This window comes from Triturus cristatus, chromosome 8 (assembly GCF_964204655.1).
Source record: "Triturus cristatus chromosome 8, aTriCri1.1, whole genome shotgun sequence".
Classification (NCBI taxonomy): domain Eukaryota; kingdom Metazoa; phylum Chordata; class Amphibia; order Caudata; family Salamandridae; genus Triturus; species Triturus cristatus.
The window spans coordinates 43,030,923-43,607,638 of record NC_140591.1 but is presented as its reverse complement, the minus strand read 5'-3'; the positions used below and the strand labels follow the sequence as shown (position 1 = coordinate 43,607,638).

The window sequence follows — 576,716 nt, the reverse complement described above, 5'->3', positions numbered from 1 at the left end:
AACCGCCGTCTTTCTTGAAACTAGTGCCATAAAAGTGAACTCAAGCTTTTTGTACACATTAGGTAAAAATAGTTAAAAATGGTGACCTTCTTTGAGGCCTTGCCATTGGCAATGTCTATCGAACAGATCACATAGAGCATTACAAATTGTCTCCTATGATTACATCCTTTTCAGAATTTTTATCTGTACCTCCATACAACGAAAACAGCGTGCTCAAAATGCTCTATTGATACCTGGTGTACGAACATTGTATTTGACGCCAAATAGTAAGGGATATAAATGTGCAATAATCTGATAAAAATCTATAATTTTATACGTTCTTTCTCTATATTCACCCTATACTCGTAGGCCAGTTTTCTTATGGCACACAAATGGAGTCTCATGGGAACATTTCTCTTCTTCTCTATATAACACCTATTCTCTGTTTTAGAATTGATTTGCACAATATTCATGTATAGGTGGGGTGTTTTGGGCTTTTTTTTCCTTAAGTCACGTATTAACCCAGGTCTGTTACACCACTCTTAGTTAATATAGAAATAATTGCTGTCTGTAGCATGAGTTGACTGATAAATTAAAATAAACATTTTTTTATTGTTATCCTTTAGCTACCCCTACTCTGTACAAATTTGATGACACTATACCCTAGTTGGGCGAGGTCCTGATGAAGGTGGTCCATGTTTGTGTTAACCCACCGAAACGCGCGTAGACCACGTGCGCCCTGACCTACTTAGGTTGTTGCCATCTAAAACCAAATATTGGAGATGCCGTTATGTTTTGATGCTCCCTGTACCCATTAAGTATATGTGTTATGTATGAGTGAGAGTGAGTCAGAGTTATTAGTGTGTCTGGGATTTGATTGTGTTGTGTCGAGTAGGGTGTTAGTTTATGTATAGACTTGACAAAAATTTCTTTCTAAAAAAAAATGTGTTTTCTAATAGGAAATGATTCGTATTGTCTTGGAAAATAATGGAGATTGATGCATAATGGTCATACAAGAATTATAGTTGAAAATTGACCAACAAAATAAAAGGAAGATTTTTATAAAAAATACAAAGACTATGTATTTATGTATTAAAGTATAAATCATGTTTTTGCTTTAAGGAATGATGAACCCATGCTTAGATTAATTATGGGGTAAAAGAAATATAGGTCTATGAGGATTTTTTTTTGATTTTGGCCAAGGACTGTCTAAACAGGAGTCTGGATTGACATTCCTTATTAGCTCTCCAAATTCTCTCAAGGCGCCTGCAATTAGCATTTTCCCTCCTAAGCTCCTCTGTATACCAAGGACTAGAGATTCGTCTTGTAACTGCACTCAGTTTAATTGGTATAATTGCATCAAAAGCAGTAAGAAGGGCGGTGTTAAAGGCTACTAATTTTTTGGAGGGCTCAGTTAGATCGGTTGCCCCGGGAAGAGGGAAAATCTTGTTAAAAGCTTCTAGAGAAAGATTTCGCCACACTCTATGTTGTCCCAAAGCTATTCTCTTCTGTAGTTCACCCTTTTTTTCCCAAGCCTTATTAAAGGTAAAGGAAATCATTGAGTGGTCCATCCAAATCAAGGAGTAAGGTGGATCACAGCTCAATTGGTCATCGTTAGCAAATACTAGGTCTAATAGGTGGCCAGCTCGATGTGTTGGGCCAGCCACTCGTTGAGTAAGACCTATTGAGTTCAACGCGACCAAAAGTTTATCTACCTCTGAATTCGAGGTATCTTCCGCATGAAAATTAAAATCCCCAAGCAGGAGAAAAGAATTAGCTGCAAGCACATGCAGTGCTATAAGTTCAACCAAAAGGTCAGAAAAATTAGCTTTAAATCCGGGGGGTCTATACAATAGTGCGCCATACCAGGAGTCAGTGGGAGACACAATAACCTTGAAAATTCCCAATTCCAGCCAATCGTTTTGAACTGAAAATACCCAATTCACTCTTAGATGCTTCTGAAAGGCAATTGCAATGCCGCCGTCTAATTTCCCTTCCCTATTTAAATGTATAAATTGATAATTATCTGGAATAGCCAGATGGATCTGGGGAAGGTTAGTGGAGTTTAACCAGGTTTCTGTAAATGGGTGTTTGGCAAGAGACCTTACATTTCAAAGTATATTTTTAGACCCAACGATGGGATGGACAGGGGTCAATTTCGCTGGGAGGTAATCCCCTATATGAATCCTCATGGGAAATAGACAACGCTGACACACAACAGGGCCTTCTAATGCCATAGGAAAGGTCTGATTACAGGTGATGTGCTTATGCCTCTTAAGGGCCCAAGTGTGTCTTATAGCCCACAAAGATTCCTCTGAGTACGTGATACGAATATTGCAGTCACTTGCCTGGGGGGTAGCAGCATCTCCAGCCTCCAGTCGCGGCTGGGCGCGGACGGGCGCAGGCGGGCTTGCCTTTGGCGCGCACGCGCTGTCATCGTCTTTTGTAGGAGAGGAAGACCAACGACTAGTGCGCTAACCGTGAACCCTGCCCAATATGTCCCCCGTTTACTGACGGAAATGAGGTGAATAGGGACAAACACTTTACATGTTCTGATTCGCTAAGATAGTAAGCGCGAGGGCACCATGCATAAAAACAAAGCACAACACACACACAGGGGGAATAAAAGTACGGAGCTAATATTAAAAGTAAGCAAAACCAACGTAAGCAGTACCAGGCTCCCGGCTTCCGCCTCAGGAGTCAGTCTACAGTAGTACGCGCACACGCTGTGGTGCAGATCGGAGCTTCCGAATCTCCTCTACTTCCACGGACGGAGTGATCTCACAGTCGTACACGCACACACACATCACACGCTGGTGGGGCCCATTACACCAACATTCATCCTACCACTCTATCCGTGCCCTGTATAAGGAGAAACACTTTCGATACCTAACCAATCTGCATGTACCCTGAGGTCAATGGCATCAACTAGTTGCTTATAAATCTGGCGAAAAACATTTCAAATAATATTTATATATTCAATGAACATGACAATAAAATAACCACCCGACACAGAGATTCAAACAGAATATTTGTTTATCTAAAATTGTAAGAAAAGCCAATTAAATGCAAATTCATTTCGCTCATATTTACCTATTCTGCCTAAATGTCAGATCCTAAGTCAGAACCGGTCCTCAGTAATTCAATCAGAGTTTCTAGCTGTCATGTAGAGTCACCGTCCTCTCCGTCAGCATCGGGACCTCGGATCATCAGTTCGGGAAGAAGTGGCGCTAGACCTCTCTAGTCTACTAATATTTATACTAAAATTTACATTCTGTAATGTTACAATTCATTGTTCAAAACGGATGAATGGCGGAAATAATGTCATCTTGGTACATTTGAGATATTGTGCGAGATTTTCTCACACTTAGATCGTTCCAAATAATGAATAGAAAATAAGGGGTCCATAACTAATTCGTTACTTCTACGGATGTCTCTTTTAGATAATTTGTATCCCAGTTGTGGGATCATTAGTTCATAAGTTCAGTATTCGGTTTTGCAACAAATAACATGTTCAGGGGCTCTTGGCATCCGTCCTGGGTTTGTCGTCATGATCATGGCTTTTCAGTTTTGTCGAGAGGGCAAGGTCACAGGCAGAGCGAAGCTTCCTTGCAAAAATTTCCATCAATTCGAATGCAGGCTGCGGGTGGTAGCCATTTTCTGGTAGGCCACATTGGTCAACTTAAGTGAAATAGAACATAAAACAGAATTACTGCACAGAAATGATTATACAGTGTTATTCCCCTGCTAATACCCTTATGTGTATGTATTTATCTAGCCATTTGCGACATCAAAAGCCATTAATGCATATTAATTATAAGCGCAAAACACAATAACATCACATAAGCAACATCTATTTCGTCAATTGCTCACCAACTTAGTTCATTTATTATTTTATATTTTCAAAACCTCAGCACACGTGAATAATATAGATTTGGTTGTCTACTTAGTATGTAAGAACATGTATACATAAAAGGCAAGACCATATATCAAAGTGATATCTTCTTCGTATCTTCTTTATTAAGAAGTGTTCAATTGAAGCATCGAGGTTACAGCCGGTCACAGCCAACACGTGTTTCGTCGTATCGGGAATGTAGCCCCACGACTTCCTCAAGGCTGTACAAACAAACAGATAGATACCAACTCTTGTCATGAAGGTCATTACAGGGATTGAGTATCAGCAGTCAACAACATTGGTTATTTGAATCAAATTCCAAGTAAAGGTGAACTATAATGTGTTGAAAATGTCACATTCAAGATGAAGAAAGGAAACCAATGTAGAATAGGTTAAAATTATCAATAATCGCCGAAACGAGTGGAGAGAGAGGACGTCCCGATCGTGAGTGCAACGCGATTTCCCTGTGATTGTTCCAGTTGAGTGAAATAATAGTTAAAAGATTGGCACCGTCGTGAGAAAATAACCGTCGTGTCACCATAAACCTAAAAGTGACAGGCAAAACATCAAGCACCAAGTTCGAATAATTACCTATCTTCGTACTGAAAAGATCTCTGTCATGAAGAGAAATAAGAGCGATCTAATGCCAGAAACAGTCTCGAGTTGTGTAAGTATACAGGTAAATTTCTCAATATTACATAGACTAGACCTACTTTAAATGTGGTTGCAATTCCGTCCCACAAGGGGTTCTGTGAAAGGAGCGGGGAACGAGGTCTGTCACAGTCTCTTTGACGAGGAGCCCGAGTTTGGCAACACTCTGTAAATAATATAGGAATCATGTTTCAGAATGCACGATATCTGATAGGACCATCTAGGGGTAAAACCATTTCACATTGTGTACACCATTTAAGGTCTAAAGATTACCAAAATAGTAACCGTTACAGGCTAATCTGCCGTTCACTCAGAACCGTAATTAAATATACATATTCACCCAGTAACCCAAATAATCCCTCGTCAACATGACATATACGATCCAAAAGCTAGCAAACACCATCTGTGTTTCGTGACTTAATCTGCTCTACCCAAATGCGTGACTCAATCCTCACCTCAAATATTATCCGTATTCCTGTGCCCTCGTCTTAGGTTAATGGTAGGGATTTGCCGAGTCAGCCGAGTACAGCAGCCCGTGAGTTGAGTGTCGGTACCGCGCAATGGCGGCCATGATATAAGTGCATCCGGGTCTTACGTCGGAATGCACGTCACGTGCATAGATATAGAAGGAAGACTCTAAATTTCGCTACCCAATCCTCGATGCCTATCTCATTGGACCTAACGTGTACCATTCAAATCATTGCTGCTATGCTCAACTGGCAACGATAATTTTTAATGACCTCAAAGCTTGATTGAGAAGAAACAAACTATGCAGACAACATTTCTAAAGTCAGTCCGCAGTCTAATAATGCCAAACCCAAATATGGGTGTTCAGTGTATATGCGCTAATGACCCTGGATTATAGTTTTAAACAATTTAAATTTATCAACGCCTAGGTTCGTCCGTATTGTGTTTAAAACAGGGTCAAAATTATTTTGGTTGATGAGTAAATCGGATTGTGAACGCCCCGTGTATGCGTAATGGTTGCAGTTGTGCCGGTCGGTACATTTGTAATAGTGAATCTTGTGTGCCCTTAAGTCTCTCCACAAGTTGGGTCGGAAGGATGTCTAATTTTGAAAGGACGTTGTACAGACAAGGAATATCGTTGTCTGGCCAAGTCCTGAACAAACCATACTGACAGTAGGAGTATGTGTTTGTTAATACGTATAAGTGTCAAGAAACACAATTCAAAGAACATAGACGTTAGAGTCATAGTAAAACATATAATGCCGTCACTTTGTGTGCCTTAAATGATACCAGACAGTTCGTCTATACATACAGAGTTATCCATTTTGTATCAGTGTGTCATTCATAGATATATACATTTCTGGTTTTTTTGCAAAGTGTAATGACAGCCTACCTGCCCAGGAAATAATGTAGCTCATGATCAATATTTAAGCCGCATTCTGTACTTCTCAATTTTAAAATCCATAGTGCCTCTTTGCGTCTCAGTGTCAGTTCCCTATTCCCACCTCTAGGGTGTCTGGGTATATGGCCAATTCCGTAGAATTCAAAGCATTTACTGGTCGTTTGTTCTGTGCAAATAGAGATGTGGGCAGCTATGGGGTATCTCATATCCCCATTCCTGACTGCTCTAATATGTTCTCTGATCCTGTCTCGTAAAGGCCTGATGGTACTACCAATGTATTTTTTTCGACATTTGCATTCTATAACATAGATTACAAACTTAGTAAGACATGTGATATTGGTCCTGATCTTATAAGTCCTACCACCTGGACCCTGAAATTCTGTGATTCTGGAGTGTGCCCACTTACATGCTGTGCATTGTCCACAGCCAGAAAAGCTGCAAGAGTAGGTGGTTAGCCAGTTATCTCTGTTCCTAGGTGTGGGGTAACTAGGGCTTAAGATGTTCCTAAGTGAGATGCCCCGTCTAAACGTGATGTCTGGTTTTTCAGTGATGTAGTCTCTAAGGGATCCGTCTGCCTTCAATAAGTGCCAATGTTTGTTGAGACTTCGTTTCAAAATTCCTGACCAGTCACTATAACTAGTCACCAGTCTGATCCTGTTGTCCTCTTTGGTCGCCACCGTTCTTTCTTTCAGAGTATCTGCTCTTGTGATTGCATCTATTCTCCGCTCAGCTCTTGTTAGGGTTTCTTGTTTATTGCCCCGGTTCCTAAATCTGTTTAAGGTACTTCTCTTATGTGTCTCAAAGTCAATGTCGGTGCTACAGTTCCGTCTCACCCTTACTAGCTCTCCATATGGGATGGACCGAATCTGATGTTGTGGGTGTGAGCTGGAAGCATGAAGTACAGAATTGCATGCCGTGGCTTTTCTGAACAGTCTGCTTTGTAAACATCCTTCCTCTACATAAAATTCCACATCCAAAAAGGAAATTTTATCTTTGCTTTGCTCTGAGGTGAGGTGGATATTGTGATCGTTGGAATTTAGATGTATGATGAATTCAGTAAGTTTGGTTTCGAATCCTGTCCATATCATAAAACAGTCATCAATGTACCTTCCCCAGTATAGTATTGAGTCATTCCATTTCGTGCCGAAGGGCCCCAGATCATCGTCGCCTCGAACCAACCCATAAAGAGGTTGGCGTACGAGGGAGAAAATCTGGAGCCCATCGCGACACCCTGTTTTTGTCTATACCATTCTCCCTGGAATAGGAATACATTGTTATCAAGTAATAACGTCACCATTTCCATTAGCATTTCAGTATGTTCCCAGGTGGTCGCTGATCTGTTGTATAGCAGTCTTCTTACCGCCATCATCCCTGCCTCTCTCTTAATGCTGGTGTACAATGCTGTGACATCTAGCGTTACCATAATCATTTCATCTTCCCAGGTAAAGTCTGTCAAGGTACTCAGAATATGTTTTGTGTCCCTGATGTAGGATGGAAGGTTGACTACCATAGGTTTTAAGAATGTGTCTACGTATTCTGAGATTTTTTCTGTTGGACCCCCAATGCCCGATATAATGGGTCTCCCAGGGGAAATGGACAGGCCTTATGGATTTTGGGTAGAGTGTATAGGCATGGGAACCTTGGCCTGTCTACTCTTAAAAAGGTCCATTCGTCCTCATCAATCAAGCCTTGCCCATGCCAACGCTTGAGATGTGTGTTTATGTGATCCGTGAGGGCCCAAATAGGATTAGTGCTTAGTGGCTCATAGCATTCTTGATTTGCGAGTTGTGATCTGATTTCATTGTTATAGTCTGTACTTCGCATTATCACCATGTTACCCCCCTTGTCTGCTTCGCGTATAATAAGGTCATTATTGTCACTTAAGTCCTTAAGTGCAGTACGTTAATTTCTAGATAGGTTGTCAAAGTTTGAGTGGGTGGAAGTATGGATATCTTCTTGTTTGTCTAGGTCCGCCAGTACTAATTTATGAAATATGTCAATGTTATTGCCAGCCATAAGTGTTGGAGTCCATTTGGACTTATCTTTTAGGTTACTAGATATGTTATAATCAGTAGTGATATCTAAATCCCTCATGATGGTATCTGTAGTTATCACTTCGTCTTCACAATCTGTTATTGGCAGGAGTAGTCTAGTATCTAAGATGTCTTGTATTGAATTCTCACTCAGTGTAGACATGCCCAAATGCTTAATCACACTTTTATTAACAGTATTTGTGGATTCAAAATGCTTTTTCAGTTTTATGCGTCTGATAAATTTGAACAAATCAATTTTTACATCACAAATATTTCCAGTAACTTTAGGGCAAAAGTTCATTCCTCTGGTTAGTACTGACATGGCATCATTGGACAATTGTGTGTCACTTAAATTAATAATGTTTATGTTGTCTACTTCCTCTGGTTCCAGGACCTGGTCCTGACCCCTGGTGTGTCTTCTTTTTGTTCCTCCTCTCTTACCCCTCCTGGTTTTTCTCCTTGGGGTGCCCGTCTGTACTCCTTGTTGCCCCTCTTTATTCTTGCTACCTCCGCTAAAAAAACACTCCCAGTGTTATGGGCATTGCTGTCTTCCTCTACCTCGCTACCACTGGTGTGTGTAGTATTCAAGGAGGTGGAACTAGAACCCAGTGAGCCACTTACAGTTTGGGTCTGTTGTCTAGTTTTGGGTATGAGATGATCATATTTCTTTGCGAAGGTGAAAATACGCCCTTCGCAATAATCCCGCTCATCCCTTCTCAGCTTTCGTGCCTTGCGTATCTTGATCTCTGATATGTGGCGTTCAATTATGTCATTGAGAATGGCATAATTCTTAAAGGTGCCCTCCGGTATGTTAAGTTCCTTAATCTCTGACTCCAAGCTGTCTATGTCCCTTTGCAATTGTGTAACTTTTCTTTCACAGTTTTCTATAAGTATGGTCATTAGTTTGTTTGAATTGTTACAAAGTTCTTTCTCCCATTCGTTTAATGAGTCAACTTCTAGATCTTCATAGGTGGGAAGGATTTGTGATCTTAAGCCCCTCGGAATTCTTTTGATCTTAATATATTGTTTCAGAGTGGCAGCATCCCACCTCCATGAAAGTTCATTCTTTTTGAGTTTTTCCAATCTAACGAATTTATCCCTTAGACCTTCTTTTCTAATATTAGATCCACCCTGTGACAACATATTCAGGGGTGCATTATTGGTGATGTTGTTAAACAGATCCTCAGCCTCCTTGTCGCTATTAGGTCTCTCTCCTATGTTAGAAGTCATTGTGTTCTCTGAGCTGCCACCTATTAATATTGTTTTTTTGTGGAACTGTGGTATGTGTCATAGGTATACGGCGCTTAAGAGAAATTGCACAACAGTTTTCCTAAATTGCTTATAAGACGGTGCTGCAAGGTGTAGAGAAACCACAGGCTCTACAAAGGTAAGCAAAAGCTTAATAAAACATATTTTCAAAACCTCAGCACACGTGAATAATATAGATTTGGTTGTCTACTCAGTATGTAATAACATGTATACATAAAAGGCAAGACCATATATCAAAGTGATATCTTCTTCGTATCTTCTTTATTAAGAAGTGTTCAATTGAAGCATCGAGGTTACAGCTGGTCACAGCCAACACGTGTTTCGTCGTATCGGGAATGTAGCCCCACGACTTCCTCAAGGCTGTACAAACAAACAGATAGATACCAACTCTTGTCATGAAGGTCATTACAGGGATTGAGTATCAGCAGTCAACAACATTGGTTATTTGAATCAAATTCCAAGTAAAGGTGAACTATAATGTGTTGAAAATGTCACATTCAAGATGAAGAAAGGAAACCAATGTAGAATAGGTTAAAATTATCAATAATCGCCGAAACGAGTGGAGAGTGAGGACGTCCCGATCGTGTTTGTTTGTACAGCCTTGAGGAAGTCGTGGGGCTACATTCCCGATACGATGAAACACGTGTTGGCTGTGACCGGCTGGAACCTCGATGCTTCAATTGAACACTTCTTAATAAAGAAGATACGAAGAAGATATCACTTTGATATATGGTCTTGCCTTTTATGTATACATGTTCTTACATACTGAGTAGACAACCAAATCTATATTATTCACGTGTGCTGAGGTTTTGAAAATATGTTTTATTAAGCTTTTGCTTACCTTTGTAGAGCCTGTGGTTTCTCTACACCTTGCAGCACCGTCTTATAAGCAATTTAGGAAAACTGTTGTGCAATTTCTCTTAAGCGCCGTATACCTATGACACATACCACAGTTCCACAAAAAAACAATATTAATAGGTGGCAGCTCAGAGAACACAAGGACTTCTAACATAGGAGAGAGACCTAATAGGGACAAGGAGGCTGAGGATCTGTTTAACAACATCACCAATAATGCACCCCTGAATATGTTGTCACAGGGTGGATCTAATATTAGAAAAGAAGGTCTGAGGGATAAATTCGTTAGATTGGAAAAACTCAAAAAGAATGAACTTTCACGGTGGTGGGATGCTGCCACTCTGAAACAATATATTAAGCTCAAAAGAATTCCGAGGGGCTTAAGATCACAAATCCTTCCCACCTATGAAGATCTAGAAGTTGACTTATTAAACGAATGGGAGAAAGAACTTTGTAACAATTCAAACAAACTAATGACCATACTTATAGAAAACTGTGAAAGAAAAGTTACACAATTGCAAAGGGACATAGACAGCTTGGAGTCAGAGATTAAGGAACTTAACATACCGGAGGGCACCTTTAAGAATTATGCCATTCTCAATGACATAATTGAACGCCACATATCAGAGATCAAGATACGCAAGGCACGAAAGCTGTGAAGGGATGAGCGGGATTATTGCGAAGGGCGTATTTTCACCTTCGCAAAGAAATATGATCATCTCATACCCAAAACTAGACAACAGACCCAAACTGTAAGTGGCTCACTGGGTTCTAGTTCCACCTCCTTGAATACTACACACACCAGTGGTAGCGAGGTAGAGGAAGACAGCAATGCCCATAACACTGGGAGTGGTTTTTTAGCGGAGGTAGCAAGAATAAAGAGGGGCAACAAGGAGTACAGACGGGCACCCCAAGGAGAAAAACCAGGAGGGGTAAGAGAGGAGGAACGAAAAGAAGACACACCAGGGGTCAGGACCAGGTCCTGGAACCAGAGGAAGTAGACAACATAAACATTATTAATTTAAGTGACACACAATTGTCCAATGATGCCATGTCAGTACTAACCAGAGGAAGTAACTTTTGCCCTAAAGTTACTGGAAATATATGTGATGTAAAAATTGATTTGTTCAAATTTATCAGACGCATAAAACTGAAAAAGCATTTTGAATCCACAAATACTGTTAATAAAAGTGTGATTAAGCATTTGGGCATGTCTACACTGAGTGAGAATTCAATACAAGACATCTTAGATACTAGACTACTCCTGTCAATAACAGATTGTGAAGACGAAGTGATAACTACAGATACCATCATGAGGGATTTAGATATCACTACTGATTATAACATATCTAGTAACCTAAAAGATAAGTCCAAATGGACTCCAACACTTATGGCTGGCAATAACATTGACATATTTCATAAATTAGTACTGGCGGACCTAGACAAACAAGAAGATATCCATACTTCCACCCACTCAAACTTTGACAACCTATCTAGAAATGAACGTACTGCACTTAAGGACTTAAGTGACAATAATGACCTTATTATACGCGAAGCAGACAAGGGGGGTAACATGGTGATAATGCGAAGTACAGACTATAACAATGAAATCAGATCACAACTCGCAAATCAAGAATGCTATGAGCCACTAAGCACTAATCCTATTTGGGCCCTCACGGATCACATAAACACACATCTCAAGCGTTGGCATGGGCAAGGCTTGATTGATGAGGACGAATGGACCTTTTTAAGAGTAGACAGGCCAAGGTTCCCATGCCTATACACTCTACCCAAAATCCATAAGGCCTGTCCATTTCCCCCTGGGAGACCCATTATATCGGGCATTGGGGGTCCAACAGAAAAAATCTCAGAATACGTAGACACATTCTTAAAACCTATGGTAGTCAACCTTCCATCCTACATCAGGGACACAAAACATATTCTGAGTACCTTGACAGACTTTACCTGGGAAGATGAAATGATTATGGTAACGCTAGATGTCACAGCATTGTACACCAGCATTAAGAGAGAGGCAGGGATGATGGCGGTAAGAAGAATGCTATACAACAGATCAGCGACCACCTGGGAACATACTGAAATGCTAATGGAAATGGTGACGTTATTACTGGATAACAATGTATTCCTATTCCAGGGAGAATGGTATAGACAAAAACAGGGTGTCGCAATGGGCTCCAGATTTTCTCCCTCGTACGCCAACCTCTTTATGGGTTGGTTCGAGGCGACGATGATCTGGGGCCCTTTGGGCACGAAATGGAATGACTCAATACTATACTGGGGAAGGTACATTGATGACTGTTTTATGATATGGACAGGATCCGAAACCAAACTTACTGAATTCATCATACATCTAAATTCCAACGATCACAATATCCACCTCACCTCAGAGCAAAGCAAAGATAAAATTTCCTTTTTGGATGTGGAATTTTATGTAGAGGAAGGATGTTTACAAAGCAGACTGTTCAGAAAAGCCACGGCATGCGATTCTGTACTTCATGCTTCCAGCTCACACCCACAACATCAGATTCGGTCCATCCCATATGGAGAGCTAGTAAGGGTGAGACGGAACTGTAGCACCGACATTGACTTTGAGACACATAAGAGAAGTACCTTAAACAGATTTAGGAACCGGGCTATAAACAAGAAACCCTAACAAGAGCTGAGCGGAGAATAGATGCAATCACAAGAGCAGATACTCTGAAAGAAAGAACAGTGGCGACCAAAGAGGACAACAGGATCAGACTGGTGACTAGTTATAGTAACTGGTCAGGAATTTTGAAACGAAGTCTCAACAAACATTGGCACTTATTGAAGGCAGACGGATCCCTTAGAGACTACATCACTGAAAAACCAGACATCACGTTTAGACGGGGCATCTCACTTAGGAACATCTTAAGTCCTAGTTACCCCACACCTAGGAACAGAGATAACTGGCTAACCACCTACTCTTGCGGCTTTTCTGGCTGTGGACAATGCACAGCATGTAAGTGGGCACACTCCAGAATCACAGAATTTCAGGGTCCAGGTGGTAGGACTTATAAGATCAGGACCAATATCACATGTCTCACTAAGTTTGTAATCTATGTTATAGAATGCAAATGTCGAAAAAAATACATTGGTAGTACCATCAGGCCTTTACGAGACAGGATCAGAGAACATATTAGAGCAGTCAGGAATGGGGATATGAGATACCCCATAGCTGCCCATATCTCTATTTGCACAGAACAAACGACCAGTAAATGCTTTGAATTCTACGGAATTGACCATATACCCAGACACCCTAGAGGTGGGAATAGGGAACTGACACTGAGACGCAAAGAGGCACTATGGATTTTAAAATTGAGAAGTACAGAATGCGGCTTAAATATTGATCATGAGCTACATTATTTCCTGGGCAGGTAGGCTGTCATTACACTTTGCAAAAAAACCAGAAATGTATATATCTATGAATGACACACTGATACAAAATGGATAACTCTGTATGTATAGACGAACTGTCTGGTATCATTTAAGGCACACAAAGTGACGGCATTATATGTTTTACTATGACTCTAACGTCTATGTTCTTTGAATTGTGTTTCTTGACACTTATACGTATTAACAAACACATACTCCTACTGTCAGTATGGTTTGTTCAGGACTTGGCCAGACAACGATATTCCTTGTCTGTACAACGTCCTTTCAAAATTAGACATCCTTCCGACCCAACTTGTGGAGAGACTTAAGGGCACACAAGATTCACTATTACAAATGTACCGACCGGCACAACTGCAACCATTACGCATACACGGGGCGTTCACAATCCGATTTACTCATCAACCAAAATAATTTTGACCCTGTTTTAAACACAATACGGACGAACCTAGGCGTTGATAAATTTAAATTGTTTAAAACTATAATCCAGGGTCATTAGCGCATATACACTGAACACCCATATTTGGGTTTGGCATTATTAGACTGCGGACTGACTTTAGAAATGTTGTCTGCATAGTTTGTTTCTTCTCAATCAAGCTTTGAGGTCATTAAAAATTATCGTTGCCAGTTGAGCATAGCAGCAATGATTTGAATGGTACACGTTAGGTCCAATGAGATAGGCATCGAGGATTGGGTAGCGAAATTTAGAGTCTTCCTTCTATATCTATGCACGTGACGTGCATTCCGACGTAAGACCCGGATGCACTTATATCATGGCCGCCATTGCGCGGTACCGACACTCAACTCACGGGCTGCTGTACTCGGCTGACTCGGCAAATCCCTACCATTAACCTAAGACGAGGACGAGGGCACAGGAATACGGATAATATATGAGGTGAGGATTGAGTCACGCATTTGGGTAGAGCAGATTAAGTCACGAAACACAGATGGTGTTTGCTAGCTTTTGGATCGTATATGTGATGTTGACTAGGGATTATTTGGGTTACTGGGTGAATATGTATATTTAATTACGGTTCCGAGTGAACGGCAGATTAGCCTGTAACGGTTACTATTTTGGTAATCTTTAGACCTTAAATGGTGTACACAATGTGAAATGGTTTTACCCCTAGATGGTCCTATCAGATATCGTGCATTCTGAAACATGATTCCTATATTATTTACAGAGTGTTGCCAAACTCGGGCTCCTCGTCAAAGAGACTGTGACAGTCCTCGTTCCCCGCTCCTTTCACAGAACCCCTTGTGGGACGGAATTACAACCACATTTAAAGTAGGTCTAGTCTATGTAATATTGAGAAATTTACCTGTATACTTACACGACTCGAGACTGTTTCTGGCATTAGATCGCTCTTATTTCTCTTCATGACAGAGATCTTTTCAGTACGAAGATAGGTAATTATTCGAACTTGGTGCTTGATGTTTTGCCTGTCACTTTTAGGTTTATGGTGACACGACGGTTATTTTCTCACGACGGTGCCAATCTTTTAACTATTATTTCACTCAACTGGAACAATCACAGGGAAATCACGTTGCACTCACGATCAGGACGTCCTCTCTCTCCACTCGTTTCGGCGATTATTGATAATTTTAACCTATTCTACATTGGTTTCCTTTCTTCATCTTGAATGTGACATTTTCTTTTTTTTTTTTTTTTGTCCTCATGCGCCACCAAGGTTCTATGTGCGTGATCGATAGGTTAGCAAACAAAATGCTACCTCAGTCGGCAACTGGAGGGGACCAAACGGTGAGCGAGAACCTCGTCCCATAGCAGTATAGCTTGACATACCAACGATCAACATAGCATAACCTTACAGAGGATTTTGAAAATCCACCAGAATACTGAACAGGAGTATCCAGGCATTACTCATACCCAGACATAGGATAGATGGCTTAATCATTGGACCTGGGGAAAAAAAAAAAACAAAAAAAAAAAAAAAACCCAGACTCTCAATGATCCCATCTCAGGAGGCGCCAAAAAGATCTTTTCTCAGGATTCCCTATTCTGACCAAGTCCAGCTTGGAGACTTGCAGAGCAGAAGCAAACCATTCAATAACTGAGGGAGGAGAACAGTCCTTCCACTTCTTACATATCTCCCTTCTAGCAAGCAATATTGCATAGAAGACTAACTTTTTCGCCATATTAGAAACCCCCTCAAGGATTCCAAAGATCACTAACTGAGAATCCAATACTATGTTGAAATCGACAGAAGTTGACAGAATCTTACAAATAGCTTCCCAGAACTGCGACAAAGATGGACACTCGTAAAACATGTGGATGTCCGAGGCAGCCAAGAGACCACATCTAGCACACTTCACCATGTTCCCCTGAGTAAATTTGGACAGGCGAAGCGGAGAGTAGTACGCTCTGTGGATAGTATAAAGGTGGTTCCTGCGCAACCATGCCGGCTTCACGACATCCCACATCATTCTACATGATTTTCCCCATAACTCTTGCAGGTTGGTATTGCTTATATCTGACCCCCAAAGCTCATCAGGTAGCTGAAATTCCCCATCTAACTCCTCCAAAATCAAATTGTACCATAAAGAGATCTCTTTCCTGGCAGGGGGTTTGTCGATCAACAAATTTATGAAAGTACTATAGCCACCTAATGGGGGCTTACTTCTCTGAGAGGGCTGTGCTATATAAGATCTATACCAACTGGACATCTGCAGATATTTTAGCCTAGATAGGCCAGAACCAATCTTCTCACTCAGGCAGTCCCAAGAAAGCAATTCACCCTCGACAAATAGGTCTCCCCAACACTCCAACCCTGCCTCCCTGATGGGTAATGCAAGCAGATCACACAACCAGGTCGGGGGATCGGGGAGATCCCATAAGGGAGTCCTACTGCCATAATACCCTATTTTAGTGGCTTTTAGAACCTGAGCCCAAGTCCTTGCCATCCCCAGTAGGATCTTCAGCTTAATCTTTTTGAAGTACTTCGGATCCCCAAATTTCAAAAGGAATCCAGACTGACTAACCCCCTCTCCATCTAGCAGGGTCGCGTATAAAGTTCCCACACCAAACTCTAGTGGCTTTTTTAACAGCATTCTGGCATGGGAAAGCTGGAACGCCCATGCATACAACTGGATGTCCGGAGCAGCCAAGCCCCCCTTTTCCCTACGCCTCCTTATCTTTTTCCACGAGATTCTTGGAAGATGTTTATTCCAAATAAATGCATTAATCTCGGCCTGGAATGTTTTAATAGGGATTGGATCAAAGTACAGGGGAATAGTACTAAATAAAAAGGAAAGCTTTGGCAGAACCGACATCTTGACCAGATTAGACCGCCCCAGTAACGACAGAGGGAGACAAGCCCAGGACTGAAGTAACTTATGACAGTCCTTGACTATTTTTGAAAAGTTGGTCTTGACAATCTGGTCTAAATCCTCAACAATATCAAGGCCCAGGTATCTTAACTTCTTTCCTGGCTGAATACCGGCAATACTCGGACTCTGGTCCATACTCCAAGTCATCATCTCAGTTTTTGTGGCATTGATCTCATATCCAGATACTTCTCCAAATGCAGAGGCTAGCTTGAATATTTCTGGAAGAGCCATATGGGCATCGGAAGTATAGATAATGATGTCGTCCGCGTACAGGGCCACTTTTCTCTCCCAGCCCCTACACGCAAACTCCTTGATGTTAACATTATCCCTCAGGCTTTGGGCATAGGGTTCAACATACAAATCAAATAGGAGCGGAGAGAGAGGGCAACCCTGCCTTGTACCTCTCTAGATGTTAAAGGGATCAGATAAACCCCCATTCACCAATACACAAGCACTTGGGTTCTGATACAAAAGGGCAATTGTCCGACGAAACACTGGTCCCACACCGAACTTCGCCAGGGCCTCCGACAGATACAACCAATTCACTCTGTCGAAGGCCTTGGCAGCGTCTAGGGTAAGGACCGCCAAGGGGGACGGCTCCAAAACTGCCAGATCTATTGCCCCAATTAAGTCATATGTCAGTTCATATAACTGGCGCCCTTTGACAAACCCTTTCTGATCGGGATGTAGGATTTTAGGTGCAACAAGAGCTAGTCTATTTGCCAAAATTGAAGCAAATAGTTTATAATCTGCGTTCAGAATGGAAATAGGCCTATATGAACTACATGCCGTTGGTGATTTCCCCGGTTTTAAAATTACAGTGATGGACGCACTGTCCCAGGACTTAGGGGGAGACCCGCCAGCCAGTAAGATGTTATTAAATAGTAGAACCAGCAAAGAGACAAGTTCCCGCTCGAGCACTTTATATAATTCAGCCGGGAGGCCGTCTGTACCAGACGCCTTCCCCTTTTTGGCATTGTGTAAGGCCTTGATGACTTCCTCCTCCGAGATTTCACCATCTAATGTTTCGCTCTGCTCAGCAGAAAGTGCTGGAAGGGTGATCTTGCTAAGCCAGTCTTTGATGGTATTTAAACTAATATTCTTGTCTTCACAATAAATATTTTGAAAAAAATCTCTAAAGGCAGATCTAATATCATCATCCCGGGAGAGTGGGGAACCATTGACTCTAATCACCTCGATGTTATTCCGTACTTGGTCAGTTTTGGTTTTCCAGGCCAATAGTTTCCTCGCTCCTTCTCCATATTGAAAGTGTGCAAGTTTGCTGGCCTCCCACCTTTCTTGAACCCGCTGATTTAGAATCGAAGCTAGATGGCCCCTTGAGGAAAGTAAACTCTCAGACAAAGAAGAGCGGACCGCTGCTGTGTTATAATTATCCACTTGATCTAATTGGGTCTGAATCTTAGCAATATTTGCTTCGGCTGACATAACGGCCTCCCTATATTCCCTCCTCCTGAAAGCCATTTTATTTGTAATAAGCCCTCTCAGAAATGCTTTCAGAGAGTCCCATACAATTCCGATGTCTGCCGAGTCAACATTTACCCTTAAAAAGAGGCTCACCTCAGACTTAAGAAAAAGAACGTCTTCTGAGTGGGAGAGTAAGGAACGATCAAAGGACCAACTCCTCGCCGGCGCCCTCAATAGTGATATAAGATCCAAAGCTATAGCCGAGTGGTCAGACAAGTGAATTGGAAGGTATTTAATATATTTAACAAGATCTACTAGGGAATGGCTAATTAGTATAAAGTCAATTCTAGATTGATGGTTGTATTTGTGATTTCTATAGGAGACACCCTGTTGTTCCCCTGCCCTTAACCTCCAAATATCTGCATATCCAAACTGCTTCATAGCATTTAACAAAACGGACCTTGATTTAGATGAAGTTAGGGATCGACTATTGCAAGATTTATCCAGTGAGGGATTTAAGACAATATTAAAATCACCAGCAAAAACTACAGGTTCTGGAAAGGTCAAGAGGTGAGATAGAATTACCTCTAATGAAGACGGGTCGTCCTGATTGGGACCGTAATACCCCACCAGAGTTATCTGGGTACCCAAGATGGAGAGCGCAGCGATTACCCACCTACCTGCAGGATCGACTTTGAAATCTAATACCCTAGCTCTGAGATACTTTTTGAAAATAATCGATACTCCTCTACAAGTCAAAGACTGTGAAGTAGAAATTGCAAAGTCGATCCACTTATTGCTTTTGACTACTGCGTCCATTTCATCCTGAGTCAAGTGCGTCTCCTGCAATAAAATGACCTGTGCCTCTGAGTCTCTAAGATATTGTAATATTTTCCTAGCCCTGGTTTTAGTACGCAGACCATTCACATTCCATGATAATATCTTTAAATTAGCCAAAGCCATGATGTTAGATAACTGACCCTAAGAATACAAAACTTTGCGTAGGTGCCCTCATTTGTCTGACCTAACTTTATAGCAGACAACAACATGTCTAAGATTTTCATATTCATTTTCATATTCAAAGCAAAATATAATAGAACACTAAGATGGCACAAGAGGAATTTTTTAATCGTTTTACCCCGTGACCCTCCCAACCGCCCCACCCTCACCACCCCCACCCCCCCCTGGAGAACACGTGGTGTATCTAACCGGATCGAATCCAGCAGATGGCACCCCCAACTCAAGCTCCCATGCTTCCCACCAACCCCTGAACCGAGTTACGCTCAAAAGAAAGAGTTCAGAGTAACCGTTTATATAAGCGGAAGGTAGTTAGGAACGTACACAAAGAAATTTCTTGTCCACCCTCTTTTTTTTGGGGTTTTTTTGTTTGTTGTTTATTGTTTTTTTTTTTTCCTTTCCTTCCTTCCTTTTTTTCCCTTTTTTTTTTTTCCCCCTTTATACTTTTCCTACCACCACACTCCCCTTTTCCCTTATCATTTCCCTTCCCCTTCTCAAATAACAGCATTCAAGTGATTGAACCTAGCCTTCAAAAATCAAATCCTTCCTTAATTCTAACTTAACCCGTTGTCTTATTGCCTAATTCTAAGAGGAGCTCATCAGCAGCTTGCACTGTACTTATGTTAGACATTTTGTTGTTAAACATCACCCTCAAGACGGCAGGGAAAACCAACTGGGCGGTGGCTCCCAACTTTCTGAATGCTTCAAGCCGCCTTCCAAACTCCCACTGTTTTTCTAGCGTGGCCCTGGATAAATCAGACCTAATAAGAAAAGTAAATCCCTTTCCAGGAAGAGATTTTTGCTTCAAGGCTAAATTAAGAATCCGCTCTTTAAGGGCATAGGTGTGGAAATTGACGAGGATTTTGCGAGGCTTAGATCTTTGCTGGTTGCTCCTAAATGGGTCCCTATGGACCCTTTGAATGTCAATGGCCAGTTCTTCTGAAGACTGATCTAGACCCAACGACTCCTTCAATAGCTGCACCACATAAGTTTTAACATCAGAACCTTCGGAGCCCTCTGGTACATTAAGTTTACGGATATTAGATCTTCTGGCATTATTCTCTAACACCTCCATCCTGTCTAATAGGGTCTGGTCGACCCTCCGCAACTTGACAATCTCCTCCTCAGCCTTATCAAGGTGCGTAGACAACGCAGTGACTGTTTCTTCTAACTCTCCAGTCCTGGAAGTTAAACCGTCGATCTTTTTGTCTAGGGACTCACAGTAGTTACGGATGTCCATCTGGTTAGCGGAGGATTCTTCAAAACCCTTTATGATATCTTGAGAGAGGGAAGAAAACATTGCTAGTAGGGAGGCAGCGGAAACTGCGCCCTCGGTCTCATGGTAAGAAGCGGAGGCTTGTTGCTGTGCCAAATGTGGGGGAACATCAAACCCAGCTCTAATTGTGTCAACAGAATCCAGTTGGGCTCCGTCCTCCTGGCATTCACGTAATAACGGAGCAGGCAGGCCTCTAGGCAATGGATCACCCCTGGATATAACTAACTCCCCCGTAGATGAGAGATTCACAGAAGTGGGCAGTACCCCTGAGTCACCTCCTAAGGGGGGACAAGGGACAGAACAAGGGGCAGGACAAGGAGCAGAACGGGGGGCAGAAGTACAATCCAGAACTGAGGTCGGAGGATCCATGACATCCGGAATGATGGGAACAGACATTCTCAACTCCCCTGAATCCGTTACTGACAAAGAGGCAGACATGTCTTGAGCGTCTTGTAAGCAGAGTACCTGTGGTATTGCTTTGAAGTAGGAACGCAGGGACGGAGTTATTTTATTACCCAACTCTGCGCTCAAATCCCTTTTAAGTTTCACCTTGCGTCTGGTTCCGTTTGCACTTATGCCCTTTGATTTTACTTCTGCAGACAAATAAGAATCTCTGTTCCTAGGTGTGGGGTAACTAGGACTTAAGATGTTCCTAAGTGAGATGCCCCGTCTAAACGTGATGTCTGGTTTTTCAGTGATGTAGTCTCTAAGGGATCCGTCTGCCTTCAATAAGTGCCAATGTTTGTTGAGACTTCGTTTCAAAATTCCTGACCAGTCACTATAACTAGTCACCAGTCTGATCCTGTTGTCCTCTTTGGTCGCCACCGTTCTTTCTTTCAGAGTATCTGCTCTTGTGATTGCATCTATTCTCCGCTCAGCTCTTGTTAGGGTTTCTTGTTTATAGCCCGGTTCCTAAATCTGTTTAAGGTACTTCTCTTATGTGTCTCAAAGTCAATGTCGGTGCTACAGTTCCGTCTCACCCTTACTAGCTCTCCATATGGGATGGACCGAATCTGATGTTGTGGGTGTGAGCTGGAAGCATGAAGTACAGAATTGCATGCCGTGGCTTTTCTGAACAGTCTGCTTTGTAAACATCCTTCCTCTACATAAAATTCCACATCCAAAAAGGAAATTTTATCTTTGCTTTGCTCTGAGGTGAGGTGGATATTGTGATCGTTGGAATTTAGATGTATGATGAATTCAGTAAGTTTGGTTTCGGATCCTGTCCATATCATAAAACAGTCATCAATGTACCTTCCCCAGTATAGTATTGAGTCATTCCATTTCGTGCCCAAAGGGCCCCAGATCATCGTCGCCTCGAACCAACCCATAAAGAGGTTGGCGTACGAGGGAGAAAATCTGGAGCCCATTGTGATGTGGTAAATAATTTAATTACCGGGACTTAATTTGATACGGAAACATAGTAAAAAATAGCTCAGTAAATAAGAGGCAGAATCCGTGGTATTAGAGGTTCGGAATGGGCTTTATTCCAGAGGTCGATTATAATCGGTTGCTCCAAGTTCCATCACCACGGAGGTTCAGGAAGTGAAGTACATACATTATTGACAAGAAATGACTTTTATAGAACATACATTACAATGAAATAGATGCGGGAGGCGTAACAATTGATAAGGAAGGTGACGACTCACATGCGTAACCGAAAATGGGTGTAATGAGGAGTAAAAAGGAACATAATTGGTTATGATGTCATATATAGGTGGATCTATAAGATTATACTTGGCATAGATGCGCGCGCAGCAGTATGACGTGTGATTGACGTGCAACTAGGGGGTGAGGGGGACTTGACATTTAGCTCTACATGTGGAGACAAGAAGTCTGGGGGGTCAAGTCAACCTAATCCCAAATCATATCTTACATCCTATGTTTAAAGAACTATGTTATCCACAAAGGAAGGACTCTTGGACAAAATCTATTCTATACTGACTGTGTGTGCGTGCACAAGCGTCTAAGTGTCTACACTAGATGCGAGGGCAGGAATTTTCCATAGTAACAGGGCTATGAATTACTTGCATAAAGACAGAGAAGCCGAGCCTTTGCTCGGTAGCTGGCAGAATGTTTACTTAAGCTACTAGACAGGAATGCATTGGGCAGGGAGCGGAGCAGATAATTTTCGAAGGTGAAATACAGTTTTTGGCAGGCAGCAAGCTGATGTCAGGCTTCGTGAGCCGCGTAGAGAATGAGACAAAGTTCATGGTCACAGATGCAGGCTCGGACTGGAGCTTTCAGAGACAGAAAGCAAGAGAAGCTTGATGACAGAATCAGGGCCTACTTGCCTGGACTGTAAAATGGCATAAGTGAACCATATAAAGGCGGTGGCCTTTCGTACTTAGGAATGGAATATCCGGCCCATTCATGGCGGATCAACAGAGGACATGTTAACGGTGGACACACATGTATTTGCGTCTTCATAACTGGAACTAGAGGGAACATACATGTACTTGTAACATGCACATAGAACCGTTGGGGTCCAAGATAGGGGACATAACTGACCAGAAAAATCCATATTTCCACAGCGACACCCTGTTTTTGTCTATACCATTCTCCCTGGAATAGGAATACATTGTTATCAAGTAATAACGTCACCATTTCCATTAGCATTTCAGTATGTTCCCAGGTGGTCGCTGATCTGTTGTATAGCATTCTTCTTACCGCCATCATCCCTGCCTCTCTCTTAATGCTGGTGTACAATGCTGTGACATCTAGCGTTACCATAATCATTTTATCTTCCCAGGTAAAGTCTGTCAAGGTACTCAGAATATGTTTTGTGTCCCTGATGTAGGATGGAAGGTTGACTACCATAGGTTTTAAGAATGTGTCTACGTATTCTGAGATTTTTTCTGTTGGACCCCCAATGCCCGATATAATGGGTCTCCCAGGGGGAAATGGACAGGCCTTATGGATTTTGGGTAGAGTGTATAGGCATGGGAACCTTGGCCTGTCTACTCTTAAAAAGGTCCATTCGTCCTCATCAATCAAGCCTTGCCCATGCCAACGCTTGAGATGTGTGTTTATGTGATCCGTGAGGGCCCAAATAGGATTAGTGCTTAGTGGCTCATAGCATTCTTGATTTGCGAGTTGTGATCTGATTTCATTGTTATAGTCTATACTTCGCATTATCACCATGTTACCCCCCTTGTCTGCTTCGCGTATAATAAGGTCATTATTGTCACTTAAGTCCTTAAGTGCAGTACGTTCATTTCTAGATAGGTTGTCAAAGTTTGAGTGGGTGGAAGTATGGATATCTTCTTGTTTGTCTAGGTCCGCCAGTACTAATTTATGAAATATGTCAATGTTATTGCCAGCCATAAGTGTTGGAGTCCATTTGGACTTATCTTTTAGGTTACTAGATATGTTATAATCAGTAGTGATATCTAAATCCCTCATGATGGTATCTGTAGTTATCACTTCGTCTTCACAATCTGTTATTGACAGGAGTAGTCTAGTGTCTAAGATGTCTTGTATTGAATTCTCACTCAGTGTAGACATGCCCAAATGCTTAATCACACTTTTATTAACAGTATTTGTGGATTCAAAATGCTTTTTCAGTTTTATGCGTCTGATAAATTTGAACAAATCAATTTTTACATCACATATATTTCCAGTAACTTTAGGGCAAAAGTTAATTCCTCTGGTTAGTACTGACATGGCATCATTGGACAATTGTGTGTCACTTAAATTAATAATGTTTATGTTGTCTACTTCCTCTGGTTCCAGGACCTGGTCCTGACCCCTGGTGTGTCTTCTTTTCGTTCCTCCTCTCTTACCCCTCCTGGTTTTTCTCCTCGGGGTGCCCGTCTGTACTCCTTGTTGCCCCTCTTTATTCTTGCTACCTCCGCTAAAAAACCACTCCCAGTGTTATGGGCATTGCTGTCTTCCTCTACCTCGCTACCACTGGTGTGTGTAGTATTCAAGGAGGTGGAACTAGAACCCAGTGAGCCACTTACAGTTTGGGTCTGTTGTCTAGTTTTGGGTATGAGATGATCATATTTCTTTGCGAAGGTGAAAATACGCACTTCGCAATAATCCCGCTCATCCCTTCTCAGCTTTCGTGCCTTGCGTATCTTGATCTCTGATATGTGGCGTTCAATTATGTCATTGAGAATGGCATAATTCTTAAAGGTGCCCTCCGGTATGTTAAGTTCCTTAATCTCTGACTCCAAGCTGTCTATGTCCCTTTGCAATTGTGTAACTTTTCTTTCACAGTTTTCTATAAGTATGGTCATTAGTTTGTTTGAATTGTTACAAAGTTCTTTCTCCCATTCGTTTAATAAGTCAACTTCTAGATCTTCATAGGTGGGAAGGATTTGTGATCTTAAGCCCCTCGGAATTCTTTTGAGCTTAATATATTGTTTCAGAGTGGCAGCATCCCACCACCGTGAAAGTTCATTCTTTTTGAGTTTTTCCAATCTAACGAATTTATCCCTTAGACCTTCTTTTCTAATATTAGATCCACCCTGTGACAACATATTCAGGGGTGCATTATTGGTGATGTTGTTAAACAGATCCTCAGCCTCCTTGTCCCTATTAGGTCTCTCTCCTATGTTAGAAGTCATTGTGTTCTCTGAGCTGCCACCTATTAATATTGTTTTTTTGTGGAACTGTGGTATGTGTCATAGCCTTGAGGAAGTCGTGGGGCTACATTCCCGATACGACGAAACACGTGTTGGCTGTGACCGGCTGTAACCTCAATGCTTCAATTGAACACTTCTTAATAAAGAAGATACGAAGAAGATATCACTTTGATATATGGTCTTGCCTTTTATGTATACATGTTCTTACATACTGAGTAGACAACCAAATCTATATTATTCACGTGTGCTGAGGTTTTGAAAATATGTTTTATTAAGCTTTTGCTTACCTTTGTAGAGCCTGTGGTTTCTCTACACCTTGCAGCACCGTCTTATAAGCAATTTAGGAAAACTGTTGTGCAATTTCTCTTAAGCGCCGTATACCTATGACACATACCACAGTTCCACAAAAAAACATTTATTATTTTAGCCATGCAATAGCGTTCCCACGTGTAATTCTTCTGTTAATAAGGTTGATTAGACACGACTTTGACATATCTTTAGTAGTTAATAATTAATCAGTAGTACTTTTAATTATAACATGCGAAAATGAAACAGGTATTCGGTTTTAAATTAAAAACCCTGCTCCATCAATCCCCCCTTTGGTGATATCTTTATCACCACAAAAATCAAAAACCCAAAAATCAATTTAATTCCCCTTTTTGAAGAATTCAAAATATCTTCTTGTTCATTCTTTTCAAACTCTTGTTTCCATCTCATCTTCTTTCTTAGTTTCTATATACATGCTTTCTCTTATCTCTTCTAATTCTATTTCTTGTGGATCTCTTTCTGGTTTCTTTTGTCTCCTTTTAACATTTTCTTTTGTAATTTTCTTTTTATTTCTTCTATATCTACAACACATACACCCTAATCTAAGAATCAATAATGCAACAATTACGCATGTTAATGGAAATAATATCTTACCAAAAATGGTGCTACCTATTTTAGCTATAAAATTCTTAATAGCAATCATCTTATTAGCCATTTTAGTCCAGATACTTTCAGCTTCCAGTGGTACTAATTCTTCATGTAAATCAGTAATATTTTTGATATAAACTTTTAGATCTTTGCTTTCGTCAGGAATGTAAGTGCAACAATGTTGGACTTTCAGCATTCCACAGACTCCACCCTCCTTTGCCAAAAGTATGTCAAGGGCAAGTCGATTTTGCATCGCCATAGCACGCAATGCAACCATTTCCGTATTAACCAAATAAAGCCTCCAGCGGTGCTTGTTGACAAGCGATCCACCACTGTTGACAGCTTCCGAATGCCAAATGCATTCAAAGAAATTCCCACTGCTGGAATTAAAGATCCAAAAATATCTCCTACAATTTCTGTCCATGTTTCTCTTCTATAGCGTGTTAATGGATTAGTATGTTCAGCATCATCTACTCTATCCATGTGAAAAATCTTTGGAAAGACCAGGCCAACATAACATGTGCCAAACCAATGGTCAGGCAAACGGTAATAAGCCTTGTTCCCACAAATATAATACACTCCCGGAAACACTGGATCTTCTCCTCCTCTAAATCCCCATCCGGTTGCAATAAAGTATGTATCATGGCACTCACTAGTCCCTATGAAATAATAATCATACTGGGATCTCTTCCTTGTAATGCACAGTTTGCCTTTCTGTGGGGCATCTATAGCCATAGTTGGACTGGCTCCATTTTTCAACTCCTTTTCTTTCTCAATATCCCACATTGTGTCACTCATTTTATGCCCTTCTGCTTTCTTGTGCATGTTCAACCTTCTTCTCTCAACAATGTCTAGAAAATTCTTCTCTTCTCCCTTCAAACTGCAAGTTAAATTGTTTCTAAAAACATATTCTAAGGTTAATTCTTTAGTTTCTAAAAAAATCTCACCTAAAGTGTTAGCTTCTTTTGCAGGATTCAGTGCTTTATTCATAGGCAATTGCCCAAGAATATTAGCTATATTAGACATATTATAATCTAATCTCCCTAACTGATAAAATATACTAATCAACACATTACATGAAATTCCATACGTAGCCGGAAGATGATGATAAGTCACTCCTTCCGAAACAGAGGCAGGTAATTGCATGCAAACGTAGCAATCCCTTACTTCCATTGTCTTTACGTACTCATACAACAATTTAGAAAAAACATTGCTAGAAAAATCATTAATTGACCTATCCTTATGTATATGTACATTGCTAGTTCTAGTTGGTACTATCTTCTGTGAACTCTTCCCTATATTAGTTCTGTTCTCAGTATGACCTTCTAAAGTGTCTATAGTGACTCTAAAAGAAATCAGTAGAGCAAGCACGCTCCAACGCAGCATTAATAAACCTGTACAGCAGCAGCACATCTTGCACCATCTTTTCAGAAAGGTACATCTACTTTTATTATTCTCAGTGTTAGCCATTTTGTTAATTTGACCGTGTCTTTTAACTTAGCCTCTTCTACTCCTCCACCGAACCTTTTAGGGCAGCAAGTACCCACCAGATTATTATAACCTTAATTTTACTTCTTCACTTTCTTCTTCAAGTGACTTCCTTGGATTTTACTCAATTTGGGTTTTCATCACTTTTCACTGTTTCTTCATCATCATCAAACTGTATCAGGTCCTGAACATCCGTCTCTTCTCCAATGTCGGACAAGATAACTCTCAGGATTCCCACAGCCTCTTCTTCAGCAACCTCTTTCAGTAAAGCCTCATCTGGACTTCCTTGACTGTCTACCTCTTCTCCTTGTTCAGGCAGTGCCACATACGTCCATTCCGGTGACTTGTACCTCTGGTTTGGTTTCCTTATTCTTTTAGTTCTCTCAGGTATCTTTGTTTCTTCTTCTTTAGTGGGATTTTGACTTGACACTTCGTTCACTTGTTCAGCTTTCGAAGAGTTAACTCGTGTCAGGCCGTACCTCAGTCTCTTTATCTTATTCGACAAAGATCTCCTTTAGCATTTCTCTTTTGTCTTCCTTCTTTATTGTTTCTTTCTCCAAGCCAAGTTCTCTTTCTCAGAACTCGTCCTCCATGTATCTCATTATCACTTTCATCAGACTCTGTTTCAGTTGCCTCTTGTTCATCAACAGCTTTCTTTTCTCCAACAACTTCCTTTTCTCCAACAGTCTCTTTTTCCACCAATTGAGATTTCCCTACTTCTGTCCCTCCTCGGGTCTCCGACACGCAATCTTCTTGCTGTCTACTTGTCCCTTCACCTAGCTTGTTGTTGATGTTCCCTACACCTCCTCGGGGTTTTTCCGCAATCTGTCCCTCTTTGTCTTGGTCTGTCCCTTCTTCTTCAATATTTATCTCAGGTGGAACTTGTCCAATTTCCTCATTTGATTCAGGTCCTACTTCTGTTGGAATGTTCTTTTCTTTCCTTTCTTTCTTTTTGTGTTGGTTAATGTTAGTTGGAACCTCAGGAACTTCTTCAGAATCTGAACTCGCCTCTGCGGTTTGCACTGTTCTTTTCAGAACCTCTTCTGGTGGGATGAAAATTTCTCTTGACTCACTTTCCCCACTTTCAGGATTCTTTTTCCTTCTTACTGTCTCGCTGTCTGCATCATCACTGGAATCTGATTCCTCAAAGTATTCTTTTCCAGTGCCGTCTCTTGGATTTGGAACTCTCAGTGTGTGACTTGCATGTATCCAATTTTTCACTCCAGCACACTTCACAGCAGTCGTTGTGGTCAAAATGACTTGTCTTGGCCTTCGCCACCTTGGAACCAGGCAATTCCTTCTCCTGTGGACTTTTATCCTTACCCAGTCCCCTGGTCTCAGATCATGGGCTGGTTTCTTTTCAAGTGTGGTGGCGTCTTCTCCAACCTGGTGAAACACAGAATGAACTGCGTCAGCCAGGCCCTTTCAGTAATCCAAAATCATGTCATCAGTTATAGTCATCAGCTTGTTGACTGGTACAAATGCATGTCTCATAGCACGTCGCATGATAATTTCATGTGGACTCAAACCTGTTCTTCTGTCTGGATTAGACCTAATGGTCATCAGGACTAGAGGCAAGACATCGGGCCATTTCATTCCTGTGGCTAGGCACATTTTGCCAATTCTATTTTTGATGGTACCATTCATTTGTTCAACCACACCATAAGCCTCTGGTCGGTAAGCACAATGCTGTACACTCAATGCTTCACAGATTAGACCCATGATTTCATTATAAAAATGTCCTCCTCTGTCTGATTCAATGGTTACTGGGAACCCGTACCTTGGGATGAACTCTCTTAACAGTAATTTGGCCACTGTTATCCCATCGTTTCTTCTTGTTGGATATGCCTCCACCCACCTGGAGAACAAACAGACCACCACCAGAACATACCTCAATCTGTTGACTGGGGGCATTTCAATGAAGTCTATCTGCATTCTTGTGAAAGGTCCTCCCTCTCTGCCTATTGTTCCTAGGCTCACCACTGTTTTCTTTCCAGGATTGAATTGCTGACATATCAGACATCTCTGACAGAGACTTTCTGCTATCAACCTGAACTTGGAACTATACCAGGTTTGCTTAAAGGCCCTTATCATAGCATCCCTTCCCAGATGTCCTTGGCCATGATACATCCTTGCCATTGTTGACAACATGCTATTTGGCATGACTGGTCTTCCATCCCTATAGACCCACACATGATCTTTTTCCCTTGGTGCACAACCTGCTTTCACCCAATCTTTCATTTCCTCGTCTCCTGCCTCATCCTGCAACTGTTTCACTTCCTCCCATGTTCCCACCTCATTAGTAAACATTAAGGAACAAGAAGACATTTCTCTTTCTTTACTCCGATTAATGTAATGATTGTTTCTTGCACAGTATTGGGCTATGTCATTAGCCAATTTATTTCCCACGGTAACAAAATCATCACCTTGACCATGAGCAGCACATTTTACAACTGCTAGTTCTTTAGGCAGCTGTATCGCCTCTAGCAATTTTCCAACTACTTCAGCATTCTTTATGGGAGTTCCACTTGAGGTCAGGAAACCTCTTTGTAGCCATAGCTGGCCAAAATCATGGACAACTCCGAAGCCATACTGGCTGTCAGTCATCACAGTCACTCTCACACTCCTCCCAATCTTGCAGGCTTTTGTTAGTGCCACCAATTCTGCCACCTGAGTGGATTTAACTCCTTTCAAAGGTAGGAGAGGAAGACCAACGACTAGTGCGCTAACCGTGAACCCTGCCCTGAGCAGTACCAGGCTCCCGACTTCCGCCTCAGGAGTCAGTCTACAGTCTACAGTGAAACATTAGAGCCAGCCCTTTATGTTTAGAGGTCGCTGAGGATCTGTATAGTAAAGAATACTGTTTGTAGCGGAGCCGAAACGCCTCTGTTCGCTTTAGGTGCGTTTCCTGTAAAGCCACCACTTGAAAACTATAATCTAACAAATATTTACAGACTTTCTGCCTTTTGAGGGGTGAGTTCAGCCCCTTTACATTCCAAGAAGCTATGGATATCGGCATGCTAATGGAGTACCATTAGACCTCTGCATTAACCCAGGAGTGACGCCCAACGCTCTCCCATCGAGATCGACCACCCCAAATGAACCCCCAGCCCAAACAGCTTTCTTAAGCGAGTTCCGAGCCATCAGCAATATATAATCAGAACATCTCTGGTGTGGAAACTGTCCCCTGGAAACCCTCCTCCCCCCAACAATGAAGACAATTGTAGAAACACAACTTACGCTGGTGCGCTCCATATCCTCGTGAAAGAGAAAGTTTGTGTTGTGGGGAGAACGGCACAGATCCGCTTCCCCCACTGTCTTTTCTATATGATCATCACATCAGCTAGACAGTCAATCGCAATGTCCAAAGTGTGAACTCAACTGATCAAACAGAAACCAATTCCCCCACTTAGCAAAAGGAGACTCGGGGGCACCACCACCCCCATATCGAATCTTGTGGCCCTATGCACGTCAGTTCAGCAGAAGAGCCCCTAATAGCTGTGTCTCTCACTATGGGTCAAGCTCAGTCTTTGGAATGTCTTCCTTTCTACTTGTATGCTATTGTGGTGTGTTTTCTCTGTCTTTCTCTCTTGAGACCGACTCCACTGTGCCCACCTCGTTGGACGGCAGGCCCAGCAGTCTCAGACCTTCTTTTAATTCCGTAATATGTTTTGCTTTATTGCTCAGTTCGAAGGCCAGGCCGAAGGGAAATGTCCACCTATATTTAATTTTATTTTCTCTTAATCTTAATTTCGCAGTGATGGGCCGAAATTGCTGTTGTCTGAGACGTGGCCGGCGCCAGATCTTCAAAGAGGCTGCAAGGAAATCCCTGGAAGGAAACCTCATTTTTTCTTTCTAGCTGCCTGGAGAATGTCCTCTTTAGCTTTAAATGAGTGCATTTTGACAAGGATATTGTGAGTATGTCGCTGTTCTCTTCCTTGTTGGGCCCCCACACGATGCACTCTCTCAATCTAGACCTTCGTCTGGTTCGACCCCAGAACCTTGGCAAAGAGCCCCTCGACGAATGCCTCCAGATCCGGTCCTTCCCCGCCCTCTTCACGGTCCCTAATTCTAATGTTATCACGTCGTGATCTATTTTCCAGGTATTCTGTCTTTAATAGGGCCGTCTGTAGCTGAGTTTGTAGGTCCTGTATGGTATCGTGCATGGCCTCCACTTTTTCCTCTAGTTCTTGGGCGTGAGATTTGACCTCTAGGACACGTGCGCCCACCGAGTCCACATCTTGCAGAAGTGCCGTCATCCGTTCCTTCTTTCAGCTTTTCCAGGGAAGTCTTAATATCTCCTTTCAATTCCGCTCTGAGTTCCGATTTGAACTCCCTGAGGGACGACAGGAGCTCTTCTTTCGTGAGGGCCATGTTGTCTGTGTTGGTCCCTGGTTCTTACGCTTGCTTCTTCTCTGCTGCAGGGAAATAGTTGGAAACCTTAGCTGGCCCCGTTTTCTGTGGCATAGGTGCTGACCAGCCCCCCCCTCTCTCAGCAGAAGGCCTAGTTCTCCTCACTTTCTAGGCACTGCTTCCGGCTAGAGTCCTTTGGTGTGCCGCCATCTTGAACGAGGGCCACTCCTCCTCGTCCCAGACCTCCGTGTCCCAGGAGACGCAGAGCGCCCGCTTCCTCAGGTCTCCCGATCTACGGTCTTTCAGGACCTCCGTGGTAGATATAACACTGTTTTTCACACTCCCCTTGACGCAACACAGTGCTGCAACTTTGGTTTCTGCATTGCGTCAAAAGTTAGCAAATTTCTGCTTTAGTTTTTAGTTTTCAGACTCTCCTCGATATATCCTTCAAGCCAATTGGAAAGGCGTGCTTTGAGAGCACATTTACCGATTCATATAAATGTTACTCCATCATTGCCCGGAGCAGATTCTTCCACATCTTTGAGGTCTGGTTGCCATTGGTGATTTAGAACCTGATTTATAATTTGGCAGATGGGCTTTTACTCGCTCAGGACAACATAGTAAATTACTCCTTCCCCCGATGGAGTCCCCACCAGCCAAATTTAGAAATGACCGACAAGCCGGTGGACATTTGTGGGCATTTTCAACAACCAATGTCACAGTGGTTCCTGTCAACGCTTTTTAGTTCTCGCCTGAGCCAGCGCTTTAGCGCTGCTCTCGCGAGAGCTTTTGTAAATGGGGGATCTGGAAGTGCAAACGAGTGCTTTCAGACCTCCAAATACAGTGCATGTGCGCCGGGCGCGCGCACCATTTGGCAGCCTGCACACCATTTGCTTTCACTTTTGCGGCCGCACGGCCGCTTTGATGTTTGATCGCGATCACTTTCACTTTTGCGGCCGCTTGTTTTGTCTTCCTTACTTATTTTCCTTCCTCCAAGCCTTTACCCATGTCTTGCTTACTTTCCACCCTCATTCCCTCTATCTCACCTGCATTTCGTTTACTTCCTCTATGTCTCTGACCCCCCCTTGCTTTCCTTCCTCACCCATGAATGTCTCTCTTCTTTACTTTATCTCCTTCTCCATGGCTCTTTCTCTCTTTTGCTTCCTTTCCTCCCTCATGACTCTATCCCTCCCTTGCTTCCCTTCCTCCCTCCATGAATGCCTCTCCTTTACTTTCTTTCCTTCCTCCATGCCTCTATCCTGTCCTATCATGTACTAATCTGCTGCCCAGTAACGTCCTGCCTACGCTTCCCTTACCCCCACCCTTTCCAGCAGCCCGGGTTCTGCTCCCGGGGGGGTGGCCTCCACTAAGGCCCCCGGTCCAGCCACAATCCCCTCCCTTTGGGGTGAGGGGGCAAAACCAAGGGGCAAAGCACTTATATTCATTCTGCCTGTCTTCGCCATCCCGGCGTCACCTCCTGCCAGAGTGGGTCAGGCTGTTGCCTGTCCCCTGCCCTTATTTGCAGTGATATTGCAAGCACCCATTACTCTAATCCTCTGCATCTTCTCTAAAATAGACGCACTGAGTATTATTATTATTTCAGGGAAACTTATATTACACATTGCTTTCCTTGATGCAGCTACAGACGTTAGGTCAGGATGGGCTTTAGAGTCAGAAGCGCCTGGTGCGACAATTTTTTTTCTCACTTTCTTTAAGGATGTTGTTGTTATTGTCATATCCCAAATCACATGTGCCGATAACTCCTTCAGTGCTATTTGTAGATATTTCTAAAATTGTGAACTTTGATTCAGCTGTATTTCTATATATTGACCCATCCTCTGCAAACCAGTGACCTTTAGAACTAGCGATTAGAGCGGGGTCGTTCATAGAACTCAAAGATAACACTTAGAAATATAGTGCATATATTATTTAACGAAAAGTTAAGCAAGTGAAGGCATACAGTAAACACCCCCAAGGCTCGCAGAAGTGCCGATCACAAAAACAGGAAAGACTGCACTGTATGCAGCACAAGGCACACAGGCTGCGCCCTTTTCTTGTCCTGTAATGTTGCCCCGTCTCTGCGTGGGCGCTGCGTCCAATGGGTACACGGGTCTGGAGAATTCATTCAAATGAGAAGGAGCCATTTATGTAGTTGGTGGTTCTAAAAATGTGGCATCGATCGAGTCTTCTTAGGCAAATGCGGCACACCCCTGCTCTAGGTCACACCTCAGACCTCTGTGTTCTTGTCCAGCTGAATCGGGTCTTTAAACAAACACGCTGCGTGATAACCTCACCACACGGCTGCTTTGATGCACTCGAGGGAGATGAATCAAATTCAACCACTCATCTAACCAATCAGAACACCCAGTCACTAATCCACCCGCTCATCTATCTACACATGCACCTACCAATCTCTCATTCATCCACCCATCTGCCCACTCGACCATTCCTCCACCCGCTCTTCCAGCCACCCACTCATCTATCAAAGCAGGCGCCCGCTGATCTCGTCATCCATCTGCTCCCTTGTCCCTCTCTCTAGCCACCCACCTACTCATCCAACCACTCATCCATCGTCTCATCCTTCCCGCCACTCATCCATCCACTTATCCTTCCTGCCACTCATCTATCAAAGCATGCACCCGCCGTTCATCCATCCATTCATTCATCAGCTCATGTGTCCATCCCTCCGCCCGCCCCTGTTGCGTGCCTGTGGGAAGAGTCCAAGAACACGCATGTTCCCCGTTCCTCGTGCGCAGCTCCCCCTCTGTTTTTGCTCTTCACGCACGGTGGGTGGCTCCAGGCCCTCTCACTAATTTGCTGTTTGGGCTGAGAGCGCCAGGAGTAATGAGGGGGCGTGAGAGGCAGCGGCGGCGCGGCCCCTTCATTACTGGGAGTCCCTTGTGTACTACAGCAGTGCCCTGGGGGCATGCACGTAGACCCCACCCAGCACTGTGTGCAAGACGGCCCCTGGTGTGAGCAGCATCTAGGCACAGTCCTAAAACTCCGAGCCTCAGACTGGAAAGTGTTGGGGCAGGACATTCAGAACTGCTCGAAGTTCACACATGTGATAGATACGGCGAGTGGACAGGTATGTGGGAAGCATGGGTGAAGTAATCACAGACATGTCAAACTGTGGGAGATCATGTGCTTTATCTGCCTATAAATACAGTTCTCATATTTCCATGGAATTAGCCATTTATTAGAGTTTTTTTGCTCAACAACATGTCCGAGACGTTTCGCACAGACCATCAGTATGTCTTTAAGGTTGTGTGAATGCACATTCTGTAACTTTTGAAAGTTTACTGTGCATACGGAAACATCCCTGTGCTCCCTGACCTCGGCAGGGCGGAGGATTTCCCCTCCTGGACAGTGGCGTTACTGTGTGGCCTTCTGGCACGCATCTGTAGAATGGCTGGACCCCCAATGTACAGGGTTTGAAGATGACCACTGTGTCTGTGTGTGTAGACATCGACTGTATTAAATACCCCTCTCAATAGCCCCCCGTGTAACTCTAGATTGGGTCTGGCTGTTGGGGGCCATTGGTGAACCCCTCTCACCAACAGCTTCAGAAGCATAAACAAGCATTTGCAATGCAATAGGTTTCGCATTTGCGAGAGTTTAAGTTACTTGCATTGCAAATAACAATGCCTTTTATTTGTTTTAAAAACCAAAACATAAATATAAGACATTGTAATTTACAATGCGAATAGCTCAAACTCCACCACATCCACCACCACGTCCACTACCACCACCACCACGTCCACCACCACCACCTCATCCACCACCACGTCAACCACCACATTGACCACCACCACATCCATCACCATGTCCACCACTAACACCACCATCACCACATCCACAACCACATCCACCACCACCAAGTCCACCACCACCACGTCCACCACCACCACATCCACATAGCCCTGTGGGATGGCTATGGCGATGTCTGGTGCTGAGGTGGCGTTCAGCCAGGTCTCCGTCAGGAAGACGACATCTAAGACGGTTTCTTAAAAGTTTTTTCCTGCTTTCGTTTCCCTAATTAACTTGCTTTTTTCTATCTCTATACACAATAGTTCATTGTCAGCTTGGGCCAATCCAAGTTTGAAATGACGCGGACACACACATGTCCCTCCCCCATCCCTCTCCCTCCAATTTCTGACAAAATATTCTATACTACACATGGCTGGATGGGGCAGCAAGATATAAACCACTTATATAGGATTTATGCTCAAGTTGGGGACACTTTTGATTAAATCATACTTTCTAGCAATAAGGGTTTTTCAAAAATATATTCATTTTGGAATCACAGCGGCATACTCATGCTTCCCCTGTTATTAATGAAATGGTTTCATTTGTACTGTTATGTGTTGTTCTATATAATATTGCTTTTGTTTGGCAATGTTTATGTACTCACAGCCTTGGGTACATCCATGATCTGTCCTGTGCATATTCTCTTAATATGTGTTAACTTTTAAATGGTGTCTTTTAATGTACTTTTTAAATGTTATGTATGGTGCGTCCATTTATGTTATGCTTTTCTATATTTTTCCAGCCCTGACGAAGTTCAATCTGAACGAAACGCGTCGGCTGAGGCTTTGTTTGGACAATTAACTTAAAATAAAGACTTTTTGTGTACCAACTACTGACCACTTGGTGTAATATACTTACAAGCAAATAGGTGGTGCACCACCCCAAACCCCTTTTGAAATTCCATTGATCTGCCTGGCAGTTGGCATCTACTAACGGCGGATGCAGGGGTGTTAGTATGCACACCATCATCAACTATACTATTTTATACACACTAGGAACACAGTAAGGAGGGGCAGTCATTGGAGTCCGCCGTTAACCCTGCTTTCTTCTCAAATCTACTTTGGACTGACCTGCACTCCATTACGCATCCCCTCATATCTTAAAACATGCCCAAACTCATCGACAGAAGAGAAGAGATCGCACAGGACCTATTTGGGAAAGGATTCAGTGCAGTCACCTCTGCACCCATTGTGGAACAGCAAAATACAGGATTACGCTCATGCTTTGTTAAACTTGAAAGGATAAAGAAACAAGAACTTGCCCGCTGGTGGGACGGTGTGACTCTCCAACAATACATCGACAACAATAAAATCCCCAGGGGGCTACGAATCCTCATCTTTCCCACGTTTGAGGATTTAAGTGGTACATTATTGGGAGAGTGGGAACAAAATTTGGAAAAATCCTCACAGACCATGATGAGGATACTAATTAAACATGCAAGTGAAAAGGGGCAGAAATTGCAGGAAGAAATTGATGAGTTAGAAAAAGTAATTGAAGCTATGGAATGTAAGGAGCTAGTGGAAAAGAATTATGCTATCCTTAATAAAGTAATAGAAGATCATCAGCAATATCTGAGAGACAAGAAGATGCGCAAAATTAAAAGAGACGACAAGGACTACAGGGATGGTAGGATATATACTTTTGCGAAAAGGTATGACAATACCGACACTGTGGTAGATAGAAAAAGAGTTAGAGAAGATAGTATGGATAATAGATCTAACAGCACAACTTCACTCACCTCCAACGAAAGCAACAGCCAAGTCCCATTGAATAGTGAGATCCCTTTAGGGGAAGGAGCAACCAACTTCCAGAAGGAATTGGAAAGATTGAGGGAGGGCGACAGACAACAGAGAAAGGGTCCCAGAAAACAAGGAGAGGCGGGAGGCGCAACAGGAAGAGCGGACAGTCACAACATGCGACTACGCTCCAAGAAGGATTAAGAACAGATAGGGCCCTGGTCCCGCTGAACCAAACTAGACTTTCCACCACGGGGGTTAATACTAGTTTGAAAGTTACTCAGAACTCACTAATGGATCTTCAAATTATCAACCTCTCACACAGGGAATTAGATGCGAACGAATGTACTGTTCTTAAGAAAGGACTAGGCTTTTGTCCAACTCAATATGGTGATTTAGTGGATGTACATGTTGATTTATACAAATTTCTTCGTGTGTTAAAATTAAAAGAGTTTTTTTCACAGCAAACAGCCTATACTGTTCCTCATGTCTCAAATGTCTCTGCTACTGATAAAACCATTGAGGATATTAGACATGTACAAACTTTATTATCACTAGAGAATGATGAAATGCCGGACATACAAACCATTTTGAATGATTTAGATATTGCTGAGGATTACAACCGTGACACAGGTTTGAAATGCATATCTAAGTTTGTACCACAAGGGGGGTATCATCCCAACATAGATAGATTTGGAGAAATGATCACTGAGGAACTATATAAATTGGAGATCACTAGCCCACATAAACAACATCGCTACAATCTGACCAGATCAGAGAGGGAGGCTTTGAATAGATTACAGAAGGATGAAAAAATTGTGATTAGGGAGGCTGACAAGGGGGGTAATGTGGTGGTAATGGACATCAAGGATTATATGGAGGAAATAGCACGACAAGTAGGAGATCAGCAATGCTATGAGCCCATTGAGTATAACCCCATTAAAGATTTACAGGCTACTATTAATGGCCGATTGACAGAATGGAAGAATGAATGCCTGCTAACTGACAATGAATTCAGATACCTTTTCATCTACCAGGCACGCTTCCCCTGTATATATATCCTTCCAAAGGTCCATAAGGGTGGGGATTTCCCCCCGGGCCGACCAATCATCTTGGGGGTGGGATCTCCGACAGAACGAATGTCTGAATTTGTTGATATCACATTGCAAAAACATGTCGTCAATCTCCCCTCTTACCTTAAAGATAGTAAGGACATCCTGGTCAAATTGAATGGCTTTGTATGGTCCGATGACCTTATGTTTGTCACATTAGATGTGGTAGGACTATATACCTGTATACAAAGGGAATTGGGCCTATTGGCAGTCCGCCATTACCTGGACAAGGAAGGGGCTGACCATTATTCATATAACCTCATGATCATGGAAATGATTGAGCTCATTCTCACGAACAACTTTTTCAAACATGATGAAAGGTGGTACCATCAACTCCAAGGTACGGCCATGGGTACCAGGTTTGCTCCCTCTTATGCGGGCCTCTTCATGGGGTGGTATGAGAGGGAGCATGCATGGAGCAGGAATGCCTCCCCCTGGACAAATTACATCGTGTTCTGGGGGAGGTACATAGATGACATTGTGTGTCTATGGTCAGGCTCAGAAATCCAGCTCAAGGAATATCTAGCATACCTCAACAATAACTCCTTTAATGTACAACTAACAATGTCACACAGCAAAGAAAATATTGACTTTCTGGATATCCATTTCTATATTAAAGAGGGCCTAATACACAGCACAATGTTCAGAAAAAAGACAGCATGCAATAGTATCTTGCATGCTTCGAGTGCGCATGCCAGCTCCGTCATTTCCAACATTCCGTATGGGGAGATGGTAAGAACCAGACGGTTATGTAGTGAGGAACAAGGATTCAGGGAGAACATCAATGATATCAAACAGCGCTTCACACATAGGGGATATAATCCCAGTATACTGGACAGAGCTGAACGTAGAGTCTTAAAACTTCCCAGATCTCAGACTCTTCTGCAAACTGATAGAGGGGCTGCCAGGAACTCGTGCACAAGTCACAAAACAGGAGAAAGAATCAGTTTTTTCACGAACTATACTGCACATAGTGACAAAATTTTCAAAGCCTTTAGAAAGCATTGGCATCTACTGGTAGACATTCCCAGATTGCGCACCATTATTAGTGATAAACCCTCTTTGGTGTATAGAAGAGGACGTACACTGAGAAGCTCTTTATGTCCGAGTTATGTGACCACACAGAAGATAAATAATACCTGGTTACCTAAGCCGCCGGTTGGTTTTTATACATGTACCTCTTGCAATGTATGTACTTTGGGACGTAATAAATGCAAAGAATTTAGTTTCAACACCGGTAAGATACATTATATTAGGCACTTCATTAATTGCAATACCAAATACGTAATATACATACTTGAGTGCCCATGCGGCAAGGTCTATGTGGGGAGCACGGCACGGTGTTTGAAAACCCGTATTCAAGAACATAGACGAGCCCTTATTAACAATGACACACGATACCCCATGACGGAACATTACAATAGGGTACACTTGGGTGACAGGTCTTTTCTTTTCTGCGGTATAGACCACATTCCTGTGAACAAACGAGGAGGTAATAGAGACCTCACATTGAGACAGACTGAATCCAAATGGATATGTAGATTGCGGTCGGTCGCCATGGGGCACAACTCAGACCATAAATTCCATTATTTCCTCACATGAGCTTACCCTCGTAGATGAGAGATACACTTGAACTGCATGCGCTTAATTTTTGGAACTATGAGAAGTCCTTAGAATTCGTATATGTGTGCACCGCACTAACTCGCTATCACCTGGCATTAGTATTAATCCCAAACATATCTGCAGCTCAATATGACTAAAAATACTTTTCCAACATATCCCATGGGTATATTCTACCTATCTTTGCGCTCTTTAAACCGTCTAACGTGTTCTCCTGTTTATATTCCTCGTCAGACTCAGCTCACGAGTGGCCATGTGACATCACCCCCTCATATCTCCAGATGTCTATGGTCCACCTTCGTAATTTTAGCTTGCTCGCGTAACAGAGGCTCTCGGTTTTAAGTGATCGTATTTACTTTGATCACTTTTTTGCATGATTCTGAACTAGGAAAATGTCTTTGGAGGTTCTCGGGCAAAAGTGATCTAATGTACTCTGATCACGTGACTGCATAATTCATTACCAAGACATTTTCTACGGAGGGAGTCCAATGGCTGCCGTCCAACAACGCGTCCACAACTCATGGACGCATTGCGACATCTATATATGCTAATTTATGCATGATACCTTGACACACCCGTTCTTCTCTTGTGAGGACTCCCACTCGGTTTACAACTGCTCACCAACCGCTCTGACTGAATAGGCACAATTTTGTTTCTTAATTGGGCATATTTTGCACCTTCGACATTGCGTTATTTACATATGCATTTATTTGCATGATGCCTGTTCTTCTCGTGTGAGGACCCTCACGCGGTTCACAACTGTTTACCAACCGTTTTGACTGAATATGCACTACTTGCCTCCTCACTGGGCATATTTTGCACATCCGACATCGTTTTATTCTGCTAGTATTGGCGGTACCCTTGACACACCCATTTCCAACTCGTAATGCCCCGCACCGTCTTGACTACACATGCGCTTTTTCCTTTACAAACTGGCGCGTTCTAAGCCTTTGACGTTGCGTATTTGCCTTCCAAATCCGGCGCGTTTTGAGCCTCTGACGTAGCGTCTGATTTGCACACATTGGCTAAACCACTGACACACCTACTGACAACTCGTGACATGCTTTGACGTTTTTGACGTATTCTTCTGAACCTTCACGCCAGCCGGCCTCTGTCAACCCTTATGGTACACAACCTGGTTGCCTAGGAAACCGTCAAAGCAGGGTCAGCATTGGCCGCCTGTCACACGCCCACTCTCAACTTGTGACGCGCCCTGACGTACGTCGAATCTTGCATACGCACGCTTGCTGTTAAAACCCGGCGTCTGCCCCAGGTCACATTACGGGACACTCGGAGGGGAGAGGACGGACTACCGTTTCGTTACAGGTATGCGGTGAAACTCTTGGTAACTATGTGATTCTGTTGGCTTGTGGCATGGGGCTGCTTTAACAAAGTCTTGGCAATTATTTGATCTTGCCGTTATGTGGCAGGGGGCCGCTTATATCAAAGTTTTGGCTTTGACTCGATCTCTGGTCGGATTTACATGCATTCTTATGCTTTGCGAAGACCTTTTTCTTTCGCGAGCTGCTTGGACTACGCAGGTTGCTTGACTGGGTTGTGTGTGCTCACAGCAGAGACCTGCACGTAAGACAATTCCAAGCAGTGAGCAAACACTTGTTGTGGACTGATCAATGGGACTTCACATTTGCTTTTTCTTTCCTTGTGCGGAGGCACGGTTCTGCTCACGCTTGTGTCCACTGGGCGGATGCATTGTTCGCACGGACAGGGGTTCTTTTACATCACATGCGGGCCGAACTTATCCTTGTGCTGTTTCACCCTCAACGAATTATTGTCAGTCCTATTGGCAATTTGATTTGCGTGTTCTTTGTTTGCGGTTATTGGTTGTAGATTTGGAACTTTGGAATTATAGCTTCCATGTAGTGTTTACCAGTATGATGTTCATAGACTGCTTTTCAACTTTTTCAGTCAGAAAACACCCGAATGGGAATTTACGCTTCTTGGACTGACATTATGTTCGGACTAAGTTTCACGACCCAGTGGTATTTAATTTTAAAAATTCAAAAATAACAAATATTTATATTCATCTTTCGTTTTCATTTTGTATCGACAGAAACGTGTACAGTGCCCTTATCAAGGTGGCACTGGAAGTACAATCAGGATTGCTTACCCAACAAAAACACAACGTGATTCACAGTTCGTCGCGAGACGGATACTGGTCTACATAGACTTCGGTTATACTATTGGATTGCACTCGCATTTCTACTTATGGTACGTGTCTCCCTACGGGAGACGGTTTCTTAAAAGTTTTTTCCTGCTTCCGTTTCCCTAGTTAACTTGCTTTTTTCTATCTCTATACACAATAGTTCATTGTCAGCTTGGGCCAATCCAAGTTTGAAATGACGCGGACACACACATGTCCCTCCCCCATCCCTCTCCCTCCAATTTCTGACAAAATATTCTATACTACACATGGCTGGATGGGGCAGCAAGATATAAACCACTTATATAGGATTTATGCTCAAGTTGGGGACACTTTTGATTAAATCATACTTTCTAGCAATAAGGGTTTTTCAAAAATATATTCATTTTGGAATCACAGCGGCATACTCATGCTTCCCCTGTTATTAATGAAATGGTTTCATTTGTACTGTTATGTGTTGTTCTATATAATATTGCTTTTGTTTGGCAATGTTTATGTACTCACAGCCTTGGGTACATCCATGATCTGTCCTGTGCATATTCTCTTAATATGTGTTAACTTTTAAATGGTGTCTTTTAATGTACTTTTTAAATGTTATGTATGGTGCGTCCATTTATGTTATGCTTTTCTATATTTTTCCAGCCCTGACGAAGTTCAATCTGAACGAAACGCGTTGGCTGAGGCTTTGTTTGGACAATTAACTTAAAATAAAGACTTTTTGTGTACCAACTACTGACCACTTGGTGTAATATACTTACAAGCAAATAGGTGGTGCACCACCCCAAACCCCTTTTGAAATTCCATTGATCTGCCTGGCAGTTGGCATCTACTAACGGCGGATGCAGGGGTGTTAGTATGCACACCATCATCAACTATACTATTTTATACACACTGGGAACACAGTAAGGAGGTGCAGTCATTGGAGTCCGCCGTTAACCCTGCTTTCTTCTGACATCAGGGGCAGTGGAGTCTAGGAGGTCCCAGAGTTCGATGGCGTGCTTGCGAGCGGAGCGGGTGTTGAGGAGGATGCAGCGGAGGTGGTTGGGTTCTCTGGCTGGTGGTGTGGAGGGTTGAATGCTGGTGAATCTGCAGTTCCGGCAGGTGAAAGGCCCCTGGGTGCGTTTCGGGGTGGCCCGGTAGCAGGGGTGGTCTCGTCTGGTGTTGAGTGCGTGGAGGGTGCTTGCGTCGTTGTGCAGTCTGGCGTTGTGAGGGGTGCGGGGTCCAGGGCTTCTGGCGCTGGGTGCGGTCCAGGCACGGACGGGCGCAGACAGGCGGGGCCGCAGGGGCTCAGCTGCGGGGGAAAACCCGGGGAAAAGACAGCGGGAGAGGGACAACAGAGCACAGGGGTACAGAAAGCAAAACACAGGGGCACAGAATGAAAAAACAAAGTTGCACAGAAAGCCAAGCGCAGGGGTACAGAATAAAAAAAGGAGCGAGCAGTCAGGCGGCAAAAGCGGCAACTGAGGTTCAACCCACAGGGGGCTGCGTGGCAGATGGGGGGAGTGACCTGCCTGGTGACAGGGTCAAAGGTCGCTCTCTACCACCGCTTCGCGGCCTCCATATGAGGGCAGAGGGAGGGAGGAGCAGCTGGGAGGTGGGAGCGGGGCGGCCAATGGGAGTGAAGGGGGCGGGGCCGCAGGGGTTCAGCGGCGGGGGGAAACCCGGGGAAAAAACATCGGGAAAAGACGGCGGGAGAGGGACAACAGAGCACAGGGGTACAGAAAGCAAAACACAGGGCACAGAATGAAAAAACAAAGTGGCACAAAAAGCCAAGCGCAGGGGTACAGAATAAAAAAGGGAGCGAGCAGTCAGGCGGCAAAAGTGGCAACGGAGGTTCAACCCACAGGGGGCTGCGTGGCGGATGGGGGGAGCGACCTGCCTGGTGACAGGGTCAAAGATCGCTCTCTACCACCGCTTCGCGGCCTCCATATGAGGGCAGAGGGAGGGAGGAGCAGCTGGGAGGTGGGAGCGGGGCGGCCAATGGGAGTGAAGGGGGCAGAGCCACAGGGGCTCAGCGGCGGAGGAAAACCCGGTGTTAGAAATGGGATTTCTGGTTGGCTAGGGCTTGCGCCAAAGCCAGGCAGAAACCACCACTCTAGTCCGGGCTGGGGAGTTACACGCCAAAGATAACCCCTGCTCACCCCCTTGCGCGCGCACCCAGCAACAACACCCAAGGCCCACCACAAAGGAAACTCCACACAAGGTATTATATAAAAATAGCCTTTGTATTATAATAAACACATTAGATGATAATCACACAATTTACACTGTGCCAACTGGCACTGGGCAGAATTTTACAAGGGACTATTTACACGGGACAGGGTCACATGGGCCACTGTCAGAATTAGCACAAATCACCAAGTGTACATGTAGAACATAACACCAATTAGCACTGTAGAACACAACCAGTAACTACTGGCGCAATAATGACCTCAGCTTCATCACACTAGCATCAGGTATAAAACCTATCCTGTATCCATCACAGGGGCATAAAGGCATTTATGCAATTTCTCATCCGTCTAGCATTAGACATAACCACCTAAGTATACCTACACTAGGGGCGTATATCGCACAGGGAAGTACAATCTCCCTAACATCAACCTAAACAGGTAAAACAACCTCCCAGGCAGAAATAACCACATTTAGAGGTATAAAGCACAGGGTGCGCAAAACATGCTATACATAGTACATTTCCTAGCACCAAAAGCATGAACACAGGGTGCGCAAAACATACTACACTGTACATTTCCTAGCACCAAAATCACATTAGAGTCCAGGTTGCGCCAGAACCTAAACGTAGCAGCTGCCCACTACTTGCTGGGCAGCTGGGGACAAGCACAGGGCCTAAACGCTGCAGCTGGGGAAGGCACATAGTAGGCAGGGGCTCTCACTAGCCCCTGAAACAATATCCAGAACGTTGGAGCCACCTAGGCTTGAAAATGACATGTCCCCATGGAGCGCACGGGCTCCTGAAATAATGGTGCCCCAATATAGAAAAGGGGCTTGCCCCAAAGTACTGTGGAGCGCACTGGCGCTCTCTGGGCAAACAATGCTGGGTTGGAGCCTCTCTGGCTCAAGACAATTCTGCCCCCGCATCGCTAGAGCCACCCGGGGCTCTAAAAATACAATACGGACCATGCCCGCCTCGTTGGAGCCTCGTGGCTCAAAACCAATTATTCCCACATCGTTGGAGCCACGCACAGGCTCTAAAGATATACATCTGTGCCCCGTGTTGGAGCACGCCGGCTCAGAAAGTAACTAATGCCCACGATGGAGCGGCCCTCTGCCATGTGGGGGCCTCTCTGGCAGGAGGCACCGCCACTGGTGCCTTGGTCCCCCCCTTCGCCCCCAGCCCTCGTTACTCACCGGCTGGGGCGAAGGTAGGACTCTACTCGTGACGCTGGCGGGGCTCCTTCTGCTCCCGGGTGCTTCTCGATGGAGCCTGCGAGGCTCCGGGACTTCAGTTTGCCGGGCAATGGCCACACTTCCCCTTCCGTCCCGCGGCCCCGCCCACAACCAGGCGGGCCGCGGGCTCGGCGATGCATTTTAAATGCAGCTCGGGCCGCGGCAGTGATTTCTTTTGCGGCGGCAAGGTGAGGGGTAGGATCCCTCGGTTATTTAAATCGAGAGCGGGGTGGGCACCCGCGATTAGACTACAATAAGCGGGGTGGGCACCCGCGTTACGATACAGGTATCACGGGGGAATCGCTAGGTAGGGGATTCCCCCAGCAGGGCCAGCAGCGCCGCGCTGCGCAGCCCCACATTCTCCATCAGCTGGGCAGCTCCTCGAAGGTAGCGCTGCCAGGGCGCTGGAACCCAGGAAAAGAAACAGAGCTCTCACCAGGCGCTGGAAGATCAAAGCAAGCCTTGGCAAAAGCAAAAATAAAGCAATAGGTCCAAGAGGTCCATCAGGTAGCCAGGGGCTGGGCAGGGCCCAGGGAGGCAAGCCTTCCCCTGGGCCCCAGCAGCAGCAGGCCCCTGGTAGATTCGAGTCAGAGCAAGAACATTTTCATGGGGTCACAGCCCCTCTTTTATACACCAAATCCCTTTGTCTCAAGGGTGCAGGGAAGGGGCGAACCAGATACAACTGGTTCCTGAGCACTTTGTTTTGCTCAGCCCCTCTCCCTATTCACAGAGCAGGCCAGGGTCATCAGTCGCACCACAGGGGGCGGAACCAGCATTGTGTGGGGAAAGCCCAGCCCTATTCAGGACCCAGGTGTACTCCTCCCACCCATCTAGCTGCTGATCTCCCTATTCACCACTGGGTGACTCCTCCTGACTCTGGGGATTCCCTAGCCCGTCACCTGACCTCAGCCAGCCAATCACGCGACAGGCAGTCACTGCACATTTATGCCAGCGTCTAGAAGTGGCACTTCCACACTAGACACAGCCACGCCGCACACATCACCGCGCAGCATTTAATCACACGAGTCCGCACATACCAAACTCGCACCTGCACTCCCCACGCATCAGGAACTAACATGGTCACTCAGATCCCCCATGCATTCCTATGGGAGGGCAGGTCAGTCTCACCAAACCATACATAGAGCGCACGCTCTTTCCACTGGGACACAGTGTGAAAGCGCCTAGAGGCCTAAATCCACTAATACACCATAGGGAAAAAGCTAATATACTGCAAAAAGTTCTGGGGGTGAACTTGCCAGAAGGGCCAAGTCCAACACCCGGGGAAAACCCGGGGAAACAACGGCAGGAAAAGACGGCGGGAAAAGACGGCGGGAGAGGGACAACAGAGCACAGGGGTACAGAAAGCAAAACACAGGGGCACAGAATGAAAAAACAAAGTGGCACAGAAGCCAAGCGCAGGGGTACAGAATAAAAAAGGGAGCGAGCAGTCAGGCGGCAAAAGCGGCAACGGAGGTTCAACCCACAGGGGGTTGAGTGGCGGATGGGGGAGCGACCTGCCTGGTGACAGGGTCAAAGGTCACCACCATCATCATCACCACCACCATCATCACCACCACCACATCCATCACCACCACGTCCCCCACCACCATGTCCACCACCACCACGTCCACCATCACCACATTCACCACCACCACCACGTCCACCATCACCACGTCCAGCACCACCATGTCCACTACCATGTCCACCACGTCCATCACCACCACCATGACCACCACCACGTCCACCACCACTACCACGTCCACCACCACCATGTCCACTACCACCACCACCACGTCCACCACCACCATGTCCACCACCATCATATCCACCACCACCACATCCACCACCACCACATCCACCACCACCACATCCACCACCATGTCCACCACCCCCATATCAACCACCACATCCACCACCACCATGTCCACCACCACCACCACCACATCCACCACCACCATATCCACCATGTCCACCACCACCACATCCACCACCACGTTCCCCACCACCACCACATCCACCACCACCATGTCTACCACTACCATGTCTACCACCACCACGTCCACCACCACCAGGTCCACCACCTTCACCACCACATCCTCCACCACACCACATCCACCACGTCAACCACCACCACCATGTCCACCACCACGTCGACCACCACCACCACGTTGGGCGCCACGTCCACCACCACCATGTCCACCACAACGTCCACCAGCACCACGTCCACCTCCACCACATCCACCACCACCACCACCACGTCCACCACCACCACCACCATGTCCACCACCACCACATCCACCACCACGTCCACTACCAACACCACGTCCACCACCACATCCACCACCAAATCCACCACCACAACCTCCACCCCCACCTCCACCATGTCCACCACCACAACCACATCCGCCACCACCACGTCCACCACCCCCACCATGTCCACCACCACCTCCACCACCACATTCTCCACCACTGCTACCACCATCACCACGTCCACCACCATGTCCACCACCACCATGTCCACCACCACCATGACCACCACCACCATGTCCACCACCACGTCCACCACCATCATGTTCACCACCACCACCACATCCACCACCACCACATCCACCACCACCTCCACCACCACCTCCACCACCACATCCACCACCACCATGTCCACCACCATGTCCACCACCACATCCACCACCACGTCCACCACCACCACCACCAGATCCACCCCCACCACTACATCCACCACCACCACCATCTCCACCACCACCACGTTGAGCACCACATCCACCACCACCATGTCCACCACCACGTCCACCAGCACCACGTCCACCACCACCACATCCACCACCACCACCACCACGTCCACCACCACCACCACCATGTCCACCACCACCACATCCACCACCACGTCCACTACCAACACCATGTCCACCACCACAACCACATCCGCCACCACGTCCACCACCCCCACCATGTCCACCACCACCACCACATTCTCCACCACTTCTACCACCATCACCACGTCCACCACCATGTCCACCACCACCATGTCCACCACCATGTCCACCACCACCATGACCACCACCACCATGTCCACCACCACGTCCACCACCATCATGTTCACCACCACCACCACATCCACCACCACCACATCCACCACCACCTCCACCACCACATCCACCACCACATCCACCACCACCACCATGTCCACCACCACCACCATGTCCACCACCACATCCACCACCACGTCCACCACCACCACCACGTCCATCACCACCAGATCCACCCCCACCACTACATCCACCACATCCACCACCACATCCACCACCACCACATTGAGCACCACATCCACCACCACCATGTCCACCACCACGTCCACCAGCACCACGTCCACCACCACCACATCCACCACCACCACCACCACATCCACCACCACCACCACCATGTCCACCACCACCACATCCACCACCACGTCCACTACCAACAACATGTCCACTACCACATCCACCACCAAATCCACCACCACAACCTCCACCCCCACCTCCACCATGTCCACCACCACAACCACATCTGCCACCACTACCACATCCACCACCCCCACCATGTCCACCTCCACCTCCACCACCACATTCTCCACCACTTCTACCACCACCACCACGTCCACCACCATGTCCACCACCACCATGTCCACCACCATGTCCACCACCACCATGACCACCACCACCATGTCCACTACCACGTCCACCACCATCATGTTCACCACCACCACCACATCCACCACCACCACCACATCCACCACCACCACCTCCACCACCACATCCACCACCACCATGTCCACCACCACATCCACCACCACGTCCACCACCACCACCACCTCCATCACCACCAGATCCACCCCCACCACTACATCCATCACCACCACCATCTCCACCACCACATCCACCACCACCACGTCCACTGTCACCACCACCACATCCACCACCACCACCACGTCCACCATCATGTCCACCACCACCACGTCCACCACCACCTCCACCACCTCCATCACCATGTCCACCAACACCACCTCCACCACCGCGTCCACCACCGCATCCACCACCATCATGTTCACCACCACATCCACCACATCCACCACCACCTCCACCTCCACCACCACATCCACCACCACCATGTCCACCACCACCACCATGTCCACCACCGCCACCACATCCACCACCACGTCCACCACCACTATCACATCCATCACCACCACATCCACCCCCACCACTACATCCACCACCACCACCATCTCCACCACCACCACTACATCCACCACCACCACGTCCACTGTCACCACCACATCCACCACCACCACATCCACCACCACCACATCCACCACCACCACATCCACCACCACCACGTCCACCACCACCTCCACCACCACGTCCACCAACACCACTCCCACCACCACCATGTCCACCACAACATCCACCACATCTACCATGTCCACCACCACCCTCTCACCACCACCACATCCACCACCACCACCTCACTACCACCACCACCACATCCACCACCACTTCCACCATGTCCACCACGTCCACCACCACCACCCGTGTTGGGTAAAGTGTCACTGGAGGGCAGGGGTAATAGGAGTGTCAACCCCGGCTGTACATGGGACATTTAAGTATGCATTGGGTGCCAGAAAACGGGAATAGGGGCTAGAAGTATTACACCAGATACATTTTGAAGAGGCGCAATGTCACAGGAGCTCCTGTAAAAGCACTCGCAGCATCTCTACCTCACAGTGGCATACCTGCACAAGCCACTCACACAAAACAAGCATTGGCATAGCCAATAGGTCTTGCCTTTGGGACCTTATAAGTGTTTAGCCATGCAACACTTGATGTTGTTGCACCAAGGATATTGTGCTGGATAACTAAACACTTATAAGGTCCCAAAGGCGAGACCTATTGGCTATGCCAATGCTTGTTTACTTTACTTGACAACTTATAAACCCAACTATCGAATTACGTGATTTATTTTCCTACTTCTGAAATTATTTTTGGTCAGAATGTCTTCTCTATTTGAGAAGTGCCACTCCTGCGGATAAAAAAAAAGCAGTCTCGGATCCACACAAGGTGTGTATGGTATGCCTCCTGGCTTCACATTCTGTGAAAAATTGTGATATTTGCCAAACAATGTCTGAGAAGGTATTAGGGAACTGGGTGGGTAAAAGGCTGAGGAGAGCGGAGGAAAAGAGACAAAATGAGAAAAGGATTGAAGAAGCCTCCTAACCTGTAACTTCTGGAAGTAAGCTGGCTACTGAAAAGGACTCCCAAACGAGAAAATCTAAGGACAGATGACAAAGCTGTAAGTTTCATTGGTCACCACTCTCAACGCCACTCAATGTCGGTATCAAAGCTCACAATGCCGAGCGCATTGACACCAACCTGCTCGCCAACTATGATGTGTTACACTCCTTCAACACACTGTTGCCGCAAAGACCAAAGACATCAATCACCCAAAAATGGACCTTCATCAACGCCAAAAGCATAACAATCAACTTCGCCAAAATTGCCATCACAGTTGATGAAGACTCAACAGTCAATGACAAGAACGCCAAAGTCCCCAGTGAAAATAAAGCACTGCTTGACATCCAGGAAGTAAGCATGGCCTTCGACTTCAAAGAGATGATGACGTACAAATTCACCTCACTCACCTGCTCGATTGATGGCAAGAAGAAGACCCCAGATAGAGATATCTCCTTCTCCATCGCTATCCATGGAGATGTCACGACTTTACCTCTAGCAAGTTCAATAGCCTCCTTGAGAATTCTTCATTCTCTAGGGCTCACATCACCTCATCAGATACTGACTCCAAGGTTTTCAATATCTTTTATCTCTCTCCCACACCACAGAAAAGGAAAACAACAGATAGTATTTCAAAACCCATTTGGGCTTTACCAACACCCTTCACTCCAGATCCTCATCCTCTGCCATTAAGATAGTGATCTTCTAGTACCCCATTTGAGGATCCTCTACAAGACCCTCTGCAGCATTTGCAGGTTTGTCCACCAAGAGTGGTGTCCAGGACCACATCAACATCTCAGGCGGGAAGAGCTAAGAGAGACCTATTGCATCCTTCTCAATCTATGTTTTCATGAACGGATACAGCTCAGACTCCAGTAAGAGAAGAAGGTAGAGATATACATCCCCTTACCCTAGCACAGAGGATTCCCATTCCTCATATCTGCGTTCATCACCAATGACCTTTTCATCTCATGACTCGCCCATAAGGCGGTATTACTACCTTTCCTGCGGTATTAGCCAGAAGATCTTTGAAGCTCAGTGTTTCTCTAGAGAGTCCTCATCCTCAGATGAAAAAAAGAAGCTGAAACTCTCAAGGCAACAGTAGAAGATATTCTTTGGACAGCATCACAAACCTAAGTACCACAGATACCACCAAAGGAGTCCAATCCCCTCCCTTGGTCTGCCACCTACAGCAAGTGTCCTCAGAGCCAGAGATTCCCATACTATAGAAAACCATCAAAACCCAATGAAATGTCAAAACCAACAACCCAATAGAAGATGGTATTCTTGGGGGCGCAAACAATAGCAGCCTTTTAAACCCCCAACCCTCTTTCCCAAATCAGTGTGGAAAGCTGATTCTTTGCGTCTAGAAGAGTGGACTGCAATATTTAGCACAAACAGCAGGGAGAAGATCGGGGAAAGGGGGCAACCTTGCCTAGTACCTCTGCAGATTTCAATAGGCTCCAACATAGCCTGATTAATTCTGATCCTTGCTACTGGCGCTGTGTACAACAGGCGCATCCACCTAAGAAACGCCTGTGGCATTCCCATCCACTGTAAAATCGCAAACATATATCTCAATTGTATGGAGACAAAAGCCTTGTCGAGCAACACTACCGCAGCCTTCATCTCTGGATCTAGTTGATGGAGCACCGCAAATAACGTTTGCAAATTATGCAATGTGGATCTCTCGGCAACGAAGCCAGGCAGAACCAGGTTTGGCACCAGGGGTTGGAGTGTGGTGGCGGTCATCTTTCCAGAATCATAGTGTCAATGTTAATAAGTGAGAGAGGCCTATAGGACTCGCATCTACATAGGTGCCTATCCGGTTTCAATAACAATAACATGACCAGCATAGCTTCCCTAAGAATGGGGGGCAGCACTCCCTTCCAGTATGCTTCCTCAAACACCTTTAACAGGTGCGGGCCAAGCAATCCAAATACATTTTAGAATATTTGCCCGGCAGTCCATCCGTACCGGCTGCCTTCCCACATGGTAGTGCCATGATGGCCTCCCTCACATCCTCCACCGTCACTTCCTGTGTTAAGATACTTCACCGGCCAAGTGAAAGCCAGCCCAGAGCCACATCATCTAGATAGCCAGCAATCTCAGTCTCAGAGGCTGACTCTCGTGCCCCATATAGCTGGGCATAGAAGCGCTCAAAAACCTTAAGGCTTTCCGGTGTTGTGTGATGTTCTACTGAAAGCTCATCCAGGATCTCCACTGTATGTGCCTGTGATTTTGGTTCCACTAATTTAGAGGCCAATGTGCGCCCCGGTCTACCCTCCTTCCCTTATACTCTCACCTTCCACCTCCTGGATTTATGTTTCGCCTCCTGTTCAGCTGTTTCCTCGTGTTCTATGATTAGTGCCTGTATCTGAGATAATGTGTCCTGGCTAGGTCGCCTTTCATAGCTACGTTCAAGGACCTGGAGCTTAATTTCTATGTTCTACAGCGTGTTTTGTAGCACTTTCAGCACTCCTGCCTGTACCACCATACACTTCCCCCTGATATTGACTTTGAACTCTTCCCACACTATCTATGGACTCTTTGTTTTTCAGAAAGAAGTGAGTAATGGTGGTACTTATACTACTCTTGAATATAGGATCTAATAGCGACGAGGGCTGCAACGTCCATTGAAATGGGGGTCTAGTATATATATATATATTTTTTAATAGTTTTATATAGTGCAAACTAGACCCTAGACATTGGGTATCAGAGAGCTTTACATGAGCACCAGTTTCATTACACAAGGACACATTCATTTTTGTTAGGCACGGGGAGATTAAGTGATTTGCCCAGAATCACAGGATGTTGAGCGTCGTTGCCGAGACTCGAACCCGTTCCCTAGCTATGAGATCGACCGCTCTTGCCGTAAGGCTACATCCTCTCCCCAGTATGTTTAGCTATAGCAGGGCAGGTGCATGATCAGATAGCATCCTGGCTGTGTGTTACCCCAACTACCCAATTACAGACATCTTTTGATACAAGACAGTAATCTATGTGAGACCAGGTGCCATGTACAGCAGAGCCATACGGCCCTTCTTTAGGACTAGGGTTCCTGGCTCTCTAAATATCCACCAGCCCCTCCGCATATATGAGTGCATGCACAGTTTTTGCTGCTTGCTTCCCATGCCAATCTGTACTGGCCGATCTATCACATTGTAGATCCAGGTAAATATTTAATCCCCACCCCAGATTACCGCTGTGGGAGCAAATGTCTCCATATCATACTATAAAATTCGGAGGGTCGTCAGTATTTGAACCATATGTGTTAATCAGTGCCACCTATGTACCCTCCCCAGGCAACCCGGAACCAACAGGAATCTGCCCTTGTGCGTCTCCATATGAAGTAGTGTGAATGGTGTCTCTTTTTTTACCAGCAGCAACACACCCCTGGCATATGAAGAGTATGTCGAAGCCACCCTCACTGCAGCCCATCTGTGTCCGATATTATCACCCGTTACCTTTGTGTCGTGCATCTCTTGTATCAGTGCAACATGCACCCCTTGTCTATCGAGATATGCTAATACCCGTTTTATGTTTTGTGGGGTATTCAGACCTCTAACATTCAATGTTAGAAATTTAGTCGAGTACCTATGTTCCATCTTTCCCTTTGTATGCTCTGTGCTTCCAGCGGGGTATGACCTTCCTCCTATTGGGCACCCAAAACCATTGAGTTGTGCATAGCATGCAATGTCTGTGCCTCCCAACACAAACTGTGAACCCTCCCTCCCACTTCGGCAACCCCAATCTGCTGAAGCCATCCCTATACAACAAAAACATATACAAGAAATGAACAGATACAATCATCCTTCACTGGGGTTTACTCTTCGGGGGACACTAGAGCCCCTAATCCCACCCGGTGGATGGGTGTAACCAAGTAACATGTCAAAAAGGAGGTATTCCAAATCTGTTCATATGTGGTCCCATTACCACCACAAGCAGTCTATGTAGTCAGAAATACGATTCTATACCTTGGGATACCCTTCGTAATTTTGCAGGCCGTGCGGCTACCTGCAATTCAGGCCCACATACCAATCATAATGCTGTCAGGCCTCCTTTTACCTACACTGTTATACACCTTCCCGGTCTTACCATATAACGAGGGCAATCCGAATTTTGGGCGACCCACACTCATGTTTCATCCTCATCATATGAGCTGGTCTAGTCACCAGCAGATACACTGTTCTCTGATTGTCCAATTCTCTCTTTCCGTGGTTTCAGGATAGTTTTGACGAATACCGTTCTGGCTTTAGGAGTGCTGATGATCTTAGACTTCCCTTCTACTTCTATACGCAGCCTGGCTGGGTACAGCATGGCGTAATTTATCTGTGCGGCCTGGAGCTTCCTCTTGACTGGTAAGAATTCTTTTTGAGCTGCTTGGACGGTCGCTGTAAAGTCCGGATAGAATGCGATGTCGTTGCCTTGATAACCGATGAACCCTTTCTACCGTGCAAGGCCCAGCACCACATCCCGGTCCCCGTAGTTAAGAAGCCTGGCTATGATTGGCCTCTGCGGAGAACGTGGGACCGGCCTGGCAGCCAGCGACCTATGCGCCCTCTCCACTATTAGGACGCTGGATAGATTATCAGGCCCAAAGATCTCTTTCTGCTTTGCTGATTTTTTATTGCAAGGAATTTGAAAATGTACATGACAAAGTAATACAAACAAAATGTATTGGTCTGTGCGTTGCAGTGTCTTTGCATTGTTTAGGCTGGCGTATAAGTAACATTCAATTGTCAAATGTGTGACCTTTGAGTAACACTTTCTGGGAAGCAAATCAAAGCAAGAGCCAGTATTTGAGTGTCTCTCTGTGAACTTTCTGTTCCTGCACCCAGACGCTTAACACAACAATGACCATATGCCTAAAACAAGCCGGAACTATTGGTGCAGCTAACGCATGCTGGCAGGACCAGATCCGTGAGTAATAATATTTAATTTTCCTAAAACTAAGTTTGAGGAAAAGGGTAAGTGGCCTTCGTAGTGCATCTATCACTCATGTTCTCTCCTTTCATCTGCAGCCTCACGCCTATTCCTGGGTTTTCTATATATGGATCGACTACCCACAATTCCTCCTGATCCTATCAAGCCAAAAGAGGCCAGCCGTCCAGGGAGGGTAAGTGGGTCATAATGACTGTGAAGAAGACATTAGGAACTAAGGATAATGAAGATTACTGATAAGCAATTAGAGCATTTTACCAAGTCCTTGTCCCAGTCATTTCCATCGGGGTGTAGCAAAGCTTCTGCTGGAGCACAGTACAACAATTCATCAGTCCTCACCATGAACTACAAACAAACTTTAATAGCGAACAAAGATGCCATTATGTAGAAAATAAATTATAACATCATTTAGTTCCCATAATTTACTGTCTTCAGAGTATTTTTCCCAAACTTTCCATCATCTAACCCCGACCCTTGCATTTCATGATTCAGAAAAGTGTGAGATGTCCATGTTCTTGCCTTGCAAATATCTATCCAAGATACACCCAAGAGGCTGCAACACCTCTGGTAACCTTTTCTAGGAAGCTATTTTAGTTGTAACATAAGCAGAGAAAATAGCTTCCCTAATCCATCTACTGATAGAGATGTTAGAGGGTTTATGTCCTTAGTTTGAATTCCCAAATGTAACAAATAAGTGATCAGATTTTCAAAAGATCATTTTGCTACAATTAAATAAAAAATAGAGAAGCAGCCTTTGGAAGGAATTTAGGAGTAGGTCTAAGAACAATTCCATCTTTGAAGACTGAGAAAAGGAAGTTTGAACAAAAGAGCTCCAAGTTCCCCAATCCTCCTTGCTGATGTAATGGCAACTAAGAACAGCACCTTTGAAGTAAAGACCTTCACCGCAATAGATTTCAAAGACTCGAAGAGAAGTTTCTGAAGAGCTTGAGGACAGAACGTAAATTCCAAGGAGGGAAAAAAATGATGAATCAAAGGCCCAGACAGTGAAAAATCACATAAGCCATCAGAACCCTTGGACCTCATTCTACAAGGTTCTCTAAAATCAGCTCTAATAGCTGCCCACTGAGCTCTTAAAGTAGCTACAGATAATCCTTACCGAAAGCCTTCAAACAACAAGCATTGGCATAGCCAATAGGTCTCGCCTTTGGGACCTTATAAGTGTTTAGCCATGCAACAGTTGCATAACTAAATACTTATAAGGTCCCAAAAGCGAGACCTATTGGCTATGCAAAGCGGCCGTGCGGCCGCGAAAGTAAAAGTGATCGCGATCACGATCAAACATCAAAGCGGCTGTGCGGCAGCTAAAGTGAAAGTAATCGCGGTAAAGCGTAGCGCACGCGCCCACGCACATGCACTGTAGCTCCAGGCTGGCCAGGTAGCACTTTTTGGAGCCCTCTCAATAAGCCTCGCCAGACCAGCACATGCGCTAGGTCAGGCGAGACCTAAGAACTGTAGAACCCTGTTGATGTTACATGTTACTGATAAGACGGATTTCCCTGAACACAGGTCTTGAAATTTCATTCAGCGTTTGGAATAGACCTTAAGAGTGAAATGTTGTCTGGATTGCTGAATCGAAACTGCTAAATGATCTGAAATACCCTTGTTTAACAGACCACACCTTTCAATCTCCATGCCGATGGAAGCACATTTTGAAGAAGAAAAGACCCCAGGGATAGAACAGGAGAAGCAACAAGAGGAAACCTTCAGGGGGTGTGAGTGCCATGGACAGAGCAAAAGAGAACCAAGATCTCTTGGGCCTGCATGGAACCACCAGAATCACTTTTGCTGCACCCCTCTGAAATGTAGAGAAGCAGGCGAGTAATTAAATAAAAAGGAGGGAAGGCATAAAGAAGAAGAGGCCAAAGAACAGATATGGCGCTCACACCCCATGTACCCTTTGTAGGAAGCAGAGAGCAACATTTATCGAGATGTGAATTGTGAGAAGAGGCAAAGAGATCTATTTGAGAATTCCTGAATCTGTGGCATATGTCCTGAAATACAACTCCGGTAATACATAGATCCTGGGATGTAGAGAATTTACAGCTCAGAGTCTGCCACCTAATTCTCCTTCCCTCTGAGGTACTTGGCAGTTAGAATTAGCAGATTCTGTTGTAACAAACTTGTTATCCTGTGTGCTACTATTCAAGGTTGCAGATCTCAAGCTCCTTTTTTGGCGACATATGGCAGCGCAATCTGATTTTCTGTCTTGATTAGAGGTGGGCAAACCACTGAAAGCTCGAGCCAGCTGCCTGCACAGCTCAAGATCTGCTTGGACCCACGAGCCCAAAACAAGTTGAGCTTTTAAGTGGCTTCTGCCTGCCACCCATGCTCTAACCTCAAGAGCCAAGAATGAAAGACAAAGCAATAATCTTTTGATGTAAAGCAGAACTATTTAGCCATTTATTGGCTGAAGTGTGCAATGCCAAACTATAAAACCTGGGATGAATGGCAACGTTCTTGCTTGATTGGGTGATCCTAGATGAACATTTCATTTCGCCAAGCCTCTCTTTTTCTTTAGAACATAAGAGAGCACTTTCAAAACATGATTTCAGCGAGCACTCTGTATATAAGCCTCTCTTGTGGCTGATTTAATTCACTACAATGTTGTACAATCTATATAAAGATTCTAGGCCACACATAGGGAACACGTGACAATGGGCTTGCCTTTTATTTCAATAATTTACTTGTCATCAAGGCAGAGACGGGGCGTGATTGTATTTCAGTTCATGTGTTTAAACTATCAGTACCTCTTAATGCAGTGATATAATCTAATAGTCTAAGTTAAAAAAATATAGAATTTTCAAAAGCTGTTGCAATTGTTTAAATAAATGTTTGTTGCACAATTTACGTAGCAAAAAGTTACATCTGATCGTGATATCATTATAAACATCCTCCTACCCAGTAAATAACCTGCAACAATTCTATAGATTTCAGTATCTCTTTAGACCCTTCTCTGTAAACTAGGACCTACACTCCGCTTCCAAGGTGGAGGCATGTACAAAGTACAAAATATATTGGGACAAGGATCTTGTTATGCATCTGAGGGTGCTTTAAGTATTACTGCCACCTCCCCACTCTTGAGATGGGCTATTCAATTTTATTACACTAACTACTTCTAATGGCAACGACACACAAATATTCAGAAGAGAGCTGGTCTTTTTGCAATTGTGTAAATGGCAGCTCTTGAAAGAAACAACTGTCAAAATGCAGTGATTCAAAAAAAATAACAAGCACGCACAGGAAGAATGAATAGAGGGAATGATTCATTTTATAAACATTTCCACAAACAGATCTGTCCCTTTGTTTAAGATTTCTTTGTCCCAGATATCTTTCCCCGCTGTGTGCCTCAGACCCTGAAGTGGCCATTCAAACGAAGGACTGAAAAGAAAAGTCACTTTTTTTCCGGCTCGTCCACCTATATTTATTTATGGTTCTATTTGTATGTTTTTAGACAATACAAGCCAATCTCTTTGAAGTGAATGATACATTTTTGTTCAACAACTTAAGAGTGGAAGACTATAAATTCAGAAGTGGGGCTGTAGTACGTTGAGATCTAAGACAGGTGCACCGTTATGGAACAACACGGTATGGTTTTAAGACGCAGGCAGAAATGGGAGGTGCTCCACTTGTATAATTAATTTGGCTAGCACTTTCCAGGCCTAAACACTTCCCATTGCATGGCACTATTATTTGAGCATGTGTACGGTATGATTAGAAGCACCCTTAAGTTATCCTGTACCACACAGTTCCATGGTATGGCACTAGTCAGTCAGGCCTCAATAATGTGAGAACAGGGGGCAACGTTAAATATAAGAATGAAAAGAGGTTTTCCCGTAATTTGATCTATGATCCTTTTTTAGTTTCAGATGAAACTGTTGGCTCCATGCCCCCAGCTTTTGATGATTAGACCAACCTTTGAGCTTGGTCTTTTTTTTTAAATAACTTTATTTATACTTAAATGTCCATGGTGTCAAACATACAGAGCAATTCATGGTACAGTAATAGAATGCCCAAGATTCCCAAAAAGAGCATCACATCTTTCATTTATATTCTGCAGTGTGCCCTGACTGGGTCCATGTAACACAATGCGGGTGGAGGGGGGGTTATGTGTTAGTGCAATATCAGAATGTTTCTGTGTGACTTGTGCTGTGTAGTTTCTGCTTCCTGTAGTGTATCTAACCCTGTTAATTGAGGTGTTGGTGGTGTGTTTGAGTGTCGGGTGTCGGCTCTTGCTTCCAGTTTCCTTAAGTAGTCCTGCAAGGGCTGCCAAATATCTTTTGTCTGGATGTAAGGGGTTGTTGATTCAGTGACTAGTTCACTATTTGTGTCACAGTAAATTAAACTTTTGATCCAGTTTTCCAGTGTAGGACTTTGTTTACTACCCCAGCGCAAGGCTATTGCTCTTATTGCTAGTAGTAGCTCTATCACCACAAATCTTTAGGACGTTTTAGGTATATCTGCAACATGTCCCAGTAGTGACACCAATGGGGAAGGTGTTATGTAAAAATGTGCAATTTGTGCAAGTTCTGCAAAGATGCTATTCCAGTATGGAGTCATTTTACCACAGGCCCAAGACAAATGTGCAAAGACATTTGGGGCATTTCGAGAAATGGGTATTCCCTGTGTGAACCATCAATGCTGGGATGGTTTATGCCCTCCGATGGAAATTTAGGTCTTATGTCTGAGGTTGCAGGACACTAATTTGGTTTGCGTGCAGCATTCTAGTCAGACCTTGTCCGCAAGTGGGTTTCCCAAGTCTCTTTCCCATGCTGCCCTCACTCTGCTGTCATAAGTGCCAGGCATACACTATATAGTCTGGATATGAGGTGGTTTACCGCTGTGTCAGTGATGAGTAGTGTAAGTGGTGTGAAGCTGTCCGGTTCAAGCGGATATGTTGATATCTTGTCCCTAAGTACTGCTTGAAGCTTAGTCAGGGCAAACTGAACCATGTAAGTTGCATTTGGAAACCGTGGGTCTTCTGTTAGGGAGAATGCATGGCCCTCGGGGAAGAGGATTTCAAATGTGCACAATGGGTACCGGTGGAGGGTACGTTGAATCAGGAGTTCCATAGTGATAGGCACCCCAAAATTTGCCATCAACGCAATTGCTGACAAATAAATTGTCATGCCACCTGACTTCCTTAGAAGTCTCTTCCATGCCCAGCATGTAGTGGAAACGGTCTGTGTGTCATTCCGGTCTTGCGGCCGCCCAATCAGAAGTAGGGCTGCCATCAGTGTGGGGGCTACTAAGTCCCTCTCCGGTTTTGCGTAAGGTATGCAGGCATCTGAATGATACCAGTGTTGTGAATAGCTACACTGCGCCACTAGATAGTAAAGTTGCATATCTGGAACCCCGAATACCCGCGTTCATGTGGAAGTATGAATGTGTTCCAACCAATGCAGGCCTGTTTGCCCCCCCCGGTGAGGCATGTCAATATTGTGCATATTTTGGAAAAAAACGTATTTGTTAATGGAATGGGAAGCTTATTGAATAAGTAGAGAAACTGAGGCAGGACTACCATTTTAATAATGGCTATGCGCCCCGCTACAGAGAGCGGGAGGCAGATCCACTTCTCCACCTTAGCACTTAGCTGGTCTATCGCTGGGCCATAGTTAAGTCGCACTATCTGGTTGCTGTCCCTGTGCAAAAGAAAAGAGTCACTTCATCAATGGCTTGATTGTTTTTCAGATCCAATTAAAGGTTTCTGTTGATCCAATAATGCCTCCCAAATTGATTCATGTTCACAAATATATATGTAGAACCTTGAAGTGAGAAGCTCAGTTTCAAGCATTTCTAAGGGACAGAGATGCATTTTATGTGATATATTTCACATCGCTCAAATGTCGAATGTGGTGGTGAAACAGCAGTTTAGAAATAACTGTAATTGCATGATTTTCTCTAGCTCGTGGTCCCAGTGTTTCTGCCATACTGTAATCTAGTATAGGTGACGAAACTGGAATCTGGTAAAGTGCCCACCATCTGCTGTATCTTTCCTGTATTGCAGATTATATATTTTTCTAATTTTTCAGTTTTTCTCTACACCTTTGGTAAATCACCTAGTAGGAAGTCTACTAACCTGGTATATTACCAGTCATCTATCATTTCTGGGTTTTATTTTGTCTTTTCATAACCACATTTAACTGTTTATGCCTCGGTTTTAATCAGTATGATGTTTCTGTAGTACCTTGTACTTTTCATTATAAGTTAAGTTCTACCCACTTGTCTTGTTTCCTTTTGCTTGCTCTGTTGCTTAAATGGTTATTCAGATATTCTGCATGTATTCCTGGGTGTCTTCTATAATAGTTTTAAAATGTAAATTGGCTGTCCACATGTAATGATGAAGTCAGCACTTTCATCTTACGACGCTGTACAGTAGGTCACTGTTGTTACCAGTAACTCTGTAGACGAAGGATGGTTTCCTGTAGCCATGCAAAGTTCCTTAATACCCAAGCCTCTATCTGCTCTGTATCAGGTATAATTTCTCAATGGAATTCTTGTTAAAATGCAAAATATTTAAAGGGTTTCCCTGTTGTAGACTTTCTGAGCCATGAGAGAGGACCCTTTCACATGACGGTCTTGCCACACTTAGAACATGCATACGGTTTCATACTAGTGTGAGTTCTCTTGTGTATTATTAGTGATATCTCTGTAATGAATATTTTGCTGCATTCAGGATATTTATATTATGTCAGTCTACTGTGACTGCCATACTGCTTGTAATATTAACCCCTGTATATGCATGGGTCAGATTTATGAGTTTGAGGAAATTTAACGCATCCAATACTTATCGGATGCGTTAAATAACTCAACCTTTGTTAAATTTCGGTAGGTCAAACCTGCCAAATTTAACAGGAGAAAGATATGGTATTTAGCGTATCATGAGGATTTGAATGCTTTAAACACCAAAATCCGCATGTTCCCCATAAACTCATAATTGGTGTTATTTATCACACCTGATAAATTACGTACCCTGTGGTATCATTATTTATTAGGGGGGATAACGATTTGTAATCAGGCCTTAGTATAGTAATATGATTTATTTCCTTTATCTCATCTCAGATGGAGTGATAGATGATCCTTCTCCTTGAAAGCGTTTCACATTTAGTAAATGTACATGGTTTCTCTGTTGTAAATTGTCTCATTTGTCACTGGATCTACACATGTAGTAAAGGAGTGTGGCTTATAAGATGTGACAGGCTACCTTCTTGCTTGAAATCTTTCGAACACTATGAACATTTTTAAAGTTTCTCACCACTGTGAATCCTATGATGTATCATCAGCGTTCTCTTGCTAATGAAAGCCTTGTGACATTCAGAACATATGGTTTCTCCCTGTGGGGATTTTCTGATGAATTGAAAAATTACTCTTTTTCTTGTAAGCCTTGCCACCTTCAGTACAATTATGAGGTGTCTCCCTGTGTGGATTATCTGATGGGCGTACACATTATCATTTTGCCTGAGTCTCATCACATTCAGATCATTTATAAGGTTTCTCTCCATTGTGAGTTCCCTGATGTATTGTCAGCCTTTTCTTTGGAATGTATGACTTGTCACATTCAGAACATTTGTAGGGGTTCTCTCCAGTGTGATATCTCTGATGTACTAATAGTCCAGCCTTCAGAATGAAAATCTTGTCACATTCAGAGCATTTATATTGTTTCTCTGGTGTAATAACCGCCCATATTTTTCTGTGAAAGCCTAGTAACAATCAGTACACTTATTCTGTTTTTCTTTCAGTGTGATCATTCTGATGTCGCATTAGATGAAGTTTGTTTTTGAAACCCTTGTCGCACGCATAACATTTGTAAGGAGTTTCACCGCTGTGAGACATGTGATGTCTCCTTAACTGTTTTTTGGAACTGAAAGCCTTCTCACATTCAGAACATTTATATGGTTTCTCACCGGTGTGAGTTCTCTGGTGTATGGATAGTTCATCTAGTCTGTTAAAAGCTTTTTGGCATTCAGAACATTTATGGGGTTTCTCACCGGTGTGTGTTCTCTGGTGACTGGTTAGTTCACCTCTTCCCTTAAAAGCTTTTTGACATTCCAAACATTTATATGGTTTCTCGCCGGTGTGATTTCTTTGATGTATTATTAGCTGGCTCTTTGAGATGAAACACTTGTCACACTCAGAACATTTATATGGTTTCTCGCCAGTGTGTGTTCTCTGATGTCTAATCAGATTACATATTTGACGGAAAGATTTATTACATTCAGAACATCTATATGGTTTTTCCCCAGTATGAATTCTCTGATGTAATGATAAATCACCCTTTTGTTTGAAAGTCTTGTCACATTCAGAACATTTATATGGTTTCTCACCGGTGTGGGTTCTCTGGTGTATGGATAGGTCACTTATTCCGTTAAAAGCTTTTTGGCATTCAGAACATTCATATGGTTTCTCACCGGTGTGATTTCTTTGATGTATTATTAACTGGCCCTTTCCAATGAAACACTTGACACACTCAGAACATTTATAAGGTTTCTCGCCAGTGTGTATTCTCTGATGTCTTATCAGATTTGATTTTTGACAGAAAGCCTTATTACATTCAGAACATCTGTATGGTTTTTCCCCAGTGTGAATTCTCTCATGTGATGATAAATTACTCTTTCGCGTGAAAGTCTTGTCACATTCAGAACATTTATATGGTTTCTCTCCACTGTGATTTTTGTGATGTGGTACTACTTCACCCTTCTGATTGAAAGCCTTGTCACATTCAAAACATTCACATGGTTTCGCACCAGTATGAGTTTTATGACCTATCATCAGATGTGCCTTTGTGAGGCACGTCTGCTCACACTCTTTGCATTTATATGGTCCTGGTTCAGTGTAGCCTGACCTTTGCCCAATGAGAGAGTCATTTGCGATAATACCTTTACATTCAAGGCATTGAAATGTTTTTTCTTCAGTATGGCTTTGTTTGCCTGCCATCAAATGTCTTTTTCTAATAAAAGTCTTGGTAAACACTGCAGATTTATTTTGTCTTAATATGCGGAGATCTCCTTGATGTTTTTCCAGGTGGGTATTTAAATAGAAATCTGTCACATTTAGAGCATCTGTGCACCTCCCCCATTAGGCACACATTATGTTTAAATAATTGCATCCTTGTAATAAGATCCTAGAGACATTGATCAAATGCTTGTAGCTTCTCCTGTGTCTGTCCAGGTCAGTACTTTCAAGTTAGCTACATTTGACCTAAACATATAAAAAAATAACCTCTCTACATTTCAAATTCTTAGCATTAATAATAGAACTGCTAGGTTGTGCACTGAAATGAAGTGCACCAGTGTCTTTGCCTTAATAAATTAAGTAAATCCCTTCTACTGATAGTCCCACTGTGTATAGGTGTTCTGCTAAGTAATTAGCGTGGAGGCATAATTTCTTCATTCTAGCTCTCGCTTATTTACTTTCTCGACGGTATAAAGTCAATATTACAGCATTAGTTGGCATTTTTAAAGCAGATTTAGTGCACAGTTGTGATTCTTTCTGTATAGTACATGAGTTGTTAAAAGATAGGCATTTCTCACATTCTGCACTCCTCTCATATTCAATGTTTATTTACATGGCAATGCTCTGTGCTAGCTTCTCATGAAGCGATATTCTGATGTGCTGTTAGAGTTGCCTGTTATGCAGAAGACAGCAATAAGTAGATTCATCCATGGCGGCTGTCCAATATATACATTTTCTGTTGTTATCCTAGTTACTTTAGCTGGCAAAGATTTATTACATTCTATACAGTTGAATGGCCTTTCTCCTTTTTAGGTCATTTGATTGATTAGAGTTCTTTCGAATGTTAATATATAAACATATTCATGAGATACTCCTCACTCCTTTGTTGTGAGGTACCATGTCACATTCAACAGACACATCATTCCATTGGTGTCTGCTACCAATTTTGCATTGATTGCACAAGGAGTGCACATGTGTAACAATTGTAGAGCTTCTTTAGTGGAATAAAGTCTCAAAAAACTGTTTTGTACTTTTCAGGAGGTTAGTGTCTCAAAAGTTGAACTGCAATTTCTGGTGTCCACGATATCCCTTTGACCATTGCTTTAAACCGGATTTCTTTCACTTATGGGACAAAAAAAATATATGCATTAGCTTTTTATGAGCAAAGAAATACAAATATCAGCATTAAAAATATTCAATTTGTTTTCTTAGATGAATAAGAAGTAAAAAGAGGCAGGAATACAATTGTAAGCGATAGTCACAGCGCATTAGCACAGAAATAGTATAAAAATAGTCCAGTGACCACAGAATTTTATTCATATATGAACCAAAACATTTGCAACCTTGTAACGAGATCCAGAGCACATTGTTACTCATTCGCTAACAATGTACACAACACAAATTATATAATGGACACTGATCATTAAACTACAGATCTCTCAGACACACAGCAAGAAACAGAGGAAAAATTGGTAAACATGACTCTGCTGACAACATGGATTAAAACCAAAACCTTGAAGTGTAATCCAATGATTACGGCATGAATTGACACTAACATCAAGACATTATCATTAAATGGTGATATCTACAGCATGTATAGGGATAAATAAGAAAGCTTTTAAGACATTTTATTTATTTATTCCAGTTTTTGCTCTCTAACTGCTATTTGTAGTGCCTTCTTAGCTCTCTTGCAGTCGCCATTAAACCAATTGCAATCCCTTGCACTAACAGGCCTTCCACCAAGGCTATGTTTGGAAAAGACTGATTGTAAGGCTTCAAAAACCTCGGTATGTACCACAGTAACATACAAAATTTTTGGGCAAATCAATGCTTCCCTTATGGCTGCACAGATTGGTTAAGGAGGCCACGAAGAGCTTATATATTCTGTTGTAAAGGTCCTAGTCAGCTAGAACTTTAGGCCATGTAACTCTTCTATGGTTATTAGTTGTACACAGCTCTACTATTTTAGAAGTTTGACATTGAGCATTCCTGTCATGTCCCTTCCCTTCAGTTTTAGTAACAGTGAATTATGATCACTGTCTGCCCTTGGTTCGAAGGTCATGTCTTCCACTAGGGACCATATTCTAACATCAACAAAAATATAATCTATGATGCTTGTGTAAGCACCCCTCTTAAAGGTGGCCTGTCTTCCTAGGTCAGATGGAGTTCTTCCGTTGCAGGCCCTCAGACTCCTTCCTGCAGTTAGGGAGGCACTCTGTAAAGAGACGTTTGAAAAACGTTGGCCATATTTGCCAGCAACCAGATTGGGAATGCCCCATATCTCATCCTCCTCCTCAAGCGAAACGCTTAATAAGGCGGAGGGTTCGAAAGCGGCATTAAAGTCCCCCGCAACTATAATTTAATTTTATATAATATCTAACCGTGAAAGTACCGAAGATTCGCTACTAAAAGGTTCTGACCTGGCATAAACATTAAACAAGGTCAGAGTTAAACCAGACGAGAAAATAAGCTGAATGCCCATGAGGTCAAACAAATGTATTAATAGTTGCTTATACCTACAGGCTAGGGTATTTTTAACTAATATTAGCAGTCCACCACTGGCCCTACCGGTCGTTTTTGGGGTATAGCATCCACACTATATGTGGTATAACCGTTTATGTACACCTTGTCTACAGCCCAGGTCTCTTGGAAAACACAGATATCAGTGTTTCCTCTGGCAGTAAACCATTCAGGATCTTGGAGCTTAGAATGTATCCCCGCCAGGTTCCAGGATATTAGTGTTAATCTATTATTTACCTCGTGTCTACCGATTCGGACACCCCCATGAGTATCTGCACTACTTGGTAGAGCATTATCAGTGGTTTGAACGAGCATTGAGGCGAATAGCACTGCAACGGGAGTAAAAATGTGGCTGTACCAATTGTGTTATTAGTTATCACCTCAGTAACTACAGTCAGCAGATTCACCGCTACCGGTTCAGTAGGAAGGTTGGCACCCTGGAGCCCCAAGATTAATAAGTTATCAGAGCTCGATGGATCTACAGAAGATGCATTGATATGTATATCCAGAAGGTGCCTTAGCTCTGTATATGGACTGTCAGTGATAGGTTTCTCGATAAATCCCCTTACAATCTCCATAGAATCAAAGGTCCCCGTGGCTTCCGAACAAACTTTAGATTGAGATACAGACATGTTACCCCTTGGCAGGGCTATATTCTCAGCTCTTCCTCCATTCAATGGGGTTAAGGGGGTCAGTCAATCGTTATCTTCCAAAGGGTTAAAGACATCGAAATGATTATTAACTGGAATAGCATATCCATGCTGCCTCTGCCCCCCCACTAGATACACCCCAAGTGGTAATTGTGCGGCACGGTGATGTTTATAGAAATATCCAAGGGGTAAGATGCTGATCCCCATTTGTGCCATGGACCAATTACCTGCCCTTTCTAGTATTGCATGAACTAAGTCGGGTGACCCGAAGGAAACTACTATACAGTCACCTTCTTTAGACTTGTTCGAATTCCCTACCCAACTAACCCGTCTCACCATTTTGAATTCTGAAAAGAGCGGATTTCCTAACCGCGTCCTCATATTTAACTCGTGTAATTATTTGTTTTTCAAATTTGTCCAATGTTCCAACACTCCCAGGGGCAATTTGGGAACATTTGCAAGCACTATAGTATAGGGTGTTGATTCCGGAGGTAGGTGAAGTGTGTCGGTACCTAATAGTTCTCTCCCTGATTTATAGAATCCCTTATTCCTTAGGGGCCGTACTTCCTAAACGTGTGCATGTTTGAGCATATTAGGGAGAAATGTTTTTTGAATATTTGGCAGCTGTTCTTGGGTGGTACTTTGGGTATGTGCTGGATCAGTAGCCCCCGCTAAGGTTACCCCTGTACAATTGTTAGCTTGGCTGTTAGATGGAGCAATGAGGGGAGCCGTTACTGGGCCTGGGCCGGGATTTATGGACTTATCATTTGAACAAAAGTTTGGCCCAATGGGCTGGGCAGTTTTGAAGCTGCCTAAGCTAGCCTGAGTTTGCTGAAGAGAATAAGTGTTCTTGTGGCTTGGCTGCTTTTGCCGGTCTAAAGAAACAGCGCTTGCGAGCTTATCAAGTTTGTCAATGCCCGCTTCCAATCTAGAAAACTTTTGCATCCGCGGATTCAATAAAGCTGATACAACGTCACCTAGTTTGGTCCAGAACCCCTCGCTGTCATTAAGCTGCAAGGAAGGTAAGGATGATGGAGGGGACTCCCTAACGGTAGAGGCAGTATTGGCCACTGAGTCATCGCCTTCCTCAGCAACCTCTCTTGCCACGCCTCTGCGCCCTCTTTTAGGTAAAGGATAGGGTTGTTTACCAGGACCCGGCCCTTTCTGTTTCTTGGACTGGGGTAAAGAGCTATCCCCTTGAGTGATCTTACTTTTTTGGCCTCTAGTGAACACTTTCGGTCTACTGACTATTTCACTTGTCTTTGGCACGGAGACCTGATTAAGCGAAGTAGTAGTAGTTAGAGGTAGGGGAGATCCAGCAGAGGGGTCAGGATTAGAGTGGTCATCTGGATCAATGTTAACAGAGGTTTCGGGCTGTAAAGAAGGGGGTTTGGGCTCTAAAGAGAGTCTACGCTCAGTGAGAGCAATTTGGTGAATAAGAACTGACTCAGCCCTTTGAAGGAAAGCGCCTAGAGTCCCTACCACACCTTGGCCCGTTTGCGTTTTTCCTTTTGGCTGATTGCTTCTGCGCCATGTCCCCAAGGAAGATTTTTGACACAACAATAGTACAGATACCCCGTACCTCAAATTCTCTGATCGTCAAGTCTCAAATCGTGTGCCTGTATATCGGAGTGAAGTTCCATGCAAGACGGTTAGGCCCTGCCACAATCAAAAACCAAATGACGTGGCCCAGCCCAGCCTCCTTCGGCCTCTGATGGGCCCGCCCTTGGTCCGGGCTTTGTCCTGCGTGTGTCCCACGCGAGTGGAGAGGCAGCGCTTTATGCGCGATGACGATGCCTCCCCCGCACTCGCGGCAGCTGTGACAGAGGTGTTGCACCCTGGGGGTTGGAGTCCTCTCCCAGGGTGTTGGCGTCGAGATTGAAGGGAAGGTGTAACGACCCTTGTCCCACCAGGGATTCCTCTGGAGTCAGTACGGGCTCGCTCTAAGCAGTCCAGTAGCAACAGGTTCGGCAACACAATTGCAAGAAAGAACTCCCACGCCACAGGGGGAGAGGCAGTGCATTATGCGCGATGACCACGCCTCCCCCTCACTCGCAGCAGATGTGACAGAGGTGTTGCACCCTGGGGGTTGGAGTCCTCTCCCAGGGTGTTGGTGTCGAGATTGAAGGGACGGTGTAACGACCCTTGTCCCACCAGGGATTTCCCTGGAGTCAGCACGGGCTCGCTCTAAGCAGTCCAGTAGCAACAGGTTCGGCAACGCAATTGAAAGAAAGAACTCTCCAGTTATTTGAGGAACTCAGCAATATCAATTACAGTTTTCCAGTGATGCAGGGATTCTGCTCATGCACAGAACTATGCGCAGGAAACCAGGACCTCAGTGAATTGTGGTGTACCAAAAACTCACCTCAGAACCCAGAACCCCTATCCGACCAGCATCAGTGTCCCATTCGTTATCCGTACTATCTCGGAGGTCCCAATGCATAGACAACCCAGAACAAGCGACTTAGAGTACTCTCAGGAATGGTGGGAATCAATACCTGTTCGTAATTATTCTCATATCAGTCCACAACAAGAGTAATCAGAGACACGGTAAAGTTTAAAAGTTTATTTCATAAACTACGTGTCCTAAGATGCAGTACTTTGGCTAACATAAGCAGACAAATGATTAAAATCAAAACCATCAGCATTGTTACAATACCATAGAAAATGAAAGGAGTAATCATAGTATAAATGACAGTGGAATACAGCCACCTTCCTTTCGCTAGTAAACTAATATTATTAGACTAGTAGACGGTCTCTAGGCTTGAATGGGGAACCCCATACCGTAAAGATCAGCTTAATGGAATCACATCACATGATCAGGTGTACTCTGCTCCTGGGAAAGCTCTTCTTCCGAATGTGTGTAAAGCATGCAGTCTGCAATATTAAAAGCACTCGACTTTCAGGTATTTGCAGCTGCGTGCATAGTAAGCAGACCAACAACAGCACCCCAGCCACAAGGGCGAGAATCAACGGGAGACCGCCAAAGACGCTGGAAAAAATTGAATGAAAAAATGCCGGTATCACACCAAAAATAGTTTGGAAGGAGGTCACGAGGCCGGAGCCCACAATTTTGAAAAAATGTGCCAAGCCCGTTGTTGACGAGGCATTAAAGATAGTTTGAATCAGGGCACCAAAATGAAGTGCGAGGTCAGTATTCAAAAGCGCTTGCACCTCGGTGCGCGTATTTGCTACGTGAAGGACAAATGTTTCCCCCGAAGAAGTCAGTGCGACTTCTTTCTGAGACAATAGAGCCCTTATTCTGCAAATCTTGTTGAACTCCGCTTTCAAGGTTGGAATGGAAGGCCAGATGGATACATCTAGCCGCCCATGCGGGGGTGGGAAAAGGACATTCTTACAGCAGACTACTCTCTGTGATACAATCACTATGTAGGGAATTCCCACTAGCATCCCGCAGCAAGCCTCATTATTTAAAAGCAAATAACTACCGTTAGCCAGCAGCGTGAAAGAGGGTATAATAGCTGGCACTGGAATCCCTTTCAGGACGCAAGCTAAATTAGGAGCATTCACATTGCATGCGCCATGCAATTGAATGTGCCTACAGACTACAGAATGATCAGGTGTGGAAGTGCATTCCTCACCTTTCAAATAGACCTCTTTACCGTCTCTCATGCACCTGTATGTAAATGGGAGTGACCACACTTCATGCAGGAAGGCAGTACCCAGTTGTTCATATCTACCTAGGGCATAATGTTTCATGCATGAACTGAATTTAAACAAAGGAAACGGCAATGTGATCAACCCGTGAATAAGCCACAGCCAGAGGTTAAGGTTTTATTTAACAAATAGCTACATTTTTAGAAGGTTTGTACAAACAAGGTTATCGGGCATCAATTGGAGATATAAAGGTAAAGATTTCCATAGCTTGAGTCTGGCAACTGTAACTGAAAGGCACACCTGCTTTTCTGGGATTTGCAATGAAAATGGCTGAAGAGGAACAAAGAGTTCAGGTCAGAGAGTACAAATAAAACAACTCCTTGATTAATGTTCCCATGTATATTTGTATGACAGATTGAAGGTCTCAAAGGCGCAGTTTAAGACTCAAACAATGATACATGTGATCTAATTAGCAGAGCATGGATATATATAAAAAAAAACATACCTTTGAATCCATTGATCAGAGCTAAGGGCCTGATTTAGTGATTGGCAGCATCACCATCCGCCTAATTTTGAGATCACTGCCGGCCACACAGTTACTATCAAGGTACTACAATTTGGTGGACACCTGCTATTGGTTTTGATGGTCATTCACCAAAATGTCCTACAGTTTTTGTTTTTCAAAAAGTGGGAGTTTGGTATTGAAAATAAAACACTATTCAACGCCACATCTAGGGGCCTTTTTTTCCATCTGTGTGGGTGTCATTATGCAGTTTTTTTCATCCTGCCAGGTAACAAAGAGAAAAGAAAATCTCATTGTTTACCCTAAATAAGGTGGGTGGTTCTGCCCTTCGTCAGACAGCCCCTACTCTGTTGTGCCGCCTGAGGGTGCTTTCCCACAAAAAAGCCAACGGGGGCTTTGTTCAGAAAAAGGAGTCAATTTTCTAGACTAAATAGGTTGGGAGGACCGTTGGTTTGGGGGAGACAGTTGTTTTGGGAAAAAGCGTTCACTGTCAATTTTACGGCTAAATACCCTCTCTCCACCAAACTCTAAATCGGGCCTGAAGCTACCCGTGATCAGATACACACAGAACTGACTTACACCGAAACCAAGATATCTGTAATGCAATCGCTGTGTCAACGGCAATTACACTGAGCCTGAGAATCTCATGCCTCAGTGGCACAGAAACTGCATTCAAACTAGATTTATCCATGGTTATATGGATGCTTTAATATACAAGCCGTAAACAGATTATTGCAAATTCAAGTCTAACAAATGCAGTAATAATGTAGATTTTAAAAAACATATATCCTTAGTAGTTGCGTCAACAGAAGCTTTTATCATATACTGCAACCCTCTGTGGGATCCATAATTGTATTCCTTCCTTGGGTTTGAGAAAATATGCTCAGTATTTTTGAAGATGTCACACATTACACTCTAAAATGAAATGCTGCTCATTGTACAACCAGTAATGACTCACTTCTCTTCGATTCCTCCAATATTCCATAAACATCATTAAAGGAAGCTGAACCATGAACTAAGCATGTGCAGAAGGCCCACAACACATATATGGTCATCTGCTACTAAGGAGTGCCACTGGTGTGGCAAAGTCAAGCATGTCTGCACTTGTATGCCACTAATCACTGCCAGAAATGCTGCCTCTTTCCTATGAGGCAAGCTGGCTTTTCTTTCTTACTTTTCTGAGTAACTACATACATTTGCAAGCGCTGGCCCTATCTGCTCTCATTCTCAGGTGACTGGGTCCGATTTACTATCCCCATCATCTGCTCAGCACATGACCTGGTACCACCTTTCTTTTAAAACTGTTTATCAGAGAAAGCATCTTTAGATTTGCTGGTCTAGTCACAAAATCGAACACCAATAAACCATCTGCATACTGAAAAATTGTAAAATCATATTAACCAATAGATTATATGGGAGGCAGGGTTGCTATTACTCACCGTTATAACCTTCAAATCCTGATCACCTCATACCCAGACTCTCTACTTCAGGAAGGTCTGGCAAATTTTTTAAACTGGAACCATAAATCTGTGAAACAAATTCTACCATACAGCCAACTAAACTTTGTAATTTCCAAGCTCCATGGACCATACCGCCAACTAAACTTTGCTATTTCCAAGCTACATGATTTACAAGACTTCTTTTGAAAATGAGTCATCAATAAAGACCTCATTATTGTTCTTCAACGCTTTATTTTTGGCTTGAAAACCCATCACATCTGTCTGAAATCTACTCCACTCTAAATATAGACAGACAAACTTCAATCTCAACAACCCTCACATTAAGAGGGTCATTTCCTGGATCGCCTATTTAGTAACAACTTCCTTGTGCACATTTTAAATGTCCTTCCAGCTCTCTGGTCATATCATTTTACTGTTATATTTGAAGTCACCTCACATCCTTCGTAAATAAAACTACTGTTCCTGTCCTAAACCTATCCGGAACTGGAAAAATTGGATGCCTCTCTTTCTTTTTCAAGTAAGTGCAGTTGACGTATACGCTTTTCCTAAAATGCTTAAAAGGACTCTACCCAAAATTCTCGATCTTCATATTATCTTACGATTCTCTTACACTTGTTGTATTATTACCTGCAGTGCAACACTTGTTTGCAGTTTGTATATCACTTTTTATTTGGGATTTAATAGCAATACATTACAAAAACATAATTCAAGTGAAATTGAGGCAAATGGACCAGCCTGGTCACAACATCTCTCCTGAATCGTGTTGATATAAAAATAAAGTGTACAGGAGAACCAAAGGACCACAGGCAAATCTACATTACACCATGAGGAGAATTCCATGGACCCCAGATCTTCTTATATTTCTTTTTGTAGAGTCTCTACTATAAACCGCCTGCTTTGTGGGCACACAATAATCAATGCCGCTCTGCCATTCACCTGCAGAGGAAGGTTCAGAATGACATCAGTGGTGTGCAATATGCTTGGCTAGCAAGACTCCCAATTCTGCATGCATCCTTTGTAGCCTGGAAGAGGACCAGGCTCCTTTATGCCCAAAACGGCAACTTTAGGTTCAAGGTTACTTGGCTTGTGTGCAATTCTGGCCAGGGTATACATGGACAATATTAGATCACATGGTAAAATGTAGCTTGGGCGGTCTTGTATTAGGTGTAAGCCAGGCTACTGCTGCTGCCCTTTCCTTCATACTTAATAGGGTCTGTAAGATGTCCTGTGCAGGGAATCGCACTGTACTACTCTGCAATTCAAGGGGATGGCCTGGGACCATGCTGCCATCTTTGCCTCCTGACAATCCTTCTAATCCAGTTCACATAGGTTTCATTCCCAAACTCCCCTAGTCTTGCATAGGGACCTATACAGGCTAGCAACGCCCTTCGATCCCAGAGGTTTAAGCACTAATTTAGCCTTGGTTAAACTCAGGGATATGCTTACGAGCCTTATGATGTGCAGAGTGTGTGGTGGAGCTGGAGGTATCTGAAAAACTGGGGTCAGTGTAAGTTGTATGTCTGTGCGAGTGCTCAACAGATTTTATATGGTCATGTTATCACACCTCACTAATGAGACATCCCAATGAGATCCCAGGATTTAAAGCTTACCAGTCATGTGACCCAACGCAACTGAGTCCCATACCACAGAAAAGCCGACATTTCTTTGCTTTGTACAGCCATTTATTGTGCTTCAGTGCCTCACACCAGCATAGCAAGGGAAAATTAGTTATTTGATGTAGAGAATGGGGAGGGGAAGGCAGCTCTATAGTAAGTGTAAGGTACCATGCTGTTCTAAGTTGTTGATTTCAAGGTGCACCGCCGGGCATTTGCTATCCATACAACCAGTCTCCTAATGCTATCATCTGCATTGCCCAGTAGTAAAGGCTTAAGTCATGGACCTCCGAGCCCCTTCAAATATAGTCAAAATGTACTAGTATGAGATACTTGGTAGTTTACTGCCCCAAATGTACCTAGTGTCTATGCCCTGCAAATAGGTGCAAGAAGGAATAAAAGACTGACTGGAAGATGAAGGGATAATTCTGCAGTTCGTAGTGAAGTCATCCCGTCATAGAGATGAGTAAGGTGAACCATATGTCCATATTCCCAGAACAACGGTGTAGCACAGCACCATTATTAAGGTCCCTGACCCTTCGCTATTCCAGGGTGACTGCTGTACTCATGTACTGAAACTGATCCTCCAACACTCAGATGGGAAAAGTGTTTCCATCTGTGGAAAGAGCAATAAAACTCAAAGACATAGCAGAGTCTATGTGCAAAGTAATCCGTCCCGCTAAGACAATACAAGTCCGTGTTAGGCCTGATGTCGTCCTGTACAGGCCCAGGGGTGTGGAATTTACTAAAATATCTACTTGTCCATGGGGCAGGTTGCTTCATGAATCTGCTTGTCCTGTAACAAAATCCACTTGTCCCTTTTGTGCCATGTAATGCGGCGACAAAATCCGACAGCAATCTTCTATAAGAGTTCTGATATAGCCTCTCTAATTATGCCAGGGCTCGTAACATAGTAGGGTTTGAATAATAGCAATTCCCTTATGTTGCTACTTTTCTGCAGGTCTACATACTGGGTCTGAAGGTAGTGGTAAGCAATAGTTCAAGGGTTGGAATCCTCTTTTGAGTCTGTGCAAACCTACTAACTTGCATGTGTTTTAAGGGTTTTCACCAACTCTTTTCTAATCTTTTCCAATACTGAAAAAGTCTGGAAATGTACTCCTGATAGTGGCAGACGTAAAACTTCTTCCAGGGTTGGAAAAAAAGTGGTTGGCGGAAAGGTAAACTTGAAACAGTCAGATTTTCACATGACGTAATCTACACGTGTATATTTGCTCATGGTAAAATGCAATCCACAAATATTTTCTAGGAGTACTATTTCTTGGCCGACTTCTGTAAATTCACGTAAAATATATATATATATATATATATATATATTACCTACTGGCGGTCGCCAGTAGGTAGTTATAGTTAGGACCACGTTTCCATAGGAAATCCGCAACATTCTATTTTGAATAACTTTGGTGCCGGTCGACGAATCCTCGCAAATTTTTCAAAATAGGTGGGGCGCTACGCTCCGCTCCTACCCTGAAAGTCTCGGGGGGATTCGTCAAGCGGGGGCTGAGATAAAAGGGGGGTCCCAAAACGCGTTTTTCCCATGCATTTTTCCATAGGACCTTTAGACAGGGCTACAGCCCGAACGGCTGAACAGAATTTAATGAAATTTGGCAGAGAGGTAGTCCCCAGGTCAAGGAAGTGCCTTTTGTAGGTTTGGTGTAAATCTGTTCAGTAGATTCTGAGAAAATAGCCTTTAAATCAATATATATATCTGCGCCAGCTTACGGTGCGCTTACGGTACGCTTACCGTACGCGTACGGTGGCGTGCGTGAGCGCGATTCTGATTGGCTGTTAGATCTTAGTAAACATTCGAATCGGCCGAAACCAGGAAGCGGCGGCCGCCATTTTCTCTCTCGCACTGAGAGTGTGGATTAAAATACAAAGCACAAAAACATGTAAAGGGGCTGTTTGGACAGCTTCAAAACACCTAGCCATGTTGAGGGAGTCCCCAAAGATCCCCCAAGGCCAAAAACGGAATTTTAATTTTTTCGCTAATTTCGCCGATTACGCTTACCGTACGCGTACGGTAAAAAAATAAAAAAAAAATAATAATTTATCCACACCCACCCCACCCCGTGTGCAAATGGTGCCCGAAGTGCACCATTTGTGCATGGCTTATAACACATGTGAAAATGTAAAATATTACCTTTCAAAACGAAGTGCATCATATGTCCTCCATGTGCGCACGGTGCGCGAAGCGCATCGTGCGTACATGGCCCATCTAGCGTAACGTGGGCACGCGGTGCGCGTAGCGCACCGCGTGCCCACCGTGCGTGGCACGGCACTAACTGCGTGGACGCTCGGTGTGCGAAGCGCACCGTGCGCGAAGCGCACCGTGCGCGCACGGAACGAACTGCGTTAAGTGGGCGCGCACGCCACGAATGGCGTAAAGTAACTTAGCATTTAAAAAACCGTACAAATTCACAGAAAAAACCATAGGTTTCACACACGTTATAGTTAGGAATTAGCATTTAAAAAACCTTGCAAATTCACTGAAAAAACCATAGGTTTCACACATGTTATAGTTAGCGGAAATTTTACTGATAAAAAACCAACGAAATTCCCCCGTTATAGTTAGTGCAGGCAACTATAACTCACGCGACCGCAATCTTCTGCTGATGACATATGTGTCTTTATGAAAAAAAAATATTTGTAATATATGTATAGCTAAAAATTTATGGAAGAAGACATGGGCAAATAAGTGTCTAAATACAGTATTAGCATCAGCAGAGGATTGCGGTCGCGTGAGTTATAGTTGCCTGCACTAACTATAACGGGGGAATTTCATTGGTTTTTTATCAGTAAAATTTCCGCTAACTATAACATGTGTGAAACCTATGGTTTTTTCAGTGAATATATATATATATATATATATTCACCAAAAGTACCTCTCCAGACAAGGACGCTACTCCGTAGGTTGTCTGGAGAGGCACTTTTGGTGAATACAATACGTGGCGGCCTCAGCCACGAAGGATGCACCGCCTGCCTAGAAAATGTTGGCAGTTCTGCATGGTCACAACTGTGTGTCCGTGAAAACAGCGTGGACAGTTTAAATTGGGGAAAGCTGCACATCACGCCTGGAGCCCACTGGAGGGCTAGAAAATGAAAATAAAACGACAAAAAAAACTGTGTTTGGCAAAAATACACACGGACCCTAATGGAGGGGAAGAATTGGCTGACAACTACCAGCATGCATCACTGGAGATTGCGTGCACTGTGGGTATAAAGAGTTGTGGCAGTACCGTGTTTTGCCATTTGTTGCCCCATGAGGAAGAGGCTCGTTAGCTTCGAAACGCGTCGGGGATTTGGGAAAACAGTCGTAATTTGCAATTTTCCGAAATTAAAGGTTCTGTTTGAACGTAACTGACTACGGAGTAGCGTCCTTGTCTGGAGAGGCACTTTTGGTGAATACAATACGTGGCGGCCTCAGCCACGAAGGATGCACCGCCTGCCTAGAAAATGTTGGCAGTTCTGCATGGTCACAACTGTGTGTCCGTGAAAACAGCGTGGACAGTTTAAATTGGGGAAAGCTGCACATCACGCCTGGAGCCCACTGGAGGGCTAGAAAATGAAAATAAAACGACAAAAAAAACTGTGTTTGGCAAAAATACACACGGACCCTAATGGAGGGGAAGAATTGGCTGACAACTACCAGCATGCATCACTGGAGATTGCGTGCACTGTGGGTATAAAGAGTTGTGGCAGTACCGTGTTTTGCCATTTGTTGCCCCATGAGGAAGAGGCTCGTTAGCTTCGAAACGCGTCGGGGATTTGGGAAAACAGTCGTAATTTGCAATTTTCCGAAATTAAAGGTTCTGTTTGAACGTAACTGACTACGGAGTAGCGTCCTTGTCTGGAGAGGCACTTTTGGTGAATACAATACGTGGCGGCCTCAGCCACGAAGGATGCACCGCCTGCCTAGAAAATGTTGGCAGTTCTGCATGGTCACAACTGTGTGTCCGTGAAAACAGCGTGGACAGTTTAAATTGGGGAAAGCTGCACATCACGCCTGGAGCCCACTGGAGGGCTAGAAAATGAAAATAAAACGACAAAAAAAACTGTGTTTGGCAAAAATACACACGGACCCTAATGGAGGGGAAGAATTGGCTGACAACTACCAGCATGCATCACTGGAGATTGCGTGCACTGTGGGTATAAAGAGTTGTGGCAGTACCGTGTTTTGCCATTTGTTGCCCCATGAGGAAGAGGCTCGTTAGCTTCGAAACGCGTCGGGGATTTGGGAAAACAGTCGTAATTTGCAATTTTCCGAAATTAAAGGTTCTGTTTGAACGTAACTGACTACGGAGTAGCGTCCTTGTCTGGAGAGGCACTTTTGGTGAATACAATACGTGGCGGCCTCAGCCACGAAGGATGCACCGCCTGCCTAGAAAATGTTGGCAGTTCTGCATGGTCACAACTGTGTGTCCGTGAAAACAGCGTGGACAGTTTAAATTGGGGAAAGCTGCACATCACGCCTGGAGCCCACTGGAGGGCTAGAAAATGAAAATAAAACGACAAAAAAAACTGTGTTTGGCAAAAATACACACGGACCCTAATGGAGGGGAAGAATTGGCTGACAACTACCAGCATGCATCACTGGAGATTGCGTGCACTGTGGGTATAAAGAGTTGTGGCAGTACCGTGTTTTGCCATTTGTTGCCCCATGAGGAAGAGGCTCGTTAGCTTCGAAACGCGTCGGGGATTTGGGAAAACAGTCGTAATTTGCAATTTTCCGAAATTAAAGGTTCTGTTTGAACGTAACTGACTACGGAGTAGCGTCCTTGTCTGGAGAGGCACTTTTGGTGAATACAATACGTGGCGGCCTCAGCCACGAAGGATGCACCGCCTGCCTAGAAAATGTTGGCAGTTCTGCATGGTCACAACTGTGTGTCCGTGAAAACAGCGTGGACAGTTTAAATTGGGGAAAGCTGCACATCACGCCTGGAGCCCACTGGAGGGCTAGAAAATGAAAATAAAACGACAAAAAAAACTGTGTTTGGCAAAAATACACACGGACCCTAATGGAGGGGAAGAATTGGCTGACAACTACCAGCATGCATCACTGGAGATTGCGTGCACTGTGGGTATAAAGAGTTGTGGCAGTACCGTGTTTTGCCATTTGTTGCCCCATGAGGAAGAGGCTCGTTAGCTTCGAAACGCGTCGGGGATTTGGGAAAACAGTCGTAATTTGCAATTTTCCGAAATTAAAGGTTCTGTTTGAACGTAACTGACTACGGAGTAGCGTCCTTGTCTGGAGAGGCACTTTTGGTGAATACAATACGTGGCGGCCTCAGCCACGAAGGATGCACCGCCTGCCTAGAAAATGTTGGCAGTTCTGCATGGTCACAACTGTGTGTCCGTGAAAACAGCGTGGACAGTTTAAATTGGGGAAAGCTGCACATCACGCCTGGAGCCCACTGGAGGGCTAGAAAATGAAAATAAAACGACAAAAAAAACTGTGTTTGGCAAAAATACACACGGACCCTAATGGAGGGGAAGAATTGGCTGACAACTACCAGCATGCATCACTGGAGATTGCGTGCACTGTGGGTATAAAGAGTTGTGGCAGTACCGTGTTTTGCCATTTGTTGCCCCATGAGGAAGAGGCTCGTTAGCTTCGAAACGCGTCGGGGATTTGGGAAAACAGTCGTAATTTGCAATTTTCCGAAATTAAAGGTTCTGTTTGAACGTAACTGACTACGGAGTAGCGTCCTTGTCTGGAGAGGCACTTTTGGTGAATACAATACGTGGCGGCCTCAGCCACGAAGGATGCACCGCCTGCCTAGAAAATGTTGGCAGTTCTGCATGGTCACAACTGTGTGTCCGTGAAAACAGCGTGGACAGTTTAAATTGGGGAAAGCTGCACATCACGCCTGGAGCCCACTGGAGGGCTAGAAAATGAAAATAAAACGACAAAAAAAACTGTGTTTGGCAAAAATACACACGGACCCTAATGGAGGGGAAGAATTGGCTGACAACTACCAGCATGCATCACTGGAGATTGCGTGCACTGTGGGTATAAAGAGTTGTGGCAGTACCGTGTTTTGCCATTTGTTGCCCCATGAGGAAGAGGCTCGTTAGCTTCGAAACGCGTCGGGGATTTGGGAAAACAGTCGTAATTTGCAATTTTCCGAAATTAAAGGTTCTGTTTGAACGTAACTGACTACGGAGTAGCGTCCTTGTCTGGAGAGGCACTTTTGGTGAATACAATACGTGGCGGCCTCAGCCACGAAGGATGCACCGCCTGCCTAGAAAATGTTGGCAGTTCTGCATGGTCACAACTGTGTGTCCGTGAAAACAGCGTGGACAGTTTAAATTGGGGAAAGCTGCACATCACGCCTGGAGCCCACTGGAGGGCTAGAAAATGAAAATAAAACGACAAAAAAAACTGTGTTTGGCAAAAATACACACGGACCCTAATGGAGGGGAAGAATTGGCTGACAACTACCAGCATGCATCACTGGAGATTGCGTGCACTGTGGGTATAAAGAGTTGTGGCAGTACCGTGTTTTGCCATTTGTTGCCCCATGAGGAAGAGGCTCGTTAGCTTCGAAACGCGTCGGGGATTTGGGAAAACAGTCGTAATTTGCAATTTTCCGAAATTAAAGGTTCTGTTTGAACGTAACTGACTACGGAGTAGCGTCCTTGTCTGGAGAGGCACTTTTGGTGAATATATATATATATATATATATATATATATATATATACACACATACTTGATTCAAGGATATATACCATGGATGCACTTCTGAGACTTTCTTTAATAATTGGGCCTCTAAATAGGCCTGGCGTTAACCATGACCTTTTGTGTTTAATAAATCTCTCTCTGTCTCTCTCTCTCTGTCTGTCTCTCTCTCTCTGTCTCTCTCCAGCTGGCCTCACCGTAAGTGACAGTATTCTGCTCTTTTACAAGGAGCATATTGGCACACAAAGTAGTTTTGTTCCGTGCCCGGAACTGCTGTGACAATGTTTGCATTTTGAGACCAAACATTTTTTTTGCTTTTGCCAATTCTTGTTAGAATAGTGAGGGCCCAGCAACTCCCACACCCATCAGGTTTTACAAAAACCATGCCTAAACAAGTCACACGTTGACAAAACCAAACGGCTGACCACCAATTTCAGACCTACTGGCTTTGCCAATTCTTGTTCATTTTTGCTTCCCATAATTGTATTTAAACTGGTTACACTGATTTTCCAATATGAATATTTTTGGGAAATACAAGCATTCATCAACATGTTCCTAAATTATGCTGCAAAGATATGGAACCTAAAATCTTATAGTACTTTAACAAAATGTTTTTTTTCCTACTTGCATTTTTTTTGTGAACATTTTATTTTGCAAGCAAAGAATCATCACTCTTGCTTTCAGGCTTCTGTAAATATTTGCATATAATCAGAGAGCATTCTGGGAGCATTATACATAGCCTCATATTACTAAACTTTGAAAACGTGTGTACACATTTATACTGGAACCACCGTCAGTTGTGCAGGCCGCTCTTACAACATTTACTTTTAGTGCTCACCCTAATAATAAAGGCTTTACATTAATGAAGCTATAAATGCAAGCTTGAACAGCATTAACACATGTACACAAATATTAAATTAACTACAGACATTGCCCTTTCCTGATACATAATGTGGTACTGCAAACTAGCAGCCAAAGGGGTTGTCCTGTAGGGGGTTGGGCCTACATGTCCCAAGGACAAAATACACATGAAAACTTGTTGCCCTTGACCCCAAACAATATGTCCCGGGCGTCGGGCTATAGGAATTCCACATCCCTGCAGGCCTCATCCCTGTTTTACAGGCTTTAGATGAGATTTGTCCAAAAAGAATTGGGCACTCAATGGAAACAAGTTGACAGCTCATGGGACACCACATTTACTCCTCTCTCTAATACAGTGCAAAAGATCATTAAGAAAAGATGGAATATTCTGAACAGCGCTGGCAAACAGTGGGAACCCCCATTGTTCGCATTTAAACGGAATAAAAATCTGCGGGACCAACTAGTACACGCCAGTATGCCAACTACAGATGGCACCGAACAACAGAGACTTTGGGACCGACCTTGTGTGATGGGACATTATTCATGTGGTGGTTGTGCATCTTGTAAACTAACTACCAACACGAAAGAAGTCAATATAGGCACAGAAAGACCGTGGCAATTACGTACATTCAGTAACTGCAACACTGAGAATGTGGTGTACCTCCTAACGTGTCCATGTGGTCTCCAGTATGTTGGCATGACAACCAGGAAGGTCAGGATACGCATCAACGAACACTGCAGCACCATCAGGTGTAAAAAACCAAATACCAAGCTAACACGTCATTTTCTGGAAAAACAACATAAGGACACTGATCTTCAATGGACTGTCCTCGAAGTAATGAACAAAAGTAAATTTGACCTTTCAAAAGCACTACATGTAAGGGAACAACGATGGGTCTACCGTCTAAGGTCCCATGAAAAGGGCCTCAACGACGATATTCCTTGGCTACAATTGGGTAGATGAATTCTCATCCTGTGCTTGTATGCCCCCCGCCTCGTGTCACCCAAGCTCTTCAGCTCAAATTCTTTCATCCCTGTGCCCTGGGACACCTCCCCGCACCGTTGACTACTGCTCCATGTCATCCCCCTGAGCAAGGATTCCTTTTTGCCTTGAGGCGAGTTTTGCGCCCCCCTGGTATTCAAGGTCTACCTTCCTGCTCTTATTCCTATTCAGGCGATCCTCATTTGGGACAGCATTCTTATTTCTTACTCATTGCGCAGAAACAGAGCATTCCCAGTCGCGCCTTCCTAAATCCCGATATCTAAAGCGTGATGGTTCCCGTAGGACGTCTGTGCTTTACATTAGGCCATTTCTTGCCTCCGGTTCCATGGGCACGAATCACAACTCTTTCACTCAGGCACTCCCACGTTTCCAAGGCAACCTCCGGACGCGCACCTCGTCCACACGTGACATACCACCATCGTGTGTGTCTAACTCTCTGCACCGCCCTCGAAAAATCACCATTGGCTATGCGCAGAAACCATGACACGATCAGGCACTCCGCTGAACGAATTCCCCTCACGTCCGCTCGGGACATCGGAGGTTTCCAAGGCAACCTCCGGACGCGCTTTCCCACCTCACGTGAGTGTCTAGCTCTCCGCAACCCTTATTTGGGCATGCATCGCCTTTGAAGAATCACCATTGGCCACGCGCTGCAGCCATGACACAATCAGGCACTCCGCTATAAGCATTCTCCTCACGTCCGCTCGGGACATCGGAAACCACACACCAAGAGCCTATTTTCGGGCTCTATTATCCAGCGCTGTTTTCAATCAAGCCATGAACACACTATATATACACATCGATCCCGTAGCCTCATTTAACATTCGGGAGGACCGGGAGCAACAACGTAGGATTAACCTGGGATTCCAATCCTGAGACAGTAAGAGTACGAGTGCGGTGAATGTTGGCAAGGACACCTTCGGTCCTTTCCTGTGTGAGTGAGCGTGCGCTACACACGTATGTGGGAGTCCACTCTCCACACCATGCTTGAAAACCTTGGTCTACCCCTTTTTCTTCCTCCAGAATGAACAGGAGATTCCCCTCCCCTCCCCCCATATGGCAAGTAGTTGTTCCAACTTGGGTAAGACCTATGAGATCCATTACGCTCTCATCTTTTTCGATCTGTTTGTGTACACACATAGAGTGGCACAAGTCACGTGAATAGTCACTCACCTTAAAGATTTCATGCATGTGCTGTTTTTCTTTATGTGACCATCGTTATTTTTGACCCATTTCTACAGGTTTTAAATGTGTATGTTCACTCCTTCCTTATTTTCCTTTAGGCTTGACGGTTGGAAGCCCTTCAGGAAGCGGAGTGCTGCCTTTGCCACACCCGCATAGTGGTACTTTCTTGCTACCTGTTGGTAAGAACGGAGCCCCAGTCCTAATTTAGGTCCTGATGAATGCCCTGGACCCACTCGGGCCGCTTAGGCAGAAACATGTCGACCTTTCACAAGATGGTTAGGGAACACTAAAACACCCCACCCACCGTCCCTTGCTTTTAGTATCATATAGTTATTGGCCACATTAAAATTTACTTTCTGGTAACTATAATGATTTTTAACTTCACAATCCATTTCACGGGCCCCCACTCTTTAGTTTACAAGTGCATCCCTGTCTCCAGGTGTATGCCCGCACTCCATCAAACGAAGGTTTTGGAGGGCGAGGACTGGCCGATGATGAAGCATGACACCAGGTGGTGTGTGAGACCAGTCCGTCACTTTTTGTGAGATGTCCCAACTCACAATAGGTTTATATCTGTAGTAGGGTCACACTTCACTAGGAGCAGCTTTCTGTGGTAAACATTTAGCAATGGAGGCCGCTAGCTCCTAGAACCCCATGCCTCCTGTTCCCTTCTCCACACGGTGTGGAGCCTTTGTGTGATTACAATACAGTTCAAGTCACAAGACAACCGACGCAAGCACTGTTGTAGTGTAGCAGCCCAACAAATTGAAAACCAGGTCTCTTTCCAATCTTTAACAGAAACAATCGTACTGAAAACTGATGCATCTATGGATGGCTTTAGACAGTATCTGGATTAATTATCAACCAGAGGTCTTTGGTCAGATGCAGAAAAGATTATTCACATCCATTTATTGGGGTTCAGGGCCATACAATTGGTCCTAGAGGAATTCCTACCAAGACTAGCAGGTCAGGCAGTTCTAACAGACAATACAACGTTAATGTTCTACATAGCCAAGCACGGGGATACATGGTCCCACCCCCTCTCAGAAGAGGATCAACTACTATTTTACCGGGCCATTTCACTTGAGATCCACATTGCTGTGGAACGCCTGCTAGGATGCCAAATCGCTCAGACTCATGCGGTCCACAAATATCTGACTGCCACGAGCGGGAACTATACCAGGACCAAGTTGATTACAAACTGCGACAAAGGGGTCAACTCATGACTGATCTCTTCACCAAACCGAGGAACAGGAAATGGCAGTCCTGCAGAAAACAATTTTGGCATCCAGGGACCGTGAGCAAATGCCTTTTGGTTCAAAGTCTTTGCTTGCGCCTTTCATCAGTTTTCCTTGATCCCCAGGGTTTTGAAGGTGAAGCCTGATCACTGCTTACAGTGAATTTCTGCTGCTGTCTGCATATCCATCCATTTCTCTGAAAACTGCACTCCAGACACCACAGAGAGCTACTGCTCTACGACCGCAAGTTGTTGAACCTTACTGCATGGCACCGGACTACTTAAAGTTTGGCCACTTGGATCTACCACAAAATAGTAAGAGCACCCTACCACAGCTCTGACAACTACAAATACGTACAACACCAAGTGGAAGCATTTCTGTGGTGCAAGAGTGAAGACTTTCTTCAACTTCAAATACAACCTCATCAAATAGTCTCACACTTGTGTATAAGGCTAAGGGTGGACTTAAATATTCTTCATTAAGAATCCATCTAGCTGCAATATCAAGATTCAGAAGAACAGAACTGTCCTCATCTACTCTATTCTCCCAAAGTATCACAAAGCAATTCATGAAAGGACATTGTCTTCAGCCAATTAATGCAACCTCCCTTTGAACCAATACGCAGTGTACTTAAAATTAATCTCTTGGAAGACTGTGCTCCTCCCAGCACTAACATCAGCAATGAGAGGTGGTTAAATGTAACCATTCTCTACCGTTTTCCCTGTTCACCTGAGGGCTAGTCCAAAATTCATACTCCAGATCTCTACTGACTTTCACTTGAATGAACTAGTCATTTTACAATCTTCTTAAATCCATCTACATCAGCAGAAAGACCGTTGCGTTCATTGCACTTACATAGATGCCTCAGGTTTTACTTTCATAAGACAACAGACATTCAGCTGTCTTTTGGATAGCCAAGAAGAGGTTGTCCGCCTTGGAAGGGCGAGAGTGCATTTCACCAGGATGCTTGACATCTTAAAAAATTATATATATCTCAATCAGATCAGCAAAGTGGTGTTGCCACCCAATTTACAAAGACAAAGAAGGGAGGTGGCTGGGGGATCACGGCGCACACACTAAAGTATCAGTAAAGTCGAAATCTTATGAAAATCACGTTAAAGCAGGTAAGTATAGGGTGCTCTAGAAGAAAGAGAAGCCACCAATTCCTCCGTCTTCTTGTTGAAAAAAGTCCAAGTCATCAAATAGAAGATTCCAAGCACTCCTAAATAAGTCCACATAGAGTATGTTGGTGACGGTATACGGAGAGTCCTTCGATATTCAATCAGTTATTGAAAAGATCGTTGGAAAGTCTGATCATGCCTGAAAGCTCAGTGCTAGTACAATACATTGATGACCTACTGGTGGCATCAAAGACACGTGAAGCTTGTGAAGTGGATACCATAGCTTTACTGAATCATCTGGCAGATGGAGGGTTAAAGGTATCCCCAGCCAAATTACAATTTTGCAAGAAAGAGGTGCATTATCTAGGACATAATATTGAGAAAGGTCTGAGAAAAGTGACTACTGACAGGATTAAAATAATCAGAGAAATGAAAGCTCCAAAAACCCAGAGAGAAGTGAGAATGTTCCTGGGTATGGTGGGATATTGTCGTCAGTGGATAATTAATTTTTCCCTGATAGCAAAGCCATTGATTAAATTGACAAAAAGTGACATGACAGATCCATTGGATCTAGATGCAGAACAATTGGCAGCATTTGAAGAGCTTAAAACAAAAATGTGTGAAGCTCCAGCTCTGGGTATGCCAGACTATGAAAAAGAGTTTGAACTGTACTGCAGTGAGAGAAATGGATGTGCACTTTCAGTGTTAATCCAGAAACATGGACAATTGAGAAGGCCTATTGCGTACTTCTCATCGACACTTGACCCTGTAGCTGTGGGTTTACCAGGTTGTCTAAAATCTGTGGCTGCAACATGCAGAAGCCTGGAACAGAGTGAGGGAATAATAATGGGGTATCCTGTAAGGGTATTCGTACCTCACAATGTGGCGATTCTTTTGACAAGAAGCAGAACTCAGCATATGTCAAATAGTCGGTTGACTAAGTATGAGAAAGTGATTTTGGGAGCATCGAATGTGACTCTTGAAAGATGTACGAATGTGAATCCAGCGACACTTTTGCCGGATATTGAGAATGTGGGTATAAAGATGGAAGATGATCATGATTGTTTGGATGTGCTTGAGTACTGTACGAAACCAAGACCAGATATCAAGGATGTTCCCTTGCCTGAGAATGATCATGTGTTGTTTGTGGATGGATCATGCCTGAGAAATGATAATGGTGTGCTTTGTGCAGCATATGCAGTGTGCAAAGTTTCAGAAGTTATGGAAGCATCATTGAAAGGAGTAAAATCTGCGCAAGTTGCTGAATTAGTGGCATTGACAAGAGCTTGTGAGATTGGGAAAGATTTGAGAACAACTGTGTTGACTGATAGACAGTATGGATTTGGAGTGGTGCATGATTTTGGCCAACTGTGGCTACAAAGAGGTTTCTTGACATCGGGTGGAACTCCGATAAAGAATGCTGAGCTGATTGGAAAATTGCTTGAGGCGATACAGCTGCCTAAGGAGTTAGCGGTTGTAAAATGTGCAGCACATGTTTCAGGAGAGGATTTTATCACTGTTGGCAACAGGTATGCTAACGATGTGGCGCAGTATTGTGCTAAAACAAACCAATCAATTAATAGGGAAAGAGAGAAGGAGGAAATGTCTTTTTCTTCTGTGATGTTTACTAATGTCCTAGAAACGTGGGATGAAGTGAAACAGTTACAAGATGAGGCAGGAGAAGAAGAGAAACGAGATTGGGTTAAGGCAGGATGTGCTCCAAGAGAAACAGACCATGTTTGGGTTTACAGAGAGGGCAGACCAGTGATGCCAAACTCAATTTTGTCGTCAATGGCAAGGATGTATCATGGCCAGGGACATCTGGGGAGGGATGCGATGATTAGGTCCTTTAAACAGACCTGGTACAATGCAAAGTTTAGGACGATTGCGGAAAGCATCTGTCAAAGGTGTTTAATTTGTCAGCAGTTTAACACTGGGAAAAAGACAGTGGTGAGTTTAGGGACAATTGGCAGAGAAGGAGGTCCTTTCACAAGAATGCAGATTGATTTCATTGAAATGCCCCAAGTGAACAGACTGAGGTATGTCCTAGTGGTAGTCTGTTTGTTTTCAAGGTGGGTGGAAGCTTACCCGACAAGAAGAAATGATGGATTAACAGTGGCAAAATTACTGTAGAGGGAGTTGATTCCTAGGTTTGGGTTTCCAGTTACAGTTGAATCTGACAGAGGTAGACACTTTCAAAATGAACTCATTAGTTTGATTTGTGAAGCATTAAAAATACAGCAGAAGCTACATTGTGCATACCGACCAGAGGCTTCTGGTGTGGTTGAGCAGATTAATGGCACAATCAAAAACAGAATTGGAAAAATGTGCTTAGCCACTGGCATGAAATGGCCAGATGTTCTGCCTCTAGTCTTGATGACTATGAGATCTACTCCAGACAGAACTACAGGATTGAGTCCGCATGAAATCATTATGGGACGTGCAATGCGCCATGCATTCGTGCCTGTGAATAAGTTGATGACAATAACTGATGACATGATTTTGGATTACTGTAAAGGCCTGGCTGACGCAGTTCATTCTGTGTTTCACCAGGTTGGAGAAGAAGCTACCACACTTGAGAAGAAGCAAGCCCATGATCTAAGTCCAGGAGATTGGGTGAGGATTAAGGTTCACAGAAGAAGAAATTGCTTGATTCCAAGGTGGGGAAGGCCAAGACAAGTTATTCTGACAACAACGACTGCAGTAAAGTGTGCTGGAGTGAGACACTGGGTACATGCAAGTCATACTCTGAGAATTCCAAGTCCGAGAGAGGGAACTGGTGAAGAGTATTATGAAGAGTCAGATTCCAGTGATGGTGAAGATCCTGAAGATACAGAATCAGTGAGAAAAGAAGCAGAGAGAGCTTCAAGAGATTCACTGCGAGTATCAGAAGGGAGATCAGATTCTGATTCTGTGAAAGAGCCTGAAGTTTCGAGTAGCAGTGGAGGAAAAAGAAAAGAAAAGAGAAAACACATTGAGACTACTCCTGAATCAGAAGAGGAGGAGATTGAAGAGCCACTTGAGATTATTCTTGAAGGAACAGGGTCAGAAGAAGATAGAGAGGGACAGATTGCGGAAGACCCCCGAGGAGGTGTAGGGAACATTGATGAGGAGCTAGGTAAAGGGACAAATAGACAGCAAGAAGATTGCGTGTCGGAGACCCGAGGAGGGGCAGAAGTAGGGAAGTCTCAAATAGTGGTGAAAGAATCTGTGAAAGAAAAGAAAACTGCTAAGAAACGAAAGCAAAGGGCAATTGAAACAGAATCGGATGATGAGGATGAACAAACAGAAGGTCGAGTTCTGAGAAAGAGAACTTCGATTGAAGAAAGAAGTGTTAAGGAAAAACCGAAAAAGGTTGTGAAAGGAGATCGTTGGCCTAACAACAGAGTGAAAAGACTGAGATACAGGATAATAAGAGCAAATACATCGGGAGCTGAACAAGTGAATGAGGTATCCAGTCAAACTTCAAAGGCTGAAGAAGAAGAATCAAGAAGAACAAAAGAACCAGTAGAAATAAAAAGAGTTAAAAGACCCAACCAAAAGTACAGATCACCGGAATGGTCTTATGTGACACTGTCTGAAGAAGGAAAAGAAGAAACAGTGACTCAAGATAATCCGGAAGTGGTCTTGAGAGAAGTGGTTGAGGAAAATACTGGTGAAATTCTGAAAGTACTCTTGACTGACATCAGAGAAAAGTCAGATACTGAGGATTCTGACGTTGGAGATCTGATACAATTTGATGTTGAAGAAATTGGAGTGAAAAACGATGAGTATCCAAACTGAGTAAAGAAGGATTCACTTGGACTGAGTGAACAGAAAGATCTTTGAAGAAGCTGAGAAGTTTGGAATAAACGTTGGAGATTTGAAGAGTTCTAATTTCAGTAGTGGAGTAGTAGAAGTTAAAGCAGAATGGCTAACATAGAGAATAATCAAAATAGATGTGCCTTCTTAAAAAAATGGTGCAAGATGTGCTGCTGTTGTACTGGAATATTAATGCTTCTATGGGGTGTTTTAGTTTTATTAGTTACTTTTAAGGTTGAATTTGGGATGGACACAGAGAATATGACTAATATAGAGAAGAATTCACAAAAAGAAATTCCAATTAGAAATAGTTACATACACAAAGATAGGTCAATTAACAATTTTTCTAGTAATGTTTTTTCTAGACTGTTATATGAATATGTGAAGACAATGGAAGTGAGAGATTGCTATGTCTGCATGCAGTTACCTGCATCCGTTTCAGAGGGTGTTACTTATCATCATTTACCAGCTACATATGGTATTTCTTGTAGTATTTTAAGTAGTGTTTTCTATTTGTTAGGGAAAATAGATTATAATATGTCTAACAGGGATAGTATTTTTGGGCACTTGCCAATGAACAAAGAACTGAATCCAGCTAAAGAAGCTAACACTTTTGGTGAGATTTTTATTGAAGAAAAAGGACTAACATTAGATTACATTTTTAAGAATAATTTAACTTGCAGTTTGAAAGAAGAGGAGAAAGCTTTCCTGGATATGGTAGAGGAAAGGAGAGTGAACATGCATGAGAAAGCAGGGAAATATGAAGTGAGTGAGACTATTTGGGATATTGAAATGGGAAAAGAGTTGAGAAATGGGGCTAGTCCAACTTTGGCTCTAGATGCACCGCAGAAGGGTAAACTATGCATTACCAGAAGGGAATCCCAATATGATACATATTTTGTGGGGACTAGTGAGTGCCATGATACATACTTCGTTGCGACTGGTTGGGGTTTCAGAGGTGGAGAAGATACTATTTTTCCGGGAGTGTACTATGTGTGTGGGAACAAGGCTTATTACAAGTTGCCTGACCATTGGTATGGCACATGTTATGTGGGTTTGGTTTTTCCTAAGATTTTTCATACAGATAAAATAAGTGATGTAGAAGATATTAACCTATTAAAACGTTTTAAGAGAGAAACTTGGTCTGAAATTGTGGGTGATATTTTTGGGGTTTTGATTCCAGCAGTGGGAATTTCTTTAAATGCTTATGTAATTCGGAAATTGTCCACAGTGGTTGATGGTTTATCGACAAATACCGCAGGAGGATTTCTTTTGGTAAATACGGAGTTAAGTGCTGTACGTGCCATGTCTATGCAAAATCGACTTGCCCTTGATATTCTTTTGGCTAAGGAGGGTGGAGTTTGTGGAATTTTGAAAGTTCAACATTGTTGCACTTACATTCCTGATGAAAGTAAAGACCTGAAGGTCTATATCAAAAATATTACTGATTTGCATGAAGATTTAGTACCACTTGAAACTGGGAGTTTATGGACTAAACTAGCTAATAAGATGATAGCTGTTAAGGATTTTATTGCAAAAATAGGTAGTACTATCGTAGGTAGAATATTGTTTCCCTTGTCTTGTATAATTGTTGCTTTGCTGATACTGAGATTAATGTGTGTGTGTTGTAAAAACAGGAGAGGGAAAGAGAAATTTAAAAATGAAAAGAAAAATAAGAATTCGAAAAATTCGAAAAGAGAACCAGAAGAGATTGAATTAGAAGAATTGAGGGAGAGTGTTTATTTAGAGACAAAGAGAGATGATGAAAGAGTGACTGGTGTGTAATGTTGTCTAAGGGGAAAAGACATTTCTGATTTCTCCTAAAATGGGACTAAATTTTCACTAATTTTTTTTTTTTTGGGGGTTTATTTGGTGATAAAATCACCAAAGGGGGGATTGCTGGAGCAGAGTTTTCTGTTAGAAAATTCTGGGGCTTTTGAAGCTCTGGCATGTCTATGCGTTTTATTAATTTATTAATAATTAACAACTAATTATTTGTCTTGTGCGAGTGCGTTCTACTAATCAACCTGTTTGTCCTAACACAAGAGAAGGTTACATGAGGGTTAGCATGCGTGTGCTATTTATGTATTCACAATAACGTGCAAGTTTTCATGTTTAAACGTTGCTGTGTGCTATTTATTTTGAGCACAAAACGCTGTCTGAATTAATGCTTTATATGTCGCAAAGCTAGATAAATGCATACACATAAGGGTGTTAGTGGGGTTAACACTGTTTAATCATTATGATGTAGTAATCTTTATTTTGTCTCTTTAATTAAAGATGGTCAATTGTGGCCTATGGAGGCCTTCATGAAATAACTGAGAATAATTTGAAGCCTGGCTGAGCTGTGGTGCCGGCAAAATCTGTGATGTGACAAGGGAGACCCCTGCTGGAGTTCAGTTAACAGAAAAACTGACGGTAGTCCTTATATGGAAATTTCCGGGAGGACATCAGCAAGCTTGGAGGATCTCCAAAAGAAATGATGTGTCCTTGGTGAACAATGAGCCTCAGAAAGAACATTGTGCTAAAGCCGGTTTGCCGAGGGAAATGAGCGAGATGGATACTTTAATAGTTTCTAGTTCTTGGTTCCTGTTCCGTGATTTGCGTATTGTGACTTTTCCTGAGCGGAGATTTCAAGATGTTGCAGAGTTACATCTCTTCCTTCTCGTTCTGCTCAGTGATACAATTTTTGCTTGATTAATTCATGTGGGTATTCATTGTATTTTGCATTATAAAATGTTAGCTTAGGGAGGGCTCTCCCCACACTTTCTTTCGTCGCCTTGCTGCTTGAACTTGCGTTGCTGAGGACTGATGCTGAGGACCTTATCCTGAAAAGACTTTTGAGAGACTGGTCCTGACCCGTTCTGACACTAGTTAGAATAGGTAACTATGAGAAATGATTTATTCTGATTTACTCTGACTAATTTTAGATAAAGCAATATAACTTTTAAACATGGTGTTGGTCGTTTCTTTCCTTGTCATTTATTAAAGACTTTATGATTATTGTTTATAGATTGTTTATATTATGTTAGGCAACCACTAAACTGGTCCTATCGCCTAGATATAGATGCAGGGTGCTCTAGGAGTTTTCTTCCCACAGGTTTGCTGCTGGTAGAGTATTGGAGCGTATGTTAGTGAAATGGGCCCTAGCGTATGATGAACGTATGTGCGTGCAACTGTGAAATTACTCTATCTGTGGTAGTGGGCATATTTTAGGTACCCTGATCTGTATCAGAACTTTAGACATAACGTGTCGGGATAGGAGCGAGGCAATCCTTGTTCCCGGTTTCCAACTTGTTCTGTTTAAAATTCTTGCATTAACTTGGGGAAAATCCGAGCTACTATGGGCCTGGCTCCAGCCGGAATGACAAAAAAAGTCCTCACCCTGTAATTAAAGGAGACAATAACACGCCGCCCAGTAAACGATCCAATCCCGGTGGGCGGGGCCAAACGGAGACAAGAAGGCAACCAGGAGGGACTAAATAGCCTCATTTACAATTAGAAGTCTCCGTTTAGCATAAGCTATGACGGTAAATGACGCCCGCCAATAGAAATTAGGGGCGGAGCTGAGACACAACTTCTGGAATAGTATTGATTCCAAAAAGTCTCGTATTACAAGAGCAGGGCATGCGCTGCTTACGTCAGGCCGAGACCTAAAAATGAATTACAAAACTAAAGCCAAGGACTTAAATTGTTCCTGTTACACCAAGGCATTTGGTACCCAGAACGAAAGAGCGGGGTTTCCCTATTCTTGACCTGGCTGCCACCTGAATGAATAGGTTTCTCTCATGAGGTGAACAAATCAATAAAAATAAAATGTCTAATTTATTAACTTGGCTGAGGTTAACGTTTCTAATATATAACGACGTAAACAAACTACAGTGGGAACATATTTATAACCCCGGGCAAATCATGGTCCTGTGTGCAGTATTGTGTACAGGATTGCCACCTGACCAGTGATTCAACCAGGATGACCAACAGAATTATTTTAAAGTCAGTAAAAAACTAACATTTGTAAAATCTGTATTTTCCCTCTTTCAAACAAATTCGTACAATTATATTCCTTCAAAAACATTTAACAAATACTAGCGCGAATGGAGACAGAATTCCGCTCTTGGCCTTTCCAGGATCAGCACAGGCAGGGTCGGCCTTGAATCAGCCCCAGCTCAGGGTCGGCCTTGTCACCGCAGAAAGAACTCATATATTTATAGGGAGACCCTCCTCTCTACAACACTGAGAGTCACTGCACACACTATCACTCACGTGTTCTGGTTTCCTGTCACTCATTCCTCTTGTCCGTTCTCTGTCATTTTTACCGCGTAAACTATGACCTGTCAGCAGCGAGGAAGGAGGAGGAACAGCACCGACGGCAGAACAGGATGGAGACGTGGCTAGTGCGCAGGCGTGGACAAGGGATACCACGTACGCATGCTCGAAGGTGAAACACTGCATTCCGCGCATGCTCAGACTGAGGCTACATTCCCTGTGTCATGCGCAGCAGGAGGCGTATGCTCCCCGGGCCCCCAGTGAGCAGTGGAAGGAGGAGAAACAGCAGATGGCAGAGCAGGGATGGAGACGGGCTAGTGCGCAGGAGCGGAAAGGGTTACTTTAAGTACGCATGTTCAGAGGAAATTGGTGTTCCGCGCATGCTCAGAGAGAGGATACAACTCCCGTAGTCATGCGCAGTAGAAAGATATAGGTCCGGTCCATATTTTGTTGGTGCTGACAGTTGGGCTGTTTTTAAAAACATTTTTCGCAGTTTTAGATAGCGCTGTAATGAGGAATCAGTGCCAGGATGTGGAGAAGTAATAGCTTTTTTCCGGAGCAAGCAGGTACATGTTACTACAACAGCAACCCCACTTTAACTGATCCACTCCTACTATTCTAGAAACCTACTGTGTAATATGCTTCCAGTTACTATGACACTGGAAACATCCATAGCTGGGCATATTCAAGCAAATTAGAGAAAGCAAGAAGGTTAATAAAGCACCTCTGAGCTTCCACTCTTCCTCAACCTTTCTCTCATCCTTCTCAAAGCCTCGGCTTCCCCTCAGCCTCTCTCTCTCCTCCACTTCCAAGCCTCTGCACTCTCTCCTCCACTTAAAAGTTTCAGCTGTCCCATGGCCTCTGCCAGTCTCTCACTCAAACTCCAAGGCTCCTCTCTCTCTCAATCTCTCCCTTCTCCACCTTCAAGTTCTTCTCAGCCTCGGTCTCTGCCACCTCCAAGCTCCCGTTCTCCCTCAGTCTCTCTTTCCCTAGGCCCTGCTGTCCTACATTCCGGGCAAGAGAAGGCATACTGTAGTGCACACATGTCCTTTACACGTACAAACAAATCCCCTCCTGTCACTTTAGGGCGCTTGCTCTCCTCTCTCTGCCGGTAGACAATGCATCCCCAAGCCACCTGGACTGCCTGATGACTTCCTTGCTCTTAGCCCTTCATAAGAGACACCCAGGAAGGAACTCGAGGGCTCTCAGGCCCTACACATGGCAGAAACTATATAACTGTTTTACATTGGCCTTCCACTTAACTGGGATGAAGATTTTTTTTTATTATAATGCAGCGCATGAGTGCCAGAAACAGGTTGCAGCACACACCTCACATTGATGGCCCTTTTCAGGGTTCAGAAATAGTTTTTTTTGTAAAAAAGTTGACAAAATCAACATCCTGTGCTATACAAATCTATTGTATCTCTGGAGCACTTGCATGACACTTGCACCAGTTGCCTGCACAAAATATGTGACTTTACATAGCACAAGTTAAGCAAAGGATTCATACTTCAAACCGGATATTAAACTAACTAGGTTCCAAACAGAAACAAAAAAGAACTTCAGCTACCACTCCACCCATAGGTGCCGTTGTCGCCCATGGCCACTGACTCCTGTCCACCTGACACTTGTTAGGACCCGGCCGGTGGAGCTGGGGTGGGGGCGGGGGTGGGGGGGGTGGAAGGGTCGGTCACCGATATGCGACAGGGACTGTGTGAGATACTATAAACTGTCTTCTGTGTCGCACATGTGATCTCTAACCTGAGCCCTGATATTTCAGATAAATACTGCTCTTGTGTTCTTTCGCTACCTCTCTTCACTTTCATCAGTGCACCCTCTCTCTAGTCCCCTTTTTCCTGTAAATTGTTCTCTCTCCTCCATCTACTTCTCCGTGTATGTGAGTATTCAACCAGCCACTGGGGTAAGTGAACCTTTAAGAGGGGTGCCCAGCAAGTAACACTCATTTATGATCTATCCCTAAATACAGGAAGAGCAAGAGGTCAGCCTTTAGGACTCAGTGACACCTGCCTTTGTTTATTCAATCAATGCCAAGTCCAAACTGGACTTCAAAGCAACTAAAAACATTTCCCTGCAGAAACGTGTCCCTTCCAATGCTAGGAGGTTAACCGAAATCTGTGCTGTGGCATAACATATCCTACAACAAGCCATACCGCGGTTTCTGGGCTCTGGGCTGTCAGGAATAAAATATGTGATCTGGAGGAAACTGTTAGATAGCTACAGCAGGCATTTTAACCATCTGAGCTATCACATCAGCAGGAATGGAAGTTACAAGACACCAAAGAGAAGTACCCGTGGGCTATTCTTAACTTTTATCTGGGACTCGCAGGTCAGAAGACCGAGCAGAAGCTAATAAATAACACAACGAGAAAGAAGATATCATGATGCTTTGGGTGGGGGTCAGAAGAAAGTCAGAAAAGTGAAGGGAAGAGAAGAAGGGAAAAGGAATAAAAGGAACTCTGTTTCAATCTCCGTGTACCTTTCTAGAAAGGGTCAGGATCGCACGAGGGCTGCACAAAGTGGAGTTTTAATTTAGACAGGCTTTGGAAAGTCACACATATTGCAATTTAATTCCAGGCATACCCAAAAATAAAAAAACACTTGAGCCTATACTAAATATGACACTACCTCAAAAAATAAAGGGGATGGGCACTTTAGAACACAAAACACATTGAGGGACTTCCGGGAAAGGACAAAGTTAAGTGAGGACACAGCAGAGGGTGGATTAAAGAAACAAGCTCCACCTCCAATCATTGTAAGTGCAGACCCAGCTGCATCCCTGCACCCCGTTCACCAGGCCACATAAACACACAGTATTTATTCTGAAGGACTATTTTTAAGTGACTATAACGTGCATACGTCACTTTAACATCGAAAATGTAAAGCGTCCCTCGGTTGGGAGTTAGTCCGGTTTGGAGATGCATTTTATAGATTTTTTGTAAGTAAAGGATCCTGATATCAAACGAGAACATTTCAAATTTTCTGCCCATTAGCGCGTGACAGACATAACTAAGTGTTTTTAGATAGTGCTCACTGCCACCCATTTTCTCTTTTCAATCCATGAATACAATGAAGCCATTATTATAGTCCTGTGTAGTGGAACTCCGTGGAAGAATGAAAGGCTGAGTTGACATTGGCGTGATTAGAAATGTAGATTGCAGCAGTAGATGCCAGGAGTCTGTATAACTCGCTGAGCCATCTTCACGGTGTGGCTCATTTATGACGGGAAGGGAGGTTCGAATAGTCAAAGGGCATTTTATGGTTAGGATATTCCACTATGACGTAACGGCCGGTATGGGTGAAAAATGTAATGCATCAGCAACAGCCTTATCAGATGCTCATCAAAGTGCAAAGTAAGAAAAGCGCCTTTTTCAGGGACGTAGCTCAAGTGGGGCTGATTCCTCCTTAGGGCAGTTTGGTTACATGGCCAATTTGTTCTCTTTTTCAGACCGTGTTGTGAGGCCCTGTCCCGCCCTCACACACACTGCCCCCACGAACCCCCACAACACTTTTTACAGACCCATTAACGCAGACGTCCTCACCTGACTGCCCTCTTTTCTATTGGATTCACCTTGCCCATGGTGCGTTTCTCGGGCAGTTTGTATCAAGCCCGGCTCCTTCCATTCTCCCGGCTACTCTCCCTCATTGCAGCCTCAGCAGTTTCCCCGAACTTCCTGCAGATCAGGATCAATCACTCTGGCCGTACCCTGGTTGGAGGTGTGAGTACACCCGAGTATTTTATTTTTCTGAGACAGTCGACTTCACTCCAAAAGCAAAGGCTCCAGCTGCCCTACACAGTGCCACCCACGCAGGGTGCCCAATGCTCAGGACTGCGCAACAGCACCGGAAAGGCTTGGCAAACGACACGTGCCTCTGAGCCAATCCAGACGCTGCTCCAGCATTGCCAGGATTGGCTTGAGCAGGGGATACTCCCCGCTCATTAGGAGACCGGTTGCGTCAGCATGAAACAACCCTCAGTCTCCTAATGTGAAGCCTAGTGCGCATGTTCGGGCTGGTCAGAAAAATGATCAGCCCAAAACCGAACATGCGCACTAGACCACCACCACTGACATTTGCTGCATGTTGTTGTGCCTGCTGCCAGTGTGTGCCCCACCCCCTTCAGAGCCATTTCATGCCTGACTGCCTCGGGCGTGGCCCAGAGACCGGCCAGCCCAGATGGATTAATGATTCGAGTGGACTCTGGAGTAAGTTAAATTAACTTAAACTGTTGTTTAAGTTAATTTAGTGACACTGACAGCGCCCCGATTGTGTGTAGTGCGGCAATGCCCCAGCACCCTAATGGACGTACCGCCACTGAGCTGGACACTATGGTAAACACTTTACACAAGCACCAGTTGCATTTCAAACAGTACATTAATGTTTGGGCACAAAGAGATTAAGTGATTTGCCGAGAATCACAGGTTGTTGAGCCGATGTCGAGACTCGAACTCGGTTCCCCGTTACAAAGTCAGCCGGTCTGGTGCTACATCACATCTTCTTCCCTAATTGGGCTATTGTTTGGTTGGGAAAGTGCTACAGTTTGTGTACAGCCCCTGAAAGCCCTTTGAACTCAGCAGTTTTGCCCTTGTTTCCTTTAAAATGAGGACTGACGGGGCGTGGCCAACATAGCGACCAGGTAAGACGTGCTTGTGTTCTTCTCCCCGTTCCCTTCCGCCCGCCGCCACTCTAATCTCTCAAATTGCCCCATAGCTGCGGGGAACAATAGCGCAACTCCCGGAGGCAGCATTGAAGGGCATACAGCTTGTTAGGCTGTGGTTTATCTCCTGAAAAGCAGCGGACCATGGGGTGCAAGATGGTGGCCGCTTGCTAGAGCGGAGCGCTGACACCTGGGACGGCTGCCGAGCGCCTGAAAAGTGATACCCAATGACGGCGGCCCTCGAGACCCATTGACGAGGGGAAGCAGCAAGCCACGGTGGGAAAGAGAAGATCCTCTCAACGTGACCCTGAAGTGAAGGTATGCAACCAGGGACCGGACAGAGGCTAGGGCGGACCTGAAGCAGGTAGAAGGCCTCGCGCTCAGGCCTCCCCCAAATGCATCGCCAGCCTTGGCACCCAGGACGGGAGCGAACAAGCATCGGAGCCCGTGTGAGGGCGAATGCTGAAGCAGGAGTACCCGCCTCCCCGAAGGGAATTTTCTGGAACAGCAAGAGGTCTGATGCTGGGAGAACGGACCTGCTCACAGAAGACCAGGCTGAGGTGAACAGGGGGAACAGAAGGCCTCATGTACGTGCCCGCTTCACTAGGCGCTTGGCCTGCAGGGGTGGCCCGCAGTGCGAGGCACTTGGAGCAGGAGGCACCGGGCAGTTGGGGCCACACACGAGTTGAAGAAAGACACCAGAGTGGGGCCTGGAGCCGGATACGCCAGCCCTACGTAGCACTGCCGCAGGCAAAGCAGGAGGAGCCGGAAGCGACCGGCGCATGCACCGCATAGCCTCCATGTGGGATGCTTGACGCTGGGCTCCTGAACATCAGAGAAGTGAGGCTCAATAACTGGGAATGGCAGGCGCGGAGGAGAGCACTGAAGCTGTGATCGGCTTCCGCAGCGGCGAGAGGGGAGGCCGCTTACACAGCCACGAGCCCAGGGACGATAGAATAATACAGCGCTAGGCCGCATCTGGGTTTATCCCACACATAGCGCTGCCCTCCCCTTGATAAGAACCCCAGGAGGCAATACGGAGAACGTGGGGCCCACAGAGTGACGCCTGGTCCACAAAACTCCTCCACGCAAACCTGCCCATAACAGCTGCGGCCCCATCTACTGGCCCCCATCTGCGCAAATCGCACGGAAGAAATAAGGGACTCTTAGCCTTCCAAAACTGAATGCGGACTGAGGGGGAGGAGAAGAACAAATTGAGGCTAGGGTCCTGGGGCACACACCATCAAAGAAGTCGAGTGGGACCTGCAAGGTAGGAGAGAAGCGAGGCAAGGTACCACAAGAGACACTCGTGGCTTGCTGAGAGCAGGCCTTGCCATCCTACACCCCCGAGCTTGGGCAGCTCTCAGCGCACGGAAATAGGAGTCACCGCCTGCCTAATAGTGGAAAGAAAGATTTGGGAGCCGGCACAGTACAGAGTACGTAGATGGGGGCCTGGGGGCGCTCAGGAGCAGGTCTCCCTCACAGGTGGGGGTGTGACAGGTGGGCCACGCTCAGAAGATCCTGGAACGAGCAAGTGAAAAGAACAGATAAGAGAGCCATAAAGCGAAAGAAGCCTCTGGACAGCGAGGCTACATCGAATCCTGAAGCCAAACAGATGCAGTCACAGCTGAGGGACTTGGGTAACACCAATTGGCGAGAGTACAGAGAATCTACCCACAGTTGCCTTGCGCACCTTTGAACCTGGACATTCTCCTCATTGGAACCCTGCACTCAAACAGCTGTGACTTAGGCAACCTCACTGCGGCCCCACGAATTTTGATCACTCATGTCTTCATTAAGGGGGAAGAAGGATAGGAACTTAAAGGACATGCTGACCAAGCTCCCAACAGCCACTGGAGGAGAAGGCCGGGTGTCGTCTACCACTCAAATGGGGCAAGAAACTGACGCTCCTGAGGAGCAAGTCATGCGCTCCTTCCTGGAAGTACTATTCACCACGCTTAGAGAGGACCTGCAGACCCTCAAAGGGGAGTTCCCCAAGGAACTGAAAGAGATTGGACAGGCTGTCGATGCGATTGGAAACCGCATGGCGAGCATCTAAAACCACGAACTGTCTCGCGACGAAGAGGTGGAGCAGTTCCAACAGGAGGTCATCCGTCTACGAGCTCAGCAAATTGATCTCCAAGCACACACCGAGGACCTTGAAAATCGATCTCGAAGGAACAATATCCGCGTCAAAGGGGTCCCGTCTCAGGCAGAAGGCTCGGACATTTCTCTTTATTTACAAGACCTCTTTAGATTCATATTGGAGGTCCCTTCAGAATTTGAAATTAAAATAGACCGTGCACACAGGGTGGGCCTCCAGAGATGCTCACCTGCTCCACCTCTGGACATCTTGGCCTACCTACCAGACTTAAAAGAATAAATTCTATGTAAAACTAGGGAAAAACAGCCACTAACTTACCAGGGACATTCGATTGCTCTCTATCAAGATTTGGCCACGATAACCTTGCAGAAAAGAAGAGACTTTCGACCTGCAACATCATACCTGCCCAACTCAGGGATTCCATACTCATGGGGTCACCCCTTTAAACTTATCTTTAGATGGGAAGGCAAGCTCCATCAACTTCATTCACTTCAGGAAACGTGTCGCTTCCTGGGCACCGACCATCCGCAGAATGAAGATTCAGAGGAAGGCGGTGCTGCAGCACCTCGAGCACAATCGCAACGGGTCTGAGGGGGTAGTCTCCAGGAGACTAAGAAGAAACCAGACCCAGTAACGATTGCACTGGAGAGACAGGCAGTTCTGGAGACACTATCTAACAAGAAACTCTCCAAAGACGGTATCTGAAAGTCCAGGGGACAGTTAAGTGGACATAGCTGGGCCTGGCAGGCGCCGGTGGGGATCCCAGGGAGCGGGGGGGCACTTCTTATGCCACAGTGTGCACCCAACTAACTTGTTTTCCAGAGACACGTGGCCTCGACCTAAGGGTCCTGGACTGAATGGGGTTTTCTTTCTTTTCCAGTTGGGGTTAGGGTTAGTTTGGTTGGGGACCGGTACTTATAGCAATGAGCTGTAAGGGGTACAATACATTCAACACAAGGGACAATTGGAGATCCAGAGAGAAAGGGGGGTGCGAAAGATGCGGCCCAAAGACAATTCAGCATAGCCATACACAACTACATTTAACATGTCAAATCAAACAATAAAGGTCCTCACTCTCAATGTGAAAGGCCTCAACAACCCCATTAAGAGGTGTGCCATTCTCTCATACTTAGAAGAATCTGAAGCGGATATTTGCCTTCTCCAGGAAACCCATCTTTTATCTAAAGATTGGCACCACCTAGGACCACGTGCTTTACCCCAACAATTTTTCTATTTTACATCAGATAAGAAAGTTGGTGTTGCTATCTTGATTGCTAAGCTCTTCAGAGAGGAGGTAGGTTGCAAGGTTCCGGAAATAAGAGGTAGACTACTAGCTTACACACTTCATGTAGGGGGCCATTCCATTGTGATTGAGTCTATATACGCACCAAACTCAGGACAAGAGCGGTTTTTGCAGGCAGGGTTATCAGTTATTATGATCACACAAACTCACATGACACTGGTGGGGGAAGATCTGAACACAGTTCTAGACACGGACAAAGTTAGATCAAGCATTCGCTTTACCCAGACCGGGGTGCTGTCATCAGGAGAGGGTAAATGGCTACAGGAAATGGGAATAGTCGATTTGTGGAGAGCAGCACATCCCCAATCAACCCAATACTGCTTTTTCTCCCACGCTCATAAAACATATGCACGCCTCGATTATCTATTGGGTACGAAAGAAGTGAGCAGTGCTGTGAGAAATGTTGAAATAGAACTAGCGGCACTCTCATACCATGACGCAGTGACCCTTACCCTACAACTGCCGCCACAAAAGGAACACTTCGGGACCTGGTGGTTGAGAGAAAGCATGCTACATAAACCATAAGTGACACAATAACTCACAAAAAATATACAAGATTACTTAGACATAAACAATACACTAGATACCTCTGTTGCGACATTGTGGGAGGCACTGAAGACCATGGTGAGAGGGGAGCTTATTGCAATAGCTGCAGCAGACAACAAAATGCGTAGAGAAAAGAGGTAACTGTTGACGGCACAGGGTAAAGAACTTGAGGGGGTGCACAGTCGTACAGGGGCACCCAGGGTTTGGCACCAGCAGCGAGCGGCGAGAGCACAATTAGCAGGTCACGACTTGGATAGGGCTAAATACGCCATACTATGACTTGGGGAGACAAGACAGGACGCCTTCCAGCAAGTGAACTGAGAGCCAGCTGACAGAAAACAAACATTCAATCTCTTACAGGGCATGGAGGGGAGGAACTGACAGATGACGAACACATAGCACAAGAATTTTGGGACTTTTATGCAGAATTGTATAAGGGAGAGGCCTTAACAGATCAACACATAGCAACATACTTAGAAGGAGCAAATACCCCCAGAATAACCATCGATCAAGCTTACTCACTTAACGCTCCCATACGAATCGAAGAGTTTATCGCGGCAATATCTTGCTTCAAGCCCCACGAATCTCTGGGTCCAGATGAGTTCTCTGCAGCCTTCTATAAAACATTCTGCCAGCTATTAGCTCCCATTCTAACAAGACTATTAAATTATTTTGGGGGCCTGGGCTCGGTCCCCTCCAAAATGCTAACAACGGCGATTGTGGTCCCACCCAAGCATGGAAAAGTTAACAAATTATGCCATTCCTATTATCCTATAGTCCTTCGAAATGTTGACTTGAAATTATTGACAAGTAGCGTCTCCTAGTTAGGGGACGTCCCTCTGACCACACTGGGTTTTTGTTTGAAGAATCAGTACACAATCCTTTGAATATTTATGAGAAAACAAACTTATGCTGTGTTCATTCTATGTATTATATTGTTTATTCATATCATAAGTATTTTCCAATGGATATTCACAGCATCAATCAAATATTTAGATGAACCTTGCCCGATGCATTTCAGTCCATAACAGACCTTTGTCAGGGGGACATAATCTGTGACAAATGTAAAGCGATGAATGAGGGGGGAACTTGGCCAACACAATATAGTAAGACAATTATACGTCTTATAGGTGACAAATGGACCCATGGTCGAAAAAATGCACTGAAACAGCGAGTGACTCAAAACTGCATGCATGTGTTTATCACAGGATGTGACCAAATAGAGATCAAAACGGTAGGTGCCAGGAATCATGTGAAATATAAACATGACAGTCATACTTCATGTGCAAAAATGACGTGATGCCATAACATAAAAGATTAGACAAACTTTTGCCAACGTGAGCCTCAAAATGAGCAACCGTGAGTGAGAGTGTGAACACGAATCGAAATGAAATGATAAACGCAGTGAATCGTATACAATGTACACAAAGGATTGTGTACTGATTCTTCAAACAAAAACCCAGCATGGGCTTAAAGCTGTGCTCAGGGGGACGTCCCCTAACTAGGAGACGCTACTTGTCATATATTCGTCTTACACTCTTGACCAGAGTGTGAAACCCCGGAGGCACGCAAGAAAGTTCAAAACATACAAAGGGATAGTGCGCTTTCGACTTTTTTTCACGACTTGAAGTTATTCACAAGTATTCTTGCAGCAAGAATAGGACCACTGATGTCGGCTATCATAGACCCGAATCAAGCGAGATTTATTAAAGAAATGCCAAAGTAGCGACAATACAAAACAGATCCTTCATTTAATCGATAGGGCCCACCATACAGACCTAGATGCACTCTTGTTGACGGTCAACGCTGAGATGGCATTTGATCGGATCAATTGGGGATACTTGGAACAGACGTTGTATCACATTGGCATAGGAGATTGATTCCGGGCCTGGGTGGCGAGTTGTTCTAGCTCCCCTACAGCTACAGTCAGCATAAATGGCAGCTCCTCTCATCCCTTTTCCAGACAGGGGTGCTGTTAGAACCGGGATTCCCTAGTTGGCCGAAGTAGGTACCTTAGGCCAAGTAGGGACCCTTGCTTCCTCATCAGGGAAAGAAAGGACACCTTCTCAGATAACCCCTGCTCACCCCCTTGGTAGCTTGGCACGAGCAGGCAACCTTATCTTCAAGGCAAATGTTTAAAGTATTTGCAACCACGCTCCCAGTGGCCCAACTGTGACACCACAAAAGGACTCCACACGAGTTTCATATCAAAACAAGTATAAGTTTATATAAAAAGATATACGATGAGACCACACGATAAAAATCCAACATATGCGTATTTGTAATATACCTCCTGGCCAGTTATTAGGTCAGCCAGCTCTTGTAAGTTCTGGCGGTATTAATGAGCAATTCTAGGTGATCCTATGCAGTCCTAATGCAAGGCTATGCAGTTCGTAATGCAAGAATCAGGCACTTTGCAATGTAAAAATACTGCAGTTCATGATGCAAATTAATGCAATGCGTAGTACAACAATCAGGCAGTTCGTTATGCAGAAATAATGCAATGCGTAATGCAACAATCAGGTAGTTCGTTCTGCAAACTAATGCAATGCGTAATACAATGATCAGGTAGTTCGTAATGCAGAATTAATGCAATGCGTAATACACTCCAGCACTGATCACTGTGTTTCTGACGGTCTCTCCGCTCCTCGTACTGACTCGCGGTTAGTTTCCGTCACCATATGCCCCCAAAACAGATCTAGTGTAAACCACAGTGCAGCTCCACTCTCCGGTCCCCGTACTACCACTCCTTTGTACTACGGGCCGCGACACGAGCTGGAACAGGGGGTCGTGCTACCAGAAGGGGAGAGAGTATCTCTCCGAGCCCCCACCCTGCCCCAGGCGCCGACACACGTTACCTGGGGGGTGCGACCTCGCTCTCCTCGCCGCCTCTCACGACTTGGGCCTCCGATGCGACTTAGTTGATTCAGAGTCGATGACGATACCGAAGATCTCAGGCTGCAACAGGGCACACGCACACAGCGTCCCTGAGACTCCCTTGAGCCTCTGGTGCGCACTGAGTGGAGAAGTGTGGCTCACTGGTTAGAGGAGGCATACCCTGAAGCAGAGGTCAGACCCGGGACCAGGGTTCAATTCCCGACGCGGCAGGGTCTGAGCCCAAGTGTCCACGGACTCGATAATTCTCACTTCGGTGCCTACTCGAATCATGGGTTCACACTCTGCAACTCTGGGCAATAGCTTGCTTAATCTCCACTGCGGCCCCCCCGCGGCGGGATGCCTGGCTTTCACCTTGGGGATGCCCAGTACGGGTTATCTCACAGGGAAAAAGCCAGGACGGGTTCCCAATGCAAGCGCCGAGATGCTCAAGGGTAAGTCGAGCGCTATATAAGAACACACATAGATACATACATACATACTGTCACAGGGCAATCCTCACGAAGTTCTCAGGCTGCATGAAGCACACGCACACAGCGTCGCTGAGACTCACTTGGACTCCTGGCGCCCCAATTACAGGACAATTCTTCCGAGGGTCTCAGGCTGCAAAAAGCACACGCACACAGCGTCGCTGAGACACTCTTGAACTTTTGGTGTGCACGGTCTCAGGGCAATCCTCGTGAAGGTCTCAGGCTACAAAAAGCACACACACACAGCATTGCAGAGACTTGCTTGGACTCTAGGTGCCCACAATCACAGGGCACAGTTTACGAAGGTCTCAGGCTGCAAAAAGCACACACACACAGTGTCGCTGAAACACTTCTGGAATTTTTGTGTTCCTGAGTTTCCACAACAGGGAGCCAGCTCACCTCAGGCCCTCTGGGTTGTTACTGCAGGACATAGCACAGCAAAGTCCTTTCAAGCAGGGAACACAGCACACAGCAAAGTCCCTTTAGCCTCTTCCTTGGTTAAACAGGAACTGCAGGCCAGCCCCAGAACACACAGCAAGGGTCAGTCCTTTCCTTTAGTCTCTTCAGCTGTTTCTTCCTTGGCAGAGGTTACTCTTGCCCACAAAGTAGTTTCAATCCTTTTCAGTCTTGAACAATCCAATTCCAACGTTCAGGTGTTTCAGTTCTCATAGTTATACCCCTAAATGTCTTTGAAGTCTTTGTGTTCAGGGGGCACTGACCCTGTCCAAACCAGTTCTGGGTGTTTCCCAGCCAGTGACACCTTCTTCCTTTGATAGGGGGGGGGGGGTCTGGATCCATAATCACTCAGCAGGGGATGGAGCCATTGTTTTATGGCTGCAGCCCAGGCCTCTTCATCTCTAGGGGCTACTCCCCCCCTACACACCAGATGCAGGTCAGCCTGTTGCTGTCTCACCTCCTCCCCTGGGTCAAGACATTCCCCAGATCCTATCACTTTCAGATCCAGACAGTCAATCCACAACCAGGCAGAGACACACAGAAATGTTAGAGCACAAAAATCCAGCCCTTTCTAAAAGAGTGGTTCCTAAACACACAATGCAAAAACCACCTTCACAAAAAGATGTGTTATTGAATTGTAAGTTTAGGCATACTAAACTTCACCTCTCCATCTTAAGCCTTTGGGAAGATAGTCTGGAAACATATTACACAGCCTCCCCATTCTGTCCTATGGGCAAGATGGCCTTTCAACAGGGAAAAACAAAATGGGGTGTATTTCACCGTCAGGACATGGTACACACCTCAGTAGATGTGCTACCTTTCACATACACTGTACCCTGCGCAGGGGGGTACCCTGGACCTACCATAGGGGTGTCTGATGTGCACAGAATGGGAAGGGTAAGGCCTGGCAAGTGGGTGCACCTGTCAGGACAACATGGCAGTTTAACAAACTGCACACAGGCACTGCAGTGGCAGGCCTGAGTTCTCTTTTTAAGGCTACTTGTGTGGTTGGCACAATTAGTGCTGCAGGCCCACTAGTACAGTAAAATCATGAATTGGTCACAATAGCAGTTGTTGATAATGAAGTTTACACAAGAACATTCACCACTCATTGCTTCTTATGATTACTGAGCCATATTTAATAAGCAGTTTCAATGAAGAAGGCTCAACATGCGATATTAAGTCAAAGCATTTGTTCTCCGATCCGAATACACGTCGATCAGAGCGGGCATGGATTGATTCCTACATACGAGAGATTCCTCAACCTCGTTTGTTGCCAGTAACGATTAAGCTATTCTTTAGCTCCATTTGACCGCGATTTTCCAGTGTCAACACAAGTGCTATTCTAAGTCCTGATGAAGACCCTACCTTGAGGACACCAATTATCCCAAAACCTCCTGGGGTCGAAACATCGACAACACACAACCACTTTTACAAGCTCAAAGGACTGACTTTGACAAGCTATATATATGTACAGTTGAGCTATGTATTACATTTAGGAACTATAGACCTACATCAGGCTGTAAAGGTTGCTAGCTATATTACTATGATGTTTTTATGTCACCATACCTTTACCCTGTCCCTCACTCACTGATTCACCACCACCTACCCGACTTCTTCTCTTCCTTATCACTCTAAGAGCACTATACTTCTACCGCAATTAAATGATTTTGAGCAACTATAATGAAATGATTTTGAGCAACTGTGTTGCCTGTAACAAATGCTTTGACTTAATATCGCATTTTGAGCCTTCTTCATTGAAACTGCTTATTAAATATGGCTCAGGAATCATAAGAAGCAATGAGTGGTGAATGTTCTTGTGTAAACTTCATTATCAACAACTGCTATTTTTACCAATTCATGATTGTACTGTACTGTTGACCCAGGTTTTAGCAGTTTTAATTTGTGGGTTTCCCCGTTAAAACTTAACACGCAGGCCCACTAGTAGCATTTGCATTACCAGCCCTGGCACACATAGTGCACTTTACTAGGGACTTTACTAGTAAGGCAGACATACCAATCATGGACAACCAATTACCATTACACTTTATACAGGGAGCATTTGCACTTTGACACTGATCAGCAGTGGGAAAGTGCCCAATGAATCTAAGTTGGCAAAACCATGTCAGAAAAAAGGTCTAGGGGGAAAGCAAAAAAAGTTTAGGGAACTTTAGCAAAAAAGGGCCAAGTCCAACAGGTGCCCTTTGTTGCCCCTCTTGTTCACCCTGTACGTTGAACCATTGGCTCAGCGGATTAGAAATAATCCAGGCATTAAAGGTATTCCATTCGGAGGGGAGGAGCACACAATTAGCTTTTATGCTGCCGATATACTAGCATCACTTGAGGCCACGGAGATGTCGCTTCCAGCTTTTCTAGAGGAGATAGAGACCTTTGGTGTGGCTTCTGGCTTCAAGGTAAACCACCTGTTGCTCGTGGGGCGAATCGCAGCCATAAAAATGTCAATTTGACCTAAAGCTTTGTACCTGTTTCAGACACTACCGGTCTAAGCCCCCCACCAGAGGAACTCTCGCTTCCCTACAAAAATATATACTCCACTTCGGGGGGCGGAACCCGACCGCGCATGCAACGGGAGTTGGGGTATCTGAGCCTGAATGACGGAGGGTTGGGGATCCCAAATTTGCTTGATTACTTTCGAGTGGCTCAGATGTGATACCTGGTATAATGGAATAGGGATGAGTCAGAAAAACACTGGTTATTCCAGGACAGGGCGATAGCGAGGCTCCCCCTATGGAAGGTATCCTTTTTGAAGAAACTAGATAGGCCTCAGAGCCTGCAGAAGTCTCCCATTACAAAGATGGTAATGGAGGTATGTGATGGGGCGGCCACTCGAAGGGAGCTCACCACATTCCCCTCTCCCATGACGCCTCTATTCGAGAATGGGGATCTTTCCCCGGGCCTGAAAAGTAAAGCATTCGAAGCGTGGCATGCGACACACTATGCAGGGCAGCAGGGCACTATTTGATGTGGAGGGCATTATTCCATTTTTACAACTAAGACAACAGAACACACTACCAGAGTCTGAAAGATTACGTTATTTGCATATAAGGCACTGGTTGCTTCACCCCACTACACTACCACTAGTTAGTCGCCGATTATTGAAATATGAGAAGTGGTTGGTTACAAAAACCAAAAATAAAAGATTGATTTCCAAACTTTATTCCATGCTCCGCCAGCCAGCTCCCTTCCAACCTTTCCCAGCCAAAAGAGGTGGGCAAAAGAAATAGGGAGGGACCTATCGGTTAAGGAATAGGGAGACATTTATTACACTGCCAAACACGGCGCGTACCACGCCCAGTATAGACACCACCACCAAAACAGCCACTTATTGGTACCTAACACTGGATTGCCTTAACAGGGGAAACCCGGATCTCAGTCCAACTTGCTGGTGCAGATGTGGGGTGGATGGTACCCTCTTAAATCTGCTTTGGGAGTGTCCTGTCTTGACCTCTTACTTGACCAGGATTTTAGATGAAATAGATCACAACAATTTGATACACAGATGCCAAAGTTTCCAGCATGCACAGTCTTGGGATTACCTAACCCATTAACATTCCCACTTAAATCACGCAGGTGGAGACAGATGGGACTGGCCCTGGGTGCCACACTTCAAAATATCTTGACACATTGGGGGACGCAAACCACACCCACGTACTTAGGCTGCTTCCACAGATTATGGTACATTCTGGGGATGGAACAAATAAATGCCACTCTTGCAAACTCTGAGTCCGCTTTTAAAGAAACTTGGAAACCACTCCTCACCCTTTTGTCCACGGAATTCAGGGAAATATCTCTGCATTCTCCGACTAACAGATGCAGAATAGTCCCCCCTACAGATAATATACACACAGACTGGTGATACCTCTGTAAAATGGCCTCATATATAGTTTGCAACAGGAGTACCGGGTGGGGGGAGGGTGCACTGGGGGAGTTGGGGAAAAAGTAGTACTATTTTTCATATAATTTGGATAAGTATCACGTTATATTTAGTCCTGTATGGCTCCTTAATTGCAATTACTGGTGGTCTCGCTCATGCTTATGTTAAAATTTCCTGGTGCGTGTTATTTTATGATGTTTTGCTCTTTGTGTTCTAGGGCACTGTTTATACCCCCAACTCTTAACCTGAACGTTTTTCATTATGTTGTAACTTCACCTACTTTCACATTGTATTTGTACACTTGCTTGCGCCAACTCTATCCAGCGCTCTGATACCCCTATGGATCTTCAAATAAAATAAATAAAATACTGCCCATCATTGAATGTAAAAACAACAGTTGATGGACAGAATACAGAACAATGTCTTACATTCACCCCAGTACAGAGATCTGGGCCTAAATCCATCGTTTTTTTGCTCACCATGCCAATCCAGTTTGAACCCAGCCATATGCAAATCAGTCTTGACCCTGTGCCTCATGGGAACAGTCCAGCCCGAACTGCCAAGCCAGGTCCTCCCTGGACTGGAACCAAGCATCCTAGGACCAGTTTCGGGGTTTCACCCCTCTTCAGCCAGGATAGCTTGATTCCAGTGGCATGGTGAGCACGGGACTCACGTCTGAGCATACCCGTCCCACTCGGGGTGACAAATGCAAAAACAACAGTTGATGGACAGAATGCAGAACAATGTCATACATTCACCCCAGTACAGAGATCTGGGCCTAAATCCATCGTTTTTTTGCTCACCATGCCAATCCAGTTTGAACCCAGCCATATGCAAATCAGTCTTGACCCTGTGCCTCATGGGAACAGTCCAGCCCGAACTGCCAAGCCAGGTCCTCCCTGGACTGGAACCAAGCATCCTAGGACCAGTTTCGGGGTTTCACCCCTCTTCAGCCAGGATAGCTTGATTCCAGTGGCATGGTGAGCACGGGACTCACGTCTGAGCATACCCGTCCCACTCGGGGTGACAAATGCAAAAACAACAGTTGATGGACAGAATACAGAACAATGTCTTACATTCACCCCAGTACAGAGATCTGGGCCTAAATCCATTGTTTTTTTGCTCACCATGCCATTCCAGTTTTAACCCAGTCATATGCAAATCAGCCTTGACCCTGTGCCTCATGGGAACAGTCCAGCCCGAACTGCCCAGCCAGGTCCTCCCTGGACTGGAACCAAGCATCCTAGGACCGGTTTAAGGGTTTCACCCCTCTTCAGCCAGGATAGCTTGATTCCAGTGGCATGGTGAGCACGGGACTCACGTCTGAGCATACCCGTCCCACTCGGGGTGACAAATGCAAAAACAACAGTTGATGGACAGAATGCAGAACAATGTCATACATTCACCCCAGTACAGGGATCTGGGCCTGAATTGAATGTAACCACACTGAAGAGTTGGGAATAGCTGGTATAGAAGATGTGTGTTGTACTATGCAAATGTGATGTGTTCATAGTAATGATGATTTATTTTTATTTAATGCAGTTTTATATAGCGCAAACTTTACCCAAAGGTGTCAGAGCGCTTTACAAAAGAAACAGGTAAGTTACAAAAGGTACACAAGATAGGCTAAACTCACAAACAAGTTACATATATACAGTTAACAAGGTACACAAGATAGGCTGAGCAAGCCACAAGTTACATATATACAGTTACGAAGCTAACAAGTTGCATATTTATATTGTACAAAATAAAGGTGACAGTGTTAGGTTAAAACAAGAGTGAAATACATATTTGTAAAGGTTATTTTTGTGTGCATTTTTCAGATGATAATAATAACAATAAAAAGATTTAAACCATAAAATAAGGAATTACTTGTATTGGAATTCTTTTGTCAAGTTATATTTGTTGCATTTAATTTATAGTAAAAAAAAGTATGGATTTTAATCATATTTTTATACCTGTGTGGGTGTGGAAATACAGGCAGGTGGTGGAGGTGGCAAACAAGGCTAATGGTAGCAGCTGCTAACCCATGTGATCAGCAGCGGTTCTGCACAAGTAAAGGTGGTGGGGCGGTGAAGTCGACATACGATGGGATAAGTTAAATTAAATTAAAACAAATATAAAACTACTTACCTTGTGCTCGCCGCATCACCAGCTTCCCTGCCCCCCACCACTCCCCGCCACCCCAGTCTTACCTGTGCCGATCGCGGCTGCACGTGATCCTATGTTGTACGTTGGATGGGACTCTGAACTATAATCTGAGCCAACAGGCCTCGTCCAAGCGCCATAGTCCGTGCCAGAGCTTCAGAAATACTGCGACAAACACAAAGCGACAAGTCCGGTGAAGAACAGAGGGTACCATCCAGGGCCAGCCTGGCTGAAACGGGCATCGGGCGTTTCCCCGGGAGGCTGAAAGGATGGGGGCTGGTTTTGAGACTGGGGGCCAGTTTTGCAGAGGTTCTTCAAAATTGGCCCACAGTAACAAAAGCAGCAAGGTTTTCCAGCCTCCCTGGGTCATGCAGTGACTCCCCAGGGACTGGTCCAAGAAAATCGCCAGGGCTGCTTTGGGTTTCTTGCTAGCACCTGGGTAGGTGCGAGGACCCCTAGAACATATCGCCGGGGAAAGGCCATGAGCTGAGAGTTATGAAGTACCGAAGTACAAGCCAGTGATAGCACCTTTTAGTCCCTGAGGAGATTGAGTTTTAGGGGTCCCGGAGGGTAAATGTTTCAAAACTAATGTACATTACCATGTTATTTTGGTTTTTGGAGTGTGGGGCATGTTTTCAGGGTGAGTGATCCCATCTGAAGTCTACGGGAAGCATTTCACTTGTTTGGAAAGTGAAAATAAGTTAAAACGGAGCTTCCGAATGAGGGCCACTTGAGATGTGCATACACAAGATGTCACAAGCAAGTTTAAAACAGCAAGGCTATCTTAGAGAGAGTTGATGTTCTGGCTTGTAGGTCAGACACAAGTCTTTATGCCATGTGCATTAACCTTCTGAGCTCATTTCCAGCTTTCTTTTCTTTCAGAGAACAAAGCGGTTTTTTCCTTCGATCTGCCTACTCCGAGTGCAAACAAACTATTAGGTGTGTCCAGCAATACATAGCATGAAGGTGAACAGGGCACAAACAGCTTCCCCATTCTCATCTTGAAAGCCCTGATCATCAATCAATCAATACTTGTGAAGCTCAGCTTATCACCTGTGAGGGTATCCAGACGCTGGGTTGCTGGGCTTAATTGAAAAGCCAGGTCTTGAGTCTTTTCCTGAAGTCCATCAGCGATGGTGATGTTCTGGGGTGGAGGGAGGGCGTTCCTGGACTTGGTGGCAAAGGCGGAGAAGGAGCAGCCTCCACTGTGGCTGTGGTAGATGTGTAGATTCTGTGTAAGGGCAAGGGAGGCTGAACAAAGGTTTCTGGATGGTTGCTGGAAGTTCAGGCGGTGGTTCATGTATGCTGGTGCCTGGTCATGGATGGCTTTGTAGGCATGTCAGTAACTTGAATTGGCATCTTTTCTGGATGAGGAGCCAGTGGAGGTTCCTCAGGTGTTGGGTGATGTGGGTCTATTTGGGCAGGTTGAGTATCAATCTTGCTGCTGAGTCCTGTTTCCTCTGGACAGTCTCATGAGTTCAGTGGTGGTTTCTGCATCCAGTGTGTTGCTGTAGTCCAGCCATTCTGGTGATTAAGGCTTGCATGACTGTTTCTTCGGAGCATGTGGCGAGTGTGGATGCAGGCAGAGGAGACTGCGATATTTCATGGTGAGTTTGCTGTCCACGATGGTGCAGAGGCTGCAGGCATGGTCTTTTGGTATGGGAGTGTTTCCGAGTTTGTCAGGCCACCAAGTGTCATTCCAGAGGGAGGCGTGCTTTCCAAAGATCAGCACTTAGGTCTTGTCAGTGTTGAGTTTGTCCTTCATTCAGTCTGTGAAGTTCTTCAAGCAGTTGTGGCAGTTGGTCTTCGCGGCGGTGGGGTCTGTTGAGAGCGAGAGGATCAGCTGGGTATCGTCGGCGTAGGATATGATGTTGAGATCGTGGGCTCTGACAAGGTCACCTAGAGGCGTCATGTAGGTGTTGAAGAGGGTGGGGCTGAGGGATGAACCTTGAGGGACACTGCAGCTGCTGCTTGTGGGTTCCGAGGTTAAGGGAGTTATGCCAGTTCTCTTCATTCATCCAATGAGGAATGATGCAATCCATCTGAGTGTGTCTCACTTGATCCCGAGCTGGTGCAGTCTCTTGATGAGTGTGTGGTGGGATAATGTGTTGAAGGCAGGGGAGAAGATGAGGAGGATCAGTGCCGCCGATGGTATCACAGGAAGTGCCCTACAAGAGCACTGTCCTGCGCCACTCAGAAAAGCTGTATGCGTGCAGGCAAAGCTCTGTACAAGATGTGCCTTTTATTCATTCCTCTCATTATGAACTCTCCTCTAACACCACCGAATCTTGCAGTGCAACGAGTCCAGATATTATTATTCCTGCTGGGACCAGGAATCTGGCCATGGTCATGGGAGCCTTCATCATATCCATGAACAGTTGTCCCCCAGTTAATTTTGTGAAGTTGCTGCCCCTAAGATGAATTGTTTACCTTTCTGGTTATGCTGTAAGTAATTGCATTACTGTTGGAGAAGCTGGTTGTAGTTACTCAGGGGCTTCCCAACCCGCCACCATTTATATCTGCCATGTTTCTGAGGTCGATGGGAGATTAGCTCAGGTAGCTTCTTTACTGTCTCATGATTGTAGTCCTGGTTTTATAAAGTAATAAAAAAAAGACTACAAATCCCATAATGCAAACAAAAAACTTTGACTATAACAACTAGTCACGAATGACCTGGAAAGCCTTGCAGTATAATGTTCATATGAAAGAGGCAGGTAGGTTCACCCCCCGCCATGCCCTGGACAGGTATGTGTTGCTGACACCAATGCCACCTGGTGTTCCCAAGCCCCACTAAGTTAAAAGACAGTCTTCATTGTCAGAATGCTCACTGCTTAGACCTGAAATGTACGAGTTGCACAAGTTCCATTATTATTTTACTCCCGTCTTCCTCATGGTGTCCCGCTAATGCAACCCTTCTTGGGCAACGGTTAGTGCTTCCCAATCTTAAGTATGTGCCTCAGCGAGTGGCCTCAAGCCGCCCTGTCTAGTCTCTTGCACAGAACAAACCAACTGGAACCTAATTATCATAATCCATCTGCATGCCTCAGGAATGCTCGACTCCCAGCTGGTCTCATGCCAAACTGATGCAAAAGTTGAGAGATTCTCAACTCTCAAAAGAGATCTCTGAATCCAGGTGGAATGGATGCAGAAAGAGTGAGGCGCAGAGAGGAAGAGAAAAACATTTGATTTGGCCATTTAAAATCGCACGAAAAACTGCTTCCTATGAAGGGTCCCAGTGCTAACAGGGAAAAACCCCAAAAATTCACTTCTCCCCATGTAATAGAAACTTAAGGAATAATTGATGTAGGGAACAAAGATCAAAGATGGCTCATAAATAAAGGCCTTGCTCCTAAACGCATGTAATTTTAGTCTTTATAGGAAGACAAGTAGCTTTTAATCTTTTTCTTATGGAGGAGGAGTTTTGATTGTAAGCGGCTGGCTGCTGGCAATGAATGCCCCCATCTTAACGTGGCAGCAGCCACCTAGTCTCACTTTCCTGATTCTTGGAGTAACAATTAAGAATATTTATTTAGATCTAAGTTCTCGCAAGAGGATCTACCAAGAAGACAGTGCTTTCACATAGGGGTCCTGGTTGTTGCTGGAGACCTTAGATGCCACAGTGCTTTGTAAGCGCTTTGAATAGGCATCTTTTGGGTATTGTGAGCCAGCGCAAATTCTGTAGATGTTGTTAGATGGGTGTATCTCTCTTAAGCCCCAGAATCATCCTGGCACATGCATGTTGCAGCAGCTGCAGATGATCTAAAAGATGTTTGGGTGCTCCTACCAAAAGGAAGTTACAATCGTCCATTCTAGATTTAATTTATACTTGGACCATGTTTTCCCTATGCGAAAAATGGCAGAATTTTCTTAATTATGTGAAGCAACCGGAATCCAGTTGTGCAGATGCTCTTTATATGCCCTGCATAATTCACATCTTTATAGATAATAACACCGAAATTCTGCACCTGCGGTGTGTGTGTGATGGCAAAGCACATAGATTTTCCGGTCACCGCTCTGATGTCCAGGCTGTACCAGGTCCAAAGACAATGACTTCTGTTTTCCCTCCATTAACAGTTAGAGAGGTTGCACCCATCTAGCAAGCAACGTCTTGCAGGCAGTTTCCGAAGTTGGAGGCTGCCTTGACTGAATCTTATTCCAATCTGACTATCAAATGGATATCGTTGCAGCAGGTGATAAAAGAGATGCCGAGCAGCTAGATCAGAGAAGGGGGGGATGTATGGATTAATAAGAGTCGAACTCAAGACCAAACCCCGTGGCACTCCCACCGTGATTGGCTTAGGTGCAGAACAGTATACAGCAAGCCTTATCATCTTGGGAAAACCTTGTAATAAAATAGGTCAACAATTCCTGAACTTTCCCTGTAATGCCTTTGTGTTTTTGGCTGCCTGAACAAGATGGAGTGTGAGATAGTATCAAACTCTGCTGGCAGGTCTAGTGATATCACAGCACACACTAAATCTGGGTCTCTGGTCTGCCTGATCTTATCTTTTACTATTCGGGACCCTGATTTACCTTGTGTAGCAGCTGGCTGGATTCGTTTAACCCCATCAGCTGCCTACTATGCACTAGGGCTTCAGTCAGTTTGTTACATATAGGCACTAGTGAGATAGGATCGAAGGATGATGGTTTCAATATTGGAGCAACCATGGCCCTTTTTCCCTTTTGGGACATCCTGAACTTAGGGAGGAATTACAGAAGACTGTTGTGAGAAAGTTGAATAATAGTTGAAGTGACTGGTAGTCCCCTTCAAGTAATAATGGCACTATTGCTTTCTAGGTCCAATTAGATCTGAATTATTTAAACCTGAGCTCAACCCTCGGTAGCTGTATCTCAGAGCAGACAGGAAAAATGTGTAAAGCATTTAGCAGTAGAAAAACAGTTAAAAGGTTGAAAACACAACACAATCAAAATTATCCTGCACTGATTTATAAAAGTAGAAAAAAGAGGGAACCAGAGATGTGATTTTTCAAAGTTTTAGATATTCCTAGTGCCCAGAAACACAATGTGCCAACCTCGAGTATCTGGTTGCGCTAGAGGGGGTCAATGTTTTAAGTTAAGGCAGACCGTGATGGAGCACGTTCGCCCCGGCGGGAAGTTTACCTTCTGATCTATTCATTTTTCTAGAGAAAAGTCCTCGTCAACAAGATAGTCAGTGGGTCGGGGTGCATGCTGGATCCTAAGAGGGGTTCATCGAAGGCGGCTGGCTGAAGCGCAAGTTCTCAGTATAAGCCTTGGTTCCCATGGGAATCTTTTTTTTAAAAATTTTTTTATTTCGTCTAGTCAACATTGCAAATCACACGTGCATTGGAGCCAACTGTTCACAAAGTACAAATCATAGCATATTTATACAACAGTTACATCAGTGATTTCCTTGGTGGGAACATAGGGCTACTAGTGAATACATCTTCACAGCACGAAGCTCCGACATCGCCCCCCCCCCCCACCCCACTTTTCGAGGGTCAACAACTCTGCATTCTTCATTTGGGATACATAACGTGGCGCACGGGAAAATTGTACAACTTTACTCACTCAACTTAACATTGAAAAAATCAACACAGATATCACATGGTCTACTGCTTCATCAATTATCATATATTAATCGTCCCCTTGGATAGACAAACGGTATTGCTTCAGTGGTTCCCAGAAATCGCGAGGCCTTGATGGCTGCGGTAGTTCTTCCGCATAGACCTCCATGGCTTCCCTACAATAGGACATATCCATAAGCCAGTCTTTGAACCTAGGGGGTCGTTTGCTGCCCCATCTAATGGCAACTAGTCGTTTTGCTAACAGTAGCGCTACGGTTAGGAATTTTCGCCTTTTTCCAGGCTTTAGTTTGTATATCCCCAGTAAACACACCAGAGGAGTTTTCGGTACCAGTTCAGCTAACATTGCGGTAATCGTTCCCATAATATCTTGCCAGTATTTGTATATCTGCGGGCATGCCCACGCCATGTGCAGAAAATCTGCATTCAATGCAGCACACCTATAACACTTGTCATGCGATATAACGCCGTATCTGTATAGCTGGATCGGAGTATAATAAAATTGGTGTAAAAGTTTAAAGTGTATTATTCGTAAATTACCGTTGGATGTCATCAATTGTAATTGAGTGCAGCTATATTCCCAATCCCGTTCGTCAATGCTGTTTCCCACTTGGTGAGTGATCTGCTGACAATCCCACTTTGTTCTGACTGTGACGCGTTGTACAGGCGGGTGACTAATTTCTGGCGAGTAGGTGCTATCAGTAGTGTCTGTAGTGCTTGCAGCGTTGGTGGCTCCTCCGGATAGAAGGTGTATAGTTCCCTGATCGCCACTTGTAGTCGCAAGTGGGCAAACCTCTTTATCGGTGTGTTGTGTATGCTTAATGACGGGTCGCCCCTTTGGATGAATCTACCGTGTGAGAAGACATACTTCATTGTGGAGATCTTCATGTCCTCTAGTAGTAGTGTCATTTTTTTCTCTTGTGATACCGATAATTTCGGATGGTTCGTGACAGGGAGTGATGGGGCATAAATAGGTAGTTTGTTCGCTCTGCGTGCTAGTATGTACCATGCACTTGAAGTGCAGTGCACAGGTTGGATCGTGTCCCTATTTGTGTGGGATTTCGGTTCTGACACAAAAGCAATCAGTGGAGTGGGTTGTACACTATCCGTTTCTACTGCTACGTTTTGAATGTACGCATGTGGTTGTGTTCAGTAATGAGCGTGTTGCGCCTGTGCACAATAAAAATATAGTTGCAAATCTGGTGCCCCGAAACCGCCCTTGTGATACGGTTTCGTTAGTATGTTCCAACTCACTCTGGCTTGTTTACCCGCCCATGTTAGTTTCTGCATTGCCGACCTTAGTTTAGAGAAAAATGCCTGCGTTAACCAGATAGGAATATTAATAAATAGATATAAAAATTTGGGTAAGACAATCATTTTTTGCAGAGCAATCCTGTTTGCTAATGATAGAGGCATCTGTATCCATCTAGCTATCTGTTCTTCAAGTTTAGTAATCGCCCTTCCATAGTTTTCCCTTATGACTAGGTCTGGGTCCCTGTGTATCCATTAGCCCAGGTATTTGACTGGGTCAGTTTGCCATTTCAGGGGGTAGTCTAATTTCGGCTGGGTTGTAGCCAGAGTGAGAGGTATGACCACTGATTTGTCTCAGTTTATTCACAACCCCGCATATTGCTCAAAGCGAATGTATTCTCTTATAAGGCTATTTAAATGTGTATTGGGGTTGCGAGTGAATAGCACCATGTCGTCAGCATATAATGAAATGCTAAGGGGCCGTAGGCCAAACTGTAAAGCAGCGTCAGGGTGGCACTGACGGATTCTGCAGGCTAAGGGCTCCAGAATCAGAGTGAACAATATTGGCGATAGCGGGCAGCCCTGTCTCTTCCCTCTGCCTATACTAATGGGGTCGGATGTTTGCACATTTAGCCTAATTCTAGCAGTTGGGTCGTGGTATAAAAGTTCTATCCATCTCAAAAACTGCTTCGGAAAGCCCATCCTATGTAATACTGCAAACATGTAAGTCCATTCCACCGAATCAAAAGCTTTCGCAGCGTCTAACAAAGCCGCCGCCCCCAGTAGCTCCGGATCCAGATGGTGGTACAGGGCAAAAATGGTACATATGTTTTGAGTAGTAGATCTAGTTGGTACAAATCCTGCTTGGAGGACCTGGCTTGGCAGTTCGGGCTGGACTGTTCTCATGAGGCACAGGGTCAAGACTGATTTGCATATGACTGGGTTTAAACTGCAACAGCATGGTGAGCAAAAAAACAATGGATTTAGGCCCAGATCTCTGTACTGGGGTGAATGTATGACATTGTTCTGCATTCTGTCCATCAACTGTTGTTTTTGCATTTGTCACCCCGAGTGGGACGGGTATGCCCAGACATGGGTCCCGTGCTCTCCCTGCTACTGGAGTCAAGGTATCCTGGCTGATGAAAGGTGAAACCCCGAAACCAGTCCAGGGAGGACCTGGCCTGGCAGTTCGGGCTGGACTGTTCCCATTGGGTGCAGGATCAAGACTGATTTGTCTATGGCTGGGTTCAAACTGGAATGGCATGGGGAGCAAATACATTTTGGATTTAGGCCCAGATCTCTGTACTGGGGTGAATGTATGATATTGTTCTGCATTCTGTCCATCAATTGTTCTTTTTGCAACTCTCTAAAAGTGGCATTTTCAAAATAGCAATTTAAAATAAGACAACCATTAGATTGGATTTACATTACTATTAATGTTTGCCCTTGAATCCTGGTTCTAACTATTCCCAAACAAATGTCATGCATTATAAGGTATTATAGGGTATTATAAGGTAATCTAGTGCTTTCTATCGGAGAGTCAGCATTGCCACAGAGAAAAAAATACTTTGGAGATTTTCTCTGCCAGGACATGCGAGACATAAGTACACATGTCACTTTTAAATACCATGCCCTGTGGTGCATCAGCATTTATGGCATATTTTAGGGATGATTTATAAGTATTAAATAAGAAGGTTTAGGTTTGACAAAATGTTTATTTGAGCAGGTCAAATTTGCAGTTTTAAATCTGCACAGGCAGGCCTGAAGACATGCTTTGTAGTGGTGGCACAATTGGGGCTGCAGTACACTAGTGACGTATAACTTACAGGCCCTGATTACACTGGCTTCCATACACCAAGGACTTAAAGGAAAGTTATATGTGCCAATTATGATTTTTAACCAATTGGACAAGATTTTAGAGGCCAGAGTACATGTACTGGGGCCTGGGTAGCAGGGTCCCAGTGTACAGAGTCCAAAAAGCAACAGCATGAGTTCAAAACGTTTTGAGTAAACCTGCAGAAAGATGGATTTTCTTACAGTTGTTAGTAATGGTAATATTATGTCCGAGACTTCAAGGTGTTGAATCGGTTTGAGATCTTTCGGAGGGAAGAGTTGGTAATGGAAGTAAAAACCAGATTACCCTTCTGAATGTAGCTCTTGGGATGGCAAGATACTTTTCCCACCTTGTTGACAATATGAGCATAGACACTGTGGGAGGTTCAAAGCAATAAACGCACAATTGTGTAAGGGTCCTTCCAGCATGAATTGCTGTGCCAGGGCCTATGTGGCCTTCCGTGACCGGCATGATGCAATCTGAGTGGGCTACGGTCCTCTGTGATTGCCTCCTACATCTGTGACAATTTGTGAATTCTACAATGTCAACATCAGGTATTGGATAAGATTTGCAAGCCAGTAGTATAGAATAAAACAAGAAAGGCACAGATGCAGAGAATGGACACTAAAATGGTGACTTGTACACTGTAGAGTGCGTGCAAAAAAGTGAGAACCACAAATCCATCTTCTAGGCCAGCGAGAGCAAGCTCAGCAAACGAAAGAATAGTTCCCGCTAGGTCCATTGCATCTACTAGATGCATCTACTCCAGTGTTTTACCTGACACAGCACTTATTTTTGCTTCAACATCAAGTGCACTAACAGCTGTCTCTGTGGAGCAGCCAAAACTCACAAAAGATATCAGCAAAAAGGTGACAGACCTCGGTTGGAGTAAACACTCACATTACAGAATTCTAGCAAGGTTTTAGAAACCTGACATGCAAATCATGCAAACAACGAACAGAACTGGGTCCCAGCTTCAGAAATGGAACTTCAGGGGCACAGCAGATCAAGGATTGCAAACATGAAACTACATGCAACAGATTCCCTTGCTGGCCAACCTTCGATTTAAGATTAAAAGAGCATAGACCTGCTTCGCTCAGACTGTTCCAGCGAGAGAACCGTCGTGACTATTATGCCTTGGTTTCGCTGGGAAATCCCCGACTTTGAGTTACATGTGCCTATCCGTCAATCCGGGCTGAGTATGTGTGATTAATAGAATGCACATTTAATGTATGCTTCTGTGTTCTGCAATGTGATACTTAAGATTGCTTGAATATATTCGTAGTATTTAATCTAACTTCTTTTAAAATAATTTTTAAGGAATACAAATAGCATCATGCCACTATCTGTTAATTGTTTGTTCTGAAAGTTTTCAACAGCACCTGAATAATCCCATAAAAGTTTGACACAGCTTGCTAAGAGAAGAGGGCGCCTCCACCCCAGAGGGCAGCTGAACAAGCCATGCACAATCTCATCCCTCACTCTCAATGAAGGCTACTGAGAAAGGCAATTGGCCTTTGACGGCTGTGCTTTTCAGTTGCCCATTTGTGTTTACTGTGCTAACAATACATATCATGTGCGCCAGATTAGCGGTTTAATTTTGAAATAATTTAAAATGCATTTCGTTTTCTAGTGTTCTTGAGTGCGTTATTTATGATTGAAAGAGGGTTTGGTGTTCCACTAACTTTCCATGTAATGTGTCTTGCGACAGATCGTTACCTGAAACACATCTCACTCATAGATTTCTCAGTGGGTGGTGGAGTGTGTAGCAAATGAGTTTCACCATTTAGTCCACCTGGATTTTTTGCTTCCGGCTACCCATTTTGTTTCAGCGCAAGTGAGTCTCAGTACTTGTGTCTCACGGAGAATTCATGGTAATTGGACTGACCACTTATACCGCCAGCGTGGGCCTTTTAAGATATGCCCCTTCTGCGCAGCTAGTGTAAGAGGCTTTTGGCTGGTCATATGTGAACACATGTACAGGCTGGGTGTGTGAGACTACCGTCATGCGAAGTATGGCATGTCCACACAGGTAGCCAGTCGCAGACGGGACTCTGCAAGGATTGGTACTGATCTGGAGTAGGTCTTTTACTACGAGTAGGCCTCAATAGTGTCAGTCTGTGGCGCTTATTGTAAAATCTTTAGTGCTTTCGCTGTTTTATACATGTAGGCAAAATCTGCCCTAAAATACAATTTCACCCCATGTAATCCTACAAAGTCCACGTGGTATCAACTCTGGTAACACATGCACACCAAGTTTGAAGTTTCAGTTCACACAATACTACACATCCACCTTTTAAAGGACTTCTGGACTTATCATATTTCTAAGTACCAGTCCATGATCAGTATCCAGTAATTTTCTTTATCCCCTTGAGGTGAACTCCCTGAACCCTCCCCTCTTCAACCCTCACCCCCTGCTGTCCGTACTGGGGCAAGTTAACAGCAGAGGGGACAAGGGCCCCGCCATCCACAAAGAGCAATTACCAGCGACTGACTCAGTTTCTGGGAAAGGAAGGGATGGAGAGGTGATCAACAGCTGGTAATTAGCTTGTCACACTGCACCTGGGCTGGAAAAGCGCAGGCCCACTAGAACAGAGGAGGGGTGCCAGACCACTGGTGCCAACGCAGGAGGGGCTCACCCTTGATGTTTTGGTGGGAAGAAATCAGGCAGTGATATTATCTATGGGCAGAGCTGAGGCCCTCACAGGAGTTATCACAGAAATCAAAATTGCAATTTTCGGTTGTCCCAGAAAGCTGTGCAGGAGGGTTGGGACAGAGATGGAGGGGGGGGGGGGGTGTAGCTTTATAAGATTGGCCAGGGTTGACTGGCCCCTAAAACCTTCCACCACCACTTGAAAACTCCTGAAATAAGGGAGAGACAATTGTGAAGACCCTGGACTTAGAAGGGGCCAACAGCAGAAAGGATGCCCAGCTGGTAAGAAAAGCCATCTAATGCCCTGCAAAGTTGGACTAAGGACTTTCACTCAAGCTGACCTGCAGGGCCAGGGTGGGTTACTCCAGAGACAGTGACGCTGGTCCCTTTATACTCCATGAAGACCAGTAGGAGAAAAACCAAGACTCTGGTACCCCACAAATGCGCCTTTCAAGGCAGCCAGGAGGCTCTGGTGGCTGGGGCATGCAGCCAGGAGGGCTTTCTGCTGACTATGCAAGATGTCCCCTCCGGCAGGCAAGGAGCACCAGGAGCCAAGGCAAAGGGAAGACTGGCTCAGGGGAGCCAGAAATCTCAGCTCCCTACAAATAGCCCACCTTTAGCAGCCAGGATGACTGAAAAGGACGCTTTTCATATCTAGAGCTCACACCAGGAGTAAAACGAAATCCTCAGCAAGTAAACACTGGTCCAACGGGTCCTGAGTTACAGCTAGGCCCTTTGAGGACAGAATGAAGTGTATGGGGATTTGCTTCCATTCAAGAAATTATCACTGGGGTGGGCCAGGGCCCATGGGTTTACGCAGCTTTAGTTATTAAATTCTCTGGTGAGGCAAACATTTTGCTCATGGGCGCCATCCCCCAGGACTGAGCACAGCATCTTGGGGACGTCATTCTTTGAGACATGCAAGGAGAAGAGATCCGAACGTCAGATATGTTGCCGCTCCCTCATGCACATGTTTGAGGAGGCGGCTTTGCCAGCCTCACACTGTCCGTGGTCCAGGGATGTTGCAATGCTCTTTGTGTGGGTGGGAGCCAATAAGAGAATGGTCCAGCCCGGTGGGGGGTAGAAAGATATTTCATCAGCTACTGTGCAGTGCCAAGAGAGAGGTGTTGTGCACGGATGGCAGGCGAGACAGCAGGGCACTGGAACTCCTACCACAGGCCCCACTAAACCCAAGATAGTTGTTGGTGTCCCGGGTGGGACTGGGACAACTAGCAAGAAATATTTAAACAATGGACATGCGACACGAGGCCACATAGAAGGGGAAAAACAAAGCTGCCCATATATTATTTATGGACTGGGGCACGCAATAAAGCCCCTACGCAGGGCTATTGTGTGCACAATTTTCTTTTCTTGTGGTGCCCCTGGAAACATAGAGGCACAACCAATGTGTGCCTGATGTGTCTGGGGGACACAGCAACCCCCAGAAGATGTTTACAAAAACTTGCTGTTAAGTCTCACAGGGAGCTAAAGGCATGTCCCCGGGAGAGGTTTCATCTGGATCTAAAGTGCTCCGAGCTGCATGCTCAAGTTTGGGAGTGCAGAGACCCCTTGAGGTTGGCCCCATGGCTGCATTTTGTGGCCTGGAGATTGTGAAAAATGACTCAGACACATACATTGTTTTCAATTAAAATGCTTTATTGAGAATATGGTCATTGAACAGGTAACATTTACCATTATAATGAATGCTTATTATTAGCAGCTCTGTTTCCATTGATTTAAATGATGGTGACCTGCGGCTGTTTCTTTTAATGTGCTGACATGACGACAAAGTCAGTAGGCCTGCCTCACATATATATGGACACCCCGTATAATGAGTGACTTGACAAAATATAACATGGTGGTTATTAAAGTGACAACCCTTGATAAAGCCAGTAGGCCTGTCTTATCTAGCATGATACCTCCATATATGGTGATGTTGCATCTGGTAAACATAGGGGATATTGTGATTATGTGGTTCAGGGCCGTCTAGGGGTGTAATGTGATAGGAGGGTATCACCAAAAGTATTTCCATCTACCTGAATGTATGTATTCGTAATTTCATGTGAAGTATTCAGTAGTAGAGGTGTGTAATAAAAGTACTTTCCCTTTTCAATAGCTAAAGCCCTGACTAGACAATGATTTATTGAGTTTTGCTGTTGCGCTCCAGTGAATTTGGATTGCTTGTCCACCACCACCTCCACCGGGTTGGCCTTGGACTGAGCTGCTTCGATACCCTGGGAGAGGCGAGTGCTACAATGGGGTATTTGATACCCAGTAATAGGACAATTGCATACAGATTACTTTTGGAGGATTTTAATAACCCAATTTGTCACAAGGTGGGTGCAGTCCACCTTATCGATCATACTATATTTGTTCAGTAATTATCTACCCTGTTCTCCTGTTCACCATTTACCTAATTACTTAAATGTATAGCTCCTGCCCCTGTTTATTTATCTGGTTTTGTATAATGCTCATGTTGTTTGCACTTTGTATATTTCAAATTTCTGTTGCACTACCTTTCATATGCTTTTATAACCTATGTGCCTTATACTATCCTTATCTTGTGAAGCGCTCTGATACCTCTGGGTCCAGCGCTATATAAAACCTTTAAAATAAATAAAACCTTGTTTTCTGATTAGGGGTGGCACATAAACCAAACACTGTGATTATAGAACAATCTAGAAAAAATATCAGGATGCTAATCAGCTTCTATCTAGGTGGATACCAGACAGAGAAAACCGCTTTTCTTCTGGAAAAAAGGAAACAGAAATAAGGCAGGAAAAGGCAGCATAAAACAACACAGCCCAGTGAGGGTAACGCAGAGCAGAGAGGGGTGCATGGAAATAGTCCTATACTAACTAACAAGGAAGAGCAAAAGCATTGTTGTAAAGGCAATGGTACACCAAACACTGAACCATCTCTTCACTGAAAAAGTCACATGTAAGATATTGAATCTTGAGATATTAGAGACAAACTCAAAACCAGGACGAGAACTGCAATAAGACATTTATCCAACAGTTTACATCTAACACAGAACACCTCCTGGAAATAGAAATAAGCAACTACGGATTGTTCACAGTAGCCTAAAAAGAAGGAAACCAAATTGAAACTAATAGACTAGCAATGGACGAGGAACTGTAAAGCTAGGTAGATCAAGCATAGCAATATAACTGAACCAGATTGCTAACTTGATGATGTCATATTTTCGAGAAATCACAAAAACTGACCCATAAGAAGGACAAAAATCCAAACAGCCATCAAAAGAACAGCATTCAAATGTAGAAGAAAAAGGGAAAGATTCCCAAGACGGTACATGGGCCGCAGATCAACAAAGGAATCTGAGGGATCAAACAACCAACCCTATTACATGATTTGCTATAAACCAAAACACTGCCTCCGATCAATACCCAGACCCAAAGGCAACAACTAAAATTATCCCTGCTTACATTTGCAGGCATTATTCAATCCAAGAACTTGGAATTCTACTTACCTAAAAGTAGCAACATTCAACAAAATGTTGTCGCCTTTTTCTTCGCCCTAGCAGCAGAGACAGCCATGGGTAAACTTCCCTGGTCACAGTGGTGGGGTCAGCCATGGGCCCACGTCTTCGGTCACAGTGGTGTGGTCAGCCATGGGCCCACTTTTCTGTCACAGCAGCATAACATGGAACCCCCACCTAGGAGTGTCTAATGCCCACCAAAACCTAGGGCATGCAGATTGCTCTTCTCTTCTCCATCTTACTTCCTCTTGCAGACCCCCACCAGCAGCTGGGTCTCACTGCTTCTGGCTCTTCCTGGACAGACACCCCTCCTACAGAGTAGGCAAGCTCTTTCACTCAGCAGGTAGGTTGGCATATATGCACTTCAAGTCACATGGGCAGCTTCTTCCAGCAAGGCAAGGCTTCAGGTGATGTCCTCACACACCTAGGAGGCTGCCAGTCAGGCAGACCAGAGCTCTGGTTGTACATCAGTACATTAAGCATGTGGCAGAGCACAACCTTCCTTGGTCATAGAGAATCTGGAAATGGAGCAACAAGTGGGTTTGTGGCTCCCACCTTTATACATTAAAGCAGAAAGGTGTTGGTCTAATGTCTGCACTTTAAGAATCCTCTTGGCGTGGTTCTTCCCTGACACAGCCTTAGTGCAGAGTGATGCTCTTCACAGGAAAGTAGTCTACAGCCTGGAACACCCACAATAGAGGCATAAAGGAATGAGCTTTCTGAACCAGGCTGTCATCAGCCACAGTGAAACGTGATCCAGGGAAAGAAAAAAAGGCTGGCTTACCTAAGGGGCCCTTTTCACTATGAACAACAGAGTCTGCAGTCCAATTCTTTACTGCTACCATCTACAAATGACAATGCTACAAGAAGACAAAGCCGCTCCTCCCAGCGAAGTAGAATTTTTAAAAACACCGTATCTCCTTTCTTGCTACTTCAGTGTCTAGGTCCCCTCGCCTCAGCTCAGGAATGTCAGCAATACACTTTCAATGCTTGGGAAAGCAAGCTCATCTCCATCGTGTGCACAAAGCTAGGCCAGTGGCATCCATAATGGATTCCAGCATCCCACACACCTCCATTACTCTGTTTCACTCAGATACACAATACATGTACCAAAAAGGGCACATTTACAAACATGCACAACATACACTTGCTCCAGTGACACAGATAGAGAAGTTGGGTCGCACTCATTGGTATGCTGCACCTCCAGCTATATAATCTAAACAAACAACAGTAGTCAACTGTCAGTAATATGATGGCATGCTTGGAGGGAGCACCCATCTAGGTCACAGGACAGGTCCAGGACCTTTCTCATGTCAAGGGGCAAGCCTAGTCATCTGCACACACTAGATTAGAGTGAAAACACGGCCAAAATAAAAAAACTGATACCAGATGCTCTCATTTGGGGACGTAGAGCAAGAAAACACATCTGTACACCCTGAAAAAGGCATTACCATCCCAACAGGGCGCTCCAAACATCACCCAAGACTTTCCTAGAAAAGTCAAAGAGAATGCTAGCCCGGAACAGTTTTTCCTTGAAAACAAGTTAACAACAGCACTGAGCACTGTTCCACCATTTTTGCACAACTCTACCAACACAAACACCAGGCGGTAATAGTGATGCCACAGAGCCTAGAGAGTGATCATACTCCACTAAGTTTGAATTTTCTGCTCAACATAAAACACACAAGTGGTGTATCATATCCCAATGCAGAATTGGAACTCATGAATCAAAAGGAGGATACTTTAGGGAATAGTCAACATAAAGCAACTGTCATTCTTCATCTTTCAATATCTTCAATTGATCAAGCCACAGTGGAGGAGTTTCTGCGGAGTAAAACTCCTCCTCAGAGCGAGCACATTTTATTAGAGCTTATGAGGAACCCATAGAAAACATTGTGCCATGGCCATTATGTCAAATTTCCGCCAACAATCTAAAAAAGGAAAAACAGAAAATCAACACTGATTGATGATTATGAAGCAAACAAAAGAACGAAATCAGAGCTCCATTATGCCTTAAAGCAACAGGACATTGAAATCAACAATAACATTGCAATAGGGCACAAAAAGCTACCTCATACTACTAAAGCGCAATGTGAAAAGCAGCAATGGTATCTCTTTATCGAGGAAACAGTTATCAACAATGCCAAGTAATTCTAGTTACTGGCGGCATATGGACCAGGTACTTACAAAATAATATTAAGTCAACTATACCGGGGGGGCGCTAAACCAAGATGGCTGCACCCGTGTGAGGCTCTGGTAGCTTGCGAATGAACACCTGAAATTATCCTGCTCTCAAACTAAGCTAATTGGAGTGGCCACCGAAAATATCGCATCGGAGTGCGTCTGGAACCCGAAACTGTGCTTGACTACCGGGGACAACGCGGCTGAGCGAGCGAGGACGTGCGCCCTCAGTAGAAGGCTCAGAACATGCCGCTGGGACGGCGGAAAACACACCTGCTTATCACCAGTAAACACAGGGGATTAGACTCCTGGATGCTGGAGGCGACATCGACTGCTTCATGGGGTGGTGGAGACTGCAACCGCAGGAGTGAGGAAGGCCCGTTCCCTCATCTGTGCGCTGGGGACCGCGTAAATGTCTAGCGCGGCCTCCGCGGCATGAGGAGGGCGTAAAGGAGCTGACCCCCAGGTACACGCAACAGAGGCGCTGAGGAGCAGAGCAACAGAGGGAAGGCATAGACATCTGAGGTACGGAGCGCACTGTGACAGAAACCTCCCTGTGGGGGCAGAAAGAGGTACTGCCATAGTGGGGGAGAAGGCCTAGTTGAACCCCACACCAGGCGCAGGGGAGGCCTATTGAACAGCGGCGGCCTGAATGGCTCGGCAAAAGCGCGCACCCAGTGCTGCACAGAGATCGTGAAGGAACCCCCCCTCAAAATAAATATAAAATTAAAAAAACAAGAAATAAATAAAAATAAAAGACAATAACGGCTTTAAAAACTGTGCAGGGCCTACAAAGGCAACGTGTTCACATCGGGGACACCTACCCCCAAATCCTGCTGGGCACTTTCTCCCACGCTGTGAGGACGGAGTAACAGAATGGACCTCATAGAGACTCACTTATTTGCTGTGGCAGAATGAGGGCGCTCAGGCATATAACTGGGAACTAGCACCACCCTTGCTCCCCAAAGAGTGAGGACAGATTGCCACTGTGGCCCGCGCGCCTCGGCGGATCCTGTGACTGGCTTGGCGCCCCTAGCCCTGAGAGAGCACCCTGACCCTCACCGCACTTCGCCCACAGACTGACGCCCTTCAGCACTCAAAGGTGCCTAACGAAGCTGTATGCGTTAACCCCATTACCACAGCAGTTCTCTACACTGCAGCTCCTGAGGCGCTCCTCCATATCTGCAAGACGACCCTACGCTACGAGGACGTGTAACTAATCCGGACCCCTTTGGGTGCTGCACGGAAGGAGTACCCATGTGACTCACCCACAGACCTCTACACCCATAGGGGTTCCTATAGGAAAGAGCGAAGACGCCAAGATGGCGCACGATGGGCAAAGTGCACCAGAGACAGCAGAAACTGTCCTTTGAAGCCCGCAGAACGCCGTGACACCAGAGTGACCCCGAACAACCATCCGCAGGACAACACACTGAAAACATGCAATCCACGGAAGACATGAAAGCCCTGCTTGTGACTGTGAAGCACAGCCTGGCCTCTATAGAAGCCAAAATGGACAGTATGTGCAACAAACTGGACTTCATCGCCTAGAAACTCAAAAAACATGATGAGCGAATCGAGGAGACGGAGCACAGAATCTCGGACCTAGAAGACACAGCAGCCTCTTCGGGGAAACAGATGACACAGATGGATAAGCTGCTAAAGGTCATAGCAGCTAAGAACGAAGACCTCGAAGCGTGCTCCCGGCGCAATAATATCCGTGTTTTGGGAATACCAGTGTGCCAACACAGGCAAAATGGAAGAGTATATGGAAGAAATGCTATGTGGACTCTTTTGCCCAGAGGCCTTCTCGAGCCTACTGGTGGTAGAGAGGGCACATCAATCTGTGGGACCCAGACCTCCCCCCGGGGCCCCAGCCAGACCTTTCATTGCCAAACTTCTTAAATATAGAGATCGAGATGCGGCTTTGAGACTGGCGAAATTGAAATCACCCTTAACCTACGATGGCCATACTGTAGATCTGTATCCGGATTTCACCATCGCTGTCCAAGAAGCCAGAAAGAAATCTGTGGTGTTGAAGCAGAAGCTTGTAGAGGCACAGATAGACTATGCCATGTTGTACCCTCCGCTCCTGCAGATCACCCATCAGGGGAAGCAATACTTCTACACCAACCCACAGCAGGTGGAGGACTACCCGCAGAAAGGGAAGAAACCGATATCAAATCTTGAAGCTGCCGATACCGAAGCTAGAACATCTTCTCAAATCTCGGACAATGACTGACTGTGTCTGAAGAAGGCGACGCCGTGAACAACCAAACCCGGAGAGGGAGACCATGACATGGCGTTTACTGAACTGCTTGAAGACTACATATGATCTGTATAAATACAGAACTACCCATTCCAAATTATATGGTTGAACAGTATCGTGATTAATGCTGAGTAAGCATGCCACACTTCTTTCTGGGCACCCCACCCCCTCTGCCTTCCGCGTTACAGAGTAGGGGGAGTGAGTAGACATGCCCTCTGACCCTACCCCGCTGGGTGAACCCAAAGTTTAAGGTATAGACGTTAAAGACAATGAGTTCACAGAAAGTTCAATTGGGTGAGGTGGGTGGAAATGTTTTTTCACGACAGGTTGGGGATGTCGAGGTGGGATGGGACCGGGGAAAGTTTTGTTTGGATACTTAGCAGTACGACACTTCGATGTTACAAGATCCCAGAGTGATGTACGAGACCGGCTCACCCCGCTCGCTGCGTAACAGACCGGGAACAATGCGCTTCTTCTAGACAGAGGATACAAGACACAATTACCCTATTAGCTGTATAGCCCTGGTGCGAACCTCCAGATATGCTTATTGACCTGGAATGTCTGGGGATTAAAAGACCCTAGGAAGCACAGACAAATAACAGCATACCTAGATAGACACTCAATTCAAATTGCAATGATCCAGGAGACCAATCTGGATCCCAAGAAGCCGCAGGGATTTGCGGCTAGATGGGCGGGATAAAGTTGCTTTGCATTCTACTCCACCTACTAGCGAGGCACTGCCATACTAGTACACAAAAATACCCCATATGTACCCGCAGGAGCGCTATTGGACCTGAAGGGCCGGTTTAGCCTGATGTGGGGAGCGATTGCATCACACTCGGTAACACTGGTTAGTTGCTATAGCTCGAATATCGATGATCCTGTGTTCTTTGCTACACTATGGGGGTAGATTGTGGATCTTGGCTCTACACACGTGCTGTCAGGCGGAGATTACAATGTTACTCTGAACCCAACACTAGATAGACACAACCCCCAACCACACCACTACACTCGATCACAACGCCAAATGGGGGACATCATTACTGACGGGGACTGCTGGATGCCTGGAGATACCTGCATCTGGACAGGAGGGAAGGTACCTGCCACTCTGCAGCGCACGAAACCTGGTTGCACTTGGATTACTGGGTGATCACTAGGGGACTTGGCACATGGCTGACAGGGGTGGAACACCTAGCACACACCCACTATGATCACTCCCCTGTACTCATGTGTATCTTGCCACCAAACACAGACACCCCATATATAAGCTGGCGCATGAACCCCACCATGCTCTTAGACACGGCGTTCAGAGCCGAGATGGAGCAGGAGATACAAGACTCTTTCCAGCGAAATCTTGGGCTGGTTGCACAAGTGACAACGGTGTGGGAGGTGTTTAAAGTTACGGTCCGAGTACTGAGCATTGCAAAGGGAGGAGGGGTGCTTAGACACTTGAGACAGACGCTCACTAGATTAGAGGACAAACTCAAACGACTTTTAAGAGGACATAACCAGATCACCATACCCGCAGAAATACACAGCGCTAAGGGATAAGATAACTGAGTACCAGGAGGAAGCCGGCAGAGAATGACGGTTTAGAGGGAAATATTTCAAAGTTCGCCATTATGGGGAGGAAGAGAGGCAAGTAAGGGCACTAGCCGAAACTATACAGAAGCCCAAATTTTCGGGCCACGTATTAGAGATACAAACCCCTGACAGAGGGAGCGTTAAAATGTCTCTAGACATTTCAGACTTTCTATTCCACATTATATACGTCAGCCAGACAACAGCCGATATCTCTGCAGCCATACCTGGAGCCTATTGCCATAGGATGGCTAGAAGACTCGCAAAGAGAGTTCCTATCTGCTGCACTTGAGTAGACGAAATTAGAGCTGCCATAATGCAGCTCCGATCGGGTAAGGCTCCTGGGCCGGACGGCCTCCCTGCGGATTTCTACAAAACATACATAGAACACCTAGCACCAATACTCAAACAAGTACATGACGAAGTCATAGAATTGGGGGAATTTGCCGGCATCTATGAGAGAGGCCACCATAATCTCCTTACTTGAAACCTGGGAAGCCAGCAGATAAATGAGATTCATACAGGCCTCTTTCTATGATTAATTGTGACGTCAAAATATTGGCTAAAATAATTGTGAATAGGCTGAGTCTCCTCATGAAGGCGCTGGTGCTGCCTGGCCAAGCAGGTTTTGTGCCAGGATGTGCTACCTCTCATAACTTGCACACTCTCTTTGCGGCAATGCAAGATATGGACCCTGACCTAGAGGCGGCTGCGATCTTCCTTGACGCCACCAAGGTGTTTGACTCGGTGGAATGGGACTACCAGTTTGGCATTCTGGGGCAAATGAAGATCCCGGAAAGGCTTCCTGGCCTGGATACGGTTGTTATATACGAAACCATGCGCCAGAGTTGTAATAAACAATGCCAGCTCACCTTGCATTGAGATCACGAGGGGCACCCATCAGGGCTGCCACCGCTATTGTTCGCTTTGGTGGTCGAGCCCTTGGTGGCCCGGCTTAGGCAGATGCACCGCGAGTGGGCCCTGGAATACCCCACTCAACATGTATTAGTCTCGTTATACGCGGACGACATCACGCTTTATGTGCGAGAACCCCAGATCAGCCTTAATCCAATTTTGCGAGAATTCACAGCATTTGGCGAGCTGTCAGGGATCAAAATAAACTGGGCAAAATCTAAAATATTTCCCCTTACTGATGCCGTACGCCCTGATCCCTTAGATTATCCCATAGAATGGTGCCCTCATGAAGTTAGATATCTCGGAATAACAATAACCAGAGACGGTCTGGAACTTCTACGCACCATTTACGGAAGGGTGATAGAACACATCACAGAATCTGTATAGAGATGGATGGCGCTACCCTTATCCATGGCGGGAAGGATCTCCCTAATGAAGATGGTGATCCTCCCCAAGCTATTGTACTTATTTATCAACATCTCTCTCTCTCCGGGGCCCTCCTTCTTCAGAACCCTTAAAACTCAGATGATACTCCTGGCATGGGGAGGCCGAAAACCCAGACTGAAGTGGGAAACACTAACACTGCCATTTTCTCAAGGGGGTTTTGAGGTCCCAGACTTCGAACTATATTATTTGCGCAAGCACATTATATGACCTACTGGTTCAACCCCCCCTTTATGCCTCATTTGGCGACAGAACAATATTATATGCAGCCCAACCCACTATCTGGATTGTTAGCAACACAAATACAGTCGAGGGAGGTGTACTCCTCCACTGTGAAGGGCACAGTGACTGCATGGCAGAAAATAGCGAAACTATTGACAATAGACATGATGTACTCTCCACTGCTCGCAGCAATTGGCCATCCTGCACTAGAGGTTACACGAGAGGCGCACTGACGCCAACTTCTCACTAAGATGAAAGCAGTCACATGGGGTGATCTATACAAAAATGACACGTGCCTCACCAAAGAAAAGTTCTTTGCTAATAGGGACCCTGAGCCGATGGAACTGTTCATGTATATCAGGCTGAGAGAGTGTGAGGGTTGCAATCCCTGCCTATCCTGACGAACCCCCTACGATGGGCCTGCTACATAGACTCCTCCAAAATACGAATTCAGCCCATGTAGTATCCCAGATCTACCACGCCACGCAGACAGAGACTAGTCTACATGCGGGGACTGCCAGATAGCACTGGGAGCAAGAAATAGGAGAACCACTGGACGTAAGGAAATGGCAATACTGCTGCGAGCAGACGGGCAAAATATCGGCCAATAGGCGACTGCGAATTATTCACTATAAATATCTTGAGAGACTATATTACACCCCTGCAAAGCTGTTCAAGTTTAAATTACAGGACAGTGATGCCTGCGATAGATGTGGACAGGAAAAAGCAGGTTTCCTGCATTTGGCATGGGAGTGCGTAGCGATCAGACTGTACTGGAAGACGGTCTTGGAGGCGCTAGGATGCATGACCATGATAGCAATCACATAGACTCCTGTAGTCGCACTCCCAGGCTACACGGCAGACATACCCCAAGTACATCAAAGATTCGTGGCACGGAGCCTTTTATTGGCTAAGCGGAGAGTGGCCTGTAGATGGAATAGAGGGAGGTCGCCTAAATTTAAGGACTGGATGGGGGACCTGCTTATATGGTAAGAACAGACACCGATATATGCAGAACTGATACCCAGAGCTTCAAGGTCCAGAGATATTTGGGACCCATTAAGCACATACCTACGCACACACCCAGAGGCAGCTGAAGACTCTGAGGGACCCCTTACCGCCAGCGACTAGGGCAGACGGACTCGGGGGACACCAAACTCAGAATAAATCTCAAAATACACGCTCATCTCCTCCCCTCACATACACAAGCTAGTATCACCAAAGTGCGCCACCCCTGAAGTTTGCAGCTAGAAGCCACGGGGAGCCGACCTCTCTGGACTAAACCTCTATTACCCTCCCCGCACCTTGAGACCCTCTCGGGTGAGTAGCGTGCTTACAATGCACCTGATTGATTATTAAAGCGTGGGATGGCCCTGCCCCCGTCACTTCACATACGCAGAGCAAATCTCGCTCCAAACAGGGGACCTACCAACATAGCAGGAGCGGGCAGATGGTTGGTTATGTATGCTAATGTTCATGGAAGTCTTTGTAATGTGAATATACTGCATTGATGATGTATACTGTACTGGAAAATGTTAATAAAATATATAACTATACCAGCCTACAAATAGGTAGCATATTGTCAAACAAAGTTCTACAATGATAGCCATGGCCACAGTGCAGACACTGAACATCACAGACCTAAGGATGCACATTCAATCGTCCTGGCAGGCTAGTTTACCCCCGATAAAGTATTGTAGGCTTTCCAGAGTTGCGGCAAACAAGCTTGGTCATACTTCTAAAGATGAAAGGTAAGATCCCAATGCCAAGATCATATTGACCAAATAAATTAATTGATCTATTTGAAAAATAAAGCACAACTATTTTGGATCATATGAATGAATTGACAGAAGAAAATACATTTAAAGTTAATACAAGGCAGCTTCAGAGGTGGTCTACTGGCAATAGACAAGATCTTCAATCTCCAACATTCTGTCTAGGAGGTTTCCACTTGCACATAATTACCCTTGTATGAAGCTTTTTGGGACTTCTCACAGACTTTTGGTCTGGTCTGGTCAACAGGCAGATATTTCAGAGCAAATTGGTAAGTACGGGTCATCTACTGCCACACTTAAAAATTATAGCAAGACTCTAAACAGATTCTAAAGCACCATTCAGGATAGGCCTAAATGGCACAAGATGCACAACATTTACCACAGAAAAAAGTACTCAAGCAAGGGTACATATTAACTCTTAATAAAGAGTACTTCTTCGATTTAGGAGAATACTGTAAATGAAAAAAGCAACATAAAAGACTGCTTTATCATGGAACATTCCTATTTAAGAATTTGTGTGTGATACCTGTTGAAAGTTTACACTTACATAGGTATGAAAAATATATTCACGTCTTTGCTGGATCTTGCTGTAAAGGATTGCTGTGTGAATGGGGCACGCCTGAACAGGCTTATTAGGAGACGGATTGTGTGCTGCTGAGTGTTCAGAGTGTGTATGTATTCCACGAGGCGATTTAAGAGAAAGGTTGATCTGCATTAAACTCTAGCTCCTTGCGTTTTTCCACACCTGTACTCGTAGACAGTTAAATGAACTTACTGCAAGAACTTTGTTGTACATGTGGATAATGAATCCAACAGTCCTCCTTGTTATCTGCTGTCCTTTATATGTCTTCTATGAGAAGAGCCTTTTCAAACTCTTCAAAGCAGAGTGGGCTTGACAGGCAAGCCTCCACCCTACATTCCTGCCACTGATCCATGGGAGCAAAGCTATTCATCATGATGATGTTTTGATAAATTCAGTTTTGTGACAAAGAAAATTACATGTTAACTGTTTTTTCCATTGAGAGGGTTTATTTAAAAAGGGATTGTTAAATGGGAAACTCGTCACGCAGGTTTCCATCAGACGCACAGTCCTTTTAGCAGTGTTCATTGTCCCCTAATATCCAAAAGTGCAATGAACTCCCCTTCCTTCTCACCCAAATTCTTGTTAAGTCATTATAAGTCTGAGATGAGTCAATCTCCACAGATTAAGGACGTTTTGCTTTCCAACCTACTCAAAGCGTTTTTTTTTTAAACTTTCCTTAGTTATTCTGAGATGGGCATAAAAGAAAGCATTTGCCATGCAGTCTAACTATGACCATTCTGCAGGCCCTTTATCCATTAACAATACTGTCAACCTTGCTAAATCAAAGAATGGACGTGTATGGCAGGGACAGCAGTTTGCCTTGGATTATTCCCTTCCTGTGGTTTGTAAGACATGCTTCAGAGCAGTGGATCTATCGGCAAGGTTCTTGAGATCCTCCCCCGGACCCGGCTACACCTAGAGCAGGGGAGCTATTGGTGTTCCCAGTATGAGACGTCTTCCTCTTGAGATGTGCAGGATTGTGTGGTCACTGTGGTAGGGCTCCAGGGGCCAGTGTGGGGGTGAAGGCTAGAGGGCAAAGAGCAGTTTAGGAAATCACTGGTGCAGCTGAAACACACACATATCTGGGGACTCCCCAGATGAAAGATGGTTATACATGATTAGTTTCACTTAAAAACGGAGTATGACAATGGTGTATGGCAGCTGTGAGAAAATCCTCCCTTCATGGCTGATTATGTCACTAAGCAAATTGGAGGAAATTCAAGTATAAATAAATATAAAATGATTTTAAAACAAATGGTCCTCAGTTCTGTTTAATAATGACATGACCACATTAGCCACATTTTGTGGAAATATTTAGTCTTGTTATAACTACTGTAGAAAATGTGGCAAATATAGGTCAGAAAGCCCAAATGTAACCATACTTTAATTTTCTTTGAAGGTTTATTCACTATGAAGTGTTTCACTGTGTTCTCAATACAAATGTCACAAACTTGTTATGTTTAATAAAATGTTATTATTTTTCAGAACTATTGGTGTCCATGCTCTTGTCAGGGGCAACTGCAAAGCATGTTTGTACAGCATCAGAACACAATGTTCCTTCCCATCTCTCGGTTGTATCTGATCATGATATCATTACCAACATCAACCTACCCAGTAAATAACCATGCAACAATCCTGTAGTTTTCAGTATCTCGTTAGCCCCTTCTCTGTAAACTAGGACCTACACTCTGCTTCTAAGGTGGAGGCATATACAAAGTACAAAATATATCAGGCATCTAAGAATGCTTTAAGTATTACTGCCACCTCGTCATGCTCCTTGAGATGGGATCCTTGAATGTATTACACTAACTACATCCAACGGCAATGACTCACAAATATTCAGGGGAGAGCTGCTCTATCTGCAATGATGTAAATGGCAAATCTTCAGAAAAACAATAGTCAAAATGCAGTGATGCAATAAATAACAAGTACACCCAGGAAGGGTAGATGGAGGGAATTACTCATTTTCAAAACATTGACGGAAACGGATCGGTCCCTTTGTCTCGGATTTCTTTGTCCCAGATATCTTTCCTCGCTGTGTGCCTCAGACCCTGAAGCTGCCAAGCTAACAAAGGACGGCAAAGAAGGGAGTCACTTCATCAGTGCATTGACTGGTTTTCAGATCCAATTAACGGTTTCTGTTAATTCAATAACGTCTCCAAAATTGATTCAAGTTCACAAATATATATGTAGCGCCTTGAAGTGAAAAGCTAAGTTTCCAGCATTCTTAAGATACAGGGATGCATTTTATGTCATATATTTGACTTCACTTGACTGCAGAAATGTCAATTTTCTCTAGCTCATGATCCCAGTGTTTCTGCCATACTGTAATCTAGTATGTGGAACAATACTGGAATCTGGTAAAGTTACCAACGTCTGCTGTATCTTTCCTGTATTGCAGATCTTGCTTCTTTCTGATTGTGCACTTTTCCCTACATATTTAGAAAACCATGTTTTAGAATGTCAACTAACCTGGTACGTTAGGAGTTATCTACCATTTCTGAGTTTCATTTTATCTTTTCATGACCACGTATCACTGCTTATGTCTCTATTTTAATCAGTATGAGGTTTCTGTAGTACCTTGTACTTTTCACTATGTATGTTAAGTCCTCCCAATTCTGGTTGCTCTGTTGCTTAAATGGTTATTAAGTTATTCTGTGTGTAGTCCTGATTTGTTTTCCATGTACTGGGTTTCTTCTATAATAGTTTTGAAATGTACATTGAATGGCGACATGTAATGATGAAATCAGCACATACTCATCTCCCCAGGCTGTACGGTATTCTGAACATTAGGTCACTACTGTTCACAAAGGACGGTTTCCTGTAGCCATGTAACGTTCCTTTATGCACATGCCTCCGTCTGCTCGGTATCAGGTAGAATTATTCAATTAAATTTGTGATAAAATGTGAAATATTTAGAGGATTTCCTGATTTCCCTGATGTGGAATTTCTGATGCCGGGAGAGACCACTTTTTTACTTGAAGGTCTTGTCATATTCAGAACATAAATACGGTTTCACACTCATGTGAGTTCTCTTGTGTATTATTAGTGATATATCTGTAATGAATATTTTGCATTCAGAATATGTATATGATTTCAGTCTACAGTTACTGTCAAACGTTCACCCTATGAAGTGAAAGACTTTTTACACTTGGAGTCTATTAAGAGTTGCTTGTAATATTAACCCCTGTTTATGCATCGGTCGCAATTACAAGTTTGAAGGAATTTAAGGTGTTAGACATTTATCGGATGTGTTAAATAACTTAACCTTTGTTAAATTTCAGCAGGTCAAACCCACCGAAATGTAACAGGGGAAAACATATGGTATTTACATTATCAAGCAGATTTTGGTGTGTTTAACACCAAAATCCCCATGTTTATTCCCCATAAACACGCAACAGGTGTTATTTATCACTAATGATAAATAGCGTACCCTGTGGTATCGCTATTTATTAGGGGCGACAAATAATGCAGCAACCCATGATCAGGCCCTTAGTACATTAATATAATTTCATTCCTTCATCTCTTCTCAGATGGAGTGAGTGATGATCCTTTTTCTTGAAAGTGTTGTCACATTAAATAAATGTACTTGGTTCCTCTGTAGTAAATTATCTCATTTGTCACTGGATCTACACATGTGGTAAAGGTGTGTGGCTTCTCCGATGATGCAACAGACTACCTTTATGTCTGAAAGCTTTAGAACATTCAGAACATTTTCTCACCACTGTGAATCCTCTGATGTATCATCAACGTTCTCTTTCTAATGAAAGCTGTGTCACATTCGAACAAATTACTTACCTTCAGTAACGCCTTATCTGATTGAGACAATATCTAGCCACAGATTCCTTACTTAAGAATTTCCCCAATGCATCAGACTGGATCTGGAAGATTTTTCGTGAGCAGTATCCATGCACACTCTACAACCGTTGTTGGTGTCATCCACCGCCGGAAGTGACATCGCAGTACCTATATAGGAGCCACCGAGGAGTGCTGACGTCAGTTTCTTTCCACGACTTTACACGCCAGAGGCAAGGAAACATGAAAAACACTGATCACTGGTGGTCAAAACTAGGGCCCTGAAAGGGGTCATCCCTGCCCCAAGAAATCCGTTCGCAGAGCAAGGAGGATGGATGGGTTGGTAAGAAATCTGTGGCTAGATACAGATAAGGAGTTATCACAAGTAATCAACATGTTCATCTAGCCCAGATTCCTTAACTTAGAATAGATACCCAAACAATACCATCTTTGCAGTAGATGTGCAAAACAATTTCAAACGAGAAAGTCCTGCAGGATCGAACGGGCAAAGTGCCTATACCTGCGGACCGGACGGTCTGGACAGTAGTATTTGGTGAACCTGTGCAGGTAAGCCCATGTTTACTTAGCAGATATCCAGAACCGGCATTCCATGTGCTAATATAGTGGTGGCCACTTTAGCTCTGGTGGAATGAGTTTGAAAACTTTTAGGAGGTTGGATCTTTGCCAGTGCATAGCAGATTTTGAAGCAGAGCACGACCCATCTGGAGATGGTCTGCTTCTGCAATGCCCAACCTTTCTTCAACTAAAAACATATCACGAAGAGTTGGTCGTTCACCCAAAATTCTTTTGTGCAGTCAGGGGAGATTGATAACGTTTTTTTTGGGTCCAGACGGTGGAGTTGCTTATCCTCCTTAGAGGGATGTGAAGATGGGAAAAAAGTAGGCATGGTGATGGATTGGCCTACATGAAAGGGAGTGACTACTTTAGGCAGAAAGGAGGTCTTAATGCAAAGCTCTAACTTGTCAGGATAGACCGAGATAAGGCGGTTTAGATGATAAGGCTTGCTACTGACACTCTGCGGGAAGAAGTAATAACCACAAGGAAGACTGTCTTCAAGGTGAGAGGCCTAAGGGGACAATTGTGAAAAGGCTCGAAAGGAGTGCACATCAAAAAAGTTAAAACCAAATTAAGGTTCCACTCAGACATAATGAATGGCGACGGAGGGAAGAGATGAGTAAGACCTTTAAGGAACCTATGTACAATAGGAAATTTGAACTAAGGTTAATCAGGCAACCTCAAAAAGGCAGAAATAACAGACAGAGGGATAGCCATTAACAATGCCCAGAGCAGAGCCCTGAGACAAAAACCAGAACCTCAAAAAGACGGCCAGAAAAAGGATCAACAGATTGTTCAGCACACCATGCCACAGATTTCTTCCAACGGCAGGCATACACTGTCTTGGCAGAGGGGCGAATGGCTGCCAAGATAACATTACAGACTTTGGAAGGAGGTCAAAAGTTGTTAATTGTCACCCTTCAATCTCCACACAAGAAGGCGGAGAGCAGACTGGTTCAGGTGGAGAACCCTCTACTGCTGCTGTGACAGAAGATCCTCCCGAAGGGGCAGCCTGACTGAGGATCGATGACCATGCTCATGAGCTCAGGATACCAGACTCTGCTTGCCCAGTCCAAAGGCACAAAGGTGACTTGGGCCCGGTTGGTCTTGATCTTCTTGAGAACAGAAGGAGTGGTATGGGCAGAAAGGCATAAAGGAGGCCTGAGCTCCACTGGAGACAAAAATCGTCTCCGAGCGGGTGCCGCCTTGGAAACTGCAGCATGCAATACTACTGACATTGTGCGTTCTCAGCTGTAGCAAACAGATCTAACCAAGGCTCTCCCCACTGCTGAAAGAGACCTTGCACCACCTCCGGATGGAGATGCCATTCGTGATCTGTTGGGCATCTTCAGCTGAGTTTGTCGGCTCTGGCGTTCAGAGAACTGGCCAGATGTTGAAACAGTAGGGAAACGCCCTGTCATTCCAGCCACATCCTGAGACGAAGGGCCTCTTGGCAGAGGGTCCACAACCCCACCCATCCTGCTTGTTGCAGTACCACATGGCTATGGTTTCAATGAACACTTGTACCAACCCTCTCCTGATGGAGGGAAGAAAGGCTTTTAAAGCCAGCCGGATTGCTCAGAGCTCCAACAGGTTGATGTGGAGTCCTCTGATCTTCACTTCTCCCAGATGGCCACTCCATCACCATCTCCTTCCCAGGAGGGATGTATCAGTCACCACTGTGAGATCTGTTTGGGGAAAGGATAGGGGTCTCCCTCTGATCTAATAACGGTTTATGAGCCACCACTGCAGATAGTTCACAGTTCCCTCAGAGATCTGGATCAGGTCAGAGATTCCTCTGATGCTGCACCCACTGGAGCTTTAGGTCCCACTGCAGAACTCACATATACCATCTGGCATGTGTCACCAGCAGTTATGCAGAAGGCCATGAGGCCCAGCAGCCTGAATATCCTTGACTCGCCGCTTGGGAGTAGAAGCCCGAAACTGCACTGTGTCCAGAACGGCTCAGATGAAAGGGAGCGTCTGAGAGGGAACCAGGTGTGACTTCGGGACCTTCATAGTGAAGCCCAGCGAGTGCAGGAGGTTCACCGTAGTCTGGAGGTGGGAAACATCAGCCTAGGATGAGCCCGCCTTCAACAGCCAGTTTTCAAGATAGGAGAATATTGGCATTCCAGATGAGTTGCAACCACCACCATCACCTTGATGAACACCCAAATGGTGCTGGTAAGGCCAAAAGGGAGCAAAGTGAACTGACAATGCTTGTGGCATACGCTCAACTGCAGATAGCGCCGATAGGAAGGCTGGATGGGTATGTGAAAATTGGCGCCCTGCAAGCCCAATGTTACCATCCAGTCTCCAGGGTCTAGGGAAGACAAGACCTGAGCCAACTCGAGCATTTTGAATTTCTCATTCCTGAGAAAGAGATTGAGGCTTCAGAGACCGGGGATAGGATGAAGGCCCTTGTCCTTTTTGTGAACCAGAAAGTAGTGGGAATAACACTCACAACCTACTTCTGGCACCGGAACCCTCTCTATGGCCCCCTTGGCCAGAAGAATTGTGATCTCCTCGCGGAAAAAGGATAGATGATCCTCCATCAGTCGATTGTGAGATGGTGCCATTGGGGGAGGGATAGTCTCTGCAAAACTCACCTGTTAATGTTATGAACTGCCAGCGGGGCAGGCGATGGCGAATCCTGCCACAAACTGGATGGCCATGGTGGTAAAGTATTAGACTAGGAGGGTTAGGAGGCTGTTGTAGTGGTGGTGGGGGTGGACAGACCAGACTGCTACCACCTGACCCAAGAGGTCTGTGTGTACCGAGCCCTCAGCCACGCAGAGGCTGGGGAGCCTGCAGAAAGTGGTGGCTGGGCTGGAATTGTCATGGATAGAAGCTTCAAAAGCAGCGAAAGGGAGGTTGGGTGGACGTGGGGCCGCAGAGAGGCCTAAGGACCTGGCTGTAGTACAAGAATCCTTAAATCAATCAAGCGCTAAATCTGCCTTTTCTCCGAAGAGTTGGGTGCCATCAAAGGGCATGTCCATGAGGGAAGCCTAGATATCCCCCGAGAAGCCAGGTGTTCTCAGCCAGGCGTGGCACCTAAGGGTCAGTGTCGCTGAAATCACTCTACCAGCGAATCAGTCATATCAAGTCCACATTGAATCGTTAACTTTGCTGCATCTCTTCTGTCAGCAACAACTTGGGAGAGTAAAGCCTGTGCCACCTCCGTGACCCGTTGTAGCACTTGCACAACTGTATCTCGCAGAAAGTGGGAATAATAGCCCAATAGGCATGCAGTCTTCACAAACCGCAACGCCAGGCTGGCGGAAGAAAACCTCTTCACAAATGAGCCCAGCCTCTTGGATTTCCTACTCAAGGGAGCGGTAGGGAAAGCACCATAGAAGGTGGAGGCTTGGCCCACCAACCTCTCAGGTGTAGGATGTTGGGAGAGGAAGTTGAGATACCCATGTGCAGGGCAATGGCGGCAGGCAATCGTCCAATTCACAAGAGCCACTGTGTTTTGACCAGGTACCCAAAAGGGCATCAATGAGGGCATCATCGAATGAAGTAATGGTTCCAAATCGGAGATTCCTGGTTTCAGCAGAGACTCTTGGTTGCAGCCCCTCCGTCTAAAGATTAGTCTTAAAGGCCACCATGGGAAACTGAAGGTTCAGGACCTTAGCTGCTATACGCGCCACCATTGTGTATGATGCACTCTCTTCCATTGCCAACGGTAGAAGGCAGACCAGCATTTGGAGAAGTATCCAGGCCACTGGCCGCACACCGTCCTCACAACAGTCCTCATAGGGCTGGTATTCTAAAGGGACCAGTGACAGTCCCCCGCATCCCAGAGGCCTAGCCGATGAAAATGAGACTCCAATCTGGGAGGCAGGGCTCCTGCCAGTGTCAGAGTAGGCATCAGGCGACCGTCTCCGGCTCTTGAGGATGCCAATGAAGCTGGTCGTGCGTGAGCATTGGTGCTGGGGAAGGTCATGATGGCTTGACTGGCGCCAGTCTGAATCCAGGAATGGATACATGGTGCCCCACCCGAGCTGGAGGCAAGAAACCAGAGGTGGTCCCCTTTGACCCTCACGGCACCCGAATGCACGTTATCGGGCCAGACCACCCAAAAATGAGGCACATGGCCTCATTGAGCTCTCTTAACTGGGAGGGGGGGGGGTCGATACAGCCTTCAGAAATTCAAGAAGGCAGGAAGCGCAACAGAGAACGAGGCCTAGATCGCAGAGGTTACCTCATCTTCTCAGCAGATGAACGAGAAGTCAAAGAATGCTTTGACTTCTTACTCTTCTTCTTAAGCCGCCTACATGAATTTTTCAATGATTTCGAGCAGGACAAAGAGGACTCCGGGCTGCACGAATGATCCCGGGACCCTCCCCTCGACTAGGATTTTGTACGCTGTTGAGTCGCTTGCCAGGCCACTATCAGTTCCAGGGACTGCTCCCTCTAAGCCTTTGGAGCCTTGGGATATCAATCGGAGTACACCTTGGTGCTGTGGCTGTGCTCAAAACATGAAAGGCAAACGAGGTGCAGGTCCGTCGCCGTCATCGCCCGCTGACAGGCACTGCAGGGCTAAAAATGTGACTTATGCAAGGACATCCTCGACACACCAGTAGGTAAACCTCAAAAGAAGTCAACATAACATTGAAAAAAGGCCTGTCAAAAAGTGACAAAGGGATAGCTCTTCTCGGATCAGCTTAGGCTGGCACGGGTAAGAGAAGAACTGATGTCAGCACGCCTGGTCCTACTGGTGCTTAGGGGCACTGCTCATGAAAAATCTTCCGGATCCAGTCTGACGCATGGTGGAAATTCTAAGGTAAGGAATCTGCAGCTAGAAATCTCTATCAGGTAGAACTTTCATATTGTTTCTTCCCTCTGTGGATTTTCTGATGAATTGAAAGATGACTCTTTTGCTTGAAAGCCTTGTCACATTTAGTACATTTATATGGTTTTTCCCCTGTGTGGGTTTTCCGATGAACTGAAAGATGACTCTTTTGCTTGAAAGCCTTGTCACATTTAGCACATTTATAAGGTTTCTCCCCTGTGTGGATTTTCAGATGAACTGAAAGATGACCCTTTCGCCTGAAAGTCTTGTCACATTCCGTACATTTATATGGTGACTCCCCCGTGTGGACTCTCTTGTGTATGTACAAATTATCATTCCGCTTGAAAGCCTTATCACATTCAGAACATTTATAAGGTTTCTCTCCAGTGTGAGTTCTCTGATGTACTGTCAGTCTTTTCTTCAGAACGTATGACTTGTCACATTCAGAACATTTGAAGGGTTTCTCTCCAGTGTGATATCTCTGATGTACTAATAGGTCAGTCTTCAGAATGAAAGCCTTGTCACATTCGGAGCATTTATATGGTTTTTCTCCCTTGTGATTTCTCTGGTGTAATGAGAGTATATATTTTTGTTTGAATGCCTTGTCACAGTCAGTACACTTATATGGTTTCTCTCCAGTGTGATCGCTCAGATGCCGCAGTAGAAGAAATCTGGTTTTGAAACCCTTATCACACTCAGAACATTTGTATGGAATCTCACCGCTGTGAGACATGAGATGTCTCCTTAACTGTTCTTTTGTAATGAAAGCCTTCTCACATTCCGAACATCCATAAGGTTTTATCCCAGTGTGAACTCGCTGATGTACTATCAGCGGTGCCTTTGTACTGAAAGCCTTCTCACATTCAGAACATTTATATGGTTTCTCACCAGTATGAGTTCCCTGGTGACTAATTAGTCCACCTATTCCGTTAAAAGCTTTTTGACATTCAGAACATTCATATGGTTTCTCGCCGGTGTGATTTCTTTGGTGTATTATTAGCTGGCCCTTTGTGATGAAACACTTGTCACACTCAGAACAGGAGTATGGAGTCTCACCACTGTGAGACATTTGATGTCTCTTTAACTGTCCTTTTGTAGTGAAAGCCTTCTCACATTCAGAACATTTATATGGTTTCTCACCAGTGTGAGTTCTCTGGTGACTGATTAGCCCACCTAATCCTGTAAAAGCTTTTTGACATTCAGAACATTTATATGGTTTCTCGCTAGTATGTGTTCTCCGACGGCTTATCAGACCTGCTTTTTCACTAAAAGCCTTATTACATTCAGAACATCTATATGGTTTATCACCAGTGCGAATTCTCTTATGTGATGGTAATTCACTCTTTTGCGTGAAAGCCTTATTACATTCATAGCATCGATATGGTTTTTTACCAGTGTGAATTCTCTCCTGTGATGATAAATTATTCATTTTCTTGAAAGTTCGGTCGAACATTGAGAACATTTATATGGTTTCTCCGTAGTGTGATTTCTGTGATGTAGTATTAGTTCACCCTTTTGATTGAAAGCCGTGTGGCGCTCAGAACCTTCACCTGTATGAGTTTGTTAATCTGTCATCTTCTGTGCCTTTGTAATGAATGTCTGGTCACAGTCAGTGCATTTATACGGCCTTAGTTCAGTGTAGACAGACTTTTGTCCAATGAGAGAGCCATCTGTGATAAAGCCTTTACTTTGGGACATTGAAATGTTTTTTTTTTTCAGTATAGTTTTGTTTGCCTGCTATCAAATAGCTTTTTCTAATAAAAGTCTTGGTAAACACTGCAAATGTATTTGATCTTAATATACTGAGATCTCCTTGATGTTTTTCCAGATGGGTATTTATATAAAAATCTCTGTCACATTTAGAGCATTTGTACGCCTCCTCCATAATGCACACATTATGTTTAAATAATTATTCCTTGAAATCAAATCCTAGAGAAACTGGGCAAATGCATGTATCTTCTCCTGTGTCTGTCCAAGTTAGTACTTTCAAGTTAGCTACATTTTACTTACACATATAGATGAAAAATAACCTCTCTACACTCTAAAATAACCTCTCTACACTCTAAATTCTTACCAGTAGCGTTACAACTGCAAAGTTGTTCACCTAAATGAAGTGCCTTTGCACTGATAAACCACGTAAATAATTTATATGGATAGTCCCACTGTGTACAGGTGTTCGGCTAAGTTAACAGCGTGGTGGCATAATTTCCCCATTGGCTCTCCTATTTCCTTTCTCGTCGGTATGAAGTCAATATTACAGCATTAGGTGCCATTTTAAAGCACATCTAGTGCACAAATATGATCTTTTCCCTGTATGGCACATGTGATTTGTTAGAAGATAGCCGTTTTTCATATTATGCACTCTTCTCATATTCAGTGTTTATTTACATGGCAAAGCTCTGTGCTAGACTCTCAAGAGGGGATATTTTGATGTGTTTTTAGAGTCGCCTTTTACGTAGAAGACAGCAAGGAGTTGATTTGCCCATGGATAGTATACCGTGTATACATTTTCTATTGTTATCCTCGTTACTTTAGCCTGGAAACATTTATTACATTCTATACATTTGTGTGGTCTTTCTCCTTTGTAGGTCACTTGAGTTCCTTGTTATGTTAATATGTAGACACACTCAGGAGATACTCCTTTGTTTTGAGGTACTATGTCACATTCATCAAACACTCATCATTCCATTGGTGTCTGCTACCAATTCTGCACTGTTTGCATAAGGAGCGCACATCGGTAACAACTGTAGATCTTCTTTAGTTGAATAAAGTCTCCAAAAACTGTTTCGTACTTTTCAGGGGATTAGAGTCTCAAAGGTTGAATTGCAATTCCTGGTGTTCACAATATTCATCGGACCATTGCTGTTATTCTGGATTTCTTTCACTTAAGGGACGAAAAAATACATAAGCGTTAGCATTTTATGAGCCAAAATAACAATATCAGCATTTAAAAAAAATCCATTTGTTTCCTTATATGGAAATGAAGTAACAAAAGCCAGGAGCACAATTGTAAGTGATAGACACAGCGCATTAGTATAGAAATAGTATAAACATAATCTAGTGACCACAGTATTTTATTCACATGAACCAAAACATTTGTAAACTTGTAACGAGCTCCAGAGTACATTGTTAGTCTTCCACTAACAATATTCACAACGCAAATTATAATGGACACAGGTATCTGGAATCCAATGACCAGACACACAGCAAGAAGCAGGTAAAATTGGTAAACATGACTCTGCTGACACCATGGATTAAAACAAAAACATGGATGTGAAATCCAATGAACAACATGAATTGACATAAAGACATTATCATTAAATGGTGATGTCCACAGCATGTATTGGGATAAATAAGAAAGCTTTAAAGACATTTATTTATTTCAATTATTCGAGGAGCACAGCAATACCAACTGCAGTCTTCAGGTGCTAAAGTAGAGGAAGCTGCAGCCAGAGGTTAAGGTTTTATTGAACAAATAGCCAAGTTTTTAGAAGCTTTATACATACAAGGTTTTCAGGCATTGATCCGAGATATAAAGGAAGAGAATTCCACAGTTTGGGAACAGTGATTGGAAGGCACACACACTTTTCTGTGATTTGCAATGGGAAGGCTGAAGAGGAACGAAGAGTTCAGGTTAGAGAGTACGAACACAACAACTACTTGATTAATGTTTCCATGTATATTTGTGTGACAGATCAGAGCTCTCAAAGGCACAGTTTCAAACTCAAACAATGATACCTGTAATCCAATTAGCAAGGCATGGATATGCCAAAAACAAAGATGCCTTATACTCCCTTGATCAAAACTTTAACACAGAAACTAATGATCTGATATAGTTTGGCAGACAGACTATCATCCGCTAAATTTATAGATCACTGCTGGCCCAGCAGTTACCGTCAAGGTACTAAAAGTTTGGTGGACAGCCGCTGTTGATTTTGACAGTCATTTACCAAAATTTACTACAGTTTTTGATTTTCAACAAGTGGGAGCTTGTAATTGAAAACAAAAAACAATTTACTGCCACACTCAGGTATTTTTTTCTGTCGGTATTGATGTCTGTGTTTTTTTTAAGGTGGACGGTGCTATGCCCTTGGTCAGATGTCCCTTACTCAGTTGTGCCGCCTGAGGGTGCTTTACGTCAACAGAACCAATGGGGGATTTGTTCACAGAAAGTTGTCAATTCTTCTGACTAAATGGGGGCGGGGGGGCCATTGGTTTGGAGGAAAGCGCGCTCACCGTCACTTTTGTGATTTAATACCCTCCCTCCACCAAACTGTAAATTAAGACATAAGATTAGGGGTGGGCGAAGAATTATGCTCTGCCGGCGGAGTTTGTGGAGTTTTTCCCACTCCAAGTGGAGTTCTGAAATACTACGCGAAGTGACGCAGAGCAGAGTTTTTTCTCTTGAGCGGGTCATCAACGGTAAGTTGGGGAGTGGTCTCTGGGCGGGGATTTCAATTTTATTCAAGAGCTGAAAAAAGACACCTCAAATAAAAATAAAAAAAGAACTTAAACCCCGAACAAAGAAAGTCTTGGAAGCCCTAAAACAGGAACATCTACTTGTGGATCAATCGCGTCAACATAATCCGACTATTGCAAAATTTACCTGTTATACTAAACAATTTCATACGGCTTCTCAGATTGATTTTTTTCTTATATCATGATCTCTTAAGGTCTTAGATACCAATATAGGTGCTAACCCATTTTCAGATCATTCTCTAATTTCTCTAGAGTTTGAGATCGAAGGGGGAGCTAAGACTCAATCCAGGTGGCAGATGGATCGTCTACTCCTCCAAGATCCCAACTGGATAGTTCAAACCAAAGAGTGGATACTAGAGTTTTTTTATTTAAATGAAGGCTCAGCAGAAATGTTTTCAGTCTGGAGCGGGTTTAAGGCAGCCATTAGAGGACAGATGATTGCACGTTCAGATGCTAAGTCAAGAGAAAGAAGGGAAAAGATCAAACAACTCCGACAGGCTGTAGATCATGCTACTAATCTGAGAGATACATTATCGGTGGGGAGGGGAGATGCTGTTTTACAGTTAGAAAGGGCGAAGGTAGCCTTAAAAGAGGTTTTTTTAATTGAGGAAATCAACAGTTCTAAAACTTTCCAACAAAAAGTATACGAGGAGAGTCAAATGGTGGGCAAAATGTTAGCGGGTCAAACAAAAACTAAACAGGAAAAAGCTTTAATAACAGAGATCGTTGACCCCAAGACTCAAAATATTATTAAAGATCAAGAAGGTATAGCTCAAGTATTCATGGATCACTACTCTCAGCTTTACTCCACTAAATATGAGGTAGGGGTTGATCTTATTCATAAATATCTTGATGAAGTTAATCTTCCTGTTTTACCTCCCTCGTTAGTTGATCAACTTGAGAGTGATATTCAGGATACAGAAATTTTAGACACAGTTAAATCTATAGGTGGGGCGAAAGCCTGTGGAGCAGACGGGCTCCCAATTGAATTTTACAAAATCTTTTCTAAAGAACTGACTCCTTTTCTGGTCAAATTATTTAATGTTGTTAAATCGGGAGGCATTGTCCCCCCGAGGTTTAAGGAGTCTATCAGCGTCAGTTTTGTTAAAAAAGGGAAAGATCATAAAGATGTAAACTCGTACAGGCCAATCAGCCTTCTTAATGTGGATTTCAAGATTTTGATGAAAATATAGGCCCAACGTTTTACCCCGATTGCCCAGACTTTAACCCACCCTGACCAGTCTGGCTTTGTATCTGGGAGGTCGATGTCGTCAAATATCTGGTTTTTAATCCAGGCCCTTGATTATGTTTCTACCAACAAAATTCCAATTTTGGTTTCAATGGTCGATGCCGAAAATGCATTCGACCTGGTAAACTGGGATGCTTTATTCCTCGGTATGCAAAAATTTGGTTTCCCGGTCCAGATGACTACTATGTTGAAAAATATTTATCAAGGTGCCCAAGCCAGGGTGCTAGTTAACGCTAATGCGATAGGGACAATTAATATTAATCGAGGAACCAGACAAGGGTGTCCGATGTCCCCCATTTTGTTTACTTTTTTTATTGAGCCCCTAGCAATAAGAATTCGCGAAAATCCTGAAATCAAAGCACCAATAGAAGGAATGGCGAAATTAAAATTATTCGCCGATGATATAATTTTATATCTACGTCCTGCTAAATCTAATTTTGATCAAGTTTTATTTGAATTTGGCCAATTTGAACAGATCGGTGGATATACAATTAATCAAAACAAAACGGAGATTCTAGTATTGAACGCTGATTGTAATTTTTTGCCTTTAAATCTCAGATCTCAAGCACTAAAAACAGAACCGATTAGATACTTGGGTATCTATGTTTCTAATCAGTTTGATCAATTATTTAGCTTGAACTATTTATTCATGCGCAATAAAATAAAAATTCTGCTTGATAGATGGACTCTTCATCCTTTAACCTTAATTGGCCGTGTAGCATTAATTAAAATGTCAATACTCCCCTTATTAATTTTTCTTTTTATAAATGTTCCATTAAAGATCAACTACAATTTCTTTCGAGAAATCAAGTCATTGATCAGGGATTTTGTTTGGAATAAGAAAGCATCCAGGGTTAAGTTGTCAGTATTGCAGTTGGGAACCGCTCAAGGGGGTTTAGCATTGCCAAATATTCGTTTTTAGGTCTCGGCTAGCGAAGGCTGCGCTTGCGCAGTCTCGCTTGCGAGAGATAATGACTTGGAGTAGAGGGGCTTGAACCCGCCCCTCTTCTCCCCTGTTCTCCATTGGCTGGCCTCTTAAATGCTGGCCAGCCATTGGAGAAGAGGTTTGTCTCCTCGAACAGGCCCCGTCCTTTTCGGATCCGGGGGCGTGTTTTTTGCAACTTTTCTAATTATCTCCTCCAGCCAATGGCAAGAGGAGAGAAAAGAAAAACACACCCCCGAATCCGGAAACGCCGCTGCCTTTCTCCGAGGCATTTCTGCTTCGCCTCGGAGAAAGGCGGTGGTGTGCTTGTTAGCCGTCTTGCGTGCGGTCGCAATACTATTCTTTCCACCCTCCACCACTCGGCTGCAGGAGACACTGAAAAGAAGCAGTCACTAATTTCATTTGGCAGCCTCACATCCACCCGCCGCAGCGCCTCCCCCTAGTCACGCGCACCGCTCCCCGGGCCTCTCCCCTGGGCCCTGCGTACGTGCACCCCGGCACACGCCTGCACTTACAGTATTGTTCTCTTCCTGCACCGCCCGATCAGAGTCCGCTGCAGCTGCCCTCAAAGTCACTTTAAGGAAGCAGTAGAGCGCGGTCGGAAACCGGAGCCTGAGCAAGGGGAGTTAGTGGGAATGGAAAGAGGCGGGCTCTAGCGCTAGAGCTCAGGCGCCATGTTGGGAAATAGACTACTGGTGAACCCTTCGCACGAGCGGAGTCACAGAGAGCTTGCAACCTTCGTTATACTCATGAAATACAATTTTTATTATAAGGCTAAGAAGTTTTCAAGCACTGCAAAATGTAGTTGGCCCAGGGGGTTTCGTATAAATAAATACCATAATCCTTTCATAATATAAGATACACCGTACTGTTTGTTGGTTAACACTGCAAGTGCTCTCTGTATACGTTAAAACTGCTGCTTAGTTCTTAATGTTCGACGGCTCTTGCGTTTCGGATACTGTGTCACCTGCGCGGATCACACAAAAGCCGTTGGAAAAGCAAACATACTGGCTTTCTTTTATGTCTGCTGCCCTGAAATGGAGACCACCGAGCGAAACCCTCGATGCCCCCCCCGCACACCCCCTTGAACAACAAGAGCGCATGCGTGAGGGGGGAGAGAAACGGAAGAAGGACCAAAATCCATAACCTTTACAGAAGAAGCTAGAAATATTACAGGCGAAGCAGCCGTTTCTTCTAGACTGTCGTTGGCGTTTTGTTGATCAATATGCCGTAACCAATGCAGCATGGTACCCGTCCGAAGCGCAGGATGTTTTAAACTAGTAATGGCAGATAGGTAGATATATAAATTGGCTCAGGTGGTGTTATAAACAACGATATTATTAGAACACAATATCTGAAAATGCCGTGCATTTATTCACCTGTTTGTTTATCGGGTCTCTTAAATTCTAGTCTGGAAAATGTTATCAAACTATTTGGATATTCGGTTTTTGAGCACTTTTTGTCAATGATATCGAAAGGTGTTATTTGTGTGGCGGTCAGCAGTAACCTAGTACCACCACCAAGCCACCTTGAACGCGGACATGTTCAGTAAATTGTTGTTTTGAAGTGAGAGATAATAGCGCCCGTTTAATTTGACCTCCAGTTTTTTCTCTTTAAGACTTTATTTTCCGACAGTGGAGTTCTATATTTCAGTTTCAGTGTTGTTTTGCCTTCCAACAACTGGACCATCTCTCCCTTTCGGAGGATGCGGAATTTCCATGAGACCGTAGGAACAGATGTCCAACTACATCCCTTTCACTGTTTGGAAATGCACTCACGTAACACTGGCGGTGTAGACCTGTGTATAAACTGGCATTTCAGATTGTTTTTAGTTTATTTGATATATTGGAGATCAACGATTCAGATCTAATATGTGCTAAGACTGAAACTGTGCTTTAAAATATTAGACACGCAGACTCTGAGCCGGACTTAAAGTACTTGAGATCGTGACTGTGCTCAAAGGGTTGAGGCTCTCACCCTAGCAATGCGACCTGGTGGGTTTGACAGCAGGTCTACATCCGTAGGTGAGACCTCAGATTGAGACTACGTGCTAAGTAGAGTAGTAAGATCTACGTTGTGTGGAATTGAGACAGACTGCTTAAACATGTCAGCGGGGAATCTATGTAAATTATTTCGATCGAGCTTGTTTGAAGAATAGATGAGGCCGTCGTTATCGATATTCCAATTGTGGTCGAAAGGGTCTTCTTTTCATTCGCGCCCCTGATTCTCTTTATAATTTCCACTCTATTTGACAGCTACGCAAGACCCCCCTTGTATTTCCTAATATTGACAACATTTTCCTCGTTGTTTATTTATTTCACAATTTTCTTATGAAACTAGGTGTCCTAAAATAAGACACATGAAGCTTATTCTAAGTTTCCCGAATGTCTGTGTTTGGCAGTGCTTGCAAAGTGTCAGGCTTTCATAAAATGATGACCGTGGTTTGAGTGAAACTGCGCTCCAATAAAACTTGCACCCAATGTGCGCTTCTGTGCTCCACATTGGGAGAAGGGTACTCCATACAAATGAAGGCATAGATAGTTAATAGGGGTATGAGGTGGAAGCAGGCGACCAGGCGTGTTTAAATCGGTATTTTTATCAAATGTGCACATCATATTATAAACGCTGGTTAAGGAGCTGGCCCTCTGAACTCCGCAACGGGTTTAGCTTGCATCAGCAATACTCAACTCAACACTCGGCACACAGACGTACTCCCCAACCCCCTTCCCCCCCACACATACCAACCTTCGAAGTTTGAAGCCAAGTTCCCAAAATAACCTGACTTTAAGGCGTGAGTAATTCATTTAGTTTGCTATTCATTGTACAGCACCTCAACTTCGAGGTGTTTAAGTGGTTTACAATTCACACTGTCAAAGAAACAAACCTATAGTATAAGTAACCGTGACGTTTCGCGCAAATAAACGTTTGTGCAGCAGGTGCATGAACCTAAGTACGCGTCCACATTAGTGGAGAACTAACATTAACCTGCCAGTCTCTCTTATTGACAACGAATTGGTGTGTGAGCTTGTTGGATGCTATAAATATAATCTGGGGTTGCATTGCATACAGTTACTGTTTCTAAATTCAAAACCAGCTACCAACATGAAGATTACGTCAAACGTTCATAATTTATGTATGGGATTATGTCATCGTAATTGGGTTTCGATCATGGCCGCCAGTTAAATTTACACACTCCTCATTCACATTAGAGAGTTCAATATATATTTAGCAAATTCTTGGAGCCAGAGCCTATCCCGGGCTATCCAAAAGAAGACAGGTATATACAGAGTTAAACGATCTTCAGTTTACCTTCAATCAAGGTGAACTGTGACTACATAAGTGAGTGCATTGTTGTTTTAAGTGAAAACTGCCAGTCGTACAGTCAGTTTTAAGGTTCCCTTCGTGGGCAAGTCCCGGTTCCCTCGTTCCACCATCCACCTGCATCCGAGAGGTCTGTTTTAATCAGTTTTACTTATTTTTGCTCACTTCATAATCACAACCCAACGGTCAGTATGCTGCTACTGCTAACGGCCGCTACATGACCGCCATCTTGCTTCTCAAATGTAGGTCTCATTGTCTGTCAATGACCATTCACTTATCGATCATGCAAACTTAAAGCAAACAAGCATTTACAATGCAACGGTCTCGACATTGTTAAAGTTAGAGCTATTGGCATTGCTCATGACATTTTTTTTGTTTATGTTTTTTTAAAACATGTAAAGAAACGGCATTGTTATTTACAATGTCAATAGCTTAATCAATGTGTGTGTAGGTGGCTCTGTGTGTGGGTGCAAATGCAATAGGTCTCGCATTTGAGAGTGATTAAGCTATTGACATTGTAAATAACAATGCCGTTTCTTTAAATGTTTTAATAACAAAAACATAAACAAAAATAATGTCATGAGCAAAGCCAATAGCTCTAACTTTACCAATGCCGAGACCATTGCATTGTAAATGCTTGTTATTATATGGCAGCGATTATGGATCTCGCAGCACGTTTATTAGATCCTAATGGGCTGCTTGATATGTTTTTTTATCATAGAATGATACAAGAAGCAGGTTTGCAAGTTCCGATTTTTTTAAAAACAGTCAAACTACCCAAAAAGACTAGGTATAAGACCATCCGGGAATTCTCCGATAGATTACAGTCCTGTTGTAAACTGGTAGGGTCCGGTGGTTTTTATTATTTAAAATTGGACGAGTGTAAGATCTTTGGGTTGCAAATTCATTCTAGTAAGCTCAAAAAATGGAGAGATTCTGGATTGGGTGATTTGGGCTCGTTTTTTTCTAAACCAGAAACTTATTACCTGGCAAGAGGTCCAGGTCAGGTCTAGTCATCAATTAAAGACGGGGTTTTTGGAATACTTGCAGATTGTAAATTTAATAAATAAATACAGTCTTTTAGAATGCGGGTCACCATCATCTCTGGCTAATGCCCTTTATAAAGCGAAATTAAAAGGAGTGGGGAACTGGTATACCTTACTGAGTAAGGGCGAAGAGTCGTCTTTGGTTGAAGGTATCTTGGCCAAAATAACTTATGAAACTAACTGCTCCTTCTCGAGGCAGAAATGGGAGCAGATCGCCCAGTTAGGAGGCAAAGCTCTTAGAGCTGCTAATTTCAAAAGGATGTCGTTTTTATCCCCGTTGGCTGGCTTATTTTACTCCAAAAGCTTTAAATAAACACTTTCCGGGAGTCGAAAATAAATGCTTCCGATGCCAGCTTCGAGAGGGGGGGCGACTGGCTTCACATTTTTTTTACTTGCCCGAAACTCGAAATGTTTTGGCGTAAAAATTTTCTATCAATAAGTCAGGCCATTGACAAAACGCTTGATCCTGAAGCTGAGGTTGGTTTATTTGGTATCTCAACAAAAAGATCTGATTTGTCCAAAGCCGAAGAGTTTTATACGGCGATTTGTTCTTTAGTAGCCCGCTCCTTAATCCTTAAAAATTGGAGATCAGAGGAGATTCCTTCTTATCTAAAATGGGTGAATAAAATGAAAAGGACAAAAAAGTTTGAAGAGGCCTACGCCAAAAGAGTTGGGGCAATGAACAAGTTTACTAGAAACTGGAAATTTTTTAATAGTGATTAATCAACGACCGGCATCTAGTACCTTGGCACATGACACTTTATTTATGTAAGAAGTCCAGGATTAATAAATATGCACTTCTTGTTTGGGTTGGTAAAGGGTAACGATAAGAATTATAATATATATCCCTTGTTTAAGTATTTTGCACCATCTGTATCCTTCTGGAACGGTGATTTTAGAAATGATTGCATGTTGCACTTTTTGTATCGGTTTCCTGCTCTGTATCAACTATAATTGCTAAATGTCATTAATTAATTAAGGATTTTATAAGATCTTATTTGATGTTTTCATAAGTTTTACTATAACTGATCATTGATTATTGTATAATGTCTTTTATGCCCATGTCAGCTGCTCAATAAAAAATTGTTAAAAAAAAAAAAAAAGTTGGGGAGTGGTCATGAGAAAAAATTGCACCCTGAACCTCCTCCCGATGAGATTTCTCAACATTGGCGATTGTGGCAGAAATCTGCTGCTCGCGTTAAGGAAGCTGTCGCCCGAGTACAATGTCTAATCGAGCAGCAGCACCCTCTGGTGCAACGTGTAGTGCTGTTTGAGATGATTTTACAGCGTGGGACAACTCCGAGCAGCGCAACTTAACAGACTCGGCCACTGGCGGACCACCGCAGACCGAGGGAGAGTTTTTCCAGCACTTGGCAAAGTTCTGTGAAGTAAAATTCCATGAACTCCGCCCAGGCCTACATAAGTTTTCCGTGATCAAATGCGCACAGAACTGAACTATATAGAAACAAATATATCTGTAATGCAAACATTGTGTTAATGGCAATTACTCAAACTGAGAATTTCATCACTTAGTGGCACAGAAACTGAATTCTAATTAGATTTATTCATGGTTATATGAATGCTATAACATGCAAGCCATAAACAAATTAGCATAAATTCAAGCCTAACAAATTCAGTAATAACGTACAAATAAATTAGTTGCCTCTACAGAAGCTTTTATCATATACTGCAACCCTTTGTGGGTTTCATAATTGCATAGTTTGATTAAATATGCTGAGCATTTTTTAAGGTGTCACACTACACTCTAAAATGACACGCTACTCATGTTGGAACCAGTAATGACTCACTTTTCTCCAATTCCTCTATCTCAGAAGGGGGGAGCCAGAGAGCCCACGACAACATGGCGGCACATTAGTGTTGCTTTGCCAGCTGGGTTCTAAATATCCGTTTATGATCAGGCCTTCCTCCACCATCTGTGGTAAAACCTAATCTCTATGATGGCCTAAGCGGACTGGTGTGCCCGGCGACAGATAAACCCGCTGGGCAGAGTGGAACGCCACTGAGAGGAGGAGGAAGGGTATGAAGCGGCTGGCTGGGAGCTAAGGTCGGGTCCCTGGGCCACGTAGTCACTCGGTCTGCGGAGCCGAGACACAACCAAAAAACTGAGCGCAGCCTAAGAGTGTTGCACAGGGTGTGGCCAATAGCCGGGATCGCGGAGCGGACGTACGTGTGAGCAGGTCATCACGGCATCCCACCAGCAACATAGCGGCAGACGGCGACACCCTTGCAGGATGTGTGGACTAATCCAGGACACTGCATAGGCCGACAGAGGCACACATCAAAGTGGGCGGAGCCAGACCACGATGTGGGCGGAGCCGGACCGCGCTGGAAGAAGAGTGGCGGCTCGGTGGGAAGGGCCTGCTCCGAACTGCTGTGCGAGAGGTGAAGGGCCCAGGATGAGTGGAGCGTGCGCCGATGGCTCGTGAGCGACGAGATTGACACCGCCAGAGTTCTAGTTGTGTCCACCTGCCTGTAATCGATTATTGGCAAGGCTGCGAGGCCCTTCGCGCCCTGAAGTGAGGGCACATAGACCTTGTGCTGGAAACAATCCGCCGGAGGGCTGGTAAGAGACTGTGCCTGATCATTGCAAATAATGCGATGCTGCATACTTCCTGCATGCTGGGCCCTTGAAAGTTATGTCACCGTTGTAAGTATGCATGTTCTTTGTTTATTGGGGATGTCATTGGCTAGTTGGGGCTGCTTAAGTGTGAGGGGGTGGATGTTGGGCTTTTGTGATGCTATATACACATGCATGACATATATGGCTCCCACTGTTAGTGCAACATAAAACGAATAGAACATCATTATGGCGTGAGAAGACAAAATGACCAGAACAAGTGATAGTATTACTTTTATTACATGGAATGTCGGTGGCCTCAACGATTCCCCCTGAGGTCAGATTGGTGCTTCGGTTCCTAGATACACAATATACCCGTCGCTCTACTACAGGAAACGCACCTTGTTGGGCGCTTCGGACTGCACTGTGGGCACTCGTTGGGCGGCGTGTTGGTTAGCCTCCTCTTACTCCACATATTCACGGGGGTTGTATTATTGATTACACATGGGGTCCCCTTCACGCTTGCAGCACACTATGCAGATGATCAGGGTAGGCTCCTCATAGCGCGGAGGAAGTTGGCGGGCACTAGGGTTTACATTTGTCAATACTTTTGCACCAAACATAGACGAACCGGAGTTCATGTCCACATGGAGACAACTACATTTCGCAACACCCACAGATGTCATTTGGGGAGGGGATCTAAATACATATCAAAATCGGATGGAGGATCGCTCTGCAGACATGGTGTGGCTTGGGAAACAAGCAGCCAAGGTACTACGGCGTGAGACAGAGGAGTCTGGCCTGGTGGATACCTGGACATTGAGACATCCCACACAGAAGGAGGGCACATTTATATCCTCAGTCCATGGTCCCGATTAGATTACTGGCTCATCTCCACTGAGGTGTGCCAGTGGATACAGGAGGTTCGGCATCTCCCTAGGACACCGTCTGATCATGCACCAGTCCGGATGCGTTTACAAATACCGAATACAACCATTCCACAATTTACCCGCCGCTTTCATCCGACAGAGCTCCTTGATGCGGCCTATAAAGAGGAGGGTCAGAGGGCGATTGTCAAATTTTTTGCATTATACACAGGATCTGTAGCTAGTCAGAGCTCTGTGGAAAGCCTTTAAAGACGCGATATGCGGGACATGCATAGGCACTCAGGCGGGTGTACTGAAAACTATTCTGACACAGTTAAACAATAGCAAAGAAAAGCTAAGTTAATTAGAAAGACAGTATGAATGTTGACCAACTTGAGGCTATTTTGGCAGAAATTAGAGAACACATGACAGAATTCGAGACCCTTGCAGAACAAAAATCACAGGCCATGTTCAAGAGTCACGTAGCTGGAGCACAGGGGGAGGGTGGGAGACCTGGGCACTGCCTTGAACAGAAACTGAAATCGCTGAAAAAAGGGGTACACTTAGGAGACGAGGACGGTAAGGCAATATATTCAAACTCAGATATACTCGAGACCTTCAGGAAATATTACGCAAGACTATGGGCCACAGAACACAGCACCATTCACCAAACTGAGTCAATACTTCGGAGATGTGACTGGCATGGCTCTCGCCAGGGCAGAGAGAATATCTAACGCAACTAGTGAGAGTTGAAGACTTAAAAGAGGCTATTCTAACTCTGCCGAATGGCAAAGCCCCTGGCATAGATGGGTTCACCAAGAGATTTTACAAAGAGCATGCTGAGTTATTGGCCCCACAATTGCTGAAACCTGATTAGGCTCCAGAAAGGTGTGAATCGTATAGGCCGCTATCTCTCAAACATGGATGCAAAAATTCTAGCCAAGGTGATTGCAATACGTTTACAACATCGGATACCCCACTTGGTGCTACCAGATCAGGCTGGCTTTATAACTGCTCGTTTAACTACGCATAACCTACGCAGCATTTTTGCGCTTTCACACCAAAGAGAACCCACATTGCAGGCGGCAGCGGTACTGTTAGATGCAGCTAAAGCCTTCGACTCTATAACATGGACCTCCATGTTCGCAGTACTGGCAACATGGGGATGCCCGACTAGTTCTTGAGATGGCTTAAACTCTTATATGAATGCTCAACAGCATGGGTACGTGTTAATGGCCACACATCAGATACCTTTTAAATATGCAGAGGGACGCGACGGGGCTGCCCCTTGTCGTCACTGTTATTTGTACTTACCATGGAGCCGCTTGCTTGCATCATTAAACAGAAATATGCCGCAGCTGCGCTCCGATTCCACCTGCGACCCTTAAGTATTTCATTATATGCAGACAACATGGTATTATACATTAGAGAACCAGCCTCCCATTTGTAAAGTAAGCAAAAGCACAAGGTTGAAGGGCACAAAGTGATGTATCCATGGAAAAATAAGTTGTGCTTCAGATGTGGATTTTCGTTTCCACATGAAGGTAAATGTCCTGCCATTGGACAGATATGCCAACGATGTTCTACGCACGTCCACAAGGCCAAGTGGCAACATCAGCTGAGGTAAATCAACACCAAAGTCCAGCATCATCTAACTCTTCGTCAAAAGGTTCTTAAGTATCAATATCAAGTGAAAGTGAAGAGGATTACTGTGTCAAAGAAAAGTTGACACGTAAACGCACCAAAGTCATTCAAACATTGTCCTAAAATTACAATACAAGTAAATGGTTGCACATTACCTTTCATTATAGACAGTTGTGCATTGATAAACATCATAAAAACAATGAACAGTCTGTAGAGGGTATTGACAGACAGAGGGGATCATATACTTTTGATAGGAAACATTTTGCAGAACGACCATATGTAAACCATGTGAGGATCTGGTTACAACAATTGTTAGGGGTAAATAGAGGTACGGCTCCTACGAGGATAGTTTGGGATCCCCTAAAGGCTGGGATTAGGGAAGAAACTTTAAAAGGTGAGAAAAGAAGACATTCAAGATCTGTATATAAGATTGTCACAAGTTGAACAGCAACTGATGCGGAATATAAGAAATGGACAGGATCCTCAAAAAACAGCAGGAAATAGCTAAAAGGCAAGCCAAAATTAATCAATATTTTAGCAAAGAAGTAGCATTGATATATCACACTTATAAATCAGACCACTATGAGAATGGTGAGGCTACTGGCAGGGTAATGGCTAAGCACACAAGATCAAACGGGGGAAGAGGAGACATAAAAGCCATTAAGGATTCAGAAGGGAAAATTGAAGAATCCCGGAAGAAATAATTAAGGCGTCTGAAGATTTTTATGCTAAACTTTATGCAAAGGATGCTGAATCCTCACTGAGTGTATATGAAAACGCCCATCATGGGTTATAGAGTGAAGAGGATCCGATGGCACTGGATCTCCCAATTTCTATGCACGAAATCCCAGATGCCATAAGGTCTATGGCCTCAAAAAAAGCTGCAGGGCCTGCCACCCGCCCTTTTTAATTTTTTCAAAATGTTCTTCTCTGAATTCAAGGAAGATAAGTTGTTGACATTTAGGGATGCACAACAGGGCTCTATTCCTTCCTCATGGGAGGATGCAAGAATAGCAATTTTTGGGACGAAAGACAAGTCTCCCCTGCTACCTGGCTCATATAGGCCTATAACTCTGTTAAATTGTGATGGTATGGTCTATGCAAACGTACTAGTGAATAGGCTAGGTAGGGTTATAACTCTGTTGGTTTTACGTAGACAACACAGATTTATCCCTGGAAGGGGAACTGTGGATCATGTACAAGGGTGGTCACACTCTGTGACTTGGCAGCAGCCCAAAAGACGCCACTCGGACTTCTTTTATTAGCCGCCGAGAAAGCATTTGACCGAGTGGCGTTGGATTATTTATGGTCAGTTTTAGTAGGGATCAGCTTTGGGAGTGGTTTTATTCGAGCCATTAAAGGCCTACATAAAACTCCTATTGCCAGGATACGGATAAATAGTCTTGAATCAGTGACAATACCTATCTCCAGGGAAACAAGGCAAGGCTGTCCGTTTTCCCCATTATTATTTGCACTTTATATCAATCCATTTTTTATTCAACTGGAGAAGAGTAGGATTATTAGACCTGTAGTTCAAGATACAATAGAATACAAGGTGTTTGCTTATGCCGATGATGTGGCAGTGACTACTTGAGATTTAAAGGCTGCTTTGCCAGAAATAGAAAAGCTAGCTTACCAGTTTGGACTATGGTCAGGCTATAAGTTAAATAGTGTCAAAACACAGATAGACTGAACAGAGCAAGCTCATATTTAAGATCAGCAGGCTGTCACAAACGCAAACTACTTGAGGATAAAAATTACGGCTGCTTTGGATCACATGGTTGGGATTAATTTGGGCCCAGTGATGGTGAGATCCGATCTGAATTAGACAGAATCAATCCTTTACAACTTTCATTAACATGGAGATGCAACGTATTGAAGATGAATGTCCTACTCACAGTGCTATATTTATTTTGCTCCATCCTATTGTTGATTGGCAAAGAGTGGCTAATGAAATTAGAATCAACATGTTTTAGATTTGTGGGGTTATAAAAAAAAAAAAACAAGGAGGGCCGGTAACTTTATGACTTTGCCAAGATCCTTGGGAGGGTTACCAGTCCCTAATTTTACCGTGTAATACTGGGCCTGTACTTTACAAAATATGGCAATTTTAATAACTGGGGGGCCTCAAGAAATAGATGTAGCCGAGACTCCAACAATGTATGAAATGCTTCTATGAAAAGAAGCTATGCGATCAAGAACATTGAAGTAAGCGATCATAAAAAACATAAAGCAAAGTGTTAAAGGCAGCATTAAAGGAGTGGGTTCAAGTTAAGAGATGCCTTGGGCTTAGTAAACTCAATATTAACACACCTACGTCTGCCTATACTGTTCTTCCCTCTATCTTTCAAGGAGCAGAAATGGAAGACGACTGGAGGCAGAAAGGGATCACAACAATGATTTTTATGAGGATAATGCCAAGCTTTACTCTTTTATTGATCTACACGAGTCGTTTACCCTACAAAGGGCAGATTTTTATCATTATCTGCAAGCTAGAGATTTCCTATATAAAGAGATAAGAGATTTAAACTTTATGACCAAGATTCCTTTAATTGAGGCTATGAGAAAAGGGTATATATTAGGTCTCATATATGCACTGCTGATTGAAACTCAGAATAATGACTTGGAGATACAGAATGATAAATAGAATCAGAGATTGGGCCCGAGGGTATATACCTCCAACAATCCTTGGCTTTGGCTAAGATTATCCTAACGACAAATATGAAAACCCAACATTTTAAGACAGTCTTTAATTTGTATTAAACTCAAACAAAAATGTTTAAAGGAAGGGGTGTGTGTCTGTGATGAGAGATGTAAAAGATGTGGTACGGAGCAGGCGGCTATTCTACAAATGTATTATGCATGTCCAAAACTAGTGCTCCTGATACAAGGGATAGTTGGCTATTTGAGTCATTTCATTAAGGCACCGATGGTGGTCACCACAGCTATGAGGATGCTGGGGGTGGTTGGGGAGAGTGAGGACGAGTGAGGATACGTGATTTCAACCAGTTTTCGAAAAAACCTACACTACACCATGCTTCCAAAACCAATGTCAGGTTAGATTTAAAAAGGTTGACTGCTCAGTTGCTTATCCTCTTTACTCGCTTTTAAAGCTTGAGTGACCTCTTCCAATGTAAAAGACAGATTGATGGGAGCTTGGGTGGGGCATGGGTGGAAGACGGTGCCAATAAGAAGCCGAAGACACTTCTCTTTCGGCATTTTAAAGTATTGGAAAAATGGGTTACCCTTTAAATTTCACCAACTGCAATATCTTATCAGGGTCTCAGGAAAAAGGCATTTATCGCAACCTAAAAAAGCAGTGTTATCTTTGTCAATGCTTGCAAGCTTCATGCAAGGCCTCCAAGGATTCCTCTCTGCCCTTTTCTCTGTTCTTTTAAGGCTCGTTTATACTTCCATTTACCCATCTTTATTTCATACCTACACTTCGGTGATTTATGCATGGCATCTTTCAGTTTCTTATGGGCCATAGTACATCTTGTGTCAAACCAACGTTGCTTATGATATTTTGGATTTCTATTTGTTACGGATAAACCCTCCTTAATCCCTGTCGTAATTGGTTGGAAAGTTGCTAGAAATTTTGCATGATCCAATGGATCATCCAAACAATGTATAAAGGCTTTATTGCATATATTCACTACTTGTTTGGTAAATTTATCAGGGTCAACTTTAGACCAACGCTGGGAGTAGCCATTATTTCTATCAAGGATGATGCCATCAACCAAATGTGGGTTATTATCCCCTGCTTTTTTTATATCGTCAAACAATGTAAGATACAGGCTCTGGGGGAAATGATTGCTTAAAGAGTTAGACTTAGCCCTGGCTAAGTGTCTATTAGACAGTAACACGTAATCTATAACAGTATTTGCGACTGTCCCGTAAAAAATACAACAAAAGGAACTGGCGATGTACATAACTCATTACTAAATGCTAAATCATACTTGAATAATCATTCATTTAGGTTATCCCCATAAGGCGTGTGCGGGAAGTGGGTATAATCAGTCTTTTCACTAGATGTTCGGCCACATGTTTTTCCCCGAACGGTTTCAACACAAACTGGTATTAAAATCCCCACCACAGAGAATGATCAAATCTTTGGCAGCACCACTCTGAATATACTCAAGATCTTTGCCCAGTTGTCTAAGGACTAGGCATATTTCCTTGGTCAATGCATTATAATAATAGTTCACAACTGCTAGTAAACAATCAGGAGATAATTTGATGGTGTTAACTTGATAATAAACATTAGACACTAGCAGGTTTATCTTAATAAAATTCATGTAGTTCGAAACATGAGTACACAGACCCCCTTTAGATCGTCAAAATTTGGATGATATCGCTGGAGTATGGAATGTTTTAAAACCACTAAGATGTATTGGGTCCACACCCAAGTTTACTGCAATCAAAAAATACTAAAGTTGCTGACAAAATCTGCCCACTCAGTGTGTCAGCCTTAGAACGCAAACCTGTGATATTCCAGAATAGGACCTTAGTTAGACCACCTGTAGTGTTAGTTATAGATGAGCTAACATTTGGGAGTAGGGCAGAGTTAAGTATCAGTATGGAGGTTCTACAGAAAGAGTATTTTAGTTGTCTCGCAAATTCCTGTCACTTCCCTAATGAGGACAGAACAGTCAGCTGATCTGTCCCCGTTACATTTGGGCCATAGAGGGTTCTAGGGCAAGTCAATCTACACCATCTAGCATTGTCAGGCTATCGAAACAGTAATTACCTGGTATGTTATAGGGGACCTCATATGTACCCCCCCTTCAATCTTGTTGGTTCGATGCCGGTTGGTGATTGGTAAATATATCCCAGCAGTAGCAAAATGACACTGACAGGAGACTGTTGGTGTGCTAGCTCTTCTGATGATTTGAATGTGAAAGAACCACACAATCTCCTTGTAACCTTGTAAGGTTTCACTAACCCTGCCAGTCCACTCACTCTTCTGACCATTTTTAGATGAGAAAAAAGGGCCGGTGTTAACCCATTTTTACTTCCCACCCAGTGCAAGGCTTTGTTCTTCAAAGTGTCCCAAGATTCAGTTTCTGGTGCTGATAAAGTTGGGCTGTTTCCCCAAATCACCACATATGGTGTTGCGGCAAATCGAAGATGTCAGAGAGAGGTGTACAATCTGACTGTATAGGATTGCCTGTTCTGGGATGCCTATTTACTGGGAACTTGATTTTCCGGTCTTATAGGTATTATTGATCCTGCGTAAGGCTGAATTAGGGTAGAATGGAGGGCTGACAGTGCCATTTACTACACTATTTGTAGTGTACTCTTTACATAACCCCCTTAGATTCAATAGTTCTCTAGTAGGGCCCATCCGTTTGTTTTTTTCCTCCTCACTGTGTGCCCCTAAGGCTTCTAAGTGATTCTGAGTTGCGGCTGTGCCTGCTTCTCCTTCATCATATTCATGCAGACTGTAGCTAGCGCTTCCATTTGATTAAATCTGGTGGTTAGGGCATTCATTGCCATCTTCACAAATGTATCTAGCAATTCTATCAAGGAGGTCCAATTTTTTTTTATATCTCCAAGTGGTATACTAGGGGCCACTTTAACAGGATTTGTTTTATTTTTTTGTTTTACACGAACCTAAAGTGGGGTCTTGGTTCGAATTAATGATTTTTGTCTGCTTGCTTCCTACCCCGGTCGCTCCTAATTTAGGACTAATCTCTGGGTTACTGGGGGGTTTTGAAGGTGGTTGCAAGTCAGGGTCACAAATAGAAATAGATTCGGAAAAGATTAAGACACAGCCATTTTTACTTCAAGACAGACTGATCCCCATTCTCGAGTAGAGGATTGGAAGGATCTAATTCAAGCCCCTGCGAGGTTAAAGCTACAGAGCCCTCTGCACCAGAGGAAAGGGTCTTTTCTGCAGTTAATATTTGCTTTCCTATTGCTCTCCTTAGGCCTCGTTAGATAATTCATTAACGTTGCGCACACTTTCCCTGGAGATTTGTTCTTTACCCTGTTTCTAGGGGCCTTTCTTTTGCCCATCTCTAAGCAAAAGGGGAAAAAATAGTCAGCCTATTCATTATGGAGGTTTATATTTGACAATCCAGTAAAAAATTAAGTTATTGTCAGCAAATAGCCCTGGGTCAATCAGGGATATTGACACAAGGTGGTTGAAATAGTTCATCACCTGTAGATCTCTGATGGGGCAACGATACCCGATCCTGCTAAACTGCAAGCCTTATCAACTGGCAGTCCCCCACAAGATTTGACCATCGTACGTTCATTTCTTGGCATGGCCAGTTACTGTTCCAGATATAGAAGAGACTTTCCCGCAGTGACTGCTCCGTTGAGAGACTTGCCGAAAAAGAATGCTCCTTTAATTGGTCACATGAATGCAAGCAAAGCTTTAAGACAGTCAAACAGGCCATCAAGTATGCCACTGAAATGGCATACTATCATCCAAAACTTCATACGGAGGTTGTGGTTGATGCTGGTCCAGGCGGGTTAGGCACGATCCTCGTCCAGCACGCACAGTGGACACCCAAATGCTCAAATGCATATTGTGTCACATGCAAGGAGGCGTTTGTCCCAAACTGAACGCACCTATCCACAACCTCAGAAAGAGAGTTTAGCAGTGGTGTGGGCGTGTGAACATTTCCACGTGTTTTTATATGGGAAGCCTTTCACGCTTGTGACAGATCATCAAGCATTGTTAACCATCTTTGGCAGTCCAAAGGCCAAGATGCCTCCTCACATTGAACGCTGGAGTTTACAATTACAAAAATATAACCACCACAGTCGTGCACAATCCAGGAAAAGATCAAAACTCTGCTGACTAATTCTCAAGAGTGCCTGTACAGTGTCATAGTACCCCTTCCAAAATGAATAAAGCCTACATAAATGTTATTGTGAGATCGAACACACCTGCTGCTCTCATTAGAACAAATTATACTCAATCTAAAAATTATACCAACTCAAGCTGTGTGTGATAGTCTAGCAACCTTCTTTATGGAGAAAATTAGTAACATCATTGATTGACTGAACAGGAATAATTTCTCCCAGAAAGAAGGAATCACACTTGAATGTAATAAGACACGAGACCTAGGGTGGGATATTAGGGTAGAGGTAGGTCATTAGTCCTCCTTCAGTGCTTTTGAGCTTCCCTTGGAAGAAGTATTTAACAAAATTGCCATGCGTGTATCCTCAGGGTCTCCTTTAGATCCTCTTCCTCATAAGATCTGGAAGGAGCTGGGTTCTGAGCTCTTTCCTATTTTGCGCCAGATCTGCAACCCCTCCTTAACTTCTGGTCTGGTGCCAGCCTGTTGGAAACGGGCCATGGTTACACCGCTCTTAAAAAAAACGACTCTGGATCCGGCATGTACGGGGAATTATAGACCCCATCTCTCTCCTACAATACCCAATCAAAATCATTGAACGGCTGGCAAGTAATTCTTTGTCTCAGTTCCTGGAATCTAACTCTAGACTGGATGATGTTCAGTTTGGCTTTCGACCGGGCCATGGAACTGAGACTGCTCTAGTGACCGTGTTAGACGATCTTCGACTACGGGCAGACAGGGGACAATCGGGCATTTTAGTTTTACTCGACCTGTCAGCCGCATTCCACACGGTGGATCACTGTATCTTGCTGACTAGGTTGGAAGAGGCCGGGGTGTCAGGGGTAGTTCTGGAGTGGTTTCGATCTTATCTCTCTGACAGAAGTCAGGCAGTTTTTCTTCCTCCGTACCAGTCAAAAAAATGTAATATCCACCATGGCGTTCCTCAGGGATCGGCTATAAGCCCTATTCTTTTCAATATCTATATGAGACCCTTGATAGGAGTTATGAAAGCGCATGGTGTGAGTTGTGAACTATGCCGCCGACACCCAGCTCTTCTTTTCCTTGGAGGGAGACCAGTCGATCTCCTTGGCATCCTTTCATGACTGCATGCAGGATACTGCCCAATGGTTAAGAAATAACTCACTCCAATTTAACTCAGATAGGATGGAAGTCTTATACTGTGGTGTGGGGAAGGTCCCCCCTCCTTTTCCGTACAATTTTTGGCCTCCCCCAACTACATCTGTTCAAACTCCAGTTGGAACAGTACGCAATTTGGGAGTGATGCTGGATGCACATCTGACCATGGAAATGCAGGTAAATAAGGTGGTGGGAAACTGTTTTTCCCCGATTAAAGCACTAAGGAAAATTCTTCCGTTACTGCCAAAGACGACCAGGGCGCTGGTCGTTGGTATCATCATCCTTAGTAGGCTTGATTATTGTAATGCCCTATTATTGGAGGCCCCAAAATTTTTGATTGAGCGCCTCCAAAGAGTCCAAACTGTGGCAGCTAAGTTGGCACTGATGAAACCTCGCCGCTCGTCTGGGTCATTAGCACTGGCAGAACTTCATTGGCTACCCATACTGCAGCGGGTTCAGTTCAAGTCCCTGTGTTTGGTCTTTAAGGCCCTTCAGGGGTTTTTCAGATGGTACACACCATCGAGGTGCCTTCGATCGGCCACTGCCTGTTTGGTGAAAGTCCCGAGAACTCAAAGAGTTAGATCAGGAGGAAGAGCGTTTAGCTCGGCTGCGGCCAAACTCTGGAACAGCATTCCTTTGGAATATAGACAGATGACTGATCTGCTACAGTTTAGGAAAAAGATCAAAACATGGTTGTTTCCTAGAGTATGAAGTACTCAGGAGCCGCTGTTAGTCCATATTGTCTTCCCCCCCACCGCTTGTTAAGGATTTACGTACTAGCGCCAAGATACCCGTTGGGTGATAGCTGCGCTCTACAAGTTCTGCATACAATACAATACAATACAAATTGTTCCTGCCACAAGCCAAGAAAGTGACATGTTGAAATTAAAGGACATTATTACACATCAGTCTTAGAACCAGTACACTCGACCGGTTGCTTACGCCAGTGAATACCAGAAATTTTTAAATATTAAAGATGAACTCTCTGCTACTCAAGAAGGTTTTATCGTACGAGGTTCAAGAATGGTTTTTGCAGAGAGTCTGCGACAATAGATCATTGAAGTGGTCCAAGGAGGACATTGTGGAATCTTTGGCACAAAATGAGCTCTCCGAGACCGAGTCTGGTGTCCTTATCTCATTGCACAGGTTAAAAGAGAATTGAAGGCTTGTCACCTATGCAATTGCTGGTCATCAAAAACCACTTAACACACCTTAAACATGTCTGAGTTGCCAAAACATTTATGGGAAAGAATTGCTGTTGACTTCTTTGGTCCCCTTGACAATGTACATCATCTGATGGTGATTGTGGATGAATACTCCTGTTTTCCATTGCTAGAAGATCTCTCATCTATCACTCAAGAACGTCATCAGGGGATTGGATGGCATTTTCCTGACATGAGGCGTTGCCTCAATCATAAGAATTGACAATGGCCCATCTTTCAACAGTCGATATTTCAGAGAGGTTCTCAGTCATCTGAATGTGAAGCATCAGAAAAGCACACCCCTTTGGCCACAGGCCAAAGACCTTGCTCAACGTTTTTGGAGTACACGCTAGAAAGCTATTGAGCGTGCTGTGTTAGAAAAGCACAACCTTAAAATAGCCTTACATTCCACTCTTCGAGCTTACCACTTGACCCCTCATTTGACGACAGGTGAAAGACCTACTACATTAATGTTCGGGAGAGCCAAAACGACCAAGTTACCTCAATGAACTAACAAAAGGTCTACTAATGACGATGAAACTTGAAGAAGTACTTGGATCGTAAACAGAAAATGAAAACATACGCGGAAAAGCGCACATGTGGTAAGGACATTACTTTCACCAGAGGAGACCGAGTGCCTTTTGATGCTGGGCCACTCCATGTTGCGAGTAATAAAGAACACATGATGACTGCCTAATGTCCTGGAAAGTCCATTACGTGAGATTCCTTGTGTTTCTGAAATTTGATTCATCGCTCATCAGTCCCTGATGTCACTGCAGAGACTAGTTCTGAGAAGACTATTGAGAACTCTCTGACTGTTGTTGTCTCTACATCGCCAATGCTGGTCATGGACAATTCTCCTGTATTTTCCCAGTTTTCAAAGACACGATCAGGATATGTGATTAGAGCTCCACGAAGACTCATTTAGAGTTATAATTGTATAAATTTGTAATTTTATTTAACTGAGGGGGAATGTAGTGTCGTATGAGTTAGCAATGACTGAACCCTTTTGACTCCTGATGGAATTCGTAGAACTGGGACGTAAGTGTTAAAGCATAGTGAAGTCGATGCAGGTTTAGACTGCTGGGTTCACGGTTACACGCGGATGAATGAAGATGTGCAATACCAAGCTCTTTATGTGGTGTAGTGATTGGCGGGTACCCAGGCTAGGGAGGACACTACAAGCTATCCTGGAGCAAAGGAGAACTGAGTAACGGATGGTAGCTTGGGAGGAATCGGAAAAGGTTGCAGGATTGAGAGACTCTTGACGATCTTCAAAAACGCTGCAACCAGCCCTTCTTCTCTGGGTATGAAATACCATCCTTGGACTCTCACATTCTTGTTGAAACTTGGGTAGACCATTTTAGTAGCATTTATAATCCAGGAAACATGGGTGTTGAATATAGTAAGCAGGGAAGCAGCTGTCTGTAATCAGGAGCTGCATTCCAACTTCAGTTAAACTATTGAAATTAAGGATGTTTTTGCTGCCATTATTCAGGGCCCTGTTTGAAAGGCTAGCTACTGCAACCGATGGAGTACCAGTAGACCTAAAAAAATATATATTGCACTTTGGGCTTCTATTTTAACTAATGGTTTTAAAGTTTCTCTGAAAGGGGTCCTCATCCCTTCCTGGAGGGAAGCTGTAGTTGTCCCATTTTTTAATACAGGAGATAGGCATTTCCCATCTTGTTACTGAACAATTTCCCTCCTTGATAGCCCTCTCGAAATACTTGGTAGGATAACTGCAGGTAAACTTGAGGTACGTTTGGAGGAAAATCAGGCCTTGTTCAGAGTGCAATATGGGTTTCGTCCTGGAGTTGGCATAGTTGAGCAAAGACTGAATTGATTATTGGTAAATATGTCAAGACCAGGAGGGGTTACATTCACCTAACGTTTATGGACTTATCCTCTGCCTTTGACATGGTTAATAGAGTGAAGCTCTGGGACGTTATGGTCAGGATAGAAATCGACCAGGCTAAAATTGGATTACTTCAAAGGATGATTGGGATTGTTACTCAGGGTCAGATATGGAACACAGGGTGACATTTTCCCTGTAATTAAATCTTTGCTGGGGGTCAAAGAGGTCATGTGATGGCCCCTCTACTGTTCCTGATCTATATTAATTCTTTGGGATCCCATTTGTAGTGTTCTATTGGTTTTAATGTACACTGATGATACAGGTCTAATTTCAAGAACTGCAAATGGTCTGCAACTCCTCCTAGATGCTTTATATAGCTTTATTGGGGGGGTTATACCTTGAAACTAACGCTAGCAAATCTTTCACAGAGACTATTGCCCCAAACAATGTGAAAGCAAGAGCTTTTTACTTGGGTGGGACAGAAATTTGGAGGGTTAAGAGATTTACTTGACTTAGCTTTCCCCTGGATCAGAAACTAAATTGGCACAGTCTTTATACTAATAGGGTGTCTCAATGTCAAAGAGCTGTGGAGTCAGTTTTCACCTTTGCTCTTCGTTTGGGAACAAAACCCGGCACAGGAAATGATCAATATTTATAAAAGTAAGTGCATTTCTGTAGCAACTTATGGAGCGGGTGTATGGGGATACAAGGGTGCAGGGACATTGCAGAAGGTTGAGAATACATTTTTGTGAAGAACCTTGGCCGTCACTCAATCCACACCATCATTTATGTGATAATCTGAAGTGGGTTTGACCCAGGATTATGCCCTGGTGATCCCTTGGATTAATTATATTCAAATGGGCTTTTCAGATTCCGGCCATCCAGAGTTATTTTTCAATCAGGAAAATATAAATGGAAAGGCTGTGTTTAATGAAAGGCGAATTTTGATAAACTTTGTTCTAGTGTCATTTATAACGTAATCATTATGTGGTTGGGGTGTGAACTTTATATGTCATCGATTCTCATAAGATTTTGTTTTAATATATTACATTTCTTGGTGGCATTTTCTAGGGAAGTTGCTTTGAGCTTACCATGGCCACGTTGCCCATGTGACAATGTTCCCCAACAAAGCACATTGCACTTTACATTATTTGTCATTCATATTCTTGTGCACAGAAATGTTTTCTGACCCCAATTTTAAATTCTTCAAATGTTAGATACCATAAGGAGGCTTTTGGCATATTTTGTTCACTGTGCATTGGGGGATCAGAAATAGATATGTGACTTTGTAATGTATTATGCACAATGATTTTCAGCTATTTCAGCTAGTTTCTTTTTGCAAAAGTTTTTTTAGGATTTATTTTTAAATCTTTTTTAAGTAGGAAGTCCATAGCTTGTGTGCTGATTTTAGATGTGTGATTTTATGGCTGTTGATAAGCCAAATAACGTTTATTTGACTGACTCACTTCTCTTCAATTCTTTTAATATTCTAGAAACAGCATTAAAAGGAGCTGAACCATGTTCCTAACATGTGAAATAAAAGGAATGAAATTAAATTTTAATTTATATAGTGCACTACAACCCAAAGATGTCTAGGCGCTGATGTTTCATTGGTTTGAAAGTAACAGAAGTGGATAAAAGACTAAAAACAATATTTGTTAGATAGCCAGGTTTTTTAAGTTCTGCAGAAAAGGAGAAGCTGTGTTTTTCCTGTGATCTGGTGGCCTGGAGTTCTACAGCCTGGCACTACAAGCTATGAAACTTCTACTGCCCCAGGTACCTCTCCTGGCTTTGGGAATCACGAGGTCATAAGCGGATAATGATCACAGGCTTCGATCGGGCACATACCACTGAAAACTTTGCTTAAATTCTGGCCCAATCCCTGTAATGCTTTAAAAGCAAAACAGAGAACCTTGAATTCAATCAGTTTGTTTTATAGGAAGCCAGTGCAACAAATGGAAGAGCAAAAGATAGATTTTTATTTAGTAATGGCCAATAGCAGCAGAGCAGCTGTATTTTGAAGAGCCTGAAGTTTTAGAATCTTTTTGAATATTAAAAAAATACGCATTGAAGTAAATTGATTTTTGACAAAAGGAGTGCAGAGACCACAGATTTCTTTAGATCGTGTGGGATAAAAGGAACACGTTTCCTCAATATTTTTAACATAAAAAAACAAGAAATGATAGAATTCACATGGCCTTCAAAGGAGAGCTTACCATCAAAGTAAACTAAGATGTTTTACCTTGGTGACTGTGGAAGGGAGCTCTCCTGCGGCCATCATATTGTTGACCAGAAAGAAGTATATCTTCCAGTGCAGAAGACCCTCTGCTGCTAGGGAGTGCCTCTGATGTGTCAAAGGCAAGTCTTTCGGTGCTTACATGCCCCTCGTCACCCCCTGAAATGCTGCCTCTTTGTTAAAATGTGAGCTGGCTTTTTTTACCTACTCCTCTGAGCAACTATATTCTTTGGGAAGCGCTGCCCCAGTTTGTTCACATTCTCAGGTGACCAGGTGCCATTTACTTTCCCCACCATCTGCTCAGCATTATATTATTACAAAATAGAATACCAATATACTATCTGCATGCCTGAAAATTGTAAAATAATAATAAATAGATCATATGGGAGGTGGTTTCGCCATTACTCACTGTTCTGACCTTCAAATCTTGCCCTCCTCATACCCAGACTCTCTACTTCAGGAAGGCCTGGCACGTTCATTACACTGGAACAATAAATCTGAGCTACGAATTCTGCCATATTGCCAAGTAAACTTTGTTATTTCCAAGGTTCTTGGACTATACAGCCATACTGCCAACTGCTATTTCCAAGTTCCATGATTTGCAAGTTTGCCACTCAATGAAGACCACACTACTGTGCTTCAGGACTTTAATTTATGGCTTGAAAACCCATAGCAAGCGCAACAAGATGATGGAAGGAGTGCTGAAAGTTTTACACCACTCACCCCCCGTCACAGATCTGAGTTTAATCAACCGTTCTTTTGCTCACTATGCCACCCCAGTTTGGACCCAGCCATATACAAATCAGTTTTGACTCCTCATGGGAACAGTCCAGCCCGAACTTCTAGGTCAGGACTTCCCTTGACCGGAAACAAGCATCCTGGGACTTGTTGCGGGGTTTCACCCCTCATCAGCCAGGCCGCTTGAATCCAGTGGCACAACGAGCAAGGGGCCTACATCTGGGCATACCTTGGCCACTCAGGGGGAACATAGCAAACACAACAAGATGATAGACAGAGTGCTGACATTTTTCAACCACTCACCCCCAGTCACAGATCTGGGTTTAAACCGTCGTTCTTTTGCTTACTATGCCACCCCAGTTTGGACCCAGCCAAATGCAAATCAGTCTTGACCCTGCTACTCATGAGAACAGTCCAGCCCAAACAGCCAGGCCAGGTCCTTCCTGGACCAGAAACAAGCATCCTGGGACCGGATTCGGAGTTTCACCCCTCATCAGCCAGGCTAGCTTGAATCCAGTGGCACAGCGAGCAATCACGTCTGTCTGAAATAAGTCTACTCCACTCTAAATATAGCAGCCTTAAACTTCAACCTCAACAACCCTCACATTAAGATGGTCATTTCCTGGATTGCCTATTCAGTACAGACTACCTTGTGCACATTTAAATGCCTTTCCAGCTTTCTGGTCAGATCATTTTACTGTTACATTTGAATCCATCTCATATCCTTCGCAAATAATATTACTGTTCCTGTCCTAAACCTACTGTGAACTTGAAACAATTGGATGCCTCTTTTTTTCAAATGCTCCTGACTAAAGTAATTTCCAATCAGACATGGACTGCAGTTGACATATATGTTTTTCGAAAATGCTTAAACAGACTCTACCCGAAATTCACAACATTCATATTATCTTGCAATTCACTTCCACTTATTGGAAGATTACCTGCAGCACAACTCTTGTTTGCAGTTGTTATATCACTTTTTATTGGTTGTTAATAGCAATACATTACAAATACGTAAGTCAAGCGAAACCGAGGCAAAAGGACTGGCCTAGCAACTACATCTCTCATTGAATCATGTTGATATACAAATGAAGTGTACAGGAGAACCATCCGGCCTCAGGTAAACTTACGTCAAACCAGGAAGAGAAGACCCTGGATCTCAGATATTCTTATATTTCTTTTTGCAGAGTCTGTGGTCTGTGGGCGCACAAAAGTCCATGCTGCTTGGCCATTCACCCGCAGAAGGAGGTTCAGCCTGACATCAGTGGCGCGCAATATCATGCTTGGCTAGGAAGACTCCCAGCCCCGCATGTGTCCTTTGTGCCCTGGAAGAAGGCCAGGCATCCTTATGCCCAGAACGACAACTTTAGGTTCAAGGTTACTTGGCTTGTGTGTGATTCTGGCCAAGGTATACAAGGACAATCTCAGATCTCATGAGAAAATGTAGCTGTGGCAGGGAGGGGGGATTCTTGTGTTAGGTGCAAGCCGGGCTACTGCTGCTGCCCATCCTCCACAACTGACAGGGGCTGCTGGATGTCCTGTGCAGGTAACTGCACTATATTACTCTTCGATTCGAGGGCATGGCCTGGGACCGTGCTGCCATAGTTACCTTCTGGCACGTATGCCGTCCAGTTGCATGGGAAAGGCAAACATCTGAAGACCTTACTTCTCAACTCGGCTCGGCTGTACTATCTTTAAAGCCAGGACAGGATCCGCCCCCTCCTTCATCAACTCAGCTATTCAACCCTATACCCCATCACGAGACCTCCGATCCTCCTCCCACCACCTTCTCGTGGTTCCCCGTTTCAAACGGAAGAAATGGGGTGGTTCCAAATTCGCTACCACGGGCCCAGCTTTTTGGAACTCTCTCCCACTGACCCTCAGATCCTGCACTCAATACCCCCTTTTCCGCAGAGATCTCAAGACTTTTCTCTTTACCCAAGCCTTCCCATCCTGACCCTTTTACCGCCCCCCCCCTCTTCCGACCGATTGAGTAGCTGTTACCAGTGAGCGCCAAGAAACCGCCAGGTGTACGAGCGCTATACAAAACCCTTCAAATTCAAATTCAAATTCAACTCCCGCTCAGTATAAAAACATTATTATTATTATTATTATAGCGATTTATAAAGCGCCTGGTGACCCAAGGGCATCCCCGCGCTAAAAAAGTTATAATCCAGTTGAGGGGGAGGAAGGAGGAGGGAGGATTAATTAGGGAATAGGTGTGTTTTCAATTTTTTACGAAATGCCAAATAGTGGGGTTCAAGTCTGAGGGAGCGTGGTAGGGCGTTCCATCCAATGGCTGCTTGGACAGAGAAGCGTCGTCCTCCTGTACGTGCCTTTTTGAATCTGGGCACGCTGGCCAAGTGCTCATTCTCAGATCGTAAGGATCTGGGTGCTTTGTAGGGAGTGATCATGCTGCTGAGGATCGCGGGACCAGATCCGTTGATCAGCTTATGTGACATGCACATGGCTTTGAACTGCACCCTTTGGCGCACAGGGAGCCAGTGCAGGGCCTTGAGTGCAGGTCTGGCAGACGCTCTAGAGGGAAGGTTGGTTATCAGACGTGCTGCAGCGTTCTGTGTCCGCTGCAGTTTCGTCAGGGTGGCTTCAGGGGCTCCCAGGTAGACTATATTGCTATAGTCCAAGCGGGACAATACTAGTCCCTGGATGAGTAGTTTCCTGGAAGCAGAAGGCAGTAGGGGGAGAATCTTGCGGGTCGTGCGCATGAGCCCGAAACAGGTACCTGAGGTTTTGGTTGCTTGCGTCTTCAAGGTGAGTTCTGGTTCGAGCCATACGCCGAGGGTCTTGACTTCACGCTTCGGGAGGGGGGTTTCTCCAAACACGTCGGGCCAGATTGCTGGGGGGATGGTCGTCCATTGTTTCCCCAGGAGCATCACTTCCGTCTTTGACCCATTTAATTTTAATGATGAGTCACTCATTCAGCTGTAGATTTCTGTAAGACAGTTGGTCAAATTCTCTGGGTGGTCGATAAGTTGTGATAAGGAGACGACCAGTTGAGTGTCATCAGCGTAATTTATTATTTTGATGTTAAATGGTGTTACCACGTCCTCAAGGGGGGCCATATATGCATTAAAAAGCGTCGGGCTCAGGGAGGAGCCCTGAGGGACCCCGCTTGTGAGGGGGAGGGTGGACGAGTGGTGATTGTCGTCCCAAACCTGGAACGTGCGTCCAGTGAGGAAGGATTCAATCCAGCCAAGGGCCGTCCCGGAGAGCCCTGCTGTCGCGAGTCGATGAAGAAGGACACGGTGGTTAACCGTGTCGAAGGCTGCGCTGAGATCCAGGAGGATCACTGCCACTGACCCTCCTGAATCGAGGATGCGCCTTGCTTCCTCGATAACGGCAAGAAGGGCGGTGTCTGTGCCATGGCCCGGGCGGAATCCAGTCTGGGATTGTCGTAATGCGTTATTGGTCTCAAGGAACTGAGATAATTGTTCGTTGACCAATTTCTCGGCTACCTTGCTGATTCCGGGAAGTAGTGATATTGGCCGATAGTTTGACATATCCGCTGGGTCGAGCTGGGTTTTTTTTAAAAGTGCCTTCACCACCGCACTTTTCCAGCTGTCGGGAACAGATCCCTGAGCCAGCGAGCTGTTAATGAGCTCTGTGACCGTGGGAACGATGACAGGGGCCACGGTTTTCAGGAATCTGATGGGTGCCGGGTCCAGAGGGGATCCGCTTTTCATTTTAGTCAAGGTTCGTTCAACCTCTGTGCAGGTTACTGGCCGGAATGTGGTAAGTGTGGGGGGGTGAGGGTTGCTTTTGCTCGGGCCGGGGGATGCGCGGCTGGCCAGGTGGCTGGGAGGGCCGGGCGGGGGAAGGGAAACCAGAATGCGGGAGATTTTGTCATTGAAGTATGAGGCAAGTTCATTACTTCGGTCGACCCGGGGGGTGGTGGAGAGAGGGGTGTTGGGTACTTTCAGCAGCTCCTTTACTATTAAGAAGGATTCCCTAGCGGAGTTAGAGGATTCTTTAATCCGTGCGTCATAGTGGGAAGCTTTAGCGAGCTTAATGGCCTTTTTATAAAGTCTGACGGTGTTATGGTATGCATCCTTGCTGGCGTGCTGCCAGTCTTTCCTCCAAAGCCGTTCGGCTTTTTTGCAATTTTTGCGAAGTAGCTGGAGGTCCGAGGTGTACCATGGGGCAGAACCGGGTTGACCGTTTTTATCCTCCCTAGTTCTCAGTGGGAGTACTGTGTTCAGGGTGGTGGTGATCCACTCTCTAAATTTTATGTCGGAGATAGTCGGGTCTTCTGCGCATGCAGGGATAGTTGTTTTAAGGATCCTTGTCCATTCTTCTGTGGGGAGTCTGGACCAGGTCCTGTCCCTGATGTAGGTAGGTGGTTTTCGTGGTTTCCTGAATAATCCTGGAAGTTGGAAGGGGACCAGGAAGTGATCTGTCCAAGGGAGGGGGAGGGCCACCTTCACTTGTACCAAAGGGGAGCTGGTAAACACTGGGTCCAGGAGGTGATCCTTAATGTGGGTCGCTCCGGAGTTAAGGAGGCAAATGTCGAGTGCCGCCAGATCGGAAATCAGGTCAGTGGCTACCAGATCTGCAGGGTCATCGAGATGGATGTTTAGGTCACCTACTATCATGAAGTTTGATAGGGAGTGGGCCTGATTTGTTACAGTGTCCAGGAGGGAGCTAGCGAAAGGGCCCGGTGGGCCGGGGGGGCGGTACACAAGGACTCCTGTAAGTGAGTTGGTCGGGTCGAGTTTGATGGTAAACTGAAAGCTTTCAGAGTCGGGGATCTGCGCGTCGCTGGTTATACAGTGGAGATAGTCCCGATGAATAATGGCGACACCACCGCCTCTACCTAGGGGTCGGGGTAGGGACTGGATGAGGAAGCCTGGTGGGGTGGCTAGTGCCATATCTGATTGCGAATGTATGGAAAGCCAAGTTTCCGTGAGGAAGAGGATGTCTATCTCTGAGTCCTCTATCAGATGGTTGATTTGCGTTGCATGTTTGGGGAGCGAGCGACAGTTTAGTAAGGCGAGTTTGAGGGAGGCAGGTATGCGGGGTTTTATGGGAAGTTTGAGGGGGACTGGTTTGCATATGGGGCAGCGAATGAATGGTCCATCTAAATCGTGGGTAAATTCACAGGAGGGGGCTGGGGGTCTAAGGCTTAGTAGCTCTCGCCGTGAGTAGCTTACCTTAGGGTCGGTATTTTTCGGCAGGGGTTCTGGCCCTATGCCCGGTCGTGCCCGGTCGTGCGCAGACGGGTTTGCCTTAGGCACGCCTTCGGCGCGCAAACGGCGCTCCCGCTGCGCTCGTCCGCTGCGCTGGTATGGCCGGCACATTTGTACTGGTTGTGAGTGGGCGTGGCCTCGCGGTGGGCGTGGTTACCGCCTTGGGCGTTTCCCTGTCTCAGCGCTGGTCGCTGTATCAGGGAGGGTCGAGGAGGGCTGTGTCAGCGCGTGAAGTGAGCGCTTCGAACAGGTGAGCTCCCAGGTATTAAAATCACACACAGGTGCACAGATTTACAGTTGTAAAAGCAGAATGGTGGTCCCAGTCCTCCGGCTTCCGCCTCAGAGGATACAAACAAAGTACTAAGCAGCTTGTACTCAGCGCTTATATACTGGTTGTGAGTGGGCGTGGCCTCGCGGTGGGCGTGGTTACCGCCTTGGGCGTTTCCCTGTCTCAGCGCTGGTCGCTGTATCAGGGAGGGTCGAGGAGGGCTGTGTCAGCGCGTGAAGTGAGCGCTTCGAACAGGTGAGCTCCCAGGTATTAAAATCACACACAGGTGCACAGATTTACAGTTTTAAAAGCAGAATGGTGGTCCCAGTCCTCCGGCTTCCGCCTCAGAGGATACAAACAAAGTACTAAGCAGCTTGTACTCAGCGCTTATATACTGGTTGTGAGTGGGCGTGGCCTCGCGGTGGGCGTGGTTACCGCCTTGGGCGTTTCCCTGTCTTAGTTTTAGTTACACGACTTGTTAATAGACTTAACCCCCGACATGGTGTTTTTAACCAAAACTTGTCTTACGGAAGCCTCTAACCCTACTATAACAAATGCGATTCCCTCCGGCTATTAGATCCTTAGGAAGGACCGACCTGAGGGGAGGGGTGGGGGTGTGGCCCTTATTTTTAGAAGTTCCCTCAGTTGTTCTCCACTGAGGACGGTGGAGATAGAGGGGGCGAGAGCTTGGGCTTTCTACTTACCGTCTCCCCCCATCAGTCCATTGCGGGGGCAGTAATTTACCGCCTGCCAGGGCTGGCTGGTAAGTTCTTGGACCCTATTGGTTACGCCATCTCCCCCATTGTGAAAATGTAAAATCTGATTTTCATTTTTTGATTAAGCTATGCTTCATCCATTCTTCATCCCTGCCCTACTTTCAGTCTGGTTCTCTTCTTGACACCGCATCTGTATAAACATTAGGCAAAGAATTGCAGGTTGGGACATTGTAGGCTGTGTAAACATGGAGTCAGCTTGCTCAAAGGTTTTCAGGCAATAGTTAATCCTTAAGTAAAGTCTAATCAGAATAGCACATTTTGTTGTTCAGTCTTAAAACGTAGAAATTGCACAAGACACCGAGGCTGTCAGATTCTTGCCTTAGCTCATTTGTGTGTTCTTTCCAAAGTTCTATTTACCTCTGGGCATTCCTGGTTTGTGATCTTCCCTATAAAAAGCCATGTAGCTATTGTTCAAGCGTGCTCCTTTCCTTAAGTAACTCTATGGTGCTCGTTGGATGGAGACCCATTCTGAACGCTTAATAAATTACCTATGGTTTGTACTTCGCTCCACTGTTGATTACTCCTTACTTGATAAGGACCCGTGGCAAGAGTGGCGACCCTGCACCAAGCAGATAAAAATTAATCTGTTCCACACCATAGCGGCCAAATATAGTCACTGCCTAGTACTGGGTGGCTTTAATATACACATGGATGACCCCATGGAACCGGAGTCTAGGGGGCTGAGTGAATTTTTTGACATACTTAATATGACCCTGTATGTCCACCTCCCCTCCCCCACCCATGAAAAGGAGCTCACACTGGACCAGGTTTTTTCTTCCACCGATTGAAATGGACGCGCCCCATCCCCACTCCCCCTCCCATAGCGTGGTTGGATCATTGTTTGCTAAGCTTTAGAGTGAGCATGGAGGGTAAACCTCGGGCGAGCAGTTTTAGGCTGTTTCATTTGGTCACCCCAGAGGCTTTGCAGAGTGCACTCAGTCTTCACCCAATACCCCATAGTGGGAACCTGGAGAGGGATGCACTCTCCCTAGAGAACCGGCTACAACTTCGTACCTTAGAGTTGGCCCAACCCACCACGCGGGCTGAGAAAACTAAGAGAGCCTCAGCCCCTTGGTTCACTGAGGCCCTCAGTAAAAGCAAAAGTGCATGCAAGCGCATGGAAAGAGTGTGGCAAATTAATTACAATCCCACGGATAAAGCTGTGCATAAACGGGCCCTGAAAGATCATTACAAGAAAGTTTGTGATGGGAAAAAACTTTTCTTGTCCACTAAAATTGAGCAGGCTGGGAATAAAAGCAGAGAACTCTTTAACACTAAAATAATTCACATCCCCTAAAGCCATCAGCTGCCATTTTGCCCCCAGTAATAAGTGGACAAAGCAGATGGCCTGCTTCTTTCACGACAAGATTAAAAATATCCAAAACTCTTTTCCAACCCAATCAACCGGATCAGTAGGAGACAGGTGTCTGTCCTTGTCTGGCAGCGGAAAATCCGGTCCTTCCCTTACACAGTTCCCTCCCAATACCCTGGAAAAATCCCTTGCTTTAATGAAGGCCCTCAAATCCAGATCACCTACGGACTAATGTCCTGCTAAAATACTGGCATCCATTGCAGAGGTGATAAATCCGGCGGTTAATTTAATCTTAAATACTGCCCTGCAGGTGGGGCAAATGCCAGAAATCTGGAAAGATGCAAAAATTCTTCCACTTTAAAAAAAACCACAGCCGACCCTTCAGTGGCAAGTAATTATAGGCTGATATCTCTTCTGCCCTTCTTCTCCAAGGTTTTAGAGAGATATGTCAATTCAGTGACCACGGAGTACGTGGAGGCCAACCATCTTCTACATTCAAGCCAATCCGGTTTTAGAGCTAATTTTAGTACGGAAACTGCCCTATTAGAAGTAGCTGAAACTATTAAAACCACACTCAACAAAGGGGGTGATACTGATTTAGTGCCGTTGGACCTTTCCGCTGCCTTCGATACCGTGCCTCACAATGGACTACTAAGAAGGCTCGAGGAGGGTGGTATCGGAGGCACGGTACTTACATGGTTTATCTCCTTCTTAAATAACCGGCAGCAAACTATTTGGTCTCCGCCTTTCTCGGCTCCCAACCCCCTCATGAATGATGGGGTTCCTCAGGGCTCAATTTTAAGAACAACGCTGTTTAACGTATATATGGCCCCTCTAGCACTTCTAGCCGAGAAACACAGAGCCAAAATAGTGTCATATGCTGAAGACACACAATTGCTGTTTACTTGTGAGAAGGGCAATGAGCAAAATGGAAACGGAATAACACCTGTCTGTCTGAGGTGTTCTCTTGGCTTAGGCAAAATCAATTGAAATGCAATTCAGAAAAGTCAGAGATCATGTTCTTTGGTCCCATCCTTGTGCAACATGGCACAATTGGTGGCCGCATGACATGGCCCTCCCTGTTACGTCTGTCAACGTCGTAAAAACTCTTGGGGTCAAACTTGACGACTCCTTTGATGAAGGCACTGATTCAATCAGTGGCCGGGACCTGTTTTGGTTTACTGCGAACGCTAAGGAACCTTCTTTTCCCTCCTTCCAGTCTCACATAGGAAGACTGTAGTCCAGTCCTTGGTGGCATTAAGACTGGACTACATAAATGCCTTATAACTAGGCCTTAAAGAGTATTTACTTGGCCGCCTACAGGTGATCCAGAATGTGGCACCAAGAGCTATACTCTTGGCTGGGCTGAGAACACATGCAACCCCCCTTCTGTCCTCTCTACACTGGCTTCCGGTACGGAAGAGGATTCATTTTAAGGCGTTAGTACTGGTCGTCAAAGCCTTCCACAAAATAGGGGCCCCCGTATCTGGGGGATAGATTCCAGCTCTATACCCCAGGCCGAACACTGAGGTATTCTGTCAAGTTAATGATCAAGACCCCGAAGATAGGAGGAGGAGCCTAGCGCGCATCCAAGATGGTCGCGTGAGCACAGGGCTCCCCGGACCCTCTCTGCTCCTCGGAATTTATCCTGAGAATATCCTGACGTGGCTTATGGAATCTGGGAGATAAAGACCAGCTGAGCGTATATCTCTTTTCAAAACTCAAATCGGACCTGGGAATCCTGAGTTGTCGTCGTCGGAACTTTTGGGACCCACCCGACGGAGGTGACCGGGGTGAAGGTGACCCGAGGGACCGGGCTGCAATTGAACAACAGCGGCTTCAGCGCGGTGCCAGCTGCCGATCCACCACTTTCGGTTTCGGTTTTGCACTTCAGGAGACCGGCAGGGAGGTGCGCTCGGGGTGGAGAGGTGCTTCCTGGGCCTCTGCATGAGGTTTTCTTTCATCTGCCACTAGAGCGCCTATCGCCTCGGACCCCCTATACCGACATTTTGTGGTCTTCTTGCTGGTGCCTTACACCTCTTGATTGGAGGTCCCCTCGGGTGACCGTGTTCACATGGGGGGCAAAGGGGGTCCCGAGGACCGCAAGACCAAGGCTTCCCTCCGCGGGGGGGCAGTCCAGAGCAATAACATGGACCGCTACACCCAGGGCAGGGGGCCCTCTGGCGCTGCTGGCCTCCCCTCGGATACTGCGGAGGGAGGCGCGACCGCCACTACGGAACTATCCTTGCAGGACATTATGGGCGCCATTGATGGCATCAGGGAAACCATCGCGACGCAATATGAGGCCCTGGCCCGTAAGATTGACACTGTCGCGATCGATGTCACCCTGATCCGGGCCGACCTCTCCAAAACTAACGAGAAGGTCCAGGCTCTCGACGCACGGACCTCCACCCTCGGTGCGGAGGTGTCGGATCTGCGGGCCGCGCTTGGAGACATCAGGGTGGTTAACGACCATATGGCCCGGCGGCTTGAGGACTTCGAGGGACGGGCCCGACGCAACAACATCCGCGTCATAGGTGTACCGGAGTCCTCTGACGGCCGCCCGGTTGACCTCGTGGTCGAGGAACTTATCCTGAAACAGTTGTCCTCGGCTGGCCTAAGTAAGTTCTTTGCCGTGGAGCGGGCCCATCGAGTTCCGGGCGGTCGGCCACGGCCGGGGGCCCCCCCGAGGCCTATCGTGGCCAAACTGTTCTACTACAGGGACCGCGACGCTATTCTGCAGGCCTCACGGACCCACGGCCCGGTTCGTCATGAGAACTCGACCATCAATTTTTACCCGGACTTCACGCAACTGGTCCAGAAACAACGGATGGGATTCCAAGGGGTGAAGCGTCGTCTCCGTGAGCTGGGCCTAAAGTATTCGATGCTCTACCCTGCAAAACTCCGAGTGGAACATGGGGATCGGACAGCCTTTTTTGACTCTCCTGTGGCTGTAAGTGACTGGCTGGACTCTCTGCCGGACGGAGGTGGCCGTCCCGGACCCTCTGCGGGCACCGCAGGTGATGGGTCCCCTTTAGAATGACTTTTGGTCCTTGATTTTGCCTTTTTGCACTGTACAGTCGGGTCTTATTTCATTTGCATATTGTGTTTTACCAGGACCAGTGAGGGGGGCGGGCGGGGACGGGTCCCTTACCTCCTCTGGGTTCTTTTCGTAGAATGGGGTTAGTGGGGCGACAGGCACACTGCAAGTTGGGGGGGTTTTTTGGCCCGCAGGGGTGCAGGGTGGGGGGAGTTGGTCCTGGGGTGGGGTTGGGGGGGAGGAGGGTTTGTTTTGCTGTGTGTTTTTTGTTTACAGGGCGAGGTACTGATTTTTGTCCACATTTGGGAACTGTGCTGCAGGCTGGGGGACCCTTGATCTATTGGGGGGGATGGGGGGGGACGGGTTGAGGCTTATGTCATGGAACGTTAATGGGTTGGGGGACCGTATCAAGCGGGGTGTAGTACTGCAATATTTGCGTCGTTTGACTCCTGATGTGGTGTTTCTCCAGGAGACGCATCTGGTTGGCAATGTTTGTCATGCAATGAACAGGGGGGGATACCGCCTCGTGGCCCATTCTGGTTTCACAACTGGTTCCAGGGGGGTGGGCATTCTGCTGCGAACCTCACTTCCGGTGGAGATCACTAAGATAGTCTCGGATGACAGAGGGCGCTATGTGTGTTTGGTTGGGAGGTGGGAGGGGCAGCCCCTTGCCCTGGTTTCAGTTTACGTCCCCCCGGGCCTCCAGAACTCCACCTTCACTGACTTGGGTCGAATGCTGCTTGACCTTCCGGACAGCCTCCTGCTCATGGGCGGGGACTTTAATTCTGTGGTTTCGGGTGAACTGGATCGTCACCCACCAAGGACCCTCCCCGCTGCCCAGGCATGGCTGGGTGGGATGCTGGAGACCTTCGGCCTGGTGGATAGTTGGAGATTAATGCATCCGACCCAATGCCAATTCACCTTTCACTCGGGGGCGCATGGGAGTCTCTCTAGGTTAGACTACTTCCTTATGCCCGCGGCGCAGACTGGTCGGATTCGAGAGGTCAGGCACCTGGCGCGGGGTATCTCCGACCATTCTCCGCTGTGGCTTGTTTTTGACACCGGGCCGCGGTCTGCAGGGCGGATCGCTCCCATTAACCCATGGTACCTGCGAGACCCTACGACTCGTGACAGCCTGGTTAAGGCTATGGACCAATACTTCCTGGATAACGAGGGGTCGGTGTCTTCTGCAATGTCCCTGTGGGAAGCCTTTAAAACCGTGATCCGCGGACACGCCCTTTCCCAGATAGTGGTGGCTAAGAGGGTCAAGAGTGAGGCAGTGGTGAGGCTGGAGACTGACATCTTGGGGCTGGAGTCGGCCTTGGAGGCGAATGTTACTCCGGACGGGCTCCATGCCCTCAGCCTGAAACAGTTTGAATATAGGTCCCTGGTCACTGACGCGGCCAAAACTATGTATAGGGAGCAGCAGGGTCGACTGTACGATGCCGGGGACAAGGCGGGAAAGTTGATCGCGTGGCTGGACAGGAAGGAGAGAGTGAATCGTGAGGTCCCGGAGTTGCGTGCTGCGGATGGTGTGTGTGTGACGGAGCCTGACGAGATTGTGGAATGTTTTGCCGACCACCTCCGGGCTGTGTACTCCCCAGTGACTGACAGGGATGAGGACGACTCTCGCCTTCTACTGAGGGATATCGCCTTGCCCTGCCTGTCCGTTGAGGACCGTGAGCGGCTGGACGCCCCCTTGTCGGTGGATGAAATAGCGACCGCGATCCGCTCCCTTCGCTCGGGCAAGGCTATGGGTCCCAACGGTCTGCCCATTGAGCTATATAAATTGCGCCCTGACAAGCTTGCGCCTTTCCTCAGTCGCATGTTCCGTGAGTCTCTGGCGGCGGGTTCCCTCCCGGCCGATCAGCGTTTGGCCACGATAGTCGTTATCCCCAAGGAGGACAAGCCGCGAGATCGCTGTACTTCTTACCGGCCTATTTCACTGCTAAATGCGGAGCCTAAGATCCTGGCGAAAGTCCTTGCCAATCGTCTGTTGAGCGTCGTGTGCGATCTGATTCATCCGGACCAATGCGGATTCATCCCGCATCGTAACACCGCTCTTAACTTGCGGCGTCTTCATGGCGCCCTTGCCAGGGCGGCGCTCCTCTCCGAACCGGCCGTGCTGGTTTCTTTGGATGCCACGATGGCTTTTGACACCATCGAGTGGCCATTCCTCTGGGCTGTCTTGGCTAAATTTGGCTTTGGGGAAGGATTTATTGGCTGGGTGAAGCTTCTGTACACGGGACCCATGGCTCAGGTGGTGGTGAACGGGCGGGTCTCTCGGCCCTTTGCCCTCGGCAGGGGCACGAGGCAGGGATGCCCGTTGTCCCCTTTGCTCTTCGCTCTCGCCCTGGAGCCACTCGCGGCTTGGCTCCGCTGGGAGCCCTCGCTTCGAGGGATCCGGTGGGCCCCGGGCTTTGAAGACCGGGTTTCGCTGTATGCGGACGATATTCTCCTATATCTCACCTCACCGCGGCAGTCGCTCAACGTCCTCTTTGACGTTCTGACTTCCTTTGGGAATAATTCCGGTCTCACGATCAATTGGTCTAAATCCTGCGTCTATCCGATCTCCGGTGGTCCTCCACTCCTACCGCCTCGGCTTCCGATCCAGGTATCACTGAGCGGCTTTAAGTATCTGGGGATACACGTTTCGCTGGACCCGTCGGCTCGCTATGAGCTGAATCTCCTGCGTCCGCTTCGGCGATTGCGAGAGGATACGGCCCGGTGGTGCAGGCTGCCCCTGTCCCCGCTGGGTCGGGCCGCGCTGTTCAAAATGATGTCCCTTCCCAGGTTCCTCTATGCACTCCAGAATTCCTTCGACGTCATCCCAGTGGCCTACTTTCGGGAGGTAGAGAGCCTGCAGAGGAGACTGGTGTGGGACGGGCGGGCGCGTATTGCTCTTGCTAAGCTTACTCTCCCCTGGTATGACGGGGGCATCGCGCTTCCCGACATTCGCAGGTATTATTGGGCCGCGCAGCTTTCGGCCATCAACCATGCCACGTATGCGCCTGGCCTGAACCCGGCGTATGAGATGGACAAGTTCCTGCTTCCCGGCGGGGACTATAACAGGGCGCTGTACTCTCGCTCGGCTGGCCGGACCCTTACGGGTCCTACTAAGATTGCTGTGCGGACCTGGAGGGCCGCCACTGCGGCCACGGGCTGGGGTGAGCGACTGACATGTGCTACTCCTTTGTTTGCCTCCGATCGCCTGGGGAGCCTCTGGACTACGAAGGGGTTTGACCAGTGGGACACGATTGGTATCAGCAAAGTGGGAGACCTGTGGCATAAGGGCGCGGTTAAGACTTTCGCGGCTCTTCAGGCCGAATATGAGCTTACGGACAGGGAGTTCTTCCGCTATGCCCAGGTTCGACACGCCCTGCTCTCGGTCTTTGGAGAGGGGACCACGATCCCGGTTTCCTCGCCCCTCGAGGACCGCATACTTGACGGACATGTCCCGGACAGCACTATTTCTTTAATTTATAAGAAACTGATTAATCATCGGGCTGACCTCTTGGTGCGCCTTCGGGAGGCTTGGACGGGGGATGGGGTGGAATTGGACGACGAGGACTGGCAGTCTGCACTGTCGTCCCCCAAAGAGGTCGCCATTCCAGCCCGTCTCCGGTTGGTACAGCTTAAGATTCTTCACCGGGTGTATGTGACAGGTCCTCGCTTGGTCTCGATGGGATATTCCGACGATGGGCTCTGTAAGCGGGGTTGTGGGCTCAGTGCCACCTTTCTCCATATCCTGTGGGAGTGCCGCGAGGTGGCGGACTACTGGTGCCGGGTACATACGGTTATGGGACAGGTCACTGGGGTTGTGCTGCTGCCGGAGGTGCGTCGCTGTGTCCTGAATGTGTGGGAGCCCAATGATTATAGCGCGGCTCAGACTCGGTGGGCGGCCCTGGGGAATATGATTGCCAAGAGAGATATAGCGCAGCTTTGGGGTGCCCAGCGGCCGCCCACCGTGTCAGTATGGAAGGAGAATATGGACTGGTGTATGTTCAGGGAGAAGACTGTGTATGTTGCCCGTGGTAGGCCGGGGACATGGGGCAGAATCTGGGGTCAATGGAACGCATATCGCGGGGGTATCTGTACGCCCCCCCTGGTGGACACCGATATCGCCATGTCCCCCTGACCCTTGACGGTTCCTGGCACCTTTCGGAATGACTACATATGGACGTTCAGTTCCCTTGGCCCCCCCCCCCGTCCCCAGCCTCCCGGTACTCCTTCCTTTCGTGTGCTGCTTAATGGTCTGACCTGGAGTTCCCCGGAGGAAGCCTGACCTGCGCCGTTTGTCTTTATGCCTCGCCTTTTGTTTTTCTTTTAGTTTTCTGTGTTTTTTGGATCTAAGTCTCCTGTGCCTCTAGAACTATCCGGACTCACTACGGGGCCGACCCCCGGGAACCGACTGCAGCTTTGATAAATGTATATTTCATTCTGTACTTAGCGGCCGGCCCTGGTGGTTGTAGGCCCGTGCTTGTAATCGAATTATTGTTCAATAAAAACTTTTAAAAAAAAAAAAAAAAAAGACCCCGAAGATATGGCTGTTGCGGATAAGAGGCAGATCTTTTCAGGCAGTGCCTTCACGACTTTGGAATGACCTGCCCCTCTAACTAAAGCAGGTCCAGGATCTCCTCACTTTTAGGAGACAACTAAAAACCTGGCTTGTCAGACTGTAGCTCTCGTGGTGATGTATTCTGCTCTGTGATGTCGGTGTTATGCTTAGTGCCGGGACACTCTGTGGAGTAGCCGTGCGCTTTATAAATACCGACTAACATAACATAACAATCCTTGTCATCCAGCTCACCTAGGTTTTGCTCCCAAACTGCCCTCGTCTTCCCCACATGTGAGGGTAAGGAGTAAGGACCTATACAGTCTAGAAATGTCCTCGCATCCCAAGCGTTCAAGCACTAATTTGCCCTCCAGACAGTTAAACTCGGGACATTCTTCAGAACCTCTTTATGCGCAGAGTGTGTGTGGCAGAGCCGGAGGTATCTGAAAAACTGGGGTCAGTGAAAGTTGTACATCTGTGCGAGTTACTTAACAGATTTTATAAGGTCATTATACCACAGCTCACTACGGAGACACCCTAATGAGATCCCAGGATTTAAAGCTTACCAATCTTGTGACCGGACGCAACTGTGTCCCATACCACAGAAAAGTCACATTTGTCTCTTTCCCCAGCCAGTTATTGTACTTCAGTGCTTCACACTAGACAGCAAGGGAACAGGAGTCATTTGAGGGACAAATGGGGGAGGGGGTGAGGGAGGCATCTCTATAGTATGTGTAAAGTACCATGTTGTTCTGCGGTGTTCAGTTCAAGGTGCAACGCTGGGCCTTTGCTATCCCTGAACATCCAGTCTCCTAGTATCATGTCATTCACGTAGAGGGATATTGTATCTTCTGACAAATCAGGCTAGCAGAACCACATTAACTGTGCACCGCTTCTAACCACTCTGCCATTAGTTCAATGGTAAGGGCGGAAAAAGAGTGGAGAGAGGGGACACCCCGGCCACGTACCTCGTTCTATAGGAAAGTGATTAAAGAATAGCCCACAATGCAGATCCTTGTTCACAATGCAGTTATAGGTCGTCGCTCGAGCTAGCTCTAGTCTTGTGGACCTCATTCTCGTCTTGACTGCAGTGCTGGTTCCTTGAGCCAATGACCTTCAGCTTAATTTCATCAAGGAGATTTTTGAGCCTCTGCTTTTCTGTCTGAAGTTCATGACGGTCACCACTACCACCAACTTTCTTGCACTGTATTGTAGTGCAGAAACAAGATGACTAGTGGAGCTTGTCACCCCTACCTTGGAACCTCCAAATCAAGGTATCTAGTGAGGAAACAGCATGCAGTGCTTAATGGCAACTCCATACTCGAAGAAAGGTTACTCCCTAAAATAACTTTTATCTATTTAATCAGTATGGAAAAAATAGTGGGCAATAGGTAGAAAATGCTTCTATTATGACTTGTTAGTTTAATATTATTTGCCACAGCTCCTCGTCAGACCCAAGATGGAAACGCGTGCCTGAAAGTTAAATTCTTTGGGTATTTTGACACTAATGTAGTACACGGACAAAGAATTGCTACCAGTTCTGCATGATGAATATATTTTATGAAATGTTTTCTGGTTTATCATGTCACCAGAATCCTTGCATTTAAATCAAGTTACAGGAGAATGATGCACAGAGCTACCAGTTAAGCAACATCTATATCTAATTAGTACCCAGACCACATTCTGTACATTATCAGCTTCAAGCTACTGAAAACTGTTTTTGTTTTTCTGTTTTTGCCGTTTTATACAATTAAATCAGGCACTATGAGGCTGTTGTGCTATAACTCGATTGAAACATTCACAATAACAACTAAACTCAAAGATATTTTGACTCGCCTACGTTGCTCTACTTTCTGGATACTTGTACACCTCATTACTTATTTTTTGCAGTGATGTTCCACATTTGTATTTGATAATGTAACTGTGTAAATACCCTGGAGATTTGGTGGTTTTGTTAAGTTACGTTGAACTGTATAGTGTGTTATAGGCATTAATACGGCCTTTCAGCGCTAATGGGTTTGGGAACCTTCATGCCCACACCTATCACAGACTGCAGTAGAATCATTAGTAGTGCAGGTTTGGATAATAATTTGTGCACATATGCACAAGTAATTTGTTGCTCTACTTTCATGGTAGTATGAAGTAAACCATTCCCATGACATACACCACACTCTGCTGTAGGCTCTGCTGCCAGTGTTGAAGAAATTGTGATGAAAGGCACTGCTTTACCACAATTATTTCAAAGCTTTCTTTGGGAGGATGAACCCCCCAAAAAATCACTGGTTTGCGTAAGGCACAGCCTGAAAACATTGGAATATCTAATTAGTGACCCTTCAGGGCCTCTGGGTCTTAGGATATTTATGAAGAAATTAGGCTTATAGATTCGCTATTTGGCCCAGCGTTTTGAAAATGTTCGTGGTGGAAAACTCCTTTAATTTCCCTTTTTAAAAGTTGCATGAAGCATTTAGGGTCACTTATTTACCTCCCACACATTCAAAGATGGCAAGCCACAGCTGGATGACCGGCATCCCCTGCTCATTACAGTGTTAACAGGCAAAGTCAGTAGGTCTCCTCTTTACAAGTGCAGAGTTGTTGTCTTTTACAATGTTTGTTGCTGCAAAATATTGCTTAAAAAGGTAACAGCAAAAAACAAAATCTTGGAGGAAAAGCAAACAAATACCGTATGGTATTTCAAAACTATACATTAACTTTAAAGGTTTCAATCTGCATGAAGGTCATGGTTTCTTTTTCAAATGTTTTTCACTCAGGAAACTCTGAACAGATTTTTTTTTTTTGTTTTTTAATAAGAAAAGTGTCAGAATATAAAGAGAAAAGCATGCCAATGCCATCCAACCGTAAGGAATGGGCTGGCTGACGCCCACTGCGAGTTCACAGTATGTCTGTCTGGTAGACTCAAATCGCTACAATCAAGGAGAGTTAACCTTCTCGGCTGGGATCCCTCTACTATGTAGGATCATTAGTGGGATCCTGGCATATCTTAGATATTTTTGTAGGATCCTCACCCACAGGTACCACCTATGACATGCTTCATCATCAAACTCTCACCCATAGCTCCTAGTGTAAGTGGGTGGGCTCAACACAGTTTGTTAGCAGAGCATATTAGGAAAAATTAGGGATTTATGTGGATTAAAATTGTCTTCTGGAACATCTCCCAATTTAACCAGAGGTCCTTTGTAGTGATGTCCGTTTCATAAGTGTGATCTCTGGCAACTCAGAATATTACAGTGTTGCTGCTCGCCCTTTACATGATGTGTGATCTCCAGCAGCTCAAAATGTTACTATGGTAGTGATGTCCATTTCACGATGTGTGATCTCTGGCAGCTCAGAATGTTACTGTGTTACTGATGTCCCTTTGACGATGTGTGATCTCTGACAGCTCAGAATGTTACTGTGTAACTGATGTCCCTTTGACGATGTGTGATCTCTGACAGATCAGAATATTAATGGCAAATTCAGAATGTCACAGTGTTACTGATGTTCCTTTCATGATGTGTGATCTCAGGCAGCCCTGAAAGATAGAGTTACTGATCTCCCTTTCACAATGTGTGATCTCTGGCAACTCAGAAGGTTACAATGTTACTGATGTCCTTTTGACGAAGTGTGATCTCTGGCAGCCCTGAATGCTACAGTGTTACTGGTGTCTCTTCTGCGCATGCTCAGCAAGCTGTGCCTGACTTGCTGTCATGAACATGTTCTGTTTTCTCGAGCTCTGCAATGAATTGGGCAGGGGACAAGCACCTTGAAGGTAAGAAACTTATGTCAGGCCTTGAGTTGGGCCTCCAAAATAGGACTTAAACGATTGAGCTATTTGAAATAGCTCCTACCCAGAATGACAGTAGACATCTGATGGTCCATATATTTCACACTAACTTGGGCTTGTCATTGTCTAATACAAAGCAAGCCCCAAGGCAATAGCCAATTAACTTACAGCTGTTTTCAATCAAATATCGAGGAAGAGCGACATTTGACCCCAGGGTAGGTCGCTCCCCTGCCCTCACGGCGCCACCAGATCCTCTGTGCCTGCCTTCTGCTCTGTTGTTGTGCCGACTGTCCACCAGAGTGTCTGCCTTTTTCCCCTGTGTATGATCGCGTCCCCTTTTGCTTTTTTGTATCCCAGAGTGCCTGCTTTCCCCGTGTGATCGCGCTCCCCTTGCCTTCTGTATCCCTGAGTGCCTGCTTTCCCCGTTGTGATCGCGCTCCCCTTGCTTTTTGTATCCCTGAGTGCCTGCTGCCCCTCGTGCCCCCGCCGCCCCCCCCCCCGGCCTTCCGCCACTTTTTGTCATTTTTTCTCGCTTTTCCGGCTTTTGTACCCCTTCTAGGTACTTTTCCGCTTTTTCGGGCCTCCTCGCCTCCCCGAGGCCCTTCGCCGCTTTTCCCGCTTTTCCCCCCCTACCCGCCCTCCTCCCGCCTCCCAGCTGTCCCCGCCTCCCCGGCTACCCCTTATATGGCGGCCGCTGCGAGGCAGTGGTAGCGACCTTTGACCCCAGGGTAGGTCGCTCCCCTGCCCTCGCGGCGCCACCAGATCCTCTGTGCCTGCCTTCTGCTCTGTTGTTGTGCCGACTGTCCCCCAGAGTGTCTGCCTTTTTCCCGTGTATGATCGCGTCCCCTTTTGCTTTTTTGTATCCCAGAGTGCCTGCTTTCCCCGTGTGATCGCGCTCCCCTTGCCTTCTGTATCCCTGAGTGCCTGCTTTCCCCGTTGTGATCGCGCTCCCCTTGCTTTTTGTATCCCTGAGTGCCTGCTGCCCCTCGTGCCCCCGCCGTCACCCCCGGCCTTCCGCCGCTTTTTGTCGTTTTTTCTCGCTTTTCCGGCTTTTGTACCCCTTCTAGGTACTTTTCCGCTTTTTCGGGCCTCCTCGCCTCCCCGAGACCCTTCGCCGCTTTTCCCGCTCTTTTTCCCCCCTACCCGCCCTCCTCCCGCCTCCCAGCTGTCCCCGCCTCCCCGGCTACCCCTTATATGGCGGCCGCTGCGAGGCGATGTCCGGGTTCGTAGAGTTGATGAGGTTCCACAGTTCGATGGCGTGCCTGTGGATGGATCGGGTGTTGACCAGGATGCAGTGGAGGTTGTTTCCGAGGGAGTAGTTCTTGGCGGGAGCGGAGTGGGTTCGGAGGCAGGTGAAGCGGCAGTTGCTGCAGGTGAAGGGTCCGTGGGTGCGTTTCGGGGTGACGCAGTAGCAGCCCGGCGTGCGGCCGGGGTTGAGGTTGGCGAGGAAGGCGGAGTCGTAGGTCAGGCGGGGGGCGCGGGGGCCAGAGGTTCGGGTGCTGGGCGCAGTCCAGGCGCGGACGGGCGCAGACGGGCTTGCCTTAGCAAAGCACCGAAACCGCCCTGATAGCAGCAACGGACGACATCAGAGGCCTGACCGACAAGGGAGAGACCGTGGCCCTCATACTCCTGGACCTCTCTGCAGCCTTCGACACGGTCTGCCACCGCACCCTGATACGCCGCCTCAGCAACGCCGGCATCAGAAGCAAGGCCCTGGAATGGATCGTCTCCTTCCTCTCCGGAAGGACTCAGAGAGTCCGCCTTCCACCCTTCAGATCCACAGCCACGGAGATCATCTGCGGCGTACCTCAAGGATCCTCCCTCAGCCCCACTCTCTTCAACGTCTACATGACCCCCCTGGCGAACATCGCACGCAAACACGGACTCGACCTTATATCATACGCTGACGACACCCAGCTCATCTTATCCCTCACTAACAACCCCACATCAGCTAGGACCAGACTACATGAAGGAATGAAGGAAGTGGCGAACTGGATGACAGACAGCCGTCTGAAACTGAACACAGACAAAACGGAGGTCCTCATCCTCGGCCCCACTCCCACCGCATGGGATGACTCCTGGTGGCCCCCCGCCCTAGGCAGCACTTCCCAACCCACCGACCACGCGCGCAACCTCGGCTTCATCCTGGACTCTTCCCTCACCATGACCAGACAGGTGAACTCGGTGACCTCGGCATGTTTCAACACCCTCCGCATGCTCCGCAAGATCTTCCGCTGGATCCCCACCGACACCAGGAAGACCGTCACCCACGCCCTCGTCACCAGCCGCTTGGACTACGGGAACACCCTGTACGCCGGCATCACCACCAAGCTGCAGAGGAAACTCCAACGGATCCAGAACGCTGCCGCAAGACTCATCCTGGACATCCCTCGCCACCACCACATCTCCGGACACCTGAAAAAACTCCATTGGCTACCCGTCAACAAGCGGATCACCTTCCGACTACTCACCCACGCACACAAAGCCCTTCACAACCTCGGACCCAAACTCATCAACAACCGCGTCTCCTTCTACACTCCCCCGCGCACTCTGCGCTCCACCGGACAGGCCCTGGCAGCCGTACCCCGCATCCGCAAAGCCACCGCCGGAGGAAGACCTGGAACTCTCTGCCCAGCCACCTTCGCGCCATACCTGACCACCTCTCCTTCAGAAGGCAGCTCAAGACCTGGCTCTTCGAGCACTGACCCCCCCCCCCCCACCCCCCCCCCTCCCAGCGCCTTGAGACCCTTGATGGGTGAGTAGCGCGCTTTATAAATGCGATTGATTGATTGATTGATTGACCTACAAGCTGATGATGATAATACTCAACCAATAATAGGTGCTCCATAAGAATTTTGTTTTTGTTGAGGGTTGCCATTGGAGAACGCATGATATATACAGCAGGCAGGCAGATCAGTCAGTGCCACTGCAAGTGAAGACCATTTTCAGAGACTTGTTTTAGATCAAATATAGGACTACAGAGAACCTTATGATCAGCTGAACAAGAGAAAATATTTTCAAACATATTCATTTATGTCATGATGTGAAACATTCAAAAGATATGGAGTCATTGGGATTCAAAGCGGTTATACCAGAGATGGCCAATGCATCAATAGGCATGTCCTGAAACACCAAAAAGGACAATTTAGTTCATTTTTTATTTGCAGCATTTTCGTAAGCCAGACATTGCTGTCTCAAACAAGTTGTCTAGTGCCTTGTGATCAATAACACCCGCGATGCCATGCATGCAATGAGCAACAGAACAGTCATGTCTCCACCCCACCCCCTCAAGATCATGTCCTCCAACCTTAAACTCATTTTCTCTTGATCCTCATTCTTGGCTTCAACAGAAATATGTTTAGGAGGAGATCCAGATACAAAGCTAGTCTCTCTGTAGCAGCTATCAATTGGGCACTAGTACAGGGTTACCAAAGGAGTCCTTGTTATTGGTACAGTGTAGTTTCCTGGTCAAAACTGTCAGCACAAAAATGCAACAAAAAATGTCAGTTCTAGTCCAGTTGACTCATACAATTGGGCTCACAATTCTTCAGCCCCCCCCTTCGTGTGTGTCAGCCCGGGCTGAGACAGCATCCCGGGCAAGGACACAGCCGCACCGAGTACTTCACAGGTCTTTAAGACCATTTACTCGCTAACGAGGCTTTGTTGTTTTTTTTACCCCTTCTTGAGCCCCTGCATCTCCACTCTGCCTATTGCTGGAAGAATTAGCCCCCCCCCCCTCCCAAAATTATTAGCCCCCTCCCCTTTCCCCCCACGAAATTTGGGTCTAGTTGAGTCTCTGAAACAAACGCACAACTGAAATCAATGAATTAAAAAGCTAAAGCCAAGGCCTTAAAGGGTTCTTGTTACACCAAAGCATTTGGTACCCGGAGCTAAATAGGTTTCTCTCATGAGTTGTCCAAATCAGTAAAATAACATGTCTTCTTTATTTGCTGGGTTGAGGTTAATGTATCTAATTATATAACACAGTAAACAAACTATAGTAGAGCCATTTTTATAATCCTGGGCGAATCATGCTCCTGTATGCAGTATTGCGTACATGATTGCCACCTGACCAATGAGTTAACCAGGAGGACCAGTTTTATCATTTCAAAGCCAGTAATAAAAGTTGGACATTTGTAAATTCAGTATTTTCCCCCCTTTCAAACAAATCCGTAAATTACGGTGAATACAAAATTAAATTCCTTCCAAAATATCCCAAACTGCTCTTTACAAACAGAGCGAATATAGGCTGAATTGACCTCTTGGCCTTTCCAGACTCAGCTCAGGGTCGGCCTTCAATCTGCCCCAGCTCAGGGTCGGTATTGTCAACACAGAAAGGACACTAATATTTATAGGGAGACCCTCCTCCCTACAACACTGAGAGTCACTACGCACACTATCACTCACTTGTTCTGGTTTCCTGTCACTCATTCCTCTTGTCCGTTCTTTGTCATTTTTAAAGCGTAAACTATGACCTGTGAGCGGCGAGAAGGAGGCGAAACAGCACAGACAGCATAGATGGGACGGAGACGGGAATAGTGCGCAGGCGCGGAAAAGGGATACTTTAATTACGCATGCTCAGAGAAAAAACACTGTCCGCGCATGGGGGCTGGAGCCAATTATTTGCAGTTTTATAATAAAGTGATCTGGACATAAAGGTATCAGAGAGCTTTATACGCGCCCCACTTGCATTACAAATGGACAGATTCATTTTTAGGCACAGAGAGATTATTGTCCAGAATCACAGGATTTGAACCCCACACTCGGTTCCCCATCTTCAAAGTTGGGAAGTAATAATTCGTATACCACATCCTGTCCACTAAGGTGGGTAGGGTGACCAACTGGCATTGGTGCAAATTCAGGACGGTGAGTGTAAAAATTCAGGACAAAGGGTCAAAATTCAGGACACAAATTCAGGACAGGAGGTCAAAACTTCAGGACAATAAGTTTTACAGACACATCAGAGGAGGTCGCGCAATAGTATATAAGTAAACCCAGCCATATCCAAACATATTCAACCATTTGCAACCTATCCATCATGTATCCTTCCATCTATCATTTCACTCATCCATCCCTTCATCCATCTTGTAGCAGCGCGCTACAAAAGAACCACAGACACGTCGTAGATTAATATCTATATAGTGGGAGCTTTATTCTTACATCCAACATCGACACTGTCCCTACCCTAACTGCCATATCCTCTTGGGACTCCTCCTCTTCCCTCGACCCTCTGGCTCCGCCCTCCCCAGCTACTAGACTGCTAACTCTATTACATCTCCCCTTTTCTTCATACAATAACCGAGCAACAGTGCTCTAGTCCATCTCCACGATGAGTCTCTTGGGTGGCCGGATTTCACGACGTGGCCGCAGTGACATGTTCCCGGTGAGCGCACTCGTCACCGGCTCACTTTGCTGATCTCGGTCTCCAGCGTCGATAGGGTCATGTTCTTCACTTGCAGGTAGGAGAGTCGTGTCTATCCCTGGTCCGTTCGGGTCTCGCGGACACCTCTTGAAATGGGAGACATTTCTAGTTATTCTGCGCTGCTCAGATTCCGCGGTCAGCATAGTGCCCTTCTGGTGGGTAACTACCAGTGGCTCGTCACGGAAGCGGGAATCAGTCTTTTTCCGCTGCTCTTGTTTGACGAAGACGTGATCCCCTTCATGCAAGGACGGAGACCTCGCTCTTCTCTTTGCGTCAGCATACGATTTCATTTTGTCCTTGTGGTGCTTATCCGTCACTACCATTTCCAGATGGATGAGATTTGGTGATACGGCTTGCAAGGCGCCCTCCCATGTTGGGATGCGATTTCTCATTGGTCGCCCTAGCATGAGGGTGGCAGGGCATTGTCCGGTGGTTGAGTGTGGTGTTGTCCGGTACGCTCTGAGGACTTCAGTCAGGGCTGCCTGTAGTTCTTTCTTCTCAGCGGACGCCTGCTGAAATGTCTTTTTAATTGTGGCCATAAATCTCTCAATGGTGCCATTTGCTTGGGGCCAGAGTGGCGTGACTTTTCGGTGTTTGAAGTCCATGTGCTTCGCAAAGGCACTGAATTCCTGTCCATTGAATGGGGGACCATTGTCCGTTTTGACTTCTCTGGGGACACCCCATGTTGCAAATACTTCGTCTAGCACTTTGAGAGTGCAAGAGGCGCTAGTAGATGATATGATTTGGGCTATGGGAAATCGCGAATATTCATCGATTATGGCAACCACGTATTTGCCAGACTGCATTGGCCCATAAAAGTCCATGGCAATTTCTTGCCATACTCCACTGGGTAAGGTGGTCATCTGTAGCGGTGCCGGTGGATTGCTTTGGCTAGTCAGCTGACAGAGGTGACAGTCCCTTAGCGTGGACTCTACCATCTGATCCAGGAAGGGGAACCAGACGCGTTCCCGTAGAGCTCGCTTTGTGGACACCACTCCTCTATGGCCTTCATGGGCCAAGTCGATGACTCCCTGCCGTAGTTGACTGGGGATGACGAGTCGTTGGCCTCTTAAGATGACTCCCTCCGTGGTGACCGATAGTTCATCACAGACGTGCCAGAATGCCTTAATCTCTTTCCGGATTGTCGAATCTGTGTCTTCTTCTTGCGTGTTATGTCTCCATTTATTAGTTCGGATCCGGTGTACCACTATTTGCCGGATGGTGTCCTGGGCGGTGACCTCCCGAATGACATCCATGGGAATGGCGGGTGGCAGTGCTCGGGCAGCCACGAAGTGAATATATTCCTCGGCAATCGATGGGCTCGATTCTGAAGATGGTTGAGGATGACGGGACATGTAGTCAGCCGGGTTCTCCGCCTTCCCCGGTTTATGAATAGTTGTGAAAGTGTACTCTGGAAGTCGGAGACCCCATCTCTCAATTCTCGGAGGCATCTTGGATTTGGGATTGCCGTAGATGGTGAGCAGCGCCTGATGACCCGTGATCAAGGTAAAGTGCTTGCCATATATGAACACGTGAAAATGTTTGCACGCCCACACTACAGCAAGACTTTCCTTCTCCGGCTGCGAGTACTTCTTCTCGGGAACCGACAGGCTGCGGCTGGCATATGCAACGATCCGCCTCTGGTCAGAGTCATTATCATATTGGGCCAGGATGGCCCCCAATCCAACAGGGCTGGCATCAACAGTGATCTCCGTCTTCCGTCGTGGATTGAAATAGGAGAGGCTGTCGGCCGACTCCACTGCACGCTTTATCTCCGTGAACGCCCTCTCACACTCAGGTGTCCAGTCAAACGGTTGACCAAGCTTGGTCAGAATCCGAAGAGGGTGACTGATAGTCGCATAGTCCCGGATGTAGCGGGCACAATAACTGGCCATCCCTAAGAAAGACCTCAAATCATTGACTTCCTGCGGGCTGTTGGAGTTGTTCAACGTCGCAATCTTATCCGGGTCAGGCTTCATGCCCTCGTCGGAGAAGATATGACCGAAGAACTTCAGAGTGGCCTTGTGGAACTCACATTTCTCTTTGTTCAGCGTCAAATTTGCATCCAGCAGGGCATGGCAAACGCGATCAAGAGCGATGTCATGCTCATTCACATCAGACCCATAGACCAGGATGTCGTCGCTGTAATTCAGCGTGTTTGGAATGTGTTGGATGATCTGGCGGATAGCTTCCTGGAAAATCTCCGCGGCAGACGAGACACCAAAGCTCAGCCATTTGTACCGGAACAGTCCTAGCTGTGTAGCGAACGTGGTGATGTAGCGAGACTTGACGTCCAGTTCTAACTGGTGATAACCTTTATTCAGGTCCAACTTTGAAAACACCCTTGCGCCATTCAGAGCAGCGATCATATCGCTCAGGTGTGGTCCAGGGTGTCGCTCTTTTTCAATTGCGGTATTAGGCAAACGCATGTCGACGCACAATCTCACTTTGTTGGGAGTCCCTTTTTTCGGTACGATGACCACCGGCGATACCCACGGCGTCGGGCCATCCGTGCGCTCGATGATGTCCGCTGAAAGCAGTTCCTGAAGTTCCTCTTCAACCGCATTTTGAAGATGATAGGGAACCCGTCGTGGGTGCTGCGCAACGGGCTTGACCTGTTCATTGATGTGCAGCCGAACTTGGCAACCTCTCAGCTTGCCTAGACCATGAAAGAGTTCGGGAAACTTGGTGACGTAGTCCTGTGTCTTGTTGATTTTGAATAGAATTTCCACCAGGCGAAGCCGCTCCACCGTGGGGAGGCTGAGAAGGCAGTCGGCTTCAGGCCCTTTGATGACATGTATGACCGCCTGTATGGTGATGTTACCATGCGTGAGCGTTGTGTGGAATTTGCCTAGACAGGGAAGCGGTTTGTTGGACATCCACGTGAAAACGCGGACCGGTGCAAAAGTCAGTGGAGGTTTTGGGACCATTTTGTCATGCTATGTAACTGGAATGTAGTTCAGCGAAGCACCGCTGTTGGACAGGCCACACGAAGGGCTTGCTCCCTCCCCGCATGACAGGGCCTAAGCCCCGGCCCGCCAGGCGTGACCCACACGAATCGCCCGCACCCCGTCTCCCGACGGAACTCCTGCGCCCGGACCTCCATGTATCACGGGACCGAGCCACCACCGGCTCCCCCGGCCGGATCAAGCCGCCATCTTGGGCCCTGCGCCACGAGGCCGCGTGGCCTCCACCCGACCCTAACCCTGGGCCTGGCCGGCCCCGACATCCCGGCACCACCATCCACCCAGGAGGTGAGCGGACCACTTGGCAGGTCAATGGGAGAACGAAGCGTCAAGGGCTCTCCCCCGCCAGGTGCCGATCGCCTCCAGCTCCCCCAGGCGCTGGCTCCACCCCCTGCTGGGTGTCTGGACACCTTCATCCCGGACCCTCCGACCTCCAAGTGCGAGGGTCCGGACATCAAAGGGCGCCAGACCTATAACTAGGGCAGCTCCGGAGCAGGACGGCAGTTGTATCCTGGAGTTGAGAGACACCGAGAGAACTCAGCCTTGACGGACTACTGGCGCTGCCGTAGCCCTATCTTGTGAACTATCGTCCTGCCTGCTGGCGCTGCCGCGGCCTTCTGCAACATCCATCCTCGTCGGGACCTGCTGCCGCGGCCCGTTGTAACGACCATCTTCACCGGGACCTGCTGGCGCTGCCGCGGACCGTGTATCGACCATCTCTCCGGGACCTGCTGGTGCTGCCGCGGACCGTGTATCAACCATCTTCACCGGGACCTGCTGGCGCTGCCGCGGGCCGTCCCAGCTAGAACACCGAGCTCGAGGATTGTGAGCTATCCACCATACCACCTCAACTACCAGACTGGTAACCAGACTGTCCCGCTACCCCCTTTCCCCATCTTGAGAGACTTGAATCGAGGGGACCCCTGAGTCCAGACCTCCTTGTACCTTTCATCGTACCGTAAGAAATTGCCTATAAACAACGCTAAATCTTCTCCTTGTGTGGTGTCTGTCTGTGGGGGGGAAGTTATTTATCTGTACGATCGCTGGAGACGGCTCTCCCCGGAGACCTCTCCCCTTGTCCTCGGCCGACCCTCCCGGTCCGTCTAACATTGGTGGCCAGCGGCGCGATCCGAATCAACGCGTAATCGTACAGAGAGTAGCTCACCCCACGACAAAACCACGATGTCAGCCAAAGATAGCGGTTCCACTGAAAAGTTCCAAATGGATAAGTTGGAAGAATATAGCCACCGCGAACTTAAACAATTCTGCATGGAACTAGGCATTGCTACCACCGGCCTGAGTACCAAAGACGATTTAAAGCGCGCCCTTGAGTCGTGGGCGGAAACTGGGGTCGCCGGATCCCCCGACCAAAACAGTGTCGCACCAGAGGGGAACGCCACGGCTCCCGAGGAGCGGGGAACGGGCCTCTCGCAGGAGGAGATCCAAGAAAGAGAAAGAACCAGATTACATGAGTTGGAAATGGCACGACTCAAGATGGACGGTGAACTAAAGTTAGCCGAGCAGAAACTAAATCTAGAACATCTGCGGCTCCGAGAAGAGCGAGAAGAAAAACAGAGACAGAGAGAGCTCGAGGAAAAAAGAATAACACTCGAACACGAGCGCAAACTGGCGGAAATAGAACTCCGGAAACAGAATAAAGAACCGGGGGTGCCTGAGCGACCGCACACCCCGGGAGCAACCGAGAGAAAAGTCCACATCCCCAAGGATGTTGTCCGAGAATATGTCCGAGAGGACGACATACAACAGTGGTTCAAAGCCTACGAGATCGCCATGACCTCCCACCGGATCGACCGGAGTGATTGGGGAGCCGGACTATGGGGGAGGTTTGTCAACGAAGGCCGCGATGCCCTATTGCAGCTCCCAGATCACCAGATGTCGTCCTACGACCACATGAAGGCTGCCCTCCTCACCCGCTACGGCCTCACGCCCGAGATGTACCGCCAGAGGTTCAGAGACTGCACCCGGATCCCGGGTACAACTTGGGTGGAGTACGTCAACTATTTCAGCCGAGCCTTCGAGGGTTGGATCAAGGGGAGCCATGTAACGACCTACGAGCAACTCTTTAACCTTATGGTATGGGAGCACCTGTCGAACAACTGTTTCGTCGAGCTCAGGCAGCACCTCCTCGACAGTAAATTGACTGACCCCCGGCAACTCGCCGCCGAAGCTGACCGATGGGAAAGCACCCGAGTGGGCCGGAGAGGACCGCACGAGCAAAACCGAAACAACCAAGGCCAGCACCGTCCCCGGGGAGGAGGAGGAGGCCAGGGGCGAGGGAGAGACACCATCCCGGCAACACCCGTGGCCAGCACCCCGCCCCCGGCCGGCCGGGGCAACCCCCCGATGCGCCCGGGGTTCCGAGCCAACGTCACGTGCCACCGATGCCAGCGAGTCGGCCACTACGCCAATGACCCGAGCTGCCCGCAGAACCAAACACCAAAGCCCCGCCAGGTAGCGGCCGCCGCCCTGGGGGAAGAACGACTATCAGAGGAACAGGAAGAATATGAGCCGGCCCAGCAAGAGTGGGAACCGGCCGCCATGGTTCTAGCGTGCCTAGGGGGAAAAGACATGGTTCCGCGGGCTCCCCTACCCGCCAACACCCGGAAATATGGCCAGTGGGTGACCATTAATGGACGTCGGGCCGAGGCCTTACGTGACACAGGCGCCAGTATGATGGCCGTCCGCTGTCACCTGGTGAAGCCCGAGCAGATCCTGCCGAACATTCTCTGCCCCGTCCGCTCAGCCGACAATTCCGAAAGTCTGTGTCAAATGGCCTGCGTCCCCTTCGAATGGGGAGGGGTCTCCGGCCTGTTGAAGGTGACGGTCCGGGATGATGCACCCGTGGACTGCCTCCTGGGGAATGACCTTGAGAGTTCCCCGTGGGCCACCGTCGAAAGAAGAGAGCACCTGGGGATGCTGGGCCTCCCGGACTGGGCCTGCGTAACCACCCGGTCCATGGCCGCCCGTGCCGTCCCCCGATCAGAAGATCCAGAATGGCCAGCACCTCCGCCCCCGGTCGCCCCAGTAGAGGACCACGACGAGACCAACCCCCCAGAACCAACGGCCGAAGGGGTCGCGCAACCCCAGGACCATCCCGGCCTGGCTCAGTGGCGTCAAGAAGGGGGGCCCACCCAAGAGCAGTTCCGCCAGGAGCAAAAGACCTGCCCCTCCCTCGAGGGACTCCGCCAGCAAGCCAGCGCCCAGAGCGCAGGGGACTCCACCGGAACTCATTGGGTCTATTGGGATAACGACCTGCTATACAGCGAACAAAGAATCGCAGAACTAGGGGCCAGTCGAGTGCTGGTGGTGCCTCTCCGCTTCAGAGACTTCCTACTAACTCTGGCCCACGATGTCCCCCTGGCTGGACACCTGGGCCAGGACAAAACCTACAGTCGCCTAGTGACTCACTTTTTCTGGCCGAAGATGCGGAACGACGTCCTTAACCACTGCCGGTCCTGCCCCACGTGCCAAGCCAGTGGGAAGTGCGGCCGTAAGCTGAAAGCCCCTCTGCAACCCTTCCCAGTGGTCACCACCCCGTTCGAGAGGGTAGGAATAGACATTGTGGGGCCCCTGGACCCCCGCACGGCACAAGGACATAGGTTCATCCTGGTACTGGTGGACCACGCCACCCGCTACCCCGAGGCGGTGCCCCTACGAACTGTAACAGCTCCGGTGGTTGGCCGGGCCCTAATGGGGATCTTCTCCCGAGTGGGCTTCCCCCGAGAAGTCGTCAGCGACCGAGGCACGAACTTTATCTCGAAATATATGAAGTCCCTCTGGCAACAGTGCGGGGTCACCTACCGATTCACGACCCCCTATCACCCCCAAGGGAACGGACTAGTGGAGCGATTCAACTGCACCCTCAAGGGGATGATTGGGGGATTGGAAGAGCCCCTCCGTCGCCAGTGGGATGTACTACTCCCGTGCCTCCTCTTCGCCTATCGAGAAGTTCCCCAGAAGTCCCTCGGCTTTAGCCCTTTCGAACTCCTGTACGGGCACCCCATGCGAGGGCCCCTCAGCCTAGTCAAAGAAGGTTGGGAGATGGCCCCCCTAAAGACCCCTCCAGACGTCTTCAAGTACCTCCTGGCCCTCCGCAATCAGACCCGACGCTTCAGGGAGATGGCAAAAGCGAACCTCGAGGCCAGTCAGGAGGACATGAAAAAATGGTACGATCACAATGCCTCCTCCGTCGAGTTCGAACCTGGTCAACAAGTGTGGGTGATGTCCCCCACCGGACCATGTGCCTTGCAAGATAAGTGGACGGGGCCCTTCAAAGTGGTCGAGCGCAAAAGCCCCGTCACTTACCTCATCGACATGGGGACCCCCCGGAACCCCCTTCGGGTCCTCCACACCAACAGACTCAAACCACACTTTGTGCGCTCAGAACTCAGCCTCCTGATGGCTACGGACAGTGGGGCGGAGGAGGACTCCGAACCCCTCCCGGATCTCCTGAAGACTCAGGAGAACGACGGTTCCGTGGACGGGGTCCGGCTCTCCGATGCCCTCACCCCAGAGCAACGCCAGGGCTGCCGGGACCTCCTACTGCGGTTCGCTACACTGTTCTCCCTCACCCCCGGGATCACCCCTTGGTGCTTGCACGACGTGGACACCGGGGACAGTCCCCCTATCCGACACCGGGCCTACCGCGTGCCAGATCGGGTACGGGCCTGCATCCAAGAGGAAGTGGCCAAAATGCTCACGATCGGGGTCATCGAGCCCTCGGACAGCCCCTGGGCCAGCCCAGTTGTACTGGTCCCCAAAGCCGCTGCCCCCGGCACCACGCCTGAACTGAGATTCTGCGTCGACTACCGGGGCTTGAACGCTGTCACCCGGACCGACGCTCATCCTATCCCCCGAGCAGATGAATTGATCGACCGGCTGGGGGCCGCCCGCTATCTCAGCATCTTCGACCTAACAGCGGGCTACTGGCAGATCGGTCTCACACCCCGGGCTCAGGAACGGTCTGCCTTCTCTACCCCCGATGGCCACTACCACTTCAAGGTCATGCCCTTCGGCATGAAGAATGCCCCCGCTACTTTTCAACGTCTAGTGAACCAGGTCTTGGCGGGGCTCGAGGAGTTCAGCGCCGCCTACCTGGACGATATCGCTGTGTACAGCCGCCACTGGTCCGACCACCTCCTCCACCTCCAAGAGGTCCTGCAGGCCCTCCAGCGGGCCGGCCTCACGATTAAGGCCGGCAAATGCCAAATTGGTCAAGGGTCCGTGACCTACCTCGGGCACCAGGTGGGAAGCGGGCTGGTGGCCCCGCTGCAACCTAAAATTGCTGCCATCCAGTCCTGGCAGCCCCCTGTCACCCAGACCGAGGTCCGAGCCTTCTTGGGACTCACCGGCTACTACCGGCGGTTCGTGAGGGACTACGGCAGCATTGTGGGGCCCCTCACGGGTCTCACGTCCAAAAACCAGCCGAAGCGGATTAACTGGACCACCGACTGTCAAGCGGCCTTCGAAAAGCTGAAGGCCGCCCTGTGCACCGCCCCTGTGCTCCAGGCCCCGATTACAGTCGGGAATTCATTGTACAGACAGACGCCTCCGACCACGGCATCGGAGCGGTTCTTTCCCAACTGAACCCCGAGGGCCATGACCAGCCGGTGGCCTTCATCAGCAGACGTCTCCTGGCCCGAGAACAGCGCTGGAGCACAATCGAGAGGGAGGCCTTCGCAGTGGTGTGGGCCCTCAAAAAGCTCCGGCCCTATCTCTTCGGTACCCACTTCCGGGTACAAACCGACCATCGACCCCTGCAGTGGCTGATGCAGATGCGGGGGGAGAACCCAAAACTATTGCGCTGGTCCATCTCCCTGCAGGGAATGGACTTCACCGTGGAACATCGACCGGGCCAAGACCACGCCAACGCAGATGGCCTGTCACGCTTTTTCCGCCTCGACGAGGAGAGTCCCCAGGAAGATGGGTGACTCTCCCCGCCTTCAGCTGGGGGGGACGCATGTTGGACAGGCCACACGAAGGGCTTGCTCCCTCCCCGCATGACAGGGCCTAAGCCCCGGCCCGCCAGGCGTGACCCACACGAATCACCCGCACCCCGTCTCCCGACGGAACTCCTGCCCCCGGACCTCCATGTATCACGGGACCGAGCCACCACCGGCTCCCCCGGCCGGATCAAGCCGCCATCTTGGGCCCTGCGCCACGAGGCCGCGTGGCCTCCACCCGACCCTAACCCTGGGTCTGGCCGGCCCCGACATCCCGGCACCACCATCCACCCAGGAGGTGAGCGGACCACTTGGCAGGTCAATGGGAGAACGAAGCGTCAAGGGCTCTCCCCCGCCAGGTGCCGATCGCCTCCAGCTCCCCCAGGCGCTGGCTCCACCCCCTGCTGGGTGTCTGGACACCTTCATCCCGGACCCTCCGACCTCCAAGTGCGAGGGTCCGGACATCAAAGGGCGCCAGACCTATAACTAGGGCAGCTCCGGAGCAGGACGGCAGTTGTATCCTGGAGTCGAGAGACACCGAGAGAACTCAGCCTTGACGGACTACTGGCGCTGCCGTAGCCCTATCTTGTGAACTATCGTCCTGCCTGCTGGCGCTGCCGCGGCCTTCTGCAACATCCATCCTCGTCGGGACCTGCTGGCGCTGCCGCGGCCCGTTGTAACGACCATCTTCACCGGGACCTGCTGGCGCTGCCGCGGACCGTGTATCGACCATCTCTCCGGGACCTGCTGGCGCTGCCGCGGACCGTGTATCAACCATCTTCACCGGGACCTGCTGGCGCTGCCGCGGCCCGTCCCAGCTAGAACACCGAGCTCGAGGATTGTGAGCTATCCACCATACCACCTCAACTACCAGACTGGTAACCAGACTGTCCCGCTACCCCCTTTCCCCATCTTGAGAGACTTGAATCGAGGGGACCCCTGAGTCCAGACCTCCTTGTACCTTTCATCGTACCGTAAGAAATTGCCTATAAACAACGCTAAATCTTCTCCTTGTGTGGTGTCTGTCTGTGGGGGGGAAGTTATTTATCTGTACGATCGCTGGAGACGGCTCTCCCCGGAGACCTCTCCCCTTGTCCTCGGCCGACCCTCCCGGTCCGTCTAACAACCGCTATCCATGACAAATTTAGTGTTGTGATTCCCCACTTTAATGTCTAGTCGCGGATATTTTTTTAGCTGATCGGGGTCTGCAATCATGTTCAAGTATTCCACTGTGTATGTAGAATCTCGGGAGGATGATGAGCTCGAGTCCCGAGATGGGGATCGGCGTTCCCAACATGACCTGCGTGATTCCCGGCTAGAATGTGATGAGCCTGGGGACCGCACGAGCTCTCCTTGAACAGCTCGTATGTGATGTTTCCGGGTGTCTGAGCGGGACGATCTTGTCGGTTCACTACGCTTGTTTCGGTGGTAGTCCCCACACATTGCTTCGAAGTGATTGGACCGCCCACATTTCCTGCACCGTTGGCCCATGGCCGGACAGGTGTCCACATGGGGATAGTCACGTCCACACCGATAACATCGCTTAGTCCTTTCTGTCTTCCGATCTCTTCGCCTGAGCTCCCTTCTCCCATAATCCGGACGCCGTTGGTGAGACGACGTGCTATGCCTCCAGTTGTTCTCCGGCGAATATTTCCTTCTGCCACTCGGGCGTTCTTGAACGCGGTGCGCTTGCTCATGGCTGATGTTGTGACCTGTTTTAATGGTGGCAGCGTGTTCCTCCGCTTGGTCATATATGCGGGTCATTTCTTCAATCTCTTCTAGTTCATGGGGTTTCCTCAGTAACCGTCGCCGGAGTGTCTCTGAGTGGCAACCTGTTATGATTTGCGATTTGATGGCAGCATCAGGCGAGAATGTTTTGAACTCTCAGTATCTCGACAGCCGTCGCAGCCTGGTGATGAATGCACCCATCGCTTCCTCCTTTCCTTGGCGTGCTTGATGGAATGTATGGCGCTCATAATCTACGTTTCTTTTGTGAAGGAATTTTTTGTTCAGTGCCTCACGCACTTTGTCATACGTCCCTGTTTCAGCAGGCGGAAGATCCTTTATTATTTTGCTTATTTCTCGGCCTGCGAGGTTGCGGAGGGCAATTAACTTCTCTTTGTCTTCCGTCACCTTGGATCCCTCAATATAGTCTTCGAAGTCTTCTAACCATTCCTGCCACTTGGGGCCCATGATCCCTCCTGTGGTCACGGTCAGACATTCCGGAGCTCGTAGGTGTGATCCTCCCGCAACCAGGGGCTTCTGCTGTGGTGAGGTCGCCATTGCGTCGTTGTCTTCTTTCCACTCCCTCGATGGGTCTTGTTTCTTTATGTGTTCTCACCAATGCTTGTTTACTTGCACTCGACAATGCTTGTTTATTTCTTCTTGCCAATGCTTGTTTATTCGCACATATCAATGCTTGTTTACTTGTACGTGCCAATGCTTGTTTATTTCTTCTTGCCAATGCTTGTTTATTTCTTCTTACCAATGCTTGTTTGTTTGCACTTGCCAATGCTTGCTTACTTGCTCTCGTCAATGCTTGTTTATTTTCCTTTCCGCCAATGCTTGTTTATTTGTTCTTGCCAGTGCTTGTTTCGGTTACTGTATGCCTGACTTCAAAATGGCCGCTCTCCGAAAATCAAGGGGTCTGTCTTGAAGGCCTGCCTGACTCCAAGATGGCCGCCGTCACTGCATACACACGAGGCTTTCTCTAGTGGCTCATTCAGTCCTCTTCATTCTGGACTCACCAGCGGGCAGCTTTGACAGGTGGCACACCTCAGGTCCTGCTTCTCCCTTACAGCGACTGCTCAGGTGAGGTCGGGGTGGGCTCCCGCCTTCTTCTGCAGCTTCCCGCGGTTCTCCTCGCGACGGCGTGCTGAAACTCACGCATCAAGCGTGAGGTCTGCCGGCATCCAAAGAGCTTTCCAGCTCACACTTCAGCGCACTCAACGACGCTCGCTGGCAGACCTTCGGGGACAGCGTCTCCGGTGCTGGGACACTCCTCTTTCCACTCTTGGGCGCAAGACAGGGTCGGGGTGGGCTCCCGACTTCTTCACTCACCAGCGTCCTCCAAGCCACACGCTTCTTGCGTGAATCGCGCTTCAACACGATCGGCTCTGCACGATCTCTAAGGTTCTGTGGTCAGTGGGGCTTGGTCATCCCACCCTCGTCGCCAGTTGTAGCATTGCGCTACAAAAGAACCACAGACACGTCTTAGATTTATATCTATATAGTGGGAGCTTTATTCTTACATCCACCATCGACACTGTCCCTACCCTAACTGCCATATCCTCTTGGGACTCCTCCTCTTCCCTCGACCCTCTGGCTCCGCCCTCCCCAGCTACTAGACTGCTAACTGTATTACACATCTTGTCACTCATCTATCCATTATCCATCCATCCACCCTTTCACCCTATCCATCTGTACACTCATCCATCCACTCTTCTACCCATCCATCCATTCACTCATCCATCCAGCCATTTACCCTTTCACCCATCCAGCCATCCTTTCACTTACTCATCCATTCATCCATCCAGTCACTCATCCTTCCACCCATCCACCCTTTCAGTCAGCCATCCATCCTCCCTTTCTCTCTCCATCGACCCTTTCACTTAGCCATCCTTCCTTCCATCCACCCACCCATCCATCTACTCATCCACTCATGAATCCATCCATTGACCCTATCACTCATCCATCCTTTCTCTCATCCATTTATCCTTTCACTCCTTCACTCATCTATTCATCCTTTTGTCCATCTACCCTCCCTTTCACTCAGTCATCCATCCTTACATCCACTCTTTCACTCATCCGTCCATCAATTCACCCTTGCACTTATCAATTCATTAATCCATCCACCATTTCACTCATCCATCCACCCACTCACTCATGAGCCACCTTTTCACTCATCCATCCTTTCACTCATCCATCCACCCTTTTACCCATCCAGCTACCCTTCCACCCATACATCCAGCTAGTTACCTTTTCTCTCATCCATCCTTCCACTCACTCAATCCATCCATCCAGCCTCTCTCATTATCCATCTATTCAATCGTTCAGTCATCCATTCACCCTTTCACGAATTCATCCAGCCATCCACCCATCCCTTAACTTACTCACTCGCCCACCTTTTCATATTAATTTTGAGCTGAGCCTTTTTGAGAAGAGGCCCATCAAGAACTTCACCCTTGCTGCAGGAGCCATTCCAGGACTGGGACAGAAGCCACCCAGCGCGGAGACAGGATCCACCACAGGGGGGACAGGAGCCATCACAGGCGGGGGGACAGGAGCCACCACATGGGGGGACAGGAGCCATCACGGGGGGGGGAGCCATCACAGGAGGGGGGACAGGATCCACCAGGGTGGGCACAGGGGTGGGCATGCAGTATTCTAGTATCATCTTGGTCTCTTCCAGGGTGGGGTAGGGCTCCTCACCCCCTCCTGGATAAGACAATGAGAAGACAGTCTCTCTTTCCAAAATGTTAGTTTTGCCATCCCCCACTGTGATGTACAGTACTTAAAGGTGATTAATAAATCCAAGGAAAGCAGCAGTCCATAAGAAAGCTTTATTATCTCCAACCACCGACAGGACTTGCCAACAGGTCCGCACTCCAGTGTCTCCTGAGTCAGAATGCCAGTCTGTCATGGAACCATCAGACTCACATTCTGTCACCAGGACAACCACTGACATAGCACAGAACACAGAAATACAAGCAGATTACAACACATCCCCTTTACCAACAACAAAAGAAAACAAGCCCCCAGAAGACAAGATGAATGAACTAGGAAAGAAAAGCAATATACCTTGCATTTACACTAACAACTAAAACACAAGAAAAACAGCACTAATACAAAACATAATCTTTAAACTTTGAAGGCATGTGCCCTCGTCTATGCAACCTCCCAAAACCCTCATTTCCCTCTACTGTAACAGGACCATGAACACTGGCTGCACCCGGAACCAAGGCATCAGACTTAATCAATCTAGACATACTCCAAGTGCAACCATTGTCCAAGGTCACAACATTTTTTTTAATTGCAATAATGACAAAAGGACCAGATAGATTAGACACCCCTTTGTAACAACGTTTCCCACCCTTCACCCAAACTTTATCCCCAACATTCCACACCCTTTCCTTCACAGACTTCTTGTCATCATAACGCACCTTGTATCGTGCCTGATACTCAGAAAGCTTAGTTTTCCTTTCCTCCTCACACACACCCTTGCTCACCCATTTAGGCAGCCAAACCGGATTCAACTTAGAAACTGCCAACCTCCCCCTCAAAGCTTCAAAAGGAGATTTCTGAGAAATCGCATTGGGAACAGTACGATGAGCCCACCAGGTTTCCCTCAACACATCACTCAAAGAGACCTTGGAATCAAGCGCCCTTTGAACACAACTCTTGACAACCCTGTTCATCCTCTCCGTGAGACCATTAGCCTGTGGAGAATATAATGCAGTCTTCTGATGAACTATCCCTAGCCCTTCAAGAAAAATTTGCATCTCTTGGGAGATGAACTGCACACCATTGTCAGTAACCAGAAACTTGGGCACCCCTTCAGAAATAAAAACATCCTTAAGAAACTCAATTATTGACTTGGAATTGACCGTGGCCATGCACCTGGTAATCACCCATTTTGATGTATAATCTACCAAAAGCACAACAAACCTCTCATGAGACGGCATTAATTCCAACGGACCCATGATGTCCAACCCCAACTTAGTCCACACTGCATCTGGTACATCCACAGGTGAAAGGGGAACCTGATTGGCCACATGAGACTTGTCATTAACAGCACATAAATGACAATCTTTAACAACAGCTTCCACCACTCGATCCATCCCTGGCCACCAGTACCTTTCCCTAACACGTGCTTTTGTGAGACTTCTCCCAAGATGTCCCTCATGGGCCAGATTAACCACCTTATCCCTGAGGACACCAGGCGGAACCAATCTATCCCCCCTCATCAATTTGCCTCCACAAAAAGATAATTCATCCCTTACGCTCCAAAATGGTTCCACAACAGGATTGAGATCTTTGTAACTTGGCCAGCCCTTAGCTACAAACTCTTTCAGGAAAACAAAAGCCTCGTCTTCAACAGCACCAGCCAACCACTCTTCCTCTGAGAGCGGATCTTCCATCACCCAATTCACATACTCAGACACATCACCAATATCTTCACCACTCACTGGCAACCTTGACAAACAATCAGCTGATTTGTTACTCAAGCCAGAAATGTAGTGCACACGAAAATTAAATTCCTGCAAACCTTCACTCCATCTCTTAAGCCTAGGAGTCAAATGGTCACTGTGATGACACGAGAAAATTTGAACCAGCGGGCGATGATCAGATTTTACTTCAAAAGGAATTCCCCATAAATAAAACTTAAAATGATGTATGGCCCAAAACACACTCAATGCCTCCCTCTCAATACAGGAATAGTTAACCTCTGCATCTCTGAGAGCCCTGGAGGCAAAAGCCACAACCTTCTCTACGCCATCCTCCACCTGCGAAAGTACTGCCCCCAGACCCTTGAGACTCGCATCTGTTGTAAGAATGGTTCTTAATTTTGCATCAAAATGACCCAAAGTGGGCATCTTTCCAATTTCTGATTTAACTGACTCAAAAGCCCTTTCACACTCAGGTGTCCAGACAAAATGCACCCCTTTCTTCAGTAAAACCCTAATTGGTTCAACCACACTGGCAAACCCCCTCACAAATTTGGAGTAAAACTCCGCCATGCCCAGAAAAGACCTAACCTGCTCCTTGTCCTGCGGGGCAGGGGCCAACACAATACTCTCTGCCAACTTGAGTTTGGGTTGTATTCCCTCTCCAGAAATAACGTGTCCCAGATATGTCACAGATTTCAACCCTATACGACACTTGTCTCTTTTAAGAGTGAGCCCTCTTTCCTTCAACTTGCATAACACAGATCTCAAAACCCTTTCATGCTCACTCTCACACTTCCCATAAGCTAAGATATCGTCTTGGAAGAACAAGACATTAGGAAGATCTCCCAGCACCATCTTCATAATTCTTTGGAAACAAGCTGCGGCTGAAGCCAGCCCAAAAGGCATCCTCAAAAACTGGTAAGCTCCCAAAGGAGTAACAAAAGATGTTAGATGCCTGGAACTTTTGTGAAGCTTAACCTGATGATACGCGGAGGACAAGTCCAACACGCTAAAAACTTTGGCCCCCTTTAACAAACTGATGCATTCAGAAATGTTAGGAAGAGGTTGTCTATCAACCCAGATCCACTCATTCAATCCGCGCAAGTCCACACACATCCTCACCGCTGTTCCCCCATCCTTGGGTGCCAAAACCACTGGGGCCAGCCACTCTGACGCCTCAATCTCCTCAATCACCTTCAGATCCAGCAATCTTTTGAGTTCCATCATCAGTGGTTCCATCATTAAATTTGGCACCCTACGTACCTTATGTACACAAGGCTTAGCTGAGCTCTTCAAGATAATCCGATGTTCAAAACCATTCAAACAACCAAGACTATCCGAAAACACTTCCGGGAAGTCTTTGACGTATTTCTCATCACCAACCACTTCATCAACCTTTGAAATTCTCCCACTCAACCTCTCACACAATTCATCCATCAACATTACTTGATCTCTCGGGTCACTGGCATTGGGATTTAAAATTATACCCAAGTCACGTTGATGCCTCCACCCCAGCAGATTGTCACCCCTCACAGCAACATAAACTTTCCCAGTTATCACCCTCTGTTTAAATCCAATCTTGGCAGTTACATATCCAACAATGTCCACACGGGACCCACCATAACTAAAAGGAGCAATATCCGGAGGTTGTAACATCACGCTATCCAACCCAACCACCTCATCCCAAATTTTGTTCCCAATCAGGGTGAAAGGCGAGCCAGAATCAGCCATGACAGTGAAGTTGTTGCCATCAACAGAAATGTCACAAAAAGGCATGGTGACCCTGCCCGAGTCCACCTTGTCACCTACTTCAGAAATGTTGGAAATAACTAACGTACGAATCATATCAGAAGGATTTTCTACATTATGACTCTTCTTGGATGATTTACAAACCCGGGCATAATGCCCCTTGATACCACAGTTTAAACATATCGAGTCTCTGGCATAACAGTTAGGAAAACTGGAGGAATGTGAAAAACTTCCACATCTATAACAGCGTGCCCTCCTAATGTCATTGCTATTCTTCTCCCTATCAAAAACACGCTGTTGTCGAGGGTCACGCTCATTTTTTTGTTGGATGTCTTTGTCTTTACCGCCAGCAACATGTGACTGCGTGTTCTTCAAAGTGTTCTTATTCCTCGTACCCAAAGATACTTTAGCAATCCCCTCAGGAAAATCAGTCTCATCGTCACACTCTGCCATGGAGTGGACACTTCCTTGACCTCTCTTCATACTGTCATTATGAGCTAGGTTACCATCCTCTTTGTCTTTTCTAATTTCTTTCACCCAGGAAGAAGTGTTTTCAACACCTTCCACTATTGCGATTGCCTCAGTCAGAGAGGGATTTTTAGACAGTAGCTTCCCTTGTACCCTTGAACTATTTGTGCACCGCACAAGTTGATCTCTTACTAAGGAGTCTGATAATTCGCCAAAGTCACAGGTGCGTGCTAATGTCTTTAAGGAAGCAATATAAGTTCCAACTCGTTCTGTAGGACCCTGAATCCTTGTGAAAAATCTATGACGTTCTAAAACCACATTTATGCGTGGACCAAAATATGTCTCTAACATAGTCATGGACATTTCATAGACATCTGACGGTTCTCCATCACCACTACCAATAGTCAGAGGATCCATGCTGTCGTAGGTGTTCCTGCCTTCAACACCTAAATTGTGTAATAATATGGCTTGTTTCCGTACAGCAGAGAACTTTTCTCCCCCAATTGCCACCAAATAGGAATCAAATAGGTTCCGCCACCTCTTCCAAGGAAGAAGGGGTTCACCCTTTTCAGATAAAAATGCTGGGGGTTGGGACATGCTGGTGGAAGTGGCCATATTTCAAACAATGTCCAATTTAAGTAAAATAACCATAAAAACGACAAAAATCCAGATAACTGTCTCACCTCAAAGTTTCCTCGCAAATACAATGCCAGAATGTGAAGAGATTGAAAAAAAACGCAGGTTGCGAAGAATATCCCAATTCAAAATGGCCGTCACGTTCACTGACGCGAGGTGTGAAAACAGCCCAATCTAAAATGGCCGCCACGCTTGATGACGCTTCACGCTTCACGCTTCACCCCACGTAACGTGAGCGTCGATGTCACAGCGTTGGAACTCCAGACTGAGTTAGAGAACGAAGGACGAGACGCGAGCGAAGAGGGTTGCCATGGAGTCAGCAGCGCGCAGAGATGGCCTCGTGAGACGTTTGAAAGTAAGTAACGTTGAACGTTGGCAGTAACGTTTCCCAACACTTTTGGAGAGCCAAGAAAAATCCATTTACGATCCAAGTCTCGCTGAAAATTACATCTTAGTAGAGTAGATCGGCAAGTCCAACCAGTAGCCAATGAATATTTAAAGCAAATCCGTTAAATCCAAGGTTAGACCAAAACCAAATCAATCCAGCGTAGGTTCGGAGGGGAGTCGGTGGTTGCAGCTTGTCCCCAATCAAGCAACTCGTCGCCAGTAATAAATCCAAGGAAAGCAGCAGTCCATAAGAAAGCTTTATTATCTCCAACCACCGACAGGACTTGCCAACAGGTCCGCACTCCAGTGTCTCCTGAGTCAGAATGCCAGTCTGTCATGGAACCATCAGACTCACATTCTGTCACCAGGACAACCACTGACATAGCACAGAACACAGAAATACAAGCAGATTACAACAGTGATACTCCAAGAGAACTGATTTAACTGATTGGCCTCCATATTTTGTTAATCAGTGTGGGTGCGATTGTGCCATTTCTTTATTTTATTACATTATAGACTGCATGTTTGAAGAACCGAGGTTTGCTAACAATTTAGTGACAGTAATTAAGCTCTGTGAAGAGAACCACGTGCTGCCTCGGTGTAATCAGGGCCGGTTCTTGGATGTTTGGGGCCCTGGGCAGAAAGGGAATGTGTGAGGCCCCTCTAAATTTCAGAGACATGACGCATTCAGGGCTGTTTGCATCTGAATAGATGCCCCTGCTCCTGAAACTGCAGCCCCTTCCTCTCAGCCACCTTCAAGCACCTCTTAACAGCTCATCAAGGGCTGAAGGTGTGAGGGTGGCCATCCCGCTGAGCCTCTCCAATGCTGCTGGGTATCTGAGCTTTGGTACTGCATCGGAGTCTTACACCCGACCTCAACAGCGTCGGAGGCAAGAAGGGAGGTGGGTTGAAGCTGTGCCGGCTTTAGGGTGGTGCGACCGGTGCCCGGTTAAAATTACGGACAAATGGCGTCCGTTAAAAAATCCTTCACGGACAACGGACAGACGGCCGAAATTACGGACTGTCCGTGAAATTTACGGACGTTTGGTCACCCTAAATGTGGGTCGCTGTGTAGTTCTGGAAGTGCTACAGTTTATGTAAATAGCCCTGAAAGGCATCTAAACGCAGCAGTGTTGCCCTTGTTTCCTTTAAAAGTATTTTAGAACTGACTTGCATTGGAATTCTTTAGAGGAGTTTATATTTGTTGCATTAAATGTATATAAAAAAAGTACAGGATTTTAATGATATTTTTATAGCTGTGTTAGTATGAAAATACAGGCCAGGCTGGTGAAGGTGACAAACAAGGGTAGGGGTAGCAGCTGCTGATCCTTGTGTTCCTATGTTACACCTTGGGTGGGACTTTATGAACTATAATCTCAACCAGCAGGCATGGTACCAGCGCCATAGTCAGTGCCAGAGCTTCAGAAACACTGCAACAGTAACACAAAGCGACAATACGTGTGAAGAAGAGAGGCTGGGTAGGATGCGAGGACACCCTAGGACGTCACCTGTGAAAGGCCATGAGCAGAGAGTTGTGAGTACCGAAGTATAAGTCAGTGATAGCATCTTTTACCCCCAAGGAGGGTGGGGTTGAGAGTTCCTGGAGGATAAATCTCTAAACTAATTTACAAGACCAGTTAATTTTGTTTTTGGAGCATGGGGTATATTTTCAGGGTGGGTGATCCCACTGAAGTCTATGGGAAGTATTTCACTTGTTTGGAAAGTGGAAATAAGTCGAAACGGAGGGTAGCAGGTTCCAAATGAGGGGGAGTTGATATAGGTGCCTACAGAAGATGTCACAAGCAAGTTAAAAATAACAAGGTTATCTTAGAGGCAGTTGACCTTATGGCGTGTAGGTCAGACAAAAGTCTTTATTCCATGCGCATTAACCTTCTGAGTTCATCTCCAGCTTTCTTTTCTTTCAGAGACCAAAGCATGTTTTTTATCTGGACTGCCTACCCTGAGTGCAAACAAACTGCTAGGTGTGTCCAGGAATTCTGTGTGAGGACCAGAGGCTCCGATTATGCTTCTCATTTCTTTACTGAAGAAAATCTCAGCAGCCAATCAAATAATAGTAAAAGAAATAAACACTACAATACCCATGAACACACACTGGGTATCACATGACAACCATAGAGAAACCCCTATAAAAAGTCCATAAGAGAATACCATATCCTCTCTTTCTTTGCTGCTCCGCAGCCAGTTAAGTGCTTTGTCTCTTATTGCTTACATTTGTTTCATGCTGGGTTTGTTCTGCAGCGCGTTGTTTATCGAGTCATTTTCTTGCTGTGTTTGTGCATTGCTTCTTTGTTTTACAGGTCTAGCGGTTAGCACGCGTTGCGCATTGTCTTCCTTTTTTTCCCTTTCTCGTTATTCTACCGCTATTCATGTTATTGGGAGCGTTTCCACCTCCCCGGTCCGGGCGCTTCGTGCCCCTGCTTTATTGTTTGTGGAGTGGGAGTCCGGGGGCTAGAGGACGCGCGTACTAGCATCACGCAGTCCTCTTTCTATTGTGGACAGGCGGTCGTTAGCGCGCATGCGCGGCGGCTATTTTTTCAGAAATTTGCCGGCATCTCCACATTTCGAGTGAGCGCGGGAGCAGCACTTTTAAAGCTCTTTGCCCACTGGCCTGTCACAGCCCCATTTAAGTCCAAACTTGCAGAATTATCAGTTTGGGCTGGATAATAGTGCATAGGCATTGCCTAGAGTGGTTCTTGGCAAGCCCTCCCTCCACGCTTGATTTTTTACTTTTCCACATTGTTACTTTGTAACTGTGTGTTTGGCTTGCCAGGGGTTACCACTCCCCCCCTTATTGCTTTCTGGCAGAACTCTTGGCTACAGTGTTTACACTTCCTTCAGTGGGCATTATTGACACTTTATTGTGTTCTTATGGCTGAATATTATGATGAGGAACGTTATTATGGTGATGAGACCTCTGTGTCCATGGAGCAAGAGTTGGTTGACGCGCTTGATGTGGGTGTCTAACACTCTGTTAATAAAGCACTGGTTCGTGCTATTGAGCCCTTGAACCGTCACCTGTGTTCTTATGCTTTACAACAGGGCTGGCTACCTGCTTCCTCTGGTCGTCCTTCCTCAAGTGATGCGAAGGTTGCGAACCCTCATTAATCAGATTTTGCTAGATTAGCCAAGGCTTTATCTAATGACCATTCCTATGGTCATTCTTCCAAGAAAATTCCTGCTTCACATTCTCCTCACGCTGAGGGTGAGGACACTTCCTCAGACACGACCTCGGATCAAGAAGATTCTCCTCCTCCTGCTAAAAAATCTCGTAAGGAGCATTATGTTGATGCTCCATCACATCCTAAACTCCTTACCTTTGACCTGACCGAAATTGTCCATCCTAATTGCTCTTCCTGGCTTCCTTCCTCGGAGGTTGCGGATTATGTCCAGTCCCATATTTGCCAACCATTTGACAAAGATTTGAGAACGCAACTGCATTCTGAATGTCCTCGACCGGACTTGGCCGACAAGGTGGCAGAAACGCCGGAAGTCGATCCTTCCATGATGACTTATCTAAAAAAGTACGCCAAAGACCCAAAAAAAGGGGATTGATAGAGCATGGCATTCTTGTCAAGACAAGTTGTTGGACTTGCTTGGCCCCCTCATCAAAATATTAGAAATATGTTTTCGGGCTAAAGAGTCCGCCTCCTCCATTAACCCAGGTGATTTGATTGGATGGGCTCAGAGAGCCACATGTCAATTGGGTAATGCCAATTGTGCAATGTCATGTGAACGCCGGAGATCTATTCTCTTAAAATTAGACCCAAAGTTAGCAGAGTTGTCCTCTTCTGAATCTGGGCCATTAGCTCAGGGTTTGCTGTTTGGTCAGCCTTTTCTTAAACAGCTGACAAAATTTGTTGCCATTTTCAGTGGCCTTGATAAGGCTCAATCCTCCCTCAAACGGGCCTTTCACCCGTTTTTTGGCCGGGCTGGACGATATCGGGGACGATCATTCGGCCGTGGATTTCACCAGGGTGCCCAGCGTGGCTCTCAGTCCCATCATGGAGGTTATCAGGACTCCGGATATAACAACACCTCCTCCTTCTATCCCACCCGCAGAGCACGCAACAGGTTCAGGAAAGGCCGTTATGGTGGAAACTAAGGGGGACAACAGCATTCCTCCACTTCAGGTGAGCTTGATTGCGTTTTCAGACGTTTTGTTGGGGGCAAAATTCAATTTTTTCTTCCAAATTGGCAACAGATCTCGAATGATGCAAGGATTTTAGACACTGTGAAGGGTTACAAAATAGAGTTCTTCAGTTCCCCCATTCAAACTCTACCTCCTTCATCCCTGATTTTTTTACCTTCAAGACCAGGCTGTCATTTCGACAGAAATAGATTCTCTTCTAAAAAAAGGGGCCATCGTTCGATCCTCCCGTCATCCTCAGGGCTTCACCAGCAGCATCTAACTGGTTCAGAAGAAAGGGGGTGGGTCCAGACTGGTTCTCAACCTCAAATATTTCAATGGATGGGTCGTTTATCAACACTTCAAGATGGAAGGCATCCATCTTCTTCGAGATCTTCTTCAGGAGGGGGACTGGATGGTCCATCTAGATCTGAAGGATGCATATCTGTCCGTTCCCATTTACGGCCCTCATCGTCGTTTTCTGCAGTTCCAATGGCAGGGGGTCTGGTATGAGTACAAGGTTCTCCCTTTCGGCCTCCCGTCAGCACCTTGGTGCTTCACAAAGCTTCTGAGGCCTGTCGTGGAATCTCTAAGAGCCCGGGGTGTTCGCCTAATCATTTATTTAGATGGCATTCTCATCATGGCTTGTTGCCCTCGTCTGTTGGTTGCTCATTTGGAGTGGTCAATCGAACTTTTACAGTCTCTCGGTTTTCTAGTGAATCCACAGAAGTCAGTTTTGATCCCGTCTCAATCGATAGAGTTCTTGGGTTTTATGATTAATTCCCTCAGTTGCCAGCTCCTCTTACCCACTCAGAAGATCAGATCTATCAAGAGGGAGTTGAGATTGATTTTGCACAAACAGATTGTATCATTAAGATCTATAGCCTGGATAGTCGGCCTCCTAGCTTCCTCGATCCAAGCTATATTCCTGGGTCCTCTTCACTACCGGGCACTTCAGCGGCTCAAAATCCGCCATCTCCAGAAAGGCCTCAAATATTCAGATCAGATTCCTCTTTCGGAGGAGGCGAGGTGGGAGATGTTGTGGTGGTTAGAACACATGGAGTCTTGGAATGGTCGAGCTCTTTTCAGAGTGTCTCCGGAAGTGGTGACAGAATCCGATGTCAGTCGGTGAGGTTGGGAAGCCCGTTGTGGTCAGATAACTACAGGAGGCCGGTGGTCTCAGGACGAATTGACACTCCACATTAATTGTCTGGAACTTCTGGCAGGGTCCTTTGCGATTCGTTTTCTTTCCCCTCGCAAGACGAATTGTTGCATACTTCTCTGCATGGACAATATGTCAGCGGTACGTTATGTGAACAAACTGGGAGGGGCAGAGTCCAAGATTCTAGCAGAAATTGCCAAAGATTTCTGGCACTTTTGCCTTCAGAGGAAAAAAACAGTGATCGCGGAGTATCTTCCGGGGTGTAACAATCTGATTGCCGATTGGAATTCTCGTCATCTCAGAGATTTCAGCGATAGGAGGCTTCATCCTCGTGTATTCAGGTCATTGATTCAGCTTTGGGGTCTTTGTCAGATCGATCTCTTTGCCTCTCGCCTCAACAGGCAGATTCCAACATTTTTCAGTTGGCGTCCGGATCCGGAAGCCCTGGCCTCGGACGCTTTTCTGCAGGATTGGCCGTCAACTCTGTGTTATGCTTTTCCACCATTTGTGATGAATCCCAGGGTCCTAGCACGCACAAAACATTATCAGTCAGAATTCATTCTGATCACTCCTCTTTCGAGGGCTCAAGCATGGTTCCCGGTACTTCTGGAGATGCTTTGTGCAGTGCCGCTCCTTCTTCCCTAGTGATGGAATCTGTTGCTGGACCCTCTCAAAACGCCGCATCCCTTGATAGTATAGGGACAGCTCCTTCTAGTTGCTTGGTGGGTTTCGGGGATCGCTGGTCGATCCCAGGCCTTTCGTGAGACGCTACCAGATTTATCAGCACAGCTTGGTCTCCCAACAGACACAAGCGTTATTCTACAGCCTGGAAACGATGGGGTAGTTGGTGCTCTCAACGGGAGGTGGATCCCGCTACAGCGGATGTCTCTTTGATTGTGAATTTTCTTGCGTCTATTGCTTCTTCCGGTCTTGCATATAGAACGGTTAATAATTTTCGGTCTGCCATTTCTGCAGGCCATGTGATTGTCAATGACAAACCGGCTGGTGAGCATCCTTTGGTCTGCAAGCTACTCAAGAGTATCAGGTTGGTAAAACCTCCTTGTCCTAAATATTTTGAATTATGGGATGTGTCTACTGTTTTACGATTCTTGGAGGCTTGGCCATCCAATAAGTATCTGTCACGTAAACAACTTTCTGCAAAATTAACCATGTTACTATGTCTAGTTTCTTGTAAGCACGTTTCTGATATCCGCGCTCTGGACCTAGCAGGTCGTAGGTTTTCACCAGAAGGTGTTACGTTTACTCTTACCAGGCACACTAAGTGTAATACTACTTCTGTTACTTCTATTACGTATCCAATTTTTCCTAATAACCCTAAACTATGTGTGGTGCAATGTATTAAAGATTATGAGGTAAGTACTGCTGAATTTCGACAGGATATGAGGGGTCACTTGTTGATTGCTTTGCAGAAACCTTTTCGCCCAGTGACCCCGGCTACTTAATCAAGACGGGTGCGATGGCTCATGGGTGAGGCAGGCATAGATATTGCAAAATTTGGTGCACATTCAGCTTTTGGAGCTATGGCTTCATAATCTTTTTCTATAGGGTTTAGTTTGCTGGACATTATGAATGCAGCTGATTGGTCCTCTGACTCTACGTTTAAGACTTTTTATTATAAACCAATTGGGGATAGTGCATCTGTAGTGGTGGCGCAGCTTTAAACAAGCATAATCGGAGCCTCCGGTCCTGACATAGAATTCAAAATTTGCAAACATACGTGACAAGAAATGGAGATACTAATTAAGTATGCGGACATTGATAGAAAAGAGCTACAAGTACAAATTGATATTAATTTAAAGATTGAAGCACTAGAAAATGACAATGTACAACATAAATTGAGAGAGGAAATGATATCACGTTTGAAAAAAGAAGAGGAAATCATCAAAAAAAAGAAAGACCTTCAAATTTCAACGTGATAAAAATGACTACGAACAAGGTCGAATTTTCACTTTCTCACGCAAGTATGATGCCGTCAAAGCAGCGAAGGGCCAAACGAATCAACAAACAGGTAAAGGCCCCAGAGATAAAACAACAAGTGAAATTCAATCAGTATCATCTATATCGGACCTCAGCTCTACGGGTGAAACAGAATCAGAATCAGAGGGGAATCCCGGCACGTCAAGACAAACGAAACAGAACAGAATGGGCCACACTCTTGTTGATGAGCTGAGTTTTTTACGAGACCAAAGGCGCCAAACACTCCGACCGCGGAAACGAAACAACTACTCAAACAAAGGAGAAATGCGAGGCGCAGGGAAAGAAGGAAACGGAGAAGGGCAAAAACGAAACAGCAAGAAATCGAACAACAAAGGGTGGCGCCAGAAATAAACATTAATCAAACAAACGAAAATTCCATCATAAATCTGGCCAATGTGGATTTGGATCAGACTGAGGAACAACTTTTGAAATTAGGGCTCTCTTTCTGTGCAGGAAGCAATTTTGAATACCCACAGACACGGGTGGACATATATCAATTTATTAGAAAAATAAAATTGCAGAAGTATCATCAATTGAGGGACAATAAAACAAATATAGACCCAAATGGTGCACATCAACATCACAAGGAAGATACTAATCTCACAGCCGCGCATGTCAACCTACTCCGCGATCTAACTATGATGGAAAGAAATGTGGTGATTAAAGAAGAAGCAACTCAGACCATTATGGAAAAAATGGATATCAACATCAACTCAGCACCAACAACTAATTTTAGAACAAAATCAAAGTTTGTGCCAATAATGACCAGGGACTCCAGTGACACTTTCAGTGAAATAATAACATCTGAAGTCCGGAAATTACATTTAAAAACTCAAAAACAGAAAAGAAAATACAATAACAAGTTGCACAAATACCATCAACTAATGAAAAAATTACGTGAAGATGAGTCCATAATTATACGTAACTCCGACAAGGGGGGTAATATAGTCATCTGGCCCAAGGAGCAATATATGGAGGAAGCTTTAAAACAACTAGGCGACCGCAATTTTTACAAACTGAGTTCTAAATTTGTCATAAACGCAAAAAAAGATGAACTATTTGGAAAACTAGTAGCATGGAAAACTAAAGGTTTAATCAACCAGGAAGAACTCAAATTCTTAAAAAATGATCATGCAAGAACTCCAGCTATTTACTTTATTCCAAAGATTCACAAGGACAAACTAAGACCTCCCGGCAGACCTATTATCTCCGCAAAAGACAGTCTATTGGAAAATGTGTCAATCTACATTGATTCATTCTTACAAGAACATGTGAGGGCCTTGCCATCATATATCCAGGACACTACGGATTTTTTAAAACAACTGCATGAATTCAAATGGGATGATGACTATGTGCTCATATCAATGGACGTCTCTAATTTGTATACCTCAATCCAACATAGGGATGGTTTGAGAGCTTTAGAGTATTTTTTGGGCATGAGACCCATAGAATATCATGCACACAATAGATTATTGTTGGATCTTACCACTTTTTGTCTAAACAACAATTATTTTATCTTTCAACAGCAGATATACCATCAGGAGAGAGGCGTAGCTATGGGCGCAAGTTTTTCGCCCAGCTACGCCTGTCTCCATATGGGCTGGTGGGAAGAGAAGGCTTTGAAGATCAAACATTCTGAGTGTTGGACTAACAATGTGGTAAAGTGGATTCGATTCATAGATGGCCTGTTTATAATATGGAGAGGTAACAGAAAGAGTGCGGAACAGTTTATTATGGACTTAAATGTTAATGATATGAATTTGCAATTCACATCAGAAATTAGCACAAGCAGCATTTGTTTCCTAGATGTAGAGGTATACATACAAAACCATAGTATACAAACACGACTACATCAAAAACCCACATCAGGGAACACGATCTTGCATAGTAGCAGCTTCCACCCAAGACATACGATTGAAAGTATTCCATATGGGGAGATGCTGCGTATACGCAGGATCTGCAGTAATGACAAAGACCTAGACATAGCACAACAGGAGTGTAAATCCAGATTTCTGGCTAGAGGCTATGGACATAAGGTATTGGACCAAGCTATTGCTCGCACTAAAACAACAACTAGAAAAGATCTTCTGTTTAAACCCTCATGTAATACAATAAAGAAACGATTGAATGAGAATGAGAATGTTGTAAATAGCCCCAGACTAATATTAACATATAACAACCAAAAAAACAGCATCAGGAATATAATTAAAAATAATTTGCATCTGGTCCGGAGCGATCCAATTATTGGTGACAAAATGCCTGCCTCTCCGACTATCACCTTCAGAAAGGCATATAGTACGAGTGATCATTTAGTCAGCAGCAGTCCCGAAGTTCCCACCAATTCCAACTGGTTGACTAAACGTAAGGGCTTTGTAAGGTGTGTAACATGCAAGGCATGTAAATATGGGCAAAGTAAAACTGTATACCTCACACCTTTTAACAACAAACCTATCCCTATCAGTAAATTCCTAACGTGCAAGTCTGAATTTGCAGTTTACATATTGGAGTGCTCTTGTGGACTGAGATATATTGGTAGTACACATCTCCAGGTCCACAAGAGGATACTTCAACATTTACGGGCTATCACTAACAATGATAGTTCATATCCGGTAGCCAGTCACTTCAACGAATCACACAATAAAGATTTGAGTCAGTTGAAGTATTATGTAATAGACAATGTTCCCCCATTGAGACGAGGTGGTAATAGGGAAGCAATTCTCAGACGTCTAGAAACGAAATACATTTTAGAACTAGACAGCAAAAATCCGCACAGATTAAATACCACTGAAGACTTGTACACTTGGCTGTAAAATGTAAAAATTAAAATTAGACCCTTTTTTTTTTTATTCTGCCCCTCCATCCTGTCATAGTATCTGATGTTTTTACTTATAGTACCATGGGCTCATGGTATATAATAAGATTTTAGATAATAACTCTTTTGCACTATAATACGGTGTCACTTTAGTTAAATAAGCACTTTCAGCACTTTTTGTAGCGTACTTTGCACATGTCAGGCACTATACTAAGAACTTCCAAACAACTATATTAATGGGTCCCAACATTGATGAGTGATGGTAGATATGGATTAGCCAATAACAACAGTATAATGACACCAAAAGCTAAAGGGATGACCTGATTGCAATATTAAACTGCGCCATATAGCATGTTGTATATATTTACATAAAGAAAATAAGTATTTACACTTAGTATAATTTTCATGTAATTAACAGCTGTGAAACAATACACGCATTTATGTGGGTATGTAGGAAATGTAGGATCATAAACAAAATGGTGGTCCTATGCAATCAGGGGTGGGCTTTTAATGAACAAGTATATGTTTTAAAGTCGAAATCCTAATTGGTGTCACATACAAACATTCAGTATCACTCTGGAATACGCATAAAAGGTTGTGGAAATAAGGATGTATATATTTCCATTTATTTGTGTATTTTACATAAATATTGTGATGAAGTTCTTTTAAATATTTTTGTAATATTTTAAAGTATTTTAAATATTTAAATGACAAATGCAAATAGTACTGTAAACAGAAAACAAGAAGTCTGTTTTTTATCTCTATGAACATCATTAGGCACTGTGTCACTTTAAAAACCTGGGTAAAGCTGAGCATGTCATGTGATCAAGGGCTCTGGGTGGCCCGAAACGCGTAATGGCGGCACAAGCAAAATAAAAAAATTGAATGTACTTAACAACTGGAGTCCGTTCCGTTCTTGTTTGGAAGGAAACACAAGAGGAAGTACCACAATATCTTATACCATGTATATGCTCCTTTTGTTTTCCTCCCTTTTTACTGTAACATGTTCTATGAGGGAATGGTGCATTACGACTCTATCTTTCCTTTCAGGATCTGATCCAAAATAAAGCTCGTTGGTCTTCCTCCAGGAAGTGTCTTCTGGATAAAAGCAGGTTCCCGTTGTCTTGAGATGCCAGCATCAAGTCTTCTGTTTCCAGCCTGTCGGACTGCTGTTTTACGTTCACGGACTTGTTTTCTTTCCCTGTTCTTAGCCAATGTGGGACTGTCTTTCATCACTTTAACTGTTATGCTTAACAAAGAAAGAGGATATGGTATTCTCTTATGGACCTTTTATAGGGGTTTCTCTACGGTTGTCATGTGATATCCAGTGTGTGTTCATGGGTATTGTAGTGTTTATTTATTTTACTGTTACTTGATTGGCTGCTGAGATTTCATTGGTAAAGAAATGAGAAGCATAATCCTCTCCTCCGTGTCCTTAATAGAATTGAAAATTCTTGTCACGTATGTTCGCAAATTTTGAATTCACAGCATGAAGGTGAACAGGACACAGACAGCTTCCCCATTCTCGCTGTAAAAGCCCTGATCTTGGGAAGTGCCCCACGAGAACACTATGCTGCTCCACTCAGAAATGCTGCATGCATGGAGACAAAGCTCTGTACAAGACGTGCTTTTTATTCACATCCCCAATGTAACAACTCTTCTCTAACACCACCGATCCTTGCAGTGCAACACGTCCAGGTATTGTATTCCTGCTGGAATCAGTAATGTGGCCATAGTCATGGATGCCTTCGCCATATCCATGAACGGCTGTCCCCAGTCAATCTAGTGAAGTTGCTGCCCCTAAGATGAATCGTTAGCCTATCTGATTAAGCTGTAAGGGCTCGGAATGCACCATGGGCCAGAACCCCTGGTCTTTCCGCCCCCCATTGCTACTTGATGGAACAGCTGTTAGCACTCAATAAAGATAAGTGCGTTAATTTCCCCCTGGGATAGGGTGAAGGATACTGCTCTTCCCAGCTGCAACCTATGTCAATTTCCCCCCATAGTTAAACCCGTAGCAGCTCCCTCATTAAAAAATTAATTGAGGGTTAACAATCTCGACCAAGGACTTAAATAGTTTGTTGTCCTGCATCTTATTGAACACCAGATCCGTGATTAAACACAAGTATGAATTTGAGAGTCTGATGCAAACATCTGACCCAGATTTGGTCTTTTTAACAGAAACCTGGGCCAATAAAACTTCAGAGCCTGACTGCATTGCTGCTATACCAGCGGGATATGAGCTAGAAAGCGTAGATAGGGAAGGGAAATTGAGTGGAAGCATAGCGATTATTTATCATACCAAATTTTAAGGTCACCTTTGACTCTACCCAGCACTTAGGAGTAGAAGCGTTAATGTTTAATTTCAAATTCAGTAACTCTAGCACCTTGCCAGAAATACTTCTCTACCGACTCTGGGGACCAGGCATCTTTCACACAATCTCTGCAAACTTTCCTCCAATCATTTGTAGACCTCCCTGTTATGTTTCATTTAGGTACCCTAATATAGGCCGGGAAATATCATACACCTTCACCTACATTATCTCCCTTATACTACACAGTAACAAGCCTATAGGATTGAACCTTTACCTAGTTCTAGTCCTGGGAGCAGAAGAAGGGTTTTTCCTGAACAATAGCGTCCTATAACTTCATCAATGGACTCTTACAGTATGAATGAGTATTCATGAGGGTTCTTGGAAACCAGGCATGGGCTACACCACCTACCCCACCATATCTACATACAAGTTTCATCCCATACGTCATCCTCAAATCGAACAAAGAAACCCTAGATACTTTTTGTATAAATACAGAACATTTTGCTAGGGTTGGTAGAGGGAACCGAGACTTCCAGGCCAACACACTGACCAGAGACGCTGAGGCTTCTGCATACAGCCGCTCCAGCTGACAGTGGTCTAACACACCCCTTGCGGGGTGTCCAACTCGAGACCAGGACGGGGTCCCACACTCTCTCATTTCAGGTAATGGGGTTCAACTAAATCCTAGAGGGATTCTTGGCTTTACACCTACTCACATGCTAGGTACACTTAGGTACATCTAGAAAGGCATCGTAGGAGTATGCACACTTTTATCATGCATTTTATATTCATGTATTCATTCATGCTTATTGCAAGATGGTAGAACTGTACTATCCTTTTATTTTCACTGTACTGCTAATCATATATCTCTGCTAGTGTCTAACGATTATCGCAGCACATCTATTTTACACTAGACGAATAACTGTGTAATAAATTCTTATTGTAACACATCCGACAGTTTCTTCTGTGTAACTCTAAGAGACAGAATAAGTGAGCACGAGCAACTGAGCGAAAGTAGTACATTGTTTCCACGATCCTGAGGGATCAGGGCTGTCATGTTCTAAGGTTGCCAGAAACTATTCTCTCCCGATCAGAGGATATTCTAGTGGCACTGTGAGCTAGCTAATGCAAACAGGCTAACATTCTCGGTGGGGGTGCTCAGAGCCAGTTTGCCACCAGACCCACAGTTTATGTAATCTAAACGCACAGGTCCTGTATGGGTAATATAGGAACTACACGGCATCACCACTTTCACTCTACGCTAGATTTTAATTTTCATCTCGAATGTAAGAATAACATCGACACCACCCTTTTGGTGGATAGCTTGGCCGGTTTGACCAAGATAATAATAAGGCTACAGAAAGATTTGACCGCAGGTTCAGGTTGGCATTCAGTCCTCTGGCCCCAGATGAATCAAGCGTCAGCCCCATGGTAGTCCGCCGAACTTAGAAGTTTAAAGTCCAAGTGTAGACGTCTAGAACGCACGTGGAGGCTAGAATACAGTGAACAGGGAAAAGACAGTTGTAGATCAGCACTGAAAGAATGCAAAGCAGCAATTAAAGCTGCCAAAACCAATTACTTCTCTACAAGAAACTGAGGCAGCAAAAAATTTGACTAAAGAGCTTTTTAAAACTGTCATCATCCTGTCCAAGCTCCAACGGGAGAATCAATTTTCTCCTGATCAAACTTTTTGCAATAAAGTTGCCAATTTCTTTCAGTCCAAAGTGCACACAGTGTACAAGGAGCTCGCAGGACAAGTACCAAATACGGCCAAAAAGGCGTTAATTGTTAACAGTGTTTCTGGTTCTACAACTACCTGTCAGTTGTCATGCTTTTCCTCTCTATCCTCCAAGAGAGAAAATGAACTACTACTATCCACCAAGTCTGGTTCCCCGTCTGATCCATGTCCTCCCTCTATACTTCACATGGTTTCAGACACGGTTAGCACACACCTGGCCCCACTCTTAAATAATATTCTCGGCTCAGGAGTTTTCCCCACCTCCTGAAAGAAAGCCTGTATGCGACCTATTTTTTTGTAAAAAAAAAAACTCTTTAGAGCCCTCTGAGGTTAAACATTTCAGGCCTATATCTTACCTCAAGTCTAATGATCTCCTTGACTCCACCTAACATGGCATCAGACTAAATCATTCTACTGAATCAGCCCTAGGCATGGCCTTGGAGGAAATACGGAAACAGCATGACAGTGGGGGTAGGGCCGTCCTCATCCTGCTTGATCTCTCAGCAGTGTTTGATACCGTCAACCATCTGGTTCTAACACAGAGGCTGGAGTCAGGAGGAATAAAAGGGACGGCTCTTACCTCCTTCCTCATGTCGAGGGAACAGAGATTGTGCTAGGTAAATTTCACATCTGAGGTTTTCTCACTCCCTTGTGGAGTCCCTCAAGGCTCTGCATTGTTATTGACCCTGTTTAACATCTACGTGTCCCTTCTGGCTAAGCTGATTCAAGCTCATGGATTTTCCTTAGTGTCGTACACTGACGATAGTCAGATAGTTCTAACTATATCTTCAGGTGCCGATACAGTGGCTGGTCACTTCCACCACTGTCTGATGCACATTATTGGGTGGATGCATCAAAACTGCCTCAAGTTAAATACGGATAAAACAGAGGTGGTTGAGTTTGGAAAGAGACCGTCACTTTGGAATCATCTTTGGTAGCCAGCAGAGGCTGGCCGGCGTCATGATCCGATCGGTAAAGCTAGAAATTTAGGAGTCCTGTTCGATGACCAGATCAATCTTCTCAACTCCTCAAAAAAATCTTGCAAAAGATTCTCCCTTTCATTCTGCAAGATCTGAGAAAAACTGTGATAGTCGCTTTAATTCTTTCTAGAATAGATTACTGCAATACCCTTCTTCTTGTAATTGATAAACGATCACTATCGCAACTCCAGTCCTTGCAGAATGTAGCAGCTCGGGTGCTATTAAACATTCCCAAATTTCATGCCATTTCCAATAGCATTAGGGGCCTCCACTGGCTACCGGTCCAGCAAAGAATTGAATTCAATGCTCTCTGTCTGATGCACAAAGCACTGTACGGGGGAGGTCCGCGGGACCTACAGAATGTGTTTTCCTGGCATGTCCCACGGTGGGACTGAAGATCAGCAAACAAAGGGCTGGTGCAGGTCCCTAATATCCGGTTGGAATAAGATTACAATCCAATAGATTCTTGTTTAGGAAGATGCTTAAGACTTGACTATTACCCGTCCAAGTAACAGTAGCTACCCTCCCGGTCTTTTCAGGTGAAGCATATGCTATTTTCAGCGACAAGACGCCTCGGCTTTCGTTGCGCTTTACAAATTATTACGTACTTACTTACATGCTCATATGAAAGAGGCAGGTAGGTTCACCCTCTGCCATGTCCTGGACACTTAGGAGTCACTGACACCAATGCCACCTGGTGTTCCCAAGCCCCACTAAGTTAAAAGACAGTCTTCATTGTCAGAATGCTCACTGCATAGACCTGAAATTTACGAGTAGCAGAAGTTCCATTATTATTTTACTCCCATCTTCCTCATTGTGTCCCACTAATGCAACCCTTCTTGGGCAACGGTTAGTGCTTCCCAATCTCTAATATGTGACTTAGCGAGTGGCCTCAAGCCCGCCCTGTCTAGACTCTTGCACAGAACAAACAAACTGGAAGCTAATTATCGTAATCCATCTGCATGCCTCAGGAATGCTTGACTCTCAACTGGTCTCATGTCATGTAAAGCTATGACTAGATGACTCGAGGAATCTTCTAAATCAGCTGGCGACTGCTATTTCCACACATCTGCGGCCTGCAAACAGGCCTTCCTATCAGCTTGCGTAAATGGCAACACTGGCTTACTAACTCGCGATGCCACAAAGAATGCCAACATGAGAGTTGCTTTAAACAGCAGTGTTTCAAATTCTGGCTAAAGCAAGCTGAGGACAGCTAAGTGACTCACAATGGGTGTTGGAATTAATGCAATTCATAGGATGTGACAGAAACTAAGACTTTTCCTCCATTTTCGCTTTCTTTTTTCAAAAACGACACTCTATTCTGTATAGGGCCTTTCGTTGTATCATAAATGCATAGCAAGCCTGAGGAATTATTGAAATACGTTAAACTATGATTCATTAATCCCAAAGGTGTTGCCCTGACAGAGGTGCACAGCTGGCTCAGAGGAAGACCTCAACAAGCACAGTCCCACTTCACGAGCTCCAAACGAATTGGCAGCTGTTATGAGGAACATCACCAAGGAATGATGGCAACTGGACATGAATGAGGCCACTTATTAACTTATATAAGTAAATCCTTTATCTAAAGAACAGGCTACTTGCCCTCACAGGGATGTCATTGAGTGATTTAAAATGTAGTGTCATTTATTTAACTCTGTGTGTACAGTTGACATTAATGAATAATGGCATGGAGCCAAATAGAGAGGTTTGTTAATGGTCTGGTTTGACAAAGCAGCTGTCGCCAGACAACTATATGAAAACTCCAGGGGAGGGGCTTCGGCTCCGCCCACACTTTGGGAGCCAGGCGTACGTATTTTGATCAAGCACAATGTGTGCACTTCCACAAAAAAATGCCTGCTTTCCCCCCCAGCTGTGATCGTTTTGTTTATTTATCCAGCTGCCTGAAGTTTAACTTTCAAGGGCACACACATGCTACTAAATTGTCATAGATAACTAGATCATTTATGGTGTTTTTCTCTGTCAGCAGCACAGATGGGAGGAGAGCAGTCATTAAACTACATGGAATTTTAGATCTGGCTTGACAGTCCAACCGTAACCTGACCTTTTAGCATACACCAATATTATTCTACAATTATTTGCTCCTACACAAATACATATCTAATCCAAAGTTATCTACTTATAATGCTTCATATTACCATACAACATTCTTTAAAGCCAGGTCTATTGGTACTGGCAATGCTTGTATTCGTTTGTTGGTTACACATACTGATGTATTTGCTCTAAAATATACTGTATGAACTACTTTATAGTTTAAGAATATTGATTGAAAAACACTGGAGTAATATATATGAGTGCGTGCTGGTATATAATACGAACCTAAACAAAGCAAAATAAATGATAATCAAGACAGGAATGAAGTCCAAGTGCTGAAGTGTTCATGAAGTGATTCTTAATTAGTGGCTAATGAGGAAAGTGCTTTGCATAAATGTATAGATTGTATCCCATCCTCAGAGGTCTTAGCAGAATCACCCCTTACTTGTAAGGGCTCCTGAGGCAGTAGGCACCGGCTGTATCTCTTCACTTCTGTCCTCCTTCTGTAACTGGGTCACAGAGCACTGATCTGCATAAATGTATAGATTGTATCCCATCCTCAGAGGTCTTAGCAGAATCACCCCTTACTTGTAAGGGCTCCTGAGGCAGTAGGCACCGGCTGTATCTCTTCACTTCTGTCCTCCTTCTGTAACTGGGTCACAGAGCACTGATCTGCATAAATGTATAGTTTGTAGCCCATCCTCAGAGGTCTTAGCAGAATCACCCCTTACTTGTAAGGGCTCCTGAGGCAGTAGGCACCGGCTGTATCTCTTCACTTCTGTCCTCCTTCTGTAACTGGGTCACAGAGCACTGATCTGCATAAATGTATAGTTTGTATCCCATCCTCAGAGGTCTTAGCAGAATCACCCCTTACTTGTAAGGGCTCCTGAGGCAGTAGGCACCGGCTGTATCTCTTCACTTCTGTACCCCTTCTGTAACTGGGTCACAGAGCACTGATCTGCCTACTTTTGGCGGCTCATTTACACCGAGTGCTTTCCTTGCTACGACTGCCCCATTGTAGGAGTTGGTAGGATCTGCAGGAGTCTGCTCCAGGTATAAATCCAATCCTGTCCATGGTCACTCAGACAGCTACCTTCCATTGTTGCGAGTGAGAATGTCAACACCACAGGTTTGCTCTCTCTTCTTAAAGCGCCTTTTCCTGGAGGATCGTGTAGGTTGCCTCCGGGGATGGGGATCCAATCTCTGGGGGCTACCAGTGCCCAATCCAGCTGCCTTTAATTTTACTGCTCTCCCCGCTGATCCCAGGCAACCAGTGGCGGCAGGTGACATTGGAAAGTGGAGGGCTTAAAATTATTGCCGTAGTGCATTATGGCGAGCGAGCCTGAACTTAAGGGGGGTTTGGGGGATTCTCCCCACCCCCGAGAACATTTTGAAATAAATAGTGGACAAATGGTGCATTTTCAACCAAACTTGAGAAAGCAGGAAGGTTAATAAAGCAATATGATTGAAATATTTATCATTTAAGAAATTGCCAATTTTTATGAGTTATAGAGGATAATCTTTGCATATTTTACCAGCAAAGTGTTATAAAAAATGCGCGCCAGACACGAATCAGACAGAATAGAGGATGCGAGAACAGCCCAGAACCGGGATTTTGACTTTTGCTGCGCTCCACTCACCCCTTGCTCAATGAGGGAGACACCATTTGTCAAAGAAAGTCACATTTGCCCCCTTCCCACTGGTTACCTGGAAGGCTTCAGATATATAGCACACTGGTCAACAGCCTCAGGTAATTAATACTCACTACCCACTACCGAAAGACCACTCACGGCTGCCAGTAAGGCAAGACATACATGAGCTATACCAGCAGACTTACTCCTGAAAACCCTATCTATGTCCAGTATTGTAAACCCATCACACCCAATATTAAAAAATACAGACAGGTCCATTTTAATATTATTATTACTCCAGTAGACAACATTTGGCCTAGGAGAGGGGGTGGTGGTATCACAATTTCAAAACACCAGACTGACCCTGTTCAATAATCTACATTATTCTACCGACATATTCATTATATCTCACGTGTGCGTGCCATCAAGTGATGTTTCATGTCATTTCACTGCCACGTGAATGCGATACCTAGACTGGGCAGCCTTACTTTCACAGATGCAGCATCTTGTGTGGTGTATCCTCTGTACTGTCAGATCATGTCTACCCCTGGTCAAGTACCTGCCTGCTCTGTACTGTAAGAGTATGTCCACCAGTCCAGTGCCCGCCTCCTGGACAGCGAAGCACCTCTGGAATCTGAAGAGTGACACAAACTGCGGCTTGTACACATCGGCAGGATTGCCAACTTAGATAAATGACCCCCTTTTTGGTGCTGAACAAGCAATTCGATCATTAAGCAAGGTATTATTTACTTGAGTGACTAAACTTTGTGGAAGAATAAATACGCAGACATAGATTGCAAAGAGGGCTGAATACCAGAACACGTGCGTTTACCGGTCTATGAATTTCTACATTCCGTTAAGAACACTGGCCCCGACATAGTTCAGCGAGAAGTGACTTAAAACTTGGCCTCCGAGTGTCAGGGTGGCAATCTATCATACACTAACTACCATTAATGAGGGCATGAATATTGACCTGAGGGTGCACAATGAAGGATTAATGCCTTCTGTTCCTAGCAGGTGTGTTTCCACCTATAAATCAAAACTCGGATGAGTGATACAAAATATTTCTGTCAAATGAGCCCCAGGACTCACGCAACTGAGCAGCAATAGAAGATGGCACGTGGCTAGCTTCAGAATACAGCAGTTTCAGTTGTAGGGGTGCAGGCATAATGAAGAGGTCTGTGAGGAGACAATGCAGCTTTCAAAATGGCGGGGCCACATACAATTGATACACCTGTATTTACTATACAGGGACATATCGATAGACTTTTCACTTAGTAATTCACAAAGCCTTAAATCAATAAGATCAGACCCCTGAGAACAGTGTATTTGAAAAAGTTTTCTTGAATTCCATTTATGTATTGCATTACTGTGAGATATTCGCTGTGGTTGCTGATTGGTTGGCTAGTGTGAAGCATAGTTCATTCGGAAACAGTGTGCTATCTTGATAGTTCAGTGGGACTAGGTAGCCAGAATATCGGACCTCTGAATGGGTGAGATCCAGGCAGTTTAAAGCAGCGGTTTCAAATGTTGAGGTAAGACTTGGTTGCTGAGTAGAAGTGTCCAGCTGTTACTGTAGCTGAGTGAAAAGTGATTTCCACTCATGATGTGCGCAATTGTCACTAAAATAACTGAATATACATGTTGGCAGGTATGTAGTTACATTACACAGGGATAAATTCAAAGTGTATATGAGGCAGGAGAGGGTAAGTGATTTGCCCAGAATCACAGGATGTGGAACAGACGCTGAAACCTCAACCTTGTTTACAAGCTCTAAAGTCGGCAGCTCAGCGCCTTACACCAAAATTACATCACAAACAGAAGGAGGGAACAAAACCCCCTCCCTCAGTAACTTCCCAGGCTCCAGACCTACCTCCCCGAAAACTCACCTGCAGCAGATCACACAGCGCGCTCACTCTACGCAGCAGGGATGAAAATAACTCGCCTGAGTCTGGCATCCAGTGTTTATGTGGCTGCTTTCCCCTCCCCCCACCGCCATTACCCGTAATGTCAGAAGTACCTTATCCGGCGGTGGTGTCAGCCGGGGGCAGCCCCAGAACACCCTCCACTCACCCCCACCAACCGGATGGTCATATATTGGAAAACTGAGTGATAAGGGGCAGAGAGCGGGCTGAGCCTACAAAAAAAGCTTCCCTTTATGAAAAAACACAATTCAGGAACAAACGTTAAGATGTAATTATAGATGCAATGTATACATTATTAAGGCAGATCTTTTAACATGCCGCCCCAGACTCTCTCACATGCACTTATTGACAGGAGTGAGGTGAGCCCGGTTCATCATTTCTAAAAGAGAAAAAGGGGATATGTTCGGCTGCTGCGGGGGGGGGGGCTAAGGGGGGAACAAGACACAAAACGCTTTACATTGGCGGCAATACTCACGGGGGGCTGTGCGTTGGCACCAATACTCACGGGCGGGGGGGGGGGTGTTTGCGGCGGGGGGGGGTTGGGTTTAAAATGAAAAGTAAAATAAAAACAAAACTTCTTACCTGACCGGGTCGTACCGCGCCGTCGCCTCTGCTCTTGGGGCAGGGTCCCTCCCGCATTCTCAACAGGCATGATGCAGCTCCCACCCTCCTGTAAGCCAATCACAATGCTGCAATGGCAGCGTTGTGATTGGTGAGGAGTCCCGGGCGGTGCCCAGCCGGGCACCAGTAGGGACGCCATTTTCTCTATGTAGGCTGCATGCAGCCTACATAGAGAAAATGTACAGTGAGCATGACTGCTTTGGTCGGCCCCAGGGCCGACCAAGCAGTCCGGGCACACAGACTGGTGGAAGCCACTCCTCCCTGACCCGCCCACCTGCCCGCCCACAACCAGGCATAACTCCCGCCCGCCCCCAACTGGGCTGCTACCAATGCCGTCTGCTTTCTCGCAACGCGAGAAGCATAAAATAAAATGGTATTTTAAGTACCATTTTATTTTCTGCTTCTCGCACTGCGAGAAAGCAGTGGGGCGGCGCTCCAACACCCAAATGGAGCGGCCGCCACTGCAGACAACACAACGCTAATGCTGTCCCATTCGCTGCAGTTCAGCTGCCACTACTCACAGACCTCCCTTTGAAGTCCTAGAGGGGTCTGACGCAAACCCCACTCTTTCTTTGTGTCTCACTCATGCCCCATTGCCTTCGTGAATGGGCCTCTCACCTTCAGCGCTCTTATTCGTGTATCATCAATGCCCAACTATCCAACATGGAAGCAGGAGATCTCCACAGCTTCTGTGACCCACCGAACATTTCTTCGGATTTCAAGTGCACACTGAGGCCTCTCTGCCCATTGTTGTACCTTCTGAAAGCAAAAGGTAATGGACAGGGTCTGGATACTGCATAGATGGTCTTCAGCAATTGATGGTTTTGACTAATTATGAAAAATAGAACAACAAAAACTCCCCCTTTTAATTTTTCATTGGTAATGTATCCAAAAGATTATAGACAAACCTCATTTGGCCACAGAAAATATTTTCATTTTTAGTTTATTAAATGTCATAGATATAGAAAAATAGAAATATGCAAGGATATGTTCAATTTAAACAATAATTGAAGGCACTCAAGATACTGAACAAACCAATCCTTCAAATAGCCCTAGTAGGCAATACACATAATAACACCTCACAGCACAATTTTAGACAACAAAGATACTCAACAATATATAATAAGACAAAATAAAAAAGAGAAAGAGAAAACAGACCAAATACATCACAAAATTACAAAAAATACACATTAACATTTAAATAACACGTGTAAGATTACACATAACAAAGGGAATGCTTCATTTCCGTAGATTGACAAACTGAGCGCCGACGTGCGTTTCGGAAAAGGACCGAGGTCCAACAAGTCCTTCGTCAGGGCGCAGGAGATCACAGTGATTAATTGGTCATAGATCCAATCCACAAATTTCTTTAAGTGGCATATCAATGCAAACTGTGAGGTGTAAGAGCTCCTTGGCAACACAGTGTAAAACTGGCTGTAATCTGTGGACAATAATGAGGCACAAAAAGGTATATATAAATATTAAAAACTAGTTAAGAATATATCTATTGGAGCTAACCACAACCAACAGCACACCAGAATCGTGAACATGGAATGGGGAAAGTGATTCAAACTCCTAAGAGGAGTGTGGAAGTGAATTATGTACAGTGAGTAGGAATGCCACAAAGACCATTAGAATAATACAGCAGATGTAAAGAATAGAGGCGACTTACTACATTCAGATCAGTCATACGGAGTATGAAAACGATCATACTAGAGACAGAATACCTACTATTAGAGAATCCGACCACCAAGCACCAAAGTTGTGTCAAATGGAATTAGGATAGTGATTCACACTCCCGAAAGGAGTGTGGAAGTTGGTTATGCACAGTGAATGGGAATGCCACGAAGCTCACATGGAAAATACAGAAGATGTAAGGAATAGAAGCGACTACCTGCGTTCAAATCAGTCACACGAAATATGGGAAAGATACCAATGGGGACAGAATACCTACTATCAGAGAGCCCGGCCATTAATTGCCAACCACGTCAGAAGAGTACTAATTGAGGGCGCGTAACCTCAGATGTAGAATCCAATATAGAACGCCACTATGTGGGGATAGAAGAACAAATAACTATACTATTCAATGCCTGCACTGGTCATGATAATACAACCATAAGAAAACTGTCTTACTATATATCCGGTACTCAGGAGCAGGTAGTCATAGTCACGGGCACAATGATGTATAAATATTCCTCAACTTCGGATCTGGACGTATCCTAATGTATAACAGAAACAGATGTACGTAAGAGTTAAGACGTTCTACGTACTCATAAAGTGGGCTCAAACTGTGATAAGCGAAATGGCAAAAACAGGGGAGCCTACAAGTGGGTAAAGAAGCTGGCATACTTGATGGGTATTTATAATTAGAAAGAGCCGCATGGAATCCACAGCTTCTTAAAATCAAGACATGCTCACACATGTAGAGAGCCAGATGAAGGGGGCTAGAAGACAATAAAAAAATAGTACAGTGAAGATCGAGTCTGTACAAGTATGGACAATCTAAAGCCTGTTCTAAGGTGACGCGCCATGTACACTCACCTGACGAAAATCCGCAGAATCCCGCATGCGGTTCCCTTGGTCCTACGGCGGTCCGGTGAAGGCCTCTCAGAACAGGGTGTATAAATACCGGAAGTAATTGGAGCCACCTGCGATGTAATAGGGCGCAAACGCGGACTACTAGAATGCGTACTTGTCAAGGCGCCATCTTGAATGTGGACAAAGGTCTCTGATCCCGTGGCTCAATAAAAATGACTAATTACTAGCCAGTGACAGCAAAGTCTTATTGACAAAATATACACACTACATTTGTAAATGCAGATTCCAATGCTTGATGCTTTCTTTCATATTTTGATAAAGGCCTGGTGATTAGTAGGTACTGTGAATGCGTTTCTGTAGACAAATATACTGAAACATGCACGAACAGCTGCAAAACTTGTATTCTCAGTGCAAGATTCTGCCATCTTTGGCCTTGGAGGGATTTGGCTGGTGAAGCCATACCGAGGTCTCTTTGGGCTCTATCGCCTTCTGCATCCCCTATGATCTCTTTGTGAAAATATACACCAACTGTTACTTTCTGCTGAACCTGATCTTATTGTGTAAAAGTGTTTGGTTTTGTTATAGGTAATTTCTTTTAGTTTAAATTAGTTACTTGTGTAAATGTTAAACATTGTTCTTAATAAGTTATGCACTTCTTTTGCTACAGCATTGTTATTTTTCCTCTTATTAGGAGTAGGCAAAATTGTGATTTTGCTGCTGAATTTTACTTTGTGTGTATAATTGTTGGATTTTATTTCAGGAAAAACATTCCTATTTCAGTAAATTTTCTTCTATAAAAGTTAAAGGTTGTGCTCTTTAAATTATACATTTCTGCAGATACACCAAATACGTGCATGAGGTATGTGTGTAACTTCTTACAGAACGATGTCCACTGTAGTTTGGTTAAAGGGTTTAGTAGTGAACCAGTTTAAATCATTTTGGAGCAAACATCAAGTGGACCAAAAAACCCATAGACTCGGCAAATACAGGCAAGAGACCTTAGAACACGCTCTATGCATTTGCCCAAGCTTAAGAGATTTACGAAGCAAGTATCTTCCGCTAATAATAATATTCAGACCTTTAATCCTTTTGCATAGTAAGAGAAGCAACTGAGATGTGCTTTAAGTTACAAACAGCTTAATTGGAAAATTGATGAAGTTCATGGACCTCACGTACGGTAGACTTAAAGAAGCTGTTCAGAACCTGTGAATCAGGTTGGCAGAACGGCAGTATTTCTAATGCACATATTTATTTATTATTTACATACTCAGTGAATCCACAGAGACACTGAAATCGCAAACAGAATACATCAGCTTAAAATTACAAATTTGACGAACCATTTAAAACATACCATTAAACATCCTCCTCTCAACCCCGCTTCAAGTTATTTGATAAAATGAAAATCATAAAAAATACAAATTTACAGATAGATTATCTGGTAATATACTTAAACAATTGCATAGACAGAAACGCTCTAGGAGCCACCAACAATGCTTTTACCAAAAAGTTCTTTCCCCAAACAATTTTAAACTGGTCCAAAAAACCTAGTTAAAATTAAAGAAAAACAATGACATAAAAAAAGCTTTTCAGTCAATATTCTGTACTAACAGATGATAGGTTAAGCATTAAAAACGTGCATGTATGACAGATGGAGACACTACAATACAAAGTATAGAACCAGTTCCAAAAAAGGCCCATCTTTTAAGTGTCACAGACTGCACTTCCAACGTACGCACACTTTTGTTAACCACAAGATTGTGTGGCGCATACTGTACATTATTGGCATGCACCTCTACAACACTGATTGCACTTTAGCACAAATTTATTGTTAAACAGTTTTATAATATTTTTAAACTACAGAAAGCAAAACCTTTGATTTTTCGAATTTTATTTAAGCTTTGTTGATGTTTGTATTAAAATGAATTTAAAAATGTATACAATAAAGTAAAACATACAACCTTTCTTGGGCTGTGCGTTTCAGTGTCTTTCTATGGTTTCTGCTGGCGTATAAGTGACATTCAACTGTCAAATGTGTGATCTTCGAGTAACACTTTCTGGGAGGTAAATCGAACCAAGAGACAGTGTTTGAGTGCCTCTCTGAATTTTCTGTAACTGCATCCAGACATATCACACAACAATGACCATATGCCTAAAACAAGCCAGACCTATTGGTGCTGCCAGTGCTTCCTGGCAGGATCAGATCCATGAGTAATAATGTTTCAATTCTGCGATTAGACTGTGAGTTTCTTATTACGAAGTCTGAGAAAAAGGGTAGTGGCCTTCGTAGTGTCTCAACCACTCCCCTTCACACCCCTTTCATCCGCAGACTCCCGCCTATTCCTGTGTGTCTATATATGGATCGACTACCCACAATTCCTCTCAATCCTACCAAGCCAAAAGAGGTCTGCTGCCCAAGAAGGATAGGTGGCACATAATGACTGTGAAGAGGATGTCAGGAACTAAGGATAGTGAAGATTACTGGTAAGTAATTGGATCATTATAGCATCTCCTTGTCCCATTAATTTCTATTGAGTTATAGCAAAGCTCCTGCTGGTGCACAGGACAATAATTCATCACTCTTCAACATGAAATACAAACAAACTTTAATAGCAAATAAAGATGCCAATTTGTAGAAGATAAATTATAACATAATTTCCCATAATTTACTGACTTCAGTATATTTTGACTGAAATTTCCATCATCTAACCCGAACCCTGCATTTTATAATAATTCTGAAAAGTCAGAGGAGATGCCCATAGTCCTCCCTTGCAAATTTCCAACAAGGATGCGCCCAAGAGGCTGCAGCAACCCTGGTCGATCTACCAGTAATCTTTTCGGAGGAGAAAAGTTAGCTGTAACATAAGCAGAGGAAATAGCCTCCCTGATACATCTCCTGCTAGAGATGTTAAAGGATTTATGCCCATGATTTGAGGTCCCAAATGTGACAAACAAGTGATCAGATTTTCTAAAGGTCCTTTTTTGTTACAAATAAATCAAAAATCTGTTGGAAAAATATAGTGATCTCTATGGGATAGAGAAGTAACCTTTGGAAGGAATTGGGGAGTAGGTTTAAAAACAATTACAGCCGCCACTGAAGCTGCAACTCTCTTGACGGTTTCCAGTACTTGAGCAGATGGATCAAGTGAGATTTCAGTTGTAGTCTGTCCCACAGCACTAAGGACATACATTGTGTGATGTGTCCTTGAACCTTTAACCAAGTTCGTACTCGAGCTTAACTCAGAGAAAGAATAGAGACAGCAGCCTTCCTCTGCTTCTCCGCTTACTCTTAAGGTAGATAAACCAACTCCAGATTCATTCTGACGCGAGCACCTATAAAACTTAGATCCTGAGATGGAATTTGATGACATTTTGGGAGTTCACCAGAAGTCCATGCTTGGAAAGAGAGCTCCTCATAACCTTTAACCCTTGTAGGGTTAATACCTCTGAGAGAGTTGCCAGGAGCGAGTCGTCCACATAAGGAAAAATCACGAGACCTTGAAGATGTGACAGAGATCAGGGAAGATATCAGAGGCGCCTCCACAGGTCTTGAGTTTCGCAAGAAGCTGAAGACCTGGTTCTTCGTGTAAGCACATTGGGGACCACACATCTACTCACCTACCCAAGGACCTGGATACCCTCTCAGGTTAGTGATTAGCGTGCTATACAAATCAACATAACATAACATTTTTGTGAACACTCTCAGGTCAGATTTGATCCAGAATGGTAAGACCTGGAAGTGATAACGTTTTTCAAAGATGACACGGCTCAGAATCTTCTGATGGGACAGGCCAACTTTATAGGAGCATGGAAGTATGAATCCATGAGGTCTATGGTTATCAGTAATGTCCCTGGATGGATTAGAGATATGATCTTCTGAAGAGCCTCCATCTTTTTTTTTGTTTTAAACATATTTTTATTGGCATTTCGTTATACATTAAGCGGTATACATTAATTATGCGGTATAAGTCATTTACACTCCTTTACATTGGTGTTTTACAGAGTTTAGCGTTGCTGTCAAACGTTCAATGTTCTAAGCGTATCATCTAGATGAGGTCATATAGGCATACATCACATTATGAAGCATTACACAATTCAACCAGTACAACATTATATATGTCCATGGTAACAGTTCCTGGTTCCCTGTAGTCTCAAAGAAAATCGTAGTTTATCTACCACTTAGGTTACTGATTTCTGGGTGCACGGAGTCTATGCCACATCCGGATCTTATTTACAGCCATGTTACTAACAGGGTAATAAAACAGGGTAGCAAACTGCCTGTCTAGGTTAGGTGAAGCTCTAGCTACAAATAAAGTGCTGTGTATGTCTTCAAGTGCCCGTGAGAGGGCCAAAGGGGGCAAGCAGGGCAATGGGCATCAGGAAGAAAAGAAGAGGGCAACTCGTCATATCAGAAAAGGGCAGGGCTCCGTGACCGCCCAACTTCATCTCAGCCACAGATCCTTCTATCAACTAATCCTTAGGTTCCTGTCTTATTACTTATAGAGGAGGAGGAGATTTCCTAGAAGTCATCGTAATGTGGTCTAGTTGTCTGGGGCATGGGCTCTGCAGTACTCTTTGCTAGGGTAAGGGGGGTTCGCTTTCTCCAGGCGTGTAGAATGTCCCTCCAATGTTCCGCCATAGGGCGTTGGCGTAATCCTCTCAACTCTTCCCTGCGCAGCGCTCTCTCTTCCGTGCCTGCCCAGGTAGCCTCCTCCCTCTGCCAAATGTGTGCTTGCGGAACCATGGATGCCTTACTTGTGATTGCCACTCGCCTCCTAGCCAGCGCCAGGTCTATGAACCTAATACCTACTTTACGTTTGGGTGGTCTGGCAGTGGCGGTGCGTCCATTGTGGGCGTTGGGGCGTTGCCCCCCCGCCCGCGCCCGCACCCGCACCGTAACTCTTAGTTTTATTGAAGTTCAGCCGCAGCCCGCAGCGGCTCCGAGGGAGAACTGACATTGACAATCATGACTGTCAGTCAGCATGAGTCAGACGTCGGACCGCCCACCTCCTTCAGAGTCTGAAGGGGGTGGGCGGTCTCCGTTCTGGCGTCATGTTGACTGACAGTCATGATTGTCAGGGGCAGGCAGCAGGCAAGCACAAGCACCAGTGCGCATGAGTGGGGATGGTGGCGAATTTTTGCACCGTGCCCAGTCATGCGCACTGGTGCCTGCTCAGGCTGGCGCATGCCCATTAGGAGAGCGAACCTCGGTCTCCTAATGGGCAGGCGGGCAAAGCGTAACATTGCCCTACGCCTGCTCTGATTGGCTTAGAAGGGTTTGCTACTTAGTTCCCAGCAGTGATGCGGCTGTTCCACTGTTGGCGCCAGAACGGACCCGAGGCCGGCGGCGCAGACCTGGTCAGGTAGGATTGATTTTTATTATTTTAAAACTCCCTCCCCCGCGCGACACGGTTTTAATTATTTTAAAACTCCCTCCCCCGCGCGACACGACGACACCCCCTCTTCTCCCCTCGCGAGCCGCGACTGCCGCGGTATCCCGCCAGAAAGGCGGTTACTCTATAGTGCAGTCTCCCGCTGCATGCTTGTCAGCTAGTTTCTCGGTCATGTTATGCGTAAGGCTTGGAATGTATATATTTTAGGTAAAATAGTAAATTTAATCGCAGCAATTGACTCCATTAACGAAATCTGGAGGTGCTGCCACATCAATAGTTCCGCTTTCACTTGCCTAATGAGACAGTTTTAGTTAACCTAAGCTGTTGTGTGACCGTAATGGAAGTAAGCTGTACTCGAAGTATGGGAGGGAGGCTGGGCCCCAAGTGATCGGATATTGATCCCTCTCAGCTGATCTTGATGTGTCTTAGATACTGTAAGTTGAATTATTTGGGATTTGGAAAGGTTGACCTTAAACCCCGAGATGTCCCCAAAATGCTACAATTCTGTATTAAGGCAGAGAGTGAAGTCATAGGGTCTGTCAAGGCCACCAACACGTTGTCCGCCTATAGACTAATGGGGTGGGTGTTCCCCCTGAATTGCAACCCAGTAATGAGGGGGTACGCTTGAATGCACTGTGTTAGGGATTCCATGTATTAAGCAAATAGGAGCAGGGACATAGGACAGCCCTGCCATGTCCCCGATGTATAGGGAGTGTGGATGAAAGTCTTATTTAATAGAAGCATGAAGCCGTCTTGTCCCGGGGATTAAGTGGTTTTAAGTGTGCTATAGCTAAGATAACATCAGTAAGCTCAATAGGTTTCTCCAGAGCATCTGTCTACATTTGCATGAGTTTTGTTACCTGCGCCCCTTCCAGATATGATATCACCAGAACCAGAGTCTTAGTGAAAGCTGAAATTCCTCTTGTCAGACAAACCGGAAGCCCGGCCTGCGATCGATGACACCTGGTTGTTAATCGATGCAGGTAGCAATTTCAAACATGAGGCACGCAGTTCTGGTCCTCTGTCTCCTGGGAACGAGTATTGCTTTTCTAGTAAGTACGCAGCGTTAATTATTATATTCTCGCACGCTGCTTACTAGCTTCTGTTGGTTCTATAAGAGCCAAAGTAGTGTCGAGTTGCAAAGTGTGACAAAAACTACAGTTGTGTTTAGCTAGAACATCGCTTACAAGGTCTCTCTCTCTGGACTGAATGCACCGATTCTGGAAATTTATAAAGGAAATGTCTCCCAATTGCTACCTATGGTAGGGGGGTGTGGGGCTGCATTGATGTTGGAGCTATGCAGGTGGAAGAAATCAGATTTTGATGGCGTGTGGGGACACACATTTTTGGTCTCTAAAGACAAATTGATTCTGTATTACTGTAATAACTGCACTTTCTTCATTGCTTTATTAACCTTTCTGCTTTCTCAAATTTGCTTGAAAATGCACCATTTTTCCACTCTGCCAAACATTTTACGCCTCACCACTTTCAAATGTCACCGTCCGCCACTGTGGTCTGGGGAAAAGTCCAAGTAAACATACGTACGCGACGTGGTTAAGTGTGCGCCCCAGTGTAATATTAAGTTTGGAGAGGACTTCTTGCCAAAATACTTGTGTGACCCTACACTCCCACGTCATATGCAAGAAATCTACATCTTCTAGGTTACACCTTGGACAACGCCTCGGCTCCCCTCCAAAGATGACAAAGATCCTATGGGGCGTCAAGTAAGCCATGTGCACATAATTGAATTGAATGTATTTAAATCGTGTGTTCCATGCTACTTTCTTAGGGGATTCCAAGATTCTGCCCCACCCAACATCTGTAAGAGCCCGTCCCAAGTATCTGTCCCATTTCTCACGCAATCGTAACAGGGGAGTCAGGGAGGCCTCGCGGAGGGACGAATAGAACCATTTAATCTGATGTTGTTTTGTGCCCTGGGTAATTAGTGAGTGCAACACACCATGCATCTCCGGCTCCTCTCTAGTCTGACCCCAGAGCTGCTCAAACGTGTGCCGCAGTATCTCATAAATTAGCAACAGGCCCGGTGGCAAGTCGCAGCCGTCTGCCAAGTCCAAAAAGGGGAGCAAGTATTTCTTGTGATAGCAGTCCCCCATGTTTTCAAGGCCCACCGCCGTCCAAGGCGCCAATTGTTTCACAGTGATGATCCGTTGTGGGTCACCATGAGGCAGTCCCACCAGTGGTAACTTTGGTGAGTACTTGGGAGTATCCAGTATTCTCCGGAGACTACGCCGCCAGCACTGTAACGCTGTGGTCTGCATTACGGAGCTGTATGGAACCTTGGTTGTGGGTATCTGGATCCGTGCCATCAGCAGATTGGGGCTCTGGTACGGTTCCACCAAGAAAGTCCTGTCAGCACGCGCCCCTTCTAGCCATTGGGCCAGCCATTGCATTTGGCCCGCAAGTTGATACAGTTCAAAATCAGAGACCCCCAAGCCTCCCGCATCCATCGGGCGTCTCAATATCTGGAGCGATACTCTGCGCCTGCCCTCTCCCCATATTAAGTCTCGTACCAGAGAGTACAGATTGCAGAACCAGGCCGCTGGCATCATCACAGGCATGTTAGCGAAATAATATACTACTCGGGGAGCATAACCATTTTCGCCAACGATATTCTGACCATTATGGGGAGGCGTAGCGTACACCAGAATTGTACGTTAGATAGGAGCGACCGTAACGCCCTGGCTAGGTTTCCCTCCCTCATGTCTTCCAACAAGTGGAAGACCTGAACACCCAAGTATTTAAAAGTGTCTGATGCCCAGCGAACAACTGCGGGCACATCCAGGAGGCGTGCCAGTGGTCCAGCCACAGTACCCCAAATGCATCCAAACGTTGCAAGGCCGTTTCCTCTCCACGAGCAGTGTCACACAAATCAACTAGCAGGTCATCCACATAAAGAGAGATAATATGTGTACGTCCTGCTATGGTCAGCCCCAAGCTGTCCCCTCCCTGGCAAAACAGCTCAGCCAGCGGTTCTATTGCCAGCGCAAAGAGTAATGGCGGCAGGGGGCAACCCTGTACCCCGTGCAACTGGATATTGCAGAGAGATGGTTCTGCCGGTCTTGACCCTGGCAGTGGGGTAAGTATACAGCAGTCGAACCCATGCTATCCAACCGTCACCCATTCCCAAGCTCCTCATAATGACCGGCAGGTTATCCCACCTCATGGTGTCAAAGGCCTTCTCTAGGTCAATAGAGAGAATCGCAGCCTGTCGAAGGGCCCTGGCCTCTGGGTGGTACAACACCGAGTACAACCGACGAAGGTTATATGAGGTGTTACAGGACGGGATAAACCCATTCTGGTCCGAGTGGATTAGATCCTGCATATACGGGAGTAACCGTAGCGCCAGTACCTTGCTAAGTATTTTAAAATCATTATTTAGCATGGAGAGGGGTCTATAATCCGTCACCTCAGCATCCGGGAATGTGGTCTTGGGAATTTGGGTCACCAGCACAACCTGAGTGGTATCTGGTAAGTGGCCCAATTGCAGTGACTCCCCGTAGAGGGTCACCAGCCTTGGAGCCAGGTCAGCCCCATATTTCTTATAAAACCCACCAGGAATGCCGTCGGGGCCCGGTGTTTTCCCATTAGCCAGTGGGGCAATAACTCCCCATATTTCCTCCAACGTCACCGGCTCACCTAACTCTTCACATGCCTCTGCGTCCAATATGCTGAGTTCCAACGGGTTCAAGAAGGCATCACCAGCAATACCAGAGGGCCCAGAGGGATCCGCGTATAGAATCATATAATAACCCCTGAACAAGGCATTGATTTCCTCTGGCTCATGCAGAGTTAATCCGGTCGTCGTCTGCACGCGCATGATCAGAGCGCCATGCATTTCCGGGCGAATTAACCAGGCCAGGAGGCGACCAGCTTGCCCCTCCTCCCCCTGAACTCTAGCCATATATGTCCTATAATCAAAGGATCTAAGGTGTTCTAGGATCTCAGTATGTTGTGTGCGTTTTTCAAGAAGGCGTAGGTGAGCCTGCTCATCTCATCCCAGAAGGTTGTCCAGCAATTGTATTTCCCCCTCTGTGGTCAGCAACTCATGGTGAAGTTCCTTACGTACCCCTACACTACGCCCAATACGGTGTACACGCACCACCACCTTAAACGCATCCCACTCTATCAGAGTAGTGGATGCCGAACGATCGTTGGCAGCAAAGTAATCACTAATAAGGGAGTGCAGGACCTCTATAAACGGTTCGTCTTCCAGAGACCATGGGTCAAGGCACCACGTAGGTATTGGGGGTCTCACGCCCTGTGGCCGATAAGTCAACAACAGCGGGCTATGGTCAGACAGGGTCCATCCCAGATAATCCGTATGGTCAATAGAGTCGCCAAGGGTCGTGGAACACCAGAAAACGTCTAATCCTGTATGAAGTTGATGTAGCGGGGAGTAAAAGGAATATTCATGTACGTTCCCATGTTGTGTCCTCCAAACATCCTGCAACCCCCAGTGGGACACCCAGTCTCTCAAGCCAGCTGCCACTCAGTGGGTCTGGGTCCCGGGCAGGGAAGGGTGTGAGCGATCTAGGTCCACGTCTGGTACCCCATTAAAATCTCCCCCTAATAATCTGAAGAGTCTCCATCTTGAAGTGAATTCTTTTTATCCACTCGTTGAGATGTCTTAAGTCTATCATCATTTTGAATCCTCCTGCAGCTTTTGGGACCAGAAAGAGTCTTAAGTATATTCTTCGGTTCTGCTGACTCTTACAAACATGGGATGTGCCTTCTTTCAAAACAAGGGCATGAATTGCTGACTTCATGGCTGTAGCTTAAAAGGGATCTTGAGGATTTGGCATAAGAATGATCCTCTTAAATGGAAGAAGAAAAGAGATTACAACCTTTGAAGCCTTCCTTTACCACTTCCAGAATCCAAGAATCTCACGTAGATTCCTCCCATTGTTGAAAAGCTTTATCCTTCCTCCACCCGGCCGCTTTGGACACATTTCAGCATAGTCTGGAGTGCTGAGAATTCATTATTGAAGTAGGCCTTCTGTACGGATCGATTCTTAAATCTTCTTCCTCTTTGTTTCTTTGGGTTGTAATTAGATTGTCTCCTTGGGGGTTGTCTAAATGAAGATTTAGACCAACTTTGACTAAAAAGAAGAGGAATGAGACTGACGGAAGGAAAAAGGAAAAATAATATTTTATCTTGTTTTCTTCGAAAGGTAGATGCAGGGCTGTATTATTTTGTGCTTAAACAGTGTGTCAGTCTCTCAGAAATATGTTTCTACTGGCACTGCCATAGCTCCATCAGATAGAGCAGCTGCTCTAACCACATGGAAGGAGATATCCGAAAGAACATCATACGGTCTTTCTAGGTCTTCTAAAACAGCTGTACATTCCGACCCCTCTTGAACAGTTCTTTAAAGTCTGGCTCATGCTGTCCTGTCCTGCATCATGCCCCTGAACACAGTGTGCATCATGCCCCTGAACACAGTGTGCATCATGCCCCTGAATACAGTGTGCATCATGCCCCTGAACACAGTGTGCATCATGCCCCTGAACACAGTGTGCATCACGCCCCTGAACACAGTGTGCATCACGCCCCTGAACACAGTGTGCATCACGCCCCTGAACACAGTGTGCATCACGCCCCTGAACACAGTGTGCATCACGCCCCTGAACACAGTGTGCATCATGCCCCTGAACACAGTCTGCATCACGCCCCTGAACACAGTGTGCATCACGCCCCTGAACACAGTGTGCATCACGCCCCTGAACACAGTGTGCATCACGCCCCTGAACACAGTGTGCATCATGCCCCTGAACACAGTGTGCATAACGCCCCTGAACACAGTATGCATCACGCCCCTGAACACAGTGTGCATCACGCCCCTGAACACAGTGTGCATCATGCCCCTGAACACAGTGTGCATCATGCCCGTGAACACAGTGTGCATCATGCCCCCGATCATGCCCCTGAACACAGTGTGCATCAAGCCCCTGATCATGTGCCTCTGAACACAGAGACTCTGTAGTGTAGTTCCTATTTCCCTTATAGGCTATGCGCATTGGAATAACATACACTATACTTTTTGCATAGGATTAAGGTCAGTATGCTCCTATCAAGTACATTAAACTTAATTACTTGTGTGTGCCAGCTAACTCAGAGGTCACTAGAAACTTCTCAAATAAACAAGAAGGGATTCGTTTCTGACAACCGCATAAACATGACAATTTTGTTCCCCTTAGAAGTGGAACGCGTCTCAGAATCGTGGAAAAAATAGATAACAGTTTCACTCAGTCAATCGTGCATGCTTAGTTTCTCCAGAGTTACACAGAAATAGATAGACAGGCATTTCAATTAAAGGATTTATTGAACAGTCTTGTTTCTCATGTAAAAGATATGAGCGGTCACAATCATTAGACAGTAAGCAAAATATAATATGCACAGCGTAAGCAGTAAGAAGAAATAATACTGCAATAGCATTATCTTTTAGCTATGACATATATTCATATATACATACATAAATAACACAGGCTAAAAAGTGAATACTCGTCTGATGCTTTTAAATAGTTCTACCCTACTGTACCTAACCTAAGTGTAGTGCGAGTTAAAGTAGGTGCTGTTTTCTATAGTATGGTATATACTAAGTTTAGTATGCCAAGAGTCCCTCTAGGTTCTAGTCGGCTCCATACCTTTAGAATGAGTGAGGTGAAAATCTCTTTCCGGGTCTCAAACTCTAACACCCCGCAAAGGGGGTCAGAACACTGGAGGCTGGATGCTCTGTGAGCAGGGATGACTGCGTTTGTTCAGTACGTCAGGCCAGGATATCATCTCTCCCAAACTTGCCGTGGCGAACCGTGCAGTCAAGTTGTGCCGATCATTGCTGTGGTTTGCCATGGTAAGGGAAGGTATATTTATACCTAGAATGTGCTTAGGAATGCTAGCATTGACGTAAAGTCGGGCAGAGGAAGACGTCATGGATGAACCCCTAAGAAATAGTAGTTCATGCATAATAGATGAGTTCTTGGAGAAATCAATAATCCTAGCTAGGGAAAGTCCCGTTCGGCTTAAGGGTCTGGTTTCTAAGAACTCGTTGTGACGTGGGATGGAGGGATGTAGGTGACCATGCCTGTATTTGGATTGCATGGCTCATGCCTAAATAAGGGCAGTGTGAATTGTGCCTATATAAGGACATGATTCAGGAAAACGTATGTACGGGCATCTAAATCGAAACACAACACCCACTCCATTGACGAATGATCGATATTGCTAAATTCTAAACATGCTAAACACATAAAATTGAGTATCACATGTCCACTAAAAACATTTGTAAACACATATTTAAAATGAGTGCATATTAAAACTTTCAGCTAAACATGAAATGCAAAAGTGCTGTACATATCAAAGCAATGTTTCATTCTAAGCATATGTTTACAGTGGATGCTAAATGAATGAACATACATATATGCATATGATGAAATGGTTTCGTAATGACAGAAGAAAAATTTCAAAGCCATTTAATGTCATGGTACATAAATGCGAAGGTTACAATGTGTCCCTGGAAGTGTATCAAAGAAGTCAGTTCTCTATGAATAATTCTACTGTAAGCAGAGCTTGTAGCCATAAAAGAAAAAAGTAGATATACACAAAAGTGTTTGTAGGAAAGTTCCAAATTTTGTCTTTTGTTTAAAAAAAAAAAATGGCCAAATTCATAGATGATATGGTACACTGTGAGCCAAATCAAAAGTTATTTGAAGATGCTGGCGAAAACATGAAATCCTCTAATCCTGTAGACAAAAAGTCGTCTACCATTGTCGGTGATAGGTCGATTACCTCGTTTAGAAGACTAACTGCACATAGATGTGATGCATCGTCAGTAGCAGTGTTCGTTGCCGATATTACCTGTGTGCCTGTTGATCCATCTCGTACCTCAGCAATAGCATGTTGTGTCTGTGAGATCTCAATGAATGCCGTCATCAGGATCGGTAGCCTCTGGGGACAACACAGAGCATGGGCATCTATCGGGTCCAGCAGAGTTATCAATATCCATTGGCATGACTGATGGTAGTGTTAGACAGATGTCTAGCACGCATTCTTCACCGCAAAGCAGGCAGCGTAGAACAGGTAAGATGCAATCTTGCCAGATTGGTCTGAACGACAGAAACCATGTGGTATTTAGTTCTCGTAGACGAGGTAAACCCAATAGTTGCACTATGCGCTCATGACACTTCCTTTTCAGGAGAGCATTCTCCAAGCCGTAGGGAGTGACGCTGGTGGATTGGCTTGCCATAGCGCAACAGTAGGAATAAAAATAGGATTCCTGAGACGATCGCTAGAATTAGCGGCAGACCACCAAACACCAAGTGCATGAAGTTTGGAATGATTCCGAGGACTGCTTGAAAAGGTGTTAACAGTCCTGAACATACGGTCTTAGATACATGCACAATACCGCTCATATCAGACATGTTTAAGATACGTCCCAACATTTCTGTGAAATGTGTAGGGCAACTTGTCCTTAACAGAGCCTGTATCTCAGCTGACGTCCTTGCGACTCGTAGATCATAGGTTTCTTTGGCCGAGGTCAAAGGCACGATTTGTTGTAAAAGAATGGCTTTTATTCTGCTTAAAGTATCAATTCGTATAGAAAAGATGTTCAGTGAAGGGCATAAAGGCGACTCCCTGACTGTGTCTATTTGGGGGAACAAGACTTGCATACAGCAAGTGACCCTGGAAGTAACCGTTACTAGATACGGGTATTCAACATGAGGTAACTCCCATTTGAAAGTTGTCCAAACGTTGGATTAATCACAGCGGCTGGTGAACCTTGCAGGTGGCAGGATAAATTTGCAGTGGAACCGCTACAGTCAGTGGCTGGGGGACTGCTGCCCGTTTGTCCGTCTGCCGAAAGAAATATTGGCTGTCGTAAAGATTGAATCTCAAGATTAACTCATACATCCAAAGATATCGACATCACTGCTCTGTCAACTGATACATCAGAGTGAGGTGAGGAGCACCAGTGAGTGCCTTCGCAAATGAACCAATTCTGCTAAAGTTTCTACAGATTGGCCTTTTTGTCAAAAGGGTCATTGCTATATGCAGTTTATTTTGTCCTGAAGATGGTCTGAGGGATTCACATCATTGAAGACCGAAACGTCGACTGTACTGTCCATTACCCCAATAATTTCTGTATTTTAAGTGACTGTTTTATTCATTAGGAGATATGTCACTTTTTTGATGAAACTAGGAATGGATGTTTTTCACTCATGAATTACAGGTCAAAGTGTTCTGTACCTTTTTCATGTGTATGCATTGAACTAATTTCAGTTTTGATTGTACCCTGCCAAATACATTTATATATTGACTATAAGATATTCCTGTGTCTATTTTGTTGTTTTGATCTTCTGCGCATTTATTGCACAAGTTATTTAATTTATTTTACTGTTGGTTCAAGATTTGCTAACATTGAACTATTTAATAATTGTTTTAAACATAACACATAAGAAATTATATTTCCTGAACAAAATCCCTTGTTGGCACACTGTAGCCAATCAAGACATAATTTTCCTACACTGTATGTTGTTACTACCCCTGGATGCTGTCTTTGAACATAGCATGGGTCTGGCCTATTGATTGCTAGACTTCGTATCTTGTTGAGGAATCTTTCTTGACAGATGTTTGTGTCTGTGGGCCAGAGCAACCATTTTTTTCATTCGGAATCTGATCTGTTGTTTTGTAAAATAGTCTGTACGTTGACCACCCCCTGTGTAGTGCTATTACTTGCAGGTGTAGGTATGGACGGTGTGTTTATGTCTTTGATCTTGCCTACCCAAGGCAAGACGTTTGTTGGACAGTGTCATTCAAAAACATTATCTGCTGTGGGATGATGCAGGCTCTAAACAAAGCTTCTATCCCCTGTACATGCCAATCTTTTGTACCCCAGACAGATTTTGTGTCAATTGTGTCTTTCCAAAAGTCGAAACCCTGTCTAGACAGTTGGGCAATAAAGGCTGCAGAATAAATCTGTTTCGTATTGGTTAACATATTTTTCATTCCTGTTTTGTTCACATTTTTAAAGTAAAACGTTTCTGGATTGGATGTATTATACCCTGAAACATATGGAAACTTCATTGCAAATGTTTTTGAGCTACCCCTTTGTGGTGTAGGACAATGTTCCCATTGGTTATACATAAATACATTTCTAGGTGTTGCAGATTTATGTAATAAATGCTGACGATAGTGGTTGTAACAAAAAAGCTGTTCATAGTCTGTTGAACCCTCTAAGTATTCATGGTTAGAGAATGCAGCAGACCTTTCTAGATCAGACATCATGTTATTAACAGTCTCAAAGTCCCAATCATCAGAATAGGTACTGGAGGTAATAAAGTCACTTAATGACATTTTAAATAAGTGTGGAATCTTCAAAAGTTCAGACGGACCGAATATTTCATAAACCGTTTTGTCCCAAACTATACCATCTTGTACAAGAATGGCTGTGATGTTCACTGCTGACAAGTCTCTTGCTTCACGATGGGATGATTTGTGTGGATTCAAAATTAAGTTCACATTTTTACTTCCTGTGTCCAAATGAATATATCTTCCATTTATCAGCATGCTCAGAGTCATTACTAAAGCTAGCCAAAGCAGAAAGAAAAATATTCCAGAAATAATCCATAGTTCAATCCAATGGTGAAACCAGATAAGTCTTTTTCACATGATGAAAGAAGTCTTGTGCTTGTTCTTTGAAAGTTCCTTTGGCTGGCGTCGTTTCAGGTTTGCTGGGATCCTCAGAAAACGTATCAAAGTTAATGAAATAGCCAGAGGCAGTTCTGTCTATAGTTAAAATTGCATCAGGATTTGTTGAAATCGCTGGAACCAGTGGATCACTTGCTACGTTGTTGTAGACCGGTGTATCAGGCAGAACTGTTATTTGGGTTTCAAGAGGAATAAGTTCCATAGCAGTATTGCTTAGTCCTTCATTTCTTACTGTTGGATTCTCAATGGTGATGAGTCTTTCAGTTTGAACCTCTTGGATAGTAGCTAGAGGAGTGCGTCTGCTACTTGGTCGGAGTCCACATGGCCTACTGCTTAGTATCGGCCACATAGTGTGGTTTGATGAGGTCGATGGACACAAATCTTTTCTCCTTTTTTCCTGCAAGGGGCGGCAGAAGTACTGTTCTTGATACGTGGATTGCTAGGACAGGTACCGGTTGTCTGTAAGAAGGCCCATATCCCTTATTGTCCGTGATCTTCTCTCTGACTAGATCCCCAAGCTTTGGGATCCAGACAGGTCTTGCTGGGACGGCTGGATTTTACCCAGTGGTGGTTGGCTTCAGGAACACGATTTTCCACCACTGTGCCTTTACATTCTAGATCAGGAACCCACATTCTTGTCCCAATTAGCACCTCATACGGAGTGACCCCTCCTAGAGAACTTCTTGGCAAATTGTTTAATGAGCGTTGGACCCCATAAAGATGTTTAATCCACCCATCACCCGAACCTAATACCCTAGCTGTCATAGACCACTTTATGTCCCGGTTTTTCCTTTCCACATCAGAATTTCCCTCAGGATCGAATGGAGAGGAGTACCGCAATGCAACGCCAAACTGGCCATGGCTTCTTTGTAAGCCCGAGAGCTAAACGCAGGGCCCTGGTCAGAATGTAGCGTGCCTATTGCGTATGTGCCGATAAAGACTTGCAAATCTTTTATAACAGTTCGAGCATCAGCCGAGCGCTGAGGCCACAGCCATAGGAACCTTGAGCACGAATCTACTGCGACCATGATATATGTATAGTTACCATCCCTTTGCAAGGGACCACAGTGATCCAGGTAAACACAAGCTAATGGTTTATCTGAAATTAACAGGGGCGTCTGCGCAGGACGTTTCACTGTAGAGACTTTCATCTTTTGGCATATTTCACATTCCAAAGCATAGTTCTTGGTCTGTTTCCTAATGCCAGGCCTCCAATATCTCTGTTTTAATAACGATACTGTGGCAGAAACACCTGCATGGGCAGAGGCTATCCCTTCATGTGCTGCTAGGATTAGTCCTAATTTACGTTCAATGTTTGAAATTACCCTATCCCCCGCTCCAGGGATTCGAGCAAATGGAACGTTGTTCGCATCAATTATGTACGAGTATTTAAGTGGAATTTTTTTAGGTAACGCTGCACCACTGCCATTGCTTGAAGCATTGACAGCCAACAATATCTCACTGTCTGTTTTCGCTTTTGAACGAGTGGTTGCAGCTACGGAAACCATTTGCACAGCCCCTTTCACGGCTTCGTCAGCCAATGAATTCCCTGCAACGTGAACGCCATCACGTTGATGACTCAGCGTGTGTATCACGTGAGTGTTTTGTAGTCCATCTCGCAACTGAACTACTTGTTCCCAAAGCGTTTTATGCTTGATTGTGCCACCTTTTGCATCTTTGAAACCATTTTGAAGCCAATTCTGTAAATATTAATTATATGATTGAACACAGTAAAAAGAATCGCACACTATAAGTGTGGGGAATTCGCGATCCGTATTTTCAAATACCAATTTGAATGCTTGTAGTTCAGATCGCTGAGCTGTACAATCTCCTAGAGATTGTGTTTTAGTGACCATCGGTCGGAATTTACCATTGCGCATACGACCGTTAACGATCGCGCATGCTGCCCTGTAAGCTTGCTTACTCCCCGTAGCGGGTTGTGCTGATCCGTCAGTATAAATTATAAATTCATACTGGTCAAGAGGGAGAATCTCAATAGGCAGAGGACATTTGTGTTCGTATTGCAGGAATGCTTGTTTTTTTAAAATAGGATCAAAAACGTATTCAACATCTGTTGCAGCAAGAGAATTAACCCATTGTATTCATCTTGGATGTAAAGCTTTTGCATTCGGAATGCTCGCTTTTGTTACCGCCTCTAAGGCTGGTACCGGAGTCACGACAATAATGTGTTTCCCCTGAGCTAGAGCTCTTTCTTTTGCTACAGCGGTTTGAACTGCTGTCAGAATTTTTTCTGTCGAAGTGCAGCGCATTTCCGCTTGTGTATACAAATGTGATTTGTAGGTAATTGGTACTTTTTCACCTTCAATAAAAGTTAGGTAGGTGAATCCGCATTGACCCGAAATTATTTGAATCACTAAATTGCGTGTATTTACGCTTGTTTGTAAGTTTTTAAGGATTTCTGTGTGTCCGTTTGTCCAATCTTTATTTTTGAAATCAGGTTTGATTAGCTCGTAGAGAGGTTTGACCCTTTCTGCGTAATTTAGAATTTAAGTACTTCCAAAATTCAGGAAACCTAGAATCGACTGTACATTTTTCAGTGTTTTTGGAGGTTAGAGCAGTGCACACTTTTCAAAAAAAGTTAGCTGCCAGGCTTTTGCCTTCACTTGAAAGCTCATATCCTAGGAAAAGGACATTGAGATGGCCAATTCTAGATTTTTTAAAGTTGAATTTATAGCCCTCAGAGGCGAAGCCCATTATAATGTTGTTCACCCTGTTCAAGTGCCTATCCAGGTCATCGTCTGTCAGATAGATGTCATTGACATATGACAATGCCTCGTCATCATAAATTTGTTGTAACTCTGTTACTCTTGATGAGAATAACCCCGGGCTGTTCTTGAACCCTTGTGGGAGTCGACAGAAGTGACGCTGTGACCCCATTATTGAGAAAGCTGTCAAGTACCTACTTTCAGGTGCTATGTTTTGACAAAAGAAACCATTTGAAATATCCAATGTGGTTTTCTATTTCTTACACACAATGTTATTCATTAATGCTGCACTGTGTGTATTTTGCACAGCAAATGTCTTAGAACAAGTGTTCATGAGTCTGTAATCCAAAACTAGACGATATGTATTGTCTGGTTTGGAAACAGGAAACAAAGGATTGTTCATTGATGAGGTGCATGTCTCAATCACCCCTTGGTATTCAAGCTGATCTAAGATCTCCCTGACCTGTTTTTTAGCTTCTTGCTTAATTGGGTACTGCCTTTGTGCAGTAGGTTGACATTTTAATTGGATTTTATGGTGAGGTGAGTCCTCATCCCATCCTACATGATTTTTGTATAATGCTGGGGCCTGGGCTACTGCCCATTTCCTGGCATAAGTATATTTTAAATGGATAGGAACATGGGTGGAGAAGGCTGGCATAATGATGTCTTTGACATGTGGGCACTCCCGGACAAATTTTGGTGGCCAGTCTTGTTCTGCTAGAAGTATGTCATAACCCCTTGAAAGTTTTTCCCAAAAGAGTGCTTTCACTTTTCTTGGTATGTCTCCCTCCATCTGGAGTGTTATTTCATATAACTTTTGTGGAGTACTAACCCTGGTGTCTACAGTCTCAACTGTGATGTACTCATTCAAGTCCACTATCTCCAGAAGTTCCTTCAGGTTCTGGCGAGCTATTGTTACTTCTGCTGCACTGTCCAGCATTGTCTGAGCCCATTCTCCATTCTTGAGTTGTGTCCTCAGAATTCTCGGCATGTCTGATCTTCAGACCGGGGAACAACCTTTACAACGCAACTTTTACAACGCACTACACTTACAACGCATTTTTTACAACGCAACATCCACTACAACGCATGCCATTACATCGCAGGACACTACAACGCATTTTTAAAAACTACCTTTACAACGCATTCCATTACATCGCATACTACCTTTACAACGCATACCATTACAACGCATAATATTATATTAAAACCCCTACACTATCCAACACTTACCCTACTGTTGCACCCCCTGGAGTTAGAATAGTAATTTTTACCCCTATACTATCCAACACTTACCCTACTGTTGCACCCCTGGAGTTAGAATAGTAATTTTTACCCCTATACTATCCAACACTTACCCTACTGTTGCACCCCCTGGAGTTAGAATAGTAATTTTTACCCCTATACTATCCAACACTTACCCTACTGTTGCACCCCCTGGAGTAAGAATAGTAATTTTTACCCCTATACTATCCAACACTTACCCTACTGTTGCACCCCCTGGAGTTAGAATAGTAATTTTTATCCCTATACTATCCAACACTTGCCCTACTGTTGCACCCCCTGGAGTTAGAATAGTAATTTTTACCCCTATACTATCCAACACTTGCCCTACTGTTGCACCCCCTGGAATTAGAATAGTATTTTTACCCCTATACTATCCAACACTTACCCTACTGTTGCACCCCCTGGAGTAAGAATAGTAATTTTTACCCCTATACTATCCAACACTTACCCTACTGTTGCACCCCCTGGAGTAAGAATAGTAATTTTTACCCCTATACTATCCAACACTTACCCTACTGTTGCACCCCCTGGAGTAAGATTAGTAATTTTTACCCCTATACTATCCAATACTTACCTTTAATACAATGTAATATTATGCGTTGTAATGGTATGCGTTGTAAAGGTAGTATGCGATGTAATGGAATGCGTTGTAAAGGTAGTTTTTAAAAATGCGTTGTAGTGTCCTGCGATGTAATGGCATGCGTTGTAGTGGATGTTGCGTTGTAAAAAATGCGTTGTAAGTGCATGCGTTGTAAAAGTGTGCGTTGTAACGACGTACATTCCGTCAGACCTGCTACCTTTTTCTTATTGAATTGAGGTTTTGGTTTGTTTTTCTGAACGTGTTGATCGTCTCTGGACTTCACGCGTTCTTCTTTGTCATCTGACCGTCCTCTTCTTTCGGATGTCTGTGAAGATGTCTGAAAGGTACGAGACATCTATGAGCTTTCTAATACCCATGCTAGGACTTTGATTCTGGGAGATTTCAACCTGTGTTCTGATGGCTCTACAAGGTCGGCTCTCTCGGATTTGACTCAGGCTTGCAGCGATATTCATCTGCAGCAGCTGGTGCACTCACAGACCCATACTAAGGGCCACATTCTTGATCTGGTCTTTGCCGATACTAGACAGGTTTTGGTTCGAGATATTCTTCCGCAGTGTTGGACAGACCATGCCCTGGTCCTTTTCTCCGTGGCATGTCCTACGGCTTCAACTGGGAATGGAAGTACTGGCATTAAGACCAAGATGGGCAGGCAATGGTCAAGGTTACTTAGACAATCCTGCCTGCCGTCCCTGTTGACCGGGGAAACCCCATTAGGGGATTCTGTGGATGCAAGCTATGAGAGCCTTAGTCAGAAAATTGTTAATTCCCTAGAGGTGCTGGCTCCTCTGCGCAAAATCAGGAATAGATCCAAGACTGCTATGCCGTGGTTTACTGCGGAGTTATTGCATTTGAAGCTCTGTTGTAAACGTGCGGAGCGAGCTTGGAGAAAACGCTATCTGGAACCCGAGAAAGCCCTTTTTAAGCAGGCCTTGTTGACCTATAAAATGCAGATTAACGGCGCCAAAGCACGATTCCTGGAGGAATCGCTCTTAAATGCACCGAACAAAACGCAGGCCTTGTTTAAGATTGTTGGGGATCTCTCTCGACCTGCTTCTGCGGCTAACAACATTCCTGCCTCCCAAGCTTTGTGTTCCTCCTTGGCGCAGGCCTTTGAAGATAAGATCGCTTTGATCTTAAGTAAGCTTGCTCCTACTACTACAACTGTCACTCAGCCCGTATTTGGTTCCACTCTAGTGGCCGATATGGAGGCGGTAAGGGTAGTTGGTAGTCAGGCACAGCAGGATAGTTTTCCCCTTCCGTCCTTTGAGGAGTTCTGTTTGCTGGCTAACAGTGTATCCTCTGGTTCTCCTTTGGACCCACTGCCACACAAATACTGGAAAGTATTCCAAGCGGAGCTTTTCCCTCCGCTGTATGCTATCTGTTGCCAGTCTCTTTCTTTGGCACGTGTTCCAAAGTGTTGGAAATTAGCAGTGGTCTCACCTCTGTTGAAGAAGGAAACTTTGGATCCTACCTGTTCAGCGAACTACAGACCTATATCGCTGCTTCCTTTTCCTATTAAGATTCTAGAGAAACTGGTTACTAAACATCTGTCCAGTTTCCTGGAGACCAACTGCTGCTTGGACGCGTCTCAATTTGGCTTCAGACCAGCACACGGTACGGAATCTGCCCTGGTGACCGTGTTGGACGATCTTCGTTCGCGAGCCGACACTGGGCGAGCGGCCTTTTTAGTGCTGCTCGACATGTCGGCCGCTTTCGACACGGTCAACCATGACATCCTGGTCAGAAGACTTGAGGATATAGGGGTGAAGGGCTTGGCCCGTGATTGGCTGTTTTCCTATTTGGGAGACAGACGCCAGGTAGTGGCTTTGCCACCATTCCAGTCGGAGATTAAAACAGTTGAGCAGGGCGTACCGCAAGGGTCTGCCATCAGCCCTATACTGTTTAATCTTTATCTTCGCCCTCTGGTGAGCTTGATTAAATCATTCGGCATCTCGGTTATTAACTATGCCGATGATACGCAGCTCATCTTTTCCATCGAGGGCAAAGATGCGGTGTCGCTGGAGACTTTCCATCAATGTATGGCGTCAACTGCGGACTGGTTGAGGCAGAATTCTCTGCAGTTTAACAGCTCTAAAACAGAGGTTTTACACTGCTCGCTGGACCACATCCCTCGGCCACTGCCTCCTGTTTTTTGGCCTACCTCTTTTCAGGAAGCTCCTTTGGCAGCAGCATCTGCCAGGAATCTAGGCGTTGTGTTTGGGCCTAATCTCCAACTGGATCTTTTCGTAAATAAAACTGTGACCACCTGCATGATGTTGCTTCGCATGCTGTGGAAGATACTTCCGCTGCTGCCGGCCCATGCTCGTCCAGAAGTGGTTCGCGGTACTATTTTGAGTAGGTTAGACTACTGCAACGCACTTCTCCTGGGGGCTCCAAACAGATTGTTGGCCAAGCTACAACGCGTGCAGAATATGGCAGCCAAGCTAGCCCGGTCCCGTCGCCGTTCTGATTCTTCATCTACGGCGTTAGCTGATCTTCACTGGCTGCCGGTCGCACAGCGAGTTATCTTTAAAGCACTTTGTTTGGTGTTTAAAGGACTTCATGGGCAAGGACCCGCTCCGTTGCAAGAATTGTTCCAGTGGTATGTGCCCACTCGCCCCCTTAGGTCACTGTCAGCACATCTTGTGGTAGTTCCAAAGGTACTGAGGGCTCGGATGGGCGGCCGAGCTTTTGGTTTTGTGGCGGCTAAACATTGGAACTCTCTCCCTTTGCTGCTGAGAAGTTCTGGGGAGTTTCCCTCTTTTAGGAAGGAACTAAAAACGTTTCTCTTTCCCAGGTCTGTTTAATTTCACCTGACTGCTCTGTGTGGTGTTGGTATAATTGTCTAAAGCGCCAGGATACCCTTCGGGTGACAGTACGCGCTATACAAATACGCCATACATACATACATATCAGTATCTTGATACCTGTCAGGTTTTTTCAAATTATCCCTATTCCTGAGGTTATACCTCCTTTCAGAGTACTCCTTTTGAGGAGACCTACCTCAGGATTGAGAACGTTTCTCTTTTTAATGTTGTTTGTTGTTTTCCCACTTCTTTTTAGAAGATGTAGGATTGTGTTTAATTAAGTTCTTTTCAGGACCTTCAGACAGTTGTGGTTTAACTGTAATTCTATCAATTCTTGTATTTGATTAAGTAAATCCTTATCTGACATTGCTTCAATGTCAGGATGAGGTATGTAGCCGGCTAAAATCAGCCATGTTGCTCCTGGTCTGCCTAGTGGACCGAGCCTGGTTATGCGATTGTAATGTTCTAGGGCGCCTTTAAACCAGAGCTGATGTTCCCATCCTCTTAGGGAATGTATTCCTCAGGTGGTTCATCTTCTTTGAAGAAGTGAAACACATGTGTTATTGTATTTGATTCTGGGAATGTAATCCACAAATAGAATACCTCTATCACAAAAACTGCTCTACCACCTCTTGGTGTTAGGCCATGTTTTATAAGTTTTAGAGTGATGGCTCTCCTTAAATTTGGTGGGATGTGTATAACACCCACATTGGTTTCATTTAAACCGGTAGTATTAAAACCTGTTGCGACTTGGTCAGCAGCAGCCTCTGTATCAGACATTTGTTTAATGAAAAATGTAGAAAAAGTTTCAAGGAAACAAAGATAAGGTGCTCAATATTTTGGAACACTGTATCCTTCAACGTTGAACAAACCAAACAGTTAATACATAGGATTCTCGTCCTACTCAGCTATGGCAGATATTATTCCTACCCACTCCAGGCGTCTTATGGAGTGTTATGAGTAGGGGTCTCTGAGAAAAGCATGACTGAGTTACTTCAGTATCTAGCATTAAATTAGTGCCTTACCAAACGTTGGGCGCCATGTAGTGTAGTTCCTATTTCCCTTATAGGCTCTGCGCATTGGAATAATATACACTATACTTTTTGAATAGGACTAAGGTCAGTGTGCTCCTATCGAGTACATTAAACTTAATTACTTGTGTGTGCCAGCTAACTCAGAGGTCACTAGAAACTTCTCAAATAAACAAGAAGGGATTTGTTTCTGACAACCGCATAAACATGACAACTTTGTTTCCCTTAGAAGTGGAACGCGTCTCAGAATCGTGGAAAAAATAGATAACAGTTTCACTCAGTCAATCATGCATGCTTAGTTTCTCCAGAGTTACACAGAAATAGATAGATGGGAGTTTCAATAAAAGGATTTATTGAACAGTCTTGTTTCTCGTGTAAGAGATATGAGCGGTCACAATCATTAGACAGTAAGCAAGCTATAATACGCACAATATAAGCAGTAAGAAGAAATAATACTGCAATAGCATTATCTTTTAGCTATGACATATATTCATATATACATACATTAATAACACAGGCTAAAAAGTGAATACTCGTCTGATGCTTCTAAATAGTTCTACCCTGGTGTACCTAACCTAAGTGTAGTGCGAGGTAAAAGTAGGTGCTGTTTTCTATAGTATGGTATATACTAAGTTTTGCATGCCAAGGGTCCCTCTAGGTTCTAGTCAGCTCCATACCTTTAGAATGAGAGAGTTGGAATCTCTTTCCGGGTCTCAAACTCTAACAGTAATCACACAAGGGGGGCTAGAGGAGGTTTAAGGACCAGCAGGAGCCAACTCCCCATTTGTATTAACACAGCACAAAAGAAGCCCCGGGTCCGTATTTGTAAGGAGGTCTAGCGTGTGACTCAGGATATCTAAGTGTGTAAGCTGGGGATTCCCTTTTTAAGGACAGTTCCCCTCACACACCAATGGTGTCATGCTTCATCATGGGGGTACCTCCTCACGTGAGAACCTAGTCCTCACGTGGGCTACAACCCCCTCGCTGCGAGGGAGGAGCTCAGGGATGTTTTTCAGTTGGAAGGTGGCTATACTAAAACCCCATGGTGGCTTGGTGTGTACTGAAACAAGTGCAGTGCTATGTTGTGAGTGAATAATTAAAACTGGCTACGGGGTCAGCTATAACATTAATTATAATTCAGTTGCCCTGTGTCAGGATTAAAACCACAATATCGCTTATAGTGCAGATGCCAAAATTCAAGGCCCCTGTACTCTTACAAGACCAACATGTTTCAGCCTGATAGACCTTGGATAGTGTCACGGCTTTCTTCAGGGTCGGTGATGTAACTACTGCATGAAAAAGTGAAAAGTGCGTATAATAACATGAATGAAAAAGTAATAAGTGAAACAATACTGAACCAGGATAGTTTTCACTGTTCAGTATGTTGTCGTATACCTTAGAAATAGAAACAAATGGAGACATATTGTCACGGTAAACACAAATTCATATCATGAGTACACAGTTAGATCCTCCATGCATTAGAACAATATCTACACATTTCTATATTAGAAGAATGTGGCGCACACTTGGATGCGTGACTCACCCTATGAGGTGTACGGAGTTCACCACATCTGTCACGGCCACTTGGCCTATTGGTACGGGTGCTGCAACCTGTAGAGAAAGGTTTGCAGCGTTTTAAAATCAGAGAGGCCCAGATGGGCAAAGTAAAAGTTAGACATATGAAAGAGTCGCACACAACAGAATAGATACGCAACAAAGCTAGTCAGGACACTCATGACTTATGACTTAAGGCTCCACACTGAAAAACAAAAAACAAAGTCAGGGTGAAGTGAGCCGGATGCGCTAGATAGAAACGCAAAGCACAACACTCATTGACTGTCTCCACTGGACTGGCAGAATGTGAACATGGTAGCAGCCAAGGTGGCGAACAGGAGGTTGCCTAGGTATTAGCCAGGGAGCCTGGACCCGTGGAAGATGCTCACAAAAGGTAGGGTGCCTTCCTGAAAGATAAGGAAAAAACAAAGGAAAAAACGGTTGCAAATGTGAAACCGAGTGTGCTGTACAAACGGGAGAAAGGTGGCGGTTGCTTGCTTATTAATTATTTAGACTGGCACAGCACGGGTGGACATGCCCATGGGAGAAGAAAGCAAGGCTCCTATCGACGTGTCAAAAGGCTACAGTTTGCCTGGCTGTGGTGAAGGCATGATTTAGAAGGGGTGTGGACTATGAGAGACGACATACTGCTAGCAGTCGGCTTGGGTAGTTAGTCCAGTGGGCAAAGGCGCCTCATGGAGCCGGACATGGAGTTAAAAGGCAGCCGGAGAAAAAAGAGTGAACGTGCAACCGCTAAAAGGTCTTAATATCACTTACCGCCAGAAGTGCGGTTGCCCAGGTCGGCAGCGTTCGTCCAGTGGCAGGTAGGAGAGCGTTAGTCGATTGCTGGGGCATTTTAACCCCTTCGCTGCCAGGCCTTTTCCCCTCCTGTGCCACGCCTTTTTTTGGCTATTTGGGGTAGTGCGCGCTGAGGCCCCTGTAACTTTTTGACCACATAAGGTATCCACGCCAAATTTGCGTCCTTTTCTTCCAACATCATGGGGATTCTAAAGGTACTCAGGAATTGTGGATTCTCCTAGAGGGGTCACAGAAATGAGCCAAAATATAGCAACATTTTGTTTTTTTTTGGAACAATTGGAAAAACGGGCTGCAAATGAAAGCATCTGGGTTTTTCCCTGCAAATGTTATCAAAAAAGGGTTTGTGGGGTTGAAATCACCATTTTCCCAGCTTTTCGGGGATACCAGACTTTTGTCAGAAACCCAACATTTTTTACACAGTTTTGGCATTTTTCTGGGACATAGCCTAATTTTGCTATGTTTTGTGCTTTTGACCTCCTTCCAGTTAATGGCAGAAATGGGTACAAAAGCAATAATGGATCCTGGACAGCTATACATTTTCAAGAAGAAGACAAAATTCTGAATTCAGCAAGGGGTCATTTGTGTAGATCCATCAAGGTTTTTTTATAGAAACTAACAGTTAAATATAGGATAAATTGAAAATTAGTTGAAAAAAACAGCCTTTTGTGTCAACGTTTTCACCTGTAACTTCTTCTAATTATGACAGCTCTTTGAAAGCAATATACCATTACATCCGCTGGACATTACTGGTTGTGGGGATATATAGGACTTGTAGGTTCACCAAGAACCCGACGAACCCAGAGCCAAAAACTGAGCAGCAACTCGCAATGGTTTTTTATTATGTACCGGGTATATAGTAATTATTCTGTAAAAATGTGTACATGGAAAAATCGGTATGAAAGACACCTATGTATTTCTGAAATGGGAACAAAATATAGAGTTTAGAAACAGTAGATATTTGCACATTTCTGAAATTGGGAATACTCATACTAGCATGAGAATTATCAGTCATTTTTTTGAATGACTTCTTTTTTACACAATATCTTTCATTTGGAAGGCAGAAATGCATCGAAAGTCAATAGATAATAACAGTTCCTTTACAAATCTGAATTACCCTAAGTCTCCCGATAAAAATGGTACCTCACTTGTGTGGGTAGGCATAGTGCCCGCGACAGGAAACGGCGCAAAACGCAACATGGTCACAACTCAATATCGAAGTGAAAATTTACCCTTTTTTGGCAAAGTGCCTAGCTCTAGTTTTTGAACCCTAGCTCTGCGGGCACCTTGGGAAAACTAGCAAACCTATACATTTTTGAAAACTAGACACCCAGGGGAATCCAGGATGGGGTGACTTGACTGCCTCCCACCAGGGTCTGTTACCCAGAATCCCTTGCAAACCTAAAAAATTGACAAAAAAAACACCATTTTCCCCACATTTCTGTGGTGGAAAGTTCCGGAATCTGCGTGGATCCACAAATTTCCACCCACCCTGCCTTTCCCAAAGTCTTACGAGAAAAACGGTACCTCACTTGTGTGGGTCAGCCTAGTGCCCGCGACAGGAAACGGCGCAAAACGCAACGTGGTCACACCTCAATTTCGCAGTGAAAAATGACCCTTTTTTGGCAAAATGTCTACCTGTAGTTTTTGAACCTTAGCTCTGTGGGCACCTTGGGAAACCTAGCAAACCTATACATTTTTGAAAACTAGACACCCAGGGGAATCCAGGATGGGGTGACTTGACTGCCTCCCACCAGGGTCTGTTACCCAGAATCCCTTGCAAGCCTAAAAAATTGACAAAAAAAACACATTTTCCCCACATTTCCGTGGTGGAAAGTTCCGGAATCTGCGTGGATCCACGAATTTCCACCCACCCCACGTTCCCCAAAGTCTTACAAGAAAAACGGTACCTCACTTGTGTGGGTCGGCCTAGTGCCCGCGACAGGAAACGGCGCAAAACGCAACGTGGTCACACCTCAATTTCGCAGTGAAAAATGACCCTTTTTTGGCAATGTCAAGCTGTAGTTTTTGAACCCTAGCTATGCGGGCACCTAGGGAAACCTAGCAAACCTATACATTTTTGAAAACTAGACACCCAGGGGAATCCAGGATGGGGTGACTTGACTGCCTCCCACCAGGGTCTGTTACCCAGAATCCCTTGCAAACCTAAAAAATTGACAAAAAAACCACATTTTCCCCACATTTCTGTGGTGGAAAGTTCCGGAATCTGCGTGGATCCACAAATTTCCACCCACCCCGCGTTCCCCAAAGTCTTACGAGAAAAACGGTACCTCACTTGTGTGGGTCGGCCTAGTGCCCGCAACAGGAAACGGCGCAAAACACAACGTGGTCACACCTCAATTTCGCAGTGAAAAATGACCCTTTTTTGGCAAAATGTCTAGCTGTAGTTTTTGAACCCTAGCTCTGCGGGCACCTTGAGAAACCTAGCAAACCTATACAATTTTGAAAACTAGACACCCGTGTGCTTCCAGGGAGGCATGGCTTGCGTGGATCCCCAAACGTTTCCTTACCCAGAATCCCCTGCAAACCTCAATTTTAGCTGAAAAAAATCACATTTTTCACACATTTTTGTGTGGGAAAGTTGAGGCATCACCGGGCTGACACAAATTTCCTACCACCCAGCGTTCCCCCGGGTCTCCCGATAAAAACGGTGCCTCACTCGTGTGGGAGGCCCAAGTACTAGTCTAGTTTTCAGAAATGTGTGGGTTTGGTAGGTTCCCCTAGGTGGCCGTCGAGCACAGGGCCAAAAACCCAGGTGACCCCCCTTGCAAAACCAGGTCGTTTTGAGTTAGGCAATTTTCATGTCGCCTCAATACGTTTTGGGGCCTTGCCTGTCGCGGGTACTTGGGTCTCCCACACGAGTGAGGCACCGTTTTTATCGGGAGACCCGGGGGAACGCTGGGTGGTAGGAAATTTGTGTCAGCCCGGTGATGCCACAACTTTCCCACACAAAAAATGTGTGAAAAGGGTGATTTTTTCAGCTAAATTTGAGGTTTGCAGGGCATTCTGGGTAAGGAAACGTTGGGGGATCCACGCAAGCCATACCTCCCTGGAATCCCCCGGGTATCTAGTTTTCAGAAATGTGTGGGTTTGGTAGGTTCCCCTAGGTGGCCGCCGAGCACGGGGCCAAAAACCCAGGTGACCCCCCTTGCAAAACCAGGTCGTTTTGAGGTAGGCAATTTTAATGTCGCCTCAATACGTTTTGGGGCCTTGCCTGTCGCGGGTACTTGGGCCTCCCACACGAGTGAGGCACTGTTTTTATCGGGAGACCCGGTGGAACGCTGGGTGGTAGGAAATTTGTGTCAGCCTGGTGATGCCTCAACTTTCCCACACAAAAATGTGTGAAAAAGGTGATTTTTTCAGCTAAATTTGAGGTTTGCAGGGCATTCTGGGTAAGGAAACGTTGGGGATCCACGCAAGCCATACCTCCCTAAAATTCCCTGGGAGTCTAGTTTTCAGAAATGTGCGGGTTTGGTAGGTTCCCCTAGGTAGCCGCTGAGCACCGGGTCGAAAACCCAGGTGACCCCCCTTGCAAAACCAGGTGGTTTTGAGGTAGGCAATTTTCATGTCGCCTCAATACGTTTTGGGGCCTTGCCTGTCGCGGGTACTTGGGCCTCCCACACGAGTGAGGCACCGTTTTTATCGGGAGACACGGGGGAACGCTGGGTGGTAGGAAATTTGTGTCAGCCCGGTGATGCCACAACTTTCCCACACAAAAATGTGTGAAAAAGGTGATTTTTTCAGCTAAATTTGAGGTTTGCAGGGCATTCTGGGTAAGGAAACGTTGGGGGATCCACGCAAAACATACCTCCCTGGAATCCCCCGGGTGTCTAGTTTTCAGAAATGTGTGGGTTTGGTAGGTTCCCCTAGGTGGCCACCGAGCACCGGGCCAAAAACCCAGGTGACCCCCCCTGCAAAACCAGGTTGTTTTGAGGTAGGCAATTTTCATGTCGCCTCAATACGTTGTGGGCCCTTGCCTGTCGCGGGTACTTTGGCCTCCCACACGAGTGAAGCACCGTTTTTATCGGGAGACCCGGGGGAACGCTGGGTGGTAGGAAATTTGTGTCAGCCCGGTGATGCCACAACTTTCCCACACAAAAATGTGTGAAAAAGGTGATTTTTTCAGCTAAATTTGAGGTTTGCAGGGCATTCTGGGTAAGGAAACGTTGGGGGATCCACGCAAGCCATACCTCCCTGGAATCCCCCGGGTGTCTAGTTTTTAGAAATGTGTGGGTTTGGTAGGTTCCCCCAGGTGGCTGCCGAGCACCGGCCAAAAACCCAGGTGACCCCCCTTGCAAAACCAGGTCGTTTTGAGGTAGGCAATTTCCATGTCACCTCAATACGTTTTGGGCCCTTGCCTGTCGCGGGTACTTGGGCCTCCCACACGAGTGAGGCACCGTTTTTATCGGGAGACCCGGGGGAACGCTGGGTGGTAGGAAATTTGTGTCAGGCCTGTGATGCCTCAACTTTCCCAGACAAAAATGTGTGAAAAAGGTGATTTTTTCAGCTAAATCTGAGGTTTGCAGGGCATTCTGGGTAAGGAAACGTTGGGGGATCCACGCAAGCTATACCTCCCTGGAATCCCCCGGGTATCTAGTTTTCAGAAATGTGTGGGTTTGGTAGGTTCCCCTAGGTGGCCGCCGAGCACGGGGCCAAAAACCCAGGTGACCCCCCTTGCAAAACCAGGTCGTTTTGAGGTAGGCAATTTTAATGTCGCCTCAATACGTTTTGGGGCCTTGCCTGTCGCGGGTACTTGGGCCTCCCACACGAGTGAAGCACCGTTTTTATTGGGAGACCCGGTGGAACGCTGGGTGGTAGGAAATTTGTGTCAGCCTGGTGATGCCTCAACTTTCCCACACAAAAATGTGTGAAAAAGGTGATTTTTTCAGCTAAATTTGAGGTTTGCAGGGCATTCTGGGTAAGGAAACGTTGGGGGATCCACGCAAGCCATACCTCCCTAAAATTCCCCGGGAGTTTAGTTTTCAGAAATGTGCGGGTTTGGTAGGTTCCCCTAGGTAGCCGCCGAGCACCGGGTCGAAAACCCAGGTGACCCCCCTTGCAAAACCAGGTCGTTTTGAGGTAGGCAATTTTCATGTCGCCTCAATACGTTTTGGGGCCTTGCCTGTCGCGGGTACTTGGGCCTCCCACACGAGTGAGGCACCGTTTTTATCGGGAGACACGGGGGAACGCTGGGTGGTAGGAAATTTGTGTCAGCCCGGTGATGCCACAACTTTCCCACACAAAAATGTGTGAAAAAGGTGATTTTTTCAGCTAAATTTGAGGTTTGCAGGGCATTCTGGGTAAGGAAACGTTGGGGGATCCACGCAAAACATACCTCCCTGGAATCCCCCGGGTGTCTAGTTTTCAGAAATGTGTGGGTTTGGTAGGTTCCCCTAGGTGGCCACCGAGCACCGGGCCAAAAACCCAGGTGACCCCCCCTGCAAAACCAGGTCGTTTTGAGGTAGGCAATTTTCATGTCGCCTCAATACGTTGTGGGCCCTTGCCTGTCGCGGGTACTTGGGCCTCCCACACGAGTGAAGCACCGTTTTTATCGGGTGACCCGGGGGAACACTGGGTGGTAGGAAATTTGTGTCAGCCCGGTGATGCCACAACTTTCCCACACAAAAATGTGTGAAAAAGGTGATTTTTTCAGCTAAATTTGAGGTTTGCAGGGCATTCTGGGTAAGGAAACGTTGGGGGATCCACGCAAGCTATACCTCCCTGAAATCCCCCGGGTGTCTAGTTTTCAGAAATGTGTGGGTTTGGTAGGTTTCCCTAGGTGGCCGCCAAGCCCGGGGCCAAAAACTCATAGGACCCCGTTTGCAAAACCAGGTTGTTTTGTGATAGGTAATTTTGATGTCTCCTCAATAGGTTTTGGGCCCTTGCCTGACGCCACGCAAGTGAGGTACCATTTTTCTCTGAAGACTTTGGGGAACGCAGGGTGGGTGGAATTTTGTGGACCGACGCAGATTCCAGAACTTTCCGACAAAGAAATGTGAGGAAAATGTGTTAATTTGAACACATTTTTAGGTTTGCAATGGATTCTGGGTAACAGAACCTGGTGAGAGCCAGTGAAGTCACCCCATCCAGGATTCCCCTCGGTGTCTAGTTTTAAAGAATGTACAGGTTTGCTAGGTTTGCCTACTTGCCAACTGCGCTAGGGCCCAGAATCCACAGGTATGCACTTGGTAAAAAAAAAATCGGAGCCCAGTGGGCTTTCTGCCGCCCTGGGGGGGGAATTGGGGAAGGGGGTTTCATCTGATATGCCCCTAAAGGGGCAGAAAGACTGTGGCTATTTTTTATGGGGGTGGGGGCATTGGTTTGACCATTTTGGGCAGCCCCCACGCATAAAAAAAGCCTGCAAACTCGCTGGCGCCTACTGGGCTTTCTGCCCCCCCAGGGGGCATATCAGGGGCCACTGCCACCATCTGCCCTCCCGGGGGGGGCAGAAAGACTGGAATTTCTCTGGGGGTGGGGTGGGGTATTGTCATGCCCATTTTGGGGAGCCCCTACCCTTACACTAATAAAAAAAAAAATCCATGGTTTCTAGTGGGCATTCTGCGCCCCCAAGGGGGGCCAGATTGGGGGCTACAGACTGTCATTTTTGTGGGGGGGGGAGTGGGGGCAGTGGCATGCCCGTTTCGGGCAGTCAAAACCCTAAAAACAATTGCGCCACAAAAAAACATGGTGTTTAGTGGGCTTTCTGCCAGAAAGACTGTGATAAATGGGGGGTGGGGTGGGGGCATGGGCCTGCCCGTTTTGGGCAGCCCCACCCCTATTTTTATGGTTAAAAAAATTCCCTTGGGTCTAGTGGGCTTTTTGCCCTCCCGGGGGGGCAGATTGGGGGCTAATGCCCCCATCTGCCCCCCAGGGGGGGCAAAAAGACTAAATTGCGCCAAATTTACATGGGGGAGCAAAGGCCCTTGCCCAAGGGGCCGCTCCCCCTCCCTGGTGTCTAGTGGGCGGATCCCTGCTTGGGGATCGCTCTCCTGTGGCGATCCCCAAGCAGTGATCCACTGGAGAGGGGTACCATTGGAAAGGGGAGATTCTCCCCTTTCCAACGATACCTCTCCCGTCTTTTACGTGCTCAGGGGGCTGAGATAGCCCCCTGAGCACGTAGAAAGTGAAACTGAAATGAGCCTCTTGGCTCATTTCAGTTTCACTTTCACTGTAATGACGTCGGCGCGACGTGTGCGCCGATCGTCATTACAGTGAAAGGGGGGGGGGGGGCCTCGGGAGCTGGGGAAGCTCTTCCCCAGCTCCCGAGGCTATTTTGGCAGAAAGGGAATCCCTCTGGTGCCCGCACCAGAGGGATTCCCTAGGGTATGCCTCATGACGAGCTGGACTCGTCATGGGCACAGCGCGACTGTGCTCCATGACGAGTCCAGCTCGTCATGGGCATACAAGGGGATAAAGCGATCGTAAATAGAATAGTAGAAGACACCTAGCGGGAAAGTGTTTGCCGGAAAAGCACCAGAAATGCAGGTAAGGGGTCAAGGGCTAAATCTGTTTTGTTGGGGCGGAGTTAAGTGAGTGCCAGCCAGGGGATATCATCATTGAGTCCAGCGCTCGTGGTTCTCAATCTGTACACCCACCTCTGCTCTAACCTCAAGAGTTTGGTTGACAACCCAGGTGTGGTTGCGTGCAGGTCAGGTTTGTCAAGAACAGTCCAGCTCAGCGCATCTGCTCCATGTTGGAATTCAAAGAAATGTTTGGTAAATTTTGTTATCTGTTTGGCACATCTAATTGTGCTCTTGTGTTCGAGGATCATGGGTCACACGCTAGACCTCCTTACAAATACGGATCCGGGGCTTCTTTTGTGCTGTCTCAAACTCTAACACCCCGCGAAGGGAGTCAGAACACTGGAAGCTGGATTCTCTGCGAGCAGTGATGACAGCATCTGGTCAGTGCGTCAGGCCGGGATATGGTCTCTTCTAAACTTGCCGTGGCGAACCGTGCAGTCAAGTTGTGCCGAGCTGTGCCGTGGTTTGCCATGGTAAGGGAAGGTATATTTATACCTGGAAGGTACTTAGGAATGCTAGCATTGACGTAAAGTTGGGCAGAGGAAGACATCATGGATGAACCCCTAAGGAATTGTAGTTCATGCATTATAGATGAGTTCTTGGAGAAATCAATTATCCTAGCTAGGGAAATTCCCAATGGCTTATGGGTCTGATTTCTAAGAACTTGTTGTGGCGTGGGATGGACGGATGTAGGTGATCATGCCTGTATTTTGATAGCATGGCTAATGCCTAAATAAGGGCAGTGCGAATTGTGCCTATATAAGGACATGATTCAGGTAAACCTATATACGGGCATCTGCCCCTAAACACTTTCTTCACTAAGTGCTGGGTAATATCCCCTCAAAGCACTACTGAATACCCTCGAGCACGGCGTGAATGCACTCTTCGCTAAGAATGTAAGTATGCCTTTGGGTGAAGTGTGAGGGTGCTCCAGTGTTTTATATTTTTTGTACCTTCTGTATGATTTGGTAACTTGTTTCTGTTTTTTCCGTTAGTGCTGAGCACTGGATGCTCCCTTTGTTTACACGCTGCTCTATGTAACAGGATCTCAGTGGCCATGTTGGGTGTGGCTGGGGGAGGGCTAGCATGTTTGCGGTCTATATAAACTGTCCCCGCACAGGAGGACGCGCTTTGCCTCCAGGACACCAGCGTGAGCTGAACTCAGCGCTGGAGCCCAAACCTACCAGAGAACAAGGATCCTTCTTACCTGAACACGGAACACCCATGTTCACCCTGCAGCACCCGGACAATATGTTGTGCAAGAATTTGAAAGAAAAAGAGACAATCAATTAAACTCAGGTACTGTGCACCATGCATACATGCACACTATGCAAAAACTGTTAAAGCAAGCAAATGCTCAAGACTCCCATCGGTGTTGGATCAAGGACAGTGTTTCTTTGTATTTTCAAGTTTGTTTGTCACCAAAGACTAATCCTGCTACATAGGCTAACGCTCCTAATAGAGGCTTTCACAGCTGCCAGCTGCGACCAGATAATACCACGAACCTCGGTGTGCACCAGTGTGCCGAACAGTCTATTTGTGCACAAACATCACACTTGTTCCTAAAGCAAGAAGCGGAACTTCAGGAGATATTAGGTGATTGATCTGCTAATGGTTGTTCTATATTTTGAATAGCCAGACATTACGTTAGTGGAATGTTATGCATATGAGATACCTCTGTTTCCTTTTGTGCAGACATTGTGTACAATAACATGAGGAAACAAAGATCCTAGAGTCCCCGGGTGAGAAGTATCACCGTTTCCATTTACGTGCACGACGCACCACTTCAGAAGACACGACCAGTTGATCACAGGTATCTACAGTTGACATATTGATTGCCACAAACAGGGTGGGGGGAAGACGTCCAGCATGGAGGAGATCAGGTATTCATGACTGTCCTATTGTGTCTGCTAAAGGTACAACGGCAGCAAATACGTAAGAATCACACCACACCTTATCCCCACAACAGCACCTCCTCCCTCAGTCGCATCTGCCTGCCTTGCTGTTCCCCTCGCAAGTAAGAGGTGGGGCTTCCGGAGTTGAACCACATCATCGACACGGGCATGTCGAGGGCTTCTCAGCTAGGTCCATATTATCTCTGCGTGGCCACAACGTGGGATATTAAAGTAAGTTCACGTCATCTGAGAGCAGGCAAAGCCCAATGTGTTTGCTCTGCCCAGCTGATAGGGTCGACCAGGGTGCTTTGTTACGAGATATTGCTTCTATGCTCACCGTCATGCAGGTTGAAAATCAAGCCTTACATCAAGACCTTACTGCCTTGCAAACTCAGTTAGTTTCTCAGTCAGAGAATCAGTGGGGGTTCTCTCTTACCGGTGGAACCAAGCCTAAAACCCTACTAAAATCTCCTAGTTTTCATCCCTCTGTAGGGGCGACAGCGGCCACGGATGCTGGCACGTCGAGTCTGACCCAGACACAAGCAGTTACCCCCCAGCATATTTCTTTTGCTCTCCCAAAGCGTTTTCATGGAGCCAGCAACAAGTGTGCCATATTTTTAAATCAACGCCACCTTCATTTAATGGCACGACCCGCAGCATTTCCGGACGGCGCTTCCAGAGTCGCATTCATTTTATCCTACCAAGGTGGGGAAGCGGCCCAGAAGTTGATTCCCTTAGTGCAGCAGGATGCTCCTATTCTGCACAACTAGACCCATTTCAAAGAGACCATGAGACTCATGTCTGCCTGCCATACTTTCGTACAGGTGGCAGACAACAAATTAAATACTCTGAGAAAAGGGAACTCCAACCTCTTACTTTACATTTCAATGTTTAATCATTTAGTCAAAGAAGTCGAATGCCCAGAAGAGAAGAGAATCTCAGTATTTTATAGAGGTCTTCGTGATGACCTTAAAGATCTAATCTCACAAATAGTGGAGCCACCTGACCCCATAGAGGAGTTTATTGACCTGGTAGTTAAACTCAATCACTGCCTTCTAGAGAGAAAGTCCAAGAAAGGACAAACTACAGACCACAAGCTCATCGTAGTTAGGGGGAAACCTAGTGGAGAAGTGCATAAGTCTAATGACCCCTCCGGGCCTATGGAAATAGGCGGAATCAGGGGCCCCTTGACTAATGAAGATAAAGACAAACAAAGACAACTGAACCAATGTCTATACTGTGGAAAGACAGGCCATTTTGTCAAGGAATGCCCCAACATCCCCACAAAAGGCACGGTTGTTAAAACAGATTCGCCTTCAATTCCTGCCACTAGTTCTGAGACACCGGAAAATGAGAATACTTTGTAGTTGCGGAGGTCGGGCTGCCGGGTTTACCATTTAATTCGATCCCACGACAATCTTCCAGTTTGTCCTACTATCATGTGAGCATACCTGTAACTGGTAAATCAGCTACCGGACAGACATGGGAGCTCGGAGTCTTGACTCATGTCTGGTGCTACCGGAAATGTAATGGACATTCATGTATTGACCACTCTGGGGATTCAAACAGAAGAAGGACAAACCAGAGATAGTGAGGGCATTTGATGGGAAAGAGTTAATGTCTGGTCCCATACAATACCACACTCAATCCTTAATCATGACCAAACACAACCCCGAGGTTGACTGGAAACTCGCTTAGTGACCTTAAAATCTGACTTTTGTCAATCTCAATGTTATCCAAATGCAACCACCAGCAGTACCCACACCAGTCCCGGTTACAGACATTTCAACTACAGACACACAGTTGGAGGGTCTCCCAGAGGTCTATCGTACAGTCTGCCACCTTATCGTGCCTTTGACTGCTAGATAGATTTAATTCTGGGTGAAAACTTCCTTGTAGCTGTGTTCACTATGTTATCGAGAAAGAAAATCTCCATGTGAGGGAATACATTGATTAATATCTCAAGAATGGCTTCATCCGCCACTCCAAGTCTCCTGTCTCCTCTCCCATCTTCTTCAGCAGCTGCACAAAAAAAATCTCTACTTGAAATTAGAGAATAGCGAGTTTCAGACCTCAAAAGTTAAGTTTTTTGGCTACATCCTTAGTCCAGAGGGTTCAAACCTCTGGACTAAGGATGTATCATAAAAACTAAAAACTAAGAAGGTGGACCCTGTACTCACTTGGCCATCTCCCAGCTCAGTCAAACAAATACAGAGCTTCTTGGGGTTCGCCTGTTTTTACCAGCGTTTTATCCACAAGTTTCTAACATCATTGCCCCTATCAGTCACCTACTGAGGAAGGGTGTTAAATTCCATTGGGATACCGAACCCGAATGAGCATTTAAATCACAGAAATAAAAATTCGCCGGGAGCGCCTGCCCGCCCGATTATCGTCAAGTGACTGAACTATCGCGACCGCGACGCAGTCCTGCGCGCCGCCCGAGAGAAAGGTGAGGTGCGGCACCAAGGGAACTCTCCTTCTTTCTATCCCGACTTCACGCTGGCGGTACAGGCCGCCTGGTCAGAATTTCTCCCGGCTAAGAGGTTGCTCCAGAAACATGATGTCTCCTTCTCTCTGGTCTACCCGGCCAAATTGCGAATTAAGGCTAGGTCCCAAACATAAATCTTCAATGACCCAAAAGCTGCCCTAGCCTTTGCGAAAAAACTGGACAAGCAACAGCACCTAACACCATCCAGCTCTCAGCAGGCTAACGGAGGTGGCGCAAGTGACAATGACTAATGCAGACTTTTGCTGCTTTGGTTTTGCTATTCACTGTGCAAGATTTGGCCGCCTTCCCTGTTTGTTAGCTGATTGCACTGTCCTTACGCTGTCCAACCTGTTGCTCCCCCCGTTTGTCTTTTTCTAAAATACCGAGCAGCTACTGCAGCCCTGTTTCTTGGCTATGTCAATGCACCATATTGGGCCAACAGAACATTTGGACTCCGACATGCATCGCTCCTCTCTATTGCTGTTGCTGTGGTCCCTGGGACTTGATACTCGGCCCACTTATAGTTCTGCAGCGGCGTCTCCCTAGACGTGGGGGTGCCTTTATGCCTTTCTTTGTTTTGTTAGTAAGATGTCCGACCACTACTGTGGCTTGGCCACCCTGTCACTCTTCCAACACACCCGGCGCTATCTGTCATGCAACACCACTACACCTTCAATGACGGACACCACGCTTTGGACCTGAAACGTTAGGGGTCTAAATGACAACCGCAAGGAATGCCTTATGCACGTTCACCTCATAAGACACCAGGTGGACATTTGTTTCCTCCAGGAAACTCATCTTCTTCCTACCAGCTCATCTAGGTTACAATCAAGGCACTGGGGCGAGACCCACTCGTCCTTCTATTCCAATTATTCATGTGGCGTTTTCATTCCCCTCCGTAGAGGGCTTCCCTGGTGCACCATCCAGTCCTTCATTGGTCCAGAGGGCAGATACGTGATCCTTTCTGGCATCCTTTTTAATCAGCCCTTAATTCTAGCGGCAATCTATATCCCAAATTCCGAAACTCCTTATTTTCTCATACAAGTCTGGCAGCTCATCTCCTCTCTGGGACCACGCCCTCTCCTTTGGGAAGGCGATTTCAACATAGCACCCTCACAAACGCTTGACCGCCCCGGACAGCGCGCCCAGCACCCTCCCTCAAGCCGTCTCACTCCTACACTCTATTATGTCCAACAATTGCTTGCTAGATGCATGGAGACATTCCTACCCAAACAGGCGCGAGGGCACATGTGTAACTGGCACACGGGGATGCTGGTCTTGGCTGGATCTCTGGATCACTACCCGTGATGTCTCCTCCTGGGCCACATCCGTTGATCACATGGCCCGCACCACCTCCAACCACGCTCCTGTATGGCTGCGTTGCAACTCCCACTCATTATGCGTCGCATGTTTGCATGGCGGCTGCCCCCTAATGCACTTCAAGAGACAGTTTTCCGTGAGGAGATCTGTGCTGCCATTGTTGACTATTTTGAACATAATGTCGGCTCGGCGGAATCTCCTTCAACCCTCTGGGAGGGCTTTATGGGTGAGATCTGGGGGGGTGCATCTCTAAACAGTCTGGGGTGTTGCGATCTCTCCGGGGCACCCTGGAGCATCTGGAGAAAGAGATAAAAACCCTGGACCTTCAACGGTCCTAGGACCCCAGCCCCGACACTCTGGCACAGATTAGAGGGAAAATCACCGACTTCCATGAGGAGGCAGATTGGGAGATTGCCTTTTTAGGCAAGGAGGCGAGAGCTCGTCGCTATGGCGAGGGCGACCGCCCCGGTAAAACCCTTGCTAACCTTCTCCGGCAACCACACACCTCCTCTTATATCACCGCCTTGCAGGAAGGGACTTCCGATAGAACAACCTTCCCCACAGAGCTCGTCGTCCAATTTTCCACCTTTTACTCACAGTTATACTCCACCAGCGAGGCGCCCTCCCGCGAGGTCATCGATCAATACTTCAAGACTATCGAACTCCTCTGGTTGAGCAATGCTCACCGGGAATACCTGGATGAACCATTTACTCAGGAGGAGATTTCTGCTGTTATTGCGGGGCTTCCAGGGGATAAAGCTCCCGGTTCCGATGGCCTCTCCCCGGCCTTCTATAAAACATTTGCGCCTCTCCTTGTCCCACACCTAGCCACCATGTACAACGACTCTCGAACAAGGGTGCTTTCCCCATCTCTCAGTGAAGCCCTGCTCACCCTTCTTTTAAAGCCAAACAAACCCCCCGAACATTGTGATTCTTATCGCCCCCTGTCTCTCATCAATATTGATAATAAAATCTACACTAAATTGCTGGCCACACGTCTTCTCCCACTTATTGCACACCCGGACCAATCCGGTTTCATTACCGAGCGTGCCACATCTCATAACCTTCGGACCATTTTTGCCATCCTCCACCAAATTAAACCCTCTCTCCCGGCCACAGCGGCACTCTCAGACGCCACTAAGGCCTTTGACACTCTCGAGTGGCCTTTCCTTTTTTACCTCCTCCCACGCCAGGGCTTTAACCCAGACTTTGTGTGCAAAATACAGCTCTTATACACCCTCCCCACAGCCCGCATTAGAATTAATTGACAGATAACTGAGCCAATTTCCATCACGAGAGGTACCAGGCAGGGGTGTCCCCTCTCCCCTATGCTTTTTGCCATTGTCATGGAACCCCTCGCTGCCCGATTTCGGCAACACCACACCCAGAGGGGCATTGGCTTTGCAGCCCAGGCTCTTGCTTTCTCCATGTATGTGGATGATGTCACAATCTATATCCGCAAACCCCAGGACAACCTTGCCTCCATGACGAGGGAGATGGTGCGATTCGGATATTTGTCCGGAGTCCAAGTAAAGTTGAGCAAGTTGATCCTCTTCCCCCTCACAGACGCCACTAGACCCTTCACCCCAGACTACCCCTTCGTTTGGCCATCTGGCCATACCAAGTACCTCGACATTTGGCTGAGCAGGGACGTGGATGAACTTTGGAGGTCTAACTTCGGCTGTGCGATGGACTGGCTGGAGACTAAGATCCACGTGTGGCAAAAACTCTCCCTGTCGCTGGCAGGGCGCATCGCCATTGCAAAAATGGTGGTGCTCCCGAAGTTCCTATATCTCTTCTTAAATGTCCCTGTCCCACTTACATCACACTTTTTTAGCAAACTACGCTCTCACATTATAACTCTTGTCTGGGCAGGGCGACAACCTAGAATAGCATATAACATTCTCACACTCCCCTTGTCCCGCAAAGGGATGGGCACCCCGGATTTCAAGTTGTACGCGCTATGCGCCCAAGCCAGCTTTCTCCACTTTTGGTTGCACCCCACGCCTTTTCAACCAAACGTTGCGGCCGAGGCCGACCTTGCTGCCCCATGGCTTCTCCAGACTTCACTCTTCATTCCACCTAAACCCCCACGCAGCGAGATAGACACAGTTGAGTGCGTACGCTGGGCCTGGGATGGGCTTCGAAAATACACCAGTGCCAGCACACTCTATGCCCCCTCCATGACCCTAGCCAGCAACCCGGCGTGCCCCCATTACAGACTGCAGGCATGGCCTGCCGCGCTGCTCTTCTAGGTCTCAACACTAGCAGACATCTACCCCGACAATACATTCTTCGTCCTATCTGACGAGGCCGGCCCAATGGATAGGTTAATGTATTACCAGATTAGAGCGACCTGTAAGGAGGCAAACCCTATGTTCCCTTAGGCCCCCCCCCCCCAGCGCATGCTGCCTTTGAGGTGGTCCACTCCTCGAGTTCCTCACGTAAATTGGTCACCAGACTTTATGCTCTCACGCTAGCCGCCTCTTCTGTTGGCACTGAATGCGCCCACACTGCTTGGAGTGTAGTTTTGGGCAGAGTCCTTCCCCAGGAGGTCTTGCTATACTGTTGCAATCAGACTAAATGCTTATCACCTAATTATCGCTTGCGGCTTATACATTTCAAATACCTGCGCAGACTTTACCGCTCCCTTGCACCACTACATAGAATGGGGCTACTCACTAGCGATAGGTGTGTGCGGTGCTCTGCCCCTGCTGCAGACTTTACTCACCTAGCCTGGTTGTGCCCCAAGGTCTCCGCCTTTTGGCAGAACGTATGCGCAGCCATCAGCGGCATCACATTTGAACGTGTCACCCCTGATCCCCTCGTATGCCTCTTAGGCTATGTAAAACATTTATCGGACGCGAGCCGCAAACTAACCTCATTGCTTCTGGTTCTTGCTAAGAGGAGGATGTCAATCCACTGGGGGCATACACCGGCGCCCAAGGTCAAAAGTTGGCTGGATGACTCTGCCCACTGTCAGACATTGTTGAACGAATTTTGGAACTTGATGCCTGCTGCCAGCAGACCCCCTGAAATTTGGGCCCCTCTCATTTCCCATCTACAGCGCCTAGCCGCCCCAGACAGCCCACCATCTGGTTCCCCCACTGAGGACGTGCTGGATGCTAGAGGGAGCGCTGCCGACAAATCCCCATCGCCACACCTGCCCTCACATACACCTAACAGTCCATCCTAAATTCCACCTGTGCGTCTTACGTCAGGCACTGTGCCTTTCAGGTACAACATCCTACTCATTTCCGTTATAAAATGTAAAGGGTTAATGTAAATGTGACTGCATCTATGCTGCAATGACAACTTGTAATGTGACGTGTTGTTTATCCTTTTCAATAAAGGTTTTAGAAAAAAAAATGTTTGAGTCTGGGCAGTTTCCAAAGAGCTGGAAACCTGCATCCATTCTTCCTCTGTTAAGAAAACAAAATCTTGACCCCAAGGATCCTAATAATTACCGGCCAATCTCTTGCTTCTCCTTGCCGGCGAAACTGGTCGAAAAAATCATGAATACTCAACTCAGTATGTTTCTCCAAGCAAATAACATACTAGACCCCACTCAATACGGAGTCAGCCCTTATAAAATCCACAGAAGAATTAAGAGAAGCCCTGGACTAAGAAGGTAATGCAGCACTAATCATGTGGGATCTCTCCGCAGCCTTCGACACAGTCTACCATGATGTTTTGATGGACCGTTTGTCGGCCTGCGGAGTGCAAGGCAATGCCTCGAACCTCCTGAAATCTTTCCTTACAGAAAGAATTCAAACTGTGGACTTAGACAAAGCCCGCTTGAAACCTTTCTCCCTTCCGTGTGGAGTTCCACAAGGCTCCTCCCTTAGTCCCCCTTTTAATGTTTACGTGGCACCCTTGGCGGCTTTGATCAGATCCTTTCAGCTGACAACTTATGCAGATAACACGCAAATTGTGGTGTCTTTGCGAGCAGGACAGGAGTCTGAGAAAGGGAAATGTTCCACGACTGCATGAAAGCAGTCAAAATGTGGATGACCATGAACTGCTTGAAGTTAAACTCCAGCAAAACAGAGGTCCTCATTATTGGAAATATTGCGAACTTTTGGACCCCAGACCGGTGGCCGGAAGAACTAGGGACTCTCCCTGAACCAACTAGGAAAGCTAAAAACCTGGGGGGCGTAGTCGACAACAAACTTACCTTTGGGGACCAGGTAAATGCGGTTGCCTCTGCTAGCTTCCATCTCCTCAGAATGATTAAGAAAATAATGTCATTTTTACCAGTAGACAGTCAACGGATAGTGATAACATCTCTAATCCTGTCGCGTGTGGACTACTGTAACAGCCTTTATTTAAATATCCAAAAGATACACTTAAACAAACTCCAACTGGTGCAAAACACGGCAGCTATACTGCTGACCAGGATACCAAAGTTTGTTTCTGTCACAAAAGAAATAAAAAGGCTACACTGGCTCCCAGTCACACAACGGATTCAATTTAAATCCCTGTGCATGGTGTTCAAAGCCCTTCAAGGAATTGGCCTGGACTACCTGAAACGGCGTTTTCAATGGCACATCCCCAGAAGAGCTCTTTGCTCCTCTGGAGCCAAAGGGGTGGTTATACCCCCGTTAAAAAAGACAACCGGGGTGGAAGAAGTTTCATCACATATGCCGCAAGAGCTTGGAATGAACTTCCTTTCCATATTAGGAATGCCACTGAGCTGAAGACATTTAGGAAAGGACTGAAAACCTGGCTTTTCAGTATATAGGTCATCACATACCTCTCTGATCGAAAGGCATTAGCTAGCGCCAGGACACCCTCGGGTAACCGCTGCAGTTAAGAAATAAAATTAACATAATATAACATAACGATTACACCCCATAGCCTTTTACTCTAGAAAATTGCTCCCCGCGGAGAAAAATTATGCCATAGCTGACCGAGTCCTATTGACCATCAAGGAAGTGTTCGAAGTATGGCACCACCACCTGTTAGGAGCTAAACTTCCTGTAACGATTTATACAGAACACTGTAATTTACAGTTTGTATAATCTGTCCGTATTCTTACTGCATGTCAGTTTCGATGGACATGGATTACAATTTTATTATTACGTATAGGCCTGGAAAGGAGGATGCTAAAGCTGATGCTCTGTTTAGAATAGGCAAATCAGATAACCTAGAGAAAGGGGAAGAACCAAAGCCGACCTTATCCCCTTAGTGTTTTGTTGGAGTGGTGATAATGGCCGAATTCTTACCGGACTTATGAGAAATCATAAAGGGCAAATCCAAGAACCAATGTTTATCTGAATGTCCTGACCTTGAGCTATGTGATGGACTTTTATACAAGGACAATTGTTGGTATATGCCAAACACAAGTCACCAAACACAAACCTTGTTCCTTTGTGATGATTGCTTATTGATGAATCACTATAAATCACTGAATTTATTACAACGCCACATCTGGTGGCCATTCATGTCCAAGGACATACATGAGTACATCCTTACTTGTTCCATTTGTTCTCAGAACAAAGGGGCTCATACTTCTCCTCTTGAACTATATCGTCCTATCCCAGTGCCTCCGAAACCTTGACAGACAGTATTGCTGGACTTCTTAGTTGAGCTACCCAAAATCACCTAAAAAGGATCCCTACAGCTCTTGAATTAGCCCCCATCTTCATGAACCACATTGTAAGACTGCATGGACTTTCATCCATTCTCATTACCGACCGAGGAGCACAGTTTGTCTCTCGTTTTTGGAAGACCTTGTGTGAGTCATTGGAGATGGATGTGCGATTGTCTTTATCATATCAACCCTAAACTGATGGGCAGGCCGAAAGGACTAATCGTACCCTAGAACAATATCTGCAATGTACACTCCCTGTGGTGGAGAAAGATTGGGCAGACCTTCTATGGGCCATTGAATTTGCATATAATAACTCAGACCATACATCTCTGGGAATGTCTCCTCCTTTTTACTGTGTTCAGGGATATCATCCTAAGCTGGTACCATAGGAAGAGTCATGTTCCACCCCACTTCCTCCAGTACACGTATTTCATGACAGCTTGAAAACCCTCTGGGATAAAACCCGCTTTGAGGTTGCCAAGGCCAACCACACTTTTAAAGAGTCTCCTGCCCGACACTGCATTGCAGATCCTACTTTCGCCATTGGTAACAAGATATGGATTTCCACAAGACACTTAAACCTTCAGTGTCAAAAGAAATTCTTACCCTGGTTCCTGTAATCTCCAGGGTTATGAATTCTGTTGCAGTACAGTTGGCACTTTTTGCATCTATGAAAATCCACCAGGTTTTCCATGTTTCTATCCTTAAACGTTTCCAACCTGAACTCCTATCGTTGACACCTACATTGCCCATTGCAGGGGAAAATAAAATGTTGAATATATCCATTCTGTATTTTAAACGTGTCAGGGGCAAACTGTTTTATCTAGTGGATTAGAAGGGGTACAGTCCCAAAGAACCCTGCAGAGAATCACTCTCTAATGTTGAAAATGCTCCCCGCTTGGTTTGTGCTTTCCATTCACGTTGAATCCCAGGCCAGTGTCTCCTGTTTTGGGTCTCCTTGTTAGGAGGGGAGCTGTCAAGTCCTGCATCATGCCCCTGAACACAGTGTGCATTATGCTCCCGATTATGACCCTGAACACTGTATGCATGATGCCCCTGATCCTGTGCCTCTGAACACGGACTCACATCACACCCCTGTACAATGTTGCGTCTGTCCCTAAACACTTACTTCACAAAGTGCTGGATAATATCCGCTCAATGCACTACCAAATACTCCTGAGCGCAGTGTGAAGGTGCTTTTTGCTAATAATAGAAGTATACCTTTGAACGCGGTGTGAGGGCACTCCATTGTTTTATATATTTATAGAGCCTTTGTTATGATTTTGTAACTTGGTCCTGTTTTTTCTGTTATTGCCGAGCACTGGATGCTCGCTTTGTTTACATGCAGCTCTATGTAACGAGCATGCCAAGATCTTGCAAGATCTCGCCTTCTCATTGGCTATGTTGAGTGTGGCTGGGAGCAGTCACAGGTGTTTGCAGTCTATCAAAACCATGCCCGCACAGGAGGACGCGCTTTGCCTCAAGGACACCAGCCTGAGCTGAACTCAACGCTGGAGCCCAAGCCTACCAGAGAACAAGGATCCTCCTTAACTGAACACGGAACTTCACCGCTCTCTCCGCAGCAACCGGACATCTTTTACAATTTCAAAATGAAATGAAATTACTGCCCGAAAGCGTCTAGGGGCTTCCAGCTTCACAAGAAAGGGGACAAGAAGGTAATGCAGAAAATCCTGAAAAACGAAGAAGAAAAATATGTTATTGCTTAAAAAGCCACGTTTTCAAGGCTTAGCTGAATGCGCAAAGATCAGTACATTTCTTCAAAGAATGGGAAAGAAAATGAAATGTTTTAGCTGTACAGTAAATAAAGCTCCTGCCTCCCCAGTGAACTCTCTTCACTTTGGGAACCATCACATTGAGCATTGCACAGAGACTCACTGCAACTCATCACAGTGTTCTTCTCTGTATCTGTCTTTAGATTGTCCCACTTGAGAGGTCAATGGAGTGAGGTCCTGCTGAAGCAAAACACAAAGATCTGGTCTCAGAAGTTGCAAAGTCCTGGAACTTGGTGACACAAATAAAATTTATGAACTTGGGGACAAAGCCGGGAAACTACTAGCCTGGCTTGACAGGCGAGATCTAGTGATCCGATGGGTGACCTCCCTTCATGATGAAGCCGGAGAGATGGTCACAGACCCTCAAGAGATTGCCGAAACCTTGGCTGAGTGTTACCACCGCCTGTACTCTCCCGGGGTGGGGCTCGCATGGGGGAGATCGAAGATTTGTTGGCCGGTCTCCCTCTCCCCAAGCTTCCTCCTGGGGACCAGGAACTTTTGGAGGGTGACCTCAGAGAGGAGATAGTGGTGGGTGCGATCCAGAGCATCAAATCGGGGAAAGCAATGGGGCCCAATGGCCTTCCAATAGATTTCTATAAATTAGATGCTACTTGTATAGCCCCATATCTCCTCAAAATGTTCATAGAGAGTAGACAAAAGGGTGCAGTACTCCACGATCAGCGACTCGCATCTATTGTGGTTGTGGTGATCCATAAGGAAGGGAAACCACCGGAGCAATGCGACTCCTATCACCCTATCTCTCTGCTCAATGTTGAGGCCAAGATACTGGCAAAACTCCTAGCCTCCCAACTAATCCAAGTAATATCTGCACTAGTCCACTCAATCCGGCTTTATGCCAGGGCGAAATACCGCACTTAATCTGCGCCGGCTATATGGAGTATTAGGCAGAGTAGACACCTTACAGATAGATGCAGTGATACTGTCTCTAGATGCTCGTAAAGCATTTGATACAGTTGAGTGGCCATATTTATTTGCTGTTCTGGAAAGACTTGGGATTTGGACCAAAATTCTTGGCATGGGTCTGCCTGCTATACTGAGACCCGCTGGCACAAGTGGTGGTGCACGTTGCATCCATTCTCTCTTCAGCGAGGTATGGGACAAGGCTGCCCACTATCCCTGCTATGCTAATCTCTGCGTTAGTCCTTGAACCACTCATAATATGGTCTCTGATGCTCAGCAGACTGGGAGGACAAAATATCCCTGTATGTTGATGACGTACTATATATGTCGCAACACCTCGTGCCTCCATCAGTAGGATTATCAACATTTTCAGCAATTTCAGCAAATACTCTGCATATAACATCAACTGGGCCAAGCCCACTATCTACATATTACGTGGCCCAATCCCAATTCTACCAACGAGCTGTGAACTGTGACAGAGGGCTTTCGATACCTCAGTATCTACGTAACCATAGATCCAGACCTCTTTCACACCCACAACCTGTTAAGTACCCTGCAACGTCTCCAAAGGCACGTGAAACATTGGAAATCACTACCGCTCTCCTTACTCGGGCGACCAGCTCTTTTTAAAATGATGGTGCTCCTGCGATTCCTTTATGCACTACAAAACACCGTATACCCAGTACATGAATGCTATTTCAAAGCAATAGACAGGGAGGTCAGAACCCTGCTCTGGGATGAGAAGTCTCCAAGAATAGCCATGCGAAAACTGGTGAGAGGGTGGTATGATGACGGGATTGTGCTGCCCAATGTTCAGGCCTACTACTGGGCAGCGCAACTGGCAGTTATCAATGAATGGATGCATCGCCCGCAGGATGAACCCGCATATCGCATGGATAGATATGTCCCGGGACTGGGGGTAGGGTATCCTCGAGCACTATATATAACCCCAAACACTACTATACAACTGGCCCCATAGCTCATACAATTGCACTTTGGCATCAGGTACACAGAAACTTGGGATGGCATGGTAGAATATCCCAGTCCACTCCAGGTAGTGTGGTAAATAAAATATTACGCTCTCAGAATTTTTCAGAATATCAATAGGATCATGCATAAAGCAAGAGGCTGAGTCTGTGGTATCAGGTTCAAAAAGGGCTTTATTCCAATAACTCGAGTCAAAGGGAGAATATTACCATCACCAAAAAAGGATCTGGAAAGGGACTCAAAAGTATTCTCAATATTCTCAAAACATTATTCACAGAGTGCAGTATATATACATTTCTCAATTGTACGTAAGCAAAAGAGCAAGAGAGAATGAGATAAGAGCATGTGGGCGTGTAAGTAGGCGTGAAGGTGGGCGTCCATGTGGGCGTCCACTTGATGATAATGGGTAATTTGTCATGTGTGGGTGGATACCTGGAGGGGGTTGCGTGATCTGCTGGAATTGTACTGGAACTTTGCCTTACTTGTGCTCAACTCGAGCATGACGTGTAACTGACGTGGGGAGGGTTGCTATGCAACCGAACAAGTCTGGAAGTGAGGCCTTCAGTTAGTGAGGCCTTCAGTGTCAAGACCACCAGCACATCTTGTATTATCTGATATCCGATGTCTGGAGCAGGGACTGATTTGTGACATAGGTTGCTCATCACCAAGAGCCGATGTGGCATCTATTTCTTCATTTACTTCATTTACTGCAGAAGCCTTACATGGGGGCTATGGGCTTTTTACTGACGTGAGCTTTGCAATCTCACAAAGAGAGACAGTAGGGCTGGGCTCCCTCCTTGCAGATGGGCGCGTTCATTCCTCCTTCACCAGGCAAGAATGTGGTTTCAGTAAGAGTAAGCAGATAACCGTGCTCAATACTGTCTCGGTACCTTGTGACAGGGCCCCTTTGGCTGAGGCCCAAGTGTGCAAGGCCAAGGATACGTAGCTGTAGCTTTCAGAGCGTTCTGAGGCATGAAAACCTCTTTTTGGCTCTGGCTGAGCCATAAACATGAGCTTCATGAAAATGCAGGAAAACATGATGAAAAACGTGTAGGCCTCAATACAGATTTGTCGTTTCTCTCATGGGAGACTGGATGATGGCAGGCCACGTTATAGCATAAGCATCATGATAGAAAGGCCATGGAGGGGAAATACATAGGTTACATGTATGTGCACATAAGCGTTCGGGGGGCACATGGGGACACATAGGCCTCATAGATTTTTATTTTCCTCATTCCCTCCTTGTACCTTAGTGAACCCCCTATGTAACGTCTATGTTCATGAGACAGTCGATCTGTTCTTGCAGCATTATTTTTCCATTTTCAATGCTTTGTAAATAGGGATGTGGAACACATGCAGTAGCACACAGGCCACAAATGGCCGGGCCACACTGCAGACATAGGCAACAACTGAATATCATTAATAGTATCAACCCACAGACGGTCAACACTTTCCATCCCCAAGCCGATATTAATCCCCAGAGCCAACCGGACCATGTCCACGTGCCTGGGTCTTGATGTATGTTTTGGGCAATCTTGTGGAGCCTTGTTATTGCTTTGTATTCTTTGGCATCACCGTTGATGGATGTCATTAAGGCAAACCATGCTCCGCAAGAACCATTATGGGAGAACGGAAAAGGAGAAAGAGGCAACACTCCCTTTACCTTCTGATACGGGGGAAATCGGCCACAGACCCAGCAGTCTGTAGCATTGCTAGTCTGATGTGAATGGTGCAGCATCTGAATAAAGGTATTGTTGCGTAAGGCAAGTCGATATGATAGCTCATGGGATGGCAGATCACTAAATGTGTGCTTTATGGTATCATTAGTGGAGGAGTATAAGAGTGAGGCAATAGGAGGAAAAATAGCATGTAGTATTAAGCTGATACATATTATCGTGATGCACATCTTGCTCTTTTTTATCAATATTATTGTCCAAGATCTTATGCAAGCCAGAATACATGTTCAACCGCTTCACCACCTAGTGGACTTAATTGATCAAACGGGTTCTGACTTTTTAGATCTAAGTTTAGCTTTGTGGAAACTGCTGGGGAGTCTCCTCTAGAAAATGGTGTTCAAAATCCAAAATCCAAGTTCAAAGTCTTTTTCCTTTGTAAAAGAGTGGTGAAGGTGCAACCATCCTTTCTGCCCTTTGACTTTAACGGCCGTCCCCGTGGTCCAGAGCACTGACTTTGGCGCCTTCCATCCAGGAGCGATGGAGTATTCTTTGACCTGGGTGTTGTCAGGGAAGGCGGCAGCAACCTGCGAACAACAAGAGAGTAGTGCAGACATCAAGGAAGCCAGGTAATCTGTCAGCATCAGTAATCTTTTAGGCATTGGAGTGCCCCACATATTTGGTGGTCTACCAAAGACCACTTCATAGGGAGATAAGCCTGTTCTAGAATGAGCTACCATTCGCATGTAAAAGAGGGCAACCGGCAGGGCTACCATCCAATCTACACCTTTGTCTGCGCAAATATTTAATGTCTGATTATGTCTTTCTACAAGGCCTGCTGCTTCAGGATGTCGCACACAATGGAATTTCCAGGTATACCCTAACAGAAGGGACACCTGCTTCATTAGTACCAGGACATATTTGTAACCTCTACATCTGTTTATTTGGATATAATCCATTTGGAGCACTTCAAAAGGGTGGTCAGGTGGATGGAATCCACCTTGTTCCATCGGAATGCCTTTACCTGGATTGAATTGGCAACAGATCATACATGTTCTGACCTTTTGTTTCGCTGCTGCACGCAGGTGCTTGTTGAACCATATATTCTGTAAGCTATCTATCATTGCTTTCTCTCCTAAGTGTGCAGGACTATGTGCGGTATTTATAATCACTTGTACCATCGAATCAGGAAGAAACCATGTGGATTTGCCCTTATTCATCCAACCCTGATCAGTCAGTACCCCTCCTTGTTCCGACCATTTCTTTAATTCGTCCATCGTAGCATGTGTCTGTATGTCTTGTACATCCTTGGAAGGATCCCTAACTGTCATGGCTTTGGACACTTATTGAACCTGTAACTTTGTCATGTCTAGTGGGGTCTGAGCTGTCTGTTTAGCTGTTCGGTCTGCCAGATCATTGCCTTGGGAAATGGTATCTGTGGCTCTAGTATGTGCTTTACATTTTAGGATAGCTATGGCTGTTGGTAAATGTATTGCTTCCAGTAGGGCTTGAATATGGGGGCCATGCTGTATCTTGGCCCCATGAGAGGTCAAGAAACCTCTTTCTCGCCAGAGAATCGGTGTAAATGTTTACTCTCAGGTGCTTAGCTCTTATGCACGCTTGTGTCAGGGTGATGAGCTCTGCTGCTTGTGCTGACAATATGTCTATTCTTTTAGTCTCTATTATTACAGTATCAGTAGTCACTGCATATGCTGCCACTAATTCTCCCGCCCCTGTCCTCATGCATGAGCCGTCAACATATAGTGTTAGGTCGGGGTCTGGGAGTGCAACGTCTGTCAAGTCTTGTCTTGGTTTAGTCACGGTATGTATTACTTCAACACAGTCGTGTGGTGAAACGCTTTCTGTACTGGAGGGCAAAAGGGTAGCAGGATTCAGTATGTTGCATCGTCTGATCTCTATGTGTGGTTGAAATAACGTTGGCTCATAGCCTGTCAGTCTAGCTACAGTCAGGTGTTGTGTTTGTGTCCGGTTCAAGAGAACCTCTACTGCGTGTGGTACTTGTACTGTCAGAGGGTGGCCCAGCACTATCGAGTCACTTTGTCTTATGGCTAAGGCCGTTGCTGCAACTGATTTTAGGCACGCAGGCAAAGCCTGTGCTACTGGGTCTAATGTACTAGAAAAATAAGCACAGGGCTCGTGTTTTCCTGCATGATCTTGTGTTAGGACAGATAGTGCTGTTCCATCCCGCTCTGTCACAAAAAGCATAAACGATTTGTTGTAATCAGGGTTTGCTAAAACTGGTGCTTGACATAAAGCTCTCTTTAATTCTTCAAATGCCACAGTGTGTTCTTGAGGACTTTAGTCTTTTTGTGTCTTGGGCTGTGAAAAACCAGAAATCAATTGAATACGTTCCGGTGTCCACAACTAATTCCCCTGAAAGATCACAATAAAACATGAGAAAAAGGGGAAAGCACCATACCTATTTCCTCGACTTAATTTCTAAGGGGGCTAATTTCTAAGGGGCTTAATTTCTTAAGGGGCTAGCGGGAAGCGAACCTCCTCAGGGGCCAGCAGAAAGCCAATATTCTCCTCCTTCCCCCCCTTTTTGACAGGAGGAAATCTGAAACAGATTTCACTGCTGTCAAACACTATCAAACCCTGTGTCTTGTCAACACTATTAATCCCTGTGTGTAGCTACTGGGCGTAAGCAAAATTATAGGAGATACACAGCGTATTTGAAACGGCGAGAAATCCTTCAAATTAATGTACAAACCTCATTGTGTTAGCTCATAAGCTGGCCAAATGACATCTCATATGCAAATGTCCCTATTACATGAACCTACACCAACCTGAAGTCAATATTAATGCTAGGAGGCCCTAATAGGAATGCTAAATTACCTAAATATTCGGAAAACCAAGTTTAAGAACAGTTGTTAATGTTGATAATTAATAATTCATCTGCTAAAAAAAAATCAGTAATTCTGCAATAATTTCCACCTATACAATAAACAGCCTAATTTAAAAACAAGTCAACTTTTGGGGCCACCACTTACAAGAATGAGCTTACTAAAGCAAACTTTAAAAAGGAAATCCTGTCAGATATTTTCTCATTACCCTAAATACCGAGCCTCATTTGTCACTCTGGGGTGGCAGTCCTTATTTAAAACAGGCCTTTCAAGAGGTAAGATGCGAGTGCACAGATCATAATGGTTCCTCAATGTCCAATCTGGAAACATATGACCGAGGCTGCCTGTCTATAAGAGAAAGGCAGTCATGTGAAAAATATTTTAGTCTTGCATAACGTTTTACTTTTATTTCATTCATCTCCAACACCAATTAGACATACACTGATAACGTGTTGTCTGCTATTTTGACAGCATGATAAAGGTAATATCATGTCTGTGAAATTTAGTAATTGTGAACAAGTTCCAGCCAAGCGCTGTGCAAAGATCGCCGTCGTCACGACTATCTCGGTACTGCACAGGAGAACTTTGTATTAAACGCTAAACAGACTGGTCAATACAACACAAAAACAAAACATATATAAAATACATATGCCAAGCCATCAGTATACCAAGCACAGAAAGCATAGACAATTACACTAACATATATAAATGAGCAGCGATGCGCAATTATAGTACCTACAGCTCAGAGGCGAACACTCTGGCCTGCTTAATTTGTCAGGCTTATAATCAATAACTTATTTACCTGCCCTATACACCCCCATCTGAAATCACCGTGTCAAGTCTGACACACAGAATCAGCAATAATAATCAAAAACGAAGAACACACGAACCTGTTTGTTTTCTTTTATAAAAACAGAATCAGCAATAATAATCAAAAACGAAGAACACACAAACCTGTTTGTTTTCTTTTATAAAAATGAGCTATGCATCTTCGTCAACACAATGTACCCTAATGTCCCAGACGAAGACGCACCTCTCATCTCTCCTCACAGACTTTTAACCACTGGATCATTTATCCAATGCAACTGGTGGCAGCTTGTGGCCACAATTCAAAAATGTCTGAATTTGTAAATCGTTTTTATATAGGCACATAGCCCTTAAAATTCCAAGCAAGAGCAACATTTTACTTTCTGGCCAGAAGCAATATAACATTTGCTAAAAAATAAAACAAATCTTCTCCATAGACATTTCCCCGGGGCACTGGTTTAGCACAGAATAGACCAAGGGAATCTTTCTCGACTTACATTTCTCAGCTGCCCTGTCTTATCAGAGAAGCTAAAAATAGCCCCTCAGCGCGGCCTGAGCCTGGGCTGCCAGCCAACTTTTTTGTTGTTCCGGCTGCAGGCATTACACAGATGCGATGTCAGAGAAGCTTTCTAAGCAGTGCCTCTGTTCTGCTCCTCTCACCGGCCCCCACCTACACTGGCTACAAGGTCAGAATCTGTCTCCGATTTCTGTATCACATACTGCTCTACACAGCCCCCACCTTCTCCTCACTCTGAAGCTGTCAAAGACAAAAAGACTAGTCAATTCCATAAAAACTGCAATAATTCGCCCAATTGAAAAATTATTTTTATATACAATTTGCTCTCAGGGGGTCATAATCTTACCGACTTGACCCAGCACATTGGCTCACTGGACCACCAAGAACACAAACCTGGATTCTGGAACAATTTTGCAAATTCGAAATACCCACAATTTTTCTCAAGCTAAACTTTTCACTAATTATTTTTCATTAACACTTTGTACATTAGGGGTGTCATCAAATCACAGGTGTTGCTCCTTCTCTAGCTACACCCCTCTCAATTTCCTATTGACAACGTAGTCAAATGTTGGACCATGTAAACACCGGCTATGCGCTGTTCATTTGGTGGGTGGCTCAAGAACCTTTGGGCTACTATATCATTATTATATGTATCGTGGTACTTGCGGTGGCACTCTAACTGGACCTTCTACTGGGGCCACTCTTGCTAGGTCCTCTGAAAGGACGGGATAAATACCAGCAACGTCAGTATTTCTTTCTCTGTCAGCCTGCGCTCATTTTACCTGCTCCACTTCCTCCTGTAACATCTTTTCCTTGGCTTTTCCAGACTCCAGTCTACTTCTCTCTGCTTCGTGAAACACTTACTCTGACCTCCTATGTGACTCCTTGCGCCAAAACTCAATGGCATCCTTCCAAGCTGGTCTACATTTTCTCTTTCATAAGAGTGTTTCGTTGTCTATCTACTTGTTCTGCTTTTACTCGGATACCTTCCTCAACTAACACGTTTTCTCGGGCTTTGTCTGAATCCTCCCTACTTTTCTCTCCTTTTCTGAGCGCTTACTCTGTGCGTCTATGCTATTCTTTACGCCATAATTCAATGGCATCTTTCTGTTACTGTCTGGCTATCTTTTTCCATAATTCTTCTTCTACTCTCATGATGCAATCTGCATCCCATGTCCCAACTGCGGGCCACCTCTGACTTTCTGGTAAATCCTTGGTGTAGTCCACCCATAAATCAAGAAATAATACGGCATCTAGGCCATGCTTATGATACATAAAGTACCCTGGAGTGTCCCTAGGTGGAATGGGAACAGCTTCTTCGAGTACCCCTTTTCTAGTTTTGATCTGTCTTAATTTTGAAAAGAGCGGCATTTTTAGACCTTATTACTTGAACACACTTAATACAATAAACACAATAATGAACAGTCATTCACACCACAATATGTAGAACGTATTTAAAACATTTAACATTTAACATTTAACGAACAACAATGGCCATTAGGGAACTAATCACTTAGCATAATACTCGACACTAACTAGGTGATTCTGAATTATATACTAGACATACTAGATATACTGCTAAACAGTACAGATACACTGCTGAAACAGTGCAGACCGGATTTGTGTACCCAAACCCGTCTTGACCGGCACAACCTATGTGCACGTCAGAACGCCTCCCCGGCAATGGTACTCACCGGGTAGCTCGGAACGGAAGGCCTCGGAACTGAACTGGACTAGACCAAACTGGACTGGACTGGACTCGACTCGTGACTTGGATACTTCGGAACTTCGGAATCTGGTGGGCCTCTGTATACCTCGGACACAGCTCTCTCGCAGGTGGGCTCTGGGTAGGACAATCTGCGTTCCTCACCGCCTCGTATGGATGCCTGGTCGCAGTCTGTCCCCTTCGTTGGCCTGAGGGAGTTGGCGGGAAGACCCGCGACGTGCGCGCTTGAAGTCCGTCACGGCTATGGAAGGGGGCAAAACTGGACCTTCATCTCCGGCGTGTGGGGAAAGAGATTAAACTGTTCGGGCGCCATTATGTGGTAAATAAAATATTACGCTCTCAGAATTTTTCAGAATATCAATAGGATCATGCATAAAGCAAGAGGCTGAGTCTGTGGTATCAGGTTCAAAAAGGGCTTTATTCCAATAACTCGAGTCAAAGGGAGAATATTACCATCACCAAAAAAGGATCTGGAAAGGGACTCAAAAGTATTCTCAATATTCTCAAAACATTATTCACAGAGTACAGTATATATACATTTCTCAATTGTACGTAAGCAAAAGAGCAAGAGAGAATGAGATAAGAGCATGTGGGCGTGTAAGTAGGCGTGAAGGTGGGCGTCCATGTGGGCGTCCACTTGATGATAATGGGTAATTTGTCATGTGTGGGTGGATACCTGGAGGGGGTTGCGTGATCTGCTGGAATTGTACTGGAACTTTGCCTTACTTGTGCTCAACTCGAGCATGACGTGTAACTGACGCGGGGAGGGTTGCTATGCAACCGAACAAGTCTGGAAGTGAGGCCTTCAGTTAGTGAGGCCTTCAGTGTCAAGACGACCAGCACATCTTGTATTATCTGTTATCCGATGTCTGGAGCAGGGACTGATTTGTGACATAGGTTGCTCATCACCAAGAGCCGATGTGGCATCTATTTCTTCATTTACTTCATTTACTGCAGAAGCCTTACATGGGGGCTATGGGCTTTTTACTGACGTGAGCTTTGCAATCTCACAAAGAGAGACAGTAGGGCTGGGCTCCCTCCTTGCAGATGGGCGCGTTCATTCCTCCTTCACCAGGCAAGAATGTGGTTTCAGTAAGAGTAAGCAGATAACCGTGCTCAATACTGTCTCGGTACCTTGTGACAGGGCCCCTTTGGCTGAGGCCCAAGTGTGCAAGGCCAAGGATACGTAGCTGTAGCTTTCAGAGCGTTCTGAGGCATGAAAACCTCTTTTTGGCTCTGGCTGAGCCATAAACATGAGCTTCATGAAAATGCAGGAAAACATGATGAAAAACGTGTAGGCCTCAATACAGATTTGTCGTTTCTCTCATGGGAGACTGGATGATGGCAGGCCACGTTATAGCATAAGCATCATGATAGAAAGGCCATGGAGGGGAAATACATAGGTTACATGTATGTGCACATAAGCGTTCGGGGGGGCACATGGGGACACATAGGCCTCATAGATTTTTATTTTCCTCAGTAGAATAACCCAGTCCACGCCACTCTGGGACACTGAACAACTTGGGATACTATGAAAATGTTCAGGTTTTGACAGATTAGATAGGGATTTTATAATGTGGGATTTGTGGACTAGAGGAGACTTCATCCCATTTGGAGACTTAACGTACGGGTACGACCAAGCAAACTCGGAAACTTTCCGATACTTGCAAATCAGACACACACTACATACTGCCATACCGTGGGGGAAGTGACCTCCCTGAAGAGAACCCTCTAGAAGACAGATTGTTAACAGATCACCTGAACCGTAAAGCAATCTCCCTGACATATCAAAAATAAATTAACAATTCTCCCGACCCTCTTCAGGAGAGCTGGCACACAGACATGGGGGTATTAGAGGACGAAGATTGGCAGTAAGCCATGGACTCTCCCAAAAACTCTGCCATATCGTCAAAACTCAAGCTAGTGCAACTCAAAATATTTCATCGGTCATACCTGTCCAGTAACATTTTAGTAAAAAATAAAGGAAGAGTGTGTCCTAAAAAATGGGAGCAAATATGGGGGAAGTGGAACGCATACAGGGGAGATATATGTACTCCTCCATCCTCCACATTTAAGATTCCAGGAGGGACCGACCTGGGTGGAGATGTGTGATCACGAGGGAGGGAACTGAGATGTCCAGTTGTATTGTTGCATCAGTTGCACATGCTTGCCTATAAACAAGTTTTGCATAAAAATGCTGCTCTATTTTCGTTTAATAAAAAGAAAATGTAAAAAAAAAAAAAAGAAAGAAAAGGGCCATTTCGCCATTTGGCATTCACTCCAGACGTTACCCACAAAAGAGACTGTGGGGGTCTCGTAAAAAGTACCAACAGCAGCAGAATCCTGCCCCAATTGCTCGTGTGCACTGCACCTACTACTTAGTCACGGCGATGCTGCCGTTCAGCCTCTGGTAGACACTGCCACGGCTGCCACGCGCTGATGCCAATGGATCAGGCGCCTGAAGCAATATTTCCACACCTCAAGCAAGACGGAATGGGGCAGAGAAGTTGTCAATGATGCTCCATGTCGGAGGATGCTACGCAAACAATTGATGGACGGAATGCTGAATGAATCATGCATTCACCCCCAGTCAAGAGATCTAGGTTAAATTCATCGTTCTTTTGCTCACCACACCACCCCATTTTAAACCCAGCCATATGCAAATCAGTCTTGACCCTGTGCCTAATGGGAACAGTCCAGACCGAACTGCCAAGCTAGGTCCTCCCTGGACCGGAAACAAACATCCTGACACTGGTTTCGGGGTATTACTCCTCATCAGCCAGGCTAGCTTGAATCCAGTGGCACATGTCGGAGGGGCGGACTATAGGACCTGTTTGAACACCTCCGCAACACAGGTGGGGATGATGACTATGATGCTGCTGTGGCAGCACTGAACCACCCTTTTGACCCCCAGCTCAACCCTGACTATGAGAGGTTTAAACTGAGAGAGGCCTGGCAAGTCAGTGGATGTCTTCCATGCGTGACTCTGACAAGCATCTGCACTGACATCAACCAGCCCAATGAGATCAGGGCCCAGCTGATTCAAAGCTGCGGGTTGACGATTCTGCAGAAGGCCATACTGCATCAGCCAGGTATTTCTCTGGACAATAGATTGATATTGGCACAGTAACATGAGCTGGCAGATAGTCGAACTGACGACATGGAGGTGATGTTGGAGAGGGGTGCAGCCCCGGCAGGCGCAGCCAAGGTGGTGAAGGAAGAGCAGGTGGATGCCATCCAGAGACAGCCTGGTGGTTCTGGGTTGCAAACATGCCCAAACCGCCTTAGAAGTGTTGCAGCAACTGTGGTCTGACACATCAAACGTCGAATGTGTGCCTGACCCAAGGTAAAGCATGTTCCAGATGCAGGCGCATTAATCACTTGGCCAAGGTGTTTAAGAGCAGTGGGCACCATGCAGGTGCTGAATACAGATGAAACGGGATAGCGGCCCTACGACAACTATAGCAAAAGGAGGAGGAAGCCAAGCACCCAGCGAAAGCAGCCAGCCCAATTTAGCACCCAATGATGATGAGGAAGTATCTCTTACGCTGGCAGGGAAGGCAACTGTAAGCGGCCACCACTGATGTGTACCATCGACACTAAGGGCACCAAAGTCAAGGCCTCAGTCGACACCAGTGCCTTTGTTAAAGTCATGGACTTGACCCAGTTCTGCAAGATCACACCATTCCGCAAACTGGCACCAACAAACGCAATAATTTATACTTATGAAGGCACTGTACCACTGCCACAGAGAGGAGTCATGGAGGTCATGGTAGTGACTGAAGGAAAATCAACACACACCTAGTTCCACGTGACCGAAGGCAGTACCAGCACTCTTCTTGGATGCCACACTGCAGAAGAGCTGGGGCTCGATTTCTTTGCACAACTTCCAAAGACATTCTGCAAGAATTTCCACAGCTGTTCCAGGGGCTGGGGCAACTAAAAGATTTCAAAGCAAAGCTGAACATTAATGATATGGTGAGGCCCATGGCACTCCGCCACCGGAGAGTTCTGTTCCACTTTTGGCTGCTGGTGGAGAAAGAACTGTGGCACCTGGAGCAACTGGGAGTGATTGAGAAAGTGAAGGGGCCCACCCCATAGGTCTCCCTACTGTTGATAGTACCTATGCAGAAAAAGCCTGGTGCCATCAGACTATGTGTAGATACTTGGCTTCCAAATAAGTCCATCCGTATGGAGAGTCACATAACCTCAACAGTCAACGACATTGTGGCGGCCCTAAATGGCGCCCAATGGTTTTTGATGCTAGACCTCAATGCGGGCTACAACCAACTGGAGCCTGACCTGTCTAGCCACTACGTAACCACGTTCTTTACACATATTGGGCAACACAGATACAAAAGGTTGAACTATGGAATATCTTCGGCAGCAGAGGTGTTTCAGAACACCATCTGTGAGACCCTCTCTGGCGTAGTCGGGGTGCAACATCAGCAACAACATTCTAATATTCTCAAACATGCTTGAAGAACACCATGTACAGCTGAGGGCAGCTCTGAAGTGGTTGGCAGGCTGTGGGCTAACCCTACACACAGAAATGCTCATATTTTCATGGAAATGACGGGATGTAGACCAGAGGAAGGTTGAGGCCATCAGGAACGCAGCTATCCTGGAGAACGCATCAGAGGTGACATGTTTCCTTGGAATGGGCACTTACTGTGAGCGTTTCATCCGAAAATTAGCCACTCTATCGGAACCACTGCGAAATCTGATGAGGAATGATGTCCCTTGGGAGTGGTACTCCCACACTGACGTGGCGTTCCGAAGAGTGACAGAAGTGCTATTGGCAGACGCCTCCATGGCATACTTTAACCGAAGGCACCGGATGGAGATGGTGGTAGATGCGAGCCCCATGGGGCTTGGAGCAGTTCTCCTGATGGAAAAATATCAGGGGGCATGGATCCTGATTGCATATGCAAGTGGAGCATTGACAGACACTGAGACAAGGTGCGCACAGATTGAGCGCAAGGCACAGACAATCCAGTGTGCCTGCCGCCATTTCCATTTGTACCTCTGAGGGCAGCATTTCTGGGTCATAATCAACCATAAACCATTGGTCTCACTATTTTCTGGAACGTCCCGGAATTCTCCCCCCACATCGAAAGGTGGTCTGTACAGCTTCTGCCATGCATGTTTGATGTTGTGTACCATCCCGGAGTGAATAACCCAGCAGACTTCTTGTCGAGACATCAACAAACACAAGCTGGACCAGAGGAGACGGGGGAAGACGAAGGGGCCAAAGAATTTATGATGAGTTATGTCCCTGGGCGCTAACTCTCGAGGAAATCCAGAAGCCATTTGAGTTGGACACAAGCATATCAAGGGCAAAAGAAGCACTTCCCAAAAACAGTGGCGCAACTTCCTAGATGGCGCCAAGGCGCTGACATCTGGTCAACAGGCAACAATGGGACAACTCTAGACAGCTAAGTGCAAGTGCTGAAGGACTGCTTCTCATAGGAAAGCAGATCATTATTCCCAAGAGTCTTTGGACATGAGTTGTGGATCTGGTCCATCAAGGTCACCATGACTTTGTGAAGACAAACGTCAGGCTAAGGGACAAAGAATGGTTCCCTGGAATGGACATGTAGGTGGATGATAAAGTCAGAGGCTGTCACTCATGCATGATAATGAGTGAGACACCCTGTCTATTCCGGTAATCACAAAGGAGCAGTGTCTGACACCATGGTCCTGTATCAGTATGGACTTTGGCAGGTTCCCGGATGGCAGTCTCATGGCTGTGATGATTGACATCCAGTTGTGGAGTTGGTATCTTCCACAGCATTCTCAAAAGTGAAACCGGTACTGGAGAAGATTTTCCCGTTCCTGGGGATCCCGCATGAGATCAAAACTGACAATGGGCCTCCATTCCAAGAGCAAGATTTCCAGTCATATCTTCAGAGTCTCAACATTAGACACTGTAAAATGAACCCCCAATGGTGCAAGCCAACGGGGAAGTGAAGTGCTTTTTGTGCATGCTGAGCAGGGCTCTGAAGATTGGAGTTGACCAAGGGGAAGACGCAGATTGTTGCCTGCACCGGTTCTGGAGAGCACACCCTCAAACACCGCACAGTACCACAAGCTGTGCCCAGAGTGATCTGCTGATGCGAAGACCCACCTGAGACATCATTTGGGCCGGTCCCAGCTGGAGCCCAGCTGTCCTTCATGTACAGGCCACACAGGAGAAGAGGAAGTCCAAGAACGATAGAGTGAGCCGAGGCCGCAATGCAGTGTTTTCGATCTGACAGTAGGGGAGGAGGTGATCATGTGGGACCAACACCCAGGGTGGAAATTCAGCACTCCATTCTATATTTTCTTTTTTTAAACAAATGTTATTGAACATTTAGACATTCAGTCATATATTCATTTACAGTTACTGTTACTGTTACATTAAACATTTAGACATTCTCCTGTACAGTAGGAGCTATGGTTACAGAGTCTAAAAATGGATTCTCATTTCTTGCCTAACTTATCTTCATTGACATCCCTGTCCCTTAGTAAACTCTTTATGCAGCAATAAATTCAATACTATGAAGCTAATTCTGTTATGATTAGGCCAAAGAACAAAGAATCCCAAATCAACAAAACAATTTGCTACCCTCTCTCCCCTCCCCCCAAGCATGTCTTGTATGGGTACCATCTTATTCTCCCAATAGGGAGATGTGTGTCCGATTTTCTCCCTATCTATCTCTATGGACTCAGGGCCTTATACCTATCCAGTCAGGAGGGTTTCCATCATTATGCACCTTCCCACCGGCTTGTTGTCTTTTGGTTCATAAGCTGTGGGTCTCATCTTCTCTTGGTTGGGCTTCTCCTATTGGATAAACTTCTGCCTCATTCTCTGGGTTACTCAATAATTCCACCATCGCAACCCATGCTCTAGCTGCCACAAGAGCTTTTTCGCTGTCAGTTTTCTTAGCTGCTCGTAACCTTACTGCTCCCTCGCACTCTGCCCACTTTATAAACTCCTTTTTCCATTTAAGTGTATTGGGGCCCCCCTGTGATTCCCGGTGACTAGTGATATCTCTATTCGCTGGTACCAGGCGCAAGTCTTTCAAACTTAATTGTTATCTTATTTTTAGCCATATGGGGGAGCCATTGTAGTAGACAGTGCCCTGGAGTTGCTGCCACTTCCTTTTCCGTCACCTCTGCTAGGATCCTGGTCACCTCCCCCCAGAAGTCGCCCAGTCCCGTTCCGCACTCCATTCTAGAAGGAAGTGTGGGAAGTTGTGAACATCCATGGTACAATGGTCACGGTTCAGCGTGGGCAATCCACCGATGCCAAGAACATCTCATGGTTCAAAGGAGTCGAATCCCTAGCGGGGGGAACAAAATGACAGCCAAGATCGAATGGACGAGGTGCAAGGTGGAGACGTTGCAATGTCCAGCCCCTGGCAAGAATAGACACAAGGTGAGCAAGGGAGTGTGGAGGCAACAAGAGCGACAAGTCCTCCCAGGAAAGCAGTTATGCCTTTGTGTCTGGACACTGGCACCCAAGTAACCATCACAGCCAATGATTCTCCATGGGACGGGGATCCGGGCAGCAGGAGCCCGTAGTACGACCTCTGGCCTAACCCTGCACCTCGTCAGACACTGAGAGACTGTGGTCCTAATGTAGACCTTGGCGGTTGCGTTACTCCGTCACAGTGGTGACAGATAGCCTGTTCGCCGAAATATAAATCCCATTGGACAGGAGATCGATGAGCGTTGTGATAGAGTAACCCGTCCACCAAGATCGAAGTCAGGCCCTATGTCTGTTATATGCCCAGAAAAGAGTTCTGACATGTTCTGTTCTAATAACGGCTGGAAGGGATGCAGAGTGCCACCTGGCCTCTACTACACACTGTTAGGAACCCCCTACCCCGAGAGCAGGGCGCGGCCAAGGGGATTCATGAAGGTAGAGCAGCTGCTCTGGTCCACTCCGTGATTGCCCCAACAGTACCTGTGTGTTGTGTGGCTGCTGGGTTTGCAAGTCAGCAAAAGGCAGACGTTGCACTACTTACAACCAGACAGAGAGAAGACTCTAGAAAGTTTCCACCAACAGAAACAATGTGTGATGTAGGTACTACAAAGTGTGGGCAATGGCTCTCTGATGAATATTCTGTGAATGAAGTGATGTTATGTTGGTGATAAGTTTCACATTCGCAGTTTTTCCTTTTATACCGATGCTTCGTTGGAGTTTTAAAAGTTGTGGTAACTGGTCTGGATTCCTATTGCCGCAGCCAGTCAAGGCCAATGCCACAGAGCTCTTTGTGCTCCTCAGGTGCACACTCTGCAGCAGCTGGGGCCCTGCCCTCTCACACAGCTTGTGCAAGTGCCAGGCGTGCAGCAGCCCTGTTGCTGTAGGTCGCTGGTATTTATTTCCCTTTACCTGTGCAAATGTTTGTTTGTTGGGGAGTGAGGTCTGTGGGTTCAGGTTCCGCCTTGTCATCATTACCTGTTCTTCCGGGTGAAGGCGGCTTTAGATGATGTTAAACACAGGGCGGGAGCGGAAGCGGAAGCGGCTTTACAGGTAACAATCATTCCTTTATCAGGTGTGGTTGTGGGAGGGTCTGACAGTACGTCCGTTTCTACACAACTGGTGAACGTTGACACAAGATATTCGACTACAGTTCTTTTCACCCCTCAGTACAATACACACAACCCAGAATTGTGATTGTATTTCTCTTCAGGAACAGAATGATATCAATACAGAAGTTCATATATACGGCCGCTTCAAGAAACACGAAAATGTTATTTACTGCTCCCAGGTGTGTGCACCATCGGGGTATCGATAACTAAAAAATAAATAAAACGGACACTGTGGCATTTAGCAGTTGTACGTCATCACTGTGCGTGCCTACTAAATGAGGTGGCCACATGATGCCACAATACATACACACTCAGTTGCATTTTTTCCTTGTTTTTTTGCCACAGCATTGACAAAAACAGCACTTAGCTCTTTGCCGATGCTGCAAAGCCACTAGGTTACAAAGGAAAAACCTACTAGATTTGCCAATGTTTAATTTAATGGCCATTATCTGCCTGAAAGTGCAGGGGTTAATAGCTTGCATGATCAGCTGTGAAATTAAACAAGCATTGGCATAGCCAATAGGTCTCGCCTTTGGGACCTTATAAGTGTTTAGCCATGCAACAGTTGGTGTTGTTGCACCAAGGATATTGTGCTGCATAGCTAAATACCTATAAGGTCCCAAAGGCGAGACCGATTGGCTATGCCAATGCTTGTTTTTTTTTACTTTCAGCAATGCTGCACAGTAGCTCTGCTGCTGTACAATATGGATAAGCAAAACAGTGACAAAAACCAACATCTCTTGCTTAGACAAGGCCTGTAGGCTTGGCTAATGCTTGTTTTCACTGAGTGGGGTAGTAGTTAGCATTAGACGAGGAGAGTCCAACGTAAGCCCAAGAGGGCCAGCGATTGAAAATATTCCCATAAGATCCATTCATATACGATAAATCGAACTGTTTCAACATAAATCGCCATTATTCTCAAAAGGTGTCATGGATCCAGCCTCCCTGGACCTTTGTTGGACACCTGTTTCAGATAGTCTGTGGAATTGGAGAGGGGACATCACTGGTGGTAGTGATGCATGGCTGCCCATGGGACACATTCTTCTGTCTATAGAAGACAAATATGATTGTTATCATCACCCAGGCCTTCAGTTTGCAATGATTTGGCCTCCGGTGCGCATCACTTTCCATTAATTATTTGGAAGCTTTCTTCCTTTGTGGGAGGATAATGAGTCCTTGATGCGCCTGTGCCATAAGTTACACAGTCTGCGACAATCCGCAAGTGCTGTGAAACGCTGACACTGAAGCGCTCAGCAATAAGTCAAACCTCTTTAGAGCGTCTCCGCATGCCAGCAATCATAGCGTCCCTTTAATAAATGCACACCGGTGTGTCTCCACGTGCAGGCAATCACAGAATCGCTATCATAAATGCACCCCAACTCCGCAGTACTGTGCCCTCATGTCCCCATTGCAGACAAAGTGGGTAAACTGACCCATGGTCTTGCTTTGGCAAGCAAAGTTCCAAAATACTGCTCATACGAAGAACTTCACAAATGACATATCTGATGTTATTTGGAAGGAACAATAGAATAAACGAGCTTGAGGTGAATATTACTTTCACAGGCAAATGCGCTATTTTGCGCAAGTGGAAGAAAGCGTCCCGAGATACAGCGCTTTTTTCCAGTTTTATACTGCGCAAAGGCAACCCAATTGTATTGTAGCGCTTTACATTTGCACCATTTACACTACACAAGTTCAGGTTAATTGTTTAGGCAAGGTAGATAAGGAAATTTGCCCAGAATCACAGGATGTTGAGCTAATGCTGTGACTATAACCTAGTTCCCTAGTTGGCATCTCTGGCTATAACGCCACACTCCTCTCTCCATTATTCAACCAAAAACAGGAAGCACATGTAAACATTACAGTAAGCACAAGAACAGTCAAGTGCACGTTCCTGTGTCCCCGGGTGAGTATTCTGGCTGATACGGATACTCAAAAGTCAAATGCCATGTATTCTGGAATGAATATTTTACTTGAGTTCAATTATCCCGCAATTAAATGAACAACAACAATAAAAAAATGTAAAGCTACATTCTTTGATTGGCAGTTTTACTGAAGCTAAATGGGGAATGGCTGCCTGGAAGCAGCGTGGTTACACCTTACGCCAAGAAATATCACTTCCTTGAGAGAAATACAAAGCAGACTGTGTAAAAATAAACTCTCGTCCTCACTTAACTGACACCACGAGCACATTTTATAAATAAACATAACTTCAAATTCCAAGTTAGTCCAATTTTCCATACGAGGCCAGCGGCTTGATGCAATTAACCCAGGCACGCGTTCGGCCAAGGCCAGTGTGGTAGCCTCACTCGGGAATGCTGTCACGCAATTCTTCAGACTTATGAAGAAAACAACACGCAGTTCTCAGCTCTGCCTTTCCCAAAGCATAACACAGGTAGGACGGGGGTTCGGAGAAGCTTAGATAAAAACATTTCAACCGAGCCTCAGAGAGCAGACCGCCAGCCCAGACCAACTGATCACATGAATTCGACAGGATCTTCTCACTCTGTCACTCTTATAAATGTCTACACAAGTTGGAAATTAGAATATCTCTTATTTAAGCGCTTAAAAGTAATTATGTTTGTGGTGTGCACTATATATGAGGTATTTACTATTACTGAGAAATTGGTGACCACATGCACCAAATCAGAGATAGAGGTGTTGAAGATAATGATGGCATTCAGAAAGGTCTGGGACAGGGATGAATTCCACTGAACTGATAAACAAGTATACCGGACTTGGATCTATAGCAGACATAATAACATTGACAAATTAGGTTGGTCGGCCTTTCACCTTCATTTCTAGCTAAAGACACATAGTTGTGTACCGGTGAACAAATATAGACTGGTCAGACGGATTGTAGTTTACTAATTTCGACACTAGGGGGCAAGATTGCACTGCTGCGGCACAAAGTTTCAACATGGTTTTGATTTCAAAGCGCTTCAGTTATCCATCACCATGAATGGGGCTTGTGTTCCTCGGCGCAGGGGAGCGAACAGGAAAGCAATTAGGCAGGAAGTGATTGCGTGCTGTAAGGGTGCCGCGAGGAAAACCAGATGGCGGCTGTGCCCGTGCCCGCGCGCGTAACTGCAAGCTTTAGGCCACAAGCAAAAGCTTGTGGTCAGAATTCTAAAGCCCACTCACTAAATGTCTCGCCAGACCAACACATGCGCTGGCTCAGGCGAGACCTAAAAAGGTTCTTTTTTATGCCTATTGATATGGCAGGAAATCTGACTGGACTTCTGATTGTCCCAATCACTTTACATGGAGGCCCTTTGGAAGGTGGAGGCCCTGGGCGATTGGCCACTGTGCCCATGCAGTGGGAGAGTCTCCAGGGTGTGTACCTCCTGCCAAAGCTAGGTTACCTGACAGCTACGCAAAGCATAGAGATACGCTTCATCGTGTAGAGTGCATCCCAAACGCACTAGTGATGACTATTTTCCAGAATCTAGGAGATGTTCCTAGTTTTTTGCCTTCAACAGCACCCTCACGTAGTGCGGCTGTCACATTGTTTAGTTACATTTCAGCTCTATTTCATAATATTTGGGAAATGTTGTTATTTTTCCCAAAATTTTTCAAGACTGATTTTTTTAATAATAAATAGGCCTCCTGGAATATTTTTGGCAAAGTTTTGGTTTCCCCAAAAGTTAGGTGTTGGGACAGAAAAGTCCCCTACATGGTGATGGACGTGTACCCAAACTGAATGGCTATCCGGACCCCCAGTAATGATGTTTGGTCATGGGTGAACATGGAGCATGCATGTATGTCATGACGTAGGGCTCTGTCATAGTAATGCGGACTTGTTAGACCAGGACGGGAGCACCAAGCCTTACCCTCATAGTGGTAGAGGGCTACTGCCCTTATCTGGAGTTAAATGACACAAGCGCGCTGGTGGCATCATACTAGCTTTGTGTTTCCTAGTGATCAGTAATGTGAACAGGCCTTTTTCACAGTGCCACTGAAGTGAATTGTGTGTGATTCTTGCATGTGTGTGCTGGGATGTATAACGTGGAGTGTTATGGGTTCCTTTTTGGAATTTAGGGCCTGGAGTGGCTGGTGGAGGTGAGGACTGCAACCCCCAGACAGAAGGTGTGGATTTGCAACATTCCTGAGGGCTGCAGTGGAAACACAGTGAGGGAAGGGGACCAGAGCGCCCTCTGTGCACATCAAATGATTCCAGGAAGAGTTAGCGGTCAGTGGGGCCTGGGCACATTGTCAGGAAGATGGTGGGACTGATAAGGTGTTTTTGAAACAATATTTTTATTGGTTTAAAACAAAGAAGTTGCAGGATGCATCACAACACTTAGGCGTATGATAATTAACCACACACGCAGTCGAGTGCACATTGAGAATCCAACTATCCCTGTGATTTTCAAACGTCCCTAAGGCCCTCCTCCCCCGCCTTCTTTGACCCGCGCTATACAGTTAATTATAATCCTCTGCACGCTTTCAAGCCCTCCCCCCCATTATTTTCAGTAGCCCTGCATTACAATCTAAAGAGCGCACCCAATCAGCATTCACTATGTACAATTCTGGGAATAGTGTGTTTGGGCTGCGCCACATAATGAGATTTTTTCTTTCCATATGCTTTCCCATTGGAGACCTTGAATCAAGGGGTCTCTTCTGACCCACACCGCCAGGGGTTCCAGAGCCAGTGTGAACAGCAAGGATGAAAGCGGGCACCCCCGTCGGGTCCCCATTCCCAACTGAAAGTAATTCGGCAGGGCGCAATTCACCCTCACCCGGGCCATCAGTGTTTTATAGAGCAGCTCTACCCACTTTCTAAACTCTGGTCCAAACCCCATTCTCTCCAAGACTCCAAATAAGTAAGTCCGTTCTAACCTATTGAATGCCCCTTTTGCATTCAGAGACATTACCATGGTTCCTAGACTCTCCGAGTGTATTCCATACACCCAAATAGTCTTTGTAAGTTGAGTCGTGTTCCCCTCATGGGCATAAACCCTGATTGGTTGGCATGGATTTAGGTGGTGATTATCCAGTTTAGTCCCTTCGCTAGCACCTTGGCCAGACCTCTAGCTTCTGAGGGTATAAGGAAGATGGGTCAATATGAGGTGTATTCGTCAGGCGGTTTGACTTCCTTGTGTATGACCACGATCATGGCCAACCTCAGATTGTATGGAAGGTTGCCTTTTTCTCACGCTTCTTTGAACATCTGTAGTATAGGTTTAGCTTGTCTGCTTGCCATAGTCTTGTAGATCTTCAGTGGCAGGCCATCTTGGCCCGCTGATTTGCCCAATTACATTTCACTTATTGCTGCCATTATCTCTTCAGGTTCAGTGTTGGCCTCCAACATTGACTAATCCTCAGGTGAGTCTGTGGACCATAATATTTTCAAGGAAATCACGAATATCCTCCCTTGGATTTGTGAAGGGGTAGACTGCCTAGTACTGTTTTGCTAAGGCATTTAGCAGGTCACCGTTTCCCCGTACCCTACCTCCAGCTGCCATCTGAAACTCTGATTCAGAGGACCAGCCATGGTCTCTCTGACCCAGCCATGCAAGCAGCTTGCCAGATATGTTCCCCACTTATTATAGCCTGCGCTGCATGGCTCTTGCCCCATTATCAGCTAATATTACGTATTCCTACTGCTTCATGTGAAGCAGGTATCTTTTTGCCTCATCTTTTGGTGACTAGATCGCCGACTAACTTTAGAATTTAATTTTCTAGTGTGGTCATTTGCTACCATCTTTCTTTTCGCCTGCAATCAGAGAGATGGCTTGGCCTCGAAGTCCCGCTGTATGCTTCCCACAGTGTAAACTCTGAATCCACCGATGCCTTAGCCTTGTTTTCCATGAAATAGTGTTTCAAGTCTTTCTGGGTTTGGTCACAATTGCCTTATTTTTTAGATATCTCGTGTATATGTCCCAACCTTCTCTCTTCTCTCCTCTCGCCCTTAATCGCGACCCACAGTTGGGAGTGATCAGAAATTCCCTTGAACATCAGTTTGGCCCCCTTAATGCGGCCTATATGGATCTAATTTGTTAAGAAGTAGTCTATTCAGGAGGAGATATTGTGCGCTCCCAAATATAGAAAGTGTATTTCCGATCTAGTGGGTTCTGGGCCCTCCACCGGCCTGCTAGGCCCATAGCCTTGGGGAAACTGGCGGTGGGGTTGTTCTGTCCTTACCTCGTTGCCCCCTCTGCCTGTCTATCTCTTCTTCAACCACCACATTGAGAGCGCCTCCAATCCCAAATATTCTGGGTGGCAATTGTATTAGCAGTGCTCCCAATTCTTGCTGATTAGAATTTCAGGGGGACGTATATGGAGCATAAGTTGAGTGTCGTCCCATTCTAGTGTCCCGTCTGTGCTACATAACGGCCAAGTGGCTCTTGCTACATTTTGTGTGGGATGTATGGGACTATTTTCTTAATCAGTAGGTCTAACCCCTTGAATCAGTGGTGAAGCCAGCATGTGCCAGCCCCTTGTATCCATATTGTTCTAATAAATGACATGTGTTGCCCCTTAAGTGGTTTTCCTGCCATATCTTTTTATACATATCTTTTTAGATATTTAATGACTACCCCTCTCGAGTTAATTGCCAACACCATTGACATTTCTTCTCAACCCTTTTAGTGACATATCAGAGGTTGACATTGTCGGGACAGTGCAGCATCTCTCCTTGGATCTGCCCCATGTTCTTCTCCTTTGGATTCCATGCATGATCTAGTCTGCACTCCTTTCGTGGTCAAATGTCCCTTTTGTGTGTGTGTGACAGTTGTGTTAACCATTGGACCAAACTCCCTATCCCCCTTGCCCCAACTTCCCACTCCCTGTTGCTTTGAAAGGCACACTTCGAACTACCTACCTCCTAAACATGCCTGTGACGTGCCTGTCACTCCAACTTAGTTGTATACATCACCAACAGTGAACAGTTAACAGGTTCGGGCGCTCCGTTTGTGCAATCCCCTTCCATGATGTGTTGTCTGTACACCAGCTTGGCTCTGCCAATGTCACATGTTTGTCCCTCGGTCTGGTTATCTGCAAAGCCATGTAGGATGAGTTTCATAAGTTCCTCCCTACAGAGTTCTTGGTGGGGGCAGGAATTATGCACGTGTGGTCTTTGATGGTTGTTGTCCTTTCTTTGTCTGTCGTGGTTGTGGGGTTCCCCTTTTGCCATGGGTGATTGTTTCCATTGTGGGCTGTGCCCTTTGTGTCTTGCTAGTCCTGATGCCCTTGGTCTCATCTCTTGTGGAATGTGATGAGTGTTCGTGGGTATCCAGCCTTCCAGCCACTTCGATGCCTCATCCAGTGTGTTGAAGAGCCACGTTTTTCCTTCAGCCACGATCCGTAACTTTGCGGTAAACAACATCATATATTTTATTTCCTTTGCCCCAAGAGCTCTCTCACCAAAAGTGTGTCTCAATCATTGGGCTCTCAGGATAAAGTCAGGAAAGAAATATATTCTTGCTTTTTCATATTGCAGATGATTCCGTTGTCTGGCAGTTTGGAGGATTGCATTCCTGTATCGGTGGTTGAACATTTTCAGTACCAGTGTTCTAGGTGGAGCATTGGGCATGGCAGTGGGATAGGTGCCCTATTTTCCCATTCAATTGAGAAGAATTTGGAAAGGCCCTTAGGGTGCAGTATATTCAGTATTAAATCCTCCAAAAACATTCTGTGCCGAGTCCTTCAACTCTTTCCGGGACCTCTACAATCCTAATGTTATTGTGTCTTGAGCAGCCTTTTTAATCTTCAAGTTTAGTTTGCATTTGTTCATTATCTTTTTGTAGTTGATTGACCTCTGCTTTGAGGGCTTTGGTATCGTCTAGGCCTGGGCAGAGTTCACTCCACCACGCTATGCTGAGTTCCGCAAATGGTGAAGTGCGTTACATCGAACCGTTCGTGCTGATTTTTGGTGTTTGTCCCGTGCTGTAAAATCAGAGCGAACAGCATCATGCACATCGCAAGAGGGTGCTGCTTCCTTCTGCCACTCGATTAGAAGTTCTATTCAAATGGCAGCTTCCGCAATGTGAACGAAGGTCTCTCAATGCGAGGGGTAGTGACCATTCACGACCGCCCGTGTTGAGAAATTTGCTTGCAAGTGGTCTTTCGATTTTCCTCACTCACATTCGCCAACTTAACGTTGGCGAGCACGAACGAGGAGAAAACTCAGTTTCGGAACTCTGCAAGCTTTGCGGAGTGCAAAAAACTCTGCAAACAGAGCAGAGTCCACCACCCAGGACTAGTATCGTCACATAGGACCTTTACCGTCTTTCCATAATTGTGACCCTTTCGTGCAGTTCTTTGGGATCTGCTCTTATTAGGTTTATTTCTACAGTTACTGAGTCTATTTTGGGTTCCAAAGTGTATCTGATGTCATGGATTTGTGTCATAATGTATTTTAGGTAGGGTTCCCCCGTAATCTAGATCCTCTTCAAGGTTCCCTTTCCTCATGGATTTGGTATCTTGCCCTCCGGCTCAGTTCGATGGCTGTGGTATTGCTTATTTGTCCATCTTATTCTGTTAATTTCCTTTGCCCCCACCACCACGCACCATGGTGCTTCCACCATGGCATTTCGCTGGCAATACCTCCTGAGTGTACAACTGGGGCCTACTAGTACTCGCTGCCGCCTGCCTAAGGAGGAGCACCTCCTTCTATGCCACCCTGGCTTCCCTCCACTTTGTGGCCTCTCGCGTTTCTCAATCCTCCATTACGGATTTTTTTACTGCCACTTGAAGGTGGGCTCTGTTGGTTCATCCCTGGAGGTGTTGCTTCTCCCACCCCGCTGTGGCTGGGTCGTCTTTGTTTTTCTTGCTGCCTGCCAGTCAAATTCTGGGTCTCACTGGTGTCTCTGTTTTGGTGTGGGTGACAGATATTTACTTTGTCTATCTGGCTCCCCGATTCACTGCTGCTGCCCTGGGGCGAAGGGGGGAAGGGGAGTTGCGCGCCCGGCTGTTGCGCCAGGGTCCAGTATCTCGGTTGCTGCTCTAGTGGCCCAGTTTGTGTTTCTGCTCCTGCATGGGCTATGTTTCCCGATCATGCAGGCTTCCACTCTCACCTTCCCAGCCCCAGGGGCTCAGCTGTTTGGTTTTCAGGATCAGTTTAAGTCCCTGTGCTCTTTGGCCCTGCCGACCTGCTATAGCATACCGAATTCTGATGGTCGGCACGTCCCATTTTACTGTTGGCGTTGCTTCAGGCCTGCTCCGCCAGGACCGCTGTCCAGGGTTTATTAATCAATCTTTCTGCGGCTGAGCTGGTGCTCCTGTCGTTGTGCTCATCCACTGTTATGGATTTACGGCAGTAGGATGAATAAAGTTCGGACTTTCATGGCATTAATGTCCTGGTGAATGGGAGCATTTCTATTCAGTGCCATCCCTTAGGTCATGTGTGTGCACCACATATGCATACTTACCTTTTTCGGTGGTGCATCAGGGTGGCCTTTTGGCCCCCTTGCACCCTTGAAATTGCATGCGCAATTTGCAATTACCTATTTGGTAATCGCAAATTGCGAATTATGTCCCATTCATTCCTATGGACCCCTGGGCCCATAGGAATGAATGGGAAGGCATTCCTTAATTGTGAATCGCAATTTGCGATTCACAATTAAGGAATGTGCAGGAATTGCTAATATTTTAGCGAAACCTACATAAATAAGGAATTGCGATTCCTGAATAGGGATTCCTTAAGAATCGCTATTCAGGAATCGCTATTCCTTAGCTTGATGCATGTGCCCCTAAAACTGTTACACGGCGCATGCCCAAGTACAGGAAACTGGCTGGAGAAGCGATTGATAATTCCCAGTGTACATTAGATGACATGGACTCTAGCTGTGCCAATAGAGTAGGTGGTTGCACTGTCTATCCCACATGGGTTGCTAACCTTTTACCAGATATTTGCAAGAAGGTTAAACTTACCTTAAAGGAAGAACTTTCCCCTTTGTTGATTCGTTTGCATAGGGTGGCCCAACTTTGCAAGAGGACCCAGAACAAGACCACTGGGGGCAATGAGAGCAGAGTGGATGCTATCGTTCAAACTGCCTTCTCTTCTCTGGTCAGATCGCAGCAGGTTACTAATTTGAATGTGTAACAAAACGGTTAGATACCGGAGGGTCAGAGGGAACATTTTTAGAGACCGCACAGGATTATATCCCCAAACAAAGTATTAAAGACACTAAGAACCCTGAGGTCTGAAATTGCAAAAAAGAAAGATGAAAAGGTGGTGTGTGAAATGAGAAACAAAAGCCCAATGCACCTAGTGAAAGGGCAATCCCTTAGGAACGTAATCCCTCACTCACCCTGGGTGACATGCTTCATCATATGGGATTCTCCTCCCAGAGAAAAATCCTAGTTTCTCTGGGGGCTACAACCCCCTCTATGAGAGGGAGGAGCTCAGGGATGTTTTGATTGTGCACTAAAGGGTGGACTAAATCCACATATGAAGAGCTAGGTGTGAGTGGGGGGTGCAGTGCTAATGAAATAATAGTGCAGTAAGAGTGTGTTAAAACTAGTCACGGGACGGCAAGGAGGAATCTCTTTAACACCACCGTACCGATGCTAGATTAAAAATGTGAGCCCCATTAGTTCAATATAACCAATGGTGTAAAGCATAAGAAAATGGTCGACATGTTTCAGCCAAGGCGCCTAAATAGGCTCGGCTTTCATCAGGACCTAGTTAGCTACTGCAAAAAGGAAAGAATAGTGTAAGAACTACTCAACAAAGGATACCGTGAACACCCCAGAGTTGCTTGTCGGGTGTACGTCTCCTTTATAATTCAAACATCACCTAGACAAAAGAGAATCAGTGTAAGAAAGAGTTGGTCACAAATGCTGAGTCATTAGAATATAAGAATGTAATAACTTAAAGCATTGGCCACTCACCCGTGAAAACTGGGTGGAAAATTGACCTCCACCTGGCAACCGCTCAGGAAGGAACACCGCTCTGAAAGAAGATGTAAGACTACTGAAGAATGGGGTACTTACATATCATGAGCGAGTGTGAAAAACATGTGAACTGAACATCTAATAGCGAGGGAGACTGACAGAGTCAATGAATGCACGATGTGCTTATAAATACAAAAAATGGGTTCATCAGAATGATCTTATAGTGATAGAACCTTAACAAAACCACCACATGTCCTATTAGACTGGGTATGGTGGGTCTGTATGTCTAAACAGAGAGCGGAAAAGCTCAAAGTACCTGTGCCTCGTATACAAAGAAACCGTAACGAGTGACCAGACATACCAATAGAAGATTTTTAAATTACCGCCTTCGTAAAATCATAAAGTAAACTGAAAAGGAAGGGCGGTGTGCACATAGCATCAGAGGTTGTCAAAAAAGCCTACCTCTCCGTCGGGGAACCGGGCCGGAATGAGCCTGCAGCCGGAGGTCCCGCGGGGCTAGACGGAGAAAGGTTAAGAAGAAAATGTGTCATCAGAATTGGGCCAATCGGAGGACCTGATTCACAAACACAGAATGTGGAGAGCCAATCAGTGGTGCTCTACCGCCTGTATGCCAGTAATCACGGAAACGGGTATGCAGCTGACGGTTGGAATCAAGCTGTCAAAAAAATGTAGGAATGCGCGCCACGAGCAATTAAGAGAAATAATGACAGCGCTCATTGCCGATGTGTGTGAGTTAAACAGGGAAGTTAGGGAAACAAAATGCGTGTCGCTGACTCTATAAAGCATAATGTTCCCGAATGATAGAATCAAAGTATGCTACTGCTACAGATTCAATATTGAATCCAACACGGAGACGAGCTAGTTAATACGACACTAGCTCCATTAGGAAAGTCGCTCCGTGAATAAAAGCTCACCTCGGGGAATGAATGTGAACTGATGCTGTAGCAACAAATCAACACAGCGGAACCTAGTTAAAAATGCACTAGCTCAGCCGGAAGATCATAGCAAAATAATAACTAAACAATTTGTGGAAGAGAGAACAAAAGGTGCTCTGATGCCAAAAACCATGGATGTCTGGAAAAGGCAAAGGTAGACTGTCAAGGGAGCCTAAATGTGTAAGACATGTGGCAAATATAAGGTGGCCCAACAAGGCTGCCGCAGAAATAGGAAGAGCAGCAATAATTCATGAAGTAAACCCTATCGGTTATGCCCATATGAGGAGTGTGAAAGAAGGGGCCAAAGGGTAAACTGGTGACGCAAAATTCAAAGGGACAGCCATGGGATATCATCATTTAGTCCTTGAACATGCGTCTTGAGCTTGTACACCCACCTTTGCTCACGTTTAAATAGAAAAGAAGAGCAATCTGTCAGATGGGGTGGTATGAAAGGTTTGTCAAGAACGGTCCAATGTAGGTCATTGGGAACATGATTGACCGCTAGAAAGTGGTTGGTAAGTTTGGTAGAGGAACGACCACACCTTATAGTACTTTTATGTTCCAAAATACGGGTTTTTATCCGACGGGTGGTCATTCCAACGTATTTTAACCCGCACGGGCAAGTAATAAGGTAGATCAAATTTGAACTGTTGCAGTTACTGTGGCTTCTGAGAGTCCACGGTCTACCAGTGCCAATGTCGATCTCTTTAGTTACAGAAGTGTGGCTACATGCCGCACAAGAACCACATGGGTAGTGGCCCACAACCGGTGGTAGACCCCACAGAGTATGTTGAGTGCCTGTTTGATTAGTGCGTGGGCGAGTGTGGACCAATTGATCTCTGATGTTACTACTGCGTTTAAACGCAAAAAGAGGTCTAGGCAACCCTACATTACCTATGTTCAGAATTTTCCAATTTGACAAGATGATTTTTTTGATTTGATTGGAGAATTGACAATAGGTGTGTACACAGGTTAACCTGCTGTCAGATGTATTGGGGACCTTAGGTGCTAAAAGAGTCTCCCGATTGTTATTCGCGGCGCGTTTAGACGCTCTGCGGATCAAATGTTTAGGATAATGTCTTGCCAGTAGTTGTTTGGATAAATTGCTCGCATGTTCCTTGTATTTAGCAGTTGAGGAGCAATTCCTTTTGAGGCGCAGAAACTGGCCGAAAGGTAGATTGTCCCGCAATGCCCGCGGGTGAAAGCTGTCATATTTCAAAAGAGCATTCACCGCCATGGGTTTCCTGTATAGCTCAGTACTCAGGCCACCATCAAACGGGGTTATCAAAATGTCAAGAAAGGGTAGCTGAGTCTTGGAGTACTCACAGGTAAATTTCAGAAAGGGATCACAATTGTTAAGCCAATTCTTAAAAGCCAATAATGAGGATGGTGGTCCATGCTATAGTACGAACACGTCGTCTATGTACCTCTTCCATGTCCTTATTTGATCTTTGTATGGATTGTTGGTACTAAACACATGTTGTTCTTCAAAGACTTGAACATACAGATTCGCCAGGCTGGGAGCAAAAATGCTCCCCATTGAAATGCCTGACACCTGCAGGAACAGCTGTTCCTCAAATTGAAAAAAGTTCTCTTTCATGGCTAGCTTGGCACATGACATTATGAATGAAACAGGAGTGATGGAGTCTGGTGGATTGGCCAACAGGAGAGATTCGATGACTTCCAAAGTCTCATCCTGCGGAATGCATGTATAAAGTGACTCTACATCGAATGATACTAAGAATTCCGTTTCGCAATCAAAGGACAAGTCTTTGAGTAGGATCAGGATGTCCTTGGTGTCCTTGAGGTACGTGGGCATTTTGGCCACAAATGGACGTAAGAAATGGTCTGCAAAGGCCGACAATGGTTCCAACAAGGACCCTAGTCCTGAAATGATGGGGCGACCAGGAGGGGGACTCACATTTTTATGTACCTTGGGCAGAATATAAAAATAAGGTACAATGGGCGAGGTGTTAACCAAATATTGAGCTTCATTGGAGGTGATCCAACCATTGGTGCTGGCTTCATTCACTAGGACCTGGATGGTCTTAAGTAAACGATTAGTGGGATCTTGAGCGAGAGGTTGATAGAAGTTGGTATTACCCAGCTGTCTCAAGCATTCGGTGCGATAAGCAGTGGTATCCATAATGACTGTGGCACCACCCTTATCTGCCGGCTTGATCATGATGGTGTCGTCAGAGGTGAGAGAACGTAAGGCTAGTTGCTCTGACTTGGTAAGGTTTTGATATTGGCGGCTTTCTGAAGCACAGGTGGAAGACACCTGTGAGGTCACCGCTTTTTCAAACGTGAGTACCTGTGGAGGGACTTGACTGGGCAAGGGATTGAATGTAGATTTTTTGCGCAAGCCCGTGTTCAAGTCTTGGTCATCGGAACAGGTACTGAGTTCTGCACGAAAAAGGAAATTCAAGCGGATCTTTCTGAAGAACAGAGCAAGTTCTTGATTTATGGAGAACAAGTCACCTTTGAAGGAAGGAACAAATCCTAATCCTTTATTCAGGAGGGACATTTCATCCTGTGTGAGAACTCTGCTGGATAAATTAATGACTAAGTTGTGCTTGTGCTCGGGACCACTGGAATCTCTCTCGAGCTCGATGACGGGGTTGCTTGTTGTTGATCTGCCCAGTGGACTTGGTTCCGTCTTCTTCCCCTTGACCTGCCTCGGCCAAACCCTAAAAAAGGCTGGTTGGAATACATTTGTGGAGGTGGGGGATAAGTACAAGGTTGTCCAAAGGGAGGAAAGGGGGGATAGTTGTATGGGCCGGGAGGCCACCACTGAGGAGGATACATAGGATTTGGTGCGCCTCTCAGGTTTCTCCTGTTGCCCCTACCTCTCTTTTTGTTACCTCTCAGCAAGGAATCTTCACCTGAGGCAGTGTCTGACCCACTTGACCAATCGTCACTCCCTGATGTAGAGTAGTCGGACCCATACCTGCGGCCCTGGCGATTGAGTTGAGGGGGCACGTAGTCAGCACTAGTGTATGGGTACACCTTCTCTAGGGAAAAACGGGCCAAATCTTTTTTAAATTTGGTGATCTTAGTCATCAGTACCGAGTCCTTAAATTCTTTGTTGTGTTTATTAGATTCCTCTTGTTGTTTCTTGAAAAGAGCGCCTGTAAGTGTCACTTTGATTTGTGATTCCAATGCCTGAATCTCAACCAAGACAGCATCGGCAACTCGTTTGGCAGTGCTTATGATGAGGATTAACCAGTCTCTGGTGCACTTCCAAGCTATTAGGGACCAATCATTGAGAAAAGTTTTGTCATCCAGAAACAATCTGGGAGCATTAGTCACAATGAGTCCTGTAGGGGCACAATTGGCTCTCAAATACTCAGTCATAATTGCTCCATGGATATAAACTCGTGAGTGTGATTTTTTTAAAGTTAAAACCTTGGTCCAATCAACCTCAGCGCTGATAGCGGGGCCTTGAAAAGTATCCATGATACTTGGTGTATCTAAAATGGCCTGAGCTATGGTATCGTCAAAAGTTAAACCAAGACGTTCTGCCATGATGATAGAAATAGCTATTTGATACAAACAAGGTAAGGTCAGTCTCAACCTAGGAATCAGAAGAAAAGAGCCCACAAAAAAATATATATGTGTGTGTGTGCGAACGACGCACACCGGGAGAAGAAATCAACCTGCAGAAAAAACTTATTCCGCAAACCAGTTCTGGCACTAACCATGTGCCGTACATAAGACCCACAGCCACAAGCTGTACATTAAATCTGTAACAAAACGGTTAGATACCGGAGGGTCAGAGGGAACATTTTTAGAGACCGCACAGGATTATATCCCCAAACAAAGTATTAAAGACACTAAGAACCCTGAGGTCTGAAATTGCAAAAAAGAAAGATGAAAAGGTGGTGTGTGACATGAGAAACAAAAGCCCAATGCACCTAGTGAAAGGGCAATCCCTTAGGAACGTAATCCCTCAATCACCCTGGGTGACATGCTTCATCATATGGGATTCTCCTCCCAGAGAAAAATCCTAGTTTCTCTGGGGGCTACAACCCCCTCTATGAGAGGGAGGAGCTCAGGGATGTTTTGATTTTGCACTAAAGGGTGGACTAAATCCACATATGAAGAGCTAGGTGTGAGTGGGGGGTGCAGTGCTAATGAAATAATAGTGCAGTAAGAGTGTGTTAAAACTAGTCACGGGACGGCAAGGAGGAATCTCTTTAACACCACCGTACTGATGCTAGATTAAAAATGTGAGCCCCATTAGTTCAATATAACCAATGGTGTAAAGCATAAGAAAATGGTCGACATGTTTCAGCCAAGGCGCCTAAATAGGCTCGGCTTTCATCAGGACCTAGTTAGCTACTGCAAAAAGGAAAGAATAGTGTAAGAACTACTCAACAAAGGATACCGTGAACACCCCAGAGTTGCTTGTCGGGTGTACGTCTCCTTTATAATTCAAACATCACCTAGACAAAAGAGAATCAGTGTAAGAAAGAGTTGGTCACAAATGCTGAGTCATTAGAATATAAGAATGTGATAACTTAAAGCATTGGCCACTCACCCGTGAAAACTGGGTGGAAAATTGACCTCCACCTGGCAACCGCTCAGGAAGGAACACCGCTCTGAAAGAAGATGTAAGACTACTGAAGAATGGGGTACTTACATATCATGAGCGAGTGTGAAAAACATGTGAACTGAACATCTAATAGCGAGGGAGACTGACAGAGTCAATGAATGCACGATGTGCTTATAAATACAAAAAATGGGTTCATCAGAATGATCTTATAGTGATAGAACCTTAACAAAACCACCACATGTCCTATTAGACTGGGTATGGTGGGTCTGTATGTCTAAACAGAGAGCGGAAAAGCTCAAAGTACCTGTGCCTCATATACAAAGAAACCGTAACGAGTGACCAGACATACCACTAGAAGATTTTTAAATTACCGCCTTCGTAAAATCATAAAGTAAACTGAAAAGGAAGGGCGGTGTGCACATAGCATCAGAGGTTGTCAAAAAAGCATACCTCTCCGTCGGGGAACCGGGCCGGAATGAGCCTGCAGCCGGAGGTCCCGCGGGGCTAGACGGAGAAAGGTTAAGAAGAAAATGTGTCATCAGAATTGGGCCAATCGGAGGACCTGATTCACAAACACCGAATGTGGAGAGCCAATCAGTGGTGCTCTACCGCCCGTATGCCAGTAACCACGGAAACGGGTATGCAGCTGACGGTTGGAATCAAGCTGTCAAAAAAATGTAGGAATGCGCGCCACAAGCAATTAAGAGAAATAATGACAGCCCTCATAGCCGATGTGTGTGAGTTAAACAGGGAAGTTAGGGAAACAAAATGCGTGTCGCTGACTCTATAAAGCATAATGTTCCCGAATGATAGAATCAAAGTATGCTACTGCTACAGATTCAATATTGAATCCAACACGGAGACGAGCTAGTTAATACGACACTAGCTCCATTAGGAAAGTCGCTCCGTGAATAAAAGCTCACCTCGGGGAATGAATGTGAACTGATGCTGTAGCAACAAATCAACACGGCGGAACCTAGTTACAAATGCACTAGCTCAGCCGGAAGATCATAGCAAAATAATAACTAAACAATTTGTGGAAGAGAGAACAAAAGGTGCTCTGATGCCAAAAACCATGGATGTCTGGAAAAGGCAAAGGTAGACTGTCAAGGGAGCCTAAATGTGTAAGACATGTGGCAAATAGAAGGTGGCCCAACAAGGCTGCCGCAGAAATAGGAAGAGCAGCAATAATTCATGAAGTAAACCCTATCGGTTATGCCCATATGAGGAGTGTGAAAGAAGGGGCCAAAGGGTAAACTGGTGACGCAAAATTCAAAGGGACAGCCATGGGATATCATCATTTAGTCCTTGAACATGCGTCTTGAGCTTGTACACCCACCTTTGCTCACGTTTAAATAGAAAAGAAGAGCAATCTGTCAGATGGGGTGGTATGAAAGGTTTGTCAAGAACGGTCCAATGTAGGTCATTGGGAACATGATTGACCGCTAGAAAGTGGTTGGTAAGTTTGGTAGAGGAACGACCACACCTTATAGTACTTTTATGTTCCAAAATACGGGTTTTTATCCGACGGGTGGTCATTCCAACGTATTTTAACCCGCACGGGCAAGTAATAAGGTAGATCAAATTTGAACTGTTGCAGTTACTGTGGCTTCTGAGAGTCCACGGTCTACCAGTGCCAATGTCGATCTCTTTAGTTACAGAAGTGTGGCTACATGCCGCACAAGAACCACATGGGTAGTGGCCCACAACCGGTGGTAGACCCCACAGAGTATGTTGAGTGCCTGTTTGATTAGTGCGTGGGCGAGTGTGGACCAATTGATCTCTGATGTTACTACTGCGTTTAAACGCAAAAAGAGGTCTAGGCAACCCTACATTACCTATGTTCAGAATTTTCCAATTTGACAAGATGATTTTTTTGATTTGATTGGAGAATTGACAATAGGTGTGTACACAGGTTAACCTGCTGTCAGATGTATTGGGGACCTTAGGTGCTAAAAGAGTCTCCCGATTGTTATTCGCGGCGCGTTTAGACGCTCTGCGGATCAAATGTTTAGGATAATGTCTTGCCAGTAGTTGTTTGGATAAATTGCTCGCATGTTCCTTGTATTTAGCAGTTGAGGAGCAATTCCTTTTGAGGCGCAGAAACTGGCCGAAAGGTAGATTGTCCCGCAATGCCCGCGGGTGAAAGCTGTCATATTTCAAAAGAGCATTCACCGCCATGGGTTTCCTGTATAGCTCAGTACTCAGGCCACCATCAAACGGGGTTATCAAAATGTCAAGAAAGGGTAGCTGAGTCTTGGAGTACTCACAGGTAAATTTCAGAAAGGGATCACAATTGTTAAGCCAATTCTTAAAAGCCAATAATGAGGATGGTGGTCCATGCTATAGTACGAACACGTCGTCTATGTACCTCTTCCATGTCCTTATTTGATCTTTGTATGGATTGTTGGTACTAAACACATGTTGTTCTTCAAAGACTTGAACATACAGATTCGCCAGGCTGGGAGCAAAAATGCTCCCCATTGAAATGCCTGACACCTGCAGGAACAGCTGTTCCTCAAATTGAAAAAAGTTCTCTTTCATGGCTAGCTTGGCACATGACATTATGAATGAAACAGGAGTGATGGAGTCTGGTGGATTGGCCAACAGGAGAGATTCGATGACTTCCAAAGTCTCATCCTGCGGAATGCATGTATAAAGTGACTCTACATCGAATGATACTAAGAATTCCGTTTCGCAATCAAAGGACAAGTCTTTGAGTAGGATCAGGATGTCCTTGGTGTCCTTGAGGTACGTGGGCATTTTGGCCACAAATGGACGTAAGAAATGGTCTGCAAAGGCCGACAATGGTTCCAACAAGGACCCTAGTCCTGAAATGATGGGGCGACCAGGAGGGGGACTCACATTTTTATGTACCTTGGGCAGAATATAAAAATAAGGTACAATGGGCGAGGTGTTAACCAAATATTGAGCTTCATTGGAGGTGATCCAACCATTGGTGCTGGCTTCATTCACTAGGACCTGGATGGTCTTAAGTAAACGATTAGTGGGATCTTGAGCGAGAGGTTGATAGAAGTTGGTATTACCCAGCTGTCTCAAGCATTCGGTGCGATAAGCAGTGGTATCCATAATGACTGTGGCACCACCCTTATCTGCCGGCTTGATCATGATGGTGTCGTCAGAGGTGAGAGAACGTAAGGCTAGTTGCTCTGACTTGGTAAGGTTTTGATATTGGCGGCTTTCTGAAGCACAGGTGGAAGACACCTGTGAGGTCACCGCTTTTTCAAACGTGAGTACCTGTGGAGGGACTTGACTGGGCAAGGGATTGAATGTAGATTTTTTGCGCAAGCCCGTGTTCAAGTCTTGGTCATCGGAACAGGTACTGAGTTCTGCACGAAAAAGGAAATTCAAGCGGATCTTTCTGAAGAACAGAGCAAGTTCTTGATTTATGGAGAACAAGTCACCTTTGAAGGAAGGAACAAATCCTAATCCTTTATTCAGGAGGGACATTTCATCCTGTGTGAGAACTCTGCTGGATAAATTAATGACTAAGTTGTGCTTGTGCTCGGGACCACTGGAATCTCTCTCGAGCTCGATGACGGGGTTGCTTGTTGTTGATCTGCCCAGTGGACTTGGTTCCGTCTTCTTCCCCTTGACCTGCCTCGGCCAAACCCTAAAAAAGGCTGGTTGGAATACATTTGTGGAGGTGGGGGATAAGTACAAGGTTGTCCAAAGGGAGGAAAGGGGGGATAGTTGTATGGGCCGGGAGGCCACCACTGAGGAGGATACATAGGATTTGGTGCGCCTCTCAGGTTTCTCCTGTTGCCCCTACCTCTCTTTTTGTTACCTCTCAGCAAGGAATCTTCACCTGAGGCAGTGTCTGACCCACTTGACCAATCGTCACTCCCTGATGTAGAGTAGTCGGACCCATACCTGCGGCCCTGGCGATTGAGTTGAGGGGGCACGTAGTCAGCACTAGTGTATGGGTACACCTTCTCTAGGGAAAAACGGGCCAAATCTTTTTTAAATTTGGTGATCTTAGTCATCAGTACCGAGTCCTTAAATTCTTTGTTGTGTTTATTAGATTCCTCTTGTTGTTTCTTGAAAAGAGCGCCTGTAAGTGTCACTTTGATTTGTGATTCCAATGCCTGAATCTCAACCAAGACAGCATCGGCAACTCGTTTGGCAGTGCTTATGATGAGGATTAACCAGTCTCTGGTGCACTTCCAAGCTATTAGGGACCAATCATTGAGAAAAGTTTTGTCATCCAGAAACAATCTGGGAGCATTAGTCACAATGAGTCCTGTAGGGGCACAATTGGCTCTCAAATACTCAGTCATAATTGCTCCATGGATATAAACTCGTGAGTGTGATTTTTTTAAAGTTAAAACCTTGGTCCAATCAACCTCAGCGCTGATAGCGGGGCCTTGAAAAGTATCCATGATACTTGGTGTATCTAAAATGGCCTGAGCTATGGTATCGTCAAAAGTTAAACCAAGACGTTCTGCCATGATGATAGAAATAGCTATTTGATACAAACAAGGTAAGGTCAGTCTCAACCTAGGAATCAGAAGAAAAGAGCCCACAAAAAAATATATATGTGTGTGTGTGCGAACGACGCACACCGGGAGAAGAAATCAACCTGCAGAAAAAACTTATTCCGCAAACCAGTTCTGGCACTAACCATGTGCCGTACATAAGACCCACAGCCACAAGCTGTACATTAAATCTGTAACAAAACGGTTAGATACCGGAGGGTCAGAGGGAACATTTTTAGAGACCGCACAGGATTATATCCCCAAACAAAGTATTAAAGACACTAAGAACCCTGAGGTCTGAAATTGCAAAAAAGAAAGATGAAAAGGTGGTGTGTGACATGAGAAACAAAAGCCCAATGCACCTAGTGAAAGGGCAATCCCTTAGGAACGTAATCCCTCAATCACCCTGGGTGACATGCTTCATCATATGGGATTCTCCTCCCAGAGAAAAATCCTAGTTTCTCTGGGGGCTACAACCCCCTCTATGAGAGGGAGGAGCTCAGGGATGTTTTGATTTTGCACTAAAGGGTGGACTAAATCCACATATGAAGAGCTAGGTGTGAGTGGGGGGTGCAGTGCTAATGAAATAATAGTGCAGTAAGAGTGTGTTAAAACTAGTCACGGGACGGCAAGGAGGAATCTCTTTAACACCACCGTACTGATGCTAGATTAAAAATGTGAGCCCCATTAGTTCAATATAACCAATGGTGTAAAGCATAAGAAAATGGTCGACATGTTTCAGCCAAGGCGCCTAAATAGGCTCGGCTTTCATCAGGACCTAGTTAGCTACTGCAAAAAGGAAAGAATAGTGTAAGAACTACTCAACAAAGGATACCGTGAACACCCCAGAGTTGCTTGTCGGGTGTACGTCTCCTTTATAATTCAAACATCACCTAGACAAAAGAGAATCAGTGTAAGAAAGAGTTGGTCACAAATGCTGAGTCATTAGAATATAAGAATGTGATAACTTAAAGCATTGGCCACTCACCCGTGAAAACTGGGTGGAAAATTGACCTCCACCTGGCAACCGCTCAGGAAGGAACACCGCTCTGAAAGAAGATGTAAGACTACTGAAGAATGGGGTACTTACATATCATGAGCGAGTGTGAAAAACATGTGAACTGAACATCTAATAGCGAGGGAGACTGACAGAGTCAATGAATGCACGATGTGCTTATAAATACAAAAAATGGGTTCATCAGAATGATCTTATAGTGATAGAACCTTAACAAAACCACCACATGTCCTATTAGACTGGGTATGGTGGGTCTGTATGTCTAAACAGAGAGCGGAAAAGCTCAAAGTACCTGTGCCTCGTATACAAAGAAACCGTAACGAGTGACCAGACATACCACTAGAAGATTTTTAAATTACCGCCTTCGTAAAATCATAAAGTAAACTGAAAAGGAAGGGCGGTGTGCACATAGCATCAGAGGTTGTCAAAAAAGCATACCTCTCCGTCGGGGAACCGGGCCGGAATGAGCCTGCAGCCGGAGGTCCCGCGGGGCTAGACGGAGAAAGGTTAAGAAGAAAATGTGTCATCAGAATTGGGCCAATCGGAGGACCTGATTCACAAACACCGAATGTGGAGAGCCAATCAGTGGTGCTCTACCGCCCGTATGCCAGTAACCACGGAAACGGGTATGCAGCTGACGGTTGGAATCAAGCTGTCAAAAAAATGTAGGAATGCGCGCCACAAGCAATTAAGAGAAATAATGACAGCCCTCATAGCCGATGTGTGTGAGTTAAACAGGGAAGTTAGGGAAACAAAATGCGTGTCGCTGACTCTATAAAGCATAATGTTCCCGAATGATAGAATCAAAGTATGCTACTGCTACAGATTCAATATTGAATCCAACACGGAGACGAGCTAGTTAATACGACACTAGCTCCATTAGGAAAGTCGCTCCGTGAATAAAAGCTCACCTCGGGGAATGAATGTGAACTGATGCTGTAGCAACAAATCAACACGGCGGAACCTAGTTACAAATGCACTAGCTCAGCCGGAAGATCATAGCAAAATAATAACTAAACAATTTGTGGAAGAGAGAACAAAAGGTGCTCTGATGCCAAAAACCATGGATGTCTGGAAAAGGCAAAGGTAGACTGTCAAGGGAGCCTAAATGTGTAAGACATGTGGCAAATAGAAGGTGGCCCAACAAGGCTGCCGCAGAAATAGGAAGAGCAGCAATAATTCATGAAGTAAAACCTATCGGTTATGCCCATATGAGGAGTGTGAAAGAAGGGGCCAAAGGGTAAACTGGTTACGCAAAATTCAAAGGGACAGCCATGGGATATCATCATTTAGTCCTTGAACATGCGTCTTGAGCTTGTACACCCACCTTTGCTCACGTTTAAATAGAAAAGAAGAGCAATCTGTCAGATGGGGTGGTATGAAAGGTTTGTCAAGAACGGTCCAATGTAGGTCATTGGGAACATGATTGACCGCTAGAAAGTGGTTGGTAAGTTTGGTAGAGGAACGACCACACCTTATAGTACTTTTATGTTCCAAAATATGGGTTTTTATCCGACGGGTGGTCATTCCAACGTATTTTAACCCGCACGGGCAAGTAATAAGGTAGATCAAATTTGAACTGTTGCAGTTACTGTGGCTTCTGAGAGTCCACGGTCTACCAGTGCCAATGTCGATCTCTTTAGTTACAGAAGTGTGGCTACATGCCGCACAAGAACCACATGGGTAGTGGCCCACAACCGGTGGTAGACCCCACAGAGTATGTTGAGTGCCTGTTTGATTAGTGCGTGGGCGAGTGTGGACCAATTGATCTCTGATGTTACTACTGCGTTTAAACGCAAAAAGAGGTCCAGGCAACCCTACATTACCTATGTTCAGAATTTTCCAATTTGACAAGATGATTTTTTTGATTTGATTGGAGAATTGACAATAGGTGTGTACACAGGTTAACCTGCTGTCAGATGTATTGGGGACCTTAGGTGCTAAAAGAGTCTCCCGATTGTTATTCGCGGCGCGTTTAGATGCTCTGCGGATCAAATGTTTAGGATAATGTCTTGCCAGTAGTTGTTTGGATAAATTGCTCGCATGTTCCTTGTATTTAGCAGTTGAGGAGCAATTCCTTTTGAGGCGCAGAAACTGGCCGAAAGGTAGATTGTCCCGCAATGCCCGCGGGTGAAAGCTGTCATATTTCAAAAGAGCATTCACCGCCATGGGTTTCCTGTATAGCTCAGTACTCAGGCCACCATCAAACGGGGTTATCAAAATGTCAAGAAAGGGTAGCTGAGTCTTGGAGTACTCACAGGTAAATTTCAGAAAGGGATCACAATTGTTAAGCCAATTCTTAAAAGCCAATAATGAGGATGGTGGTCCATGCCATAGTACGAACACGTCGTCTATGTACCTCTTCCATGTCCTTATTTGATCTTTGTATGGATTGTTGGTACTAAACACATGTTGTTCTTCAAAGACATGAACATACAGATTCGCCAGGCTGGGAGCAAAAATGCTTCCCATTGAAGTGCCTGACACCTGCAGGAACAGCTGTTCCTCAAATTGAAAAAAGTTCTCTTTCATGGCTAGCTTGGCACATGACATTATGAATGAAACAGGAGTGATGGAGTCTGGTGGATTGGCCAACAGGAGAGATTCGATGACTTCCAAAGTCTCATCCTGCGGAATGCATGCATAAAGTGACTCTACATCGAATGATACTAAGAATTCCGTTTCGCAATCAAAGGACAAGTCTTTGAGTAGGATCAGGATGTCCTTGGTGTCCTTGAGGTACGTGGGCATTTTGGCCACAAATGGACGTAAGAAATGGTCTGCAAAGGCCGACAATGGTTCCAACAAGGACCCTAGTCCTGAAATGATGGGGCGACCAGGAGGGGGACTCACATTTTTATGTACCTTGGGCAGAATATAAAAATAAGGTACAATGGGCGAGGTGTTAACCAAATATTGAGCTTCATTGGAGGTGATCCAACCATTGGTGCTGGCTTCATTCACTAGGACCTGGATGGTCTTAAGTAAACGATTAGTGGGAGCTTGAGCGAGAGGTTGATAGAAGTTGGTATTACCCAGCTGTCTCAAGCATTCGGTGCGATAAGCAGTGGTATCCATAATGACTGTGGCACCACCCTTATCTGCCGGCTTGATCATGATGGTGTCGTCAGAGGTGAGAGAACGTAAGGCTAGTTGCTCTGACTTGGTAAGGTTTTGATATTGGCGGCTTTCTGAAGCACAGGTGGAAGACACCTGTGAGGTCACCGCTTTTTCAAACGTGAGTACCTGTGGAGGGACTTGACTGGGCAAGGGATTGAATGTAGATTTTTTGCGCAAGCCCGTGTTCAAGTCTTGGTCATCGGAACAGGTACTGAGTTCTGCACGAAAAAAGAAATTCAAGCGGATCTTTCTGAAGAACAGAGCAAGTTCTTGATTTATGGAAAACAAGTCACCTTTGAAGGAAGGAACAAATCCTAATCCTTTATTCAGGAGGGACATTTCATCCTGTGTGAGAACTCTGCTGGATAAATTAATGACTAAGTTGTGCTCGTGCTCGGGACCACTGGAGTCTCTCTCGAGCTCGATGACGGGGTTGCTTGTTGTTGATCTGCCCAGTGGACTTGGTTCCGTCTTCTTCCCCTTGACCTGCCTCGGCCAAACCCTAAAAAAGGCTGGTTGGAATACATTTGTGGAGGTGGGGGATAAGGACAAGGTTGTCCAAAGGGAGGAAAGGGGGGATAGTTGTATGGGCCGGGAGGCCACCACTGAGGAGGATACATAGGATTTGGTGCGCCTCTCAGGTTTCTCCTGTTGCCCCTACCTCTCTTTTTGTTACCTCTCAGCGAGGAATCATCACCTGAGGCAGTGTCTGACCCACTTGACCAATCGTCACTCCCTGATGTAGAGTAGTCGGACCCATACCTGCGGCCCTGGCGATTGAGTTGAGGGGGCACGTAGTCAGCAATATTGTATGGGTACACCTTCTCTAGGGAAATACGGGCCAAATCTTTTTTAAATTTGGTGATCTTAGTCATCAGTACCGAGTCCTTAAATTCTTTGTTGTGTTTATTAGATTCCTCTTGTTGTTTCTTGAAAAGAGCGCCTGTGAGTGTCACTTTGATTTGTGATTCCAATGCCTGAATCTCAACCAAGACAGCATCGGCAACTCGTTTGGCAGTGCTTATGATGATGATTAACCAGTCTCTGGTGCACTTCCAAGCTATTAGGGACCAATCATTGAGAAAAGTTTTGTCATCCAGAAACAATCTGGGAGCATTAGTCACAATGAGTCCTGTAGGGGCACAATTGGCTCTCAAATACTCAGTCATAATTGCTCCATGGATATAAACTCGTGAGTGTGATTTTTTTAAAGTTAAAACCTTGGTCCAATCAACCCCAGCGCTGATAGCGGGGCCTTGAAAAGTATCCATGATACTTGGTGTATCTAAAATGGCCTGAGCTATGGTATCGTCAAACGTTAAACCAAGACGTTCTGCCATGATGATAGAAATAGCTATTAGATACAAACAAGGTAAGGTCAGTCTCAACCTAGGAATCAGAAGAAAAGAGCCCACAAAAAAATATATATGTGTGTGTGTGCGAACGACGCACACCGGGAGAAGAAATCAACCTGCAGAAAAAACTTATTCCGCAAACCAGTTCTGGCACTAACCATGTGCCGTACATAAGACCCACAGCCACAAGCTGTACATTAAATCTGTAACAAAACGGTTAGATACCGGAGGGTCAGAGGGAACATTTTTAGAGACCGCACAGGATTATATCCCCAAACAAAGTATTAAAGACACTAAGAACCCTGAGGTCTGAAATTGCAAAAAAGAAAGATGAAAAGGTGGTGTGTGAAATGAGAAACAAAAGCCCAATGCACCTAGTGAAAGGGCAATCCCTTAGGAACGTAATCCCTCACTCACCCTGGGTGACATGCTTCATCATATGGGATTCTCCTCCCAGAGAAAAATCCTAGTTTCTCTGGGGGCTACAACCCCCTCTATGAGAGGGAGGAGCTCAGGGATGTTTTGATTTTGCACTAAAGGGTGGACTAAATCCACATATGAAGAGCTAGGTGTGAGTGGGGGGTGCAGTGCTAATGAAATAATAGTGCAGTAAGAGTGTGTTAAAACTAGTCACGGGACGGCAAGGAGGAATCTCTTTAACACCACCGTACCGATGCTAGATTAAAAATGTGAGCCCCATTAGTTCAATATAACCAATGGTGTAAAGCATAAGAAAATGGTCGACATGTTTCAGCCAAGGCGCCTAAATAGGCTCGGCTTTCATCAGGACCTAGTTAGCTACTGCAAAAAGGAAAGAATAGTGTAAGAACTACTCAACAAAGGATACCGTGAACACCCCAGAGTTGCTTGTCGGGTGTACGTCTCCTTTATAATTCAAACATCACCTAGACAAAAGAGAATCAGTGTAAGAAAGAGTTGGTCACAAATGCTGAGTCATTAGAATATAAGAATGTGATAACTTAAAGCATTGGCCACTCACCCGTGAAAACTGGGTGGAAAATTGACCTCCACCTGGCAACCGCTCAGGAAGGAACACCGCTCTGAAAGAAGATGTAAGACTACTGAATAATGGGGTACTTACATATCATGAGCGAGTGTGAAAAACATGTGAACTGAACATCTAATAGCGAGGGAGACTGACAGAGTCAATGAATGCACGATGTGCTTATAAATACAAAAAATGGGTTCATCAGAATGATCTTATAGTGATAGAACCTTAACAAAACCACCACATGTCCTATTAGACTGGGTATGGTGGGTCTGTATGTCTAAACAGAGAGCGGAAAAGCTCAAAGTACCTGTGCCTCGTATACAAAGAAACCGTAACGAGTGACCAGACATACCAATAGAAGATTTTTAAATTACCGCCTTCGTAAAATCATAAAGTAAACTGAAAAGGAAGAGCGGTGTGCACATAGCATCAGAGGTTGTCAAAAAAGCTTACCTCTCCGTCGGGGAACCGGGCCGGAATGAGCCTGCAGCCGGAGGTCCCGCGGGGCTAGACGGAGAAAGGTTAAGAAGAAAATGTGTCATCAGAATTGGGCCAATCGGAGGACCTGATTCACAAACACCGAATGTGGAGAGCCAATCAGTGGTGCTCTACCGCCCGTATGCCAGTAACCACGGAAACGGGTATGCAGCTGACGGTTGGAATCAAGCTGTCAAAAAAATGTAGGAATGCGCGCCATGAGCAATTAAGAGAAATAATGACAGCGCTCATTGCCGATGTGTGTGAGTTAAACAGGGAAGTTAGGGAAACAAAATGCGTGTCGCTGACTCTATAAAGCATAATGTTCCCGAATGATAGAATCAAAGTATGCTACTGCTACAGATTCAATATTGAATCCAACACGGAGACGAGCTAGTTAATACGACACTAGCTCCATTAGGAAAGTCGCTCCCTGAATAAAAGCTCACCTCGGGGAATGAATGTGAACTGATGCTGTAGCAACAAATCAACACGGCGGAACCTAGTTAAAAATGCACTAGCTCAGCCGGAAGATCATAGCAAAATAATAACTAAACAATTTGTGGAAGAGAGAACAAAAGGTGCTCTGATGCCAAAAACCATGGATGTCTGGAAAAGGCAAAGGTAGACTGTCAAGGGAGCCTAAATGTGTAAGACATGTGGCAAATAGAAGGTGGCCCAACAAGGCTGCCGCAGAAATAGGAAGAGCAGCAATAATTCATGAAGTAAACCCTATCGGTTATGCCCATATGAGGAGTGTGAAAGAAGGGGCCAAAGGGTAAACTGGTGACGCAAAATTCAAAGGGACAGCCATGGAATATCATCATTTAGTCCTTGAACATGCGTCTTGAGCTTGTACACCCACCTTTGCTCACGTTTAAATAGAAAAGAAGAGCAATCTGTCAGATGGGGTGGTATGAAAGGTTTGTCAAGAACGGTCCAATGTAGGTCATTGGGAACATGATTGACAGCTAGAAAGTGGTTGGTAAGTTTGGTAGAGGAACGACCACACCTTATAGTACTTTTATGTTCCAAAATACGGGTTTTTATCCGACGGGTGGTCATTCCAACGTATTTTAACCCGCACGGGCAAGTAATAAGGTAGATCAAATTTGAACTGTTGCAGTTACTGTGGCTTCTGAGAGTCCACGGTCTACCAGTGCCAATGTCGATCTCTTTAGTTACAGAAGTGTGGCTACATGCCGCACAAGAACCACATGGGTAGTGGCCCACAACCGGTGGTAGACCCCACAGAGTATGTTGAGTGCCTGTTTGATTAGTGCGTGGGCGAGTGTGGACCAATTGATCTCTGATGTTACTACTGCGTTTAAACGCAAAAAGAGGTCTAGGCAACCCTACATTACCTATGTTCAGAATTTTCCAATTTGACAAGATGATTTTTTTTATTTGATTGGAGAATTGACAATAGGTGTGTACACAGGTTAACCTGCTGTCAGATGTATTGGGGACCTTAGGTGCTAAAAGAGTCTCCCGATTGTTATTCGCGGCGCGTTTAGACGCTCTGCGGATCAAATGTTTAGGATAATGTCTTGCCAGTAGTTGTTTGGATAAATTGCTCGCATGTTCCTTGTATTTAGCAGTTGAGGAGCAATTCCTTTTGAGGCGCAGAAACTGGCCGAAAGGTAGATTGTCCCGCAATGCCCGCGGGTGAAAGCTGTCATATTTCAAAAGAGCATTCACCGCCATGGGTTTCCTGTATAGCTCAGTACTCAGGCCACCATCAAACGGGGTTATCAAAATGTCAAGAAAGGGTAGCTGAGTCTTGGAGTACTCACAGGTAAATTTCAGAAAGGGATCACAATTGTTAAGCCAATTCTTAAAAGCCAATAATGAGGATGGTGGTCCATGCCATAGTACGAACACGTCGTCTATGTACCTCTTCCATGTCCTTATTTGATCTTTGTATGGATTGTTGGTACTAAACACATGTTGTTCTTCAAAGACATGAACATACAGATTCGCCAGGCTGGGAGCAAAAATGCTCCCCATTGAAGTGCCTGACACCTGCAGGAACAGCTGTTCCTCAAATTGAAAAAAGTTCTCTTTCATGGCTAGCTTGGCACATGACATTATGAATGAAACAGGAGTGATGGAGTCTGGTGGATTGGCCAACAGGAGAGATTCGATGACTTCCAAAGTCTCATCCTGCGGAATGCATGTATAAAGTGACTCTACATCGAATGATACTAAGAATTCCGTTTCGCAATCAAAGGACAAGTCTTTGAGTAGGATCAGGATGTCCTTGGTGTCCTTGAGGTACGTGGGCATTTTGGCCACAAATGGACGTAAGAAATGGTCTGCAAAGGCCGACAATGGTTCCAACAAGGACCCTAGTCCTGAAATGATGGGGCGACCAGGAGGGGGACTCACATTTTTATGTACCTTGGGCAGAATATAAAAATAAGGTACAATGGGCGAGGTGTTAACCAAATATTGAGCTTCATTGGAGGTGATCCAACCATTGGTGCTGGCTTCATTCACTAGGACCTGGATGGTCTTAAGTAAACGATTAGTGGGATCTTGAGCGAGAGGTTGATAGAAGTTGGTATTACCCAGCTGTCTCAAACATTCGGTGCGATAAGCAGTGGTATCCATAATGACTGTGGCACCACCCTTATCTGCCGGCTTGATCATGATGGTGTCGTCAGAGGTGAGAGAACGTAAGGCTAGTTGCTCTGACTTGGTAAGGTTTTGATATTGGCGGCTTTCTGAAGCCCAGGTGGAAGACACCTGTGAGGTCACCGCTTTTTCAAACGTGAGTACCTGTGGAGGGACTTGACTGGGCAAGGGATTGAATGTAGATTTTTTGCGCAAGCCCGTGTTCAAGTCTTGGTCATCGGAACAGGTACTGAGTTCTGCACGAAAAAACAAATTCAAGCGGATCTTTCTGAAGAACAGAGCAAGTTCTTAATTTATGGAGAACAAGTCACCTTTGAAGGAAGGAACAAATCCTAATCCTTTATTCAGGAGGGACATTTCATCCTGTGTGAGAACTCTGCTGGATAAATTAATGACTAAGTTGTGCTCGTGACCACTGGAGTCTCTCTCGAGCTCGATGACGGGGTTGCTTGTTGTTGATCTGCCCAGTGGACTTGGTTCCGTCTTCTTCCCCTTGACCTGCCTCGGCCAAACCCTAAAAAAGGCTGGTTGGAATACATTTGTGGAGGTGGGGGATAAGGACAAGGTTGTCCAAAGGGAGGAAAGGGGGGATAGTTGTATGGGCCGGGAGGCCACCACTGAGGAGGATACATAGGATTTGGTGCGCCTCTCAGGTTTCTCCTGTTGCCCCTACCTCTCTTTTTGTTACCTCTCAGCGAGGAATCTTCACCTAAGGCAGTGTCTGACCCACTTGACCAATCGTCACTCCCTGATGTAGAGTAGTCGGACCCATACCTGCGGCCCTGGCGATTGAGTTGAGGGGGCACGTAGTCAGCACTAGTGTATGGGTACACCTTCTCTAGGGAAAAAAGGGCCAAATCTTTTTTAAATTTGGTGATCTTAGTCATCAGTACCGAGTCCTTAAATTCTTTGTTGTGTTTATTAGATTCCTCTTGTTGTTTCTTGAAAAGAGCGCCTGTAAGTGTCACTTTGATTTGTGATTCCAATGCCTGAATCTCAACCAAGACAGCATCGGCAACTCGTTTGGCAGTGCTTATGATGAGGATTAACCAGTCTCTGGTGCACTTCCAAGCTATTAGGGACCAATCATTGAGAAAAGTTTTGTCATCCAGAAACAATCTGGGAGCATTAGTCACAATGAGTCCTGTAGGGGCACACTTGGCTCTCAAATACTCAGTCATAATTGCTCCATGGATATAAACTTGTGAGTGTGATTTTTTTAAAGTTAAAACCTTGGTCCAATCAACCTCAGCGCTGATAGCGGGGCCTTGAAAAGTATCCATGATACTTGGTGTATCTAAAATGGCCTGAGCTATGGTATTGTCAAAAGTTAAACCAAGACGTTCTGCCATGATGATAGAAATAGCTATTTGATACAAACAAGGTAAGGTCAGTCTCAACCTAGGAATCAGAAGAAAAGAGCCCACAAAAAAATATATATGTGTGTGTGTGCGAACGACGCACACCGGGAGAAGAAATCAACCTGCAGAAAAAACTTATTCCGCAAACCAGTTCTGGCACTAACCATGTGCCGTACATAAGACCCACAGCCACAAGCTGTACATTAAATCTGTAACAAAACGGTTAGATACCGGAGGGTCAGAGGGAACATTTTCAGAGACCGCACAGGATTATATCCCCAAACAAAGTATTAAAGACACTAAGAACCCTGAGGTCTGAAATTGCAAAAAAGAAAGATGAAAAGGTGGTGTGTGAAATGAGAAACAAAAGCCCAATGCACCTAGTGAAAGGGCAATCCCTTAGGAACGTAATCCCTCACTCACCCTGGGTGACATGCTTCATCACATGGGATTCTCCTCCCAGAGAAAAATCCTAGTTTCTCTGGGGGCTACAACCCCCTCTATGAGAGGGAGGAGCTCAGGGATGTTTTGATTTTGCACTAAAGGGTGGACTAAATCCACATATGAAGAGCTAGGTGTGAGTGGGGGGTGCAGTGCTAATGAAATAATAGTGCAGTAAGAGTGTGTTAAAACTAGTCACGGGACGGCAAGGAGGAATCTCTTTAACACCACCGTACCGATGCTAGATTAAAAATGTGAGCCCCATTAGTTCAATATAACCAATGGTGTAAAGCATAAGAAAATGGTCGACATGTTTCATCCAAGGCGCCTAAATAGGCTCGGCTTTCATCAGGACCTAGTTAGCTACTGCAAAAAGGAAAGAATAGTGTAAGAACTACTCAACAAAGGATACCGTGAACACCCCAGAGTTGCTTGTCGGGTGTACGTCTCCTTTATAATTCAAACATCACCTAGACAAAAGAGAATCAGTGTAAGAAAGAGTTGGTCACAAATGCTGAGTCATTAGAATATAAGAATGTGATAACTTAAAGCATTGGCCACTCACCCGTGAAAACTGGGTGGAAAATTGACCTCCACCTGGCAACCGCTCAGGAAGGAACACCGCTCTGAAAGAAGATGTAAGACTACTGAAGAATGGGGTACTTACATATCATGAGCGAGTGTGAAAAACATGTGAACTGAACATCTAATAGCGAGGGAGACTGACAGAGTCAATGAATGCACGATGTGCTTATAAATACAAAAAATGGGTTCATCAGAATGATCTTATAGTGATAGAACCTTAACAAAACCACCACATGTCCTATTAGACTGGGTATGGTGGGTCTGTATGTCTAAACAGAGAGCGGAAAAGCTCAAAGTACCTGTGCCTCGTATACAAAGAAACCGTAACGAGTGACCAGACATACCAATAGAAGATTTTTAAATTACCGCCTTCGTAAAATCATAAAGTAAACTGAAAAGGAAGGGCGGTGTGCACATAGCATCAGAGGTTGTCAAAAAAGCCTACCTCTCCGTCGGGGAACCGGGCCGGAATGAGCCTGCAGCCGGAGGTCCCGCGGGGCTAGACGGAGAAAGGTTAAGAAGAAAATGTGTCATCAGAATTGGGCCAATCGGAGGACCTGATTCACAAACACCGAATGTGGAGAGCCAATCAGTGGTGCTCTACCGCCCGTATGCCAGTAACCACGGAAACGGGTATGCAGCTGACGGTTGGAATCAAGCTGTCAAAAAAATGTAGGAATGCGCGCCACGAGCAATTAAGAGAAATAATGACAGCGCTCATTGCCGATGTGTGGGAGTTAAACAGGGAAGTTAGGGAAACAAAATGCGTGTCGCTGACTCTATAAAGCATAATGTTCCCGAATGATAGAATCAAAGTATGCTACTGCTACAGATTCAATATTGAATCCAACACGGAGACGAGCTAGTTAATACGACACTAGCTCCATTAGGAAAGTCGCTCCGTGAATAAAAGCTCACCTCGGGGAATGAATGTGAACTGATGCTGTAGCAACAAATCAACACGGCGGAACCTAGTTAAAAATGCACTAGCTCAGCCGGAAGATCATAGCAAAATAATAACTAAACAATTTGTGGAAGAGAGAACAAAAGGTGCTCTGATGCCAAAAACCATGGATGTCTGGAAAAGGCAAAGGTAGACTGTCAAGGGAGCCTAAATGTGTAAGACATGTGGCAAATATAAGGTGGCCCAACAAGGCTGCCGCAGAAATAGGAAGAGCAGCAATAATTCATGAAGTAAACCCTATCGGTTATGCCCATATGAGGAGTGTGAAAGAAGGGGCCAAAGGGTAAACTGGTGACGCAAAATTCAAAGGGACAGCCATGGGATATCATCATTTAGTCCTTGAACATGCGTCTTGAGCTTGTACACCCACCTTTGCTCACGTTTAAATAGAAAAGAAGAGCAATCTGTCAGATGGGGTGGTATGAAAGGTTTGTCAAGAACGGTCCAATGTAGGTCATTGGGAACATGATTGACCGCTTGAAAGTGGTTGGTAAGTTTGGTAGAGGAACGACCACACCTTATAGTACTTTTATGTTCCAAAATACGGGTTGTTATCCGACGGGTGGTCATTCCAACGTATTTTAACCCGCACGGGCAAGTAATAAGGTAGATCAAATTTGAACTGTTGCAGTTACTGTGGCTTCTGAGAGTCCACGGTCTACCAGTGCCAATGTCGATCTCTTTAGTTACAGAAGTGTGGCTACATGCCGCACAAGAACCACATGGGTAGTGGCCCACAACCGGTGGTAGACCCCACAGAGTATGTTGAGTGCCTGTTTGATTAGTGCGTGGGCGAGTGTGGACCAATTGATCTCTGATGTTACTACTGCGTTTAAACGCAAAAAGAGGTCCAGGCAACCCTACATTACCTATGTTCAGAATTTTCCAATTTGACAAGATGATTTTTTTGATTTGATTTGAGAATTGACAATAGGTGTGTACACAGGTTAACCTGCTGTCAGATGTATTGGGGACCTTAGGTGCTAAAAGAGTCTCCCGATTGTTATTCGCGGCGCGTTTAGACGCTCTGCGGATCAAATGTTTAGGATAATGTCTTGCCAGTAGTTGTTTGGATAAATTGCTCGCATGTTCCTTGTATTTAGCAGTTGAGGAGCAATTCCTTTTGAGGCACAGAAACTGGCCGAAAGGTAGATTGTCCCGCAATGCCCGCGGGTGAAAGCTGTCATATTTCAAAAGAGCATTCACCGCCATGGGTTTCCTGTATAGCTCAGTACTCAGGCCACCATCAAACGGGGTTATCAAAATGTCAAGAAAGGGTAGCTGAGTCTTGGAGTACTCACAGGTAAATTTCAGAAAGGGATCACAATTGTTAAGCCAATTCTCAAGGAAATCACGAATATCCTCCCTTGGATTTGTGAAGGGGTAGACTGCCTAGTACTGTTTTGCTAAGGCATTTAGCAGGTCACCGTTTCCCCGTACCCTACCTCCAGCTGCCATCTGAAACTCTGATTCAGAGGACCAGCCATGGTCTCTCTGACCCAGCCATGCAAGCAGCTTGCCAGATATGTTCCCCACTTATTATAGCCTGCGCTGCATGGCTCTTGCCCCATTATCAGCTAATATTACGTATTCCTACTGCTTCATGTGAAGCAGGTATCTTTTTGCCTCATCTTTTGGTGACTAGATCGCCGACTAACTTTAGAATTTAATTTTCTAGTGTGGTCATTTGCTACCATCTTTCTTTTCGCCTGCAATCAGAGAGATGGCTTGGCCTCGAAGTCCCGCTGTATGCTTCCCACAGGGTAAACTCTGAATCCACCTATGCCTTAGCCTTGTTTTCCATGAAATAGTGTTTCAAGTCTTTCTGGGTTTGGTCACAATTGCCTTATTTTTTAGATATCTCGTGTATATGTCCCAACCTTCTCTCTTCTCTCCTCTCGCCCTTAATCGCGACCCACAGTTCGCGACTGTTTTCTTAATCAGTAGGTCTAACCCCTTGAATCAGTGGTGAAGCCAGCATGTGCCAGCCCCTTGTATCCATATTGTTCTAATAAATGACATGTGTTGCCCCTTAAGTGGTTTTCCTGCCATATCTTTTTATACATATCTTTTTAGATATTTAATGACTACCCCTCTCGAGTTAATTGCCAACACCATTGACATTTCTTCTCAACCCTTTTAGTGACATATCAGAGGTTGACATTGTCGGGACAGTGCAGCATCTCTCCTTGGATCTGCCCCATGGTCTTCTCCTTTGGATTCCATGCATGATCTAGTCTGCACTCCTTTCGTGGTCAAATGTCCCTTTTGTGTGTGTGTGACAGTTGTGTTAACCATTGGACCAAACTCCCTATCCCCCTTGCCCCAACTTCCCACTCCCTGTTGCTTTGAAAGGCACACTTCGAACTACCTACCTCCTAAACATGCCTGTGACGTGCCTGTCACTCCAACTTAGTTGTATACATCACCAACAGTGAACAGTTAACAGGTTCAGGGCGCTCCGTTTGTGCAATCCCCTTCCATGATGTGTTGTCTGTACACCAGCTTGGCTCTGCCAATGTCACATGTTTGTCCCTTGGTCTGGTTATCTGCAAAGCCATGTAGGATGAGTTTCATAAGTTCCTCCCTACAGAGTTCTTGGTGGGGGCAGGAATTATGCACGTGTGGTCTTTGATGGTTGTTGTCCTTTCTTTGTCTGTCGTGGTTGTGGGGTTCCCCTTTTGCCATGGGTGATTGTTTCCATTGTGGGCTGTGCCCTTTGTGTCTTGCTAGTCCTGATGCCCTTGGTCTCATCTCTTGTGGAATGTGATGAGTGTTCGTGGGTATCCAGCCTTCCAGCCACTTCGATGCCTCATCCAGTGTGTTGAAGAGCCACGTTTTTCCTTCAGCCACGATCCGTAACTTTGCGGTAAACAACATCATATATTTTATTTCCTTTGCCCCAAGAGCTCTCTCACCAAAAGTGTGTCTCAATCATTGGGCTCTCAGGATAAAGTCAGGAAAGAAATATATACTTGCTTTTTCATATTGCAGATGATTCCGTTGTCTGGCAGTTTGGAGGATTGCATTCCTGTATCGGTGGTTGAACATTTTCAGTACCAGTGTTCTAGGTGGAGCATTGGGCATGGCAGTGGGATAGGTGCCCTATTTTCCCATTCAATTGAGAAGAATTTGGAAAGGCCCTTAGGGTGCAGTATATTCAGTATTAAATCCTCCAAAAACATTCTGTGCCGAGTCCTTCAACTCTTTCCGGGACCTCTACAATCCTAATGTTATTGTGTCTTGAGCAGCCTTTTTAATCTTCAAGTTTAGTTTGCATTTGTTCATTATCTTTTTGTAGTTGATTGACCTCTGCTTTGAGGGCTTTGGTATCGTCTAGGCCTGGGCAGAGTTCACTCCACCACGCTATGCTGAGTTCCGCAAATGGTGAAGTGCGTTACATCGAACCGTTCGTGCTGATTTTTGGTGTTTGTCCCGTGCTGTAAAATCAGAGCGAACAGCATCATGCACATCGCAAGAGGGTGCTGCATCCTTCTGCCACTCGATTAGAAGTTCTATTCAAATGGCAGCTTCCGCAATGTGAACGAAGGTCTCTCAATGCGAGGGGTAGTGACCATTCACGACCGCCCGTGTTGAGAAATTTGCTTGCAAGTGGTCTTTCGATTTTCCTCACTCACATTCGCCAACTTAACGTTGGCGAGCACGAACGAGGAGAAAACTCAGTTTCGGAACTCTGCAAGCTTTGCGGAGTGCAAAAAACTCTGCAAACAGAGCAGAGTCCACCACCCAGGACTAGTATCGTCACATAGGACCTTTACCGTCTTTCCATAGTTGTGACCCTTTCGTGCAGTTCTTTGGGATCTGCTCTTATTACGTTTGTTTCTACAGTTACTGAGTCTATTTTGGGTTCCAAAGTGTATCTGATGTCATGGATTTGTGTCATAATGTATTTTAGGTAGGGTTCCCCCGTAATCTAGATCCTCCTCAAGGTTCCCTTTCCTCATGGATTTGGTATCTTGCCCTCCGGCTCAGTTCGATGGCTGTGGTATTGCTTATTTGTCCATCTTATTCTGTTAATTTCCTTTGCCCCCACCACCACGCACCATGGTGCTTCCACCATGTCATTTCGCTGGCAATACCTCCTGAGTGTACAACTGGGGCCTACTAGTACTCGCTGCCGCCTGCCTAAGGAGGAGCACCTCCTTCTATGCCACCCTGGCTTCCCTCCACTTTGTGGCCTCTCGCGTTTCTCAATCCTCCATTACGGATTTTTTTACTGCCACTTGAAGGTGGGCTCTGTTGGTTCATCCCTGGAGGTGTTGCTTCTCCCACCCCGCTGTGGCTGGGTCGTCTTTGTTTTTCTTGCTGCCTGCCAGTCAAATTCTGGGTCTCACTGGTGTCTCTGTTTTGGTGTGGGTGACAGATATTTACTTTGTCTATCTGGCTCCCCGATTCACTGCTGCTGCCCTGGGGCGAAGGGGGGAAGGGGAGTTGCGCGCCCGGCTGTTGCGCCAGGGTCCAGTATCTCGGTTGCTGCTCTAGTGGCCCAGTTTGTGTTTCTGCTCCTGCATGGGCTATGTTTCCCGATCATGCAGGCTTCCACTCTCACCTTCCCAGCCCCAGGGGCTCAGCTGTTTGGTTTTCAGGATCAGTTTAAGTCCCTGTGCTCTTTGGCCCTGCCGACCTGCTATAGCATACCGAATTCTGATGGTCGGCACGTCCCATTTTACTGTTGGCGTTGCTTCAGGCCTGCTCCGCCAGGACCGCTGTCCAGGGTTTATTAATCAATCTTTCTGCGGCTGAGCTGGTGCTCCTGTCGTTGTGCTCATCCACTGTTATGGATTTACGGCAGTAGGATGAATAAAGTTCGGACTTTCATGGCATTAATGTCCTGGTGAATGGGAGCATTTCTATTCAGTGCCATCCCTTAGGTCATGTGTGTGCACCACATATGCATACTTACCTTTTTCGGTGGTGCATCAGGGTGGCCTTTTGGCCCCCTTGCACCCTTGAAATTGCATGCGCAATTTGCAATTACCTATTTGGTAATCGCAAATTGCGAATGATGTCCCATTCATTCCTATGGACCCCTGGGCCCATAGGAATGAATGGGAAGGCATTCCTTAATTGTGAATCGCAAATTGCGATTCGCAATTAAGGAATGTGCAGGAATTGCTAATATTTTAGCGAAACCTACATAAATAAGGAATTGCGATTCCTGAATAGGGATTCCTTAAGAATCGCTATTCAGGAATCGCTATTCCTTAGCTTGATGCATGTGCCCCTAAAACTGTTACACGGCGCATGCCCAAGTACAGGAAACTGGCTGGAGAAGCGATTGATAATTCCCAGTGTACATTAGATGACATGGACTCTAGCTGTGCCAATAGAGTAGGTGGTTGCACTGTCTATCCCACATGGGTTGCTAACCTATTACCAGATATTTGCAAGAAGGTTAAACTTACCTTAAAGGAAGAACTTTCCCCTTTGTTGATTCGTTTGCATAGGGTGGCCCAACTTTGCAAGAGGACCCAGAACAAGACCACTGGGGGCAATGAGAGCAGAGTGGATGCTATCGTTCAAACTGCCTTCTCTTCTCTGGTCAGATCGCAGCAGGTTACTAATTTGAATGTCCAGGTGAGTTGCATCAGTGCTAACGACTGTGGGGGCTTGGTTGGCGGCCTGACTGATTCCAGTGGGGCTCGCTTGAGTCACTGCCCGCCTAAAAACTTTGCATCGGACCAGCCTATGAACAGGGCTGCAAGAGAGGGGACTGTGTTTGGTTGTGCCGACATCACACAAGTTCCTATCATTAACTTGTCCCCCACTTCATGCCCATATATTAGGGTTCTCTCTGGGGTCCCCGACCTAAAAAGAAGCCAGAGCAAAACCCAGGAGGAGCTAACTAAATGCTTGTATAGGCTAGCGAGATTTAGGGCTTTTCTTATGATAGGGCCGTATCATTATGACCCGCAAAGTCAGTTGGAGAGGAAAGGGACTCAAAGTCAGGCAAGGCGAATGTGTGGTTATTAACTTCAGAAACCCAAAGGTGGCTTACAAACTTCCGGCAGGTGAATTTCCGGTACAGGTCCCAGGCGATTAAACTTCTACCACTTGGCTACTTCTAGAAACCGCCTTATAGGGAACAAGGTCATTCAAAAAGTTAACTTATATGAAGGGCAGACGTACACCAGATGCGCCCTGCTCTTTTCAATTCCAGTAATGAACAGATTAGGGGTTCTGCATTTGGGGTCCTGTTTTTTTTGGGGGGGAGGGGGTGGATTAACTTTTTTTTCACTCTGATTCTGAGTCAGCAAAAGCCTCTGAGGTGGAGCCATTGATGGGGCTGGACACGATCAATGAAATTATAACACACCATCTTTTTTCAGGCCCTGGAAAGGAGGAGTTGGGTTCCAGGGTGGAATATATGAGGCTCACATCAGCCCGGACCCTGGTGGCAAAGGGTTAGTTAATAGTCTCCAGACCCATCCAGGGCCCTGCCTCTTGCAACATGTACCCACCTCTCTGGAGCCCTCTCTGGAAAATAGGACCGATAATAAAGAGAGCTCAACCCCTGGAGTCGATGTTGGGTCTGGGGAACATAGATCCATCCCCTCAAAGGGTGGTGCCATCCCAAAGGGTCGAGCCCAATATAGTAATTCCAGGAACCCAGAAAGCTCAAACATCTCTTAAGGTGGTGTTCTGGAATGTTGCTGGCCTAAAGAATAAATTGGATTCTAGTGACTGAGGGTATTTTATAGACTAGTATGATTTTTGTCTGTTCCAGGAAACATGGTGTATGGAGGAAGCACGGCGGCTGGGCTTTGTGGCCTTCACAATGACTACTACTACCAGGGGGAGGGTAGACCATCTGCTGGTCTTACCATATGGGTGGCTACCCACTTGAGCTACATGGCGAAGAGGGGTGAGCTTGCTTCAAATGATATATTGTGTGTTATACTTACTTTTGCTCCTAAGGTTGCTGTGGCGCTGGTTAATATTTATTCTAGACCTACAAGAATTTGCCACGAATCTCCAGTTGTGGAGCAATTGGCCACTTTTCTGCCCTCTATTTCGGCTAGCGTTTATCTGGTTATAGGGGGAGATTTTAACTGTCAATTTGAGCGCTTAGATGCTAATTATGGTGACACCATCTGTGAGGAGGACAGGCTGCGAGCGATTCCAGAGCTGAGCCCCCTGGTCCCCATTGGCCCTTTAGGTTCATGCCCTTACTTTGAATCACTCAGTATGGGCTTGCAATGGACAGACACATCTGATACGCAGGGGATGCCCACGCTCAACCGCGTAGGATCTCCATCTCTAATTGATTGTATCCTGTAGAGACTAGGATGCGGCATTGGTTATGGATTTAGCTGTTCTGCCCAGGCATGACAGTGACCATAATGCTCTGACCCTGCTCTACCTGAAGAGAGTGCTGGGTCGGTAGTGCTCAGTTGGATGATAGGCCAAGATTGACAAGTGGCAGGCGAAGGATGTGCTGCCAGCGATGCAGCAATCTCCTGACCTAGGAGCTGCCTTGTATGAGGTGCCGGAAGGACTCTATTAGATTTGAACAAAGCCATTACAGAGGAAGGCACAATTTGTTCACTCATGGGGTGGCCGAGACTCATGCTGCACTCACTGACAAATGATTGGACTGAATTTGTGCAGAAGTAGAGATCAGAGGACAAAGAAAGATTGCCCACTCTTGGTTCAATCGGTGGTGTTGTGAAGCCCAATTAGCCCTGATAGAAGTCTTAAAATCCAAGGATAGAACATGCATCAAACTCAAGTGAGCTATTTACAGAGATACCACCGCCTCAGTGAAAAAGTCCTGGCAGCAGGCAAAGTGGGATTGTCTCCGCAGGGCCTTAATGTCCAAAGATCTTAAAGCCTTTTGGAATATAGTAACATCTGGGTTATAGAGAGGGTAGAACTAGTTTTGAATCCAACATCGTGGCCGAAGTGTGGAATGAGCATTACCAGGCCTTGTATGTCACAACAGAGGCAGACAAAAACCAAGGGGGCTTGGTGTAGTCCATTTAAGCAGGGAACTAGCCCCCTGTGAAGACAAGGGGCACAAACTTGCTCTTCTTCAGGGGAGCACAACACTGTTCTTTGACAGCAACTTTTAGTAAGGTAAAAGATTCTTATAGCTTTGAGCCTTTTTTAGACGACATCCAGCCCGCCTTAGCTAGGAAACTTTACATCCAATTTAGACATGGGTCACTTCCTCTACGCTCATTTACAAACAAATGGGTGGGTCCTTTTTCCTTGAAATGCCCAGCTTGTGGTACAGCTGAGTAATCTGAACTGCAGGTGGTTTTCTTTTGTGCAGCCTCCAAAAAATGTAGATCGAAATGGCTGATACAATTGTGCAGACATTTGGGGGCCCTACATTGCCAAGAAGCATTTAGGAATTAGGATCTTGAAGTATGACACCCAACAACCTATTGTCTTTGCTGTTTCTAGATATTTGATTATAATGTGGAGTACACATATGCGGTTTTTATGACTTTATTACTCAAGTTTAAGATTTATACTTTACATCTAGATTTTGTTTTCTGGGATTGGTTCTTGGTAAAATGCCATCAAGGTCCCTTTCCCTATGTTTCTAGGAATTTCTGGTATTGGGGTTGCGACAATGGATCCATGTTTGTTCATTTGCTGCTGCTTGCTGTTGCACTTTATGAAACTAGCTCCTAGTGATTTATTATCTGTTTTTTTTATTCTTAATTCTCTTTAAATAAGATGCCTTTTTAAAAAAAATTAACAGTTTATATTTTTATGTATTTATTCTGAACGTCTTTGGCATTCGCCGAAATAAAGTTATACAATAAATTATCAAGATCGCTTGATTACATCCATAGTATTTAATCTAAAAGATGACTTGTTTTTAAATCATTTTTAAGAAATAGGAATTACATCATGCCACTATCTGTAAATTGTTTGTTCTGAAAGTTTCAACAACTACTGAATAATATAAAAGCTAGACACAGCTTGATAACAGAGAGGGCACCATCACCCCAGGTGACAGATGAAGAACCCGTGAACAAGCTCCTCACCCACTCTAACTGAAGACTTCATCGGCTGTGCTTATCATGCACAGTTGCCCTTGATGGGACAAGGATAGGAGGCTTGCTATTAAAATTAACATAAGCCTTATTGATCTAACAGGTATGTGTTTGTGAACCATCTCTGAAACTAGAAACTGGCTTTCAAATGCTAAATTCAATTAGCAGAATGAAGGTAGGATTGCAATACAATATACAGCAATTATGTTGGAGTACTATCTGTTGTTTACACTTTTGGTAAATGTCGCTGCCTTTTTGCCTTTACTGTGGTTAAAATTCATATCGACTGCACCAGTGTAGGCGTTTTATTTTAAAATAATTTAAAATGTATTTCTCATTTTCTAGTGTTCGTGTGTTATTTATTATTGAAAGAGGGTTTGATGTTCTACTAATTGCCCATCTAATGTCTCATGCAACTGATCGTTACCTGAAAAACATCTCACGCAAATATTTCTCAGTAGGTTGTGGAATATGTAGCATTGACTCCACATGGATTTTTTTGCTTTTGACTACCCATTTTGTTTTACTTTTTACTGCGAGTGAGTCTCAGTACCTGTGTCTCACTCACAGAAAATTCATGGTAATTGGACTGACCGTGCATACCTCCAATGTTCGCCTTTTAAGATAAGTTGCTTCTGCGTAGCTAGAGTAAGAGGCACTTGACTGGTTACATGTGAACATGTGCACACGTGTGCAGGATGGATATGTGAGATTACCATCATGCGCAGCCTGGTATATTTGTGCGCGGGTGGCCTGGCGGAGAAGGGACTCTGGTACTGACCTGGAGTAGGTCTTTTAATATGAGTAAGCATCCATAGTGTAGGTATGTGGTGCTAAAGCGCTCTGATACTCGCAAGGGTCTTGTTCGCGCTATGTAAAACCTTCAAAATAAATAAATAAAATTAATGGAAAATCTGTATTGCTTTCACTGTAATATACATATAGGTCAAATCTACCCTAAAGTACAATTTCTCTCCACGTAGGCCTATAAAGTCTATGAGGTATCACATTGGGGTAAAACATGCACACTGAGTTTGACGTTTCAGTACACAGAAACATACATCCACATTTTATAGTACTTCTGGATTTATCATATTTCTCAGTACCAGTCGATGACCAGTTTCCAGGACTTTTCTTTACCCCCCACCCCCTGTACTGGGGCAAGTCACTAACAGCAGAGGGAACAAAGCCCTCTCCACTCCACAGAAAAAGAGCAATCATGAGAGACTGACACAGCTCCTGGGAAAAGAAGGGGTGGAGAGCAAACAAATCTGCAGCTGAAAAAAAACTTGTCAGACTGCACCTGGGCTGGGATAGCACAGGTCCACTAGAACAGAGCAAGAGGGCCAGATTGGAGCCAACACAGGAGGGGCTCACCTTTGATGTTTTGGTGGGAAGGAATCAGGCAGTCATGTCAACTATGCGCAGAGCTGCAGCCCTCACAGGAGTTCTCATCAGAGAAATCATAAAGTCGCCATTTTGGGTTGTCCTAGAATGCTGTGCAAGAGGGTTGGGACAGGGATGGAGGAATTATTTGGCTACATAGGATTAGTCAGCGTTGACTGGCCTCTAAAACTTTCCACTGCCACTTAAAAACTCTTTCAAAATAGAGAGACAGTTGCAAAGACCCTGGACCTGGGAGGTGACAACGGCAGAAAGGATGCCCCGCTGGACGGAGAAGACACCTTTTTAATGTCATGCAAAGATGCACTAGGGATTTTGGCTCCAGCTGACTTGCAGGACCAGGATGGGTCTGTCCAGAGACAGTGACACTGGCCCCTTTATACCCCATGAGGACCAGTTTTGAAAAAGGCCTAGAATCCAGTACCCCACACAGGTGCTCTACAAGGCTCTGGAGGCTGTGGCATTCAGGCATGGTGTTCTGCTGGCTGGTTGTGGAAGTGCTGCACAAGATGCCCCCTCCAGCAGGCAGGTGAGGAGCACCAGGAACCAAGCAAAAGAGAAGTCAGGTGCAGGGTGCCAGGAATCTCAGCTCCCCACAAATAGCACACCTTTAGAGGCCAGGACGACCGAAATGGATGCTCTTGATGGTTAGAGCTCGCCGCCAGGAGCAAAACAAGCTCATTGACTAAATATTGGTCCAACAGGCCTGAGAAACAGCTCTGCCCTTCAGGGACTGAGTAAAGAATGGAGTGTGTGGGGCTTTGCAGCCACTCAAGAAATGACCGCTGTGGTGGGCCAGGGGTTCACGCAGCTTTCTATTAAACTCTCTGACAAGGGCCCCCCGGTCAACATTTATCCCCATGGACCCCAGGACCCAGCACAGTATCTTGGGAACCCAATCCCTCGGGACCTGCAAGAAGAGATCCGAAGGCCAGCTGCGTTGACGCCCCTCATGCCCATGTTTGAGGAGGGCAAGTGCGCCAGCCTCACACTACTCTGCTCATGCTCTTCGTGGGCAGGGGACGTTGCAAGGATCCTTCCGTGGGCTGGAGCTGAAAAGAGAAGGGTCCAGCCCGATAGGGGCAAAAAGCCGTTTTAAGAGCTTCCTTATGTGAGAGGTGGGGCTTGTGGAGGGACAGGGAGGCAGCAGCCCCTTGAGACTCCTCCCACAGCCCCCATAAAACCCAGAATGGTTGTGGGTGTCCCGGGTGGGACAAGGATACCCAGCGTAAAATACAAAAAAGAAGACGGACATGCGACACGAGGCCGCATAGGGAAAAAAAACAAAGCTGCTCACAATAATATTTATGGATTGGGGCCTGGGGCACCATATAAAGCCCCCATGCAGTACTACTGTGCATATTTTTCTTTTCTTGTGGCACCCCTGGAAAGACAGGTGCAACCAATGTGTGCCTAATGGGTCTGGGGCCGCAAGGAATGCAGCAAGCCCCAGAAGATGTTTACAAAACTTGTCATAAGTCTCCTAGCGAGCTCAAAGCGTGGCCCTAGGAGAGGTTAAATTTGGATTTAAGCGCCCTGAGATAGAGCTGTATGCTCAAGCTTGGGAGTGCGGAGACCCCTTGAGGTTGGCCCTACGTGGCATTTTGTGGACCTGGAGATTGTGAGGAATGACTCAGACACATATGTTGTTTTCAATTAAATTGCTTTATTGACAATATAGTCATTTACTATTATAATGAATGCCTATTACTGGCAGTACTGTTTCCATTGATTTAAGTAATGGTGTCCTGTGATGGAGATATGTGGCGGATTCTTTTATCTGATGACATGACGACAAAGCCAATAGGCCTGCCTCACTTTTATGGACACCCCTTATAATAAGTTACATTGACAAGGAGAGGATGTAGCCTTACGGCTAGATCGGTCGACCTCGAAGCTGGGGAACCGGGTTCGAGTCTCAGCAACGACAGTCATATTCTGGGCAAATCACATAATCTCCCCGTGCCTAACAAAAATGAATGTGTCCTCATGTAACTAAACTGGCGCTCATGTAAAGCGCTCGGATACCCGATGTCTCGGGTCTAGTTCGTGATATATAAAACAAAAAAGAAAAATATATAGCATGTGTTGGAACTGGGGTTGCCAATTCACAAAGGTAGCCTGGCTCGTGGCAGGAAGGCTCCCGAAGGCCTTTGGTGTAACGTAGTTGTACAGCACGCACATCCAACCAAGCAGAGTCACGCACGCAATGATAACACACCACACCACTTGGGTTTAAAAACAAAACCTTTTATGTAGTCTGTTGTAGCAGGAAGTAATTTAGCATACATTCATTTGTGTCTATAAATAACTCATATTCAGAAAATTAACATGGAGTCATTACTATCTGCGAATAACATATGCAATAAATTAGCATAAACTCATTACTATCCGTGAATAACATATGCAATAAATCAACATGAATTCATCAATCCACTAGGTCACTCATATAGAGGAAATCAGCATGAAATCATTAATATCTGTGAACAACTTATGCAGTAAATCAACAGGAATTCATTAATCCACTAGCACTTCAACCCGTTCTACTAGTGACACGATAACTGGGGTTCTTATCCCCTTGTAACAGGAGCGATCTGGTATGGCTTTCAGTCACCACAGGGGAAAGGGGGGTTCCTTATGGCACATTGGCGCTGTCTTAATGGTTCTTTCCCCACCTCATACGCTCGATGTGATAAGGCCAGGGACGTCCCACTTCTCCCGGCGTCTCCTCGGCACCCTCGGCCCAGTCTTAGTCTTTCCCGGGGAGGGGCGGATGAGGGGCTGCCTCCGGTGAGACTCGAGACTTCACGGCAGCCCTTCCTCGCTGTTGGGATCTCCGCCCCCCTCCCCGAGGATGTTACCTGTTCTCTTCGGCCCTCCGGGGCCCTTGCGCAGGTCTCTACGATGACAGGGAAGTCCCAGAGCCGCTTCACCCCCGCCGGAGCAGTGCCGCTCGCGGGGAGTGCTTACGGCGCCCTGTGGAGGCTGGACGTGGGCGGGAGCGGGGGCGAGGCCTGAGACGCGGCCGGCGCTCTCGTCACGTGATAGAGGGGGAGTCTCCTGGGAACGGCTGCGATCGTCAGGGGATAACACCGATGATTCTCCTCAGCTGACGCGGGGCCCTCGAGCAGGGCGGCCGGCCCTCCTGACAGTGGCAGTCACCTAGGGCAGCAGCGGTGAGTCTGGGGCACAGTATTACGTCTTGGCTCTCGTGCTGCAGGACTCGGGCAGCAGCGGTGTATCGGGGCACTTAGCGCTTCACAGCCACAATGCTTTAAGGGGATGTCGGTGCTCCAAAGAGTTAGTTCGTCAGGGCTCAGCGCCTCAGGGAGGTGACGGCGCTCTTCAGAGTTAGCGCTTCAAGTGTCAGCGCCTCAGGGGGATAACGGCGCTCCACAGGTATAGCGCTTCAGGAGGCTTCTGGCATAGCGCTTCAGGAGGTTTCTTATATCGCGCTTCAGGAGGTTTCTGGCATAGCGCTTCAGGAGGTTTCTGGCATAGCGCTTCAGGAGGTTTCTTATATCGCGCTTCAGGAGGTTTCTGGCATAGCGCTTCAGGAGGTTTCTGCCAGTTAGGCCTTACTGGATGGTCCCCTGGGGATTCCCTCACACTGGGCCAGGTCAGTGGGTTTGGTCAGGATTCCTCACACAACTTAAAGGGCAAGGCCTAGACCTAGTCACCCCTAGTGGTATAGGTGCCCCCTCCCCCTTCTGCCTAAAACTCCAGCACAGGGTCCCCCCAGGTCAGTGGTACCTCATCAACTGACTAGAAAGTTTCCCGCCCTTTCTATTTATACTCCCAGGTCAGGTGACCTCTCTCTATTCTGGAAGGTTCCAGGGGCTTCTACATTCTAGGGATAGTCAGGGGAACCAGGCTAGTGATGTCACAATACCTAAGGGTTCTAGACAGCTCCTGGCAACTAGGGCGCTACTTGAAAGACCGCTCCGCAGTAGCAGGGGTCTGTGGCAGCCATCTTAGTGGTAGAGAGCACCTGCACCTTAGCATTGACCAGCAATGGTAAGGTGCCCGAAGACCTAGAGCCAACCAAAAAGAGGGTGAAAAAAAATGAGGCAAGGGCGAAAAAAAAACAGGGAAGATCACCATAGGGCGGACAGGTCTAACAGGCGTCCCCCCCAGCCGAAAGTGGGGAGACCTACCCAACCTCTAGGGAGCTCTCCTCGCTAAGGCGGAAAAACCGGGAGAGACCGTCCGCATTGGCGTGGTCAACTCCGGGCCGATGTTCCACCCGAAAGTCCATCCCCTGTAGGGAAATGGACCACCTTAGCAACTTTGGGTTCTCGCCTCTCATTTGCATGAGCCAGCGAAGGGGGCGGTGGTCGGTCTGTATGAGGAAGTGAGAACCAAAAAGGTATGGTCTCAACTTCTTCAACGCCCAGACCACCGCAAAGGCTTCACGTTCAATGGTGCTCCACCGTTGTTCCCTGGGAAGGAGCCTTCTGGATATAAAAGCCACCGGTTGGTTTTGGCCATCCTGGTTCAGTTGCGAGAGCACAGCGCCTATACCATGCTCAGAGGCGTCTGTCTGCACGATGAATTCCTTGGTATAGTCAGGAGTCCTAAGCACCGGAGCGGTGCACATCGCATGCTTCAAGGTGTCAAATGCCTCCTGGCAAGCAGCTGTCCAGTTGACTTTCCGTGGTTGCTTTTTAGATGTCAATTCAGTCAGGGGGGCAACGATGGTTCCATACCCCCTGACAAACCGGCGGTAATATCCAGTGAGTCCGAGAAAGGCTCGGACCTCAGTCTGGGTCTTGGGGGGCTCCCAGGCCAATATGGCCTCAATCTTGGCCTGGAGGGGCTGCACCTTACCCCCGCCCACCAGGTGTCCCAGGTAAACGACAGATCCCTGTCCAATCTGGCACTTGCTGGCCTTGATGGTTAGACCAGCTCGCTGCAGAGCCCGCAACACCTCCTGGAGATGCTGCAGATGGTCCTCCCAGCCGCTACTGAAGACAGCTATGTCGTCCAGGTAGGCCGCTGAGAAGGACTCCATGCCAGATAGCACCTGGTTCACCAACCGCTGGACCGTGGCCGGAGCATTCTTGAGCCCAAAGGGCATCACTTTAAATTGAAAGTGGCCCTCGGGGGTGGAGAACGCCGTTTTCTCCCGTGCTCCGTCCGCCATGGCAATCTGCCAGTACCCTGACGTCAAGTCAATGGTACTAAGGTACCGGGCTGCTCCCAGCCGGTCAATCAGCTCATCCGCCCGAGGGATCGGATGAGCGTCTGTCTTGGTGACGGAATTCAAACCCCGATAATCCACACAGAACCGAAGTTCTGGTGTGGTGCCCGGTGGGGCCGCTTTCGGCACCAACACTACCGGACTTGCCCAAGGGCTGCTGGAGGGCTCAATAACTCCTAGCTCCAGCATCTTGGTCACCTCACCCTGGATACTATTCTTCACTTTGTCGGACAGCCGATAAGACTTGGCTTTAACCGGTGGGCTGTCCCCTGTGTCCACATCATGGGTACACAGATGTGTGATTCCAGGCGTGAGGGAGAACAACGAGGCGTACTGCTCCAGTACCTGGCGGCAGTCCCTCCGTTGCTCCGGGGTCAAGGATGGGGAGAGGACCACTCCCTCTACCGTACCATCCTTTTCGTGGGCCGCCAGAAGGTCAGGAAGAGGTTCGCTCTCTTCCTCCTCGCTTCCATCCGTCACCATGAGGAGGGTCATCTCCGATCTCTCATGGTGCGGCTTCAGGCGGTTGGCGTGGAACACCCGATGGGGTTGCCGGGGGGTCTTCAAGTCTACTACATAGGTGGTCTGGCCTCGTCGCTCCACAATCTCGAACGGACCAGTCCATCGGTCCTGGAGGGCGCTAAGCTCCCCAGGCTCCATGACCCACACCTTCTGTCCAGCATCCAACTCCACCGTCCGAGCGTTGCGGTCATACCACTCCTTCATGACGGCTTGACTGGCCTCTAGATTGGTTGAGGCCTCCTTCCACAGCTTGGCCATCTGGCTGCGGAATGCCAGCATATAGCTGACAACATCCCGGGGAAGCTTCATCGAAGTCTTCTCCCATCCCTCTTTGACAAGGCTGAGGGGCCCCCTAACGGGATGGCCGTAGAGCAGCTCAAAGGGGCTGAACCCGACTCCTTTCTGCGGCACCTCGCGGTACGAAAATAGCAAGCAAGGGAGGAGGATGTCCCATTTCCGCCTCAAGTCCTCTGGCAGGCTCCGGATCATCCCCTTTAAGGTCTTGTTAAAACACTCTACTAGTCCGTTAGTCTGGGGGTGATAAGGAGTGGAGAACCGATAGGTCACCCCGCACTCCTTCCACATGGCCTTCATATAGGCTGACATGAAATTTGTGCCCCTATCCGACACCACGACCTTGGGGAATCCCACTCGGGTAAAAATCCCCATTAGGGCCCGCGCCACCACGGGTGCAGTGATGGTCCTCAGAGGAATGGCCTCCGGGTACCGGGTGGCGTGGTCCACTAACACCAGGATGAACCGGTGTCCCGAAGAGGTCGGAGGGTCCAATGGTCCCACAATGTCGATCCCGACCCGCTCAAAAGGGGTCCCGACCACCGGAAGCGGTTCCAAGGGGACCTTCACCTTGGTTCCTGTCTTGCCACTTGCCTGGCATGTCTTGCAGGTCTTGCAATAGGTGTCAGAGGCAACTCTCATCCTGGGCCAATAAAAATGCGGGACTAACCGCGCGAAAGTCTTGTCCTGGCCCAGGTGTCCAGCTAGAGGTATCTCATGGGCTAACTCCAGCAAAAAGGTCCGGTAGCATTGGGGCACGACTAAGGCCCTTGAAGATCCATGCACCGGAACCTTCGGCTCGCTATACAGGAGGCCATCCTCCCAGTAAACGTGGTAATTACCGGATTCCTTATTAGTCGCTTGAGCTGTGGCCTGTCGCCGCATGCCTTCAAGCGTGGGGCACTCTCTCTGGCCCCGGCGAAATTCCTCCCGGGTAGGCCCTCCTTCCACGCACCAACCGGCCGGGATAGGCAGGTCCCCCACAGGAATAACATCCACCTCCGCGGACTCTGGAGCCACAACCACCGGCTCCCCTTCCATCCCACGGGGGGTAGCCATCTCCTCTACTGGTCCAACTTTGGGTTGGGCTGTTCTTTCCGGCTCCAACTCGGTGTGAGCTCTCTGCCGGGCAGCTATGGACCTTGTGACCACACAGGCCCATCCTGGTAACCCCAGCATTTCTGTGTGGGCTCGTAGCTCCACTTCCTTCCAGATATTGGTCTCCAAGTCGTTCCCGAGCAGACAGTCCACTGGCAGGGCAGGGCTCACGGCAACTTTTAAGGGGCCTTTGACTCCTTCCCACTCAAATGAAACCTGAGCCACCGGGTAATGACTCAGGCTGCCATCGGCCAATACGGCCGGATGGAACATGTCAGGGATCAACTGCTCCGGGGACACCAGCCGCCTTACTACGGTGGTCATGCTGGCACCTGTGTCCCTCAAAGCCTCCACCTCCTGTCCGTTCACCTGCACCCTCTGCCGGTATTTGGCAGTATTCGATGGTAAGGAAATCACTGGAACCTCTTCCCTATCCCCCAGTGAGACAAGGGTCAGGCCTGTCCACTCCCCCTCCCTATCTAGGGGCAACTCCACCCCAAGCGCTATACCAGCCACCCCAGGGGGCTTTCCTCCTGTGGGGGCGGGAGTTCTTTTGCGACACTGGACATCCCCCTTATAGTGTCCCACCTCCCCACATTCATAGCACTTGACTATTCTGGGTGGTTGACCCTTGTCAGGGTGAGTGGACTTTGGGAAACTGGACTGAGAAGGGCTCCCTACACCTTTCCCAAACTGCCTGTTTGGTGGGCCTCGGGAGAGCTCCTTCTTTTTATCTCCCCCCTCTTTCCTCTGGGGGGTGCTCTGTCCACCCTTCGGGCCATCTGCCCCGGAACCCTTAAAGGTCACTCGGGTACTAACCCAAGTGTCCGCCTCTTCCGCAAGTGTCCGGGGGTCGGTCAACTTGCGGTCCACCAAGTGTTGGCGCAGCTCCGGAAAACACTTATCCAAGAGGTGCTCTCTCAGAAATAAGTTGTACAGACCCTCAAAATCCTGCACCTCGCTGCCACGCACCCATCCATCTAAGGCCTTCCGGGCATAATCATAGAAATCCACCCAGTTCTGCGTGGTTAGCTTGTGACTGCTACGGAATCTCTGACGGTATCTCTCAGGGGTGAGGCCAAACTTTTTAAGTAGGGCCTCCTTCATCACCGGATAGTTGGTTTGGTCTACCTTCTCTAAATACAGGAGGGTGTCCCTCACTACAGGAGGTATATATCTGTACAGGCCACCCCCCCAGTAGCTTGTGGGCACCCCATGGACCTTCAGGGATACTTCGTATGCCTCCAACCACCGGTTGATGTCATCCCCCACCCCGCAACTAGCAATCACATCTTTTGGGAGGTAGAATTTAGGCTCCCGTGGAACCTCTGGTACGCTGCCACCATTTACATTCCCTTGCGCACTGATCTGTAATGCTCTCAACTCCAATTCTTTGAGCTGGAGCTCATGCGCAAGCTTCCTTTCTTCCATTGCTAGCCTCTTATCTTCCTTTTCTTTTTCCAACTTTGCAAGCTCCCACCTTAGTAACCTCTCCTCTCTCCTGTCCTCATACTCCTCCGGCGAGGCACTCCTTCTAGATACACTACTGCCTGCCCCAGAACGTCTCCCTGACGACAGGTGTTCACTGACATCAATGTGCAGCAGGTCTAGTTCTCCTGACGTGCCCGCCTCCCCTAGTGCCCCTTGCTCCTCTGGCTCCTCTGGCTCCTCGTCCCCTTTCCTCTCTGGGTGGGCTAATACCCATGCTTGTAAGGCTTTACGGAGCTCTTCTCCTTTGGCTCTCTTCCCAACTGCCACCCCCATCCCCTGACAGAAACTCCTCAGCTGAACCACCGAGTATTCCTCTATGTTGGCTAGCTGGAACTCCATTCTGACAGGTGGGGACCCAGACAATATGAGTGAATATCAGGACGTAGGTAACAACTAGGGCAATCCTCTGGGCACACCGTTAGACAGTAGGGGCCACCTGGCTATGCTTGCTTAAAGACTAGGTGTCCAATTGCGGCGTACTCTGCTTCACTGAAGGGTGCTGCACAACTACAGGATCTCATCCCACCGCTGAGCACCAAATTATGTTGGAACTGGGGTTGCCAATTCACAAAGGTAGCCTGGCTCGTGGCAGGAAGGCTCCCGAAGGCCTTTGGTGTAACGTAGTTGTACAGCACGCACATCCAACCAAGCAGAGTCACGCACGCAATGATAACACACCACACCACTTGGGTTTAAAAACAAAACCTTTTATGTAGTCTGTTGTAGCAGGAAGTAATTTAGCATACATTCATTTGTGTCTATAAATAACTCATATTCAGAAAATTAACATGGAGTCATTACTATCTGCGAATAACATATGCAATAAATTAGCATAAACTCATTACTATCCGTGAATAACATATGCAATAAATCAACATGAATTCATCAATCCACTAGGTCACTCATATAGAGGAAATCAGCATGAAATCATTAATATCTGTGAACAACTTATGCAGTAAATCAACAGGAATTCATTAATCCACTAGCACTTCAACCCGTTCTACTAGTGACACGATAACTGGGGTTCTTATCCCCTTGTAACAGGAGCGATCTGGTATGGCTTTCAGTCACCACAGGGGAAAGGGGGGTTCCTTATGGCACATTGGCGCTGTCTTAATGGTTCTTTCCCCACCTCATACGCTCGATGTGATAAGGCCAGGGACGTCCCACTTCTCCCGGCGTCTCCTCGGCACCCTCGGCCCAGTCTTAGTCTTTCCCGGGGAGGGGCGGATGAGGGGCTGCCTCCGGTGAGACTCGAGACTTCACGGCAGCCCTTCCTCGCTGTTGGGATCTCCGCCCCCCTCCCCGGGGATGTTACCTGTTCTCTTCGGCCCTCCGGGGCCCTTGCGCAGGTCTCTACGATGACAGGGAAGTCCCAGAGCCGCTTCACCCCCGCCGGAGCAGTGCCGCTCGCGGGGAGTGCTTACGGCGCCCTGTGGAGGCTGGACGTGGGCGGGGGCGAGGCCTGAGACGCGGCCGGCGCTCTCGTCACATGATAGAGGGGGAGTCTCCTGGGAACGGCTGCGATCGTCAGGGGATAACACCGATGATTCTCCTCAGCTGACGCGGGGCCCTCGAGCAGGGCGGCCGGCCCTCCTGACAGTGGCAGTCACCTAGGGCAGCAGCGGTGAGTCTGGGGCACAGTATTACGTCTTGGCTCTCGTGCTGCAGGACTCGGGCAGCAGCGGTGTATCGGGGCACTTAGCGCTTCACAGCCACAATGCTTTAAGGGGATGTCGGTGCTCCAAAGAGTTAGTTCGTCAGGGCTCAGCGCCTCAGGGAGGTGACGGCGCTCTTCAGAGTTAGCGCTTCAAGTGTCAGCGCCTCAGGGGGATAACGGCGCTCCACAGGTATAGCGCTTCAGGAGGCTTCTGGCATAGCGCTTCAGGAGGTTTCTTATATCGCGCTTCAGGAGGTTTCTGGCATAGCGCTTCAGGAGGTTTCTGCCAGTTAGGCCTTACTGGATGGTCCCCTGGGGATTCCCTCACACTGGGCCAGGTCAGTGGGTTTGGTCAGGATTCCTCACACAACTTAAAGGGCAAGGCCTAGACCTAGTCACCCCTAGTGGTATAGGTGCCCCCTCCCCCTTCTGCCTAAAACTCCAGCACAGGGTCCCCCCAGGTCAGTGGTACCTCATCAACTGACTAGAAAGTTTCCCGCCCTTTCTATTTATACTCCCAGGTCAGGTGACCTCTCTCTATTCTGGAAGGTTCCAGGGGCTTCTACATTCTAGGGATAGTCAGGGGAACCAGGCTAGTGATGTCACAATACCTAAGGGTTCTAGACAGCTCCTGGCAACTAGGGCGCTACTTGAAAGACCGCTCCGCAGTAGCAGGGGTCTGTGGCAGCCATCTTAGTGGTAGAGAGCACCTGCACCTTAGCATTGACCAGCAATGGTAAGGTGCCCGAAGACCTAGAGCCAACCAAAAAGAGGGTGGAAAAAAATGAGGCAAGGGCGAAAAAAAAACAGGGAAGATCACCATAGGGCGGACAGGTCTAACAGCATGGTTATTATTATTGTGGCAACCCTAGACAAAGCCAGTAGGCTTGTCTTATTTAACATGACACCTACTTATATGGTGATGTTTCATCTGGTATACATAGGGGGTATTATGGACCTTCTAGGGGTGTAATGTGATATGAGGGTATCACCAAAGGTATTTCATCTATCTAAATGTATATATTTGTAATTTAATGTGTAGCATATATTAGTAGAGGTCTGTAATAAAAGTACTTTCCCTTTTCAAAAGATAAAGCACGGATTGGACAATGATTTATTGAGTGTTGTTGTTGCGTGCCAGTGAATTAGGATTGCTTACCCACACCACTTCCACTGAGTAGGCCTTGGGCTACTCTGCTGCGATTCCCTGGGAGACTCAAGTGCTACGGTGGTGTACTTTGTTTCCAGTAATAAGACAATTGCGGATGGACTAGTTTTGAAGGAATTATATCCTTTCTAGGTCAAGTCTGAGCCAGCGCGCAAGCGCTGCTCTGGCGATCTGTTGTAGGTACTGTACGGAGAAGCCCCGCCCACATTTGTCACTGGCTTGTGTCGTTGTCCTTCGTAACTGCTGGCGTCTGATTCCTTAATAGGCTTGTTAGTCCCTCCTTAGTACGGCCATGTCGTCATTTGTATCCTCCCCTGGCTACTGGCCCTTTTACTTGCTTGTTACACAAAGCGTGTTTTATTTTCTTTATTGAGTTCCTACATTATTGCTTATTGTACAAATGAACTTAGATGAAAGTTAACTATCAGTAACAAGCATTGGGACACTTTTGTTATTGCCTTCCACACCATACACTTTTCTTTTGGACTAAACGGCTAATTGTGATATATTGCCATCAACCTGAAATGCTGCTTTTGGAATTGACATTTATTTCGTATTGCTAGATTTTATAATGTGTATACAATTTTCAATTCTTAAATTTTATTAAGTATCAATATGATGTTTGTATGTTACGGTTTTAATTAACTGTATAATAAAAGTGATACATTAATACAGTAAAACGTACAGTGCCTCAGACCCATTGCATAGTCTCGTCATAAAGATCACAGTGACATTCGTGAGATAAATAATCATAATAGTCTGTATATTGTCTCAAGTCAGTTCACGTGTTGTCGCCACAAAATTACAGTGACTTATGACGGGATTGGATCTGGTGGGGGGGGTTGGAAGAGGTAGTCCTGAGGAGAGTGAGGTAGAGGTTATAATGTCAAAGTCTCTGTGTGCTGTTGCGGGGGGGCTCCTGCGATTAGGCTGTACCTATTAATTCGGGCGAGATCGCTTGAGGAGGAGGTCTTTGAGCTGCGTTTTGAAATTTGAGTAGGAGTGGTATGGACTGGTATGGAGTTCCAGATTTTGGGCGCATTTCCTGAAAAGGAACGGGATGCGGTGTTTTGTTTGTGGGTTTTCAGAGGGATAAGGAGTATGGTGTTGGTACTCCGTGGGCTTCTTGTCTGACAAGCCTTCTGGAGTTTGGATGCCAGGTATGCGGGTTTTCCTGTGTGCAGCACTTTGTGGGTGAGGCAGGCAGTTCTGAAGTTGGCACGCATTTCAATTGGGAGCCATTTGAGTTATCTGAGTGCCGGTGAGATGTGTTCATATTTTTTAACTCCGGTGATCATTCTGGCTGCTGCATTCAAAGTTGTTCTGAGCGGAGCTAGGTGCGATTTTGCTGATCTTGTGAGGGTTGCATTCCCATTGTCCAGTCTGGACAGCACCAGGGATTGAGTGGCTTGTTTGAGGTCGTTCGGGGGAATGCAGATGTCTTTAGGTCAATAGCATATGGGCATGAGTTCCCAAGAGGCAGTGAGCTGTTCTTGGTAATAGCCAGCATCCTTAAGCCAGTCAGAAGCAAGCAGCAGTGCGTGCTGCCTCCATCTCATCGCTACCCTGCGTTTAGCGAGCAGAAGGAGGAGCGCCGTCAGTTTACGTATCTCGAGCGGCATCTCCTCGACATATCCCAACAGTGCAATATGGGGAAAGTGCTCAAGGGGGTGCCCCGTAATATCACCAAGCATAGAAAAGATTTCATCCTAATTGTTAGAGACTCCTGGGCAGTCCCAGGCAAGGTGTAAGAAACCAGCAGTTGGGAAGGAGCAATGTGTACATCTTGGATCTGTACCCAGGCCCATTTTCAACAGTCTCTAAGGGGTGTGATATAGTCGGTGGAGGAATTTAAAATGAATTAGACGAAGGGGATAGTTGAGTGCGTGCATCTGGGCACAGCAGTAGTGCCACTGTGCATCAATGGGAGGAGGTGCAATGTCAATATCCCAAGCGCTTTTGCTCGTAGGTGTGCGTATGGTGCTGAGTTCTGCATTTCAGCGTATAGTTCCGTTATAAGCTTGCGAGGAAATGGAGTGATCCAAAACACCTCAAGCACCTGGAATGTAGGCAGTGCGTCTGGGAATGAGGCATGAATCGCGGGTCACAGTGCGTAATTGGTAGTATGCAAATGTGTCCAATAAGTTAGTGTCGTCACTTTGTAAGGCCGCCTGCAGTGGGAGAAAGGTGCCATCATGGTAAATTGCACCCATGGATGTAAGATATAGCCTGTGCAGTCTAGTGCATGTACCAGGATCACCCGTAGTAGGGAACGAGGGATGACCAATGAGCGGCACAGAAGGAGAAAAAACGTTCTCTATGGGGGCCCGACACAGGAGCTTGCCTATACCATACATGTCACAGTGTCAATACAATCACACGGGCGCTTAGGGGGCAGGAATATCACCATCTGGAGAGGGCAAAGCACCACGGCATCAGATTAAGGGGCTGTGTGTGCAAGGAATTGGGTGGAGAATAATGGGTGAACTGGGCTTGAGCACTAAAGTAATATAGGTCCATGTCGGGGCACCTAGGCTGCCCTGTTCAAAAGGGAGTGTCATGATCGCCCAAGCAATGCATGGCTGGCCACCCACCCGGGCCAATGAGAAAAGACATTCTCCGATCTGCCAATGAAAGTGGAGGGGCAAGGGAAGCGGTTAATTAATAAAGAGGTAGAGGAATTTAGGGCCATATGTAGGTAAAACGTGTTTTGCGATTCTCTAATTGCAATTTTTAGGGAATCGCAATTAGAGAATTGCAAAATGCAATGTAGGTAGGATTAGCAAAATATTTTGCGATTCCCACCTATTCCTTATTTGCGAATCCCAAATTGAGATTCGCAAATAAGGAATACCTTGCCATTCATTCCTATGGGCTAGAAGGCCCATAGGAATGAATAGGAAGACATTCTCAATTTGCGATTCTCAATTAGAGAATCGCAAATTGAGAATGCAATTTCAAGGTTGCAAGGGTGTCAATAGGACACCCTTTTGCATCCCTGAAATAAACATGTGTGCACATGTGGCGCACATACATGCGCCACATGGCACTTTGAAAAATGCAAAAAAGTGAATTTTTCAAAGAAATCGCTAATTACCACCAACCTGAAGTTGGTGGTAATATGCGATTCCTTAAGCCAAAATCACACAACTTGGGTGCTTCCTACATTGCATTTAAGGAATCGCAATTTGGAATTCCTTAAATGCATTAGCAAAATAAGGAATCGCAAATTTTGCGATTCCTTATTTTGCGTGTGGGTTTTTGTGTGCTACATAGCACACTGCCCAAATTGCGATCACAAACGCTGAAATTCGACGAATTTCAGCATTTGCGATCGCAATTTGGCTTCCTACATATGGCCCATGGCCCTTAGGGAGGATTATCATTTAAGTGGCCAGTCAAGGACAATAGAAGTCACTTCTAGCACTCAACTCAGTCATTCAGCCATGTAGGCAGACTGCCATAATTATATCTCCACAATTTAAAACCAAAAAGATGCAGGGTGATGTACCCGTTGGATAGCACCTCACTATGATACTGCAAATGAATTTTTGAGAATCGTGAACAATGCTCCAGCACCTGTCACCCTTTGGTGCCACTGAGTACAGATTATAATACAAATTAAACAAAAGGAGGTGCACTGAAGAAAGTGAATCTAGTCCATTATGATTTCTTCAAATTGTTTCTTTATTCCAAAATTCACATTTCGAAATGCAGTTTCTCCTTATGGTAGAGGCAAGCTCCAAAACCCAAACCTTAACACCTTATTACGTGTCAACACTTTCCTTCCATGGCACCCTACTCGCAGGTGCCATGGAAGGAAAGTGTTGACACGTAATAAGGTGTTAAGCTTTGGCTTTTGGAGCTTGCCTCTACCATAAGGAGAAACTGCATTTCAAAATATATCCTCATGGCGCTATAGATTACAACTTTAAAAAGCCCTGATAAAGTTCCACAATTTTTATTTTGGGAACGAAACGCGTTAGCTGTTTTTGTGAGTGAATATGATTTTTTTAATAAAGAAACAATTTGAAGAAATCATAATGGACTAGATTCACTTTCTTCGGTGCACTTCCTTTTGTTTAATTTGTATCACCACAATTCATCAATATTTCTGCTGAGCCACACCCCAAAATACATGACTGAGCCATCTGCCCACAAAAGAGGGAATTCTGAAGCTGCTGGGGGCATCTCGTCTGTCAGGTGGAAGACAATCGATTTCGTATAGTTTATTTCAATACCTGACAGCCCACCAAATCTGGTGAATTCTCTGATGAGAGGATTCAGATTTATATGCTGGTCGCAGGTTGAAGTAGAGCAGACCAATCAATTTGATGAAGGTGGGGCTCAATCCTAAGCGTGTCAGCAAGGCGAATAGATATGGCCATTCGAGAGAATCGAACGCCTTTGTGGCATCCATTTTAGGACCGGTTTCACCCCCTCATCAGCCAGGATAGCTTGACTCCAGTGGCATGGAGAGCACAGGACCTACCTCTGGGCATACCAGTCCCACTCAGGGTGACAAATGCAAAAAGAACAATTGATGGACAGAATGCAGAAACATTCATACATTCACCCAGTACAGAGATCTGGGCCTAAATCCATCGTTTTTTTGCTCCCCATGCCATTCCAGTTTGAACCCAGTCATATGCAAATCAGTCTTGACCCAAGAATAAGGCACCCAAGAGGCTCCCACAGTCAACCCTAGGTATGGGGGTCCATCATGTGAGCAGCTCTGGGGCATGGCACACCGCATCTCCCCAGCCGGCAATACAATCAAGACTTAGTCCATCCTGCTCATAGTCTCTCATAAGGGAGCGTCTACCCTTGGTGGGATCATTTTGGCGAACTTAGCAGCCTTCTTGGGGTCGTGAAGGTGAGAGTTTTGCCGGCATGAGATATTCAGAGCTTAGCAGGGTAAAAAAGCGAGTATCGAAACTCAGTGCGCTGGAAAGCCCATTTAAGCGGTAGGAAGTCCTTTTGCACCACCTGCACTGATGCTGTGAAATCCCGAAATATAGAAATCTCTGTTCTCATGATAATTTAACACTCCGGCAATAATAGGCTGAGGCGAGGAGCCGGGAGGTAGTCTAGGGCTGAGAGACTTTTGGGCCCTTTCGACTATAAGCAAGTGGAAGGTCAGCACCAAAGAGTGTACGCAGCATGTCCTCCACAAAATCTTCCTTTCTGCCCATCGCTGTTGTTTCCAGCACACCAATAATCCACACATTGTTCCGTCTATAGCAAGTTTCTAGATCTTCCTTCTTATTGTGTATCACCTTGAGGACATTTTCCATACATAGGAGCTTTTTCCTATCTGTACAGCGTTCATCTTCAGCATTGGATGTGCGTTGTTCCAGTTTATCTTTGCGTTTATCGACCTTCGTTCGTCGTGTAGTTTCAACCAATCAGTAGCAACTGCACATTTGGGGGCAACATAAACTTAGGATGTTGCCAGGCTGATTCCAGATTGATTACATGCACCCCTGCAGGATATGTTGTCCCTTTGACCAGCTAGTTCGCAGTGCCCCCAAACCTAAACAGCGAGCGAACAGTTCTGGCAACCACTGAACATGACAAGTCTGTTCCCTCAGGAACCTTGGTGGCAGACTTCAAATCTTTCGCTCAGTCACTCATGCCTTCTTTTGATCAGAGAAATATACAAAGATTACACATACAGGCGTTTTTAATATTTATTAAACCGTAGTGATTCTTGCATAGAAAATGTGGGCTGCGATGATTAATAAACAGAAGTAGACCAAAAGGATACTGAATGTCAGAACAGTGAACAAAATGAATAGTTCCACCACTTTGTTGACACAACTTATATATGGATACATATACAAAAGTATAGCTATGTAGCACACTCCTACAATACGAAACCCTAACCTATGTGTCTAGGGTGCAGATGTATGTTTTGCCAAGAAACTCCCTTCTGGATGATCCAACCCCATTACCTGGTGAGTAAGAGTGTAAGACACTGCCTTGGTCACAAACTGGACACCCCTCACGGAGATGTCAGTCAGCTGCTAGGCGAAAGCTTTGGCATGCAGGGACCCTTTAAAGTCAGCAGAAGTGTCTCTTCTGATTGTGTTAGGAAACAAAAGAATATATAGAAAATGGTATCCCTGCCTCGAGCCAGGATTGTGATCAGGCTGTCATTGTTTGTATTCCACAGATAGCTGTGTCGCCACATGGACGTAATATTAAACACATTTGTGTCACGCACATGAGGGACATGTCCCTAATGTCAAGGCAGTGTGATAGTGGTGCACATGCAGTTTTCCATGTCAGCAAGGTCAGGGTTCCGAATAAACTAATCCAAGAATCACAAATGCAAATGTGTATGAAAAGTCGGCGTGGCAAAGAGAAGGCAACTTTACGAAAGGTCTGTGTGTATGCAGAAATGGCACTAATTCCTACCAGGCATAACCCCAGCACAAGACTCCTCATACAAGTGTCGGCTAAGAAACTATCTTAAAGCAAACCAATAAAACTATCTAAAAAATACATGCACATATCTATAAAATCCTAAAAACGTATATGTTAAAAAGTGATCAAATAAATTGTATTTAAAATTAGGCACTCATGCTATTCAAAGGCCCAAAGCATAAAGAAGCCAAATGTGTTAAAAGTATAAAAAGCATAAACACTAGAGGGAATGTAAAACAAATTTGGAAATTAAAAACAGGCCAAATAAAAAGTTCCCACCACACGGAGATCCAGATGTTTACATGTTGCGGGTGGCAGACAAAGCATCGCTGTTCCCAGTGTCCAAAGATAATGTTCCCAGAGGTACACCTCAGAGCAAGTCAGTAGAGCAAGTATGTTCCCATCCTACCCCAACAGCAGCCGATGAGGGAATGTATACAGTCACATGTTGTTCCGTTCAAGCAGAGCCAAGATTTAAACCACTAGGTGTGGAGGCAACCAGGAGCAGAGGTATCCACAGGGGACAGAAGTATAGATGGGTCTTCAACGGGTCCATCACCACATGTAAGTCTGAAGGATTAACCGCCTGCGACCCCAAGCACAAGTCTAAGGCACACTCATAAGTGCACAAGAGGCAGCGGAACACAGGCTGTACGCAATGAAGCCACACAGGCCGTAAATACAGGAACCAATGCTCACCTAGTTCTTAAAGCAGAGGTATTCCAAAGAAATGCACCATGTGTTCACGGCTAACCCTGGGCGTAGTTTGCGAAGTAGTGCTACGCGTAGCTACGCGAAGTGCACTTCGCACTACGCGAGCTACGCGTAGCTTCGCAAACTGCGTAGTGCACTGTGCAAGATGCTGTTCGCACTGATTGCACAGTGCTGGATGCTTGTCCGCACTGTGCAATCAGTGCAAACTGCATCTTGCACAGTACAAGCGGTCGTTTTCTGCCTCTCGAGTAGATTTCTACTCGAGCGGCAGATTTCTTAACGCGGACTGGTAGTTTCTCATCGCGAGCGGTCACGAGCATACGCGACCACTCGCAATTAGAAACCTGACCTCCCCACGTTGAGAAGCTCGCCAGGAGGTTTATTTTCCACGCTCGCGATCGGCAACTTGATGTTGCTGATCGCGAGCGAGGAAAAAGTCTCGCCGGGATGTCATTTTGCTTGCTCGCAGTCGCCAACTTGACGTTGAGGACCGCGAGCAAGCAAAAAATGTCCGCTACGCTACGCGTGTTTGCACTGTGCTACGTTCAATTTGCGTAGTGCGAAATAGCGCAAACTACGTGAGCGTAGCGTAGTATTTTGCCCAGGCTTATTCACGGCACAGTTAGACATGAGACAGTGCCAGCTCCATTTGAACTTGAACTGGGAAATCTATTGCAGAGAAAAAATACTAAAAGCAATATCCCTGCAATTAGAAGCAGGACCAGCGGAAGACCTCTGAAAATGCTTCAGAGGGCACAGTGGATGAAAGATGGAATAATTCCAAACACCGTCTGGGAGGTACTGATCAAACCAGTGTCTATGCTCCTAAAAAAAACCTACAATTCCAGTTGTATTAGATATATTAAAAAAACGATGGGCCAGCTCCCCAAAATGTCATGGGACGTCATTAAGGAGGGTCGCCTGTATCTCCGAAGAGGAAAGTCACCTGAAGATCAAACATCTCCTTGGCCGAAATTAAGCCCACATCTTATTTAAACAATAAGGCTTTCAGTATGCTCAGGACATCAAAGCGCACAGTGGAAAGATTAATTGAAGGCCACAACGTATCCTCCCTAACTATATGAGCAGGCGGAAACAGGACTTGTGTGCAACATATTACAATTGAAAAGACGGTTACCACATATGCGACCCCTTATTTTTTAATTTCATTTTTTATTTAGAATGTTTTATATAGAGTGAGATGAAGTAAAACAGATATTGCGCCCAGATACAAATGGATATAAAAAGAACATGCATAAGAACAGTAAACACAACAAACATCAAAAATAGAGATGGCCAACAGCCATCATGTGAATAACAGACGCGATCAGGTGAGTTTGCTCATGAGTAAAGACTTCACTTCTTTCTTGAAGGAAGCAGTTGAGGGGTTCAGTCTGGCCTCTGGGGGCAGTGATTTCCAGATCCTCGGGATGATCCCAGAGAAGGCTCAGTTGTATGTTTTCTTTTTGGAAAATCTTTGTGATTTCAGCAGAAGAGTGCTGGAGCGCCTGGAGAATCCATCACTGCCAGAGAGCACCAACCTCTGAGCCAGATACCTCGGGTATTGTAGTGAAGGGCTTTGTTAGTCAAGCAAGTTATTTTTTATTGAGCTCTTGCTTCATAGTTGAACCAATTGAGAGTTTTAAGGCCGGGGAGATGTGGTAGTTTATTTTAGAGCCTATGATGAGCCTAACAGCTGAATTAAGGGAGGCTCTTAGAGGAGCAGTCATAGACATGGGAAGGCTGCAAAGTGTTGCACTCCCATAATCTAGCCTAGGGATTACTAGGGCTTGTACTGCTAATTTGAAGTCATTAGGGAGGAGGAAGGGTTTTAATTTCCTCAGGATGCTCATTTTTAGGTTCGCCCCTTCTGCATGTCAAGGTTCCTGCCGAGTGTTATTCCCAGAGATCTCGCCGAGGCGCTGAGTCGATAACTTGGTGCTGGCACTGAAGAGCTGTTGTATCAGCCATTCTTCAATAATTGGGTGACTGGTTGGGAGTTTTTTGTAGAGTTGCATTATGAGATCTGATGTCATCAGGGGAGGAGACTTTTAGGTACAGTTGTGTATCGATGATGAATGTTGAATGAGCACGAATTTCAGTAAGAGGTTCCATGAAAAGGTTAAAGAGAGCGGGTGAGAGGGATGGACCCTGCTGGACTCATAGAGTGACAAGAATGGACTTAGATAGCTACTTGAATCTTTGAGATCTATTTTAGAGAAATTAGGTGAACCAGTTTATGACGGAACCTGATAAACTCATTCTTTCTCTTAGGAGATCTAATAGTTGTTGTGTTTAACTGTATCGAATGCCAAACAATGGTCAAGAAGGATTAGGAGGCAAGATTTATTCTGGTCCGTAATTTTTAGCGAGTCATCCACTATGTGAGTCAGAGCAGATTTAGTGCTGGGCCCCTGGTGGAAGCCAGAATGGAAATGGTCCAGAAGGCAGAATTGTTCGATGCGGTTGCAAAGTTGGATGTGCACATACTATTCCAGGAGCTTCGCCAGCGTTGAAATGTCAGAGGTCAGGAGGAAATTGTTTAGGTCCATGTGGTCTACAGATGGTTTTTTTTGGGATGGGGGACAGCTGCCCTGACTTTAACCCCTTCAGTGCCCGCCCCTTTCCCCGCCCAGTGCCGGCCGTTGCATTAGCGGGCGGGGTCTATGACGAGCTGGACTCGTCATGGGCACAGCGCCACCGCGGCCCATGACGAGTCCAGCTCGTCATGGGCACTGAAGGGGTTAAGTGTTCTGGGATAACACCTTGAAGTAGAGAGGCATTAACTATCTTGGTCCATAGAGGCAGGATCGAATATTTGATCTCATTGAAGAAGTTAGAGGCCAGAGGATCGACAAAGTGGTTAGAGGGTTTCAATGCTGCAAGAATTTTAAGGATTTTGCCTTCATTAAAGGTTTTGAAGGAAGACCATGTGGCATTGTTTTTGAGGATGAGTCCTGATGGGCAAATAGGCAAGGCCGTCAGGGAGGGGGGAAAGGGTGGCAATGGGAGAGAGGGTATGCAGGTCGATCCTTCATGTTTTCTGTCTTTTCAAGGAAGAAGGAGGCACATTCCTTGCACGTAGGTAACGTGCTGCGTCCCACTTGGAGGGGGGTTGGATAGACCAACTGATCGTAGTTTAACAAGTTCAAATAGTTTTTTGGGGCATTTTTTAGCTTGGTCTAGTTGGTTTCAAAATAAGTTAGCTTCCGACCTTCTGATGTTTTTGTAGTAGGAATTCCTTGTAGCTCTCAGAAGCTTAAGGTGATAAAGGGACAGAGAGGCTCTCCACTGACGTTCAACTAGTCTTAAGGTACGTCTTTCTATATTGAGACTGCCATCGTACCATGGTTTGAAGTCTTTGGTGGATAGTCTTTTTAGTTGTAGTGGTGCAATGGAATCTAGGATAGTTGTCTTGGAGCTGAGGTATTGGTTTGTAAAACCCTGCACAACCCTGTACATCTGATATGTCTTCGGGGGAAGGCATGATGTTGTCGCTATGAGATGTCAGTTGATCGATGTTAGTATTTCTTAAGTTTCTTTTCCAGATTTTAGGTTTTTATTCGAGAAAGATTTGGGTGCCTTGTTGACCTGTGTTTGTAGTAATGATCTCCATGAACTTTTCAATGAAAGAGAGGTTGTCCCCATGAGGGTGATAGAATGTGTGCAGCCTGCAAACTGGTCAGTTGTTACATGTGATAAGTGTTGGCAAGAGGATAACAAAGGTGAATGAGATTGTTTAACAGTAAGGCTATTATAGTGGATGCAAGCAAGGCCACCACCAGGTCTATCAGATCTGTCTAATCTATGGATACCGTGGTTTGGAGGGACCAGTATGCCAAGGATGAGTGTAGACAATTCCTTTCACCAGGTTTCAGACAAGATTAGAAGGCCAGGATGATGTGCGAGGATGAGATCAGCTATGTCCGCCGCATGTCTTGAAGCCGATCTACAGTTAAGTAGTATACATTTGAGGTTTGGTAGTAGCCAGGGAGTCCTGTGTTAGGGTAACTCGCATATGGTTGTGTTTATTCCTCTATGGTTGGGTCTTGGATCCCTATGTGGATTAGGAGGGGTGGATTGGAATAGGGCATGTTTGTGTGTGTGTTATCAAGGAGAGATGACTTGTTTTTGTGTTGCGGAAGATCATAGGAGCGGAGGAGAGAATAAATATCATTGTCCAATAGAGGGTCAATCAATCTGAATGGCCGAGGGAGTGCATTGGGGTAAGGTAAATTTCTCCATCTCAGGTGCATGAGCTTCGGAGAAGGTGAGATCCAGTTGGGTAGGAGGTGTGTGGATTGCATGGTGGGAGGTTGGGAGAATGGTCACTGTGAATTGAACAGCTCATACCCAAATCACTATTAGGCCATCTAGACTTGGGTGACTGTAGGATAAGGCCAAGCAGGCTTTGTAGGTCTGCTTTGAGTTGTTGTAGAGAGAGTGTGAGCTTGTTCAGTCTGGTGTCTAGTGAGGGGTGTGTGCAGAATGATTGGTCTGTGGTATGGGGGCGAATGGGTGGGGGAAATGCGGTTTAAGGGATTGGGATACCCTAGGTCTATGTGGGGTAGCAGGGAGGAAGGATGGTTAGAGGGCGAGGTAAGAACAGGGATAGAGGGAGATTGCGAGGCACATAAAATATGTGGGGAGTGTGGGAGCTGGAGATAGGTTGCTAGTCAAAGTTAGCGAGGATGTTCTTGCTCATATTTGAGAAATGCTTGTGTTTGGAACATCAAATCAAATCTGTAATCGACATCTGTTGCAGTGAGGGGGTTTGCCTATTATGTCCATCTTGGATGTAGAGCTTTTATGTTTGGGTGTTTGAAAAGTAACAACCTAGGCAATTCTTATAGATAACAACTGAAAGTATTTTCTATCCAGTAGTCAGAACAATTTAAGCAGTGAGACGAAAAAGTGAAAATTGTAGTTCTTTTTTAATTATAATTGTTTAGTACATTCAAAGATAAAAACAAATTTATTATATACATAGTAAAAAATCATGACAAACAATAAAATAGGTTGTAGGCTACATAAGGATGAAAAGTAAACAAATGCGGTGGCACAACTGTATACTATTCGACGCGCGTTTCGGCGTAGTTAACGCCTTCGTCAGGAAAAAAAGCCACAATTCCTGTAATGTAAAAACAAAAAAATTCTAAATCATATTTCGTCACTGCTTATTTATATACATATGATGCAATTTTCGTTATTATTGAGTTTAACATATCTTGAGTCTGACTAGGATATTTGATTCAATATACATGAGGTATGCCTTCAATCACAAAGATATAATAGTGACTTCTTTCTTAGAACAGATGATAAATTTAATCAAAAAAAGAAGAGAACAATGTCTATAACGTCACTATCATGAAGATACAATAAAACATTTGGAGAAGTATATTTTTTTCTAACTTATCATCATTTTTCTGGTTGTTAGAATATTTGCAAGAGAAAAGGATAGAGAGAAAACATGGAACAGATAGGTGTGTTCTAGATCTATCTAAAATAGTAGGTGTTTCATCATGTGTCTACCTGTACTCCAAGATGCAAAGGTAGGGGTTCCAGGAAATTAAGTAGGTTCTTTTCAGATAAATAGACACCTATTAATGTAGAACACATGGTTATATTTTTCCGTATATAGCAGTAGCCATCTTGTTAATTCTAATTTAGACAATGATGATTGGTACCTTGATGGATGTTTAGTCATTCAGTTACAGTCAGTTGATTTGCGAAGGAATTACTATTCTTTTATACTTTTCGTTTCGATAGACCCATGTAAATAGCAAGACCTGGAGCAATAAGGATTAAGGAATATGTTTGGTACACTAGCTCTTGTAACTGCTCCTAAGGTCGGTACCGGGGTCAAAAAAATAATTTGTTTCCCTTGTGCTAGGGCACATTCTCTCACTACAGCAGTCTGTACTGCAGTCAATATTTTTTCAGTCGGTGGAAAACGCATTTCAGCATTTGTATAGAGATGCGATTTATATGCAATCATTACTGTGTTACCTTCATTGAACATGACATATGTGTAGACAAATGCCCCCACGTTCCCTAGGATCGTTGTGTTCACACGTGTGTGTAAATGTTTGGAAGCTATCACGTCAGTTTGGCTGGAACATAAGATTTCTGTGTGTTCCTGTGCCGTGTGTCCCTGAAAAATCTGGACGTATTAGATCATAGAATGGTTTTACCCATTCTGCATAATCAGGAATGCATGTTCTGCCAAAATTTTGAAAGCCTAAAATGGATTGCAATTGTTTCAAAGTCGTTGGGGGTTGGAGCAAAGCACGTTTTCTAAAAATTGAGTCACCAGACTTTTGCCTTCACTCGACAATTTATACCCCAAAAGTAAGGAACTTAGGTGGGCAATTTTTGATTTTTTGAAATTGACAGGTGTAACCGAGGTGAGAAAACCCTAAAATTATGCAGTCAAGTGCTCCATCACGACATCGTTCATTAAGTATAGGTTATCGACATCTGACAATGCCTGATCATCAAATGTTTCCACTAATTCTGTGACTCTGGCTAAAAAAAGCCCCAGACTGTTCATATACCCCAGAGGAAAACAGCAGAACTGTTTCTGTGAAACTAGCGCCATGAAGGTGGCCAAATATCTGCTACCATGAAGTAGAATTTATTTGAGATATCTAGTGTTGTTTTTTTTCCGCACAATGTTATTCATTAGTGCGGCACCTTATGCATTTTGTACTGCAAATGTGCGAGTAGCTGTCTTCAGATGTCTGTAATCTAATACTAGGCAGTATGATTGATCTGCTTTCATTGCAGGAAACAGAGAAGTATTCACGGAAGAGGTGCACGTTTTAATTATACCTTGATATTCAAGTTGTTCTAATATTTCTCTAACTTGTTGCTTAGCTTCAGTTTTTAATGGATATTGTCTCTGAGGCTGTCCTTAGTGGTATGTCATGATAAGGTGAACCGTGATCCCACCCCACATGGTTGCGGTATAACGCTGGAGCTAGCACTAACGCCCATTCCCTGGTGTATAAATGTTTAATTGATTCTGGAACGAGGTCAGAGGAAAACAGTAAAACTACAGTTTCCCCTTTTGGGCAATCCATTATGGAGTTGGCTGGCCAATCTTTTTCGGCCAGCAGGATGTCATAACCATGAGTTCCTCCAAAAAGAGGACATTGATAAACCTGGGAATGTGCCTGTCACACACCAGAAATGACGCAAGGTCAGGGCTTTGGTATAACAACGTATTTATTGGTACTCTGTCCAACAGGTGCGTTCTTTACTTGTCTTGCGGGTCTGTTTTGTTTCACCCCTGGGGTCCTGGAGTCTCTCCACGGGGTCTTCCTTTTTTGGGGGCTCTTCAGGTGGTCTGCTTTCTGGGTTCTCCGCCTCGGGAAAATGGAGATTTGAACAGGCAGTTAGAGACCTGGTCTGCGTTTCTGTTCTATTGCTCCCGCCCTCTTTGTAAAAAGGGAAGTATATTTTTGAGCGCCGTGTTGCTTTACCCGGCTGCTCAAAGGAATGCTGAAGGGGAGGGGTTATAAGTGAGGGGGAACCCACCCATGAGGGAAGGGAGGGGAACCAGGAGTTCTATCTTCACTCGAGGTTCCTGTGTGCCCCAATTATGCTGGCGCGCCTACTCGCTATGTGCTTCCTTGTTCCTTACTGGCCAGCGTTACGCCCTGTTTAGCCCTGTAGCGCCCTGCACCCTAATACCCCCAAAATGCCACCCGACAAACCGCCCAGCTGTGCCACACCCCCCTTTCCCTGGCCGTCACTTGCCTGATACCATGACCCGGCAACAGGGTCACGGCTACCTCGTCCTTAGCGCCTTCCCGAGGGGTGCCCTCCTGATGTCCTTCATCCTTGCGGTTTGCTTCCTCTGAGCTGGTTCCATCTCCTGCCTCCCCGCACCTCTCGTTGTCGGCTCTTCGGTTCCCGTCCGGTGGAGTTCCTGCTTTCGCTGTGGTGTTTGTGTCTGTCTCCTCGTCCGCTCCGGTTGCTTCGCTGCTCACGTCCACAGGGGCCGATCCTGCACCTCCGTCGAACTCCTCGAACACTGCCACTTGCTCCGCCTCCCCCTCTTTACGTCCTTCTTCCGGGTCAGCGTTTGGCCTTCCGGACGGCGGGAGTGTGTCCTCAGAGGTACCCCCGGGTTCCTTCAGGTCCACCCCCACTGTTGCTCTGTCACAGTGTTCCTCCAACCGTGGTTGGACCTGATAGGACCAGTGTGGGACACTTACCCTGGTATCAGGTGTTTCCACTGTGATATACTCACTCAGTGCTACTCCCACCAGACAGCCCATCAGGTTCTGGTGAACTATCGTGACTTCTGCAAAGCTGGCCAGCATTGTCAATGCCCACTCCCCGTACAGAAGCAGAGTCCACAAAATCCAAGGCACGCTTGATTTTTAGTCCAGCTACCTTCTTATTTTTAAATTGAGGTTTTTATATTTTAGGTTTGTCTTCCTTTTTAATTTTGTACTCAGAAGAGCGTTGCAAGTCCTTTTTTGGTTTCACATGCTCCTCTGATCCCTGCTCTGACCGTCCTCCTCTCTCCAAACATCTACTGGAATTATCCTGTAAGGAACAAGAGGAACATGTATCAGTATCCTAATACCTATCAGGCAGTTTAACATTCTCACGGTTGTGCAGATTTTAACGTTCTAACGTAGATTCCTGTGCAGGAGACCCACCCGTGATTTGCTTTATCCTTATTTTTCTTAATGTCCCACTTCTTCTTTGTTGTTGAAATACCTGTGCAGCATCATCTGCAGCAGGGAACTTAACCCAGGAGTAAAATACCTCAGTCTTAAATGCTTTGTGTGCTTCTACCACAAAGGTAACCTCCCCACCATCTAGGGTGAGACCGTGTTGTAGTAGTTTTTGAGTAACCACATATCTGCAGTTCTCAGATATATTTTGTGCCATGTTATGAGAATGAAGATTAACACCTCAAGGTCAATGGAGGACTTAGTGATATTCCTTGATTCTCTCTCTGGTTCAGAAACACTCTTGGTTGGAGGTGACTTAAACATTCGGTTTGAACCATTCCCGATTCACCTAGATGGGCTTAGTAGCGAGGAGGATGATCTCTGGGAAATGCCAAGCATTGCGGGTCTGCCAGTCAGGTCATCATCACCTCTCCTACTTCAAGTTATAACAATGACTCTGGCAAACTCACTCAGAGCTTGCAACGGCAGGTTCCAAGGGGACATACCGCCGCAACCAACTTTTAATAGACTAGGCCAGGAGTCCCGGATAGATTATATAATGATCAAACTCCAGGACTGGAAACTGGTTCTAGATTTTAAAATAGCCCCCAGGCTAGACAGCGACCACAATGCCCTAATCCTTTCATTAGCCGCTGACGGATTTTTTAATGGTGCTGTTCCAGGAAATAGATTATCTGCCCCAAGTCTTACCTTATCTAGCAATAGGCGAAGAATAAGGTGGGACAAACTGCTAGAGAAACCGACTTGCATAAGGACCATATACGAGCTAGTGGCATCAGCCCTTGAAAAAGTGGAAAGACTCCTCCCTCAATTGCCCTTGCCAGATGGGTGCTTCTCCCTCGGGGACATTCACCAGACCCTTTGCGATAACCTTGCTGAGGTATTGAACCCTGTGGTCCGGGACAGGAAAGTGAGGAGAGAAAGAGCCTCATGGTTCAATGCCAGTTGCAGGGGAGCTAAGAAAGATCTCCTTCGGGCGTTTAAAAACAAGGAGGCCCCCTCGGTAATTAGGGAAAAGAGGGTCGCTTACAAGCTCCTCCTTGAAAACGCTAAAATCGACTGGGACTGGGAGAATTGGGCAGAAATGACAACTGCACTTAATACCAGAGACTCAAGGAAATTCTGGCAAATAGTCAAACATGGCTCAGCCGAGCCTGTTATGGCTATAGAGGGAAATATTGCGCCCGAAGTATGGGAGGAACATTTCTCATCGCTTTATAGTAGGGCTGGGCTAGACCAAATAGGAATCCAGGCCGGGACCCCAGTCGCCTTAATCATTGATAATCCCTCTGAGATGGAAGATTTCAACTTGGAGGAACTGGAAATGGCAATCACTCGCCTTTCCACAGGAAAAGCGCCAGGTCTTGACAAGCTCCCAGGTGATCTCTTAAAGCACGAGGTTGGAATTTGGGCACCCTACCTCTTGGTATTGTTCAATGCCATCATCCATGGGATGGCGGTCCCTCCAACTTGGCTCGGGGCGGAGATTGTGCCCATCTTTAAAAGGGGCTCACCTCTGCTCCCTGCTAATTACAGACCGATCAGTCTGATAGACGTCCCACAGAAGCTTTTCGCGAGGCTTCTGTTGGATCGTCTCTTGGACTGGATCGAAGAGAGGGACATCCTGAGCCCCCTCCAGGCAGGGTTTCGTCAGAAGACCTCCACCATAGACCAGGTCTTTAGGCTGTCCCTCATACACTGGAAAACAATACAGCTGGAGGGTGGCAGTCTCTATACTGTATTTGTGGACTTAAGGGCAGCCTTTGACCTGGTTCCACGCGGTAAGCTCTGGGAAGTGCTGGCGAATGTTGGGGTGCCAGCTGATCTTTTGACAATGATCATCCGCCTCCACACTAACACCTATGCTCGTGTGAGGTGTGGTAGACAGGGTGCTCTATCAAATAAGTTTCCCGTTGACAGAGGGGTAAGACAGGGGTGCGTACTCGCACCAACCCTGTTCTGCCTCTTTGTCAACGGTGTTATTGATCACCTCAACGGGGTCCCCAATTCGGATGTCCCAAAGTTGGCGGGAAGGAGGGTTCCGGCAATCATGTTTGCGGATGACACCCTCCTTCTCTCCAAGTCGCCGATGGGAATCCAGCGTGTGTTGGATGGATTTGGGGACTTTTGCAGAGAGCATGGATTGGAGATAAATACTCTAAAGACAAAATTCATGGCCTTCAATCCGCCACCCAGGTTTCACCGCATCCCACGTATAGGGAATAACATACTTGAACGAGTTAACACCTTTGAATACCTTGGTGTTACCCTTAACGAGGAATTGGGGTGGGGTCCGCACCAGGAGAAAGTAAGGATGAAACTAGTGCAACATGTTGGCGGAATACTAAGGATGGTAGGGAAGAATAGGTCGACCCTTAAACCCATAGGCCCACCCCTCCATATTTATAGGGTGCAAGCCAGAGGAGCTGTCACATATGGTAGTGAATTATGGGGTCATAAAGTCTCGGATAGTCTGACAAAAGAGGAGAATAGATTTCTTAGGTGTTTAGTAGCTCTTCCTCCGAGTACACCCCTAGTGCCTCTAAGACTCGATCTAGGCATTAGACCCCTGGAAGAAGAGCTGGCACTTCGCCCCGTGATCTACTGGCGTAGATTGTGGGCGGTGCCCGATCTGATTCATTACAGACAGGGCCTGCAGGAAGTCCTTAGCTTTCCAAATTCGGGGAACATTGCCTGGCTTAAATTTGTAAGGAATAGTCTGGCGAGCCTAGGTCTGGATGCACTTTGGAACGACCCTCGGGATGCCTGCCCCAGGCTTCCTAAAAAAGTTTTAACCAAACTGTATTATAATTCCAAGGCTCCCACACTTCGATCTTTAAAATCTCTAGGGTCTTTAACGTACCAATTCCTTTACATTAAGAATACCTACAGCCTTGAATCAACCCTTGACAATGTTTACCCTGTAATAATTAGGAAGCTTTATTTGCAATGGAGGTACGGGTCCTTGCCAATTCGTGCTCTTACTAGTCTTTGGTCTGTGCCGACACCCAGTATTTGCCCGGCATGCAGAGCAAGCGATGAAACTGAGCTGCATCTTATATTCTTCTGTCCGGGCTATACTGAGGCGCGCAGAAAATGGATCATTCCCGCTTGTAGGAATCTGGGTTTTACCAGGTGCCACGAAGCCTTTAGAATCTTCAAGAGTGAAATGGCTGGCCACATTGTGTTTGCTGTGGCCAAATTTCTGGGGGCTTTATGGCACAAGCGGAAACGGTATTTAAAATTGTCAATATGATTCATCTTGCACTGTGTTAAATGGCACATGATTCTATGTAACCAGCAGGTATCAAGCCGTGTGGCTGCACCAATTTTTTTAATTATCTAATGTATGGCTTTTAAATGTTTTTATATTCATTTTATGTACTTTTATGGAGACTCTCCGAAATAAAGTTTTTCTTGACTTGACTTGATTAACAGAATTCGGCTAACACACTGGGAACAATATCCTTTCAATCTTGAATTTACCAGCGGCCAATACATAGAATATACATACTCAGCTGAGGAGGTTGTTTCCCTACACCACGGATGTTTCCGGGTTAAAAGGTGTATAGGGATCTCTGAGGAAGCACAACAGAACTACTCAGTTGATCTATATAGAATAAGAAACCAATCAAAGCTGGCAGCGCCATGTCGTGTAGTTTCCACCAATCAGTAGGAACTGCATGTTTAGGGGCAACATAAACTTAGGATTGCGCCAGACTGAGTCCATGCACCTTCGCAGGATATGTTGCTCCTTGGACCAGCTAGCTCGCAGTGCCCGCAAACCTAAACAGGGAGTGAACAGTTCTGGCAACCACTGAACATGACAACTCTGTTCCCACAGGGACCGTGGTGACAGACTTCAAACCTTTCGCTCAGTCACTCGTGCCTCCTTTACACGTAGGGGTGTTTTCAATATTTATTGAACCGTAGTGATTCTTGCATAGAAAATGTGGGTTGCGATGATTAATCGGCAGAAACAGACCAAAAGTATCCTGAATGTCAGAACACTGAACAAAATAAATAGTTCCACCATTTGTTTGACACAACGTATATATGCATACATATACAATAGTATAGCTATGTAAGGCATTCCTACAATACGAACCCTAACCTCAGTGTCTAGGGTGCTGATGTAGGTTTTGCCAAGATACCCTCTTCTGGATGATCTAACCCCAATACCTGGTGGGTAAGAGTGTAAGACCCCGTCTTGGTCGCGAACTGGACATCCATCAGGGAGATGCTGGGCAGCTGCTAGGTGAAATCTATGGCATGCAGGGACTTCTCGAAGTCAGCAGAAGTGTTTCCTCTCATTATGATAGGTAACAAAAAGATCTATACCAAAAATGATATCCTTGTCTCGGGCCGAAATTGTGATCAGGCTGTCATTGTTTGGACAGATAGCTGCGTCACCACATGGACGTAATAATAAACACATTTGTGTCAAGCAAGTGAGGGCCGTGCCCCTAATGTCAAGGCAGTGTGATAGTGTGTTCATGAAGTGTTCCGTGTCAGCAAGGTCAGAGTTGCCAAGAAACGAATCCAAGAGTCACGAATGCAAATGTGTGTCAAAAGTCTACACAGCAAAGAGAAGGAAACTTTAGGAAAGGACCGTCTGCATGCAGAAATTGCACTAACACTAACGGGGCCTACTCGAGCACCATGACACTCCTTCAGTCTATCAAACCTGTCAGTCAGGAAATCTATCTTGTTGTCAATTGCAGTCAAACTCTGCTTCAAGTCTAAGAACATGGTTTGAATGTCCAGGTCTGGTGATAGGCCCTCTGCCCCAGCGGTATCCCGAGTGCTTTTAAAGTAGTCAGTTCCTTGGCACCTGTGTGGCGGCGATTGTCAAAGGAGATTGGGGCTGTTTGGTATCGCCCTTCTCCATCCTCTCAGGCAGGACACACGAGGTGCAGAGAACTGCGGTCAGTCACTCTGGCACCAGTCCAACGGTGAAACCTCCTCAGCGGGGCTCCAGCAAGTGCAGCAGAACAGGTGCTGGTGATGTGGGACAAAGAGACAGTCACACGCCTGTGTCGGGGAGGTATGGGCCGATCACTGACTCACAGTTCAATCACAGAAGCGAAGCAAGGAGACTCCCAGCAGTGTTAGGATCCCGCCACACCGGGAGCCATCATAGGGAGCTAGAACAGGTCGGAGGATAGTCCAAGTGAGGGATTATGGATCCCAGCAGCTGGGTGGGTGCCAAGCTATGCAGAATCAGGTGGGTCACGACGTATGCATGGACGTCCATAGCATGACACTCTTGGTCGATCTAGACACCGCCACACCAGGCTTCCGGGGGCACGAGCAGGTCTGCTGCCACTGGCTGTCCATAGGGCAGGATCCAGGGCAGTAGATGCAGTGCTCATTCAATATAGGAAAGACACATCCAAGGCGAGGGAGGTATGGGCACAAAATGGCCGACTGATGAGGAGCTCACTAGGAGAGCTGCGCGGGCTTGGGATCGTATATCAGGATATCCCAGTTCAGCCCCAGCAACAATTGCACCGAATAACGAGAGGAAAACATTTCCACTGAATTGCATTGACTTTCATCAACTTAAATACCTATCTCTCACCTCTGCTCCAGCAGGACTGTAGGTGAAGATGGGAACCAGAAAGCTTCTTGTGGCAACACCGACCTAGATAGCCAGAGACGCCGAACTAGAGAACCGGAGACACCCACAGTGGTGGTTCTATTGCAGGTCTCCGTCTGCGTCTCCGATCTGCCTTCCCTCCATTGGACCGGATGCGATGGCAGGTCTGACCGGGATAGAAGAGGGGACGCCCGCCGTGCAGTCTGAACCAAACTCCGGCTGGCGAGAGACCCTGGTGATGAGGAGCACTTGTGAAGGAGCCAGAGCCCCTGACCTAGAGAGCCAGAGACACCCATAGTCATAGCCATTTTAACCCTTTCGATGCGCATGACGGAGCGGTTCCGTCATGTGCATCGGTTGCGCTGTGCGGATGATGGAACCGCTCCGTTACGGCCCCGCCCGCGCACGAACCCTTCAGCACAGCGCGTTAATTGCCCAGGTGTTAGCAACTGTGTCCACCTTGACGGCCTGCCGCACTAGCCGTTGGACCGGAGCCCCTAGCACTTGCTCCCAACGTCCAGGGCTGCTGCGGAGGTTCAGCATCGGCCGTGACGTTGCACGGCGCTCCGCAGCGGGCTGCAGACTGCGGCCAGGTGGAATACCTGGGGCTGAGTTGGCGGTGTTTTGCAGCGTCTGGAGGCAACATCGATTGAGGGACCCCCCATGGCCCATTGTAGCGGGCAGACGCGAAGCTCCGGTGCCGGCGACTGCTGGTGGGAGGCGCAACGAATATTGTGCTCACCGGACTGGGAGGTCGAGAATCCACCCGATAATACACCCTTGGGGAGGTGAGTGCCACGGGCCAGATTCGGGCTCCCGCTTCCCCCCCTTGGTGCTTTGCATTTGACTTCTGGGGCTCGGGCCGCTCTCTGACCACCATCTTGAAAATTTCCCCATCCCGATAGGAACGGAGGGTGCCGAGGAGATCTCCCGTCTTTGTGGCTCGATTGAGCTGTGGTCTGCGGAGGCCCTCCTGGTGTGTGTAAATGTCCAGTGCAGTGCATATTCTTGGGTCTTATCGACCCTCCCCCCCGTTATTTGTGGCGTGGCTTTGGTTAGTGATTGGGGCTTGCCTGATTTAACTGTGGCGCCCATAAGAGACTTGCCTGACCTTAAGATGGCGCCCGACATGCACCAAAGCAGCAAGCAGGTCTAAGCATAACTGCCCCTTCTGGATTCTATATAGGGGATTCTATATGTAGGATTACTGGGAGAGGTGCCTGATTCATTTGTGAGCCCCAGAAGAGGCTTGCCTGACCTTAAGATGGCGCCCGCCAAGCACCAAAGCAGCAAGCAGGACTAAGCACTCTCTGTACTGCGCTACTGCTGCTACACGCCCGGATGGCAGATCTACCCGACATTTCTGCTAAAAACGGATATCACTGAGGTATATCCCAGAGGCGGGGCCTTGCCTGGTGCTGGGGCCTAACTGACGAGGAGCGACCCTTACGTGCGCGGTGTGCTCACCGACCGCCCCTATGAGATCACCTACCTGTGGCTTGTGAACTGGATAGTGGTCGACCCCCTAATCGCTGCCGTCGCCTGCCTGGGCCGGGAGTGGCGGCGCTGTGGGGGCCGGACATGCTCGTACCTCGGGCCGGGTGTTGCACGGCCTGTGACGGCCTTGGTGTAGCTGTCCTCTGATGAGCGCTCGGTGCCCCTCGCCTGCTCCCACGGATTGCTGTCTCCCGGTGTGGCGGTGAGAGAGTTGGTGTACCTGGCCGAGTGGGGCTTGCTCCTGACACGACATGCGGAAGAAGTAGCGGGCGGTCCGACGGTGTATGAGGCCTGCACACTCAGCAAGGGGGACACGGAGTGTGTACCCAAGGATGCACCCGGACGAGCCCTAGCCCGTCGGCCCAACCGTGAGTACTGCGTGAGGCGGCCCCGCGATGAGACACTACCTCGAGACCGCTGCCCAGTGGGTCCGCTGCAAACACAATCGCCAAGTGCCGGCAAAGGACGGCATGGGCCCCGGCGCGCTATACTAGGGGGAGCGGGGCCTGAGGGCTGATTGCGGAGGAGCGCCTACTGGCACAGCGGACATTAAAGGAAAGTGGCTGGAACAAGTCACCCCAGACGAGGCGCTGTCTGGGGGCTGCAGCCTGCTGTGAGCGCTGGGAGCATTGCAAGGCCGTCTAAAACATGGGCGATGTAGACGGAGCTCTTTCTGTGGGCCCCGGAGGTTTGGGATCGCCATTGACATAAATCCCGAGTAAACCCTGAAAATCGAGCCTATCAAACCAAGCTACTTGCTTCATATTGCTAAAATATGATATAATATTATAATATTAATATAATATAATTGCTCCCCCACAGACTATTGTTATTGGATTTTATCATTTGCTTTTTGAGGTTAAATTCAGCACTGAAACCCCACTTTGAGCCCCTTCCTCTGTCCCCCTTTTTCAAAATGGCAGGTCTAACCCACTTACACGGAATCAGAAGAAAGACCAATACTCCTGACACAGATACGGATCTCTGACATATTATCGACAGACACATTATCGAACTACACAAATATCGCATCAAATATATCGACATCAAAAATATCGACATTGTATACTTATTTAAAAAACTACACTAATATCGACACTACAATATCGTAATACAATTATATCGATCACACAAATATCGCACACATTAATATCGCAATACTAAATATCGACATGAGTTAATAAATATGACACATGTCACAAATATCGATAACCAAAATATAGACATCAATAATATCGTTTTTTTAAAATATATCGACAATTCTAATACTAATAAAACCAATACTTTCAACAACATAAAGACAATATTTTCCCAAAACATACATTTTCAAATGAGATTCTACTTAAACATAAACATAACATTTATAGCGATCTCAATATTTAACAACATGATAAAAAAACACTGAAATAATTATCACATTGGCATTTCGAACATATTTAAATAAAATTACTACACATTATAAACAATCTTTTTATATATAATGATTTAAAACTCTCCTCCTTTAAAACTAAATATACTCTTACTTAGCATTTTCCATAAAAGGAAACCAATTAACTAAAAAAAATTCAAACCATCCAATAGAAAGGCCACATACAGAAAACAACCAATAACATTCAAGAAACAATTTGAAACCACTATATAAACCAATTAAAACAAGTCTTCTACTGTGCCCTAAACCAAAGCATTGAACGAAGAAGAAACTCTACTAAACAGAAGAAACCTACATCCTACTACTATTCTAAAAACGTAAGTAAATATTCTTTTCTAACTAAACTGCCAAATTAAACTAAAACACTAATTTATCTTTACTCAAATAAATAACTAACTTATATATTCCATCTCTTTATGTTTCCACTACAGATATTACTCCAAACAGCTAAAGAAAATATTGAAGATTGCCAGAAAAGACTCACTAAAAAGTAAGTATACTATCAAAATACTTTATAAAATATTAATTAAATCCTACTCAAACCCCAAAACATCCTAAACCCCTAAACAAATCCATGTTCTCTTTTTTAAATTTTTAAAAACCTGTATAAATTAACACCTATAGTCTATACCACTGGGCATGAGGGTAGGCTCTGTTTGCTTAGGGAGAGGTTAGGCTACTGCATCTTATTTATTAGGCAGGAGGGGCACATAGTAAGAGGGGTAGGGGACGGGGGTACATTGACATGTGGTGGGGGAGGGGGGGGGGTAGAGAACTGGGTGGAAAGGTTGTTCATTCTCCTGAATAATTGGTCTTGATGATAAATGTGTGGTACTTCCGGGACAGGTGAAGGCGGGGGAATGTTTTTTGAGTTGTTAATTTGTAAAACAATAAAATACGTTTCTACAATAAAAATATAGTCTATACCAAACAGCAATACCACCCCACTTAAAAAACTAAACCAACCACAACAAAAAGGTGCCGATCACGATCCTGTAAAAACCGGGTACAAACCGTCGGACGGAGCAAATTCTCCGTCCGACGCGTACCCGGTCGTCAATTTTTACAAACAAGGAATTACGATTCGCACGGGTACACCATTCCCGTACGAATCGTAAAAAAGCCCGACCGACCAAAAAAAACATACCAATGCGATCCGGGAAAGCGCCGACCTGACGTCGGGACGCTCGCAGCCAGCCATTCACGACCCAGGAATCACGATTCGCACCGACGTCATCCCGCACGGTGAATATTTTCCGGCTGCCAAAAACTGCCGGGAAATCAGGACGACGCGAACAAGGACTACCAGTACGCGACAGACAGACAGGACGACGCAAACAAGGAGGACCAGTACGCGACGGACACACAGGACGACGCGACCAAGGAGGACCAGTACGCGACGGACACACAGGACGACGCGACCAAGGAGGACCCGTACGCGACAGGACGACGTGATCAAGGAGTACCAGTACGCGACGGACAGACATGGACCCGAACCTACGAGTCATCCCTGCCCTCATAGCAGTCCACCTCCTCTACAGGTTCCGACGCAGACGCCGCAGAAGGTCAGAATAACTAAGGGAGGGGGGAAAGTGGGGTGGGGTGTGGGTGGCAGGACCAGGGCAGGCCACAAAACCACCACCAAAGTCACACAGCACACATGGCCTGGACATACCTGACTCCCATGGCCTGGTCACTACGAGGGGGTGGGGGCGTGTCCAGCTAAGCCAGCGACCGCCACAACGGAAGTCCGTCACCACGCGAACCGGCAACACAACCAGACAGGTACGTCCCGTACCCACGCCTGAAGAGCGTGGGTACGAGACGTACCACGCCCACACACACGTCACCCCAACAATGGCGGGACGGATCGTACCCACGTGGCAAAGGCCTGGGTACGGCCCGCACAAGCATCACATAGCGTGGGGACGGATATGTACGGACCCTACCCCCACCCCGTATGCAAGGAGCGTACCCCCCACCCCAACAGTGTAAGTACGACCCGTACCCTCACCCGCGTATGCAAGGAGCGTACCCCCCACCCCAACTGTGTAAGTACGACCCGTACCCCCACCCGCGTATGCAAGGAGCGTACCCCCCATGCCAACAGTGTAAGTACGACCCCTACCCCACCCGCGTATGCATGGAGCGTACCCCACATGCCAACAGTGTAAGTACGACCCGTACCCTCACCCGCGGACGTATGGACCGTACCCCCACCCCCACCAGTGTAAGTACGACTCCTACCCCACCCCCGTATGCATGGAGCATACCCCCACCCCACCTGTCTAAGTACGATTCCTACCCTCACCCCGTATGCATGGAGCGTACCCCCCACCCCAACAGTGTAAGTACGACCCGTACCCCCACCCGCGTATGCATGGAGCGTACCCCACATGCCAACAGTGTAAGTACGACCCGTACCCCCACCCGCGTATGCATGGAGCGTACCCCCCATGCCAACAGTGTAAGTACGACCCGTACCCCCACCCGCGTATGCATGGAGCATACCCCACATGCCAACAGTGTAAGTACGACCCGTACCCTCACCTGTGGACGTACGGACCGTACCCCCACCCCCACCAGTGTAAGTACGACTCCTACCCTCACCCCGTATGCATGGAGCGTACCCCCCACCCCAACAGTGTAAGTACGACCCGTACCCCCACCCGCGTATGCATGGAGCGTACCCCACATGCCAACAGTGTAAGTACGACCCGTACCCTCACCCGCGGACGTACGGACCGTACCCCCACCCCCACCAGTGTAAGTACGACTCCTACCCTCACCCCGTATGCATGGAGCGTACCCCCCACCCCAACAGTGTAAGTACGACCCGTACCCCCACCCGCGTATGCATGGAGCGTACCCCACATGCCAACAGTGTAAGTACGACCCGTACCCTCACCCGCGGACGTACGGACCGTACCCCCACCTCCACCAGTGTAAGTACAACTCCTACCCCCACCCCCGTATGCATGGAGCCTACCCCCACCCCACCTGTCTAAGTACGACTCCTACCCTCACCCCGTATGCATGGAGCGTACCCCCACCCCACCAGTGTAAGTACAACTCCTACCCCCACCCGCGGACTCACGGACCGTACCCCCACCACACCAGTGTAAGTACGACTAGTACCCTCACCCGCGGACGTACGGACCGTACCCCCACCACACCAGTGTAACTAGACTCGTACCCTCACCTCGAATGCATGGAGCGTACCCCCACCGTGTACGTTCCAAGCGTACATATCCAGAAATAGGAGGTGTATGTGCAGAGTCCACCCAGCAGTGCCCTGAGACAGGAGGGGTGTGTGCCTATCACTAACAGCAGTGCCCAGAGACAGGAGGGGTGGGTGTGGAGTCCTCCCAGCAGTGCCCTGAGACAGGAGGGGTGTGTGCAGAGTCCTCCCAGCAGTGCCCAGAGACAGGAGGGGTGTGTGCCTATCACTCCCAGCAGTGCCCTGAGACAGGAGGGGTGTAACACATGTGTGTGAGGCTGGAATTACCCACATGTATACTGCCTACAAGGGAACATGTCCCCATGAACTCATGTCAACAAACTCCACACACAAGTACAGTGATCACCAAGGATGCCACGATTGTTGTAGGTGGAAACATGGCCCTGCATGCATGGCCAAAGTAGAAGGGCTCTGTCACACACACAGCTCATGTAGACACAGCTCTGCGCTAAACATTGGGAACACCCTGCAGGGAAGAAATCAGGGTACACAGAGGAAGGAATACACCCTGGGACAATTGCACCATGCAGTAACTGCTTACATGAACAAAGAAAGTTAGCCAACACCTTGTGATGGCACACAGATCCCAGGGCCCCCCAATGAGCAGCACACTACTACATATCCCACACACCCAAACCCTTAAACACCACCCAAAACCATGTAGCAGCCCCACCAACACCAATACCAGCATAGCAGTAGTGTGAGAATGAAAACAAAATCAAGCTTTATTCAGCATGAGCACAATGTCCGTGGATCGCAGGCAGTTCAATATTCACAAAGCCCATAGGGCAGTCAATGATTCTCAGCTGGATGGGGGACACAGTGGGATGCGTGTCCCCTACCTTGCCTGCACAGTCACATGGCATCGTCTTCCACACTGGTGAGGGCATCATGGGGGGGGAAGCAACAGGCACCGCAGGGACATCAGGGCAAAGGGGCGGCGTTGTGGGTGCAGGGATGGAGGACTCCACCACAGGGGGTGGGTCAGGGCCAAAGGCGGAGGCCAGGATGGCACTACACACCTTAGCAAGGTCCTCCAGGGAGTCCCCTGCACCCGAAGGAACCTCAGGCCCCAAGGAGGGGGGGGGGTCAGAGGGATGGGTCACAGCGCCACCGGGGGAGGGTGGAGACAGGGGGGGAGAATCAACCACCCTGACCGAGGACTTCCTTGACCGCTTGCGTGGTGGTGTAACTGTGGGGCTCAGGGACAGAGCGGCCATGAACGAGTCCTTGGGGGAGATGTGGCCAGGAGAGCTGAGGGGAGGGGATTTGGAGGCAGTGGACTGGGTGGAATGCGGACTCCCACTATGGCTGCGTGTCACACGTTTGCCCCCCAACCCAGTGGGTGTGCCTACCTCACCCTGTGTGTGCGTGTCAGGAGGAGTGCGATGGACCTTCCCTGCTGGTGTGGTGCCTGTGTCTGTTGATGTGTGTGCATGCCGACGTCTGGGTGTACGTGGGACAGGCATGGGAGTGGGAAGTGTGGATGGGGCAGGGGTAGGTGGGGGGAGGTCGCGCTGCAGGAGACCCACTGCTGCAGTCAGTGTGGAGTCTATGGACCTCAGCAAGTTGCGTTGGTCAGCCTGCGATGAATGAATGCCCTCCAAGTATGCCTCGATGTTGGTGAGGGTTTTGCCGTGGGCATGGAGGACATTAAGGATCACAGCCTGACCAACCTGCAGTTGCCGCTGGATGTCCACAGACTCAGCATTGGCGGCAGCAGTGGAGACAGGGGCAGGGGGTGCGGTGCCTGGCAGGAAGGAGACATGTGGGGACCGGGCACGCTGAGAAGGGACACGAGCACGTGGGAGGCGGCTGATGCCAATGGAGGGGGCGGTGCCAGATGTAGGGCTGCTGTCAGATGGTGGTGCAGCCACCGCCCACTCGGAGTGTTCACCCTCGGACCCGTCAGCTTCATAGTCTGTTGTGCCAGTCGACAGGTCCCCGGGGTCACTCTCCACCGCCTCTGTCCCACTCGAAATGCCAGCACTGATGTCACCGCTGGCACTGGTGCTCGGTCCCTCCGCGCCGTCTGTGTCCATGTCTCCCTCCGTGTCCCCCGACGATGCTGTGGACAGGGTGAAGAAACAGGAAGTTATCATACACCTGTATACATAAGTCACATTAGTCAAATCTACGTAGGTAACAGTGCAGAGCCTGAAACAAAGGAAGAGTTAAATCTACATCACAAGGTACATATGTAGGGCATGCAAGACACAGTTTTCTGACCCACCATGCCATTGAAAATCCATGGAGAGCATCACACAATAGCAAATGAGATGATATGGAATTGTGACTGAGGAGCATGGCCCTGGGGACAATCCAGCACTGCATCTGCACCACACAGCGTGGCAGGAAATTGGGATGAGCAAGGACAAAATCCAGGAACTAGAGGCACATGCAGCATAGGTAATACTGAGAACATGGCCACCCTGACTGGCACACTGCACCTTGAGTGTATGTCCATGCAAACATCACACACTGGGCAGTCCTAGCAAGGAGTTATCAGGTCTTGACATGTCGGACATGCCCGCACCACCCACCTCCTACATGAGACAAATCAATGGAGACACAGGAAGCACGTACATCTCTTAGTCTGGGTGAAATACACATGGGATGCTAAACTTCTATATTGCACACAAACTACCCAAGGTGCGGCAGTGCAAATCATCATGTACAAATGGGCAGCATCAGATGATTGCAACAAGACACAAAGGCAATGGCCACCGTGAGTATGTAATAGGAAAATCAGGTCAGGCTGTACAGTGGACACTTGTAATACATCTCACGTCAATAAACATGGTGCCAGGGGACAATGGCACAGAGCACAACCTATGCTGTAGACACAGAGATTGTCGACATATTCGGATTACACACATGATACCTAGGAAAATATGCCCCTGGGGACAGTAGTGGGCAGACAACTCCATGCTCCTGAATGGGAATGACTGCAACACACGCTAACATCCCTGCACAATGCGTAACGCACACTCATGCACATCATGTCACAGGCCACCACATGGGACATGCCTGCTGGAAGGCCTGCCACTCGAGAGATTAACTCCCATGTCTGGACTCAGCATTAGTGCCAACTGACATGGAACCCACAAGTCCAGAACTGGACAGGGCACATGCAAGGTCACTAAACCTGTTACACACCACCCCCACACATGATACTGCAGGCATTGTACACTTGGAGAAGGTGTCAGGCAACATAACCTTGTGATGGAGTGACTACACACAGACCAGGGAACACATTGCAAGGAGGGGAAGGGAGGCAGGAGAACACTGCAATACTGAGGGGAACATGATCTGCACAGCACCATAAACCCTTGAAGTGTATCCATGGAACAGTGCACAGACAAATGCTGGTGAAACACAACAAACACACACATGTACCTACCCCTTTCCGGCTGCTGCATCTCCCGTAGACGCCTGTCCAAATCAGGAAAGACCACCGCCAGCACACGTTTCTGGATGTGGGAGAGACGGCGGCGCCCGCGGTTCTTGTGGCTCTCAGGTGAGTCCTCCAGCAGGAGCCGTGCGATCCTCCGCGTCCAGCACCGGATATCCTGCCAGCGTTTCCTCACCTGGGGCAGGCGCCGCTTCCGACCATCCGCACTCCTCACGGCGCTGACGGCGTCCAGCCATATCTTCTCCTTGGCAGAGGCGTCTACCTGTGAGGATGGACAAGTGACACTACATCAATACACCTGGCACATGTCACAGGGACACAGATTAGAACACATTCACTGTTTACAACAAGGCCTAGTATGCATCCAACGCATTGCACCTTTGTCATAGGGACATGATCCTCTGGGGGAAGGCCAAAAGCAGTACGTGCCATTGAAAGGACACAGGTGGAATGAGGGCAACTACACAATCAACGATCCAGGCTCACACTGTGCATCACACCCACCCCTCCTGTCTCAGGGCACTGCTGAGAGTGATAGGCCCCCACCCCTCCTGTCTCAGGGCACTGCTGGGAGTGTTAGGCCCCCACCCCTCCTGTCTCAGGGCACTGCTGGGAGTGATAGGCCCCCACCCCTCCTGTCTCTGGGCACTGCTGGGAGGACTCTGCACACACCCCTCCTGTCTCTGGGCACTGCTGGGAGGACTCTGCACCCACCCCTCCTGTGTCTGGGCACTGCTGGGAGTGATAGGCCCCCACCCCTCCTGTCTCAGGGCACTGCTGGGAGTGATAGGCCCCCACCCCTCCTGTCTCTGGGCACTGCTGGGAGGACTCTGCACCCACCCCTCCTGTGTCTGGGCACTGCTGGGAGACATCAGGCATTCCCACCCCTGGGACCCCCCTACAGTACATAGCATGTGGGTCACACCTGGACACAATGCCAGAAGTCACAGTCACGAAAAAGGGGCACAGTCTGTGGCAGTGGACACTGCACTCACCTGATAACCTGGTCGCCCATACAGCATGGGGTACTGTGGGAGGATCACATCCACCAAAGCCATGTTCTCCTCCAGGGTGAATGGCTGTGACCTCTCCACAGCCCTTGACATGGTTCCAGGGAATCAGTAGCAGCAGCTGGGTCGTGGAATACAGAGATGTGCAGGCAAGTGCTCCCTCATGGGACCTGGCTGCCTTATATCTGCCTTGCTGGCCCATCTCATGCACAGGGGTACAGAGTGATTGGTCACTCACATTTGCATCCTATGTTTCCTCCAATCCCTTCAAACCTAGCAGTCTGTGGGTTCTCTATCGGTTTCATTCTCCTGCATGATGTCAGCCCCACAAACACATTGCAACAAAGTAGAATAATTCCAACTGACTTCTGCTGTGCACCTTCCAGAACAATTTCGCTATTTGAACTTGGTCTCTGTTAGAAAGGATAGACGGACCTGGAGGGTCGGCCGGGGTCAGGAGGAGAGGTCTCCGGGGAGAGCCGTCTCCAGCGATCGTACAGATAAGTAACTTCCCCCCCCCACAGACAGATACCACACAAGGATAAGGTTCAGTGTTCTTTATAAGCACTTCTTATGGTACGGTCGAATGGTACAAGGAGGTCTGGACTCCGGGGTCCCCTCGATTCAAGTCTCTCAAAGCAGGGTAAGGGGTAGCGGGACAGTCTGTCTACCAGTCAGGTAGTTTGGATGAGATGATGATTAGCTCACAATCCTCGAGCTTAGTTGGTGCGGGCCGCGGCAGCGCCAGCAGGTCCCGGAACGATGGTCGATGTACGGTCCGCGGCGGCGCCAGCAGGTCCCGGTGAGGGTGGTCGTTACAACGGGCCGCGGCAGCGCCAGCAGGTCCCGACGAGGATGGTCGTTACAACGGGCCGCGGCAGCGCCAGCAGGTCCCGACGAGGATGGATGTTGTAGAAGGCCGCGGCAGCGCCAGCAGGCAGGACGATGGTTCACAAGAGTGGGCTACGGCAGCGCCAGTAGTCCGTCAAGGCTGAGTTCTCTCGGTGTCTCTCGACTCCAGGATACAACTGCCTTCCTGCTCCGGAGTTGCCCCAGTTATAGGGCAGGCGCTCTTTGATGTCCGGACCCTCGCACTTGGAGGTCGGAGGGCCCGGGATGAAGGTGTCCAGACACCCAGCAGGGGGTGGAGCCAGCGCCTGGGGGAGCTGGGGGCGATCAACACCTGGCGGGGGAAGAGCTCTTGACACTGCGTCCTCCCATTGACCTGCCAAGTGGTCCGCTCACCTCCTGGGTGGATGGTGGTGCCGGGATGTCGGGGCCGGTCAGGCCCGGGGTTAGGGTCGGGGTGAGGCCACGCGGCCTCGTGGTGCAGGGCCCAAGATGGCGGCTTGAACCGGCCGGGGAAGCCGGTGGGGCTGGGCCTCGTGATGAGTAGAGGTCCGAGGGCAGAAGATCCGTCGGGAGACGGGGTACGGGTGCTTTTCGTGGGTTATACCTGGTGGGCCGGAGCTCGGGCCCTGTCGTGCGGGGAGGGAGCAAGCCCTTCGTGTGGCCTGTCCAACATGCGTCCCCCCCAGCTGAAGACGGGGAGAGTCACCCATCTCCTTGGGGACTCTCTTCGTCGAGGCGGAAAAAGCGGGACAGGCCATCCGCGTTGGCGTGGTCTTGGCCTGGTCGGTGCTCCACAGTGAAGTCCATTCCCTGCAGGGAAATGGACCAGCGCAAGAGCTTTGGGTTCTCCCCCCGCATCTGCATCAGCCACTGCAGGGGTCGATGGTCGGTTTGTACCCGGAAGTGGGTACCGAAGAGATAGGGCCGGAGCTTTTTGAGGGCCCACACCACTGCAAAGGCCTCCCTCTCGATGGTGCTCCAGCGCTGTTCTCGGGCCAGGAGACGTCGACTGATGAAGGCCACCGGCTGGTCATGACCTTCGGGGTTTAACTGAGAAAGGACGGCTCCGATGCCGTGGTCGGAGGCGTCGGTCTGTACCATGAATTCCCGACTGTAATCGGGGGCCTGGAGCACAGGGGCGGTGCATAGAGCGGCCTTCAGCTTCTCGAAGGCCGCTTGACAATCGGGGGTCCAGTTAATCCGCTTCGGCTGGTTCTTGGACGTGAGACCCGTGAGGGGCCCCACGATGCTGCCGTAGTCTTTCACGAACCGCCGGTAGTAGCCGGTGATCCCCAAGAAGGCTCGGACCTCGGTCTGGGTGACGGGGGGCTGCCAGGACTGGATGGCAGCAATCTTAAGTTGTAGCGGGGCCACCAGCCCGCTTCCCACTTGGTGCCCAAGGTAGGTCACAGACCCTTGGCCAATTTGGCACTTGCCGGCCTTAATTGTGAGGCCGGCCCGCTGGAGGGCCCGTAGGACCTCTTGGAGGTGACGGAGGTGGTCGGGCCAGTGGTGGCTGTACACAGCGATATCGTCCAGGTAGGCAGTGCTGAACTCTTCGAGCCCCGCCAAGACCTGGTTCACGAGGCGTTGAAACGTGGCGGGGGCATTCTTCATGCCGAAGGGCATGACCTTGAATTGGTAGTGGCCATCGGGGGTAGAGAAGGCTGACCGTTCCTGAGCCCTGGGTGTGAGGCCGATCTGCCAGTAGCCCGCTGTTAGGTCGAAGATACTGAGGTAGCGGGCGGCCCCCAGCCGGTCGATCAGCTCGTCTGCTCGGGGGATCGGATGAGCGTCGGTCCGGGTGACAGCGTTCAAGCCCCGGTAGTCGACGCAGAATCTCAGTTCAGGTGCGGTGCCGGGGGCAGCGGCTTTGGGGACCAATACAACCGGACTGGCCCAGGGACTGTCCGAGGGCTCGATGACCCCGATTGTGAGCATCTTGGCCACCTCCTCCTGTATGCAGGCCCGTACCCGATCTGGTACGCGGTAGGCCCGGTGTCGGACAGGGGGACTGTCCCCGGTGTCCACGTCGTGCGAACACCAAGGGGTGACCCCGGGGGTGAGGGAGAACAGGGTAGCGAACTGCAGTAGGAGGTTCCGGCAGCCCTGGCGTTGCTCCGAAGTGAGGGTGTCAGAGAGCCGGACCCCGTCCACGGAGCCGTCATTCTCCTGAGTCTTCAGAAGATCCGGGAGGGGTTCGGAGTCTTCCTCTGCCCCACTGTCCGTAGCCATCAGGAGGCTGAGTTCTGAGCGCACAAAGTGTGGTTTGAGTCGGTTGGTGTGGAGGACCCGAAGGGGGTTCCGGGAGGTCCCCAGGTCGATGAGGTAAGTGACGGGGCTTTTGCGCTCGACCACTTTGAAGGGCCCCGTCCACTTATCCTGCAAGGCACATGGTTCGGTGGGGGACATCACCCATACTTGTTGTCCAGGCTTGAACTCAACGGAGGAGGCATTGTGATCATACCACCTCTTCATGTCCTCCTGGCTGGCCTCGAGGTTCGCCTTGGCCATCTCTCTGAAGCGCCGGGTCTGATTGCGTAGGGCCAGGAGGTATTTGAAGACGTCTGGAGGGGTCTTTAGGGGGGCCATCTCCCAACCTTCTTTTACTAGGCTGAGGGGCCCTCGCACAGGGTGCCCGTACAGGAGTTCGAAAGGGCTAAAACCGAGGGACTTCTGGGGAACTTCGCGGTAGGCGAAGAGGAGGCACGGGAGTAGTACATCCCACTGGCGACGGAGGGGCTCTTCCAGTCCCCCAATCATCCCCTTGAGGGTGCGGTTAAAACGCTCCACTAGTCCGTTCCCTTGGGGGTAATAGGGGGTCGTGAATCTGTAGGTGACCCCGCATTGTTGCCAGAGGGACTTCATGTATTTGGATATAAAGTTCGTGCCTCGGTCGCTGACGACTTCTCGGGGGAAGCCTACCCGGGAGAAGATCCCCATTAGGGCCCGGCCAACCACCGGAGCTGTCACGGTCCGTAGGGGCACCGCCTCGGGGTAGCGGGTGGCATGGTCCACCAGTACTAAGATGAACCTGTGTCCTTGTGCCGTGCGGGGGTCCAGAGGCCCCACGATGTCTATCCCCACCCTCTCGAACGGGGTGGTGACCACAGGGAAGGGTTGCAGAGGGGCTTTCAGCTTCCGACCACTCTTCCCGCTGGCTTGGCATGTGGGGCAAGATCGGCAGTGGTTCAGGACGTCATTCCTCATCTTCGGCCAGAAAAAGTGGGTCACTAGGCGGTTGTACGTTTTATCTTGGCCCAGGTGTCCAGCCAGGGGGACATCGTGGGCCAGGTTGAGCAGAAAGTCTCTGAAGCGGAGAGGTACCACCAGTACTCGACCGGCCCCCAGCTCGGCGATTCTTTGCTCGCTGTATAGCAGGTCGTTATCCCAGTAGACCCAGTGAGTTCCGGTGGAGTCCCCTGCGTTCTGGGCGCTGGCTTGTTGGCGGAGTCCCTCGAGGGAGGGACAGGTCTTTTGTTCCTGGCGGAACTGTGCTTGGGTGGGCCCCCCCTCTTGACGCCACTGAGCCAGGTCAGGAAGGTCCTGGGGTTGCGCGTCCCCTTCGGCCGTCGGGTCTGGGAGGCTGGCCTCGTCGGTGTCTTCTACTGGGGCGACTGGGGGCGGAGGTGCTGGCCATTCTGGTTCTTCTGATCGAGGGACGGCACGGGCGGCCATGGACCGGGTGGTTATGCAGGCCCAGTCCGGGAGGCCCAGCATCCCCAGGTGCTCTCTTCTCTCAACGGTGGCCCACGGGGAACTCTCGAGGTCATTTCCCAGGAGGCAGTCCACGGGGGCATCGTCCCGGACCGTCACCTTCAACAGGCCGGAGACCCCTCCCCATTCGAATGGAACGCAGGCCATTTGGCACAGACTTTCAGAGTTGTCTGCCGAGCGGACGGGGCAGAGAATGTTCGGCAGGATCTGCTCGGGCTTCACCAGGTGACAGCGGACGGCCGTCACACTGGCGCCTGTGTCACGCAAGGCCTCGGCTCGCTGTCCATTAATGGTCACCCACTGCCCATATTTCCTGGTGTTAGCGGGTAGGGGAGCCCGCGGGACCATGTCTCTTCCCCCTAAGCACGCCAGGACCATGGCGGCCGGTTCCCACTCTTGCTGGGCCGGCTCATACTCCTCTGGTTCCTCCAATGATCGCTCTTCCCCCAGGGCGGCGGCAGCTACCTGGCGGGGCTTGGGTGTTTGGTTCTGCGGGCAGCTCGGGTCATTGGCGTAGTGGCCGACTCGCTGGCATCGGTGGCACGTGACGTTGGCTCGGACCCCAGGACGCCACGGGGGGTTGCCCCGACCGGCCGGAGCCGGGGTGCTGGCCACGGGTGTTGCGGGCAAGGCGTCTCTCCCTCGCCCCTGGCCCCCTCCTCCTCCCCGAGGACGGTGCTGGCCTTGGTTGTTTCTGTTCTGTTCGTGTGGCCCCCTCCGGCCCACTCGGGTGCTTTCCCATCGGTCAGCTTCGGCGGCGAGCTGCCGGGGGTCAGTCAGCTTACTGTCGAGGAGGTGTTGCCTGAGCTCGACGAAGCAGTTGTTTGACAGGTGCTCCCATACCATCAGGTTAAAGAGTTGTTCGTAGGTGGTGACCTGGCTCCCCTTTATCCAACCCTCGAAGGCACGGCTGAAATAGTTCACGTATTCTACCCAAGTTGTACCTGGGATCCGGGTGCAATCTCTGAACCTCTGGCGGTACATCTCGGGTGTGAGGCCGTAGCGGGTGAGGAGGGCAGCCTTCATGTGGTCGTAGGACGACATTTGGTGATCTGGGAGCTGCAGTAGGGCATCGCGCCCCTCGTTGATAAACCTCCCCCAGAGTCCGGCTCCCCAATCACTCCGGTCGATCCGGTGGGAGGTCATGGCGATCTCGTAGGCTTTAAACCACTGTTGTATGTCGTCTTCTCGGACATACTCGCGGACAACATCCTTGGGGATGTGGACTTTTTTCTCGATTGGCCCCGGGGTGTGTGGTCGCTCAGGCACCCCCAGTTCTTTATTCTGTTTCCGAAGTTCTATTTCCGCCAGTTTGCGCTCGTGCTCGAGCGTTATTTTTTTCTCCTCCAGCTCTCTCTGTCTCTGCTTCTCTTCTCGTTCATCTCGGAGCCGCATGTGCTCGAGGTTGAGTTTCTGTTCAGCTAACTTGAGTTCCCCATCCATCTTGAGTCGTGCCATTTCCAACTCGTGCAATCTGGTTCTTTCTCTTTCTCGGATCTCCTCCTGCGAGAGGCCCGTTCCCCGCTCCTCGGGAGCCGTGGCGTTCCCCTCTGGTGTGATGCTGCTTTGGTCGGAGGGTCCGGCGACCCCAGTTTCTGCCCACGACTCTAGTGCGTGCTTTAGATCCTCTTTGGTACTCAGGCCGGTGGTAGCAATGCCAAGTTCTATGCAGAATTGTCTCAGTTCGCGGTGGTTGTATTCTTCTAATTTCTCCATTTGGAATTTCTCGGTGGAGTTGCTATCTTTGGCTGACATCGTGTTGTTGTCGTGGGGTGAGCTACTCTCTGTACGATTACGCGTTGATTCGGATCGCGCCGCTGGCCACCAATGTTAGAAAGGATAGACGGACCTGGAGGGTCGGCCGGGGTCAGGAGGAGAGGTCTCCGGGGAGAGCCGTCTCCAGCGATCGTACAGATAAGTAACTTCCCCCCCCCACAGACAGATACCACACAAGGATAAGGTTCAGTGTTCTTTATAAGCACTTCTTATGATACGGTCGAATGGTACAAGGAGGTCTGGACTCCGGGGTCCCCTCGATTCAAGTCTCTCAAAGCAGGGTAAGGGGTAGCGGGACAGTCTGTCTACCAGTCAGGTAGTTTGGATGAGATGATGATTAGCTCACAATCCTCGAGCTTAGTTGGTGCGGGCCGCGGCAGCGCCAGCAGGTCCCGGAACGATGGTCGATGTACGGTCCGCGGCGGCGCCAGCAGGTCCCGGTGAGGGTGGTCGTTACAACGGGCCGCGGCAGCGCCAGCAGGTCCCGACGAGGATGGTCGTTACAACGGGCCACGGCAGCGCCAGCAGGTCCCGACGAGGATGGATGTTGTAGAAGGCCGCGGCAGCGCCAGCAGGCAGGACGATGGTTCACAAGAGTGGGCTACGGCAGCGCCAGTAGTCCGTCAAGGCTGAGTTCTCTCGGTGTCTCTCGACTCCAGGATACAACTGCCTTCCTGCTCCGGAGTTGCCCCAGTTATAGGGCAGGCGCTCTTTGATGTCCGGACCCTCGCACTTGGAGGTCGGAGGGCCCGGGATGAAGGTGTCCAGACACCCAGCAGGGGGTGGAGCCAGCGCCTGGGGGAGCTGGGGGCGATCGACACCTGGCGGGGGAAGAGCTCTTGACACTGCGTCCTCCCATTGACCTGCCAAGTGGTCCGCTCACCTCCTGGGTGGATGGTGGTGCCGGGATGTCGGGGCCGGTCAGGGTCGGGGTGAGGCCACGCGGCCTCGTGGTGCAGGGCCCAAGATGGCGGCTTGAACCGGCCGGGGAAGCCGGTGGGGCTGGGCCTCGTGATGAGTAGAGGTCCGAGGGCAGAAGATCCGTCGGGAGACGGGGTACGGGTGCTTTTCGTGGGTTATACCTGGTGGGCCGGAGCTCGGGCCCTGTCGTGCGGGGAGGGAGCAAGCCCTTCGTGTGGCCTGTCCAACAGTCTCCATGACAACCAGCATGCATGTAGGCCTTAATACTTGTCCCCTATGTAATTTTCAGCGTCACACACAGGTACGGTGCGTTTCGGGGCCCAAGGGCACCACAAATGCATTGCAACGGCCCCTACACGCGTGCCTACGTTCACTATCATTATGGGTCTCCTCGCGTATTCGTACTCGTCGTGGTACGGGCCGTACACACGCCTGTACGCTCACTATCACTATGGATGGCCTCGCGTATGCGTACTCGTAGTGATAGTGAGCGTACAGGCATGTGTACGGCCCGTACCACGACGAGTACGCATACGCGAGGACACCCATAGTGATGGGGCCGTACTCACGTCTGTACGCTCACTATCACTATGGATGGCCTCGCGTATGCGTACTCGTCGTGGTACGGGCCGTACACACGCCTGTACGCTCACTATCACTACGAGTACGCATACGCAAGGCCATCCATAGTGATAGTGAGCGTACAGGCGTGTGTACGGCCCGTACCACGACGAGTACGCATACGCGAGGCCATCCATAGTGATAGTGAGCGTACAGGCGTGTGTACGGCCCGTACCACGACGAGTACGCATACGCGAGGCCATCCATAGTGATAGTGAGCGTACAGACGTGAGTACGGCCCCATCACTATGGGTGTCCTCGCGTATGCGTACTCGTCGTGGTACGGGCCGTACACACGCCTGTACGCTCACTATCACTACGAGTACGCATACGCGAGGCCATCCATAGTGATAGTGAGCGTACAGGCGTGTGTACGGCCCGTACCACGACGAGTACGCATACGCGAGGCCATCCATAGTGATAGTGAGCGTACAGACGTGAGTACGGCCCCATCACTATGGGTGTCCTCGCGTATGCGTACTCGTCGTGGTACGGGCCGTACACACGCCTGTACGCTCACTATCACTACGAGTACGCATACGCGAGGCCATCCATAGTGATAGTGAGCGTACAGGCGTGTGTACGGCCCTATCACTATGGGTGGCCTCGCGTATGCGTAGTCGTAGTGGTACGGGCCGTACACACGTCTGTACGCTCGGCATCACGATGGGTACACATACGGCAGCACTCCCATAGTGATATGGGAACATACACAGGCCCTCTTCGCAGCAGTACAGCGGTTTTCACACATCACAGTGGTGACAGGCGGCACACAGGTAGGGATAGGGCGGACATACTTGTCCATGGATGGACATCAAGGCATCATCTGTGCATTCCTACATGTGTGGGGCACAGGTGTGACGGCCTGTGATGTGGCACATGACTCCAGAGTGGAGAAGGCACCAGATGCATGATGAGATGTGTACAGATGTACCGTGTGATGGTGCAATGTGTGCCAGGCATGGCCTTGACTCCTTTGACATGTGTGCATGTCGTACTGCACACTTGGGGTTAGCGTCACTGGCATGGCATGGACACCAACACACGGAAGTGTCCCCTGATGCCCGGTACAGGGGTTATGACACCTGACTTGTCACTACCCACGGTGCACAATGTGACTATGTCATGTATGTGTGGGGGCTTCCCATCAGGTGGATGTTGGAGCACCCTCAAAAGCTGCAGCTGTTGCAGCAGCCAACATGTGTCTGTGTGTAGATTGTCATTGCACACTGAACCGCACACCATGCCACATGTGGTATCGGATGTGAGGTGCACATGTATGCATGTGACACGGAGTAGCGTGACAAGGACATGTCAGCATCCTCACAAGGAATGTGTGGTGAGTCATTACATGTGCACCTTCATGGCAAGGTGTGTGGGCTGTCCTAGTGTAACGTCATGTGACCTGTGGCTCCAGTGTTCCGCTACCAGTTTCTGCAATCGGCATCCTACTGCTGCTGATGTGTGGGCGTATGTCACTCCTGTCTTGCGTCTGGCTGTTCACTAGCACTGGGACACAGCTATTCCCATGGCGTGGCATGGGGAGGTTCTCAATCTCCGTGTGTAGCTGGGTCTTGGAAGGAGTGCCACCTTGCATCCATACGTGTCCTGGCCATGTTGCACATACCTGATTCCCTATGTAGCATGTGTGTATTGCCAGATTAACATGTGCTCAGTACACATGAGTTGTTGTCGTAGTGCACTCACTCTTCCTTGTCACTTCCTAATTACTGCAGAGCGCCGCCTCTTGCCCGAAGAATTCCAGACTTGGCTGCCATGCAGGAGAATGACAGCATCCGGCTCTACCGCTTCACCCAACCGTTGATTCTGGAGTTGACGGCGAGACTGGCACCACACCTGCAACCGCAGCACAGGTATCCCACGGCACTGACACCCCAGCTGAAGGTAATGGCTGCCCTACATTTTCTTGCCACGGGTACCTTTCAATATACCATAGCTCATGTTGGTGGCATGTCCCAGAGCATGTTCAGCGGTGTGCTGCATGATTTCTTAGAGGCCATGTTGATTCACCTGGATGACTTCATCAAGTTCCCAACCCCTGAACAGATGACAGAGGTCAAGCGTGGTTTCTATGCCCTGGGAGGGATGCCCCATGTCATTGGGTCCATAGATGGGACACATGTAGCTTTGGTACCACCACACGCACGGGAGGTGGCGTACCGCAATCGGAAGCACTACCACTCCATCAATGCCCTTGTGGTGTGTCTGTCCAACATGGTGATTTCACATGTCTGTGCTCGTTTTCCAGGATCAGCACACGATGCCTACATCATGAGGCGTAGCGGGATGCCTGATATGATGATGCAGCTGCGCAACGAACGTGCATGTGTTGTTGGTGGGTACAGTCTGTCTGTCCTGTATTCTGTATAGCCTACCAGCACGACCGCTTCACCACTTCTAACGATGACCATGTGCTTCCCATGTAGGGGACGCTGGCTATCCCAACATGCCTTGGCTGCTGACACCTCTCCGCAACCCCATCACGCCTGCCCAGCTCCGCTACAACACCGCCCATGGCCGGACAAGGCGAGTGATAGAGAGGACGTTTGGCATGCTGAAGAGCCGATTCCGGTGCCTCCACAAGACCGGCGGTGCACTCCCTTATGCCCCGGCGAAGGTCTGCAAGATCTTCATGGTCTGCTGCATGCTGCACAACATGGCAGTTGAAAGAGCTGTGCCACTCATCCTGGATCAACATGACGAGGACCATCCACCCGTGGAGGACGTAGGGCTTGGCAATGGGGCTAGTGATGTGGAGGATGTGGAGCCGCAAGAGGACATCCGGACTCGGCTCATACGCGACTTCTTTGCTTAGTGGTGAGTACCAGTGTCTGAGTGTGCACGCATTGGTCCCCGTGTGGCATGCGTTGTGATGTGTGTCTCCACCTGCATGTATGGCACGTGAGTCAGAGGTGTGTATGGGTGTGTCACTGGAGTGATGGTGGCAGTGATGGTAGTATTTCCCCAGTCATAATTGTGACCTAGCATGTTGTCAGCCATACATGTGTCGAGTAAATGCACATGCAAGTGGCTGTGCTTTTTGTGGCTGACTTCTTGTGTGTCTCTCTTCCCCAGGTACCTGCGCATGCCGTCTGCTGGTTGCATTGTTGTGGCACTGCTATTCCTCATGGACATGACATCGTGGGCTGACTCAGCGTTACAGGCACGGACACGTTTGGAAGTCTCCATGGGGTAAGGGATGCATCTGGGGTGTATTGGGTGTGGCAGTTGTTCACGATGTGTGCACACTGCCCCTGTCGGGGTTTGGTTCCTCTGCAGCCATGTCGCATCCCCATGGGACACGACATGCAGCTGTGTACACCTGAATAGATGGTCTGCCTGGTTGACAGACATCAGTGATGGGATAGGGGATTGTGATGATGGCATCAATGTGTGTGACACTGCCCTCGCACACATACGGTTAGCATTGGCTTGACATGGTGTGGGACTTCCACATCAGCGGATCTATGGTGTATGGCAGGCTCTCCGTGAGCAGCTGTGGGTGTTTAGCTGTTAGCCGACGCTTGTGTGCCAGTTCCATGGCTAACACGCATTTGTGCTGCAGGAGGGGGGTGCCAGTGTTGGACCCACATGTTACTACACATGATGTGTTCATGTGTACTTCGAGTTGCCTCTGCAATCCCGAATACATGACTGATAAAGGTGTCCCTATGCCTCCAAGGTGCCTCTTCTCAGTCAATGCTGGTGTGTTGCCACGGTGCATCCTGCTTGTCTGGCATGGTATTCCCTGATTGTGGCTATGTGTCAATGTGTCGAGTGGCAAGATGCAAGCTGTGTGTGTGGGCTGAGACTGTGTATTGGGCATGATGTCCATGACTGTGTGGGTATTGTGACATGTGCCATCCCCATGCATCAAACGTTGGCCAGGCCCCCATTCCCTGCATCCACCGGACTCAAGCTTGCAGGACATGTTTCTGCCACCTGTCTACACATACCTGGGTGCCCCCCAGGACACTGGACTGGATCCCTGACCTCTGCGCATGACTGTTGCTGTACTCAATGTGTGTGTCAGCAAGGTTGTTCGGTAACCCCCTCAGCTGGTTGGGCCCATCACGGGTGTGTATGGTGCTCCATGTCTGTCTTGCCTAATACACTGTGACCCATGTGTCCTGTGCCAGACTCAGGCCCCAGGGTGTGGATGGTTGAAGACAATAGATGACTCAGGCATGTTTAGACTTTACAAGACACATGTTAGGTAATTATGCAACCAGCAGGCATCTACTGTTCATAATGTGATTTATTATTGGGGGGGGGGGGGGGACAACAAAGTGAGTGTCTTTCCGTGAATTTGGAATCCAAAGTTCAGTAGGGGAGTTGGTGTCCTTGCCATTGGAAATCCTCAGAGTCCATGCCACAGTCTTTGTCAACATTGGTCAGCCAGTGACCAGCAGGGCCATGTGGCAGAGAATGTCTCTTGATGCTGTGATGCTGTTGCTCCAGTGGGCCAGGTGCCAGGCCAGGTGTCCTGGGAGATGGTGATGTAGCGCCGACCCTCACGGTCCTTTCCGTGGACGACCCGGCCTCCTGCGGGGAACCTCAGCAGCAGGCCGTGACGACGTCTGGGATGCTCCGTCGGATGTTTCCTCCTCCTCCTCCTGGACCCTCCCTGTGGGTGGTGATGTTCTCCGCCTTCTGGCACAGGGAGGGTCGGCCATGATGTCGGCCATCCGACGGAGTGTAGCGTGAATCCCCTGGAATGCCGTCACTTGCTCAGCCTGTCTGTCCTCCATCCTCCGTTGGTGTTCCAGTAGACAGGCATGTTGCTGGGCCTGCTGTGCCTTGATCCCCTCGAGGACGGACACAACCTGGGCCATGCCCGTGGTGTCCTCCCGGTATGTGTCCAGGATGTTACGGACATGGGACAATGCCGGATCCCCAGCCAACTGGTCAGGCTCGCGCCTCCGCCGTCCTCCACTCCCACCACCCCTGCCCACTTGCGCCTGGCCTGCCCTTGTGGGCACATGGGGTCTCCGGGACCCCTGAGGGGTGGCATTGGCGTTGTCGCCTGCCTCCTCCTGGGTGCCCGGGACACCGTGTCCCTCCTGGCGAGCCTGGCTGCATTGTGGTGGTGGGGCAGGGATCGTGGGTGTCTCCTGGGATGTGGCAGGAGTGGGGGTGGTGGTTGGCACAGTTGTACCTGACGCAGGTGCTGCAGGTGGTTGGACACCAGAGGGGCCAGGTCGGTCGGGGTCGTCCGCAGAGTGGTGAGAGTGGTCGCTGCCGGTGGGATCGGGTTCCTGCAGATCCAGGTCCTGTGAGTGTTCCCCCCCAGTGTTGGGGGGTGCACCACGACGTTGACCTGTGTGTGAGAGAGACAATGTTAATTTTGGTCCATGCAACATCCATGTTTCATCATTTTCAAAGTTGGCACATTTCCTCTTGGAATTAGGATCTGTCTTGCATTCCACTCACAGTGCACTTGTGCATGGGTGTGTCCCTTGGGCAAAACTTTGGCCCCTTTAACTATGTGTGGTACAGTCTTACTTGCTGCGTCAAGTGTGACTGCAGTCAGCAGTGGAGTGTGCAGGTGTGGCGAGCCATGCATTTGCGCCTTCCGTGTAGCACTGTACATGTGCACATGGAGTGGATCCACACACTTATATGATCCAGGTAGCTGTCCTTGTGCTCGTGTACAGGTTGTGACATGGCCCTGTGTTTTGCCATGGGGAAGAGGGGGGGTTCTGGCACTGGCCACCCTTGGCTACATGCACGCAGTCTACCTGCTGACGAGCAGACATTCGCACACACCACACGGCTGATTTGCTCTCCCTGTGTCTCCCTCCCTCTCTGTCCCCCTCTCCCTCCCTCCGTGTGTCAGCCTCCTCCCTCTGTCCGTGTCCCTGTGTCTCCCTCCCTCTCTGTCCCCCTCTCCCTCCCTCTCTGTCCCCCTCTCCCTCCCTCTGTGTGTCACCCTCTGTCACCTCAGCCCAGCTTCCTGGGCACACACTGTTAGCAGATCTTTGAGTGGCCCTTGGCTTGTTGATGTGAGTTTGTTTCTGATCTCCAGGCACCCATTGGGTGTGATGTGTGTCTGTGCGCTGCTGCTGTGGTGGTGTGTGCTGCCACTCTTTCACAATGTTGGCTGTTCATTAGCTGCTGTCATGTGCAAAACAGTGCCTTCACCCCCATGTGTTGATGCAAGGCGTCCGCCATTTGCTGGCAAGTCATTCCTGTGTTGGGACACACTGTTTGTCTGGCTGTGACCTAGGCCATATGGGCAGAGTGCATTGTTGTCTGCTTCGGAGTCGCACTATGTGATTTTTGGGGCACAGCCTCCCGCCATCCGGGTTACCGTGTCATGTGTTGTTGTCTTCTGTGGCCTGTGACTTGACATTGTCCAGCTGGGTGCATGGGGCATGGTGGCAGCAGTGGCATGTGCCTGCTCATGGAGTGTGGTTGAGTCATGCGATGGCTTGTGGTGGTTGCGTGCCTGTTAGTGATTTTGGTTGTGGATGCAGTTCCCCCCATGTGAGGTGCGTTGTTTGTGTACTCACCCGGGTCTCGGAGTCCTTCTAATCCTTCGACTGCCTCCACCGGCAGTATGGCCATCACCCTCTCCTCCCAGGGATAGTACTGTACGGTTCTGCGGGAGGGCCCTCCTCCGGTGGCGTTTGCCTGGTCGTGTTCCTCCTGCTTCTTGGCTCTGACCCTCCTCAGCAGATCGTACCACCTGTTCTGGCATTCCTGCTTGGTCCTTCTGGTGTCCGCAACAGCATTCACAGCATCGACGATGGTCTGCCACATGGCTGTTTTTGCTGCCAGGCTGGTGCTTCTGACCAATGTTCCAAAGATCTGTGGCTCGACTCTGAGGATTTGATCAACAAGGACCTCCAACTCTCGGTTACTGAAATTTGGATTCTTGGTAGTGGGCATGGTGAGGGGTGTGGGTGGGGATGGTGGGGGGGGTGTGTGGATGTTGGGGGGGTGTGGATGGTTGTGGGTGTGTGTGTGTGAATGTGATGAGAGGGTGTTTGTGAGGGTGGTCGTGTGAAGGTGTGCAAGTGTAAGGTGTGGTGTAGCTTGTAGTATGGTTCTGTGGTGTCTGGCAGCAGTGAGTCTGTTGCAAAGGCTCATGGTTTGTGTGTGGGCCCTTTTTATTGGTCCATGGGTGGGTGTGGCAGTGTTTGAAGTTTGGGTGGGTGTGTTATAAGGAGTGGTGGTGTTTTGGGCCTCTGTTTGTCTTTGGCAGTTGCAGGTCAGTGAAGGTGTATTTGTAGTGTTTGTTGGCCATGTTTAGTGGCTTTGTGCCATTCGAATGGTGTATTCTTGTGTTGTTTTGTTTTGTCCTGGTTGTGTACGTGCGTTTTGAGCGTGTGTACGGTGTGTACATGGGCCATTTGGTTGTACGGTGCTGTCCTTGTGTGTGGGTTGGTACGACTCGTACATGCGGTTGTGATGTTGGGGCCTGGGGTGCGCTCTATACTTAGGAGGTTGTGTTGGGGGTAGGACCGGAACGTACTGGGGTGTACATAGACGGTGGTGCGACACGTACTGGCGTGGGGGTACGACTGGAACGTACTGGGGTGTAGGTACACGGGGGTATGACACGTACAGGGGTGGGGGTGTGACTCGAACGTACTGGGGTGTACATAGACGGTGGTACGACACGTACTGGGGTGGGGGTACGACTGGAACGTACTGGGGTGTAGGTACACGGGGGTATGACACGTACAGGGGTGGGGGTGTGACTCGAACGTACTGGGGTGTACATAGACGGTGGTACGACACGTACTGGGGTGGGGGTACGACTGGAACGTACTGGGGTGTAGGTACACGGGGGTATGACACGTACAGGGGTGGGGGTAGGACTCGAACGTACTGGGGTGTACATAGACGGTGGTACGACACGTACTGGGGTGGGGGTACGACTGGAACGTACTGGGGTGTAGGTACACGGGGGTATGACACATACAGGGGTGGGGGTGTGACTCGAACGTACTGGGGTGTACATAGACGGTGGTGCGACACGTACTGGGGTGGGGGTACGACTGGAACGTACTGGGGTGTAGGTACACGGGGGTATGACACGTACAGGGGTGGGGGTGTGACTCGAACGTACTGGGGTGTACATAGACGGTGGTACGACACGTACTGGGGTGGGGGTACGACTGGAACGTACTGGGGTGTAGGTACACGGGGGTATGACACGTACAGGGGTGGGGGTGTGACTCGAACGTACTGGGGTGTACATAGACGGTGGTACGACACGTACTGGGGTGGGGGTACGACTGGAACGTACTGGGGTGTAGGTACACGGGGGTATGACACGTACAGGGGTGGGGGTGTGACTCGAACGTACTGGGGTGTACATAGACGGTGGTACGACACGTACTGGGGTGGGGGTACGACTGGAACGTACTGGGGTGTAGGTACACGGGGGTATGACACGTACAGGGGTGGGGGTAGGACTCGAATGTACTGGGGTGTACATAGACGGTGGTACGACACGTACTGGGGTGGGGGTACGACTGGAACATACTGGGGTGTAGGTACACGGGGGTATGACACGTACAGGGGTGGGGGTAGGACTCGAACTTACTGGGGTGTACATAGACGGTGGTACGACACGTTCTGGGGTGGGGATACAACTGGAACGTACTGGGGTGTAGGTACCCGGGGGTATGACACGTACAGGGGTGGGGGTGTGACTCGAACGTACTGGGGTGTACATAGACGGTGGTACGACACGTACTGGGGTGGGGGTACGACTGGAACGTACTGGGGTGTAGGTACACGGGGGTATGACACGTACAGGGGTGGGGGTAGGACTCGAACGTACTGGGGTGTACATAGACGGTGGTACGACACGTACTGGGGTGGGGGTACGACTGGAACGTACTGGGGTGTAGGTACACGGGGGTATGACACGTACAGGGGTGGGGGTAGGACTCGAACGTACTGGGGTGTACATAGACGGTGGTACGACACGTACTGGGTGGGGGTACAACTGGAACGTACTGGGGTGTAGGTACACGGGGGTATGACACGTACAGGGGTGGGGGTAGGACTTGAACGTACTGGGGTGTACATACACGGGTGGGGGTTCGACACGTACACGGGTGTACATAGGGGGGGTGTACATTCACGGGGAGTACGACTCGAACGTATGGGTGCTGGGGGGAGTTTTGGGCGCGTATGTGGGCACATGTCTCCATGGTTGCAATGGGAGTTCGGTGCGGACGGTGTTTTTACCATACGGTTGTGAGTTCGGACGCACGGGTGGGATCGTGATTCCTCGGTCGGACTTGACTTTTCACGTTTGTACGGTAAATCGTCCGAGGACGTGTCGGACACATTTTCCGACCCGAGGACGTGTGGGGAAATATTCCGAATGCGGTTCGTATGGACTTTTTACCATGCGAATCGTGATTGCCAGTTCGTACGGCACTTGTACGATTCGTACGGTAAAAAGACCGGTTACGAGTCGCACGGGGTAATTTTTTACCGGATCGTGATCGGCACCTAAATGTTCTTTAACTTTCAGAGACTACATCAACTAAACAACATTTTGTCTACAAACAACATCTTCATTCAAATACAACCAAAAACACTTGGTAAGTATATATAAAAAAAATGCTTTTTTGCTATTTTCATTTAAATATATAAAGTACTATTGCATATATTTTAATATACATTTTTTCCAGATTTGTAACACATCACGATGACAGAAGAAGCCCAATTTATAACTTCGCAGAAAGGAAAATTCCTATTGTGTTACATGGGTTACACATACACCCAAGAAAAGCAGACGGACCGAAAAGTGAACTGGAAGTGTACTAAATATTATTCTAACAAATGCTACGGACGAGCAACAACAAGAGAAACAACTGTACTATATACAAGAGAGCATAACCATCCACCCAATCTCTCTGAAATAGAAGTCAGATCAACTCTTCAAAATATCAAAGAATTAAGCACAGGTTCACAAACTGCTACAAGTGTAATCCTAAAAGAACTATTACCTAGAGTGCCCAAAGAAGCAAGAGGCCAATTACCATCAATTGCTTCTATAAAAAGAACTATTGCTAGGACCAAAAAAGCAACCACGACAACTATACCATCCCCTAAAACTTTTCAAGAGATCATCATTCCTCCAGAATTAAGTATCACCCACAATAATGAACCTTTTATTTTTTTTGATAACAAAAGCCCAGAAAAAAGAATCATAATGTTTGCTACTGCAAACAATATAACTAAACTGCAACAATGCCAAACATGGATGATGGATGGCACCTTTACAATATGCCCAAAACCATTCTACCAGCTTTACACAATACACGGTCAATATCACAACACTTCCATACCTTTAATTTATGCACTATTACCTAACAAACAAAACACAACATATAATGAAATGCTAGGAAAACTAAAACAAGAATCAAATGATTTTTACCCTCAAAGAATTATCATAGACTTTGAGCAAGCCATGATAAATTCCATTCTAAAACTGTACCCCCATACAGCTATCCAAGGATGTTACTTCCATCTAAACCAATGTATATGGAGACATTTACAAAAATCTTCACTAAGTGTAGAATATGCCACTAACATAAGTTTTGCACATCAAATAAAACTTCTAACAGCCCTAGCTTATGTACCAACCACAGATGTTGCAGAACATTACAATCTTTTATTAGAAAGTCCATTCTACAAACAAAATGAAGTAAAGTTATCTCCCCTCTTAGATTATTTTGAGGATACCTGGGTGGGGAGACTACACAGATCAGGCCATAGACGTCAGCCCAAGTTCCAAATACCTTGGTGGAATGTATATGTAAGTACACTCAACTAACAAGCCAAAACTAACAACGCCGTCGAGGGCTGGCATAATGCATTCCTAACTTCTACTGGGAGAACAACTCCAACACTACAAAAACTACTAATTGCCATACAAAAGGAACAAAGTTTCCAAGAATTAAGAATGCAACAATCTGTCCTACAATTAAAACCAAAACAGTCTAGACAAACTACTCAAATGTATAATTACCTACAACAACAGGTACAGCTATACCCATCCACAAGAGGACTTGAGTACTTAAATATAATAGCTACCCAGGCCTGGGTAACTCCGATTATAAAAAAACCCTCCCTAGACCCCTCTAAACCAGAGAATTACCGGCCGGTCTCACTGTTACCATGGGTCGCTAAACTAGCGGAAGCGCACGCGAATAAAATACTCAGTAAGTATATGGCGAAAAATAACATCCTGGACCCCTCTCAGCACGGGTTCAGGCCGGGCCATAGTACGGAATCCGCGCTCCTCACCTCCACGGAAAGCTTACGGGAAATTATGGACACCGGCAAAAGTGCCGCGCTGATACTGCTCGATCTCAGCGCGGCCTTTGATACGGTCTCCCATGCCATTCTACTAAAACGCTTGGAAAATATAGGAATCGTAGACTCGGCCCTTCAATGGTTTCGTTCATTTTTAACCAACAGATCATTCAGGGTATCTGCCCCTCCGTTTATCTCAGAACCCCAAGATATAGGACAAGGAGTCCCACAGGGCTCTGCTCTCAGTCCCTCCCTGTTTAACCTATATATGCAACCCTTGGCGGAGGTTGCTAAGACATGGGGCCTCACAATGGTGTCGTATGCTGACGACACTCAGTTGGTCATCAGCCTTAGTGAGGCCCCCTCTCCTGATGCCACCAACTTCAGGGATGGACTGACTGCTGTCGCCAAATGGATGACAGCAAACTGCCTCCAACTTAACGGTGGCAAAACCGAGGTGCTGATAATGGGGAAAAACAGCAACAACTGGAACGATCTCTGGTGGCCCCAATCGCTGGGCCCAGCACCCCCTCCACAAAATTTAGTAAAAAATCTAGGAGTATGGCTGGACTCGACCCTTAGCTTCCAGTCGCACACCAAAAAAGTTGCCGCAACTTGCATTGGCCTACTGAGAAGTCTCTACCCCATCTTAGGCTACTTCGACTCCAAGACACGACAACTCATCGTACAGTCTACCATCTTGGCCAGACTGGACTACGCGAGTGTCCTGCTGCTAGGAGCAAACAAAGCTGAGATAAAAAGATTCCAACGAATCCAGAATTCGGCGGCAAGAGCTATAGTAGGTCTTCCAAGAAGGTGCTCAGTGAGAGCGACCATTTACAGATTACATTGGCTGCCCATGAAAGCCTGCATCCAGTTCAAGGCCCTCATATTTGCCTTTAAAATCTTGAAGAACGAAGGTCCAGAGCTCCTCCGTTCATTGCTGACCCCCTATAATCCCAAACGGAATCTCCGGTCGATGGGGCAACATCTAGCCTTGATACCCCATACGAAGTTCTGTCACATCGGAGGGCGCTCTTTCAAACTACTGGGGGCCAAGTTGTGGAACTCCCTCCCTCTCCACATCCTTTGCATGGATAATCTGCTAGCTTTCCGCAGATCGATCAAAACCCATCTCTTTCCCTCCCCGTAGGTCCCTCTTTCGTTGCCAGCTGATTGTGTTACGGTTCTAGCGCCGGGACGCCCCGTCGCTGGGGCAGCTGTTTGCGCTCTACAAAACAGGTAACATAACATAACATAACAAACTCTCTTCTAAACCCTTTCCTAAATATTAACCCACAATTCTACTAAAACAACTATCACAACATAAATAAACCACTTTATTATATCACATATTTAATTATGTGGTCTAAAATATATACATCAATTATATGGACATATATTTAGACAACATAATTAAACAAACCAAGTACACAACAACAATATTAAATATATAAGGTTTGGCCACCAACAATAAAAATATTTAAATGAACTTACCTGTGTAGTTGCTCCAATGGGATAATAACATTCCTTCCAAATAAATCCAGGGAGTTCAAAATCCATAGGTATCCAAAAAAAATCCCAATAAAATGTAAAAATACAACTGTTTATCGAAAACAACGTCTACGCAAAAAAACGACTATCCATTAACCATAAAAATCCCGAAAAATATTAAAAAGGTAAATAACCGCTCCTGGAAGCCCGAACAATAAAGGAAGTGTAAAATAAACATTAGTAAACACAACTAATACACACTTCCTTTAAAAAAAATAAGGTGTTTGAAACCGACGAAAATATCTTCTCCGTAAAACCTACAAAAGAGAAACAAACATTCCCACCCACCCACAAACACACAAAACGCACCTAAAAACATCACTACAAACGTTATTCAAACACTATAAAACTTTAACACACCGAAATAACAAAACACTAACAAAGCCACAAACACGGAACACAACGTAAATTATAAAACCGTATACAAACTATCACTAACACCCTAACTTCTAAAACATCAATCAATACACACTTATTACAACATTACTACTTCCACAAAACACTTAAAACTATTTAATAATAAAGAAAATAACTCTTACCTTCTCAAACGCGAAACAGCTCCGGACCGCGACCTGGATTCGACCAAAATAACCCAAAACAACAGCGAGCGGTTACAAAATAAAAGACCCAAACAAACATAACAACTAAAAAAATACCAATAAATGGCCTAACTATTTATTTAACATTACACATTACTTTAAAAATTAGTAAAACATTAGAATACAATACTCAAAAAGAATACCTAATTTTTGTCTCTACGTGAAAATTCTTTAACGTATAAAAATAAATATAATAAATAAAATATTTTTATTAATATATCAATAAAACAGTATATATTAACAAAATAAATAGATGAACATGATATAATTAATATATTGTATCTACAACATACCAAAAAATATTTAAAAAAATACATATTCTAAAATGTTAACAATTTCAATATTAAATATATAATATAAATATTAATAATTAAAATATATTAGTCATATATTTCAAAACATACAATTTCTTATAAATTCAAATAAATTCTAAAAAATTTCAGAGTACACAATATAAATTTATAAATATTATACAGCTATAAAAATCTGATTTTTTAATTTGTATTTATTTTGTGTGTTCATATATTCATGTCCAAAATATACATTAAACAAATATATATCCATTATAAAAAAATTATAACTATAATACAAATGTTAAATATTAATTATTTTATTACATGTTTATTTCAATGATTTAATTATTAGAATATGCGTAATAATAAACAACATTTTCTCTCTAATGAATATACATTCCAACAACTATAAAATAAATATTATTTTCCTTTCTACTATTTAATAAAAAAAATTTGGAATTTGCATTCTGATATAACTTCTATCTTTTATCCAACCAAAACTAAAATCTACAGATTTTTTGTAAATTAAATCCAATTAATTTAACTATTCATATTCAACTCTATAATTAATTCTAATATTTGCTATTTACCAAACTTAATTAACATACTACTCCCACTACATACTGAACTTAATTAATTTACTATTCTCAGTCCAATCTATATTTAATTAGGGTAGATGCTGGACACTGAACTTAAATAATTTACTATTCCCACTCTAGTCTATATTTAATTAAGATAAGTGCTGGACACTGAACATAATTAATTTACTATTCTCACTCCAACCTATATTAAATTAGAGTAGGTGCTGGATACTGAACTTAATTAATTTACTATTCCCACTCCACTCTATATTTAATAAAAAAAACTGCTGGACACTGAACTTAATTAATTTACTATTCTCACTCCAACCTATATTAAATTAAGGTAGGTGCTGGACACTGAACTACATTAATTTACTATTCCCACTCCAGTCTATATTAAATTAAAATAAGTGCTGGACACTGAACTTAATTAATTTACTATTCTCACTCCAACCTATATTTAATTAGAGTATGTGCTGGACACTGAACTTAATTAATTTACTATTCTCACTCCAACATATATTTAATTAGAGTATGTGCTGGACACTGAACTGAATTAATTTACTATTCCCACTCCAATCTATATTTAATTAAGATAAGTGCTGGACACTGAACTTAATTAATTTACTATTCTCACTCCAAACTATATTAAATTACAGTAGGTGCTGGACAATGAACTTAATTAATTTACTATTCCCACTCCACTCTATATTTAATTAAGATAAGTGCTGAACACTGAACTTAATTAATTTACTATTCTCACTCCAACCTATATTAAATTAGAGTAGGTGCTGGACACTGAACTAAATTAATTTACTATTCCCACTCCATTCTATATTAAATTAAAATAAGTGCTGGACACTGAACTTAATTAATTTACTATTCTCACTCCAACCTATATTTAATTATAGTATGTGCTGGACACTGAACGGAATTAATTTACTATTCCCACTCCAATCTATATTTAATTAAGATAAGTGCTGGACACTGAACTTAATTAATTTACTATTCTCACTCCAAACTATATTAAATTACAGTAGGTGCTGGACAATGAACTTAATTAATTTACTATTCCCACTCCACTCTATATTTAATTAAGATAAGTGCTGGACACTGAACTTAATTAATTTACTATTCTCACTCCAACCTATATTAAATTAGGGTAGGTGCTGGACACTGAACTAAATTAATTTACTATTCCCACTCCAGTCTATATTAAATTAAAATAAGTGCTGGACACTGAACTTAAGTAATTTACTATTCTCACTCCAACCTATATTTAATTAGAGTATGTGCTGGAGACTGAACTTAATTAATTTACTATTCTCACTCCAACCTATATTTAATTAGAGTATGTGCTGGACACTGAACTGAATTAATTTACTATTCCCACTACAATCTATATTTAATTAAGATAAGTGCTGGACACTGAACTTAATTAATTTACTATTCTCACTCCAACCTATATTTAATTAGAGTATGTGCTGGACACTGAACTGAATTAATTTACTATTCCCACTCCAATCTATATTTTATTAAGATAAGTGCTGGACACTGAACTTAATTAATTTACTATTCTCACTCCAAACTATATTAAATTACAGTAGGTGCTGGACAATGAACTTAATTAATTTACTATTCCCACTCCACTCTATATTTAATTAAGATAAGTGCTGGACACTGAACTTAATTAATTTACTATTCTCACTCCAACCTATATTAAATTAGGGTAGGTGCTGGACACTGAACTAAATTAATTTACTATTCCCACTCCAGTCTATATTAAATTAAAATAAGTGCTGGACACTGAACTTAATTAATTTACTATTCTCACTCCAACCTATATTTAATTAGAGTATGTGCTGGACACTGAACTGAATTAATTTACTATTCCCACTCCAATCTATATTTAATTAAGATAAGTGCTGGACACTGAACTTAATTAATTTACTATTCTCACTCCAAACTATATTAAATTACAGTAGGTGCTGGACAATGAACTTAATTAATTTACTATTCCCACTCCACTCTATATTTAATTAAGATAAGTGCTGGACACTGAACTTAATTAAGTTACTATTCTCACTCCAACCTATATTAAATTAGGGTAGGTGCTGGACACTGAACTAAATTAATTTACTATTCCCACTCCAGTCTATATTAAATTAAAATAAGTGCTGGACACTGAACTTAATTAATTTCCTATTCTCACTCCAACCTATATTTAATTATAGTATGTGCTGGACACTGAACTGAATTAATTTACTATTCACACTCCAATCTATATTTAATTAAGATAAGTGCTGGACACTGAACTTAATTAATTTACTATTCTCACTCCAAACTATATTAAATTACAGTAGGTGCTGGACAATGAACTTAATTAATTTACTATTCCCACTCCACTCTATATTTAATTAAGATAAGTGCTGGACACTGAACTTAATTAATTTACTATTCTCACTCCAACCTATATTAAATTAGGGTAGGTGCTGGACACTGAACTAAATTAATGTACTATTCCCACTCCAGTCTATATAAAATTAAAATAAGTGCTGGACACTGAACTTAATTAATTTCCTATTCTCACTCCAACCTATATTTAATTATAGTATGTGCTGGACACTGAACTGAATTAATTTACTATTCCCACTCCAATCTATATTTAATTAAGATAAGTGCTGGACACTGAACTTAATTAATTCACTATTCTCGCTCCAAACTATATTAAATTACAGTAGGTGCTGGACAATGAACTTAATTAATTTACTATTCCCACTCCAGTCTATATTTAACTAAGATAAGTGCTGGACACTGAACTTAATTAATTTACTATTCTCAATCCAACCTATATTAAATTAGGGTAGGTGCTGGACACTGAACTAAAATAATTTACTATTCCCACTCCAGTCTATATTAAATTAAGATAAGTGCTGGACACTAAACTTAATAAATTTAGTATTCTCACTCCAACCTATATTTAATTAGAGTATGTGCTGGACACTGAACTGAATTAATTTACTATTCCCACTCCAGTCTATATTTAATTAAGATAAATGCTGGACACTGAACTTAATTAATTTACTATTCTCACTCCAACCTATATTACATTAGAGTAGATGCTGGACAGTGAACTTAATTTATTTACTATTCCCACTCCAATCTATATTTAATTAAGATAAGTGCTGGACACTGAACAAAATTAATTTACTATTCTCACTCCAAACTATATTAAATTACAGTAAGTGCTGGACAATGAACCTAATTAATTTACTATTCCTACTCCAGTCTATATTTCATTAAGATAAGTGCTGGACAGTGAACTTAATTAATTTAATATTCTGACTGAAATCTATATTTAATTATGGGAATTGTTAAATTCTAAAATATATTTAAATTTTCTAAATATTTTTATTTTTTAATTAAAAAATATATAAACATTTTAAATTAACTTCCCACCCTTATCCCCTATAACCCAACATTCCGCTCCTAAAATTATTTGTAACATTTTAAATTAAAGTTACAATTTCTAAATTATTTTTTTTTTAAATTAACAAATATATAAACATTTTTAAAACACTTCCCACCCTTATCCCCTATTAACCAACATCCCACTCCTAAAATTATTAGTAAAATTCTTAATTTATTTTACAATTTCTAAATTTTTTTTTTTTTAAATTAACAAATATATAAACATTTTTAAAAAACTTCCCACCCTTATCCCCTATAAACCAACATCCCGCTCCTAACAATTTTTCTAAAATTCTAAATTTAATTTACAATTTCTAAATAAATTTTAAAAAATTTTAAACAATATATAAACATTTTTAAAACACTTCCCACCCTTATCCCCTATAAACCAACATCCCGCTCCTAAAATTATTTTTAAAATTCTAAATTTAATTTACAATTTCTAAATAATTTTTAAAAAAATTCAAACAATATATAAACATTTTTAATACACTTCCCACCCTTATCCCCTATAAACCAACATCCCGCTCCTAAAATTAAATATACATTTCACATTTTAAATAAAATTTACTAATTAAATTTTACAATATATTAAAAAAATAAATTAACTTTTTTAAAACACTCCCCACCCTTATCCCCTATAACCCAACATCCCGCCCCTAAAACAATATAAATATTTCTCATATTATATACATTTTAACTATTTATACAAACAACTTCAAAATATTTACTAAACACACAATGACGATATTTTCACATGTCGATATTATTACTAACGATATTACTTACATCGACATATAAGTAAAAAAAAAAGACGATATTTTTCACATCGATATTAGCTATTTCGATATTTTGGACATTCGATATTTTTGACTCGATATTTATGTCCCTCGATATTAAAAAGTCGATATATAGACTGCTCACCCACAGATACATAGAAAGAGACAGAGGACTACGCTCTCACCCCACTCTGCCTATGGCTAGGGACATTTGACAACTAAAGAGTAAAATACATGGAATGAGTTATAGGATCAACCCCTGACTTGTCTCATCATCTCTGAGTAATCATTTTATTTATTTGTGTTTGTTTACCTATTTAATTTGCTCCAATTTTATGATGTAATCTTTTTTGCTATCTAATCTGCTCTTGATTTTAATTCCTCCCTTGTTTATCCTACTCCCTTATTTTATCATGTTTGTTTACCTATTTAATATGATCCATATTAGCAACGGAATCTGCTTTTACTATCTTATCTGCGCCTGACTGTATTTCCTCGCTTGACTCATCATTTCTACTGTGCTCGTTTGACCTTTTTCTAACCTACTGAACATCAGTGATGTCATTTGTTTTGCTATTGAATCTGCTCCTGATTTTATTCCTCTCTTGCTTAACCCTACCTCCTTATCTTGCCCCCTATTTTTTGACCCCACACTCTGCCAGCGCCCCCGCCTTGGCTCCCAATCCTCCTCTCCTCCTCTACCCCATCTCCTTTAACTTCCCTCTTTTCACTCTGTCTCCCTCACACGTCCACCCAACATGCCCCTTCACAGCACTGACCATCACCCTCAGGACCATACCCTCTCTAAACACAGCCCCAACTCCTGGACCATTCTCTACCCCCCAAATCTCTCCAAACACACAAGGAAAAATTTAAAACACAAACTCCTCATCCGCAACCCTGAAACACTCATTGTTGATAACTACCTCAGCCTCAACTCCCCCATTATAACCAACTACATCTTCTACTCCAAACGCCCTTCCAAATGAAAGAGCATCTTCCTCCAACACCTCCCTATCTCTAAATCAACCAAAATACCATATGGATTTAAAATATCCACTGCTCCCTCCCCAGCCTTTCAGGGTGATATTGATATCTCCATCTTCAAAACAGGTACCATCCTCATACAAGCCTCGCCATCCCACCTTTCTATCTTTGAACACCACTTTAGCACTATGTCTCTCCTCCTTAACCACTCAGCGCCTAACACTCCTCCTCCCCAAACTAATAGAACCCCTCAAACCTCTACCTCCCCCCTCCCCCTACTCTAACTCCACTCTCAACCTCCAAAACGTGACCTCACCATCTCCCTCCCTGGACCCCCTATTGATAACGACTTCCCCCATCCCCAATTACCTACTTCTCATCCCCCACTCATCTACCTCTCTCCCCCTAACCCCCTTAACCCTTACTCCTCGGACCCCTCCTTGAATAACGGTAGCCCCAAACTCCTGTCACCTACTTATCATTCCCCTCCCATGACCCGCCCTCCCCCTGACCCCCGAACCACCCTCCCCCTGACCCAACCACTCTGGTACTCCACCGTCTTCCCCTCAATCACCTATCACAACTCACCCCCGACTCCTACCAATCCCGTACACCCTCTGCTCCTCCCCATCCTCACTACCCTCCCCCCTCAGGCTCTACCTAACCAAAGCCCCAACCCCTCACCCCAACCCCCAATAAACACCCATCCCCCTCACACCCCCTCACCCCAACCCCCAATAATCACACATCCCCATGACTGACTGACTGAATTATTTATTAAGCGCACTAATGCCGGGGCGTCTTGGCACTGTATGAGAAAAGGGTGTTGACAGAACTTATCTAAGATTTGGTGAATAGCCAGGTTTTTAAGGCCTTTCTGAACTGAGTCTTATTTGTTCCTAGTCGTAGCTCAGTAGGTAAGGAATTCCATAACTTTACCGCTTGAGATGAAAAGGCCTTTCCACCCCATCGGGCCCTCTTGAACTTAGATAGACAAACTAAACCTTAACTACCAGATCTTAATGTCCGTGACGGTATATAGCGAGGGAAAAGAGATTTCATATCGTCTGCACCTTCACCATTTACAGCCTTATACACTAGGCATAAAGCCTTAAACTGTATCCTCCGCCGCACAGGGAGCCAGTGAAGAAGCCGTATGCCCGATGATGTGGGATGGTGTTTCGGAAGATCTAATAGTAAATGTACATCACACCAATATATTCGTTTCTCACTCGCTTCATGCCCTTTTATCCTCTCCGGCCACATCACCTGAAGATTTACGCCCCCTGTATAACCTAACCCCTCCACTCACACTTAACAGCTCTGCCACCAATCACTCCATACCTACTACCCCATCTACCCCCTCACACAGCAGGCCTCCATCCGCAACTAATCACGACCACTCCCTATCCCCAGACCATTCTCCTCCCACCTCCTATGCCCCTTCATTCCTTCCCTGTACCCGGAATACCCCGAGCCTACACAACATTGTATTCGACCTACCTACTTTGACTACCAAACCCCTCACTCCTCCCAGCCCCATCACCCCTCACCCCACACTATCTACCACATCTCCCCCCTCACACATTAGTCCACCCTCTGCAAATATCACAGACCACGCACTCCCGATACCTCCCCTCTCCTCAATTGCCCAGATCCTACACAACATTGAATGTTACCTATCTAATTTAACTATGGAATTTGCCAGACTCAGAAAAGATTTCTTCTTTCACAGCACCAGAACCCTCCCTCACCATAAAACCACCATCCTCCCTCCCTCAAACATCCCCAATAACAAACACAACCTTTGGAGATAGCTCCATCTCCGATTCCGTAAGCATAGACCTCTCCGCACCTCGAACCATCTCTCCCCGTCCGACCTCGCCGACCTTTGTAACTCCTACCTTCCTAATCTGCCAACCACCAACCCTCCACTCCCCTATGCCTACATCTCTGTTATCATAGGGACAAATAGAACCCCCTCCTCCCCCACTTACCCCAGACCACCACCCCAACTTACGCTGATCCACTCTTGCCCACCTTCCATACCTAACCCCACACCACTGAAGTGCATGCTCGTTAACTGTCGCTCCGCGGTCCTACACACCACAGAAATCTCGGAAACCATCCTGAGTGAATCCATTGATATTGTATTCCTCACTGAAACCTGGCTAAATGACCACTCAACGAGCATACTTGACCTACTCTCCCCCCTGGGATACTCTATTCTTAGAAAAGACAGACCTAACAGAGTTGGGGGAGGGCTAGCCATTATCTTCAAAAAGGAACTTTAGATTTCCCTTGTCACTAACCCAGGCTACTCCTCCTGCGAATACCTGGAAGCAGAACTGTTAACTCAAAACTTCCTCCCAATCCGTCTACACAACATCTATCGCCTCCCGGGACCACCACAGCCCTTCATTGAGGACTTATCGAATCTACAGGCGCAATCAGCATTATCCAACTCAAAAAATCTCTTTCTTGGGGATGTTAACCTCCATTGGAATGATACCAATGACCCCACCATCTCCCTCCTCACTACACTTCTTGAAATCAACGAACTCAAACAACTATGCCAATCTCCAACTCACACTAAAGGATCCATACTTGACATCATTCTGTCCAACGAAGATCTGACCTCCGTTACCAATATCCTCCCCATTGACTGGTCCGACCATCACCTTATACTGTTCACCATTGCTACCTCAGCAAACCTCCCTGCCCCTAAAATTACCAGACCTAAGAAATTGACCAGAAACCTAAAAGGTATCCCCCAAGTGTTCTACAATCGAAACTCCAAGCTCAACTTCTTCTTATTCCCCTCTCACAAAATGTGAATGAGCTCACTGAACTATTTAACAATACTGTTACAGATATTCTTGACCAACTGGCCCCGCCTAAACTCAAAAACCAAAGAAACACCCCCTCAAATTCTTGGTTTAATACAGAGATAAATAATGAAAGACGGGCACTCAGACTGCCGGAAAGAACCTGGAGACACCATCCCTCAACCGCCCATCTTGCACTTCTCAGACGTGCTAGATCCATATACAAAAAACACATCGTCAAGGAAAAGGCATCCTTCTTCCGCACTCAACTTGATCGTGCCAAAAACAGACCCAGGTAACTCTTCAAAATCATCCGAAACCAAACTTCCCCCGCACCTCCAAATATTACAGCCTCATCAGACAGATGTGAAGAAATTGCCCACTTCTTCTTGGAAAAAATTGCCAAAATTGATCAATCCTTCCTTCCCACACAACTATCCTCTAACTCCCAATCCAATCCTGTCCTCCCCTCTAATGCCTACTCCACATCCCCCCTTCCAGACGACACTTTCTCTCCTTTGCCCTCTATCCTACCGCTCCCCAGCGAGCCTCCTCACCCACCCATTTCCATACCCCCACCACTCCACAGGCCTCTCACCTTCCACATCTCCAGTAACCAACTCCCCTAAATCTCAACTTAAGAACAATGCCTCCTTGCTCAACTTTCTCCCCATCACTGAGCTTGAAGTCCTCAATATAATTGGCATTCTTAAACCGTCCTCCCACACAAAAGACCCAATACCCTCCAACCTTGTCCCTGCCCTTAAGCACATCATCACCCCATTCTGGACCAAAATCATCAACACCTCTCTCTCCACGGGCTGTATCCCCACCTCCCTTCAGTTTGGACAAATCTCGCCCATAATCAAAAACCCCAATGCTGACTCTAATGACCTAAATAATATACGCCCCATCACTAACCTCCCCCTTCTCTCAAAGGCATTTGAAAAATGTGTCCTACTACAACTAGACAAACTCATAGAAAATTTCAACCTTCGGAAAAGGCTGCAGCACCGAAACGGTAATGCTCAATGTCATAGATGACATCCATCCATCACTTGACAATGGCGAGACCTGCCTTCTTATCCTTCTTGATCTCTCCGCAGCATTCAATACAGTCAACCATTCAGCCCTACTTAATGTGCTTAGGACCCGTTTCGGCCTTAATGGCACCGCCTACAAATGGTTTATCCCTTATCTACAAATCAAAATTCAAAACTGTCTCTCTACCCCCACTCCTGTCTCCCTTGGAGTCCAACAAGGATCTATTCTCTCTCCCTCCCTCTTTAACCTCTTTATGGAACCCCTCACCCTCATTCTTAACCAAGCAGGCATAAATTACCACCTCTACGCCGATGACACCCAAATCTATTACAAGATTAAAACTCATGCTGACATCTTACACCTGAACAACACCCATACCAAGATCCAAACCTGATTCCATTCCAATCATCTCAAACTCAACCCTAACAAAACCGAAATCATTCTCTTCTCCCCCAAAAATAACCCTCTACCCGTTCAATCTTGGATCTCTGACCTCAATGCACTCAATTGCCCCGTTACCCTGTCCAACTCCATCAAATCTCTTGGCATCACTATCGACAACACCCTAACCCTTAATGTTCACATCAAAAACTCTGCCCAAGGAGCCCTCTTCACTCTCCATCACCTCAAGAAAATCAAACCATTCATACCCACTGATGATTTCAAACTCGTAGTTCAGTCTCTTGTTCCATCACATATTGATTATGGCAATGCCATCATTAATGGAATCCCGAAGGTACACCTTGCTCCAATCAAAGCTGTGCTCAACCTTGCTGCCAGGCTCATCACGGACTGCAAACACTTCGATCATATATCCCCGGCTCTCAAATCTCTTAAATGGCTCCCTATCGAAGGAAGATCTGCCGTTCAAAACCGGCTGCATTACTCATAAAGTCCTCCACCAAAACACTCCGCAGTACCTCTCAAAGAAACTCCACATTGCGGGCTCCACTCGACCTCTGAGAAGCACCAACACCCTACTCCTAATCCCACCTCTGCATAAAAAGAAAGCCACACAATCTCGCTCCTTCTCTGGCAATGTCCCTATTATCATAAGAAAAATGTACAATTTTGAATTTTTCTATTAGTCACATTATGTTGATTTATTGACTCTTTAAACCTTATTATGAACATTTATAGATATTAAAAAATTGTATTTCGTGAATGAACTTAGAAAATGAGTAAAAAATATGTTTTTTTACAAAAATGGATGTATTTCATCTAAGATTTCTTCAGAATAATTGTTCTAATTTGTAGAAGGGGTCCAGCATATTTTGTATGAGATAGTAAAGAAATATAGGTCAGATACAGGTTTTGTATATGTTTTGCCCTTTTTTCCCCCTCCTCTAGGACCTTAAATTTCATTAGGGGGTATCTTTTACCTTTTTCTTTACCTATTATCTGAAATGCCCTCCCAAAAAACCTGCGTTGTAATCCCTCCTATTCTAGCTTCAGAAAAGACCTCAAAACCCACCTCTTCAATTATTATTGGGGTTCCTAACCTGTGTCCTACTCCTGATCTCTTATCAATCATACTATATTTGTTCAGTAATATATACCCTGTTCTCCTGTTCAACATTTACCTAATTACTTAAATGTATAACTCCTGCCCCTGTTTATTTATCTTGATTTGTATAATGCTCATGTTGTTTGTACTTTGTACATTTCAAATTTTTGTTCGCGACCTTTCACATGCTTTTATACCCTATGTGCCTTATATTATCCTTATCTTGTGAAGCGCTCTGATAACTCTGGGTCTAGCCAGCACTATATAAAACCTTCAAAATAAATAAATAAATAAATGGGCATTAGGTTGATGAGCGCAATCCTAACTCCAAGGAAGTAGGTTGACAGGGACAGGCACCGGAGCTCACTCGAGCCGATGTGAGTGACTAACCACCGTTCCCTGAGAGCATTTAATTGTTGGTGGGCCACTCTAGTTGTTTCAGGCCCAATTTCAGGATGAGGCAGATTAGAATATTACAGCTCTGCTCACCGATGTCAGGTGCAATAGCATCTGAGCTGCACAGACTCCTCACCCCCACAGCGGTCCTACACAGTCACCTCAGAGTGGGCTGGCTCCATTGTGGGCCCCAGAGGGGAAGCCCGAGGCGAGACACTGCAGGAGCCAGACCCACCCCCTGTGCAGAGCTGAGGCAAGGCTCGGCAGGCGAGGCGTCCCCTGCCAGGCATGCACTGCCCAAGTGCCAGCAGGCCTCACCTAAGAATGGCGCCCCTGGGTGGGGATCACAACAGGCCTGCGATCCTCCTGTCCATCACAGGTCAAACGCCCTTGGTCACCTCAACTCAGGGTCCTCGGAGGGGGGACGGATCCAGGTCGTGCTGTGCAGCGATCCTCACTGCCCTCATAGTAGACCAATTCCACACCTGTGGCAATTATCTGTTGCAGCTTGGCCTGCTCCCAATTTGGCAGGATAATTAACAGATCTTCATCTCCAGCTGGCAGAGCCTCAGGCGGGTGCGGCCATCTTGCAGCCGGGTTCTCTAGCGCCGGCCCAAGGAATAATCAGGTACATGCATCAATGTAGGCTTTTGCGATTCCTTAATTGCGATTATTAAGGAATCGCAATTAAGGAATAGCAAAAGCCTATGCATGTAGGAATCGCTATGAAATTAGTGATTCCCAAACATTCCTTAATTGCGACTCGAACATTGCGAGTCGCAATTAAGGAATGCCTTCCCATTCATTCCTATGGGCCTACGGCCCATAGGAATTAATTGGAGATTGCATGCGGAATTTGCGAGTACCAATAGGTACTCGCAAATTGAGCATGCAATTTCAAGGGTGTCCACATGTTGCGCACACACATGCCTCAAGGACATGTGTGTGTGACCCACAACTTTAAAAAATGCACTTTAGTGCATTTTTTAAAGTTTTTGCAAATGACCATCAAGTTCAACTTCATGGTAATTTGCGCCCCCTAGTAGCAAAATCGCTATTTTAAAGTGGTTCTTGCATTGCATTTAAGGAATTGCAAACTGCGATTCCTTAAATGCTATCGCAATTTGAGAAATCGCAATTAATTGCGAATTCTCAAATTGCGAGTGCCTTGAACCTTGATGCATCGCAAATGCCCTTTTTGTGGGTGCAAACGGCCAATTTTTGCAAATTGCACCATTTGCGCCCACAAAAATGGTTGATGCATGTACCTGTTCATCCTTTACAAAGAATAACCCAATTTCCTACAAGGTGGACTATCTTCTTTTCTGATTATGTTTGGCACATTGACTGAATCTTTACTGCCAGGGTGTCTAGAAAACCTAACACTGTGGTTCTAGAACAATCTAGAAAACATATCAGGATGCTAACCGGCTATTTTCCAGGTAGATACCTGACAGAGAAAAACACTCTTCTTCTGGAAGCATGGATAAAGAAATACGGCAGGGAGAGGGACCATGAGATTAAGGCAGAGGGGAGTAAGATTCATGCTGCTTAGAAACAGTCCTATACTAAGAAGGAAGAAAAGAGCAAAAGCATTGTGGTAAAGGGAAAGGTACACAAAACAGTGAACCATCTCCTCATTGGCAAAGCCACAGATAAGAAATTGAATCTTGAGAGAATATTAGATAAAAACTCGAAACCAGGTCGAGAACTGCAATAAGACATTTATCCAGCAGCCTACATCTAGCACAGAACAACTCCTGGAAATAGTAATAAGCAACAATGGCATGTTCACAACAGCCTAAAAAGAAGGAAACAGAATTGCAACTAATAGACTAGCAATGGATGAGGAATTGCAAAGCCAGGTAGATCAAGCACAGCAATACAACTGAACTAGATTGCCAACTTGATGAGAGGTCAAAATTTCAAGAAATCACAAAAACTGACCTATAAGTAAAGGACAAAAATCCAAACAGCCACCAAAAGAACAGCATTCAAATGTAGAAGAACAAGAGAAAGATTCATTGTAGAAGATGGACCAAGACGGTACATAGGCTGCAGATCAACAAAGGAATCTGAGGTATCAAACAACCAACAATATTACATGATTTACCATAAACCAAAAAACTGCCTTCGACCAACACCCAGCCCCAAAGGCAACAACTGAAATTTGTTTATCCATGCCTACATTTGAAAGCATTATTCAGTCCAAGAACTTAAAAATCTACTTACCTAAAAGTAGCAACATACAACAAAAAGTAGTCGCCTTTTTCTTCACCCTAGCAGCACAGACAGCCGTGGGTAAACTTCCCTGGTCACAGTGGTGAGGGCAGCCATGGGCCAGGGCCGGACTGGGAACTGAAAGCAGCCCTCGCAAGTTTTGCCAGACCAGCCCCCATCCGGCGCGGAGTGAGCGAGCGAGCCCAATCACTACTAGGGGGGTTCCCCTCCAGAAAGTTTTGGAAAAAGACAGACCAAAATGGTGAATTTTACAGCACGTTTTTCATTACATATTCACTTGTATCAACTTTCAAAGCACAGGAAATAGTAGATGACCTTAAAGAGCACCAGGTTACCCACCCAGTCCTATGTACCCATAGACATTCTTTCAGAGAGCACCAAAAATAGACACGAGTAGTGAATCAGAGATAACAAAGTAAAACTAAGACCAGCCCCCACATGGTGTGTAGCGAGCAAGCGCAGTGAGCAAACACTACTAGGGGGAGTTTGGGGGGTTCACCACTCAAGAAAAGTTTGGAGACAGAAGGGCCAAAACAAAGCATTTTTCAACACATTTGTCATTACATATTAGATTGTATTACGTTTTAAAGCATAGTAAATGATTGCCTTATGGAGCACCAGGATAGCCAGTCCTAAATCACAGACATTCCTACAGAGAATACTAAAAAATGAGCAATGAAGCCACAGATCCCAGCAAGCATGGCACTGTTGGCTGAAAAAGCCACTACTAGGTGAAGTGCACCCTCAAAACACCGTGCAAATTGACACTGGTTAGTTTGACATCATATTACCATACTAGATGGCGCCATGTCACCATTGATGAAATGCTATAGTTCTGGGCTGTTCTTTTACAAGTTAGGGTTGTTAATTCAACTGAATATCCAAACTAAAAGAGGATTACAAGTCTCAGAATGCAATAGGTTCGAGTCTCCAGTAACGATGCTCAACATCCTGTGATTCTCTGCAAATCACTTAATCTCCCCGTGCCTAACAAAAATGAATATGTCCTCATGTAACGAAACAGGTGCTCATGTAAAGCGCTCTGATATCCGATGTACTGGGTCTAGTTTGCGCTATAAAAAAATTCTTTAAAAAAACAAACAAACACACTTATCAGGAAAGCAGCTCTGTACCCTTTGTGACTAGGAGTGAGTGGAGAGTGAAAGATACCTTTTTACATCGTACAAATGTGTCCCAATCAGTGCTGCAGTTAATCCCTTTAGCGATGTTCTTACAGCCATAAAACAGCAAACCTCCAAATACATTAGCTGGAAAGTCAAATATCCTACATGCATGAGAATGGGTCAGGCACATCACGACATATACAAGACTTTCCAGGTGGAGGATTCTGCCCCCATTCCAGAAGGAATTTCCATGGCCGGGTCTTTAAAAGGTCGCAGAGTCTGACTGGGACAGAAAATAATCCTGGGTACCAAAATAAAAGTGTCCCTCATTAGTGAATCAAAGACCTAAAACTGTGGCCCACATTTGCTATTTGAAGCAGTTTTGAACTTGTAAAGACATGCTGATCAGGTGCTCTGCAAGTTACGGGAGAATGCATGCATTTGTGCTTGCTGTTGGTAATGTTTGTGGAGGTAATATGAGGAAAATTGAAAGGAGAAAACGAGCAACCAGACCCTAAAACATAACCACAAAGAGCCAAAAAATGGCTCACACAATGACTTGTCAGGCGGCCTGCCTTCTGCTGCTTCAGATGGCCACACAGGCCACTCCGACCGTGGAGGATCCTGTAGATTCTTTTGCCCTGGTCTGACGCTAATGGGAGAGGGGAGTGAGCTCTGTGCATGGCATTTTTTTATTTCCAGTTCAGTATGTGGTACACAGCCAACTCAGCGCATTCCTTAGTAGACATACAAACCAGGCACTGCTTGGATGTGGACTTGTTCTGTGCCACTCCTGATTAGCAAACGTATTCCCACTGTGAGAAGTGGGGCTAACTCTCTAGGCCCGAAACTTCAGTTTGGTATTCCACTACAGGACAATGACACACGGGCCCCATCATTCTGCCTGTAATAGAGCATCTTCAGGGTCTGTTCCTCTGGCCTCATAAGCAGCATTCCTGATCAGGCGCCAAGAAGTACACAAACAGCACTGTGCTGTCGGCAGATCAACACACTGCCACCTTAATTTGCGTGCTGTTAACACTCTACTCAGCTAATGTTGTGATCACAAATATAGTAGAGTAAACACTGCTGGACTACCATGCAGGCCCACCACCCCCAACCCCCCCCCCGGCTTTTTCGAGCGGCCATCACACCTTGACTGACTGTTTGGTTGACAAAAGGTACGTCATTCAACGTGAGGAGGGTTATTTGGTACTCACAAGAGCCTCAGAAACTGTGGCAGACTACATTAACTGGGCCAACCTAGCCGGCACCCCTTCCTTCATGGCACCCGTTCCACGGCGGCGGCTGCCTGCCCCATGCCAGTTGCGCTGCGCCTGCGTGCACCAAATAATTTTTTTTAATTATGACGATTTTCACGGTCCCTGACGGTGACAATCATCATGATTACAAATTTTGATTTATTGCCTGCAGGCAGCAGCCAGCCACCGTCCACCACGGCCCGCGATGGTGCGCAGTGCAACTCAAGCCCCCACCTTGCTCCGCCCGGCCCCTGCTCACAAGTCCACTGTGCAGAGCCTACCAGTACCTGTTCCCAGCCCGGCAGTCACGAGTCTCGCAACGCCAGCCCAGTGCCATGTTGATGATTGATTGCAAAGTGACTGACTGGACAGACACTGCAGAAATGGGGGCTAAAAATAAGGTAAATTATGGGCCCTATAGGGTGCCTAGCTGCATCCCCAATCATGTGGGGTATGTCCCAGACACAGGTTAAATAGTCCTTTAATGAGGTTTCAATAGTTTATCATACGTTAAATAAAACACAATACTTCAGTTGTTGGCTTCAATATTCATTTGTATTGTTTCATCACAACACGAAGTTTACTTAATCCAAATGCTTGGACTACAATTCCCAGAATGCATAACTACTGATTTTTGTACATCATCGTTAGTCCAAATGCATTTCGGCCGGCTGGCCTTCATCTGGGGATAATCTATAGATTTAAATTTAGATGGATTCAATTAATAAAGAAGAAATACCACTGATTCTAGATAAGCATATATATATATCAAACTAATAAGAACAAAACTAAAGAGAAATGTCCGTGATAATCTAAGTGCTGTGAATAAACCTAAACAAACTCTCTGTTTAGAGTGTATTCCTGATCGAGAGATTTAACATCAAGTTCACCGATACTCCGTGAGTAAACAGGTGGTTGCATGCAATGTGAGCAAGGTGCTGTCAGTTTAGAAACACACGCTGTGAAATGCACGTTCGATCGCCGGTGTTCCGTAGGTATAAAGATCGTTGCATAGTAGGGCTCCACTGTTACAGAGTTTACCGATTCGCAAGTGACGTGAGTTTAAAACCACGTGAAATGAGAGTGCATTCACTGTGTTTTACCGCTAATGATGTGGTCTAGTGGGGCTCTATGATGCTGCAGACTTTAATGTTTTACGCAAGTGGCTGCAGTTTAAAAACGCGTGAAATTAAAGCGCTTTCGGTGTATATTACCGCTTACCGATGGTATCAGATGGCCGGTTTGTCTCAAAACGGTATATTCTCGATGTATCTCGTTCGTGGCATGACTGGTATTCATGCATTATATAATGTACTAACTTTAAACAGGGTGACTGTGCCTACCATGCCTCTCTCGTCTCTCTGGGATGCGTCCTCGACCTCGTCTCTATCACCAGTCACGCGCAATAAAGCCCCAATGCGCATGTTCACTGCCAGACACCAGCCCACCCTAAGGGTGCAGAGTAGACCGCGTAGACGCGGCGGCAGTGACGTTTGCACGCTGCGCGCGCCACCTCGACTTCTGATTATTAAATGATTAAAGCCACCGGGTCACAAACACGGACAGTACAGCACCAGTCTCCCTGAAAGCATTATTATGCAGATAGTTTTCCCCGCACGGAGCAGAGCGGTCAAGTGGAGTAATAGCAGCGGAGGCCATACAGTAGATAGAGCAGAAGACAGACAAAACCAGCCCCTGTCAAAAAACCGGCCCCCACCCCAAAAACCGGCCCCCACCCCATCCAGCCTACCGGGGGATTGCCCGGTGCCCGCTAGGGCCAGTCCGGCCCTGCCATGGGCCCATGTCTACGGTCACAGTGGCGTGAAAAGCAGTGAGCACACTTCTGTCACAGCAGAATAACCTGGAAATGCCACTTAGGAGAGTCTAAAGCCCACAAAAACCTAGGGCATGAAGTTGCTTCTCCATCTTCCTTCCTCTTGTAGACCCCACCAGCAGATGGGCCTCACTGCTCTGGCTCTTCCTGGACAGACTCTCCTCCTACAGAAATGGCAAGCTCTTTCACTCAGCAGGTAGGTTGGCTTCTAGACACTTCAGGTCACATGGGCAACTTCTTCCAGCAACAGTGAAAAAAGATCCAAGGAAAGAAAAAAGGCTGGCCTTACCTTAAACAACAGAGTCTGCAGTCCGATTCTTCACCTCCACCATCTACCAAATGACAGTGCTATAAGAAGAATTATTAGTAGCTCCTCCCAGCGAAATAGAAATTTAAAAAACAATGTCTCCTCTCTTGCTACTGCAGTGTCTAGGTCCTCTCTCCTAAGCTTCAGGAATGTCAGCAATACACTTCAATGTCTGGAAAAGCAAACTCACCTCCATCGCGTGCAAAGGGCCATGCCAGGGGCATCCAAGATGGATCCCATGATCCTACACACCTCCATTACTCTGTTTCACTCAGACACACAATACATGTACCACAGAGGCCACATTTACAAACATGCACAACATACGCTTGGGGTGTTAATGCTTAAATCTGTCCTTTACACAAGTGCGCCAGTAGACCTCTACTCAAGTGACGCACATGAAGAAGTTGGGTCACAACCAATGACTAGCACTACATGGTATGCTGCCCCCCTAGTTCTATATTCTAGACCAAGGGTACTTACAAACTTTCTGTCGGGCCAAAATTACAGTGTGGTTTGTGGTCGGAGGCTGCACCGGTAGGGGCAGGGGCAGCGGGGAGTGGGCGGGGCTAGAGTAAAAAAAAAAATCAAACCCGTTTCAAAACATTAGACAATCAATAATGCTATATTTCAAAAGCAGATGTAACTACAAAGAGCACATTTTGATAAAACATTTTTATTAGCAGACAATAGCAATCTTAAGAGGCATTGTATAGCATCATACACACTTTGACCCCCCACTCCTTCACAGTCTCTCTCTCTCTTTTTCTCTCTCTCTCTCTCTCTCTCTCTCTCTCTCTCAGTCTCTCTCTCAGTCAGTCAGTCTCTCTCTCAGTCAGTCAGTCTCTCTCTCTCTCTGTCAGTCAGTCTCTCTCTGTCAGTCTCTCTCAGTCAGTCAGTCTCTCACAGTCAGTCAGTCTCTCACAGTCAGTCAGTCTCTCTCTCGGTCAGTCAGTCTCTCCCTCTCTTTCTGTCAGTCTCTCTCTCTCTCTTTGTCAGTCTCTCTGTCTCTCAATCTCTTAATCAGTCTCCCTCTTTATGTCAGTCAGTCTCTCTCTCTCAGCCAGTCAGTCTCTCTCTCTCTCTGTCAGTCTCTTGCTCTCTCTCTCTGTCAGTCTCTCTCACTCAGTCTCTCTCTCTCTCTCTCTCTCTCTCTCTCAGTCAGCCAGTCTCTCACTGTCAGTAAGTCTCTCTCTCTCAGTCAGTCAGTCTCTCTCTCTCTCTCTCTGTCAGTTAGATAGTCTCTCTCTCTCCGTGTCAGTCAGTCTCTCTCTGTCTGTCAGTCTCTCTCTGTCAGTCAGTCTATCTCTCAGTCAGTCTATCTCTCAGTCAGTCAGTCTCTCACAGTCAGTCAGTATCTCTCTGTCAGTCTATCTCTCCCTCTCTTTCTGTCAGTCTCTCTCTCTGTCTCTCTCTGTCAGCCTCTCTCTGTCTCTCAGTCCAAGTTCAAGTTCAAATAACTTTATTCGAATGTAATCTTTACAATCATAAAAGTACATTTCATAGACATACAAACATAAACACATTACATGGATATATAATAAAAAGAGACCATCCATTTCATTTATGAGACAAAAAATGATTTACAGAGATATTGTAGAACCAGAACAACAGGCAGAATAAAACAGGTTAAGAATATAAATAGTTATACAAAGTTAAAAAGTGCAATGATAGTAGCAGCATAATTAACCCTCCATACTTTTCCTGAAAATAATGGCTAGTTTCAAGAAACTGCATACGAATAGAGTGCAGTCACAATTCAGGAGTTGGAGGTAATAAAGTGCTGGTTTGATCTGTGTGAATTGTAGATCTTTTAGGCAAGGCTTTAAATACAACTTCCGAGGTACTGTATAATAAGGACAGACAAATAAAAAGTGCGCCAAATCTTGCGGAGACTTCCCGTCGCAGCTGCAAGCAGGTAGCACTTGGCCTCGGTGGGCCCCTCTTGGTATTGCCAACAGGAGATGAAATAAGTCAAAACGGAACCTTGTCAATAGATAACGTTCATATCCAGACATGGACCATGATAGATACGGTTCCATTTGGGAACATGTTTTGAGTAGGGCATGGTTCCTAACACTATCTTTCAATAGCTCACCCTCCTCCTGGGCAAAATACCTAGTTGACATAAATGTTTTTTTCACAAAAGTAACATCTGCTTTGGTTATGGAGTTTGGGGTTGAGAACAGGTCCGGCCGTCCCATTTCAGTGAGACAGTCGTTAATGTACCTCAGCCACGGAACCTTGAACCTACCATCCCAAGTTAGAGCTTCTTTTAGTATAGCATGAGTGAGAGGTATATCGTCGTTTAGCCAAGAGTTCAACCAACATAATAGGGGGTTTGCTGCTATTCTGTCACTTAGAAATGGTACACCTAACTCCTCATGTACCGAGAAGTTTCCGGTTCCCCTTGGCAGCCTCAATACCTTCTTTAAAAATTATTTTCTGCAACCTCCAGGTCTCGCGTCTGACTGTAGCCCCATAGCTCGCTACCATAGCAAGCAGTGGCAACACTCTTGGCTTGATATATTTTAAGCAGAGCAGCCACCGGGCTATTGCCCATTTTTCTAGCGAAGCCAAGTATGGCTGCATTGACGCGTGTTACTTCACCCTTCTTTTTGACAACGGCTGGGCCCCAAACTAGTTGGTCGTCAAGAAGGACCCCGAGGTATGAGAAGGTTTTGGAATTTGGAATTTTTTCCCCGTTTATGAAAAAAGAATTAGGTTTGCGCGACCCCTGGCCTATTTTCATGGTGTAGGACTTTGAATTATTAATGCTTAGGCCTCTAGACTCCATAAAATCATAAAAAAAGTTTAGAAGTATTTGGAAACCAATTGCTGTCCTTGAGATAAGGACAGCATCGTCCGCATAGAGTAGGACTGGGACACCTTTTCGGCCTACATAGGGGTAATCTGCGCCTGTTTTCAGCAAGCAATCCTCCAGCTCATTAATATACAGATTGAAGAGAAATGGCGCTAGGATACATCCTTGACGGACACCCCGATTTATTCTGATGTCCCCTGTCACTTTCAGATCTTGGGAGTAACGGACGTTGGCTCTTGTATCTGAGTGCAAATCGGCCAATACATGAATTAAATTCTGCTCGACACCCATCTTTAGCATAATGTCCCATAATTTACCTCTATCCACACAATCAAAAGCGGACGATAGGTCCATAAAAGCCATATGTATGGTTCCCTGCCGGGCCAGGGTGTATTTACCTACAATCAAATATAGGTTCAGGCACTGGGTTACTGTTGAGTGGCCAGGTCTAAAGCCGTATTGTATTGAGGATAAAACATTATTCTCATTTGCCCATGTTGTTAGCCTGTTCAAAATTACACCCCCTACCACTTTTGCTACAGAGTTAATTAAAGATATTGGCCTGTAGCATAACGGGCTACCACGGTCGCCCTTTTTGAACACAGGGACAATAGTCGATTGCCCCCAAGACTTTGGGCACCCAAAGGTTGCAGCTGCATTTATTACTTTCATGAGAACAGGGGCCCATAATGGGATACAAGATTTAAAAAGATCCGGAGGCAAGCCATCCGGACCTGGTGCCTTATTGCCGGTTAACCCTTGGATAGCCTTTTCTACTTCATTGACTAAAAAACATGGAGAATTCTCCATTGGGGTTAAGAAGTCATAATCTGACTGTTGTTCGTGGCTTTTAAAAATTGCGCTAAAATGGATGACCCACTCTGCCTCTGGGATGTTTGTACCTATTGCAGTATCGCTTGGGTTGTCAAACAAAGGTTTGTTGACGATCTCCCAAAATTTACTGCTATTTCCCAGGACTGATGGATCAAGCAGGGACTCCCAGGTACTGGCCTTAATTTCCTTTTTCCGTTTGTCAAGTGTTTTTTTATAAATCGAACGGAGATTCTTAATTTGACCTGGATCTCTAGGTTCGATTTTTAACGCCTTTCTTAAGTCTCTGCTTGCCATGGAGCATGCATGATCAAACCATTTAGGGTTATTACTAACTTGCCCCTTCACTGGGACTAATAACATAGAGCCTACTGTTAACACTACACCTTCAAAAATGGCTAAGGTTTTCTCTGGGGACATAAAAGTTGAAGCACAGGCCACTAATTCCTCACCACATAACTTGTTGATTTCATTATAGAGATTTTCTTGGTTTACCAAGTGCCATTTCAGACGACGTTTACTGTTTGTACATTTTAAAATTCCCCCATCTTCACAGTGTTTTCGCTGTTCAAATACACCCCCGTTCAAATTAATGGAAAGGGGGTTGTGATCACTGTAGATGTTCATTTGGATAGTAAAACTAGAGGTCTGGTTGGCAAGGTCAGCGGATAATAATATGTGGTCTATAAAAGACCCACGACCTGAACCTTTAAATGTTGGAACATCATAAACTTTAGACTCTGGAACCAAAGACATAGCTACAAACAAGTTATTTTCATTTAGCAAATCATTGAGGAGAGATCCACGTCTAGTGTGATCAAAGTGAAAACCATCCATGCTATTACACCCCAGGGATCCCATAGGGGTATCTCGAGGGTTACCGCAAGGATGTACATTAAAATCTCCTACAATCAGTACATTACAAGGCAATATGCCTGCTCCTTCTTTCAACATTTCATTCAATAACAATATGTTGCACTCCCCTTGACTGGATGTGGCATTATAAAAGTTAACTAAAGTCAAAGCATATTTGCCTCTCTTCAGTACGAGCACTTGAAAGTTACTATTTGCATGTTGTTGGTTAGTTATATCACAGGAAAGAGCCAGGTTAATAAAAATAGCCAAATGTCTCTCAGTCAATCTCATAGTCAGTCTCACTCTTTCTGTTAGTCAGTCTCTCTGTCAGTCTCTCTCTCTCTCTCTCTCTCTCTCTCTCTCTCTCTCTCTCTCTCTCTGTCAGTCTCTCAGTCAGTCAGTTTCTCTTTTTGTCAGTCTCTCTCTGTCAGTCAGTCTCTCAGTCTGTCAGTATATCAGTCTGTCAGTCAGTCGCTCTCTTTTTGTCAGTCTCTCTCTATCAGTCAGTCTCTCAGTCAGTCAGTATCTCAGTCTATCAGTCAGTCTCTCTATTCTCTCCACTCTCTCTACCCTTTCTCTCCACTCTCTCTCTTTCTGCTCTCTCTCTCTCCACTCTCTCACTTTCTCCACTCTCTCACTCTCTCCACTATCTCTCCACTGTCTCTCTCTCTCTCCACTCTCTCACTCTCTCTGGGCGGCCATGGATACATTACCTGCAAGGTCCGCGTGCGCCAAAGAAGGCATGCCAGGCCGCTGGCGGCCCGCGGGCCGTACTAGGAGTACCACAGTTCAAAACTAACGACAGTAGTCCACTGTCAGTCACATGATGGCATGCTTGGAGGGAGCATCTATCTAGGTCACAGGACAGGTCCAGGACCTTTTTAATGTCAAGGGGGAGGCCTAGTCCTCTGCACACAACAGATCAGAGTGAAACCACAACCAAAGTCAAAAAACGGATACCAGATGAAATCATTTGTGGACGTAAGGCAGGGGAACACATATATACACTCTGCAGGGGGCATTCCCATCCCGACAGGGTGCTCCAGTCATCCCCTAAGACTTTGCTAGAAAAAACAAAAGGAATGCTATCCAGTAACAGTTCTTCCATCTCAAACAAGTTAAATCAGTCCTGAGCTCTGTTCCAGCAAATGCATCATTGACACCAACATTCAATTTAACAATATCTCAATCTGTAATCAATTAGATTTATGCACAGCTATACCAACGCAAGCAACTGGTGGTAATAGCTATACCACAGAGCCTGGAGAGTTCTCATACCCCACTAAGAAGGAATTTTCTGCTCAATATAAAACACACAGTTGGCGTACTATATCCCAATGCAGAATTGGATCTCGTGAATCGACAGATGGATATGTTAGGGAATGGTCAACATAGAGCAACTGTCATTCTTCATGTCTCAATATCTTCACTCGATCAAGCGACAGTGGAGGAGTTTGTGCTGAGTAAAACAGCTCATCCGATCTGGCACATTTTATTAGAATCTATGAAGAACCCATAGAAAAGTTGTGCCATGGCTATCACACGAAAATTCTGCCTTAAAAATAAAAAACAGAAAATCAATACTGATTGTTGATGATGAGGCCAAAAAAAGTCAAATCAGAGCTTGTTAGAAATGGGAGTCTCTAGTTGGCAGTGGCTGGCCACTGTCCAAGTAGGGACCCTTCTTCCTTAGTCAGAGTAAGCGCGCTACACCCTTTGATAACTCCTGCTCAACCCTGTGGTAACGTAGCACGAGCAGCTAGGCTTATCTCAGAGGCAGTGTGTGAAGCATTTATGACCATACACAGTAACACAGGGAAGAACACTACAAAGGGACACCACATAGGTAGTTATAAAAAATAAGGATCTTTATATATAGACTTAACACAAGACCAATAACAGTACAAATCCACAATACTAGGAAAATAGGGTTACTCTTAAAATGCTGCAAAAATAGTTCAAAGTGTGCAAAGAGGTGTTCAGGTCAAGGCATTGGTCTCTGCGACCCTTTTACTCACAAGATACCTGGATTCTGTAGCAAAGCAACCAAAATGTCGCTAAGGAGTTGTAGCAATGATTTTCCTTACGCTAACCAGCGATGCGTTGAATCCTTGCCGCAAGGGAGGATGATGCGCTGATTTGTGTGCAGGACAAAGCGACAAACTTCTACACACTAAGCCGGCGATGCAATGAAATCATTGCCGCGAAGGGAGGATGATGCACCGAGCCTGTTGCGTGTGTGATCTTGTTGTGATGAAAACAAAATTGCGCACCGCAAGGGAGCGACGATCCTGATGCGATGCGATGAAAATGGCGAACGCTCGGCGTCTGCGCTGCGATGTCGTGAAGCGATGAACTCGATGCGATGATCTTGGGTTAGCGAGCGCTTTGAGGCCCGCAAACATGTGATGCGATAATCTTCGGGTTAGCGAGCATTTGGCAGCCCGCAAAGAGGTGATGTGATAATCTTGAAGTCAGCGAGCCTTTGGCAGCCCGCAGACAGGTGATACGATGATCTCCGGTAGCGAGCACTCAGCAGCAGCAGCGCGATGATTTTCCTTACGCTCTTCAGCTGCGGCGGCTCGCTAACGGGCGTTAGCGACGATTTTCAGCACTCTCTTTTCCACAGTAGAACTAGAGGCCCTGGAACTCACAGGAGCCTCACCTGCAGATAGAAATCCTCGCTGGGAGGAAACAGGAGGCTGGTGGTGGAGTCTGATGTGCCTGAGACTCCTGCAGGAGGCTAGCTCTCTTCTAGCCATTGGGTGATTGCTGTAGCAAAAATAAAAGTTCCTTCAAAGTCCTCTTCCTATTCTTCCAAGTCCAGTAGTAACTGCTGCAGGCCAGTCCAAGAAACAGCACACAAGCACAAGGACAGTCCGCTCCTGCAGATTCCTTCAGTTACACGGACAGAGGTTCTTCTTGTTGTCCAGGAGCAATACAAATTGTAGGGGTTTCAGCACAGATATTTATACCCCAAAAGTCTTTGTTCTAAAGAGTCACAAGTCACTGAACCCAGCCAGAACCAGTTCTGCCCAGCCCTGGAGCACTTTGTTTACCAGGCTGCATCCTTCCTTTCAGAAAGAGGGGTTCTGCCATTAGACGCACAGTGGGAGGTGGAGCCAGCATTCACCTTGCCAGGCACAGCCCTATTCAGGTCCAGGAGCTACCCCTCCCCATACTCCAATGCAGATCTCTCTATTCAACCCAGGTCTGACTCAGCCTGCCCTATCCCTCCAAAACCAGACAGCCAATGCACATAAAAGTGGTATTTTCAAACACAGAATATAAAAATAAACTTCACTAAAAGATGTATTTTAATATTCTAAGCTCAGGCATACAAAATTTGTTTGTCTACCATGTTCTGTGGGTCAGTTAGAACTATAGAATGTATTAGCCAAACCTCCCATTCTGGCCTATGGAGAACAGGTAGCCTTACAGTAGTGAAAAACGAAATTGGGTGTAATTCACTACCAGGACATGCTACACACATCAGAGCATGTCCTACCTTACAAATACAATGCACCCTCCCATAGGGTGGCTTACTTGATGCCAAGGGAAGGTCCAGGGGCTGGGAAGTGGGTGCACTTCACAGCCAAGATGGCAGTTCTAGACTGCACACAGACACTGCAGTGGCAGGTCTGAGATACACTTTACAAGCTGCTTCTGTGGGTGGCGCAAACCAGCGCTGCAGGCCCACCAGCAGCATTTGGTTTACCAGCCCTGGGCACACACAGGCCACGCTACTAGGGACTAACAGGCAAACCAAATAAGCCAATCATGGATATACCAATTCTCATGTCATCTTCACAGGGCGCATTCGCGCTGTGGCACTGAATGGCAGTGGCACAGCGCCCAGAGCATCTATTACCAGCAAAAACAGAGGAGACAATAGCGCAAAATGGAAGGGAGACCCACGCCAATGGTGCCAGGTCTAACAGAGCTCCATTATGCCGTAAGGCAAAATGACATGAAGTAAGTAAGCAAACAGTTTATTGTTATATTAATTAAAATATTAAAATATCCTCACAAATTTTTAAAATTTAAGTCAGATATTTAAAATTAGTTTAAAACCACTGGATTTAAGATCATCATTACATTTATATTCATACTTTTCTATAAAGTGAATTGTCTTTGATTAAAAATAGCATATAATACTGGAAAAGCAAAATTGCATTGAAACCCTCAATATCATTATAACAGCGTACAAAAAGATAACTCAAACTAAAAAAAACAATTTGAAAAGCAGCAATGGTATCTCTTTATTGACAAAGCAATTGCCAGCAATGCTAAGTCATTCTGGTTACTGGTGGCAAATAGACAGGGTACTTGCAAAGTAATATTAACTCAATTATACCAGCTTAAAAATAGGTAGCATATTTTCAAAAAATTTCTACAATGATAGCCATGGCCATAGTGCCGACACTGAACATCAAAGACCTGAGGACACACATTCAATCATCCTGGCAGGCTAATTTACACGGGATAAAGTATTGTATGCTTTCTGGAGTTGTGGCAAACAAGCTTTGTCATACCTCTAAAGAGGAAAGGCGAGATCTCAGAACCAAGCTCATACAGACCAATCATTTTAATTGATATAGATGAAAAATAAAGCACACATTTTTTTGATCATATGAATGAACTGAAAGAAGAAATGTTTTTTTAAAGCTAATGCAAGGCGGCTTCAGAGGTGGTCTATTGACAATAAACCAGATCTTCAACCTTCAATATTCTGTCTATGATTTTCCACCTAGAGATAAATACCCTTGTATGGTGCTTTTTGGGACTTTTTTTTAAAGACTTTTTGTCTAGTTAACAGGCAGCTATTTCAGAGCAAATTGGAAAGTATGAGTCTTCCACTGCCATGCTTAAACAAGCATTTGTAATGCAATAGGTCTCGCATTACTGAAAGTGTGAGCTATTAGCATTGCAAATAATAATGCTTGTTAGATTATTTTCTAAATATTCAAGCAGTAGCATACGTAAGGTTGCAGTACCTTATGTGGCTAATAGAGGTCCCTTTACAACTCCACAGAGACAATTAGTAACATCCTGTGGTACTGCACCCTTTACTTGCTTCGTGGATTTGATTTTATTACTTACGCTACTGGTGGGATATTATTTAACAAAAACAAAAAACCTAACAAACCTTATCGTTTGCAATGCCAATAGCTCAAACTTTTAGTAGTGCAAGACATTTTCTTCCCTGGATTCTTTAGATTCCTTCTTGGTCCTGCTGTTATACTTAATCGAGAGAGAGTTGTATTGGTCGCTTTGTTGGGTTGTAGGTTAGGTTGCTCGGGCAGTAGCATGAGCTTCTTTGCAAACAATTAGGATAGGTGGCCAATAGTCACAGGGCTCAGGCACTGATCCAGAAGGATGAGGGCACTGCTGTGGAGAAATTTGGTAGAGGAGGGGCATGAGAGCAAGTTGGGGGTCAAGTTGGAAGGATCTGAGTGTGAGGAAGGGGTTGGGCTGAAAGTTTGAATTGTTTAGGTTGGGGAGTTCTTTGCAAGTTGGGGGGAGGTTAGAGGTGGTGGGGATAGGTTCTTCTATGTATTAATAAGGTGTGATTTCATGTTATGTGATGTTTAAAAGAGGTTCAACTGCTTGCCAGTCTAAATAAAGCGGCCGTTTACTCTACCTGGTGGTCCTGTTATTGTCCCTATTGGCGATCTTTTGTTTGCAGTATCTGGGAGCAAAGCAACACTAGTCTGGCGGTAGACTAACAAAAGATACTAAATATACCTTATTCTGTGACTGGTTGCAGATGTTAGTAAAGCATCAGGTGTAGTGCTTCAACGACTCAAGGATGGGTGGGGCTACTTACACCACAATTAACGGCTTTTTACTAAAGAAAAGGGAAAGAGAGGCCTTGTTCCTTGATGTGTAAGAAGGCCTCTTGTTTAGTAGTGTATAAAAGTGTTTTCTGGTGGTTAAGACCCTCTTGTGTTGCATTTACCTTCAATTTTTAGTTTTCTTGAGGCCCTAGACTGTTGGTCTGGAGGGAGCAAAGTATTCCTTTGTTCCTAAAGCCTCTTCACAGGCCGCTGGTTAAAGCGTGGATGGTTTGAGGGGCCCCTTCCTAAAGATTGTTTAGAATTGACTTTCTGCCCTTAATGTGCAAAGTTTTGGATTTCTTTTATATAGTAGGTAGATGTGTAGAAGTCTCTGGCTGTCTTCCTCTTTAGTGGTCTCTCATGTTTTATTTACATTCAAATGTGCACTGCCTTGAGGCCCTAGAAACTGGTCTTAAGGTAGCTGAGTATCCAGCACTATATTGATGATATTAGACTGAGGAAGGGGCTTGGGAGTTTGAGTTACCAATATGAGACAGCTTTTGCAAAACCCAACAGTAAGAGGTCATGCCATGAGACTCAAAGGTAGGCTCATGAGACAACTGAGCCACCACTACAGAAACGTTACTAAACAGAATTTGACTGCACACTAGAACTCAATTGAAACACTATTGAAATTGAAATGGCAATTAGGTCGAAATTCGAGTACATCAACTATAAAGAAGAGGAATAATGGGTGAAAGAAGGGCCACAGCTGCCCTGCCTCAGTGAATTTGCAAAATTATACATTCTGAATTGTGTTTTTCCTCAATAAATGTGTTTCAGGGGACAGGCTTGGCACTGAATAAACTGCTCCCTTGGAATGAACTGTGTACTGGCATTCAACGTCCATACTGTTTACAGAGATTAAAACTGATATTTCGTTATGATTGAAATGATAGCAAGACGTCTCAGGAGATTTTTTGAATGAAGATTACATGTTGAAATTACTGTGAGTTGAAAATTCAATGAAAATATTCATCATAAAACAACATTGCACCTAGTTCTACGAAGGGTCAGTATTGTACAGCCTCACAGAATTCACTCAAAGACACACAATATAATGTAAAGTACTGATGGAGCAAGGTCCCAAGAAAAATATAGACTTGCTCGGAAGCAATCCGCTCGTTTAATTCACTAACAAGTTATTAATAAAGATTTGTGAAAATTAATACGCATTACACCAACATGTGGGGTAGTGAAGCTTGCGTATGCATGCCTAATGCAAGTAACTCTGAAATAGGACTAATACCACTTTAAATCTGGGAATCTGTTTCGCGCATGCGTCAACTACGTCTGTGTAGTATGACGACATAACGCTTGGTGGGAAAATCCTGCGCGTGAGTAGAAGCTTTAAAAATGGCATCTTGAAAACTCTTGTGCATGTCACCTGCTTGCTTAAGAAAATAAGCATGTTATTTACTAATGCTAATGCGGGGAAAAGGAATAATAATAATAATGGGATAGAGTAGATGTGGGTGGTATACAGTGTAATCATTTATTTGAGAAATTAATACTTGTCTTCTGACTTTTATTACTAGTGAACATTTGGGCCGTCTCGTATGGCTGGACTGAACTGAGTGACGTAGACTCTGCGCATGTCCATTAAAGCGCAACCCTGAACCGGTGTGCCTGGACAAAGAGAACGTTTCATGGGAAAGGAACTGTCCAGCGCTGGAATATGAATTGTAGCATTTAATAAAGTTGACCTGTTACCAATAAAGATGCATTTGATGTATGGGAATGAGAGTTGTGAATAAAATGTAAGGGGACGGATTATTTAACAATTAATTAATTGAATATCTGTCATATAAGCATGGTGTGAAAAAGACCACCCCTTGCCTTGTCCAATCAAACTCAGAATTTTCCTGATATTGAAACATTAGTTGGTGGAACTTGGTGAAATGAAAGGTATAATTGAGGTAGTTTAGTTGGAAGAACAAGAACAGAACCTTTGCATGGAAGGGAAGAGAACGTTGGAGTGAATCGCTGCTGGAGCAAATCCCAAAGTGGGTGGAGGGAGCTGAAGCAGAACCTGAAGAAGATCATCTTATCCTGATCCAATTGGGTTAGTTCTAAAGATTCTGGAAGCAACTCGAGGAGGGAGAGAGTGCCAGAGAGGGATGCAGCGCAACCGTCGGTATTTTAGAGAGGTCCATCTGTCCTGTCCTGAAGTATTTGTCTCCTGAACCGATCCTAATGGACCCCCACCAGCACTTTGGCCAGAGGGTTGGTCTCCCAGACTATACTTGGTAATTATATTTTTCCGTTAATTGATAAATGTTCTTTTGTCTCTTTCTTCTATCCTCTCTAATTAAGGTATTCTTATTATTGCAAGGGTTCGAGAATGATGTATTGTATCTGCAAATTGAATTTTTCTCTCCTAAGGATTTGGTGTCTACGCTGTATTGAGATTGTTCACATGCACTTTTTACTTTAGATAAAACTTTAAAACTATTCAGAGTCTGTGGTTATTTGATTATAAGGTTATATCAAAGTTAGTAAGTATTTAAGTTAGTATCACCATTAGGGCTCCCGGTTTTATGGTATTTATTTTTTTGCCATTTCCGTCTGTATTTATCCATATTTATTTTTTGGGCTTTTTTTCTGTATTTATCCATATTTATTTTTGCCACAAGCAAAAGGCGACGCTACAGCTAGTATTTTTCCACATTTATTTACACCATACTGCCCCACTGAGAGAAACTCGCACTGCCTTCAGCACAACTCAATTGTGCTGCGACTAAATTCAAATTATGCACTAGACAACAGTAAAATGCTGTCTGAAAAAAAATTAATAACACCCTGGAAAAAGCAAACACTCATAGGGAATGCAAGAATAAGCAAAGCATGTGAACTGTAATCAGAAAAAAACATGGTTACCTTAACGGTTTTAAACTCATTATTCAGAAATCAGTAAGTGATTTTGCCTGAAAAGTTCAAGACCTGGCTACAGGACCAGGAAGGGACCCCTTTCAATGTCCATTGCTTATATCCTTTCAAAATGTATGCAGTTTGGTTTAAAAAAGACCACATCCCCAAACACAGAGCCGCATTTTATAAGCTAAAATAATTAAAAAGTTGAAAACTATCATATTAAACGTTTCCACTCTACCCATCAACCAGGTATTGCAGTCCCTTTAGGAATGGCGCACTTACCCACCCTGGGAAAACATTGTTGTTCAAAGAAAGAAGATAAAAAGAAAGTAGCGCTTTCACTGGCAAACTCTGTAAAGTGGCGCTAATGTGTGTGGGTGTAAATAACAGTCTGGCCAGTCTGCTGTCCACTCTGTATTGCTTTATTTAGGTATTTAACTATTTTTTCTCTCCATTCCGAGGTTTTTCTTTTCAATAGAAAACGGTCAGAAAATGAGGACATTTACAGCCAAAGTGTTCAGCCTTGTTTGGATCAATTTCACAGGGGAACAAATAAAGAAAAGGAGAGGCAAGAGAGTACCTTAAGAGCTGCCTCTTGAAATCAGCACGTAAGCAGGAGCGAGACAGAGACAGAAAGAGATGGAGGAATAAAGAGAGGAGGGCAGCCGCCAGAGGCAGATCAGGAGGAGTGGACACGGTCCTTGCCATGAAGGAAAAGAGACAGCGTTTATTTTTAATCCGTTCTCTGCCCTTCCCAGAACGGCTGAGCCTTCCTGCAGCATAACAAAAGGCAGAGGGCGGGTGGCCTCTGACTCCAGGCAGGTCAAGTGCAGGGCCATTAGGTAGCGCTTTCGCGTGCTAATGGCCCTGCGATAACAGAAGGGAGAGGGGAAATTCCTTTGTCCCCTCGTCCCCCCCACCCTTGTCCCCCGTGTCCCCCCCACTCCAAAATCTGGGGGGGATATATCCCCCGCGTCCCCCACACTTCCTACGCCCATGGCTCTGACAGGTTTTTAAAGGCATTGCCTGGCTGTGGTTGCATGCCCTCTCACGCTCTTTCACAGGGCCTGATAAAGACTCTTACAGGTTTTTAAAAGCATTGCCTGGCTGTGTTCACATGCCCTCTCACGCTCGTTCACCGACAATTTAGAGGCTCTTCCAAGTTTTTAAAGGCATTGCCTGTCTGTGTTCTTCACATGCTCTCTCATGCTCTTTCACATAGTCTCTTACAGGCTCTTACAGGTTTTTAAAGGCATTGCCTATCTGTGTTCTTCACATGCTCTCTAACCCTCGTTCACAGGGCCTGTTACATGCTCTTACATGTTTTTAAAAGCATTGCCTGGTTGTGTTTACATGCCCTCTCACACTCTTTCACAGAGACTTTACAGGCTCTTACAGGTGTTTAAAGGCATTGCCTGTCTGTGTTCTTCACATGCTCTCTCACGCTCTTTCACTGGGACTGTTACAGGCTCTGTCTGGACTCTGCTCAATCCCTGCGCTCTCTTGCACGGTCTCACTGTGTGCTCTTCTACAGGCTCGGTTACAGCTCCTGTTCTTCCTTGCTCTTTTTCTGGGTCTCGTCCCCCACACTTCCTACGCCCATGCCCAGAAGGAAAGGAGAAGAGCCTATGCAAAGGGGGCGGGAGGGGCAGGACTGGACATTTGAAACGCAAATGCACTTTGTTTTCTTACCTTTCAGAAGCATGGCGCGCAATGGCAGAGAGAGGGTGATGCAAGAGTTGTGCACTGGCCTGGCAGGTTGCTGGCAGTGCGTACCTCCCCCCCCCACGTTTGTGGCAGCCCGGGCTGAAACAGCTTACACACAGCCGCCCCGAGCACTTCACAGGTCTTTAAAAGACCATTCGCTTGTTAATGGGGCTTTGTTGGTTGTTGGTTGTTCACCCCTTCTAGAGCCCCTGCATCGCCACTCCGACTATTGCTGGAAGAATTAGCACGTTACACAATACTGCCCTGTCAGCTGAAACCCAGAGGCATCTGGTTTTTGCTTGCAGGAATCGGGAGGCGGGAGACTAGCGCGGCAACATTTACTCGTATTTTACCGTTTATAAATATAAATACAGACAAAGGAAATATCGATTTCCGTCTGTATTTATATGTATAAATCCGTAAAACCGGGAGCCCTAATCACCATCAACTAGCTCAACTAATGGTCCATCGACCAGAGGAAAGAGCTTTTTGATCTGTGAGGGCTTAGTTTAAGAAATGAACAGAGACAATTGAATGAAACCAATCCTAAATGGTTAGTGAAAATGTATAAACTTGATCCCCAGCGGTTTACATATTGTGTGAATGTATGGGCCAAGGTGAGTATATGGGAGTGGAGTGTCTGTTGATGCTGAACTGCTGGATCAGTACCATCCTGGCATCTGAGACACACATATCTGTTCTCCTTTTTGATAATCAGAACCTGCACAGACTTCACTCCAGCAATGAAACCACGCATCCCTTATCCCACTCAATTGCACAGTTCGTGGTAAGTCGCAAGAACAGTCACCCCTATAATGATAAGCAGTAACCAGAAGTAGCAGTCAGGAGAAAGAGACTGAGAACACACGACACTAAACTAATATTGATAAATCGCTCCCAACAAAACAGAGTGGATGCATAAACAGACAGGGAGAGAGCGAGGATCGCAAGATTTAATTCTCTACTGGAGCACCCTACACCTGGAACAACTCACAATTACAATTTAGCGATGTTCTGTAATATTGTAGGTTTATGTCGTACATATATTTTATCAGCACCACTGCTTAGTTTACCATCTGGCTATATTTACAAACTGGATAAAATAACCAGGCGTGCAGCATTCGCGTTAATAGTTAACAATATGTCCGAAATATACCAGTTTCACTAAAAGATCTTGTCTAGAAACACGTCACGCCTGCGTTTGAGACCCAAAATTATTCAGAAAGGCATTCAGAGGCTTGTTTCCTGAAGTGGTGCGCCTGCTTCACCATGTTAACGGAACTTGAGGGTTATGTAAATGTTTGTGTATTACTGCTTTTGCTTTATATAGTGGTTTACGCCACCATCGGCACGTCAGGGTGCTCTCTTGTATTCTGTCAACACTGAATTGTGTAGGGACCATAAATTACACATCAGCTTTAATTTTCTATCAACTCCCAAATAATAGTGTTATCAGTAGATGGTGCCAGAGACGGTTTCATATATTCACTTTTCAGTGAGAGCCAGCCTTTGTTGCCATTCCGAAGTTTAACAAAAGAGCTCATCCGTAGGCACAAACACTAGAATTATACTATTTTGTGGCCACAGTATTTTCTACATAATTATGGATTTGCAGAATGTGCCAAATAATTTATCATTTGCTGTATGAAGATAATATCAAAAGCAAGTTACCTGGTCGCGTTTTGCGAGGCATTCTGAAAAGACGAGTCAAGGCAAGCAAATGCCATGTGTGTTTCCACCCCAAAAAAATCTGTGCGCAAATGGCGTGTGTGTTTAGAAATGAAACACAGTGTCATCTGATTGCATTTTTTCCAGAAAGACAAACAAAAGAACAATCTGAAAACATGAGCTGAAGCAATCATAGTTGTGTGTGTTTCTAAACTAAAATTGCCAACCTCTATCATTGAATGCCTTGTTTGTTTGGAAACTGAAAGGACTGTCATCTGATTAGAACTTTTTCAGAAAGACAATAAAAATAAAAATTTGAAAACATGACCAAAGGCAATCAAATGCTGTGTGTGTTTCTAAATTAGAGGGGAAAGAAATCAAGAAAGACCTAATGAAACGTGGTGTTAGTTCATTTCCAAGATGGCCGCCACGTTTTCAGCTCTATGGCCTCCATTGCACGCACTTGTTCCTTCTCTGTGTCTTCGATACAGCGAGGCAGCCAGCCTGTGCACAACTGAATGTAATTTAGTACATAACCCTTGCACAAATGCAAAAACGTGGTAAAGCCATCTACCATAAAATGTTTTAATTTATAGAAGTTCTATATTGACCCCTCACCCCCATGAACTAGAAACAAAAATGTGAAATAAGCAGCTACCTGACACTGGAGCTCAGGGCAAGTGAAAACATTGAGCACTCATGCTCTTTACACAAAGAACAGGGGTGGGAGGTGTTGTTCTGGGAAGGACACGAAGATTAAGTGAACTGGGAAAGTGTTGGAGCAGAGCAGATTTAAGAAAATAGTGCTCACTGGCTGTAAGTAAAACATTCTGAGTAACAACACATGTAACAGGGGGTGTCCCCAGAGGAGGTTACAACAGGAGAAAAGGAGGTACTAAGGAGGAACTACTAAGCCTATTGTCTAATCAAAAGCCACCAATTACAAAGGACATTAAAAGGCAGTTTAGTATATCGAGCCACCATAATGGTACATAGTAACACTCAACCCATAAAAAAGCATCTGGATAAGGGACACCTGATCATGTAATTGCCATGTACATGTATGAATACTGGTCTCAATCCAGAATTCCATTTGTGCTACTATGTAGAATTTAGAGAACAAACAACAGGAGTACACCCATATACCCAGTTGAGAACTGGACGATGAACGTAACATGAACAATGTCTCAACAGTTAACATTCAATTTAGGCTATTATATAAGTATGCACATATAATTGCAAAAGGAAAAGACAAGAGAGACTCCAAAGTAGAAGAATGTGCAAATGGCACTATGTATTTTGGAAAAAGTGTAGGAAAATAATAGTATCAGCACTGTTTACACTGAATGTAAGTATAACCAGAAAACACTTTGTGCACATACGTGCTCGTGACACATAAGGTGAACAGCGCAAGTGACACAGCGATAAACAGCGCAGAGTGCGCAGTGGTGAAATATTTACAAAGAGCTTTAGGTTCACAATAAATTATTTACATGAGATTGCACAGAAATTAGCACTATGTGAACCAGAGGCAAGTGCCGAAAGTTGTGCTGGGAGCCAATGACTTTTCAATCCTTAGTGAGTCAGGGTCATCCTCAGGACCAGGTTACCGTACAGTAGGTGCTGATGGGGGAGTAAACCAGGAGACATCGGTCTCTGGTGATGGGTGTGGGGCTGAGTGAGCTTGGTGTACTGCCAGCCAGTGTACACGGGAGTAAGAACGCCTATTTGAAGCGAAAAACCATCCCAAGGAATGGGAGGAAGGATGATGACCAACAGAAGTCCTGTGGGTGTGTAGGGGTTCAGCTGCGGTTCAGCGAATTGTGCGTCCGGGGGCTGAGGGTAATGCGGCAGTCCAAGATGGGAAAAACGCGATGAGCCGGAGTCAAGATTAAAGAGTCCAGGGGCTGGTCGTTAGTAAGGCATGCAGTCCAACAGCGAGTCCAGGTCAAATATGGATCCTGGTGGAGCTGGTGAGGACAATCGGCATGTGTATGTTTCACAATCCTATACCATTACAAACCTCCTCCTACCCAGTAAATAACCATGCAACTGTTCTGTAGTTTTCAGTATCTCTTTAGCTCCTTCTCTGTAAACTAGGACCTACACTCTGCTTCCAAGGCGGAGGCATGTACAAAGTACAAAATATATCAGGCATCTGAGGCTGCTTTAAGTATTACTACCACCTCATCACGCTCCTTGAGATGGGCTCTTCGATTTTATTACACTAACTACATCTAAAGGCAATAACTAATAAATATTCAGGGGAGAGCTGGTCTTTGTGCAATTGTGTAAATGGCAGATCTTGAGAGAAACAATTGTCAAAATGCAGTGATGCAATAAATAGCAACCAGTACACTCAGGACGGGTGAACGGAGGGAATTACTCTAAAAACATTTCCAGGAACAGATCTGTCCCATTGTTTGATGTCTTTGACCCAGATATCTTTCCTCGCTGTGTGCCTCAGACCCTTAAGTGGCCAAGCAAACGAAGGAATGCAAAGAAGGGAGTCATTTCATCAATGCATTAACTGGTTTTCAGATCCAATTAAAGGTTTATGGTAATCCAAGAATGTCTCCAAAATTGATTCATGTTCACAAATATATATATGTAGCACCTTGAAGTGAAAAGCTCAGTTTCAAGCATTCCTAAGGTCCAGAGATGCATTTTATGTGATATATTTGATTTCGCTCAACTGCAGAATGCGGTGGTGAAACAGCAGTTTAGAAATAATTGTAATTTCATAATTTCATCTAGCTCGCATTCCCAGTGTTTCTGCCATACTGTAATCTAGATTATGGGATGATACTGGAATCTGATAGAGTGACCACTGTCTCCTGTATCTTTCATGTATTGCAGATTCTGCATCATTCAGATTGTTCAGTTTTTCTCTACACATTTGGTAAATGATGTAGTAGGATGTCAACTAACCTTGTATGATAGGAGTTATCGATTGTTTCTGGGCTTCATTTAGTCTTTCATAACCACATATAACCGTTATGCCTCTATTTTAATCCGAATGAGGTTTCTGTAGTATGTTGTACTTTTTACTATATGTTAAGTGATGCTTAATTGTCTAGTTTCCTTCTGCTTGCTCTGTTGTTTAAATGGTTGTTCAGTTATTCTGTGTGTATTCGTGATTTTTCTTCTTGTAGTGGGCGTCTTCTTTTTTGAAATGTACATTGGCAGGCCACATCTAATAATGAAATCCGCACTTACTCTCAGCTCCCCAAGCCGTTCAGTATTCTAAACATTTAGGTCACTCTTATTGCCCGTACCTCTGTAGACGAAGGATGGTTTCCTGTAGCCATGCACGATTCCTTTATGCCCGATCCTCTGTCTGCTCTGTATCAGGTATAAGTTTTCATTGTTAAAATGCAAAATATATAGAGGGTTTCCTGATTTCCCTGGTGTGGACTATCTGATGTCATGAGAGAGGACTTTTTTACTTGAAAGTCTTGCCACATTCAGAACATGCATACGGTATCACACTAGTGTGAGTTCTCTTTTGTACTCTAAGTGATATTTCTGTAATTTACGTTCAGAATATTTAATTGATTTCAGTCTACAGTGACTGTCATATGATCACACTATGTAGTGAAAGACTTTTTACAGTTTGGGCCCAATTATGAATTGCTTCTAACTTTCTGACCCATGTGCTAATCCCTGTTTACTCATAGGTCGAAATTACGAGTTTAAAGGTATTTATCGCATCCAATATTTATCGGACGTGTTGAATAACTCAACCTTTGTTAAATTTCAGCAGGCTAAACCTGACAATATGTAACCACAAAAAACACGCAGTATTTACCGTATCATGCAGATTTTGGGGCGTTAAACATTTAAATCCGCATGTTGCTCCCCATAAACTCATAATAGGAGTTATTTATTGCACCAGATAAATACCATACCCTGTGGTATCATTATTTATTGGGGGCGATAACTACTTGTAATCAGGCTCTTAGTACATTAATATGATTTGTTTCCATTATCTCTTCCCAGATAGAATGATAGATCATTTTTTTCCAGGAACGCATTGTCACATTAAGTAAATGTACTTGGTTTTTCTGTTGTAAATGATCTTATTTGTCACTGGATCTACACATTTAGTGAAGGTGTGTGGCTTCTCAGATGACGCAACAGATTACCTTTTTGATTGAAAGCTTTATAACATACAGAGCATTTATATGGTTTCTCTCCACTGTGAATCCTCTGATGTATCATCAGGCTTATCTTTGTAATGAAAGCCTTGTCACATTCAGAACATTTATATGGCTTCTCCCCTGTGTGGATTTTCTGATGAACTGAAAGATGACTCTTTCGCTTGAAAGCCTTGTCACATTCGGTACATCTATATGGTGTCTCCCCAGTGTGGATTCTCCGATGTACGTAAAAATTAGCATTTTGCTTGAAAGCCATATCACATTCAGAACATTTATAAGGTTTCTCTCCAGTGTGAGTTCTCTGATGTATGGTCAGCCTTTTCTTAACAACGTATGACTTGTCACATTCAGAACATTTGTAGGGTCTCTCTCCAGTGTGATATCTCTGGTGTACTAATAGTTCAGCCTTCAGAATGAAAGCCTTGCCACATTCAGAGCATTTATATGGTTTCTCTCCCTGGTGATTTCTTTGGTGTAATGACAATATATATTTTTGTTTGAAAGCCTTGTCACAGTCAGTACACTTATACGGTTTCTCTCCAGTGTGATTAATCTGATGTCGCATCAGATGAGGCTTGGCTTTGAAACCCTTGTCACACTCAGAACATTTGTATGGAGTCTCACCACTGTGAGACAAGTGATGTCTTCTTAACTGTCCTTTTGTAATGAAAGCCTTCTCACATTCAGAACAGCCATAAGGTTTTGTCCCAGTATGAACTCGCTGATGTATTACCAATGAGGACTTTAAACTGAAAGCCTTCTCACAGTCAGAACATTTATATGGTTTCTCACCAGTGTGAGTTCTCTGGTGACTGATTAGTGCACCTATTCCAGTAAAAGATTTTGGACATTCGGAACATTTATATGGTTTCTCGCCAGTGTGATTTCTTTGATGTATTATTAGCAGGCCCTTTGTGATGAAACACTTGTCACACTCAGAACATTTATATGGTTTTTCACCAGTGTGTGTTCTCTGGTGACGGATTAGACCACCTATTACAGTAAAAGCTTTTTGACATTCAGAACATTTATATGGTTTCTCGCCAGTGTGATTTCTTTGATGTATTAATAGCAGGCTCTTTGTGATGAAACACTTGTCACACTCAGAACATTTATATGGTTTCTCGCCAGTGTGTATTTTCTGGTGACGGATTAGACCACCTATTACGGTAAAAGCTTTTTGACATTCAGAACATTTATATGGTTTCTCGCCAGTGTGATTTCTTTGATGTGTTATTAGCTGGCCCTTTGTGATGAAACACTTGTCACACTCAAAACATGTATATGGTTTCTCACCAGTGTGTGTTCTTTGATGTCTTATCAGACTGGATTTTTGATGGAACCCCTTTTTACATTCAGAACATATATATGGTTTTTTCCCAGTGTGAATTCTCTCATGAAATGTTAAATCACTCTTTTGTGTGAAAGCCTTATTACACTCAGAACATCTATATCGTTTTTCCCCCATGTGAATTCTCTCATGTGATGATGATTTACTCTTTTGCTTGAAAGTCTTGGCACATTCAGAACATTTATATGGTTTCTTTCCAGTGTGATTTGTGTGATCTAGTACTAGTCCAGCTTTTTGACTGAAAATCTTGTTGCATTCAGAGCATTCACATGGTTTCCAACCAGTAGGAGTTTGTTGATCTATCAGCAGCTGTGCCTTTGTAATGAACATCTGGTCACATTCAGTGCATTTATAAGGTCTTCGTTCAGTGTAGCCTGACTTTTGTCCAATGAGAGCAATTTGTGATATAGCCTTTACCTTTGAGACATTGAAATGTTTTTTTCAGTATGGCTTTTTCTAATAAAAGTCTTGGTAAACACTGCAGATTTATTTTGTCTTAATACGCTGAAATCTCCTTGATGTTTTTCCAGATGGGTATTTATATAGAAATCTCTGTCACATTTAGTGCATTTGTGCGCATCCTCCATTTGAACACATTACGTTTAAATAATTACATAGTTGTAATAAAATCCCAGAGACACTGAGTAAACGCATGTAGCTTCTCCTGTGTCTGTCCAGATATATATATGAAAAATAACCTCTCTACATTATAAATTCTTGGTAGTAATATTACAACTGCAAAGCTGTGAACTTAAATGAAGTGCACCTTTGTCTTTGCCATGACAAATTAAGAAAATAATTTCTACTGATAGTCCCACTGTGTACAGGTGTTCAGCTAAGTTAACAGCGTGGAGGCATCATTTCTGCATTCTAACTCTCTCTTATTTCCTTTCTAGTTGGTATAAAGTCAATATTATGGCATTAACTAGCACATTTGATTTGTTAGAAGATAGCCATTTCTCTTCTCATATTCAGTGTTTATTTACATGGCAATGCTCTGCGCTAGCCTCTAACGAGGGGATATTCTGATGTGTTGCTAGAGTTGCCTTTTACGCAGAAGACAGTAATAAGTAGATGTGTCCATGGCTGGTGTCCCGTGTAAATGTATACATTTTCTGTTGTTATCCAAGCTACTTTAGCCTGGAAAGATTTATTACATTCTATACATTTGTGCGGCCTTTCTCCTTTGTAGATCACTTGATTGATTAGAGTTTCTTGTAATGTTAATATATAGACATACTCAAGAGATACTCCTTACTCCATTGTTGTGAGGTACTATGTCCCATTCATTATTCCATTGGGGTCTGCTACCAATTCTGCACAGAAAAAGGCTGTTTGTATGAATCACACTTCGGTAACAAATGTAGAGCTTCTTTAGTGGAAAAAAAATCTCCGAAAACTGTTTCGTACTTTTCAGGGAGTTAGTGTCTCAAAAGTTGAATTTCAATTCCTGGTGTCCATGATATTCCTCTGACTATTGCTTTTATTCTGGATTTCTTTCACTAAAAGGACAAAAAAAATATCTAAGCATTAGCATTTCATGAGCCAAAAAAACACAAATATCAGAATTAAAAAGAATCTATTTGTTTTCTTATATGGAAATGAATTAACAAAAGCCAGGTACGCAACTGTACATTAGCATAGAAGTGGTATAAACATAATCTAATGAGCATGATATTTTATTACTGTATGAACCAAAACACTTGCAACCTTGTAACGAGATCCAGAGCACGTTGTTAGTCATCCATTAACAATGTTCACAACACAAATTATAATGGACACTGAGAAATCTGCAATCCAAAGACCAAACACATGACAACAAACATAGGAAAAAGTGGCACACATGACTCTGCTCACAACATGGATTAAAACAAACCTGGAAGTGTAATCCAATGATTACAGCATGAATGGACGCTGACAAAGACATTTATCATTTAATGGAAATATCCACATCATGTATTGGGCTAAATAAGAAAGCTTCTAAGAAATGTATTTACTTAGTTCAGTTATTTGAGGAGCACGGCAATACCAATTACAGTTTTCTGGTGCTAAAGGAGAGGAAGCTGCGGACAGAGGTTAAGGTTTTATTGAACAAAGAGCCACATTTTCAAAAGCTTTGTACAAACAAGGTTATCAGTAGTTGTGGGTGGAACTTGCGGAGCTCTAATCTGCGGAGTTATATAAAACTCAGTGGAATTCGCCGAGTTTGTATATGGTACACACTGGACCAAAGAAGGATATGTCCAGCTCCAGCACAGGGTGCACCTGCAGGATCGCGTACTGTTGTACTGCAATAAGTACGTGTGCAGCAATGTGTTGCACATGCACCATCAAGTACTCGGATTGCACTATGTGAATGAAAGTAGTGTACATGAATGGCACCAGGAGCACGTGTACTATCAAGTACTTGCTTGTACTGGACTGAACAAATGCCTGGTGCACGTGCAGCATCGGTTACTTCGACGGCACCAAACACACGCCTGACACCGGTGCATGTGCAGCATCTACTACTTGGAGGCACCAAGCATGTCTGGCACCCCAGTGCTCGCATAGCACTCTAAGGGAATGGCAGCAATTCAGCTCCATCTCAGTCCCAGTTGTTTTTGTCCGGTGAGTGTAGCAGTATGTATGAGCCGCTGGGCTTTCTTTCTTACTGTGTGACCCCAGAGTACAGTGATTCCCAGCAAGCTACCCTGCACCCAGAGCAGGGTGAAGCAGGGTAGGGGACGTGTGTCGGCCAGTACTGTGTTCCTCCTTCGCAGTTCACATGGTGCTGGCTTCGGAGTGACTCCTCTACTCTGGCGGTGCTTCATCCAGGCAGCGCCCACAAGGAGGAGCAGGAAGTGAGCAGGGTACAGGGCAAAGTGGAAGCCAACTGCAGTCCGAAGGCATAGCCAGAGCATCTCAATGGTGACCACACGCCAGCCAACCCTTTTGTCTCCCCGAAAGGGACACATTATCCTTCATTCTTGTGAGCGCGTGCTGGTAATCTCTGCCACGCCAGTGGTAGGCGGAGTTTCGCCGAACCATTATTGAGAAAGAATTGCACTTCAAGTTACAGTATATGCAGGCGGAAGGTCCGCAATCAAATACATACATTATATGAACCATCATATATAAGAAGCCCATTGCATTACACAGAAAGAGAAATGCTGAGGTGGAGCAGGAGAGAGCACCCGGGGAAGGCCCAATGCAGATGGAAGAAGGCGCAAGGGACCTGAAGAGTGTGTGGGTGGGGAGGCAGCACCTCACGAACCAACTCCGGCGGGCACTGCAGGCGTAGTGCCGGCGGGGAGCGTGGGAGAGGTCGCAGAGGGCAGGGCGCCTTGGTGCTGGAGAGAAGAGACAAGGGGACCACAAATATTGATCGGGCAGCAAGTGTCCGGCACCAAGTCCCAGAATTTGGACAGAAGTGTCTGACAGCGCGAAGCGTACTCGAGCCAAGAGCTAACCTTGGGCACAGACCTTTGATCCCAGTACATGGAGACCCTGTGCCGTGCGAGAACGATAAGCATCGCAGTCAGTCGACGAGTAGCGTCTGGGCAGAATTTCACAAAGCCTAGGAGACAAAGCAGTTGGTCCTGCGTGACAGGCGTAGTGGTAATCTCAGTGATAGCGATGCATACATCGTGCCAGTATGCGGAGACCTTGGGGCACAGCCAGGCGAGGTGGGAGAAGTCTGCCGCAGGAGCGGAGCATCGCAAACATCTGCCGTTGGAGGTGAGGCCCATTTTGTGCATCTGAGCAGGGGAGTGGTATAGTCTATGCAAATATTTGAAATGTATGAGGCGCAGGTGGTAGTTTAGGGATAAGCGTTTGTTCTGATTGCAGCAGTACAGCCAGCCCTCCTGAGAGAGATCGGCGCCCAGGCCTTCACTCCACGCCACACGGGCGCGGTCACTGGAGATGGAGGTGTCCGCGAGGGCTTAAATCTTGGTGACCAGCTTGTGGGAGAGGGGGATGTGTAGATAAAGTTGAGGACAGCCATCGAGGGGGGGGTGGGCTGAGGAAACATGGGATGCAGCTCCCTGCAGAGAGCTCGGAGTTGATAATAAAGCAGAGTGTCCATGGGGCCGGACTCGGCCGTAAGAGAAAAGAAAGTGTTGCTAGGGTAGAGATTCGACACAGTGGAGAGTCCCAAGCGGGTCGCGCGCTTGTCCATTCCGGCCGTCTGTTGAGGGGTGGAATGTCGGGTTATTTGCCATGGCATTTGCGGAGAGCATGCTAAAGCCAGACTGACTATCTCTGGAGCCCATCCCAGGCCCATCGCAAAGTCTCTACTGCGTTGATCTCACTGCGCGGGGGTTACACTGGGGCAAAAAGAGTGGTCAGGAGCAGCTAGGGGGCAGCGAGATCAGCCTCCACCACCAAGAGCGGTTGGAAAGGTGTCGTGTGTAGCCAGAAGTGAAGGGAGCTGGCTTGGGTGCTGAGGGCATATAGTTTGAAATGCAGGGCTCCCAGTCTGCCACGCGACAAAGGAAGAGTGAGTATATTATATGCGATTCTAGGTTGCCGCCCAGACAAGGGTGATTATAAGTGAGCGCAGTCTGCAAAAAAAGTGAGCTGTGAGGGGGATGGGGACATTCACGAATAAATTCAAAAACTTTAGGAGCACTACCATCTTGGCGATAGCTATGCAGCCCACCAGAGACAGGGGCAGTCGTAGCCAGAGTTGGATCTTAGACTCCAGCCAGTCCACAGCGCGGCCGAAATTGGCCTTCCAGAGTTTGTCCACATCCCTGCTGAGCCAAATGCCTAGGTATCTAGTAGGTCCCGACTCCCATACAAACAGGTAATCAGGAGTGAAGGGGACAGTGGCGTCCGTGAGGGGAAAAAGAATGGACTTGCTCCAGTTAACCTGGATGCCGGATAGGCCCGCGAAACGTACCACCTCATGGACCATAGGGCCGAGATTCTCCAGGGGATTGCGGACACAGAGTGTGATGTCGTTTGCATACATGGAGAGACGACCAGAGCTCGAGCTGCGAAGCCGAGACCCCTCTGGGTGTGGTATTGTCTGAGCCTGGCAGCAAGGGGTTCCATGGCGATAGCGAATAACATGGGTGAAAGCGGGCACCCCTGCCTTGTGCCCCTTGCGATGGGAATAGGTTCCGTGATCTGACCATTGATTCGAAGGCAGGCTGAGGGGTGGGTATAGAGAAGCGGAACTTTGCGCAGAAAAAATGGGCTAAAGCCTAAGTGGGGGAGTAGGTAAAAAAGAAAGGGCCACTCTAGAGTATCAAAAGCTTTGGTGGCGTCCAAAAGGGCTACCACAGCCTGAAGTGCAGGATTGATTTCACGAAGGACGGAAAAAATGGTTTGGAGATTATGTGACGTAGTGCGGCCGGGGATGAAGCCGGACTGGTCCGGGCGAGCGATTAGCGGCATGAGAGGGAGAAGGCGGGAAGCCAGCAATTTGGCATAGATCTTGTTATCAGATTAAGGAGAGACTGAGGACGATAAGCGTCACGGAGCTCGGGAGGGGGCTTGTCCGGTTTCAGGAGAAGCGTTAGCAAGGCCTCACGGAGCGAGGGAGGGAGGGATTTGGTCGCACTCAAACGATTTCTTGTACATAACAGCGAGTTGCGGGACCAGAAGGGGCATGAAAGCCTTATAAAAGGACGCTGGCAAGCCGTCAGAACATGAGACCTTGTCCCCCCCGGCAGGCTGTTGATGGCAGCCAGGATCTCCTCCATGGAGAAAGGTTCGTTGAGGTATTCCCGGTGGAGGTTGCCCAGCCAGAGGAGCTGACGGGTATCAAAATATTGATCAAGAATGTCACACGGGGGCACGGCCCCAGCTGTGTAGATTTTGGAATAAAATGTGGTGAATCGAGCCACTACTTTCTCGGGAGAGGTAGTTCTGTCCGGACCTCCGTCCTGGAGCAAAGTAATATAAGAGGCCGCGTGGGGCTGGCGTAAGAGATTGGCCAGAGTCTTGCCAGGACGATCCCCCTCACCGAAGCGGCCCGCCTTCGCCTCTCCGCCCAAGAAGGAGAGCTCCCTATTGGCCTCGGCATTGAAATCAGTGAGTTTACCCCGGAGCTTCGCAAGAGTGTCAGGGTTAGGGTCAAAAGAATGCGAGGAGTCCAAAGCCTTAATCTCTCACTCCAACCTGTCAAGAGTGCCCCGAATAGAGCGTAGCACACCAGATTGCTTGGAGATGCATTCACCTCGGATCATTACCTTAAAACCCTCCCAGAGCGTGGAAGGGGAGTCGACAGAGCCTACATTGAGGTCAAAGTAGTTTGTGATTGCGATTTGACTCTCGTCACAAAATACCGAATCCCGGAGCGCAATGGGGGGCAGCCGCCAAGAGAACATGCACCGTGGGAAGTGAGGGAGTTGCATACAGAGGCAAACAGGAGCGTGGTCAGAAAGTGTGCGCGCCATGTGTTCTACCGAGGTAAGCCAAGCAAAGGCGTCTGTCGTAGTGATCCAGAGCGGGACCAGCAGCCCCGGGACCCTGTCACGCATGTGCTCTCGCACACCACGGGACAGGTGTGCTGCCACACATCGAACAGTGAGTTATCGGTGAGTATGGAGTGCAGAAGAGAGCTTGCGCACGGGTGGAGAGCATGTTGCTCAGAGCTGTCAAGAGTGGCTGATAGGGTAATGTTAAAATCGCCATCCAAAAGGAGCGCGGCTGGACCCAGAGAAGAAATGTGCTGCCAAACCTGCGTGAAGAATTCAAAGTCATCGGAATTGGGAGCGTATAGCGCCGCGAGGATCAGTGGTTGGGCCAGGAGAGTGCCGTGCAGGATGACAAAGCGCCCCCCCCCCCGGGTCTGCGATCACCTGAGAAGAGTGCCAGGGGAGCCCTCTGAGCATTAGGATGGACACCCCACGAGAATAGTTGGAATAGAAGGAGGAGTGGATTTCACCCCAATGTCTAGAGAGGAGACTGGAGGAGGTGGCGGGCAGCAGATGGGTCTCTTGAAGAAAACAAATGTCAACCTTATGCCGCATAAGGTGGGCATGTACCAGGCTGGCCTTGCGGTGGTCATTGAGAGCGGGCACGTTCCAAGTCCAGAGAGTGGTGTCCATCATTTCGCTATGCCAGGGGAGTGAATGACGGATAGGGACAGCTGTGCAATGGGGACTATGAGCAGTGGAAATGGGAAGTGCAGTGTAAAACACGATGTAGCAGATGTCGTGTTACAGGAAAAAACAAAGCAAAACAAACAACAAGGCCTTGGCAACAAACCCAGAGAACCCACCACCCACACCAACCCCCCAATTAGGCTGAGGATTCAACCCCACCCACCCGAGGGAACCACAACTGGGAAGGGGAAACTCAGTGACCAGGAATGGAATTATCCCGTGGAGGCATGGTTTCACCCGGCGTACACCCCTGCCATACAGACAGGGTAGCCAAGCCCTGGGTTATTGCGGACAGCAATTTTGATCTGAAGAGGACAGCGAGGGCGCCTGAGAGGCAGGGGCCCGATGTACAAAAGCAAATGGTGTAGCGGGAAACCAGAAAGTGAAGCTAGCGGAGGTCATGGGAGAGAGGAGGTAAGGAGGAGGCCAGTACTGCAGTGCGGTGAGTAGCCCCACGACCATAGCGAGCCCCAGGGCCCAAAGGACAACGAGCAAGAGCGCAACAGTGGAGAGAAGGGACACATGCAGTAACTGGGGCAGAGTGGAAGTCAGCCATGGAAGACAGCATTACACCAGAAAGCACAGATTGCAAATACACAATAGCAGAGGCAGGAGTCAGTCATTATCACTCAGGTTGCCGTCGACAACAGCCTGGGAGCCGGATTGAGAAGAGCGTTGTGCCTGGTCAAGTTTCTTCGCATAGGCCAATGCAGCCTTCGGCTCGGTGAAGATATGCACTTTGGAGCCCTGCCTGACACGCAGCATAGCAGGGTACGCCAAGGAATAGGAGATGTCATGTTTTTGGAGTATTCGCTTGGCCGGGAGGAATTTGCGGCAGACAGCGTGCACCGCCATCGTGTAGTCAGGAAAAAAGGTAAGGGAGTTCCCCTGATGAAAGATTTCCCCCTTCTCCCTGGCCGCACAAAGAACAGCGTCTCAGTCCCTAAAGTTCAGCAGCTTGGCGATGATGGGGCGAGCCGGCAGACCAGGAGCAGGTTGAGGGCCAAGAGAGCGGTGAGCTCGCTCGACAATGAAAATGGGGGAGAGAACATCGTCAACTAGATCACGGATGAGCTGCTCCACAAAGTTTTCCATTTTAGAGATGTTGGAGGATTCGGGCATGCCCGTGATGCGAAGGTTGCTCCTACGGGTGCGTGCCTCCATATCCTCATTCTTGTTCTTGATCAACTCGAGAAGCTTGTTCATTTGTAGAAGCATGTGATGGTCTTGTGTCACAGCGTCCTCGGCATCCGAGACTCTCGCCTCAACCTGAGTCAATCGTGTGTCATGCGAGTCAACCTGGGCCTTAACAGTGTCCAGTCGGGCTGACAGCTGATCGAGTTGGGTGGCAATGCCAGTGACTGTGGTTTTCACATCCAGCATGATGGCCTTCAAGTCATCCTCTCTGGTCGGGCCAACATCAATCTGGGCTGCCGACTCGCCCACGTCAGTGACCGCCCCATCTTGACATGTTTGCCGGCGCTAATCGAACGCAAGTTTGGGTTGTTTGGGGTCAGCTTTCCCCATGATCAGGCACAGTCGTATAGAAGGAGCCGCCGAGAGTCAAGAAAGGCGCAGCACAGGGCGAGGCAGACGGTGGTAGAAGAGGTCGTGGAGAGCGGATTGGGCAGTGCGGCAAGTAAAAGCCCCGGGAAGGAGACTGATGAGGGTGGAGAGCCGGCCAACAGTTCTGGGCCAGAGGATCAGGGCCCGCACGGGAGAGCTGCGGTGAGTCAGGGCCCCCCGGCGGAAGGAAACATCCGGAGAGATGAAGGATATGCGTGGGGCTACTCCAGGTGAGGCATGCAGTGCAAAGAACATCGGCAGGCAGCGGTGCCTGGCATGGGAGGCCATATGGGACAGGAAGCAGATGGTGGCAGTACAAGGAGAGGCAGTCAACAAGTAGCCGGCCGCAGTGGCCGGAGCACCCGCAAGGCCAACCCAGCACAGGGCCCTGAAATAGCAGACGAGCCACTCGCTGAGGGAGGAGCCGACGAGGGTCCATGAGCGCCGCCACACGCATTGATGGGCAATGAAGGCCGCACAGCAGGTCCACAGGCATTAGAGGAGAAGTGCCAGGGTTGCGAGTCCACTGCGCCGGGCGGGCAGGTGGCAGCCGCGCGGACCCCGGCCCCTGCAGTGAGAAATCAGGAGAGCTGCAAGGAGTCTGCACCCGCGGGGGCAAAGGCAGCGGGGAGACGCGGGGGCGCGCTGCCCACGTTGCAGGGCACAAAAGAGGCAACTGGAGGTAAAATGGGCCTGAGTGGCGTCAGTAGGCGCCAAATGGAGAAAGGTAAGGCCCAGGCCCCATGGTACGGTGGGCGCGCCCCCTACCCCGCTGTGGGAAGCCCGGACGGCAGGCTGGCCTCCAATGGGGCGATCCAGTCCCCGCGGATCAGCACAGGCGATGCAGAGATTCGGCAGCGCCACAGCAGCACGCCGCAGATACCTTCTAATTTATTGATCAGAGCTTTAATTAACACAGAAACTAAGGGCCAGATTTAGTGTTTGACAGACGGACTACCATCCGCCAAATTTAGAGCTCACTGCAGGCCATGCAGTTACTGTCAAGATACTAAAGGTTTGGTGGACAGCCGCTGTTGGTTTTGATAGTCGTTCACCAAAATTAACAACAGTTTTTGTTTTTCAAAAAGTGTGAGTTTGATTTTGGTAACAAAGAACTATACACAGCGACATCCAGGGAGTGTCCCTATTTGTTTTTTTCATCATCCTACTGCCAGTTCGTACTGCCAGGTAACAAAGAGAAAAAAAAGGCATCATGCTGTTTACCCGAAATAAGGTGGGCGGTGCTATGCCTTTCATCAGACAGCCCCTACTCTTTTGTGCTGCCTTCCGTCAACAGAGCCAAAGGGGGCTTTGTTCACAGAAAGATGTCACTTCTTCTGATTCTAAATAGGGTGGGAGGTACGTTGGTTTGTGCGTTCGCCACCACTTTTGTGAGTAAATACCCTCTTCTCCACCAAACTCTAAATCGGGCCATAAGATACCCGTGATGTGCACAGAACTGAATTACAGAGAACCCAAGATATCTGCAATGGAATCACTGTGTCAATGGAAATTACTCTTAACCTGAGAATTTCATGACTAAGTGGCACAGAAACTGAATTTAAATAAGATTTATTAATGTTTATATGAATGCTATAACTATGCTTTTATGTTTTCAAAATAAAAAAGTATTTGATTGAATGCTATAACATACACGCCATAAACAGACTAGCGCAAATTCAAGTCCATCGTAAACACAATCAGTAACAAAGCACAAATTGTTAAAAAAAAATAGGCATATCTTTAGTAGTTGCCTTTACAGAAGCTTTTATCATTTACTGCAGCCCTCTGCTGGTTCTAAAATCATATTCCTTACTTGGGTTTGGTGAAATATGCTTTGTATTTTTGAAGGAGTCACTCTTTACACTCTAAAATGCCATGCTGCTCATGATACAACCAGTAACAACTCCTCTTCAATTCCTCTAATATCCCAGAAACATTATTAAAGGAAGCTGAACCATATACTGAGCATGTGCATAAGGGCCTCAACACATATAAGGCCATCAGCTGCTAGGGAGTACCTCCGGTGTGCCAAATGCAAGCTTGCCTGCACTTGTATGCTTCTGGTCACCTCCTGAAATGCTGCCTCTTTCCTATGAGGTGAGTTGGCTTTTCTTACTTACTCCTCTGAGGAACTACATTCATTGGGAAGCGCTGTCCCTGTCCATTCTCATTTTCAGGTGACTCGGTCCCATTTACTTTCTCCACCATCTGATCAGCATCATATTGTTACAAAATTGAACACCAATAAACTATCTGCAAACCAGAAAATTACGTCAAACTATAATGAGAAGTCCATGGACCCCAGATCTTCTTGTATTTCTTTTTTCAGAGTCTCCACTATACACTACCTGCTCTGTGGGCCCACAACAGTCCATGCTGCTCTGCCATTCACCCGCAGAGGGAGGTTCAGCCTGACATCAGTGGCATGCAATATCATGCTTGGCTATCAGGAATCCCAGTCCCGCATGTGATCTTTGCACCCTGGAAGAGGACCAGGCTTCCCTTATGCCCAGGACGGCAACTTTAGGTTCAAGGTTACTTGGCTTGTGAACGATTCAGGCCAAGGTATAGATGGACAATCTCAGATCTCATGATAAAATGTAGCTGGGGCGGGGGGAGATTCTTGTATTAGGTGAAAGCCGGGCTACTGCTGCTGCCCATCCTCCACACAGGATAGGGGCTGTAGGACATCTTGTGCAGGTAACTGCACTGTATTACTCTGTGATTCGAGGTGATGGCCTGGGATCGTCTTGCCATCTTTGCCTCCTGATAATCCTTGTCATCCAGCTCAGCTAGATTTCGCTCCCAAACTGCCCTTGTCTTACCCACGTGTAAAGTTAAGGAGTGTGGACCTATACAGTCTAGAAATGTCTTTGCATCCCAGGGGTTTAAGCACTAATTTGGCCTGCAGACAGATAAACTTGGGACATTCTTCAGAGCCTCATTATGTGCAGAGAGTGCCTGGTGGAGCAGGAGGTATCTGAAAAACTAAGGTCAGTGTAGGTTGAATGTCTGTGCAAGTAGCTCAACAGAATTTATATGGTCATTTTATCCCACCTCACTAGTGAGAGATCCCAGGATGTAAAGCCTACCAGTCTTGTGACCTGACAAAACTGAGTCCCATACCACAGAAATGTCAAATTTATCACTTTGGCCAGCCATTTATTGTGCTTCAGTGCCTCAAGCCAGCATAGCAAGGGAGCTTGAGTTATTTGAGGAAGAGAATGGGGGAGGGTAGCACTAAAGTAAGTGTAATGTGCCATGCTGTTCTGAGGTGTTCAGTTCAAGCTGCAAAGCCGGGCCTTTGCTATACCAGTCTCCTATTGTGATCCTCGGCACTGACCAGTTTAAAGGCTTAACCTTCAAATATAGTCACAGTGCACTTGTAGTTTACTACCCCAAATTTACCTGGTGACTATGGCCTGCAAGTAGCAAAAAAATGACTGACTGGAAGATGCAGGGATAATTCTGCAGGATGTACTGAAAACGAGTATAAAGCCATCCATCTTCCCATAGAGATGGGGAAGGAGGACCATATGTCCATATTTCCACATGAACCTTGCAGCACAGCACCATGATTAAGGTCCCAGGCCCTTTACTGGTCCAGGGTGACTACTGTACTCATGTATTAAAACTGATCCTCTGATACTCAGTTGGGACAAGTGTTTCTATTTATGGAAATAGCAATAAAACTCAAAGTCATGGCAGAGTCTATCTGCAAAGTAGTCAGTCCCACTAAGACAATCCAAGTCCACGAAGCAGACTACATGGCATCCTTGGAAATTCAGGATGCATATTTGCACACAGACACCAACGACAAGGACAGGAAATATCTCAATTTTTCAGTGGCTGGGCAACATTATTAATTAAAGCCATTCCCTTTCGGTCTTAGATCAGCACCTCATATTTTCACTAAGAGCCTTTCACCAGTTGCTGCCTTCCTCGGACGATGGGGTCTCCAAGTTTATATCATGGGTAGCATCACGCTTGCCACTGCTCAACCACACGAACCCTGATGTAAACCTGATTAACGTTTATACTGAAGGCACAGTGTTTATTTGTAACAAAATTGCAGTGGTATATATGCATGTGGATCATTAGTTGTATTAGCCTGTGCTTATTGTGCATGATTCTGTTATACAGTATTGTGGGACAAATGTGGAAGCAGCGCAGGGTTTGGTTATACGTGGACTGGTTAAACAACATGTGAACCTCGTGCGTACTAGCAATATGAGAAACGTGCAGCATTTCAACTGTCACATTTCAACTGTCTTTGTGAGTAATGTGCTGCACTTCTTTATCCTAATTACTTCAACAAGCCTCCACAGAAAGAACCTAAAAACCCTTGAATACATGTGCCTCTTCATTTGTTTTGATAATTGCTTATTTCCCCAACGCATGGCTCAACCGGCTCCTCTTCCTCCGGTGCTTCCGTTCCTGCATCTGTAAGAAGCTGTGGTTCCTGTGAGAGAGGCACAACACAGAAGGTGACTAGTGGTTATCCCACGCTCTGCACGCAGACTGCAGACTTCTTTCCTCACATGATTAAGGTAACAGATTTAACCTCTGAATATATTACAGGTATTCCGGCAGTGTTTAGCCCTGCAAGCTTTTGGGCACAGAATTCGGTCACTGATTGAACTGAAAGGCAGTGAGCAAGGATTAGCAATACAGGAAAGACATATTTTCTGTAGTAATTGTGCCTTCTAATTGAAAGACATTTAAAGAGGGATTTCAACCTCTGAACTCCAGAAGTGAACTGTAAAAGCAAAGACTGAAAAACATTAATGATCCACAAACCTTGATCAAAATACAGGATTTAATGTGCATTCTTTGGCAATAAATCAAGAGTTAAGCTAAAGGACAAGCAAAAGCTGTATATGAGTAACACAGAATAAGACAGTCTTCTAGAAAAGCTGTTACATGGACAAATCCTGATTCCTGTGTACGTATTTGAGAGTGTCTGTACTTAAATGCTGAGTACTGTTATAAAATCATCTAAATGAGTTTTGCATTACAGAACTAAAGCCTCCACCCCTATACCAGGCCCCAGTCCTCGCAATACTGCATCAAGGCCCTGTCTATCCTAAGCTCAGCAGTTCCCAGCCTAGAGAATCAGTGCTACTAGCAGCACTAGTATTTCTCTTCTCTCTCTCTCTCCTTCCAAACCCCCCTTCCCTTTGGGACTTGCGTGGACGTAGAGTGTTAGTTACTGCTACTGCATTACGCCCCATAGGGATTTGGGGATGAATGTCGCCCCATCTAAACCACCTGAAGTTCAGGTGAGTGGCCTGCAACAGTTTACTCCTACTTGGATGACTCGCTCATCAAAGCAAGAGGCAAAGGCCTCTATTACGGGCTGCAAAAATCCTTTTCAGGACTTGGGTCTCACTCTGAACAAGGAGGCATCATCTTTAGAACCCCACATGGAGATCCAGTTTCTAGGTGCAATACTCAACACTCAGTTGGGAAAAGCATTTGCATCTGTGAATTGAGCAATAAATCTCCAGGCCATGGCAGAGGCTATCTGCAAAGTAATGTTATGTTATATAAATGTATAGAACGCAGCAGTTACCCTAAGGTGTCCTGTTGCTTAGCTTAAGGAAATCCGTTAAACACAGGATGAAAAATCAAGTGGCAGAATTTAGTCTAGTTGTTAAAGAGCCAAGTTTTCAGAGCATTCCTAAATGACAGCCGGTCTGGAGAGGAACGTATAGGGAAAGGAAGTCCATTCCATGCCCTGTTCGAGCGGGTAACAAAACTTCTTCCACCCCAGTTAGCTCTTTTGAATTTGGTCACTACCATCATCTTTGTTAATAGGGAGCGGAGAGTTCCAGTAGGGTATACCATCTAAAGCAATGCCTGAGATAGCATGGTCCGCAATCATGAAGAGCCTTGAAGGCAGTACAACGAGCTGTAAATCTAACACTGTGCCTGATTGGCAGCCAGTGGAGCTTTCTGGTTTAATTCTTAAACTTAGGTATGCCTGTTAGTAGCCTAGCTGCCGCATTTAGCAATAATTGCAATTTATTCAAATGTTGCTGCCACATGTTCATATATGAACCATTGCAGTTATCATGCTTTGACAGGATGAGGGAGGTTATTACTATTTTTGACAGTCATGAGGCAGTAGATGTAATATCTTTTTAATCATCCTTGAAGAAAGAAAGAAAGAAAGATGGAAGAAGTCACAGCATTCACCTGATCCCCAAATGTGAGACTGCTATGGATTACTACTCCTAGATTTTTTGCTTTCTTAACTAGAGTTGGTAGAGTACCTAACTCATCTGGCCACCATCTAGGTGACCAAAAGTTGGTGTTATTTCCAAAAATAACCACTTTGGTTTTACCAGAATTCAACTTTAGGCAGTTTTCAATCATCGAAGTTTTTACTGACTGCATACATTCATGGAATTTGCCTCCTGTATCTGTTTCCTGGTTTGGCAGCAGTGACACCACTATTTCTGCATCATCTGTATAAGATGTTAATTGAAATCCAAATTTTCTAATCAATTGCGCCAGAGATGACCCATACACATTAAATAGAGTAGGGCTAAGCGATGACCCCTGAGGTACCCCGCAAGGAAGAGAGAAGGGTTTGGAGACAAAAGTGTCTAAGGCCACCTTTTGCTTCCTTTCCATGGGAAAGGAGTGTAGAAGTTTCCAGGCCGTGCCCTGAATACCACAAGCATACAATTGGTCCATTAGCAAGTCATGGAGGACCCTGTCGAAGGTTGCTGGGAGATCTAGCATTATTAAAGCAGCGTTGTCCCCGACATCCAAAGCCTCTCTGATTTCTTCAACAGACTTGATAAGGGCTGATTCTGTACTATGGCCTCCTCTGAAGCCATATTGCGTTGGATCTAGTGAGTTGTTATCCTTTATGAATCTGGTTAGCTGGGAATTTATGGCCTTTTCTACCAGTATTGCCGGGAAAGGAAACTATGAGATGGGTCGAAAATAGATTGAGATCCTTTGGGTCAAAGTTTTGTTTTTTCAGAAGGGGGAGAGTAGATGACTCCTTCCATGCTTTAGGAAGGAGCCCTGATTTGAACATAGCATTGAACAGTGAGTTAAGTATTTCAACTATTGGTTCAGGAGTCAATCTAATCACTACTACCGGACAGGGATTGAGGGGAGATCCCGAATTAACAGATTGTGAGAGTGGGCGAATTCTGTAAAGAGAGTCATGGGCACCGAAGGACCAAAGCTAATATGCGTGTTCTGGCTGTCAGAGATCGATGAGATCTCTCCTCACCACCGAAGAGCAACTGAAGGTGTGAAAAATGTGTTCGACTTTATTTAAAAAGAACAATGCGATTTCATCGCAAGGAGTATGGCTACTAGACATTTTTGAGTGCAGGGAGAGGTTAGTCTGGATACTGTTCTAAAAAGTTATTTGGTAGAGTGTTTTGCAGCAGTTAGCTGATTGGCAAAGAAGTCTGTTTTCGTTTTTATTAACAGTGCCTTATATAAAGATAGGCTTTGTTTTATATTTTCCTCTTTCTGAGCCATTATAGCTCTTTATCCAATTGTGTTCTTGGTGCTAGCAAATTCATTTTTGCTCCCTTAGTTCCTATGAATACCAAGGTGCGGTCGGATAGGAATGCCTAGGTGTGGATGTTTTTTCAGGTGCTAAAATCCTGCAGGCTGATTGGATCCAATCAGTATACTACGCCGTAGCTGCCTCTATATCCTTGGGCAGTTTGACATGGAAGTAGAGAGCTGTTCTTCTAATAGGGACCAGTTGATTGTGTTCCATGCCTGAATGGTAAGTGGGCTATTGGGGGTAAAGTGATCGTGATACCGAGAAGGGGATGCTAATTCAAATGGACTCGCTGAGTGATCAGACCATGTGAGAGGTAATAAACCTGTATTACCTAAATGCAGATGATTGGAAAAGATGTAGTTTCAGGTGTGGCCTGCATTGTGGGTAGGGTATTGCACTAATTGTACTAACCCAGTGCTACTCATGATGTCCTGAAGGACAGCGGTGTCTGAATACAAAGTGCATTCTAGATGGAAGTTAAAATCACCAGGTATGGTGGAATTATTTGTGCAAAGACCATCTTCTGATAGGGTCCCTTGGTTTGCCACAAAAACACTTTTTGGAGCGGAGGTCCATCGAGTAATATTTCCTTGAAAGAGTGATGGTTAGAATATTGGAAGTAGAAGTACAGGGCTTCGCAGGTAGTAGCAGTGACCGTAGAGAAAGAAGCTGAGAATAAGTTATGGTAAATAACTGCTAGGCCCCCACCCCTCCTACAGGGCCTATTCAGGGTGTGACAAATGAACCCTGTCGCATCCATCCAAGATTCTGTAACAAATGCAATCTTTATATGATGACTTTCGATGAGTATGACACGCTCTATACTCTGTTTCACTAGAGATCCAGTTTTTAAAAGGGTTCAGCGCAATAATTTGTTGCTTTGTTTGGAGCTATAATGAGGATTGGCGAGTGTATTAGGGTTCACTCCTATGAACATGATCTTGGGTAGGCTGGCCTTACACGTGTGGCAGGTTATTTGAGACGGATTCGGTGATGTATAAAAGTTTAGGCATATGCAGGCAAAGTTCTTACCTCTGGTGATTAAGGCATGTAACTTCGCCCCAGTGTACATTCTTATTTACATTGTCTCGATGGTTAGAGATGCAAGGGGGCTGGTGCTGGGCACAGTCCGCACGCACGTGGGTTAGTCATGCACGCCAGCAGTGCGCCCGCTAAGCCCCCATGCGAGCTTAGGTGGGCCAGGTGGACATGTCCTGATCAACGCTGATAGCATGAAATTCAAATACGTTTGGGAAAAGAAATGGGCTTTATAACCAGGGTCCAGAAACCCCAGACTCTGCGGAGAGGCTTCCCTGCTCCCAGAGTCGTGCTGGTAAAGTAAGTCCAAACAAACTTAAAAGGGTGCAACAAGGAACACATGAAAGGAATACAAATACTGGAAAGGAACCCTTTCCAATGAGGCGCCCACTTGGTAGGAGCCAGGCACCTCCCAGAGCGCGCTGCACAACATGCTGTACAAGAAAATAAAATGCTTTCACAAGGCAGGTCACTACCCTTCGTCCGTCTGTGGGAGCTGCCCACTAAGACAATACAAGTCCCTGTTAGGTCTGATGTCATCCTGGATAGGCCTCATCTCTGTTTGCAGGCTTCAGATGAGATTTGTCCAAAACAAACTGGGCACTGAATGGAAACACGTTGACAGCTCATGGGATCATATAGTCCAAGTCACAAAACAACCAAAGCAAGCAGTCTGGTCGTGGAGCAGCCCAACAAATCGAAAACCAGGTCTCTTTATAAATTTTCACAGAAACATTTGTACTGAAAACCGATGCGTCCATGGATGGCTTGAGAAAGCAGCTCCAATAACTAGCAACCAGAGGTCTTTGTTGGGATGCAGAAATCCATGTATTGGAGCTCTGGGCCATGCAATTAAGCCTAGAGGCGTTCCTACTAAGACTAGCAGGCAGACACCAGGGTTCCTGCATGTGGGCCAGTTAGTTCTCCATCCTTGGAGCTGCATACCACAACTACAGCCAGTGTGCTAACTCTCCATTCACTGCGACAAACCAACCATAGTCAGAGACCCTTTTAGTTTCTCTCTTGGTGACAATCGGTTGCTGGCTGCTGTTATCCAACAAGTCCTGGAGTCTGCCTAGCGACCCTAACATATTTGTAAGCTAATTTATGCTAATCTAGCTAAAGGAAGTTTGGAGGGGTGTTTCACCTGCAAAGAATGGGTAAAGCTTCCCTCAAAATAACAGTGTTCCCTAAGTAAAGCTATAAAAAAGTTTATTAACAATTTTAAATTAATTAATAAATAATGCTCAGATGGGCAGGGGTCTGTAGACAGAGGCAAGTTCTCCGTGGGAGGAACATAGAACATGAACTAGGCCCTTTAGAGGCCAGAACCCTCATTTAAAGTTTGGTAGGAGGCCCGATGTCTGCAAGGGTGTGAGGAAATTCAAATACGGCCCCATCTTTCCTGGTAACACCATTACACTGTTGCCCTCACTCAGGCACCTTCAACCTTCGTAGCGTTTCTTTCACATTCTACACTATTGCACATATTACACGACCTTTCCTGTTTCCCTGAGCTAAGTCCATTCTGAGATCCGGCTCGAAGCAACTAATCCCCGAGATAACCATCTGTTGACCCTTGGTGACCGTTCTCGGCCTCTCCAGTTGTTTTACGAATCACCATCTTCAACACGCAAACACGTCCTGTTATAAATTAATTTAACTAAGGAATGGCTATGCCGCCTGACCTATAGGGTCGGGTAGAGAACACGACCTTAGGGAAGGAATTTCTATTACCCATTATCCTGTATCTTGTACAAAGAATGTTTTCTTGTGGATGATTTGTATTTTTATTGCACATTGAGGGGGTTGTTGCTTTAGGGGATTCAAGCGCTACAAAAGACTGTGAGCCACGGATTGAAGTGGCAGTCTCCTGAGAACCTACCACTGATGTACTTCCAGGACAACTGTACCTAGCTGCAGCTAATAAATTGAAGTTCCTATGCCAAATAGAGTGTTCCGTGTCTCTGTAATTTGGAAGGCGAACTCAGAAGATTTCAGGCGTACCCTGCGCCGCCAGGCTTAATGAGCCCGGTTCTTCAGGTGGAAGAGGTAGCACCATCTACTGTCCTGGCAGACTACTGCCCACCATATTTAAAAATCTTATCCAGTCTTGCTGAGAACGCTACGTTGTCAATGAATGGAGGCGCTAGCACACCGCCTCCTCTGCAGGCACTGAATGTTTGCTGAAGGGCCACCATGTTTTGTAAAACAAAAAAATAATGCCCTGACACTCTGGGAGCTTTCTCCCTCGAAGTGCGAGTCATTTTTCTTTTCTTCTCTTTGGGTCTGCCAGGCTTTTCCGGGCGATCCCAAAGAGGGAAAGCTGTACACCAGACTGTCAGCTCTAAATAGAGCAGGCTCTTTGATGTACATACACCAACTGCCCCCAAGTCCATTGGCGTAATTAACCACCAGCAGGGGCACCAACAGTGAAATCAGGAGGGGTGTGGCCTGAACGGCCAAGATGGCGGACGCGCCTTGAAAGCGCTCCGATCCAGGCCCCGTTAATCCATCACAATCCTGCTGTGCGCCGCACTACCAGACTGCCTGGGCAAACCCCCCGCCACCCGAGTCCAGCGCATGGTTGAGGCGTATGTGTTGAGCTCAAAACCCGACTTGGCTCCCATCCTGTAGGCGCCATAACGAGTAACTCTGGACTGGGCCTATCTCTGTGGTGTGGCATGCCCCTACCCGTAGGGCAAGGCTCCGAAGTGAGTTCCCCGGAGGCTGCGGTGAAGAGCAGCCGAGAGACATGTCGAGGCGCCTGGGTAGACAAGACTATGGTGGTGAGGTCTACAGGTGTGAGGTCTGCGGGCCCACGGCAGGGCCGCCGGAGACAGGAGGGGGTGCATTGCCCGGCGACACTGCTACAAAGACTGTTGGGAGCCGGCCCCGGTGATTCCTGAGCATCTTGAGTGGGCCACTGGCCCGACAGTCGATCAGGCGGAGGACCCCTGCTCAGAGCTAAGGGGCTGATGCTGCGGCAGCGCCGGACAGGCGTGAGACGATAGCCCACCAATGGGAAGCTGTGGAGGACTACCTGATCCTTGGGCAAACTCTGAAGGGTGCATGCTGGAAACGCGACCTGCCGTCTGGTCGGAGGTCCCGGAGAATGGACTGCGAGGCGGAAGGTAGGCGGTGAGGGCTGGGAGTTCCGGTGCCGATCCCGGGGAGCCCTTGAAAATACGAGCCTGGTGAGGGACGGCTGCTGATATAGTGAGGCGACAGCTCATTTGAGGGTCGTTAGATGCTCCCTGGGTCTGAGTACAGTGCCCCTCGCTGTTTGGGAACCGGTGAGCAGGGCCTTCAGTCTACAGTCCGCTGCGTGAGCTAACGGGGCTCTGGCATCGTGGTGGTTGCGCTGTAGAGGCCCGGCCTGACTGTGGTTGCCTGCCACCACCTAACACACTTGGCCGAACCATGTGGCTTTCCATTGCCAGAGCACCTGAGGCCTGTGGAGATGCTTGCAGGCAAGCGATGAGGTGATGACACTTATGACTCTGTACATAGCCTGGCCTGGGGGTGTACTAATACTGACTGCCGCTGAACCGAGCTGCATTGGGCCTCAGTGGATGGAAAGAAAGTACGAGTGGAAAAGACTCTACTCTTACTGGACGCCATCTGTGAACCTGAAGACAACATCCTTCTGGCAGGGTACGTTGAGTCAGTAATTGTGATTGTGCCTGATGGGTGAATTTGACAGTACCCAGATGGGCCCTGAACTTGGCCGACGACAGGGCCACCATGGGGAAAGATAAGACCACCAAGACTACACAATTCAACCAAATTGACAAATATACCCAGGTCGTTGCACCGGCGGGCAGCGCTGGTGAGGTGCATACTGACTCTGTCGAGCACTCACCTGTGACAGTCCAACCAAAGGAGAAACATTATCTGACCTCATGGCGACAATCCAGAGCACACGCACGGAGCTAGTTACTAAAATAGACTATGTGGCCATCGATGTCACCTTGCTGCGGGCGGACCTGCAGGGGTGGCGGACCGAGTGACCACTGCAGAGGGAGACGCGGCGGACCAGCAGTCAGAAGTGGTGACTCTTCGCGAAATGGTGTCCTCCCTATGAAAGTTTACCATCCGCCTGGAAGTCCGAGTCAAAGATGCAGAGGGCTGGTCTCAGAGGAACAGCCTCCGCTTTGTGGGAGTTCCTGAAAAGGCAGAAGAGCAGTCGGCGGAGCTGTTCCTCGGGGAGTGGAATAAAAAGATCAAGCACCCACAGACATTATCAAAATTCTTCACAGTGGAACAAACACAGGGATAGGGACGCAATACTGCAGGGCATGCGAGTGAAGGGCCCCCCTGGTCTCTGTGTTCCTGGACTACACCTTGAAGGTACAAGAGTAGCGGCAAACTTTTACAGCAGTCAAAGGGAGGCTCCGCGACCATAAGCTATACAATAAGTTTGTTGTTCCCGGCAAAGCTCCGGGTGCTACATCAGGGAAAGCTGCATTTCTTCTGATCAGCGGCTGAAGCTTCAGACTGGGTGGACACGCTCCTGGGGCCCCCTTTTCTGTCTTCGGGGAGATCAAGGCCACATACCTTAACGACTAAATGCAGATCATCACGACCGACGGCGAGCCGCAAAAACTGTACGGCCTGGCTCGCAAACTGGACAGGGACACATAGACGTTTGCTCTGATGGAACACTACGTGAAATAAATGCCCTGCTGGCAACTCCAAAACTTCATTTAGATAGACGGAATGACCCTGAGTACTACACTGACAGCACAGACGACGGCCATCCATAATTTTCTCCTAACAAAATATGGTCATTTCTACAGACCAGAGGCTGTGATGGGTGGTGGCACAGACAGGAAGTCCTGCAAGGCCCTTACTAATTAAACTTCCTTTACTACATCCTGGACTTGCAGAATCCGTTTGTATGTCTTTGCTGTTGTGGAACCGGGGAGGGAGGTGCTATCTGGATCTGGGCCCCCACATCCTTCAGACTTAGGGTTAAAAGATGTATGGAGGGAAAGGCACCTCACTGTTAGAATATTCTCTTGCTACACACTGGCAGTGGGTACATATTGCAGACTAGACTATTATCTATCGACTCCAGGCCTCGCAATTCTGACTTGCAAGGTGACATATCTGGCGAGGTATCTTTCTGACCACTCCCCCCTCTTGCTCTCCCTGGCTTGGGCACAATCGCGCCCAGTGATGCCGCAATGGCGCTTACGTGCGGAGGCACTGGCAGACCTGCCAGTTTTGGCGACGGTCCAGAAGGCGCTAGGGCATTATTTCCACAAAAACTTGGGAAGTTCTATGAGTAGGGCTCATGACTGGGAAGCAATGAAAGTGGAACTCTGGGGAGTGTGTATGAATACATCATATGGGGTGCGGAAACAATTGATAGATGACCTGGAACAAGATGAACCCAAATATTGCAGATGGAAAAGATGCTCCCGACTCAACCTTCCAGGTTAGAAGAGTGGCGCAGCGCCGAACTCGATGAGTGGCGCAAACTGGAAAAATACACTTATATGGCACACAGACAGAGACTACATGCTGAGGGGGAACAAGATGGGGGCTCTCTTAGCAAGATTGGTGAGGCAGCAGGACTCCCGAGATCCCATCTTGCCATTGAGTGACACAGGGGGCACATTACTTACATCACAGGGGGCTATAAATAAGCTGATATGACCTCAGCTAACTGACTTGTATGCGCCAGAAATGACAAGGCCAGATCCCAGTGGGGTGTACTTTTTAGTGGGACTAGTCTGAGGCTGGAAGATAGGCCTATAACCGAGGCAGACCTGACTAAGGATGAGATTCATGCCTCGTTGAAAAATCAAACGCTGGCAAAAACGCCGGCAGGTGACGGCTTTCCTGCTAAATTTTATCAAAAATCTGCTGACTTAATTGTAGATAGGCTGTTGAAGGTATACAGCGAGGCTTACCAAGTGTGGCGCCTCCCGGATAATATGCGAGAAGCACTTGCGGATACCAAAATACTGAGTCGTCTGTTGGCATCCCGAATGCTTCCCTACCTACACTTCTACATGATGATCAATGTGCGTTCATCCCTACGAGGAGCACCATGTTAAATCTTCAAAGACTCTTTCACGTCCTCCAGGCCCCTGAAATACAAGTTGGCCTGTATGCGCTTGCATTCATCGATATAGAATGAGCCTTTGGTTTGGTAGTGTGGGCATACATATGGCAGGTCATGAGGAAAATGGGTGTTGGGCCCAAATGTATTGCGTAGATAATACTACTGTACACTGCACCGACTGCCAGAGGCCGAACTGGTGGCTATGTGTCGGAGTCCTTCCCTCTATGCCCGGAACGATGCAAGGCTGCCCTCTATCGCTGCTATTATTTGCGGTGGCAATGGAACCGCTCGCAATGTTGCTACGACACAGGCTTATGCAATGGGGAATCAAGGTGGGGAGAACTGTGCATATAATATTGCTCTACTCTGATGACGCCCTGGTGTATCTGCGGGACCCGGTCGAGGCACTGCCGACACGGCAGACAGCACTGCCTGAGTTCGCGTCGGTCTCCGGCCTCTCGGTGAACGCCCAGAAGTCACAACTCATGCCGCTAGGGACACTAACAGATATGGACCCCGTATTGCTCCCGCAACTTCCACTGGCGTGGCGCCTGGAAGGAGTCCACTACTCGGGTATTAGGATAGCCACAGAGGGGCAGAGAATCCTGGATTTGAACATAGGTAAGGTCTTGACAGAAGTATTGCCACGGAGAGGCAGAGATTCCTGGATTTGAACATAGGTAGGGTCTTGACAGGAGTATGTGCGTCGGTCCAACTTTGGAAAGACCTTCCTCTAACACTAATGTTAATGCAATTTATAGAGCGCAACAAATACCCGGAGGTGTCCTCGCGCTTCTTGATTCTCTTTCAGACTGGCACGGTAGAGAGGAGGCGGTCTACTCTTTAGAAAAGAGCCAGGTTTTTAGTTCTTTACGAAAAGGTAGGAGCTCAGTGATGGTTCTCAGATGGCGAGGCAATTCGTTCCAAGCCTTCGCTGTGCCGTAAATAAAACTTTTGCCCCCCTGATGGGGAGATTGGCCCTATTCAAGATGGTGACATTGCCTTGCTGCCTATATGTCATGCAGGGCTTGTTGTATAAGCGCCCCTGACGGTACTTTCGAGAGCTGGACAGCCTCCTCGTGGATCTATTATGGTCCACGAAGCGTAAAAGAATTGGACTACATATGTCGCAACAACCCTGGGAAAGAGAGGGTATTGAACACTCCAATCTAGAGTTTTATTATATGGCAGCAAACCTCCAGCATGCGATACACTGGTTTGATGAGTGGGATAATTGGGAGAGCTAGTGGATGGGAGTTTGAAGGTACTCCCCGTGAAATGTTGTTAGGCCTTCTCCTGACTCCTGCCAAAAGAAAACATAGCCGTAAATTTCTGAGCCTGGGACTAGTGTTTGTCAAACGACAAATTGATATTAAATGGCTGCATGCATGTCCACCGATTCATGGGGAATGGTTGTGGGACATGCTGGAGTGGGCGACTGCGGAAGAGGTCAGAATGAGGCATGTTAGGCGGGACGAGAACCTAGAAGATGATCTAAGGGCGTGAACACAGATGCTCTTGGATCTGCACTTGGGGAAGGGTACACCGGTTCGGGATGACATAGTCGAATAGCCAATAGCAAAGATACATGGCATATGCACTGTTGTGCACTGTAATCCTGGGAAGCCCTGAGAACCACTCAAGGCTCAAAAAGTGTTGTTTTGCAAACTGTTCATTGAATACTGTGATCTCGCCTTGTTACATACCTATATCTACATCAAAATGTTGCTAATATATTATCACACCAGCGTTCCACCTGTGGGGGTTAGGGGGAGAGAAACTAGTTGGTATAGTCTAATCACAATGTCTCAGCATATTGACGCAAGTTGCATGATGTATCCGACAGTTAATGCTTTAAATTTAATAAAATGTTTTTTTTAAACCTGTGAAATCATGATTGCCCCCTCCCCCAACTCTAAACAGAGTGAACAGACTGTCAGCTTGGCGGACATTTGTGGCAGAGTACCTTGTCCGGCAACATCTAAATGAGACTTCAAGCTCATTATTTTACTGTCCACATTAGAATTAACTGACAAGACCTTCAAATGGTTGAGCAGGTGCCTTTGGTGTCTCATTAATCTTCTAATCTTGATGTCATAATAAAATAAAAAATTAAGGTATTGAATGAGAATGTTACTGTGAATAAATACTGTTAATGAATGGAATTAGCCCATCTACAAAGTTCTATATTATTGTTAATTCTGCCAGTGGTTATAGTTACCAGAGGGGAGCAACTCTTGATCTCTAATTAAAACACTCTGTACTTTGCCTGAAATTTTAAGTTTTGTACTTATGGATTTGGCGTTCTTTATGAGAAAGAAGAACATGCCCACACTGATAACTTGGCACCAAGTATTGTGGATAAACTTAACTGAGAATAATGTGGTTACTGTTGAAGGTGGTGTACATATTAATTCTTGTTTTCAGCCTTTAAAAGTCCCCATTGATATTGTGACACATTTACCATGGATGCAGGTTTGCTGTCCCAGTCCTGAGCTCACACCCTTTCAAACCTGCAAAATGAAAAACTATGACAAAATTAAATTGAAAAAAGGAAACTTCAAGGGTAGCCTCAAGTTGTGAATGGCCCCTGTTTGAGAACAAAAGTGCCCTTGCACATTTCATTATAATAAATGTGCTGTACAAACAATCTTCCACCCTTGAACATAGAATATTTAGATACTTAAAACAATGATTTAAAAAAAGTCCAATAAGCTACAGAGAACCGTTGGATCTAACATTAAAAGGTTCTCAAACGTAATCTCCCAACCTATTCCGAAGCAGTCTGTTTCAGTTTGGGCAGCAATACACTGGCTTCTGAAATAGTACTTAAACGATTAAGCTATTTGAAATAACTCCTACCCAGGATGACCGTAGACATCTGATGGTTCCACATATGGTCCAAATATTTCTCGCAAACTTGGGCTTGCCTTTGTCTCATACAAAGCAAGCCCTATGGTGATAGCCAATAAACTTATAGCCGCTTTCAATCGAATATTGAGGAATAATATTCACCTACAAGCGAGTGAGTAGATAATCACCAGCCAAGAAGCAACTGGTGATGATACTCAGCCAGTAATGCACACTCTAATAGAATGTTTTATTGTTGGTGGTTGCCATTGGAGAGAGCATAATATATACAGCAGTATATATTATGCCAGTGACCCAGCGATCAATATTTGCCACTGCAAGCGTAGACCATTTTTCAGAGGCTTGTTTTAGATCACATGTATGACTCCAGAGAACCTTATGATCAGTTGAACAGGGGATAATATTTTGAAGATTATTCTTTTATGTCACGATTTGAAAAATTCAAGAGATATGGAGTCATTGGGTTCAAAGCGGTTAGATCAGAAATGGTCAATGCATCAAGAGACATGTCCTGGGACACCAAAGAGCCCAATTTAGTTCATTTTCGTGTATTTGTATTTGCAGTATTTTCGTAAGCCTGCCATTCCTGTCTGGAATGAGTTACCTAGTGCCTTGTGATCAAGAACACTTGCGATGCCAGGTATGCAGTGAGCATCATAACTCGTACCTCCCCATCTCAAGTTCATGTTCTCCGACCTTTAGCTCACTTTCTCTTGATCCTCATTCTGAGCTTCAACAAAGATATGTTTAGGAGGACATCCAGATACAAAGTTGTTCTACACTCTGTAGTAGCTATTAATGGGGCTCTAGTACAGGGTTAACAGCCAAGGACTTAAAGGATTCCCGTTACACCAAGGCGTTTGGTACCCAGACTTAAAAAGCGGAGTTTCTCTATTCCGGACCTGGCTGCCACCTGAATAGATAGGTTTCCCTCATGAGGAGAACCAATGAAAAATAAAATGTCTCCTTTGTTTACTGGGTTGGTTTTAATATACTAATTATATAACATACTAAAGAAACTACTATGGGACCATTTTCATAATTCCGGGCGAATCATGTTACTGTATTCAGTACTGTGTACAGGACTGCCACCAGACTAGGGAATTAACCAGGATGACCAGTTTTATCATTTTAAAGCAAGTAAAAAACTTCGAAATGTGTAAAATCAGTAGTTTCCCCCTATCAGATTTGTAAAACGGTGAGTAAAAAATTACATTACTTCAAAAAGTTATCCCAAACTGCTCTTTTTACAAACATTGGAGCGAATAGAGGCAGAATTCAGCTCTTGTCCTTTCCAGACTCGGCCCCAGCTCAGGGTCAGCCTTGAATCAGGCCCAGCTCAGGGTCGGCCTTGAATCAGCCCCAGCTCAGGGTCGGCCTTGAATCAGCCCCAGCGCAGGGTCGGCCTTGAATCAGCCCCAGCTCAGGGTCGGCCTTGAATCAGGCCCAGCACAGGGTCGCCCTTGAACCCAACACTGAGAGTCACTGCACACACTATCACTCACGTGTTCTGGTTTCCTGACCCTCATTCCTCCAGTTCGTTCTTTGTCGTTTTTATCGCGTAAACGGTGACCCGCGAGCGGCGAGGAAGGAGGAGGAACGGCACCAACAGCATAGATGGGATGGAGACGGGGCTAGTGCGCAGGCGCGGACTACGGATGGATGACTGCGCATGCTCACATCAAAAACCCCCACTATTCCGCGCATGCTCAGAAAGAGGATACTACTGCCTTAGTCATGTACAGTAGAAAGATACTGAACAAGTGCTAATTTTCATCGGTGCTGACAGGTCCAGCAAGGGGCGGGCTGTGTTTGGGCCATTGGGTCTGTTGTGCGGTTCCGGAAGAGCCTGGAAGTTTAGCTTGAATAACAGTTTGTGTAAAACCCCTGAAAGCCCTTTGCACTCAGCAGTTTTGCCCATGATTCCTTTAAAAGTATTTTAGGACTGACTTGCATTGGAATTCTTTAGACAAGTTTATATTTGTTGCATTAAATTTATATTGAAAAAGTACAGGATTTTAATGATATGTTTATAGCTGTGTTGGTATGAAAATACTATTAGGCTCGAGCAGGTGACAAAGCTAGGGGTAGCAGCAGCTGCTAACCCTTGTGCTCCTATTATTTGTTTTTGGGAGTGTGGTCACGTTTTCAGGGTGGGTGATCCCACTGAAGTCTTTGGAAGGCATTTCACTTGTTTGGAAGGTGGAGATAAGCCGAAATGGAAGGTATCTGCTTCCAAATGAGGATAAGTTGAGATATGTTCATACACAAGATGTCACAATCAAGATAAAAACAATAAGGCTATGTTAGAGGGAGTTGACCTCATGGCCTGTAGGTCACACACACGTCTTTATGCCATGTGCATTAACCTTCAGAGCTCACCTCCAGCTTTCTTTTCATTCAGAGAGCAAAGCATGTCTTTCATCTGACTGCCTACTCTGAGTGCAAACAAACTGCTAGGTGTTTCGAGGAATTCACAGCATGAAGGTGAACAGGACACAAACAGCTTTCCATTCTCTCCCAAAAAGCCCTGATTATGGGAAGTTCCCAACAACAGCACTGTGCCGTGCCACACAGAAAAGCAGCATGTATTCAGGAAAAGCTCTGTACAAGATGTTCCCTTTATTCACTTGCCGCCAAGTCCTGGAACAACATCCACATACAAACAGCACCCACCCTGGCGGCACCTAAAAGGTGGTGCACTGTCAGTGCGCCCCCTGATGGCAGCCCTCTTCAGGGTGGAAAGGGGGTTCCATGAACCCCCCAGATACCCTCTTGCAGGTGGGTGCAGTCACTTACTGCACCCACCTGCAAGGGGATCTCTAATCCCACTTAAAAGTGCAGGCCGATTGCCGCCTGCACTGTGAAAGACAGAGCAGCTTCAAAGTAGCCGATCCGTTTTTCACATGAATACACTGTCCCCATGGCAGCGCAAGTTCGCTGCTGCCCTGGGGGCAACACAAACATCATAATCCGGCGCAATTACCTTGTTTGCGCCGGGTGCACCTTTTCAAGGTTGCGCCCGGCACAAACAAGGAAAATGCACCATATGTATGATACGGCCCCTGGTGTTCCCTAAGCCCTACTAAATTAAAAGACAGTCTTCATTGTCAGAATGCTCACTGCATGGACCTGAAATTACGACTAGCACAAGTTCTGTTATTATTCCACTCCCATTTTACTCAAGTGCAGTGACCTTGGTCAGAGGGCACTAGGACCCTGCACCCGAATGATTGGGAGGGGACAGGAACCGAACACCACTTCCGGTCAGGGAGTGGAGAGGGCATTGTACAGACACGAGGACTCAGGGACAGACGTACATGTGGACACACCCAGGAAGAAGAAGAATAAAGCATTGAATTTCCACATACCTGTCTCTGCGTGCTAACTAGCGACGCCATGACAACTGGCGACGAAGGTTGGATTCAAAGTTGGCACCAGAAGCACGTGCCCCCCTGCAACATCGAAACAAAGCCAGGAGCCTACCCTGGTCCGCCGACTACAAGGAGCGGAAACGTAACGCGGGAGCCCACCCCGGTCGCGAGAAAACGGAAACAGGAGCCTACCCTGGTCCATCGTGCCCCCAAAGAAAACTGCGAAATCGGGAGCCCACCCCGATCGCGAAGAGAGCGAAGCCAGGAGCCACCCTGGTCTGCGTGCGGGGTACTACAGCGATATCGGGAGCCCACCAAGAAAGAAGGTGAGCAAAGAAAGAACAGTGCGCATCGCCGTGACCACAGCCGACCACCGACTAAAAAGACAGGCCCGAGCCTCCAGAGTGTAGATTTCAAGCTGAAATCCCGCAAGAGCTCGGTCATCTTGAAGTCAGGCGGGAAAGCCAATAGGAAGCTCAGGAAGACCCAGCAGCCATCTTAAGGTCAGGCCATTGAAAATATAGCAAATCTCACTGCACAGAGATCTTGGCGGCCATTTTGGGGTTAGGCAGGAGAGCCAATAAGGAGCTGGAGAAGGCCAGGCGGCCATTTTTAAGTCATGCAACACAAAAAAGGCCCAAAAAGGAAGAATAAAGGAGAAATAAAGAGAAATTACAAGACAGAAAGGAAAACAAGTACAGCAGAAGAAGAAACTGCACACAGAGTAAGGAGAAGAAGGTCTGCACAACAACAAAATGACAGAAGACGTAAGTGACAAGAATAGCGCGAACGCAATTTTCCGCAGACCACTACCGTTCAACTTGTCAGAACCAGAAACAGGCATTCGGTGGGAAAGATGGGATAAGGCAATTCGAACGATACATGCGTGCCAACAGCAAGGTATACACAGATGACCAGAACATAGACTTGTTCCGAAACTTTGTAGGTGATGAGGTTGAGGACCTGCTAATTACATTTCCCCAAGATCAAACAGCAACATACAAGGGAATAATAAAGTGTCTCACAGACAAATTTGACCCGCAAAGAAATGTAGATTTTGAGAGGTACACGTTCAACACCACGTGTCACCTAGCAGAGGAGTCCCTTGACGATTTCGCAACCAGACTGTGAAAACGAGTAAGCTATAGTGAATTCGACAAGTTTGCCAATGAACAAGCGATACGACTTCGCATCAATAAAAGCTGTCAGTCAGTGGAATTCCACGCACAAATTCTGAAGGAACCATCCTCGCTCGAGAAAATACTGACCATGGCCCAAGCGGAGGCCAGAGCAACAACACAAGCAAGACAGATGGAACTGGGAAAGGCAAGAAGAGTGGAACAAGCAAACCGTGTAACTGAAAATGTCAAGAAGAGAAACAACACACCACCAACAAGAAAGAAGCAAGAAAGAACGCGCTATCGATGCGGACTTGAATTTCCACATACTGGTGCATGCCTGACATTGGGCCACAGATGCAGAAAATGCAACAGAGAAAACCATTTCGCAAGCGCCTGCATGAGTGGACAATTTAAGAGTGAGCAAGGAAGACCACTAATGTACCCTTCTTGGACACGGTTGGTGCTTCACAAACTTAAATATGTTCCTTAACGAGTTGCCTCAAGCCCGCCCTGTATAGACTCTAGCAAAGAACAACCTGAAACTGGAACCTAATTAAAGGTAATACACCTGCATGTCTCAGAAATGCTTGACTCCCAACTGGTCTCATGTCAACTAAAGCTGTGAATAAGTGTCTCGAAGAATACAGTGGGTCTTCTAAATAAGCTATTTCCACACATCTGCGGCCTGCAAACAGTCCTTCCTATCAGCTTGTGTAATAGCAACACTGGCTTACTAACTGGGAACGCCAGAAAGAATGCCAAAGTGAGTGTTGCTTTAAACAGCAGTGTCTCAAATTCAGAATATTTTTTATGGTCTGATTTGACAATGCAGATGTCACCAGAAAATTATGTGAGAACTCCAGGAGAGGGGCTTTGGCCCCGCCCACATGTTGGGAACCAGGAGTACATGTTTTGATTAGGCAAAATGTGTGCACTTCCACAAAAGAGCTTGCTCTCCACACAGCTGTGATCATTGTGTTTATTTATCCAGCTGCCTGAGGTTGAACTTTCAAGAACACACACATGCTGTTAAATTGTCTTAGATAACTAGATTCTTTATGGTGTTTTGCTCTAACAGCAGCACAGATGGGAGGAGAGCAGTCATTAAACTACATGGATTTTTAGGTCTGGCTTGACAGTCCAACTGACCTTTTAACCTACATGAATATTATTCTACAATTATTTGCTGCTACATTATTACATATCCAATCCCATATTATCTACTTGTAATGCTTCACATTACCGTACGCAAAAAGAACAATTGATGGACAAAATGCTGAACAATGTCAAATATTCACCCCACTACAGAGATCTGGGTCTAAATCCATAGTTTTTTTACTCGCCATTCCGGTTTGGACGCAACCATATGTAAATCAGACTTGACCCTACTCCCATGGGAACAGTGCATCCGGAACTGCCAGGCCAGGTCCTCCCTGGGTCGGAAACAAGCATCCTGGTTTTCTGAGTGGCTAATCTGCCTCATGAGGGGTGATACCCTGAAACCGGTCCCAGGATGCTTGTGGAGCAGGGTCAAGACTGATTTGCATATAACTGGGTCCAAACTGGAATGGCATGGTGAGCGAAAAACTATGGATTTAGGCCAAGATCTCTGTACTGTAGGTGAATATTTGACATTGTTCAGCATCTGTCCATCAATTGTTCTTTTTGCATTTGTCACCCTGAGTGGGACGGGTATGCCCAGACGTGGGTCCCGTGCTCTCCATGTCCCTTGAGTCAAGCTAGCCTGGCTGATGAGGGCTGAAAGCCCGAAACCGGTCCTAGGATGCTTGTTTCCAGTCCAGGGAGGACCTGGCCTGGCAGTTCGGGCTGGACTGTTCCCATTGAGCGCAGGGTCAAGACTGATTTAACCCAGATCTATTGACTGGGGAGAATGTTTGATTTGCTCTGCATTCCGTCCACCATCTGTGTGTCTTTTGCTTTCTCGCCCTAAGTGCACCGGGTATGCCCATACGTGGGTCCCGGGCTCACTGTGCCACTGGATTCAAGCTAGCCTGGCTGATGAGGAGTGTTGCCCCGAAACCAGTCCTAGGATGCTTGTTTTCAGGCCAGGGAAGACCTGGCTTGGCAGTTTGGGCTGGACTGTTCCCATTGGGTGCAGGGTCGAGACTGATTTGCATATAGATGGGTCTGAACTGGGGTGGTAAAGTGAGTTAAAGAACGATAATGGATTCAACCAAGATCTGTGACTGGGGGTGAGTGTCTGAAAAGTTTCAGCGCTCCGTCCATCATCTCCTTGTGTTTGCTTTGTTTGCCCTAAGTTGGCAGGGTATGCCCAGACGTGGGTCCCTTGCTCACTTTGCCAGTGGATTCAAGATAGCCTGGCTGATGAGGTGTGCTACCCCGAAACCGGTCCCAGGATGCTTGTTTCCGGTCCAGGGAAGACCTGGCTCGGCAGTTTGGGCTGGACTGTTCCCATGAGGCACAGTTAAGATTATCTCTATAGACCCATGCGACTGGTCTGACCACCACGCCATCACCTTCCTCCTACCTGACACCCCCAAGTCCTGGGCACCGCAACCGATGATTCCGAAACGCTGGGTCAGAGACACTCTGAATCTGGACCACAGGGAACTCGAGGCACGCTGCAAATCAGACCTCCCCCCCACGCATATCACATCTGTTGGCGGCCTCAACGAGCACTTCTCTGCAACCATCTCGAACATCCTGGACGACCTTGCCCCTCTAAAGCTTTAAAGAACTCAAATCAAAGACAGAAACCCCTGGTTCACCGGATCCCTTAACAACAAGAGGAGAACCCTCCGACAAGCTGAAAGATCCTGGAGGCAACACCCCTCCACTGCACATCTAAAACTCCTCCGCCAGGCCAGAAATACCTACAACAGGAACATACTCAAGTCAAAAAAAGAGTTTTTCAGATCTGCACTAGAGAAGGCCAAGATCAGACCCCACAAGCTCTTCGAACCGGTCAAACACCAATCTAATAAATTGGCCAAAACTTCAAAAGAAACCCCTAAGTCTCTTATATCCTCAGAGGAATTCTCCTCCTTCTTCGCGGATAAAATCTCAGCCCTTGGAAACGAACTCAAAGTCATCACATTCCCTCAAACACCTCTTGACCCGCCTCCTCCAGCCATGTCGCCCCTACAGGCTTCACCCAAAAACCGTGCTCACTGGTCTGACTTCAAACTCTACAACGATGACTCAGTGTCCAAAATCCTATCCTCCCTAAAACCCAATAACCACTTTAATGACGCGCTCCCTTCCAACTGCCTAGCTGTCGTCGGCCAATCCATTATTCGTAGCTGGACTACAATAATTAACACCTCTCTATGGCAGGGAACGTTGCCAGACCCTTTAAAAGCCGGTCAAGTCCTTCCCATTCTGAAAAAAACGTCGCTGGATCCAGCCTCCCCAGACAACTTCAGACCCATCTCCAACACCCCCCTCTTAGCCAAAGTGATGGAGAAATGTGTGCAGCAGCAGCTAAGTCAACACATCAACAACTTCCACCTACTCGACGACTTCCAACCCGGATTCAGACCAAGGCACAGTACTGAAACCATTATGCTCCACATCGTGGATGACGCTCTCCAAGCTCTCGCACAAAGGCAAAACTTGTCTCCTCATCCTCTTGGAACTATCCTCGGCCTTCGGCATGGTCAACCATGTAAAACTACTCGAGCGCCTCAAACTCAGGATGGGCTTGGATGGCACTGTTCTAGAATGGTTCAGATCCTTCCTCCAAAACCGGTCCCAGAGATTCCTCGTCAATGGCATCCTATCGTCACCATCCCCGGTCACGGAGTTCCGCAAGGTTCAACATTGTCCCCCACCCTCTTCAACCTTTACCTGGAACCACTTACCGAAGTTCTACGCACTGCTAATATCTCCTATCATATGTATGCTGATGACACTCAGATCTAAATCAAAACCTCATCTCTCGAAGAGATCCTCTCCCTGAACGATGCTTTGGAACACACCGTCCAATGGCTCGCATGCAATCAACTCAAACTTAACGCAAAGAAAACTGAATTTCTCCTGATCGCTCTACCCAATACCAACCCTGAGATTAAATCATGGATTAAGGCTATCACAGCCTTGAATTGCCCACTGACCATCGTGGACTCGGCCAAATCCCTGGGAATCACTCTCAACAGCAACCTGAACATGCGTGACCACATCAACTCAATGGCCAAATCAGCCAGATTCCACCTGAGCTACCTTAGGAAATTGAAACCCTTCCTCGACGCTCCAGACCTAAAAATGGCAGTCCAAGCACTTGTCATATCTAGACTGGAGTATGGCTGTTCTACCCTCTCCGGTCTACCCAAGGTCTCCCTGGCACCTCTAAAAGCCTGCCTCAATGTGGCCGCCAGACTACTCACGGCACAAGGAAATTCAACCATATTTCCCCGCACTTGATAGCTCTCAACTGGCTCCCCTTGGAGGCAAGAACACAGCTCAAAGTAGCATGCATCACGCACAAAGCCTTATACTCCAACTCCCCTGCATATCTGAGGCTCTTGGGCTCTCCACAACGGTGTAACCAACACCATTTCCGTCTGTTGGCATCTGGCTTGAGCCAGGACCCTGGATATCATGACAAATGGTGGAAAGGCATAACAAAGGACTTGTGGCCAGGTCTGAAGAAACGCATCCGAGGATCCGGGCGCCAGCTGTAAAAATCCGGAAGTTGCTTGTTCAGCCGTGACGCGAATAAGTCCAACTGGCAAGGTCCCCATAAGAGGTTCAGCATTCGGCAGACTCGAGGGTGTAATCGCCAATCGCTGTAGTCCCGTAGGTGACGGGAATGCCAATCGGCCACTTCGTTCTTCCTGCCCGGGAGGTACTCCGCCACTACTGACAGATTGTACTGAAGGCAATAATGCCAAAAATCCTTGGCAATTTCCGCCAGGATGCGAGATCATGTACCTCCAAGTTTGTTAAGGTACCGGACCGCCGATATATTGTCCATTCTTAGAAGAATGCAACAATTCGTCTTCTTCGGGGAGAGGCTGCGAATTGCGAATGATCCCGCCAACAACTCTAGGCAATTGATATGCAGGGAAAGCTCCTCCGGAGACCAACGTCCCCCCGTCGAGATTGGACTGCAGCGGGCTCCCCAGCCCCAGCGACTGGTGTCCGATTCGATCACTACCTCCGGTTTGGACCCGAAAATGGCTCTGCCATTCCACGACTCCATGTGGTTGAGCCACCACAACATTTCCAACCTCGCCTCCTCTGAAAGAGGAACCTGTTCGGCATAGCTGAGGCCTTTGCGGAGATGTTGAATCTTTAAGCGTTGGAGAGCACGGTAGTGAGGAGGGCCTGGAAAGATGGCCTGAATCAAGGAGGGCAACAGGCCCACTATCCGGGCTATGGATCTCAAGGACACAGTCTGCTTGCTCACTATCGATCTCAATTCTTTCTTGATCGTTCTGATCTTGATCGCGGGCAGCAGGAGCTGGCAGCTGCGAGAGTCCACTTGAAAGCCCAGAAAATCTATAGCTTGCGTGGGCACCAGAACGGACTTCTGAGGGTTCACAATGAAACCCAGGGATTGAAGCAGGTGAATGGACCATTCCAGATGTGTCGTCACTAAACGCGGACATTGCGCCATGATAATGACGTCGTCCAGATAAACGATCAGCCTCACCCCGCGTGAGTGCAATGACTCCATCACTGGCCGAAGGAGCTTTGTGAAGCACCAAGGTTCTGACGAAAGTCCGAAGGGAAGAACCGTGTACTCGTAACAGATGCCCTGCCAGAGAAACTGAAGAAAACGGCGATGAGGGGCGTAAATGGGCACGGACAAATAGGCGTCCTTCAGGTCCAGCCGGACCAACCAATCGCCTTCCTGCAACAGGTCGCGCAGTAGGTGGACGCCTTCCATTTTGAAATGGCGGTAAACGATCCAGCCATTGAATTCCTTGAGGTTCAGAACCAACCTGGACCCGCCCCCTTTCTTCTCGACAAGGAACACATTGCTGAGAAAACCTCGAGGATGATATTGAGACTCAACAATTGCCCCTTTCTGTAAGAGGGACTGTATTTCGTCATAGATAAAACTCTGATCGAGATGAGAAAAATGGATGGGAGGGGAAGGGGCACGCTGAATGGGGGTGTTGTACATTTCCAATTTGTAACCCTGTACCGTTTCCAGGATCCAGGGATTCTGCGAGAGCGTTTGCCAAGCGTGCAGGAAATACTGAATGCGACCCCCCAACTTCACCTCTGAACAAAGGATAAATCTCACCTGCTGATCCGGAATCTTGGTGGTTTCCCTGGTTGCCACCGAATCTGCCTCTGCGGAAGCAGTTCCGCGCTCGTCTGGAGGTGTAGAAATTAGAGTTTCCGGAAGAGTTATCCTGATATCCTCCTCTGTGGTGCTGCTGACCACGCCTTGGGAATGACCTCGGCCGAACGACCGCCCTCGATTTCGTCCGGCCCCGGCGAAAACCGGTCGGAAGGCCCGTCGTAGCGATTCCTGTGCCTTATCCAGGCCGCTGAAAGTAGCCACGAATTTGGTGAGTTCTTTCAGAAAGGGTTGCCCGGAAAGGAGACCCTGGGCTACTGGACCTGCTTCCGAGGAAGATAACTCCGCCAGTTTAGGGTCTAGCTTCAGGAGGATAGACCTCCTCCGTTCGCTAGACATGGCGCAGTTGGCGTTGCCCAATAGGCACACAGCACGCTGCGCCCAACCAATGAGGTCGTCGGGATCCACTGGAGACCCGGACTCCTTTGCCTGGAGACCCATCTCGAGGATTTTGGCCAAAGGCCCTGAAAGATCCAGAAGTTTATCTTGGCATGACCGCCAGGCGCGGTCAATGCCCTTCTTCGGGTCCTTAGAGTATATTTTAAGATAGGTCAGCATAGTCGGATCCACTTCTGGTGTCTCCGCCACGCGAGATGCCAGGTCAGGTCTCGGGCACCCGGACCAAAGGCGCGCCCTGACGTCCTTGTCGAAAGGGCGTTGGAGATTCGACTGGAGATAGCCCGCCACTTCTTGCAAGGGCATCCATGCTGTAGAATTGGGATTAATGATAGCCATGGGGTCAAAGGTCAGATGTTTAGGCGATGGATTGGGCTCCACATGATGCTCCTTCCTGGTGTGCACGCGCTGGGTGCGCGACTCCTAACGCGTCGAACACGTATATGATATCACGTGCAAGTGCGCGAGCGTCGCACAAAGTAATACGTATGTGTCGCGTATGTGCTTGGAGTCGCGTACCGTTCGCATAGCAATCGCGCAGGAAAATACGCACCCATCGCACACCCTACGCAGATCCTACACAACAATCGTAAAATGGCAGCTAAGTTCCGCACAGTGATCGAGAAAGTAACGCTTCGGGTGCGCGATTCCAAAAACATTTTGAAAAAAAAAACAATAAAAAAATATTGTAAATATATTTTAAAAATATAAAATAAAATAAAACAATATTAGAGTGTCAATATTTTTACAAACATTTTTTTCCAATTTATATTAAAAATATGTAATGTAATTTAAAAAATAAAATATGTCAAAATAAATAGTTTAAAAAATTTGAAATTCACTGAAAAAACCATAGGTTTCAGATATGTTATAGTTAGGAATTAGCATTTAAAAAACCTTTGAAATTCACTGAAAAAACCACAGGTTTCAGGGGCATTATAGTTAGGAATTAGCATTTAAAAAACCTTTGAAATTCACTGAAAAAACCATATGTTTCAGGTATGTTATAGTTAGGAATCAGCATTTAAAAAACCTTAGAAATTCACAGAAAAAACCATAGGTTTTAGGGGTGTGATAGTTAGCTGGTCATTTCACTTGTACAAAACCAGTGAAATTACCCCGTTATAGTTAGTTCAGCTAACTATAACTCGCGCGCCCGAAATGCGCTGCTGATGACGTCACATATTCCATCACTCATGACATGGTCAGTGACATCACTCATGACATCACTGATGATATCTCAAATGACATCATACACACACTCAAAAATAGAAATTAACATTTTCAAAACAAGGGACATACCAATACCACTTACAACACACCTATTCAGTAATTCCAAGATCTACACACACATCCTCTCATTCACTAACAGTCCTATACAGTCCCTCATACATGTACTCACTCATCATATGTACTCATACACCTATACATCCTGTTACACACCGACCCTCATCCATAGAGTTAGTCACACACATAGTCACACATGCAAACAAAGTATCAAACATCCATTTACTCGCATATACAGTTAGACACACACCACCACACTTACTTCTACAGAAACTTACACATACTTACTCTCTTAAGCAATCACTTATAGAAACACCTACTTATTTGTACAGGAACTCTTCCAAACTCTCACTCTCACATATACTCACTTATATACACCAATACTCACATATACTAGTTTAAAATATATATAGTTACTCATAAATACACTATTGACACAGTCATTCACTCACTAACACACCCATACACACACTCATCCATCCACCCATACAGTCCTGCACACATGCTGTCTTCAACACATACAAACAGTGAGTCACTTATTCATGCATCTATGCACTACGTAATACCCCCCACCAAACCATACAGACACTCAGACACTCATACTGATACTCAAAAAAACACCTAATAACCTGTATAGACACTTATGTAGCTACTCACTAACCCATGTAGCCAGATACAGATATTTATATATTTAAACATTACTCACTAACCCATGTATTCACTAAGATACGCTTAATCAGTCAGTTATACAATCAATTTTTCAAAAACAAAATCATCCATTTAGACACTTATATACCCATTTATTCTTCCATCGACCTTGAGATATATATAAAACATATTTAAATTTCATAAAACACACATTCAGTGGATGATGTCATCAGTGATGTCATCAGTTATGTCATTTGAGATGTCATCAGTGATGTCATGAGTGATGTCACTGACCATGTCATGAGTGATGTAATATGTGACGTCATCAGCAGTGCATTGCGGGCGCGCGAGTTATTGGTATCTGGATGTCCCTCAATTGCCTCAGGAAAAACAGGAATGATACTGTTTGGCAAAGCTCAGGGTATCTGGAAGGACCATTGGTGGCCGTCAGAATTGGGCTCTGCTCACGGCCCACTAGAACCGCAAAAAATCTTGGCATAATCTTAAACAATCAAATATCAATGCAAGACCAGATTGCCTCCATATGTGGCACATGCTTTGGAACCATGCTTTTGCAAAAAATAAATCGTTAGATGGCTACCGCTGAACTCACAAAAGCTCACATCCAGGAGTTAATTATCACCCGCCTGGACTATGCAAATGCTTTGTTTTTTGCCTCCAGTGAATTCCTTTGGTCCTGACTACAAGTGGTCCAAAACACAGCAGCATGTATGGTTAACAACCTACCCCAAGAACCTCCTTAGCCCCCATACTTAGAGATCTACACTGGCTCCCCATCCATAAGAGATCACTATTTAAATTGCTCTGCCTGACATACAGGTCTCTATCAGGGTCAGGACCAAAATGCCTACGCAATAAGCTCACCCCCTTTATTCCAAGTAGAAACCTCCGACCTAGCCACCAATCTCTTTTAACAATCAATCAATCAATCATTTGTAGAGCGCACTTCATACCCGCGATGGTCTCAAGGCGCTGGGGTGGCGCTACTGGTCAAACAGCCAGATCTTGAGTAGCCTCCTGAAGGTCAGCAGGTCTTTGGTCTGTTGTAGGCTCAGTGGGAGGGTGTTCCAGGTCTTGGCGGCGAGGTGGGAGAAGGATCTTCCGCCGGTGGTTGTTCTCCGGATGCGAGGGATGGTGGTGAGTGCGAGGTCGGCGGAGCGGAGCTGGCGGTTGGGGATGTAGAAGGACAGTCGTCTGTTGAGGTAGGCTGGGCCGGTCTTGTGGAACTTAGCTGCCATTTTACGATTGTTGTGTAGGATCTGCGTAGGGTGTGCGATGGGTGCGTATTTTCCTGCGCGATTGCTATGCGAACGGTACGTGACTCCAAGCACATACGCGACACATACGTATTACTTTGTGCGACGCTCGCGCATTTGCACGTGATATCATATACGTGTTCGACGCGTTAGGAGTCGCGCACCCAGCGCGTGCACACCAGGAAGGAGCATCATGTGGAGCCTAATCCATCACCTAAACATCTGACCTTCGACCCCATGGCTATCATTCATCCCAATTCTACAGCATGGATGCCCTTGCAAGAAGTGGCGGGCTATCTCCAGTCGAATCTCCGACGCCCTTTCGACAAGGACGTCAGGGCGCGCCTTTGGTCCGGGTGCCCGAGACCTGACCTGGCATCTCGCGTGGCGGAGACACCAGAAGTGGATCCGACTATGCTGACCCATCTTAAAATATACTCTAAGGACCCGAAGAAGGGCATTGACCGCGCCTGGCGGTCATGCCAAGATAAACTTCTGGATCTTTCAGGGCCTTTGGCCAAAATCCTCGAGATGGGTCTCCAGGCAAAGGAGTCCGGGTCTCCAGTGGATCCCGACGACCTCATTGGTTGGGCGCAGCGTGCTGTGTGCCTATTGGGCAACGCCAACTGCGCCATGTCTAGCGAACGGAGGAGGTCTATCCTGAAAGAACTCACCAAATTCGTGGCTACTTTCAGCGGCCTGGATAAGGCACAGGAATCGCTACGACGGGCCTTCCGACCGGTTTTAGTCGGGGCCGGACGAAATCGAGGGCGGTCGTTCGGCCGAGGTCATTCCCAAGGCGTGGTCAGCAGCACCACAGAGGAGGATATCGGGATAACTCTTCCGGAAACTCTAATTGATGAGGCGCTTGAAGTATATCCTCTTGTTGATGGGGAGCCAGTGCAGATTTCTCAGGTGGGGAGTGATGTGGCTGTGGCATGGTACGTCGAGCATCAGTGGTGCAGAGGCGTTTTGGATGCGTTGCAGTCATTTGATGAGCTTGGTCGGGGCTCCCGCGTAGAGGGCGTTTCCGTAGTCGAGTCTGCTGCTGACGAGGGCCTGGGTGACTGTTCTTCTTGTGTCTGTCGGGATCCACCTGTAGATCTTGCGGAGCATGCAGAGGGCGTTGAAGCAGGAGGAGGAGACGGCGTTGATTTGCTTGGTCATGGAGAGCATTGAGTCGAGGATGATTCCCAGGTTGCGTGCATGGTCAGTGGGTGTCGGGGCTTCCCCAGTGCCGTCGGCCACCAGGAGTCATCCCAGGCTGAAGAGTTGGAGCCGAGGATGAGGACCTCCATCTTGTCCGAGTTCAGCTTCAGTCGGCTGATCTTCATCCAGTCGGCGACGGCCTTCATTCCTTCGTGAAGGTTGGATTTGGCGGTGATGGGGTCCTTTGTGAGAGAGAGGATCAGTTGAGTGTCGTCGGCGTAGGAGATTATATTGAGGTTGTGCTGTTGGGCGACATGTACGAGTGGGGCCATGTAGATGTTGAACAGTGTCGGGCTGAGGGAAGAGCCCTGGGGTACGCTGCAGATGATCTTGGAGGCTTTGGATCGGAATGGGGGGAGGCGGACGCTCTGGGTTCTGCCGGAGAGGAAGGAGGTGATCCATTCCAGAGCCTTGTCTCGGATCCCTATGGCGTGGAGGTGTGTGCATAGTGTGCGGTGGCAGACGGTGTCGAAGGTGGCGGAGAGGTCCAGGAGGATGAGGGCCGTGGTCTCACCATTGTCCAGCAGGTTCCTGAGGTCGTCTGTGGTTGCTGCGGAACCCTGACTGGGAAGGGTCCAGGATTCTGTTTTCTTCAAGGTATCGGGTTAGCTGTCTGTTGACGATCTTCTTGATGACCTTGGCCGGGAACGGAAGCAGAGAGATGGGCCGGAAGTTCTTGAGGTCTCTTGGGTCCGCCTTGGGTTTTTTGAGTAGGGCGTTGATCTCGGTGTGTTTCCAGCTCTCTGGGAAGGTCACGGTCTTGAGGGAGAGATTGATGATGTTGCGCAGATGGGGTGCGATGGAGCTGTTGGCTTTGTTGAAGATGTGGTGTGGTGAAGGGTCTGACGGGGAGCCAGAGTGGATTGTGCTCATGTTCTTTATGGTGTCATCGAGGCTCACGTTGGCCCAGGCTAGCAGGGGGTCGTGGTCGATGGTGTGCGAAGAGTCTGTTGTGTTGATGTCTGTTGGGGCTGTCTGGGTGTTGAAGCTGTTGTGGATGTCTGCTATCTTGTGGTGAAAAAAAGCGGCGAGGGAGTCGCACAGGGCTTGCGACGGCAGGATGTTGTTGGTGTTGGAGCTGGCTTTGGAAAGTTCCTTCACGATGTTGAAGAGCTCCTTGCTATTGTGTGTGTTGTTGTCGAGGCGGTCTTTGAAGGAGGTCCTCTTGGAAATCCTGATGAGGTGATGGTGGTTGCGGGTGGTGACCGTGTGGGCTGCGTGGCTGTCCGAAGTCTGCTCACTATGCCATTTCTTCTTTAGTTTCCGGCAGGCTCGCTTGGAGGCTAGGTGTTCTGGGGTGAATCAGATGGCCCTCTTGCTGGTGTCTCTGTAGGATGGTTTCTTCAGCAGGGCGAGGGTGTTTGCGCATTCGTCGATCCAGCGTCTGAGGGCAGCGTCGTCGGTGTTGTAGGGTACAGTGGGTGGGCTGAGAGCGAGGTTTGCATGTAGTTGGTCTTCGGTGATTTTACTCCAGCAGCAGCAGGGGATCTGTTGGGTGCGGTGGTGTGTGGTGGCTTTCTGGGAGGTGAAGTGGATGCAGCGGTGGTCGGTCCAGGGGAGTTCGGTGGTGTGGCTGAAGGAGACGTGGGAGCTTGAGGAGAAGACGGGGTTGAGCGTGTGGCCGGCGGAGTGGGTAGGCATTGTGACGAGTTGCTTCAGTCCGAGGTTGGCGAGTTTATCGATCAGGTTGGTGGAGATGCTGTTGTTGTTGTTCTCAAGGTGAAAGTTCAGGTCTCCAAGGAGGATGTAGTCGGTGGAGGTCAGGGCGTGCGTGCTGATGAAGTCGGCGATGGAGTCGCTGATCTGGAGTCGGGGTCCGGGGGGTCTGTAGACGAGGGTGCCTCTGAGGGTGGAGTTGGGGTCTGTGTGGATCTGGAAATGCATGTGTTCGGCGGTGCTGAGAGTGTCTTCGGTGCTGGTCGAGACCCTGATGCTGTTCTTGTGGACGATGGCGATTCCTCCTCCGACTCCGTTGGGGCGGTCTCTGCGGGTGATCTTGTAGCCATCTGGGATGGCAATGGCGATGTCGGGTGCGGAGGAGTTGTTCATCCAGGTCTCTGTCAGGAAGGCAACGTCCGGGGATGAAGTGTTGAGCAGGTCCCAGAGCTTGACGGCATGTTTGCGTGCAGAGCGGGTGTTCAGTAGAATGCATCGGAGGCGATTGTGGCCTTTCTTGGTGGGTGGTTCGGCGGCTCTGAGGCTGGTGTAGCTGCAGTTCCGCCAGGTGAAGGTACCCTGTGTGCGTTTCGGGGCGGCTTTGAAGCAAGGTGTGGGTCCATCCGGAGTTGAGAGCGTGGAATGTGCTGGCATCGTAGCGGCGGCGGTCATCGTGGCGGGCGCAGGGACCAGGGGTTCTGGTACTGGGCGCGGTCCAGGCGCGGACAGGCGCAGCCGGTTTTCCTTAGGTGCACCAGCGGCGCGGCCACGCAGCGGCCGCCATATACAGGGAGGTGGGAGAGAGGAGCAGCTGGGAGGCGGGAGGCAGGGCAGGGGCAGCGAATGGGCGGTCAGGGGGGCGGGGCTGGAGCGGGAGCGGTCGGGGCGACAAAGGGAGCAGAAGGCAAAAGCGGGCACAAAATTACGGGGCAACGAAGGGAACAGAAGGCAAAAGCAGGCACAAAATTACGGGGCAACGAAGGAAACAGAAGACAAAACGGGCAGAGAAACACGGGGCTCCCGATGTATTAGCCCCGCCAAATATGGAGGCCGTGCCTTCTCCTATCTTGCTCGGCTCCACTGGAATAAACTTCCTCTTTCAATTCGAACATGCCCAAGCTTAGCCGAACTCAAGAAACGCCTGATTACCTGGCTGTTCTAACCGCCTCTTTTCCTCAGCTACCTGCCCTTCAGTGCCGAGATGTCCCTTTGGGGTTGAACCGTGCGCTATACCAAGAATCCAATAACATAGCAGTGCGGGTCGCTACGAGACCATTGGTCACGGGACATGGACCAAGTGCACACAGATAGGAACTGGCACAATATCTTAAGTTACACACCTCAAGTATTGTGCATCGCTTGGTTTAGACTTATCCAAATCTTTTATACCCACAGGGTGTCTTTAACACCAAAACACATTGATCTTATGTTTCCAGAGACACAGGCAGCATGTCTCTGCTGTCAGGAGATTGGGCTGGACTTTTACGCTATGGTATGGGGATGTACGACCCTTACCTTATACTGGGAAATGGTGATAATGTTTAATAACCGCCACGTGCTGCAACATAACCTGATCCCCAGCGACCTGCCTACTGGACCTCTTCCCTAAAACTAAAGCTAATATGATCACCTCGAGAGTCACAGACCTAACGCTGGTACCCTGATAACCTTGTTTTGGAAGTCCCCTAGAGGACCCATGCGCCAAGGGTGGAGATAAAAATTATCCAAATGGGCTATTTGTAAAAGTGCTAAGAACTGAGAGGCAGAAAGGCCTGCGAAGCCCTGACCACACAGAAGAATGGAATGTGATTCTCTGACGATACAGGGTGGTTACTCCTACTGTTGGATGATGACTATACTGGGGAAGACTCAACAACTGCACTCCAAACAGATCAATAGAATGGCCTAAGAAACCCGACACAGAGGGGTCCCCCATATTCATGCATTGAACTCCCCACAACCTTGCTTTACCCTCACCTAATGTTTTGAGACTATTATCCCTTCACCAGGGCATCACACTTGAATTAAGTTGTTTATTTCTCTTTACCTCTGAGGGCGAATACATTTCACCCTGGGTACTGGTCCAGCTCTTCTGATATATCAGCTTCTACATAACATGTTCAACTGCCTGTCCTTGGATGGGTGAACCCTCAGAGGTTACCATTATCTGCTGTTACCTTTGAAGGAGCCCTGTGTACTGTAATGTAACCCCAATCACTTGACTGTATATTGCCATAATGTTAATAGAAATGTTTTTTTTAAAAGAATGCATGAGCGGGTTGTTGACATTCTATTATCTACCAGATGATTTAGATGTACTAAATGTATAGAGAAAAACAGAATATTAGAAAGATGCAGAATCTGCAATACAGGAAGGATGCATGAGATGGTGATCACACCAAACAAGATTCAGATATTGTCCAGGTACTATATTGCAGGATGGGAGAAACACTGGGATCATGAGCTATAGAAACAACGATCACTTCTAAAGCCCTGTTTCACCACCAAACTCTGCATTTAAATGAGAACCAGCATATAACATAAATAGCATCTCTGTACCCAAAGAATGCTTAAATCTGACTATTTCGCTTCAAGGTGCTGCAGATATATATTTGTGAACATGAACCAATTTTGGAAACATGGTTGGGTTTACTGAAACCTACAATTAGATCTGAGAACAAGTCGATTTACAGATGAAATGTCTCCCTTCTTTGCAGACCCTTGTTTGCAAGGCCAATTCTATTCTTGATAAATATGTTTGGTTATGACAACAGTGTGTATACACAGCATTTATGGATGTTTCCATGGTATTTGACCATTACTTTGGAAAAAACTATCCAACCTTGATATCCACTCTGCTGAGTTTACTAATACCTCTTCCACCTGGTGCAAAGTGCTGCGGAGCAGAGATAAAGGTCTCTCCTCTAAGATAAATACAGAATTGTCTTAAACTTTCCAATGTAAATAATTTCCCCTACAATTAGGGACGTTCCGCTGCTATGCTCTTTTATGTGCTAACATTTTGAGTTTATTGAATCTCACACATATCAGCCAACAATGAAATTTACAGGCATTCGGCATTCCCCCCTCAAAGTGCAGGCGGGCTGCTGCCTGCACTGTGAAAATACAGAGCAGCGTCAAAGCAGTCGATCTGTTTTTCACATGAATGCGCTGTCCTGGGGGCAGCACAAGCTCGCGGCTACCCTAGGGGCAGCCCTTTCATCCAAATACGGCGCATTCTCCTTCACTGCACCGGGCGCACATTTCAAAAGGTGCACCCAGTGGAATGAAGGAAAAAGCGCTGCGTGTATAATGCGGCTTCTGGTGTTCACAGTTGTTTATCGTCCCTTCCGCTGACTCCTTCCTACTGAGGGACATGAAGGAATGTTGTGTTTTGCTTCTGTATGAACATAAGCATCGTAGTTGCCCTTGCTGTAAAGACAAGAGCCTGGCCGCCAAATGATCTACTAAAGACACCATTGTCATTATACACAATAAGTGGGTGACTAATGCAGTGATTGGCTAATCTGCTCTTTGTCCTCCCACCTTCACCTCAGTCCTGCACATCTCGGCAGGCAGATGTCTCATGCTGGGGACACCACAGCTTCCCGGCTCCATGTGCAGCTGGCTCCAGACGAAGATCTCAAGAAGCTTGCAGATGGGTCCATTGCTCCGGAGCACACCTCACCAACCAGAGGAAGGGAATAGTCCAACTGAAGCAGCCGTCCTTGCCATACACGTCCATTCTTTGACTTAGAAAGGTGACAGTCTTGTTCATTGATAAAGGGTCTGACAAATGTCCATCGGGAGACTGAAAAACAGGAATGTGCATGGCAAAGGCTGTCTCCAATGCACACACCAAATGGGTAGAGAAACATTTTTAAAAATAGCTTTGAGTGATTGGGAAAGAAAAACGTCTTTGGTCTCAAGAGTTGGACTCATCTCAGACTTATAAGGACTTTGAAAGGACTGTGGCGAGGAGGAAGGTGAGCTCATTGCAGTTTTGCATACTCGCGGAAAAGTGTAGTGTAGCGACCGGCTGGTCACTGTTCTAGTGTTCCAAGTTGTATGATTGTACTAGCCACTCCCCGAGGACTGGCTTACAGTATCACCACACACCCATCCATCACAGGTGTCACAGGATATGTGACCCTGCTAATAAAAGGGGCCGTGCGCACGTGTTCTGGGCCAGTTACAGATACCATAGCAGTGTGTCCTGTGTCATCACATTTACTGTATGGGGGCCTTGGGCCCCAACCCTTTACATTGGCGATGAGTGGGCTGGACCCACTGTGTGTAGGTGTGGCAGCCTGGAAGGTTGGCGTATTGGAAGTGTACTACAAATAAATATCAGGGAATCCCGACAAACAGATGCAGGCAGGTGGTTTGGGAAAATAAGCACTAAATACAAGAACCCTTCCCAAATCGGGGAGAGGGGTCACCTGCCGAGAAATAAATCTGAGCGTTTGGTGTCTCTGATAAACTGTAGGTCAATCCCTAACCCAGGGAGCAAGATCAAAGATGTGTCAGACAGAGAAAATGTATAGGAAAATAACCTAGAGAGAGAATAGTACATATAGATATATATATATATTCAATTTATTCAGCACATGACAAATTTATATAATAGTTTTAAGTATATATACATAAAATTCAAAACAACACAAATTACATCATATCATGGATATGTGCTATTCGTAGAGTCCCTACAGGACCAAATGGAGATAAAGTTCCCCCAACACAATAAATAACGGCAAAGACAATTAAAAAAATAATCAGACCAATTGCATCCTAACACAATCTACACAGTCATTTATACTGATTGGCATACATCCCCCCAGCCCTACTCCTCCCCAGCACCACCATAACTTCTACAATGCCTATCACGTATCACACCCGTAACTCCTCCCCTACAACCTTCCTACACGCCCCCTTGCCCCCCACCACTACTCCACATCTGCACAAATACTCCTCTTATCACCCTCTATATGACTCACCCCTCCCCACTCCCATCTCTATCCCCAGCAACTCCATTACAAATTCTGCCCCAATCATCTCCCACACCCTTACATCCAATCAGACCACAAGCCCACCCTCTCCCTCCAGCCTCATTACGAATCTCACCATCCCTACATCCCCAGCAACGCCATCACAAACTCTGCTCCAATTGCCCCCTACACCCCCACATCTGGTCAGCCCGTGTTCACACCCTCCCCCTTCCCCCTCACCCAAATCTCACCACCCCATCTCCCCTATCCCTCCCCAGATACACCAATACAAATTCTACTCCTATCGCCCTCTGCACCCTTACATATGACCAGACAGCGTTCACAACCTTTCCCTCCCCCCTCACTATGAATCGCACTGTCCCTCCTCCTATAGCACACATCATTATACCCTCACACCCCCTTTCTACCCCCCTCCTTGCAGCGAATTACCACACTGAAAAACTACCATGCAATGGCCCAGATCACCTCGCGCCCCAGGACCCCACACAAGTAACAACCCTTCCACACCTAACTACAGTCCAGGCTATTAATACGATAACCCTGACTCCTGACCCCAGACTCGATGAGATATTACTATTTCTACAACAAGTCAGAAGACATCCAAACTCTACATGACCTGATCATGCAACAACCCAAGCCACACTCAAAATTCTTTCATCAGCACCGTCCTAGCACCCAGATACAAAAGATCCCTAGATGGAAAACAGTTCCTCACCCAAACACCTCATCCCGTCCGGTCAGAAGAAAAAACCCTCTATCATTGAAAGATCTAACTTCCCTATTCCACTCTTACGAGCTCCCGACTCCTCCCCCTAATCTTGCCTACACGGACAATGCACAGATACTGTCCTCAATACAATCCATACCTCCCAATGCATCTAGTGCTACGAGACACATTGATAGAAGAATTTTTGAAAGCAACCTCAAGAGAGTACCCATCTCACTCGACCCAAACACTACTCCTACCATGGCCCGGTTAAAATGTATCCTACTAAAATGTAGATCGGCCGTACGACACGCAGCCGATATAGCTGACCTCATTCTAGCTAACAAACCTGACCTCCTAATTTTAACGGACACCTAGCTAAATGAATCATCCATGCCCCTCCTAAACATACTAGTTCCCCCAAACTACCACATCACAAGACTAGATAGAATTGATAGGCTAGGTGGTGGTATTGCCTGCATACATCGGAACAACCTCTCTGTGAACAGCTCCAACTACCCGGTTCTCTCTTCTTGTAAATACTTATGTCTAGACATCACCAACAATAACAAGCCAATATGCTCAGTACATTCATTTTACCATCCAGCAGGAAACAACCTTACCTTCATTGAACACGTAATGGATATTCTAGCCACAAACATTGGACAACAGAACATTCAGGTATTCCTGGGGGGGGGGGACTTCAACCTCCACTGCAATGACGCAGATGACCCGGAGGTCAGTAGCCTCAAAACTGTCCTATCCGACCTTAACTTGTCCCAAATTTGTAACAATCCCACACATGAAAGTGCTCAACCCTCGACCTAGTAATTTTCAAAGCGGACTCCACCCAGCTGGAATCGATCCTCCCCTGTGACTGGTCTGACCATCACATTATCACATTCCATAACAATGAAGCAGTTAAACTACTCTATGTCCAAGCCACGAGAATGAAAATCTTGAAGAGGAACCTAAAAAACGTCAATCCTGTCTTACTCACAAACGCGAGTCCTATCTTCATGCCCGCACCTGACGGTCTAAATGATGTACATGATCTGACTAATCATTATTTCGACTCTATGAACACAGTATTAGACAAGCTAGCTCCCCTACAATTGAAAAGAGTCACCACAAAATATTCAAAGTCCTGGTATGATGGTAGGCTAAATGAAGACAGAAGATCACTAAGAGCGATCGAAAGACAATGGAGAGCAGCACGATCCCCTAACCACCTCAAATTACTAAGAAACTCAAGAAACTCATATTTCTGAAAAATTAGACGATCAAAAGCGGACTTCATCAGTAAACAATTAGACCAAGCCAAAAATTGGCCCAAAAGATTGTTCAAAATAATCAAATCTCAATTGAAGGGTGTCTCCCACTCCCTCCAAGTTAATCCAGAAACACTCCCCAATTGCGAGGAATTTGCTTCCTTTTTCACAACAAAAACAGAAAATATAAAGATAGACCTACTTAATGATCTTTTATCCCATACTGACCCACACATGATTTCCACACTGTCCCTGCTTAGCTGTTCCGCAAAGCCTGACCTCAAAAACAACGCCTCCTTGGCCTCCTTCTTCCCCTACAGTGAAGAAAATATCCTAAAAACGCTCACAGCCTTGAATCCCTCCAATCACTTTACAGACCCGCTCCCACCATCCCACTTAAAGGACTTCATTCCATTGGTAGTGCCTATATAGACTAGGATTATAAACACCTCTCTTCTGCAAGGAACCATCTCATACATCCTCAAAGCAGGTCAGGTATCGCCCATCTTAAAGAAACCATCGGCGAATCCGTCAGACCTGAATAACTATCGCCCAATATCCAAAATCCCTACCCTGGGCAATGTACGCAGACGACACACAACTCTACATTAAGGTCCACTCACTTGAAGACATCAAGTCCCTCAACTCAACGCTCCAAAAAACACAGTCCTAGTTGGCCAAAAACCACTTAAGACTAAACACCCTAAAAACAGAATTCCTCCTAATCTCCCCCTCAGCCAAACAACCATCATCTGCAAATCGATGAAGCACCTAACAGCACTCAATAGTCAACCTCTCATCATCGACTCTGCTAAATCGCTTGGAATAACTCTGGATAACAAGCTAAATATGAAGCATCACATCAGTGCTGCAACTAAAGTGGCAACCTTTCAGATGAACACCTTGAGAAGATTGAAACCCTTCATTCCAGCAAATGACTTTAAACAGGCAGTTCAGTCTCTAGTAATCCCCAAAGTGGAATATGGGCGTGTCGCTCATTGCGGCCTTCCCAGATCAACAAGGGCCCCTCTAAGAGCTTAAATCAGCGTAGCCGCTAGACTCATCACAGGTTCCAAAAGAAACTGTCATATCTACCCGGACCTTCGTGCCCTCAACGGGCTACCTTTTGAGGCCAGAATCCATCTGAAAATCGCCTGTATAACACAAAAGGCATTACATAACAACACCCTTAGATACCTAGCGGAGCAATTGGTACTATCGGGTGGGAACAGAACCACTAGGAGTTCCTTTAATCTTCTACTGAAACCACAACGATTTACCAAGAAGAAAACATACAACCGTACCTTCTCAGGAATGGCTCACAGGATCTGTAATGCTTTACCCCAGAAACGAGACAGAACACAGTCGGAGCATCCTTCAAAAAAGAAGTGAAATCGATTCTCTTGGCCAAATTCCTATAGTATCATTTTTGTTGTACATGTCTTTCACCTATATATGCCCTGTAAAGCGCTCTGATACCCGCAAGGGTCTTGCTCGTGCTATACAAAACCGTTAAAATTAAAATAAATAAACTAAATAAATACCTGAATACCATTCATACTACTGTCTTACTAACGCAAACACACAATAAAAAGAATTGCATAAATGTGAAGACAGGGACCCAAATATCAGAAACACAGTGGTATTGTGATAATCAATAGATTAAATTAAACAAGAAACATCTCAGATGAGACCGTAGATTCAAGAAACAAATTACAATCAATGTTGTTCAACAGTACATCAATAGCAATAGATGATTGATTGAAAAACATATTGTTTATATAATAAGAGTTCAGTGGTTCTTATATCTATACCACCATATGGTTCCTGTCAGACAAGGTGCCGATGCTGGAGCGGGAAGTACAAAATGTTGTATACCCCCCCCATTCTGCATGTTTATATTAATTCGAATAATCTATTAATTGTAATATTATTAATCCGTTTGAAGTGATAACTCACCAATTATATTAACAAAAGAATTACACGTGGGAATTGCACCTTGCATGGCTATACTAATTGTAAACTAATTTGAGTACGCATATTAATAGTAGAAAATTAGAAGACTGCATGTTATATGTTGCTTTGGTGATGTATTTGGGATTTGTGCTTTATTCAGTGAATATAAACCGCTCTGAGTGTTGCTTCTGCTAGATAGATAAATGCACACACATATGGGTATTAGCAAGGGGATAACATTTTATTAGCCATTTCTATGTTTTAATTACATTTTTGTGTTTCTTTTGCTTAAGTTGACCATTTCGGCCTAAACAAGATGGCTGAACGAGACGTTAAACGTGACTGCCCTGACAACACGAGGTTCTGGGTGAAGTGTGCAGGCGTCACCGCCGGCAGCAGTGGCCTGGACCTGACCCCGGGAGAACATGTACCCTTCAAGGACGCTCCGGGAACTTAGCCAATACCAAAGACAATGCTTGATTTAAAAAACCGGAACCAGCAAGTACGATGAGTTCATCGTTTGACACCTTGAGAACTGCATCTCCTAACCCCAAGTCGACCAATCAGGACTTTCTGAATCCCGATCTTGATACTTTTTGACATTATATTCATTATAAAAGTAGGTAGGGAATTGGACAAATGGCTTATGCTATCACATCGCTCGCTCTTCTTTGACGAACTCAATTTCCTGACGTTATGCTGACGGAGAGGACGGTGACACTGCTGGACAGCTGTTATCCTGAATCTTTGAGAGACTGAATTGCGGCCTAACTTTGCTGAATAAGATTCTTCTTTGACTGACTGACTTAGAGGACGACTTTTAGCCAGAATAGGCAAATATGATGCTCTGAAATGCTGATGATGATTTCTAACGTTTCTTGCAATATTTCTTAGATAGTTGACAAATGTGTTGTGTCGATTATTTGAAGAAGAGCATTAGGATAAAGAAGTAATGTGTAGATAGATAAGTTTAGTCACTAAAATCACAGATAACAACTAAATGATCCATCTCCTTATGAGAGGAATATCTTAGACTTGAAGTCAATGTATTTAGGGTAAGGTAAAGGTATTCCTTTCATGTCAGCGTTTGGAAGCTTATTTCCCTAGGAAAGCAGATCAACGGAGTGTAAGTATTGGTGTTAAGGGCCCCACCAATGAATGTATATGAGTGAATTTGATGTTGAGGTATTTGGTCTGTGACGAAGGGGGAATTTGATGTTCCACGCTGCAGCAGTTTTTCTGGTAGCAAGATGATGATTTTTATTGCTTTGGTTGGGTGATTACTGCTTGTAAATAGCTTTTGATTATTGGTTATTGATATTGGTTTATGTACTAACACTCTGTGGTGAGTCGTGTTGAGTTTTATGTTGTTTGCACGGCTTCTGGGATGTAGGAAGTCGGAAGTTTGTAACGGTTCCGTAGTAGAGCAGAGGTAAGCGCTGTTCTCGGGAAAGACGGAATTGTTGTTATCCTGTAGGTACACAGGAGGAAACGTGTGACGATTGAAGTTGCACGACGCATTGTCTGGGTTTGATTCGGTGACATCGCAGTGTGTTGCCATTAGTGACATTTTCTGTGTGAGAGAAGTATGTATGATAGCGAAGGTTACCTGTGAGATTCTGGTCTTAGGTACCAGGGATCCAACTGGCATTCTGGTAACGCTTATCACTGGAAAGGTAATAGGTACTCTCTGAGCTTGTTAGAAGGACAAAGGAGAGGTAAGCGCTGCTTTGTTAACGTATGTCATAATTCTGTAGTAGGACAGACTGTTCGCTGTTCTCGGGAAAGACAGGATTCTGTGTGAATGTACTACTTTTTCTTGTGTGAAAGTGCGTGGATGTGAAGGCATTTGGGTTAATTGTGAAACTCTAGTTTTATTTCTCAGGAGCATTGGGTCTCCAACTATGTGTCTTAATTCTGGAGAAACGGTTAGCTAATGCTTGTTAGAAGGTTGAAGTAGAGGGATGTGCTACTTTATCAACGGAAGTAACGATTCCGTAGTAGGGCAGAGGTAAGCGCTGCTCTCGGGAAAGACGGAATTCTCGTGAGAAAGGTCTATTGCTATTCCTTGGTTAGCGAAGCGGACAATGGTGGCGTTTTTATGTTGTTACTAACAGAATTGTAGAAATTGAAACAAAAACTTACTGAGCAGATTTGTAAAGGAGGGGTAGACAGGAGCAGGAGCTGCCGCAGCGGCTGCTGACGTCAGAATGACCGCGCTGGGATTGGACAGACGGTCAGAACTGTAAAACGCTCTGGATTGGTGCGTTAGTGTACGCCGCGCTAAGAGTGGAGAAATACAAGGTGACGTAAACGCTTCCTATTGGTGCGTTAGTGTGAGTCGCGCTGGGATTTGAGGGTTGTGACAGTGACATAGACGCTCCGGATTGGTGCGTTAGTGTGAGTCGCGCTGTGATTGGACAGAATAGCGGTACAATTGTAAAGGAGACTAGTAAGACACAAAAAAAAAAAAGGGAAAATGTATTACGATCCACCAGAAAAAGAGAAAAAGTCTTGGTATGGTAGAATTAAGAAGTGGTTTAAGAAGGACAAACCGATCATAACCAGGGAAGGACCGTTACTTCCTCCACCGAAAATCCCTGCATCCTTCATGGTTGCGAAATATGGATATCACACCTGTATTTGGTTAGATAACTGGGTAAAATATACCAAAAAGGACGGAGTGTTGGCTTTTCCAGAGCATGGTTCCTTTAATTTGGCTGTTTTGAGAAATTTGAGAGAGAAAATGATGAATTTAGAACCGAGACATAGACCGAATCAATTTGAGGCTTTGACAGAGTGGGAAGACGAAATGCATGACCGAGAGAGACAGAGAAATGGTGGAGGATATAGGTACCTGTTTGGCAGACCATACGGACATGAGACGCATGATGATCGAATGAGAAGGTGGCGGAATGCGAGTATGACTGAGGGTTTGTTTCCCGTAAGAACTGCAGGGGAGAATGAAGGAAGAAAGTGTGTAGAAAAGAGGCATAATGTAGAATCAAGAGGGTATGGAATGAATGAGTCAGAGGATGATGTTCTTGATGATATGTTTTACAAGAATCCACCACCATACCGATCAGAACCAGAAAAATTAACCCCAAGCGCCCCAATGAAAGAAACAGTACGAATCATAAAATCGGAACCAGAGTTCCAAGATTTGGGAAGAAACAATTCCATTAGAGAGGTAGAAAAGAAGTCTGGATGAAAATTGGATGGAGAAAATTCAGCAGAATTAGCAAAAACAACCCTAGAATTAACCGAGAAAATAAGAGAATTGACTAAGAATTTGGAAGCGGTAACTGTACCAGTAACGATAGGTCCAGTAATGCCTATTTTTGACAAGCAGAAAGACAGTGAACATTGTTTGACAGTCCCTTATAAAAGTAATAAACTGGTTGAACAACCAAGAATGAGTCAGAGTGAGGATCCATGGAGACAGACTATGAGTATGATTGAAACGAATTTTTCAAATAACCCGTTTGTAGGTCAAAACTGTGCAGAAAAACGTATGACCATGATAGAGACAATGTCAGAAACTCAAAAAGATTTTGGACAAGGAAATGTAGAGAAGCCAGTAGGACCGTCTACAGAGGAGTTGACTGAATAGTTGAGAAGCTTGCAAAAGAAAGACAAGGAATCTCAGTCAATAGATGTGGCAAAATTACGAATGGTACTGGAAGAATTAATAGTAGGAACCATCCCGACAGAGAAGTTAAAAACGTACCAAGATGAGGAGTTGTTATTTTTGTGTAAAAGCGTAACATGGAGAGCGAAGAGTCTTCATGAAAGATTAGAAGAAGTGGCAAATGAAATGGGTATTGATATTGAAAAGGTAAAAGCCCTACAGAAACCCTATCGAGTAGATTTCACTGAAAAAGATATTGAAAACATGAATACCACTGGACGAATAGGTCAGATTAAGGAAATAATTATTTTGTTGAGAAAATGGGGAGATGTGGACAAATGGAAGAGCAGATGGTATCGTAAGCGAGACGAAGTTTCAGACAAAACGTTTTCAGCTTATCCTGTGAGAGAGAAAGAGAAGGTTGTGACAGAATGTCCTATGAGAGAGATTCCGGGAGGAGGATATGTACATGTCCCATGGACCAGACAGGATATTTTGTCATTTACGAATTACTTCCCTCGACTGCGTGAAAAACCCGTCGAGTGGTATAGACAGGTGGACAGATTTGTGAAACTATCCAAAGTATTGTGGATTGATCTGAATAGCTTGTTTGACATAATAGTACCAGCAGATCTATGGACAGAATGCAAAATAGTAATAGATTGGCCGACACAGGAATACCCAAGGGATCCAAAGACAGGAGCTGCAGACCCTGAGGTAATGAAGGAATACGAACAGGTTATGGCATTTTTGAAAAACAAAGTACCCCCTAAAGAGACAGATTGGGTGAAAATTGACAGAACACATCAGGAAAGCTAAGAATCAGTACATGCCTATTATGAGAGGTTAATTTTAGCCTTTAAACAATTCAGTGGAGATGAAAATGTGAGTGACAAGGATTTGAGTCATTTCGTATACAGGTTTGTATATGGTCTTCATCCAGAAATTAGTGAAATGATAAAACAGCATACTGTAGATTGGCAAAATAAGAAAATAGACGAAGTATTGAGACATGCTAAATATTTCAGTGATGAAAATGAAGCAAAACAGCGGAAACTAAAAGAGAAGGCTATGTGGGCACAAGTAAAAGTAACAGAGAGACAGGAAGCACAAATAGCAGAACAAGCTGGGTCAAAACAGAGATTTAATCCTGGGACAAATAAAGGGAATATTGAGGAAGCTAAGAAGAAATTTCCGTGTCATAATTGCGGTAGGATAGGGCATTGGAAATCCGAGTGTAAATTTCCTCCAAGTACTAATGATGAAAATCCATCATTGAATCCACAGGTGCAGAATGAGGTGAGTGGTCAACAGCAACGACAACAGCAGGGTGTAACACAACAGAATCAGGTGCCAAAACCACCTTTTCCACAGAACAAAAATTGCCAGAAGTATAGTAAGGAGAATGGATTCTACAACGAAGAACAGGTAAATAAGCCACAACGTGCTAACGCTGCTTCGCAGTATTGGCTGCAACGCGATGAAAGCGATTCAGAAGAGGGTTATTGATGGTGCCGAAGGGAGGAAGAAGAGTGCGTACTTGGCGCAACTCTAGAAGTAGACCAGACAGGCCCATTTGTAGATGGAAAAGTTAATAATGAAAATATTCCTTTCCTAGTTGATACTGGTGCTACTCGATCAACAGTTAGATCAGTTGATGTCAAGAATCTTCCTCTCTCGGATGAAACGATCCAAGTAGTTGGTGTGTCCAACAGACAGATTAAAACTTACCTTACAGAACCGGTGAAAGTTAGTATAGGGAAATTTTCTGTAATGCCCAGATTTGTAGTGTGCGACACCAGTCCTGTGAACTTGTTAGGTAGAGATTTATTGTGCAAGATGAATTGCACTATATTTTGTACTCAAGATGGAATAGCCTTTGAAACACCAGATGATGATGTGTTGTATAAAATGACAATGGCAAACAGAGAGAAAGAGGTTACAGGAACCTATGCTGTATTTAACCCTGACAAATTACCGAAAGAATTAAAACAATCAGTAAAAGCAGAAGTTTGGGACTTTACAGGAGAAGACGTAGGATTGATGAGGAATGTAGATCCAGTAAAAATAACTGTAAAAGAAGGAGTATGTTATCCAAATGTCCCACAATATACATTGAGCCCTGAAATAATCGAAGGAGTTACTCCTGTGATTGAGAAAATTATAAAACAAGGAATTTTGAGAGGAATAATGAGTAGCCCATGTAATTCACCAATAATGGGACTGAGAAAGCCTAGTGGGAAGTTCAGAATAGTGCAAGATCTGAGAAAGATTATCAAAATTGTTGTACCATGTTGTCCCATTGTACCAAATCCATCTGTGATTTTATATCAGATCCCTCATGACGCAGAATAGTACACAGTGATTGATTTGTGCCATGCCTTCTTTTCCATCCCATTGCACCATGACAGTCAGCAAATTTTTGCATTTAGTTTCGGCGAGCGTATTTTGGCGTGGTGCCGAATTCCACAGGGGTATACAGAAAGCCCCTCAATATTTAATCAGCTATTGAAAAAGTCTTTGGAGAGTTTAGAAATGCCTGAAAATTCAGTACTAGTCCAGTATATCGATGACCTACTTGTGGCATCGAAAACTCGTGAAGCTTGTGAGGTAGACACGGTAGCTTTGCTGAATCATTTGGCAGATGGAGGATTAAAAGTGTCACCATCGAAATTACAATTTTGTAAGAAAGAAGTCCAATATTTAGGACACAGCATTGAGAAAGGACACAGGAAAACCATAGACAGAATCAGGATCATAAAAGAATGAGTCCATCCAATGACCCAAAGAGAAGTGAGAATGTTTCTGGGAATGGTTGGATATTGTCGTCAGTGGATAGGAAACTTTTCATTGATTGCAAAACCTTTGGTACTATTGACAAGAAGTGATGTGAGAGATCCAATTGATTTGAACAAAAGAGGAGTTGGCAGCATTCAAGAAGTTGAGAGAAGGATTGTGTGAAGCGCCTGCATTAGGTATGCCTGACTATGATAAGGAGTTCGAGTTGTATTGCAGTGAGAGAAATGGATGTGCACTCTCTGTTCTAGTACAGAAGCATGGAAAACTGAGGAAACCAATTGCATATTTTTCATCCATGTTGGACCCAGTAGCTGTAGCCCTTCCTGGGTGTCTGAAAGCAGTAGCTGCTACATGTCGACGTTTGGAACAGAGTGAAGGAACTGTGAAAGTGTTTGTGCCGCATGATGTGGCGATTCTTTTAACAAGGAGTCGTACTCAGTATATGATGCACAGCCGACTGACTAAGTATGAAAAGGTCATTTTGGGTGCAACAAATGTGAGTCTTGTGAGATGCGTGAATTGTAAATCCTTCAACATTGCTGCCTGATGTGGAACATGTGGAGGTAAGAGATGAAGCAGATCATGATTGTTTGGATGTACTTGATTTTTGTACAAAACCAAGACCTGACATAAAAGATGAACCTTTGCCAGAAAGTGATTATGTCATGTTTGGTGATGGATCTTGTTTGAGAACAGATGATGGAGTGCTGAGTGCAGCATATGCAGTATGTACAATGTACAGTCGCAGCAGTGATGGAAGCATGCTATTTGAAAGGAGTAAGGTCGGCCCAAGTAGCTGAACTTGTTGCCCTGACCAGAGCATATAAGATTGGGAAAAGTGTGAGAGTGACTGTGATAACTGATAGCCAGTATGGCTACAGGGTGGTCCATGATTTTGGCCAAATTTGGCTGCAAATAGGTTTCCTAACCTCAAGTGGAACTCCCATTAAGAATGCTGAAGTGGTTGGAAAGTTGCTTGAGGCAATACATCTGCCTAGGCAATTGGCTGTGGTAAAATGTGCTGCTCATAGTCGCAGTGGTGATTACATTGCCACTGGAAATAAATTTGCCAATGACATGGCGCAATATTGTGCATGAAATCAGAATTTAATCAATCGGGCAAAGGAAAAAGAGTTGATTTCTTGTTTCCCAATGTTTACTAACACTGTGGGAACATGGGATGAGGTAAGACAATTGCAGGAAGAAGCAGAAGAGGAAGAAGTAAAACAGTGGGTAAAAGCAGGACATGCACCATGAGAAAAAGATCATGTGTGGCTCTATCGAGATGGAAGACCAGTTATGCCTGATAGCATGATCTCTGCCATGGCACGGATGTATCATGGACAGGGACATATAGAGAGAGACGCCATTATTAGGTCTTTTAAACAAACTTGGTATAATGCCAAGTTCAGGCTTGTGGCGGAAAGTATTTGTCAAAGATGTTAAATTTGTCACCAATACAATCCAGGGAGAAAGACAGTGGTGAGTCTAGGAACAATAGGTCGAGAGGGAGGGCCTTTCACCAGAATGCAAGTAGATTTCATTGAAATGCCTCCTTGTAACAGGTTGAGGTATGTTTTGGTGATGGTATGCCTATTCTCCAGGTGGGTAGAGGCTTTCCCAACAAGAAGAAATTATGGAATAACAGTGGCAAAATTATTGTTGAGGGAATTTATACCTAAGTTTGGGTTCCCAGTCACAATTGAATCAGACAGAGGAGGACATTTTCATAATGAAATTATAAAACTGATTTGTGAAGCATTGAATGTACGATAAAAACTGCATTGTGCCTATCGACCAGAGGCTTCTGGTGTAGTCGAACAAAGGAATGGTACTATCAAAAACAGAATAGGGAAAATGTGTTTAGCCACAGGTATGAAATGGCCCGATGTCTTGCCTCTAGTACTCATGGCTATTAGATCAATACCAGACAGAACTACTGGTTTGAGTCCACATGAGATCCTCATGGGACGCGCCATGAGACATGTATTTATACCAGTCAACAAGCTGATGACAATAACTGATGACATGGTATTGGAATACTGTAAAAGCCTGGCTGACACAGTTCATTCTGTGTTTCATCAGGTTGGAGCGGATGCCACCACTCTTGAAAAGAAGCCAGCTCATGATCTAAGTCCAGGGGACTGGGTAAGGATAAAAGTACACAGAAGAAGAAACTGTTTGGTTCCCAGGTGGGGAAAACCAAGGCAAGTCATTTTGACTACAACAACAGCTGTGAAGTGTGCTGGATTGAAGAACTGGATCCATGCAAGTCATACTTTGAGAACTCCAAATCCAGTTGACTGTAGAGAAAAGGAGTACTTTGATGAATCAGAATCCAGTACTGAGTCAGACGACGGAGAGCCAAAAGACAAAGAAAGAGAAAACCCTGAAAGGGGGGAGACAGAGCCAAGGTTAACTTTGGTCCCCAGAAGTAATTCCCTGAGGAAAAGATTACAGATTTCTGATACCAGTTCAGAATCAGAGACAGAACAAAGAGCACATTCTTCCAAGAAAGAACAAAAGAAGAACAAAGAAAAGGACAGTGGAGAGACAATAAAAGAAATCAGTGAAAAGGAAGTGCCAGATGAAAGATTGAGAGAAATTCCACCTGAAACAACACCTTTAGATGGACAGGTGCCAGATACAGAGAGAGAGGGAAAGATTATTGCGGAAGACCCCTGAGGAGGCGTAGGGAACTCCAACATCCAGTTAGAAGCAGGGACAAGTAGTCAGCAGGAAGATTGCGTGACGGAGATTCGAGGAGGGACAGAAGTAGGGAGAACAAAAGAAGAGGTGGAAAAATAACTTGTTGAAGGTAAAAAGCAAGTTGAAACAGAGTCTGAGGAAAGCGAAGATGAAATACCAGAAGGCTGAGTTCTGAGAAAGAGAGCTTGGAGAACTGAAAAGAATGATAAAGGGAGTAAATTGAAAAGAGCGGCAAAAGACGAGGTGCGGCCAAACAAAATAAAGAGACTGAGATATCGACTGACACGTGTAAATTCGCCAAGAGCTGAACAGGTGAATGAAGTAACGAGTCAGGAAAAATCAAAAGAAGAAGAACAAACAGTAGTCAAAGAAAACAAACGAACAAGAAAACCTAACCAGAAGTATAAATCACCGGAATGGACATATGTGGCCCTGCCTGAAGTGAAAGAAGAGGCAGATAGCCAAGGAAATCCAGAGGTGGTTGTATCGGAAGTGGTTGAGGAAGACGAAGAATCGGAAATCCTGAGAGTTATCTTGTCCGATATTGGAGAAGAAGCGGATGTTCAGGACAACCTGTATGCTGAAAACGAAAGGAAAGTGAAAGATGATGAGATGCCAAACTGAATGAGACAAGGAAGTTATTGATGGAAAAATAATAAAAATACTGAAAAAGACAAAAACTGGTAGAACCACGTAGGTCAAAAGACACGGCTCATTTTAGAAAAGATGGCAAACATAGAAAGTAGTAAAAGTAAATGTACCTTCCTTAGAAGATGGTGCAAAATTTGTTGTTGTTGTACAGGATTATTAATGCTTCTTTGGAATATTCTTGCTCTACTAATTTCATTTAAAGTTACTGTAGATACATTAGAAGGACATAGTGATAACATAACTAATATAGGGAAAATTCAAAAGGTAGTTCCAACTAGAATAGATAAAAACTATTAACATAAAGACAGGTCAATAACAGATTTTTCTAACAATGTGTTTTCAAAGTTGTTGTATGAATATGTAAAAACTATGGACGTAAGGGATTGCTACGTTTGTATGCAATTACCTGCATCTGTATCTGAAGGAGTGACTTCTCATCACCTTCCTGTAACATATGGAATAACATATAGTGTAATAGCTAGTTTATTTTATCAAACAGGTAAATTAGAGTATTATTTTTCAGATGTAGATACTATATTTTCACAAGTACCAGCAATTAACAAACTAAACAAGGTAAAACCTGCAAAGGTATTAGGTGAATTTTTTTTAGAGACTAAAGAACTAACCTTAGAATATATATTTAGAAATAACTTGACTTGCAGTTTAAAGAAAGAAGAGAAGACATTTTTGGATATGGTTGAAGAAAGGAGATTGAAAATGCAAAGAAAGGCTTCAGAAGGGAAAGTGGAGAAAACAGTTTGGGATGTAGAAACGGAGAAACACTTAAGAGGGGAAACGAGTCCAACTATGGCTTTAGATTGGCCTCAGAAAGGGAAATTGTGTATAAGAAGGAATCAGACGGCGTATGACAATTATTTTCTAGGGAATAGTGAGTGCCATGATACATACCGAATAATGGGAGGATGGGGATTTAAAGGTGGAAGAGATCCAGTCTTTCCAGGACTGTATTTCATTTGCGGGAACAGGGCATATTATCGTTTGCCAGACCATTGGTATGGCACATGTTATGTTGGCCTGGTTTTTCCAAAGATTTTCCACATGGATAGAGGAGAAGATGGTGTACATAGTCTAGGTAGTTATTTAGCACGTAGCAAGAGAGAATCTTGGACTGAAATTGTGGGTAACATTTTTGGAGCACTGATACCCGCAGTGGGAATATCTCTGAATGCAAATAAAATTAGAAAACTTTCAACAGTAGTGGATCGCTTATCAACAAGCACCGCTGGAGGATTTTTATTGGTGAATACTGAAATGGTTGCCATACGTGCTATGGTAATGCAAAATAGACTTGCCCTTGATATATTATTGGCAAAAGAGGGTGGATTCTGTGGAATGCTGAAAGTTCAACATTGTTGTACTTACATTCCTGACAAAAGTAGAGATTTGAAAATTTATATTAAGAATATTACAGAATTGCATGACGAAATTGTACCACTGGAGGTTGAAGGTGTCTGGGAGAAGATTGGTAAGAAAATATCAGCTATTAAAGATTTTGTAGTAAAATTAGGTAGTACATTTATAGGTAAGATATTATTTCCATTAACGTGTGATTTCCTTATTATTAATAATTAGACTGTGTTGTATTTCTTGTAGAAAGAATAAAAATCAGAAAAGAATAAAAAGAGAAAACTTAAGGAGAAGGGATAAGAAACAAGAAAGAGAATATGAAGAAATTGAACTAGAAGAGTTAAAGGATAGCATGTATAAAACAGCAAAAAGAGAAGAAACCGGGGAAACTGAAATATGAACGAAACAAGAAATCAATTTAAATTTCCATAAAAGGGATACAAAATTTTTGATTAGTGTGGTGATATAATCACCAAAGGGGGGATTGCTGGAGCGGGTAGTACAAAATTTTGTATACCCCCCCCCCCCCCCCCCATTCTGCATGTTTATATTAATTCGAATAATCTATTAATTGTAATAATACTATTAATCCATTTGAAGTGATAACTCACCAATTATATTAACAAAAGAATTACACGTGGGAATTGCACCTTGCATGGCTATATTAATTGTAAACTAATTTGAGTACGCATATTAATAGTAGAAAATTAGAAGATTGCGTGTTATATGTTGCTTTGGTGATGTATTTGTGATTTGTACTTTATTCAGTGAGTATAAACTGCTCTGAGTGTTGCTTCTGCTAGATAAATACACACACATATGACTATTAGCAAGGGGATAACATTTTATTAGCCATTTCTATGTTTTAATTACGTTTTTGTGTTTCTTTTGCTTAAGTTGACCATTTCGGCCTAAACAAGATGGTTGAACGAGACGTTAAACGTGACTGCCCTGACAACACGAGGTTCTGGGTGAGGTGCGCAGGCGTCACTGCCAGCAGCAGTGGCCTGGACCTGACCCCGGGAGAACATGTACCCTTCAAGGACGCTCCAGGAACTTAGCCAATACCAAAGACAATGCTTGATTTAAAAAACCGGAACCAGCAAGTACGATGAGTTCATCGTTTGACACCCTGAGAACTGCATCTCCTAACCCCAAGTCAGAACTTTCTGAATCCCGATCTTGATACTTTTTGACATTATTTTCATTATAAAAGTAGGTAGGGAATTGGACAAATGGCTTGTGCTATCGCATCGCTCGCTCGATTTCCTGACGTTATGCTGACGGAGAGGACGGTGACAATGCAAGACAGCTGTTATCCTGAATCTTTGAGAGACTGAATTGCGGCCTAACTTTGCTGAATAAGATTCTTCTTTGACTGACTGACTTCGAGGACGACTTTTAGCCAGAATAGGTAAATATAATGCTCTGAAATGCTGATGATGATTTCTAACGTTTCTTGCAATATTTCTTAGATAAAGAATACTTGATTAATTGACAAATGTGTTGTGTCGATTATTTGAAGAACAGCATTAGGATAAAGAAGTAATGTGTAGATAGATAAGTTTAGTCACTAAAATCATAGATAACAACTAAATGATCCATCTCCTTATGAGAGGAATATCTTAGAGTTGAAGTCAATGTATTTAGGGTAAGGTAAAGGTATTCCTTTCATGTCAGCGTTTGGAAGCTTATTTCCCTAGGAAAGCAGATCAACGGAGTGTAAGTATTGGTGTTATGGGCCCCACCAATGAATGTATATGAGTGAATCTGATGTTGAGGTATTTGGTCTGTGACGAAGGGGGAATTTGATGTTCCACGCTGCAGCACAGACGCGCATTTCGATGTGGGCTAAGGTCTAGCCGTCACCTTCTTCAGGGCACACATTAGATGCAATCCATAGAACATGCCGTAAAGTTCAGGGGGAGAGCAGGATATATGTACACCACAAATCCATTCTATAAAGCAGAAAAATGTATAATGACATATATTTCTCCACGTAAGGGCAAATGAGCACAATCAAGAAGTGGATAAATAAATCCAGTACCAAAGCCAGAAAAGTGGATAGTGAAAAAAGAAGAATAAACGAGTGACTGCACAGAGGCTGTAATAGATGTCACTACCACAAAAAAATACTATGAGTAAGCCCAAGAAGATGTGAACAGAATAGAACCAGATGTGTTAGTCTTCTGCCCAACAACCTAAGAGTGGTGCACAAAAAAATAAAAATAAAATAGCGTGCCAATGAAAAGACTCTCTTGGATCCAAAGACTTACAAGGCATGACTCTCAGAACAGAGCCGAACGTCAGGATGAAATCCGGTAATAAGGAGGAGCTGACTAGTTCAAGTGGGATCAAGGCTGATGTGAAACAGAAGCAACAAGCTCCATAATCAATAAAAGGTGCACTCGCTCGCACCTAAGTATAGGATAGTCTTGGTCCCAAAACATTACATGGGGCCGACAAAGATGTTATGAATAGGTACCTCATATACTGTGAGCGTCTCTACACGGCAGGTGAGTGAAAAAAATCAAAGACCAGAAAGTTATCAGTTCCATAGAGACCCGGCGTCTGGTAAAGGTAAGGGTCATATAATCGAAATTGGAATCAGGGCCTTAAGGAACAAAAAGGAAAAGGTAAATCAAGTATCTCAAAAATTCAGTTACCGTTGGCTAGAGATATCCAAATAGATCAAAACAAGAAGATCGCATAAATCAGAAGTGGGATTCATGCAAATAATAATATTGAAACTAATGTGGCAGAGACTCACAATGTGGACCTCTATGTATTAAAACAAGAGACTATCACAAAATCGAGCCAACATGCCAAAATAAATGCCCCGAGGTGCCGGTGGGCGAACCTAGTATGATGCGGCTTCGTGCCCTACAGGACAAGTCTGGACCGGGGGCCCATTTCCCCAGAGTATAGCGGGACCTTGGAATCTAGAAAAAGAGTCGTCAGACGGAAAAGAACTGAAGACTTTGCAGAATGTAGCGTCTCTGGACTCAGCGTCTCGATGGCGTGATCAGCGGAAATGGCAAATTCAAAAAAAGTCACGTGAGAAGGGTCAGAAACACGGGCGTTAAATGCTGGCCCGGATCAGGTGACCCGCTCAGTGCAACAAGCTAGGACGTCGCAATGCAACCGAAAACGAAAGGAAAAGAGGAAAAATCCGGCGGCCATAATAAAAGTTTTAAGCCGTACATGTCTTAATATAGAAGAACGCGTCACACGATACGCCGAACTTCTAGAAAATGAAAAGGGGAAATAGAAAAACAACTAAACATAACCAGAGCTAACAAAAATAAGTCTAATGATGCAAACACCAATATGATGTAAATCAAAAAAAAACTAAAACCAAACACAGTCTAGTGCCAAAGTGGGTCAGACGAGCAGTGAATGAACAGACCTCTGCCTGTTGGAAATAGGGCTCATGTAACTGCACAGAGTCACTGAATAGAAGGAACAACAGGTGCCAATGTCCGACTGCACATCAAGAGAGGCGCCCAATATGTACGGACTATGAACGGACCCAAGAAAACTACAGGGTCGTAAAAAACAGAGCCTTCATGTGCAGAAAGTGGTGTCAGATGGAGAAATGGCGCATAGTGCATAAAGATATAAGTGCTCCAAAAGGAGCAAGCTCAGACAAAATCAAGGGAGTCTACTAATCGGGGGGGGGGGGCAAACATGCTATGCTCAGAAATAGTGTACAATATAAAGATCTAAGCAAGGAGAAGAACATTTACATAGCTTGTTCCCAAGGTGTAATTTCATTGAGTCCCTGCCGTTCAGAGCTAAGGAAAAATATTCAAAATACCTCTCTCCTCTTACGAAATGTGTGGTCGTCATGTCCTCTCGTGACAATGATCCTTTCTAAAATGGTCCATCTGAGCTCTTTTTTGGTATGTTCCATGTCTAGCCAATGTTGGACCAGAGGGGCAGATGTTGGACTTGTGTTCTCCGATACGTGTTCTAACTTCTCTACCCGTTTCGCCCACATAACAGAGCATAGAACACAACACACAACAGGTACTTCAGGTGGCTCAAGATTACCTCATGTCAGCGGGACTGGAACAGAACCGAGATTTTATCATTCAGTGTACGGACATTGTCCTGAATGGAAACGTTTTTGAATTCGATGGGGAACTATACAAGCAAATCAAGGGAGTTAGCATGGGTGCTGCCGTGCGTGAAGTCAAAGGAAGAAGACCTAGCCGATGTCGTGAAATGAAGAAGATAACAACTAGAGGTCTGGTCGCTGGACGAGGAGAAAGCATTGTCCTAGGGGTAGGACATGGCCGGGGAGACCCGTGTGAAGTGTATGTCACGAGGAGATGCCTGGTCAGAAAAAGAATGAGAGTAAGACAAGATGGGACCAGACCACATCCTGAAATGAAAGAAGAGGAAAAGGAAGAAGTGTGGCACGAGGTCACAGCGTAATGAGTCCAAAGAAAGAAGAAGAGAGGAGTGTGAGATAGACAACTGGCACACCACATACTGTGAGTGTTGTTAAGATCAAGTGCATCTCCAAGAACAACTCCGGAGCGGATGGACATCTTGAGTGAAGAACTGCACCTATGTAAGACCTAGAGGTCAGTGAAGCATCTGCGGCACCATGAGAAGCTGGCTGTCCAGAAGTCTTTGGTTACACCAAGCAAACCTGGCGCCTGCAGAAAAGAGCAAGCTGGACCATTCGAACCATCCATTTTTGAGGTCGCACGTCCTGCTCGGACGTCCTGAGTGACCTCAGTTGTGTGGTCTAGAAGAGGATCCGACCAATCCACACCAGACCATGGCGATCCAGGGGCAAAAGCCTCAGGGATTACTGGTGAGAGAGGGATCCCGACACGAGAGATGCGTCTGCAGCAGCTCACCAGCAGGTATCAGGATGCATGAAGATCTCTGTTGGAGCCTGGCTTGCCAAAGACTGTCCTGTCAGTGCCGGTGCACCCAAGTCCGGATGGCAGGAGTAACCCGATCTGGAAACATCTACCCCCAAGGCAAAGCAAGTGAATTGAAGGTGGGACTCGTAATGATTCCACCAGGGGCCTATACTATGGCATTGGAGCAACACAACAAAGTCCACACAGTCCCGTGGAAGCCCAGTGAAGAGGACCTCAGGGGACTCCCTTGAGAGGGAAGTCTTGGTATGAGAGGCGAATCTTGGTGAGAAAAGGATGTTGGAAATTGCTCCACCATCATGCAGCTGGAAACACTGTGTCATCTGAGGAAGCGTCATCAACAATAACCAGGATGTTATCCATCGGAGGAAGCTTGATGTTCATGGTGCCAGGACGTCTTTTGAAAACATAAAATCTACAGACTTCACTATCGCTCCACATGCACCATCATAGTAAACTGTGTATATAGACATTGGTTATAGACTTCCACGCAGTGAGTCCAGGTTGGACAGGATCCACAGTGCACCACTGAGTTGTGCCAATTAGAATTGGTGATTCCAGCAGCAATTATACACTCATCCTGTCCGGAAAGCAGCCCAATAGACTGTGTGGAATTTTCTGTTTGTAGGAGAGTAGGATCTGCACTTGTGTTGCCCCCACTTTTTTTCTGATGTATACACTGGTTTCTGGCTATAGTCTGGCTGGGTCCCTGCTAATCAGGGCTCCAGTCTACCTGATCTCTCTAAACAACTTGATGTGCATACTAGATGCACTAGTGATTGGATACTGTGGTACCTTGTGAGCCCCTAGTATATGGTACCTTAGGTACCTAGGGCATTGGTACTTCACAGGCCTACCAGGGGCTGCAGCATGTATTATGCCACCCCTGGGAAGCATTCTCAATCTGACACCACAGGCCTGCTACTGCAGCCTGTGTGAGGTAGTGTTAGCACTCCTCACTGAGGTATAGGTTTCTATATCTCACCATACACACACATATGAACCTATCAGTCACCCCTATGGTAGGCCCTATCAATCCCAAGGGCAGGGTGCGTGGTTTACTATGTGAGGGGGTGCTTCTGCCTGAGCAGGACCCCTCTGCAGCTGGCAGAGTCTATTCTCTGCTGCTGTTTGTGGATGCGGTTAAACCATATACTCTTAAGTGCATTATAACCTCCCGGTTAATGCTAACTTTGGAATGACTGCATCAAAACATGTCGTGTTTGGTGTCAAACGTTTTGGAATCATACCCCCACACCAGTAACTGGTGTGGGAGTATGATCCCACCCTACTAGAGGGGACGACATGTACCCACTGTACCAAACGGTAGAAATCTTCTAAAGCCCTGGCATCACAAAATGGATGCCACCAGCACAGACACCGGGCTGCCCTCCTGCTGCTGACCGAAACTCGCAGTGGAGGGAGCTCAACAAAGGGTTTCCTGTCACAGGGAGGTGTCACAACCTTCCAGACAGGATTTAGTGTATTGGAGCTGGGTGGGTGCACTCTTAGAGTGCCTTTGAAGTCCTGCACTGGGGGAGCAGTAGGCTCCTCTGTGCATAGGCCAGCTCAAACCGGTTCAGGGGCCTCTGCCCCTGTCCTGGCGCGAAATTGGACAAAGGGAAGTGGGTGTAACTACCCCCTACCCTGGCCCTCCTAGAGGAGTGGCCATAGAGCTTGTCCCTCCCATCTTTACAGTATAAGATACCAAACATTGCCAATGCAATTCAGATTACACCTGGACGACGCTCTACGAAGAAGAATCCGGTCCCTTCAATGTTCTACTACCTTTAGAAGACCGAAGGATCTCCCTTGGAGCCAAGGAGTGGCTCCCCTGCTTTGCAGGTACCTTAAGGACTGAACAACGGTTGCAAACTTTACCGCTCCCGCCGGAGCCCGAAGTCCCTGCGTCCCCTGAAGTCAATTTCCTGACCTCTCTACGGCCATTTTGAGTCCCCAGCGAAGCTGTGGCGTCTGGACCCCACGAGTGACGAGGAACGACAATACCAGGGAACCGTGCACTGATTTCGAGTGCAAGCCCTGAACGACGAACTACAAACCTGTGCTTTGGACCACTTAATGTCCAAGTCCTGAGCAGGTACTGAACCTAAGATCAGCAGCCTACCCCGTCCCGAGTGACCGTGGGCTGTTGCTGAAGCTTACCTGCAAAGGCGTCTTCGCGGTTGCTTGCCCATTGGCTAGTAGCCCTCCTGAAGACCTCCTCAACTATTCCAGGGGCTGGCCTGGTTGCTCTGGGCCTACCCTCACTTACCCTTGCTGGGTAAGTCCCTCGGACCTTGCTGGTCTGAGCCATCCACAATCTTCACTCTACCCGAGACTTGCAGTTGCCAAGGGTTGTTGGCTCCAATCCGAGTGCCGACACCGCCAACAGCTGCAGACGTCATGGGACCCTCCAACTCCAGCTGCTGATCATCATCGACCCCTCCTGGACGACGTGGGCGAAGAGACAAAACACCATCAGCGACGAAAGCGACGCGACAGTTGTGGTCATCTATCCTGAAGGCCACCGGTCACTGGCAAGTGACTCTGAACTCTGTCCCCTCAATTTCTAGGTCGCCTGCAACTCCAATTCATCGTTGGAACCGAACGGACACCTCTCTCGACGACACAAGCAGCAAGAACACCTCGATTCCCATTGAAATCAGCATCGCGACCCGACACCAAAGGACACCTGTGCACCCGGACTCCCTGGGTGAGGTAACTCTGGCATTACGGTGCCCAAGTGTGCATTGGCTATCAAAATACTTACCCTGTAAGTTGTGTGCTTGTTGTCCACTCAGAAGTGCCCTAAAACTTTAAAATACAAATCGCGACATTTTTGCATTGAAGTCTATGAGAAACTCGCGTGCGTGTTTAGACACTGCACGCGCCTCCTGTGGGCTGGTTACTTACCTGAACACACTACAGCAGTGAAGCCCCAGCGATTCCCAAGGCCCTAGGCCTCTTCATTTTGCTTGTCGAATTTGTTATACCATTTACTTAGTATATGGTCTGGTACGCCCCTAGGGCTACAGTGATTTATGTGCTTAATTTATTGAGAAATGTTGATCTTTTGAATGTTTACCTGGGACTAATCTCATAAAGAGATTAGTAGAGTATATTTAGTAATAAATACATATATATTTCATATATATACCTGTGTGGTGTCCTTTCATTTGGTAATTCAAGAGATTATAAGGTAAAACAAGCTGCTTTACATTCCTCAGAGACTTAGCCTGAAGGCTGCTCTCCACAGCTACCACTAGGATAGCTTTCTTTTAAAAAGGTTTTCTTTAAACCTATCTACCAAGAGTCGAATTGGACTGGTGCAAGGTGGCCACTAGAACTAGTGACCAGCATATGCCAGGCCAACTTCTCACATTGGTGGGCAGCGTGTGGGATTACAGCTTGCCATTGTTTTACCAGAAAATCTCAATTTGAATTACTAACTGAAAACCACTTAAGGTACTCAAGGTACATATAAAGTCAAGCTAGTATCAATAAGTTCTACTGAACTTAGAGCTGTGTGTAAAGGGATAAGCACACCCTTGCTACAGCTCAAGCTAGGTTTAGTAGGCCACAACTAGTGTAGGTAGTACAACACTGCACAACACTAGTATGCCTCACCAGGATGGAGCCAGTGGGTCCATCCCAGCTCAGTACAAAGACCTGGCCTACACTGACCTGAAGGCCTTATGCTTTGAAAGAGGACTGAGGGTGGGCAGGAGTCCCTCATTACAGTACCTGATAGATCTGCTAGTAGCAGATGACCTGAAACAAGCTCTAGGAGCAAGTGGGTCTGGATCAGGGGGTGGGTCAAACATAGTCTCTGGGACTGATGATGAAAATCAAGATGACCTGGAGTCTGTGATTGAAGGGCCAGACTCAGAAGAGTCTGAAAGGAACAGAGGAATTCTCCCTAAGAGAACTGACAGAGTGGGAGAGAGGCCTAGGTCCCTCTCAAGGGAATCTGACCATTCATACCACTCTGGAAGAGAATCTGTCCCACAGAAGAACTCCAACTTTCCCAGGGAGACCTCTTCTGAGAGAAGGTACAAGTTGCTACAGTATGAGGAAGCTAAGCTTGCTCTCAGAGCCAAGCAACTGGCCTTAGATAGGGAAGCCTTCGAGCTCCAAAGAGCTTCAAAGAAGGAGGGGTTAGATGCCCCTGGTGGCAGTAACAGTGTCCCTAGAAACAGAGATTATACTCCTGACCATAGGAACCTGTCCAAGGTTGTTCCTCCCTACCAGAGTGGGGATGATATCCACAAATGGATAACTGCTATGGAGAGGGCCTGTAAAGTTCAACAGGTCCCCCAGAAACAGTGGGCAGCAATCTTGTGGCTCTCCTTTTCAGATAAAGGTAGAGACAAGCTCCTCACTGTTAGAGAAGAGGATGCTAATGACTATGAAGCCCTGAAGAGTGTTTTGATAGATGGGTTTGGCTTAACCACTGAACAGTACAGGTTGAAGTTCAGGGATACCCAGAAAACACAGACTCAGGATTGGACTGACTTTGTTGATTGTGCAACCAAGGCTCTAGAAGGTTGGCTGGTTGGTAGTAGAGTAACTGACTTTAAGGGATTGTATAATCTTATAATGAGAGAACAGATCCTTAATAATTGCCAGAACCAGTTGTTGCATCAGTACCTGGTGGACTCTGATCCGACCTCTCCCCAAGAATTGGGAAAGAAGGCAGACAAATGGGTCAGAACCAGGGTGAAGCAGAAAAACCAGAACCAGGGCGGTGACACTAAGAAGCAAGATCCTAAAGGCTCAGAGAAAGGTGGGGATAAGTCTAAAGACCAGAAGTCTTCACAAGGGCCCCAAAAATCTGCATCTGGTGGGGAGTCACAATCTAACAAGAAAAAAGGCCAAAAGAAGCCCTGGTGCAACTACTGTAAACAGAAGGGGCACTGGACTTCTGATTGTACCAAGTCCAAAGACCAATCCCCCACCACTTCAGCCCCTAAGGCACCTGTTCCCCCTAGTACAGCCAGTGGTGGAGGTAATGCACAGAATAAGGGTGTAGTAGGGTTGACCCTGGGTTCTGATGTGGACTCTGGCCTAGTCAGAGTACCAACACAGGCATTGCTTGTTTGTGAGGGAGACCTTGATATGTCATTCCTAGTGAGCCCCAGTAACCTGGGCAAATACAAACAGCAGCCTATTATAAATGGCAAACAGGCTTTGGCATTTAGGGACACAGGTGCTAGTGTCACCATGGTGGCAGAGGACCTAGTGGATCCTACACAGATCATCCTGGGGGAAATGTACCGGGTAACCAATGCTAGCAACACCAGGACCAACCATAGCCTGGCAGTTGTTAATTTCTCCTGGGGAGGGGTAACTGGCCTTAAAAAGGTTGTAGTCAGTGCAGACCTCCCTGTCGAATGTCTGTTGGGCAATGATCTGGAGACTTCAGCCTGGTCTGAAGTAGAATTATGGACTCATGCTGAGATGTTGGGCACACCTGCAGAGGTATTTGCTGTGACCAGGTCACAAGCCAAAATGCATAAAGCTGAACCAGCTCTGGATCCTGAAACTATGGACCAGGTGCTACCCAAGAGGAAGAGCAGTAGGGTTAAGGCTGGGCCTTCCCCTCTGTCTCAGATCACAGATTCCCCTCCAGAGGGAGGAGAAGCAGAGCCTGAAGAAGGAACTGCCCCAGAGGGACTTGAGCCTGGACAGGTTGAGTTCTTGGGGGCAGGGGGCCCTTCCAGGGAAGATCTGAGCAAAGAGCAACAGTGCTGCCCCACTCTTGAACCCCTCAGACAGCAAGCTGCTGCTGAGGCTGCTGGGAGTGCTAGTGGGTCCCATAAGATTTATTGGGATGAGGGGCTCCTTTATTCTGAGGCTAGGGAACCAACTCCTGGCGCCACCAGGAGGCTGGTGATTCCTCAGAAGTTTAGGGGGTTCCTCTTGACCCTAGCACATGATATCCCATTGGCAGGTCACTTGGGCCAAAACAAGACCTGGGACAGGCTTGTTCCACATTTTCATTGGCCACACATGTCTGAAGATACACAGGAGTTTTGTCGCTCCTGTGTCACTTGTCAAGCCAGTGGCAAGACAGGTGGCACTACAAAGGCCCCCCTGATACCACTACCTGTGGTGGGGGTCCCCTTTGAAAGGGTAGGGATTGATATAGTCGGTCCCCTTGACCCTCCAACAGCATCTGGGCACAGATTCATACTGGTGATAGTGGACCATGCCACCAGGTATCCAGAAGCTATTCCCCTCAGGACTACTACAGCCCCTGTGGTAGCCAGAGCCCTCATTGGAGTATTCTCCAGAGTGGGCTTTCCTAAGGAGGTTATCTCTGACAGAGGGTCCAACTTTATGTCAGGATATTTGACTGCAATGTGGAAGGAGTGTGGTGTAAACTACAAATTCACCACCCCTATCACCCACAATGCAATGGGTTAGTTGAGAGGTTCAACAAAACCCTGAAAGGAATGATTAAGGGCCTCCCAGAAAAGCTTAGGCGAAAATGGGACCTTTTACTTCCTTGCCTTCTGTTTGCATACAGGGAGGTTCCTCAGAAGGGGGTTGGCTACAGCCCCTTTGAACTTCTGTTTGGGCACCCTGTGAGAGGACCATTATGTCTAGTGAAGGAGGGATGGGAGTTACCTCTCAAACCTCCCAAACAGGATGTAGTGGACTATGTACTTGGTCTCCGCTCCAGGATGGCTGAGTACATGAAGAAGGCCACAAAAAACCTTGAGGCAAGCCAAGAACTACAAAAAGCTTGGCATGACCAAAAGGCTGTACTGACTGTTTACCAGCCAGGCCAGAAAGTGTGGGTGTTGGAGCCAGTGGCCCCAGCAGCTCTCCAGGACAAATGGAGTGGCCCCCATACAATTGTTGAAAAGAAGGGAGAGGTCACCTACCTGGTAGACCTTGGTACTCCCAGGAGCCCTCTTAGAGTGCTCCATGTCAACAGACTTAAAGCATATGTGGACAGGGCTGACATGAGCTTGCTCATGGCAACTGATGAGGACCAGGAGGAGGAGAGTGACCCTCTCCCTGACCTCCTCTCTCAGAACCCTGATGATGGATCAGTGGATGGCGTGGCTTTGGCAGGCAGCCTCACTGAACATCAACAAACTGAATGTAGACAAGTGCTACAGCAGTTTAGACATATGTTCAGTCTGACCCCAAGTCAGACTTCCTGGTGCACCCATGAGGTGGACACTGGAGACAGTCTGCCTGTAAAGAGTAAAATCTACAGGCAACCTGACCATGTCAGGGACTGTATCAGGACTGAAGTCCAGAAAATGTTGGAGCTAGGTGTTATTGAGCCCTCAGATAGCCCTTGGGCGAGCCCAGTAGTCCTCGTCCCAAAACCTCACACCCAGGGCGGTAAGAAAGAGATGAGGTTTTGTGTTGACTACAGAGGCCTCAATGCAGTCACAAGGACTGATGCCTACCCAATACCAAGGGCAGATGAACTAATAGATACTTTGGCCTCAGCCAAATATCTAAGTACATTTGACCTTACAGCAGGCTATTGGCAAATCAGGTTAGCTGATGAAGCCAAGGCCAAAACTGCATTTTCGACCCCTGGTGGGCACTATCACTTTGTGGTAATGCCCTTTGGTTTGAAGAATGCACCTGCCACATTCCAGAGGTAGGTGAATAAAGTTCTGACTGGTATGGAAACACTGCTCAGCATATCTAGATGATATTGCTGTCTTTTGGTCCACCTCAAGAATGTACTGGAGGCCCTGCAGAAAGCAGGCCTCACTATCAAGGCCACTAAGTGCCAGATCGGGCAGAGTCAGGTTGTGTACCTGGGCCACCTTGTAGGTGGAGGCCAGGTTCAACCATTGCAGAGCAAGATCCAGACCATAAAGGATTGGGTAGCTCCAACCACCCAGACACAGGTGAGAGCCTTCTTGGGCCTGACTGGGTACTATAGGAGGTTTGTTAAGGGATATGGATCTATAGTGACCCCCTTAAATGACCTAACCTCCAAGAAAATGCCAAAAAAGGTTCAGTGGACAGCTAGCTGTCAAAAGGCATTTGATGACCTCAAGCAGGCAATGTGCACTGCCCCCATCTTACAGAGTCCAGATTACAAAAAGAAGTTCATTGTCCAAACAGATGCTTCAGAGCTGGGTGTGGGAGCTGTACTGTCTCAACTTAATGATGAAGGTCAAGACCAGCCAGTAGCTTTCAGAAGCAGAAGGCTGACCCCTAGAGAGAAACGTTGGTCAGCTATTGAGAGGGAGGCCTTTGCTGTGGTTTGGGCCCTGAAGAAGTTGAGGCCATACTTGTTTGGCACTCACTTCATTGTTCAGACTGACCATAAGCCCCTCCTATGGCTCAAACAGATGAAAGGTGAAAATCCTAAACTGCTCAGGTGGTCCATTTCCCTACAGGGGATGGACTATACAGTGGAACATAGACCTGGGACCCAACATGCCAATGCAGATGGACTCTCGAGGTATTTCCACTTAGAACATGAAGACTCAACTGGTCAAGGTTAGTTTAATGTCCCTGCGTTTGGGGGGGGGGGGGGTTGTGTAGGAGAGTAGGATCTGCACTTGTGTTGCCCCCACTTTTTTTCTGATGTATACACTGGTTTCTGGCTATAGTCTGGCTGGGTCCCTGCTAATCAGGGCCCCAGTCTACCTGATCTCTCTAAACAACTTGATGTGCATACTAGATGCACTAGTGATTGGATACTGTGGTACCTTGTGAGCCCCTAGTATATGGTACCTTAGGTACCTAGGGCATTGGTACTTCACAGGCCTACCAGGGGCTGCAGCATGTATTATGCCACCCCTGGGAAGCATTCTCAATCTGACACCACAGGCCTGCTACTGCAGCCTGTGTGAGGTAGTGTTAGCACTCCTCACTGAGGTATAGGTTTCTATATCTCACCATAAACACACATATGAACCTATCAGTCACCCCTATGGTAGGCCCTATCAATCCCAAGGGCAGGGTGCGTGGTTTACTATGTGAGGGGGTGCTTCTGCCTGAGCAGGACCCCTCTGCAGCTGGCAGAGTCTATTCTCTGCTGCTGTTTGTGGATGCGGTTAAACCATATACTCTTAAGTGCATTATAACCTCCCGGTTAATGCTAACTTTGGAATGACTGCATCAAAACATGTCGTGTTTGGTGTCAAACGTTTTGGAATCATACCCCCACACCAGTAACTGGTGTGGGAGTATGATCCCACCCTACTAGAGGGGACGACATGTACCCACTGTACCAAACGGTAGAAATCTTCTAAAGCCCTGGCATCACAAAATGGATGCCACCAGCACAGACACCGGGCTGCCCTCCTGCTGCTGACCGAAACTCGCAGTGGAGGGAGCTCAACAAAGGGTTTCCTGTCACAGGGAGGTGTCACAACCTTCCAGACAGGATTTAGTGTATTGGAGCTGGGTGGGTGCACTCTTAGAGTGCCTTTGAAGTCCTGCACTGGGGGAGCAGTAGGCTCCTCTGTGCATAGGCCAGCTCAAACCGGTTCAGGGGCCTCTGCCCCTGTCCTGGCGCGAAACTGGACAAAGGGAAGTGGGTGTAAGCACCCCCTACCCTGGCCCTCCTAGAGGAGTGGCCATAGAGCTAGTCCCTCCCATCTTTACAGTATAAGATACCAAACATTGCCAATGCAATTCAGATTACACCTGGACGACGCTCTACGAAGAAGAATCCGGTCCCTTCAACGTTCTACTACCTTTAGAAGACCGAAGGATCTCCCTTGGAGCCAAGGAGTGGCTCCCCTGCTTTGCAGGTACCTTAAGGACTGAACAATGGTTGCAAACTTTACCGCTCCCGCCGGAGCCTGAAGTCCCTGCGTCCCCTGAAGTCGATTTCCTGACCTCTCTACGGCCATTTTGAGTCTCCAGCGAAGCTGTGGCGTCTGGACCCCACGAGTGACGAGGAACGACAATACCAGGGAACCGTGCACTGATTTCGAGTGCAAGCCCTGAACGACGAACTACAAACCTGTGCTTTGGACCACTTAATGTCCAAGTCCTGAGCATGTACTGAACCTAAGATCAGCGGCCTACCCCGTCCCAAGTGACCGTGGGCTGTTGCTGAAGCTTACCTGCAAAGGCGTCTTTGCGGTTGCTTGCCCGTTGGCTAGTAGCCCTCCTGAAGACCTCCTCAACTATTCCAAGGGCTGGCCTGGTTGCTCTGGGCATACCCTCACTTACCCTCGCTGGGTAAGTCCCTCGGACCTTGCTGGTCTGAGCCATCCACAATCTTCACTCTACCCGAGACTTGCAGTTGCCAAGGGTTGTTGGCTCCAATCCGAGTGCCGACACCGCCAACTGCTGCAGACGTTGTGGGACCCTCCAACTCCAGCTGCTGATTGTCATCGATCCCTCCTGGACGACGTGGGCGAAGAGACAAAACACCATCAGCGACGAAAGCGACGCGACAGTTGTGGTCATCTATCCTGAAGGCCACCGGTCACTGGCAAGTGACTCTGAACTCTGTCCCCTCAATTTCTAGGTCGCCTGCAACTCCAATTCATCGTTGGAACCGAACGGACACCTCTCTCGACGACACAAGCAGCAAGAACACCTCGATTCCCATTGAAATCAGCATCGCGACCCGACACCAAAGGACACCTGTGCACCCGGACTCCCTGGGTGAGGTAACTCTGGCATTACGGTGCCCAAGTGTGCATTGGCTATCAAAATACTTACCCTGTAAGTTGTGTGCTTGTTGTCCACTCAGAAGTGCCCTAAAACTTTAAAATACAAATCGCGACATTTTTGCATTGAAGTCTATGAGAAACTCGCGTGCGTGTTTAGACACTGCACGCGCCTCCTGTGGGCTGGTTACTTACCTGAACACACTACAGCAGTGAAGCCCCAGCGATTCCCAAGGCCCTAGGCCTCTTCATTTTGCTTGTCGAATTTGTTATACCATTTACTTAGTATATGGTCTGGTACGCCCCTAGGGCTACAGTGATTTATGTGCTTAATTTATTGAGAAATGTTGATCTTTTGAATGTTTACCTGGGACTAATCTCATAAAGAGATTAGTAGAGTATATTTAGTAATAAATACATATATATTTCATATATATACCTGTGTGGTGTCCTTTCATTTGGTAATTCAAGAGATTATAAGGTAAAACAAGCTGCTTTACATTCCTCAGAGACTTAGCCTGAAGGCTGCTCTCCACAGCTACCACTAGGATAGCTTTCTTTTAAAAAGGTTGTCTTTAAACCTATCTACCAAGAGTCGAATTGGACTGGTGCAAGGTGGCCACTAGAACTAGTGACCAGCATATGCCAGGCCAACTTCTCACATTGGTGGGCAGCGTGTGGGATTACAGCTTGCCATTGTTTTACCAGAAAATCTCAATTTGAATTACTAACTGAAAACCACTTAAGGTACTCAAGGTACATATAAAGTCAAGCTAGTATCAATAAGTTCTACTGAACTTAGAGCTGTGTGTAAAGGGATAAGCACACCCTTGCTACAGCTCAAGCTAGGTTTAGTAGGCCACAACTAGTGTAGGTAGTACAACACTGCACAACACTAGTATGCCTCACCAGGATGGAGCCAGTGGGTCCATCCCAGCTCAGTACAAAGACCTGGCCTACACTGACCTGAAGGCCTTATGCTTTGAAAGAGGACTGAGGGTGGGCAGGAGTCCCTCATTACAGCACCTGATAGATCTGCTAGTAGCAGATGACCTGAAACAAGCTCTAGGAGCAAGTGGGTCTGGATCAGGGGGTGGGTCAAACATAGTCTCTGGGACTGATGATGAAAATCAAGATGACCTGGAGTCTGTGATTGAAGGGCCAGACTCAGAAGAGTCTGAAAGGAACAGAGGAATTCTCCCTAAGAGAACTGACAGAGTGGGAGAGAGGCCTAGGTCCCTCTCAAGGGAATCTGACCATTCATACCACTCTGGAAGAGAATCTGTCCCACAGAAGAACTCCAACTTTCCCAGGGAGACCTCTTCTGAGAGAAGGTACAAGTTGCTACAGTATGAGGAAGCTAAGCTTGCTCTCAGAGCCAAGCAACTGGCCTTAGATAGGGAAGCCTTCGAGCTCCAAAGAGCTTCAAAGAAGGAGGGGTTAGATGCCCCTGGTGGCAGCAACAGTGTCCCTAGAAACAGAGATTATACTCCTGACCATAGGAACCTGTCCAAGGTTGTTCCTCCCTACCAGAGTGGGGATGATATCCACAAATGGATAACTGCTATGGAGAGGGCCTGTAAAGTTCAACAGGTCCCCCAGAAACAGTGGGCAGCAATCTTGTGGCTCTCCTTTTCAGATAAAGGTAGAGGCAAGCTCCTCACTGTTAGAGAAGAGGATGCTAATGACTATGAAGCCCTGAAGAGTGTTTTGATAGATGGGTTTGGCTTAACCACTGAACAGTACAGGTTGAAGTTCAGGGATACCCAGAAAACACAGACTCAGGATTGGACTGACTTTGTTGATTGTGCAACCAAGGCTCTAGAAGGTTGGCTGGTTGGTAGTAGAGTAACTGACTTTAAGGGATTGTATAATCTTATAATGAGAGAACAGATCCTTAATAATTGCCAGAACCAGTTGTTGCATCAGTACCTGGTGGACTCTGATCTGACCTCTCCCCAAGAATTGGGAAAGAAGGCAGACAAATGGGTCAGAACCAGGGTGAAGCAGAAAAACCAGAACCAGGGCGGTGACACTAAGAAGCAAGATCCTAAAGGCTCAGAGAAAGGTGGGGATAAGTCTAAAGACCAGAAGTCTTCACAAGGGCCCCAAAAATCTGCATCTGGTTGGGAGTCACAATCTAACAAGAAAAAAGGCCAAAAGAAGCCCTGGTGCAACTACTGTAAACAGAAGGGGCACTGGACTTCTGATTGTACCAAGTCCAAAGACCAATCCCCCACCACTTCAGCCCCTAAGGCACCTGTTCCCCCTAGTACAGCCAGTGGTGGAGGTAATGCACAGAATAAGGGTGTAGTAGGGTTGACCCTGGGTTCTGATGTGGACTCTGGCCTAGTCAGAGTACCAACACAGGCATTGCTTGTTTGTGAGGGAGACCTTGATATGTCATTCCTAGTGAGCCCCAGTAACCTGGGCAAATACAAACAGCAGCCTATTATAAATGGCAAACAGGCTTTGGCATTTAGGGACACAGGTGCTAGTGTCACCATGGTGGCAGAGGACCTAGTGGATCCTACACAGATCATCCTGGGGGAAATGTACCAGGTAACCAATGCTAGCAACACCAGGACCAACCATAGCCTGGCAGTTGTTAATTTCTCCTGGGGAGGGGTAACTGGCCTTAAAAAGGTTGTAGTCAGTGCAGACCTCCCTGTCGAATGTCTGTTGGGCAATGATCTGGAGACTTCAGCCTGGTCTGAAGTAGAATTATGGACTCATGCTGAGATGTTGGGCATACCTGCAGAGGTATTTGCTGTGACCAGGTCACAAGCCAAAATGCATAAAGCTGAACCAGCTCTGGATCCTGAAACTATGGACCAGGTGCTACCCAAGAGGAAGAGCAGTAGGGTTAAGGCTGGGCCTTCCCCTCTGTCTCAGATCACAGATTCCCCTCCAGAGGGAGGAGAAGCAGAGCCTGAAGAAGGAACTGCCCCAGAGGGACTTGAGCCTGGACAGGTTGAGTTCTTGGGGGCAGGGGGCCCTTCCAGGGAAGATCTGAGCAAAGAGCAACAGTGCTGCCCCACTCTTGAACCCCTCAGACAGCAAGCTGCTGCTGAGGCTGCTGGGAGTGCTAGTGGGTCCCATAAGATTTATTGGGATGAGGGGCTCCTTTATTCTGAGGCTAGGGAACCAACTCCTGGCGCCACCAGGAGGCTGGTGATTCCTCAGAAGTTTAGGGGGTTCCTCTTGACCCTAGCACATGATATCCCATTGGCAGGTCACTTGGGCCAAAACAAGACCTGGGACAGGCTTGTTCCACATTTTCATTGGCCACACATGTCTGAAGATACAAAGGAGTTTTGTCGCTCCTGTGTCACTTGTCAAGCCAGTGGCAAGACAGGTGGCACTACAAAGGCCCCCCTGATACCACTACCTGTGGTGGGGGTCCCCTTTGAAAGGGTAGGGATTGATATAGTCCGTCTCCTTGACCCTCCAACAGCATCTGGGCACAGATTCATACTGGTGATAGTGGACCATGCCACCAGGTATCCAGAAGCTATTCCCCTCAGGACTACTATAGCCCCTGTGGTAGCCAGAGCCCTCATTGGAGTATTCTCCAGAGTGGGCTTTCCTAAGGAGGTTATCTCTGACAGAGGGTCCAACTTTATGTCAGGATATTTGACTGCAATGTGGAAGGAGTGTGGTGTAAACTACAAATTCACCACCCCCTATCACCCACAATGCAATGGGTTAGTTGAGAGGTTCAACAAAACCCTGAAAGGAATGATTAAGGGCCTCCCAGAAAAGCTTAGGTGAAAATGGGACCTTTTACTTCCTTGCCTTCTGTTTGCATACAGGGAGGTTCCTCAGAAGGGGGTTGGCTACAGCCCCTTTGAACTTCTGTTTGGGCACCCTGTGAGAGGACCATTATGTCTAGTGAAGGAGGGATGGGAGTTACCTCTCAAACCTCCCAAACAGGATGTAGTGGACTATGTACTTGGTCTCCGCTCCAGGATGGCTGAGTACATGAAGAAGGCCACAAAAAACCTTGAGGCAAGCCAAGAACTACAAAAAGCTTGGCATGACCAAAAGGCTGTACTGACTGTTTACCAGCCAGGCCAGAAAGTGTGGGTGTTGGAGCCAGTGGCCCCAGCAGCTCTCCAGGACAAATGGAGTGGCCCCCATACAATTGTTGAAAAGAAGGGAGAGGTCACCTACCTGGTAGACCTTGGTTCTCCCAGGAGCCCTCTTAGAGTGCTCCATGTCAACAGACTTAAAGCATATGTGGACAGGGCTGACATGAGCTTGCTCATGGCAACTGATGAGGACCAGGAGGAGGAGAGTGACCCTCTCCCTGACCTCCTCTCTCAGAACCCTGATGATGGATCAGTGGATGGCGTTGCTTTGGCAGGCAGCCTCACTGAACATCAACAAACTGAATGTAGACAAGTGCTACAGCAGTTTAGACATATGTTCAGTCTGACCCAAAGTCAGACTTCCTGGTGCACCCATGAGGTGGACACTGGAGACAGTCTGCCTGTAAAGAGTAAAATCTACAGGCAACCTGACCATGTCAGGGACTGTATCAGGACTGAAGTCCAGAAAATGTTGGAGCTAGGTGTTATTGAGCCCTCAGATAGCCCTTGGGCTAGCCCAGTAGTCCTCGTCCCAAAACCTCACACCCAGGGCGGTAAGAAAGAGATGAGGTTTTGTGTTGACTACAGAGGCCTCAATGCAGTCACAAGGACTGATGCCTACCCAATACCAAGGGCAGATGAACTAATAGATACTTTGGCCTCAGCCAAATATCTAAGTACATTTGACCTTACAGCAGGCTATTGGCAAATCAGGTTAGCTGATGAAGCCAAGGCCAAAACTGCATTTTCGACCCCTGGTGGGCACAATCACTTTGTGGTAATGCCCTTTGGTTTGAAGAATGCACCTGCCACATTCCAGAGGTTGGTGAATAAAGTTCTGACTGGTATGGAAACTTACTGCTCAGCATATCTAGATGATATTGCTGTCTTTAGTTCTACCTGGCAGGATCACCTGGTCCACCTCAAGAATGTACTGGAGGCCTTGCAGAAAGCAGGCCTCACTATCAAGGCCACTAAGTGCCAGATAGGGCAGAGTCAGGTTGTGTACCTGGGCCACCTTGTAGGTGGAGGCCAGGTTCAACCATTGCAGAGCAAGATCCAGACCATAAAGGATTGGGTAGCTCCAACCACCCAGACACAGGTGAGAGCCTTCTTGGGCCTGACTGGGTACTATAGGAGGTTTGTTAAGGGATATGGATCTATAGTGACCCACTTAAATGACCTAACCTCCAAGAAAATGCCAAAAAAGGTTCAGTGGACAGCTAGCTGTCAAAAGGCATTTGATGACCTCAAGCAGGCAATGTGCACTGCCCCCATCTTACAGAGTCCAGATTACAAAAAGAAGTTCATTGTCCAAACAGATGCTTCAGAGCTGGGTGTGGGAGCTGTACTGTCTCAACTTAATGATAAAGGTCAAGACCAGCCAGTAGCTTTCATAAGCAGAAGGCTGACCCCTAGAGAGAAACGTTGGTCAGCTATTGAGAGGGAGGCCTTTGCTGTGGTTTGGGCCCTGAAGAAGTTGAGGCCATACTTGTTTGGCACTCACTTCATTGTTCAGACTGACCATAAGCCCCTCCTATGGCTCAAACAGATGAAAGGTGAAAATCCTAAACTGCTCAGGTGGTCCATTTCCCTACAGGGGATGGACTATACAGTGGAACATAGACCTGGGACCCAACATGCCAATGCAGATGGACTCTCGAGGTATTTCCACTTAGAACATGAAGACTCAACTGGTCAAGGTTAGTTTAATGTCCCTGCGTTTGGGGGGGGGGGTTGTGTAGGAGAGTAGGATCTGCACTTGTGTTGCCCCCACTTTTTTTCTGATGTATACACTGGTTTCTGGCTATAGTCTGGCTGGGTCCCTGCTAATCAGGGCCCCAGTCTACCTGATCTCTCTAAACAACTTGATGTGCATACTAGATGCACTAGTGATTGGATACTGTGGTACCTTGTGAGCCCCTAGTATATGGTACCTTAGGTACCTAGGGCATTGGTACTTCACAGGCCTACCAGGGGCTGCAGCATGTATTATGCCACCCCTGGGAAGCATTCTCAATCTGACACCACAGGCCTGCTACTGCAGCCTGTGTGAGGTAGTGTTAGCACTCCTCACTGAGGTATAGGTTTCTATATCTCACCATACACACACATATGAACCTATCAGTCACCCCTATGGTAGGCCCTATCAATCCCAAGGGCAGGGTGCGTGCTTTACTATGTGAGGGGGTGCTTCTTCCTGAGCAGGACCCCTCTGCAGCTGGCAGAGTCTATTCTCTGCTGCTGTTTGTGGATGCGGTTAAACCATATACTCTTAAGTGCATTATAACCTCCCGGTTAATGCTAACTTTGGAATGACTGCATCAAAACATGTCGTGTTTGGTGTCAAACGTTTTGGAATCATACCCCCACACCAGTAACTGGTGTGGGAGTATGATCCCACCCTACTAGAGGGGACGACATGTACCCACTGTACCAAACGGTAGAAATCTTCTAAAGCCCTGGCATCACAAAATGGATGCCACCAGCACAGACACCGGGCTGCCCTCCTGCTGCTGACCGAAACTCGCAGTGGAGGGAGCTCAACAAAGGGTTTCCTGTCACAGGGAGGTGTCACAACCTTCCAGACAGGATTTAGTGTATTGGAGCTGGGTGGGTGCACTCTTAGAGTGCCTTTGAAGTCCTGCACTGGGGGAGCAGTAGGCTCCTCTGTGCATAGGCCAGCTCAAACCGGTTCAGGGGCCTCTACCCCTGTCCTGGCGCGAAACTGGACAAAGGGAAGTGGGTGTAACCACACCCTACCCTGGCCCTCATAGAGGAGTGGCCATAGAGCTAGTCCCTCCCATCTTTACAGTATAAGATACCAAACATTGCCAATGCAATTCAGATTACACCTGGACGACGCTCTACGAAGAAGAATCCGGTCCCTTCAACGTTCTACTACCTTTAGAAGACCGAAGGATCTCCCTTGGAGCCAAGGAGTGGCTCCCCTGCTTTGCAGGTACCTTAAGGACTGAACAAAGGTTGCAAACTTTACCGCTCCCGCCGGAGCCCGAAGTCTCTGCGTCCCCTGAAGTCGATTTCCTGACCTCTCTACAGCCATTTTGAGTCCCCAGCGAAGCTGTGGCGTCTGGACCCCACGAGTGACGAGGAACGACAATACCAGGGAACCGTGCACTGATTTCGAGTGCAAGCCCTGAACGACGAACTACAAACCTGTGCTTTGGACCACTTAATGTCCAAGTCCTGAGCAGGTACTGAACCTAAGATCAGCGGCCTACCCCGTCCCAAGTGACCGTGGGCTGTTGCTGAAGCTTACCTGCAAAGGCGTCTTTGCAGTTGCTTGCCCGTTGGCTAGTAGCCCTCCTGAAGACCTCCTCAACTATTCCAAGGGCTGGCCTGGTTGCTCTGGGCCTACCCTCACTTACCCTCGCTGGGTAAGTCCCTCGGACCTTGCTGGTCTGAGCCATCCACAATCTTCACTCTACCCGAGACTTGCAGTTGCCAAGGGTTGTTGGCTCCAATCCGAGTGCCGACACCGCCAACAGCTGCAGACGTTGTGGGACCCTCCAACTCCAGCTGCTGATTGTCATCGATCCCTCCTGGACGATGTGGGCGAAGAGACAAAACACCATCAGCGACGAAAGCGACGCGACAGTTGTGGTCATCTATCCTGAAGGCCACCGGTCACTGGCAAGTGACTCTGAACTCTGTCCCCTCAATTTCTAGGTCGCCTGCAACTCCAATTCATCGTTGGAACCGAACGGACACCTCTCTCGACGACACAAGCAGCAAGAACACCTCGATTCCCATTGAAATCAGCATCGCGACCCGACACCAAAGGACACCTGTGCACCCGGACTCCCTGGGTGAGGTAACTCTGGCATTACGGTGCCCAAGTGTGCATTGGCTATCAAAATACTTACCCTGTAAGTTGTGTGCTTGTTGTCCACTCAGAAGTGCCCTAAAACTTTAAAATACAAATCGCGACATTTTTGCATTGAAGTCTATGAGAAACTCGCGTGCGTGTTTAGACACTGCACGCGCCTCCTGTGGGCTGGTTACTTACCTGAACACACTACAGCAGTGAAGCCCCAGCGATTCCCAAGGCCCTAGGCCTCTTCATTTTGCTTGTCGAATTTGTTATACCATTTACTTAGTATATGGTCTGGTACGCCCCTAGGGCTACAGTGATTTATGTGCTTAATTTATTGAGAAATGTTGATCTTTTGAATGTTTACCTGGGACTAATCTCATAAAGAGATTAGTAGAGTATATTTAGTAATAAATACATATATATTTCATATATATACCTGTGTGGTGTCCTTTCATTTGGTAATTCAAGAGATTATAAGGTAAAACAAGCTGCTTTACATTCCTCAGAGACTTAGCCTGAAGGCTGCTCTCCACAGCTACCACTAGGATAGCTTTCTTTTAAAAAGGTTGTCTTTAAACCTATCTACCAAGAGTCGAATTGGACTGGTGCAAGGTGGCCACTAGAACTAGTGACCAGCATATGCCAGGCCAACTTCTCACATTGGTGGGCAGCGTGTGGGATTACAGCTTGCCATTGTTTTACCAGAAAATCTCAATTTGAATTACTAACTGAAAACCACTTAAGGTACTCAAGGTACATATAAAGTCAAGCTAGTATCAATAAGTTCTACTGAACTTAGAGCTGTGTGTAAAGGGATAAGCACACCCTTGCTACAGCTCAAGCTAGGTTTAGTAGGCCACAACTAGTGTAGGTAGTACAACACTGCACAACACTAGTATGCCTCACCAGGATGGAGCCAGTGGGTCCATCCCAGCTCAGTACAAAGACCTGGCCTACACTGACCTGAAGGCCTTATGCTTTGAAAGAGGACTGAGGGTGGGCAGGAGTCCCTCATTACAGCACCTGATAGATCTGCTAGTAGCAGATGACCTGAAACAAGCTCTAGGAGCAAGTGGGTCTGGATCAGGGGGTGGATCAAACATAGTCTCTGGGACTGATGATGAAAATCAAGATGACCTGGAGTCTGTGATTGAAGGGCCAGACTCAGAAGAGTCTGAAAGGAACAGAGGAATTCTCCCTAAGAGAACTGACAGAGTGGGAGAGAGGCCTAGGTCCCTCTCAAGGGAATCTGACCATTCATACCACTCTGGAAGAGAATCTGTCCCACAGAAGAACTCCAACTTTCCCAGGGAGACCTCTTCTGAGAGAAGGTACAAGTTGCTACAGTATGAGGAAGCTAAGCTTGCTCTCAGAGCCAAGCAACTGGCCTTAGATAGGGAAGCCTTCGAGCTCCAAAGAGCTTCAAAGAAGGAGGGGTTAGATGCCCCTGGTGGCAGCAACAGTGTCCCTAGAAACAGAGATTATACTCCTGACCATAGGAACCTGTCCAAGGTTGTTCCTCCCTACCAGAGTGGGGATGATATCCACAAATGGATAACTGCTATGGAGAGGGCCTGTAAAGTTCAACAGGTCCCCCAGAAACAGTGGGCAGCAATCTTGTGGCTCTCCTTTTCAGATAAAGGTAGAGGCAAGCTCCTCACTGTTAGAGAAGAGGATGCTAATGACTATGAAGCCCTGAAGAGTGTTTTGATAGATGGGTTTGGCTTAACCACTGAACAGTACAGGTTGAAGTTCAGGGATACCCAGAAAACACAGACTCAGGATTGGACTGACTTTGTTGATTGTGCAACCAAGGCTCTAGAAGGTTGGCTGGTTGGTAGTAGAGTAACTGACTTTAAGGGATTGTATAATCTTATAATGAGAGAACAGATCCTTAATAATTGCCAGAACCAGTTGTTGCATCAGTACCTGGTGGACTCTGATCTGACCTCTCCCCAAGAATTGGGAAAGAAGGCAGACAAATGGGTCAGAACCAGGGTGAAGCAGAAAAACCAGAACCAGGGCGGTGACACTAAGAAGCAAGATCCTAAAGGCTCAGAGAAAGGTGGGGATAAGTCTAAAGACCAGAAGTCTTCACAAGGGCCCCAAAAATCTGCATCTGGTTGGGAGTCACAATCTAACAAGAAAAAAGGCCAAAAGAAGCCCTGGTGCAACTACTGTAAACAGAAGGGGCACTGGACTTCTGATTGTACCAAGTCCAAAGACCAATCCCCCACCACTTCAGCCCCTAAGGCACCTGTTCCCCCTAGTACAGCCAGTGGTGGAGGTAATGCACAGAATAAGGGTGTAGTAGGGTTGACCCTGGGTTCTGATGTGGACTCTGGCCTAGTCAGAGTACCAACACAGGCATTGCTTGTTTGTGAGGGAGACCTTGATATGTCATTCCTAGTGAGCCCCAGTAACCTGGGCAAATACAAACAGCAGCCTATTATAAATGGCAAACAGGCTTTGGCATTTAGGGACACAGGTGCTAGTGTCACCATGGTGGCAGAGGACCTAGTGGATCCTACACAGATCATCCTGGGGGAAATGTACCAGGTAACCAATGCTAGCAACACCAGGACCAACCATAGCCTGGCAGTTGTTAATTTCTCCTGGGGAGGGGTAACTGGCCTTAAAAAGGTTGTAGTCAGTGCAGACCTCCCTGTCGAATGTCTGTTGGGCAATGATCTGGAGACTTCAGCCTGGTCTGAAGTAGAATTATGGACTCATGCTGAGATGTTGGGCATACCTGCAGAGGTATTTGCTGTGACCAGGTCACAAGCCAAAATGCATAAAGCTGAACCAGCTCTGGATCCTGAAACTATGGACCAGGTGCTACCCAAGAGGAAGAGCAGTAGGGTTAAGGCTGGGCCTTCCCCTCTGTCTCAGATCACAGATTCCCCTCCAGAGGGAGGAGAAGCAGAGCCTGAAGAAGGAACTGCCCCAGAGGGACTTGAGCCTGGACAGGTTGAGTTCTTGGGGGCAGGGGGCCCTTCCAGGGAAGATCTGAGCAAAGAGCAACAGTGCTGCCCCACTCTTGAACCCCTCAGACAGCAAGCTGCTGCTGAGGCTGCTGGGAGTGCTAGTGGGTCCCATAAGATTTATTGGGATGAGGGGCTCCTTTATTCTGAGGCTAGGGAACCAACTCCTGGCGCCACCAGGAGGCTGGTGATTCCTCAGAAGTTTAGGGGGTTCCTCTTGACCCTAGCACATGATATCCCATTGGCAGGTCACTTGGGCCAAAACAAGACCTGGGACAGGCTTGTTCCACATTTTCATTGGCCACACATGTCTGAAGATACAAAGGAGTTTTGTCGCTCCTGTGTCACTTGTCAAGCCAGTGGCAAGACAGGTGGCACTACAAAGGCCCCCCTGATACCACTACCTGTGGTCGGGGTCCCCTTTGAAAGGGTAGGGATTGATATAGTCCGTCTCCTTGACCCTCCAACAGCATCTGGGCACAGATTCATACTGGTGATAGTGGACCATGCCACCAGGTATCCAGAAGCTATTCCCCTCAGGACTACTATAGCCCCTGTGGTAGCCAGAGCCCTCATTGGAGTATTCTCCAGAGTGGGCTTTCCTAAGGAGGTTATCTCTGACAGAGGGTCCAACTTTATGTCAGGATATTTGACTGCAATGTGGAAGGAGTGTGGTGTAAACTACAAATTCACCACCCCCTATCACCCACAATGCAATGGGTTAGTTGAGAGGTTCAACAAAACCCTGAAAGGAATGATTAAGGGCCTCCCAGAAAAGCTTAGGTGAAAATGGGACCTTTTACTTCCTTGCCTTCTGTTTGCATACAGGGAGGTTCCTCAGAAGGGGGTTGGCTACAGCCCCTTTGAACTTCTGTTTGGGCACCCTGTGAGAGGACCATTATGTCTAGTGAAGGAGGGATGGGAGTTACCTCTCAAACCTCCCAAACAGGATGTAGTGGACTATGTACTTGGTCTCCGCTCCAGGATGGCTGAGTACATGAAGAAGGCCACAAAAAACCTTGAGGCAAGCCAAGAACTACAAAAAGCTTGGCATGACCAAAAGGCTGTACTGACTGTTTACCAGCCAGGCCAGAAAGTGTGGGTGTTGGAGCCAGTGGCCCCAGCAGCTCTCCAGGACAAATGGAGTGGCCCCCATACAATTGTTGAAAAGAAGGGAGAGGTCACCTACCTGGTAGACCTTGGTTCTCCCAGGAGCCCTCTTAGAGTGCTCCATGTCAACAGACTTAAAGCATATGTGGACAGGGCTGACATGAGCTTGCTCATGGCAACTGATGAGGACCAGGAGGAGGAGAGTGACCCTCTCCCTGACCTCCTCTCTCAGAACCCTGATGATGGATCAGTGGATGGCGTTGCTTTGGCAGGCAGCCTCACTGAACATCAACAAACTGAATGTAGACAAGTGCTACAGCAGTTTAGACATATGTTCAGTCTGACCCAAAGTCAGACTTCCTGGTGCACCCATGAGGTGGACACTGGAGACAGTCTGCCTGTAAAGAGTAAAATCTACAGGCAACCTGACCATGTCAGGGACTGTATCAGGACTGAAGTCCAGAAAATGTTGGAGCTAGGTGTTATTGAGCCCTCAGATAGCCCTTGGGCTAGCCCAGTAGTCCTCGTCCCAAAACCTCACACCCAGGGCGGTAAGAAAGAGATGAGGTTTTGTGTTGACTACAGAGGCCTCAATGCAGTCACAAGGACTGATGCCTACCCAATACCAAGGGCAGATGAACTAATAGATACTTTGGCCTCAGCCAAATATCTAAGTACATTTGACCTTACAGCAGGCTATTGGCAAATCAGGTTAGCTGATGAAGCCAAGGCCAAAACTGCATTTTCGACCCCTGGTGGGCACAATCACTTTGTGGTAATGCCCTTTGGTTTGAAGAATGCACCTGCCACATTCCAGAGGTTGGTGAATAAAGTTCTGACTGGTATGGAAACTTACTGCTCAGCATATCTAGATGATATTGCTGTCTTTAGTTCTACCTGGCAGGATCACCTGGTCCACCTCAAGAATGTACTGGAGGCCTTGCAGAAAGCAGGCCTCACTATCAAGGCCACTAAGTGCCAGATAGGGCAGAGTCAGGTTGTGTACCTGGGCCACCTTGTAGGTGGAGGCCAGGTTCAACCATTGCAGAGCAAGATCCAGACCATAAAGGATTGGGTAGCTCCAACCACCCAGACACAGGTGAGAGCCTTCTTGGGCCTGACTGGGTACTATAGGAGGTTTGTTAAGGGATATGGATCTATAGTGACCCCCTTAAATGACCTAACCTCCAAGAAAATGCCAAAAAAGGTTCAGTGGACAGCTAGCTGTCAAAAGGCATTTGATGACCTCAAGCAGGCAATGTGCACTGCCCCCATCTTACAGAGTCCAGATTACAAAAAGAAGTTCATTGTCCAAACAGATGCTTCAGAGCTGGGTGTGGGAGCTGTACTGTCTCAACTTAATGATAAAGGTCAAGACCAGCCAGTAGCTTTCATAAGCAGAAGGCTGACCCCTAGAGAGAAACGTTGGTCAGCTATTGAGAGGGAGGCCTTTGCTGTGGTTTGGGCCCTGAAGAATTTGAGGCCATACTTGTTTGGCACTCACTTCATTGTTCAGACTGACCATAAGCCCCTCCTATGGCTCAAACAGATGAAAGGTGAAAATCCTAAACTGCTCAGGTGGTCCATTTCCCTACAGGGGATGGACTATACAGTGGAACATAGACCTGGGACCCAACATGCCAATGCAGATGGACTCTCGAGGTATTTCCACTTAGAACATGAAGACTCAACTGGTCAAGGTTAGTTTAATGTCCCTGCGTTTGGGGGGGGGGGGTTGTGTAGGAGAGTAGGATCTGCACTTGTGTTGCCCCCACTTTTTTTCTGATGTATACACTGGTTTCTGGCTATAGTCTGGCTGGGTCCCTGCTAATCAGGGCCCCAGTCTACCTGATCTCTCTAAACAACTTGATGTGCATACTAGATGCACTAGTGATTGGATACTGTGGTACCTTGTGAGCCCCTAGAATATGGTACCTTAGGTACCTAGGGCATTGGTACTTCACAGGCCTACCAGGGGCTGCAGCATGTATTATGCCACCCCTGGGAAGCATTCTCAATCTGACACCACAGGCCTGCTACTGCAGCCTGTGTGAGGTAGTGTTAGCACTCCTCACTGAGGTATAGGTTTCTATATCTCACCATACACACACATATGAACCTATCAGTCACCCCTATGGTAGGCCCTATCAATCCCAAGGGCAGGGTGCGTGCTTTACTATGTGAGGGGGTGCTTCTTCCTGAGCAGGACCCCTCTGCAGCTGGCAGAGTCTATTCTCTGCTGCTGTTTGTGGATGCGGTTAAACCATATACTCTTAAGTGCATTATAACCTCCCGGTTAATGCTAACTTTGGAATGACTGCATCAAAACATGTCGTGTTTGGTGTCAAACGTTTTGGAATCATACCCCCACACCAGTAACTGGTGTGGGAGTATGATCCCACCCTACTAGAGGGGACGACATGTACCCACTGTACCAAATGGTAGAAATCTTCTAAAGCCCTGGCATCACAAAATGGATGCCACCAGCACAGACACCGGGCTGCCCTCCTGCTGCTGACCGAAACTCGCAGTGGAGGGAGCTCAACAAAGGGTTTCCTGTCACAGGGAGGTGTCACAACCTTCCAGACAGGATTTAGTGTATTGGAGCTGGGTGGGTGCACTCTTAGAGTGCCTTTGAAGTCCTGCACTGGGGGAGCAGTAGGCTCCTCTGTGCATAGGCCAGCTCAAACCAGTTCAGGGGCCTCTGCCCCTGTCCTGGCGCGAAACTGGACAAAGGGAAGTGGGTGTAACCACACCCTACCCTGGCCCTCATAGAGGAGTGGCCATAGAGCTAGTCCCTCCCATCTTTACAGTATAAGATACCAAACATTGCCAATGCAATTCAGATTACACCTGGACGACGCTCTACGAAGAAGAATCCGGTCCCTTCAACGTTCTACTACCTTTAGAAGACCGAAGGATCTCCCTTGGAGCCAAGGAGTGGCTCCCCTGCTTTGCAGGTACCTTAAGGACTGAACAACGGTTGCAAACTTTACCGCTCCCGCCGGAGCCCGAAGTCCCTGCGTCCCCTGAAGTCAATTTCCTGACCTCTCTACAGCCATTTTGAGTCCCCAGCAAAGCTGTGGCGTCTGGACCCCACGAGTGACGAGGAACGATAATACCAGGGAACCGTGCACTGATTTCGAGTGCAAGCCCTGAACGACGAACTACAAACCTGTGCTTTGGACCACTTAATGTCCAAGTCCTGAGCAGGTACTGAACCTAAGATCAGCGGCCTACCCCATCCCAAGTGACCGTGGGCTGTTGCTGAAGCTTACCTGCAAAGGTGTCTTCGCGGTTGCTTGCCCGTTGGCTAGTAGCCCTCCTGAAGACCTCCTCAACTATTCCAAGGGCTGGCCTGGTTGCTCTGGGCCTACCCTCACTTACCCTCGCTGGGTAAGTCCCTCGGACCTTGCTGGTCTGAGCCATCCACAATCTTCACTCTACCCAAGACTTGCAGTTGCCAAGGGTTGTTGGCTCCAATCCGAGTGCCGACACCGCCAACAGCTGCAGACGTTGTGGGACCCTCCAACTCCAGCTGCTAATTGTCATCGATCCCTCCTGGACGATGTGGGCGAAGAGACAAAACACCATCAGCGACGAAAGCGACGCGACAGTTGTGGTCATCTATCCTGAAGGCCACCGGTCACTGGCAAGTGACTCTGAACTCTGTCCCCTCAATTTCTAGGTCGCCTGCAACTCCAATTCATCGTTGGAACCGAAAGGACACCTCTCTCGACGACACAAGCAGCAAGAACACCTCGATTCCCATTGAAATCAGCATCGCGACCCGACACCAAAGGACACCTGTGCACCCGGACTCCCTGGGTGAGGTAACTCTGGCATTACGGTGCCCAAGTGTGCATTGGCTATCGAAATACTTACCCTGTAAGTTGTGTGCTTGTTGTCCACTCAGAAGTGCCCTAAAACTTTAAAATACAAATCGCGACATTTTTGCATTGAAGTCTATGAGAAACTCGCGTGCGTGTTTAGACACTGCACGCGCCTCCTGTGGGCTGGTTACTTACCTGAACACACTACAGCAGTGAAGCCCCAGCGATTCCCAAGGCCCTAGGCCTCTTCATTTTGCTTGTCGAATTTGTTATACCATTTACTTAGTATATGGTCTGGTACGCCCCTAGGGCTACAGTGATTTATGTGCCTAATTTATTGAGAAATGTTGATCTTTTGAATGTTTACCTGGGACTAATCTCATAAAGAGATTAGTAGAGTATATTTAGTAATAAATACATATATATTTCATATATATACCTGTGTGGTGTCCTTTCATTTGGTAATTCAAGAGATTATAAGGTAAAACAAGCTGCTTTACATTCCTCAGAGACTTAGCCTGAAGGCTGCTCTCCACAGCTACCACTAGGATAGCTTTCTTTTAAAAAGGTTGTCTTTAAACCTATCTACCAAGAGTCGAATTGGACTGGTGCAAGGTGGCCACTAGAACTAGTGACCAGCATATGCCAGGCCAACTTCTCACACTGTTGTTTTATTCTCTCCCATAGTTTGGACTTGTTGTTCCATTTTTAATAAACTTTGGGAGGGATGTAATGACTGACTGGTCACTGTTCTAGTGTTCTGAGCAGTCTGATTGTATTAGCCACTCCCAGAGGGCTGGCTTACAGTACCACCCCACACCCATCCATCACAGTTGTCACAGGAGATGTGACCCTGCTAATAAAAGGGGCCGGGCGCACGTGCCCTGGGCCAGTTCCTGATACCATAGCAGTGTGCCCTGTGTCATCACTATTACTGTGTGGAGGCCTAGGGCCCCAAACCCCTTACAGGTAGTAAAACAGGTAATGAGACTGCGTTTCTGAGGAAAATCCGGTTGACAAGTTTACCATTTAAGAATCCCTTTTTAAAGGAACTCTGGTCAATGATAAAAAACAGTTACATTTATTGTCTTTATCTACAAATCTGTGTTATCTATGTTTGTTTATTTGTTTATTACTTCAGGTATCTGCCTTAAAATAGTTAAAAATCATAATTAAAAAACATAATTCATAAGTTTATGTCATACAAAAAATAATCCTCTAGGTAACATTACAGCTAAAATCCAACATGAAGTATGCATATGGAGGAAAACATAAAAAAATGCATATGCAGGAAAACGTAAAAGAAGCATAAAGGGCCCCTTTGCACTGCATCAACAAGGACAGTCAATTAATAGGCCGGTGCAATGCAGTTAAAGTAGAAATACAGAGAGAAATGGGTACATGTCCGCCCACCAAATTTAGATGGGGGGACATGTAGTCATTTTTTATTGTTCCATACCGCCAGGTAAAACCTGGCGGTAAGGTTGTGGACGGTACTTTGATGTGATAGCCATGACACAACGTTTTCTATGGGTTCCTCATAGGTTATAATAAAGGGTGCCGGGTCTGGTGAGGTGTTTTACTCCACACAAACTCCTCCATTGTGCTTTGATCAGTTTTAGATATTGAGACATGAAGAATGACAGTTCCTCTATGTTGGCCACCTCTGTTTCATGAGTTCCAATTCTGCGTTGGGGTATGGTACACCAGCTGTATGTTTTATGTTAAGCAGAAAATTGAAACTTAGTAGATCACTTTCTAAGCTCCGTGGTATTACTATTTCCGCCAGGTGTTTGGGGTGGTATGGTTGTTAGAAAATGTAATCGATTAAAGATTGAGTCATTGTCCAGTTGAAAGTTAGTGTCAATGCTGTACTTGCAGAAACAGTGCTCAGACCTGATGTTAAATTGTTTTCAAGAAGGAACTGTTCCAGGCTAGCATTCATTTTGTCTTTTCTATGAAAGTCATGGGGGATGACTGGAGCTCTCTGTTGGGACAGAAAAGTGTTTCAGAAACATCTTTGCCTGAGGTACTTATTTCAGTGCTTTACTTCATGGGACATTGCTTTGGGTTTATACCTTTACATTATCAAAACAATTACTTTTAATACTTTTCATTCATTGACCCGCTCCACCTGTAAATACCATCCATCACTTTTCCATTCATACCCCCCCCAACCTCCACAAATTATTTCTCCTCACCTGCAAACACTCTACTGGTTTCCTGTATAGAAAAGATGTATTTTCAAAGCCCTAAGTCGCTGCTACAACCCCCAAACACCATCAATCAATCAATCAATCAAAGCATTTATATAGCTCACTACTCACCCAGAGGGTCTCAAGGCGCTGGGGAGGGGGGTTCGCTACTGCTCGAACAGCCAGGTCTTGAGTTGCTTCCTGAAGGCGAGGTGGTCCTGGGTCAGGCGGAGGTGGGTCGGGAGGGAGTTCCATGTCTTGGCGGCGAGGTAGGAGAAGGACCGTCCCCCAGTGCTGGCTCTTCGGATGCGGGGGACGGCGGCGAGGGCGTGGCCGTTCGATCGAAGCTGGCGTTTGGGAGCGTAGAAGTTGAGGCGGCTGTTGAGGTATCCTGGGCCTTGGTTGTGTAGGGCTTTGTGTGCGTGGGTGAGGAGTCGGAAGGTGATTCTCTTGTTGACCGGGAGCCAGTGCAGGTCTCTCAGGTGTCCGGAGATGTGGCTGCGACGGGGGATGTCCAGGATGAGTCGTGCTGAGGCGTTCTGGATCCGCTGGAGTCTCTTCTGGAGTTTGGCGGTGGTTCCGGCGTAGAGGGAGTTGCCGTAGTCCAGACGGCTGGTGACGAGGGCCTGGGTGACCGTCTTCCTGGTCTCGGTGGGGATCCACCGGAAGATCTTACGTAGCATGCGCAGGATGTTGAAGCACGACGAGGAGACGGCGTTGACTTGTCTGGTCATGGAGAGGGAGGAGTCCAGGATGAAGCCCAGGTTGCGTGCGTGGTCTGTTGGTTTGGGTGCGCTGCCTAGGGCGGGGGGCCACCAGGAGTCATCCCAGGCGGAGGGTGAGGATCCCAGGATGAGGACTTCCGTCTTGTCCGAGTTCAGTTTCAGGCGGCTGTTCTTCATCCATTCGGCTACCTCTTTCATCCCTTCGTGAAGATTGGCTCTGACGGTGGCGGGGTCGTTGGTGAGGGAGAGAATCAGCTGGGTGTCGTCGGCGTAGGAGATGATGTTGAGGTTGTGCTGGTGTGCGATGTCTGCGAGGGGGCTCATCCATCCCTGATCTCTAAAAAACCCTCCCCATGCCTAAACTCCACCCATCCCTGGCCCTAAAAGCCCTTTCTACCCCTAAACTCCACCCATCCTTGAACCCTAAAAACTCCTGGCCATGCCTAAACTACACCCCTCCCCCACCCCTAAACTCCACCCATCCCTGACCCTAAAAGCCCTTTCTACCCCAAAACTCCACCCATCCTTGAACCCAAACAAAAACACTACCCCTAAACTCCACTCATTCTTAAACTGTAAAATCTCCTTTCAATGTCCCTGAACCTTTAAGACCCCCTCACCACCCCAAAATACCACCCATTCCTGATCCCTGAACTCAACTCTGTGCCCTTAAGCATCATCCATTCCAGACCCCTTAAAACTCATCATCACACCTACACTCCACCGATCCTGAAAAAACCCTTTCTACATCTAAACTCAACCCATCTCTAAATCCTTGAAACCACACTCTACCCCTAAACTCCACACGTTCCTGAGCCCCTAAGAAACACTTTGCTACCCCATAACTGTGACTATCACTAAACCTTAAAAAAATCCTCAGAGCCCTCAACTCTGCCCACCCATTGACCCTAGAAACCCCTCAACGCCCTATATTCCACTCAGTGCTGATCCCTAAAAACTCTCACCAACTTTAAACTCCACCCATTCTGAACCCTAAAACCCGTTTGTATGTTAGAACATGCAATTTCATGATCCCTAAAAACTCTTATCACCCTTAAACATCACCCATCGTTGAACCCTAAAACCCCTCATTACCCCTAAATTCCACCCAATTTTAATGTAATTTTGGATTTTTCCTTAATATGATCTTTCCTTTCAAAAGTTTCCTTTCATTTTTGATTGTTTTTGTATTTCTTTAAAATCTTCTTTCCTTAAATATGTTTTTTTATTATTTGGTTTCCTCCAATGTGGTGTGTCAGTTTTTGTTTTTCTACTAAATCACACACATTAGGCAGAGGTATGTCTACACATTGTGCCTCTGGAGAAAATAATATTCAGATGATATCCAACTGATCCTCAGGCTTAACAAAAATCTTCCTACACTCACAGTAGGATTTAAACAATGAATTATTAAGATTGTCAACTGATGAATGATAACTCTTTGGCCTTAAAATCCTCAAAAGCTGAGGGTCAGTTGTTAAGAGACCCCTCGATCTAGAAGCTCGACTGGTGGCTTACTTCATTTGGTTTCTTACCAACTTTGACCTTTTTTGCTCGCGATCTGGGCATAACTTTTTATACTAGTCTTAACTTTCAACTTGCCTGAAAACTCTAGTCAAACCATCCAGTCTGCCGAGACTGGACTTTAGTAATTTAATTTAATCTCTCTTGGTCTACCTCTAAACAATTCCTTAGACTTTCAAGCACACAGAATGCCTCTGCTGTCTATTTCATGGCCTTCAAAAATGTTAACTTATTTCTCATCTCCTGCAAACACTCTACTGGCTTCCTGTATAGAAAAGATGTATTTTCAAAGCTCTAAGTCGCTGCTACCGAGCAATTAGAGATCAAGGCCTGTGTTAACTTAAGAGTTTATTTTCCATCTTTGATGGGGTCTCAGAGAGTGCATTCCCACTCTTTGAAGTCGATTTTTGCCATACGAATATACCCTGAATAAGAAAAACAAGGATTGGTGATCAATCCTTTCCGTTTCTAACTTCTTTGCTTTGAAACAACCTACTGTCATCTCTACACTTCATGACTCCTAACTTGCAATTTAGGAAACACCTGGAAGCATAAATCTTCACTTACCTCTTCACTTATTAAACTTTTGGTTAGGAATTGTCTGCACTTGTCAAGCCAAGGGCTAGGCCCAAGTGCCAGTGCCAGCAGCGTGCTGTACAAAATCTTCAATCAATCATGACCAATGGGAGCAAAGGAGATCTGTAGAATCATGCTGCCACCCAGAGCTTTGTGTTCCATATTGAGTTCAGACCTGCATGCTTCATCCTTACATTAAGGGGCATATTCATCAAGTAGTTGCGTCACTCTTGTGCCATTTAATAGGGTGCAAGGGCGACTACATAGTAAGATTTATCAAGCAACGCAAGGCCTCCATGCGTGGCCTTGCGTCGCTTGCTCAATCAATCAAGCAAACATTTATAAAGTGCAGCAAATCACCCGGGAGGGTCTCAAAGCACTGGAGATGTTGGCTGCTGCGTGGTGGTTTGATCATTTGAATATCCATGTCTTTAGTTCTTTCATGAATCGCTGGAGTGATGGTGCAGTCCTGAGGTGCAGGGAGAAGTTTTTCCATGGCTTGGCAGCCAGGTGCGAGAAGGAGTGTCCTGCGCTGTTGGTTTGGTGGATTTGTTGGGTGTCTGCGAAAGATGTCAGAGCCTTATCTAAAGCAGAAAACTTGGGCACAAATGTTCCCAGCTTCTTAAGGAAAGGGCCCCCAAAAAGATGTCCCTGGGCTATTGCTCCTGCCTAAGACATTGCAAGTTCTCCCAGTTTTTGTTTTAACCCCTTCACTGCGGCACGAATTTTGCCGCGGCGCTGGGGGGGTTTGGGGACAGCACGGCGCTGCCATGCTCGTGACGGAACCACTCCGTCATGAGCCACGGGCGCGCTGTGCTCATGACGGAGTTGTTCCGTCACGACTCCGCCCACTCGCGCTTATCGCCCGCACAGGCGGGGAATCAGCGCCGCGTGGGCGGAGCGGCCGCTAACGGCCGCAGCATGACGGAACCACACTCCGTCATGAGCACACGGCGCCCGTGGCTCATGACGGAGTGGTTCCGTCATGAGCAGCGATGCGGTTAATGAGGAGAGATAAACATCTTTTTGCTGAAAGAACGCAGTTTGCATTGCATTTCCCAAAAGGTACACTGCTCTCTGTGCCCAGCCAGCAACTATTTCGGTAGGCATAGGAGACCCTGTAGTTTTGGATTGTTCCACTAGCTCGGTGATCTTAGTAAGAGAGTCCAGGAGTTTGTCCTCGCAGGCCCTCCACAAGTGATCGCTACCTTCCTAGGATTCCTCATGTACTTTTCAAAGAAAATACTTATTTTTGGGTCAATGTCTGAAGTGACTTCTACCTTCCCCCAAAGTCAAGGTCAGGGGCACTTCACCCTGAAAGGGGCCCTCACATCTTTCTCTAAAGGTTGCTTTATCTTATTGGTGACATCATCTGCCACCTTCCGGAAAGGGGTCCACTCTGAGGAGCGGGGACAGTAAAGGCTCTCTGGCTCAAACATAACCGATTGACCTTGTTCCCCGTCCTCTTGAGTCTAGAGCATTTGAACCTGGGAGGCAAGACCTGCTGCAGCCGGTTCCCCTTCGGAGGAGCGGTTGTCATCAGTATCACTTCCCCCCGCTGTACAGGACACCCTGAATCAGGGTCAGATTTTGGTGCAACTGCATAGCTTTTTCTCCAGGGAAACCTTTCTCCCAGCATGGTGTGTTCATCTTTGTAAGTGCCTGATGAAGGACTCTATTGGCCGATAAGCATTACCCCTCAGTGGCCCAATCCTCCTCTCCATCAAATAGTGGGAATATTCCTGATCCCTGAAGGACTCTGTTTCAGAGGATGAGAGCACCACCAGCCAACTGTGTGGCAACCAAAACAATATGCCCTTAAATGATAATATTTTGGGCAGCCCCCTTGCTGGTGCTCTATTGATAATAGAATGAGTGAATTGTATACTTTTTATTTCTGCACACCAGGTTGTGTCTGAAGCTGATCGGCTTCTCAGAGGGACTTGCCACAGCGCGGGGTCAGGTGAGGGTTGGAGGGAATGCCCAGAAGGAAATCCTCAGGAGAGCCAAAAAAGAGATCCCCGTTTGGGCATCGTGTGCCTTGGGGAGCACGCATGGCTGCCTTGCAAGGGCACAATGCGCCTGACAGGGATCTATCAATGGTGAGAAAGAGCGCCACCTATGGTCCCTAAGAGGGACTAGGAACGCGATTGGGCAAAGCTGATGACCACACGGTGACAAAGTTAAATAAACAATCTTTAAACACAGTCACAGTAAATCTAGCGACTAACAATAATATATAGCAGATATGAAAAGGACAGTTAAGGAAAGAACAACTTAATTTACGAGCATTGAAGAAAGAGGAACAGGAAGGAACTTTGCAGCATTATATACTATGACCTGTGCTATGATTGTAGGACTGTTGTTATGGTTATGGGCTCCCAGAGGTTGCTGGGATGTGTCATTTCATGTTTTTTCACTGGAATAAATGATGTTGTTTAAAACGACTGCTTTTTTAATAAGAAAAAGGAATGCACAGTCCTCGTCTCCGTCCCAGACAGAATTGTTGAAGTTGCACCCTCATTGAACGTGCCGCTTTGTGGTCCCAGTGTGCTATAAGGCATCACTAATAATCCTTGTGAGAGGGAAAAAGTCACTAAATTAACTTGTGCTAAACCCTCTGGTTGCTTGGCACAAAAGCACTCAGGCTTAACTTAGAAGCAATGTGTAAAGTATTCATGCAGCACACAAACAGCAATAAAGTGAAAACACAGCACAAAAAAATCCCACACAAATTTACTAAAATGTAATAAACAATTTGACACCAAAACAACAAAAATCTAAACAGTAGAACCGGAGATATGCAATTTTAAATATCTATGGCAAGCATACCTCCTAAAACCACAAAGCGCCACTCGGTATTATCTGGTTGTTAAGACTGTGAGAAAGTCACAAATCCAGGCTGACTGTGATGGAACGTGGGTTGGAAACAGGGACCAGGTTAGTCAAGCTGAAAAAGTCACTTTCTAAAGTCCAGTATGAAGAGTCCGGTACACGGTGGAGGAGGTTGCGAAGAACATGGAAAGCATCGCGGATGGTCGTTGCAGTAGTGTGAAGAGCAAGCCAGGTGTCGCAGATGGTCATTGTTGGTGCTTCATGTTGGTGGTCACCAGGGGCTGTTGATGCTGTTACGTGTACTGCAGATCTCGCATTGCCCATTGCAACTCGCGGACGCTATAGCGTGAAGAGTTGGATTCACCAAAGCTTCGCATTTGCAGTTGACGCGGATGGCTAGATCTTGGGGCAAATGAGCCCGTTCGCAAGGAGCCCAAAACTTTATTTCTCCATTTCTTTTAAGAGGAGCTCAACCAAAGTCACACCAAGTGTCCAGGACCTGAGAGGCACCTCTGGTGGATCAGGATCTCACCCCAGCAGAGACCAGCATGGCGCAGGCAGGTCCAGTTGCATGTCCAGATCAGCAGGTCAGCTGGGCAGTTGCAGGGAGGCCTCTGGGCCTTGTTGTGCTCCTGTAGCTCAGAACCGGAGTTCAGTGATCTGGCCTTCAGCCTGGAAGGCAGATCCAGTCTTCCTTCTCAGGTATTTATTTTATTAATAAAGTTTTATATAGCGCGAACAAGATCCTGAAGGATATCAGTGCGCTTTACAAAAAGGATGGAAGGAGGGTAACACATACAATATCGACATTATGAAGGAATAAAAGCAAGAATAATCACATAATTACAAGACACATGGGTCAAAGGAGAGTAATACAATAAGCTGGTACATAGCGGACTAAACGGGGGGCACAATATGAGATGAAGAAGAGCCGCATCCAATGATGGTCCAATGGTTGTAGGATCAATGATCTTAAGCAGGTGAACCTAGCCCAATTAAGGTAGGAATTTGTTCATTAAGAATCTTTAGACTTGCAGTCAGAAAGCAATCGTTGAGGAGATTCTGCGTATTTCCGGTGGAAGAGAGTTCCATATCTTTGGGGCGGCGCTGGAGAAGGCTCGCTGGCAAGTTCTCTTTTTCCTAAAGATTTGTGGTTTCAGGAGGAAAGTGTTTATCGCTTCTTGAGGCTCTACCCCCGCAGGATAGTTTTTGCGCTAGGTACCAGGGAGTTTTCAAGTGGAGGGCTTTGTGCGCCAGAACGGCAATCTTTCACTGGATTCGAGCTTCATAGGGCAACCATTTAAGAGATTTTAGTACTGGGGATATGTGCACATTTCGTTTGGTACCTGTAACCAGTCTGGCCACAGCATTCAGAGATGCCCTTAGTGGAGCCAAGGCGTATTTGGGAAGGCGACAGAGCGTGGTGCTGCCATAGTCTAATCTCGGTAAGATGAGCGCTTGAACCGCTTGCTTGAAATCAGTTTGTGGAAGAAATGGTTTTATATTTCTAAGTATTCTCATCAAGTGATTTGTTTCTCTACACACGTTGCTGATATGATTATTCATGTTCGGGTGCTTGTCCAGGGTGATTACGAGAGATTTGGCTGAGTGTATAATGAGGGGGGTGCAGTTGAAAGCTGTGCAGTTGAAAGCTGTGAGGTGATTCAAACATAGGGGATGTGATTCAACCCTTGGGGATGTGGTTCGGAGGAGAGATGAGAAGGAATTCGGTTTTGGAGGTGTTGAGCAGGAGATGGTTCTCAGTTAGCCAATTTTGAGTAGACGATAGGGTAAAGTTGAGTGAGATGATGTTATCCGGGGAGGAGATTTTTAAATAGAGTTGCGTATCGTCCGCATACATATGGAAGAAAATGTATGTGGAGTTTAGTGAGTTAGCTAATGATGCTAGACTGCACTATTGGCCGTAACAGAGGAGTCCAGGAGGATCTTAGATCGGGGAGGATCGGTGGCAGTAATCCTCCTCGATCTGAGCGCGGCATTTGATACCGTCAATCACGATATCCTCTTACAACGTCTCCTGGACACCGGAATATCTGACAAGGCCTTGGAGTGGCTCAGGTCCTACCTGAGTGATAGATCCTTCCAGGTATATGAGGGCACTGTCACCTCCACCAGTAAGCCTCTGGGATGTGGAGTCCCACAGGGATCATCGTTGAGCCCGACGTTATTTAACGTCTACATGAGGCCACTAGCTGAGATCGTCCAGCCGTATGGCATTAAGATCATTACCTACGCGGACGATACTCAGCTGGTGGTCTCTCTGGCACAGGAAGGGGGATCCTTAGTGTGTGCGGATCTTGCAGTCTGTCTGGAGATGGTTAAGAGTTGGATGACCAAGTCTTGTCTCAAGCTCAACGGAGACAAGACTGAGCTCATGCTCCTAGGTCGTCTCGCTCCTTCTTCCATTGATACTCTTTGGCCACCCAGTTTGGGACCGGCCCCGGTGCCTAAAGATACCATCAAGAGCCTTGGTGTTTGGCTGGATAGGTCCCTGTCATTTGATCAGCAGGCAATAAGACTATCTGCTATCTGTTTCGGCATTCTTAGAGTCATCAGGAAGGTCCTTCCTCTACTCCCTTTCGAAGCAAGAAAGACCGTGGTTCTGGGCATGATCCAATCACGGTTGGATTTCGGGAATGCTTTATTTCTGGGAGCTCCGGACTTTACTCTACGCAAACTGCAGTTGATACAGAATTGCGCAGCACGGACTCTTCTACAAATCCCCCGCAGATCATCAGTAAAGTCCGGCCTAAGGAGACTGCATTGGCTTCCCGTTAGGGAAAGAGTTAATTTCAAATCACTTTGTATTGCACATCAGGCCTTTTGGTCCTCAGGCCCAGCAATTAACTTTCCCCTTATTACACCTTATCAGCCTGTCAGACATCTGCGCTCATCCTCTGCCAATCTGGCTATTGTTCCGAAGATAAAGAAATCAAGATCGGGAGGCCGCTCTTTTTCTTTTAACGTGGCCAAATTGTGGAATGCTCTTCCCCAACATTTAAGATCCAACCCCGACCTTAGTTCGTTCCGTAAACAGCTGAAAACGCTTTTGTTTATTAATTAATAGTTAGGTTGGTTTTCTTCCCTCAAGCAATTTTAGCCTCAGTTGGTATTTCCCAGCGCTTGGACGCCCCAGGGCAGCTACGTGCGCTTTACAAAATTCATTTCATTCATTCATTCATTCATGTCAGGAAAAGGTGGAAGAGTATAGTAGGAGATAGGGAGGACCTTTGGGGTACACCCATGAGAACTGGGGAGGGCTGGGAGAGAGAGTGGTTTGCCTTAACTCTTTGTGATCTGTGGTGGAGGAAGGACAAGAACCATTGTAATACCCGACCAGAGAAACCCATCCTGTTCTTCAGAATGGATAGGAGGTTGTTGTGATTGACCGTGTCGAATGCAGAAGAAAGGTCAAGGAGGATTCGGAGGCAGGATTCATTTTGGTCGAGCATTTTTAAAATGTCATTCATAACGTGAGTGAGAGCCGATTCAGTACTGTGCCCCTTCCAAAAGCCAGATTGATGCTGGTCCAGGAGTTGCAAATTCTCAATGTGAGCACAAAGTTGGGATTGTACGCTTTTTTCTAGGAGTTTGGCTAGTGTGGGGATGTTGGAGATAGGGCGGAAGTTATTGAGGTCAGCTCTATCTGCGTTAGTTTTTTTTAGTATCGGTGATACCTGAGCTGCTTTTAGACAATCTGGGATTGTGCCTTGTGACAGTAAAGCTTTTACAATCCTTGTCCAGGTGGGGATGAGGACTTACTTGATTTCTTTGAAGATGGCCGGGGGCAACGGGTCACTGAAATGGTTAGAAGGGTTGATATTCTGAAGAATCTTGTTGATGTCTATTTCACTGAAAGGGGTAAAGGTGCATGATTGCATTGTTCTTGGTGTTCAGGCTGATAGGTTTGCGGTTTTCTAAGAGGTCAAAGGGTGTTGCGGGCCCGGAGGATGGCAGAAGCGCCTTGTTAGAGGCGAGTTCAATGTTGATGAGTCTTGATTTCTCAGTGAAGAAAGCAGCCAGTTCGTCACTTGAGGGTGGGCTGCCTCCGGAAACCAAGTTGTTTGGAGCTACCACTGATTGCTGTTTAACCAATTCGAAAAAGTTTCCTGGGGCGGTTTGCAGCTTGATCAAGTTGGTGTCTGAAGTAGTCTGCCTTAGCGCTCTTGATTTGTTTGTTGTAGTAGCTCCCGACATCTCTAAGGAGTTTTAGTTGGTCCGAAGAGGGTTTGGATCTCCAGGAACATTCAGCTTCCCTAAGGTTGCGGCGTTCCGTGTTTAAATTGTCGTTGTACCATGGTTTGGATATTTTTGTCGAGGTTTTTTTTTTGTTGGAGTGGTGCAATGTCATCCATGATGCTTGAGATGGTCGAGGTGTATGAGTTGAAGAGTAACTGAACCTCAACCAGGCCAGCTTGGGAGGAAAGGGCATATTTACAGTGGGCTGCTAGTTCATCTGCATTTATTGATCTGAGGTCCCTTTCCCAGATCTTTCATTTCTTTGGTAGAGCCTTCCTCCCAGACACCTCCCTGTTAATATAAAAGAGAATGCAGTAATGGTCGGACCAATAGCAAGGGGTAATGGTGTCCAATGTGATGGTCTGTCCTTTCGAGATGATGAGGTCTAGAATTTCCCCTTTATTATGAGTTGGTTGGTCACAGTGCTGAATCAATTCTTGGTCAATTAAGAATGATTTGAGGCAAGTTATTGGGGTTAGACCAGTGAAGGTTGAAGTCACCCAGGAAGATTTGGGACACTGATGAGTCGACATTACCAGAGATGATTTCCATTAGTTGCTCGATGAAGGGGAGATTGTCTCTCGGGGGTGATAGAAAGTGTGGAGTTTACACACCGGCAAGTTATTACTTGAGATGCTGAGACCAAGGTATTCGCAGGAGGAAGGCGTAGAGGACTCCAAGATCGAGATTGAGAGTGTGTTCCTATGAATACCAGCTAGGCCATCACCCAGCTTCCGAGCTCTGTCTAGCCTAATAATGTCATATGTAGGAGGTACTAGGAGGTCTAGGATAGGAGTGGAGGCGGAATGTAGCCACGTTTCAGTGAGGATGATAATGTCTAAATCATTGAGTTGGATGAGGTCGAAGATATCGGAGGTGTGTGTTTAATGGCAGACCTGCAATTGAGTAGCACACATTTAAGTCATATTGGATTAAGTGGGGAAGGAATCTGGATGAAGTTTACTCTTGTGAGGTTGTCTATATTGATGACTCTAAGATTGTGCAGGAGTTCTCTGTTTGGGTTAGAGTAGATGGTTTGTATTTGTCCCGGAGGGATCGTGCTGGTGTTGGGCCTAGGAGAGTAAGAGATGTGAAGGTCATAGAGAACATTGGTCGCCAGGTAGGACTTAGATCTTCTGGGACGGGAGGGGGCGTTAGGCAGGGGTATGGTTTTCGAAACGGAGGAAGCGAGGTGCTGCCCCAAGCGATCACTAACCCTGGGGGCGGCTCTGGGCAAATTCGCAGAGGTGAGGACGGAGCGGATCAAGGGGAAAAGATTGTTTGAAAGGGATTTCAAGTCATGTAGGTCGGTAGTGAGGAGGTGCAGCTGGAGAGATATATCATCGAGGCACGCCACCAAGTCTGAGTGTTGAGAGAGAGGTAATGGGTTTGTTGGGAAAGCAGGCGGAGAAGGGGGGCCTTGCTGTAGGCTCGTGGGGTCCAAGGTGATGATGTGTAGTACCTGGGGAGGGAGATGATCATTTGGGACTAGCGGAGTTTCCTGGTTTTTAGATATCGAAGTTGGTACATTAGTGAGGGATGTATGACCATTGAGCTGGGGGTCAGGTATGGTTCCAACCGGATTGAATGGGTTTGACCGATCATGGCCGGTGGAGGGCATTGGCCTGGACTCCAGCATGGTAGGTGGCGTGGAGAAGGGGATAAGGGAAGAGAGATCGATTGTTGAAGGCAATGGCAGTAGGTCGCAAGGGGATCTCTCTGCTCGAGGAACGGATAGAGTCAGACTAGCGAACTGTGCAGCTAGTGAACCCGAAAAATCTCTTGCCTTCTGAGTCAGAGGTCTAGGGGGTTGGCACCCGTCTACAGGGGATGGAGCCGCTCTGTGATCATCTAAAGGCAAAGAGTGATTTAGATAGAGTGAGGGCCTCCCAAAAGTGGTAGGGGAAGGACTGGTCGTGTCCCGAATAATGGTAGGGTGAGTGTAGGTGTCGTTGGATTTTGCCAAACCGCATATTTGAGTAACGGAAAGATATTGGCTATCTTCATTAGGTTAACATTAGAAGCTTGGATTAGGATGATAACATTGTTGTAGAGGGAGATGTTGGCATTGGCATTGAGTGTGGCTGAAGGCGCTGTTGTTAATTTGAGACCATTGGTGCAGTTCGGGTTCCTCAATTTCCCCCTATTACCACAGACAGAATGATTCCTCAGTCACACACACATACTCACTTCATATGCTGGTGGGGCCCATAACACCAACATTCATTCTATCAATCTATCCGTACCTACTCAGAAGGGAACATTGGTTCCGAACTACACTGCTTCCTTGATGGGAATTTATCACTTACCCTGAATCAAACTCTAGCGTCTCTTCCCATCAAGAAATAGGTCGATAAATCATTTAGTTGGATTTAGTTCAATGACGCCTTTATACTCTAAATTATTCGAAATAAATTTCAAGGAAAATAACCACCCAACACATTGATTCAATTAATGTTTTCTTTATCTAATTCAAAATTGCAAGTTAAATCCTAATAATTCAAATAATCATCTTGAGTCATATTTACCTATTCTGGCTAATTGTCGTTTTCTAAGTCAGAATCTGGTCCTCAGTCAAATCGTCAAAGTTCTGTCCTATCATGCAGAGTCACCGTCCTCTCCGTCAGCATAACATCAGGATACTGGCAATGATGTCCTCTTCTCTCGTACCGTCGAACATCTAAGGGGGTGTGTTTTACCTCTCTAGTCTACCATTATTTATACTAATTTTCATTTATAACAAGTATCAAAAACAAGTTTAAAAGGCTCTCATTGGTTCATTGGAACACGTCTTGGTTCATCAGGAAACATTCGATGTAGTTCCCATGTGGGAAAAGTTTCAATGCAAATGTCTATTGTCAAATTTTATTGATTTAATGTATCTTTGTTGCACATCCAGGGGAACTGGCGCTTCGCCCGGGTGGCCTTGCATGGTACAGTTGTGGCAGGTCACCGAGAGGGTACGGCTGCTGAAGTCTACGCACTTCTCCTTGTTCCATTCACGGATGTCACTCTATGTAATCGAAATCAGTCGGTAGCCATTAAATGGCAGGCTCAAATGGTCAACTTAAGCAAAGAAACACAAAAACGTAATTAATACATTGAAATGTTTTAAACAGTGTTATCCCCTTGCTAATACCCATATGTGTGTGTATTTATCTAGCCATTTGCACCATTCAAAGCCATTAGTACTCGTTTATTTAAGCATAAATCACAATAACATCACAAAAGCAACATTTATCATATTAATATGCATACAAACTTAGTTCACAAATTATTTTAGCCATGCAAAGCACTCCCACGTGTATTCTTTCTGTTAATAAGGTTGATTAGTCACCATACAGCAAACCATTATTTATTATAATTAATTATTAATCGATTTAATACAAACATACATAAATGGATTGGGTACATAAAAAGAAAACATATTACCCGCTCCATCACCATGAGGTGTTTTCCTGTTAGCTGATATTCGGAGCATAGAGTAGAAGACTTTTCACCAACAAGCTCTTTTCCTGGTGTAGAAAATAAGGTCATTAACTCTACTTCCATTGTTTGCACAAAAGTAGACGTCAGAGATTAAAGTTTAGGTAGAAGGCCAAGCCTCAAGCAGCAGGACAGTCCTTCTTCTGTAGTATCCACATGTACAGGAGCGCAACGATAAAGTTTCACTGTATTCTTTTTAACTGGTTTTAGATTTCTTCTAAAATTCATAACTTCGGTTATATGTATGCTACCTTGTTCATTTTGGTGTCTAAATTAAGATAAAAACCTGCTTTATTTCTATAAATTGGTGTCTGATTTATTTCGAGTCGTGTCAATTAATTATAGTCCATGTTGGTACTCTGTAATGTTTAACACATGTTCCTCTAGTAAAGCCTGACTGCTCTCTGCAACTCAACCATGACTGAGCTAAATGTTTCTTGTTGTGAAGCCAAGGACCGTCTTTGGGGTCTGTAAGAGAATTGCATGGTGAAGCCTAACCCGCATCACCACATGATATTCCACCTTCCTACACTAGACAATATGAGTTTTTGATTCGGGCTTCTGTTGTTACTCACCGGACCTTGTCAGTGCCTTCGTTTCGCGGACCCCGCAGTGCTTTCACCCTCACCTCGTTCCCGTCTCCCGCCGCCGCTTTACCACCTATTGCGGCCGCGGAGTGGAGACGGGGATCACAATTCCCAGCAGCCCCAGCGGCAGGGGAGCCGCCGACGCCGTTTCCGCGCCAGGAGGCGCATAAAGGATTGCATCAAGCCCGCAGAGCGGGCTTCTGTTGTTACTCACCGGACCTTGTCAGTGCCTTCGTTTCGCGGACCCCGCAGTGCTTTCACCCTCACCTCGTTCCCGTCTCCCGCCGCCGCTTTACCACCTATTGCGGCCGCGGAGTGGAGACGGGGATCACAATTCCCAGCAGCCCCAGCGGCAGGGGAGCCGCCGACGCCGTTTCCGCGCCAGGAGGCGCATAAAGGATTGCATCAAGCCCGCAGAGCGGGCTTCTGTTGTTACTCACCGGACCTTGTCAGTGCCTTCGTTTCGCGGACCCCGCAGTGCTTTCACCCTCACCTCGTTCCCGTCTCCCGCCGCCGCTTTACCACCTATTGCGGCCGCGGAGTGGAGACGGGGATCACAATTCCCAGCAGCCCCAGCGGCAGGGGAGCCGCCGACGCCGTTTCCGCGCCAGGAGGCGCATAAAGGATTGCATCAAGCCCGCAGAGCGGGCTTCTGTTGTTACTCACCGGACCTTGTCAGTGCCTTCGTTTCGCGGACCCCGCAGTGCTTTCACCCTCACCTCGTTCCCGTCTCCCGCCGCCGCTTTACCACCTATTGCGGCCGCGGAGTGGAGACAGGGACCACAATTCCCAGCAGCACCAGCATCAGGGGAGCCGCCGACGCCGTTTCCGCGCCAGGAGGCGCATAAAGGATTGCATCAAGCCCGGCAGAGCGGGCTTCTGTTGTTACTCACCGGACCTTGTCAGTGCCTTCGTTTCGCGGACCCCGCAGTGCTTTCACCCTCAACTCGTTCCCGTCTCCCGCCGCCGCTTTACCACCTATTGCGGCCGCGGAGTGGAGACGGGGACCACAATTCCCAGCAGCCCCAGCGGCAGGGGAGCCGCCGACGCCGTTTCCGCGCCAGGAGGCGCATAAAGGATTGCATCAAGCCCGGCAGAGCGGGCTTCTGTTGTTACTCACCGGACCTTGTCAGTGCCTTCGTTTCGCGGACCCCGCAGTGCTTTCACCCTCACCTCGTTCCCGTCTCCCGCCGCCGCTTTACCACCTATTGCGGCCGCGGAGTGGAGACGGGGACCACAATTCCCAGCAGCCCCAGCGGCAGGGGAGCCGCCGACGCCGTTTCCGCGCCAGGAGGCGCATAAAGGATTGCATCAACCCCTGCGTCGCGGGACCGCGCGCGGGCTAAGCTCGGGCAAAGGGCGGGCCGTCTGTGGCCGTCCGGGGCAGGAGGAGGCAGGGCTGGGCCCATTCTCTGATATCTGCACATTGCCACGAAAAGGTACTGTTTGTAAATTCTCTTTTGTGATTGTCACCCCCCCGCATTCTATTTTTCTTCATGATTGTTCATTCTGCATGAACCGGATATTGACAATCACATCTCCCTGCGCTGTTTAGAGCTACTCCACCCAACCACTATCATGTCAACACGTACTCCCAAAAGTAGACCCTCATTGTTGGAAGGCTCAGTGCGAGGCACATTGGACAACTTCATTACAAGGGCCGCTTCAGTCCTTGAGAAGGAGATTGCACTGGTCGAGCGGCGCCTATCGGCCAAACATCTATATAGCAAACACTCCTCGCTCGGATCCATTCAGACGGCCATTTCACCGGCGCCTGCACCACCTGTTCCCTGTTTAATAAATGACTCTCAGAGTGCTACTAGACCTTCTTCGCCTATTCGAGACTCTAATCTCCCGTTAAAACCTCACACCCATTTAACATTGCTTGTTTCTAAGTCCCCTTCTGATTTTTCCTCTGACTGCATAACATTGGATTTACTGTCTCCCAGGGCCGTCGTCACTAGTCCTCAGCAGAAGAAGGGCAGGGGAACCATTAACGCAGGCCCTCCTCTGAAAAAAAGAAAGAGGGGAGGGAAGAAACATAATAATAAAATTAATCCACTAGGTAATAACAAATGTAACCAACTGGATAACAATGCGATTCATGTTCCCCCAGCTGTTAAACAGACACAAGGCTCTGTAACCCACTCGGACCTTTATAATTAGGACTCTTTAATGAATGAACTCACAGGTCGATTGGAGTTACTTGTTAAATCCCTTCTTCTTCCACTCCTTGAAAGAATGAAGGGAATGTCCAATCAACTTGGGTCAATGGAGAAGCTCATTTTAAATAACACTGATCAATTGAAAGAGCTATCGCCCAATAGATTGGTATCTTTAAATAGTCCCACTCATTCCAAACCACCCTAAACGATAGATGATAGACAACCTAATCTAGAGGCAAATAAAATTTTACCATCTTCATCAAGCCTAAAAAATGTGTCACCTAATCGAAAGAACAACATTGAGCTAGATTGTGGTCAGACAATTGCCAGCTCCCAAATTAATAGCCCGACTCAAAAACACGTAATGTATTTGCTGCCATTGCCCTGGGAAAAAGCGATGGCGCGAACTGGCATCACATAGATTTGCCCCCAGAGGCGGTCCCTTATGTTGTAGTCTTGACAGGAGTTCCAACACTAGAAACAGGGAAAAAAGAGGGCTATTATGACCTAAAAAATAAGGTCATACCTTGGTTGGGACAGAATAGACCCTTACCCCCTAACATTAATGGAGAAATCCTGAATGTCCGCAGACTTGGTTGGGTTGGCTCACGGCCGAAGGAAATTCAAGGCGATGTGATTATTGTCAATTTCAGAGATCGCAGGGCAACCAGGCATATAATTAATTGGTTTCAAGGTCAAGACCAGAGTGTTATTAGAACCTATGACCTGACCTACTTTTATCGACAGATATTACTTAGGAACTCAACACAGCCCAGTACCTATTTACGGCCCCAACTAGGGTGCTCTAATTTTAATATACCTATGTCCAATCGTTTCTCTTCTCTTAGAGGGTTAGAGGACGTCGATTGACTTTCTATTGGAGATTATACCCGGGCCCTTTTTGATGGTGCAACGAAGGTACAAGTAAATAGTGACCTTTGTTTTCCCTCTTTAATTCATACTGTACCTGATAATAAGAAGCCACTATTTTTGGCACTAAGAACCGACCCTCAATCGACGGATGAACCGCTGACATCTTCGATACCTCCATTAAATCCCATAACTATGTATGATCAAGAGATCAACAAATCAAAAATAGCGGTTGCATTTTGGAACGTAGCTGGTCTACGCTCCAAATTAGGGAATGACGTTTGGATTAATTTTATTTCAAATTTTTACATTTTGTGCTTACAGGAGACATGGCTGACAACAGTGATTCATCTGGACGGTTACAGAACGTACTTTTCACCTGCCCAACCTTCTAAGTCTGGTAGGGCTAAGGGTGGACTAACCACCTATATATCAAATCTGATCAAGATGGATGAGATAAGGGTCATAAAACTTGACCCTAGTTTCCAGCTTCTTAGCTTTAGTTTAAATGCGAAGAACTCTTTCCTCTTGGTCAATTATTATAATAATCTTTCTGACCTAGAAGCAGTGGAAATAGTTAATTCCATTTCCTCTTTAATATTATCTACTATCAAGAAATCAGTCAGAGAGGTGACTATTATATGGGGTATTGATTTTAACCAGACTTCCTGTTGTGTTTTAAATCAATTTTTATGTGGTTTAAATGACGAGGATGATAACCCCATTTTCCATTTCACTCACTCGATTCTAGGCAGTTCCCTAAACGAAATAATGTTTAAGTTAGATCTGGGAATCGCCAATAATCTAGCCAATTCAAACACGATGCTGGCCCCTACTTACCATGGGAGGGGATGTAATTCCACCATTGACTTCATTTTGATATCAAATGGAGCCATAAAAAGGGACACCATCTTCCACACCCACCAGATCGTATTGAGTGATCATTATCCTCTTAGTATTACTTTTTATTTTTCCGACAGGCCCAACCCTAAAATCTCCAGTCTTCTGGATCAAAATAACTTAGAACTAACCAGACTTAATGGCTACTCTCTTAATTGGGCCCTAGTTGATCCCACTGACATTATTAACACTGTGGTTACTGACGTATACTCGTCTATTATGAAATGTCTGGACTTGACTACCATAGACGCTGACGTTATTATTAATTTTGGCACTGTGATTCAGGCCGTCAAAAAAGCCCTAACGGCAAAAAAGAATCATTCCGCAAGGAATAGACCGGGCTGGTTCAATCACACATGCACAGCAGCGTACTCTAAATTAAAATCTGCTTTACGTAAGACAGTCAGGGTCCCCGCAGAAATATCCGAATTGAGGAGGGCTTATAACTCCGCTATAAAGGAAAGAAAATTGGAGTTAAAAAAACAACTCTGGGACCAACTACATGAGAGTTGTTTCAGCAATAATGGTGCCGCCTTTTGGAAAGTGGTAAAATCACCTTTTTTGATTGATAAGGGTGGCTTTCCAAAAGTAGAGGTCGCTATAGATGAAAGGGACTGGGTAGAGCACTTCTTTAAAATTTTTATGATTAATCCATTATCAATCGATGTCAAGGATAACGATTTTTATTGTCAACAGCCTTCGCCTTTTCCTATCGACTTGTCCATTTCACTTGACCAGGTTACTCGGGCTCTAATTGCAAGCAAGAAAGTGAAGGCCCCAGGCCCCGATGGGGTCCCAATAGACTTCTTTAAAACCCATACTGAGCTTTGGATCCCTCTCCTGACCAGGGTCCTCAATGCATTCTGTACCATCGGCATTCCGGAATCCTGGAAAAAATCTATATTAGTTCCGATTTTCAAGAAAGGGGACAGAAGCTCAGTTTCCTGCTACCGCCCTATCTCCCCATTGGACTCCGCGGGGAAAATGATGGAGCGGATAATTCTTGACCGTTTGCAGGAGTGGGTAGAGGAAAATAACATCTTATCCGACCTACAATATGGGTTTCGTGAAGGTTTGGGGACCATAGATCAAGCCTTGAACTTATCACTCTTGATCGACAGATACGTAAACATCAAGGCTGGAGCACTCTACATGGTTTATGTATACCTGTCAGCTGCGTTTGACTGCGTTAGTCACTCTAAACTCTGGTCCATCTTATTAGATCTAGGGATGGATCGGACTGCAGTTACCTTTATGAGGGAACTTTATGCTGACGCAACTGCCAGGGTTAGATATGGGACCAGTGGAGAACTCACTGTGTCGTTTGGGGTGGAGAAGGGCGTTAGACAAGGATGTGTCCTGGCTCCATTTCTATTCACCCTTTACACTAACGGTCTGGAGAGGGTGATGCTGAGAGGAGCTCAGGACCTTCC

The 576,716-nt window shown here is 46.1% G+C and overlaps 2 protein-coding genes across 3 annotated transcripts; both read right to left on the bottom strand.

Annotated features, from left to right (window-relative positions):
* Window positions 1-58,753: 58,753 nt before the first annotated feature.
* On the bottom strand, window positions 58,754-95,731 carry LOC146799968 (uncharacterized). 2 transcript variants are annotated; one of them, XM_085620904.1, is made up of 2 exons: window positions 63,725-65,060; window positions 58,754-63,655 (listed from the first exon to the last, which is right to left on the bottom strand). In XM_085620904.1, exons 1-2 carry the CDS (start codon window positions 64,920-64,922, stop codon window positions 63,468-63,470), a joined length of 1,386 nt encoding a protein of 461 aa, XP_085477030.1. In that variant the 5' UTR covers window positions 64,923-65,060; the 3' UTR covers window positions 58,754-63,467. The 2 variants fall into 2 exon arrangements, with proteins under 2 accessions (XP_085477030.1, XP_085477029.1); XM_085620903.1 differs by adding an exon at window positions 95,497-95,731 and having other exon boundaries at window positions 63,567-66,062.
* A 44,413-nt stretch (window positions 95,732-140,144) lies between these two features.
* On the bottom strand, window positions 140,145-488,049 carry LOC146799967 (uncharacterized). Its single transcript, XM_085620915.1, has 4 exons — window positions 487,912-488,049; window positions 458,832-461,699; window positions 148,663-149,104; window positions 140,145-148,578 (listed from the first exon to the last, which is right to left on the bottom strand). Exons 2-4 carry the CDS (start codon window positions 460,525-460,527, stop codon window positions 147,951-147,953), a joined length of 2,766 nt encoding a protein of 921 aa, XP_085477041.1. The 5' UTR covers window positions 460,528-461,699; window positions 487,912-488,049; the 3' UTR covers window positions 140,145-147,950.
* Window positions 488,050-576,716: the final 88,667 nt, after the last annotated feature.

What these genes read in the sequence shown, in the direction of transcription:
- LOC146799968 (XM_085620904.1), bottom strand. Translation starts at nt 64,922, where the DNA reads ATGGCAGGCAAACAAAGCCATACTGAAGAAAAAACATTTCAATGCCTT. An exon ending in ACATCAGAATGATCACACTG is followed by an intron (nt 63,656 to 63,724) that starts AAAGAAAAACAG and finishes CGGTTATTACAC; the next exon opens with CAGAGAAACAATATAAATGC.
- LOC146799967 (XM_085620915.1), bottom strand. Translation starts at nt 460,527, where the DNA reads ATGTTCATTACAAAGGCACAGCTGCTGATAGATCAACAAACTCCTACT. An exon ending in TAAAGCTTTCAATCAAAAAG is followed by an intron (nt 149,105 to 458,831) that starts GTAATCTGTTGC and finishes TTACAGGATTAG; the next exon opens with GTGGGCTAATCAGTCACCAG. An exon ending in CAGTTAAGGAGACATCTCAT is followed by an intron (nt 148,579 to 148,662) that starts GTCTCACAGCGG and finishes GCGGCATCTGAG; the next exon opens with CGATCACACTGGAGAGAAAC.